The following is a 576716-nucleotide window of genomic DNA, read 5'->3' as shown; positions in this document are numbered from 1 at the left end:
GTATGGATGTTTATATGCAAAGGAAAAGGATTTAAGCAATTTCCCAAACAAATTTTTCTAATTCTTGAATGGCATCTCATCGTTTACTAGCTCTTACCTTCAGAAAAGTGAACATTTCTTTATGCTGTAAAATCATGTCATAGCTTAACTGTTTACACTTGGAAGAAGTCCTCATTAGTGATGTTGACAGTGTGTATTATTCTTGGTTTATTGCACAAGCTATTTTTAACTTGGAGGGATTACGTTTAGAATTAAATGCTTAAATTTGGGGAAAAAACTGCTTAAAAGGAATGATATGAATCTGCCACCAGATGGGTATGATTATTCAGAGAGGAGAAAAGTCAACAAAAGTAACTGGTGGAATTGAAATAATTAGCAGCTTTACTAATATATTAGAGAGATGAGTTCTGAATAATCCTTTTTGGTATCTATGTAAGAAAGTCTACTCTCAAATTTTCAGTCAAAAAAATAAAAAGGCATAGCAAAGTTCCTGCTTTTCTGATAAAGAGGTTGAACATATTCACAATCATGAACTTGTTGCTATGGAAAAAAAAGTCCCATACTTTATGCATTAAATTCTACTTGATACAATGGGATTGGCCAAGGAATATGCAAAAAATTCTGACCTCTGTTCCAAACCCATTCATATGGATCCCAGTTGAGAGCTATCAAGCTGCCAAGCCATTCTTGGTTTGTTTGAAATTACTTGGTGGTCTTTATTCACTTTCCTGGTTAAAAAAAATACCAGTTTTTAGAAACTGTCTACCTTGGGGGCTTTTATTAGCTGGAATCACAGGTGGAAGTGAACTGGACATGGAAGCCAGTCGTGAAGGCAGATGTGACATGAAATAGTGAGGCATTGGCTGAGTGCCGAAGGAAAGCTTGCTGCTGCTCAGCATTTTAGGCCTCACTTAGTAAACGGAAGCCTTTGCTCACTCTGAAAGCATATAATAAATCTTTGACAGATACTTAAAATCACTGATGAGCATAGAACGATCTAGTTCACACCAGTTGTAGTTCAAATTGAGCTCTGAACTGTTTGATTGGTGTCTGGAAAGCATGTTTTAGCCACTTGTCATGCTTCTTCTAATGTCATATATGACTACAAATGAAATGCCAATTCACATTACAAGTCCAGGGAGATACCAGATAAAGGAAAACTACATGCCTTTTTCTTTAATAAAAGATATTAATAGAAATATTTAGGGCACTTGTCGTCTGTTTTGGTTACCAAAATAACAGCAAGCTTAGTTTGTTCCTATCATGATGTCTGTTTTGAAGACTCCACACATTTTGGCTATGGCAATGTTACAGGCAGCAGGATTTGGAATAGGGGTGTTTAGAATAACCTAATGTCACTTTCAGTCTGTTTCCATATATGTTCTTGTCTTTATAAAAGGCTTTAACCCTGCCTCAAACAATAAACAGCACTTGCAAACTGACCGCATGATTTTTCCATCTTTATTTTGCTTGTTTACTTTTCCTAATGTCAAAACCATTTGTATCATTTTCAGGAGTGTTTTCTTCCTAGCAAAGCTTTGGAGGCAAAAATATTTTTGGAATGAAATTTGAACAAATTCTCTTCCACTTTGGATTTTGTTTTCACTTGGGGGATTATAGACCTAGAATTAAATATGGTAAAGCCCTAATTAAAAACTGCTTAAAAGGAAATTCACACTAAATGTCTCTGATTCTGGAAAATCCAAAAGAAAATCTGTGAATAATTATATGCTATTACTAACATATTAGGATATTATTTTAAAACATGCATGGATGTGAATTACTGTTTATGCAAACATCTTTTTTCTTTTTAAATATTCAGGGCATTTTTTTGTCAGATGTATTCTGCTGAAATTCTGGTTCAAGAGATGGTAGAATTTTCACACCTGGAGTTGCTACCTATACTTGGTTCTTTCCTAAATGGGAACTGTGCCTGAATTTCTTAAGTGAACTATCATTTAGGATGACTGTAACAGTAGAGTAATCTAGGAAGAGATTCCACTCTCTTTCCTTTGCTCCTCTTTCTCCATATGTGGCACATTTTTGCCTCTCAAGATTAACTAGGCTATTAAAAGTAAAATATTTTCCTACAAAGTTAAAAAAATTGAAAATATGTATATTTCAAAGGAACCACTCCAGTTTTAGTTCTTTGTGTTGAAACAAGAAAAAATTGGCCAACCATGTTTCTTGGCAATTAAAAACAGAGATCTGAGGTATCCTTGAGTAAGTAATCTTCAAATACTACAAATTTAAAAAAAAAATTGTTCAAAGTTCAAACTTCTTTGGTTCAGTCTTGAGATGACCTTTGCCCTTTGTCAGACATCACATGTCTTCACAAAGACTAGGAGGCAAATGTTTTTACTAGGAGATGCCTATAGAAGCTATGCTTACTACATTTCTAACATTCATGTATTGAAAATGTTAATCCTTAACCTTAAAATTAAAAACAAGGAAAAGATCCAAACTAGAAATTCACTTCAACGTTACAAAGATAAATGACCTTCAGTGAAAATCCTGCTGTTATGGATACACAAACCTAACTTTAGAGCACATTGGCTCTAATTGAATCTGTTGCATGCATAAATGATTTATGGGATTGCTGAAAGTATGTCACCACTGAAGCCACCTTTTTCTCCTTTCTTAGGGCTGAGTCTCACACTACTTACTCTAGTATTTGCCTTACTCAAACTGTGAGTCTCTTTGAAGTCAGTGTGCTAGCCATGAAAATTAGAGTTACTAAGTTTTGGAAGGCTGATAGGCAGCCCTTTTAAATACATTTGTTCTTTGAGCAGATCATTACTTGATTGCTGAGTGTTTGATTCTTACATCTTTACAGATGAGAAATCACTGTGTGCTGGTGTACCATTGCTCCCATTTAAGACAGAAGAAAGAAAAAAAAACTGTCTATGCTTTTGAAAATGCTTTCTGTAAATTACAGGGTCCATTTGCTGGCAGTGGATGTATTAATATTTTTTATTCCTGCCAACAGTATGAGTATGTTGGGAAATGTTTGCCCCCAGCAGAACTTTGCTGGACGCAGCCTTTGTGGTGAAGTTCTGAATCAGCCCATTTTATACTGACTCACATTGAGTCTTACCACATATTTCTTCTTAATGTGGTGTGATAGTTGGCACATGAATCCCTGCTTGCCCACTTTGGGAAAGTTTATTGTCTTTATTCTGTAGATCAGTCTGTCTTTTTGCTTTGTTGAATGGTTGGCACATGTGAAAGACACAGATGAAATTCAGCTTTCCAGAGGTGTAACCAAATAGCCAAATTGACTCTTCATGTTTGACATGGATATCTAAGTATCCATTTGCAGGCTCAGTACGCAGAATCTTACAGTAAATCAAGTGATCAGAAGTCAGAGGTCTTGCATGGCCTGCTAGCTGCTGTCCTCTGTTCCTAAAGATCTCTAGCTGTGTCCTTGTCTGCTTGAATTGCCATCTCATTGCACTGCAAGCGATGGCACAAAATAGGTAAATGCTCCCCTTTTGTTTTAAAGTGAAATTTCTGCTTCTCTGCCCATAGTGTAACAATTGAAATGCAGAGTTTGCTTTTTCAGTGGTTTTATATGTACACATGGTAAGTGTTACATCTCACTGGCTAGTCTTTTTTCTGGCATTTAGTTAAAATCTGTTTTCCCCAGTCTTTTCTGCTCCTAGTAATGGGAATAAAACAAGCAACATACAATTGTGAGAAAACAAGCATTTAAAAATATCACTATGGGACCATGCCTACGCTAACAACTGTGGGACAGGTGAGCATTGTTATTTACAAACAAGCTAAATGGATTGAGAGACCAAGATCCTGATTTGAAGATTTAGAGTTAGCCTGTGAATGTGAACAACTGATAGAGCCTTTGATTTGCTTATGCCACTCTTCCAGCATTAGCTGGTTAGAGAAAGTTGTCTTGCCTGAAATGAGTTAATGCTCGTTTTCCTTCTAAAATTATCCAAATACCTTACCAAGGCCTTGGATTATATGAGAGCTAGGCCTGAGAAAAAATGGCTTCTTCCAGTGATTTATAACCTGCTCTTAAGAAGTCTTAAGAGTATTTTCTTTGGCATTTGCTATGTGAGAACATTCAGGATATATTCAGCACTCCTACTTCATCAGAACTGGCTGAATTAATATATTTTCCGTATGCAGTTCTAAAGCAGCTGAATCTTTCTAAAAGTTACCTTTTAGGTTAGGTGACTCTGACGGACTTGCCTCTGGTGGTGTTGTCAACCTGAAGCTGACCCTTGCTTAGAGTTGCTGACAATTAGATTAAGGTTTCAGATCAGGATTTTCACAAGCCTTCAAGGAGCAGATATTTTTAAGGACAAGCTAAGTCATGGTCATGGCACATTCACAAAATATCATCATCATCTCAGAATCTCAGCATTTTAAGGAAAACCGCATCTTGGAAAATATGTTTAGTTCTAGCTTCATTGTGTTCAAAGGCTTTAACATAAAATATATTCTGCCTTTTCACTTTACATGATATTTTTAGGCTGTGAGAGCAAGTTTCTAAATGTGTTCAAAACTTCCTTCAAAACAAGTGTAAAATCTCTTGCAAACATTTTGCATTTTGATTGAAACTTTTGCTGTCAATTCAAAACCAAACCGTAAAGTCAAGGCTGGGGGGTCTTTAACCTAGTTTAATCTTAATCTACAACTTTTATAACAGATCACTGAACTCTCATCCACAATTCCTCTTACAACAGGAACACATCTTAGTGGTATTATAGCTTAATAGTAAAATATATAGGAAGGAACGTGTTTGAAAATATCAGTATTGAATGTAAGATTTAACTCAGTATTTTATTTGGAAATAAAAAGGAGCTTCACAGGATCTCTTCAGATCATACTCTGCAGAACATAAACGGCAGAAGTGTGCAGCTTAAGAGATTCCACCTTACTTTTACAACTAAATTGGGAAAATAAAATAAAGAATATGAAGGTAACCAAAAATTATATTACTGACTTTGTTTTTATCTGCAATTGCCTTCCTACTTTTAATTTAACACTGTTTTTGCAGTTGAGTATTTAAGATTAACTGTAGGAAAAACAAAGACAGAAGATTTCATATGACAATCTACTTATTCATTTCATAGGTTTCTCTGATTTTTTAAGACCTTTGGAGCAATGTGAGTGCTCAATTAGCTGGCATTGTGTTTCTAGCAAGTAAGCAGACAGTTATGGACTTTGGGGAATTTTCAAACACACATGCTGTTCAACCTTAGCAATTTTCTTTTACCTAGGAATTGTTTTCAGAAATTCCATTATAATGAAATTTCTGTTTAAGTTGATAGCTGTAAATGAGGGCACAGTTGCTTCATTTCCTTTTGACAATAAGCCAAATTCATCCCTGGTGGAACTCCATTGATTTAACTCTACTTGAGCTAAGTTACACTGGGGATGAATTTGACCCAGCTTGAGATTTTTTTTCTATTCATCTTTTCTTTAATTTCCTTTAGCTTAGTAGTCACTTTAGGGCTGGACAGAGAATTACAATGCAAGAGAGGGGAAAAGCAAAACTTCTCTGCTCAAGAGTCATTTCCTTTTTAATACCCTACTGATTTAGCCATGACTTGTAATGTGTTTCAGGTAGCCAAATTTCAACATCAATTTTGGAAGGAAGTTCACTATACTTTGAGTCTCTTTCCTTGGCTACTTCCCAAACCACCAAATCACCACCTACTATACAATGCACGTATTATAAAAGGCAGTGTTAATGTCAGTGTTCTGGGAATGGATCTGGATAAACTGCAGTTGTCATGTGGTGCCTGATATGGTTAACTGGAGCTCTGCTGATTACACCCCTCTGTCCAGTACTTCAGATGGTGGTGGAGCTTTCAGATCTCTACATCTGTAATGTCCAACCTATCTTCCCCCAAACCACTGCTTGCCATGCCTGGCTTTCTGCAAGTCTTGCATGGTTTCTGTCCACATGGTAATCATGCCAATCTTTTTTCTCTTTTTTTAATTTTTTTTCTTAGAAGTTCAGGGTTTTGTGTGTTCACACCCAGTAAGTTTCAAGTTTGAGCAAAAGCCGAAAGCATCATTCAGCCAAAATCTCTGCTGAGCTGTATGATGTGGTTTTCATCTGAAACTGTAAATCCACTGTGTTCACTGAGGTTTTAGTAAAACTGGCCTGAATGTCAGACCTCTAGCAGCTCTCCCAAATCAAGCTAGTTCTGGGTTTCATTACAAAAAGATTGCACAGCTCTAGCTAAGCCCTCATTTTCCACTTTCAGATAAATGCTTTTTCAGCTGTATTTATGAGGCTTAGCGTAAAAAAAACCCTACCAGCTGTTAATGTTAATCACAAGTTTATATCATAAGCACATTCTGAGTCTTATCCTCTTTCCATTCATGTCAGTGGCAAAGCTTTCAACATCAGTGGCTGTAGGAGCAAATATCACAAAATATAGTAATGCACACTCAGTTTAAAAGGAAAAAAATAGAGGTCTGTCTTAAACTAACAAAGCCAGGAGTAGGATTTGGTACTGTTGAATATCTTACTCCATTTGCTTACATTCACTTTTGCACCCTGAAGCATTTAGTGGTAATATAGAAGCAAGCATAAGGCTCAGGTGCATACTGGAACAGTTGGCATTTTCTTATGGGTTATCAAAATAGGCATTAAAGCAGGGCATTTGGCATAAGGAATCAAAAGATGTGATATAAAGAATGAGTGTTTACCACCCATACTAAGAAAGAATCCCAGATTCATTAGTTTTGAAACAGCTCCTGAATGATAAATTCCTGTAACTTTATGCAGCAAAAGCATTCTTCTATATATCAGAATAGAAATTAATATTATTTTAAGAATTTTTAATCTATTCCAGAAGTAATTATACTTAAGCTTTTAGTGAGGTCTGGTTGATTTGGTTTGTGTGTTTTTTCAAATCAAAACTTCAAGGATTTTGTCCATCAGGCATCCTGCTCTGGCTGGGTTTTAAGGTTTAGTAAGTTCACATTTTGCCTAACTCAAGGGCCAGCTTTACTGAAATTTTTGAACAACCTGAAAATTTCACTGAAACTTTCACAGTGAAAAAGATTTCACTGAAATCTGAACAACCACTGGACCTGAAGACTGTGCTAATGAATGTTTTGCAGAAAATAGGAAAGTGAGTTTCGGGACTATGAGACCGGATAGGTGGTTTCAGCTTGTGCCAGTTCTAGCAATTTACTTTTAAAACTTACTAAAGTAAAAATATATGTCCAAGTTTTCCTACTGTAATAATATAGCTAATATAACCTTACCTGAGAGGATGCTGAGATTTAATTAACTAAAATATTCCCAGCTCTCTTGGAATAATATACCAAAAGAATTTTGCTTATTCTGTTTTTATTTTATACAAAATGACATATTTAAAAATCTATTTTTCTTTTCTATTATAAGTAAAATTAAATCCTAAATGTCACTGTTAATGCCATTGTTAAAATTTATCCTTGAGGGCTTTCTGACATAAATAGCAATGATAACAATTGTCTTTTTTTGGAGCGGTTTGAATTTGAGGCCACAGTATGACATATTTTCTGAAAGTTATTTTTTTGTGCCATTGCTGCTTATCTGTCTTAAAGCAAAAGATGGCTGTGACTCTTTTCTTGTTTAATAATGGCTGTATCACATTTGCATAAATTGTAGTACTTCTTGGCTGGATTGCAGAATGCTTCCTTTTATGCTGTCTCATCATCAGCTTGTAGGCCACCTCTCCTCATCCCCCCAGAGAGGAAAAGTAGGATCATGAAGGATTTGGGATTCTTGTTTTTCCTTAAGTAGCCATTACTATATAATTAATAATATGAAATATATTCTTCCCCTTTCCATCTTTTTTTCTGCTACTCAGTCATTGATTTCCTAATTACATGGAATGCTAAAGTGAGTTCTTGACTGTGCAGTGATAGTTCTGCTTATATGTTTCTATGATTTGCTTGGTATTTACTTTTTAATTTAGGCTTCAGTGAAGCCGAGAAAAAGGTGACTGCAGAAAGATTCTCTTTTAAAGTGAATGCTGGAGTTTAATTAAGATAATGAATTTTTATATTTTATATATTTTATATTTTGAACTTAGCAATGAAATAAGTGGGGAAATAATGCCTCAGAGGAAAACCAAAACCGAAAAACTGGAGGCCACAAATATGAAGATTGAATGCACAGTGTGTTTGGTACCCAGCAAAGGCTGGGCACTGCACTGAGGACTGGAATATGCATCCATCCAGCGGGACAGTTGCTGCATTTTACTTGTTTGGCAATGTCCTCTGCAGTGTCTCAGGTTATCCTCTGCTAAATGAGCATCTCCCATCTGATCCCAGCTTCCTCCACACTGAGATGTAGGCAGGCAGAATACTTCCCTTGAAGAGGAGTTAACCCCTCTAGGATCCCTCTAGACGTACTATGGAATATGATATATTTTCAAAAAAATGAGATTAAACTGCATGTTTGCACATATGTGCAAGCTCATGTGCCATCATTGCATTTCCCTGCTTTTGTTTTTTAAAAGTAAGTTGAACAAAAAGCCCAAATAATTATTTTAAGAAAATAATTTTTTTAAGTCCAGCTGGTAGTCAAACCCAGTTGAAACATGTCCAGTTGAAATGGGCAAAGAGAGCCCCAGAGTAAAATTACACAGTGTCTAACTGTGTGAAGTATGTCTGGCTGCCCATACACAGTCACCAATAACTGCAGGAGAATCTGAAGAACTCAAGCTGCTCAGGAAAAAAGGAGGAAAAATTAGTGTTTGTTATATCAATTAATCCCAAAGGGCAAATGTCATAATCAAAGAGTCTAGAGTTTTAAGCTTTTTTTGGTTTGATTTTGAAAGACAAAGAAATCCCAATCTGATCTTAAGAATGACATTTATTTCTTTTAAATTAATGATAATGACACAAGACTGCTCTCTTCTTTGGAGCTGCATTTTCAACTCCTGAAGTCCTGCCCTGAGACTCCTTGGTGTCCATTTGCAGATCCATTTTCTACCCTTGAACTATGTATTCTTATCAAAATGTTAATTCTTCCAAGCTTTGCAAAAAACACCCAGTACACTGTGTATTTTATATGCCAAATTATTCCACTTTAATGGAAAAAGAACAGAAATGTTAAGGAATTCGTGTGTATCTGAGTTGTGCACATCAATCTTCTAAGGCGGCACATAACAAAGGTCAGAAATAGCCTAGCGCTGTGTTTTGTGTAGCTCATCATTCTATGAGAAAATGTGCCCAAGTTCCTCCTAAAACATTGTTTTCAAGCATGGTTACTACTGAATATATTTCTAAATGACAAGGTTTATTTGTCTGTATTTTGATATGTTTAGGGGAAACTCAGGCTGACAGTTAGAGGAGGCAGGAAGAGGGAACCACAACAAGTTCCACCCAAACACAAAATGTCATCTCTTCCCTCGCTAAGATACAGAAGCATCCTGATGAAAAAAGAGCAGACATTTAAAAGTTTCTGACATGTGTCACAGATGCAGCCATTGAGCCACTGTTCCTGATGTAGCTCGAAATGACAGCATCCAAGCCATTGGAACTGGCTGCAGGACATTCAAAGTTTGGTGTGTGTCACATTTAATCCTTGTCATAGCACATCTCAAGAATAAAAAAGACAAATGGACACAGGCAGTAGTAATAGTTCAAAAAACTTAAAATAAAGCTTCCCAGTCTAATTGATATTATCAAGCTGTGCTAACATTTACCAGCCACCAAGTAGACAGACAGGAGGTCAGCACCCTTTTTTCTGCAATTTTCCCCCAAGTCAGAAGGATAAGTCTTTCAAGCTTTCTCTAAGGGTGACCCAAATATATGAACTGTTTATTCAGAAATAGCACTGACTTGCCAAAGATACTCCTTAATAATCAAAACATATAAAGGCAAAAAGGCTTCAGCCTCCGATGAAACAACTTGTCATGCATGACCCATGTTATTTATTCACACTAGCTTAGGATCAAGCCAATGTTGGTGATTATTGTACCGAGGAGCCAATAATTTATTGATTATACCACCTCTGGATATTTTACATCCTTGTAAAGTTGGGGTGCAGGCAGCATAAAATAACTTTCTTTTGGAGTTATCATGTTGGCATCCTCTTTCAAATAGCGTGTCTTTTAATGCTGGCCAAAAACAGTGTACATAAAATTGATTGTCTGCAGTGGCTCAGGGTCTGCAGCACAGATCACTTGAATCAAGAGCTTCACATCTAGGTTTCCAGAGAATTTATAGTCAGCAGCCCCATTAGCTTGTCATTGATTGCAGTGGATGAGTGCCTGCTCCTCATCTGACTTCCAGTTTAACATAGGGGATACTTTTTCATTTAGCAGCCTGGGAGGTGAATAGGGAAGATTCAATTTAAGCATTTTCCAAATACAATCAGCCTCTGATAATGTGAATCCCCTGGCAAGTTGAAGTTGAAAAAAACCAAAAATCTTTTGTATTAAAAAGTCAGTGGTACCTACGGGCTATTGGACTGGTTTCTACTTAAATCTTTTGGCTACCGAGGCATGGTGATAAATCAAGCAGGGTTTTAACAGTCGTTCCTTCTGTATGTTAAGAAAGACTCAAAACATCCATGATGTTACAGTAGTGGAAGATTCAATGAAGGAATGTGTTCAATATACACATTTTCTGTACAGTTTTATTAGAGTATTGAAAAATATATTTGTTACCATCCATTTAGCCATCACATTGTTGGGAAGGAATGTTGTATTGTTTTGCTGTCTGAAGTTCAAAAATATTTTTTAAACAGTGTTTTTACTTTTTATCGTTATATCTAGCTGCAGAGCTGAAACACTTGAAAACACTTAAAAAAAACACATGTATGGGTATAGTTGTAATTAGGTCAGAAATACAAAAAGATGTATCCTTTTTTGCTCTACTCTGAAACACAGGTTTGGAAGAAATCAAGTTAGTGTGCAGAATTCTGACTGTGTCAAGGCTCTCCCTTTGAAAATCCTGAGGTTCAAATGTGGCTTGGTTGCCCCCGGAAGAAGAAGATGCTCACAAATGAACAAATGAACATCTGCATTTCACATGATTTCTTAGCTATGTTCATGAAGTATTCATCCAGTGAAGCCTTTCCTGTGTGTCTGATTGGAGGATGGTGAAGTCCACGGTACAGTGAGAAAGTTGCAGCAGGAACTGGTGCTGCGGAGAGGCAGAGAAGGCTGCTGGCTTTGCCCACAGAGACTCTGTGTTGGGCTGAGAGTTCCTCACAGTGCTACCAGTGAAGGGAAACAGGCTGGATGGAAAGTTTGCCCTTTCTGCATGCAACAGGTAAGTTGGAGCTTCTACAGTACATGGACTCAGCCCTAAAATTCTCATGCAAGCTCTGTAGTTGAGACCTGTAGGGATAGCAGAGAAAAATCCATATCATTCTTAATGGTACCTCACAGAGGAAATAAGCCTTGTCTAACTAACAGTGGAAACGTAAATCAATACTCTCCTCTGACAGGTCAGGTTGCATCTTGAGAGGCAAACCACATCCTTTTGTTTCCATTTACAGTGGCACAAGGTGGTTCCATTGCTGGCAGAGCATGCCACCTGAAATTGTTTTTGCTGAGACTATGGACCCTTTCTGTGTTGTGAAGATTTATACACAAAAGACTTGGAATGGAAGAGTGTGTAAGATGAGATGGTAGATTCTTTGCTCTTCTTGGGGACACTATAAAGTCCTCTCAAGATGTGGCCATACATCTACCTCCTGCAACAAAAGCTTTTGCATGTATAATGTTCCTTCACAAACAGTGAAATAAATTATAAAGGATCAGAAAATTAATAAGAAGAAAGGTATAGAGGGGAAAAAGGCATGGGCAATGCCTCATTCTTTTACAGTAATGACAGTGATGAAGAGTATTAAAGGACCTAGAGGATAGAAAAAAAAATTTAAACTGTTTTTATAATATATAAATGGCTACACTTAGCAATCTTCATAAATCATGTATGGGTTCAATGATCTTTGGAAGTGTTTTCCACAGGGTAGAGTTAAGATTGTGGCAAAAAGACTATTCCTGGGTTTCTTTCTTCACTGTGCATCATCTACCTGCTGAAGATAGGACATAGCTATCCTTGTTCTCTCTCATACATGAGCTATCATCTCAAAGAAACAAGAGTCAAATGCAGAAGAAAGACTCCATTCAAATTGCTGTGTTGGATTCCATCCCTTTATTTTTGTGTCATTGCAGAACATGTTTGCATACTCGTCAACAATATAAGTTCATCATTTCTCTCTGCAAATGAAACTCAGTTTTCTGCCAGAGAGTTTCAGAGGATTTATGTAAGCTAGAGATTTTCCATTTGCCTTAATGGGAGTTACCCCACACTGTACAATAGATTAGTGGCACAGCGAAGGAAGATAAGTCAAAAGACCCCTAGAGTGCAATGTTGATTTTAAATATTTCCCTTCTGCTGTAATAACTTCCATAGCAACCTATGCATTATGAAATGCCTGATTGAGCTAATTTCCTGCATTGTAAAATAAAGCCATAATTATCATTATTAAGTGTAATTAACTGTACATATGATCACCACAAAGAATAGAAAAAGACAAAGATAGCATGAAAACACTCTAATATCATAATTACTGGTCCATTTGTATTGTCCTTGTTAAATATGCATCCACTAAATAATTTGATTTTATGTCTTGAGCTGTGTTGTACTCTGCTTATCCTATGCTGATTATAAAGGCTTAATTTTTTTCTAGGAATCTTTTTTATCATCAATGTGTGGGAATGAATGAAAATGAACAAACCTTTATAGTTTTTTTGGGCCACTACATAATGTCCACCATTTCCTAGACTTGTGTTTTCTAGTTAATTTTTTTTTACTTTATTTTTTGACTTTATGTATTTAATCTGCAGGGTCAAGACTTCCGGTGGTAAACGTAGTTCAACGGAGATTCAGTTGGAAAATAGTCTTTGCTAGGGAAGAGGAAGGAAAACAATCTTGTGCTGTGCAGCAATAAGTCCTGACACTGTTGAACAGATTCTGTGGGTTATTGGAGCAGCCTCAACTGCAGGTCCTGAGCAGAGTCGTTAATTTTAGTCATCTTTTGAGAACTTGGCACCACCTCTGGTTTTCTGACTGGTGAAAAGAAATACATATATTAAGATGGGCCAAAGCTTGAAAGACTTCCAAAAATCAGATTAAATGGTCTGGATCTTTTCTTCTTTTGGGAATTAAGCTTTCTTTGGCTGTTTTTTTTTTAAATAGTCTAAATTCAATGAGAGTTTTTGGGAAATGAGCTATTTAATGAAAAAAAATACTTCAGGATTTGGCACTTTTGTAGGAATGGCACAGACTTAATGTGAAAGAGGTTGCAACCAGTGACAGAGGTTGCAAAACCTCACCATAGTCTGTTTATGTGTAAGAATTAATTTGTCTCTGAAGTGAAACTACTGTAGTGATTTCTGAGATCTGCCTCTTATTCTGATCAGGTGCCATTTTTTGTCCTGCAGCAATATTATAGCAGCATCACTTGTAGTATTTTCTGCTTAGGTCAGAATATAACTGATTCCCAAAAATAAAATTTTCAGTTTCCCTGAAGATCTAGTAGTGATACAGCTGAGGTTTTGGGTGCTTTTTTATTAGTATTATTTATTTCTATAACAGTCACTCTGGTAAGGGAAAGGAGCAGCTAGATAAAGGTTTCAGTGAGGAGCATCTGGAGGGGCACTAGTGGAGAATTTGCCAGTGGATGGGTAGCAACTTACTGTGGTAATGGACTTTTTCCTGTACTCACTCACAGAGGCTGGTTACCTTTTTTAATATAATAAAGGATGAAATAGTTAAATACATCACAGTTTTGCCAATAATAGGTGTTGGTGTATAAGTCTAACTGGCAGTCAGACTGCCCAGGTTATTGATTTTACTGTCTAATGGCTGAAAGAGATGTTATCTTGATTAATTAGAAGTCAAAACCAAATGCATCTTGCTTCTGTTAGCTCTCCTGGCATTTGTTTTCTTTTTTTTCTCCCTTGCCAGTGTTGTCGTACATGTACCTTTAAAACGTTTTAAACTAAAAAGCTATCAAGGTCAGCAGTATACAAGCCCTAGGAACTTTATTTCAGCTGTCAAGGCGTCCTTAAAGCATGCACTGCTTTTGGTGCTGGAAGGTACCCTTTTAAAGCATAAGGCTATTCATTTAACCTCAACAAATTAAAATCCAGTAGGCTATTATTCTTAGGACCCTTGAAGTAACTTATCACTTCATTATGTTATTGGGCAGAAATGCTGACATGCTGAGTATTACTTTATATATTTACTGATGGTTTTACAGGAAAACATATTTTTCTCTTTTGGAGTATTTAGTGTTCTGCAAACATGTTTAGTGCTTAATGTGAATAAGCATTACAAAGACCACTGCAACATGGGAACATAAAAAAGTAGGTGGTTTTCTATCAGCTACTCTGAATTATGATCAGTAAGATGATAGGAAAAAAAAAGATAGATGGTAGGGGAAAAAAAATCTAGGGTTAGTCAGCAATCAGAAAACCTGCAGATTTTTAATATATTGTATTAATAATCACTTTCTGGTGGTTTACATGCTCCCAGAATGCCAAGTACTAAAGAAAAAAAGGAATCTTGCTGCATTTATAAACAATTTACATTTCCCAGAGTTCCAGCAAATGAGTAAAGTTGTTTGATTTAACTTGTTTTGTGTTTTATATGATCATAGTCTAGAAACAAAATTACCTTACAGAGTATACAAAAATATAATATATTGCACATTTCTGAATTAAAGTGAAATTGCCATGTTTACATATCAAAACTTTACCAGACATTCTGTTGTCACTGTTGGTCTGATTCTGAAAATTGCACAAGCATCACAGAATCATAAAATTATTTGAGTTAGAAGGGACCTTAAAGTGCACTCAATTCCCTGTCAATGTCACTGACAAAGATATTAAGCAGCACCAGTCCCAATACCCTTAAGGAATGCCATAATTGGTCACTTCAACATCACTTCAACAAGTTGACCACAACTTTTTGATTGTAAACATCCAACCAATTCCTTATCCACCAAGAGTTCCATCCATCCAATCCATGTCTCTCTAAACACGGGTGTTGTGCAGGATAGTGTCAAATGTGCACAAATCCAGGTAGATGATGTTTTTGGCTCTTCCCTTATACACCAACCTGCAACCCCACTGCAGAAGACCATCAACATCGCCAGGCACATTTTTTGTCCTTGGTGCAGCCCTATGGGCTGTCACCAGTCACATCCCTATTTCCTGTGTACAGGAAGTACAGCTTCCAGGAGGATCTGCTCCATGATCTTGGCAGGCAAGACTGACTAGCCTATAGTTCCCTTGGTCTTGTTTTCTCAAAATATTGGGACACATTTTGTATCTATTTGAAATTTGGGAATCCCATAAATGTGGTAGCTTTCTGTTCCAAAGTGTGTAATGTGTTACAGAAAAACCACAAAACACTGACTCAAATATTGCTGCATCATTTACTGAGCAGATGGTTTACATATCGTCCTTCCTTCCGTAACATTTTAGCATACAGTTAATCTGTTTATCAGGTCTCAATTCACTGCTTTAGGTTTTGTTGTCATGAAAGTGTCTAAAGAAAGATGACCTACAGCACTACACAATTTATAGGTGTGGAGTGGTTTAAGTAACCAATTTGTAAAGCTTCAGACTCAATTTATCTGCTGCTTTTCCCATGGAATTTACCTAGAAAAAGTGAAAAATGCACAAGACTCTTAAGTACAAACCCCACTTTGCTTTTCTACTTGGTGTTCACAAATAAAAAAGCCCTACCAGGAGCCTGTTCAGTCCAAGCAACAGACTGCAGGTGTTTTCTGAAATAAGGACATAAAAGGACAGAATGTAAATCAAGGCAGCCCTGTGGTCATTTTAATTTGCTTTCTTACCATTTTTCCAGGTCCATGCTTACTTCTTACTGTGCTGTTGCATGAAATGAGAAGCTAACACACCAATTGCACTGTCCTTGGCCATTTTTGACTGCTGAAATATAGACCTTGGTTTTGTTTAGTTAAAATCCATAGCGCAGTTTCAGTAAACTTAGTGCTGCTGATAGCTGTCAGATTGGATGCACTGGATAGCTGGTTTAGGTAGTGGTAAGATTAGCAGACTTAGAGTTTCACCTAGGCAGAGGTATAATTCAGTATTTGGGTTTTATTTGGAGACCACCTGTGTGGGGAGGCCTGCTGTAATGCTGAGCCTTGTTCTGAAAAAGCTAAATTGAGTCCACTCTGTATCATTTCTATGCAGTGTATATAATGGTGTATATATGGTTGTTTCCAGTCACCAGAGATGTCGACTCCTTGCCCTCTTACCAGCCAACACATCCATTTTGAATTCCTCAACAAAGAGCTGAACCAGAGGGCAAATCAATAGATACTGAGGAGTGCATACCAAGGCTGTTATTGTGATCATCCTAAATTTTACTGCTCTGGCCTCTCTGAATAAGACCAAAATAGTCACAGCATAGGTTTTCTAGAGTCTAATCTTGCAAAAAAACCCAAACTAACCCAGAGATGCTCAAGTCCCTTACGATTGAAAAGAAAATATTAAAAAAATAATAGTTTGTATTTATATATATAAAATATTGGAAGAGGGAAAAGAGGAACTGATTGGGGTTTATGTAGTGCAGAAGTGTTTACACCAGCTCACATTATGCCAGAATAATGCAGCAGGTCCCTGAACAGGTGAGCATCCAGGGCACCAGGATGCTTTAACATCTGTGCTCTGATGGAGGTGACAGTGTCAAAGAACCAGGTCCTTTCCTTTCCTCTGGCATTTCCCCTCATTTCCAAGATGTCTTTCTCCTCACAGCAGTACTCCTTATTTCCTTGTTACAAAGGAGTATTTTTTTTTCTGGGCAATGTCACCCTTCATTTGTGGAATAAAGGGAAATAAAAGCTGTAAATTATTGATTCTGGAAGTTTACATGAGGGAAATGCAAAGTCTTTCTTCTAAGCCTTGGAATGGCTGTCAGAGTCCTGCCTCAGCTGCTAAGAAGGGCCCAGCTAATGCAGTCAGGTTTGCTCCATCTGCCACGGCTTTGAGTGACAGCTATGGCCCAGTGCACATCCACTGAAAACTAGCATCAGGGAATGACATACAGTTTGATAACATAAGATGCTTAGGTTTTTTGGCTCAAGTGAGATGTTCAGAGCTAATAGCCCTGTGAGCAGAGTTTCAGCTGTGATCTGTACTTTGAGATATTGGTTGTGTCTGGCTCAGGAAAAAGGGGAAAGAATGAAAGCTTATTTCTAGAAAGGTTTCCGATGAGCAGCATTTGTCATTGAAGGGGAAGATGGGTATAATTAGCTTGTCAGTCTAGTTTGGGCTGAGCTGGCTTTCTGTGGTAAGAAAGATGGACTAACTGCCAGAAGAGCTGACAGGCAGTCGATAATGCAGCAATTAATGTCATAAATAATTCTGGAACCAATTATATCAAAATGGACTCCAAGCTTTAAAAAGGAACAGAATTCCCTTATTCTTCCTGCTAACAGCAAGAAGCAGCTTTCATTTTTCTCTATAATTACTTTTCATTGTATATAGCAATAAAGTAGGGCTTTTCTGTCCATATTTAAAACTTGTCTTTCTTGCCTTCCCCCGCCTCCTAAACACTCTTTACCCCATAGGACAAGGTTGTTATAGCAGATCTGCACTGAGGTGAATGTATAATCTTTTCACATGGCTGTTACATGATAATTTCTGCTGCACCTAAATGACTAAGAGCCAAGTTTTCTCAAATGTCATGGGCAATGACAGCAGAAAGTACCAAACAATGGCATTTGGAAATAAAGACATTTGTGAAATAAATTGATTTGTCTTATTATTTTAAAGGTTGCTCTGACTTGCTTACACTGAACTTATTGATTTTTTTTTCCCTTCTTTCTGTACAGTTACAGCTATGGAATCTGAGCCAAGCTATTCCCTTTATGCTGCAAACACAATTCAGAACAGCCCTGCAAGTTAATGGGCATTCCCTCACAAAAGACACCAAGTTACAAACACTCTCTAGAGTGATATTCTCCTTAGCTGTTTCTCCATGTGCTGTAATACAGATGTGGATAGCACAAAGGCCCCACAGTACTGCTTTTGCTAATGGTCTTTCTGTAGTCTCGTCCTCTCTTTTTTAAAAAAAATGGACTATAGAAGTAGTAAATTACTGTAGCATTTGTTCACAGCTTTGTTCAGAGCCTGACAAATGTTTCCAACTTTTCAACTATGGTGGCATTTACTCCTGGGAGGTTGGGGAAAACAGTTCATGAAGTTCCCACTGTTTTAAAACCAGAAACATCTGTTGGTGTCACATGCAGTTTGTTGGCTGGGTCCAGGAATAAAGAAATCCTGCAGCTGATCAGCTCTCTCCTTAGCAGTAGGTGTCAGTATGGTGAGTGGTAATTACAACAGAGAGTTTTAGAGGACACACAATAATTAGGACAGCTAACAAAAACATAAACACTGACATTTACCATACTTAAAACCAGAAATGTTGTCTGCTTTGTCTGTACATTGTTTCAGACCATGACAATAGAGCCATAATTAGTTCAATCATGCTTTTAAGGAACAAAGACATTCCGATTTTGGATACACAGCTCTGTGTTTTAGCAGGAGGAATGGCAGAAAGAGGGGGAGTGATCCATGGTGTGCAAAGCCCAAGTGTGCAGCGGTGCAAAGCTAGGAGAGCTGGGTTCCCTTCCAAGCCCTGCTGCAGGGATGGTGCTGAGTGACTGCCAGGGAATCATCGTGTCTGTCATCGCGGCTGCCCAGGCCAGAGGGACAGAGGACGCTCACCCTCCAAAGGTGGCGTCCATATTAACGCATTTTTAAGGTCTTTTTAAGCACTTGGAGATTGTCTTTAAGGAAGGGTGATGGAAATTCAGTACTATTGAGGGAAGAGACCATCTGTTTCACATCTCATTAAGAACTATATCCTGTTTCTGCTCTGCAGCCCAGCAAGGCCTGAAAACAAGGAGCTATGTTTAAACAATACTTCCTCAGTTAAACTACAGTGTATATAAATTGAACTCAGTTTTGCTCTAAATGACCCACTTTTTCTGCTCACAGAAGTTCTTCAAAAGGTAAGATTTTGACAGAATCTTTGCAGGTCAAGTCTGTAGCCATTCAACAGTCTTGCTATCATAATTTTCTCTCCTATGCCTCTGCATTTCTACGGAAAGCACTTCACTGCCCTCATGCAGTGCATCATTCAGTGCACCACTTCTCTTCAATAGAGAGGAAGTGTCAATGTTTTCCTTGTATTCATAAGAATAATTTCAAGCATAAAAGTAAAATCAGTTAAATTTAGTCTGGAATAAGTGCCCTAGCAATCATTATTTGGTCTGCAGAACTCTTATTGACCTCCATTCTGGGGAAAATCAGTTTCCTGTGTAAGTGGACTTTATAAAACAGAAAAGAGATTTAACATAAATGTCAAATTAAATGAGCTTAATTTACTCAATGTCATCTGCAATGCCACCGCAAAAATTTAGGTTTTCTATTCCAACTGCCAATATGATTGATGATACTAAAGGAAACTTATGGCTAAGTGAGCAACTACTTTTCTTGAAACCAGTAACAGATTTTCAGTTCATCAAGAAAGTGAGTTGTTAATAAACAATATTACCTAAGATGTCTTGTACCACCACTTGGACTTCTAACAAAAACACAGGAGTAGTTATTTTATTCCTAAATAGCTTTAAATAATCCATTTTATTAGGTATATTTTAATGATTACTAAAGAAAGAAATGAAAATCCTATGAGCTATTTTGTAGTCCTGAAAGGCAAATGCAGCGTAAACTAATGGCACTACTGACTTAGATATTGTTGCTCCTTTATCCTCTAAATGCCTGAAAATAGCTTTCTGTAGAGGTGAAGTGCAGAATCCAATGACTTTAGCACCTTGGTTTAGCTCATGATGGGAGATATTATCTAATTTCATCCTCTGTGTGCTAGGGTATTATGTGTTTCCATCTGTTGCTTGAAGTTGCACATTGAAATTCCAAGCTCTTCTGGCTATTTACTACTGAGAACATTGAAAGTGTACCCGTTATAACTTAGTGAATTTGGGATGACTATATACAGTAATGACCAGGTTTTCATCAAGAACTACTGTAAGCATCCTTTTGGATTAAGCTTGGGGTATTCAAAAGCACAGTGTTGTAAGTCTGAATCACAAAGAGGAGTGGTCATAGTTGAGTAATGCAAGGCAGAGAAATGGGAAGGTGGGGAAGCAGCAAGAATTCAGCTTCAATAAGTAGATGAAATAATTTCACAGACACCAGTATAATTGATGAGTTTTTCACTTACTTTTTTTAATACTGGCTGACTGATTTACATAAGCACATAAATTTGTAAACACACTCCTCCTCTTTCCTTTAGGTCTAATAAGCGACCATTCATTTTGGAGTTGGGTTTCCTCTGTCTTTCCCCTAACGCTCTCTTTTGCTGTATCACTCTTTCCATTTCTCAGACCTAGCTTGTCAGTAGGGCCCAGCATGTCCAAACAGTGACAGATATTTCTGAAGCTGTTACCTATCATGTAACTAATTAAGAAGCCGGGCTTATGGTGGGCAGAAGAGGAAAGGGAAGGGTTGGTAGGGAAGATAGATGAAAAAAAAGTCTTACTAGTTCAGAATATCTAGATCTTTGCCTGTGCATATCATGGACATCGAGGGTTTGAAAACCTGGCCTTCATTAGGTGGTTAGCTTGGAACTGAGGAACTAATATTACTCTCTTGGGAGCATGAGCTTTGAGGGCAGTGACTTTTCATGTGACTTCATGCAGCAGTTTTTCTGAAGGGATTTTTCTGAATGGCTTTAATATAAACAGTAAATAATATAGTATGAGTGCACAGGATATGAGTTTCTCCCTTGCATTTCTGTTATTGAGAGGAGTGGTTTGTCTTCTATGGTGTCTCCAGCAGCCAGACTAACATTCATTTTGTTTTAAAGCATCTATCATACTTTATGGCTTTGGTAGATAGTTTTGCTTAAAAATGTTTTGGTTCCTGGTACATATTTACTTTTCTCTATCTTTCTAGATCAGTTCTGGAAATTGCAGGAAGGTGACCAAGGGAAAAGACAGAAACACAGGGAAAGACAGAACACAAGAGAAAGTTGATTGAGAGCATGGTAGCTCCTTATAATAGTAAAGCCTAATATATACCATAATGTGAGCAGCATAATGAACCTTTCTTTGGCTGAAAAGAGGAGGTAAATAAATCTTGCTGAAGAAAAAGAAAGAAAAATTTGAGGTATGTGAGTATGGTACTGTCCACTGCAGCACATTGGGACTGTACTCTACCAAAGTACCAGCCTTTGTAAAAGCTAAGTTGTGAGGTGTGACAGTAACACCGCTGTTGATGCTGATGGTGCAGGCTCCATGGAAATCTAGAAGATCTGTATTACTATATGCTGAAATTCGTTTTATTTTACACAATTCTCGACGCAGATGTGCATTTGTGCATTTAAGATAGTCTTACCAGGTTATTGTGTCCTCACCAAAATTCTGCTCTTGGACTTAATATTCCATTTAATTATTAAAATAATATTGCTTTGATTTTCTTGCTTTTTGAAGGAAAGCTTCAAATTCAGCCAATCCTGTGCCCCACCACAAGATTGCTTCTCATGTTGCTACAGAAGCCATACATTTTTATTTTATTTTAAAAGATGAGTAACTCACCACTATTTGAATTTGTGGAATCAGGAGGCCTACATTTCTCTGTTTTAGTAATAGGATCAGCTTGAAAGAAAGATGAAAAATATGTGGTCTTGGGGAAATTTTACATTTGCTTATGGAAGAGGAATCTGTTACTCTTAGGTAAGAAAGCAGTGGAAGAAAATAAATAGGGTGCCCTGAGAACATAATGGTATTATTGAGTTTTTCTACTTCAGAGTGGAGGGCAGAGTGTTAAGTTACTATCCAGAGTATTTAAACATTTTCCTTTCAGGGGCTTTTGTAGGATTAATGCAGATATCAAGTGAAAAAATTAAATTTCACCCATATTTCTCTAGAAGTGCCTTTTTTTTCTTGGCAGACCCCACATGAGTTTAATTGTTCTGATTTAGTTTAGCAGGATTAAGTTTTCTCTCCTTCTGCTGATGGGGTTCAATTTCCTTCCTTTGGTTAATGTGTCAAACACCAAACCACCTCCCTCTCCTTCTACCCTTCCCAGTAACCATGTTGAAATACATAAGACAATAAGAGAATACACTGTATAATCAAGAATAAAAAATTATTATCATCTACCATAGTAAATCATAGCCAAACAACACAGTTATAATAGAAATACCTTTCCTATGTCTGATCCACTAACACTTACTTAGTCAGATAACAAATAACTTGTTCTTGGAGAGAGTGCCCTGGGTTTGATTTATCTCTGAGTGTAAGTAAATATGAAAAGGCTGCCAAACCTGCCTATATAAATCTCAGCTATCTCAAAATGTCATGTATGGGGGAAGTGAAAAATTAAGAAGGTGTTTCTGTCTTAATAGGGTATGGAGGCAAAAGGTTCTGCTTTTAATTCTTCTTAGGGATGACGTTTCTCTGGTTGATACCTGGGAAGAATTAAAGAGAAGCTGGAAAAAAATACATACATGTATTGTGCCAAATAACTGCTCTTTTTTTTGCTGATGTAAATCTGGAGTAGAGCCACTAAAGAGTCTGGAATTAGTCTGGCTTTGTCCCAGTGTAGCTGACAGCAAACTGAGAGCTCTTCAAATTAATAATATTAAATCTCAGCGTTGTTAAGATTTTTCATTTTGGCTATAGCGGCCATTGTTTGTTTGAACAAATAGAGCAAAAAGAAATCATCTGAAGATACTTATATACTGCTGCACAAGTGAGAATAGAAAGAAGACTGGGCCAATGTGAAAATCAAGGGTAAGAAAATAGTTTCTGTAACCATTGTTTGCATATGTTTATTCTTGTCTGACAACACCACACCACACTTAGGGGTCCATTTACACAGGGAAAAAAGAGGTGGTATGCAGGACTGGATTATTAACTCAAGTATTAAGTAGTATAATCCAGGCATAAATCCTGCCAATTTGTGAATTTTCACCCATGGGCTTCATATTTTTCTCACTTACTATCGTGGTCATTGGAGTTACTCCTGACTAGTACCAAGGGGGTTAACCTCAGAGTCAGGCCCTCTGCATGCTGTGTGGGTTTGTGAACCAGATGCTCCGTGTGACAAAGTGTGTCAATTAGCCTGGAGTACTTGTTGAGCCTCAGTCCATCTGGGATTCAAAGGTAGTTTGTTACCTCCGAGGTGGGGGGTTTTAGATGAATGTGTCATCCTACTCAAATTCATTAGATGAAAAGTGAGTATCATCTTACATTACATAAGTTCAGCTGGAATGTATACAATGTCAGTAGTATGGGAGAAGAAAACATGTGTTGAATACATCTAGTGTGTCTTGGGGCTCTGAAGGTCACTCCACTGAAGTAATATATAGTGCTGGTGCTAGTGGCTCAAGGTCAAGTCAGCTTGCTTTTCATAATGCATAAACCTCAAGCTCGCTCAGACACCAATCATCTGACCTAAACCTTGGAACAAATATTTTACTAAGTAAATCAGTGAGCATGCTGGCATTTCTATTAACCTTCAATGCACTGGTGACAGAAAATGAATAATGATAAATAATAACTCAAGCCTGTAAATCATGCTCAGCATCAGAGGGAAAAAAAAAAAAAAAGGTCTGGTGTACTACCATCTGCTAGGCTGGCTGAGCCTGTAGGGAGGAACCCACAACAAAGGGAAATGTGCTTTCTCCCTCCCATAGCAGTTCCCTGGGTTTGAAATTTGGGGGTGGGATGGAGTGAGTTTTGCAGAGACTGGTGAGAGAAACACTTGAAAGTGAAAAGCTGAATTTACACAAACTGCAGGGAGTCTGAGTAAGAGGAGCTCTGTTACTCAAGGTGGTAGTGTTGTTTGGTAAGCTTTGAAGTGGATGAACTCTTCTTTCCCTACTCTCCCACTGACTGACCACTGGCAGCTCTCTGATGGTAGGCAAAAGATAACAGACTTCCAGCAACCAATGCTGAGGACATGCTTGGTTTATTTCCCTAGTGCTCTTTCATTTAATTTTCTTGTTTTCATTTCAGTTTTGCTACTGATTAGGGTCACCATAGCCACACTATGGCCTTAGGGAAATTAAGCTCATAAATTGTGAAGAAAAGACACGTATATATCTTCCACCCTATGATACTTCCACATATATATATCTTCTATATCTTCCACCCTACAATACTTTCACACGTTTCAGCTTCATTCAGAAGTGCTCTGATTCTCATACCCTTTAGATATTTTTAAGGTCTAATTTTAGACAATTAGCATTAATTTGCTATTGAGTTTGTTGGAAGAAAGGTTCTTCTTACCTATGTTGTTTAAAACATTTCTTTCACACAATCTTTTTCTTTTCCCTTTCTGAAATTTTTGGATAAAGAAGTAAGTGCTGATGGATCAGTGGATTGAAGTACATCTTGTGTTGAGCTCACCTCCCTAGCTAGGAATGCATTTGTAATGGATTGTCAGGTTGGGGACCCTGGATACATTTGTGACCCCGCTACAAGAAGGGAAGACATAAGGTTGCCGCTTCCAAAAATCACAGTGGACTCACATCAAGAACCCTTGTCCTTTCACAAAAGGGTGTGCTGTGACACTGGAATAGGAAGAAATATAGGGAGTGGAAGCACAGCCTGATGTTTGCTTTCTGTGGGATCACAGCAGGAGGTGTGCTCAGCACCTGGTACGGAGTGATAGGAAGAATATAACACGCAGTAGTGGCTGTGTTTGTTGTGGAATCACAAAAAAATGGGTCAAACAAATCTAAGCCAGATATGTGAGGAAGGATGAAGTGAGAGGATAAAGAGAGTTAGGGGCTTGAGTTCATACCTGTAATTCATTTTTTGTCAGAAATGAGTGTGAAGCAGAGTTTGAACTTTTCAAAGAGTAAAAGCATTCTTTTTTTCAGTCTGAAAAGCAGGCAAGGGCCAGTCATGATGTTAAGATTCATATCAGAGTTCAGATTTGCGACAGACCATTGTCAGAAACATACTATCTGCCTGATTTTTTTTTTGTTCTTTTTGACCACTTCTCTCTTTTGACCAAAATAAAAATAAAAGCATTGCCCACCATCTGAACTCATGTTACTTCCCATGTTTTTGTTTAAATTATATTCTTAACTGGATTAAGTAAAGTGATAACATAATTTACAATGCAGTAACCATCTGACATCATAAAAAATATCTCAATCAGGGTACTTAATCCCTTACTTGAGTCTCAGGACTGATATCCTATGGAATAGAAGGGAGAGTATGGAAACCCCAGTATTTCTGTCACTGCCAAAGTACCATTTATTTAAAGCCAATTTGGAAAGAGCCCTTAACGTAAGAAAATTAAGTGAAAAGGATTTCTATAAACCAGTGTCCTCAGGCCAAACTTCACGCAAGTAGAATGAGTAATAGTAAATTTCTAAACTTTGGCATCTTTGTTTAATTAAGGTTCTATTTTTTGAAAAATGTCAGAACCTCAGAAAAAGAAATTATATTATTCCACTAAAATGGTTGTGTGGACAGTACTTCCAAGAGAAAATGTATTATCCTGAGAAATTATGTAGAGGTAGCTGCTGCATTAATATACATGCATTTCATAGATAACTTTAGGAAAAATTAGCCTTATCCCAAAGGGACCATCACTAAACATAATTTATTCTGTCCTTTGCTATATCCTGACTTGCCCTTGAGAAGACATTTCCCATTAAGCAAAAGTGAGATTAGCTCGTATATGTTAGGTGTCTGGTGTTGACTATACCCAGTAAAAGTCAACAAATTAATTTTAAAGTCTCAGTGTTGATTGGTAATCTGAACTTTTGCATCCCTATCCTTATATCTTTCTGAATAGTATAAAAATAATTTAACCAAAACTGAATAAATGCAAAAAAAGGTAAGAAAGATGGTTGTGAAAAAGAATGTATAGTACTTGCATTATACTTCATTTCGCCGAGGCTGTTCAATTGTTTGGTGACTTTTTAATTTATTTTATTTTGTGGCTAATAGGAACTGTGGCTGAAAATAATAATTCAATTAATACACCACTACAATAAAAAGATTTATATTTTTCTTAATAGCAATGTTTAAAAGGCACAGAGGTTTTTTTGCTTGTCGGTTAATTTGAAGCGATGAAAAGAAATTAATAGAAATCATCTGGTTTTTACAACTTAAGAAACTCAAACACAAAGAGTTCAAGCAATCTTCCCAAAGGTTTCACAGCAAATGAACACACAACCAGAGCCACAAATTTTTCTTTATATTAGCTGCAAACTATAATGAAAAAAAATGAAGATACAGTAAAAGGGGAATTCCAGTTTTATCTGGGAAAAACATAGCCTGATATCTGTGGCCCAGTTGTTGTTAGTCTTATGCAATTACACACACACACCCCTCAATGAAAAAAACATCCATATATATCCAAGTTGAAATAATCACGAACAAATGAACACTCTGACCTTCTTTTTAAACTTTTGAGGAAATTGCCCCAACAATCTATAGACAGAGAAGGAGAGTAAACTCCTTAGTAATTAGTATTTAGTAACTACTTTATAATGAGACTGTATCAATTTCAAAGTGATTGTCTTCAGTTAAAATCTGATGTTGTATTTTTAGCAATTCATATTTCTGTTGAAAGGAAGGACAGTATGCTGAGTAGAGCTTGGGGCATGGTGATTACTCAGCCACCTTTACTAAAAACTACTTAAAATCCTATTTAACTGTAAGCATACACATAGCAGGGCTGGAGTCAGAGGCCAGAGCACACGTGGGGAAGATTGTGTGCACAAAAATGACACCACAGAAGTAGTTGGTAGTGGTAGTGGATCTATCTAAACTTATGTGCTCCTCTTCACACAACTGGGAACCTAGGTTCACAGCTGAGCTTTAGTAATTGGAGAAACAAATACTGGTTCTTTAAATCTAGCCATCCATTCTTCTAATCAATTTGATCCCATGTGTTTATATGTGGATAATAAGAAATTTCTAACTGAGGGCACAGCAACTTTTGTCTTTTCATAAAAATCATGTTATGTATGGAAAACCTGCTAAATAATTAACTATTTTCATCTGTGTTAGCAGACCTTTCTGCCACTTCTGACTTCATAGAATGACCCCAAACATTTTGCTCTAAATACTTTTTAAATTGGGAGAGGAGTTAAAGGATGTTTTCAGAAAAATTTAAACTCCTAATTATAAGGGACCAGCAGATGTTTTTCATCTAGTTTCACCTTTCCAAAAAGTTATTTTCTGAAAAGAATGTATATGTTAAGACAATGCTATATAAAGAAGCTTATTTTTCTTTTCCCACAAATTCCCCTCTCTCCAAATTTGGTTTTATAACTATAGCCGCAATTATCTTTTTAACATGGATCTTCAAACCCCCATTTATGTTTCTTTGTGCATCAAACTGTTCAAAATACAATATACTTACAAGGAAGACAAATTAATTTCATAACTGAAACATGTTACAGCTGGTTGAGAGTCTACTTACCTGATGATTTAGATATTGACAAAAGGCCTTACTTGGTGCATGACATCTGTGTGTCTCTCTAAAAAATTTGGTAGTGTTGATGTTTGGATAATAGGTGTTCATAGTATCTGCCTCTGTACCTCAAAAAAAGGATTTTTTGATGTTGGACTGGGTTTAATATAAGGACTTTGATGAAGCAGGATGTTTGACTGGGTTTAATATAAGGACAGAAATGAAAGTAATTGTCTTGTGAGGTTGCGTCTACCTAGCTTACAGGTTTGAAAATTCCCTGGGTATTAATATACATTTTATCTTCTAGAATGGTTATGCACACTCTGAACTCTCAAAATAATATATCAAATACCCAAGGCTCAACAGGCCCTGATCTGCATGAATACTAGCTGGAATTTTCTAAAAGCACTTTCATTAAAATTAAACAGTGACTTTTTTTACATTGATGGGTCTATGACTGATGGCTCTGAAATTCATGTCACAAATAAATGAATGGCCCTTCAACTATTTCACATGTACTTACAGACAGGCAAATGTGATATATTGCATCCACAGACATCTCAATGAACATAATCATGATATCACAATATATCATGTTACACTTGTATATGTTCAGGTCACATAATTTACCATCAGCAGTGTGAGGTTTAACAGGGTTGAATTATATGGATGCTGCATAGAACACTTTGGATGCATTATGCTGATGCTTTGGACTTTAAAATGTTAATATTGCAAATGAAAGGTACACTTTGTGTATCATAAATCTGAGTGTCTATTCTTTCTGTGTACTCAATAAATACACTTCTCATCAACTTTTAATTATGCTGTTTGCATTATTCTGTCCTGAAGAGGATAACTCTCTGTAAATCATCCTCTTCTAATGTACACTGCAGCATAAGTTTAGTTAATTAAACCATATATTTTATTAGTACTTGCACTTCCATCTTGTAAAACTGCTAGGAAAAAAAATAGAGAGAGTTTTTTATTTATTACAGCTGAGTTTAAGATGATATTACAAAAGTTTAGCAGGGTTAGATGTGCATATTGCTTTTGCCTGTAGCTTACTCACAAATACCCAGCCTCAGAAACTTTCTATGTACCTATTGCTATGAAAGTGGGAAGCTTCTTGAACATGTTGATGTATGCTGATGTTCCCACAGAACCACTTTAGTGTATTTAATGACTGGCATAATCAGAACTGAATCAAGTATGTGCTTGTCCATTTGTGCAGAATTTGTTATGTTAAATCACATATTTAAGAGTGAGTTTCTCTCACTCTGTAATGTAAGTGGAATTAGGAGATCTTTTTTTACACTTCTTACCTTAAAGTTTCCTCTTTTTTATTGATCCCAGTTTTTCAAAGCAGAGTTTTCATCAGCAAAGCCATTTTGTGGTTCAGTGTAGATGGACAGTCATCCCAAGGGATGCCATGACACATGAAAAACATTAATAAGATATTGTGTGACAAATAGCATGAGAATTGTAAACACTTGCCATGGCATCTATAACTCTCCGAGGATTAAAGCCATCTTTGGGTAAAGTCCCTAGTATTTTCTGTTTGGGTGAAATAAATAAATAACTTAATTTGAACTTTGAGGTACAAGTGCCCAGAGAAAGAATTTGACTTTGAGACTGTTTCTGATTGACATAAAGACACTTTCATACTGACAAAGATGATTCTGAGCTAAAATCCTTGAATGACTCAGTCTTTAACGCCCTGGCTTGAATGCCCAAATAAATTTTTTGTCAGAAGGACTCTTTTGCAGAATGGTTTGAAATTAAATATATATTCAGGATTCTCTTCATTAAAGCCAAGTAAATTTGCTTTACCTATAGTAAAGAGTCTAGAGTGATATAGTGTGCTTAGTTGGAAATGCAACACTGCTGAATAAGAGGGGGTGTTGCATTTTACTCTGTAGATGTTATTTTCCAGATTTCAGAAGAGTATTTGGGAAAAAGTCTCAATAAAATGGCAACTTCTTAACATTAAATTATAATAGTTTCAATCAGAAGAAAAAATAAATAAAATGTAAAAAGACCGCTCAGAGAACAGCACGGCCAAGGGCATAGCATTAAGAAAGTTGTTAGTGTGGTATAGAAATCAAATTACTAGGATTGAGGTTATGGACTATTTTCCTCACTCCACACGTAAAGCTGTCCTTTGACATGATTTCAGGTTCACTGGTTGCATACAAAATGGGAGATAGAAGTTAAAATGTAATCCTTTTCTTACAAGTAAGAAGGAAAGGACTGAGCAATTTTCAGACCTATGTCATGAGGTGATCAAGTGTGAGTAATTACTTAAAATATGTTCATTTTGAGTGTTCATGCCCTGCAGAATGAGGGAGTAGAGGTGTTTCTGTTGTATAAATATAAAACCAGAGTCTTGTTAATCAAGTCCTTTTTAGCAGAAATAACTATTTCTTCACTCACACATGATGTAATTAATACTCCTAATTTATTTGCATATGAATTTGACAAGGACTTTAGTATTAAGATTTTCATCTATGTTTCTTGACTACTGTCTGTGTTGAAATGTAGGACGGTTTCAATTAAGAATTAAGCCAAATGAAAAAGGCTCCTTTTCCACTCAAATTTACAGAACCATGTCCCTTAAAAAAAAAAAAGCAAAAAAAAAAGCAACATCTGCAAAAGAAGTGGGACTTGAGGAGGCTTACTCCTTGATATTGCTTCATAGTTGATACTGTCTTTTTAGGACAGAGTTTTTGGTGGGTTTTTTTCTCCCTGTTTTACTTTCATACACTATTATTATTAAAAGAGGCTAGATATATATATATAGATATAGATATATATATATATAGGGTATACTGTGACAGGGAGCACTTCTGCTCATTTTTTTCTCTTTTGACAAAATTGCCTCAACACCCTTTGTTACCTGGTAAGTCACAGCCTGACCCTGCTGGTTAAAAACACAGAGACATTAGCAGGGCTCTTCCACACTTGTTTGAACTTTTGCACAAAAATGCACATTTTTACTTCATATGGTGCCATGAACACACGAGGACACAGGAGGAGGAGGAGAAGTATAGTTTTTAGCTAGCAAAAGCACTTAGAAAATTGGTGAGTTTTAGGGAGGCTTTTAAATGTATATAAGGAATTGCAACGCCCTAGGAATATGGGCAGGATTGGTTTAGTTCAAACAGTATAGGAAGGACTCTTTGTTAAGAACAAGAAAAGCTTCTTTCTCTCTCTGCTACTGCTGAGGCAATTAAGAACCCTGTACATTTTTATGCCCCCCAGAGCAACAGTGTTTTATTGATAGAATGGACTCCTGTGTAACCCCAGCAGCCCCTGTGCCGTGGCTGACATCAGCCTGGCCTGCAGCTCGGAATCGGCAGGGCTGGCTTTAAACCCAAACAGCAGCGCTGCAACTTGCTGCAGACTGTGACATTTACTCACGTTATTATCGCCAGCCAGAGAGGGGCTCGGCAGGGAGGATCTGCTCTTTCTGTGGCTCTGTGTGCCGGGCCCCAGGGGCAGCCTCTGCCTCTGTAAAGGATGCCAGCTGGCCGGGGCTGCGTGGGGAAGTTCTCCAGGCCCAGAGCACCTCCAGCTTCGGTTCCGTGTGTAGGACCGGCGCGATGGGGCCGCTGATCCCCAAGGGGAGGTGGCGGGCCGAAGTGAGCTGGGATTTGGAGACAAACCTCTGCAGAGCAGCCCCATTTCCTCTCTCTCGTCAATATTTATCAGTTCTGTTCCATCTTCAGGGGTCTTTCCACCATGTTTTAAATATATTTTCCTTCTGCAGACCGCAGTTATTTGAAATGCTTCAAGAAAAGTGATTTCTTTCATAAAGTGACTGAGATGACTTGAAGTGCCAGAGTTTTGCTCAGAGTGATGACAGCCAGCAAGGTCTGCTGGGACAGCGCTCGGGCCGCGGAGCGGGCTCGGCACTCACCGCCTGCAGGGAGCACAAAGGCTCAGGGTTACCACTTAAACACCGGGATTTTCTCTCCATCGTTCCTACACACACGTATGAGTACATTCATTATTTGTATCAGCACAACGGGGATTTGGGGAGCTGGGCAAAGTGAGACTGAGGAGTTAAATCCTGATGGGGATTTCAGGGCCTCAGCTGGAAAATCTCCACAAGCTTGGAGCAATCAAATGCAGCTGAGGCCAATTTAAAACAAAACAAAACAACATCAACAAAAATCTATCTGTTCTCATGGCAGGGGGATTTGCAGAGCTGTTGCTGAACAATAGGTCTCAGGATATAAAAGACATTTTTAAGCAGGTTAAGGTATGTGGTGGGTAGAGTGTCTGTATGTGCAAGCATGTGTGAGCAAAAGACGTGTGTTTGAGTAAGAAACCCAAAAATAAACACATAACACTAGAGAAGTTTTTCACTGTTTAAGCAGAGTGTTATCTGATATTTCATACAGTGGTTATTTTCTGGCCTTGCCATAAAACCAGCAGGATGAGTGAGAAAAAACCTCTGCCTTTTTTTTTTTTCCCCCTCAAAATATGTATTTTCCCTGACCAGTGAGGCATTGTTATTTCATATTAGGTGTTTTCAGGATGTTGAAATTCACTTTCTTTTCTTTTTAATTTCCTAATTAACCTTTCTTATAAATTTTGAGACTAACTATGAATTGCATTTAGTAGCTTTCTCGTGAGTTGTTGATGTATTTAGGATTTGACATTTGGTAGGTTAGAATCAGTTGTGTAAATCCATGGATATGTGTTTTTTGTGTTGGTTTTTTTTTTCTATCAACTATATCTACAGAACTATCATAGTTATATAAATATTTATGGCTAAGTGCCTTTTAATCCTCAGTGCTATACTTATTTAAAGTTTGCCATTTCTACTTTCAGTACTGTCAATAGACTGATTTGTTAGATTTATGTAAAGTGTGTAGTAAATCTTAACACCTTTTAATTGCTTAACATCCTTTAATTGCTGCTTTTAGCAGTTCAAAAAAGTTTCAGCCCTTTTTTTTGTTTTGTTTTGGAGGAAAGAGACTTGGATTTTTTTGCATTTGCTTCCCTTTTTCTCTGATTCCAGGTAAGATATGATAGGTCTCAAGTGAGTATATTGCCAATTGTATCACATCATCTTTCACTAACTTAAAATGCCCTGTATATATCATGTGTCACTGCAGATGAGAATTCAAATTTGAATATCATGGTAATTGTCCTCTGCAGAAATCTACATTCCTGATGAAACTAATATGACAATTTGTGTTCTATGTCTATTTTTTTGTTTGTTTGTTTTTGTTTTAAGGAAAACCTCATGCTATGTTCATTCAAAGCTTTCTGAGGCTTTGTTTTTCCCTAGAAGATGTCCTAGATTTTATTCTTTAATGTTGTCCCTGATTTATTGAATGTCCATGTTTCCCTGGATAGTACCATCTTTTGAGTTATACATCATTGGAGTGACTCATTCCGATGATGTATTGCATTAATACATCATCAAAGCGCCTTGCTCTGCTGTTGCACTAATGATATGTTAGTATAATACATCATCAGAGTGAACTGCACTGATGATGTATTACTCAGATGGTGATGGCATTCTGTGAAGAAAAGGTTGAGGAGCAGGTTCAATACAGTCACAGGAGAAAAATTAGTCAATACAGAGTATAACTGTTTCTCCAGTAGTGATGCTGATGCTAAATTAGCACCATAGCCCCTGATCTGTACCCTTGCAGAAACACTGAGACATGCATTATCCCCGAAAGAGGAATGAATTCAGAACACTCAGCTAAAGGATTTTACAGAAGAGAGGAGAGGTGTAACCATACATATCACTGGAAAGCTAAAGGTTATATATATAGCTATAATTACTGGGTATCGAGAGATCGAATGAATCAAACGGGGCCAAAATGAGACCAAAGTGAAGATATGTTCAGTAGCTGCCTCTCTGGTGGAGAATGTGACACATAGGGAGACAGAGATATAAGGGCTATAAATATGCTGTCTGAATTAAAACAGCTGCCACTTGAAGCCCACAGCAGGGATATTAAAACATTGTGAGGCATGTAGGAAGTCTATGCTATAGTATTTTCTTTAAACTTTAAATTAGGTAAATTTTAGACATGTTATGTCACAAGCAGAACACCCTGTCTCAGTGCTGTGTGCTGTCTCATGATTTTCAGGTGTGTTCAGCAACAGAAATTTCTAAGTGTGCACAGTTGATACACATAGAAACAAAAGGTGTTAAAACTTTTGGCGTTCAAGTTCCTTAAAATTGTGTTTTTCAGAGACTAGAAGGACAAAGTAGTGTATATGTATGTATGACTGGAAATCCTGCAAAGTCAGACTTGTGTTATGCTGATATATTTGTAAAAGTGACACTTTATATGAGTCACACTTAGTTTCTTTTACTTGTATATATCTATCTCTTGGTTTGATCTTGGGAAGGAGGTTCTGGCTCGGCTACCTTCTGAGTTCACTTTCCAGGAAGGTGGAGGTGAAAATAGTGTTTAAATGAAACCTGTCGAGCTTGTAGAGAAGAGACAGAAGGTATTATTCCCAGATTTATTTATCTAATGCAAGGGATGGGCTGTGACATATTTTTCTATATGAGAACAAAACATAATACAGGTATAAAAAGTGTTGTGGCATGGTGTACATGTCCCTGCAGATCTTGCTTTTCCACCTTCCCCCTCATTCTGTTAACTGCTAATTCTCTTCGTTTTTGTCAGCTGTTTTGCAGCTAGTGCAAGGCAGGTTTCATGCTCCACCATTCTACATTACCACTCCATTCCTGCCCTGCACCACCTGCAGAGCTGGGGTGGGCCTGGCATTTCTCTGGGATGTGTGGGAGAATGCCAGGCTATAGCTCCAGGAGCGTTTTGCAGAAGGGTCTGTGCACAGCTTGCTGGTGCTCTCCTTGCCCTAGGACCATGTTTTGACTGGACTGGCAACAGGATCAACTCCTATTCTGGGTTACTCTCGTCTCTGAAACGGGGGGAGAAATTTCCTTTGTAATCATGGATTCCCTTCTGTCATCATGCAGATGATTCCCACACTCACCATTGCCCTCACAGTCTCCTTGATGCCAGACCAAAAGAAAATCAGAACCAAAAAGCAGCTAGAGCTGTTTTGTGTACAGTCAGTTTGAAGAGCAGCACAGCAATGAGGGTAGTGCCACTGAGGTGCAGCAGCATGGGGCTGTGCCTCCTGACAGCAGGAAGGGAACACTCTTGCCTGTCTGAGCAGTTTCCTTACAAAACTCTCTGAGGACTCCTACTTCTGGCTGTTTCATGCTGTATTATATAAGCTTCCAAACCAGTCCTTCTTTCTTTCATTTCTCTCCTGCTCATCTGTCTTCTGCAACTTGCAGAAAGACAGTGTGAGAGTGGCTTAAGATACTCTTTTGTTCTCTCTCTTTTTCTTTTATTCTCCCTTCCTTTTCTTCTATTCCATTTGTTTCCCAGTTCCATTCCAGCTTTTTCTTTGTATAGGTAATTGTTTTAAACTTGTATTATGTGGTCAAGATACACTTTAGATATAAGTTAGCTTTGAAAAGAAACCATATTGTGCCCATTCTTGAAAAAAATCACAATAGTTTGTGGCGATAGTCCCAAGATATTTATCAATGCAGCAAGTAATTGTTTCTCATTATTTTCAAATATTGCTTGACTCTGCTCTCAGGAACTGAAATTGTTCTTTCAAGCTTTTATTTGGAAATGAATACTTAAAAGCTACTCAATATTTCTATCACTACTGCAGGTATTTTCATAACACCCCTCTCTTGTGATCCTTTAGAGACACTTTATAAGGAACAGAACAATAGACAAGATTTTAAAAAGAAAATCAGGAAATTGGTGAACTTATTTATTGTGTGTGGATTTCTGATATTACTTTTAGACAAAATAAATTTGATGGTGTTCCACAAAGTGCAGAAGAAACATTTTAAAAATTATTTTTTCAATAACATTTTCAGCATTCAGATTTAGGATCTGATTTGCCATTTTCCATTTGTGGATCCGTACTAAAGCCTTAATGTTTGCAACATTATTTAGAAAAATTGAAGATGTCATGAAAAGTAACCAGGTTACCACTAGACATGTATAAAATATTACTTCTGCAGCCTAATTAGTGGTAATGACTTTTAATAATGCAAGAACTAGAATGTACCCTTTGGGTCTGGACAGACTAAGGCTTACTTTTTAATGTGGTTCATGCATGTGTTTTGTTTCATCTAAGACAATCTGCCATAACATAGGACAAAACAAGATGTTCTAATTTTCTATAAATAAAGCTTGCTTTGGTTCAGATAGAAACTGCCAATTGCAGATATATACACGTTGTTCATAATTTATAAACAATAAACACTTCTTTTGGCAGGCTGCCATGCAGTTCCTTTCTGCTCAAGCTCTAAACTGTGAATGAGAAATGATGTGAAAGTTACAAATGGAATGGCTGAGGGACCTGGCAGGGTTTGAAGTGATATTGGTGACAATCCAAATCCATGCTAGACTCCGTTAGGACAGGCCAGTTCAAAGATGTAGTACAACTTACTGGAAGTGGCTATATCAATGAAATGTCAAGTGAAATATATATAGTAGTCTAATTGCCATGTGGTAATGACAGAATATTGCCGAGGCTTTTCTCATTCCGGCCTTTCATATTGTGGCGGAGATGCAGATAAGCAGTTACTTGTGCATCTGGATTTCAAATGGTTGAAACTTCAGTTGGCTTTATGTTTATAAGAGTGATGTTGGATAAAATGAATCCTTTTGGGGAAAAGTGTGGAGGGATTTAGGCATCAAATGAGCCATAACTGGCAAATTGTTGGATTCTCATTGCTTTGAACATGGAAATCCCCCCTTTGAAGTAAGTTGCTTTCTATCTCCAGTCTCCTCTGCCATGCCTTATTACAGCTTTAGCATGGGATCACCTCTGGAGTTGTTTCCTTCTTCTCCTCTCCCAATCAGCACAAAGGGGATATCCTACTGAAAGGGGTGCTAGGCTGACTCATGTCACGTGAATATCACAATCAGGCTTTTTATGGGATCAGTGGACTTGTTTCTATGTGCCAGTAATCCAAACACTTATTTCTTCTGTCTTCTTCAAGGGTTAGAACGTGCTAAAAATTCAGGCTTTTTTATTTGACTGAAATCAGCTAGATTTGGGTGGAAGAACCTTCTTTTGAAAATATTTATACTTCTGTCAAGTTGTCAGCATGTCACTTCTCTCATAGCAATCTACATTGTTAGAGCTCTGCTCTAACAGGCTCAGATTTTCCTGAGTTGGTTTGGTTTAAGCAGGCTCTAGCATTTCCTTGCCTAGTTTTCCTGGATATATTTCCTATAGCCCATTGCTACACTGCAGTGATATATGTGCTTGACCTGTTTTTTTGACACTGCACAAGAGACATTTTTGTCTCATCAGAAAGCACACATACAGTTTAGTGAGGCTCATATATTTAGTTAATTCCTTTTAAGTTCTGATTTTCAGTGATTTAAGAATCAGAACGCTATTTCTGTTCATTTGCTGTTTACCATCTCTATGCACAATCAGTGTCCCTTTCTGATGCAGTCTGCTACTCTCCCACACCTGTAACTTAACCTCCTCTTCCTGTGTAATTTATATACTGAAATTGTTATTCTCCATTGATCCAAAATCAAAAAGCCCATTGATTTTTGCCATTCTGCTTTTTCAGAAATGCTTTGTTACATTGACCACAGGCCTACAGTTGAAGCCTTCAACTACAGTTGAAGTTCACTGAAGTCAATGGATGTCTTTCAGCTAACTCTGGACAAGCACTGAATCAAATTCTAAAATGCATATTTCTCCTAAAAAAAAAACAACAGCAAAACTTTTTCAGTAGAGGAGGCAGAAGACCAAATCTGTGTGTATGCATGCACTGTCCCTCAGGGACATTCCTCTAGAATTGCAGACAGCAGTATAATAAATCAATTATCTGATTAAAACAAAAATAATTAATATGCAATTATGACAGATGTCAGGCCAATTAATATGTAAATATTCATAAACTACCTGACAAATTGCGCATATGCAAGTAGAAATCTTTGAGTATGAACACCCCGCTGTGTTTGTTGAACATAAGGGCAGGATGTTTCTAATTTGGTTGGGGAAAATAGCAACATGTATTTCAAAATAATTTTGTTTTCATTTATCAAATACACATTCCCAAGAGTGAACAATGAGCTGTAATGTGTATAAACAAATAAAGTCTTTGTGTCTCAGCACTCCAAAACTTAAAATGTTTGATTAAAATTGGCAGAACTAATATAAATCCAAGAGTCATTCAAGCTATGGTAACATTAAAAAAATGTATACTTGTTCAGTTAAGAAGCTGCAGGTCTTCACCAAGCTATCAGGTTTAACTAATTAATGACTCCTTAATTATTAACCTGGGTTAATTGGTATATCTCCATCAATCAATCAATCAATCATTAACTTTTTCATTCATTGATCATTTTGTCAATTCAATGCATGTTAAGCACCCATTACCAGATTTACACATTAGCTACTTTTAATGTAACCTACACAAATTAATTTCTTTTCTGGGTTAATTATTAGCTAATTCCCTAGATAATTTTTCACTAGTTTAATTATTTTTTACCTTGCATTATCTAGTCTTCAGTTAATAATTGCAGAAACTATTTTCTCTGTTAATTTTTAAGTGAACGACCCTTATTAACCATTAAATAACCCTGTCACTAACGTACATGTTCCCAACTTTAGTTTACCTGTGTATGGATCTCATCACCATCTCATCATGTAGCAGTAAATTATCCATGCCTTTGACAACTTTTTTTTAATTTAATAGGCTGGTATCTGAGCTGGACTAAATTATGTCTATTTTCCTAATGGCCAACCTGTCAGAATGAAAGTGCTACTTATGAATGGATTGTATTCAGTTTTTGAACAAAGCATGAACATAGTCATTTCTATGGCTCTTCTCTTTTTTGAGATGTCTAAGACTGAAGGTTTCCTCCAGATTTTTCACAGTTCCAAAGAAGACTTCAGACGCTAGTAAGTCCAAAAGGAGGATATTTTTCAGTCAGAGATAATGCCTTAAGAATACGTGGCAAGACAGATGAATAAGAACATTGTGAAATCTCCAGGGCAAAAGAGTTAAAGGACAACTCTTCTGTCAGGATTTTTTTCAATATAGGAGAAAGGTAGCTCTCATGGGAAATTAAATCCTTTTTTTCTCCTAATTTAGCAAATTTCATGATTATAAGGCTGGAGACCCATCCTGCTTTGCAACATACTGGTGACAAATTCATCTGCACACTGTGGATCTTGCATAAACAGATATACCTAGAATTGGAACAGTTTCTGTATTAAAACTTTTCTCTAGGAACAGAATCTTTTCTAAGAGAGTAGTTATCAAAATATAGCTTTTACATTGCAGCAGAAATAGCCATACCAAAAAGTAGTACAAGTGCCCATAGGGAGAAGGTAAATGCTAGACCCCTGTGAGGTGTCTGTTCTTCTGAAGCAATCAGTTCGATTGGTGCAATATGAAATGCTTTGCTGTTTTTAAATGGCTCTATTTTTCTTTAATAATTTTCCGTTCCACAACCACTTTCCCCATGTTATCTTCAAATTTCTTGTAGAAAAGAATATTGCAATTATATTTTCTCTATGGGGATGGATGACTTCTTAACAGTGACACTGCAGAGTCATTGTGGTTCCAAAACACTACTATTTATATTGAAGTTACAATTTGTTTTGTTTTTAACCAAAATAATATGTTTCAAATGGGGTAAAGATGATTTCCTAAAATTAGAAGAAAAAGACTGAAGATACTTGGTTTCAGCACTGGTGACTGATACAAAAACACAGAATGCAGCAGAAAATAAATGGAAGAATTTTATATGTTAAACTCAATTGTTTGAAAATTTATCATTTTAAATTTATTTTATTTGTATCTATTAATATTGTCTCTACTGAATTTTCATAGAAAATATAAGAATTCCGATTGCTTGCTAGCAATTTTATATATTTTATATATATATTTATATATAACATATATATTTATATATAACATATATATTTATATGTTTAAATAAATATTAAAAAATATAAAAATGAAAGTGCATCTATAGACATTAGAGAGTGAGACAGAGATGCATTTTGTTTTCCTCTACAAAACTAAACCCAGAAATGTCTCTATAGTGTTTATACCTATTTTGATATCAAAACCAATTATTGCAATTTTGAAAAAAAAATATTTTTGACCACAACTTTTTTTGCTTCTTTGCGGAAGTAGGAGCGTGATGCTTGTTTCATGCTGGATGTTGAGAGAAGACTGTCTTCTTAATGATTCATCCTTTTAATGAATTTAAATATAATAAAGTTTTAGAGCTTTCAGTGGTTGGATTCACAAAGCAGAAATTCCTTGGTTCTGGTTTACATTAGTATCTACATCATGGTGACTTCACCCTCTTTCACTGTATTTTAGTAAGGAATACCCCTGACCCATTTCAGTAAGTGATGTCACAGCAGGAAAAATAAATTAAAAGGTAGGTGTCAGAGATGTCTGAGTTAATAATAAAAAGGAAAAGAAATGCCAGGCATGTAAAATAATTTTCTAGAGAAGCAAACTAATATATTTGAAGTTAAGCATACTCCAAGTTAGTTTTTTATTAGTATCTGTTTGCTGATCTTCCGTGCATAGAAATCAAGAACCTTTTCTCAATACACAAGACTGAATACCTGGTCTTTGACTGAGAATGAGTGTGTAGCAGAAATTTGTGCAGAAGGGTGACAGCAGACAGCAATTTCCCTGCCCTGATATTTCTTTATGAGAGTTCAGAGTGGGTGTCTGGATAAAAGACAAGGGGAATCATTAGCAGCTCTCAACTCACAAATTAATTAAGCTCTTCGGTTAAATAACTGGGACAATGGTGTCTGCTTGCTTCAGTTTAGTTAAAAAAGATAATTATGTTTTAATTTATTTGCTTCTGGTTATTAAAGCCTTTTCCTAAGTTATTCTGGGAAAGTTTTTCAAAAGAGCCTAAGTGACTGAGCACAAAGTAGTCCTGGATAACCTAAATACTTCAGGAAAAACACTTTTATTACATCTAAAGCACCATGTTACAGTGTATTAAGATGCTAAATGTTATATATAGCAATTTGATAGTCTTATCTGGCATTGGTCTTTCATTTCTTAACATCTGGCTAATCTGAATGTGAAGTGTGGTATATACCTTCAACATCCAGCAGCAGTCCCATCCCCATCATCTGGGTGTGTGTTACACAGATCTTTGAAATGTTCAGGAGAGAAATCCCCAAATGCCTACATGTTAGCTATGGCTTCACCTCAGTGTCAGAGATATCTCTCAGCAGTAAAGAAAATCTGGTGGAGAACCTTCAAAACCGTGCATGTGATTAAGTGCAGATCTAATGACTATGCAAGAAATTACTTTCATGGGCTTAAAGACATTTCTTTTTGAAGGTAAAACAAACCATGAAATAAGATGATAACAAGGTTGAGATATATACATTTAATCCCTTCTAGGCAAATCTCTGGATAAATTACAGTCAGAGGAAACTGTCTTAAGATGGCCAATATAACTAGCAGAATATTAAAAAAAAAGAAAAAGGTATTAAGGTGCTGGCATAAAAGGGGGAGGAGGGGGGGAACCCTCCTAAATAAGTCAGAAACTAATGAAATTACTAAAGAAATATGGCCTTTGGTTACGATGATAAATCCATAAACAGCCCTATGTGCAAAAAGAGGTAATTAAAGATTTTTGTAAAAGGAAATAGAAACAATGAAGTGAATAAACAGATGAAAAGCCAAAGAGAAAGGTGAATTCCATAGTAGCCAAATGCAGCAAAGGGCAAACTATTACCAGGAAGTTAAAACAAAAATAGTTTGGTAGGTTATAAGCCAATACTTTGCAATCATTCTTCTGCTATTTACAAGTCACCTGCAAGCAGGACCTTCAATCTTTTACCATGCAATTGTTTTAAAATGGTGTTTTGATTTTCTAGTGAAACCAGTTTATCTTAAACAAACACTTGTTTCAGATCTTTGTGACAACTTTTATATTGTCAAGTTTTCTGGCTCTATGAGAAAAACTTAGAACCTGGGTAAGAAGACTTCTGGGTCTGCACATGTCATGAAAGGAAATTGTATGAAGTTTGGTTCAAGAGGAGTAGATGCTATAGACAATAATTTCTTCTTACTAGCTTACTTTATTAAAGGTAAATAAAGACCGACTTGCTGTACCTACTGTTCCTTTACAACTCCAATCTATCTGCCACTGTTTCAATACCTTTCCTCTGGTTATGAATCTCCCCACAATGAAATGTCATCCTTTCTACTACATTATAGCATTTTTAAGCAAATAAATCTCATCACAACTTTGATATCACAGACTGTCTATTTTATTCTTTACATATTCTTTTCACTTAAATATCTCAGGTGTAAACCAGTTTGTTCAGTCTGTATTGCAAAATATAGCCGTAATTGTTGGTCTTGCTTTCCCAGATCCAGGAGGTGGACAAAGTGGAATTTCAGTGCTGTCACAGGGAAGGACTAGAAGTAAAATGAGGAAATTAGCCTATTTGATTTGTATCATTCATACCTTTAAAAATAATGCTTGGTTTTGCTATCAGGTGTCTCTGGTGTGCTATTGCACAAGATTATGGAATCTTAATTATGGAATTTTAACCATTAGCAGTTAAAATATCTGGTAATATATTCAGGTCTTCATTTTATCCTTATCTACAAGGCTTTATACATAGCTTAGGAACCAATATTTTGTTTATCTCGGTATTTATTGCTTCCTTTAATAGTTGTCAGAAGAAATATCATATCACCCTAATCAAATATTTTCTGGGGCTACAATATCATGAGAGTTAATACTGAACATTGTTTCACTAGCAAATGAGAGCTTCCATTTTTGATACCATTACTGACTGCAGGGTTCTCTTGATGACAACTAAGATATTCACATACATACTTTTAAGTGCTTGATTTCATGTATGAAAAGTGTAACTTACTTGATATTTGCCTCTAAAAATAATAGGGATTATAAAAATAATTCCACACTGATATCCTTCTCATATTCCTTTAATTTCCAGGAACAATAAGAGAAATATTATTTGTTTCCTTACAAAGGAAGTTTATAGGAATAATAAAAATGTTATACATTACTTTATTTATTATTATATTATTAGTACATATTGCATGTGGATTTCTGTTGACAGTACACTGAAATTTACTTTTATTTCATACTTGGTTTGTCTAAACAGTTATAGCTACAATTGAATAAAGGGCACCAAACTTGTGGTGGTGTACCAAATGATATTTCCATGGTGATTAGCTGCATCTGGAACAGAGGACTTCTATGAAACTGAGTACATACGGCTGTTGATAGCAAGTCTGAAAGTGTTCAGTTTTAAAATGTATCACTTGAGAAGAGTAAGGTATGGGTTGGGGAAGAGTAAGATTTAATTAATTAAATCTGTAATTAATGAAATCAATTGAACTAGGAAGATTTTATGTATCAAGTTGTGTTCATATAGATTAAAAACAAAATGCCTGGCACCAGCAACCAGACATAAAAGCCTGAAAGGAAAGCCATTGCCTGTGATTATTCTGACTGAAATTTGCTGCAAGGACGAAAGTGAAGAAGAAAATATTTTTGTATTAAGTGGAATTATTTTGATAATTAGGTCATTATTTACTTTTTGGGTGTATCTGAGAAAACTGATTAGACAAATTCTATTGATAGTTGCTTAAAGATTTTTTTAAAGGTATAAGTTAAAACTAAATATAGAGATTGGTCTACAATATGGCTGTAAGCTGTATTTGTTAAGACTGCTAACACTACTGTTTGCAAGCATGAGATACAGAAGTAAAAGGGCAAATATGCTCTATTTTGGACTGCAAGTCTGAGAGACAAAATTGAGCTAAAATATGCTGTTCATTAATCCAGTTGCAAGTGAGTAGCTCATCTTTTGGGCTTATGAGTTCAAGGCAGACAGATATTGTGCACCATTTCTACTCCATTCATGTATGTTTGGGTTCAGTGGCCATTATTTTTTCTAATAAGATCAAAGCATTGCATAGAAAATAGCTGTGTAGGGTGAATTTATGTCAATTACCCTCAAATATTTTTTTTGGTAAAAGACTATATTCATTGAAACTAAAGTAGGTTTTCATTTCACTTTTTGTAAGGTAGATTTGCTGCCTTAAAGAAGTGGCTGTTTTCTAGATGCAACTTAAAAATAACCAAACTAAAACTGTCCTTGATTTTATTTTCCTTTTCAATACAGAAAACTGTGAATAATGTTGTTAATCTTAAAGGATCTGAAAAAATAAAAAGTGGAGTTTATATTTTTAAATATTTTTCTCACATACTTTATTCCAACCTTTTTTTCCCCCTTTTTTTAGGGAAAAGTAATCTGTCTAACCTGAAACAGATTGTTTTGTCTGTATGGGAACTTCTGTAGATTTGATTAACACTACACTGTCAAGTCTTTGGGGTCAGGGCAGATTGTATTAGAAGCATGACAAGTAGTTAATGAATTTGCATTGACTAATCCATACAGAGCTAAAGATTTTTCTGTCAAGATTAATGTCCAAAAAGAGTAGGACACACTATTTGATACATTATCTTACACTGAATCATACTGTTATTGGACATAAGATTAAGGAACTATGCTATTTTGTCTTATTGCATAGCTATACAACTGGGTTTTGCTATGACACTGATGTATAGTCATTGCTTTAAGAATTCATTTAATCACCAGAAAGGTCCTGCTGTAGCCCCTCTGTATATGATGTGTGTACTGCACTAACAGGATGAGTTCCCCATCTTGCAAATGTTCCCTTTCTAACTGTTCTTGCTGTGCAGCCATTCCGAATGCAACGTGGACTCGGAGATGCTTGCTCCAAGTTGTGGTCTCTGCCTTCAGTGTGAACCAAAGTGTCCAAAGACCTGGTGATGAAAGGTTTTAAGCTTTCAGATGCTGTTTAGATGTAATGTGATCAAAAGAGTTGCTGTTCCTTAAAACTGTAGAGGTCTGACTGAAATGTATACTCAGTGATTCTGTCAAATCTCAAGAGGCAGAATTTGGTGAAAAGAGCTGCTGAAATGCTTTTTCCAGGGAAATAAGTCATGCTGTTCTTGCCAAAATGGTAAGAATAGATAGGTGAAACTCTGGGTCTTGAAGAAGAAAAAGGATTAAGAAAGATGTCTTACAAATTTTGAGTAAAATTCCGGAACGTATGCAAAATAAGCAAGAGACTAAAGGTAGCATCCTTCTCATAGGGGATGTCCATTTAAATACTGATGTAGAAATTACAGTCCACAATAACAATAATTAATGTAGGAACAGTGCACAAGAGGGGAGAAATATGGCAAGATATTCTCTTTGTGCATTTTTTTGCTTTTTAAAGTGACCATTTTCTTCAGGAATCAACCATATAGAAGTTTATTTAAAGAAAAAAGTCTTGCAAATTCCAAGTTGACATCTTCAGTAGATTCAGTTGTATGAATTATATATAGAAATGTCTATGTAAACAAAGCCAAACTCCCAAAAAATAAACCAAAATGATTACTGTGTACAAATTAAATATAAAAGTAAAACATATTTCTTGGCAAGGAAAGGGGTTATTTGTTTTTGTGTTTTGTTTGTATTTTTTTGTTAGATATAGAAGATAATAGCTTGATCATTCTTTGAGAGTATTTCTTAGGGAAGAACATGGATTATATTGATTACAATATATTTTAATATTTAGAATGAAGACATTGGGTTTATAGAATTTTAAATTAAAAAGGTAGTTCAGTTCTTGGTAAATGGTCCAAAATAATAGTGTATTAGGATTTACTAGGGAAAGATTAGAAAGCAAACTGGGAAATTATAATGTTTCTGTACAAATCCCACTTAAAACTGTGTCATTTGCACTGGGTGCAGTAGGAATTTTTTCAATTTAAAACAGGATGAAGTAGAAATTAGGGATACTGCAGGAAAAAAAAAAGAGAATCATGGTCAACATGGATTATATGAAGGATAGAACCATTTCCATGTGAGCTAAGAATTAACCAAGTGGTAATTTTTAATCTGTAATGAGAGAAATTAAAAGATGTGCAAAGAGAAGAATGTAAAAAAAACTTGTCAGATTATTCCAGATATGGAATTCATATGATATGATATTCAGATATGATTCACTGTCCATACCAATCTTAAACTAAAATTGCATCAAGTAATGGGTAAACAAAAATTGTTTCCATTCACAAAGAAAATCTAGGCTGTTAAACTTCTTTGTCACAGGGCATTGTGATGGCTACACTATATATGGATTTTAAAAAATACCTGATAGCAAGAAATAAAAGTTCTCTAAACTCTGTGAAGTCCAAAGTTGATGCCTCTAGATCAGGGATTTGTTGGAGGTTGTATGAGTGTAATGGGAAGATGTTTATGTTCTGTGCAGTATTGTTTGAGAACTGGTAGTGGACATCTAAAAAGTAGGTTCAGACATCATGAAAAGATATCTGTAATTAAGTCCTCTTGTTTTGTCTTGTTTTCCACTTTTAGGAGATGGCTCCATCTTTTATTTCAGATAATTAAGTTGCTCTTGGGAAATATTTTGTTGTTTGAGACTCAAGTCTAGTTTACTACATATATTAATTCATTGCACAGGAAATGCTTAACAACATCTAAAAAGCTTCAGTGGGCTCTACGCTGCTTAAAAGTATCCAGAAGAATAATATGAAAATATAAAGGCTAAGAATTAGTTGATAAAAAATACTGGCCTATAAGATAAGAGCTATGGAAGGTTGTCAATTAATATTTGGGGCACATACTTCAAAAATGGAGAATGCTAAATATGATTTACCTTGCTAGCAAACCTTTTGGCCGTGTGGATTGCATTCATCATTGTCATTTATTATAGCCACCTCAAGATGAATGGCACAGGCTGACACCAGCCATTTGGCTCCTGAGGTGAATATGATCATAGACTTCTCATAAATAGTAATTATTTCTGTCTCCAGCCTTTTGTTTTTGATCAACTCTTCACTGTAAATACCAGTTGCCTACTTCTGTACCACATGGTACATCCCAGTGCTTTTAAGTACTGTATTTAAGTGCTTTCACAGCTGCTGCAGCTTTTATATCTGTGTACACATCTCTATAACTTGGATAAATCAAATGGTAACTATCTTCAGAGTGAACTTCACTGCATCCATCACTCAAGAATGTCCTTAGACTCTCTTATGTGTGTGCTCCTCATTTTCTCTGTGCAGTTCATCCATCCCAAATGCTGTCTCACTTTATATTGTCTAAATGTTAGTGTTGGGGTTTTTTTTGTTTCCCTCACTTTCATGTTTACTTTTTGAAATCATTGTTTATGAACCTGTTTCTTCCTCTCCCATACTATCGCTGTTTAGCCCCAAAGACTGCCCACACAGGGGCATATGGCTGTGGATATTTTAAATTCTTATTTTAGCTAATTTAAATGGAGTGAAGCAATACAACACTCCTCAAAACTGCATTTATTCTCTGGTTCCAGTCATTGCAATCACATGTTAGGTGACTCATCAGTATGAGCCATGACAAAATTGTAGCAATGCGGAATGCTATCAGCTGGTCAGTAAATAAAACCTCTCCTTCAAAAGTCTCGTGGCTTTGCAGGTTGCTTTGTCATTATATAAAAGCACCTTTATTAAGAAGCTAGAGAGGTGCTGAAACAGGCAACATCAGAGTAGGAGAATCTACTGGAAGCCTTTTAGCAATTACCTAGACAAAGCTGATCATTTGCAATGGTCTGCTTCGCAAAGAAGCATTGGCAGCTCTTACTATGGAAACTTGGGCATTCATCAACACAAAGATATTAGAAACATCCCTAAAATATTTCTTTGTTATATTCCTTTACTAATTTTGCTGTGCCAGATTAGAACTACAGAGGTTTAGGTGTGCTGTACAATGGAGGAAAGTACAAACTGGTCATAACATGTAGGGAGCGACAAAATGATTCACACTGCAGTTACCCAGTGTTTGAGAACTCTCACCACACTGGGTGCTTGCATAGTAACCCTCTGGGGGGCTGTGCATCAGTGTGCAAGGACAACACGTGGAAAGAACAGAAAGGAACCAGCGCCTTTAAAAGGTAATGGACTTGTTTTTGGTTTTCAAGCATATATTCTCGTCTATTAAAGTTGTTAATGAATAACTGATACTGTACTGTCAGTATAATATTGAACTCTTAAAACATTAAAAGCATTAGAAGTGTCTGTGCACTTGTGGAAGTGCATGTACACACACAGTGCATGTGTTAAATGTGCTGGAATATTTTCTGCTGAAAGAAGAAGAAAAGCATCAGAAGAAAAGCACTAGAATACAAGCTGGTCTGGCTAATCTCCAGAGAGCTAGAATCAGTCTCTGGGTCACTGTCCAGCAAGAGCTGAATACTGTCAAACTAAATTGATTTAAGACTGTTGTAAGGTCAGAGGCAGACAATTCTGTAGGCATTCAAGCCCATTAACAAGCAACAGTTTACGCACTAAGGATTCTTGTTTTCTCTTGGAATTTATTTAGCCAATGGGTTTCCATACCTGCAGCCAGTGGTGAAGAAAAATACATGTGGAAACTGTCCACATTTTTGAGATTTGCTGTAAAGTTAGATAAAGACTTTAGGGTACACACAACTGTTTGCATGGTCCATAATTAGTGTCTCCATGGTAGTGTTATTTCTCGAATGAAAGAAGTGAAAGAATCCTGCGTTTACATGTACAGCATCCGTGCAAAGCAACCTCTGAAACATTGTGACTAAGGATTCTGAGGGGAAAAAAAAGTGACATATCTTCATGACATGACAAAAAGCTACTGAGGATAACATTCAAGAAATTTGCTTGATGCAAATGGGGATGGTGAAGGAATAATTTATTTTTTTAATTGAATTATGGGTTGCCAGACTGTTTTCATAGTTCAGTGAAGATCTTATTTTGCAAATAAATAACATTGTCTGTTCTAGTTCATGAATATAATCAGAATGGACTCATTTCTGTAGGCTCAAATTCCTCTTAAACAGAAGGATTTTTTTAAAAAGTCTGGATTTTATTGTATTTCACTTTGCTTCAAAGGAGTGTTTTTATGGTAATTATTTAATGACTTGGTGAGGACCTTTAAATATACCATACATTCACTAGCTGTGGTATGCAGTCAGAGGGAATGCACAGAAAGATATTGGTAGAAAATAATTATGTGGATTGACCACTTGACAGCAAACTGTAACGAATCTAGCAAAAAACCCCACTGTAGATCTTATTAGTTTTTAGATACATCATGGCTTATGTTCAAGAGAGCAGAAGGGGAACTTGCAGTAGTGCTGTAAAAGCTTTGTTATTAGAAGGATGAAATTTTTTCAAGTGAATGCTTAATCACTTGCAATTTTATTTTGCTGTCTAAAACTAGGTGAGGTTTTGGTGGTTTTTTTTGTTTTTTTTTTATCAGAGCTAAGTGATTGTGCTTGCTTGCAGCATGTTTTAATTGCATGCCCTTTACTCTCCTTGCACATTGTGAAAAAATGATACTGCTAATCTAGGCTGAGATTCTTCTGCTGCATGCAACTTGTACTTAATGTGTATGAACCAATGCAAGAGAAAGCTGTTTTAATTGTGTTCTCCTTTCCTGATGAGATTTCAGTTCCAGAAGTGTGTCAAAGTCAGAATCACAAATGCTTAAATTCACTACCTCTCACTTTGTGTACAGTTTCATCACAGAATATATGATTTTCTTTTTATTCGACTCAGGTTTTTAAACCATAATTGACTTTGCAGAGATAGGTACAGTATTAATGAAAACCCAGAAAAAAATGAAGATATTTATTTTCTAGTGGAAGTCTATGATAGGTATGCAAACGCATACCAACATGGTGAACTTCTATCTCAGATTAGTTGCTCTGGTAGTGTCTGAATAGTGATTCAAAAGGGGAGTACATTTCTCTTGCTCCATTGTGGGAGTTAGCTGCTGCTTTTCATCAGTTCACACAAACTGCCAAAGCCAATGTCTGCCTTACCCTCCTTACACCTAATGTGCTTTCTCTATAAACCCTGGGGATTACACCAAGCTTTTATAACTGGCAGCATGGCATTGCAAGGGATGAAGGCAAGGCGAGAAAAAAAGATATTAAAGCTTCTGACTAGGACACCAGGACCATCGCTCATCATCAGAGCTGTCCTTGTGAAATGTTGATACTTCCAGCAGTCCTTGGAAAGTCATACTTTGCCACTAAATGGAAAACAGCAATTATGCTCTGATGGATGTTCAAGATTACAGTATTTCTTATTCCCAATTTTTGCAGCTTCAAATAAATATGTCCCTTGTTTCCTGCTGTCTTACTGCTCCCAAAGAGGGCATTCGTGAGTGAAGAAGTCCTAGACATGATAACTAGACTATCTGTGTAATGTCTTTTTCTACTACCATGAGAAGTCAATATTTCATCTACATTTCTTTCCTCTGAAACCCCAATCTCCTTCATGCTCTCCATTTTCTGAATTTAAGAATCAGGGTGGGTCTTTCCGGCTTGTCCTTTTAGCTATGAACAAACTTCTCTTTGTCATATCTGCTTTTACTTTCAAATGCTTTCAAATTACTTTCATATGCTGCTTTTACTTTCAAAATTGCTTAAAATTCTAAATTGAATTCTGTTTTTGTTTTGTGACTAAAACCTTATTAGAAAAATGCTATTTTCCTCATAAAGAGTGTTTGCTACAGCTCATGCTACACACACAATTTCCTACTCTTTAGCCTATCCTTTGACATTTTCTACCTCAAGTTTACTAATTGCTCAAGGAGAAAAGTCAAGATGTAGCCATTTGAGTACCTTAGCTTTTCAGGTCCTGCTTATATTTCTGAGGGAATAGACAAAAAAGCATAGATGGGTATAGGCTGTGCATTGTAGTTATTTATTAATCCTTTGATGCCTCCTTCTCAGACCAGTATTGAGAGCCTTAAGTGAGGTCTCTGAATTCTGTATTGAATGTGTGAGAATTGTTAAGAATCTCATGATGTCACCTATAGCAGATACCCCAGAGTGGGAACACAAGGGTATAGAAAATTCACAGAGGAATGCCTGACTTACACGGCGATAAGCATCTCCATTAGGAGCATACAAATCTTCATAAAGATACCTGTATCTCTATAAGGAATGTAAACTCTTAAATCCTTTCTAGGTTGTAAAGTAAGCACATGACTTTAAAATGATACGTATCCCAAAAGATAGAGCTTCAAATCCACTATTTCCAACTCCACAGAGTTTATTGGCTCCCTATCAGGATTTTCCAATCCTTAGTCCTGTTTAGGAATTTCTGGCCTGGAGGTATCCTCCTGCCCTGAAGGATGTACCACCCATTTTGCATAAAAGATTTAGAGATCATTTTGTTGCCTCAGTGAAAATGATGCTTCAGCCCTGAAATTTAATGGTTGCATAAAGCAGAATGTGTAAGATTTCAGTTCCAGAGCTCTGCAGGAAATATCCTGTAGAGTGAGCAGGTAAAGAAGTTTTCTGTGCTGATTGTTATGAAAAGTATTCAGTTGAGAAAAACTAAAACAAAACCATGGGTAAAAATCTTGATGGTTTTCTTCCAATTAAATTAATTGATTGAACTATTAAATTCCACAAGCCATAGATATTTTGATACAACCAAACAGTGCAAAAAACCATTTTTATCTCAAGTAGATCTCCTTTGTAGGCTAAGATCTACAGAGCAATCCAGCAATCAGATTTTGGTCTTAAATATTCCACAAGTTCAGATGAATTGACTGGAGCTGCAATGGTGGTAGGTGCAAACATTTACATTTATAAAATCATGGTATGCAGGAAAAAGCACCACTTATGCCATATTTGATGCTTTGTCCACTTAAAAAAAACTTCATTACATTTAATTGCCTCTTTAAACATCTCATGGTAGACTTTTAAACAAATATTAAAGATACTTAATGACACAGGATCACTGAGAGCAGGGCATGAGTTTAAAATGTCAGTGCTTATTCAAAGCAATTTGGAGCACTATGCAGAACTGATTGCAGGACAACATTGGTGGGATTTTCGTGTCTGAAGTGTTGCAGTAATGTGTGTAGTGGGTTTGATGCTGGCCACAAGCCAGTGCACCCACAAAAAAAAATCATTTGCTCATTCTCCTCTGCTGTACTTAGGTAGAGGAGGGGGAAAGAAAACTCGAGGGGTGAGATAATGATGAGGAGAAAACACTTTAAGGGCAAAACAGGCTCAAAATTTGAAAAGGTAAAGAAAAATTTATTAACAGAATTAAAAGAAGATAATGAGAACTGTAAATAAACCTCTAGAACACCTTTTCTCCCCTCCAGCTCTTTTTCCTATCCCACTGAGAGCGAGGGGAGACAAAAACACGGGGGTTTTAGTCAGTTAGTCACTTCTAAAATATTTATTCAGTTCACTTAGGGAAAGGACTCTCTTTTGCTATGCCACGGGGTCTTTCCCATGGGAGACAGTTCTCTGTGAACTTTTCCAACATGGTTCTGATTGTCACAAGTATCAGCCTACCCAAAACGTGCTGCAACAAGAAATGCCTCCTGGGCAAAACCAGTCTTCCCACAACTGCTTCTTTTTGTGGGCCATCCATTTAGTTTAGAAGTTTTGTTTTTTAAGGATGAGCTGTTCTAGTATAAAAGCAAGCATCCTCTTCTATTTCTGAAAGCAAGGGTCCTCTCCCTCTCTGTTCAAGCCTCTCACCAGATCACAGCTTTTCAATGTTCGCACACTCCAGCATGAATGCAGATGAATTTTGCATCCTCCTGTGCTGGTTTTGCATTAATTGCTATTTGGTGATGAGGGAAGAAGCCACCCATGGAAGTGATCTTTTTGAGAGAAAAAGTTAAGGTAAGACCTTCTTCTGTGCCTAGCAAAACCCAATAGCTGGCTAGGTGGGTCCCTCTCTGTGAAATTCGCATTTTAAAGATAGGCAAGTCTGGGAAATGTCTCTCTTGCTTTTGGCTTTGAAGAGGCAATTGGGCACTGGTCGGGCCGGCCCCGCTGTGCTGTGGCCTGCACAGCCTGCTGGGGCCTGGCCGCGGCTGCTGCCATGTTGCCGACACCGAGCCGTGTTCCCACTGCCGCCCACACCGAGCCAGGGTCTGCCGGGACCTGGGAGCAGCTCCGGGCTGGGCCAGGCATGGCCCCAGCAGCTGCTGGGCAGAGCGAGGGGAAGGCACCAGCCTGCAGCTGAAATGGAAGGAAGCAAGGGCCAGGGACCAGCCATGTGGCCAGCGTGGCTGCCAGCATTCCACAGGCACAGCCTCCAGCATGGCCTGAAGAGAACCTGTCGCCCTGAGTATCAGACCTTTGGATATTGTTCTCATAATTTCTAGCCACTTTCCCAGGAAAGTAACTATAAACATAGATGTTTATACATTCCATTAAAGATATGCCTTTTGATGGATGTGTCTCATGGCCAGTGTGGTGGGAAGGTGGTGAGCTGACTATCCAATCCCTGGTCATTGTTGAAAATCTATAAATACTGAAAGGACAGAATAACCTTCTCCTTCTTTCATCACACTTCGAGCTGTGTCTGTGTGAATCATTTCATGTCTGACAGTGACAAGAACCTTTGCTTTTGAACAGCTCATCCTTAAAATAATACCCCATAAGTTGACATGGCCCATTAACTCAGCTGGGGGAAAGCTGTGAAAATGGGAGGAACTTCACAATTGAAGATTTTCATGGAAATTAAAAAGCCACGAGATAACTGTTTCTTCTGGAGAAGTCTCCATGTCATGGCAAGAGAAAACTTCTCTCTCTACAAGAACTGATGAAAGACTATTGTAGAGGTGGTAACTGATTGAGAATCCCAGGTTTAGTCTCTATATTGTCATTTGGGAAAGAAAAGTTGGGCAGGGGGAGGAAAAGTGTTCTGAAGGTTCTATTCTGATTCTTACTATTCTTCTAGTTCTGTTAATAAAGTTTTCTTTATACTTTTTTAAGTTTTGAGCCTACTTTGCCCTCCTCCTAATTCATATCTCACATCAGGAAGTGAATAAATAATTCTAGTAGGTGCACTGGTGATTTTAGCCAGCGCTAAACCCATTACACGATTTGGTTCATTAGCTGGGAAACTCAAATTGACGAACCTAAATCACTACACTAAATTGGTGTTTCTGCCTGGTTTTGAAACTGCCACACCCCCCCCATGTACTTCATGAATTACAGGGAAACAGTTTATTGTCCATACCACATCTTGCAAAATAATCTCAGCTCCGAGGCTCGGAGCACCTCTTCCTCCCCCGCCCTCTTGCACTTAGTGTTGCCATGTTGTTCTCCTCACGTCTTCCCTTTTTCTTCTTCTCTGACTTGGGAGAGAATTGGTGTTCATAGGTTAATTTGTTCTCGAGATTTATCAACTGAAACAGTTTATGTCGAGTCCTGCAGCACTGAAAAGTTGATCTCACCTGGACTCTGCAATGGGGGAATTGCTGCCGTGCCTCTCGCTGCTGCTCATGGAGTCTCCACTGGCACCACACAAGCTGTGCTGGCCGCCAGCTCCACTCTGCGCCTTTTCTTCATGCAGGGAGCCAAAAAAAAAGAAAAGGTGCTGCTGCCATTGCTTTTTGTCCTTCTGTCTGCAGCATGACTGGCTAAAAGTGGCTAAGCTGTGCTGTGACTGGGTCCAGTGGCCCCCTCTGGGAAGGGGTACCAGCTCTGCTGGGAAGGGGCTCGGTGGTCCCCCTCCCCACCATGCCTCCTTACATTATCACAGAGTCATTAACAGCTTACTAATTGGTTTAGCAGTGTGCCTATTCTCAGACCTAGCCAGTGGCTGGTTTTGCCAGGCATGGAGGAAGCTGCTAGCAGCTCCTCAAAGAAAAAGTCACTTCTGTGGCTGGCTTATTTCCCCCTCATCAGAAATCAAGCTATTTAAAGCCACCACAAATCTGACAAGAAATAAGCACAAATTAATGTGAACTTGGCAAATTTCCATAAAGAAGGTGGCAAATTTTCTCTTTTGGTATTGTCTGTACCTTTTACAAATGTGGATTTTTTTGGTGGTGATTTCCTTTTCACTAATTTTACACCAGTGGATTATCTCCTGATTTATATTACTGAAAGTCAGAAGACTAATTTCTTATAAAAATAATTTTCTCACACTATTTTTCACTTTCCTGTTATTTGTATTTATTCCACACAGTATATTGTCCTTTTCAGTAATTTTAGAATTTCCCCTTCTTTTATCCTTGTAAATGTATTTATCTACAGAAGTCTCATTTGTCCAGAGGCACTGCAAAAAACAGCTAGGAAACTTCTGCGCCTAAAAGACCCTTCAATTTCCCTTTCCCACAAACAGTTAAGAGCATAAGTAAAGAATGAGCGAGAATAAAATACTAGAAGAGATAAACAAATGGATCTCTGTAATGGTCTGTCAATATTTCCCAGATAATAGAGCTGTTAGATCCACATTAGATCATGCTTCCTTATTAGTAGTCACTACAATCTGTCTGCTGTCATGAGATCGTGTATTGAGAGTTCTTTTAATATGTATTTTTTAAGTCTATGTTGCTATCCAGGTTTCTATTTCTATTCTTGCCTAGTAAGCAACATCCATTTTCTCCTTGTTGTGCAGATTCCTTTGCTTACTTTATTGACTTTGTACCTTTATCAGAATCAGCACAGCTTTTAATGTAACTAGTGAGCCTGTCATTAGGGACTTGATGGAAGCCTTCCTCAAATTGTAAATAAATTATACTTTATGTACAGCCATTATCATCTTTCTCTAGGGGTTTCAATGGCTCCAAGCTTTTGTGGTATAGACCATATCCCTTTAGGCAAGATATCCCTTCAGGATATTTCCCTTCAGGCATGATATGCTGGTTGTAGTCATTACAATATTACTTTGATTATTCTCTAAATTACCCCTCATTACTGTACATTTTCTTTGCTTTTCTCATTACAGATGTAAACATTGTGTGTCTGTTGTGTTTTCAGTCATCCTTCCATTCAACTTCTTAATATACAGTTTCTCTCAGATTTTTGATGGATTTGTAAAAAAAGAAAAAAAAATATGTTTCTAGCCATGTATGTCATGTCTAAAAACATGGGAATTCAGAATATGGTTTGGTATTTTAGTTAATTAACTAATTAGTCACAATAGCATATTAAAAGGCATCTTTATGACCCTTTTGGGAAGTATTAATGAAAAGGTCTTGCTCTATATCTAGATTGTCAACTGACCTGGGCTCTATCAAAGCTATAATAAGAGAAGTAAATTCCAGAGGTGAAGGGCTTTTGCTAAGAATTTCCTGTCAACATCCCCTGACATTTATGTTTACGGACTCAAGTGTTGCAGCTGACCCCAGTTGTCATGGTGGAACACAAGAGGAGAAGCAGGTTACTTAATTACAGTCATTCAAAACCTTGCTGATGCTTACAAGTTCTCTGTTATGATTCCCACTGGGCTACATGATTTCATGGGCATGAACACTATTTTCCATTACATCACATCCTATGGGAGCATGAGAGCATTTATTAGGGAGAATAGAATTTGTACAACAGCATCTTAAGCTGACATATTCAGAAAGTTCTTACGACCTTAATGACTCCATTTTTAGGTTTTTTAACATTAGATGTGTGCCCCTAGTATGTACACATAACAGATATAATACAATTTCTGTAAGTATACATCTGTAAAACAGAGGCACAACTCTTGAAGATTCACAGAAATTTGAGTCTCTGTTTAACAAGATCTTCATTCTTCAGTGCCTATAACAGTCTGAAAACCATTTATGAGTGTGAAGTGTTCCTTTAATCATCCCTTTTCATAAACTCAGGTTGATCTTAATTTCCAGGGATCTTTTCACTCACTGCTGACATATAATGTAATTTATATTCTGTTTCCACAGAAGAAATTAACCTTGTATTTAAATTTGTTCTCAGAAGAACTCATGAAAACAGATCTGTGGGTAAATTACCTTTTCCTTTCCAGGACTTCTGGTTTTATAAAATTCATTGGAGCTACCATTTTCCTATGAAGCAGAATTAATAAAATAATTGCTCTTGTACACCCATGACCACCCATTCCTACAAAGCGTTGAAATCACTGGAAGCAGGAGATTAGCCATATTTTAAGGAAGTAACCTGGCATTGTGTGAAATTTCAACATCATTGTTCTAATGCTGATGAGTTCCATTTTGGGTGTCAGACCAAATAGCTCAAAGCATTTTAATAATAACAATAATTAAGATGATCATTCCCTGTTATTGCATGTCAGTAAGCAGCAGTGGTGGGTAAGAAAACAGAGTCAAAATTAATCCATGAGATATTACTTAGTTGCCTAAACCATTTCACCAGCTGGTGCTTTCCTCAAAGCAAAGCTGGAAGCTGTGAAGGATGAAGATGCTTCTTCATCAGCCTGAGACTTCTATGTGATATCCTTTTCTTGTTTTGTTTATTAGTGTCTAAAACCAGGATCACACAGAATCACACAGAATCATTAAGGGAAGAGACCCTTAAGATCACTGAGTCCAACCTGTGCCCTAACACTTCAACTAAACCATGGCACTGAGTGCCGCATCCAATCTTTTTTAAACATATCCAGGGATGGTGACTCCACCACCTCCCCAGGGAGATGATTCCAATCCCTTTTTCCATAAAAATTTTTTTACTAATATCCAACCTATATTTCCCCTGGTGCAGCTTAAGACTGTGCCCTCTCGTTCTGTCAGCTGCTTCCTGGAAAAGAGACCAACCCTCACCTGACTACAGCCACCTTTCAGGAAACTGTAGAGAGTGGTAAGGTCACTTCTGAGTGTCCTTTTCTCCAGGATAAACAACCCCAGCTCCCTCAGCTGTTCCTCACAGGGCTCATGTTCCAAGCCCCTCACCAGCCTCGTTGCCTCCTCTGGACGTGCTCAAGCGTCTCAATGTCCTTCCCAAACTGAGGGGCCAGAACTGGACACAGAACTCCAGGTGTGGCCTCACCAGTGCCAGGTACAGGGGAAGAATGACCTCCCTGCTCCTGCTGGCCTCACTATTCCTGATCCAGACCAGGATGCTGTTGGCCTTCTTGGCCACCAGGGCCCCCAGGTCCCTTTCTGCCAGGGCACTGTCCAGCCACACCAGCACCTGTGGTGCTGCAGGGGGTTATTGCTGGGTTATGCTCCCGGCTTAATGTCATCCACAGATTTACTAATGAAAGACTCAATACCCTCATCCATGTCATCAATAAAAATATTGAACAGACCTGGCCGCAGCACAGCCCCCTGAGGGACACCACTGGTGACTGTCCCCAGCTGGATGCTGCACCACTCACCACCACTCTCTGGGCCCGGCCATCCAGCCAGTTCCTAACCCAGCACAGAGTGCTCCTGTCCAAGCCTAGGCTGCAGCTTTTCCAGGAGGATGCTGTGGGAGACAGTGTCAAAGGCCTTGCTCAAGTCCAAATAGACACATCCACAGCCTTTCCTGAACCCACCAGGTGGGTCACCTGGTCATAAAAGATTGGTCAAACACCACCTACCCCTCCTAAACCCATGCTGGCTGGGTCTGATACCCTGGCCATCCTGTAAGTGCTGTGAGATGACACTCAGTATAAACTGTTCCATTACCTTGCTGGGTACTGAGGTCAGGCTAACTGGCCTAGAATTACCAGGATCCTCCTCCCCACCCCTTTTGTGAATGGGTGTCACACTGACCAGCTTCCAGTCATCTGGAACTTCTCCAGTGAGCCAGGACTGCTGGTAAATGATGGAGAGCAGCTCCACAAGCTCATCTGCCAGCTCCCTCATCACCCTGGGATGGATCCCATAGATTTATGAACTTCCAAGCAGCTCAGCAGTTCTCTGACTGCCTCCTCCTGGATAATGGGGGGACCATTCTGCTCCCTGACACCATCTACCAACCCAGGACAGTTGTTCTGAGGACAAGCTGTCTTCCCACTAAAGACTGTGGCAAAGAAGGTGTTAAGCACCTCCACCTTCTCCTCATCTGCAGTTACTAAGTTCCCTCTTGCATCCAAGAGAGAACAAAGGTTGGTCTTACCCTTCCTTTTGCTGTTAATATATTTATAAAAACATTTTTTATGATCCTTCACAAAAGCTGACAAATTAAGTTCTAACTGAGCTTTGGCCTCCCTAATTTTTTTTCTACATGGCCTAGCGAACCCCTTAAATATTTCCTGAGATACCTGACCCTCCCAAGATGATAGATCCTCTTTTTATTCCTAAGTTCCTTCAAAACCTCGTTGCCCATCCAGGCTGGACATTTGCTTCGTTGACTCATCTTTTGGCACACAGGGGCAGTCTGTCCCTATGCCCTCAAGAGCTCTGCTTTGAAGCACGCCCACCTTTCCTGGACTCCTTTGTTTTTAAGGGCTGCTTCCCAAGGAACTCTCCAAATAAGTCTCCTAAATAGGCCAGAGTCTGCCCTCTGGAAGTCCAGTGCAAAAGGCTTATTGATGTTCCTCTTGATTTCACCAAATATTGCGAACTCTGTAATTTCATGATCAGAATGCCCCAAGCAGTCTCCAACCACCACATCTCCCACCAGTCCATCTCTATTTGCAAACAACATATCTGACATAGTCCCTCCCCTAGAGAGGAGTCCCCTCCCCAGCTGTGACAAAAAGTTGCTCTCAACACACTCTAGGAATCTCCTGGACTGCCTCTTTTCTGCTAAATTCCCAGCATATGTCTGCTAGGTTGAAGTCACCTGCAAGAACAAGGGCTGGTGATCCTGAAACATTCTCCAGCTGCTTATAGAATAAGTTGTCCACCTCTTCTTCCTGGGTGGACGATAACAGACTCCCAGTAGGATGTCAGCCTTCCCCTTAATTCTTACCCATAGGCATTCAACTTCACTGTCATTAGTTTCAACACCTATGGCGTCAAAAGCCTCCCTAATATAAAGTGCCACCCCTCTTCTCCCTTTCCTGTCTCTTCTGAAGAGCTTGTAGTTCAGCTATGTGAGTGCACCCACCATGTTTTTGTGATGGCAACTACATCATGGCTCTGCTGTTGCACCATGGCTTCTTGCTCTTCCTGTTTGTTACCCATGCTGTGTGCATTGGTATACATGCACCTCAGCTGGGCTATTGATTTCACCCCTAACTCTGGGTTGCTTCTGGAGAGCCCAGTTGCATTCCCTTCCCCCTTCAAACCTAGCTTAAAGCCCTCCCAGTGATTTCCACCAGTCCATGGGCTAAAATCCTTTTGCCCTTAACAGAGAGATGCAGCCCACCCAGTTCCAGCAGGCCAGGTGCCAAAAAGTTGCCCCATGGTCAAGGAACCCGAAATTCTGATGAGAACACCAACCTCTGAGCCACTTGTTGATAATGTGGGCTGTCCTATTCCTTTCACCATTTTTCTCTGCCACCAAAGGGACTGAGCAGAACACTACCTGTGCTCCTGCCCTATCAACCACTTCACCCAGTGCCCTAAAGTGCCTTTTAATTTCCCTGACACTTCTCTTTTCAATCTCATCACTGCCAACCTGGAGTATCAGCAGTGGGTAATAATCAAAGGGCTGAATCAGCCCAGGGAGTCTCTTGGTAATACCCCATACCCGGGCTCCAGGGAGGCAGCAGACCTCCCTGTGGGATGGGTCCAGTCAACATATGGAGCCCTCTCAGAAGGGAGTCACCTATCACGACTGCCCTTCTTTTCTTTTTAATGCTAGAAATAGTGATCCATCTAACAGACGAAGCGTGACTGGGAGGCTCACTGGTCAGATAATTTTCTTCTACGCTATCTGGCTGACACTCCTCATTCAGGGCCCCTCCTCATCCAGGGCATCATCCTGAAGTAGCACCTGGGTAGGTGATGTGGGTTGGGAGGAACTTTTATTAATTCCCCAAGTAGGAATCCATTTTCACTCCCCTTTGTCCTTGAGGCGTCCTCCTATTGCCTGACAGTGGGAGGCATGGGAGTCCTCTGACTCCTGGGGGGGCTCCCTCAAGGATGGAAAGTTGTCACTCCACCAGTCTATTTCCCTTTCACTTTCCCTAATACTCCTTTGTCTCTCTACTTCCTCCTTGAGCTCGGCCACCAGCAAAAAGAGATCATTCACCTTCACACCGCAGGCAGATTTCTTCTGCAACGGCACCTGGAACCACTGTTAATCTCAAACACTCCATACAGGAAGGGGTCCAGATAGACACGTCCTTCTTTGAAGGGTTCTGTTTGGCTAGATACACTTTCATTAGCTGTAGCATTTGATCACAGAAAGACCATTGCTGAAAAAAGAAAACCCAAAACCAACCAACCAACCAACCAAATCTCAACACAAAAGAAACCGATGATTATGTCATACTAATACCAAAATAGATTGGGGTGATTTCTACTCTCTTTTAGTGAAGAAACAAATATTTTCAGTATTTTGAACTTTAAGGTATACTCTGCCCAGACAAAGGCAATAAGGCTTTAATCCTTATTATTCTTAAAGTTAAGTGTTTGAGGTTTTTTTGGAAGTGGCTACATGTAGCGTCTATCTACCTTTCATTAGACACTGTGTGCTTAGTATGGAGTCAGTTATGTTGAATATCAAGTTGAAGGGAGCCTTAGGCTACTTTTTTGTCTTGTTTGCTCTTTTTTGCAAGCTTCCTGAAAGGATATTCTAAAAAAATTTGTATGTTACTTAAAAAAAAACCCTACTTGTTGATAAAATCTATTTTCTTTATCATAGAGAATCCACGTGAAAGAGATTATTAAATGCTTACACACACATAGACATTTATCTATGAAGAAAAGAAAATAAATGTTTAGAGACCTTGTTCTGTGACTTCAAGGTACAGACTGACATGTTTGAAATATAAGCCTAGAACTGGGGTTTCTGAAGCAATAATATACTCAAAATGATTGAGAACAGAACAACAAATCTTAGAAAGTTGTAATCAGTTGTACAGGGTCTAACTGGAGGCCTGTCACTAGTGGTGCTCCCCAAGGTTCAATACTGAGTCTGGTATGGTTTAATTTATTCAGCAATGACTTGGATGAAGGGACAGAGGCCTCCTCAGCAAGTTCACTGCCAACACAAAGCTGGGAGGAGTGGTCAACACACCAGAGGTCTGTGCAGCCCCTTAGAAAGACCTCGACAATTTGGAGGGATGGGAAGAGAAGAACCACTTGAAATTCAACAAATGTGAGTGCAGAATCCTGCATCTGGGGAAGAATAATTCCATGGACCAGCTTGGGGGCTGATCTGCTGAGAAGCAGCTCTGTGGAGAAGGATCTGGGGGTCCTAGTGGACAACAAACTGTCCATGGTCCTGGTGGTCAAGGAGGCCAAGAGTATCCTGAGATTACAAGGAAGAACAGGCCAAGGAAATCAATCCTGCCCATCTACTCAGCCCTGGTGAGGTGCATCTGGAATGCTGTGCCCAGTTCTGGACTTCTCACTACACAAGAGACATGGAGCTCCTGGAGCAGATCCAGCAGAGGGTGACAAAGATGATTAGGATTAAAGTGTCTCTCTTACAACGATGGGCTGAGGGAGGTGGACATGTTCAGCCTCAAGAAGGGACAACTGAGAGGGGACCTTATCAGTGCCTCTTAAGTATCTGAGCAGAGCATGTCAGAAAATGGAGCCAGGCTGTGCTCAGTGGTGCTGGACAATAGGACAAGAGGCAATGGGCAGAAATTGATGCATAGGAAGCTCCATGTAAAAGTGAGGAAAAATTTCTGTAATGTGCAAGTGACCATACATTGGAACAGACTGCCCAGAGAGGCTGTGGAGTCTCCCTCACTGGAGATATTCAAGAACTGCCTGGACACAGTCCTGTGCCATGTGCACTGGGATGGCCCTGCCTGAGTAGGGAGGTGAGATTCACCCCCTGTGGTCCCTTCCAACCTGGTCCCTTCTGTGATCCTTTGACTTTTACTAAGAGTATTTTAACCTCCAAAGTAAATTCAAGATTTTAAGGAAGGCATATGCAAATATCCTCAAATTCTACCTTCAAAATAAAGTATGCTTTCTTTACACTGAACAAATAATTCTAGATTTACCCAGCAAAGGTCTGAGGCTTTAGTCTCCAGGTCATTTATTTTTGTTAAGATAAGCTATCACCCTGAAAATATCAGTTGTGGCTTTGAAGGAATTATGTACTACAGATTTTTTTAAAATTAATTTTTATATTTTAAATAGCAGCAATGCTTCAGAAAGGACTTCAAATAGGCATATATAAAGCATCATGCCAAGAGATACACCGCTCACAAAACTCTTCTCCAGCAAGCGTTCTTTAGAACGTCTTTTGTTTTTAGTTTCTGTGTGATATATGAGGGGATAGTTTAGCAATAATAGTGACGTTTATCTATACACAAATGTCAGAAAATCTATATATCTTTTCTCACTAATTCTTCTAGTTGGTGATGGCAACATTTAAATTGAAATTAAAATTAAATATTGTCTCATGACAGAGACAGTAATTGTCATCACTGATGGTTATGAACTACCTGCCTAACAACCAGGAAATGACTCAATTTTGATGTTATCTATGCTTGTTAGAAACCTGAAAGAAATGCCTCTTCCTAATTTTGTTTCAAGATTTGTATAGTATCACAAATAAAAGTTTCTGTCTTCTAGAATCCCATGCTTAATGGGAAAATACTACTTAATTTTAAGAAAAACAGCTTTCTTTTTTCAGTTGTTGGAATTTTCTTTCTTTGAATGGTCTACCATCCCATCAGATTTAAATTGCATGTAGGAATAGATCATTTTACCCCATTATTTTTTTGGCTAACTTGAAATGGAGTTTCAATCATCATATAAAATGAGAGAGCTCTTAGTCACATTTGAGAATTAATATATAAAATCCTTTCTTTCTCCAATGCTCTTTCTCATCTGTGCATGTACTGTCAGATTACAAGTAATTCAAGATTAGTGAAACATGGTCAGCTTGATTAACAACCGACAATTAAATCATTCCCCTGTGGAAGACCTTAATACTTTTTAATTCTTGCTATTGGGTTTTATAGATCTAGTACCTATTACCCAGGCTGCCATCAGGGACAAAGGGAATAGTGTTAGCTGTACTTTGTCAAACTCCAGCAGACCATGCTGGGACACCATGGGCAGGGTATTGTAAACTCCTATGATACTATCCAGAGAATCTTCTATACAAAGCATCAAAATAATAATATATGGCTATCTATATCACTGGAAATTCCATGCAACAAAGCTAAATTTCTTCTGGAATAGCAGATTTTTACTTTGCCTGAAAGCAAACTGCAAAGACTTACTGACACGTATGTGCTTTACCCAATTATGTAAAACTGAACTCTGATGTGAACCTTTTGTGCAACATGAAATAACCAAGATAAGAGTGCAATTGTCAGCTGGTGTGGAGAAATATACAAGATTAAAACTAATATGGAAAGAACTAAAGTAAGCATTGCACATATGTCTACATATGAAACACCAGTAATAAATTGTTTAGAGCCCAGAATGACAACTTCAAGAGGAAGTCTAAGCTTGTGTATTTCCTGTCTAAGCTTTGCTTTCACTGCAAATGCTGCTGGAAATTCACCCTTAAAAGCTTGTCTTTTGCTATTTGAGATTGTGTGAGTGAGCCACTGTTTTAAAATTGTCACTGCCTTTTGAATAAAACCAGAATCAAGCACTGAAATATTTAAATGTATTCTATATTTTCTAACTTGTGCAGTTACAGTTCAAAGCCTGCTAGATTTGAGACATAGTGATAAAAGTCTCTGTTGCATGCAGCACGGCTATCACGGTGGCAGCACTGCAAACTTTCCCTGTCTGATCTGTCAGCCCCTGGAAGGCATGATGCTCAGCAGCTGATAAAGTGCTCTATGCTGAAACCAAAATTATGGGTTCTAATGAACCTCAGAAATGCTGCTGTCTTTGAAATGTGACTCCCTGTCCAGTGAGAATTGGGCTGTTTTCACAGTATTGAACAGCCACTGGATGATAATGACCTTCAATAGCTACAGCTTGGGGCTAGATTTGAGTTTGATACTAAGAGGTGAAAAGCTTTCAAACTGAGTACCAGTCCCTTGAGCTATTTAGTCCTTCCAATGACTTATGTCTTGGTAAACATAAATCCCCTTTGTCCTCATCATGCTTGTTGCTCTGCAGCAGGTTTTCTACAGGCTTTGTATCATTTTTTACTGTAGATTTTCTGTAGATTTGAACCCTATTCACATCATCTGATGTATGTTCTTGAAATGATGTTTTGTTTCAAAGTCCAGCAACATCAATTAACTGTGCCTTTGCTGGGTTTTGAGGCTTCAGCAAAAATAATTTGGGCAGCTGCACATTTCTTTGTCTTTTTCCTTGGAGCAATCCGAAGCTGAAGCTCAATGGTTTGGTAAATATTTCTCAGAAACCTCACAGGTTGTAGTCAAATCAATTTTTCTACCAACGTTGTGGGTAAAAAGTACATCTTTAAGGAAATATATGAATGAAAGGAATAAAGAAAGATAATCTGTCAGTTTTACTAACAACTGAGATTTTCTCTTTAACATAGATAAAACATTCTGCCCAGGATTCTTCTTTCCTCCTCGTCACTTCTGTTTTCCTCTTGATTGAGTAGGTCAGTAATGTGAACTGATAAACTGCTGAGAAACATGATGTGGACATGAGGACTTTCATCAAGCTTATCATTTTAGAATGGCCTCAGGTGAAAAACATATATACCTACATGCTTGTACATGTTTGCTTTATACTGAATATTTGTTAAATATTTTCATGATAGCTGTAAAACAAGAAGGTTCATACTATAGTCCTGCATTTTGGGGAACATACTGTAACACAGGAAATTCACACTAAAAGCTACAGTTCTAAAGCATTTTTAAAGTAATGTTCTTCTTGACTATATCCTTTCCTTACCTGGTGTAGCACCCACATGTGTATTTTTTTTCCCCCTAAACATTTCCTTCAAAAATTTCTTTCAGTTTTGTTTTTTTTATTTTTTTGAAACCACTGCATATCATTACTGTATTTAGACCATGCCTTGTCCCTGCACATTAACTCACTCAAATCAGTGTCCTCTTACAAATAGATTAATTCAAATCCATTCAAATATAGCTTGGGTTGGAGTACATGTTTACAATGTACTTAATTGTAAAGACCCTAGTAGACTGCAAGCCTTATCAAACTGAGAATATAGAGCATAAAACCTTGTGTGCCTTTGTTGTTGTACTTTAATTCTGTTAATCGCCCTAGGTAAAGATTAGCTGCTGTTGTCAATTTAATTCAGCTTCAAACAAAGCAACAAGGTCACTTTTTTTTTTCTTTTTTTTTTCTTTTTTTAAGCAAACAGGATTGAGTTGTCATGTAGTTCTAATAGGCAGCACAGGGAATCATTAGTCCACCTCAGCTCCCTGACTGATGGGCATTTCACTTCAGTCATCTGACTGAGCACTAGTGGCCCAGTACTATTGACACCATGTCAGAGCTGAGAGAAGATGCCTTAATCGGCTCAGACACTCTCTGCATTGATTTGACAAGTTGCTGTAATGACCTTCTTGTTTTTCTGAAGGATTACTGTTTACCCAGGGAGGTGCTGCTGAAAGCATGTGCTGCATTGTCATGGAAACTATTATTGTTGCATCTTGATCCCATTAATGCTCTGGTGTGTGACACTGATATGAGACACTGAATATTTCAATGAAGTACATTCCACCTCAATAATATTAATGATCATTCATTAGACTTACAAAATTTATGGTAGTTCTGTGTAGGTTGGCCAGCAGCAACAGAAGGGCTGTGGCTGCTTAGGGCACTTTCCTGACTTGATTTGATATTTTATGGCCCAGGTAGCTTCTTTACTTGGAAGGAAGAAAGTGCCACTATTTATTTTGTTTGTTTTCTTTTCTAATTTTTGTTCTTTGAGTTAGGTAGCTTGCAAGTAATTCAGGATGATTCTGGTTGAAGAAAGAAATATTAAAAAAAAACCAAAAAACAAGATAGGAAAAAAAACGATCTCATACTTGGGGCATATATATCCATAAGGAAAAAGAGTATTTTGGAGAGAAGAGGGTTAGGTGATATATGGAACATTTTCTTCATCATGTTGAAAGTGTAGCAGCCTGTAACTAATATTTTTTCCCTCTTTTCTTGTAGCTTTAGGGTAATGGCAAGTGGAAGACATATCTCACAGCTCACGATTCTAAATTCTCACTTGTTCAATGCAAGCATATTTTTCTCAGCCATTTCCTTCTTGTGTTTGGTATATTGAGTGTGTGATCTTTACTGTCTCTAGAAATTAGTTTCTTAGTACACCACATTTGGTTGAAACAAGCATAGTTCCCGCAGTGATTTAGGCAAAAAAGAGTGAAAAAGAGCCACTGATATGCAAGAGAAAATTCTAACAGGTTAGAAGACGCGATAGCTGTTTCCTTGGGAAAGGCGCCTGTCTTGCGGGCTAGGTCTAATGATTAAGCTGCAGCAGAAGTGGTTATTCTGACAAATTTGAGCAATTTCCTGTACATTGATTTTTGATGAGAAGAAAGGAAAATCTTCAAAGTTTTTTACGTGAAGAATCATCTTTCATACACAGCTTAGTAATTGGGAAATACTGTTTGAAAACATGTCAATACAGGCTGAGCTCTTATCTAGGGGCCATGGGCAGCAAATGAAAGAATGGTGCTATAGAAGTAGCACTTTACGAAAAGGGGGTTTTACTTGAAAATTAAGAATTATTTCAGCTTTGCTCTTCACTCTTCATCCTAAGTGTTGCGTGGCTACCCAGGCCTAGGATGTTTTATATCATGAGAAATCTGACTGAAGGAGATGTTGAAATCAGTGCTTAGCTGCAGCAGTTTACCATTTCTCTCCATTCAGTCCAATACACAACCATCCAATCATCAGCTAATAGTTTAGGTTATTGACAGAAATGTCTTATTGACTTTCTTGTTTAACCTAGTAAATAATGAAATGCCTTTCACAGTATTTGAGGAAGTACTGAGTAATATTTCCCCACACATTGCAATCAGTTTTTATCTGATCACAGAGTCATTAATATTTCTGCTTTGATGCTAAATTTTCTGAGGTATTGTCAGAGTGTCAACACTACATTCACAGTGCAGGCTACTGAATATTCTTTGTGGCATTTGCCTTTGAGAAAGATGTGCAAAAATCACAGTCTTTGAAAGATATTTTAGAACACAAACTAGGAAGGTTTTCCAGTGACATCACCTAGAACAAAAAATGCAGTCACCTAAGGTTTTTCCCACAGATTTCACATGCTGTACTATGGTCAGAGATGATTATGGCTATGATTACCTTTCCCTTTCAAAGAAGAGGAATAAATACTTCACAAATATAAAATGTCCCAAATTCTTTCCAGAAGAGGTATTCTTGAGAGGCAGAATATGTGCTCCTGTATTTGCATTTATAGTTATTTCTTTTTGGCCCCTGGGGTCATTCCTAACATGGGAAATGTTCCCTTCATATTAAGAAAATATTTTGGTTTAGAATATGCTCTTTATTTGAGCCAGACTAAGTTTATATAAAGAATTCTGGCTTAGAAATATTTGTCAGGTTCACATTCTGAGTTGCTGTTTTTTGTTGTTTTTTTATTTACTTGGATTTATTTACTTTTTTTATTTACTTCCTAGTCCTCTGTTGTGACAATTAAAATTCTGGACAGCCATAGTTTAATGCAGTGAGTAAGCTCTGGAATTAGTCAGGCTCTGACATGGTAAGGAGGCAATGCCTTCATTTTTTGACTTACAAAGGTGTAGAGGTATACTTGGTTCTCTCACGTAGAGGAAACCATCTGATCAAGACAAAATAAAATAGTTCCTTCATCTTCTTCATTCAGGCCCATACACAGGCAGTTGTTGTGATACAGAAAAGAAAACAGACCCAGAAATTCTCCTTTCCTGTTCCAAACAAACCTGCCATTCTCTTATGCTGCAGATACTTTCTTAATAAAAATACAGCCTTAGGTTGTCAACGTTAAATAACCAGGCATAAATAAATATAAATTAGTAGTATTCCCAATTTTAAAAATTTTAGGTGCTAATCTTATAAATTAAGAAAGAATTTATGTGTGAGTTATATACATATTCCATGCATTAAATAAAATGTGTTTCTATGCAAAGAAATCAGACAGGAAAAGACAAGAATATGTACTATGTGTAAGTAGAAGTGTTTGAAGTTGGAGCATTATGCAGCACTCAGTTAAATAATATTAAAATTCCAGACTCCAGAAGACATTCACGGTAAAACTGCTAGTAGACAGTATGTTTGCTACAATATCCATATTACACTACCTGCAATTCAAATTAAAGACTGAGCAAATGTGGGATTATTGTATTGGTTTAAATTGAAATGTATTTAAAAGTGAAAGCTCAGCATATTGCAAAATACCTATATGGCACCAGAATGTTGATTTAGCCAAGAGGGATACGGCTTGCAGCCAAAATGGCCCTTAATGGCACTGAAATTAGGAGTGTAATCACCTTTTTTTATTTTTTTTTTCAATACATAGCTTTGAATGAGACCCTTTAGGCTAACATAGAATATTTAGGCTTAATTTTATTTTATTTTTAATTGCTAACCTAGTAAAAGTATCCTTGGTCTTGCTCATGAATTGAAGTGGATGATTTTTACGTTTGGAAGAAGTTTTCCTGAATGTTAATTTTGTGGGACCTTAAAAATAAAGTAATTTTTGAGACCTTCCCTATTTAACTATTTGGTGTGCTTGTTCTTCACTGTAATAAAGATGCAAAATATAATGGATGTTTATTAATCTTTTTGATGAAGTACTTTCACAATTGCTGTTCCAATGCTAAGCATTCAATAACATCCTAGAAGACTTTAATCAAATCAAGTCCTTAGGTTTTACAGGCCAAAAGTGAAAACTTGTGGGACATTTTTTTTCCCCCAGGATGCTGGTCTTTTGTCTTTTTAAGAAAATCTTTATCCTCTTCAAGGATTCCTCTTTATTCTGTCTTTTTTTATTCCTCTATGAACAATACACATAGCTGTTGGTGATTTATGCAAAGCAGTTTAATTTAGAGACAAATTTTAAATTCCAGATCTGAAAATAAATTAAACTGCATTCTTTTTCCTTAAAGCATGCCTCAACCTTCTCCTGGTTAGCTTTTAGGGTGGTCCTCATATGAGCCTGATATTCAGAAAAGGGAGGAAAGGGCGTATCTTTCCCATACAAACCAGCCAGCAGAGCTGTGTAACAGGCTGGCCCTAGGACTAGTTGACATGGTTCTGCTCCAGTATATTAAAGGACTTCATCATGATCTAAACCCAGTTTAACATACTGGTCACTGAATTCTCTTGCTTTACTCACTGAGCCTTTTCTTAGAGAGCTGCTTCATACTCATACTTTGGGTAGCGTGTGCAGTTTTGGTCACCACAATATAAAAAGGTATTATTCTAAGGCAGTAGAATTCAGAAGAGGGCAATGAAGATGCTGAAGGGCCCTGAGATGAAGCCATGTAAGGAGTGGCTCAGGTCACTTGGTCTGTTCAGCCTGGAGGAGACTGAGAGGAAACCTCACTGTGGTCTTCAACATCCTCAAGAGGGGAAGCTGCGGGCAGGCACTGATCTTTCCTCTCGGACACTTGAGAAAACATCCTGAAGCTGAGGCAGGGAGGTTTAGGTTGGATATCAGGAAAAGGCTCTTCACCAGAGGGTATTTGGGCACTGGAACAGCTCCCCAGGGCAGTGGGGACAGCACCAGCCTGACAGAGCTCGAGCAGTGCTTGACAATGCTCCCAGGCACACGGTGGGACTCTTGGGGATGATTATGTGCAGGGCCAGGAGTTGGACACAATGATCCTTGTCCCTTCTAACTCAGCATAGACTATGACTCAGGGATATGCTCAAATAGAATACAGAGATATGAAACCATCAGGTTTCTACTGCCATTTTAAAGACAGTAGTTGTATGACTAGTGTTGTATGCAAAGATTTTTCCTGGCAGCTAAGGACTAACTTTTTTATAAGTCTGTAACTCAAAAATTATTTACTAAAGCTACTGAAACTTCAGGAAGAATCTGCTGAAAAGAGGCAAGCTCTGGTAAAAAAGCAAGACAAAGTGTCCATTAAGCCTCCTTATTCAATTGTGGTATTTCTGTCCTTCACACAATCTTGCTGTTGCTACAGTTCAAAATGTCAGGAAAAAAAACCTGTTGAAGCATTTGATATTATTAGGTACAAAGCGTGAATTTTAAGGTTAGGCCAACAAAAAGATAACTTGTTACTACACACAAAGTAAGACAAACTGCAAGTAGTCCAGCTGCTGCCTTGAATCTGAATGAGTCTGGAAGAAGATGAGATGATTTTTCCTACAATCAAGCTGTGAAGTTGTCTTCACTGAACCTGAATTGCAAGTCTTACGCACACACACACCCATAGCCACACCCACACACGCCCACACACCCACCAAGTTCAAAAAGTGTGTTCAAGAAGTCAATTTTTTTTTGAGTCATGAGTCATCTCTTGTATTGATTATGTATTTTGCTTTTCATGGCTCAGTTTGCCATATCCCAGCTCTATCTTAGAATAGTCTTAGGCAACTGTTGTTATGCCATATATTCATGGGGCTGTTCCATCTCCCCAGGGACCCTTTTCAAGCATGATCAGGCATAAGATGTGCCAGTTTTTGTGCCATTATGAAAATGGTGAGAATGAAAAATAGGCCACTAGATACTAAGGCATTTCTCTTTGTGATGAGATGTATTAGACCATATCTGCAGTCAGACTGTTGGAGATTGGGTTAATGCAACTAAAACCATATTGTACAAAGAATTTGTAAAATAATGAATAAGTTTTTGCTGGCATGTCAGTGGCCAATTTATTGTAATTTCAATAGTTAATTAAGATCATTATTTTTGTTTTCAATATGTAGTTTCACAGGGTCAGAATATTCAATGCAGAAAAGGCAAAGAGGTTTTGCAAAATAAATCCCTCTTGTGGTATGCCCAGACTTGCATTAACTGGAATGAGTAGTTCCAATTTGAAGAGCTTCTTGATGCTGGCCAACTCCTGTAACAATTTTTTTTCAGGTGAGACTGTAACAGTCACAATATTTGCTGTCTCTCTTGTCTCTCTTGGCAGGAATATACTTGCTTGCTGAAACCAGTACAAACATATTTTCAATCAGAATTTCCAATTGCTTGTCTGTTAGCATTAAAAGATTCTTTAAGCCAAGATTAAAAATTTTATTAGTACTTCACCATATACAAAATACAAAGATATGCCAGCTGCGTCTTGTGCATAAAGTACCTAATTTAATTGGTTTTGAATTATCTTTTATGATGTTTCCTCTTGTTTCTCTTAGCAGGGCAATAAATATTCTCAAATTGAAATTGATCATTTTTCATTTTGCTGTTTGCAATTTTGTTGGTTTTTGATATCCTGTAGCTATCCAACTTTTTCAGACTGAATAACTATGAAATTTTCCCAGTTTTCAATAGATGCATGTCCCATCATGATTCTCTCCATCCTCCCTTTTGTGGATCTCTTCAATTCTGCTCTATTGTACTTCTGATGAGGGAAAAACATAAAAATACTTCACATGAGGGCATCCTATTGTGCAGCACAAAGAAGTCTCAACTCTTCCAAATTTTTTTTATGCTGTTATTATTGTTATTTTATATTAATTATGCTTCACATAGTAATCACAGAAAATAAGACTTTCTCAAAGAAATTTCTGTTGAAGTCAATTGGGAAAATATAAATCTGTTAGCAGTTAGGTGAAGATCCTGGAGGGTAAGAATATAAACATTATTCCTCTGAATTTTTCATTGAAAATGTAACTTTTCTAGCATAACTAAGGGTAGTTGGACAGTGGTTGGTCTTGATTGAATGGCTTTTTAAGGAGAAGATATAAATAATTTATTGTCATTGGCTCTACTTGATCTGCCACAATTAACATTGCAGTGGAAAATCATTTTAGGCAGCCATAGGGAATGGACATAATTCTCCCTGTGCCATTCAGAATCACACATTATCATTGCATAATACTTCATAGCAATAAAAAATTGTTACTATATAGAACTTTATTTTTGTCTCTTTGCTCTTTTTTGCTCTTCAAGTTTTTTGATTCTTACATTACACTTTATATTTTCTTTTAGGTACATTTTTCCCTTCTGTAGAGGGAAAGCACAAGCTGTTATGTATTCTTAAAAACATATGCAGGACTTTGCATCCAGCACCTGGGCTGAAGTTCAGCCCATACTCTTATGACACTGCCCTTCAAGCTACTTTTTGTTTGTTTTTGGGGAGAGTACACTGCTGTTTTTCATTCAGAAAGATACCTTGTGGACTCTTTAGTCTTTTCCTGCATTTGGTTGTTTAAACCTAAGTTATTACCATACCAACAGGTGTCCTGGAAGTGAACAGAAGTGGACTCAGGAAACAGCAGTCGTGTTCTGGTAGTTTCCAGCACACGTGGTAGGTGTGGCACAGCTCAGGACCCTGGGTGATGGGAGCAGGTGACAGCGTGTTTAAAGTTCAGCAGAATGTGCACAGCTGGGGATGTGGCTACAGAGAAGGGAATCACATTCTTCTTTACCTTAAGATAGATATAGATGTAGATAGATAGATTATATAGATATATATGATATAGATATAGATATAGATATAGATATATAGATTAGATATAGATATAGATATAGATATAGATATAGATATAGATATAGATATAGATATAGATGATATAGATATAGATATAGATATAGATATAGATATAGATATAGATATAGATATAGATATAGATATAGATATAGATATAGATATAGATATAGATAGATTTGATATGGATTTGATAGATTAGAGATAGACAGACAGATAGATAGATATAGATAGATTAGATAGATAGATAGATAGATAGATAGATACACACACACACACAGCCTTTGTTCCTCAAGCAGGAATTCTCAAGATATTCCTGACAAAACAGTTTTCCAGGTTGTCAAGGATATGCTGTATCTACTTTTTAAAGCAAGAATAAGCATAATTCTTGTGGCAGCATTCCTGGCTTGGCTTTCCTCTCCTGGGTCAATGTGAACAACTGACAGGCACACCAAAGTGAAGATCAAGTCTGGAGTTTGATTTTTTAATTTAAATATCTTGTTAGTATATTGATCAGTTTCTTTTGCAACTTCTTCACTCTGTTTCTGTGTTTTCTATTGAATTGCCTGGGTTTTTTTCTGCTCTCTTTGAAACTCTCTTTTTAAAAATATTTTCAATACATTTTCATATTCTGAATTTATAAAGAGAACGGCTGCTCAGATTAGCTACTTGTATTTTCACTAGCAAATTTGGGTAGCACTTTGAATTTTTTTGTGGTGAGAGACTATGTTTGCTGATTTTTTGGCTATGTCTATGCACCACACAATTTAGAAAACAGACATTTCCTTAGAATTTTATGATGGGCTTGTTGCACTTTCTGTTGGGATGTAGCAGTCTTTAAGACTTTTTTGTGTGTTCTACCACAGAGCAAAGAGTGGATTTATCTGTCAGCAAGGAAAAGAAAAGAGCCTTTGCTGATACTGTCTTGCAGTTCACCACTCTGTGTCATGGAAAATGTTATTTATTGATTATGCTGACAGTGAGAGTGAATAGAGCTAAGTCTGTTTTACATTGCAGATGAGAATGTGTATCTCATAACTCTTAATGCACAATCTGACTTCAAATCACTTCTCTGTGTCTCCTTTCCCCATATAAACCAAACATGTTTTTCTATTTTATTATGTGAACATGAATTAAAACAGAGAGGAAATAGGAGACGTTGTTTTTATTGCATTTTTTTTCAATGTGCAAGTCTTCTTTGACTTCTTAGTAAAAATTAACAACTACAAATTCCATTTCATCTGTGAACCCTGTTATAAATTGCATTATTCACTCAATTGACTGTAACAGTTAAGGCGATTACCATCTGTGATCTAAATATCTGTTTATACTGGAATGCAGAAAGCATTTCATTATTAATGCCATCTTATAAATCCAAATCTCATTTAGATAACAATCAGTTCACTTTATGACAACCAGAGTGTGTTCTAATTCTTGCTGGTGTTTGATCATTGTGTACAAGTTGCAGACTCATTTGAAATGTTTCTGAATAAGGCATGCAGGTGTGCATTAATCTTGCACTTTGCTCAGTAGGTCACGTGCCCGCGGTAGCTGTAAAATCATATACTAAAATATTCATAGGACTGTGCAATATTGTATTTTAATCAAAAGCATAAAAGCATTTACTTTGAAGTAGTTGGAGTAACAGCTCATGAATGTGATTTCTCAAAGCTGTGAAAGACCCATTATAATTTACTTAAACAATATTCAGACTAACAGACTTCTTAAAGTTTTTTATACATAAGGATCAACAAGTTGGTCTCTAGTCTCAATCTTGTTTCCTCTGTACTATTAATAAGTTTACAAATGCATCTTTTGGACTTTATACCACCATAATTTCCATTTCTGTTTTTTGCCATGTTCAGATTTGTTTACAAAACCAAGTAGAATTAGTATGAATTACAGGACATTGATTGGTCTCTTTCCCTGATACCTTTGTAGAAAACTCAAGAGGCTGGATAACTGCATATTTCTTATAGTGGATGGAAGTCTCTTCACCTGGCTACTGGTGTAGCCAACCGTGTTTTGTTATGTTATGTTGTGTTATGTTATGTTATGCTATGTTATGCTATGTTATGCTATGTTATGCTATGTTATGCTATGTTATGCTATGTTATGTTAATGTCCTACCAGAATCTTTGAAGCACTCTGCTGTGAAAAGTGATGCAGGGAGAAAGAGGATGCACGGTGAAGGAATCATCATGCTCATGTCTGAGTATTCCTTTCAGAAGACAGACATCTAATAAATGTAATGTGAATCTTTGGAGGTCCTAGGCTGTAGTAAGGCTTGATATTACATTTTCAATACCTTCAGACATTTGTTTCTGCCACAAGAAATTAAATTACTCTTTATCATTCTTTGCTAAAATATTTGCCAACTCTTTCACAACTCCTGCAATCTCTCATGTTTAGAACCGTGCCGTAACTTTGGCTTAGCATTGTGTACTGTGCAGTGAGGAAACCTGCTGCCCCTTCCCCTCTAATGAATCCAGAATTATCACAGAGTCACATGAATAATGTATATAGACCAATTAAAGAAAACTGCTGTATTAGTTCTCATGGGATGTATCCGGTGGAAAGAACAATCTTGTGGGCAATGGCATTGTGTAATGACACCTGAAGCTAACCACATGTAGCTATTTGTGATGTTTTGAATCCTATTAATTTATACCTTTTGTTTTCAAGCAAACTTAATTATTGCAATTCTAAATTACAAGTGCCTGAATTTATTTCTTTGCATTCCCTAGGGCTCTATAATACAATACAATGCTAAATTGCAATGAAGTGTTGTGAGCCTGATTAATGTTGGGTTCATGTAGGAGGGAGAAGTAAAAGAGTGCAAGTGAAAGTTTCTGACTGTGAAGACAGGTTGATTAGATATCTCCATTCCAATAAAATTAATGTCTTGAAAACAATAGGCCCTTAAAGTTTTTACTGAAGTTGCTGCAGTCATGTGGGATGGGGGAAAACTTTTCCTCTCTGACTATGACTCTGTCACTGGCTGTGAAATGCTAGAGTTGTGTAAAGCTGTGTGAGCCATGTCACTACAAGGGTAAAGTGAGCACAAATGCTGAGACACCCAGTTCACTGTAGCCTTGCCAGCCCTGCTCCAAAAATGGTAGAGAAATAAATCAGTGTTACCATACCACCCCAGTCCTGGACAGGTAAGCCTGCTCAGCATAGCCCTACTTAACTGTGCAGATCCCCAAACTGCTAGGAACCTCTACCTATGCTCTTCATGAGCTTAAAACCGATAATCCACAAAATCAATTTGTTCTCTCAAGAAGACATTTTGAGATGAAAAGCTGAAATTCAGGTTGCTTATAGTTATTAAACCACATATGGTGCTTTTTAGAACAGCCAATGGACAGAACAGGCCAAGGTGAGATTTTCAAAGGTGCTTAAGGCATTTAGTAGCATAACTGGCACTAAAAGTCTATGGGATTTACAATCTTACATGCCTCTGGCAGTAGATTAAAAATATCTAATTTCAGCAGATAGTACTCTGGACTGTTGCTGGGACTCAGGTTCTGCTGACACAGGTATGACCTGCTGTTGAGGACCTGCTCAAGGTTCAGAGCTTCTGCAACTCTCATCCTTTATTAGCCTTCCCAGGCCAGCATTTCCATGGCTCTCTGGAGCTACACCATGCAATGGAATGCCCTCATCTCCCCCAGCCTTCCTTTGAAGGGATTGCATTTTCATAAAGTGAATACCTTGTCTTAGAACAGGTTTATGATGAATGTAGCGTGGGCCTGAGCTTTGATTGCAGCATCTGAATAAAACTACAAACAAAAATGTTGTCTTTCATCATTATTAGGAGAAGCTTGCTAGAACTGAACATTGGCAAAGGGGAGTTCTGTAATGTCTCTTTTTGTAGATATTTTTTCAAACAATGGCCACCAAGCAAACTAATTTGTCAACATTTGAGTGAATCACTGTGACACTGTCATATTTTCAAGAAAAGGGAAGTTGGAATTTTTCAGGTGAAGAACTGCATTTATTCATTCCTTCTTCAAAGAACAAAAAAATTCTGTAGTATTCAAACTTAAAACTTTATTCAAGCCAGTGAGTTGCTATCAAATAATCAAGCTGCTCTCTTGTACATTTATGTACATTACATTTATGGCTTTCGTCCGGTTGAACGTAAGTCAATTTTCCATCCAATTTTCTCTACTGACTAGGTCAACAGAAGGGGTTTGGTTTAAGTTTGGTTTTCTTGCATTCCAATTACATGTCATATCATATGAAGGCTATACTGACAAGCACAAAGCATGTGTTTCAATGTATAAACTGCAGGGTTGCACCAAAAATGGCTTAAGCATCATACACTGATATTATTTTTTATTTTTAAAATAAGTATGTATTTTTATGTTGATTTCCCTTTCCAGTCCACTTTGTCAAAGAGTTCCAACACCGCTTCAGGTCTGCCTATAGATGATTGTTATTGATGCAACAGCTTTACCAATCAAAAAGAGTTTTTATTTTTTTACCACCAATTAACTTTTTCAAAACTCAGAAAATATAAATACAATATTTACATGTAATAATTAGAAAGCCTTATATAATGAAGCAAGAATTTTAAGATTAATAAATAGATGAATGTGAGTCTTATAGCCTGCTTAATTAATCACTAAACTGTGGAACCACGGCAATTCATGTGTCAATCCAGACTCTTTTATGGAAGTGATCTGAATCAATTGCTAATGAAATTGAGAAATTTAGAAGCAGCTCCTTGACTTTCAATTGACAGGACTCATATTTAACTCAAGAAACGTGACAGTTAATGACAACATAAAAGCACTGTGAATTATTTTTCAGATCATATGAGAATTAGAGCATCAACCTATTGAAATAGCTTGTAGCTGATCAGTTTGAAAATAAACAGTCATAATGAAATATTTAGAAATCAATGATGCTGTTTAAAATATGAGAGACTGTCTGAAATAAAGCAAAGATATAATCTTGTAAATATAACAATAATACTACCAGAATTCTCCTATATTGCCACATACACAGAATTATTCTTACTGCTGTTAAAACTGTAATCCTTTAGAAATCCTTTATTAAATCAATTACTTTAAACTGCCAAAGTAGCTTCATGGCTAATTCTTCTTTTTAAATGTAATTAACCTTTTTACTCTTACTCACTTGAATTTAAATGATTCTGCTGTTGAATTTGTTTCCTTAACTTTGCACTTCCAGCCACATTTTAATTAATTAAAACTTCATCCAGATAGAAAGAGACAGTTATTGTGTGTTAATGGAATATCAGTGGAAAGTGCACTAATCAATAATTAATTTAATTAAGGTGTATATGAGACAATATTGCTATATAATTAACTGAAAACCACACAACACATGCATATTTAAATATTCATTAATAAGTTTGTTAGGAGTTTTAGATCATGCTGTTTTGTGGATTTACATGACATGTATAAAATTAAAAGCATTTGCCAGAGAGATCCTTAAATATACGTTAAATTTACTTCTTAATGATTTTGACAGTCATGTAGCAAATTTAGGCAATTGAAGCCCCACTAAGAATGAGAGTGTGCCATCCTGGAGGTAAAATTCTGCAGGAGATTTGTTTTAACCTTTGACAGATGTGTAAAAAGCCCTATGAGATGAAGTTACATGTGAGAAAACATACCCTATACCTGAAAAAATGTGCCTTAGAAAAGATTATGAATAATGGAAATATTTTTGCAATTCCACAGCTAAAGCTGGATCATTCCACTAACATGATGTTCAGACACCCTACTTATTAAGGCCTCTGTTCCATTAATATTGATGAAGTTACCTCATTTGCTCATTGTGAATGACTTTTCATGAGATTTTACCAATGAATCTGTTATTTAAAGGTGCTGCAGATTTTTTTCCTAAACTTTTAAATTACAAATAAATAATACTGTCATGTTTCCTCTGTATTCAAAATTCATTACAGTTTGTGTAATTAATGATTATTGGACCGAATAGTGAGTATCTTTAGCAGGGTATTTCAAATCCATAAAGTTTTATAATTAATATTACAATCTCTTTGAATATCCAAATCATATTCTATCTACCAGATGTTCTGCACAAAAGCTTGACTTTATGAAGGACTTTTAAAACTGAGGTATAAATCTGACTCTCAGACTGAGAATAAGTTAAAACTTCAATATTGTTCATCAGTAATGAAGAATTTTAAAAGTTAAATAATTGTCATGAAGATGGTGCTTTAAATGATGGAGTCCAACCAGAGCTGGCAGATGGAAGACTGAGAGATTCATGACGCTGAATTTGTGGAGAAAGACTTGACAACTACCTTACAGTAGCTGGCTAATTTTAAATGGCTTATAACTGGTGAGATTAATTTCCACCTGTATCACTTGCATATTCAGTATATGGTTGGAGGTAATTTAAGTTAATAACAGCTGAGATTTTTATTTATTTATTTTTAATTTATGTCACATTGATATGATAGCTTGAACAACAGCTTGAAGAGCTACTCGTCTTAATTCTCTGGCCAACTTCTTTGCATCACTACACCCTTTAATTATATGATTCATTTTTTTTCACATGTCTAGTGGTACAGCTTCTTGGATTTGCATCATAAGGCAACATTTTATATAGCATTCATTAATAAATGTTATTATATTTCAAGGGATGTTATTTACATAGAGCCACACATGTATACTCTGAAAAAATTTGTAAGTCTTCTTTTCTGCACTGTGTTAGAGGAAAGATTGCAAGCTTTCAAAATGGTGTATATTAATTATACATTATTTATTCTGCATAGCCTTTTTTTACAAATTAGTTGAGAAATTTCTCCCCCAACTCCTCTCCACTTTGTAAAATGACAGGTTTCAAACCCTGGTCAGTACTTTCCCAGAAAGCTGTTCATCACAGTACTAGTTAAGACTGATTTTGAAATGTATTTTTCATAACCTCAAATTCCTATTCATTTTATAAGTCACTCCATGTATTTAAATAACAGAGCCTGTTATGATAATGGAAATTGCAGTGTTACAATAATATAGCTTCGCAGTGGAAACTGAAGAACCAACAGAGAGAGCTGTTTTCTGACCTCTGTTGGAGCTCATGCCTGTGAAACTCGGGTGTGATCTCACTACACAGGTCCATGAAGACCGCATCCAAAATGGAAAGCTTTGTCTTGCTGTCAGGTCTGCTGAGCAGCCAAGTCCCCAGACACAGCCCTCTCCTGACAAAGGCACCCCTTGCCTGGGGTGGTAGGGACATCTTCCCAGGTAACTGCTCCCCCATAGCATCCAGCGCTGTCCTCAATATCAAATACTTGCATTTTAAGAATGTTTGTCTCTTGCTTAGTTCTGTTAAACTCCAGCTTGCCTATTTTAAGGTCTTCATTCAGTAGTAATTGCAACTCTTACATACAGGTGATTTTTCACCTCAACTACAGTGTTTTCCCAGGCAAGGTGTCTCAATATGCTGTACATACTGCCTTGGTACAAAAAAAAATTCCTTCTATCACTACAGAGACAGCAATCTTTGAGCACTCATGGCTCTAATGGCTCTCAGTGAGAGAAGGAACTCAGATGTCACCTGAAATTCATCTAATAGTAATTTCAGTACTCTGCCTGAGCTGAATACTTAATGTGCCTGTCACCTTCTCAAAATCACATTTAGCACAGGGAAAATTATGTATACGTGTGACTTCATTACTCCAGGAAGACTAACACATTCAGGGAGAACTGGGCACTTCCTTTCAGAGGCAGCAATGTGGTAGACAGAGGGGAGCTACCTCCTCAGCCCATTTTGGCAACCACAGGTTAGCACTTAACCACTGAGCACAGATACTTGTTCCGTTTATCTCTTGTTATTTCTTCCACCAGCACAATTGAGCTCCCCATTTGGAGTCCTTGGCCGTTCTGGCCAGTCCAGTCAGTGATATAAATACTACAGATGTCTCATTTCTTCTATAAAGAGCTTAATTGAACCCCCAAACCCATTATTTTGTGCGAAATAAGTTTATCCAACCTTGAAACTTCATGAAAAGTAGTGTCTCAAGAACCACTTAAGAAAATAATTATTTTGTTTTACCAGGGAAATAATGCCCACAGGTTGTGATAGCAAATTGCTTGAGTTTGACATGAGGGAATTGTGTGGATCTTAGCTAAATGTGAAATAATGATACAGTCATACAATTTCCACCTGTGAGTTATGCTATAGATCTCAGGGTTTTATTCTGTCTCTTTGCATTTGAATCTAGTATTGGGACAATACCTATGAAGAAGCAAGATTTTTTCTATCCTTCCATTCCTGATTTTGGGCCTGACAACCTAAAATAAGGATAACTTTGCTTCCAGACCAAAATAAACTAAACTCCTTCCCTGAGATAAAACAAGGCAGCAAATCTGGGGGGTTTATTTTAATGCTTTGTAGCAACAGGAGCAACACACTGCTCTTGGTGACCCATGTCAGAAAAGACAGGCTTTTGCACAAGTCTCAAGATATATTTGTTTGTCATGAAGCTCATGGTATAACTCAAATTGTATAAAAATAGTGACTGGTAGATGGTGTTTTGTTCTTCCTGCCCAAAGCAGCCTCCCTGTTCATTTTCCTTTTCCAGGCTTAATGGTCATTTAAGATATGTTTCTAATCTTGACCTTCTTTTTTTTTCTCATTACAGGAAGAGTTCTCTATAAATTCTCTTTAAAGAATCATGCAGAAATGTGAAATCAAAAAATATTGAAAGGCATTGAAAACATTGCCAATTATTATTATTATTATTATTATTATTATTATTATTATTATTATTATTATTATTATTATATACTCCATTACTTTTATCTTTTTATAAGTTAAATATCTTCTAAAGAAGAACTGTTCCATGCTATGTCATCCATAGAGCCTCATAAGACTTTGGCTTTATGGTTAACATTTTTAATGCTCATTGACAAAACACAAAAGGGCCTTCCCAGTCAGTCCAGCCCCTTTTGTTAACACAAATAGACAAAGGACTTTTTGCAGCTCTAGCACATGAGGGTGTGATGTGGCTTGCTCTGTCCAGACTCCCTGTTTCAAGCTCCAGTTCACAATCCATCCTGGGCAGTTGTGAGGAGGCAGGTATATTTCCATTTCTGCTGCCAAAACAATAGATCTTAAATGCTCTGTTATGATGCTGCTTAGAGTAAACATAGCACCAAATATATATTACTGCCTGGAAAGAGTTTAAATATAAAAGCCCAAAGGGCAGGGTGGGGGGAAAATCTTCCATTTTTTTTTACTTTTCAAGCATAAGGATAGTAACATGACATTAGTCCAATTTACTGAGTATAAAACTAAATTAAATCAATGATTGAAGCTTTCCTTGAATATGTCTAAAATTCAGTTCATCTACCATTATTGAAAAGTATCACATTTAAGTCTTAATAATTCTTTACACTAGAGTGCTATTAATGTCATCATTATTATTATACTTCCCTATCTTCAATATATTATAGCTGTTAGAATTCAAGTGCAAAAATCAATGGGAAATTTTTATTTGATATAAAATATTCTAATCTATTACAATTAATTTCTTTTCCTGCATTATGTTAATTGCCCTCTGGGAAGAAACCCCCGTTGAATTCTTGACTAGATTTGGATCTAACGTTGGTTGCCCAGAGTGCAAATCTTTAATAAAAATTCCATATTGAATGTTTCTTTTCTTCTGCCTTTTGTACACAAATCACAGTGAAAAATATTAAGTGAAGGCTTTGGTTTGACCAAAAGGTTTTGAATACAGAAGACATCTGGTCTTCCATGAAATAAAATTTGAAAAAAAACAACTCCCTCAGCTCTTGCCTGTGGGCAGTTAAGCTGTACATATGCTATTTCAAGATTAAAAGCAGCACTGAAAACCCAGTCATGATTGACTGTTCAACAGTTATATACACATCTAAAGAAATATCTTTTACATACAGTTTTGTTTCAAGTGTTACCCCCTTCTCCTCCTGGCTTGGGGAGAACTTTTCATCCTATCTTTATTGAGAAAATATTTTTAATAAATTATCAGTTATTGTTTAAGAACCTACATGCCACTGGAAATTTTAATGTTTTAATTATAACAATGATTCTTTTAATTTCTTGACATCAACATCATACTAAAAATTTCTGGCTTTTCCAGTCCTTCCCCTAAATGTTAGAGTAAACAATTTGCATCAGTTATGGCAATTTGTACCATTTTATGCATTTCTTCATTATCTCTGTTTTTTACTCCCTCTTTTTTTCTCCAATTTTTCTTACACAGATGAATCTCACAGAGCATGGTCACAAACTCTGGTCAGTCCAGGGCCTTGAAAGGGATATATGTACCAAAGAAAAGTGATCCACTGAAAATAACAATTCCGAATTATTTTAAAAGCCCTGTAAGCGCAAGGCTGGAGCCTAAAGGTTTAGGTTTGTTATATATCTGACTCTACCCATTTTTAACAGTTTATTTACTTGGTTATAAGGTTATCACTATGATAGAAAAGAGCTATTAATGTTGACATCTTCTCAAGTGATAAGTTTCTTCTGAACTGACAGTCAGAAAACTCACACTCAATATTTTTCTTTAAATTTAATAGCATTTACTCAGACTGCAATTGATTTTTCATAGTGAAAAATTTAAATCTTTTCCCAAATGTTCCAGATCAATCACAAATTAGTTCAGGGAAGTCTCAGAGAAGGGTCTGCAGTCAATGTGGGAATTGGGTGGTATGGCCAGTGTTCAGAAGATGTAAAGGTGAAAGGAAACAGAAACCAGCAATATACACTGGTTCAGCCTGGAACTACTGTTGCTTTCTAAACCCAGAATGAGCTGGTTGTGCTTTGGGATTCTTCTTCTCTTCTCATGATCATCCCACATTGCTAGGACAGTTGATAAGTTGTTTCCTTGAGTTTTCCACTAGATTTTGTTTACAATACCTTGTTGTATTTATTGTCTCAGGCATCAAAAGTTTGAGTGTGTCTCTGTTTCCGTACTACATACGTGTGAATAAAACTCTCTGTGATGGATCATGCTCAATGCCTGTGCTTGGTTGTCCGAGCAGTGTCTGGTTTTGAATTGGCAATCTTATCATGAAGAAACATGTCTTCTTCAGTTCAGAGCCAAGTAGCTTATCTCACCTCTGAGACTGCATATCAACCTGAAGGTCTGAAATGAAATGACTTCAGCACGATCAGATCAATTTGCTGTGAGGAGCCTACATCACAATACGAGCCCACATAACTCAGCTGGCTTTGGCAGCTTGCTCAGGAGAGAGCTGGGCCTACATGTGCAGGAGCACTGAATTATTTCCCCTCTCTGGAGAGGGAGAGTCAGAAAAGATCACTTCAGGTCAGGGTTGAGGACTCATGAGGAAGTCAGCAATGAGGCAGCTAAATTTTACTTCAGTATGCTGGGTACTCAACACTTTTCAAGGCTAAGACAGTGAAGGTCAAGGGGCTAATCATCTCAAAAGCAGATGATCACAGAAATTAATGTGACACATCCAAATGTTGCATGTGCCTTCCTAATTATCCTACCTGTTAAGTGTTTTCTCCCAAATTGGAGTCCTTTCCTTTCTTGGAAAATAGTAGCATTTATTATCTGATTATCCTAAGATGTTGAAGAGCTCAAGAGTTTTGTCTTATTTTTTTTTTCCTTTTTAGACAAAATATATTGCCCTTCATAGACTTGCTTCCTGTTAAAAATATGCTTGACTATTTTTGACATTTAGCATGCATATGGCAACACAATATTGTTTCCCTTTGTTACTGACAATCAAGTTTTACTTTCCTTTCTGTAGCAATAAAAAGTAGGTTTAGCAGTACATCTGTCAAAATATTTACCTCCTAGGCCACCAAATTTAATGTCAGTACCTGCTTAGTATTTTAATTTATGTTATCAATGCCAGAGGAAAGCAGATGACAGTAAGATCATGCATTATGCAGCTCAAAAGTTACAATAAAAAAATAGTTTTGATTTGGGGCCGATCCTTAAATGTGTACAAATGCTAAATCAGATTGACAGTCATCTTAATGCTTAAAGGACTGATGTATCTAAGTTACTGATGTAACTAAATCTAAGTTTCTATGAGATAAGCATTGGTGTTAGTGCAGCACTTTTCAATGATTCTTTCTAGTTTGGATCAGTTTGTAAGGTGTTGATGATCATCAGGTGGATTGGGTTTGTGTGGTTTTTAACCCCAGGTGTCATGAGTTGCTCTCAGACCATAAATAGGTACATAAAAGGGCCCTTGAAGCTGTAAGCAGTTATCACTGAATTAGTCAAGCTCTGCAGAGAGAGGGACTGGACAGAGAGCTACATTTTTTTATGGTTTTTTTTTCTGTCGCACTTCTTTTTTTTTTGTCTAAGCCTTAACAGGCCGGTGAAGGAGAGCTTTTCTGGTAGGTTAACTAAGCCTCGTATTTTAGCACCATCACTTCTATCTCCTGCTGAGAAAAATAGGATAACTACCCTTTGAACTGGGATGTACTAGGTATTTTTCTGCAGCTTTAAATTGAATTAACTGGTGGAGTATGTTTATGTGGGATGAGGAAGAAGGGTAAAAAAAAAAAAAAATCAAAAATTTTTCACATGTCAGAAATATTACATGAAGGAAGCATTACAAATGAGAGATGGTTAAAATTGTTTTGCAGAGCTTCCCCTGCCCCTTTTGCCCCCTGCTCTTGTTATCAGCTTGGAGGCAGGGAATATCTATTCTCCTTTCACTTACCCACATTCTCTCTGACACCTTTCACTTACCCACATACATTGTGTTCCCCACGGAGTTTTTCATCTTCTTGTAAAAATGACACTTTCAGGGATATGACTGTAGAGGCTGAAATGTTGATTACCTAGCATTAATCATTTCTGGAAATACCAGTCTCTAAAGATGCTTGTCCTCTGGGGTGCATATAATATGCATGGAGAGGAACAGACTGATAGCATGTGTGGGAGTGCGTGGGACAGTACATATTTACTCTTGGCCATTTTGGCATTGATTTATCCTTTTGTGGTCACATTTTAAAAATATTGTTGACTTCCCATCCTAGTTAATTAATTGAAGAAGTCATCTTCTTTTGGTGTTGCCCTCCAATGGTTTCATTAATATGTAATGAAATTTCCCTTTGTGCCTTTATTGTCAATGTTTGAGAGCATATCTGCAGGAATATACTGTATTCCATCAGTCTGGAATCCCACTTCCCTCTCAGCTGCTTTTCTCCATATTGATGGCATACAGGATAAACAGAACAAGTTAATTTGTAATCTTAGATAGAAAATGATAGCTGCACTGTTTCTGTCATTGAGCACTCTGCCAGTTTAAACAGCTGATTAGTCAGCTTCTGTGGAATCGATCTGAATCAGTTCCACCTGCGTGCACCCACCAGGAGCCACTTTATTGTAAATCAATCATTCTGAAAACATCTCACAAAGGGGCCAGTCCTCACTAACAAGCCATCAATTTAAACTGTCTGTCTGGAGAACTCTAGAAATTAGAAGTGCAGCATTTATTCTAAAATTATGGAGAAGTTGTTTGGGTTTTGTGTTGGGTTTGGTTTTTTTCCCTTCTCTTTTAAATGATACCCTGTAATATTGTGCTGGAGGTGGTTTTCTTACCTTTTTTAGCTTTATTTTACTCCTATGCATTGGGTCACTTTTCAGACATCCCAAAAGTGCAGGTACTTTCTCATCGGAAAAAAACAATAGGTTTGGAATTTTAACAACAATGGATGGAATGGATGGCCTTTATTACTAGAAGGCAACATTAACAGTAACTCAGAGACTTTATATCCTGCCCTTGTGCCCCTTGGGTGTTAAGATCGATCCCCAGAGTCAGAGAAGTTCTCCTTATTCTTTGACATGATGAATTGCTAAATTTTGCCTGTGCAGAGAGTAGGTCTTCCAGCTGGCAGTGGTTGGAGAATCTGCCCCAGGGGAAAGATACAGATATATGACTTGGTCTCCAAACCCTTCCTTTAAGACACTTCATACTGCCCTAAATAAAAGAGAGTAGAGAAGGTATATTCTACCTTTTTTTTTTTTTATTGGTCTGTCTAGGCATTTCACTTATGTCAACAAAAAAGCTGTGAGAATCATGTTTTCCAGTTGTTTAGAATCTCCAGAGTCTTATTCAGCTTGAGAAAAAATATGGCAGCACTTAGTTTGCAAGGTGTAGAGCAAAATCCTGTGTGTGATGTTACGCTGTGTAATTACAGGCTGCCACCTGATTGCATTGTCAACACTGTCTCTGATTACAAGGTAATTGCTTAGTTACTAGTTTGGATGCAAAGCCTTTCAGAGACTTGTGTATTAAACAAGTGTCCTGCTCTCAGAAATGCAGTCAAAATAGAAGTTCAGTGAGGGCTCATGTGATTGTACAGAAACTAATTTTTCACTTCGGTTGCACTGGGCCTGATCTATCTTTGGTTAACCCCAGCTGAAATCCTCTCATCTGTCATCCCATTTGTTGTAGGACACTCTGTTGAGATGTCTCTTATCAAATAGTGTACGGTATTCACAGCAAGTTCAGGGCTTCAGCTTCTCTCCTTTTGCAGGGAGAAATGTGAAAGATTAAAATGTTAATGGTTAAGGACTCAGTTAGCCACTTGCAAAGCAGCAGGTGTTTTTCTGACATGCATGTTAACAGCCCAGGTGCAGAGAGGTGAACATCTTGGACAGGAGCACTCTGTGCTGGGTTAGGAACTGGCTGGATGGCTGGGCCCAGAGAGTGGTGGTGAGTGGTGCTGCATCCAGCTGGGGACAGTCACCAGTGGTGTCCCTCAGGGGGCTGTGCTGGGGCCAGTCCTGTTCAATATTTTTATTGATGACATGGATGAGGGTATTGAGTCTTCATTAGTAAATCTGCAGATGACACTAAGCTGGGAGTGTGTGTCAATCTATGTGGAGGGAGAAGGGCTCTGCAGAGAGACCTGGAACAGTTGATGGGAAGAGTCCAGTGGGATGAAGTTTAATGGATATTTTTTCCTGGCCCTTAACTCATGAACCTTTTAACTTTTCTCTCCTTTGCCTAGCTTTGGCAGGGGAGAGTGAGCAAGTGGTGTTCGTGGGTGCCTGGCATTTGGCCAGTGTCAAACCACAACATACCCACACTAAACTGATACCAAATAGTAAATGCTGCAGCTGAAAATATAATGAAAATTGCAACTTCCATGAGGTAGAAAAAATATTTTAGTAGAGAGGTCAAATCATTAGGTTATTGAGAGAGGTTGCTATTGTCTGTTAAGCACCTGGCTCATAGTAGCTGCTTCTGAGAATCTGAATTGCAAGATCTCTCTAGTGACTCTGTGTGACCCTCCTGGCTGTCTTGCTGGCTGTGTTCCAGTGCCTTTCAGGATGAAATGGAGCAACTCAACACAGATTAATATGTAGAGCTATCTCTTCCCTTCCCCATCAAATTGTTGATGCATTATGGACTTTTTTCATACTTTTGATCAGGAAACATATAGAATAACGTGTGTGATGGGGTAGTGTGGTTTTATTGAGCACAGCAAGTTGTATTTTTATTGGAACCCTGGTATCTCACTGTGGGCTGTGCATGCTGGCGGTCTGCAAGACTCTGCAGTGCTCTCCTGAGATGTTGGAGCTCCCTGGCATGAGAAGCTGACTTCCCCCACATGTGAGAAAGCTCTGGGCACATCCACCATTTCAGCAGCTGACAGAGTATGGAAGAGCTACACTGGGTGAGATACAAAACCCTTACAAGTGCTAGGAATTGAATTGTAGGTACAGCAAAATTATTAGCATGAGGACAGCTTGTGCATGAGGGATCAAAGGGCATGAAAAATGGAAACAGCTCCATCTGTTCTTGCCAAAAGGAACCAGGGTAGAAAATCACAAATTTCTTACTGTATTTAGTACACCCGGTGTATGTTCCCTTTGTTGCCTTGCTTAGATTTCCTATTTTAAAAAGATGCTTCAGTAAAACAGTGTAAAACTACCATAATTCTAATCCATGCTTAAACATGAATTATTTTTTCCTAGTCCGTCAGCAACAAAAATACTTTCTATTGTAGCTCTCTTATACTCTTTCTGCATATGTAGCACAGCTTTGAAAGTGTCTCCATTATATGCCATTTGGGGCTTCATATTTATTGGTTTGTGGTATCAGTTGTACTCAGTTGCAAGCAAAATAAACTATATTTATGTATTTATTTATTTTAAAAGCCTATTCTGCAATCTTGACTTGTTTCTTTTTGGAACTGTATTCTGACCCTGGAAGTTGAGAATTGGCAGAAATTTCCATAGCTAAGTTAAAGCAATTCTTTTGTCCAAGGTCTAAAAGAGAACGTATTTCAAAATAGTAAGCATTGTGTGTAAACTAAAAAGGATTGTGCTTCAGTCTCTATGGTATTTCAGACACAGTTGAGCTGCAGTAATAAAAAGTGTTTAAATGTATTTATATCAGGTGAGAAGATCAAATTTTGGATACATGTGTGAGATGAGCAAATCCTGAAAAGAGCTTATGTCATTTATTACTCCATTGATTGAAACTGAATTTCTGTGGACTTAGCCAGTGTAACTGAGATCACATTCAGTGAAGTACAATGAAGTAAAACTCAGCTTGATATGGATGATTATCTAAATTACATTATTTGATCATCTATAATGTATTTTTTTTAACCAACACTTGATAAACTTGTCAATACTATTTGCTTTATGACATGTTTTGACCAAGGCCACCATTTAGCATATGTAGCCTTTTATTCCAGGCTGTATTTTAAGACATTTGACTCAAGTAGGCCCCTTCAACCTCCTTTTGGCTCTGTATTCTAGCAGTTTTGTGTGATTTAGACACACAAATTCAGAATTTGGACTGAATTTAAAGGGTAGAAAGAGCTAAAGAAGATAGCATAAAGATGATAGGACAGGTAATAAGATAAAAAGGCTTTAAAATCTGTTTCATTTTAAAAACACATCAAATTGTGTCCTTAAAAGCTCTTCTGTTATATCCTTTGCTTGTACCAGAAAGCAGAATATAATATTTATTTAAGACAGTGACTCTCATTGATTAGCTTATTTGAAAAGAGACTTTTTTTCTCAGATCTCAGCCAATAGTTTTTTTGGATGAGATGGATTTCTTGCTGAATAAATAGCAAGGAAACAGAGCTATTGTGGGAAGTTTTGTATTTCTGTTGCTTACTGATATTATAGCATTGTTGGCTAAATACAGAGGTGTGTGTAAGGAGGAACAAAGCTTTGCTTAGGCATCCAGTCCAACACAGAACTCTGCAAAAGGCTACTCTATTAATTACAAAATATATCGGTCTCACTAGCAAGAGTAATGAGACTGATCAATCCTCCTCAGCAATGAAAAATCAGACAGTCTAAAACATTAGTGTGACAACAATGTATAGTTTGGGACTAAGAAGTGCAATGACAATAACAGTAAAAATCCCCATTTATGGGGCACTATATCAAACAAACATCTCAGGGCACCACACAGTAAAAACATAAGAAAATGAAACCAAACAGAGCTGTGGGCTTGATTGAAGGGAAATCATTGATCCTTTTTCCTAAAAGCATAATGAAAAAAGACAAAACCTTCATCTCTTGAGGTCTAACATAAAAGTTCAAAACCTGTTTCAGATGTGCAGTACTAACATTTTAAAGATGATTTCTTTTCTTGCTGATTCCAGATTTGTTCTGGCAGAGCACAGAATAGGGTGCCTAAAACACTAGTTTGAAACTTGTTTTGAGTGTGCTTACCACCTTCTAGTACAAAAGCTTATTCAAGGATTATAGAAAAACAAATTTGAGGAAAATACAAGAGATTAGCTCATATAATATCTGATCCTTCAGATTTTATCTCTCCTTTTTTGATATGTCTTTGATTCAGCTTCATGCAGGTGGCTCTAGTATGTGACTGAACCAAGTCACAAATGAGATCAGGTCTTTTTTCCTGCTTTCCCTGTCTCAGGTTCCTTTCTGTTAATACTGGGATTCCCATCCTGCCTCCAGCTGCATGAAGCAATTATGTCTGTAAATCCTTTTTTCTACCTTCTCAAAGTGCCAGAGTAGGCACCCCTCTTGGCAGATAGTCGAGGTGAAGATGCTTAAATATAGAAAATGTCATCTGTAACAACTCATTCCACTGCCCACCCTCATTTCCATGCTCAGTGTGATGTCTGTGTCAACTATCAGGTCCAATGAATAATAATAAGCTCAATAAAGCTTTTCATCAATGCACTTTTCCTGACTTTCCCCACTCATTGATATTTCTCCCATGTTTGCTTGAACAATCTGTTACCTCCAGTCATCTTTACTTGTATGAACCTGGACACTGCGTAGAGAAGTTGCCAGGCAAACAAAGATGACTGTGAAGTCTTCAGCATTGAGGAACTTCCTCAAACTGGTCAGCCCAAACTGCATTACCTCTTTTGTGTGAATTCTGCCTGAGCAGCACAGTTCAATGCTAGAAACTATTCAGTAGATTCAGAAAACAGAATTATCCAGGCAAACAGTGCTTATGCCAGCTGACAGTCCAGAAAAAGAAGCTGGTGGTCTGTGCAAGGAGTATGTTCTTTTGTGAAGCAAGATAAAGCAAACTTACATACAGAGAAGCCTAAAAATAAGTTTGATTTCTCCAAACTTGAAAGTAAATTTCTCTTCTGTGTATATTAGAGACACTTGCAAAAGAGAAAATCTCTATTACTAAATGTAATGAATAAACATGCTTTCTTTTCCTCATATTCTCAAGCTATTAATTTTTATCTTTTTCTTGAAACATGTTGTAAAATACTAATGCTTGTGGCTTTGGACAAGGTTGTAATAACCTTCTGTAAAAAAAGTGGTTGAATTTTATCTAATATGGCATCAATGGAAAACCAGAAAGAAACACATCCCTGAATGTATTTTGCAGGAGTAGCAAACATTCATTAAACATTCATTAGCATTCATTAAATACTCTTGCTGGAATATTAGTCCCCATCAAGAGGTACTATGCTGACTATGTGAGTGCAATTTTATCTCTAGATAGATTATAGATAATACAGTAGCTTTTCATTACTTTTCTGATCCAAATACGTTAATATGAACAAACTTCTATTAACTTAGGTAACCAGTTAAAGGAAATTGCTTTTCTGATCTCTGGGACCATTCTGTAGTTCTACTTCATTGCAAAAGCTTTATGGAGGCTTGTTTAGACTAACTGGCAGGGAGTGCTCAGGGCAGTAGTGCAATAGGTGTAATGAGACAGGGTGCTCTCAGGCTTTGCTGGGGCAGAATGATCCTGAAGGGGCAGATCCTGGTCCACCTGGATGTCTGCTTTAGCTCAGCAATGCCAGATCAAGGATACTGCTAAGCAACAGTCAGCTTTCATGGGCGTAAGGTATCAAGTATTGTAGAGATGATAACTTGCTTTACTTTTCTAATGTGCACCAAAAAAAAAAAAGCAATTGTTTTCCTAAGGAAAATAATATTCAATAAATTTCAATTTGGCAAGGTTTGGCCTGGGGTAGAAACCCTACTCTAAACTTTCTGTCCTACTTTCCATTGTTTTCTTATATGGCTACAATAACTATACCTCGTGGCTCCAGGTTATGACCTTGCAGGACCAAAAAGAAAAAAATACCATTTATGCCCCATTGTGTTTGATGAAGTTGTAACAAACTCCAGTGTTTCTTTTTGTAGTTCATTCATGCACTGCCATGAAGGTCATACTGGTGAGCTGAATGGTTGGAGAAAACACCAAAAAATTTCTCTCCAGAAAAAAACAAAAATTAAAAAAATATATATTTAATATTTTTCATATTTAGTAATTACAGTTTTAGAGCCCTTTTTATTTTGGGTTTGGAATAGACCATGCATGTATGCAATGTCCTTTGTCCTTTCCATTAATAACAGCTTAAATACGAAGGAGTCCAAGCACTTTCTGCCCCGAAAGAAACTGTGGCCTGTTACAGTTTCAGAAATCTACATTTTGCTAACTATCTGCTTTGAAAAATAGAGGCCCTTTAATGACTGGTTTTAATTTTAAAATCCCCTTCTACTTATAACTTTAATGTTCTTTTTAAACACACCTTTTGCACAGTATAAGGTTTTTTTGATGACAATGAAACATATATACAATGTTTATGATCTGATTTAATGCCATTTTTAAATGAGAAAGTTATTAAAACATGAATCATGTTGCAGCTAACAAAAAATCAGAGGAATCACAGGACCAAAGGCCCAGTCAGAAAGCTGTGGCTCTTTAATGCAGAAACATTTATTGTGAGATGCTATAAAATGGATCAGAGAGACTGAGCTTTTAGCTCTTTACCAAGGCCTGTACAGCAGATATGAGATTCAAACTCAATGCACACAGTACATGTAAGACTACATTTACATTTAAATCTTGCATAAAAACTGTATCTCAGAATGCTTTGAGGAATTGGCTAGAATAAATTCACTGTAATACAACGAATGGGTTGCAAAATAGGAAATTGCCACTTGCAGGTACAGGTGATAGAACCTTGGAAGAGAGGCTGTGTAAGCAGTGGATGCTGTGATACACAGCCCACCTGACAGAGCAGCCAAACCTAGTCTGGGGTTTGAAAGCCATGGGGACAGGCTCTGGGGCCTGTGGGTGAAGCAAGAAGGAGACAGGAATGGGAAGCTGAAGTAGCCAGGAGTCCTTTCAACACTCATAATTTCTGTATCTTTAGTTAATACTGGGAGGTGTCACCACCTAGACAGTATGCACCAGTAGAGAAGAACCGATAAGGGGAAAGGAGGGGTGTGCACCAAGAGGGAAAAGATTTTATTTTTTTTTTCACCATAGGTCCATCAAAACCTGGCAGTCTGCAGTGATGGGAAAGATGCATAATATGATAAAACTTGGTAACCAGCATGTGTGATTGAACAAACCAATGAAGAGATAATATTTGAAAGCTTTACAGCTTGGAAAGCTGTTAGCAAGCTGGTGTCCCCTTCATCATTTTTAATTTTACTTTTACTGCCCTTCATTTGCTTTGACGGTTTGATGTTGCCATGGTGCAGTTGAAATTCTCATAAAAGTGCTGTTACCCTTTCAAGATGGCTATTTTTTCCTAGGGTTTATACCACATTTTATAGTTATGTCAGGAGGTTTACTCGGTTTATGAATTCTCTGAGCTCTGAGACTGCTCTAAAAACTCTAGGTTGCAGTTCAAGCTTGCCTTTTAATTTCTGAGATTTAACAACACTACATCAGTGTATTATTTCCCCACATAATTAGAAAACTCATTTAAATATATCCTTTTGTTAATATGGGTAAAAAAATTTCTGCTTGTCCATCACTTTTTTGTTCTGTAGTTCCTTTAACAACAACAATAATAAAAAACATTTTTTCTGACTAAAGCTATGTGGCTCCTTTTTTTACTATCTCCCAGTTTTTAAATTATTTATCTGATGTAGGAAAATAATTCTGAAAGCTCTTTCTGCTTCTTGAGCAATACCATACCCAGTGTTCATAGATATATTCTCACACTTGCAGTGAAAGTTAATTCATGTCAGATGTGAATTGGTCCCATGACAGTTCTGCAATCACAATTAATTTACCCTTCACTTGCTCTGTAGCAATTCAAGGTAGAAGATCTATAGAGAGAAACTCTTGTCAATGGTGTTGAGAGTTAAACATTTTGCAAGACAGTTTTTAAAATGAACATTTACATATTGATAAACCTGAACAACCTGTTAGTCATTAAGAGCTAACATGACCCCTACTCAGTGTGAACAACGGACCAACTTTGCAGCTGGATAGAACTCTGGGGTGGGAGAAGATAGAAGGGGCCAGAAGGAACTTTTCTTAACTTTACATTAAATTCCTGAAAAATTGTTCAAGACAGATATGCCTGCAGCTCATGAGAATTGTTCATTAATTACCATCTCTTTTGTTTCTTGAAGAAACAGAGACTTTAACAGTTATTCTGTAGCTGTCTTTCACAGCAATACTGCTGCTAAGGGAAGGAAGGAAGGAGAGTTTCGTATGCCACTGTGTTGAATTGGTATTTATTGCCTTCAGCTGAATTAGAAGCAAAAATCAGAAGCACTAATTTTGCTGTCTCTTCCAACATGCCCACCTATAGGGTGCTGGGAAAGAGGTGAAGTAATGTCATTAAAACCAGCACAAACTAATTCAGAGATGAATGCAAGTTGCACTCAGGCACAACTTTATAAAAAACAGAATTTTTGACTTGCTGAAACCTAGTTTGGTCCAATTTCTGGTACTAAGAGAATATTAAATGAGCAAACAATGTTTGAATGTCAAATAAGAGTCAACAGGCAAGCACAGAGCTGGCATCTTACTACTACAGGTAGTATCAGATAGACCAGCTCTTAGAAGCACCTTGCTGAAACAATGTGTTGAGGACCAAACATTGGATATGATTTTATGGATGATGACTCTCTATGCAAAACATAAATGAAATCTCAGATAAATACACCTCAGGAGACCTACACTGTACTTTGTGTAGACCAGCTTTAACATAAAAAGTCATTATTAAAGCATTTCACAGCTTTGCTTGTCTTTCCTTCTGCTTACTGATTTTACAGCACAGTGTGCTGTCCAGCACTGTCATAGTTGTATATTGTATTTTTGCATAGCACAAGGACTGTTCCCTCACACAGGACTGACTCATATCCTTTAAGCAGAAGAAGAACTTGGATGGTTTTTCTGGACTTACAATGCACAGAAGTAGCTTCCATAAAATCTCAATGATACATTTAAAACTTGGAATTTAAAAGGAAGCTTGTATTTTAAAAACAGAACATTAGAAAATTGCATGTAAGTATATCAATCATCCAGGTATAGATTTGATAAGGTCATTTGAATAAGAAACTTATATTTGCTCCTGCATACACTTGTAATTTAATGAGGAGTGAAAGGGAAGTGGAAAACAAATGTTCTTGATTTAAAGGTATTATTACAGTACGAAGTGGCTTTTTTTCTCCTAAGTTAATAGGTTTGTTCCTGTCACCCTTGCCAGAGTCCTGTGCAGCTCTATATTGTTATTTTATTTTAGCTGAATGACAGTTTAAATGTCATTGTAATCATGATGTGTCCTTAAAACTGTATCATTTTGGTTTGGTCTCTTGTTAAATACTTTCCCCCTTAATTGCCTTTTCATTCAACCAGAAGACTTATAATGGCAACCACAGCACAGCTGAAAAACAATTCATTGTATCAGTCACAGACTCTCATAATGGAGCACCTTAATAAGAGCAAGTTCTGTACTTCTTGAAGGCACAAGATAAATTAGGTTCATAGTCCATTATTTGAACAAGGGTATCTGACTTATGGCAAATCTATCTGAAAGTGTATTGTAGAATTGTATTTTATCTTTAAGAAATGTGCTTTCTAAAAGTAAGATATTTGCTTCTGTTGCAGTAAAGGATTTAAACAGAAGAATTTCTCTCTAATGTTTGTTGAATCACACTAGAATGATGAGGTAGAACAGAGCCATACATCAAACAACCAGTATGAAAAACTTAGTGTTGTATTTTATTTCAGGAGGGAAGGCTGAGCACAGAATGCCAAATGGTTTTGCCAAGAGCACACTCTCTCTCCCTTATTTACCAAGCGATATATACAATGGAGAAGGTGACAGCACTCCTAAACTTTTTCTGCTGCTGGAATTTATGGATGTGCACATTTCCTTTTTCTTTTGCAAGGAACATCACAGTGGCAGAGCTGGAGACTGCATTTCTCTAACTCTGTAGAACTCCTATAATATAAAGAGAAGCAAGACACTTGTTCAGTAGATCTTTCTGCAGATGCCCTATCAGTTTGTCCTCTTTGCCAAGCATACAGCAGAGAATGGATGAAAAGAGAACTTTGCCTTTCTTCCAAGGCCTGGGTTTTTTTGGCTTTGGCTTTTCCTCGCTGTATGGTAACAACTAACAAATACCAGAGGTGGTATTTTCTGCAAGTGACCATTTTCTAATGAGGAGACTTCTAATTTAGACACTGAAATGACACTAAGAGTTTATTTTTTTGTGTGCCTGTCAGGCACCATCAGCCAACCACTGATGTTTTTATGACCTGGTAGGGATTCAGACTTATGGTTTAACATCTAAGAAATGCTATAATGAACTGAAACTTCCTTTACGAAATCCTCTGGTTTTGGCTTAAATAATGCAATCAGATTCAATCTTCTCACACAAACACTTGCCTCAAATTTTTACCACAAACAAGAGGTCAGCCAATTATTTCTTACTATTTCTTGAGCCATAGTTAAATACATGATGATTTGAAGAAATCAGTTACTCTTAATAAAAAATTTCTTAAGGCATAAATGGGAAGGAGATTTACTGTGATTTCTGATCCCATCTTACCAACACCTTCATTCAATACCCTCAGTGTCCATGTTGAACTCCTACTCCTGGAGGAGGGATATTTCACTTGGAACAAATAGATTAGGTTTCTGGTTAAAAAAAAGTGATTATTTTAAGTATGTAACTGACCATTCTTGCTATGTTATCTACTACTGTAATTCTGTTTGCAATGTTACTGTCTGAGTAGTGAGCCAATGACCAGTGCTCACAGCACTCAGTCTCCCTGGTCCCAGAGTGGAAGAAGACATTCTGTAGGCTGACTGCAAAGCCAGTGAGCTAAAGTGGAGACAGGAACAAAATCCTGGTGAGTCAGTTTGCCATGGCTGCAATGGGTCTGCAACAAGTGGTGTTTCATGACTGCTAACAAGAGTTAAGTCTGGTCATGCAGTTTCTCTCTGTCATGGAAACAGATTGCCTTCCTAACAGATGGAGATAATGGACTGCTTAAGTCCTTCTGGTAAAAGCGGCTTTGATCTGGAGTAGTGGATTTGTGGTGTTGAAGCCATTTACAGTGATTATTTGGAATCCTGCAATAGAAATTAAGTCTGTCAAAACAGGAAGACCAAGAAAAGCGTTAGAGCTGCTTCACCCAGCTGTTAGGGGTCCATAGATGGTGGGTACCATTTTCCTCTTTTTCTCTTTCCTGAGTACTGGGCCAGATGCTGTGCTGCTGCCACACCTGCTCATTGTGCTCTTTCCTTTGATTTGCAGACACAGACTTCTGGCCTAAGAATCCCTAAGTGAAATTAGATTAGGACTGTGCATCCATGTGTAGTTATTGTTGTCACAAGACATCTGATATTAGTTTATGAAGCCATTTTGGGAACAGACTTCCTGAACTGTGAACCTTCTTAAATATGCCAGTATTCCAAAATGCAAGAAATATCTCCATAAAGATTACAGCCTAATGTCTAACACTCCGAGATATTCCAGTAGGAATATGACTTTTATCAGGCTTTCATTAAAGTTTATTCATGATGGTGAAGAGTCTTTCCATGATGTTCAAATATTAACTCACCTGCTTACAAATCTGAGTGTTTACTGTTCCCTTTCCAGTAACACCCTTCTCAGAAGGGATTAAGAGGCCCATTGTTTTAACACAATTTCATGTTGACAACTTAATGTGTCTGTGATGTGATGGACATGACATAACTTCTGCAACTGAATATTTTACAATACTAAAGACAAAAAAATGCACAGTATTGTGATTGGAACAGAGTTAATATTGCTGGGAAAAAATTATTCTCTGGAGAAAAAAAGTAATTAGTGCTCTTTTTCCTTCAAAAACTTATAAACAAAGAATTCTGTTTGCCGTATTAATGATATAGATCTTATATTTTGCTTTTGTAGCATCCTGTTGACCATACTTTCTAATCAAAATGTTTTACTTTTCTGAATTCTGGGACACTAATTTTATCTCAGCTTTTTCTCTTCAGTTGCTACTGCATTTTGAAGTGTCCGTGCCTGGTTTTATATCCAAGGCTTCTGAAGATTGGAGTTTGGGGATCCTGGGAGTGTTTCTTGTGGAGATTTTTTCTTGGAAGAAATTTATCATGAATAGCTGGGTGGATTCTGGTGCAGCTGAAGTGTCAGATACAAAGGCAAATGACATTGCTTAAAAATGATGGCCATGAAATGCAAGTACATTGCAAATCACTCAGCTGCAGAGTCTTGGAATAAAAGCACTACAAGGCTGATGTATGGACTGATGTTGCCATTTAATGTGGTTTCCCAGCAAACCTTTCATAAAATTCATGACTGTAGCTGACCTCTGTTACTGTGTTCCTCTTAGGGAAAAAAAAAAAAAGGCTATAACCCAGCTCTCTACAGCAGTGCACTGAAAAGTGATGTGTGATGTGAAGCAAGGTGAGGGGAATCATGTTCACTTCACCACAGACACTAAAGGTGAGCCTGTAGTCAAGCAGTTGATTAAATGTCACAGCATATTCGACAGTCTTCCAGGCTGACAAGGTTCTATTCTGACCAGCTTCAAACCAAGAGCCTCATTCCAACCACATTTTCTACCAGCTTTACTCCATTGCCTGTGCTGCTTTAAAAGTGTTGCCTCTGCAAAAGCAGAGTCACCATCAGCTGCCAGCAGGTAACACAGAGCTTCTTTATGTTAGTTACCACAAAATACGAGACAGGACACTGTTTATAATCTTTTGCTCCTGGGTGAGGTACAGTTATTTGGTTTTTGCTTTGTGCATGGCTGTGAGGGTTGATTTTCCCTGAAATCAACAATTCTGGCCTGTCCTAGAAAGTCTTGGCTTCTTGTGCAAAAATTGGAGTACTGGTTTTCACTTCCACTATAGCTTACAGTCAAGGGACAGCTGCTGATGTATGTTAAGTTGCCACAGCGACTAAGAGTATATGAATGCCCTAGAAGCTGAATTTGAGGCAAAAGGACTGACTGACATGTCTGAGTCACCTCCAGAGAGCAGAAAGCTGTACAGGTGGGGGAAAGTGTAATGAAAATGTGAAAAGAGATGAAGAGTATCTAATCAGAAGGATGATGAGGAACTGTTTGTTTTCTTCCTAGCTCTGTGTAAAATGGTAAACTAAAATCCACCTCTCATTATGACTTCCCACTCCTTCAAAGTACCTCTTTAAATTGTGAGAGCTGAGATGGTGTAGTCTTTCATATGTGAGATTGATTCCATATTTTAGGAAATGGAAAATGAACTGTTACTGTAAGTGTGCGCTTCTGTCACTATTACCAGCTAAAGCAAATTTAGCCCTTCCATTCCCTCAGGTAAAATTAATAAGCAAATGTGAGCAGAATGCTTTTGGCTGCATGTGGATCTCTGCCTTTTTTGGTGAAAACTATTTGTGAATACAAATCGAGGGCACTGTGTGCCTCCAGACCACCCAATGGTGATGAACCATCTAGCAGCAGAGCATGCCACACTCTATGTGCTTCTCTAGGAGAGTGATGCCATACTCCTTAAAATTCTGTGGCACAACTGAGGCAACTGCTTTCCTGTTCCTGCCCCCACTTGTCTCTTCCTGTGTGCTTTTGTGTGTGTGTGTGGGCTCGAATGTAAATCAGGGAGGTATCAGGGAGCTAAATCAGGAAAAGGAGGCAGGAAAAGGTTCCCTGATGGTGAGTTAGTGATGCAGGGTTTACCTGTTGGACAGTGAACCCAAAGTTTGTTTCAAATTAACTAGAAAAACTGCAAAACTATCCTCTCATCAGGGTTTTGATAGCATGTAGGGGCAACTACAAGTCAGAGCTTACACAATTCCACCCAATTTCTAGCTCAAACAAGCTGTATGTATAGTAAGACAACTAAGTACTGTAAAAAAATTTACAATATAATTAATTTTTTTTTATTCCGGTTCTCTGGACTATATAGTCCCTGCCTGTTATTTTATTTGCTCCATAGCTATTCTTGTTTTGTGGTTATTTCCTTTAGATTGTAGCTCTAAGGTCAGTCTAAGGACAAGATGTTCCTTCCAGAGATGAGTTGTGAACAGTAACAAGCAGGCTGTGTAAATGCTTCTTTCTTCTGTGTCATTCTGAAAATCTAGCTTGGGAAAAAAATTAGCCTCCTTCAACTCAGGATTTAGATCCTGAATTCAGACTTTGAGGTTGACATCGCTCCTTTGATGCCTCCAAATAAATTACAAGAGTAGTTACAAGGTGATCCAAAGCCATGCCTATGGAAGTTGTAGTTCTCCAGGCTGAGATTGATTTTTGTAGCCACTAAAACATAGAGGACAGGAATAGTTGTTTTGTTTATTTGGTTTTATTTTTTTTTGCTTAGTTTTGGGATGGTTTTTTGTTGTTTGTCCTTTTGTTTTTTATTTCACTAGATTATTTTTTCAATAATTCCATGCCAATTTTTCTCTATTTTTAAAATACTGTTTTGATTCAAAAACAATGCTACAGATCTTGCATCATACTGGAATTATCTGTACATTGCTAGGACATGAAAACAAGTGTAAGGGGAAAGGCTGCCTTGCTAAATATTTGCTCCTTGAGGGCAGAGGATTTTAACATCCAGATAGAACAACTGATTAATAGAAATGGAAAAAGTAGTTGTAGTATCACACTCTGCTCCTCTATCTCTTTCTTCTTCTGGACAATATAAATGTGCTGGTGGTACTAAATGCCTTCATTCGTAAGTGAGTACAATAAAGATTAGTCTTTAATTATTTCTGGCATATGTCCTTTAAATTCAAAGCCTGTAAATCGCAGTGGGCAAAGGGTAATATGTCTTAACAGGTTACACCTCCCGAAGGATTTGTTGATTGACATCAAAATTGTTTCCCCTCCCTCTCTTCTGACTGACAGAATGACAGGTGTGAAGTGATGGCAGTGTGCTGTAATAATGTGTCAAAAGACCTTAAATCAAGACTAATGTGGCTTCAACGATAAGCTCCCAAACGTTTGTATGGCAGAAAATGGAACTGTAGGGCAGATTCATCTTGGGACTATTATATCTTTGCACTTTCTAAAAGTGCTTTTTAGTTAGGGTCCTTGGCTGATTACAGGGCAGAGGTTTCAGGAGTATTCCTTTTTACAAAGCCACTGTGGGGAGAAAAACATTTCTAAGCTTACTACTATGACAAACTTACATCTAGCGGAGGTTTTTCACAATAATTTTAGTATATATGTAACCCAGAACCTGAAATAGATAAAAAAATTACTTGTTGCTACTGGTGGTCACTCTTTTGGACTAAATGCAACATTTATTGCTTGAGGAAGCAGTAGAAAGGCAGTGAGCATAAAATAAGGGTGAATACACAGAGAAACTCTCCCATTTAATGCACCTCTGATGTACAGTTTGTACAGAATTTTCTGACCAAGAGGGAAACTGAGCTTGCTGTTGAGAGGATGGTAGGTAACTAAATCTTGATTTTATTATACAAGAATGAGTCCTTGCATGCATAATTATAAAAAAACAAACAAAATGGAATGGAAATTGAAGTCCAGTGAAATGGTCATACAAAAAACCCCAGAGAACTGTGCCTGAGGAGTCCAGCAATAATCTGCACTCTGCCCACAGGGGCAGATGGATCTATTCTGACCTTCCCAAAGATTCAGATCAGCGCCTAATTCCTCAGTTTCTGTAACTGAGGAGACTTAAGTGGAGTGCTTGAGAGTATCAAATATTAATTTTTGTGTACAAAACTCAAAATTCTTTTAAACATTTTTACAATACATCTTAAGATATTTTGCATATGTTATACAGGTTAAGTCAGAATGTTACAAATTTTAATGAGGGAAAAATGGAATTCCTGTTGATTAATTCTTTTCTTGAGAAATAAATTTTTGTGCATTAAAACTGGAGGGAATTTTAAGGTAACCATTATCCAGAGAACTTCATGCTGAAAATTTAGAGAAAATCCCCTGCTAGATTTTAGTAATTTTCTATAAAAGTAAAATACTTTCTGTATTAAAAAACAGAAATATGTGTTATTTATATGCATAAACAAACAGGTAAGTAGTTTTATGGTAAGTACAAGTCATGGATGTAGAAAGACACAGATTTTTCCCTCTAAGCTGACTACTCCAAATATACACAGGTTGCTTAGGATGGATGGACAACCAGCACTACTCCAAAAAGGTGGGGGAACCCCTACTGCAAATGCTGGCCAGCACAATTCAGCTGGAACTGAATTAGCATTACAGTACTACTGTGTTGGTGTGAGGAGTGTATGAAGGTTAAATTAGAAGTTCTAGAGTATGAACACCAGGCTCAAGTTATTTCTTTGGCTTTGGACCACCTTCACTATAGATAAGAAATAAACCATGTTGGAAGGACAAATAGGAGAAACTTCCAGTAATTCCTCATGTGCTTTCCTGACCTATGAGAAAGAGAGGGTTTGGGTTATTGGGGTTCTCTACATAAAATAAAATAAAAATAAAATAATTTAAGATCTTTACTTTAATCCATGGCATCTTATTTCATTCTCAGTATGCTCTGGGAGAATTAGCCAGGACTAGAGGCACAGGAAGCCAGGACTTTGTGGAGAATTCCAAGGAATTTTGTTCCTCCTTGGAGTCAGAATTTTCAGGGGTGTTATCCAACAGGTCTATATGGAAATATTTTGGTTACTTCTCAGCAATATGATGAAAGGAAGGATTTGTATGACAACAGCTGGATTCTGTGTCAGAAAAAAACATCCTATGGTTTCTGGAAATGCTCTGTTGCAACTCCAACTTCCTGCTTTTGTATTTCTTCCTTATGAAACATTATGAAAAAATTAGGATAGAAGGAAAGCCAACTGAGGCAAAAATGAAGTAAATAAAATTAAATAAAGTAATAAATCAAATTGAAATCCTAGACTGTCTCTTCACTTTAAAGCTGTAGGTCAGTTTAAGAAACAAAGCCACACCAAAAATTGCCGATTGACAGCAAAGCAATGGTCATTACAACTTTGGGGAAACGTGCTCTACCCCTCTGTCAGAGCACAGCTGGGAGCTATTTCTGACAGAGGGGAGTCTATGCACAGAAAAAGAAGAGAGCTGGTTTCAAATTCTACACAGTAACATGAGTGAAATTTGGCATTTGGGAGGGGGAGGAAAGGGTCTGTAGTCATGGACATAAATTAACACAAAAATTATTCCCTCCTCCTTATCCCAAAGCAAGGCCTAATGAGTGATCTGCCATTGAATATTTACAAAACAAGAAATAAATGTTGCTTGAAATTTGTTCCCTTGGTGAAAAGGGCAGCAGCAACTGAGCTGTGTCAATCTCTCTGCGGTCTCCTATTTATAGCTTTAAGATAAATAATTAAAAAAACCAAAAGCAAAGCAACAAAACATTTGATAATCACTGCAGATTTCTGTGCATTGTATTTAGATGTACATAGTCTCTTCATGCCTCTGTGAACTTCCCCAGCCCATGGGGATTTTCAGTTTCATGGAAGCAGTCTCCTGGTCCATAATCATGGTCTAGGAGTAAAATCTGATTGGCAAAACTGTTTTTCAAGTTAGGCTGCTCCAAAATACCTACAATCAATAAATAACAATGCCACCAGCACACAAAACAAAGCCCACAAACATGCCATCAGTAATTTACCACAGAAACTATTCAAATGGCAATACACTGCTAATGGCTGCGGTAGAACGTTTCCTTTTCACCATCTAAACACTTTAAAACGTGGGGTTTGAGAACATTTTCCTTTTCTATTTCTTTTCCTTTCTTTATTTTTCTTTTTAATGAAGTCCCCCTTACCATATTTGTGGAATAGCAATAATAACTGAGAAGAATAAACCCATTTAAAAAAAAATTTGCCTTGCTTTCTACCCAAAGAAGACTTTTTCCATTTTTTTTCTCCCCTTAGAGGTGAAGCTGAGAGCTGGTTATTTTATTTGATTGTCTATTTTAATACATAAAGCACTGTGAAAACATACACTATAGTGAAGTCTAAACCCTCCATCCAAGCAGCCATTACAGGAAATGTTTCTGTTGGAAAAGATGGTAACATATGAAAATATTCCTAAATCTCATTTTTCCTCTGAAACATTACTTAACCCTCAGGCAATAAATTTCATTGAACTCAGTGAAGTGAGAAATGGACCCTTTTAATAGGGCTTTTAACTACACATCTTAATGAAACTTATTAATGGTGTCCCTGCCACTATGTTGGCTGCATGTGTGTTTATGTATACTGTGTAAGAAGAATAAATATTTTTTGTATTTAGAGATTTACTGTTCTATGGTAAATTTCAAACAACACTAGAAAATAAACAGACAATTCTTTCTTTTTAATAACTGTAGTTCGCTTTCTTCTTTACCTGAGTAATGACCACCAAGAGGGGCTTCACAGCAGCTTCTTTTGCTCCTGGATCCACAAAAATATGTGCATTTACCTACAAGGACAGTGTGCATTTTAAGGTACGTTTTTCTTTATTTGAATAATTTCTTTCTTTCTTTCTTTAAAGACAACTCACATCTCTGACCTGTGACACTGGCTAACACATGCTGTGGGCTGTGCAAAGGGAAATTTCCTACATCCAGGCATTCACTTTGCATAAGTTAAGGCTCTGCATGCTACTCTTGTCCCCACTCCTTTCTAATTTTGGTGAATTTCATGAAACAGGCTGTTTCAAGTATGAATAAATCTGTATGTCAAACCCACCCTCTTCCTCACTAATACAAATCTATATGAATATGAATGTCAGGACCCGTGCACATGCCTAGTTTCTGTATGAGAGCATTCTGCCTATCTGGAGGAGTGATTTGACTTCTCTGTATTGCATTAGACCACTGTCATTAACGACTGAGGTGTCATTTTGATGTGATCTGTGAGGCAGTAGAAGCTTTGAAGTTGAAAGATAGAACAGACATGGATAAATTGTGCTCTGAGTATGCTGCTATTGCACCATTATTGCTGGCAATTATTTCACCAAGTGACACATCTGATAAAAAGTCATCTGCCTTGCTTTGGAAAGAAACCACAGCTCGCTGGAGCACTCGGTAGATCTGTCGATTTCAGAGCGTGACAAAAAGCTCATTAGCTTTGGCCTGACCACTCTGCACCAATCATGAACTCTTTCACATTGTTTCCCCCCCATCCTCCTCTTTTCAGTTGGTTTTCTTTCCTGATCTAGCACTTGTGCTTTTCTGATTTAATGTTTGGCCATTTTCTCTCTCTTCCCCACTCCTCTTTCTCCAGCACATCCTTTCTTAATGATGTGCCAAACATGCCTCCTGCTTCTCTTACTCTCTTCCTTAACAATTTTGAATAATGTTTATTTCTTTGTTGGTCTCATAAAACAGGGGGTTCAGAATGTTTTTTTAATCTTCAGAGCGTGTGAAACTGCTCCAAATAAATAATAGCAGAGTCCAAGTAATTAAATTTCAGGTTAACTTTAAACATGGAATACAGATTTGCTCCTTCAGCTATGCACCATGGACTGAGTTGTTAAGTGGATTCATATTTCAGGGCCAGTAGCAACCCTTCAAATAAACTTTGTGAACAAAATAAAGGTAAATGAAACCACATTTTTAGTATGTAGGGTAACAGGGTGAGATAAAAAGACATATTTTATCATCAGATTTTTTTTTACCTGACTAGCAAAAAACCCCCCAAAACTACAGTGTAGTTATATCTAGAAAATTATTACATTGCTAGAGGACTTCCTTTTCACTTTAAAGGATTTGGGGCAAATCATTCAAGCACAAGTCTGAGGAACAGAGGCATGGAAAGTTAGATGTGCCATAGGTTTTGGAGAGTCTTCCTAATTCTAAACTGAAGAATAAGTTTGTTAAAACATAAGCTCATGTTCTGTGCTTCAGTTATTATATTTCCCTGGAGAGGTGAGCTGTAAAAGAAGGTGGCCTTAAGCCATCCACCTTACCAGCTGTCTTTCATCCCAGAATATCAGAACTACTCTTCCATAAAGGGGTCACGGCATACATGGCATAAATTAATTCTACTTAAACTGGAGTGTCTCAGTTACCCAGTTACATTAGTCTTCCTTCACAGACAATCAAGACTCTTAATCATTTTCAAAAGACGATTTATTTTAAATAGCTGCTGTTTGCTGGAAGGAACGTGGTCCATGTTCTTGCTAAGCATGCTAAAGGTGTTATGAAATAAATATTCTCTGTGAGACCTGGACCACGTGTTATTACCATAGGTCACTGTCCAACAACATGAGCTTTACCAGGGTTCTCCTATTGAGTCTGGGGGAGTTAAATTTTCAAAGTCATACAGACAGTATTATTTTTACTCTAAATTAATGATCTCAGTCTAATCCTTATAATTATGTCTTCACAGCATAGCCAAGAGACAGGTGATTTAACTGACTAGAGAGTCTCTGTCCCACTCAGTATAGGCCTCCAGGTCAGAGGTGTATTAATGAGAGAGCAGCTGAAGGATGATGAGCTGATCCTGCAGCCTCCAACAGCTCTGAATTGACTACAAGGGACTCTATAGAGGATAACTTACAGCTAATAACTATACAAATCATCCTGCAGATACAGCTGCTATCACAACTGCAAGAATTCCTGTTTGTTCTTGGAGGAGGCCCGTGTCAAAGCCCAGACCATGTACAAATTCCCCAGTGGTTGCTGTGTAGCACACCGCGATATTTGGAAGGTCCAGGAACCAAATTTACGTCAGTTTCTTCCAAGACTCATATCCTGCACCAGCAGAAGTTGAAAAGACACTTTTTTTTGTAGAGAGCTTCTCTAATCAGTATTCTTGATGTGTATCCTAGTGGTAGGAAGTAGCAATAATAATAATATTAGAACTACCATGTACTGTAAAGCTACATGTTAAAGGGGATAAAGCTAAGCATGTTCTGTGGCTAGGACCAGATGTTTGCAGTAGTAAAGCATGTTGTGCATGTTGGGTGTGTCAAACACTGGCACTTTTCATTCTGAAAGGGATTTCCAGGCATATCTTGGGTATTTTTAACAAAAGTGAAAGAAAAACATAATTTATAGCAAGTATAGATTTCCCTATTGTCTACAGAGACAGTTTTGATTTCCTAGTTGCAAACAAAGGTCATGAGGATAATAACTGACTGGAAGAAAGAATGTGAATTAGAAAGGGCAATAATCCTTTACTTGGAACTTCTCCTGATGCTGGAAAGCAGTTGGTTTCATTCTGGCCAGAGCAAAGTTTTCAGCGAGACTGGATGTGTCAAAGCAAAGCTACAAAGACCAGACTGCTGATTTCCCTAAAAACACCCTACAGACATTTAAGCTTGCATTAACATAACTATTTCTTAAAAGTCCAGCTACAGCAAATTGAATCAAATAGCTGCAAGGAGTTTCATTGCTTGGTGCCCTGATCTTCCCTGCAAATCCTTTGGACAGAGTCCAAGTATGAGAAAGACCTGCAAAACCCAGTAATGTATCCTTGCAGAAACTGATCCAACACTGAGGGAAAGAGGAATTCTAAAACAACTGGTGAATGTAAAAGGGATTTCCTTGTCATACTTGCCATCCATACAAATGACTGGGTTTCCCAGCTACCCAAACTTCTCTCTGTGTCTGTATCCCCTCAGTAAACCTCTCCAGCTCAACTGTCACAGGAATTGTCTACACACCTAATCATCTCTTATTCTTCTCCTTCCAGGTTTCCATGTTCAGTGCATGAGTTTTTAAATAATTTGATCATTTTCATAACCTGCTTGGATTTGATTCTCTAGCATGCTGTTTTTCAAGAAGCAATTCATCAGTGTGGGTGACTGCATGATAGCCTAACCTGAAAACTCTCCAGGTTTCCTGAATTCCACTGTCTTGCACGTGTTTATTATTACTCCATAGCTACTATGTCCATATACAGAATGATGAAAGGGTGGTTTTTTTCATTATCTGACTAGAATATTGCTGAAGTAGCAAAGAAGCTTGTGCATTATGAACACACAGAACAGGAATGTCTGATCATGTGCAGTGGGGGGATAGGAAATTAATTTTACAGCACCCTTCAGAAAGTCTGTCAGAAAAGTTATCTTTGAAACATTCTCTTCCTCAGTGGGAAAATAACATATATGAGCAAATCCTGGTTTTCTTGGCTTCTGGTGTCACCAGAGTTATCTTTCAAGTAAAGGAACCAGTCTTGTTTCCATTAATTCCAAACATTAAACAGCTATGATTCTGACTTTTTTAAAAGTTTTGTACCTGGAATGGAGGACTACCTAATTCAGTCTGCACACATGTATTATGCATCCTACATGTAAAGTCTTTGATCCATGATAAAACCATCATTTGTTGATCTATTTTGCACTGTATCTTGCAATAAATGCTTTTCAATATATATTTTATTGTATCTGATGTCTAACTAAAGAGTTTACTGGATAACACTTGAATGAGAAAACTGAAAAAAGAGCAGATAGGTTTAAAGCTTCTCAAGAGTCAGAGGATTCAAATGCAATAAAACATTTTACAAGTTGTTACTGTGGTTTGATTTCCAAGTCTCTGGGGAGAACCTAAGAAGACAAGGATGTTGGAAAGAAGAGCTTCTTCCAAGCAGCAAAGGAAAGTGGAAATTGAATAAAGTTGTAAAACAAATTAAAAAGTGCACTGGAGTGTTTGTCTCTCTCCAGCATCTCCATTGGGACACTTTGAACTCACTCTCCCACTGACTGTAAGATTTTTTTGACAGAGAATGAAGGTGTCTGGTTACTGGACATTTGTGTCTCATTGGTGAAAAAAAATGGGAAAGTAAAACCAGGAAAACTAGACCCAAAGGTAGGTGAAAATTTTAGCATAATGAATGTTTTGAAAAAAGTATAACAATAAACCTGTGTTTTAAGACTTGGGGCCTAGGGGAAGGAGAGTGCTTTTTGAAGAGGCCAGTCAAGTATGTAAAGCCAGAAATCAAACTTAGGGTCATTGATTGCCCTTAGAAATAGCTCTGAACATCCTCTGTCTTTGAAGTAAGAGAAAATTTAGTCTTTCTTAAAATAGCATTTTTTCCCTAGAGGCTGCAGGTGGCAAAGGATGGGCTTGTGGTAAGGGAAGGAGGACTGAAAAGAGACTATTTTTTTTTGTGGGAGTTTTTTTGTTTGGTTTTGGTTTTGTTTGTTTGTCAGTTTCTTGTGTATTTTTTGTTTGTTTGTATTTATTTATCTTTTTGTTTGATGGGATTTTGCTAGTTTTTTGAGGGGAGAGTTTTTTAGTTTCTTTTAGTTTTTGTTGTGTGGTTGGGGTTTGTTTTGTCAGTTGGTTTTGTTGAGGGTTTTTATGGGATTTTTTTGTTGTTGGTTTTGGAGTGGTTTTGTAGTGCTAAAGAAGATTATGTCAAATATTTGACCTTGCCTTTGAGCTGTGAGGCAAAAGTTTGTTTCACAGCTCCCTTCTCCCTCAGTGGCACTCCTCCAATGCTTAAAACTACATTTCTGAAATCACCTCTGTAGCTTGAACCACATATTTGCAATTAAACTTAATTAAAAAAAAAAATCAACATTGAATTGCTATAATACAATTGAAGTATTTTGAAAGAGTAGCAGAACTGCCTTAAGGTCCAGCGAAAGTGAGAGCAACCTGTTCATTTGCTGCAGGTACTTGCTAACTAAGATTTTGGGGGGAAATTCATGGGATTCTGCTCAATGTAGTCTTTGTACTGATGAGTATCAGGGCTGTAGACATAACAAAACAGCTTCATACTTTAGTTACTCCATGGCCAGGTTTGATTTAAGTGTTTTTGACAACAAGTGGTGCCATCTAGGAGCCAAGACCTTAAAAATATTAGTTGGTGGTGACACATATGTATAGGTATAATTATTCGTGTTCAAATGCACACACATATATCTGTACATCTCTGTGTGTGGATAAATGCCTCTTCTGTGATATGGAACCTTGTGCAGGGAGCAGACACCTGATTAAACCCTTGATGAAGAATTACCAGTTCCATCTTAAAAGGGGTACCTGTTCATGGTGTGTTGTGTGACTGTGCATCACTTCCTCTTGTCATTCTCCTTCAGTAATTAAAAGCCAAGCTTCCTAATTAGTGCCTGGCACCAAGAAGGGATAAGGTCAAGGAATTAGAGCTAAAGTAGCCATCTGCATATGGATATATTGACACAGAGTGATTCTTTCACTGAACTGTTGAAAACAGACATTGCAGTTTTTATGGCACATAAACTCCCTTCCCCAGTGAGAGAGGCTAAGGATGGTCTGGAGGAGTGAACACTGGTGCAGAGCCAGTTTCTTACATAGTTCTCCACAGTTCTGCACAGATTTTGTCATTCATTGATTCTCCCCCTCCCCCAAAACCATTCTTATTTGCTTGCAGAGCAATCTGTGCAGCCATTTTATATATGGTTCTTTGTGTTAGGACCCATTGACTATTTGTACTTTTGGGGGTTTCTCAGATGCTTAACTGAATCTTTTCCAGAGTTCTGCTCCTCTTCTTTCCTCTCCATTATTCAGAATCAAGCAAGGTTTATCAAACTGTGATTGATTACAAATCGCTGTGGTGATACTGCTGCACAGAAGATTAATGATGTCAACCTTAATGACAAGGTTATTTTATAGCAGAATGCCAGCCACATGCACACAACGTTACAGACTCCAAAAGGAGACTGTTTTTTCTGAAGACTTAAACCATACAGTTGCATGTAGGATGATACTTTGTTCCCTGCAATGGAAACATAGTCCAAAACTTGCAGATAATTTTTAAATGTACTCATCATAAGAAAGAAAATCTTGGGCTGTTCAGGAAAATTATCAATCCATTTTAGCCCAATCTATCAGAGCTAAATGCTCAGTTCAGCCATGTAAAGTAGATAAATTGAACCAGACTTTATCTGTATTTGACTCTACAGCTGGTGTTAGGGTGCCATTTATTGCTGGTGCAGAATTGCTCATTCATGGAGGACCCATAGCATCCTCCGTGGCAGCTGATATTAATTATCATTGTAAGGATTCTGGAGTGTAAGCAAGAGAGAAAGGCTGTAGAGTTAGTCTTTGGTCAAAGCATTAATAATATCAGTTTCATGGATGCAGTAATATTCATGACTTGGTGATACAAGTTACAAACTTTTCTAGAAGAGAAAAAAGAAAACACAGCAATATCTCCTTCTTTTAGAACACAAATACATAAATTTTAATCTGAGAAAAATACAAAATGAAACCATGTACAAGTTATGTACAAACCCTTTTTACAGGACGATATATTTTTCACTGGATATTACATATGACAAAGTCAGGTAGATCATTTCTGAGCACCAGCATTTGTTCTCTCTCACCAACCCATGATGTTAAAAGTAAAGTGATGAAGTAGTACTCCTTTTTCTTCATGAACTTTTAAATTAAGATGCTAGCTGGTTCTCTGTGTACTCCCTTGCCATCTCCACTTCCAAATTATAACTAATGTAGACATCTGAAACAATCAAAATATATTGTATATATGTATTTGCATGTGTGTGTTTTTTCCAAAGGAAGAAAATGGTTTCATCAGTCTTGAACTCTACAGAAATATGAAAGTTAAAGTAATATTTTTTATATATATATTTAAAAATATTTTATTTATTTTTTTGCCAGAGGTTAGAGTATTTGCATTGGCTAAGCATATGTGTCCCAAGCTACGGAACAATGGCAGAAGCAGAATTTTATTAACTGCTTGAGATAACTTCTTGCTGACATTATTTTTTTGTTCCTACTAGTTATTGTCCAGTCAACAAAATGCTCTTATGCCACTTCTTTGTTTCTGAAAAATCTATGGGTTTTATTACATGTATTCAACTGCCTATATACTGTGTTCTGGGTTGTTTGGGTTTTTTTTACTTTATAGAGATCTCCTCTAAAATGCATTGACTGAAGCAGTAAGAAACCTTGTCTCAAATCATAAAGGTTCCAATTAGATGCAGCACTACTGTTGAGCTTCCTAAGTTAGATAGTGCTCTAAATTAGACCCAAAGTAATAAAATAAATACCTCATATTTTATATTTTCTTCATTTTCCCTACCCCTTTTCCTTTTGGCAGCTCCCAGTAACACAGCTCTGTGCAGAGCAGACACCTCAGAGCAGCAGCCCTCGCTGTGGGCTCCAGTGGAATTTGCCTGGTCATACAGACTGGTGCTCAGAGACTGCACAGCCTCAGCAGGGCTGCATGCTCTAGAGCAGAGAGAACCTGTGCAGCATAGATGCATTACTGACAGAAATAGAGCTCTGGCAAACGCTGGCACACACTTGTCAATACTACAGGCCCACATACCATCCTGGGCAGTGACTACAGCAGAAGAGCTACTACGTTCCTTTCATTATTTCAGATGGGGCTGTAACCCACACCCACTACTATTGCTCAGCATGAAAATACTATAAATGGAATATTAGGAGACCTGGCATGTATATGTAATGACTTTTTTTTAAAAAAAAACCAACTATTTTCCTTAAGCCTGTAATTATTCAAGAACCTTTAGAATTATAAAAAAAATAATTAAAATTAAAAAGGTTCTTGTTTGTATGTTGGGGGTTTCAGTGGTTCAGATGGCACAGAAAAGATAAAAACAGGATTATAAAGAGTTCTCCTTTCCTCTGTTTTTTTTTGTGCATTTGCCATTGACTTTGACAGATATTCCCAGGCTAATCCACTGTAACACTGGGAACAGATTTCTGTTTTCACTTTGTCCTGTTCATCGCCTTTCACACACTTGGATATTTTGTTTAAGCACATTCAAAACTAGAAATGAAAGGTGAGACACACACTTCTTTTGGTGCTAAAGAAATTCACAATGATAACAGCTGTAAAAACAAAACACACATACACACACACACATTGACCTCAGTATGTGTTCATTTCAAATGCATTGGGATCCAGGAGCCCTTAGGAATCCACTTCTTAAAACTATTTAAGCACCTGCTCTGTGTTTCAGTTTGAGCCCATGTGAGTCAGCTAGTCCAGGGCAGTTGCTAACATTTTTATGGATTGGCCAGAGGATTTCACCAAGCAGTGAAAACATTATTAGCCATTTGTAAATTATTGCTTTTTTTTTTTTTTGTCATGTATGTTTATGCATCAGTTTATGCAACCAGTTATTGCAGTAGTTGTTAGCTGTAGTTTAGGCACACACACACCCAGCAAAACCTGAATGAGAACACACTATCGTACTTTCTCCTTCTACTACATGAAGAGTTCAAGAAATGCAAAAGCTTCCTTTTGCTGGCCAAAAATAGCCAACCTCATCCACCACCACCACCCACCAATGTATAATAAAAGGCTAATGCTTCTGCAGTGTGTCCTGTACTTGGCTTGCAAACTACATCTGCCCTTTCCCTCCTTTGGCTGAGGCCATTTTGCTCTTTTCACATCCAGCTGACCATGCCTGGCCCAGATCAAGGGATTTGTACTTTCTGTCCCATGTGTTCCCTACTGCTGGGCCATCAACGCTTGAAAGACAAGGTGTTAAAAATGTCAGTGACAGCTTTAGAATGCTTTTAAAAAGTACAAGGAAATGTTTTCATCTTGTTTTTCCCTATTAAAAAATACATCATATACTTACTATTTTAGAAGGAACTACACAGTCACATTGAGGTGTTAAAATTTGCATTTAGACTATAAATATTTTCTTTTCTTTGTACCTTAACTTCTTCTGTGCTCTGCACTTGCCACCAAATCTATCAGAGGACAGTTCTATCCTTTCATCTTAGTGCTCATGGGCTTCAGGGGACAAATTAAAGTAATAGCCATGACATGGAGAGAGCCAGCAGACTTCCTGGAATGTGGGAGCCCACAAGTGCAGGGGTGTGAGGATGGCCAGGAGCACAGCCCAGCTGCAGCAGGGAGAGAAGGCTCTGCAGCAAAATGTCAGTGCACCTCTCATAGAACTGACCAGGATGGCTGGGTTTTGGTCAAACCAGGTGGAAACACCAGAAACAATCCTTCCACATGCTACCCTACAAGCCACAAACTTCCTTTACTTTTTTGTGCCTTTCTTCTCCCCAGTTCATGGAGAATAAAAACGATGACACCTTCTTGTGATGGCTCTATCAAATAGATGCACACCCCTACACGTGTGTGTGCATGCATGGGTGCAAACACACACACACAGACACACTGTTTATCCAACACATGACTTACCAAAAACTCTATAGCCTGTACCAGTAGTGCATGCAATTAATGCCAAAAAAACCAAACCAAAACTCAACTAAAAGAAACAAAAAACAACTGGAAATCCTCCCCATCCCACATTTTTGGGTTTTTTTTTTTGATTTTTGCCTTCTGAGAAAGGGGTAAAAGTTATTGATAAAGACCAAGAATATTTTTCTATATCAGTCATCATGCGGTCTGTCAGCTGTCATTTAAGTCCCTTTCCCAGCCTTTTCCCAGCTTTGATGTAAATTCATATATCCATATATATCCAAGGTGCTGGTCACACTGTAATTTATAATGGCTGAATATTGAAGATCCTCAACAGGTTTTCTATCTGTTCCTCCACCTACTTTCCAAACATCAGTTCTGTGTCTCTGATTATCAAAAACAGGAGTAAGACAACACTACTGATTTTGGCTTTTCTATCTATAAATGGGAAGTGTAGACCCATAACTCTGCCTGTTTCTCTCTGTCTTGTTTGCTCTCAATGGGTGTTGTTCTACCAACCCCTGCATATGGAGCTATCTGTGCCAGAAGAGCTCGGGAGTGTGTTCAGGTCTTGTCCTTTATTTATAAACAGTAGCCTGGGATTTTGGGGTGTGACAGTTAAACTGGACAGAGACACACAAACCTTAGCTGTGTAGGGGTGCTGTATTTGATTCATTATTATGTTTTACCCAGTGAATGCTCCCTTCTGAAGGAAGGACACACAGAAGTGACACTGTATATGATAAGGTATAAGATATAATGTTCTATGCCCCTATAGCAAACACTAATCTTTTCAGGAAAAAAAATAAAATTCATATGCTTTTGGTGAGGTTGAATAACAAATTTGTAAAATTCTCCAGTACTCAGGACCAGCTTTTTTCATTCTGGTTTTAACATGAATGCAGTTCATAAATGAAAAAGGAGCACCGACCTCAAAGAAAAGGCTTAACATGACCCAATGCAGAAACTGGATGTAAATTATAGCGTGTCACTAGCTGAAGCAGCATATGTCGGAAGAACTCACTGGAATTATCTTCTCTTTTCAGGACTGTGAAATGCGTTAAACATGGATCTAAATAATAATGAAAAACTGCTTGTATTGTTTTGTTACTCTGTAGGAGAGTGAAGTATTTTAAACAATCCAATTTTACAGATACTGTATTAACAATTCTTGTTACTGTCTTTAAATAGCTATTCTACAAAATGTAACAACAAAATAGTCACAGTCCAAGAAGTCACTCCAGAATAAAGCCTATTAGGTGTTAGTATGGTTATACTTGTACTGCAGCCAGTGGACAAACATTAAAGCTGAGATAGTTTGGCTTAAATGTTGGATTATATAGTGGACATCATTGTTTTCACAATAAATTCATTGTCTGCTTTGTATTTGTTTGATTCACTGATATTTCTCTAATGATAAAAATACCACTGTATGTTTAATTGTGGTGTTTAACAATTCTGCAAAATTACAAAGCCTAAAGTTGACTTGCACAATGAAAATCTGCTTTTCCTGATGACTCTGGTTTTGCAGTTTTGGTTCTTGTTTCCGTATTAGCACAGCCTTTCCTTTTTTTTTTCCACACAATTGTGTCAGATGTTGCTTATTTGAGATAGAGTTAGTTACTAAATCATTTAGAACATAAATGCTTGGGTGGGTAGATACTGCAGCACAGATATGAAACATCACATTTTTGTCTGATGGCTATAAAGCTTGTTGGCAACTTTGTGAAACTGCTGACACAAAAGGCACCCATCAAAGGCCTTTTGCATGTTATCATAATAAATACATTCATCACTTTTATTATTTTGATTTGGTTATTACTGTACTTTTGTGTGTGGTGTCCCAGCAAAGTAAAAATAAATAAAAGGAAAAAAAAAAAACAAAAAACCAGAAAAACAACTGCTAAAATAAGATGTTGCTTATTGTTGGAATTAAATGAGGACAGCACATTGTGAGATTGTAGAGCTGAGGCTAAACCAGTTTTTATCCTGAATTCACCAAAAGGAGATTCAGTGTGCCCTTTACCAGGGTATGAGCTGTCACCAAAATGCAAGGATCTGGAGCTCAATCTCTATAGATATCAGGAAGAATTTGTACCATCTCAGGGCAGTGAAAGGCCATCAGCACTTCTGAAGTAAGGAAGTAACAACATGTGGTAGATGAGATGGTTTATACGCTTCCATGCACCATTGCATCCACTCTGGGCCAAAGCACATGGCAAAAGAAGAATTGCCAAGCTTGCCTTCCTGAAATTCGCAACTGCTGATGGCTAGTGGGAAGTGCAATTGCCAGATTTGCCATTTCTAGCAGGTGCCCCTTCCGTCCGGTCCCTTGGCTGGGGTGGTGACATTCCCTGTGCCTGTGTGGCAGCGTGTTCCCCAGGGGTTTCTGTGTGTGGGACAGTGAGAAGGGGCAGGGGACAGTGGGGGGGTTACTGGACCTTCAGGTAACTGGCAGTCAAGATGAGCTATATAAAACAAAGAATCTTTCAGAAGAATGTTACATGTACAAAAATATGACTTTCAACTCTGAAAATAAATAAGTTCAATTTATTAAGAGCTGGTGTCAATGCTGAACAAAATACACATCTTCTGATAAAGAAACATTTTGGTGAAGTGTTGTTGGTTTTTTTTCTTCTTTTTTTTTTTTTTTTTTGATTTACTAAAATACAAGTTGGACCTTTTTTTTCCTTTTTGTAAATATATCATTTGTCTCCCTTAATTACATATCCTTATAACTGTGACCATCATTCTCCTTTAAGCCAAAGACTGAGGGTTTGTTGGGTTTTTTAATTCTTAGGAGTCTGGCCACATATGCTGTTTTTTTAAGGGAAAATACTTAACAATGAAAAAAAAAAAAAGAAAAATATATTTTTTCTAATAAATAAAAATAATTTAAAATGCTAGAGGCTATACATGACTAGTTTTGATTATGTTCATTTATAAATGAAATAGTTTCCAAAATACGTGGAAGCAATATTAAAGGCAGACAAACAAAGATCTGTCTACTTTATTTTCCCATTAAGCGTGCCCTTCTTAACTTCTCCATCAGTGGTTCAGCAAGTAAGAGGAATAAATGTCACATCACCATTCATGAAGTTTGTCAGGCTTTAAAAAAATAGTTCTGGCTTCGAAGGAGTCAACATTCATCTTCAACTTCTCGTATTGGTGGTATCAAGCTGCTTGTCGATTTATATTGATTGATCTGATTGGCCATGTGAGTGCTCATGGGCTTGATTTGAATGTTTCTGGGATAGGCATTATCCGGCTCATCTGTAAACCATTTCTTTTCTGCTAAGGAGCAAAACAGGTAGAGACAGGATAAGGAGGGAAAAATGAAAGTTTAATTAGTGAAGCACACATACACAGAAACATTAAAAAAAAAAAAGAAAAATAAAAAGGGAGTGGTCAGTAAAGTTTATAGAAAAAAGAGATCAATAGAAGGTGACTTTGACTAATTACTAGCAATACAGTGCATTAGATTAACACCTCTGAAAATACTGTTATGAAAGGACGATGACGCTTGCAGGTTTGATAATAGAAGCTAAAGAAAACTGCCAATGTTCTAGTTTGCTTGTTGGATGTAAGAGAGCTCTTTTCTTGTGCCCATGCTCAGGTGATCCATTTATTGAAAAAAAACAACAAAAAACAAATCAAAGTCTAAACTAAGAAGCCAAGGAGAGCAGCTGGGATAAGGGTAATGCAGAAAAGAGCATATGAGTCTATACACAGAGGAGCACCTAAAGAGTCAGAAACTTCTCTGAGCCATTTCAGCCTTGGGGTGGTGGCTACTGCTGGCCCAGAAATCATGCAGGAGAACATAAAGAACTTTCTGCAGTTGGTGTTTGAACAAACAGAACTTGTATTCCTGCACCCTTGCTGCACAGAGTGGGCATTATATCCCTGCTCAGGGATACACACAGGATCTGGGGCACTGCTGATCTCAAGGGTTTAAAATGGGGTGCAGGACACACCAGACACTGCAACTCTGAATGGATTGGTCATGATAGATGACAGCAAGGCAAAGACAGTAAGGACTTAAAGGAAAATTAAGAGAGGAAGCTCTTTCTTTCCTGTCCTTGAGCAATGTCTGTTTCCATGAACACAGGAAGAATTTCAAGGTGCAGCTTTAAGGTGGGCTGGGAGCAATGTGGGAGGATGCTGAGAGGCTGCAGCATTGCAGCCCTTTCCCAGCTGTTCATCACTGCAACCACTGTGTTGCACTGCTCCGTTGCAAATATGGACAAAAGCTTCTTAAAATTCAGAAAAGAAAAAAAAATTAATTCTTAAACCCTTTAGAGAGCAATTTCTGCTGTAATTTCTCAATGACAGGTATGCAATTTTGTAAGATAACTTTATTCCAAGACTTGGAAACTCCTGATCTAGAGAGTGGCTAATAGGCATTAGGTGCACTTGTGCCTTGGCAAGCATTTGTGAACAGGGTTCTGTCTCCACTCTTGTCCTCCTTCCCCAGATTCCAGGGGTGGGTGGGCAGAGCAGTGGACACTTACAGTTCTGGGCATTTCGTTATTAAATCCAAGGTTCAAAAGTGTGTGGCACCAGAGCTGCCAGTCTTACATGTATGCACTACTTCTCATTCTAATGGGGCATCCAAAATGCTGCAGAAGCCTTAGTGCCTCACTCAGGATAAACTGCTACTTTTGCTAAAAACTGAAATGCTGCAATATCTGGAATCAGGACAGAAGTAGAAGGAATGCTCATTTTTTAATAAACAAATGATTTGAAATTAGCAAAGCAAAATGCACCTTAGAAACCCAAGGACTGAGCACAAAAGCTCAGGAGGTAAAGGAGAGAAAAGAAATGGAAAGACAGAAGAATAGAGGACAAATACCTGGACATAAGTCCACAAAATAAACAAAGACCTTTGGACGTAGAATCTCTCAAGAAGTAGCTTAATCTAAAGAATTACTGGACATTTCAGTCACTTTCATGAATAACAAATTAAAACACTTCCACTTTATATGGATTTTTAGAATTTACATGCCAGACCCCCACTCCCCATTAAAACCTTTGTTACCTGTTCTTACACTTTTTTAAAAATTAATTTAAACCTAGGAATTCAATTACTTATTAGTGGATTATTACTGAAGGGAAGCAGAACTACTGTATTGTTTTTCTTGTAATTTTCTAAAATGCTTTTCACTTATGTTTAAAAATATCCTACTCATTTGTGACCAGACTAAATAATTCCCAGCCCCCTTAAAGTTGCCTGAGTCTGAGCAATGTTCAATCTCCCATCTCCCTCTCTCTCACCTATTATAATTAAGTTCCCTTTGATTTGAACAGATTGGACGATAGGAATTCATAATGTTACATCCTGCACACTGAAGCTAACTGATTAAGTGCTTTAAATTATTCTTCCTGACAGAATGATAAAGTTACAATCTGTTCAGAGATGATCTACAGCTTGCCAGACTCCTACCGTTTCTTTCTACATTCATTTATCTTTTTGTCAAGCAGTTAAAAAAAAAAAAAGAAAAAAAAAGAAAGAAAAAGCCTCAATTCCATAGATCTTTTAAAGTAATCAGAACATCTGAATTATTAATGAGACTTTAAGGGAATGATTCCTGATGGGGGCTGGTTTAAGAAAGGTTGTAGGAAAAAGAAGTCTGGGAATGTGTACACATCAAAATAATTTCAGCTCCATTTAAAAAACCATTTAGTTCAAGTGTGACACATGAACCATTATGCATTTGTGGAAACCAATTTTATGTGATCTACGATTAAACTAACCTTTCAGAGAGGTGTAAAGTGTGATGGTTATCATGTTTAAAAAGCCTTGTGAGATCACATAAACAATTTCAAACTAACAGTTTTCTAATGGTTTGTGTTTAAAATGATTTTAAGGCAAGTTAAGCACCGTGAACTTTCATTGCTACCTTCTTTTTTTTAACACATGGTGCAAAAACTTTCCTTACAAACAGAACTTGGTGCAAGTTAATTCAACATTGTAGCAAGTAAGGGGAGACTTGTGTGAGTGCTAAGAATCATAACTGTGTTGTGTTTCTCATCAGCCAGTGCAAAACACTTCAAAATATCCTGCTTTCCCTAAAATTTTCAAAAGAAGCTATTTATTTACGTGTTAAATTTAAAATAAAGCTCCTGTATAGGGAGCTGTTCTTTAAAAAGAAACCACCCAGTCTCTTTTTGCCTTTACCTGGCAAGTAACAAATACAGAACATTAATAATAAATGCAGAAGCTGGTAGATTCTAATTTATTTTGCTGTTTAGATTTCTTTTTGCCAGCGCTGAAACTTTGATCCAAGCATTATCATCTCCAGCATGCAATGCTTAGATCCAGCTTTATTCCTTTCCTGTTCTTTTCTGCTGTTAAAGTTATCTTTGACCACATGAAAATGAAACCTCCTGTGCAAATTCATTGGCCTCTCCACTTACCTTTGAGATGTGAGCTTAACACTCCTGATCTTTACTCTTGGCCACTATGATATTCTGCTCCCAGATACTAAATGTCCTTCTTGAAGCCCCTACACACTTTTCATTCTTTTATGCTATGCTTACAGCCTGATTTTGGTATGTCTTCTAGAGTATTAGCACAGATTTTTATCTTTAATATTTACTCTTTCTTTTAGATGAGATCAGAAATTCCCTTTCTAAAGTCTTTATATACTGCTATACTCACCAAGCACTTTTAAGCTCTCTGTCACATTCAGTCTGCTCCTCTCCCTTTTGGAATATGCATATTGATCCTTACCAGAAGTGTTTCTACATTATAGTGACAATAGGCATAGTTTTTTATCTTGGTTTTTTTTTAGGAGCTGCTGAAAAAAAGTCCCTGATCTTCCTACGCTATTTGACAGGCTTCGTTTCGACAGCATCACCTGAGAGATGTTGGAAGAGCTAAGTAACTGAATGTATCAGAAAGCAGAAAACACTTACTTTCCCCTCAAACATCTATGTTAGCAATGGGCCATCAGCATCAGTGCATCCATGAGGGATCAAAAGGCTTCATTCTCACATTACAAATAAATAAAAATTAACGTTTTTGTGTAACACACTTCCCCACAGCATAAAAAAAGGGATATAAATAATCAAAGTAAAAAGATCAAAATAGAGTTCTCTTCAACTTGTATAAGACTCCAGCAATTCTCTCTCCAACAGCTATGTTGTACTGGTGCTTTAAAATTTCTATCATTAATTCTGGAATGAGTAGCAACTTAGAACAAATGTCACTGTGAAACACCCTCTCTTGTAAGCAGAGGCAAAGAAAATACTACCCAAACATGACACAAAGGTTTTACTTAATTTGCATTCTCACCCTAATCCCAGATTACCTTTCAACTGTTTAAAACATGAATTTTTTGTCTTCTGTGACACTTGCAGTATCAAATTAGTTTGCATGTATGTGTTTGTGTGTCTCCTTCCTGCATGTAAACATCTTGTTCATAACTAAATTGAAAATTCTCCCATGTAATTTGTTCCTGAGTGAGACACAAAGTAATGAAAGTTTCTCCACCCAGCTGCTCAGCAATTCCTTCTCTGGCAGATGAATATTTTATATGTAGCAGGCAGCAAGAAATTTTCAGGGAAAGAGAGAATAAACTATTTTTTCTATGAAGAACTTTACTTTGCTCCAGTTCAACCAAAGATTTGTGATAAAGATAATGTTCCGGACTTGTTCTTACTTTTTTTATCTTTTAAACTACCAAAATCCCTAGTTTTGACAATGGGAATTTCACTGGAAAATGCCTGTCTCTCTCTTATTAGGTCAATAGGAACCCAGGCAAAGAACCTGCAGGTCTGCTAGATATTGTTTTGTGTCAACATTTGAACTCACTAAGAACTTGGTTTCCAATGCTGAAACCATGCTGGGACTGATATAAATGGCAGGACCTTCATTTAAAAACCTAAAACATCACATCGTGACATTAGTGATTCTTCTCCACTTTCAAAACTAGGTATTTTCCTATGGTTGTCTGACTTGGGATAGAACGGGAGATTTCCTCTTACTTTTCAGTATAAAAACCAACACAGGGTTAGTTTAAATATTTCTCTATTCATAATGACCCACTGCCATTAGTATGCCCATATCAGAAAATTTTCATCACTATAATAAACCATTTGATCAATCTGACTAGAGTCATGTGGAATTTGCACACAATATTACTGAAAGTCAAAAGTTTTAGAATTCTAAATTCAAGACAGAGCAGAGAGGTGGAGCAGACTTCAATGTAATTTGAAGAATTCAGATTTGCCCCTGTATTAGATATTCCTCTTCTGCTGCTCACAAAGTCAGCAAGTTACTTCTCTAATGTACGCTGTTTATGTTTTGTCTATTTGAGCTGCACTGTTATCCAAATACTATTTTTTTTTTTTTTTTGAAAAAAATCATTAGGTAGGATGTGACAAGTGGCTTCATATTAACACCCTTCCTTTCTCTGCTAAATGGAAAACAGATAAAACATTAATGGAAAAGCATTTTGGTGTCAAAGCCATTACCATTCTTCCAAAATGTGTAACTGCTCTCTACTACCTTCAATCAATACTGCGGACGTAAAAAGATGCTCATGTACATACATGGGGAATAGGAGAGGAGGGAGGAAAGAAATTGGAATGAGGCATGGGAAATTAAAGTAATGTCTGCACCATGATAGGCATCTTCATTGAGCAGGAACCTGGGTGTTTACAAAAGGACACGTGCAATTAGAAAGGCAAGCAGATGAGAGGATAAAAAAACAAAATGGGGTTGAGAAACAGCAGCAGCAGCAGCAGCAGCCAGTTTTACTTCTGGTTTGGTGGGAAAAAAAAGGCAAAAGAAAACCAACAAAACAATCAACCAAACAAACAAACCAATAACTGAATAAAGTTTGTAACTATTTTTTTTTTTTAATTTCACAAGTTTTCACAAGGACAAAGTTATAGAGGGAAACCCACAGCAGTTGCTAGGTCATGCAGAACCATTAATTGTCATACCTTGGCCCATTCTATTCATCCTTGTTGCACTTTAGAAAAAGAAGTAAGCTATGTAAGTTTTACAATGCTTTTAAACTGTCATATTTCTGGTTGAGCACTTTAACTGGCACATCCTTGTAGTAATAAATATTCTCAGGGCAAAACATGATAACTTTCTTTGCAAAAACGAACACATGAATTTTTCTTTATGATGAAAAGCAACTGTAATAGTCTCATTTGCAGGGGAGCAACCATAATTTGCAGCGTATTTCGCTGATCAGACTTACAGCTGCGTTTGAATGCACACTCACACATATATACTGGATTCCAATCATTATGCTTAGCACTGCACAGTGGTATTCTCTGTAGCCCACTTACATGGTTCCAGGTTTTGTCAGTAAAAGTGCTTGGCTTTATTGTCAATTCACACAGCAAGCAAATCTTCAAAATTATCATGCTTGGGGAAGGGGAAGGTAGAAGACAAAACTAACCATAAAAGCACCTTGATTGGGTTGGCAGTTACAATGCTGATCATTCCAAATCTAAATACTTTTTTCTGTCTGCATGCTTTCTTGCTGGATAGCCAGGGAAGAGGGTATGTGTTTCTGCCCTCCCTAGCCTTGGAAACCCTCCATAAACCTAGAGCTAGCTGTATATTTCAAAATATACATTGGCTTCTGAAGTTTACACCAAGAAAAGAAAAGTAAAAGCAAGCCTGAAGTATCATTTCTATGGCTGTCTAGGGAAGGCCTCCTTTCCACTACTTTATTCAGTTCCCTGCCACAACTTTTTCTGGCTACATGTGTCATTGGTGACAATTTGCAAGAACTAAATTCTGGCACGTGCATGGAACATGACGCCTCAGCACCGCGAATATTTCCAACCCAGGCCTCTCGCTTTCCTCGTTACCAGCCTGGGGCACAGCACCTCTGCTCTCCAAATGGGAGAGATTTAAAGGCACTCAGTTGTCTTCCCTGTATTCCTCCATACTGGCATGCACCTGCTGGAAAAAAACAGGTAGAACATGCAGCAAGATTTCTAGAGGTTCTTCACATATTAGGACACTGGTTGGAAGATTTATACCAACAGTAACTTGGAAAAGTTAAACTACCATCTGGGGAAAGGAACAAAGTCCCTTGAGATCTGATATGTAAGCACAGAAAAATGCTTGCTCTTTTCTGAACATTATTTATTCTGTACATAAGGTGACTAATTCACCTTTTAAAGACGTAAAAGTCCCAAGAAGGCAGTTTTTAATGACTTACATCCAATATTTATGATACATATGGCTTTTTATCCCAAATGTCAAAAGTGAAAGAAAATATAGCTACTCATGTGGCAATATAAATAGACAGAATAATAATTTAATATGCAATTAGACTCTTTCTAAACTTAAATTAAACCATTGGAGTTTTACAACTTCACGCCTAGACAATTTCAGTGTTAAAGGGAAAATACACTATCTCCAAAAGACTGGTATTTTAGATAAAGTTCTTAAACAAGCAGAAAAGTCCCTGATATTGCTTTGGTATAAAGCAGATGTGTAGCAATAATCTATACAAGGAGTGTAAGCTCTATATAATATAAGCTTTGAGAGCAAAATATCAGCAGGGATTTTTATTTTTTTCAGAGTTTTTGTTTTTTTTTTTTCAATAGAAGAGTTTTATAAGCGTCAAATAAATGCATCAGCTCCTGTAAATATGAGTATTAAAAAAAACCTACTGCAACATACATCAACACTTCTGCACTAAATGACTTTCTTTGTGTAACTCTGACATCAAGAGCAAGTGTTCATGTTAAATATACTCTAATTTTGGATATGTAGAGTAACTGCAGTGAGTTATTTATGTTTTCAGTGTGCCTATGGGTTTGGAATTCTTTTTTTATTCTCCCCTAGCATCATAAATAACTTTTGGTCCGTCTGCTTTGTTGCTGTTGTGCTTAAGGGTTTTATGGTGGTGAAATAAAAATGACAATCACATGCACACTGTCATACATATGCAAAATATGTGTACAAAAAGGGAGAACTCCATGGGAAAACGGGGAACATTACTGCTGGAAACATTAACCGGGGAGAATGGGTGGTGAATGCAAGTTTCACACACAGTGGGAGCAGATACACATATCAAAGTCTATCTTCCTGCACATACTTCTGTTTGTCCCGGGAATCCCTGGTCTTGGTGCGGTTCGGTCGGTTTGCTGTTGATGGGATGGAGTGAACTGATGAGCTCTTCTTGCTGGAAGAGTAGGAGGAATGGGAGGAATGAGAGAGACTGGCTCGGGACTGGCCAGCGTTGTGGTCAAATTGCATCAAACAGAAGATCAAGTCCGTCGGCACAAGCTCAAATTCATATGGTGGGTTTGTGATAACGTAACTGGAAAGAAAGGAATAAAGAAAAAAAGGAAAGAAAAGGAAAAGAGGTTTAGACTTATACTAAAAAAATTTCTTCTGGAGTTGTTAGCTCATGAATGTTTAGCCCAATTTTTGCATTTCTTTTTGTACCCAAATTTAACTCACATAATTCCCATGACAGTTTAGGACCTTTTTAAGTCAGCTGTCACTTTTTAAATCTTTTCCTGTCAAACAGACATAATGTCTGAGAATGATGTTCTTCAAGGGAATCACATAATGATTTTTCAGAGAAATCACCATACAAACCAATGTCCTTTCTCTGGCTGCACCATAACAGAATGACTCAAGCAAATATATTTATAAATTGACAATATATTTATATATTTTTATATATTTTATATATATTTTTATATATTAGTATTTATATTCTTATGTAAATATATATATTTATAAATTGACCACCCCAAACAGTATTTAAAAGAATGGCTGAAAAGCAGAGAGAGGAGGATTTTATATGCAGCTATTTAAATACATACTATATTTAAATACATATTTACGTAGTTATTAAATATTTAAATACTGGGATATAATTATTGGTTTGGATTGTGACTGTAGTTAAAACAAGTTAAGGACAATACATCAATAACTTTGTTGCGAAGGTAATTTTATTAATTCATTCCACAAGTACATTCATGGCCTCCAAGAGCATTTATAAATCTGCACATCTGAAAATCCAACAATGCTTAGTAAAAATCCCAGGCCTGAAATAAAAACTTGCTCAATTTCAAGAATCCCCACCTTCACCTAATGGCCTTTCAGGGCATGAAGGGCTTACAGAGCAGCCACTAAATTTTTTCATGCATGTGAAAAGCAGACTTGAGCAAGGCAATTGGCATTTTCTGTCCGAGCAAGAAATGAGTAAAAATTGAACACGAAGCTCAAGACTTCTTTTCAAATTAATTCAATGCTCATAAGAAATCTGCTGAGCTGCTTCAGAAACAGAAGTCCCTTACTAATCCAACAAATAATCCCAAGTATAGCAACTACAGTGTAAATCTAAACTGCAAATCATTTTTTCTACCCAATTTGTTCAAATTCTTACAGAAGAAGCCGCTTTGGTGAGCTGCAGTATTGTTTATTGCCATGTTCACCCAATAATGATGCTTTTTTGTAGAGCACGAAGCAGTAACAGATGGTAGATTTGTGATACTTCTGGTATGGGTCTGTGTGTGTATTTCTAGGAAGCAGTTAATTAAGACACATTTCAAGCAAGCTGCTAAATGGCCTTCAGTTTGCAAAGATGGAAATGTGTCTGCTCTATTTAAAGCACTGAGGTCAGGCTTGGTGCTACTGAAGTAAAAATGTAGTCTACCAAGAGAAGGGTTTTCATTTACAGGAAGAAATTATGATTAGACTCAGATGGTACTGATGGGAAGCCCACAGGAGTATTTTTTTTGAGCACTGAGAGAAAAAACTAGCTACTGTAATTTAAATTATTATCCCACAACTTAGAGTTGATTGATATAAGGAAACTGAAGTCCTTTCCTTGGATCCAAACAGTGGATCATCATAAAGCAAACAAGATAAAGATATATTCTGAAAGTTAATTAAAAATTTTTTAATAATATTAGCTGGCAACTTATGCTATGATATTTAGCTTATGATTTGAAGTCAGATAAAGAGTCATTGTGAAATCCTCAAAGAGGGTTGTGGAAAAGTTATGCAAAAATGGAGCAAGCTCTTTTTTATATTTATTTCAGGCACTGGGCTCTTCCTTGCTGAGAAGACTGAAGATCAGTGAAGCAGAGATGCTCTAACAGACCAGACTCACCGTTTAGTGCATTGGCTGGGAGTACTTAGATGTGCATCCCTTAATCGATAAATTCCAAAGCAAAGCATATTGTATGTTTTCAGTGCTTTACAAAATAGATCTCCATAACATCCTCCATCCTAGAGGAAAGAGAGGAGATAAACAGCAGAAAAAGAGAACAGTGCATTTATTTTCCTTTCTTTGCTCTGTTAACACAATGTCAGGGTCATTCAGCATGAACTTATAAAAAAAGGGACAATGTATAGACAGTCTACTGTTTGTCTCAAATGAGAGCCTTTCACCCAAGGAAATTAATAATCTAAATGTTTTATTTCAAGTAAGTAACTATGTAAAGTGATGATTGCTATTTTGGAGAGCCTTGGTCAATGAAATAATGACAAATTGAAAGACTGAGTGGTTTGTTTTAAGCTGGAAATATAAATTTCGGTACCAGACAATGCATATTCTGCAAATTACATTAGCTGTGGTATTTAAATTGTTAGTATCTTTGACCCTTTCTTGGCAGCAGCCATACTGTCATCCAGAAAAAAAAAAAAAAAAATTCACCAGAAGCACAACAGAAATTAGAGTTCTAAGCGTTTAAAAGGATAATGAAACAATGTAAATAATAATGTAAAATAACGACTAAATGTATGATTAGCAAAAAAACACATTTAGATTTGCTCATCTGTGTAGCTAAAATAGTGATTCTTAAGTAATCGTGAGAGTTAATGCATACTGCCTTCACAGATGTAGTGCATTTGAGGCTCTGGTGGAACAGCATTTGAAAGATTGGTGTTGCTTATTTTATTTGTGGAAATGTTAAGCCGCATGCTGAAGTGTTTTGATGAGCTGCTGGTCTCAGCTACCACTGGACTGCTCCACCAGCTGAAAGGCTGTAGGCTTCTACATGTGTACTCTTGCTGTCCTAAGTCTTAAACTGGGATTCCCTGTTGTTTCTGTGAAGAAGGAAATTCCATTCTTTTTGGACAGAGCTGGTGAACACAAGGTTAATTTAAGAAACATCAAAACATATATCATCATCAAAGCAGAGTGGGTGCTCACCTCAAGATTTCAAACTGTAGTCCAGAAAACATTTCCAGATACTCTTCCATCTATTTTTATGAATGCACTCTTTTTAAAAGATCATTTATTTATTTGGTTTGGGTTCTTTAAATTTTTTGTTTATTTGTTTTTTGACTTCACCCTTAGAACATTGCAGTCAAATTATCAGAAAATTAGGATTTCATAAGAATTTTAGTTCATCTAAAACCAGCAGAAAACAAACCTTATAGCTTTGTTTCCAAGATAATAAGCAGATTTTAAGAACTAGAAGCTTGGTGAAAATACTAAATAAGCTTATCAAAACCAGAAAAAGGTATATCTATGCATATTGAGTATTCTTAGAGTTCATTATGGCACAATGGTTATCTCATCCGAATTAGCTCAGCCATCTCTGTAGCTGACAATGAAGAAGAGCCACAGGATTTTCTGTATGAAATATGCAGGCAAGGATCCTGGGCAGTCATACAGCTTCTTAAAAAAGGTAAAGAGCAAACCTGGAACTCTGTGCTGTTAATTTTTAAACAATCCAAAATCTCTAACAAATTCAGTAATAGAAATGATATGCTTATTAAGGTAAATTTTTCACTCAGTCTGAGAGGAAGCTAATAGAGCACAGACCAGCCTTGGTCCTACATTTCCCTCATGTTCTTACCCCTAGGTCTGCAAATGGCCCATCATACAAAGCCAACTGAGCAACTCGACACCTGTCCCTGTTTGCAAGTGTCTGGGGCGTGCTGTAACCTCCTCTCAATGCATTTTCCTCAGCAATCAGTGCTTCCAGCTCTGGTGTGGCTCCTCCTGTTACCAATGTCCGTATCAGTGTGAGGATATTGTCATTGAAGTATGTCTGCAGAGATAAAAGAAAGCTCTTTAAGCAAACACCATTAAAGTCACAACTGAAGACATCCAAATTACAACTTTTCCGGGTTTCTGCTGTTTAAAGTTCTTGGCTGTCTCTTCAAATAATTTTATATAGAAAGTGAAAAGACAGCAGCCTCCAATTACTCTATTTTCTTCTATCCCATTAGGCTCCTATACTAGATCCTTCCTCTTAAACACCAATTCAGGCTGATTTTTATTAAAGTACAAAAATTTGAATGATTTATGTTTCCTATAATTGGTGTTAGTAGTGATGCAATGACTGCTTTCCTTCTCATCGCTCTCATGTCTAATAATGGGCTTTAGGACATGTAATTGTAAAATTCAGACCACATTTAAAGCTTACACGGGCTAGATTGCCTTTTTACTCTTGTCACCAATTCGTTGGGGAGCTGCCTTTGTGCTGCAAATGTCATTACTTATTACTGTGGCTGGACTCTAGCAGTCTAACCGATGTATTGTACTAAACATCTTATTACGAGACTTGACAGTGTTCAGACATAAGCATGTATCAATTAAACATCTTGAGTTCATTCCAGATAAATGTATGATGAGTTTGGGATCCTGGTGGTCCTTTTAAAAAACTCTAGGGTATAGGGTAAGTGTGGTTTATTAGGGAAGATTTACTCCACACTGACATTTTGCCAGCGTCTGTAGCATTGCTGGTCTGTCAGGCAAACAATGGGTATTTAAAATATTAATTTAAATCCAGATGAATGACTTTCAAGTTCACTTAAAAGTATACTGGTATAGTTCAGACATACTCAGTTAAACATCTGCAATGTATTGTACTGGGCGAAAAAAAAGGTTGAACAAAAAAATGGAAAGACTGTCACTTATAATGTCACCAATGTGTGAGTTTTCAGAAGCTTTGCAAGTGCAGGGAACATAAAAGGAAAAAATGAGCTCACTTTAGAGTACACAGGATTGACATTACTGAATTTCTGGATTTTGTTGAATTTAGGACTTAGAACAAATGCCTGTAATCCAACCAAGTAAAAATGAATAGTGAATTCTCAAACAGTGCTTGTTGTCTAAAGATAAGACTTTTAAAATAATACTTTTCAATGGAATTCACTGCTCTATCCATATAATGTAACTGTATTTAATACATGGGTAAACTGAGGTAGAGGTTGAAATATTTTATCCTGAGATCAAAAAGCAGAACTGGCTTCCTATCCGTGTTACTTTGATATTCTTTCTTTGTATAATGAAACTTCAGTTTCATTGTTCGCTGGAGATGACAGATAAAACAGAAGAAAATGAGTTCCACGCAGCAGTGTTTTTCACTTTACATTGAAGTTTCCTAACTTCAAGCTCCTCTGCTTATTTACACAGGCATATATGCCATTCACCTGTTGACTAAATTAAAATGAGAGGAACATATTTGTATTGTTATACATGCCCTAAAGCAAATATTTGCATCTCATCAACTCCTGTTATTTAAGTTAACCTGGGTAAGGCACTTCATATTTTATCTACAAGGCATACTGTAAAGAGTAGTCTAACATAAGCAGAGGTTCAGGAAGATTCAGATAGTCTAAATCAAGAGCTGATCTCAAATCAGCTCTTACACATGTGGATGCACTGGGTAACAATTCAAGTGTAATACTCAAACCTCTCTTAACATCTAGAAAAATCAATGTGACCCCTTGCAGGAATGTAGGTCTGGAGCGATTACATGATGTTTAATAGGAATTGCCACCATGAGAGAGAGAAGACATTCAGGCACGATTGTTTATTTTTCAATTACTTCTTCCTTGATGTCCCTGAGATGAAATCAGTCGCCCTCTTTGGCAACCGTTCCCACTGTGCTATACCTCTGAGGCAAAGCCAAGACCCTTACTAGCAAAGGAAGCAGTATTTATTGTGGAACAATGGCTTAATTTGGATTTCACACCATGACTGATGTGGATGGCACCATTTAATCAGATGGATGAATGCAGCCAAAAGATGTTTCTTGGGGTTTGTGGCTTTTTTGCCATCAACGGGAGAAAAGATTCCAAGTTTCAGGACAAACTGCTGCAGCATTGCATCTGATCAGAAAACGCCCAACCATGAGAAGGAAAGATGGGTAAATTGGAAGCTGTAACTTGTCACCTTCTGCTAAATAGGGTTGCTCCCTTCTGTACTAGCATATTTAACACTCAAGAAAAAGCTGTCTGCCCATGCTTTTGATTGTCACAAAAATCAGACTCCTCATTACAGCTTGCCAGTTTGGAACTAGGGGAACACTGAAAAGCTGAACTAGCTGATATCCATTTCCTTTGGAATAATAATACACTGAAATTAATTTGAGAGTGATCTTCTACTTGCTCTGTGGGAGGGTACATGGCCTGGATATGCCAGTACTTATAAGAGACTGATCTACAGAATGTCTTTGGAAAGGTGCTGTTGTACTTAAAGTAACAAGGCACTTTCCAGTGATGGAAAAGAATCCCTTTTGTTGAGTGTAAAATCAAAACTGAAGGAATACTTGTTTGCTGTTGTCATTAACCAAACCTCACACTGGACATGTGCGTGATATCACTTTAATTGGCATCCAGAATGAAAATATGAAATAGTTGTATTCTAAACACACAAAAAAGGAAATGCATCATAGACACTGAAACTGGGTAAACAGCAAGGAAATCATGACACAGATATCTGATCTAGCAGTGCCACCTAGCCCTTGCTTTGGAATCATAGTGCAGCTCTTTCAAATGTTTCAGGGATGCTTTCCCATTTGTTCAATCATTTTTTAAAGTATAATTACCAGAGTGCTTATGTTTTGCAGTTAATGCTGTCATGTCTTTTAAAATAATTGGTCTTCTACAGAAAATTTAACTGAAAATTAGCACATCTTTTAATAATATTGCTTTAACTTTAACAGCACTTTGCCTTTCATTTATAATTACACTGAAATTGTCGTTTTTCAAGTTATATCTGCCTTTTCTGTGTTTGCTAGTGGGTTTTTTAAGGAATTTTCTTAAAAGAAGACTCCTCCTCTGCTACACATGACTTTAAACCTCATCTTCAAACAAATATTTTAACTTGCTTTTCTTTTTCCATTGGAGAAATAATATGTAGCCAAGCCCAAGGAGTGACTGAGCTAACATCAGTAATTCATACTAATAACAAAAGAGCCTTTGAGAGAGAATCAACAGAGAAAATAAATAACAGCACTTCACCATTTGAAAATCTATTAATTCTTAAACTATTGTCCAAATTTTAAAGAAGTTCATAGAACTTTAAGTTACAAGATGCTGCTTACTAATTCTCTGAACAGACTTGCACAAAAAATAGTCTTGTGTTCATATCAAAGATTAGAACAGTTTCTTCTCTATGTAAGTAAGACTGTGAGGATCCCTTAGGGAAAACTCTTGAGTACAGGATATAATGGAAAGTTATTTTCAACTGTTTTAACGATTTTCTTCTATTCTGTGCTTTTGTTTACATGAAGAAAAAGAAACAATAAAGACCTAAAGTTCTAGGACAAGCAAATGGATTCCAGGGTAGTGAATGTTAAATGGTATCACCTGGTGCTGGAGATCCTTGCCTCCAGCAGCACCTCAGGTCTGTTGCAGCGGTAGGTGTGGGAGGGATGCCAGCCTTCCAGAACTTCTGTGATTCTCATATCTTCAGTGCCAAAAGGAGTAACAGGGAACCTTTGGCTCTCAGGCCAACTGCTCAAACTTTTGAAGGTATTGTGTGTTGAAAACTGGATTCCTTGCATGTACAGGATTTTATGGAATAACTATCTCAACAAGACCCAGAAAGAAGTACTTCTGCTCAAAAATTTTCTTCTTTGACAATCCTATGTCATATAACTTTTCTATAGCTGAAGATAACATTTTTAAAAAACATTAACATAATCTAAAGGACGCTTCCTATCCCACACTTTTTAGTTACATTTTACTTGGTGATGAAAGCATGCTCTGCTTTTCAGAAGTGGTGCTGCCTTGAGACTGACAGACAACGTGTATTCTTTCCCTGGGTTTGCATATGCTACAACTAAATAAATATTAATATATCATTTAAGTACGTGATGGCAGTAGATGTCTCTTTGAAGACATAATAACAATTAGCTGGAGCCTTTTAACAATAGCCACCGCCAGGGTTGCACCATGAACCAAGCCCAGAGCCTTCCCACAGAGCACAGGAACATTCCAGAACCAAACCTGGAGAGATCCCTGCTACCAACTCATTAAAAACACGATGCAGGTTTTGAGCTTCTTGTTGTCCTCTGAGCAACAGTGTTTGACCACTACACTCTGAATCCTGAGCTTATGGAATATATTGCCTTTGCTGCAAAACCAAACTGTGTGTAGGTGACCAGTACGTGGCACTTTGAAAACCAAACTACATTAAAATTTCTACCTTTGAAATAAGGAAATAACAGACAATTTCAAATTTAAAATGTCCAGTACTGTCATCTTACAGGAAATAATGCTGAACTATCAGAATGTGAAGATGTCCAGCACCCAGGCTTGAATTAGAAAGTTACCGTATTTTCTAATCTGTGATTCATGAGTTGCACTTCTTCAATATGAATAAAACAATAAAAAATAAAATAAAAATTTAACACTTGAATAATTGACTACTTAAGAAAATTATTTTAGATCTACTTTGTTGCTCTTTTTTTATATACATACATCTACATGCATGTTTCAAGGGATCCACAGGTCAGAAATAATACTGTATGCATGGCTATTATTTGACTTTCTAACCTTTCATACACTTGTTTTACTATTAATAGGATGAAAGCACGACTGAAGATCCCACAATTTAGCTAGGATTTGGGGTTCAGTCTGCCCATACTGGCAAATGGATTAGTTTGTGTGAGAAACACTCTTTTCCTGTGAAAAGTGAAAGGAGAACACACCTTCCCCATAAGAATATGGATAGTAAAGGGAAAACATCTGACACATTTTACATTTTTTGAAGGGGCAGGAAGAATTGTACTTTTCCAATTCCTTGATGGGCCTTTGAGAAATAAAAAGAAGATAACACTGCCACTGATCAGAAAACTGGTGAAAGGAAATACAGGATAGTGAACAGTGCTAACTGACTGAATCCTTGGCTTGTCTTCTTGATTAGTATTTTTTTAAGTAGAGAATTTTTCTACTCTTGTTATCACTTTTCTCTGGCTTTAGGCTTCACTGTCTCATAATATGACACATAATATGACCACTTAGATGTGAAAATGTTTAGAAAAAGGACTGTTATAGAAAGGAACTGCAGAAACAGAGGAGCAAGTTGTCCAAAACTAGAAGTTAATAAAAGCTAGAAAAAACTAGAAATATTGAAATATCTGAACAGACCTATTTTTCACTACATCACTACATATTATTTACTTGAGACCCCTTTGCACAAGGAAGCAATGATGTTCACAGTATCTCAGTCTCTTCCTATGGCAATGCCAGTGTCAACCTGAAGGATTAACCCTACTTTTTTTCTTGATTCTGAAGTGCCCTACTGCACAATACATTGAGACATTGATTTAGATAATAAGGGGAGTAGATAAACAGCTCTAAGTAACATTTGGAACCTTCATGTTAAATTCCCATTAATGTAAAATTCCCATTTATTATGTGAATATGCCAAATATTTTATAGATAGAGATTTTAATTAGAGAAGGTACAGAGTTTAAAGTCCTTGCTTAGGTTTCCTCTACTTGTCACACCTACAAAATATTTTAAGTAGCTTTCAAGAAAAGCATTTTCTGAGGTTATTGAAAACTCCTAGGCTTCATTATAATAAAATTTTATCTGTGTAGACTCATAATATTCATCTGTGGATACAACATACGAAAAATATAGCAAGGAAAATTAGAAAACACGAATACATAAATATTAAATACAAATACAATAATTAATAATAAAGATCATTATGAATTCTTCTTAAAGGCAAAAAGTTTCATTCTGAATTCAGGTGAAGGTCAGACCTGGCTCCTTCAGAGAAACCCATCTGCTCATATGTAGTGTTACTTGGGGTTTACAACAGATCATTTCCAGCTCTATGGAACTTTATTCCACAGAGAGCTCAGAAAGCCCACTCTCAGATTTCAAAAAGACTATGTCCTTGCTATATCTAGCAGAGTTTAAGGTCCCTCTGAAAGAAGGGTAGCTCACACAGAGCAAGACTAGTCTGAAAACTTAGCCAAAATTTGGAGGATGAAAAGGAGCATGACTGAGGCACTTGCTCCAGAACTGTGCTATGGCTAAAAAACAAAAGCTCCAGTGTAGACAAAACCAAAGGCCACCATCTGTAGTTTCTGGCATGCACTGAAGTTTTGATTCACAAGAAAACTCATATAAAAAAAGAGAGGATAACCTCTCTTCCCACAAGTATAGTTCATGATATGTGTACAATGGCTTTTGTGGAGTTCTATCAGTGTCCCCCAGCACTCAGAGCATTGCTCATAGCTACAGGAAATTAAAAGCTCAAAACACAGTTGATGGTGTCTGACAAGAATGGTGAGCACAGGGACTGAATGTGGATTTTAGGAGGAAGAGACAACATTTTTGGTAAAACATTATCCTTAAAATCTGACATGAGACTGTTTCCTTATAAAATTGTGTACTCCTAGATAAGTCCTAGATATCTCACGTATGGTCTCCGTGTCCAACTAAGAAAATAACCTAACTTAGGTTCTGAAATTCTCTTGACATCAAATAAAAAAGCATCTTCTGCCTACCTGTGGAAAAGATTCTAAACTTTCACACATTTCCACAACAAGTCTGATGAAAGGGAATGAAAAATATTTTGTTTTCTTACTGCGCTCATGAGAGAGTCCAGCACGCTGACAGCAAATGCGGTTCCACATGCAAAAGGCTGCGTGAGATACAGTTCTGTGTCGGGATCATCATCATCATCTTGGTCCAAGAACTGAACATTTGAATCATTTACTGAAAATAACAATAAAAATATTGAGAGTAAAATCGAAAGGTGTTTCTGGGTCACCGGCATGTGACCTTACACATCACACAGTCAAAGAAAAAGAAACGGCATATGTCTGGGAACACAGAGTTGTGTCTTTGACGTCACTGAAAATGAAATCAAGATGGATGTGAAAATGTGCATTTAAAAATCTGCTGCTCGTTATCTTGCTCGTAAGAGGTGACACTCTTGTTCTTGACAGGTTCCTATCCCTTGCCTGTAAAGTGGCTTTGTGGCACCAGTTGCCTGCGCTCAAAATGAGATACATTATGCTCCTGGATATGGATACAATCCTGCTGTATTGGTGGGGTACAGTGGCTGAGGCTGTATGCATGTACACTGAAATGTTACCACAAGATACAAAGTTAGAACCCCGTTGTAAAATAAAGGCTGTCAATAAAACTGATATAGCCCACAGGCATCTGTTAGATGTGCTGCTGTGATTCTTACTGGAGTGGTGTTAATGCACTTACGGCTCAAAAGAGGATAAACTGTCCCTTTAACATGCATCTATCTGAATGAATGAGCAGTGATTCTCTTGCAGCACTGCCTTTTGCTCAAATATTTGTCTCTATAACTTCACCTTCTCAGCCACAAATTCTACATTAGCCAGTGTGAAAAAGAATCTACATCAGGCTGCTCTAGAAAAAAGCCCAAATAAAGTAGTATTTGTCATTTTGACTTTCTCTGGCATTTCATTGTCACAGTTAAGCTCTCTGCTTCCAACTCATTCCAACCAAAAATAGTTGTTTCCTTGAGATCAGTGTATCAAGTGGATCATATTTCATGAAATATTTCATTTCCATATTAGCCTCCCTCAGGCATGAAAGCACATACTGCTTAGCTATGCCATTGAAATACCCTTCAACTTACTAAATGACAAATTAATTTCAGTTCCCATGCAAGAAAGGGAAATGAAAAACTTTTTGAGCATTTCAAACTGCACACACTGACTACATCCCTATTCCCCACGTGAACACATCTCCGGAGCCAACCCAGCAAACTTTGAAAATAACATGAGAACTGCTGTTAACTTGGTCAGATTTCAGCTCTGGTCTTTTAAATCAGAAATTCTGCCTGCTATTCTAATGTTCCTTCTCATGCAGCTTCCATCCTTCCCATATAGTTTTATATCCACTCTTTTTCCTAACTCTCTATATACTGCGCTTGCTATGTTTAGCCTACAAAACGCAAATTACTACAGATAAAGCCTCATGATAGCTGTCTAAATGAGATTAGGATAGAATTTAAAATTCTTGCCTTTGCACTCCCTGATGTAACTGTTAAAACATAACACCTTAGTACTTCAATAAGAGAAATGTTCTGCCCTGAAAATCAGAAGAATTTCATCCAAGAAAACACCAATATCCACAATACTTCTTTCTTTAGTACAATACCTATCAATTTATTCTCCAGATTCTTGAGCAATACAGTATTTGAAAGCCTGCTGTATCATTTCAAAATGTACCTTTTGAAAAGCTTGTGCCTCAGTTTAATTTGCTAGCTGAGAGCAGGCACTATTGACAGCAGCATTCTTTTTCCACTCTTGTATGGCGCACTAACAGCTGACGGTGCTAGCCACGCGCGGGGTCAGCTCCTGAGGCACTACAAATCTACTGTGAATTCTGCAGGTGTGTGTTTATCCTCAGGAGCTTTATCTTCCTGATGCAAGTTAGCACACTGGGATTTGTGGGCCAGGAGGGATGGGTTCGAACGGGGGGTGCTGTGCCATAGGAAAAGCTCATCAGACGCTGCTCCAAAGGCTGGTGAGAGCACTCTGTGTTGAGAGGGAACCACGCAGGAGCTTGGCTGCTTCTCTACAGCTTCAAACCCTGAGCTTCTGAGAAAAAGCCTACTCTACAAAATAAACAAAAAAGTAGCTTGAGGGGAGGTATGATGCTTGGGGTTTTTTCTGGTATCTTACTTCTTGGACTTCCTGTGAAAAGCTGCTAAGGCATGTCCACCAAATTGACAACAGGCTGAAGTAACAAAAAAGAAAGAGAAAGAAGAGAGAAAAGGAGAGAGAAAAATTGGTGTAGGAGAGCGAGGGCCAGGGAGGTGGGGACTCAGGCCAAAAAAAATGAATTGGTGAGGAGGTGCTATGAAAACAGCCGGCAGGTCAGACGAGTGTGATCAAAGATTTACTGATGCTGCGTGAAAAAAAATCATTAAGAAAGACCAGAACAAGACAGTCAATTTCAACCAGAACCACAAATAAAACACATTCAAAGCAGTGCCATGAGGGTAGCCCCTCTGATACAGCCAGATAAATAAAGGAAAAGCTGATGACAGTAAGAACAACAACAGAAAATAAGACAGTGATGTGAAGGAAAAAGGCACTTCTTACCCAGTTCAGTTATCATTAGAATGTGGGTTCCACTGTTTTTTTCCTGACTGATTGAAACCAAAGGCAGAAGTTTGCCAGGCTTAGCTAGTAAGTAAAGTATTTAGGAGGAAAAGAAAGTACAGAAAGAGAATAAAGTAAGGGAAAAAGACAGGTAAGGCTCTAAAAAATAAAACTGAAAAAGAAAACAGAACGACAAAGGACCACAAATCAAGTTTGTATTTGCCATGAAAAAAACAGAACAGCTTCTGCACTTCACATCACACCGCTTGACAACATAAATACCCACAGCTAGAGTGGAAATCAGAGTCTAGTTACCTACCATCATTGTATTCTCAGGAGTGAAATATCTCATACTATTATACAGAGTTTGGTTACACATGATTAAACAGTTTTGGACCATGAAGAAATAAACAAATGGCCTCTTACAATTGATTAAATGCACAGGAAATATCTGCTTATACTTACTCTGGCCTTTTTCCTTTTCTAACCTTAGCCTAAAGACCCCTGCTTGCTTGTTACACTATGCAAAAAGAGTCTTTTCTGATAGAATATTTATTTAGGAAAATGGAGAAAACCCAAAGGACAGAAATATATTTCAGTTATTCAAACAAAGTGAACCGACTGTTACTAAACTTTGTTTAGAAAGAATAATTCAAAACAGCTTATCAAAAGAGAAAACATAGCAGTGTAAGACAGAGTACGGGTAATTTTTCTGTACCTGCATAACAAGGAAAGTGGGAAAAAGACATGGGAATGTACATGGAAGGATAAATGTTAGCTTTTCTTACCTAGCTCTGTTATGATAGGGATGTTGGCTCCTGTTGTAATGGAGGGTTGACGTAAAAGGCCATGCACTGGACTGTTGTCTGGAGATGTCCTATCCATCCCAGGGGGTGTAAAGCCTAAAATGAAAACAACAAAACAAAACAAAACAAAACAAAAAAACACACACACAAAAAAAAAAAAAAAAAGAGAGAGCAAAATGGAGAAAGTTTACAGAGGGCAAACTATACCAAATGAAAAAAACCAAAAAATAATCCCAAAGCAAACACCTTTTCTTAAACAGCAATTAAGATTTTAGAGAGTACTGTTTGTAAATGGTAGTACAACCGTGAGGAACAAACTGCTTCCGTTAGCCAGTTTTAGGTTTGATCAGAAATCAAGATTTAAAATTATCTATTTTCCAAGAGCACTACCATCCACAGGGTGGGGTTTTTTGCAATTTTCATGTGTACCATTTATGATATGCATTTCTATAAGGATTACAATTGTAAGAATAGTGGGATGGAAGGGTCCATTCTAAAAGACAAAAAGGATGAAAGGAAGAAGACACAGGTTTTCACATGGTATGTGAGAGGATTTCTTGAAAAAACTGGAAAAAGTGACACTTTGAAGGAAACAAAGATGGGAGAAGAAACATGTTGGAAAGCCCTCAAAGAAAAAACAAAATCTGGAGACCAGCAATATTCACCTTTAAAAAAGACTCTTTTCAGCCAGATTCTCTACAGTTTGAAATGGAGCTCTTGACATTGAGTATTTTTTATATCTTTTTTTTTTCTTTAAACAAAAATATCGCGGCAAAATATTTAGGAGTTTGATTGTAAGTACTGAAAAATAGGTAGTTATGCAAAAACCCATGTAATAGCAGGACTGGAAATTCACCACTGAGATTAATGCATTCCATCCCCCTTGTCCAGTAAAGCTATAGAAAACATGGGAATGCTCATTTAATGTCATTGCAGAAGTGATGGTGAAAGTGAAGTGAAAGTGACTTTATGGTTTCATATAGACCAATATAAAGGCAGCATTTTTAGAGAAATATTTCTTTGCTAGGAAAAAAATAATTGAGCCAAGTTTATTTTAAACCAAGTTTATTTTAAACCATGCTTTTAAAAAAAACACATTCCTTTTTTTTCTTTTTTTTCCCCCACAGTATTCCTAAATCCTTTGACTTCACACCTGACATCCAGGGACAGACTTTTGGCCCTTTGTCACTAGTTTTGGATTCTGTATACACTTATTCTCAACTAATCACAGCCAAATTAATTCATGACTTAGATTCACTATCTTGCAGTGTGGAAATTGTTTCACTCCATTAAATTCATTGATGCATTCACCTGTTACTGAATTCAGAGGAAGACGATACGATATTATCTACCTTACCTTCCTTCAATTTGGGTACCAATTTGCAAACCAGGTAATCTCTAAACTAAATTGTAGTTGTTATATTGGTTTTATATTTTCTTAAGAACTTACAGTTGTCTTCTGATGATAATTACATTGCTCTTAAACTACCCCTAAACTACAAGGACCACTAGACCTGAGCTACTTTGATTTAATTTTCTCTTTCCATTCATCTATCCCTATGTTTTGTCTGTATCACATAGAGAATGTACAGGTAATAAAACTAAAATCACTGGGAAGAGACTTTTTTAGCTCTGCAGAAGGTACTGGTATGAATTTCATTCTGACTATCATAAGAAAACTAGATGCAACGTGGTGATTGTACAGACAGGACAGTTTAAAAAGGGAGTGAAAAGTCTGCAAAGAAGTTCCTCAGGAGAAAAGAAATGGATATGGTTTCTTCAACAGGCATGCAAGACAAAAACATTGTCATGGAGAAACCTAAGTCAGTAAAGCAGCTCTATATGATATTACCAGTGGACAGAAAATCTTTAGAAAGCCTGTTTTAGAGACAATCGGAAATGTTAACAGTCAGTCACGTAATACCACCTGTTGTGCTGAACTCAAGAAGACCAGCTTGGTGACAGTGAGTTGCAGCCCCAGCCAGTTTCAGTTTGCAAATGTTTTCTTGTATCTGGCACTATGACTGAGAGCTGTTTTGGCTCTTTGAATGTTTACATCTTCATGGCAGAGCCTGAGATTCCTCAGGCTTACCAAGTGAGTCTGACAGAGGTCCTTCAGTCACAACCTCCTAAGTCACAGGTAACACTGACACTCACATAACAGCAGAAAAATTGAAGTGGGACTCCCAGGGGAGGAAATGCTATCTGAGGACAGGTGGGTATTACTGTGACACCTCCTTCTGCAGCAGGATCCAGTGTTTTAAATCTTGTGTTCAGTTATGGAAGGCACTCTTTTAGGAGATGCAAGATACGGCCTTTGTCACATTAGAAAAAGCTCATCTAGCTGCAGATTCCTTGAGCAGTTAAGGTGGCAGGCCCAGTTGGGTCCCCTGATGTCAAAATGGCAACAGCAAGACTTTTCATGCTCACTTATCTAAACATAAATAAAACTAATATTGGTCTCATGCACTCTAGGGATTGTACTGCTGGGATTATCCCTAGAGGCTCTGCTTCTCTCTTTTTTCCTGAAGCCTTTCTCCCCACCTCAGGATGCACTTCCTAAACCACCTTCCAGTGAATCCAGCCCTTCAGATAGCAGGAGCACAGCAGTATTTCCCTACCAGTTAAAAGAAAATTGAAGTTAGTGTAAATCATCTAAATGTGCAAGCTCTTCCTGCCTCCCCTTCACTGTAACGTGCACGTACACAGAGACACGCACACTCTCAATCCAAGGCCATTTGTAGCCACCTCTCTAACCCTTACAATATTTGTCTTCCTGGGATGGTGTCAGAAGATTGAAGTAAATGTGGCATTTTTGTTAGACACAGATTGCCAGAAGCTCTGTAATTGCACACTGCATACATAGTACATTCAGTCTGAAATGCAGGAAGCATGTTAAAGGGATTGTGTTTTCTCCTTGAATGAAAAATACACTCATGCCTTAATATTTTTCATCCTACTGTCTTGAAAGATGTGAGAAGTATCTGATAATTTAATTTCCTTGCTCATACTTAATCCAGACATTTTAGAAATTTTATTTTAAGAAATATAAAAATCTTGGAGTATTTTCAGGAAAAGGAAAATCAGAGCATTTGGGGATTTTGTGTGCTTATGTTTTGAGTCACAAAACATTGAACACCTTCAAGACACATTCCTGCTCCCAAATCACAAACTAATTTCCATACACAGGCTATTTTTTTCCTCCAGAAGAGAAAAGAAAAAAAAAAAGAAACAAAAAAGTGCAAGAAACGAACCTGCTTTATCAGAACTTTCATTTAAAGGCATGAAAAACTACAAGTGACAGCTGTGCAGATTCAGTGAATGTGACATTTTTAAATTTCTTCAACTTGACAAGTAAACACCTTAAATCGGTAATGCTATATGCATAATACATGACCTGTATTTTGACATCCATCATCAAATGCTGACTTGAGAAAATACAGGTTTGTACGTCAAGGAATGGCACCCATAAAGCAGGGAGAAATTCAGGTCACAGGGTATTAGGAAAACTCTATTTCATTACAGAAGCTGAAACAAGCTAAAGGCATCAGATTTAAGATCCATTTTCAGCTGTGAAAAGATTCAATTCTTCTGTGCAGAGCATTCATTTAGAAATGACATGCTTTCCTCACAGCCTCTTTTCATTTTCCTTTTCATATTCCATTTTCTCCTTCAGTCCCCAAACCTTGTTCCATTAATGCTCATAAAAATCGTAAAACAGGGTTGATAGTTACGATCTTAGAAACACAGTATCTCCTTGTTCTACAAACAACTTAGGGAGCTCTGGCTACAATTGCTTAACAGGATCAACCTCTACAGTAAAATTCACATCTGTGCTAGTCTGAGCACAGTGCTTGTAGAAGGAAATGCAGTGACAGTGGGGGGACTTCTGGAGACGGGAATTCTCTTTGCCAACAATTGGGAGGCACAGCAAAATCATATCAGTTCTGGCAGTCATTGCATCTGGTACTAAATTTCTGTACTGGGTAAGTGGTTGACTTTGTATCATTTCAATTTTTCTTTTTTGTGGCTTGTTTTTATTTTCCTCACTTATTAAACTGGCTTTACATCAGGCCATGAGTTTTTTTCTCAGTGTGGGACTTAGTTGTCAGTCACAGTCAACCCACCACCATTGGCTATAGTCATAACCACTACAACATAGGAGTTATAGAATCATTTAAGTTTGAAGTGACTTTAAAAATCATCAAGTCCAACCACTAAACCAGCACTACACCAAGTCCACCACTAAACCATGTCACTGAGTGTCACATCAAAATGTCTCCTAAATACCTGCAGGGATGGTGACTCCAACACCTCCCCTGGGCAGCTTGTTCCAGTGCTTGACAACCCTTATAGTGAACAAATTTTCCCTAATATTCAATCTAAACATCCCTTGGCACATCTTGAGGCCATTTCCTTCTGTCCTTTTACTTGTTACCAGGGAGAAACCGAGGAAGCTTCAATAGGAGGCAGCCCACCCCTGCCTGTCTCTGAAACAAGATGCTGCCAAGCAGTGGATTAAGAATATCATGTCTCTGAGAGGAACAGAGGTTCTGGGCTCCTGACATGCTCCAAACCTTTTTACCAGGGGATGCAGGTGCTCCCCTGCTCTGAGCTCAGCATGGCCAGCTGGGTACAAAACCTCCCTGTCCCTCACAAAATACTGCCTATGTAGGGACGAGCAGTACTGGGCTCCTGAGCTCTGTGCCTCTCGAGCCAGGCTGACCCGTGGCCCTCCCAGGGAGGCACCAGCTGTGTCTCAGCAGTAACATTCTGAGATCCACAGTGGCACTGTGATGAAGTTCAAAATTAAGGAACGCTGGCATGGCTAAACATGCCTTCTTTCCACTGAAAGCACCACCAATTTTGCTCTGTGTTAGCGACTGCCCTGACTGCCAAATGATCTGCTGTTTGTGCTGGCCATAACCACTAACTTTTGTTTCTTTGCCGGTCACTTGACTGAGTAAAGTCTCACAAAATACAGGCAAGCTTGCTCTTCATAGCAGTAAATGCATTCTTAAAGTTTGCTGAGGGGACCAATAAAGGTTCACTGGGGTTTTAATGTAGAGGGAAATTTGTCTTGTGGATGTGCCCTGCTTCTGTTCCACTGACTCCACCAAGACCCAGATGGGCATATTCTCAAAAATGAATTTTTATGCTACATTTAAAAGACATCTTCTTTTCTTGAGGATCATAATGGATCCTTTATGATTCTCTTCCCCTTTTTCTCTGCCCCCCCTTCCTTACACATTTTACTAAACTGGAACCCTGTGCAGGTAGAACACAGTATCCCAAACTGAAAAGCCACTTGACAGACTTAAAAGTTGTGGCCTTGTTATTAAAGCACCTTGTAAAATGATGGTGCCCTTTAAATCATGCTATTTTAGGGAAAGATGTCATGGAATTCACTGGATGATATATGCACTGAAATCCTCAAACATAATTTAAAAAGCATACATACATTCAGCTACCTCTGGTCCACCTAAGGAATCTGAGACAACAATAATATTTTGAGCATATATGAATAACACATAAGTGGTGAAGTGCCAAACATGCTCCTGACAAGTTATCATGCAAAAAATTTGGGACCAATATTGTCATTAAGCAGAGCCAGCCAAAAAAAAAATAGTTCTCAAAAAGGACCTCACAGTTGTATCCCTTTGCTACTGTTTGCTGACAATGTCATTAATATTCCTGTGAATTCAATTGAATGATAGACTATACCTGTTATTCTCCCAAGTACAGCCCTTGGGTATACCTGGAAAGTTCAGCAGCAGTCATGCAGCTAAAGAGCTGCTGACATTAATGGGAATCTGTTACAGCCATTCAATTTAGAAACAATTCTAGCTTCAGCGTCCCATGGGGTCTGAGACAGAGAGTTGTAGTTTGGCCCGAGAACCTGGAAATCCTAAATTCTGGCTTCAGTTCTGACTTTTACTGCAATTTGTGCTGAAGATCTAATAAGCTCTTGGAGATTATCGCTAAAGGTCTGGAAAAGGAGAGGAATGTGGGAGAGCAGATGTGACTACGTAAGCTCCCAGCTCTCTGGGAGAGAGAGAGCATCTTCAGAGATGCTCCAGGCCTAAACATAGGCCAAGGTAAATCGACAGAGAGTGGAGGCTGAAGAAGGACATCTTTCTCAACTTTAGCAACCCTCCAATGCTTTGGGACTGGAACAACACCTCGTGCTTTGAACCCTGAGAGAAAATGTCACAGAGAACTAGCTGCCACCTTCCTGACAAGAAAGTACTCTTCTCTAACATCCCTTCCCTCACTTTCTGCTGAATTAGAGAGCCCTACAGTGAAAATGTCCTAGTCAAAGCTCTACTGGAAGCACAGGGCAGCGGGATCAATGCTAGTTTCCGCTCCCCTAAGTGTGAGATCCATTCCTGGATGAGTTAGTGGCCCCATGTGCTGAAAGTGTAAATGATTTATAGGTCTGCTGGTTCTTGGGCTGCTCTAACAAGGTAGGATTAAGCTGTAAAAACAAAGATCAAGAGAAGGATTGGCGTTTCATCATCTTAAGGTCTAGCATTGAATCACACCACATTGATTCCATTTCAATTGTGAGCAGCATAATATATTAGAGAAGTGTAATATTTAAGCCTAGGGCAGAATCATGTATAACTTAGAGGAGTTTGTTCAAAGGTACTTATATAAATCTTTTCCCAGTTTAAGTGCCATTTTCAGTTTCACTATCATACACACCCCAAAAAATGAAGTCCACCTGAAACTGCCTATTTTTTTTTCATTGCTGGCTTTGTAGGATTTTTTTTCCCTTCACAAAATCTTATGTGGTAATTATCCAAACCCTAACTCTGCCAAGGTTCACCACAAGCTTACACAACCCAAAACTACCAAAACAAATGGGCCTTTCTTTACTAATACTTTGCAGAGCACAGCCTTAATGTTCACTTCTTGCTTTTTTTCTCAATTTAAGTAAGATAATGTATAGTTACTAGCCGTAGCACTTCCCTCAAGTCTGACTGAATGGAAACCCTCTTTATACAGTAAACAAAATTACATTTCTCTTTTTTAGATTTTTACAAACTTTATTTTTTAATTGTTCCTACTCTTCATTTACCATTTAATAGTTTTCTACATACGTGCTTCTGGGGCTCAAAGTTGGTAGCATCTACCTTTAGCACAGGTTTGCAGCTAAAATGATTTAGTATATAACAATATGAAACTCCTCTCAGTTTAATCATTAATCAGCCATGCATATTTAGACTTCAGGCAAAAATAAATATGCTGAATAAAAATGATCAAATAAATTAAACTACATTACCTAGTTTAGAGAGACGGGTATTCAATAACTAGAAACAAAATAGAAAACTCACCACTAAAAATGATATATCAGCATGTTAGATGAGACTCTACATTATGTCATTATATCAAAAAAAGTAAATTTTTCCTTAGTGTAAAAAGAAGAGCAAAGCCAGATATCATAGCAAGTAATCAATAAAAATACTTGAAAAATAAAAGTAACAGTAGTAACAGTTATGTCCAACATCTGATTGGCAACTACTGAAACATAAATTAAACAAATTTCCCATTGCTGCTTATGGGAAAATTATGCAGATTAGAATTTGATTAGGTTTATATCATGAGACTCAATTTAGACTTTTAATCTATTAAGCTCCAATAAATGAGGCATCTGAATAGCTCCCCTGAGCAGCAACAGTAATAACGACAGCAGTCATTTTTTGGAATATGTATTCTGACAATTTCTTTAGCAGACGAGTCCACATCTTTAAGTACAATTACTTTATAACTTCTGCAAAAAATTCAGGTGTTTGCAGTGAGGAAATGGATACATACAAAATGCTTAAACAGACATTTTATGATAATCAACATCTGTCACTCTGTTCTAGCAATATTGTTTTTCCATCAACTTGGACTTACTTACAGTCAACTTCATGGTCTGTGTGGGCTAAGTAGTGCCAGCAGACTTGCAAATTACTCAAGCTGGAACTGAGCTGGAAACCTATGGTAAAATGTCATTAATTTCTCTACAGGCTGGGTCAAAACTAAAATCTCACATTCAAGGCTGTTTTGGGGATTGAAGATTGAACTGTGAAGGCTAAAGCCCCATTTTATCAAAGAAATCTGAACTAAATTCCAAGAGCTGAGTTTTGAAACAGGTTGGATTCAGACCAAGACCACCTCTAATTCATCTGGCAGGTATGCTTCATAGCCCTCCTGCATATTTCCTGCAGTCTAATCTATTTGCAAGTATACAAAAGCTCCTCTCCTATATTGCTGTGTATTGTAAAATGCAACCCCTCAAAGCCTGCTGACTGGAGAGCACATTGTGCACGTCCTGTCCTGCCAGATTTCACCAAATCCTAGAGAAACTTTTAGTGGAGAGGTTGTCTTATGCACATAGTCAAGTGCCAGTAGGCAGGTGGCTAAAAAAAAAAAAAAAAGTATTTAAAAAAAATATCAGGGCTTTATTAAATGCTTATAAGTGAAGGAACATGGATCCTGTGTAGCTGTGTGACTATATTTTCTTTAAAAGAAGCTTTAACATGGAATTTAATTCTGGCACTCAAGCTTTCAGCATGCCACTACAAAAGTTTTCTGCAAGCCAAAACTTTTTATCAGGACTCCAAACTGAACATCATAAAGAGGGAAAAAACCCCACAGTCACGCTCTTTGTCATTTCAATACTGCCTTTGGTAGCACATAACTTCAGAGTAGCATATCTGTTAAAGACATCTTTGTGCATATCATGTGTGAAACTGAGTATCAGGTTGATTTTAACTATACCAGTCTATATAACACTAACTCAACCAACTTTCCCTTGGAAAGCACAAAAAATCCCACAACTATTTATTTCTATTCTTTTTTTTTTTTCCCCACCATTTAAAAGCCCCAAATACAAATGGCACAGAGGTGAAATCAGGAGGAATCTGAAGCAGTTCTCTAATTGAGTATTCTTGAATGATGTACCAGTAGCAATGTATTAGCTGCTGGTAACACCTAAGGTTGTGCCAACAAAACTGCCTGAAGATCAGCAGTGGTATCACTGGGTTCACCCAGTCTGTAAAGTGTGGGAACCCCTGCTTCAGTCACAATCAGGAGTTCAGAGAGCAACTTATGCCTCTGATGGCCACATCCAAATCACACAGTCAGCAGTGTAAATAAAGAGGTAATTCACTCAAATATATCAAGAAAAAATGAAAGGTATTCAGAAAATCAGTGAGGTGAAGTATGCTCTTAAGATGAAAATTCCATTGCTAGCTCTGCACTGTTTTAGCTCACTGTCTTTCTCCTCTTACAAACATTAATCTTAAAAAGAAAATGAATTCTTTATCATGACAGAATGACTCATTATTTTATCAGAGTTTTTTCTAAAATCTATAAGGGTTTTCCTTGCCTCTGACAGCTCAAATGTCTTTTTATATTTAAAGAAGTATCAGCAGAAGTGTCTCTACACCAGCTTCTTATTTATTTTATTTATATGGGATCCGAAACCCATTACACCAGGAAACAAGCTGGTAAAGACAGTGGTAACAATAAAATGTAATGTGGTATTCTTTAAGTAGTGAAAATTAAATGGCAATCATAAAATGTATACTACAGTCTCCAGTCACACTACAGACATCCTGAAAACTTCCAGCAGTTTTTTCTGGGGTTTGGTTTATTATGTTGTGGTTTTTTGGTTTTCAGTATTGACTACTTATTATCATCCATGCATCTAAATACTACTTTATTCTCTACAAACACTTAACACATTAATTTTCCTATCCATTATTGGTTAGTAGAGAGCTAAATGGGTTGATAAAAAATAAAATGTTCTCTTCCTTGCTTTAATTTCATTAATACCAATAACAGTGGAAATAACTTCCCTTTCACTTAGGTATTTTGGATATTTCTGAGGGTCTTTAGTTTGTTTATTATTATTATTATTTGATATGATTCCAAGAATAAATATTCAGATTGCAGTGTGGACTTTTGTTGCTAGTGAGGCAGTTTTATAAGTGGTGATTTTGGGCCAATCTAAAATATAAATCTCCAGGTAAATTGTAAAGGCCAATTTACATGTGACACAGTGAGCAAGCTGCCATACAAAAAAAAAAATCTAGACACAGTCCAAACTTTTAGAACACTCTGACTGTATAATTCAGTCTACATCTTCCACTAAAAATGGAAGATATGTCAAGACAGATGATTTTACATTGCCACTAAAGAACTGGAGATTTAATTAAAAGTTAGAATAGAAACAATTTGCCAATTATTGAGGATTTACAACAGATATATACAGTTTCTAAAATACACCCCTGAATATGTTAAAAAAAATTGGCCAAGCACCTGTTTAATTTTAATTTAATTTTTATTTAATTTTCTTTATAGCATAAACTATTTTCGAGCAAACTCCCACTTGTGGCTAGTGGCTTAAGAATGCAACTATAGGGTTTTAGCCCTATTAATCTGTCCTGAAACAAATAAGAATCAATGTTTTCTCAGGCCCCACACTACACTGCCTGATTTCAGTCTCTTTCTTTTCGGAGGAGGTGTTTTAAAAATGTCTGCCTGTCTTTGCCCTCACTTGGAGATGCATTACTATGTCACAGAACAAGCAGACTGGCAGGAACTTAGAAAGAAGAAACCAAACATAGCCATCCAATCACACTATAAGCCTGACTATGCATTTAAGAAAAAACTCTGTCAGAAAGAAACTCTTGTCTGAAAGAAAAAACTTACAGAAAATATTTATGCTGTTAACACTGTAGGGATACTTGCCCTCTCACTACCAACCAGTAATCATGCTCCTAAATTAGTATTTAGAGTATGTGACAATTTAAGTTGAATAGAAAATTTAAGCAGGCAACCAAACTTCAAATCAACATGAAAGGTGGAATTGCCATTACACTTCCACAGGATCTACTTCAAATTTTTAAATAAAGTTTACATATATTGCTATGACATTACAGACATTTTATAAGATCTTAATCTTGTCTCTAAATACGCCACTACAAAAATTTCCATTAGCCATAAACTTATTTAGGTATAGAATAGAATAGAAATAAATTACAAGAACTAGTTCAGAACTTTCTTCCAAAAAAAATCCTTACCATACCATTTACAAAATTAATAATTTGCTTTTTCAGCTCTGTTTTGTTCAGATGTTGAAAAGCTGCAAAAATACATTATTAGGAGCTCAGCAGTATTGATTCTCAAAGAAAGTCTGTGCCTCAAGTCAGCCTGAATATCCCATCCTGCAGATACTGAAAGAACTAGCAGGTTCTTGATAACCAGAAGCTAACAAGTTTTTAGAAAATGCCTATTATGGAAAGTCTGGGCTGCCTCATATTTAATCATGTCAAACTTGAATCAACAGGTCTGTCTTGAAAAGAGAATGCCAAGAATTTTATAAATTCTGTCTAAAGCTCTGTCAAAGTTCTGCAAATCACTAGCAGGTGATAGATTCTGCTTCTCTGCTTTGGAGATCACAGGATTTAACTGGAAAGAACAAAAATCTACTTTCTCCTGCAATGCTATTTGACTGGTAAAGTCTGCTAGATACTGATGCTTTGTATCTTCTTCCACAGTAAAGCAAAACCAGTGACATTGATCTCTGGAAAAACCCTACCACCTTTATGAATATAAATAACCATTTATTAAGCAAACAATACGTAGTGAAGCAAAGAAAGACACCAGAATTATGCTCATGAGGCTGCCTGCTGTGGTACATTACTTTCAAACTATCTTGTATTCCTGCAATATATTATCTATATGTTCCATTTTCTTGAAGTTATCTTCATAATCAAGATGCTATCACAAGTATCATGGGCACTGGAACTATTTTTAATTTTCATTTAAAGAGCAATTAAAGAAAGACAATGGATACACAAGATAATAAAGCAAGTGATTAGCAGCATGCAAATGACATAGGCTTAATGATAATACCCTGCTCTATTCTCCAAAGGGCCTGTTGAGAGAAACCCTTCCTACATGTGGTTGTGCAGCTAATGTGCCTCAGCCTACAATTACAACATTGCTGACACCATTAACCACTGAAACAACATCACTTCATGAAATCCTTGTTGTCTCATTAAAATGCAAAGGGTCAGGTAATTTACCAGCATTGTGTGTCTACTTTTGTTGTGGGTAATTAGCAAGCATTACCCAGCATGGACTCCTACTGGGAAATAGTTAAACCGTGAAATATTAAAAAGAAATTTTTATATTTGATGGGAAATTGAAAGATTTAGAATTACAACCTCAACATACCTTTGAATTCAAAGCCATGAAACACACACCTTTTACACATTTAATGTCATAAGATTTTTATGGTTGGTTATTTTTGAAAATTACCTTCTAACTTAAAAATTTTTCCTTAGTATAATTGTATCTAGATATACATCCTTTTAAGCAATTAAGAACTTTAAGAAAATACACAGAGGGAGGTGCAAAACACCTCACAGCTTCCGAAAGACTGACATACAGTTTTTAAGTTAAAACACAGAGGTTGGTGCAGTGCATTCCAATACTCATGTTCCCTTTCGTCTTGCTAATTGCAGCCTCATATCACTATTTAAGGGAACCTTGATAACATTCACTATCAGCTCACATCTTGTCAGGGAGCAGAATGGTCTCTTATTCTTTAAATGCAAGTTTTGGAACATAAAACACATTCCAATAAAAGTGAACAGAAAATTATGAATTCATTAAACTACTTTGGTATCTTGTGCTATATATAATATTTATATTCCAACTACTGTAAAATATGCTTTAATATCTTTAGGCAACTCTAAGGACTTAAATATTTATAAAATGGCTAAAGATAAAGTATAGCTCTCTTATTCCTACATACAGATGATGTAAGGCATGCAATCAAAGACAATAACACTTTCAACCCATTTGTCATCTTAAAGGAGCCTTTCAACTTCAGATCCCTTGTGTGCAATCTACATAAGAGTTGTTGCCTACATAGGCAACTCCAGAGGAGTTTGCTCCTTAAAAACTACCAAGAGTGCTATACTTCACATAAAACAGGGTTTTCTGAAAATGGAGACAAAACTATAAATTTGCAGGGAAAACAGCTCCAAGTGGGGCTTCAAAATACTGCTGTATTTATCTCTGGGACATCTGGGAACAGGAAGCATTTTGATTTAATATTTCATAACATAGAGGCAATTGCTTCCTTGCCTGGTGTATAATTAATGCTCATAAAAAGAGTGCGTTTTTTTATTCCTCAGCATCAGAAATGCACAAAATAGTACACCTTCATAATAGGGGGTTTGCTTTTGAGATGTTGAACAGCAAATAATAATAAAATTGCGTTACCATAAATTTGTAATAGTTTTGGGATGCTTAAATATACTTTAAGTGTGAGATCACATATTTGATGTACTGTATTATCTACCTCCTTCGTCCTGTTTTATTTTTCTCTGGCTGAAGCAGAACATAACTTAAAGCAAAAGAGGAAGAAGCAATTGTGAGAACTTTAAGGTATTTGGGCTAGGACCTTACAGCATTTCTCAAATACAGTCAAACTGTGTCAAAGGAATGTGTCTCGCCAGCCATTCATCCAAACATTTTAGTGTTTTATAACATAAGAATTGAAAAAAAATATTTGCTTTAATAGTGTTTCTCTCTTTCCAGGAAAACTTGGAGAGGGGTGGGAAACTACTTTGAGTGTGTAAATCCAGCAGGCAACATTGGTGTCCAGCTGCAAGGAAAGGTACCAAAACTGTGAAAGATGCTGCACAGGATCCTTCCTGTCAAGGGTTTCATGTGAAGGCTGGAAGCCTAGCAAGGTCCTAGCAGAGCTGGTTTCCAGAGCACAGAAAAAAAAGTTAAGTGTAAAGCCTCTCTCCCACCCAGTTTATTTAAGTCCAAATATTGCAAAGACCTGCACATAATCTAACTTTACACAGGTGGACAGTTTCATTGAAGTCAGAGAGATTTATTAACCTGTATAACAGTGAGCACATAAGTTTTGGAACAAGCAAGGCATCAGATTGTAAACTTGCCAGGGCAAAGGCCATATTTTATTCTTGTATATATCAGGACTATGACAACAAGCTCTTAATTCCATCTAGAGCTCCAGTGTGCTACCATAAAATAAATAACAGCTATCAGCTGATCCATCTAGCTCAGCAGGATAAGAAATTATGTGCACGTTGCAAAAAGGTAATACTGAGTAATTTATCACAGTGACCTGATCTTCAAAAATTGGACTATTTTTTGTGAGTAGATAACGATATAGAACATGTCTGGCCCTTATCTCATTTTTCAGTTATTAACTTCATTACTTAAGATGGTCAGCCTTCGTTATGAAAAGTGCTAATGAAACCAAACTACAAAAAACACTTCAAAATTCAGTTAGGTAAAAAAAATAATCACTCAACCAAAAAGAAAATTTTATTAATTGGATTATTATTTTTGCAACAACTGATGCTAACAAAAATACAAGGAACATTCAGAACCCAGTATAAAAACATCCTTCACCAGGTGTTAACTCCTACACTAAACTATCAATGCTGCAAACCAATAACCCTGAGTTCAATGCAAAAAAAAACATCTTTACAAATGTGGCTGGTAGGATTGATACTGTCTTGGAGAATATTTTTCCAAAAATCTGTGTGAATTAGTTAATTATGAGCTACCTTTAGGTATAACAAGCATTCCAGAACCTAAAAGACACTGATATACAAAGACACTCAGGAATCTAAGTATTGAAAATAATAAAGCTAATGTCACACCTCACTTTGACACTTTTAAAAACTACCCAAATCTTTCACCTTCTGCCAGCACTATTCACTGATTTATTTTTTAATATTACATCTACATTTAACATTCTACATTGACTTATAAGCTTTCCTAAGGAGGTTAAGTAGCTCCTTAAGTTTTCCAATTATTTAGTGCAGTGCAGCCAAATAGAGTTTGATTTTCTGTATTTGAAAGTAAGGTTCTTTATTTCTACGTTTCCATTAAATATAAGAAATTAAACATAGGAAACAGCACCGGAGTTGTCACAGAATACCAAATTCCATAAAAGCCTAAAAATTAACTTCATCTATGATTATCCAAACCTATATTCTGAAATATTAACTTTAAACCTTATGACTATAAAGTAAGAGAAATACGATTCAACATTCACTAAACCCCCCTCCTTCAGGAATAAAACTGTTGCTTTGAATTTAGAAAAAGTTTTCTCTAACAGCATTAAAATAGTTACCTCTGAAAATGGCACAAAACCTTCGCTAACAAAGCACTTAAGACAGTGTTTATCCCTTCCCCTTATTTAAGAATTTTCTATCATTTTCAATCCCAATGATAAGGTTGATCTGCCTTTTGCTAACATTCAGAGATAAAGCAATCAAGAGGTAGAGGTGAAAAATAATATATTACCTGCAAGCACAATGGAAAACATCTCAAATTCATTTTAATAAGAAATTTATTGCAGCAAATTGTGAGACCAAGTTCATAAAATGTTGCAGTGATATAAGAATTAATGATCAGATTGTGAAATAAATCTTATGAAACTCTGTTTCTAAACTTTCAAAGCTTAGGACAGCTGCAACAGAAGGTGACAATGATGTCATAAGCGATTTTTAAAGGAACTAAATCAAATTAAATTAAACCTGTACAGGGCTATTTTACCTTGTGCAATCTGTTACACTTGAAAGTCAGTGTGTAAAATTCTGAGTATGTTTACTTGATTTTATAGGATTTCCCCCAGAAGAATCCTGCCATGATGTATGAAATGTATTACCCAGGAGTTCATCCAATCTTCATGTTTTTCTCTTTATTCTTTCTTGTTGGAGGATCTATTATGAGAACTGTAAATGAAGGCCCTAAAAAGATCTCTCATGTGTTGAAATAGTGTTCCTTGGGAAAATTCTCATAAGTTGAAGTCATTCAGAAAACAGCTGCAATTGTTACTTTGCTGAAATACGTCTACACTGCTGTACTGTGATCTGTCTTAGAATGTCTATGGACAAAATGTTACTGTACAGCCTCCCCTTTCTGTACTTTCGACCTGCCTGAAGCTATAAGATCACTTTTCTTTATTGTTTAGTAAGTGTTTTTTAATGAAATGTACTGCTCTTATTATATAGGACTCAAAATAAGCTCTAAATCACTATCCAATAAAAGAAAATTATTGAGTTGGATATCTAAAGTTACTACCCAGAGGCTACTCTGGTACAGTATTTATAAATCTCTAAACAGTTAGGTATAATTGTCTTTCTGGGTTTTGGGAAGAAAGCCAAATAGCAGCTTTAGTTACAACTGAAGATAAATATTTTGTGTTGGGCCGTGTTCATCTGGTGGATAAAGTAACAAATAAAATTCCCACAAAGTAGGATTCTGAGAAAAAACCAAGAAACATGAAAACTAAATGGGAATAGTCAATAGATGATACTTGAAGAAGAAAGGATAGAAATGGCAACAAAATGAAGGAAAGGAAAATTACTGGAGGTCTCCCAATTTAACAGACAAGGCAGATCCCATCATATACTCAGTCCTCCCAGGTTCTTTGGAAAAATGTTATGACTGAGAAGCACATGTTATGGCTATGGACCAAATATTCTCTGGTCTGCTCTCCAAAATACTTCTTGATGAAATAATCTGAATTTTTGTTTGAGAGAACAGAATAAGAAACAGAAAGGACAATAAAAACCAATCTCCAGTACTTGGGGGTGACTTTTTCTCCAACACAAACACACACCTCTTTACAGATCTTTCTAGGAAGACAGTCAAGATCTATCAGAGGAAATCAAAATAAACAGGGCTTCCTTGTCACAAATCAAACATTTGGTTGAGTTTAGAAATAATTTTGTGAAGAGGGGGGCCAATCTCCCACTTTATATTTTGTTCTTCAAATCTGAGATATCTTAGTGAAAAAATAGTTTCCTGCAGTTTCAGTGGGATACACTTTGGCCTTTCTGTCCTTGGAATCTAGGTTCCAGGTCTCCCAAAGGCGATGAACTGCCCTGATGATTTCCAAAAGCTCATTTTCAGGACATTAGAGTTTGCAGCCCTAACCTCTAGCAAGCCTACGGAGCTTTGGTCAGCCTGGTCAGCTCTGAAACGATCAATGAAGACAGTCCTGAGAACACTTTCAACATGAGAACTTTGAACAGTACAGGTTTAATTTGAAAGAGCTTCTTGAGTAGAAGTACACATTTTATGTACAGGAGATCAGAAAATCCTTTCAGGACTGTTAGTAAGCTTTTCTTCCTTAGGAAGACAGCTTGTTTCCACACACAGTTCTGTGTAGCCATGCATTTGGTCATCTGTTGCCAGACAGCTGATGATGAACATAGATTTGACAACTTAGATAGTTTACTGCCATCCCCTCTGGATATGCCAGGTCATTTGTAGCTCTGGTCCAGATTATTATTTTTTTCCTATGTCTTGGAACTTGAAGCTGGATTCTTCTTCCATGGAAGGTCGAGGCAGAGCACAGTGCTTGGATAAGATGCAATTCTGGCCGGATCAGTTATGAACCAAGATGGGCAATCCAGAGGACAAAAATGCTGCTGCACTACTTATAGAAGGTCTAGATAATTACTGTTAACCAGTTCAAAAACCTGGGGATATTTTAACACCATAAGGAGGTACTATCAAGTCTTCATTTCTGTATGAGAATGGCTGTGAGTGTTTTAAGTTCGTCTTGAACTAGAAGCGAGAAAATCCTTTGTTAATTCAAACCAGATTAATTCAGAGCTGATTTTTCAGCAGTTAACTTAATCCATTGGGAACTGCTATGCCTATTGCTAAAGAACTTTCCCTTTCAGCAAAGTCATGTATCCACCCACCCGTTCCTTCTGCAGGATCTTTCCTGTCGGATTGCACCTGGGTTCCATTTCAACACTATGTCCCTGGCTGCAGAGGGCATGTTTGGGTGGATCCAGAGGGCTGGCTAGTGATGGATCTTTATATGCCTAGGGCTGAGAGTGACTTTGGTGTTAAAGCAGGTGATGAGGATGAAGCTATAGGAAAAAGGGAATGAAATCCCAACATTTGTGGATTCTTTTCCTGCTACCAACTTAAAGCAAAGGAGTTGTAGATATAGCCCTGTATTTCAATATTTGCCAACAATTATGGCTTATCTGATGGTTAAATAAATTTGCATCCTGTTTTTATAGCACCCTTCTTGTACCGGTGTCATAGTTTGCCTAAAGCTGAAATGAAATAATCAGAGATACAAACTAGAAAGACCCTTGTATATTCAATAGCCTATCAATTAAATGACTATTTTTTTTTCAGAAATGTAAACATAAACTATGTATCAGGTTTTCATATGAGATTCCACTGCTTAGTGACTATATAATTATACATTTATAATAAATACTATTTTACTCAGAATAGCAAGGGTAAGGTCATACTGTTAAATCCCTCACCAAAAATCTTGTAGCTCAGCCCATACTTTGCTTAGACTGCTCACATATTTTTTATTTCTTCTCTTTTCAACAGCCTGTCATAGGTCAACTGACCTTCTGCCACACCTCCAGATTTTCTAATGTCAGCGCTTCTGATGATCAGTAACAGAAGTAACATAAAAGAACAACACAAAAGATCTGAAGCATGATGTTGATGAGGGTGTCTTGATTCAAAATCACACTTTAAGATCTAGAAAAAGTCAGGCTGGCAATACCGGAACTTTGTACCGGCCAATGTGCTAAGGATAAGTATGTCAAGCAATACACAAATGTAAAATGACAACTTGCTCTGTAAATAAAGGTATTTAATTGCCAGTAAGGATCTGTGAGCTTGTTCTAATATGCTGCATGTTGACCAGCAAAAGTTGAATCACCTTGTTTACGTAATTGTCATGATAGTTGTGTCTGCCGTATGCTAAAGCTGCATTTCACAGACAAAAATGTCACATTGCATATCATTTCCAGTAAAGTTTGTGCAATCTACTGATTTAACTGCTTCTGACAGTCTAATCATTTTATTCAAGGTCTTTCATGAAAATTTACTGTATTGAAAGGAACACAACCAATTCAGGAGTTGAGGATTTCATAAACAGAGAATTTACTGTGATGACAATTATTTTCTGAAGGAACTGGACTTGCAAGAACCCCTCCTTAACCAGTGCTGCCAATTAAAAGCGGCTGCTGGTTACCTGCCTTATGTTATGCCCTGTTTCCTCAGGACAGCTATGGAAAGAGTCATCTTTTATTTCTTAAAATGCAGTCTGATATTTACCTGAAGAAATGTCAAAAATTTCTAAGAATGTGCTCACCTATTGTTCCTCTGCTTCTCTGCATCAGCAACATTTAAAAGGGCTAAAGGGATTTGGACTATGGCCAGTGTACACTTCCTGACCTACGGGAGCTATTGCTGTAGCAACAACCTGGGTATTAGAGAGTCACAGAACAATTCATTCTGGAAGGGACATTGGAGGGTCTCTGGTCTTACTTCCTGCTCTAAGCAGGGTCAACTATGAGGTCAGATCAGCTACTTCGAACTCTATGCAGTCAGGTCTTGAATACCTCCAAGGATGGAGAGTAAAAAATGACAGGTGTTCATGTGGTGCACGAGACTGGTTATTGACAGGTTTCTCTATCATTGCTGAGGGATGGTCTGACCCTGTGTACTCCCAGAGGTAAAATACAACAGTCAAGTGCTGGAAGTATCTCTAACTTCTGAGCAAAGATAGAAAATTCTCTCAGACTGTTCGTGCTCAAGAAGATATTCTTGATTATTTTAATTATGTGTGTGATAGGAAAGAGATTCATCAAAGAATAGCCATTAGCCTGGTAGTGAAAGTACAGATCTAGTTTCAATACAGAATTTCAAATCCCAAGAGCCTCTATGCCTGTGTTCAACTTCTGCAATGAGTTTTGAAATCCTGACTATAAGCCATCAGAGTGTGAGCAAGTCAGTCTCCCAAATTTATGAGGAAAGAACTCTAAAAATTTGGGGTTGTGTTATTTCCAGACCACAGATTTGAAACTTTCAGCACTCATGGGGTTGAAAACAATTAGTTTCTTCCTTTTCTTCTCTAAATCTACTTTTTTATCCAGAAAACTATCCAGTTTGACTTTGAAAACTTCAAAATTTTGGCTTCTTGGTACAATTTAATTCCAGTATTAAATTCCACTATTTTATTGCTGATTCTAAGAATTTCCTATGCTCAAGTTTCTATATTCAAGAAGTTACATTGCAGACTCTGATTTTTGGCACATAATTCCTATTTCCTGATTAGAGTGTAAAGAGGAAAACCTGAACTTAAACTTAGTTCACACAGTCCTTGAGGGAAAACTATCTCTAGATCAGGCTCACAAGGAAACTGCAGACCAAAGCACAATCCTTTCCACCTTCATTTATAGCAGAACTAGATCCAGAGGGAATATTTACTGCTGCATTTAATAGGTTTATCAAAGGTAGGACTTCAGCTGCATAAGCTGCAAGACCCTTCAGGGATGGGAAGATGATTGTTTTTACACTGATGGTCTTTGCCAGGGTGCTTATGACTGCTTTGCAGCTGCTTTGCACAGGCACAGATGGTGTAAAATAGCCTTTGGCTACCTATGAATCAGTCCCCTACTCTCAGAAAAGCTTGAAAGATTTTGTTCAGTGTCTTTAAATGGGATGAGTACATGTCAAACCATGGGAAGAAATAAGCTTTCAGTTAATTCTCAGTGGCTTCTTGAGCAAGAAGGTGCCAAAGCTGCTAAGAAAACTTAAAGTTCTTGTTATTTTTATTTTACTTTTTGGCTTGTGTTACTCAAACTTGTATTTTCTCTGTAGTTGCAATGTGTTTTACATAAAAAGAAATTTTGTTAGACAGAAACTTCAGGTATTCCAAAGAGTAACTGCAAGTTATCACTGGTTATAAAACAGCAACTCACCCTGTAAAGGAAGCCACAGTGAGAAAACGACGTTTTTATGTATTATCTAGAAAAATTTTAAAATGAGAAAAAATGCCAGTTTCATGTTCATTCATTTCTCCTCTGAAAGATGTGCTTTGTGATGTAGCAGAGAAACTACGTGACTGTCCCTTTAAAAGCCATCATAGCAATCAGCAGGTTTAACTGTCAAGCAAGCTGATGTAGGGCTCTTTGAATTACTGAGTGAGGGATATTCTTCCTGCCAGGTCCTGTCCCCTGTAGGCACTGCAGAGAAGTATTATAGGGCAGTCCTTACCTTGGGAATTAGCCTGCAAGACCCCAATGCTGTCATCAAACTGCATAGATTTGATGTTGAGTGACGCCAAGATGCATTCCTTGTCCTGCAGCGAAGCATCATCAATATTATTCTGATTGGCTGACAGGATAACGCACATGTCGCAGAGGTTGATGTTGACAGCCCTTAAATCAGCCCGACTTAATGGCGTACCCTTCGGCACAGGGAAAAAAAAAAGGGGGTGTAGAAGAGGGGAAAAAAGAAAAACAAATTAAAGATTGAGAAGGAGCTTTGGGAAATTATTTAACAAGTATCTTTTTTATGCTCTGACATTAAGCTGGTCTAACTATGTGCCAGGGAATAGGAGATGTGTGCTAATCTAAAGGGTAGTTGGTGCTGATGGCAGCATTTTAGGTTCAGTCTCAATACTCAGTCAAGCTATTACTAACAAACAAGAAACAGGAATAATGCCAGCATTCTACATCTCATCGGTGACTTGAAATTGTCTTGATTTAAGTTGCTATCATGTGGCAACCTCTGGCTCTCTGAATATAGCAAGGGGGGTGTTTTAAATGTCTATTTATCTCCTACCAACTCTCAATGGTCTTGGGCAAAAGAACAGCAATTTAAACAGGAAAGCATTACGTGTCCTGCACATTTGAAATGCAATCAGGACAAAGCTATTTTTTTCTACCTAAAGCAATACACAGAAAAGGTTAATCCTTTTCGAAGCACGCTTTTGGTGCTTCTAGAAGGAAAACACACTGAGCTTCAAAGCTGTGTGATTAAACCCTTTGAAATAGAAACAGGACTTTATACTAATGGGCACAACTTGTGCAACGTTCCCTGTTCCACAATCCTCAATCAGAGGACAGAATCATTAAAACAAAATGCTGCAGTAGCCTATGGATTTTTTTTCATAGTTAACAAACCTGAGATATGACACTTAACATGATTTTTTTTGTTCAAAATTACACTTGCCTTTCACATTCCACAGTCTACAGCTGTAGTTACAGAATATTAAGACTACATTACAGGGGTTGTGAGGTCCAGGAAATTCACTTCTTTTTTTTTTTTTTATTTTTTTTTATTTTAATGGAACCTAGATTCTACTCTGCTACCTCACATGGTTTGGTGCCCAAAGACCCCAATGATGAGGAGACATAACTGTCTCAGTGTCATGCAGTGACTTCCATAAAATCAAGACCCTAGTCTTTCATCTCCTGATCATTCATGGTGAGTATCTCCTGAACTCCACTGAGAATACTTGATGCAAAAGTGAATTCAAAATGCACACAGTAAAGGAAGAGCTCAATCCTTATTCAGTGATTGCCAGTTTAATTATTCCATGTAACTTTAAATATTTTGAGACATTAAACCTTGTGAAAAACAGTATGTATCAAACATGTATGATTTCATTATAAACTACTCCAAAGTTAGGTTATGATTATTCCAGCCACTTTAATCCTGCCCTTTCTGTCTGTACTCTGCACCAAGTGAAGCAGGATTTCTGTGGGGAAAAATAATATGCAATTGTGCAATTAATTAAAGGCTGACTCCTAATGATTTTATGCAAAGGGACAGAATTAAGGCTGCCTGAGGATATTTAAAATTGGCATTTGCCTACTTTTTAAGAGTTTACTCAGCAGCTTAAAGGCTTCTTTTAATACAGACTTTAAACTCCACTTTTTTTTTTTTTGAAACCAGAACAAATGTTTTTCTATTCAGCTGTAGCCACATCTCCATCAAATATCAGCAGCAAGTTTTACCTCGTGAACCAAAGCATGGGGAAGTATGAGAGTGGCCTCCCTTTAACAGGCTCCTACAAGTATAATCTCAGAAACTTAAGTACATTTTGAAATTAGTATAATTAGATCAGAAATTGCTGCTATTTTTAACTTTATATCACCGTTTTGAACCAGATAGGCTGGGAAAAAAAATTGAAGAAAAACTAATGAAGTCTGTGTGGTCTTCAGCACCCTTGATTATTATGTAAGATATAATTCCTTTATGAAATTCTGTGTTTTTAAAGCTGCATCAACTAATTATTTAAGCCATTGAAATAAAAATTAATCTAAAGCTACTCTGAATTTTGGTGTAAACTGGGGAAAGTAAAGCTGGTGTGCATTTCTTTAATGTCTCTTCAGAATTCAGAATCAAAACTTTGCAAAAACACATTATAGTGATGAGTACACTTTACATACTGGAAGCAGTAGCAGGATTCTATTCTGCTCAGTAGTTCAACAGTATTATCAATTTAATTCTGATTCCCTAGTCTTTAGCCTTCACAGTGACTGGAATTAAAAGGAATTGGCAGAAAGAGGAGGATATTAACTGACCAAATCTGATATTGACACCATTTTTGTGACAGCAGAGAATCTTGTGACACCATCTGTTGGATCAGGTTACAGAAAAATGCCAAGGGCTAACACTAAAACTGCATTTACAGTAACAAAGACCTACAGTCTGAATTAATCAAAAAGCAAAGACAGCCCTTTCATTCTATAGCTATTTTCCCAATTATTCAGTCAAAGTTACATTCATCATTGATCGATTTATTTTTAAATGCTGAAATGAAATAATATTAAGAGCTAGTAAACTCATAATTTTGCATTCTTAAAAAATAAAATCTGAACTAACTTTACTATATAACATGCTAAGCATTTTCTTCCATGCTGATACCATGGGGTCCCACGTGTCATTTATAGCTATGGTCACCTAAGAATACCAGCTTGGAGGGCTTCATTTGTTATTCCTGGAGCTCTTGTTTCTACATTTTGCTCTTAAGAGTGAATCATAATGATGTACAGAAGAAAAAGGACCTTTGTAGTTTTAGTGGCTGTGTCTACTAAGATCAATAGCAGCTTTTCATTGATTTAAAAAGGGTCAGGGTTTTGCTGTACGTTCACACAGGACTCTGAACTGAAATGCCATGGCAATGTTCCTTATAAAGCAGGCCAGTCCACAGAAGTCTTTATGAATACATATAAATATTACGTAGACAGAGTAACAATAATATTTTCAAAGGTTTTGTGGGTATAAAAACATAAACATCATAAATAACTGCTGTCATTCTGTCAGGGAAATCACAGATCAGAACGGACTCCATGCAGGGCACTACAGTGAATGTTCAATACATAACACAGCTAATACATCTGATAGCAGCTGAAACTCATCCAATGAGGAAGATGAGGAACCAAACACTGCAGCAAATATCTTCTAATAAGGTCTCACAGGGCTCTGTTTTCATAGACACAGTAAAGGGAAAATCTAAGTCCTCAGGCCTTTAAGTAGACAAAAGTAAAAAAGCCTAAGATCAAAGTCAATACGAATCTGTCCAGTTGGTGTCCTAAATAACAAAGTATCAATAATATGGCTTTTGAACTTACAGGCAAGATTGAAACCTTGGGGAAGTTATGCAGTGTCTCCCATTCCCTTCTCAGGTATTCAAGTGAACCCACAAACACAATATGCTTGAGTTCATGGTAGTGAAAGTTGCTGGCTCGTAATGGCATCACTAAATTTCTTAATCCAATCAAAGCAGATTTAACATCCCCAAATATGCAAACGACTACATGCCCACTTAAAACTGTCATCGCTGCTTCACTTCGAGTCTAAAGAAAAAAACAAACAAAACAAAACAAAAAGACAAGGGAAAAATGAAACAAAGGGAATCTTAAATCATATATTGAGTTTAAAACCAGGAAAAATACAACTGTCAATATTGTTCATGCACAAAGAAGCAGTTTGAGAACAGCTATTCATTTTACCCTTATTTATATTTCATTAAATGTGCTCAGCAGAAAAAAAAAATAAATTGTTCTTGTTTGCAAATCCTTTGGCATTTCAGGAGACATTATATTGGGTGAAATTCTAGTCTTGTTCGAGTTTCTGTACATGTGGATTGCGACTCTGGTTACAAAGTGGTGTGGATTTAGCTAAGGATTATAGGAAAGAGATGCAAAATCATGCCCTAGTTGACAAATCACTAGCTGGGGTTTTTTCAGGACCAATTTGAAAATGAAGATATTAAGTGTCCAGTGTTCCTTGCAGGGTTTTGTGATGTTACTCAACTCTTGTGAGTTGAGGACCATAGTCTCTTAGAGTCAAAGCTCCCATTTCAGGACAAGTTCCTGTTTTCCTGTGAAACAATCCATGAATGCTTTACACTGCTCTGCTTTACAATGGATGCCCATTATATGAGCTTCTCTCAGTGACAAAATAAAGGTGCAAGTTTGTGACTAATATTAAATTTTCAGGCCAATTGGACTTACTGAGGGAAAAGGGCCATGGAGAACGTTTAAACAGTGGCCAGAATGATCTTCTTGTCTCAGTGGAAGAATAAATTTTTGCACTAACTTCAGCATTTTTTACTTCAGTTGAGCAGGCAACTCAAACACCAAGATGATTAAATAAAGTCCCATGGAAAAAATTACCTTAATTTCTGGAGCCCGTCTTGGCATTGTTGTGCTCCACCAAATAGCTGGTGTACCACTGATACCATATTGCCAAGAGACTGTACACTCTGTACCATTAAACAGAAGTTTTGCCAGTGAACAAAACAAAAACAGTGGTGATCTGCAAAATTTTCCTCTCACTGATCTGCAGTATATGTCATTTTCCTAAATTACAGAAGCATGGTGGTGTGCAATTAAGACTGGAATATGCAGCAGATATGCTCATTATGTCAGAAGAATGGGAACTCTGATTAGAAGTTTTCTCATCACTTAAAAAATGCATGAGCTTTCAATTTCTCCAGGGCAATTACATTGATTTTCATACAGCTTGACCAAGAGAGTTGTCTTGGCCCTTCAAAGAGCAGAAGACATGAGTGAATCATCAAATGAAGCATGTCTGTTGTCCCATGCCTCTGCCCATGTGTCTGGAATACTCAGACTTTACAAGACAGACACCAAGTCTTGAAAGCAGGTATGTGAAAAATGTCACTCCATAAATCACTCCTAAGTCTGTATGTAGCCACATACGGCAAAAATCCCTTTTTACTACCTGATACTGCCGGAATGTCACAGGGCCAAAACAGACCTTGGGCAGAAAAATTAATTCTTTTCTGACTTGGACATCATCAAGTATCAATTAGAAGACAACCTGGGAAATCCCATCATCTTCAAATTATGCACTGATTTGTACTTGTGTGGTCTCTAAGGACAGCATTAAATTTGCACAGATATGAATGTAGACATAAATTGTGGACTGCAAGTTTGAAAAGGTGTAGGGAAGCATTTTGCTGGCAGTGTCTTTATTGGTGATGATGCATGAAGCAGAAAGAACCTGGGCAGACTTGCAGATTCACAGGCTGATAGTGGAAAAAACTAACATGGCATAACCAAGAGATGATGACTGAGTCACTCCCCAGCACCATTTGTGGAGGAACACTTTTCAAAGTAGGGCAACATGTAGTTTGTCAGCTAAAATGTGTTTGTACCACAAAGAAGGATTTCTATCTCTATTAGAAAGTGTTGTACAGCAGGGCTACCCCTTCTTGCTTGCTGATTACAAACAAATGATACTATTTTAAGTTGTTCAGGCAAACCCCATCTCAAAGCTCCATCTCTAAAATTTGGAATTTACTTGCTTGACTATTTAAATAGTGATATTGTGATTCTAGGCAATGTCGGAGTTATAGCAGAAACCCCCAAGGAGAACTGGAGACAAGCTTTTAACCCCTGATTGCTGGAATAACTGGGGCTGTCACCATCATTGGCTACACCACGCCACAGTGCAGGAAAATCTGAGAGAGCAGGCTTGGGAAAAGCTTTATGAAGTGCGACAAAGTGAAGATCCACCAGGGAGTTCATTTCAAACATAATCAGTTTTGCCTACGAGATCTGGGGTTAGTTACTTGCTACTCTTAGGTATGAGTACATGAACACAAGTGGCATAAACTTTCAAAATAGACTGTGATAGGCCTCCTAATTATTTTTAATGACTTGAGTCAGTTTGATGGTTTTCCCAGTTAAAGAAATGAAACAAACATAGACAGGGCTCCCTGCAACATGCTAGAGTCAGAGCAGGAGCACTACTTGCTCTGGCTTCTTTGAAATACTAGGATTTGAGAGAGAAGTTCTAAGAAAACAAAATTAATAAAAAATCAATTAACAATAATTAATAAAATATCAATAAATAAAAGGTAAGTCAAAACAACACCTGCCCATGCTAGAATTATTACTGCCTTGTGTAAAGAAAAAGGTGGGGTATGTAAGATTAAAGTATTTCTAATCTTAATTCTCTAAAGATTTAAACCAAATACGCAAATTTCAGTTTACAAAAAAGAAATTCGCTATACTGGATGAATTTTTTATTGTTGCACTGGGCAAAAAGATTTATGTAATCAAAAGTCCTTAACCAAAATCCCAGCTTTGGTTTCATCACTCTTGCTCCTGATTTCAAATACACTGGTTTTTGTGACAGTAGAGACTAAATTATTTATCCATTTGACATCAGTTCTATGGTTTAAATAACCTCTTTTCAAACACAACTTATCATCAATACCTACCAAAATGACCTTTTCAATGTCTTTGGCTGGACACCAATGAAACATCCCTGTAGAATCATATTTTTTCACGTTGGCATCCATATTGTCAATCTGCTCGTTGCCAGGAATTAACAAGGGGTCATGCCTGGGGAAAAACAAGTGAGGACAACATAAATGGAAAATACTATGAATTATGGATGGAAAGATATCCCAAGAGCTGTGTACAAAGAGGGATAAAAGTAAAAAAAAAATGAAATTATTTACACTTTAACATGCTTTCAATGAGGACATTTTAAAATAAAAGCTTCATACAAAAAAAAAAAAAATTAAATGTTGGGTGCAGTTTCAATGACTTTCTATCATCTTCTATACCAATAACCATTTAATTTTAAACAGGGTTTTCTGACACCATCACACCCATACAAAGTTTTTTTCTTTCCAGTTGCACCCCTCTGAAATAAGTATCAAAGTTCCTATAGGCATCTGCAATGAGGTAGAAGGGATAGGAACAGTGCCCCATGCTGACTGACTGGCATAAGTATGGAAAGCCAATTACTTGCTTTTACCACATACAACTTCTGACGTGATGCTCTTCACAGTAAAAGCTTTAACAGGCTGCACTTTAAATATTTTAGCAATTTGCCCAATCATATTTTGCTTTCCCAAACTGAAGCCCTTTAAAGATTCAACAGTATGTCATTTTAGAGCAGACTGACTAACAAATGCCCATATCTGGAATACATGATTTTAATACCAAACAACAATGTCCATTTTCTCTGACAAGTCTACCTGTGATAACCTTCTAAGTGTTTCTGCTGCAACATTTTAAAGCACAAGGCTTCTCAAAGGAGAAGCAAATGAAAGACATTTTTATGAACTTGCTCTCCAGCTATAAAGCTACCTCTAAGCACAGACACATAGAGTTCTTTAATTTATATGCTAAAATCAAACATTAAGCTAAGTACTAAGTGACTCCAAAACTCTCACATGCTGGTGAAGACCCCTAAGTGACTGCATTATACAATAGCATTAGCAGAATTGTATTCACAAGGTACAGGATAAACTGACCCTAAAATCTTCTATTTAGCATGATTTAATAGTGCTTTGTCTGGAAAGCTACAGTCTTTACCTCAGGTTTTTGTCATGAATGCTTGAAATATCTTGATATAGAATTGTAACATTTCAAAGAAGAAAGTATTTGCAATGTAAGATTATGCTAAGTAGTCAGAGACAGGTACCCAAATTTTAAAGCAGTTTGCCCTTTGAAGCCTGTTAAAGAAATGCCCATATTGTCTGAGCTCTTTAAGCAGGAGTTTCCTGCTTTTAAAGCATTTGAACCAGCATGCTTTGATGAGACCCTCTCTTCTGCAAGGACTGCTAAAGCAGACTGTGATAGCAGATAGTGTGTGATATAGGTTAATTCACCTTGAACATGGCATGCTAAGTTACCATGCAACCAACACTTGCATTCCTATGAAAAGTATAACATCTAATTCAGTCAGGGTGATCAATTACCGATCACTGAATGTGTCATTTCATAGCCACTGGTTACAGACCCATTGAAATCACTGGAAAATTCTCATGCATTTCTCTCAAACAGGGTCAACTCCAAAGAAAGTGGCTCAAATAAAGTTGAGAAACTATTAACACAATGTTCCATTTAAACCAGAATCTTCTGACACTTTAAGACAATCAATGCCCTCCCTACAAGGCAAAGACGTAAGTCAGACTCATCTGAAAAAAAGAAACACTATGTCTTCAAAGTTTTTAAATTCTCCCAATAGAGGTACAGTTCAGTGATTTCACTGTAACCCACTGGCAGCAGAGGAGCCCTAGGACTGTCTGGAGTCTCTGATCCTGGTCCAAGCTGAATAATGACAGGCCGGGCCTAAGTGTGTTCTCTCTTTTGGAGGAAGCAGAGATGAAAAAGCTGTATCAAAGGGGTTTGTTGTGGGGGCTTGGTTGTTGCTTTGTTGGCTTCTTTTAATTTCTGGAAAAATATATGGACTCTGCATTCTCTTCCTCCATCCATCAACAAGATGCAGCCATGGTAGTTTTGTCTGAGAGCTGACTGAGATGCTGCTCATTGGGCATTCCCCATCTGCTCAGAGTTGCAGGTGGTACAGTAAGATCTGCAGCCATGAACACACTTCCATTTGAAGGTTGTATTAATGTTCAGACAGCATTTAGTGCTCTGTCCCAGCTAATTTTTCTAATTGAATGTGTTAGCTATATGTTTCAAAATAAGAAAGTTTGCCAAAAGATTAGAAATCTTCAGTAGTTTTCAGTAAGAAATGTTTTTCTTTCTGTTGTTGAAGGGTTAGGGATTTTTTCCCCCAATACTTCAACACAATATTTCTTCTTGAGTTTTTCTAGAGGAGCACTGAAAGGTTCACTTTTCAAAAGCAAAGTTTACCAGTCAAATCACCTTCTTTTCCTTTCAGAAATCAAGCACCTATAAGAAGGAATTTTCCCCTATCTTTCATCAGAGGAACTATAATAAATCAGTTTCTAAAAAATGTCACATTCTAGTTTTGTAATCAGTGTTTCCTTTCTGCTCTGAGATGTAAAATTAAATAGATGATCTGAGCTTTAACACAAGTGAGCATTTAGCAATTCTCTAATCCCAGACACAAAAATGATACAAATTGAAAGGAATGTTATAACAAAGCAGGTGGTATCAGATATCTGACATCCAATTATGGTCAACTGCCTTGAGGTTTGAGGCAATTTTTAGAGTGTGAGTGCTTAAAGCTTAGCGTAGTTCTTTTGGGCTTTGCATCCTAATTGGGAACATTCAAAGTAGCTTCTGCCAAAGCTTTATTGGAATATTTTAGGCTTTAAACTTAAGTGGGCTGAAGGAAGAACAATGCATGTGAATCATCAGATATAACTCCCTGCTGAAGTTTTAGGTAACAGTGTTTTTTTAAAAAAACCACAGACCTTTGGGTTTGGGTTTTCTTAATCAATGTGTGCATTTATTTGCGGTGTCATAAATTGTTTAGACTCTGCTTTACTGCTTGAAGTATAGCAAGTATGAACCTTAAAGGAAGCAAACAGGATGGGACACACAACATGAAATCATGCTAAGAGATATTTTACTATTTTTACTCCAGAATAATGTATTATTGCCTGAGAAGTCTGTGATATGACTAGCCACTTTCTGTTTCACAATAGGTGGGGTTATTCATGTAAGTGTGTTTATTAAATTTAAATCTTCTGGGCTAAGATATTATTTCAATCTCTCTTTAATCAATGTTCTTTCATTCTCAGTAAAGTGACCCCTGAATGTGCCTCTGGACCTTGGAAACTCTTCAGTGCCTAGGTCCAACTTTGTCCTCAGATGTTACTGAGCGTATCACAAGACACACTGACTTACATATTTAAAAACTGTATTGATCACAACAGTGATAAAATAGTATTACTACTTTGGACATATACACCCTCATTATTAATCTGATGATCCAAACCTGTTTTGCGCACACTAAAAATTAATTAAGATAGACACACAGAGAGGCCAAAGCTGTCAAATCTGCCTAAGGCATTTGGACACCCTTTTCCCATTAAAATTTATATTACACAAAGCATTACAGTTGTTGCCCTTACAGCCAAATCATGGACTGAATGTTTCTAGAGCCTTTCTGCCTCCTCATCCTTGAAGATGGCCTTGTCAAGCTGTGCTTGAGTCACACTGGCAGGTTACTGCAGAAACGCTGCAGTCATTATGTTCTCCAGGGCTGCAAAGTCCTCTGATTCAAGAATTCAAGTCATAGGAAGAAATGCACTTTCTGTCAATTAAACCCCTAGTATTTGCATTAATTGAGATGTTGTTTTTTATGACTTGCATTTTTATGACCTGCATTTAGTCCTTCTGGCTGGGAAAAGACATGTATAGCCTGTATGGAAGGAAAGGAACAAAAGTTAAATTTCCCTCATCCATAACCCCAGTTTAAAAATAGCTTCTCTGGTTCTTATGGCAGATATTACATACGCATGACTTAAAATGAAGAGCAAAATACCATCTTTTCAAGGTTTTGAAGAGCATATAATGCCACTTATGTGCAATTAAACTTGAAAACGACGCTAAATGCCATGCTACAGCTGCAAACCCAAAAAGCCTGCCTGGAAGACAACAGCCTAAAGCAAAACCATAAATCCCACTTACAGCAAACCTATTGCAAGGAAGTCAACATTACATTTTAAAGAGGACTGTCTCCCTAGCACACATTTATAACCACTGCAAAATCTGAGTTTTTGAGTCTGAAACTTTTGGGTACTGACTGGGAATGGACAGAACTGAACAGACTATTCAGGACTAAATGGCTGCCTCATTAAATGACTATTGTTAAACATACCCTTGTATTATGTCACCCTTGTCTTAGCCCTCTTTTTATTCATATGCAGTTGAGAATGAGAGCAATATACCCTCCCTGATTTGCAGTGGAATTATTCCATGTGCTGAGCACAGGGTACAAGAATACTGTGTGACCAGCAGGAAGGACCCTGGGGTTGCATGAAAATAAACTATAATCTCTTAGTCTTTGCACACTAGTAAGACAATGTCTTGGCTAGTTTTGATTCTGTCCTCTGATAAAATTCTCCTTATATAAAGCCAACAAAAAGCACACCTGAGAAAAACACTCCTCCTCTTCAACCTGTGTTTGTTAGAGTCTGCAATTGTGCCTTTCTCAGGTAGACACATCTGGTTTCGTGCACAAAAAGGTGTTTAGCTGTCTCCTGCACAAGATTCACAGTCTTTAGAAACACCCTGCCCGTGGTTCAGGAATTCTGAGTTTTCCTATGTGACTTTAAGGTTTGTGGGTATGTCTTAGCAAGTGTATGCACACAGGTGCTTAATTTTAGGAGGAAAGAGTGGGTTTGCTGAAGGTAAGAGAGGAATTGAAGACACACTAAAGAATGTCTCATGCCTTCGAAATTTCTCCTACAACTACCCTAACAAATTGTGGCAATTAACATGCTGTTAGTGTTAGATGTACGCAGCCAGTGCAGGTGCTAATAATTGAAAAAGCATTTAGAGCTTTTACACCCTGGCTGAATATTTCATGATGTGCTGCATGTTTCACTATTTACTCAGTGGGCCTCTGTCACTTCAATCTTCTCTTACTGCTTTGACTGGTGCTATAAAGCTCAACCAGGATAGAGTGACGGCTTGTCACAGGAAAACTCCACTGACTCTAGCAGCTCGCTGGGACTAGCTATGAAGGTTGTCACGACATTCTGATGGAATTCACCAAATGTTTTGTGACTAATACACCCAACATTTGTCGGCTACCATTAGCCATTCCCTGTGACCCTGTAGTCTGTGTGGATGGCATTAAGTTGTAATGAGAATTTCTTGCCTCTGTGTGTTACACTAATGACACTCTCTCACTGATCTTTCTTTTCACAGGTTAATCAGAAATGAAATTTGTAAGGATTCGGTGCACACATGCGCCAGGCTTTAGAGAAGAAACCCAGAGTGACAAGAGAAAGAAAAGCTGCATTTTTCTGCTAAATGCTTTCATTGTCATATTCAGAAGCTATCCTAATATTACTACGATCTCATACTGTCTTTTTCCCTAAATCTAGGAAGAAGATTATATCTAATACAGTGGTTGGTATCAATTTCCATGTCCAGTTTATGGGCTGAACTACAGTGCTAATTCTCCTTTCTCCCTTCTTGCTCTGCCCAGATGTTGCTGGTTTTATTATTCTCAGAAGCCTTACTAAAGATTTCCCATTAATTTATCAAGACTACTAAGAACACTGATATAAAGCTGTTTACTGTAACAATCTTGCTTTTTAAAGTATCTTGATACCTAAGCACATGATCAGAATATGCTTCTGAAGTATGAAGCCTCTTGCATAACATAGTAACAAAATAGTTTGAGACCTTTGCATAAGCAATTGAATGAGGGAGAGAAAAGGCACAATGTGTTGCTTGTTTTTAATATTTCCCATTTAGATCTACTGAAGCTGCAGAACTAGCAACCTTTGAGGAGTTGTACCTGAAAAAATAATTTCTCATTTGTAAAAAGTAAACCCACAGTTAAGTGGCATCATAAAGTATAGGAGTGTTTTTGTCACTTAAATTAAGTGTGTGACCTTATGATAAAAGCTAACACTGTTGCCAGTCAGTGCCTATAGGAATATATTTTTTTCTTTAAACCCAGTTTACAGCTAAAGAGCTTTTTATTTCTATTGCCTTGATCTGAGTGGATCTTCTCTTACCATGAATTTTATAAAAATAATATTTTTCTTCTGCTGGAAAATTCTCCTTTCCTTTCCTTTTCTGACAGTGCTCTCTCATCCCTAAAAGACTTGTGTAAGACTTCAAGTAACCTCAAAAAAAAAAAAATCTGATGCTGTTCTTGTTCCCATGGCTTATAAAACAACTATTGTATTGAGTTTGCATGGCCAGGTTTGGTAGCCAGGGGGCTACAAGGGTTGCTCCTGTGAGAAACTGCCAGGAGCTTCCTCCATGTCCAGAGGATCCAGTGTCAGTCAGGATCCAGGATGGATCTGCCTCTGGCCAAGGCTGGGCCATTTAGAAGCTACAGTAACACCTCTGTCATAGCAGATTTAAGAACAAGATAAAAAAAAACTTATTGTGCAGATGTAATGAGGCCAGAGAAGAGCAAGGTGAGAACATGTGAGAGGAGCTGCTCTGCAGACACCATGGTCAGTGGAGAAGGAGAGGCAGGAGGTGCTCCAGGCACCAGAGTTGAGGTCTCCCTGCAGCCCATGGTGAAGATCATGGTGAAGCAGGATGACACCCTGCAGCCCATGGAAGAGAAACGCTGGAAAAGGTGGATGCATGAGAGGAGGCTGGGACTCCACAGGAGGCCTGTGCTGGAGCAGCCCCCTGGCAGGGACCTGCACACCCACGGAGAGAAGAGCCCACGCTGGAGCAGGTTCCCTGGTAGCACTTCTGACCCTGTGAAGGACCCATGCTGGAGCAGCCTGTCCTTGAAGGACTGCACTCCGTGGAAGAGTGACCCAGATTGCAGCAGTTTGCAGAGAACTGCTGCCTGTGGAATGGACTCACATTGGAGAAGTGCATGGAGGACTCTCCCATGGGATGGGCCCCACACTGAAAACAGGGAAGGATTACTCTTCTCCCTGAGCAGAGGGAGAAGCAACATGTGTTCATTGACCATAAACCCCACTCCTCATCTCCCTGCATCTCCAGGGGGAGAAGATAGAGCTGGGAGGGAGGAAGAAATGGGGGGAAGATGTTTTAAGGTCCGTTTATACTTGTCATTACCCTGATCTGTTTTTGTTAGCAATAAATTCAATACCTATAATGTGAGTCTGTTTTGTGAGCGATCTCTGTCATTATCTCAGCCCATGAACCCTTTGTTGTATTTTCTCTCCCCTGTCTAGCTGTGGAGACCAGTGAGAAAACAGCTTTTGAGGATATCTGGGATCTGCCAGCACCAATCCACTACAGTCTTTTTGAAAACTGGGTACCATTCTTCAGATCAAGAAGCCAGTCCTTCAACAAAGAAATGTAAAGGAGACAAATTAAACAGGAAACCAAAGTTACCAGTGCCTGGTCTACCAACAGTAGCAAGAGTCAGGAGGCTACAAGATACTACCATCATTTAAATAATTTAATTCTATAAAATTGTTAAAAAATGGTGTAAGGCAACGGGGTAATCACTGAATTACTCCTGTTGTTCATGTTGGTCATAGTGAACTTGTAAAACAGAATCAAGAAGTGAATAGTGCTATTATATAACTGCTGGGTTGCAGCTTGGTTATCACTGCATATTAACACTGCATAAAGTCTGGATATAAATTTGAGAGTACAAAATGGAAACTTCCAAGGCTGAGGGACATAAATATATACCATTATTGTGGCTAATCAGTCGGCTTTCACCTTTTCAAACTTTACCTTCATGTCTGGCTTAAGGGAGTCATGGAAAATGATCAGAGTCAACTTTTTTCACCAGTTTTGGCTTGAAAAATGCTCCCCTAGATCTGCCATCACTTTTTTTTTTTTTTTTGGTTTCTATGAGAAAGCTCACAGTTTCAGTTCATGGAAGGGCAGCACTACGATGGCAGAGGCAATGCAAATTCATGCTGAGTGGCACTAGCAGAAATGTGTATGTACATTTAAGTGTATGTGGCTTAGTGGGTGGATGAGAAGATAAATGTGCACAGCCATTGTTCATATACTTAAAATATTATATACAACTTCAGGAAAAAAGACAGGAGGTTTCCTCCTCAGCTTCAGATAAATAATCTCATTAGGCTTCTGGAAACGTATGCCAAAGAGCTCACTTTTTTTCTGTGTCATTTAGCTGGGTCTTGACAGTTTCTGAGCAAGTTTTATTGTTTGGTTGGGAATTATTTTAGATCCTCGATCAAAAAAAAATCCTCAGGCTTATGAAATTCTCCTTGGCAACAAACTGAAAACCCAGTGTCCTCTGATGCCTCTGATTCTTATGTGATCAGGGACACTAATGATAATGACCCTTTGCTGAGTATGCTACTTGTCTAGAGGCCTATGTCAACTACACCACTACATCCAGAGTGGACAGGGACAAACTATTTGTTTGCTCTTCAGGCCCCTTGGGCCCTGTCATATGCTATTTGTTCTTGCATTAAGAGGTAGTTTGACTCAGCTGGGCTGACATTTCCTTCAAGTCAGTGTATTCCACTCATGCAGTAGCAGCTACCAAAGCATTAAGCATAGACTTGAGGCTCAGCAACAATCATTTAAGTGGTTTTTTTGATTCATATCCAAGGCTTTTCACATTTTTACTGGTAATTCTGAATCCAAAATGACACATTTTTTTTAAAACTAGCTTTGCTCTTTGATATTCAGGCGACGTAGCCTCCTCATAGTTAATGTGGCTGCTCATCAATAGTGCACATCAGAACCTGCAACTGAGATGATGAACAGGGACTGCTATTGCTGCATGATACCAGAGGCATTGATCAGTTCTACTTTTCTTCTCCACCTCATGAAGGGCACCTGATATGTGATTACTCTCCCAGTCACAGCCTGCCTTCCTTTTCCTTCCATTTCCTATTTAAATTTTACTTTTTACAGTAATAGGATGTCCTTGTGTTCACATCTTAACAGGAGAGGAGAATCTGTTTCTTCCTGTTGGAGTTTCAGTTATTTAAAAAAAACCATCCACGCGCTTGTGGATTTCATGGGACAGATTTCTGCTGATGTAAAACGGGTAAAACCAGCCATGACAATGCTGAGTATTCTTCTGATTAATTTGTGTCTGTGGGTATTGCTGGAATTTTAAAGGTTAGTTTCTGATTGATTAGACTCTTCTAGTATTGCATCAGTGTGATTCTGCTTGTGCCATTTGATGGGATGCAGCATTCAGTTAGAACAGTGGCTTCCCAAATGTGAGTCTAGACCGTCTGTGATGTACACAAAGAGCACTTTTATGTCAGTTGTCTTTTTCTCTCAGTTAGTAATTTCTTGTAATTTAGAGTAATCAAAAAGATGTCGTTAAAAAGATGTCTCAAATCTATCTATCCAGATCATATTTGGTAATGCAGATTTCTACTTATGTGTTAGTAAATATCAAAAATTCCCACTCTCTGACCAGGTCAGACCACTTATCATGAGGTCCTAGGGAACCCCTGTGATACCATTTCCATCTCTGCTCTAATCCAGCAATACGTCATAAAGTTTTGTCTCATACCTTCACCACTGTGGGCATCTAAAACCTGTGCAGCATTTTTAACATTATCTTAACTGTAGGGCTGCTCAGAACAATTCAAAAGTCACAATTCGGATTTCAATTTATAGATGAATTTTCCACATATTTGTTGTTTTCATAATCCAGACTTGTCTTCCAGACTCCTTCTAGATCTTCCATATCTAAAATCACAGCTGAGAAAAAATTTGCGAAGTAGCCAGCTACTTCTGGGCAGGTGGTACAGGGGCAAAGGGGCTTTTAAAGTAAATTTAGGAAAAAACCTCCAAAGATAAATATCAGCCACAGACATGACAGTGCTTTAGCTGATTTACCTCGTGGGTACTTCCAGCTGACACACACTAAAGATTTCTGGGCAGGAAAGCAAGTACCTGTCACTTTCTGTAATTTACAAGGATATGAAATAGCAGATAATACAGTCCACCTTTGTTTTAGAGAGGAGAAAATAGTTTGACCATTACAAACAAAGCTTAACAGAGCTCTCTTCTGATTCAATCCACTTTGTCTCTTTTAGCACCTTGGACCAAAGTTAAGTCTGTGTAGATGAAGAGTAAAACAAAGAGATGGTTTGGTCTGGGGAGAAGCTGAGGGTGCGAACACTGGGCTGGAGAATAAATTTAGCAGCAACAGAGAAGAAGAAAACAATGTCTGGATTTGGAAGCCTGGCAAGTTCTCCACTCACTGCTCAACCTGTGTTTAGCAATTCTGATGTGCTACTGAGCAGACAGCTCAGGCTCAGGACGACTACTCTCCCTCAGTCCCTCTTCAGCAGGCAATGAAAGCAGGCTGTACTTTGAAAATCTTCCCCCATCATGCAAACTGACACAGGCATGCTTTTCAAAAACCCACAGCCAATCTGTTGATCATTACTTATTTACAAAGGCCTTCGGGCAGAAAGTCCTGTAAAAACCATACTTGATACGGTATACACTAGCTTTTTCTGCTTGTGGAAAAAAGTACCCCTAAGGCTACCTCAAACCATCACTTTCTATTGCACATAAAATGTACCGTGTAACACTAAAGTATTTAATATATATGGTATAATATATCTACAGGAAAGGCATTTGTGTAGAAGTATGTTACCCTGTATTTGGTAATTTGATGTTTTGCTGAAGGCTATGACTTGAAAAAGCCTGCACCTAGTACAGAGGACCTGTCATCTCAGTACCCAAGAGCCAATAGAATAAAGAAGTACCCTTAAGCAGCAAAACTTTGACACAGCTTTGAAGCATATGAAAACAGTATAACTCCCTAGAATTATTATTACTCAAGATCAAAGAAATGAGGCATACTTTACATAGCAAACAGGGACAGTGTGTTCAGCTCTAAATGTTTCAACTCTTTCTCTCTCTCTCTTCCTCTCTTTTATTGCACTTACTTCCCCAAAATTAGAATCTGGAAGAAGGCGAGTGGGGGGAATCTCCACGTGTTTAAATTTCAAGCAGTCAAAACAATTAGCACCAGGTAAGAGGACTGTCCAAAGGTAAGTAAATTGAAAACTATGCTAGCATGACAACTGGCACTATAAAAATGAGAAGTTTGCCAGTATGCTCATTTTATTCTTCCTCATAAACTGTAAACAAGCATGTAAATCAGTGTCATATGGGCAAGGCTGAGCTAACAGGAAGGCAGAGAACTTTTAATGATACCTTTAACAGAAATAGATGGTCAATAGGAAAAAAAAAAAGCCACAGCTGGGTGCATTTTCCCTGTGTGAATCAATCTCACTTTTAGTTCTGTAGTCTAAACAGAGATGAAGACGGTTTGTGGAAGTTATGTCCTTGAATATGCCCTATATTGCAGAAACAATAAACAAATATGGATGCTTCTGTAACTGCCCAAAGAAAATTCCAGTCTAGTGACTGAAATACAAAGAGAACTATCACCTACCTGTATCCAGAATCGTTACAGGAACAAAATCAAAGTCAATAATAAAAATTATAGGAGATTTTATTTATGGAAATAACTATATATTTGTATCTTTTTTTTTTTTTCACTTAACCTCTGTGAGCAGGCACACTTACACACACATAAATCTCAAATTGCACGGATGTGTCTGTTTATACATGTAAACAAGTTTACATTTTTCTGTGTTTGTGTGTGTACACGTATATACACACAGAGTGGAAAATCTCTGCTATGGTATTTATGGATTCAATTATGGACTGAGGGTCTAGCCTGGCTATATAGGATATGCAAAAAACAGAGCAGGAACACCCTCCCTGAAAACTCTGTGTCTACTATGGGACCGCATTTTGACTGACTTGAGCAGGTAAAAGGCAAAGCACAGTGAGCTAGAATGCAAATGACATAATATTTTAATAGATTACAACTTCTTGCTGCAGTTCTAGTTTAAACAAATATTTTAGAGGTAATTTAAAGGAAACAACACAGTTATACAAAGGAGTACTATTGTAAAACAATGTACACGTAACAACAGGGGAAAATATCACTAACAAGATGCTGTTTTCATCACCCACTTTTAAAGTATATACTACCCTCTTGAAAATCCCTGTATTTCATAATTAATGTGCTTTTAGCTTGACTAAAACTGCATTAGTTTTGAACTTTGCTTTGGCAAGTACATATATTATTAGACTTTTTCATCAGTCTAAATCAATTAACAGAAATTTGATTTCAATCGACAGGATAAAAGGAAGGTAATATTCAGGTTCATTTTTGATTGTGATGATACATCTCACATATGGCCTTAAGTACAGAAAACAGTACTCAGAGGGAATCCAACAAAAAGAGAATTGCCTGAGGCAAACTAACCACATGAGTTCCCCTGATTGGTTAGTGCTATCATTAGTGCCACTGCTGTTTAAGAACTACACATGGACAGGACAGGGTGACAGCTAAGACTTTAAAGCCTATGTATTTTTCAAACAGCTTTTCAAACTGTTTTTCATGACAGAATTTTTTTTCAGCTCTATCATTAACTGCTGACAAGCTGACAGAATAAATACTTCAGCCTTTCAGAAACCATCTAACAATCTTTTTTTTTCACCCCCTCCCCTTATTTTTGATGTGGGGGGAGGAGAGGAGGAAGGAAGAAAGAAAGGAGATGAAGATATGAGTTTCTTACAGTCTTACCTCATCAGTTTGGGTGAGGAGTTGGGTGAATTTCGCATGCCTCCATTTCGCTGCTTTTTTTTGGGCGATAGTGTCGACGGCTGCTCATCTTCAACTGGAAATATAAGGAACTCATGAGATTAAGTACTGCTCTGAGTGCAATATGAAATACAAGTGAAGTAGCAAAGAACACACACTCTATGTCCATTCACGCACTGATACTTCATTGCTAACATAGGCCCAACAGTAATAAAAATCAAATATGTGTTAGTCGAAGAGATTGGTTTGAAGGAGAAGCAGAGAAGAATACCAGGGTTTTGAACAGAGGTGTTCAAATTGGTTTCATACTTCAAAAACAAAGGCGGGGGGACCACATTCGGGTTATTCTTAGTTATTATCAGTTAATCTGCGCTACAGAAAAATAGAATTAGTGCTCTGCTGTATTCCCAGACAGATAAAGTACTATTTGCAATATCAACGTAACAGCTGCCAGCCTGCTTTTGCTAATGAACTAGACACCAGTTGGTTCTCGCTCCTCACATGCCAAACAACAGAGTCTTCATGAAGAGATGTAAAATATTCAATGCCTTGATGTTCAATGATTCAGTTAGTCGGGAATGTGAATGCAGCCTGCCATTGTGCACAGATCTCCAGCACAAGTCAGACCTCATCGCTCTACTCTCCTCACAAAACAGAGTTTTAACAGGAGTGAACAGAATGAGGTTGAATGGAAGTGGGGAGACAATACCTGTATAACAGAGGATGCATGTGTTATGCAATCTTTTAATGAGGATGAGGTGCATTTTCAAGGACAGATCAATTTTCAGATATAAAATCACTTACAGTTTTGCCAGTCATAAACTACTCTTGGATAACTTACGCCACAGTACGTACTGCTTAAACAGGTGCAGCTTCCTAAGAACTCATCTACAAGAATTAACCATAATCTTTACTATTTTGAGATTGTAACTGCACTTTATAATCTGTATGTAACCTTTATGTGTGCTATCAAAGGGAATAAACTCATGCCTGCTTTCTCAGGTTCATGCTAATGCTAATTTATTGTGATATAAAGAAGAAAAAATGAACTTTTTTTCCCATCTTACTGTTAATTGAGAAATTAATTGGAAGATAATATAACTGATGCCTAGGAAGTTTTTACTTTAAAGCTAAAAGGAAAGGCATTAGTAGTAGTAGTAGTAGTACACATTAGCAGTGCACAAGCAGAGGCTGAGAAAAAAAATACTACTTACAACAAGATACATAGGAAAAACAACAAAATTGAGATATATGTCACCTGCCCCAGACTTATCTGTGAAGAAATGAAGCAATAGCCTTTTGCTATAGCCCTCTTCTGAGGGTTTTATTTTATTTTACTTTCTATTTTATTACAGACTGCATTCCAGCCTGCCACACTGGTCTGTCTGTTTGACCAAGCCTGCTATGGAACTTCATTTTGCCTTGATCAAGACCAAAGGGCTGAACCATGAAAAGACAGAATTTTCTCTCTTTTTAGATGACCTGGCATCACCTAGCACAAGGGAGTCACAACCAAAGAAAGCACTGCAAAATAAAAAAAAACCAAAAAACAACAGAAGTAACCAAACAAAGCTAATCCCAAAATAATTGTGCCAGAGTGGTGTAAAAGATAATACTTAGATCAGAACAATGAGTGTCTAATAATGATTTCTTCACTAGGTTTCTTCTCTTTTTGGGCAGCATCCCTAAAGACAAAGGATTTTCTTCTCATTTGACTTCTTTCTTTTTCCAAATCGAAGTCCTATAGTGCATTTACACTGATTGATGGTTAGTCAAATGTCATTCTTTGGCTGAGAGATAAATAAGCCACAGAAAATTCTCAAAAATACATAAATTGAAATTTTCTTTCTGTGACAGTTTGCACATATTAAACTAGATCACTTCAGTACTTACCTAGGTGTACCATGAAGTGAACATGCACAGAATTGTTTTGTTGGTAATACCTTTGCAGTTCTGATTGCAACAAAGTGCAAGGCTTTGTGCTTTTCAGAACACCCTCTTCAAATTATTCTCTTGAAAATGGACTAGTCTGGTTTTAAACTTCTCTAACAAAAAGTTATTTGTATGCTATTCCACACAGACAATAGGTTTCAAGATATCCACTGTGCTCTCTTGTTCTTCATTGGATATAAATATTCAGTTCCACCACTTAAAAGATCAAATTAACAAGAACCATGCAAAATGCTCCTTCCAGAAAACACCAAATTATCTATTTTGCTCTCTTGGGAGTAAAAATTCTAAATTTCACTCAAATTAATCTGTTACCATACGGGGTAATAGAATGTTTGTCCAGAGATGCAGTATGGCACCACAAGTGTATTGTTATACAGTTTTAGCAGTTCAAGGAACATACACAGCCATCAGGACCATGGGCAAAAATCTTACAGTAACACAAGTCAACTGTAGACAATATTATAACCAGAAATATTTCTCTGAATGAGACAAAACAATATTAAAAAATATTATTTTTCCAAGTTTTCAGCTAGCTAATAAGAATCCTGTCTGATCCTTTCAAATTCTGAAATTTAATACAGTAAGGATGTTTTTGTACTCTATGGTCCAACACTTGTGTTCTCCAGTGCTGCCAGGTGACCCTAACCTGCCACCCAATTTCAGTCTTACTAGCAATCATTCAGAATAACATCTTCTAGAAGTACATCTCTAGCAGTCTGCACTTATTATTGGTACTGCCATCTGCAATAAATTAGCTTCCTTTTTGGATATGTGCTTGTCATATTCAAACTATGTTACTATCACCAGTTGCCTGGAAAGTCCAAGGTTGATGTGGCTCACTAGTTAATACCTGTTAGCAAAGCCTTCTGAGGGATCTCAATTTTTTTGCTTAACCAAGAAAGCCATTTATTCTCATTGTGGCAATGAAAGGAGAACTACATTAATCATATGACAGAAAATCAAGTTTTATTTTTCATTGAAATCTCCACACAGAGTTTACTGGGCATCTGCAGTTTAGCAACACAGCTCCATAAGAACATGGAAACACATGAAGCTGAAATATGTGAATAGTATCTAATGGACAGTATTACCTATGGCTTGGTTCCCAAAAATGTTGCAGTGATAACTCCCAAGTGGTTTCTTAGTAGTAAGTAGGATATAAAACATATAATTATTATCCTTCAGATGCTCCTATCAATTTCCTGCCTATTTAAAGAAGTAGATCTAGCAAAATTTTTAGTAAGGTTATTAAATATTTTAGGTTCACGGTTTCTGTGTCTGCATTAATTTAAAAGGGAACCTTAAATTTGCTTATGAAAGACAAACATTTGAATAATGGGGCTGTGATACATGACAACTCAATTCTGATATTGTATGTTTGTTTTTGTTAAGGAGTCCCCATTTTTTATGTCTTTATACTACAGGATTTGTATTAACTACAGCCATATTATGTTACACAGACTTTTTTTTGCCGCTATCATGAAAATTTGAAATAAGTTCAAGAATTGGACGCAGAGTTTTATAGATTTGCAACTCAATTCAGCTTCTGAGTTCTAATAACATTCAAGAGCTTGTTTGCACATCCCTAAGTATAACACTTATTGTACTGCTGTAACAACCCAGAGCTCACTTGTCTAATAACAGTTTTGCAGTTCAGAAAGACTCAATGCTAAAAAAATGCCAGGCGAGTCTAATCAGGCTTCAGACGCTCAATTTTATGCTGGAGTTTAATTTAAAGTTACACTGATGTTTTAACATGTTTGCTTATTCTTGAGTAAAGAGTGTTCATTGTTTCAATGCCATAACCTCCAGACAATGTTCCATGAATTGGTTTAAGATGTGCTGGTAATTTTAACAGCCTTAATGTGGAGTTGAACATCTGTAACGACACATTACTTGACTTTTATCTTCATTTCATTTTTAAAACAAAACAAAGGGAAAGTCTTTCAAAACAGTGGACAAGTTCATAACTTTTTCCTTTGCTATTTTCTAACTATTTTTAAAACAACACTGTCTCCTTGACTGCTTCTCCCAGGTCACTAGCTGAACTAGTTTACAGATACTTTTTTAGACACCATAAAGAGCTGGAATTTGAAATAACATCTACATTACTGAATATCACATGAACTGGGATACCTGGTAAGTTCATTCTGCCTAGCATGTAAATGCTTCAAAGCAATTAAATCCTTTGAAAGGTAAAGCACAAACCACTCATAAACATTAGTTAACCAGCTATCTCAATTAACTTATTAATCACCACATCTGGAGAAACCCACATCTGTAAGCACTTAACAGAGCATTAGTAATGTCATAGTCACATTGAAAACAGACTGCAAAACCATGCACAAACCATTCTGTATTGCCTTATGCATCCAACTACTGGGCTACCTACGGAGATCTTGGTTCAGCCCAGGCTTTTGGGAATGGTAGCGGTATTTTACAGGCAAGCTGAGTGCCCTTTGCAATCTACAGTAGGTAGATTTTCCTTGTTCAACAGAACTCAGTAAGTTAAGGTGCAGCAGCGAGGGGTTGTTGGGTAGGAAGAGGCTCCCTTTACGGTTATTAACAAGTGGAACAGGTTCCGGGATTCCTTCAGTGGACTTGGCATCAATCAATGCATTAGTAGTTGCATTCTTGAATTGATATGAACATTTTGGATAACTTGATCTAGCTGCATTCTTTACTTCTAAATAATAAGAAAAAATTTAAATTAATTTCTTTGTATTAAAAATTATTTCAAACCACAGGCATGAATCAATTTTGATATTATGTGGAAATACAGACATTAAAGCTTAAACTATCAGTTCCAACAGCAGAAATAAAGGTTTATACCTGCAGCTTTCTTAGGTTGTTTTTTTTTTTTTCCTCTCTAGAAATGACTCTTTATAAAAGAATACTTATAAAAGGATTATTCAACAATATTATCAGCTTTAAGAAATAATCCCATCCTAGGGTAAGTATGTCTGAGGTAATACTTATTCCCCCATGTTGATAAGGGCTTTGAGATTTACTATCTGTGGAGGATGTTATTTCTTTGAAACTACTAAAAATGACAGGGGAGGTAAAGCACTCTGCTGCTATTAAAATAAATAAGGAATCATAGAAAACATAAGGTCACCACTTCAAAATTGTGCAAGCATACTTATGGAATTAAACTGATTTTAAGGAACCCACATAAAAGTTGTTGAGTATTCAACAGTGCTGCATAGTGTAAATTTCAGGAGGTCATACATAGTACCTCTGAAAAGAAAGTTAAGAAATTCAATTTTCTAAACATGGATTTAGCTTAGAACTATGATTCTTTTTCTTCCATTGATAATATATCAAGGCTATTTAAACACTACCCCCTACTAATGCCTCTAACAAATGGCACCCTCAGTAAAAACCAACAACAAAATGTTTCTCTGGTAAAAATATGCAATAAAGATCTTCTCCTAATTTTCGTTTCATTCTGAATGAGTATAGCATAGAGAAGAAGGTATATAACTGAGCTGCTAAGACCTTATATTTGGTTATGTATAATGAAGTTAAGAAGTTTAGGTAGGGAGTAATTGGTGGACCGATAAGCTTGCAGCATTATTTCCATACGTCTCAATTGCCTCAAAGATTCTATGGAGAACACTGAGCAGAGAGTAGAGACAAAGTTTTTGAGGAGGTCAGCATGTTTTTTGGGATCTTTGTTTAGTTTACCACCAGCTAGAAACACCATCTGGTAACAGGAAAAAGAAGAAAATAGCATTCCCATGCTTGCCATTTTTCTTCAAGCACAAAATCTGTCTCTCTCATGGCAAAGCTCAGTGTACAGGAATTACAAGAGTCATTTGAAGGTACTTTTTAACAAGGTTGAACTGGTTGGTGACAAAGCACCCATTCCAATTCAGTGACCTTTTGATGGCCTGCTAATACTCTGACTGAGGTAGAAAAAATACTGAGAGAAGAACTAAAGTCTAATTTACAATGTTATTCTGATTTTTACTAATAGAATTAATACATGAAGTATAATGATAATAATAATAATATATACTCACCAGAGTTCACATGTATTTTAAATCATCAGAGGAGAACATATATACATGATTAGCAATACCGACACAAAAATAAAATATACTGTATAAAATATTGAATATACTACTTGACAGCTATCAATTTTACCTCAGAGTTACTGGGGTTTTTATCAAGTTTTATACTTCTACTTTTGATATTCCTCCAAGTGAAATAATTTTCAGATAATAAAATATATCTGCAGAGATCTATTTCCCTACACATGTCACTGGTCAAGCATGTATTTGAAGGCCTCGATATGCATCAACCCAGTTCTATTTTTAAAGTGCAGATAGTAATACTGAAAATAATCTTTAAGAATCCACATCCTGTATCAAAGTATCTTCACATGCAATGGAAGAAGACCAGAATCTATTAAGCTTATCGACCCTCCAATCAAGTTGTTTAAGAAACACCATAATCTTTTTACAGTCTCTTCTGGAGTTCAACCTGTGATGGTTTCAGATACCAGACCTGACTATTAAGCAATAACCTTCCACAGCAGTGTATGTCTTATGGCATATTCCATGCAGACAAATTCAAGCTTTTCCAAGATTTTGTGCTTGCAGTGGCACAGCATGTGTCAGAACAAAAATACTTTTTGTATTTCGTCTTTTGGTATGGCTTTGAACCTGGAGCTTGCCATCTTGTTTAATAGCACCACATGATCTTGTTCAGCAGGAAGGCAGACTGAGATGCTTAAAATCCAAGTTATTTCCCCTTGCTTCCAACAGTGTGGCCAGGTACTATTACTGAGTATGGGCATAACAAGTTGCCAATTTTTTTTGGTTAAATTATTCTAATTTTAAAAGTTCTAACTACTGGTTTCATCCGATAACTTCTGGCCTCCTGCCTCTGACAAGAGCTCAGATCAAAGTGGAAGAAGCCCCACAATGGATCAGTGATACAATTCTCTGTACATAGGACAATTTTCTTTCTTACTCCAACAGTTTATGGCCCATGTCTTTTTACTCAGTCTTCAAAAGCAAGGATTACAGAACATTATCTGAATGACCTATCTTTGGCAGAGATAGGTCATTTCTCCATTCCTCCTAAAATTGCATCTATTTTTTACCAGAGACGAGTAAAACTGGTTACTCTTACTGGTTACTGGTAACTGGTTACTGGTTACTACTCTGTCAAGCTGTAGATGCACATTGTGCCACACACACAGGGCTGCCAGGATACACCCTGAACTGCATGAGCAAGCACGGAGCTTTTGGATTAAGCAGTACTGTACAGTCAGGTGAGAAACACAGGCCAGCTTCACCAGATCCAGACTATAGTGTGCAGAACCTAAACCACTTATGGAGCATCCCCCTGTACAGCAAAGACAGCTGATTTTTATTAATAATTGCTCTAAAATTTGATTGGGTTCTTGCTCTATTATGTGGGCTGATTTTCATAGAAAACATATTTGGGAAACAAAGATTGCTGTTAATTATATGGAACTAAAGACATCCTTACATATTGTCACTGCCTCACTAGGTTTGGCAATCAAACTGTCTGGATCGGGGTAATCTGTCCTACCACCCTGCAACATCAAATCACAACCTCCAAATCCACCAGAGCTCTCTTCCAAGTATGGGAAGGGTTTAGCACCACCAAGTCTACTAAAACAGGACTATTTTTCTAGTCATAGTTAAAGTAATTTCTTTTTATGTAGTATGACATATGACTTTATTTCCAATGCAAACAGCCACAGGCCTGCATTGCTTATACTGCCAAAGTTCCTTAGAACTGTTCAGTACATTGTCATAAAAGACATTATTACTACCTAAGAATATTTTGAGAGCCATTTTGAGAGCAAATTTTAAACTACTTTTTGAGAATGGCAAACATTTAGGAACAGGATAAAAGTAGAGTAAGGGTAAGAAATTCCATTTTCTGTAGTATTTTCTAATTGCACCCTGGGTGAGCACTACCTACTTTTTAATAAATGCTGTACAGAATTTGCCCAAGAAGCCTGTCACCATTAGAGAGATAAAAAATAATGTGTATAAAATGTGATATATTAATGCAATTGTAAAGGTATTTTGAAGTTGCATATATTCCTATTCCTTACCCCCACCCTCAGGAACTCCCTTTCAAGCTCAATGAATATACACTTGCCTACAGACGGCGTTAGGGAATCATGCCTATTTCTATTTCTATACATTTTATTTATTATAATGAAGATAATTTGAATTGCAATCTGCAACTCCCTGAACATTTTTAAAACAACAAATGTAGTTAAACTAATGCCTGTGGCAATCTCTATTTATTCCTTGTGAGCATACACTTGCCATAACTTAAAACTGGGCTGAGCTTTAATTTAAATGTAACAAGGCAGAATACCAGTACAGTGCTTTCAACAAAATGGCTGAAACTGGCTTCAGCATGATTTGCCTGGAAGGGAAGATGAACATGTGTTTTAAAGGAGAAAAAATATCCTGACCAAAACCAGACATTCTAAACAACCACCACCGATACCCAGTGTTCCCTTCCTCCCCCATCTCTATCAGCTGCTAGGCTTTCAGCACTGTTTTTCGCCAGACACTAGCACAGTGTTTTCCTTCAGAGTCAGCCATCAGCCAGAGCTGTCACTTGCAGATACTTCATTTTTGTTTCAGTCTAATTCATACTGCACCCCCTTAATCTCTGTAGTGAGTAATGCCATGTCACTGTGAAGATATGTCAGATCCAGCACTAGAAATACAGAGAGTGTTTCTAACAGTTGAACTATCTTGGTTTGAAGAAATATTTTATTTCTTCCTCCAACTTAACCGACGTCTTTCTCCTGAACATCTTCCAAGCTGACCTCCAAAGGAGCAGTCACCATTCTGCAATCTGGCTAAGCTTTCACAGGGTGGGGGGTGAAGGCAAGCTGCAGCCCAGTATTGCCAAATGCAAATAATCAATATATTGATTGAGCTTTTGGCTACGAGAGTTCTTTTGATGGGAGTGACAGTGAGCATGACTTGCCTCATTCAATGACAAGCCTGTTTAGACTTTTTGCTACCTACCACTTTGTGAATCAGGCAACTGAAAATACCCACAGCAATTCCTCCAAACTGTCAGCTATTGCTGTGATTCCACCCAGCACCCCCTGTACAAGACAACAGATTAACCATTAGGCTAGATATGTTGAAAATATACAGCTTCAACCTTTCCCCAGCTAGCTCAGAGCGATGTATAGATGATTATTTCAACCGTCAGCTGCCGCATAGACTTAAACCCCTGCACAATAACTCCTGGATTCATCTGCCCCTTGTCAAACTTGCACAGCTTTAGTTTGAGCATACATAGTGTGGCAGTTTCACTGCGGATCTAGAATAACCCAGACGGCTGCTGTCTCTTTGTTAACAGGAAGCTAAACTGATGAGTTTGTAATGCATTTCTTATCAAAGGTAGTTTCAGAAAAGAAAATGTGCCAAATCAGTTGGGGTTGGAATTTAGCATAGTACAGAAATATGATTTAATCAAAACATTTGTTATTTGTTGGGAGGAAAAAACACCCCACGTTATTCATCCTCTAAAAATCATTTCATGCCAATGAACTATTTATTTTAGAAATTTACTTGATTTTTTTGGTGGTAACAGATGTAATGAAATCATTGACTAGAAACTACAATATAATGGTGCTTGATGAGATACAAGAATGTTAATTTTAGAAACTGTGGAGCAGCGTTTGCTTGGTGTCCGAAATGGTATTTCAAATGAAACAGGATTGCTGCTTTTGTTTCTGTGTGCATTACAAACTTAGGGAAATGCATTTCATTCTGTTTTTTTAATACAAAAAGATATGCTGCATATCTCTACACACTAGCACCATTAGAAAAGCAGGTGAGGCTGGTTCTTTGTTGCAGTGTGTGCCACTTGAAGCAGATAAAACATCAAGGTCTAAGAATGTCAAGAATGCATCATCAGAACACTTTGCAAATACTGGGTGGTGCTTACATGAGACATTCTCTTTGAAACTGCAGATTAAGAAATGTTTCTTTTCTTTTCTTTTTCTCCTCTTTTTGTCCCAAGCTTGCACCTTTTGGCTAAAGCCACATAAAATTTCAAAACAAATGTATTGTGTCTACTACTTTTTTTCTTTTATTTCTTTTTCTTTCTATTAGCATCCAATAAAAATTTCTATTAATAATACATGGTCCTTCAGTCTTAATTCTTCTCTCACATAAAGAACTGAAACCCAGCCACAGATATATTCCTCATCTTTGCTTTTCCTTGAATGCTGTAAAAAAGACAGTTAATAACAAATGTGGGATCTTGCCAGGCTGGATCCTGTTATTAATTTAGGATATCTGCTCTGATATTCAGTGAAATCAATATAAGCTTTAAGTTCCTGATCTTTTAGAGTAACTTTTATATAGAATGAAAAATAGACTACAAAGGAGTTTGGAAACCCAGAAAACTTGTAACTTGAATTTTTTGGTGAAAAAGGTCTGGCATATGAATTTACACCATTTGTAGTTATTTTTAAGGGTAGAGCAACTCTCTAAGGTTACCACAGAAAAATGATATTATTTGTTTACTCCTCCTGTTTAATACAAGCACATAACTATTATAAATGTCGCATCAATTATTATCAATACTCTGTTACTATGACTTCAGCAAGCAAAGAAGTGGTTGAAGGCTGTCCAAACTGTGCTTCATCCAAAGCCCATTAAGGTCAGAGAAAACATTTACACTGACTTCAGTGGACCTTAGATCAGGAGCTGTTCATACCTCATGTGTATGCTGTTACAAATGAGGAGCAAGCCTTTCCCATACATACAGCATTTTACACATGTTGGCATGTGCATTTTTGAGAAGAAAGGTTTCTGATTTCATGGATCTGGTTTCTTGTTCTGATACAGAGGTGTATAAACAACAGGACATTATTTGTACCAAAAAAATCTTCTCTTTCCCCTGCCATGTTTGCACAGTAGAAAAAAATCTACTTCAATTCTTAATCAAATCCTAATTTATATTTAGACTAAGTCATAGGTCCATTGGACCTTGAACATCTTTTCTAAATCAAATTTTAATATTCCCTCATATATTTTTCTTGATTTTCAGTCTTCATTCTCCACTGCGTTTTCAAATTATGATTCACTCTGTAATTGTTTATTCAAGTCATTATCCTGCTATTGGAAAACTGTCAAATGAAAAGTTAAAAAAACAGCAAAGCATCAGTGGATTCTTTTCCTCCCTATACCTTTCATTGTCCGATTTTCTCCACATTCCATATCCATACAGAATACTATCTGGATAAAGTAAAGTTTGTTTTGGGAAAGGGAGAAGAAATGAAGATGTGCCTAAACTGTAGAACTTAGAACACGGTCTGTTTTCAAGGGGGTCTGTTTTCCAGACAAACATCAAAGTGAAGGGAACTAACTTTGTCTTTTGTGAGTGCACTTCCAAGAATAAGGAAAGTCAAAGTGTCTCATTGGTATGGCAAGTGTAAATATGCCGAGTTAAATTTTAAATTGTGTTGCTTCATTATAGCAAGCTGTTCTGCTCTGAACGTGGAGGAGGAGCTACAGAAAATCTTACCCTGTCAGAAAAGAGCTGTTCAGACCCTGTGTTTCCTACCATGCCACAAGCTGCTATGAGCTACGATTTTGGAGCCCCAGCTGCTGTCTCTAGCAGAGCAAAGTACAAAAGGATTGCTCAAAGCCACATGTTAGCATTTTAACAGACTACCTGGTGATCCCATGGTTACAAGCAGAGGACTAGGAATCTCCTGACTGGGATCTAGTTTTACCACTGATCTTGGGTTACACAGCCTTGGGTGGCTCACCTGCAGTAAATTCTGTTTTAAAGGATTTTCTTCCTCACAAATCTTGCTAGAATTCAAGTGACCAAATGATCTGAAATTGTGGCTGTTAATCTCTAATTTTCTCAGATCTAGTAGATGTAAGACTGAGATGTTGCTATTGCTGTTTGAAAAGAACATTTGGAATACGCTCCATAAAAATATTCTATAGTTATATGTGATGAAAGTCTATTTTAATTAGACATGAAAATGTGCCTCTAACATTGAATAACTGCAACATCCTTTTTATTTCTGTGTTTCTGTTTTCCTTCCTTAAAAAAATAGTGTCAATTAAAGGACACTGATTTCCTTATGAGCGGCCCTTTGACAGTTCCCCAAGGCAGGACACGTAAAGCCAAAAGGCACATCTTTGGCAGATTCTTTAAGAGTAGCAACACAGAGAAAGTGATAATATTCCGTGCATTGTCACAGACCATCCTGTTTCAATGCATAGCTTTTTTCAGTGCTTTGTCCTATTGCCTCAAAGAGGATTTTGACACCAACTATAAGGGACACAGAGGAAGAAGTTGCAACACTAGCAAGGGCACACTGTGCTTATGCAGTTCTGCTAAACTGGAGGAGGAATCTGTCTTGTTTTTACAAAGTTAAGGAAGTTTGCCCTTTGTGACTGAACACACAATCTGATCAGTCACTGTGGAAAACAGCAAAGTTCTATTTGTGGACAAAACTAAGCTACTATTAAAAAAAAAAAAATCCTAATTTTGAAAGGCTACTCATCATGGTGCCTGTGATCACTTTACTGTTTACATTCCCCCAGCTCCATTAAATTCAGAGAAAAATATACAACGCCTTGAAGTAACTAAGAGTAAAAGTAAGCACAGGAGTCCTTGGTGATTGCTTTGCTCCTTGGGATTAGAAATCTTGTATTTACAGCATAGATTGCTTTGTCAGGAAGAGTATTTCAGTACACAGGAAAGCAATATTTCCATGCCTTTGGAGCAGGATTCCACAAATTTCAACTCAGTCTTGCTGCAACTGTTTCCTTCTTGTGGACATTGGGAAGCGTAGATTTCATCCTGCAGAAATCTAATTAGAATTATTACTTTTGTTTTTCATTTAGAAGTGCTAATTTATCTTAACATCTTAAAAATATATATTTCCAGTGTCATTCCAACCTGTATATCCTAAAGTTTTAAACTGAAATAAAATTTCACCTACCTTGCTCATTACAAGAAGACAGAACTAGGTCCCTGCCAATACCATAGTGAAATAAAGATTTTCTTACAGGGGATTATATTCTTAAATTCTAAGATTTTATGTATTTATTTTTTTTCAATTCTTCCTCTGCTTCTCCATGAGTTGCCTTACCTTTGAAAACACACGAGAGGATTTGGCTGAGGCTGTTTCTTTTTTTAACTTGGTGGTTAATATGTGACCAGTAAATTGGGGTTTTCCTCATATTTTTTTACTTTGTAAAATTTTATACCATTGAATTTCTTTTGGCTTGTGTTTATCTTTGAAAAAAGGGTGCAGAAGTGTCTGTGTCTCTGAACAAGAAGAACTGAAATATTAGCATTTAACTCTGGCTTTCTTATCATTAGTCTTACTCAGTTTTCACCCACATCAGTGGAAAAACTTCCATTTACTAGATTTTCATAGGATCAGGCTCAGTGATCTCCAATACTCTTTCAGACTTAGCTGAATATTCCTCTGGGATGGAGGTCTCCACACTACTGTTACTTGTGTGGCCATCATATCATCTCATGTGTAAAGTATAAAATGCTGTGCCTATTTACACAGACACTGGTTCTAGAGACAAGTGCTTACACTGCATACACCTTATTGGAAAAAACTGTATGCAATTTAAAAGAGCCATCTGAAGTATTTTATTTTTATAAAATTATTTCCTTAGCAAAGCAATACATAATGAAGTTCTTGCAGGCTTCTCTGCCACTAGTGATTTCTAAGCCAGCACCACCACCTGCTGGTTACATGGAATTTCCAGACCCAGTGCTGTTCTCCTGTCTTCAAACCCATGCATAAATATAGAGCAGTATTTCTCAGCTCTTCTTACACCTAGAAATCTTGTTACCAGAAGAGATTTTTAGCAGGTTGGTTGCAGTTCAACAATATTAGCTGAATTATGGTTTTCATAAAAGAGGGAATGTTAACAAAAAAAATATTTTATGCAAAATACTGTAAGTCACAGGGTAAACAAAATTAATCAAATAGATTGAATCTTTCGTATTAAAAGGCTATTGTCACATATGCAGGTTTTATTACTTACAGATACACAGTTAAATACTCTTCATAACACTAAGAAATGAATATCTTTTTTTTCTAAGTGATCCCTATTTTAGTGTATTCCATAATGTAATCAATTCTTGTGAAGCTTTTTTCTTGCTCTGAATGAATGCATCTAAAAAAACAATACTCCCTGTTAAATCTATTAATACAAAAACCAAGATACAAATAACTAAGATTAAATCTATAAACAATAGCAAAAATAGTGATAGCGAAAGTGAAGATGGAATATAATCAATTGCTATGGAAATTTAGGGAAGTATAAAACATAATTCCTAGGTAAATACTGGCAAAAAAAGAGGAAGTAAAACTGCACAATAATAACAAAAATCCCCAAAACTCATATCTTTGCAAAAAGCTCACAGTAGACTGGACAAAATTGAGTGCTGTGGGAAGCAAGGGTTGGCAATCCATTCCATAAGGGTGGGGAAAAAAGCATAAGCTAAGAAATCCACCGGTGACAACTAATAACAATGTTACTTACATCATAATTTTGATTCTAATAGAAGGAATACTCAAAGGATGGATGTGTATAGCAAGGATCATATTTTTCAAACACAACTTGAATATGTTCAAAATACCTCCACATAAAAACTTACTGTAATTAATTCTCTCTGACAATTTCCCTATTACTAAATAAACCTACTTTACTGATAAGACTGAAACTTTTGCAGCAACTAGGGTTCAACTCTTTTGAAATATTGTGAGAGGGGAAGCATGCCATTTCACATTCACTTCATGTAAAACCAACTAAAATGGCATAAAATTACACAGGCTAGCAACATAGGAAACAAGTAATACTGAATCTACCCAACTAATCCAATATCCACATTTTAAAAAAATAAAATTACATATCTTTTATCCTTTTAGTTTTTACTTTGATACTAAAGCTAGAGGGAGATGCCAACCTTGCTTAGTTCATCACAAGGATGAGACAGATCACAACCCATGATGAGGAACAGCTTTAGAAAGAAAATTTCATCAAACCCCACTGCATTGTGCTTGGTCTGGATTCATTACCCAAACCTCGATGAAAATGTGGGCATGACCAAAGAAAGAGAAGGGAGCCCAAGAGAGCACCCTCACTGTTCACACACAGTGCAATGGATTAAGAGGAGAAGAAAAAAACAATGGAGAATTTTGGAGAGAGGATTGTCAAGGTGTTGAATTAACAGGTTACTTAGTTGTGCCCTATAGAACACCTGGTGTGCTCAGCACTAAAATCACTTACACACTATGAGTATAAAATTAAATACAGGTGATGTCCCTTTTCAAAGTAGGTAGCACGATAAGGAAGAGAGAAGACTGATAAAATTTAAAAAAAAAAGGAAAGAAGATTCTGCAGAAAACCACTGAACTGACAGAATTTCTGTTGTATTATCACACCAAACTCACAATAAACTCTACAATCATCTGGAGCTGAGGAACTCTCCCCAACAAAGAAAAAAAAATGATGTATAAAACTTCATAAGATTTACAGGTCAGCTCCTACCCTAAAAGAAACTATATCAAACACAAATGCCACAGGATGCCAGTATATTTGGAAATACTGTTGCTGCCAGATGTTTTGAGAGTCAGCTACTGAAAGCATCCAGAAATCCTATGCTCAGGGGACACTGACAGCTGTCAAGAAAGTCATCTTCCAAAATCAAATTGCTTGGAGCTCTACCTCTGAGGGTTTTATTTTGTCCTGTTTGAGGAGAAAGAAGAGGGCACACAAAAGACTCATATGCTAAAGGCAGATTAAAACCAAATGCATATTTTGACATATTTTATATTCCTCATGGGCAGAACTCAAGGATACTGCTGCGGAAATCTGTGAGACCCAAGGGACAATTTCGGGATGTTTCCTGAGGAGTATGTGGGGCTTGAGTATTGAGCTGAATGTACAAACCTAAGAATATGATTCTGGCAGGCCCTCAAGCTACAATTTTAAATGCAAAACAAGAATTTTGCTATTTAGCAGTGGAAGTACCAGTAAAACTGTGGATGAATGAGCTGCAGCACTCAAAGACTCAGTCAGCCAATCAAAAAGACCTTTAAAGTCTGATCAGCCACTAGACATGCTGATACTAGAAATCCCAAATCCAAAAACAGAGTAGACAGTTTCATTAAAGTAAGAGAGTATTTTCAAGGATTATTCAGAAAAAACTGAAAGTTCTCCACAGATCATGCTCTAATAAAATCTATATGTGGTAGTGGTAACAGGGGAGATCTGAAACAAAAATTTAAATAATCCTATGCTTGAAAGAGGCAAATTCAGGTGTAGGGAGTTCTAAGAACGCCATAACCACATGATAATGGCATACTGAAGTGAAGATAGGGCACAGGATTCATACTTCATAAATTAACATGCAGAAGGATCTGGTGTCAGCGAGTTAGATGGATGTCAATCCCTGCTCTTACAGAATTTCACACTGATGTAAGATGAGTCAAGTCCAGACTATGTGATTGGATTCTTGGCTTGAGTCTTCCCTGGCACCACAAATTGTTCATCTACTCCTCTTCCAAACAGAACCAAGGGCTTCTGCTGAGTCATGTAACTCTCCAAAGTGTAAGATGCCTGCATGTTAGACTCCTTGTATGGAAGAGATGTCAAATAGTGAGGATCACATTACTGACTCCAGGCTCTGCAATCTTTGCACCATGATTATCGTTACAGAATCTCTGCTGAGACTGACATCTGTCCCAGCCCTACTGTCTTCTCATCTTTTCTCCTGCATCTAAATGAAGAAAACAGTAAGGCATACCTTGTTACTCAGGGCAGGAAGACTCTTGAATGCAAATAATCAAAATATATTTAATTAAATTCTTCATATATGCATTTATCTAGTTATTTATTTATTTGTTTTTCCTTGAATAACTTTTCTATGGAACACAAATTTTGGTGGGAAAAAAAAATCCCTCTTTTAAGAACTATTGAAAAATTTAGACCTTTCAGAAATGAAAACTGATTCAATTCTCTGCAGAATTTTGTTTATAAAATGAAACAAAAAAAAACCACTTTCAAGTCTCAATTTACACAAAATGTCATTTGTCAAAAATTTTAATTTAATGTCAGTAGAACTCTTAAAATGTGCAACCTCACACAACAGGGTAAATACTTTTTACTTTGGAACACCAAAAGCAGTTATTAGCATCCAAGAGTTTGCAAACTATGTTTTACTCACTGGAAAACTTATTTGCTTTTTTCAGAATCAAGTAAAATACAGCGTTTCTTTTCAAAAACAAGTCAAGATACAAGAACGGTTGAGAGTCCATTATTGATGAGAAATATTACCATGTCATCTGAATATTTGGGAAACGAGTCCCATATGTTGGAAAGGACAGTATATGTAGTAGAAGCCAGAGAAGTACATCCTGCTCTATTCAGCAGTGCATCTCACTTCTTCTCATCCTTCTGCTGTCTCATCGTGTGAATTATAGTCATTTTCATACCCTGCAATTCTAAATAAATACTGTATCACTTCCTTGCTGCCGCCCATCTTGTGATTGACTGATCACAGAGAACCTGGCAGTCCTTGCATGTTCTGGTAGATCAGGAATAATTCTAATAGGGGTAAAGCATGAATAAAAGAAAAAAAATAATCTTTGAACAAATGCCTGCTAATGAAATATGCTATCAGTTTGCACCTATTGATTTACCACATATTGCTCATGGGATAGGAATAAGCATCTTTTCTACATTAGGTTCAAAACTTGCAACTGTTTTTATTCTCTTCAAGAAGAACCTTTGTCCTATCAGCCGATAAAACTTCACCAGCTAGGCAAATATTTATCTTGACTTATAAATTACTGTCCCAGTGTCAAGCTGCTATTTTTACTTAATGACCAGTCCCATAAGGGATCATCTAAGGATGACAGAAGCAGGGCTAATTTTAGACTAAACTATGTCTGTTGTTAGATGGCACACCTGCCGGTTTGTTCTGGCAAGAGTTTGCTCAAAAACAGAGCTTCCATTTCCTGTTGCCACTTTTCCTTCATAGCATAGGGTGATGTAAAAACTCTCTCCATATTGTCAGACATTACATGAGTCTCCATGAATCACCATGGAGTGAGAGAGTGAAGATAATGTCAGGAACATGGGAATGGAGAAAGGAACATGCGTAGTGCAAACAAAATCTTTTATGCAAGAATGAACAAAGGAGATTGCATGACAAAGATCAAAGATGCTATAATGAATTTTTTGATTTCCTTCAGCAGCTCTTCAGCGTAAACAAGGTCTGCATTCCAATTAAAGTTCAGAAGCAGCTACAAACTTCAGATTATTTAAAAAATATGGCAGCAGAGATACTTCTCTGCTGATGCAGATAAACTCAAGTTACTCCTGCCCTCTCATATAATATACCCTTTCTAAACCTCTCTACATTAGACAGCAGCAAGGCATTTATGTAATTTCTCCACACCTTCTGTCTTGTACCCCATTTCACTCTCCTCTCATTCTTGCTGTGCATCTACATTCTTAAGCAAAGATCAGAAAATCTGAAAATTGGCCCCTGAAGGGGAATAACTATGTCAAAATGACATTCGGGCCTATATTTAGGACTTCAAAATGTAAAGATCTCAAAGCACTTCTTAGCACAAAATGCAATTTAGTATAATAGATTGAGAATACAGTATTTTCATTCTCTGAGGGGAAGAACAACTATAGTCACATAGTAAGTCAGTGGCACAGTCAAGATTGGGATCTTTGCCTTGTGGCACTTTAGTTTCCCACTTGCCTAGGTAAAACTTCCAGTCAAACTAAAATGCACACAGGAGTGTTTGACCAGATAATATTGGACACATCTTACACAGTAATAATGCTTTCTCCAGCCTTCCTTTTGAGAATAATTGTACTGTGCTAACAAGATCTGATCAGTATCAGTGAAGCATGTCTGTGTGAAGTGGCACACATTATGCTTCCTAAAATCTTTGATAATAAGTGGATCACAGAATTACAGCATTCAATATTAAGTAAAGTATCATAAGGAAAGATATATCATTGTATTACAAAAAGAGGCTTAAAGAAGCTGGTGAATAGTCTCAAAGAGTGAAAGGATGACTGAACTAACCTATTTTAAAGTATATTATAAACACAGTTAAGAACTTACATACTGGAATAAATGTATCTATGATTTCTTAAAAATAAATTAAACTTTTTCCTCATGTGTTCTGTCCAATCTCCTCCTGTCTACTATAACCCCAGTCAAAGCAACAATACAGCATGGATGCTTGTCTTGTGGCACTTCAAGAACCACATATGGAGTTATATGACAACAACCTCCTCTTTTCATACAGAACATAAATAATTCACCAGGTTGTGTTTCCTGGCATACACAAATACCTCAGAAGGTTCTAGGTTCTAGAAAATACAAAGACCCAGAAAAATTGTCTTTTAAGTTGCTTATGACTTCCAGACTGAGGGCTGATCCATTCTGCTGGACCTACACCGACCTGGATAAAATCTGAAGATCTCTTGCTGTAACTCAATAGATTTTCCTAGCCTAGGTAAGAAATAAGTTGGCTGCCCCTGCTTCCAGTTCTAGAAGTATGAGCCACATAGTATTTGTATTAGTCACTCCTAATGTCACTACAAACATGATTAAAGGTATGCACATATTAAATATGCTAGGGCTCTCGTGGAACAATCAGATGATGGATCCACTGTGATTTTTTGCCATATTTCTCCTGTTTTTCCAGCAAAATTCATCAAAAGCAAAACCACTGCTATACTATATAAGAAAGCAAGAGCTTTCATTCTAGGGGGTTTCATACTAAGCTGCATTCCACTTTATATGTTGAAAACTTATTCTGATATGTTGCATACTTTAATGAGCACCTCCTTCTATATGCTACAATACCTTCAGATTACCTGAAAGGTGTAAGATATAAGCCAGAAGATTTCTTTTTCTCTCGTCTGAGAGAAACTATTCCAAGTTGGTGAACATGTTTTTGTCTTGAATTATAAAAGGAGCCAAAGAATAAGGATATAAAAGAAAATAAATTATAACAAGAGTATGATGTGTACAGGATTTACATATCAAAACTTTTGGTTTTGAAGTAATTGGAAAAGAACATGAATTACATATCAAAGTGTGTCTGTGATTATCATGAGCTGATAGTTTTCTGCTGTTGTCATTTCAATATTAATTTGAGACCCTGCCCAATAACATCCACACAGACTAGCTAAGCGTCAAAACAGCAATCAATCTGGGGGACCCATCCTGAAAAATGGTATAACAACTTCCCAGCATCAATGAGCTTCTCAATCCTGCAGCTGTTTTAAAAAGCTTCCTCCCAAAGGCACATTTAGAACTAAATTAAATGCAACTTTGACTTAATTAACGTTTTAAATGATAATGAATACAATGTAGATTCATAGAAGGCATTTACATTGTGTTATAAAACTGATAAAAATTTAATAACTCTTTGTTAATAAGTTATGTCTTTCCAGACCCATAAAGCCTAGGGCAGTCAATGCTGTAGTCCAGGGTCTAATCCAGGTTCCTAATGCAGGTGGTATAAGGAGGCAGGAGACTGACTTGACACTTGACATTTGCTCTAAGCCTGCTCTGGATCAAGCCACTGCTTGTTCATAAATACTTTACTTCATGTAGTAAAGGTCAGAATTTGGGCTCAAGGCAGGGCTATGACAGAAATGCTCAAGCTGAAACCGAGCCAGCTCTGGCATCTGTCGCTTGAAATAGCTTGAAAGCAGTAGAGAAGGAGACCTAACTGGCCAGCATCTGTCCCACACCACAGAGGTAACAGGAAGAATCTGCTGCCTGGTGGTAAGAAACTGTCATGGTGAGTTTCATGACAACCAGCCACACTCCGGAACTAAAAATGCAAACATAATTTCCATGTCACCTTGCATAAGACCCTCTGCTAAATTCACTCCACAGGATGCAGACAGCATCTTTCCTAGCTTGTACCCATAAAAGCAAGCCACTCACTAGTCCCTTCCTGTGACCCTGGCAAGAATCACTACTCAACACAAAGGCCTAAAGGAATTAAATGCAGACTTCTTGATCTTTCCTTCCCCCACCATCCCAATTCTTCAAAGGTTTCACTGCTAAACTTAGCAGTGCCTCCACCCCCTGATGATGTGATAGTTCCTCTCCTTGTTTCAGACATCACAAATTGGGCAGAGCTCACTCTCATCAGAAATATATGCTGCGCTACAAAACTCACCCAAAAAGGTGCATACCTCATTATTTATATTATCTATCAATAATCCAGATTGTCTCATTTTTATGTTTCTGTCTTCTGAAAACAGCTTAGTTTGGAGGGATTGTTCTGGGTTTTTTTTCTACTACTGCATTTCTACATCCCGGTATTCACCTATATGCTCACACTATGCCCAAAAGAAGCTTAAATAATTTAGCAGCACTCAGGTTCTATTAAAGTACAGAACAATAAAAGGGATTAATTTTTTGTCTTAGAGCCTTACTACACAGCTGAAGTCACCTATTGCAAAATACCTATTGTTTCACGTAACTTTTCCCTCCTTTGTAGTTAATGTTGTCTCTTCAGTGTTTTAAGAGGAAATACAAAAGTCATGGTACACTTGTATATATGAAGAAAGTGATGCAACAGATACCTGGAGTCTCATGAGGGCATATACCAGCCCATTCTGATCACTGCTTCTGTCTCACTATAACTTGTATTTATAATTGGGAACTATCTGTTACCAATACAGAGAAAAGTACAGCTGGATCAAAGAGGGGATCACCTGGACATCAGGAGGGCAAGAAAGGCAGACAAAGGGTTGGCTCAGTGAAAACACTGCTCCAGCAAGCAGCTCTTGAATGCTAGTTAAGAGTGTGATTGCATTTATTGAATCAATTCATCCCATCTTCTTTAGTGGAAACACCTGCACGCATCTCTGTATGATTGCAGCGAGAAGATGGAAAGAAAGTAGGTTATGCAGAATTGCAGCTATAAATCAAGTCTGAAAGAAGAAGAGTATTTTCCTGTCCCAGGAAAGCAGATCTCAAAGTGTCTGGCTTCTGATTTGCCAGTACCAGGCTACAGAGCTGGCTGCAGATATGGAGATCTCCAGCATGTACAAGCTTTGACTTCATGACAGTGGCTACACCATAAGACCCTCTATAAAACAGCAGTGTGGGATTCTACAACAGTGGTATTTTTTAAAATTGCTCCATTGTCTGGTTTTATATGTTTTAAAACCTCACTATCCAGTTTTAGCAATATCAGCTTTCTCAACAGTGGCCAATTCTCAGAAGATGGCTAAGGAAGGCGATTCCCTTCATTCCCCAGAAGCAAGTAGCAAGATGTATATTCTTGACTTCTTTTTCAGTTGTACGGGACTTGTATCTTAACTGAGTTATCTAAAATAGTATTCTTTCCTAAAAACTGGCAACTAAAATAAACACAGGTACCCATTTTTACATTATTTTCAGTATTTTGAAAGGGGAAACATAGTCTTGTAGAGGTACAACACTGAGTGCATGGAAACGAATGTAACTGAAGTAAAAATCTGTCGCCCTAAAAGGACAGTATCTGGAACCAGTTTTACATAAATCACTATTTCACACACAGTTCTTTTCAGGGGCTTAATATTTATATTCTCTGTGCCTTTGAATTACCAAGAATTTATTTGGCACTGTGTCTCATTCTAATGTTCCATTTTCATTAATCTCATTAAAAAAAAAAATTAAAAAGTTAGACTATACAAATTTTGCTCTCTCATTGTCCACTATACAGAGGTGAACGTAACTTTCACAGAAGTTAGCTGTAAAAAAAACAACAATCTGATTAAAATTGCTTGTTTAGGACCTTATGCCATTTAGAAAGAAGAGCATGTCTTTCCTTTCCCAAGTGTTTTCATTTCCAAGACCCAATAGTTTATTTATTCCTTCAGTCTCTTTTTCCTCAAAACACTAAAAGCATACTATTGGCTTTTTATGCAAGACAAAGATGAGAAAATGTGACCACAGAAAGGTCAGTGGGCTATATAAAAGAGGAAGGATTGATGCAGCATGTGCAAAAGTAAGATTTTCAAAGCAAACATGTCTACTTTCCTCCTGTGGCCACTGAAGAAATCTCACAGCTCAGAAAAGATGTGTAGAGGGAGGGAGCAGTAGTACCACCCCACCTTGTCATAATCAGAGCATTATAAATATAATGTAAATGTGATGATATTCATAGGTGGATTGAGCATCTCATAGTCTCTAGCTACCACAAGGTGGTATACACATCCTGTGAAAGGAAACCCCTTGTTGCTAAAGGGTGAAGAGAAAATTCTAGTACTGAAAGTTACCTCCTGACAGGCCACATACCTGCCCTTCTGCATCTCAGCTCATGCATGACAGCAAGGAGTTCCTCTTGTCTGGGCTAATATAGCAGGATAAGAGAAGTAGTAGGTTAGAAAAGCAGAGGATGCTCTCTTGCATTCTAGGAGAAATAAAGTATGGTGGCTTTTCAGACAGTATTTCAGGAACCTGGGACTTAATAATTGTCAAGTCATTTAGAAAAGCCCAAGCACAGTTATACAACTGATGAGTTTCAGATACCCTGACCAATGTCTGTGTGTGTTACACAACCATCTCCCTGGATAAGTCAGTAAGTTAGACATCATTTCAACTCTCAGTACAGAATTTGACTTTTTCAGTTGTAAAGACACACAGGCAGAGTCTGAAGTAACAGGTCAATGAAGAAGCTGGATCTTTTCTTGGCCTAACTTGCTAAGGTCACATCACCAGTTACAGTTTCAGCACAGTTTACCAACCCTGGTACCCGAATGTTCACCTAACCTTGTAGAATGTGATTTTAGGTCCTTTGAGAAAGATTCAGCAGATGACTTGTCTGTACAGAATAAAACATGTCCTGACACTAGAACACTATATGAAATATATGGCTTTAAACTGGGTCTGGCACAAAGGTAGACACATGCTTTGCTGCTTTCAAAAGTTAAGCTTTTTCCAGCTTGTCTTAGCATGGTTCTTTCATGTAAGATGTCGAAGAGTCTGGGCTGAACCCTGAATTCAAAATATAGTAATAATTATTCTTGTTTGTTTCCAGAGATCCCTGATATTCACCAAAGCTACAGTCTTCCCATAAAGCTTCTCAGAACTACAAGAGCATGCCAAAGCATGTTTTCTTACAAGCTGAATTAGGTATGTCCATGGCCTAATATCAAGAATAATCTTGAAAATTTAGATTCCCATGGCAGTGGGTGCAGTGGCAACTTTAGGAAAGGTTTCCTTTAGGAACATGAACTTTTCATGTTCCTGAGAAGCACAGCCATATGGTGATGGAGAAACACAGAAATTAAATGGTTCAGGTTAAGATTCTGTCTGTATCAATTAATCATTTGAATGGCACCCCCCAAGACTTGGCACAGACCTAAGCAGAAACATCACACTTGCTAATAACATAATTTCATTGTATAAACCACCTCAGGATTTTCAGTGGCTTAGTGCCTCACTTCACTCTAATTGACTTGAGTCTCCAATGCAAAAAATACTTGGACCATTTGCTATTCATGTAGCAGTCTAAGAAATACAGCTAAACCTGAAAAGATGTAGACACATTAAGACTTAAAATTCTCTTTCCTTACATTTAGAAAAATTATAAGTATTTTTTGCAGAAAACAGCCTGTAAACTCAGAAGCTCTTTTAATGTAATTATACTTAATCAAAATATGATTTTCATTTGCTGAAAGCAGAAACAACAATATAATAACAGAGAGACTCATTCACAGTGGAAAATACACTGGAAGTGTTATTTTCTCTGCAGATTATAGAATCAGAAGATTAAATCCTGTGTACACCAGTGAATATGTAAATATATATCTTCTACTCTGCATCCAAATTTTAGAAAAAGTACTAATTCTTACAAAAACTACTCATTGTTTCTTGAAGCTTCATACAATGGTCTGTTATTTTATTTGCTTTGGAAAAAAAGCCCGCTTTTATAATCAGAAGGTTTTTTTTTTAAAAAAAAAAAGGACAGAAAGAAATAAGTACATTAGGCAATTGTAGAAGCAAACCAACTCAACTGGGGCACCACGACCAAAGCAAGCCCTGTAATAGTATAATGACCTTTAATGAGTGTCTGGGGAAACAATACAGTCGTAGCATAAAAGACAAAGGGCAAAACCCATCATGGCTCCACTGACACTAATTTAAAATGATTTTCAGAACAACTAAAGAATGTAAGAGAGGTAATCTGATCCACCAATCTGACCTCACTTTGATTCTGGGGCCCTGCTGCTGCCATTTCTAATTGTCAAACACTCTACATTTCACATCTGCTCATATTTAATGAAAAGCTGACTCTCCCCACCATTCTTTGAGCTAACTAGCTCTGTCAAGATGGGCATCATCCCACCCCTGTGCACTGCAAAGAAAACACACTGATTTCTATTGAAGCCCTGCCAGTGTAACACTTTGTGCATATATATATACTTTAATTGGAAAAGAAAGGCTTGTGCTGCTTTGCAAAGAGTGTGAATTGGTATTGATTTTGGTACTTATTTTAACAGTCAAAGGTGACTAGTCTCACAAGGGGAAGACTGAGATCTCTTTTGATTTGATGGAGTGAAGAAGAGGGGAAAAGGCCCTTGAAAGATAGGATGCTAAAAATCCTCAAAGGTATCAATATCACTTATCCATCAAAATATAACATAGCTAGCTCTAACATGTTTCCAAAAATGCACTAGCTTTTGGTGGAAATAATACCATTATTGTGGAGGATTTTGGCTCAGCAGGCAACACAATCAAAAATGTTTACTTTATCTGCCTCTGTAGAGTCTTAAGTGGACTTGAAAGCTATGGTAAACCTACAAATTAGTTTTTCTTTCCTTGCCAAACAGTGCTAATGGCAGAAATTTTACCCACTTGCAGGGGACATATTAATTTATCCTAATCTGGTTGCTGTTAACATCATTGCCAGGACCCAGCCACATACTCTCTGTACCAGTCTGTACTTGTACAAACTCTACCAGGCACGGTGTTACTGAGGCTGTTACACTGTACAAAAAACTGCCTGCAGCAATTCTCAATGCAGGAAGGTTTCTTGTTCACTTTTCTTAACAAAATATGTTTTCCTACATTTTACCCTGATAAAAGTCTTGTTAAAGGATGAAACCTCCTGTGATTTAGAACAGGACTTAAAACTAAGAACCATCCACCTTATGGTGATAACATGAGTTTCAAGCAAGTAGCTAGCTAGGATGTTCAGAGTGCTTATACACAGATAGAGAAGACAACATTTTTGGTAAAATCTCCAAGAAATCCTATTAGAATACTTTTAACTAGTATGGTCTTCAGACAAAAGAAATGTTAACAACTATAGGATTGTTATAATTGTGACTAGAAAAATAGTTTGGAAGTCAAAATAGTTAAAGCACAATCATTCACCACTTGGACTACATACTGCAATGCATACGGTACCAAAAGACAGCCAGGTGCATAATCTAAAAACTACATTATAGCCTTCATAGCAGAAGGCACTTTCATCCGTAATGACTTGCCTTGGAAAATGGACATGCTTCCTGATCAAAACTCCAATCTACTCTCATAGCTGTATCTGAATAATTTTAAAGCTTCTCCTTGCCATTTGGGTAGGGAAAGGAAAACAGCTCCTGTCCCAAGACATAGTTTTGCCTGTTAAGAATGACTAAATAGGACAAGAAAACAAAACAAAACAAACAAACAAAAAGCCATTTAACAATCTTCCTCAGCTTTTGACATCACACTGATAATCCAAGCTTTGGAATCCCTATAGTTTGTCCGAAGAATTAATGACCATGCAGAATTGTTCTAGGCTCACTGTCTTCTCCCTCTCAAATCTGATCTTTCAAAAGAGCTTTCAGGGCATGCTTCAGAATGTTACTGTCCCTATGGAATAGATTCTACTTTAATTTCAAAACTTTTTTGCATCAGCCTAATTTTTCTAAAAAGGCACTACAAAAAGTACAACCATTTTTACAAAAAGTACAACCATTTCAGTGGCTTCAGTATTAGATGGAAGATCCTGCCTTACTGAGAATGAAGAATTACAAACAAAACTAAAGGTAAAAGTAGCAGCACAGAATTGAATTCCAGCTAGTACAGTTCAGCTATTACGTTGTATCCTGTGTATTTATCCACTGCCCATCATATGGTGCTCCAGTGCAAGCATTATTAAAGCTACCCACTTGGCACCAGTCACAGATTTAGACACAGGTCTGGTCCTCCACTGAAGCACTTATTGCTAAATGAATGACAATTTGTATTGCATGAATTAAATAGAAAAGATGTCACCACACTGCACTACTAAGGTCCTCCAGGCTATTGCAAGAGGATACTTCATAAAGAGCACACAAAGCAAAATAATGATTTACAATTTTTTTGCATTAAAAATAAAAACAGAAATATAAATAGGGAGCTGTAATCAAATTTGGGGTTGATTTTTTAAAAAAGCACCAGCCCGGTAAAACTCACAGAACTACAATGCACGACACAAGACAGGGATGATACCACAGACACCACAGACATGGAACAGCATGTGTTGGTGTTAAAACTTACAGGCACGTAAACTGGTGGAGCAATCATTAACAGAGACAGAAGAAAGTGGGAAGGCTCTCTCAAGGGTGTCCATGTTACTATGTACACTGCCTGACATGCAAGAGCAGTCACGCTCAGAGCGTCCGCAATCAAAACAACATGCCAGTCTCATTCTCTTGTAGATGGACATCTTGGCTATAACCATGTGTTGGATGGGAGGAGAGGAAGAGCAGCAGGTTAATGGCAAGGTCATATATATAACAAGGCAGCTGGAAGGTAATTTAAGGGATTTAATACAGGCCTTAGTTAATGTTAACAGTCTTGACCCAGGAAAAAAAAATGCAATGAGATTATTGATAACACTTTGGCTGTACATTAAAAGTAGGGCAAAAGATTAATTGCTCTTTATTTCTGTTCAGTCTTAGAGGGTGACCACAGCCATAGGGAAAAATTACTGTTTACAGTCAAGTGTTTGGATCAAAATAGAACACAGTAAAAGCACAGAATACTAAGAATATGCTTTTCCCTTGGCACAATTAATACCATTGGGTAAAAATGAAAACAAAATTTTCTAGACCATTAGCTATTTTTGACCTATCCCGTTACCTGTAAAAAATGAGAGATTTCTTTATATATAAATATATATATATGTATGTATACACACACAGAAACACACATACACATATATTCTTACATACATACACTCATACACACATATGCATTACACACACACACACACATATATATACATATATATAAATATATTTATTCTTAAACATGTTATAAAAATTTCTCTGTATTAAACTGTGCCAAGGAACTCCTTTACTGCAATTAATCACACATTATTAAAGAGTTACAAGATATTAATAAAATTTTCCAAAAAATTAATTTTGCTTACATTATATCTTCAGGAATTCAAATTAACTCTTGACAGAATACCAAAATTTGCCCATATAAGAGACAAAACTAAAAATGGTAAATATGCTTAACATTAAGATCAGTTCACAAATAAGGCATCACCAAAAGCACACAGAGCATTGGTCCACTGAAACATGCTGAACCAATCACTGGCATGGTTTCTGCTCTGGATTTAAAAGTCAATCAAGAACAAAATAACTGAACGTAGAATTAGGTGTTAATTCCAAAGTATGTGCCAGGTTAGACAGAACATCTTTATCTTTCAGTCATCTGAATGTCCTTGTTATGTATTTCTAGAAATACAGAGCATCCTATTTTATAAATGCATGTATAAATACCATTCTGGAATTTTGTATGTCATCTGGATCAGGTATGATTGCATCTCAAGAAATCCAAAGGCCATTTAGATTGTTTCACATGCTGCACTGAACCAACTTTTGGTAATGGTTTAGATTGAACTGACTCAATTATACTAAAAACAAAACAACACTGACAGGCAAAAACAAAACCTTAAAAGCATATGCAGAAAAAAGGTAATGTTTCTCTGGCCTGTACCTTCAGTTTAGGATGTCTTTTTTGTATTATGACATTAAATTTAAAAGAATTTTTTTTTCCAGTTTCTTAATCCCACAGTCACCAGGAAAGAGGGATTGAAATCACTCAGATGGGTCAAGTCCTGTTCTAAGGCCTTGATGGCTTGCCATACAGTATACTTGTCAAGCAAGGGTAACATTATGATTGTGGAAAACAGGCATTGAGGGAGATGAATGAGTGATCTCTTCAGCAGCGACTCCATTCCTCTAAAACTTTGCTCACATGACTAATGCCATGTTCTTTTAGCATCCTAGTAGAGTTATCTTACAGCTGTTCAGAAATTCATCATGCAGCATCAGGCTTGTTCATTGCATAGTACATCATTCCTCAGAGCTTGGCTTTTAGTAAGAAGGTTTCCACTGCAGCTTTTGATGCATACACATTCAAACTACACAGAAAATTCAAAACAGCATTTTCCCATGTTTTCCCTCTGTCTAACTCTTCCCAACACATTCTTTAGTTGAAAAGTTGGACAGCAAAAGAAAAGTGAAGTAAGTTATCAAAAGTGTGACGGTCTTTCCAGTATGTCTACTTTCTTATTTTTTAAGGAAATGGAAGAAAAATAAAGGGTATTCGTGAGACATGCTAACAGTAGGTGAGGTAAAAAATGCAGGCCCATTTTGCTATAATTATAGCTGTTTTGAAGGACTTTTTCTAATCAAACACTGTAGCAAAACACACTGCTCAGAAATTCTCAACTGCTATGTCATTGGTTATTAACAGTCCCTGTTTTCATTTACTTCTGGCCATATCTTGTCAACAGTCAATAATAGGATAGGACACATTTATGAAAATTAAAAAGAAATCATCCTTAAGGGCAAAGAAGTCTGGGAAGGAAAACTTTTTGTATCATTTTCATCCGACTTAAACCAATAAAGTTGGAAATTTAAGGCCTTCTCTTCAATAGGGGAAGGACATGATGGCGTTTCTCAAAAGCAATGCCCTTCAGGGACTGTTTTTAACTATTATTGTCAGTTGTTCTGGAGATCATGCATCATTTGAATATTTCACATCATTAACATGCAGGAAACGGGCTTGGACCTGGAAACATAAGTAGCAGAAAGGACTTGCCATAAGGGTTTTAACCAGTATATAAGCAACTGCATATCAGAGCAATAACTTTTGGAAAGAAAACATGCTGTTACTCTTCATTCCTTTTATACAGTCAGTTACATTCACACCAAATACAATACTTATTTTAAATAAAACAAAACACATATTATTAGTAGGGATGACTAGTGACAAGACCAAAGACAGGACAGAAATGATTTTAAATGGTTCAGCCACACACATACCATTGTCTATAAAACTTCCATAAACATTAACAGAAAATGGGAATCAGCAGAGAGACAGGGGGACCTTAAGAACAGCCTCTGGGTGTGTGTTAAATTTATCTGACACCTGTAGAACCTGCATAAGAATCAACTCATTTCTATTCCTAGATGTGTTATAAATGTTGAATAGAATTGTAATTTGATACTGGTGAAAACAGTAGTTGGGACATAAAGGAAACTACTTCCCTATTTTCAATTGTATAATAAATAGGAAAAAAAAAAAAGGAACAACAGATCCTTCTACTTAATATGATGACAATCACATAACATTTGTAAAACTAATCAGTAAAGCTATCAGGGAAAGTTTTTATGGACATTAAGTTAAGACTGCTTAAATCATTTACAAAACAAGGCACATATGAACTACTCATTAAGAGCAAAAGGAGAGCAAATTTTCTTTAAATTACTTATCAAGTAAATAAATACTTCTAGAAACTTTTAGATGCAATTTTTCTCAGAAGGCAGTAGCCTTCCATTCTCTAAAAGAAAGAATAGTTCCCCAGATGTCTAAGCTTCTTACTATACCTTGCTTTCTGATCTCAAAAAGTCAGAAAGTCCAGTTAAAATGTGTAGATTGTCTGGATCTGAAGTGTTACTTAAAGTTCACTAACAGTAATGGGAAATATTTCCAGCTGCAAAAATAAGCAAAGGAAACTGCAGATTATTCTCTACCCAAAATGTCAAGGAACAGCCCCTTTTTTTTTTTTTTTTTTTTTTTTTAGAGAAAGCAGCACAAAATATTCTTTCTCTCCTGATTTTTTTGTAGACCATAGGCTGTACCCCATCCTGGTACTGCTCCCATCACTGCGGCGCTTTCCCCGGGCTCAGCGGAGCCAGAGTAGAGCTCCGAGGACATCTAGTGGCTCTCTCTCAGGTAGCACCTGCTTAGAGCAGGAACGGGAGGTTTCCTGACCACCCAAAGGTATGAAAAGGTATGAAAAGGTATGAAAAGGTATAAAAAGGTCCCAAAACACTTCAGAATTGAAATGCACAATGTTATTTCAATTCATCAAGTTCTCATGATCCAAACTATGAGCGAAAAATCATCAGCATTAAAGGGCGACCGGAGCGGTGTGACCGCCTGTCAGCAATGCTGGTTAGCATCATGAGACTGAAACACAGACAGGACTTCCCCCAGCACAGTTTCAGTTTCCTGAAAAATACAGCAGCCTACCTTACACTGTTTGTGAGAATTTATTAACCCTAACACAACAGGCAAACCTATCTCTCCATTATTTAATTTTTACAAGACAACTTTAAGACTAGCAAGTGAGTTTGTTCACTCTCTTGCCATCTTTTGCCGTCAAAGACAACCGGTTACTTGTTTGCTCCAATTCACATGGTGCTGTTCTATGTCAAAACTGTAAAAACAGCAGGAGATCTGAGTGGACATCTTGCCCTATTTTAGCAGATATAAGAATGACTCGAGGTTTTGATATAATGGCACATTTATAGACCAATTCACTTTCATTTTCAAATCTGATCATGACCTTTTCTTCATTACCTTACAGAAGACTCTCAGCCAGTGTACTCTCAAAGCAAACTGCATTTCTAAACAAACTTAAGCTATTGGGGAAATGGAAAAAAACAAAACAAAACTACATGACCTTTTCTTTTCTAGTTCTTTCACAGCATGAAGAACTCCCTTACTTGTTTATTTATTACCACTTAAACAAATTGCTTTGGTTCAGAAAGGTCTCAGTATAAGAACATATTTTAAATAAATACATTGCTTCAGATAAATCCAGATTACTTCCAGTATTTGGCCTCAAAGTCATTAGGATTCACCATTTCATCCACAGAAATGAATTTATTTCTTTTATTTCTTTTATTGTTGATCCTTATCATGCTGACCTGTTTCACAATCTGCTTTTTCCTGCTGTTTCATCTTTCTGCTGTGTCATTCTATTGGCTAAAAATAGATGTTTGGAGAAATTTCTGTTCTCTCTTTGAATATTCTCCTCCACAACAGGATCTCAGTCCTTTAGTGTAGTTTGCAGGCACCACAATAAAATAAATAGTAAATAATTATAATCATAATGCAGGCCACCATGATTTCAAGAAGGCCAGACTTTATTAAGAGAATAAATTATTCCTTGATTCTTTGCAAGATCCTACAGTGTGTAGAGCTAAGAGGTGAAAACTATCTCAATTCTGATTAAGACCTGAAGTGTTTTCATGCAATACATTCAGAATATGTGTTAAAATGTTGAAGTTTCATGCCCTCCTTTACTTAGAAAAGCAGCAGTTTCGCAGTAAAGTTACAGCCTCAATCTGGCACAGCAACACTGCACTGCAGCTAAGAGATACTTGATCCCCCTTGCTCTTTGAAAGAACAAGCCCATATAATCCAAACACTGCCCTACAACCAGTACATTTCTTTGAAGCATTTGTATTTCTAAGCAGCAAATTCTTTCCATGTCCCAAATGCTGTATTTACCATGAGTGTACACACAAAGTGGCTGATGAGAGCCTTCATAGATTCTGTACACTTTTAAGTGGTATGACCTGGATTGACATGAAATGGTCCATAAAGCTCATATTCTATATATAATAATACTGTTAAACTTTACAGCTAAGGTCCTGAAAAATCAGTGTTTGCCTCCTTATGTAACTAATGTCAAAACCAGCAAGCTCAGGAAAGTAATCACTGCAGCTTGTTTCCTGGAAGATATCTCTGGGTTTATACATTAAAAACCACACTTTGTCTGGCTTTCCCCCATAACTCCTTTTTTTTTCTGTCATTGGTGAGGAAAAAGTTAGATAAGGACAGTAAAAGACTGGCTGTGCTACTCTTTGTGTCAGCTGTGCAGTGGAAAGGACAAAGTATAGAAAAACTAAACGGGGACCTGACAATTGAATTGTATTTAACCAGGCAAAGAGTGCTACGGTGGCAATTATCCCAGCCTCACCAATATCCCTAAAACTTCAAGAGATATCTCTACAATAATTTCAAGGAAATGCTACTGCCAAGATCTCATTTTCATTTAGGGATAAAAAATAAGCTTGTGGAAAAAAGGGGCAAATAGGTGGAAGAAGGGGAAACTGCTGTATTTTCTTCAACGTCACCCTAATCTCCATTGGTGTAAACGATGAGAAACTTGTGGGTATGACGTCACTGCTACATGCAACATAAATAAAGAAAAGAACCAAAATACTGAACAAAAATACTCTCTGCTAGAGAAAGACAGGTTGGACCGCACTCTGGGCTACAGGGAACCCATTTTTACTCACAATAGATCACTATCAGTGTGCAGTTAAAATATAGTAGGGGCCGTGTTCCAAGGCAGCAAGAGGAAAAATAAATCAAAAGTTTGTCAATTGTCATCGATTACAAGAAATTCCGTCAAACACATCAATGTACACATGATTTGTCCCCTCTGGGGTTCAACCCCCACCGTTCACAGCAAGCACTGTCACTGGAAAAAATATATAGAGAATTAGACCACAGCCGTTGCACAAAATGAAAGAAACAGGAGGAATAGGTCATCCAGTTTAGAGATTTCGTCCCAAAGTGGTTGCGTTCTATATAAATATATACATGTATCTGGCCTCTTGCTGCAAAAACTACAGTTAAATGGATAAGGAAAGAGATTTATAACATTAAAAAAAAGTAACAATCTGCAAATAAAACTTCCACACAAGTATTTCTTTGGACAATATGCCATCAGCATTTATGTGTTATTCGGGGAGTGGGATGGGTAAGAAGAAAGGGATGGCAAAGAAACTGCAAAAGGAAAGCAGGATTACGTGAATTATCCTTGGCCTTGTAGAAATGTACTGATCTGCCCTGAATTATTAATTTTAGGCCTGACAAGTTTGGACAAATGGCTATGTAGGTCAGACTCACGTTTAGACCCCAACAATACCCCAAGCTAATGTTCAGAAGGTATCTAAATTGAAGTGCAACCTCAAATACATTATTAAAGAATGTGGTTTTTAAGCATTATGGGAAGCTGCATTAATTAAAGCCACCACAATTAAGTTTTCCATGTAAAGATAGTTTTTCACATTTCAACAGAATTCAACAGAATTTAATTCACCTGGATGTGTCAGTATCTTTACACACAACCTTTCCTTTCATCTTACATATTTTCCACATTCAGCTGCCTCTAATTACTATGTTACTTGCTCATTAAAGCATGTATTTGTCATAGAGAACTATACAGATGCATGTGTCAAAAATCAAACTGGCATAGTGACATAGTACATGTTGACAGAGCAGCTGACAGTTTCCTAACGCAATAGGGAAAAAGTTTCCTCAATTTATACTTCATTTTGGTTAGAACTGCATTTTTAAGACCAATGATTTGCATCGTTTACAGATGGATAACATACATAAGTTTTTTCAAAAGTGCTCAGTGATTTGAAAGCTAAAACATTTTATGTGAATAACAGACTGCACTAAAGACTTACCTTAAAAACAAACCTAAACCCAAAAAGCAGATTCCGTAAAAGGGATTTCAAAATTGTCAATAAAAATTGAGAAACAAAAATCAGTAATTACTATTAAAATTTTTAATTTATTTTTTTCTGCTGGCTGACAGCTCTTTAAAAGCAAAGTAATTGCCTTATTTCTAATACTGGTGAGCATGCTCCTCATTGAAAGCTGTTCTCAGCTCTACTACAAGCTGCCTGCTGTAGTGGTATCTGTGACCCCTTGCATCTAAAAAACAGCAGGAGATAGGGCAGACTAAGGAGAGGGGAGACAAAAGGGAAATTTGTAATTTATAATTTATAATCATATTTTAAATTTCATTCTGACTGACCATTATACTTCACCTGACTCAGAGGATTCCCTCAGTGTTCAGTGCTCACTGCACCACCTCTGCCAGCCACCTCCTTCTTCTGCCTCACTAACTCAATCATTTTGTTTGTTCATCTGCCCAACACCCTTTCATTTACTGGACTGGTATGTGTGACCATGCCATTTGTAACCCTTCTGACTGCTACTTACAGAAGTTGCTGCTCTTGCCTCTCCATGGCCCTACTGCTGGTAATATCCACTGTGTTGGCTGGGTCATACCCTGCTTCCTCCCAGGTTTCAACATACTGAGAAGGTTACCTTGATTCTCATTAATGTATAATAAAGGGCTCTTAACCTCTACAATGTGAGTTCCTGATTCCTATCTTCTAAGAGATGACAATGAAAAGTGTAGTTCTCACATTAAACTCAGAGATCTTTGGGATTTATTCTTTTTTTAAGCATGACATGTTTAAAAAGCATACACCATGTGAAGGAGAAGAAAATAGAAATAATTTTTTTGTTACTGTTGTTTTTTGTTTTTTTTTCTGACAGAACCAGATAAAATGAAGCAGGTAACATATTTCTCTTTAACTGTTGAGTAATTTGGAAAAAAGATTTCATTTGAGAGTTACAGGCACCCTGAGGCATCTGTAACTGGCTTCACCAGAACTTACTCAGCAGACTCATTGGCTTTGGCAGCAGTTCAAAGGTCACATTCTCACATGGATAAACTGTTCTTGAACAATTTTTTTCCAATATGTTAGGCAATGCATACATTCCTTCCACATCAGGCATGCTTTCCATGTGCTTTGCTCTCCTTGTGGCTACTGGGAAGATAAATACCATTTTCTGTCAGTTCCAGCTGCTTTCTCCCTATCATACTATTGTTCCACACTCTTGGTGTTTTGGAGGAGAGGAGTTTTTTAAAAAACCTCCAGTGATACTTTTTTTCTTTTCAAAATGATCTTCAAGAGTTCATCCACTTCAGATGGTACTTCAGTACTCCAAAAGGCAGAGAATGTTCAGCTTAGGCTTTCTTCCATCCTCTGTAGTAGTGCACTGATAACACAGACTCAAGCTACAAATAAGAGAGCTTTTTCCATTTTAAAAGTAATGGTAAAATAGGCATGATCAAATTCTTCTGAGATCTTTCAATTTACCTAATCAGTACTTTAGAACTGAATGATCTTTTTATGGCAGAATACCATGGAAAACATAAATATTTATATATTCAATGAGAAATTGTTTCCTAAATAATTTTGCTTCAGTATTACAAATATGCATGGGTCAAACACATCTTTGTTCAAAGTGTGGTTGTGATAGTTCCTGAAATGGGTCATTTCGAAGTATATATGGGTAAAATGCTGATTGCTGCATATTTATAGAAATTCAGATGCAAAGTCTCATCTCCATTCAAAAACTCAATTATTTCTCCATGAAAAACTGTCCAAACAGTTTAAGAACTTAACTAAACCTTATATTAGCATTAGAGCTAAAAGGATATATGTAGGAGGCACTAATGTTTAATTTATTCCACACAACCCTTTCCTCCAGTAAAACAGTTCATTTATTTCAACCAAAATTTATATAAATAGCTACATGATAAAATATAATTCCCTAGTTTCTTCTTTTGCAGAATCAGGTTCATCAAGACAGAAGTTCTTTACTTTACAGAAAACTGTTGAAATTACTGCATTTCTGCATGTTATGAATGAGAGGAAAAACTTTAGTGTTGGCTAATTCTTAAGTCAGAAACCTCCAGTTAGATTCTATCTTGACTTGATTCTTCAGTTTTTGTTAGCTTTGGACTTCAATTTACTTTTTAATGAAGACACAGGTGTGAGTGATGTGAAATGTAATAAAAACACATGGAGTTCAGAAACCCAAATAGCACTTACTATGTTGCTGTGCATGTATTTCTTAGCTTTTCTGTACCATTGTGTAAAACACATAAATGCATGTGCAGGTATTCTTCAGGGCTGAACAGTTCACGAAAAGGAGAGGAAGGGAGGGATAGAAATATTACTTACGCCGTTTGCAGCCACATTTTTTTATCCTTTTTGGATCTGTGATGTCATCATGACAGGCCTTGCAGTAAAAATATGCCCTGGAGAGACAGAATGGAAAAAATGACACATTTCTTAATCCATATAAATGAAATTAGTCCCATATTTCCTCTTGTTCCAGTGACCAATTAATGAAACACGCCAATGCTAATTTCCTTTAATCTTTGAAAAGGTTTGGACATTTAAAGCAGGAAATATTTACTGCAAGACCATCAATTTCAAATATAAGGCTCCAAATTAGTATTTCTTTTAATATACTTTTATTTAAAAAGTAATTAGAAGAATGTATGATAATTATGCCACAGTGTATTAGTTCATTTGTTTTTCATCTCAGAGAAAAGAGCATCCAACAAACTTTGTCACAAAAAAAGAATTTTTTGTTCTTATCAGCTATACCAGGGTGATTTTTTTTAAAGACTGTCTAGCATCCTGTGCCAGTTTTTCAGGTTGAACATTTGATTGTTACTGTATGATCAACACTGTACGGGCAAGTAAGGGCAGAAACAATGACCCTGGGAGCTATCAGCCCATCAGCCTCACCTCTGTGCCGGGAAAGATCATGGAACACATCCTCCCAGAAGCTGTGCTGTGGCTCATGGAGGACAGGCAGGTCATTCCAGACAGCCAGCACAGCTTCACCAAATCCTGCCTGCCCAACCAGCAGCTTTCTGTGGTGGCGTGACTACATCGGTGGATAAGGAAGTGCTACAGATGTCATTTATCCAGACTCCTGTAAAGCCTTTGACATGGTCCCTCACAACATCCTTCTCTCCAGACTGGAGTGATGGGTTCCATGGGTGGATTAGGAATTGGTGGGATAGTCGTGGTCAGTGGCTCAGAGTACCACCAGGCACTAGTAACAAGTGGTGTCCCTCAGGGTTCTATACTGGGTCCAGTGTTATTTAATACCTTCATTAATGACACAGAGGCATCAAGTGCACCCTCAGCAAATTTTCAGATGACACCAAGCTGAGTGGTGCTTTGGCCACACCTGAAACACAGAATATCAACCACAGGGACCTGGACAGGCTCAAGAATTGGGCCTTGGGAAACACAAGTGGTTTAACAAGACCAAGTGCAGGGTCAGGGCAGCTCCCAGTATCAATCCAGGGGATGAACAGATCCAGAGCAGCCCTGCTGAGGAGGATTTGGGGGTGATGGTGGAAGAGAGGCTGTACACGAGCCAGCAATGTGCACTCACAGCCCTGAAAGCCAAATGTGTCCTGGGCTGCATCCAAAGCCCCGTGGGCAGCAGGACAAGGGAGGGAACTCTGCCCCTCTGCTCCACTCTGGTGAGACCCCACCTGCAGTGTTGGGGCTCCCTAGCACAGGAAAGACATGGACCTGTTGGAGTGAGTCCAGAGGAGACCCCCTCTTAGACAGGTTAGAGAGATCTTGCAGGAAGGAGCACTTCTCCTACACTGAAGGGCTGAGAGAATTGGGATTGCTCAGCCTGGAAGAGAGGAGGCTTCTGGGTGACACAAGTGTGGCCTTCTAGCACCTGAAGGGAACTTAAAGGTAAGATGGGGCAAGAGTATTTACAAGGGCTTTTAGAAACAGGACAAAGGGAAATGGGTTTACATTGAAAGAGGGAGGGTACATTTAGATTCAATATTAGAAAAAAGATCTTGTCTATGACAGTGGTGAGACACTAGAACAGGTTGCACAGAGAAGCTGTGGATTGCCCATGCCAGCACAAGAAGAATTAAGGAAGTGAGAAAAAATAAACTTTTAATTTTGTATAAGATTTTCTAGAATTTCTGATTTAATAAGTATGCATCACACTGCCCACAGGAGCATTCAATCATGACCACCAAGTCAACATGTCCTGTAAGGCTGCCATGACACTTTTCATGAGGATCATCCAGCTGGACTCTAGAACAACAGTTACAGTTCTTGCTGGCATAGCAAATGAAACATACTTTTTAACCTGATGAATTTTCCCGGCCCTTGTCCCCACTCAGGATAGGTTAGCTCCCTGCCTATCTTCCCAACTCCCTCTTATTGCATATTTCTCAATATAATTTGGCAGTAAGAGGCAAAGCCCCCACTTTGCAACCACCCACGTATTTTGCTGACAGTAAGATCGTTAGATTGCTACAACAGTTGGGAGGCCACTGAAACAAAACAATCTACAGTCCAAAATATGAAAAACACCAAAACCAAACCAATATTAATACACAGCCTCTAATTAAACACAGTCTTTGGCCCTGCAGCCAGGATGATTACTCCTATTTCTTCTAGATTAACTACAGCACGGCCACTGCAGGTAGAACTATACTGGTGGTTAAGTGACCCATCATGAGAAAGATAGCAGGCCTAGCACACAAGAGATGAAGCATATCAATGCTTCAGATTTAAATTGCAGAGAGACCTCACTGATGCTATTAAAACATTTCTAAAATCAATATAGCATGATGCTACCAATGGAATATATAAGTCCTAAACACAGCACACTTTATTTCTCTAGGAAACTTCCAGGAAGATTATTCCTGCAGGCTGTGAAATTGCCTTAGTATTTCCAAGATGCAAAATGTAAAAGGAAAATGTCTTCTCTGAGCATGTATACTTTGCTGCAGAAATTTTCTGGTCTTTAAGATATTCACATTCCAGCAAAAAGAAAATAAACTATTTCCACGGAAATGGGAAGAAAATGTTTTTCAAACCTTGAGTCGATGTCAAGATGTAAGCCAGGAGGAGAAAACTGCCTCAAAATTTACAATTTCTCTCCAGTCCATCTGTAAAGTCCCTTTATTAAACGAGAATCAACTACCACAAATAGTCCCTTCACAAAAACTTCATAACATGAACTGGATATTGGTAATTTCTAGAGATCTATTTCTGATCTCTAAATCAGACAGTGCAGGACAATTGTCCTAAAAGGTACCTTCAATCCTATGTCCAAAGTAAAGAACAAATACCTGAAGTGATTGCTGTAATAAAATTATTCTAGAAAACTGGGGTTTTCTGATGCTAGCACTAACATGTAAATGGATAAAGAGTAACGAAGAAGCAATTCATATAGTTTGTATTATATTTAAACAGTCAAGATTCTGTGTGAAGCTATTTACCTAGGCATAATTGTTTGTAGGTATAATTGCTTCTTATGGGAAACTGCTCTTCTAAAAATGCAAAAGTGATTCTAACATAAAGAATAATTGAACATCATATGTTATATTTCACTGTGGGATATATAAATATGAATAACTTTAGCTTAAGGGAGCTGAAATGTCTTCATTAACAAAGCCAGAATAATTTAATTTGCATTTCAGGTATAAAACATGTTTAATTATGCTTTATTAAAAAATCATTTTTCCCCTCCAAAAGACCTCAATTTTAGAACATATTTCTGACTCTGATTCATAGCTCAAAGGGTGAAATTAACACTTTTCATAATTGGCTTTGTTAGTTGAAACACATCTGATAACCATTTACTTTGCACAGAGCAGCTAAGAAATGTGGCAAGGGAGGCAGGATATTTCTAAACACAGCCTTCTGCCAAAAGCCGGGCAGAACTGGGAATCTTGTTTCGTGCTCACTATCAAATAAAACATGGCAGATGAATGATGTGAAAAATTTGTCTAAACTCCTTAATAACAGTTAACTTCTCCCTAACCTTAGCAGTTAAAAATACTACACCATTTTACTTCCAGTCTGAGAAAAAGTTAATTGGAGAGTGTAAAATGCCTTATAAATGAAAGAAAACTAGCAGCTCAGTAAAGCAGTGTGAAGAAAGTTCTGTATATTCAGCTGGAGAAAAGCAGCAGAGAGGAAAAGAACTGAATGCTGTAAGCAGAGTCCCTGAGGCAGTGCAGGGTGCTCCTGCTCCAGGGATGCTGCTACAGATGTGACAGGACAGGAGCTCCCTGCTCTGCATGTCTCACCTAGGCAAAAACTATCCTAGCCCTTTCAAGGAAAACAAAATTCAAGTTCTCTAATTTCATTGTGTTGGTGCTTTGATTTTCTTTAAGTATTCAGGGCAAGTATGCATAGTTAGGTATTATTTCACTATATTTAAACCTAAAAGGTTGGAAGTTAATAAAGGGTATAATTTGAATACTTTATAATTTTAAGTATAAGATTTAGCTAAAATACAAAACTTACAGAAAACATCGGTAAAAACCTGATTGCATGACTCATAACAAAGATATAAATTATGAGGAAGCACTCAGCTGCAAATATTACTTTTTTTTTTTTTAATCATAGGGACATTGATTTTTCTTTGAAAAATTATTTTAGCGTATCGCTCTTTTGTTCCTTCCAAGCATACTGTAATCCTAAAAACATGAGTACACATATTTGTTTCTCAACACAAGATCATGAAACTCCTTTTCGTTCATTCCAAATCTGGTAAAGCCAGGTACATTGAGCCTGTGAAGTTGTCTGCAATGGATATAATGCACTTTTGTAGTTTGATTTATTATTATGAGGCCATAGAGTTTGTAGATCCGTTAAAGAAAAATGACAAGAACATAAATATTATTTTGCTAATGCAGTTACAGAATGAACTCCGTAGCTCACATCAAGAATTTGCTAAAGTCAGTGTAGACAAGAACTCCTCTAAACCCAAAAACTAACAGAACTGTCATCTCTGTCCTCCTCTCCCATCGTAATTCCTCTTAGATTCAATAAGTATAGAGAAAACAAATGAAAATATTTCACATTTTCTAGGAGGGCTCAAAAACCCAGCTTCTTTATTTTATATCTGCTACAAATTTCATTTCCTTGATATTTAGGACAGTAGTTAGAAAAACTACATGCACATGGGTGCTTCAAGAGTAACAACTCAACTCCCCCTCAGAATTTTTAAACAGCTAATAATGAAAATTTGGTGAAGCATTTACATGTAAAGAAAAAAAATGTAATTAAATATATTTGTTTCTATTCAAAGGTAAAAATGTATGAATTACCTTTTTACTTCTTTGGCATCACTTGCAATGAAGAATCCTAAGGTACCTTCTTGAATCTTGACGTGGTTTCCAGGATTGATTAATATACTGCTCAGTGAAACAAGAACAAAATCAACAAAACAATAAGTTTATATTAATTTTAACTGAATCTTCCAAATTAGGTTTATTTGATTCTGTTATAGAGGACCCACTAGTTAGGAAAGACGGCAAGGAAATTTTAAGCCATTCTTCCTTGATATTTCCAATCAAATAACAGTTTCACATGCTTTTTACAAAAACTTTAGTTTGACACAATAAAATGCCTCTGCCTATAATCACATCATCTAAGTGCTTACATGTGTTTTCTTATCTTTTTGCTTTAAATATAGACTACATAAAATCCTCTCAGAAACGTGAAGTGTGAAGTTGAGCATTGCTGTTTGCTTGCTCTGTCATGCAAAGTGGTGAGAAATCCACAATATGGTGAAAAGGAAAGAACCATCAACCACCACTCAGTAACAACAAAAAATATCACAAAATTAAACCCTTTGATGTAAATTTTTGCCAGTTTCTAGTGAAATAGAAAGTTAATGGGACCCCTATCTGGACATACAATGTTATTGTTTAAAATAATAAATACACACATACACTCAAGGGGAATGGTACAAGACAACCAGTCACGACAGCTGAAAAAACATAAAATGAATAGAAAATTTTTAAAACACTGCTATGTAGCCATGAAAGAACAAAAATAACCCAACCACCATGACAGAAGAGCCTTAGCTAACTTTGCAAAGGAACTGGTATCAACAAGTGAGGTATTCCATGTCTATGAAATATCTTCTTTATTTTCATAATAATTTAGGCTTTAGGTAAGGTGTTCTGCAAAGTACCAAGCTAAATATGAATATACAGATAGAGATAAATATAAGTATATTCTCCAGTAAGTTTTAATAATGTGTAATATATCCTGGCTTTTGACTCTCTACAACTTAATATACCTTTTCAAAAGTTTTCTCTTTTTTGTATTTTATTTAGCTTTTCTAAGTCAAAATGTAGTAATGGTATGCATATGAAATTTAGAGTAAATAAAGACTACTAGGAATTTAAACACTTGTCCATCTAGAAAAAACTGATTTTAGGGAAGAGGCACATATACAAAAATAAATAAAGCACAATGCTGAACAGACATACATTACTAAAATTTGATGGTCCAAAGTCTTTCATGCTATTGTTAGGAGGCAAAATGAATCTCAGTACATCTCTTATTCAATATGTTATTTATTCTCTACAAATTAGGAATAAATTAGTATGACAACATAATATATCTGAAAGATTAATAATGTGCACATTGTTTTGTGTTATTCCACATGCCTGCAAGGCCCTATGACAAGAATATGCAGGCCACAAAATAAAGTGCTCATGAGTTCAGAAGTAAAAGGTTGGTCATGAAGTCATATTTCAGGCCCCATTATGTAGATCTTATGATACAGTTTTAATTTAATACCCACAAACTCCTTCCTTCCCACAATCTGAAACTTCAGTCAGTGGTGTTTTACTGCCATTACTTCAGGCACGGCTTCATGTAATTTATCACGCCTTAAAATCAGCATCATATTTTTCTTGTGTGTTTTTCTGCAATGTTCGTCACTACCACATGCAAAAGAATCACAAAATCGTAATTTCTTTTACAGGAAGAATGAAGATATAGTATTACCCCATTTTGCAGAGGAGAGATTAAGTCACTAGACATATAGTACTTATTAATTTGGGATGCCTACAGCCCAACTTTTTCTAAGTGTTTAGCATTGCATAACTCCACTCTACACTTTCTAGAACTTTTGCTGTGAGAATGCTCAGTATTTCAAAAAGCCTAGCCTCTGACTCCCAAAATAATGAATATACTTAATAAGAGGTCAGCTAGAGAAGGTTTGGTTTAAATTATTATCTTCTCTCTCAGATAGCCTGTGTAGGAGGCTGGAACAGAAATAAAATCTCAAAGAAAGCATCTACCCAGATATCCTTCCCTTTCCTTCATTCACAGTTTCAAGCTTTGCAACAAATAAAAAGGAGAGGAGAACTGCAGGAATTGGAAGGTATCACCATAGAAAGCAGGTTCATCTCCACAGCACACTTTACTAGTATTTGCAAAAAATGAAATGTGAAGGTATAAATAACATCTGTATTACACACACAGAAAAATGGGATGAAATAAAGTTATGCAGCTAAACTAGTATCATCCATCATTAACTGGTATCATCTAGTGTCATATCTAGTATTTCTTAGTGATTTGGGCCTAATGGCTGCAGTTGCAATGAAATGGAGTTTTAAAATGCAATTTTACAGAATCAAGATGGAATCAAATAGGAGAAGAGGGAAAAAAAAAACAAACTACCACATAAGAATTTCTTCATATGAAACCAGTTACTCAGGTCAAAACAGGTTGGAAAATTTTGCTTTCCTGCACAAGCTCTTGTCACTTGAACCCAGAAAGTATTTACTAGCACTTGCAGGGTGCTGCACTGGCCATCTTAGTCTCCACCTTTCCTCCTCTCTGCCTGCTAGTATGTAATAACCTGCCATTACACTGAGAACTTAACTGCTAAACTGAAAAAATCTTCTATAGAGGCTAATCTAATGTATTTATTATACTATTCCTTATAAAATACGTGAGGTCTTGGGTTGGCTGTTTTTTTTAGGTACAAATGGGTACTGCTCTATCTGAAAAATACTTTTTATTTCCTTACTTGATTCTTAAGTGACATAAGTGTTACAGCTTTTCAGTGAAAACAGATGAACACATTTCTTTACATAGACCCAGGCTGGTTTTTTTTCCTTCTTGGATATAGATAAACTATACCAAAGAGTCAAAATCCTACCCAAACCTCAACAACCCAAACTCCACAAACTGAGGTAACCACTTGATATAGAAATGTTCACTTCTCATAACGAAACTTAAAATTTGATGAAGAAATAAGCAAATGAAGTCAGTTCTTTTGAGATGCATGGAACATAGTCTTAAATTAGAAGTAACTGGCTTAATTTAGGATGCAAAGCACTGTGAGCATGATTTTGTATCTCAAGGTTTTCTGAGACACATTAAATCAATTCACATGGGTCAGTGTACAGACTTTATTTTTGTCAGATCTTATACTTCATTCACATGTACCTCTTTTCACAAATACAATGTGTTTATAACCACAAAATACAGAAGTGGTCACAGGTAATGTAGTATGAGCCCAGCAGCAAAATCTTCTGTTGGAAATGAAAATTAATTTGCCCCATCACTGTTACTGGCTCATAAAGCTTTGGGTGTATATACACACTGATATATAACCAGGGCAAAATCATGAGCAATTTCTACTGAGCTCTATGGATATATTAATTATACTGCTTATTAAAGCTGCAACTGAATTATTTCTTATGACACCTGTAGTGTCGTTAGCTGAAGTTATGCTTTGATAAGCACTCACTCTAATATTTACAGCAAGGGTAATGTTTTGAATTAAAATAGAATATAGGGCACAAACAGCACAGAGAAAAAAAAAGTCTTCTGAGTATTCCAAGAAAAATGCATCCATCAGAGACACATGTGGTTTTTTTAATATGAAAAAATGCATATATATATATCCCCATAGTTAAGAATATAAGTACATGGCAAAATAAACAGGAGTTTTAAAAGAGACAGCTGATGTCTCATTTTAATGTATCTCCAAGGCTGCAAAGGAAAAGAAAAAAAGGACAGAAACTCAAGAGGTTTAATACCAATAAATATAGCTAATCTGTATGCATTCTGTGCCACACATTAGAAAAAATATTACTGAAAATGACACTGATTTTTCCAAATACATGTTTTTAATCGTAAAGCACAATTTGATTTTTTTATCTCCTAAATCAGCTCATGAAACCAAGCAAGGAAGGCCAAGTACTTAGAAGCTTGTAAGGTCTTGATCAAACTTTGTAATTTTATAACATTTCTAGTTTAGGTTACCTCAGAAAGTAATCAAGCAATAACAAACTCAAGAACATTTAGTCATAAATTTCTTTAACTATTTCAGTTCCAGAAATACATTCCTCAGGACAAAACCTTTCATGGCAGGGCTTACATGACTGCTTGCTTCTTCACACGTAACTGTTTAGGACACATGGCAGTTAAAACCATGTGAATTAAATATGATTTAATATGTTCAGTGGGAATTTTATTTACTTCACCACCATAAATTTATGAAAACTCACTTCCATTTCTTTTTGATGATATTACAATTAGGAAATCACTTGTGGAATAGAATATGCACTCTGGAAACCTTTGTTTTACACTTATCTGCAAAAGCTACCCCATTTGCTAAGAAAGATTCACTTGGTGAGTAGATGCGAGATCATGCATCTAACAGCAGTGAAAATGTCCCACACTGAAAATGTGGAAATCACCCTTGAATTCAGTCAGACTTTTAGGAATCACAGACTGAATCACAGAATGGTTTATGTTCAAAGAGACCTTTTAAAATCATCTAATTACAACTCTCATGTCATGGTCAGGGATACTTTTCACAAGAACAGATTGTTCAAAGCCCCATCCAATCTGACACTGAACACTTAAAGCACATGAAAGAATCATAAATATTATCCACACAGCTGAAAATGAGTTCCCAGACTGACAGAAATAGAAGTAGGTGTAACACAAATGGAAATCAGTGCACATTTGAGATGCACAGTTTCAAAAAATAAAAAATAATAAAAAAAAAAGATTGAAACAAGGCCACAGAAATTCTAGACAAACGTTTATGATTTTCTTTACGCAGATTGTTCAATGAAAATTTCAGATTTTTCATATGACAGTGGAGAATAGACATCTGATCATATTGCTCACTGTGTGCTAATTGTGATCAACATTTATTGGATTGTATCTTTCTGATGGTTTAAGTATACATGCTACCTTTAATAAAATACAGATACATGAAAATATCTGTTCATCCATTCTTATCTACCTGAAACTATTCCAGAACATGAACACTGCTCAATACAATTTTTGGTAGTGCATGGATGACTGACTGCATAAGACATGAATATTCTGACCTAGCTCAAGCATACCATATTATATCTTCCTTTAAAGCACTAAAAGTAATCTAAGGTTTCCATCACTAATTGTATATCTTCTATGTTTTTTTGAACATAAAGATATTTGATGGACAGCCTAATTGGAGACTTGAACTGTAAGACAATTTCTGAACTGGCACTTTGGGGTAGGACTAATTCCCTCCAGCTATTTATTTTTTACTTATTTCTGCTGCTAGGTGATTTTTGTCTCCTGCTTTCAAATATCACACATATTTCGCTCAAATTACGTTTCTTGGTCTAAAACACCCATTACAAAGCTATAGAAAGCTGATATATTTTCATATTACAAGAATATTTAAAATATTACTTCTAATAATTTATCAGCATACAAAAGATTTTAGTAGGAGATGGAAAATGTTTACTGTAGTTTTCTAGAATATTCAGCTATCTTCTAGGTGAACTACATGGAAAAAACAACCAGTCAGTGTCAGAGTCTGAACCATCATTATGCAGTTTGTATTTATTGGCAGGCCACTTGCTAAGTGGCATGGCTCCACAATTTGCTTAGCATAGCTTGAAACTGAGCAGGCTTCCACTACTGCTGAAGTTGGGAATGGATAGAACTTCCACCTCTTAATCTAGACATAGCAGTACAGCAGCTGGCTCTGAGGTGTGCAGAACCATCAGCCTTCTCTGAGAAAAACAAGAGGGATCTTATTAATACGGAACAAGTGTGGTGAAGGTCTTTAAACTGAGCTGACAAAGGCATGTGGAGATGCCCAGCAAGTACAGCACAGCAAATATGCAAGGGTAACAACATTTTAACAGCACTACATGAAGACTAAAAACTGAAAGCACAGATAAGGTTAATCAATAGAAACATGGACCAGGAGAGGTCTTTTAAGGATTTTCCTTATCCATGCCTCTGTTATGTACCATTCCTGTTTGGTCTTACTTTCAACTTTACATTTTAGACAGCACTAACGGTGGGATTCATTTAGGATTGAATTCTAATGCATTCAAGAGCTGTCTCTCTCTTCCCTTGCAATTATGGACTATGTCTGGATACCTGACAGGAGATTAGACGTTTAACATTTTGATTGATAAGGTCAGATGTGATGAAAGAGACCAACTGAACAGTTCATCCCTGCATCAAGAAAACTTGTCTGATTTTGTAACCCTATTTCTTTTTTGGTTTGTTTTCAGCTGCATGGCTACCCGTGTAACTGCTATCACCCTATTCTAAAGAAAAAGAAAAGACCAATTGTTGAATTAAATGAAACACGAACACCAAAATTTTGACTAAACAAATGACAAAAGCTGTAACAATTCTGTTTTAAACCTTGTGGTAGATGTGCTGTACCATTCCCCATGCAACTCAAACAGTAGCAATATCATCCAGTAATCAGGAAGATATAATATTGTTTAATTATTATGAATACATTACCTAAAACAAAATTATGTATTATTACTTACTATAGCTACCACACTTTTAAACAAAATCAGCTATTATTCTTGACTGCTTCATGCTATGCCCAGATAAAAAGTACCACTATTAGCATAATGGCCTTTTAAAACATACTATGTCATTCATACAACTACAGAAGTTATTTGAGATAATATTTTTTTGTTTCAGGGTGTGTTTAGAAGTGGAGTGTGAGTGTAGGTGCACAAATCTCATAGTGGAGTTGTGCACATACCAGTTTTCACACTAATTGTAATTCATAAATATTGCTTCTTTTTTCTGGGCTCTATCACTGACATTAATTCATAATGCTCCACATTGCTTTATACAGCAAAATCTAGTAAGACTCTAAAAAGAATACAAGGCAAAAGACACAGTGCACATTACATGCTACAGTATATTAAAGCTTAATTACTACAAGCATATAAAAGGTTGCTCCCAGGAGTTAAATTTTTTTACAACAGCACCTACTAAGTCATGGTCTACAGGATGTGCATGAGGTATTTTATTTGGGCACAGTCCAAACTAGTTCAACAGTGATGGTGAACTCGGTACACTTGGAAACAATTAAGTTATTCCTTCTGGTTCCAGAAGTGATTATCAGTACAATGAGGCAGAACAACATACTTTATTCTGGGAGCAAGCAACTTCACTTGGTACAACACTTCATATTGCTTATCATGCCAGCATTAACATGCCTTCACCACAAGATAAGATATACTTAAAAGCAAGAAGCAAAGTAGAGGTGCAACAGCTGCAGATCCTTGGAGATGCTATGTGTTGCAGTAACTTCTCTGCAGTTGGATCATATCAATAATGCCAAACTGACAGGAAGCCACCTCTCTTATCACATATCTACTCAGAAACTATAGGAAGGTAAGACTAAAACTTAAACACATATAACACGTACAACATCCACAATAGAACAGACATGGAAAATAGAGTCTGAAGAGAACAATGAAGAAGGAAATTGAAATGTCTGGACAATGCGAGCAGGTCTCCAAAGACCATCACTGACAGGCAGACAGACTGCTATAAGCAATTAGGAAAAAAAAAAAAAAAAAAAGCTGCCAGGGGAAGAGAGGTGAGGAGAGACAAGGATATGGAAGAGCATGCCTTATTTACTTCATCCAAACCAGTAGCAGCATGATAGAATGTAGACTAGAGAGGGACTCACAGCATGGTGTACCAAAGAAAATGCAAAACATGCCATCTCAAAAAAACCCCCAAAGCTGAGAAAAAAAATACATTCAGTAACATCTTCATAAATGGGTTAATAAATGTCGTTAAAATGAATGTGACATGTAATACAAACTATCCATGGCACTTTCACTGGAACAGCACAATAGCTTTAATGAGTACTGTATTATGAGTAACTGGACTCAAAACAGGACCAGAAATGCAAAGTATCAGGAATTCGGTTGTTGTTAATGGAAGATGAGACTGCAAGAGAACATGAACTACTGCATTGTAAGACGTGTTTTAAAGGAAGACTCTGGGGAAAGAAGGACATCAATGAAGGTGTGAATATGAAAACAATATGGCAGTACAAGGGCTGGTAAAGACGAAATATACATCGTCATGATACAGTCAAAATGAGGACAGGAGATATTAACAATAAAATCTGCTTTCCAAATGGCAACAATCTGATACATCAATGACTCCACAAAGGGGGGAAAAAAAGCCTAAAAAACTAATCCTGTTTTATTTTGTACTTCCTGCAAAGAAGTTAGTGCGTGAGTCACAAGAAACACTGGAGAGACAAAATGCTGTTCTCTCTCTCCTCTTTGAGATTGGGGGCTCATATATAAATATACACACAGATATATATATACACACACACATAGATAGATGAATATATATAGGTATATATGTGTGTGTATATACAGAGAAAGATAGACAAAGATGTTATCTTCCTGTGTTCTTGGCAAGGAATTAGTCCTGAAGTTAGAAGGAGGTAGGATTGAGGTTGGAAGGAAAGGTAACGAAGAGGGCATACCGCTTTCGGCTTCTGCAAACGACAAGAAAAAAATTGCAAATCAAACACTTTGATAAGAAATCAACTGACACCAAAGCAAAAGCAAAAAAACCCTTTATTTAAAAGTCTTCAAGGATTAAAGGTTTTTCTGCTGAGAATGAGAACAAATATATGGATAGACAAAGAGAAAATTTTACAAGAGGAGTGCAAAAGAGGAGCAGGAGGGAAGAATCCTGGTTAGGCTTTCCTTCTTGCTTAGTTATGTAGAACAAAAATTCAGGGGAAAAATGAAGGCAGAAATCTCTCTAAAAGGGATTTCAGACGAGGAATTTGAATGTCTGAATTTTAAACTGTTATTTTTTGCTATATATTTAACATTGGGATATTTTCAGGTTCATGTTCTCCATGTTTCCTTTGCATTTTTCTACAAAAAAGCAAAACCTCTCCCAGTGAGCTAAGAGCATTTTTTAACTTATAGTATTTGGCTTGCATCAGGGAGACAAAAAATCATTAAAGTGCTCCCTGTTTTTAATCATGGGTTATAACATTCCCAGAAACCAATTAGAGATGAAGGAATGGTTAACTCATATCGTGAGCTGGAGTTACGAGAATGCAGACTTTAGTGGCTGGTCAGAAACACTCTAAACTGAGATTTTTAAACTCAGAGATTTCTTCGATAGCTGAGAAATAATTTAAACGTTATCGAATATATAAATACAAAGGTTAAAAAAATCTAATAATGGGGTTTTTTTTAATTAATCTTCAAGAGGCCTCAATAAGAAGCAGTTGCCTAGAAACTCTACACATTATATGAAAAATAATATGCATTTATCATTTATAACTATATTACTTATATTTAGGCTTGACTATCTGCTTTTAAGCAATCCTGTAATATCATAATTGTTATTAATTACCTACCTAAACTGACAAAAACTTCTTATCAAGGCATACTTTCTGTTTTGTGCAGCTTTATTAGTAGTCAGGAAAAACGAAGAAAAACATCTGTAGGCAGGAAGCTCAGCTGCCACTAACATGTACATTAATATGAACTTATTTTACTAGATAATTTTAAATTACTATTGATTTCAAATTTTCTACAGTAGAGTTAACAGAATTTGACTGTAAATCAGAAAGGTTTAGAAAACTAGAATCTAGGTGACTGCCTGGCCAAAAAAAACATGCAGAGGTAAATTAGTATTTATGTCATTCTACATCTAATGAAGATAATAACAGTCAAGTAAAAGTCTGCCATTCAATGAGATGGGACTAGTATTTATCCTTAAGACTGAGTTGAAAATTTAAAGAAGGGATTAGGACATTTAGAATTCTCTCACATTACTACTGTTTAGAGCTGCACACACTCTTTAATCTTATTCACTGCTTTAATTCTGAGAGCAAAGTGATGAAGGCAAATGAAACTAATCTTAACAGGAAACTCCCTGTGTAAGGAAGCAATCTGATAGATAATTTAATGATATAGACATTTAATAATGACTAGTAATAAAAATTAAACAGTTGGTAGTAAGACCTTCTCATCCTTTAGAGAAAGAATGCTTTGAAAATTTCCCCTGCTTCTGAAAATACCATTTCAAGAGCTGTTTCAGCTATGGCAGGAAGCATTAGCTTTTAATGAAAGGGTGCCATCTTCATCATGTTCTAAATGTTTAGTTATATTTAGCACTGTTTCTCTAAATTTTAAATGATATAAAACTTCTGTAATAGTTTTACAAAATATGAATGCAAGGTATAATTATAAAATAAATCAGCATGTATTTACTTTTCGTCACTCTCACAAAGACTGAAAGTTTAAAAAGAATATCCATAGTCAGCTGTCTCTTCACCTTTATTAAGAATTATTAAGATATGAGCAGAATAAAATATTGCCAATGTCAGCATCAACAAACTTAATTGACAAATGACAAATGTCTATTGTTCAAAAAGAGCTTGTGCTTCTAAACTGTGTTATTCTAACTTTTATTTTAATTCCCCACCTTTACATTTAATAAGATGCATGGAAATGCAAGTGTACTTAGGAGGTGAGAAACTGAAGTTTTGTTGCATTACCTTTCTGGTTTGAATAAAGGATCAGAAAACCACAAATATTTAGTTAACATATTTGAGTTGAAAAGCACAGGAACAAGTAGAACAGTAAAGATACGCTGCAGGTAGCTATGTGATTGATCAAATAGTGACCATAAAATTATCACTGGTTAATAAAATCAGCAGATATTACTGTCGATCAGAGTTATAAAAAAATGTGTCTATCTACCTTGTATGCCCTCCTCTTGTTACATACATATTCAAAAGTTCCACCTGTTAATATCCCTTTGATAGTATTGTTTCCAGCAATTTTAGTCTTTTTTTTCCATACTATAATAATTATTTCAAACTGTTACCTGTGTGGCTTTAAGTAAGAAATATATGATTGTAACACACTGTGTTACTTTTTGTGGGATCCTCTGCATCACCTTTTGATTAAGAACTCAATCCAACTCCCACTGAAGTTAATGCAAAGAATGATAGAAGCCAAGAACAATCTGTTATTACTGCAAAAGACTGCAATATTAGCACTTATGTAAGTAAATGACAACTAAAGTAATGGCAATATAAAGTTGGCCAATAATTGTTAGGAGAAAAAACAGAAACCAAATTTTTCTTAATACTGAAGACAAAATCTGGTAAATTGTTCCACTGCTGTTACTATCATATTTTTCCTTTTTCTAGAAAGAGATTAAATTGTTCATAGAAGAATAGATTGTTTGCTTTACATTAGCTAATGCAGAATGACGTCTTTCAATGGAAAAGTATTTTAAGAGTCCAAAAGGAGTTAACTACAGCATAAAAAAATCTGACAGTAAAAAAACCCTAATTTCTTAATCAGCATAGTGTGAACAAAAATGATATCCAACAGTACATACAACACATTTAATTTTATAACATATGGAAGAATCCAGCAAAACCAACTGTAGGGCATGGAAATACTCATAAATAGTTGTAACACTGCTTTTTCCATGTCAAATGTCTAACACAGGTTTTATAATTTCTTTTAATAAAGAAAAATTATGAAAGTCAATACTAAGTATTAAACTTTCAAAACCCCAGAAATTGCAGAATGAGTTCAATTGATAGAATTGGTTCTCCTGTGAGAAGAAGCAATTGTCCCCAAAAGTGTCTTTGGCCACTAAAAGGTGGCCAAAAAGAAGATGAACTAGTATGTATCACTCCAGGTTTACTATAGCAGTATAAAACATAATTTCAAATGAGGAAAATAAAATTCCTCTCCGAGTCAGTATTGTCATATTTTTATTATCTTCCACATGTTGCAGAGAACATTTATAACATTTTTCTTACATAAAAATGAATATTGTTTAAAGCAGTGATGGACAAGTTGATGGAAGATTGACTCCAATGTTCAATTAGTTTTCTATGAACTTTGCACAAAAAAAAAATAAAAAATGCACAAAACGCTTCCCATCTGTGAATTTGTACTAAAAATAATGATTCTTTTTGGTTGATTAAAGTAGCCAGCCAATTGGTAATTTCAAGGCTAAATGAATCTTTTCCAGTTTCATGATGTTATTCATGTAAGTTTTGTCACAACAGATACAATTTAAATATTCTGTTTACCCTTTATTTGTTTATCCTGTATCATATAATAAACTAATTTAAATTAAATTTGTATTTTGAGAATACACATAGCCATAATGAATTTTGATATCACATCTGTTTTCTACTTTTCAGTAGTGTAAGCTGGACCTCTGATTAAAAGTGATACACTATAAACACAAAAAAATTTAAGTTTTTCCACGAGGAAAATCACTCCTGGAGATAAGACATTTGTACTACTGCATGTTTTACTAAACATTCTGACTTGGGTTAATTTTAGGGAGAAAGAGGGCAGAAATAAGTCCCTTTCAGTCCTATGTGAAATGCTGCAATGCAATGGCATTACATTCTGAAATGTTTAAAAGAATAGCTATGTTCATTCTGAAACAAAAAAGCAAGCAAAATTCTTGACAGTGCATTCGAGAACTTCAAGCGGCGGCATGGGACGTACCTGCTTTCGCGCTTTTCCGACTTGTATTCTATGGCTATCATTAAGAGCTTTAGTTTCGCAAACACCAGTCTGCAGGAAGAGAAGAGGCCAGGAGTCAGTCCCTTTCCACAGCCAACATCACACACGGACAGTTCCCACCACAAGGTCGAGTGTCAGTTCAGAAATATGCTGGCCTCATTAGGAAAATTTGGGGTAGAGAATGGTAGGCCTAGAACCTGGGTGAAGGTTAGCCTTATGTTACTAAACATTAGAAGGCTCTGCACTAGTGGGAAATAGATTGGTTAGTTTATCTTCAATCATCATCATCCACACTTGATCCAGCAATATCCAAGGGCACAGAATGTTAGGAACTACATTTGCATCTTGAAAATATATTGGTTGGAATATGTTCACACAGTACACACATGTGGAGTTACAAATAGAACTTGCAGACTGATATTAACTTCTGTTTCCATCTAATTCTTCACCCCAGTGTTGACGTGAAAAACATTAAATTCTTCAGCAATATTGAATGTCCCACCCTCACTATCTCTGCACACTCTTTGTTATCCAGGCGTATGGCAGCCTATTTACAAAAGAATCACATTCCTAGACTTGCATTTATGACAAATAACCTGAGAAAGCAGAACACTTCATTTAATTTCTGACTTTTAAAATGCCATTGACTGCATGAATTTAAAAAGCTACACTACAAAACCTGTTCTCAAAGTCTGCATATTTCATGGATATCTGAATACACTAAGCCTATCCACTGACTCAATTTCCCCTTCACAAACCAATGCAATGGACATTTTGCTGTCCTTGTCCTTCAGTTCTTCTGGAAACTGAGCAGTCATTTCTTACAGTAATAAAAATACCGATGCACTAAACTCATTAGTAAGTAGCACTACATTTTAATTTTCAATGTGCTTTTAATAGAGCTATTAGTGTGTTGGAAAATTTGAGATAAATCCTTTTGTTTCACTGTAACTAGCTAAGAGTTTGCTGATGTTTCAGATAACCAAATACTTGAGGAGAGCTCCAAAGTTTAGACATGTTTCTAAATCTCAGTAAGCATCCTTTCTTTATTGATTATTTTATCTCCATTCTACCAGCACAGATAAATGAATGTCAGCTTTATGTCAAGTACAGTCTCAGTCACACCTTCTTGCAAACTCATATAGAAACTTGACACATTTGAAAATGGTTTGGCCTGGAGACTAAACTGTAGCTAGTGTTAACAGCACAAACTACTGTTCATTCTTCATATAATATACTTTTCTGAATGATGAGATTTCCTGTTTCAAGAAATCCACATAAACTTTTGTACCTATAGTGAAAAACTTTTCCCCTCAGCAAACTCATAACACTGTGGCTGACACAGTGGAAGGATGGATTGAGAACCCCTTAACTTTATTAGCAAATTGATGACTAGGCTCTGTCATATCTGCATCCCAGACAATTTATAAATGGATAATATTTGTCTAACACTTGTTTCCCCCTCACTGTTATGCCATGTTTTTGCCCCTGTAAAAATTGGGAAAGGTGGGGAAGTTAGAGGAGTAGAAACATACTCATCCTCATTCACATAAGAGATGTATTTTACTTCCTCATCTATTTCCTCCTCTATGAATGGAATCTTCAGAAGTTTTTCTGTTAACCAGTTTGACACCAAGCTCATCCAAGTAGGGTCAGTTTCCTTTTAAGCATTTGCACAGTCCCTAGCAAAAGCTGTCCACTCCCTTGTGGTGACCTTTCAGTATGGCTGGAATGAAGAGCAATGCCAACCAAAGAGGAAATACGAGTGTGCTAAACTAACCTGATTATGTGGACAGAGTATTTATTATACAAACCTTATGCATGCAAATCTCTCATTCACAGACCCATTGTAGGATAAATATAAGCATTTTTCAGTCTCCAGAAATAAAGCTGTGGCATGACTTACACTATGGTTATGTACCATGTGCTTCTGTCTAAGAACTGAATAGACATATCTTCTCTGAGATATTGCACTTGTTGCAAGTGATTTGCAACCACTTCCACAGAGCTCCAGGTGCCACACTGCTTATATGACTCTGTGACGTCTGTTAATTAAGGAATAGTTTCCTTGGAATGGAACACAAGCCAAGATGGTCATGCTGACCACCACTATTCAAAGAATGAGAATCATTAAAAAAATAACAAGATAGTACTTGTGAGTAAACAACTGAATTTAAAAAGATTGCTAATGGGTTTGCTCCATACCAAAACCATTTATGCTTTCATTTACAATCACTTATTTACAAATCTCTCCTGAAACCAGGCATTACAATGTTCCAGACACTTCCATGCAGTGATTGCTTTAATGTTTATTTTATTAGACACCATCGGATGTAGCAACATTTGGACTCTAGCAGAGTGAAAAGGTCTCATGCAAAATAATGAGATTTCTCTTGAAAGAAGGGATATGCTTCTGCATATTAAATGTATTTCTACTTACTCACAAACTGCAGGGAAGGACAAACCCACAAAGGCACTAGACAGATATTCTGTATACATTTCATTTGCAACTCCTTCCAGGTAGTATTTCTGCCACGTATCCTCCTCAATCTAAAACCAAAGAAACAGATGCAGAGTTCTGAGTAAAAATCACAGCTTTCTTTGAAATTTACAAACAACTGCTTAAACATAAATCAGATTTTAACACGTAAGCCAGTACACAGTTAACATCATTTATTTTTAAGGGATTTTCTACAATGCTGAAAAATCCCTTAAAAGCAGAATCTCTGTAGCCAGTAAATCAAGAATCGTATGCAAAAATAATACACTGAATTCTTGTTAGGCACACTGAGCATGGAGTGGAATGAAGTTTTAGAGAGCATGAGGAAGTAAGCTAAACAATTTTCTCTTTTTAAAAATAGTAGAATCATAGAATGTTAAGGGTTAGAAAGAACCTTAAAGACCACCTAGTCCGAACCCTTCCTGCCATGGGAAAGACAGCTCTCACTAGACCAGGTTGCTTAAGGCCTTATCCAACCTGGGGCATCCACAAACTACCTGGGCAACCTGTTCCAGTGTGTAACTACTATCACAGTGAAGAATTTCTTCCAAATATCTAGCCTGAATTTTTCCTCTCAGTTTTTACCTACCTCAGTTTTTACTCCTTGTCCTATCACTACAGTTCATAACAAAGAATCCCCCTCCGGCCTCCCTGCAGCCCCCTTCAGATACTGGAAGATTGCTAGGAGGTCTCCACACAACCTTCTCTTCTCCAGGCTGAACAGCCCCAGCTTTCTCAGCCTGTCTTGGCTGGGGAGGCATCACCAGCTGCAGGACAAGGGAGGGAACTGTCCTGTTCTCTCTGCACTGGGGCAGCCACACTCAGGTCCTGGGGGTAGTTTGGAGCACCACAAAATGAGAAAGACATTGAGCTGTTAGAGTGTCCAAGGGAGGACAATGAAGGTGGTGAAGGGTCTTGAGCAGAAGCTGTATGAGGAGCGTCTGAGGTCACTTGGTCTGTTCAGCCTGGAGAAGACTCACCTCAGTTTCAGCTTCTTCAGGAGGGAAGCAGAGGGGCAGACACTGATATGCTCTCTGCAGTGCCCAGAAACAGGCTCCGGGGGGATGGCCTGAAGCTGTGTCAGGAGAGGCTTGGGATATCAGGGAAAGGAAATCACCTTCACCAGAGGGTGTCTGGGCACTGAACAGCTCCCCAGGGCAGTGGGGACAGCACCAGCCTGACAGAGCTCGAGCAGTGCTTGGACAATGCTCTCAGGCACACGGTGGGACTCTTGGGGATGACCTGTGCAGGGCCAGGAGTTGGACACAATGATCCTTGTCAGTCCCTTCAAACTCAAGGTACTCTGTCATTCTATGGTTCTCTTGGAACAAAAAATTTCAAGTTTTCAAATTTCAGTATTCCAGAGCTGTTTTGACAGGACTTAATATAGTATTTTAGATAAGTTTGCATTTTTATCCCACAGGGTGAGTATTAATTTGGGATTCATCGATCTTTCTCTCATGTTAAGCTAGCCAAAAGGCACTCTTTCAAAAAAATGCTCTAAAGAACAAGATGCAAACTTGTTAAGAAACCTGGTAAAATGCAAATTACAATGATTTTCTTTCCTTATATTTTTTTGAGGTTTTTTTTCTTTGTTTGTTTGGTTTTTGTTTTCTTTGGGCATTTTTGTGGGGTTTAGATTTTTTTTTAATTTGTTCGGTTTTTTCCCTTTTTTTGATTGTTTGTTTTTGGTTTTTTGGCTGGGTTTTTTTGTTGTTGTTTTTCTATTCCCTCCTCCTGTTGAGAGGCTGCCAAATAATCAGTTACTTTAGTTCTGGAGATGTAATGACTGCAAGAATAAATTGCAATATGGAGATGTTCCAAATCATATACAGTCTGACAAGTGGGCTGCAAACAATCAGGAGAAATTTCTTCCATAGAAATTCTTTCACCATGCAGAGGCCGTGTGGGATGGTAAAAGGGATTTGCATTGTGTTATTCCCCACCACACACAGAGAAGCCATATCACATTTTTTATAACCCTTTTATTTATAGGAAGCCTGCAAATGTTGCTGATCAGCAACTCTATATACATAAGAGAGATAAAGTGCAGGCTTGGTAAAAAACTAAGAGTAATGATAGCAAGGGCATGTTTGTAACTTTTGGTCTATTTTGTGGCTTTTTCTTAGATTGACACCACCTGGGGTTGGGAAAAAAATACAAATACATTACAAATCTCCCTTTCTACTTTCTTCCCTTCCTTTCTTTTCTTTAGGCAGATGGTTTTGATTTGGAGGAAGGAAGTCCAGATCAGACCTACAGTTAAATACTCACCCTTAGTCAAGGACCAAGGACTGGAAAAAAACAATCATTCACAAAGCAATGATTAAGCTCCATAGATACCAGTTAGTGGTACTAACTTATTATCTGTCAGGATACCACAAAATGTTGGTTATAGAATTTAAAGAATTAGGGATATTAGGGATGGTATATAATATTATTATAAGATGATTATAACATTCTACTAAAGATGATCTTTCTGTTTTATTTCCTCCTGAACCATGACATTTTCCCATGATTTCAAAGAGACGGATAGTATCTTTTGTGAGGAAAAATACTTTAGGAGTAATTATGCTCATGACTTTTTTAAGCCTTTGTGATGGTATTTTAAAGTTTAGGTAACTGATGGAACCAATCTAGAATGGGCTGTACTACCAAAGCAACTTCAATCTGTATCTTCCTTCTTCCTCTCTAGTACTGCAAACACATGATTATCTCCCCCATAAGTCACACTGCAATTCTGTCTCCTGGTAGTCATAAAACAAATTATCCACTGCTTCAATAGCCTATATGAACAATAGCTGGAAAATTACATACTGCAATCCAAAAGAAGAAATGTAATTTTCATCTGAATCTTTTTTTAAGTCATGATACTCCTCTGCTCTCCTCCATTTTATAGATATTTATACATATACTTTATATATATTTATAGATACAATATTTTTATCAGCAAATATATTTACATAATACAATCAATTCCTAGTGGGACATAGTGACAGAGATATGAAAAAATGTTGTAAGCACAACCATTAGTATTGTCAGAAGAAAATGAAAACCTTTAATACACCTAGCCCTACACCCAGCAGTGTAATTATCAGGAGCTCTGTAGCTCCAAAAGATCCATCTTGCTCATAGCATTTGCTTTTCAGTGTAATGACATAAATAGTCGTATGAAAGAGACTGAGTGTATCTGAACCTGATCGTGCTATATAATCTCTTCTGCCAAGATCACAGTATCAAGACAGAGAACAAATGCTAGAGTTGCAGTGTAACCCAGATGATCTTAGCATTGATTAAGTCTGATCCTTAACATTGAATAAGACCAGCTCATCACCACCATGGAAAGCCTGAAAACAGGGCGAAGCCTTTGAGGATGTTTAATGTTACAACTCTGTCTCAAACAACATAGATGAGAATGAAAAGGAAGTACCAACATAATCATAGAATGGTTTGGGTTGGAAAGGACATCAAAGACCATCTCATTCCAACCCCCTACTGTAGGCAGGGATCCCTTCCACTAGACCACATTGCTCAGTCCCATCCAACTGGCCTTGGACACTCCCAGGTATGAGATAACCACGACTTCTCTGGGCAACCTGTTCCAGTGCCTCACTACCCTCAAAGTAAACAGTTTCATCCTAATCTCCAACCCAATCCTGCCTTCTGCCAGTTTAAAGCCGTAACTCCTTGTCCTAACTCAATATTCTTGAGCCCTCGAATATTCTTGATTGGTAGCTGAAAAGGAAGTGTACATTGGAAGCAACATAGTTCAAATATTTCCTCGCATTTACCTATAACGCCCTTTCAGCCCACACAAATTGCTTGAGTGAATGTCTTGTTTTATTATGCCTTTGCACATGGATATCTAAATCTGACAGAAAAGCAATTGTCTGAAAGCAGTTCTTATGGTCATATCATAGGGTGAAGCGTCTTAGATTTACAGTCTTAGCATTGCATTTCCTTAATTACTATAAATTATCAACTGCCTCCTTACTCAGTTCCATTGTCTGCTGAAATCAAAGCTAACAAATAACCTTAGTAGTATGAAGACTGTACAATCTCAGTCAACTATTTCCACAGCTTTTTGTATGCACGGATGATTTTTAAAATTTGTATAAAAAGAGTATATTTTATAAAATGTCAAATATGCTAATTAAGATTAGTTCTAGTTTAAAATGAGATTTATGCACTTTTCCTCATTAATACTAAGGTAGAATTTTGTAGTGTGTCAAGGCAGAGAGAGTACCCTTGAAATATAATGACATCTAATTTTTTTTTTTTAGATTCTGGCCTTGATGGATTTGAACTGAAAGGCATACAGGCTCTACTTCCAATAGCTTCAAATATACAAAACAGGGCAAGATTTCTATCCAGTCATGAGGCCAAGGATAGACTGGTGTTGATCTGTTCAAATGATTGACTGAAAATGCAGTCCCATGGTAGACTTTAGCCCAAGACAAATACACTCTTATCACAAGGACTGATACCATGTATGCACAGCAAACAGTTTTAAACACCAACAGGTTTTAATTCCTAGAATCAATGATTTAAAAACATTACAGTCAGGAAGATCTTTACGTGATCTTTGAAGATTAAAGCATTTGGTAACAGGCTACATTTCGTATTTGGTTTAGGTCCTGTGAGTAGGATCATGTAATCAGTTTATTATGCAGCTTCCTGAAGAACCTCACAATAAATCGAGACATTGCATTTCCTTCTCACTGTCCTTTTAAAGTCCTCCTACTACATGTCAAGATATTCCCTGTTCATAATCCAGTTCCAAACTTTAAAACAGTCCAAGGCTGCCTGGGTGGTCAAAAATAAATAGCAAACAAACTGATGCGTTCCAACAGTGTAGGTAAGCACCCAACTTATGTAAATCTGTGTGGCTTTACTATGTCTCTCTTTCAGCCTGGACTAGAAAGGAATGTAAAGCCAGTACTGAATATGTGTAGGTGTGAGCAAAAGCTGCCAAAAGCCCACAAAACACTCCCACTCTCAAAATAGCTTAGAGGATAACAGAGACAGCCCTAGGTAATTTACAGATCTGCAATGAGGTGCAATGGCTGTCTTACCTATAAAGACAAAACTAATTTGGCTGTGGACTTGTGTTACACTTGAGTACTAGATTCCATATTTTATTAATTTAGACAACACCACCAACTTGGCTTGTAGGTTGTAGATAGGCTTGCAGGATTGTACACAGGGACAAAATTTGATCATCTCTGCCTATAATTACATGTATCTGCTTTTTGCAATGTTTTTCATATAGACAGACTTGTGGTATGCACTTCCTAATTCAAACAATACAGAAATTGTAGTGCAGTACAGTATTACCATCTTTTTCTGAGACTGTGCAAGTTAATAAAGGGTCCAAATTCCTTTTTTTAATATAACAGTAACAGTCTATATTATAAGACTGTATTATTAAAATGCAGGTGTAAAGTTTTGTGGCTTTTTTTTTTTCCCTTAGCATATAGTTTGGTGCAATCTATCTGTCTTTGTTTACAGAACATTAATCTTTTTGAGCTGATTTCCTTTTTGTTCAGCTTGGTGCCAAAATGAATATAAAGGATTCCATATGATATTACATTGCTAAAACCAAAAGGAAAATATTGGGAACAAATATAATATTTTGAGGTTTCTTAGTTTGTTTTACTTCTAACACTGAGCAGACTGTTTACACAAATAATTTTGCTGTAAAGTAACACATAATGAGTTAAATGTGTGCAATGTCACCATCAATCATGCTCATTTGTGTTTGACTGACCAAACATTTATGGCACATTAGATCACTTTCTAATCACACTATGGAGGTGGAACAAACACACATTCCAAGTCCTCATTAAAAAATACAGAAGTTTCTGTACATTTTCCTGGCAATCTCCTGACTGGTGAGAGACCCCACTAATAACGTTTACCCAAGGAATTTATGAAGGCCTGACAGTACTTAAATGGAATGTTCTTAATGTAAGGGGGTAGTTCTTTTAGGGAATGTACTTATTTCTCTCCAAGAGAGTCCTCTTCAGCATTTCTAATCAATGTAGCTGCTCTCCTGTGATACACTGCTGATTCACAGACACTATTCAGTTTTCTTTTTCAAGTTTTTAGAGTGAGACAGACATGAGAAAGAACATCATTTCAGCTAAATAAACAAACCTTTTGTTATTACCAATAGGGCTAGAGTCACATAAAGAAATCTGTCTCAATTCTTGTACATTTATTTGGCTTCAGATTTTGAATTAGTCAGAGATCTTTGGAAATGAAGATGTGCATTTTACTTGCCTAGAAAATTCACTCTTAATTATGTAGCAAATGTATTTTTAACAAGTATTAACAAAGTATTGCAATTTTAATGCACTCTCTTACAGCTTCTTTTGCTCCCAATACCACGTGAAGATGTCATTTAAAGTCACACAAGTTAAGGTATGTCTGCACATTACTCTGTTTATAACCATATTTAATCAGACACAAGAGCAAAACTAACAATGATAGCTTCCTCCAAATCAAATTTATTGCCATTTTTATGCTTATTCTTATTATGCTTATTATACAGAGAAATACTCAGATGTAATTTGAGTAATGCCTTGCAAAGCTGAGCCTTCAGCTTAAAACTGCTCATCAATGAGATTGAATCTGCAACTGTACTGGAACTATTATAGACTTGTTATAAAATAAGAAAACATAGGTGGCTAAGATAATGGCAGAAGTGGTTAGATTATCTTCTGGAAACATGGTACCTGTACATATCCATATTTTGACTTCAAGTGTTTTTAGATAAAAATCCAGGCCACAAACACGTGTGTTTCTAGTACAGTTCCCCCACAGTCAGACATTTGTCCACTTTATCATTTTGTGAATCTCTCCACTTTGTCATTGTTTAAAACCAGTATTAAAACAGCTTGAATTAAGACCGAGGCTTCTGAGGATACCCATATATTTGGATCTCCTTAAGAGAAAATCGACCCCTTCTGATTCTGGAAAGACAGAAGGTGGACAAAATTTTCACAGGTACTCTGGTTCCTAGAGTGCATTCATAAACAGGCTGCCTCAGTACTTTGCATACATTAGTGTGGCTGTTACAAATGTTTGAGACCCCTGAGTGTCACCACAGCAGACAAGAGTGGCAGAGACCAAACTGACTGGTAAGGAGAATGATGTTCACAAGAGATACAGTTTTCTTCTGGGATATAGGTAGAAAGGATTAATTTCCAATTGGCCATAAACTGAGGAGTCACAGACAGATTCCTGGTTTGCTGAGGTGAAACAACTTTTTTTTTTTTTTTCTTCTTTCAGTTGGGTTTTTTTTTTAGAACATGAATAAAGATGAAGATAGTGTAACTGCAGGTGGTAAAGTGCAGAGCCCAGACCTGTTTCTATATTGAAAACTGGCCTTTTTTGATGCAATAGTATGAAATATTTTTAACACATGGGAACCTGCTGTCTTCTAAGGATGCCTTCATAAAAATGCCAGGACTTTATAAGAAGCAAATAAAGACTCACTGTCCTGCACCAACATATTCCCCTCTAAGAGAACGGTCCTGGTTTTGTCATCTGAGGACATGAGGGTATTTTTAGTTTTAGCTTACTGGCACAATGGACTTGAAGTGGACCATGGCATACCTTTTACTCTAGTGCTTCCCATCCCATTAATAACATCCATGAGACTGGAAACTGCCCACCCTTTATGTTTGGATTCAGTGTCCCTGAAATGCACCAGGAAGGATGCAATGATTGCTGCAATCAAAGCCTTGGTCCAGTGAACCAGTACAGCTCCCACAGAAGTCTAATTGGGTTAAAATTTTGCAATCTAAGTCCAAAAGAGCTCTTAGACTGAGGAGAAACAAATACATGAGTGACGTTGTGGGAAGTTTGGGCCTCAGTTCTAACACATGCTCCTTATTCACTCACAGTCGGAGGTCAACTAATCTCTGAATGTAAAAGACCAAAATGACCAGTCCCTTTTTCTTGGCACTTTGCTGCTACATGGGACTTAGATAAATCGTATTTTTGTTTTAGCAGCAGCAACTTAAAAAAAAAAAAAAAAAACAAAACAACAAACCACAAATTGATAGAACCTGGCTTATTGCCCAATTTTCAGAAAGAAACTTTAGCATGGAAGTGTGTGCTGGTATTTTTCAGTCTTACAAAATCTGTTAATGTCTATCTGTTTCACATTTGAGTCATGTTCTCTACTCCAGTCTCAGACTACCTGAATGGCAGACTAATATGTTCTAATGAGATAAGGCATTACCTTTATGAATGACCTCATAGAGAAGAGGTTGGCTAACATTGTTGAAAGGCCCGGTGCCAGGCAGCTCTGGGCTATGAAACCCAGCTTCAGCTCAGCAAGACAGATTGCATCATCCCCTTCTTTCCAGTTCCAGCTTGGGATATTTAGTAGATGGGCCTGGAAAATAAACAAACAAACAAACACAATATCCCACAGGTGAAGAACCAGAAATAGAAGATAGCAGTGAATGACTTTCTCTCTTAACTTGACTTTTTCTGAGTAGGCAGAAGCACTTCAGGTGTTTCAGAGCTTAATTCTATGCTAAGAAATGTTCCACTCTTACCTACTAGAGATAAAATCCTACATTTCTCAAGACATACTGGCACTCTGTCAGATCTGTCCTCACACCTGAGCAAGCAGAATATGGAGAAGCTTTCCTTCCCTTCTGCATGTTCCCTTTACAGCACTTTGAGCTACTGTCTGACTGATAAGGAACACACATCAGGAAACTAATACACTTAGGTTACAACTAATGTGAAGCTGAAACCTTCTAAGGGATACGATAATTTAAAATCATATACAACATCTGTCTTTTCCATGTCATTTCTTCCACTTTGATCAACAGTACTTGACAGTGAAAATCAAAACTTTTTTTTCTAAGAATGCTATTTCTAAGGACAGAATGAAGAAAATAACTGAGCAAGACACATCTGAAGTATTGACACAGATCACTTAGGTAAGTATAAATATTGTTCAGTTATTGGCTTAACTCTGTTGGATTTTCTCTAACGTAACTTTTACATTTGCATAGATACATGGAAGCACAGAGTCTTTCCTCCTTGTTTCCCCTCCTAAGTTAATTCCACAGTTCAGCTCTTTGATAAAAGCTATTCTTGAAGACACAACCATTGGAATAGCAAACAAACTGAAGCATTTAAAAGAACTTCCCCTCTGTGGCTGTTTAAAGCAGACAAACACCTTGCTTTGATTCTATAAAGACAGGCTTCTTCCATCACATATGGGAAGAGGACATAACAAGCAGCAGTAGTTGCTCTTGTTGTAGCAACAGGTTACAGGTATAAGGAGTTGTTATCAAACCTTCCTGGTACCAGATTTATTGTGTATTTCATTAAATGAAGGTTTAGCCAGTCAAGCTTTTTCTCAAACACTGGGCAGTGGTTGATTCTTTCAGAGCTAATATAATAAATATTATATTATAATATAATAAAAGAAGCAGGTCACATATGAGTACTGTGTTACCTGATATGTCCTTCATAACCCTGTAAGTCAGCAGTTTATGGACCTTCTCATCTCAGGATTCAATAAACTGACTTTCATTGTGTATAAAAGTCACAAATTTACCATCAAAATATTTTTTCAAATTCCTTTCCAAAGTGGATTTGTAATTTTGAACTTCACAATACTCTTAGTATCATATTCCACAACAGAGCCATGTTTTATATTAGAAAACACCTAAATTTATTTATTTTGTACCCACTACTTGGCAATTTCAGGTCTACATGGTTGTGCCAGAATCAAAAAATCATAATAACCTCCAATAAGAGCAGAACTTTCAGAATTTAAGTGGTGAAAGGTCATCTGGAGTCAATAACAACTAGGGACACTGTAGCTTTGAGAATTAGATCCCAGGCAATTAATAAATGTCATGATTTTGATAAAGTCCCTTGCATATATAAAAAAATTAAATTACTTTGTAACTGAAGAAAAATTCTTGCTGTTACAGGAACTAGAAAAAGTATGTATGAGTGAATGCAACGTAGCAAAATACTGTGAGCAGAAACAGTGGCCATCACATTACCTTATTGTGGTACTGCAACATCTGAGTGATAATTCTTATCTTCGGATGATAATTCTTTATGGAAATAACTCTAAAAAGAGAAGGAAAAACCTATAAAGATAACTTTTAACTGATAGGGTATTTGGATAATGCATCCAAATACCTCTATTTTATTGTTTTGTCAAGTCCCACAATTAAAACTGTACCCTCTTTATTCATCTGCTTGTAAAACAAACTGATTGATGTCAAACCTTTGAAATATTTACACACAGTCACACTGAGGTAAGAATTGGTGGCTAGTACTAGAAAGCAGTAAGCCTCAGGAAATGTGCAGTTGAATGGTTTGCTCTTATGGAGTTTGCAGAAAAAGACACGTGTTTTAGCAGCTCTGTTCATATACTCATTCTGTTAGGAAAATATCGTAGTTGGAATTGTTACATCATCCTCAGTGATTATCTTCGTGTCTTTGAATCAGCATACTTGATAGTTTCTGAATGATAAATGCCTGAAAGAATCCATTTCTTTCAGTCCCATCATATATTATTTATTTATATCTGCTAGATATTCATCGTATCTAAATACCTTGAATAATGATTTTGTGTTACACATGCAAATTAATCTTAATTTTGATGGATTTATCCAAGGATCAATATAAAAACTGATAGCTGAATGCTGAATTTATAAAACATGGGGCTACTTCCATAATCCTCACATTTTCTGCATTCTAAATTACTTAATGAATCCAAGATACATTCAACTGTGTACAGATTTTAAGTGGCTGGAAAGAAAAATATTTGAGAAATGCATGAACTGATATTGTGCTATAAGAAAGCATTGCGCAAAATTAAAGAGATGAACAGCCAAAAAAACCCCAAAAACCTCTTGTATTTAAAAACTAAAGATAGAAAAAGAAGATAAAACAATGAAAAGAAATCTGACTTATTATGAAATCATCAGTCTCACAAGACTGAATGTTGTAAGTGTTTACATTGGTGTTTTGTAGAACATATATTGTAAACTTCTTGTCTGGCTTGTGCTTTTAAGCACATCAAAGCTAGAACAGCAAACATTTAAAAAATTGCATTATTTTAACAAGTCGTTCTTCTAATTTTCCATTTCTTGCTGAACTGTTTAAACATTAAATTTTTTAACTTAAATTGTGAGAAAACATAAGAGAATTCCACTCTTACATTACAATTTTTGCATTTTATTACATTAAATGTATTAAATCTACTAAGAATGCATCAATCTGTGAATGAAATATTTTTAATGTATTTATGCAATCAATATCAAAATAAAGTTTATTTCATTACAACTCAAATCATGTTTGTAAAATGAAACTAGGTATATTTTAGCCTTGCATCCTTCTCAAATAGCTACATCTCTTGCACACAGTGGTATTTTTCCAGAAGAGCAATTTTAGTAGCATTTTTTTATTTCTCCCCTTCCTTCAATACACAGCACACACCATCTGACAAGCCAGTAAAATCTGTTTGTAACACTGGCCAATCCAATTCTAGAGAACTTTTAATCAATCACTGACTGAGATTTTAGTTTTTAAAAGAAGATTGGTCTCATTAAAACTAGGATTGCATGAAGAAAACAAAAAATGGAATGGCTTAGGTTTGTTGTAACTCTAGCTGCCATCTACTGACTGACTGTTCCATCTCCTCCCTTCAGAGACTACAAGGAGGGAAGCAGGAGATCTGGTCGTCCCTAATGTCGTAAATGCCTTGTCAATCAAAACAAACAATGATCGGTCTCCAGTGTGAAACAAGCAGGATGGAGAGAGGAGACAACTCCCTTGTATGCTTTGCTATCCCCTGAGAAGTGCTCTACTTGTAGGAGCAGATCCACCAAGGAGCAGCAGGGAAGGAAGGGCTGAAGGTGTTTCTGCCCCATTGTTGACAGCAGCCCCGCACTGCGCGCCATGCGTTGTTGCAGCACTCCCTTTCCTCTCTGCCTTCACCGAGCAATACTCAAACCCTAGCTCCTGCAAAGTGACTAAGAGTGCCAAAGCCTGTGCTCCAAGCGTCTCTTCTGACACACTAAAGACAGATGAAACAGTTGAGGTAGGAATTTAGGGTAGTCTCACCTCTGGACTTTTGGGAGGATCTTTTAATTTGTCCTCTAAAAAAACTCAAAATCCTACAGTGTTCTTTCAGTGCAACAGATCAGATATAAAATTAGCTAATCAGAGTTAAGAACCAAAAAGCTATTAAAAACTGCGGAGTTTACCTCATAATATTGGAGGCATCTTCAGCATCTGGGTCAGCGCAGTATTTATTGGCAAGGATTAGGCACGCGTCTGCTGACTCTATCTGAGACACCAAAGAAAAAGGAAACACATAAAGCAACGTCTCTTTCCAGCTCTTCTTTCCTCATAAACTATCAGGGAACCCAGCATTGGCTGCATGAGTGTGTCAGTTCTCAATACTGCTAATCAAAAACGTTTCTAGGCTAACATGAGTTCATGCCAGTGATTATGACCATTCTCGTGGACACAGAGAATTTCTTGAAATTTGCTTATGATGATCAGAGCAGGTCAGCAGTTCAACTGACGACTCTTACTTTGTATCAGCTAGACCACAAAGGCGCTAATGTTAATCTTTTGTAACCAGATACTGGAATTTGGACGTCTAAATTCATGTGAAGTTCCTGTTACATCAGTACAGTGCTCTCACAAGTCCTGCAGCTTTGTTTGGGAATTTAAGTGCCTTCCTATTCAAGACAGGAAAAGGTGGCTGAACTGATTTAGAATCTGAGCACCAGATATAGAAAGCAAGAGAAGGAAAACTGATCTATTCACCGGACCTCTAGATTCACACAAACCTGAGCTTTACAGAACTCAAAGCAGATGACAAAAGTATTTTCCAGTGTATACAACCAAATATCAACACAAAGAAGGGTGGAATACAGAACACAAAATAAGAACAACCAATTTTATGGTCATAATTAGAACATGCTCTGATGAACTGAAACAGTGCACATTGGGCTACAAAAATCTTAAGCAATTTCTGCAGTCAAAATGGACAAAAAACATGATTAGTACTCCAGAAAGTGTTAATAACACTGTACTAAAATATTCGTGGCTTAAGTAACCAATTTACATTCCATTGCGGAGAAAAGAAACAAAAAAGTTAACAATGTATATGACAACTTGCTTTTTTTTAAATTTTCTTTTTTTTTTAAAGCTTCGTGCTTTAAGAGAATGAAATAGTTTACTATTTAGAAAGTCTAAAAAATAATATCTAAATAAGTAAAACTATCTCATTTTATCTCCCAAAATTCTCACATTTTTCTTTAAGGATTCTAGACAACACAAAAGGGGTTTGGAGGGTGAAAAAATATTTTTTAATTGTCCTGATAAGATAACAGCATTTTAAGCAATTACCGTAAGACAATATCTTGCTATATCAAACATTAATGTAAAACACACTTTTGAGAAACACCAATGAAAAATTCATAAAGAGTTGAATGGAATGGCAGACAATGTATCTTAAGTCACTGTTGCTGCAGCTTTGAAGATCTAAGATATGGGTAAAAAGGGTTTACCAGGATAGATATAATTTATTGCTTAAGATAATAGAGATGGAAAAACACTCTTTTGGGGTTACATGAAGGGCTTTAGCAGGATTTTTTCTAAATAATGCAAGGAGTACTTAGAAACAGGTCAAATAGCAGGAGAACAGAACAACAGAGCTGTTACCTTCACTCTTGCCAGGTCATGGGGATTAAGGACTGAACCCTGATAAAATTCCACCTGAGTGAAGTGTCGTTTAAAAAGAGCTTCCAGCTCAAGGTTAGGGGAGATACTGCATTGGAAAGAGGAAGGAAACACAAGAGCAAATGAGAAGTTAGTTTCCATAACTGCTCCATTTCCTGCATTTACAACCCCACCCATTTATTCATTTTAGATATCCAGACTTCTGCTGATTCTTTTTCTGTGGTGTGGAAACAGCTTGCCTTGCTTAAAAGATAAACACTACCTTCCTTTTGTCTGCAGTGCTTCTGGCCCACCTTGTGCTACTCTCCACTTCCATCCTGTGCACGTTTCCAAGGGATGTGAATCCAGAAGTATGGATGCAAACATTTGAAAACATCCTCTCACAGCATTCTACCCAGGAATTACACAGTACCAAAACCATCCTCTGTATGTCCCATCATTCCCACAATGCCTGACTGTGTTGAATAAAACAGCTCAATGCAAGATCACTAAAAATCAGGAAAAGAAAGCAGACAGGGACCCTGTGGCCTGTATGAGCTACAATTAAAACAAACATAATGATGCTGTGACTTTCTGTCTCATTTCATTTTGCCAGAAACAAAAGAAAAATTAAATGGATTACAGTCAATTACATAACGTGGACCAACATTGTAAATATATTTTCTGGTGCCACTCATTAAAATAGAAGGGATTTAATAGCTACAGGCACAAACAAGCAGCAAAGTGCTAAACTCATTTCATGTGAATGTGCAGTTTCCTGATTCCTACCACATATTTTCACTGTGGAAATCCTGATCTCCAATTTCCTCTCACAGTCACTTGTTATTACATAGAGAGGGAATGCAAAAAAAATGATGTAGTTCCTTGAAGATATCATCACTTGTTCAAATTGAAAGGACTAGATGAAAAAATTGGGCAAGTGCTGCTGATTCTTAGTTCTCAGTTTCCACTGTTAAGTCATCACAAATGATTCCTTAACTTTTTAATCATTTTCCTTGACAAAATTGCAGAATTCATTGCTGAATGCAAAAATATTATTTATTTATTTATAACTTGCAACTCTTCTAAACAGATGCCATTACGGAACAGAAAAGATACTGTCTCCTACCACATGGCTTTTTCTAGCAGTTCCTCCCCTAGGCATAGCTATTAGGCATTGTATTATTTATTAAATTATATTAACATACACATCATGTAGAGCCTGCAAGAAACACCAGCCTCATTAAGACACCTTTCCAAATTCTACATCAGAAAAATACAAGCTACTATGTGTGTGTAGGTATGTAACATGATAAAGAGCAGTACTGATTATCACCATGACAAAAAATTCATTTCTATCATCAACAGATTTGTAAAGTATCTGTTATATTAAAACTGATCCTGCACCTACATTTTTCATTTTATAAATACTGTGCAATTTGAAATAAGCGTTTTTTCCTAGAGAAATCTAGTATGGTGAGGTTTCAGTTTTTGATTTCAGTAGGGTGAAAAGGTATTTTCAGATACCTTAAGTTTATACAACATATATACTTTTCATTGGTTTTACTGATGTTGTCAATTTGGTAGTTTCCTTAGAAAAATTTACCACTAAAAAAACTCTGATGTATTTATTTGCATTTCAATATTTTTTATTTCATAATCCAATCCCCACTTCAACTATGCATTTAGCAATGTACCTCACAGACAACAAAACTGGATTTGAAGTCTGTCTGCTTGTAACAAATACACTTAGTAGTGGGTTATGGAAAATGCAGGGGAAAAAAACTTCTCTCAAGACATAAATAAACATAAATGCAAATATTAATTTTATGGTTTATGGTTTTATGGAGCTTTAAATATTCTGTCTTCCCAGAAGATACAGCTTAACTTAATGAGTTTTAGTAACAGATGACAAGAGCAATGTTGAAAGATTACTCACTTATGCAGAAAGACGATTTCTACATTGACATCGTCCCTATCCTTGTGCAGGAAGTCCTTCAGGAAGTTCGACACACTTTCAAGTGTTATGTGACCACAGACAACTATGTGCCTGTTACAGAAAATACAGAATTAATCTTGCAAAGAAGGTAAAACAAGCAAGCAAGAAAGCAGGGATGGAAATGATAACTTATTGAGAAAAAAAGAGCATTAGTCTCTTCATGATGTTTCTCTAGATCCCATTCCACGAAGTCAGAGAAGAAAAATAGCAATTCCAAAAGGTTTTCTGCAACTGCAAATGTAATATATATGTACATGCACTCACCTGTAAAGCCATTTGCCCATGTTGTATTCCACATTTAACAATAAGTAGGATCACTTATTAACTGTATTATTATGCACTGTATTAACCAGTCTCTTTCAAAGTCATATTTCTTCATTTCACACATCTTTCTCGATATCTTTAACTCCTCTAATGAGATTTACTGTTTAAATTTTTGGGTTATGACAGCAAATCTCTCTAAAATGATTTAATATTTTTCTATAGTTGAAGCAGCACTTTCATGCCAAGGAAGGTAGTGCAAAACTTGCCAATTATAGGCCATAAGCAGCAAAAAAAGAAATCTTTTTCCTACCATAAATCCTAGAAGGACAGTACTTTACAACAAAAAGTCATTGTTTACTATTATCACTTTTCTGGCAGAGCACAGTCTGTTAAACATTTATTTTGAAATATGATAACTCCTTCTACATGAGTACTTAAAGACATCACCAGGACTCAAATGCAATTTTAGAAATAACAACAATATTAAATTTAAATTGTTTCATTTTATTTAACAGGCAAGAAATAGAAGTTTTTTAGAGATTCTGGCCATGCTGGTTTGTATTTAACGTAAGACTCAATATATGAATGTTCATTGCTGAACTTGCTATTCATAGTTTCTGCTTTGCCTTTATTTTTCTTTTTAAACATGAGTTAAAGGTGCAATAAATGTCCTTGAACTGCAAACGCTTAAAAACACAAAAACACAATTCAAAGCTTTCCTGTTTTATGAGATGGTAAGCACAGTATCAGCAAACAAGACATAAAATACATCAGGTCAGCCTTTTTATTTGGGGCGAGGGGTTTTGCGGAGTTTCCTCTGGGAGCTTTGCAACCTGGCAGAGTTTGCAGCAGGCTGGGGAGAGCCATGCCTCCACTGCTCCCACCAGCAGGATCCCCTGTTTCCCTGATGGCCACGTGCCTGGGTTGCCAGAGGTGTACATGTATGACTTAGTCCACTGTTATACATAAAACAGCAATGGAAAACCTCAGAAAGCTTCAGATTCTGAAGAGATATTTAAAACCTTAAGAGTTTACTTGATGTAAAGTCTGAACAGATTGTTTGGTACATTACATTACACTAACTTATAGGGAACTTATTTCTGTCTGGTGGTATACAACACTTTTCCTGACTATAAAACCATCTAGCACCAAAAACCCACCAAGTCCCAGGGAAATGATAAATAGAAGCTGAAAATAATAATTTGTATTTCTAATTTTGTCTGTGCACATTTTCTAAGATGACCAATTTTAAACTATAGCTATTACTTTCTTCAAATGTCTACATCTATTACTAATTAAGAAATTGAACTTTCCATCTGGATACCTTATGCATTGATTTTGATAGCAGAAATAAGTCCTGATTTTAGGGGAAGTCCTTTGTACTGATCCAGTGTTGTTAGCTTTAGATGGGTCTCTTCCTGAAAGCTCTTCTGCTACACTGCATTCCTATGGAGAAAACTGATTACCTCCCTGGCTGATTTCACTTAATATGGGTTCTTTTCTGTCATTAATTAGAGTCCACATTTTAAAAGTATGGCTGTGCAACCCAAAATATTGTATTGCAGAAGAAATTATCAGAATACCAAAATATTACAAGGTAATTCATGTTCTGAGATCCCTCCAGAGGCTATTTGCTGCAAAAAGCTCCTGCTAAAAGCAGATGCAGTTGGGACATTCCTGTTATGACTCTCACTGAGAGTATGGACCCACAGCAATCAGCTCCAGGGAAAATAAAACATTTGGCTTCCAAAAACTCTTGCATTTGGGTATCAGGACTAAGTGTTTTTTGGAGTGTTAAAAGGCATCTGCACTGTGGTTTCATTTTATACTCTCATTTTTGGAGTTGGACACAATCTATTCTTCTCTTCCTTGCTACTCTTTTACAGTGCAAGGCAGTGTCCTGAACAGTGACTTCAACAAAACCTCCTAGTTTTCAAAGAGTATTTTCTGAAAAGATACTTGCATCCATTTTTGGAAGAAAACTCCCACCAGGAAAATCTCCCTTTAACATAAATTATATTTTTGCTTAGAAGTAAAAGAATTTGAAAACAGATTTCCTACTTGCCCATAGTGAGTTATTAGGTATATTATTCAAGAAAACATGAAGAGCTTATAATGTTCCAATCTGTCCTGCATACGATTTGAAGATTTATAACTTCCTCTGTTTGATTCAGTAACCATTGTATTTGCTTTTTAATTTTTTTTTAAACATCCTTTTTTTTCCATGCACTGAGAAAGTAAAGCCAACATACTGGAGTTGGTTAGTAGAAAGACACTGAATTAAATTCATTTGGTCAACAGAAAAATCTAACTTTTGCATTAAGCTTTTCTTTATGAAAAACTTCAGAACTAATACATTATTATTACAATTATTTACTTATTTATTTATTAATGCTTTAAAAGCAAAATCTATAAAGTCCCTTGCCATACCGAAAAACATGATTGAAGAATTTAGACATTTTTATCACTGATAGGTAATTAGAAGGACTAAGGTTTATGTTAAGTAGTAGTTGTCATTGGTACACATATCAGATGAGAAATTGGTTTAATATACCAGTGGGAATCTATATTACATGATTGTGATGCTGTAAAAAAAACCCTTCACAAGGAATCAAAAGCTTATCAGGAGTCATATCAACAAAGATGGACTAATCCATTCTCTCCTATATATATTTAGCATTCTCAAAATCAATTTGAGAAATACAAAAAAATATGAAAATATTTCAAATATGAAGAATTGGCACAGATGTACACAGTTGGTTTCAACTGTGATTCTATATAATTGAAATTCTCTACAGTACCTATTTTTTTCCACTCTAGTATTGACATAATGATCCATTTACTAATAATACTCCAGCTTCTTATAAAGTAAACAAAAATGTCGATAAAAAATCCAAAGCTACTAAAAGACAAATTGTTTCAGTAAGGAAAGCACTGAAATGAGCAAAAGTTAAAACATCTAGATTTCTGGCATGAGATAATTGAGAACATACACTTGAACCATGTAAATAGCACTGTAAATGAAAACAGATCCACTGTGAATGGGATTCTATAAAAAGGATCTTTTCATGGTTCTTCTTTCAGAGAACACAATACACAAATCTTTTGCCTGTTTATTTTGCAAGAATTATCCATTTTATTGGAACAAGTATAAAGAACCTGAAAAAATTCACTCCAACTGGTCTGTCCTAATAAATCAAAAATAATAAATACAAAATTCTGTTCAGTATTCAGTTGAATACTTGGTGTTCACTTGTCAAGTAACTAAAGGAAGTGTGGTGTATATTGATCTAGATGCCTCTATAAAATTATGATATTCATATCAAATACATATTCTCAGATCTTTTTGTGGTATTTCTGCCTAGCATTCTGATCATTCCTTCCTCTACTGACCATCTAAACACTTTATATACCAATAGCAGGCTGCTGTGGTTGAAGCAGACAGCAGCTTGTAAAGTCTCACAGGTTTTGCTCAAAGAAATTATGGATGTCAGCCATGTTTTCTTATTCAAAAAAGTCAAAAAATGTCAACAAAGACAGTATATGTGGTCTGCTTGTTTACCTATTAGTGATATGCGTTCTTAAACATACCAGTTTACAGTATGTTTCTAGATGCTTGTGCTTTTTGTGATTTACCAAACATTACTCAGGATTCTGATACTTCAGCTCAGAACTCCATGTGCGTGCTTCTGTGTCTCTCTCTTATTTCAATTTAAACTCCCCTCTCAGATTAACTCTGTTCGAGTAGTAAGTGCTGTGCAGCCACATTTTGAAGTGTTTCCCTTATTTCACAGATGACTTGAGCCCAAGGATGATGGTCCTCTAAGGATCTCTTATGTAGCCAATGTGTAAAGCAAAAAAAAAAAAATATAATTAAACTGGAAGCTAATTTCTCAATCTGATTCTCCCATCAGGCTCTATAAATCTTCTAGTAAAAAGGAGACAAGCAGAAAACATTAAAGGAAAATTGATTGTCAAGCAAGTTTAACACTTTTTCTCCTACAACTCTTTGTTCAAAAGTAGATTTTTATTATTCTCTTTATTCCTGAAGGATTAAAAATCTCAAAAGTGCTGCAGTTCTAATAAGTGTTGGAGACACTAGAATACGTATCAGTATTAAAAGTATACAAGCATATGGCCATACTGTCAGAGGATATGTAATTGCAGTATGTGAAAACATATCTCAGGTTCCTTTAATTTCTGTAAATTGGACCTGATAGCTTCAACTGTCAGCTATTTAGGAACCAGAGTGTACTTGTACAGCTGCTGTGCTCAATTCTGACAGAAAATATCTGTTCTTTCCACCATGTTCCATGCCTTTGGAGTCTCTCTTAAATCATGAATAAAGAAAAAGGGATTAGGGAATACCAAGAAGCACTCAAAAAGCTCTATTCAGTATATGGTGCACAGTACAGATCAGTGGAACCCTACTGGATCCTACATCAGATTAACACAAATAGGAAATTGTTAACGTCAGGCATTTGAAATTTTCTCTGATGCAAATATTAAGTCGCTTTGTGACCAATACAAGAGTGCATTTCAGCTCCTTTAATCCAGGATAAATAGCACACTTCTTTGTTTAAACTGCCCATTAGAGCTTTCATCCAAGTCTGTTTGCAACGACATGCTATTCTACAGGACTCACTCTGGCCTGCTTTGTTTATCTAAACTTTGCTCAGCTACAGCTAAATGAATTTATCTTGCATTTTAATGACCATGATCTAAGGAATTCTACAATGTTTCTCTATAAACCAAGTTAAATGTTAATATTCTTTCTTTGATGCACACCTCCATACCAGCAATAATGAAATGAAAGCACAGGGATTTATTTCTTCCAGGGTCTGAATTAGTTAAGAGGTCTCCACTATAGCTTAGAGGATGAATATTGATCCTTTCATTCAGTCTGAATGGCAATATTATTTAGAGTATTTCTGCTTTTATGAAAAATATCACAACATTTAGGCATAACACACATCTATCACCAGAAGACAAAAGTGAATAGTTTACTATAAACAGGAGTAAAAACTGCTGAATAGCATGCACAAGGAGCCCCTACTAGAAAGCTTACAGTAAAATGCAGGGGTAACCTACACCTCCAGCATTAGCATCTCACTTGCAAACAGACCTTAATCAACTGTTCTAATCCCTCCACACCCTGGACTTCATTTCTGTAACATTTTGTGTGGCAGATATCACACACACAAGCCATCCTGTTTTTACTTTTGAAACCAACTGAAAGTGTTTTGTATTAAATACATTGCTTTCCCCCATTATTACTCATTTTCAAATCGCCTTACAGGTTTTCTAAATGCTCAATGAGTCAAAAAATAATGAAATCCATTGTAAGCAATGCAGGAGCTAGGAAAAGATATTCAGATTTTTGAGCATTTTATCCACGAGCAGAGCCAATGCATTTCTTTCCACAGAAATCATCCCAAAATGTCATGACTAATTTTCTGCAACAGAACCTGAGTGAAAGCAAGAAGTCTCTAAAACTTGCTGATCAATTAATCACTTCTGCCATCTCACGTTGCACAGCCTGGGATGCCATGGACTGTATAGTTTGTAGAATATGGTAAATCAGCAGATTTATAAATCAGATTCAGTCTTTCTTGGGTCAAAATTTGAGCAGCAACAACTGCTATTTGATGTCAAATCCAAAAGGGGTCTTTTAAAAGTTTAAGCAGAGAAAATGAACTTTTACTACTTCAAGTAGAAATATAAAATAAGCACTATTATTGTAGGAATGGAATGTGATATGAGACCTCAAATACACATTTTAAAGTCATAATGTTCTTATATGTCACTTCCCACATTGCCTTTCTTACTTTCAAAAGAATGGATATAGTTCAATATGCACACAAAATTGAAAAGAAAAGTTTGTCCTATTTCTTCTATCTGTCAGTCTATTTAACACTCATCAGATTTTCTTTATCGCTAAGTGGAATTTCATTTGAAAAAGTGGGATTAGAAGAATGGCTAGCAGATGGGGAAATAGAGACACCCCTGGGATCATAATGTAATCCATGTCACATTCTCTTATTATATTCTCATCCCACTGAAAAAATAATATCTTACATATTGCATCAAATTATTTAATATAAGAATTTAATGTCACTTTCTTTGGAGCTATGCCTCTCATTACTGCAGCAAATGGACCTTTTCTTTGGTTAAGCCATTTCTTTTTCTTTTTTTTTTTTTTTCTAATTTGTAATGAAATTCAAATGTCTAATGAGTCCAATATGGCCTGTCAACTTAAATTATCTGTTTGTCTTTCTGTTTACCATATCTATCTGTCTACAGTTTTTATTTTTCTCTGTGAAGTTTAGTTATTGAATCCCATGTTCCCTTCTGGAAGGAATTTCTAACAGATGATTATTTCTGTTGATATGTTGATGATTTGATAATTTATAGCTTGTAAATTTAAGAAACTTGAAGAAATCTCTGGGAAGCAGAGCAGATCATGAGGGAAGAGAAACAGGAGGTTCTAATACCTTATACAGTAAAGGACTGTGATTTCATTAAAATGCATTTTTAATCTTATATATTAACTATAATAATAGTTATAATATAATATAATATAATATAATATAATATAATATAATATAATATAATATAATATACTCTGAATATAGTATAATATAAATAAATAGTATACCTATCCTCTGAATAATTTATTTTTACATCTTCTGAATCTGTAATGAAGTCTAGCTTTGTCACCTGTGCTATGGTGACAAAGTGAGCAGTTTATACAGACACAGCCAGAATCACAGAATGGGTCAGGTTGGAAGGGACCACAGTGGCTCTTCTGGACCAACCTCCCTGCTAGGGCAGGTCATTGCTCTCTCTGCCATACCTATTCATGGAAAGCTGTCTTCTACTTTCTGCCCTCATAAAGACTCTGCATCAGATTTGACAGCATAAAAAAGACAAAAGATTTGCATAAAAAAGACAAAAAAATGTAGTCCATGGAATCAGAAGTCATTAACTCAACGTAAAGACTGAAAAAAATCATTAAGTTATCCAGGCTGAATTTATCAGTTTACAAATGTTCTTTCCATATGCTTTCTAGAGTTTTGTGCACACTGATTTACAGTAAGTTAATATCTTCAACTGGAAAATATTTCACAGAATTCAAATCCAGTCTGATAGTGTGCATATACAAATACAGAAATGGAACAAGAACAATCTTGATTCAAAAGTAAATTCGTAAATAAAGAATAAAATTTTAATTATGAATTAGTAGAGGTAAAATGTATCTGGATCTTTAACCACATCACATACCACACCTCAGTAATATGAATATTATAAACAAATAAACAAAATAAACTTGTGGTTTGTTTTTTTTTTTCCTTAAAATAGCACAGATGATCTTTTAAGTCTTATTTTGGCTGGAACCAAATGTGTAAGTTCCAAAACACCACAAAAATAGTGCTACAGCATAAATCCACTTATCCAAATGCAAGACTTTCTTGGAAAAAAAAGCCTTACTTCAAAATAATTAAAGCCTGAACATTACAGAAAAGCAGGTAATTACAGCACTTTAGAAATCCATCCAAAGTGATCAATGACCCTTCCAGCCTTCCAGAGGTACAAATTCATGAACAAACCTGCAGGCTTAATGTTCTATTCTAAAACCAGCTATGGTGACAGAGTGGCAGGTACCTTTTCATTCTTTTATGGTACTTCACTTTAGAAACATCAATTTAAAATGATCCCTTGAATATTAGCTCATGAATTCTACAAATAACTCAGAGAAAAACCCTAAACAAGGTCAAATTAAAAGCTTTAAAAAAAGAAGAGCTAAATGTAGAGAGGGTGTAAGGAAGCATGTGTGTTTTGTTTGTTTGTTGGGACTTTTTGGTTGCTCGGTTGTTTATTTTGTGCCAAAAAAAATGTGATTGTAATTGTGCCAAACTCTTTACTCATCATTAAATATGTACATTTGTCCTTAGTTACATTTTGTATAGATATATTGGTATAGATATTTTGGTATAAACACAACAGTAAGAACTGCTGTTTATTTTACAGCTGAAGATGAAACTTCAATCAAAGACCGTAAAGAAATTCCTGTTCCTTAGATGTCGGCTTACAATAATATTACAAAGCAGGAATTATATATATTATTCAATTTAAAATCTAAAAATTTCCCTGTGGACTTTCACAACTAAATGAACCTATTATCTAGTAAGTTTAACCAGTGATAACTGCATATTGTCTACAAGTTACATTTGTTTCCAACGTTTATATGTATGGGTCTAATCTAAAACAAAAATAAGGTTCTTTATTATGCAAAATGAATCCTATATAGGATATCCTATGGCTGAAAAGCAAAATGAAATGTGAGATCAAACTTGGTGTGTTGGTTATTTCTCTTCTTTAGTTAGTGAAGTTTGTATCAATAATTCTTAGGCGTACATTCTAGCTCCTTTATAGTCACTATTCTGTAGCGAGGCTCTCCATAGTATTGAAGTCACTTAGTGCAAAACTCAAAACATACATAATCATACACTGCTTTTAATTTCTGACCTAAATGTTTAATAATCATGTTATTACACACACAGAGTTTAGGAGGCAGCATGTTGTGCTGTTTCCTGGCTTGGTTGCTAGCTGGGGTTAAACTATGACAATGTTTAACATATACACAGATGCTACAAAGCAGATTCCACGTATTTATCTATTTTGGATAGAGTTAAAAAAACTACACACATTTGCTGTTTTAAGGGCTGAAACTATACCTTTCACCAAAATTCAGCTGTTTTCATATTGGAAAGGTATTTAATTTTATCTGGAAACTTTCTGACATTGGAAATAGAACGACTGTAGTTTCTCATTATTTTTGCTGCCAGAATCTATGCTTGGTTGCTCAACTAAAGACCTTATACTGCTAATTACTACCACATGCCCATATCCCAAGCAAAGGAAAACTTATTGGTTCTGACAATCCATTCTCTCAACACTGAATTCCAAATGAAAACTTCAATTTTGGCCAAACATAACATTTCATCAATCTTGTTCTACTGACTGCAAAAGCAACATCAAACAAGGCGTGCTAATGGCTTTTTACTGTGCAGTTCCCAAGCTTTAGATTCTCTGATGAAAGACCCACATGAACAAAGGACATCTTTAAACTACTTAGTAATTCATAATTGAACCAGAAAACAATGCATAAAGTAAATTGAACAGTTTGTACGCTGATGACAGAGTTGAGTTTCAAGCAACAAATTACATGAGCAGTAGAGATCAGCAGAGAAAGCACTGACAACAGAGTGAGATAAAAACAGATAGTGCACATAAAGAAAGACAAAAACGAACAATGGAAAAATAAAATTAAGCACGCCCCAAAGCCAGCAGAAGCCTGTAATCTGAGGTTGAGCTTTTCAGGATGTGAGGTTCTGACTGAAGATCAGGTCCAAATTTAGAGACATCTGAGCAATGCTGGGTACTAGTGACAATGTAGAAGGGGAGGGACGAACTGTGTTTAAAACAGGTTTTAAACACATTCCCCTCTGCTGTAACTCCTTTGGAGATTTGAAAACAGAGGGATATGTTCTAAGTTTGAAAAGCTTCTCTTTGAGAAAACAATGAATATAAATATGAATGGCCTCTGTCACAGATAAGTATTTTGGGAAATTAACAATAATACTCACTCCCAGAAATAAATCAAGGCAAGTTTGTCTAGGTAAGAGATGCAAGTTTCCAACATCAGTGTTTAGAGTTTACCTTAGACATTTGAGGGTATCTCAATAAATGCATGTATTGAAGTTTACTGTCTAATGAACAGAAAATAGCATAAATTATATCTAATCTTAAAACTTTGATTTATCTACACAGTGATATAAAACAGTACTCTAGAATTAGCTCTGTGGGACATTTACAGTCTTTCTGCTACACAGAGAGGAGAAATAACCTGATAAAACCATAATCCACTTCAACAAAATGTCGCATGGGTGATGATTTGAAAGGAACGAAGTTAAAAATTATCTTCTTAAAGTAAGAAGAGGGACAATTCATTAGATAAATTTCTTGCAGTACCTTATTTATATCATATGAAAAGGGCTCTCTATATGACTAGGCTTTCAGGGCAAATACACTCTACCAGTGGATGGCACAGAGGTATGTAATGAAATGAAAGACGGCAACACTAAAGGTGATATTGTGCTGTATCGCACCATATCGCCAAGGACATCTAGCTCAGAAAAGGCCATATCCCAGCACATCCAGGAGCTGGGAATGCCAGAAAGGGCTAGTTTTAACTTGGTCAAGAAAATGAGCACGCTTTCAATAGAAACATAATGAGGTAATGTGGTCCAATAAAATTCAACCTTTGTCACCAGGTAAAAGTAGTAGGTTTGGTGTTTTGCCATACTATTTTGATATTAAGGCTACTGCCTGTTCTTCTTCAGATATTCTCGGTGTGGTACAGGGAAGAGCACTGCTTTAAAATCCCTGGTCACAGATTCTAAAATCAAGAGAGTTTGCAATATCCATGGAAAGTCAAAAAAAAGTTGCATGAGGTCTGAATCTGCTGGTTGAACATTGAGAAACAGAGCTGTTAGGCTTCTGACACAGTCAGTCCAACAGAACAAACTGGTCAATATATAATTCCTATTTTCCATCCAGTAAAACAATGTTTTCTGAAGAACTGAGTTGTCTGAAAATCATGTGAATTATCATTGTCGCTTGGGTAAGATAAAAACCACATGATATTCTGATGCCCAAAATGGTGAAGTGACAACTCATCCTAGCTGCAGAAGTTAACTGCATGTGTAACAGCAGCACTTTTCACAAGGTATGTCAGTGTACTCTGAGCGGTATCCAGGTTCTCTTGAAGTAGGGACAAAATGTTGTGACTCGTACCATAGCACAGCCCAGGTCTCTAATCATAGTGTGACAACTCTCCAGTGGTAACATCTGACGTCAAAGAATACAGCCTTGTAAGCTGCGAGTCAGCTATTACCACCTTCAGGGGCTCTTTAGAGTCCCACAAACCACACCTGGTCTTTTTGGACTTACTTTCTGCCTCGGGTTGAGTTAAAAGTTCCGCCGTATTTCTTCCGATTAAGGATGAGAGCAGCAATTTCTGGCACGTAGCGAGCAAACATTGCCTACATGCATGAAACAAAAACACAAAAAAAAAAAAAGAAAATGGCATGCAGAGAGTGTTCTACTGCAGCAGAGGCAGCAGAGCCTCTTGGGATACTTACTTTCTTCCACTAACCGCACTATAGGAACCACCATATTTCTTGCGGTTTCCTATTAACTCTATGATTTCAGGGACGTAGCTGGCAAACATGGCCTAAGAAGAAGATAGGAGACAGAAGAAAAGACTAAAAAGAGAGGCCAAAGAAAGGGGGATGATGAATATTTTCAGAAGATATATATTTTTAAGATCTGAAAATGCAAAAGAATTAGATCTATGCAGTTGTTTAAAAAGAAAATTAAAAAAAAAAAAAAAAGAAAAAGTTCTTATCAAACAAAACAAGAGGGCTCAATGTAAAAGTTTGTCTTGGAGAAGGTATACATCTTATAAACAAAAAAAATGGTCAAAACAGAAAAAAATGGACATATAAAACAAAACAAGAACAAAATTACTTCAAACTGGTATCTAATCCCAAAAAACAGTTATGTCTATTTCTTCCTGAAGAGGGGAGGGGAAAAAAAACCTATGCAAGCCCCATTGCAAAAAAAAACCCAAAGCCAAGTATTACTGTTACATTTCTGTTTTAAAATACAGACTCTTCCCCCCCCATGGTAAGAATTTAAAAGAAGACAAAAAGAAGAGGAAATCAGGGGTTATTTCCCCATCAAGAAACAAAAAAATCACCCCCCCCCCCCACCCCCCAAAAAAAAAAACTTTTCCAAAAGTTCTTGGGTTTAGAAGGATTGGAATAACATGTGATAGAAAAAAAGGTTTTGAGGAGAAAATAAAAATTATTGTGCCATGTTTTGTCCAACAAACAGTTTCCTTGTGGCTGGATACTTCGAAGAGCTACTGCCATTTGACATGCCAATGAACAGAGATGGGAATGCATATATGTAATGCCCATACATGTCTGTGTGTGTCTCATATATGGCATTCATAACATTGGTTACATACATACCACCTCTGTGAGATGTATGTATACGTGAAATCAATGGAGGAGGGTAAAGTAACAATATACATATGTGTGTATGGGAACAATTCACCTTACGAGTCACCTGCATTTACCTTGCACAGCGTAAATACTAAAATTAACTTTGCTGGTTTAGAGAACGTGGCAAGAGGTGTAATAATATTCCTAGCACTGACAGATAATGGAAAAGTTGACAAGACAAATAGCAACTTGGGTGCTATTTACATACAAGGCAAAGAAGACAAGAAATCGCTGATATAAAAGGATACTGGTTATTGTCATGTGATAAATTGTGAGCTAAAATTGTACTACATGACATGAAAGAGAATGTGGTTTGCCATCATCTGAATCAGGCAAGCTGCTCTTTAAGGCAGTCCAAAGCCACAGTGTTTGTTGGAATTCTGGGAAGGAACACAGAAGGGTGGGTAGGACTTCTGAAACCGCAAAGTGCCTTTAAATATCAATAGCAACCTCCAAAAATGCTCTAAATCAATCACTAAGAAGTAGAGGACTACAAATAATACTGTATGTTGAAACATTAAGGCACTTCATGCATTCACATGCATTACTCATTTAAATGGATTAGAAAAATTCTAATTCTGGACTAATACTGGACTAATTTGACAAGCTATTTGCCAAAAATATTTATCTATAGAAAAAAAATGCATATTAAACATATTTTAATGTTTTATAATAAATTTTAATTTACTAATACAGATATTATTGTTTCCTTAATTACAACACTGAGATATACAGGAACAAATTTTAAGGTAGCTGGAGTATTAAGAAGAAAATAAAGAGGAATTTTTACCAGTCCCCCAAGGATGAAGAAGACCATGAAAAGGCGACCAAGGGTTGTTTTTGCATAAACATCTCCGTAGCCAACAGTGGACATTGTAACCATCAGCAAATAAACACATTCCCAATATGTTAGCGGTTGATTATTTTGGAAATTTTCCCATGGATCCCCTGAGTTCTCCACCTACAATGTAGAAGAAAACATATAATGAATTCTATTAATTATAATTATCTCTAATTAACCCCAAATTCACTCTACTCATACATGTATGTGCCCCTGTGTGCGTATAGATATATCATTTGGCATACAATACGAACTCTGAATCCTTTCCTGTATTTTATTTTGATCAAATACAGAACCTGACCCTGTGCCAAATAGAGCACTGCAGTTCTTTTGCCAATATACACAGCCTTGCTACTCAGATAATTTATGGGAAGTATCTTTTCCAGGCACCACTAAATAATGTAACTTACTCATGTAGTTAGGTAAGTTCATTTAATAAAAATGTGTTCAGAATATTTTCAGAGTAAATCTTACTTTTAATGCAATTATACTCCTCAATGTTTTTGTTTTAAAAGACTCTGTAGCTATTGAAGGCATTACTGGCACCTTTAGTGGTATGCTACTATTTTTTCAAAAAGCCAGCCACTGTTGAGACAAAATTATAAATTTGTCAGTGGGAAAGGAGTAGGCAATTTAAAAATTGTTCCATGGTAAAAAGCTGAAGTTTGAGTATTCCTACAGTAGAATAGAAAAGCTTTTGTTAAAAAACAAAGGAAAAAAAAATTCCAAATCCTAGAAAATAGCAATCCCTTGGTCTTGTTGTAATATTTAAGGGGTATTGTGCTCTGTATGTTCAAAAATAGAAAAAGGTATTGTTTCCAGATAGAAGTGCTACATTGGCCGAGAGGAGTGTAAAAGTCCATGAATGATAAATATATCATAAATTAAAACATTCAGAATCCCTGTGCAGCTTTAAGGGCGAGCTGAAGAAGCAAGAAAAGGAGGAGTCTGGATTTAATCCTCCGAGGCTGGATGGAGCTGTGTGGAGCCAGCCAAGCGGCTCCGGAGTGCCGGGGGCTCCTTCGGGGAGTTCCCTGGCGAACACCGCCACCTGCTGCCCAGCCCGGCCCCGCCGTGCCCCCCAGCCCGGGGATGCCCAAAACACCGCCCCAGATCCGGGGGACAGAGAGCACAACGAGCCCCGGGGAGCCGGGGGAGAGCAGAACGAGCCCTGGGGAGACAGAGGAGAGGAGAACGAGCCCTGGGGAGCCGGGGGAGAGGAGAACGAGCCCTGGGGAGACAGAGGAGAGGAGAACGAGCCCTGGGGAGACAGAGGAGAGGAGAACGAGCCCTGGGGAGCCGCAGGAGAGGAGAACGAGCCCCGGGGAGACAGAGGAGAGCAGAACGAGCCCTGGGGAGCCGGCATGGCTGCACTGCAGAGCCCCGATGGGGACGGCAAAAGCAGCTCAGAGAGCCCGAGCTCCGCCGGAAAAACTCAATCCAGCCTTTTCAGGGGTACTCACCAAATGTATGAACCCAGCTGCTGTCAGCCACGTGCTGATAAATATAGAGCACAGATTCACTAGCTTGATGGAATTACTGGAAATAAACAAAGCAAACAGGAACTTAGACTAGAATTTGTCACGCTTTTTTTTTATAGGTACCTCTGTACAACTGCATACTTTCGAGTCAAGAACATGATGATTATTTCCCAAAAGAAACTTATTTCAAAAATTTATTCAAAACTTTATGTGTAATATGTATTGTGTTTCCTTTGAAGAGCTCACATTTTCATAATGTAGAAGAATTGAGACTCCTCAGTTCAAAGAGAAAGTCCCGAGGTATGAGAGCAGAAAGACAAATAGAAACCCTGGCTACATCAGCAGTCAGAAACAAACTAACAGAAACAAATAATGCTTTTTCCCAGGTAATTTGGTTTGCCTCTCAGTACACTCACTTCATTTTTCACTGATATACACTCAGAATTATTCACATGTAAATACATAAAAAAAATACGTGACAAAATTGTGATTCCCAAATTAAAGAACTAAGGTATTTTTCAGCTCCTGTGTGAAGTCCTAGGTATTTTTCATATTATTCTGCTTCCATTAACTCCTATGGACCTCTTTATGGAAAATTCAAAATTAGAGTATTTAATACTTCCCATTTTTCTCTAAAAAAAAGAAAAAAGTATAATTTAAACCTACCAAAAACTCTGCAAATATATTTTAGTCACACTGAATAGTATTTTCCCTACTGTAGCAAGAAGTGATTTTTAAGCAAGGACCTCACTCAGTTCAGCAGGAAAATACCATATTTAAAATCTTCTGTAAGAAATACAAATAAAACATGCTCCCTCTCTTCTCACAAAAGTCACTGTCCTAAGAAGGATATTCAACAAAAACACAAGGAACTGCAGTCCATGTATGACTGTATTTAAACAATCTTACCCATTCATGGTTTTGAAAATATTTATAAGAAGACATAACACCTCAGAAAAAAACCCCTACAATTATCCTTAAAGCAAAACATTAAAAAATATAAAAATTGGGCAAAATTCACTACCAGTGTTAGCAGTAGTAGTTTTGTGGTAGAATTAATCGATGTCTCTGTTTATAACTATTTTGAGGACAATAAAGATGCATTTTTTTCCACACAAAATTTGGAAAAGAACCTGCAAAATTAACCAGAACAGCTCCTTTAAAAGTATTTTTTAAAGTTTCAGTTAGTGGACATAGGGGGTACAAGAAACAGAATATGACTGGGTAATATGTCAGATGATGAAATGAATACTGTACTCAAAATAATATATCAGCAGCCTTGTCTTTAGTGTTCACCAACATCACACATTCCCTATTGCTCTCCTTCTTAAACTATGGTTAAGTCCCTATTTTCTTAGTGAAAATGTTCATTTATAGCATAGGACCCTAAGCAATGGGTTCCTAGATTAAACAAAATCATAGGAGTGATGCTGATGCAATGCTCCTTTATGAAAGGCTGAGCATCATCCTTCACCTGAACTTAGAAAACAAGATGTTCCTGACAAAAAAAATAAATAAATGAAGTGTCTGTTGGTCTCTTCATATTACTGTATTACCCATTAATAGTAACTATTTACATTACCTGTTGGATACATTTCATTTTTGGAGATTTATTAAACACTATACCTTGTCTGTCCTCTGTGAAATACTCCCTGTGTTTCTGCCAGAGTCTAAATATAGATGAAGGATTAGTCATAAACATTTTCCCCCTCTTTAAGCTCTTTCCAACATCTGTGCAAAATCCCTTACTGTGAGCCCTGACTAAGCCTCTGCAGTTTTTTTTAGAAAATATCAGAAAACAATGAAGGAGAGAAATTTTTCAACTGAAAACAGTAGAATTCAATTTCATAAAACACGGGACAAAAATCTTAAATATGTTTAATTTCAAATTAGGGAAACAAACGGGTCCTTGGCAGAGTACAGTCTTTTAAGTGCCACTGTAAAATTTTGTGTAGTCTTACAAGATCTTTTCAAATATATTTAGCTTTTATTTCAGGCATTCTAATAATCACCTAACACTTTGCTAGTCTCTTTACTGACTGTGTTTTTGCATTGTGCAGCTTCTTTCACTGGATTTCACTTTTTGGAATGGCCCTTCTGCTCACTCTGGAAAGAAATGATGTTCCTTTAATCCTTATATCTCAGTCAATAATTCCAGGAGTAATTTTCATTTATAGGTTACAGCAAATGTTTTTCTTTACTGGAGAAAAGAGAAAAGGAGGAGAAAACTTCTCTGCATCTGCACTAAATATCAAAAACACAGCCGTGCCCGGGATACCCTATCATCTTCTCATCTTCTCAGTTGTTAAGTGTTATTAATGCCAAATGCACTGGAATGCCTAGGTCAAATTCGTTCCATACCTTTTTCATATAAATACATATCACCTCAAATGGAGAACACTTTCCTATTGCTGAATTTTTAAGTAATAAGAAGTACTTTTTTTTCCCCTACTATAATTTCACAGCTAGTAATAATATACTGAAATTTACTACCCAAATCCAACAATTCAAGTTCTGTCATTGGTTCTTCGACTTGATGTTCATAAAAATCCTAAGATGTTGAAAATTTCAATAATATCTTAAAAGTGGACTGAAAAACATTATAATATCTTAATTCCAGAAGATTTTTAACCACTCTTGAGCAAAATAATACTGCAGTAGTGGGCCAAAAGCATACAATACAGTATGTTGAAGTATTAATAATGGTTTAAGGGCACAGTATGTAACTGATATCACTGACTGAATTTAGGAAAGTAAATTTTACATAAATAACACTAGATTTGTTGAGACTACTAGTTTAACTGCTCTAACTTGTACAAAATATCTCAAGATTCTCCATTAATCACAAGGGCTCAGCATGCTTTATTTTTTTAGGAAGCGAAATAATTCAGAACCAGAGCTCTCAGTTAAGGAGTATTCTTGTACTGTAATAGATGTGTGTGCAGCACATGAACTGCAGTTCTGATGGTGCTTCAGAACACACTGAAAATACAAAAATTTCTCATTGAAGGTTGCAGTACCAGTTAGAAACTAATTTTCTAGCTTGTTGTTTTCTATAAACTAAACTCATGCAAGACATTAAAAGAAACCCCGAGCAGTCACACATCAAATTTATGTCAGGTATAACTAGAAACTTTTCTAAAACAAATTTCATTCTGTTAATTTGTTTTAATTTGACACATCCACAAAACAAAACAAACAAACAAACAAAAAAAGACGTTTTCGGAACATTGCTGACGCTCCAAGTGATTTAGTTCATTTCAGGTTATTAAGACAAAAAAGAGAGCAGACGTGACTTTCTGTTGCATTACCAGGAACAAGGAGAGACATAAAAACCTGTTTTGAGGTGGTGACCATTTTTCATTCAAATAATTGATGTTAGTGATGAATTGCTAGGAATGAATTAACTGGCTAAACTGAAACACTCATATAAGAAAGTTTTGCTCTACAGGCTTTCACTAATTAACATTTGAGGTTTATAGATATTTTGGCACCCGAATAAACAATCACAGAGATGATGATATCTAACATAAGAGTAAATTCTGCACCAGAGAAAGGCCATTTCAATGAACTGGTCAATCTTAAACAAGCTCTAAATGTGTACCTTGAATGTGATTAACGCACATTTATGGATCTGGAATTTCCCAAATCCCTCACTGATGAAGGGGATATTAGCTTTTATCCAGAATCCTTTGAGTTTATGGGGTTTCTCCACTTACAGCAACTTATTGTGGCAGGGTTGTTCTGTATGTTAAATCTTATTCTCCTTTTCCATACTGAGCATTCTGAGCTATGGAGCTTCACCTTGCATTCTTTGATGTCTCTGTTTGACCAGAACTGGCTTCCTTCCAGTAACACAACTAGGGACAGACAGTGTGAGTGTTTTACAGTACAGAGAATAGTTTCAAGGTTAAGGGTTGAAGAAACAGCTGTTTACTGTGAGTGTGTTCAAATTCCCATTGCTACAAATTATCACAGCAAGAAATGGATTTATCTGCATATAAATCCCTCACACATCTACAGCAACTGGTGCAGGGAGGAGAGGTTTTCAAAATGCAACTGATTTTACAGTAATTATTGGAAGCTGGGTTCCATTCTTCCCCTGGAGAATTTTAGAGAATGATGAAAAACAGTATGTCTTCAACTGCAAAGCATGGGAAGGTTTCTCTTAATTTCCTTCAAAATGATCTTTTGTCCAAAATTGTGCTTTTCCTGCACAACTTTCATGTATTAATAGGCCAAAGAACCAGTAAGCCAGAAGGTTAATTGGAATATTTTAATTATTATATGGAAGATATACTAAGGATAATGAACACAATATAAAGAGGCTCAGTGTAATTTTTAATATGTTTTTGATGTGAAAAACGATGCTCAGTACAAAAAAAAAACCTGGAAGAGCCACAATGAGAATTTCTCAAAATACCTTTTAACTGTATTCTTTTGAATGAGTTTTGATTTCAGTTTTTTTCAAGAGAGAAGAACATGGACTGCTTATATGGAAAGAAAAAATGTTTAATCAGTTCAAAGCTATGTAATTCATTCTGCTTAGAATTTATCAACACATAACCTTGCTCAATATTTCAAATATAACAATGCATCAATTCAAATGATCACATAGCAAAAGCTGCTGTCACTGACAAATCAGTAAAGAGCAGAAAAGGGTTTAAAGAACAGATAACAAGCAATTTTTTTTCCCAGAAAATAAAATAATATATTACTAAGGCCCCAAATCTAAACCATTTACATTCTCTCACCAATGCAACTAAATCAGCATGTAAGAAAAAGTCTTACCTTGTTTTAAGTATATTCAGAAACTGCAAGATTTCTGAGAACTGGATCAGTCTAAGGGCTCTTAAAAACCTTAAACCTGCAGTAAAAGAAAACGGTTATAGTAAAGGACAATTCAAATTGTAACAGCATATTAAAATGACAGCAATCAATTAAATCAACATAGGTAACATACAAAAAGTCAAATACCTTTGAAATGTTCTTCCATTTTTAATAGTGCAAGGATCCTTAACAAGTATGTTTCGAATTGTTTTAAATTTATTTCCCTAATAACAGATTTATCCTACCAGAAAGCCTTACTTTATATAGGAAATAATGGGAGGAGACACACAGGCTGAAAGCTAAGGGGGAAAAACCTCACTGAGGTTTCTGTTGGGAGCTGCAGTGCACATGTCCTCCTCTTTCAGGCTGTCAAAGACACAGGCAGGTCTGAAACATCTCAGTCCTCCAAGCTCCAGTGTTGCTTAGTGAGAAATAACAGATCATGGGCAAGAAATCTGATAACCTGGATAAAGCATACTGTATATGCCTGATTAAATTTGGTAAATCTTAATGACGTAAAATCTTTCATAGCAATAATGCTCCCTGTCGCCACTCTAATTTCAAAAAACTCAAGCAGGAAAACAGAGAAATTGTACTTTTTCTCTTAAAAATGACAAATTTATTATAATTCTTACCATCAGTCTATAACTATAGGAATACATTACATAGCAACAATTTTTTTAAAAGTATTTTTACAATGAAATAGCATTTTTATGTTGAAATCAGATTGCGTGCATAGCAATTCCCAGATAACTACAAAGTCAGTGATACAAAGAGAGTGTGTGCAAGAGAAACTAATCAAGAAGATTAAGGGCTTAAATTATTAAAATAGTCTTATGCTGATAGTAAGTGATTTGGCTGCAGATCTTTGGCATATGAATAAAAGTACACTCTGTACTGTACATATGCACAGCTTATAAAATTAAAGTAAAGCTTGAAGGGTCATTTTTATTAGAGAGTACAGGAGCTACATAAAAGTTGTGTAACATGGTATTGCAGCTGTTACAGGAAGGTCTAGAGCAGTTTCATCTCATACATTCTCTTTATTGACATCTATTTTACCCAACTCCAATGCAACAGACTACTTTTTATTTCTAGAAACTTAAGGAAATACTGACCCTGGCAAACATATAAACCTGGTCACAACTTTCATCATCTCACTGGAGTAAGAGGTTCCCTTCAAGCACAAAGGTGCACGTGGCAAGATGTGTTTAAAGCAAGAAGTTTGTCCTTCAATATTCTTGGAAAGTTGTTAAATAAAATATTTGTTATATTTTGCCTTGTTAAGACTCCTAAGTAGTGCTAAAGTACACTCCTGTACTTTATATGGATATAAAGTTTCTTTTAATTACTAACTGTGGGGAACTCTGAAAATTAATCACAACTTGCTAAATGGATTCAAGGACCTAAATGAAAAGCAATAAAATGAAGCTTAATAATACTAAATGTCAGATCCATTTGCAATTAGAGAATGATGACTTTGGATCATATTGATGAAACTGTGGGAGACACACCCCTCTGTTCCAATTCCAGTAGTTACCACAGTTACTACTCCTATTGAAAAAAATGTGGTTAGACAGGGAAGGACCAGATCCTTACTAGCAATCACAAATTTTCCAGCTTTTTCCTCCAGCTGCTTTCCTCACTCTGCTCCCTGTGAACTTTTATGAAAAATGGCTGGGGTGAAAAAAAATCCTGCCTCAAATGTTTTGCACTGCATCTGAAGCTAATGATAAGACCAAGTTAACCATTGCTATGTTTCAAAAAGAAACTTGAGAAACATCTAAGTTAGCAATAAAACTTATATCTCCAAACCATTATAAGGGTTAAGTTACATTTTAATTGCTGAGACATCAAATGATGGAAGAAAAATATTATGCGTTCAATGTATTTTTTGTGGAAAAAGAAAATCCTTATAGGTAAAGTTCTGCATTTTCTGCAGCACACATAATTTTAAAAAACTTTCTTCAGATAATAGAAATAGGTAAAAAAATAATAAAAAAAAATCACCAGAGAGTTTTCTTGGACAGTTTAACTACAGAATAGAACAGGTCTTCAATTATAAAAGCCAAAGGAATTGTTGCATTGCAAATTAATTATTTCCAGTATCCTGAAGTTTCCTAGGCACAAACAGATCTGCTATTATATTCCTATATGTATTTCATTTTATGTGATTTTCATGCAATAGTTTGGGTAGGGAGGAATTTTCAAGGTCATCTTCCTGCGATAAGCAGCTAGATCAGGATGCTCAGAACCCTGTCTTGTCTGACCTTGAATGTTTCCAAGGTTGGGGCACCTACTGCCTCTCTGGGCAACCTGTTCCAGTGTTTCATCATGCTTATTGTAAAAAAAATCCTTATCAGTATTCTAAACAGCCCTCTATTATATAGAAACCACTACCCTTTCTTCTATTGAAGCAGGTTCTGTTAAGTCTGCTCCCTTCAGATACTGAAAAAGGCCACAATAAGGTCTCCCCAAATCCCTCTTTCCTCCAGGCTGAACATCTCCAATTTTCTCAGCCTTTCTTCACAGACAGGTCTTGCATCCCCTTTTTTGTGCTGAGGACCCAGAGCTGGACACAGTGCTGCAGGTGGGGATCACAAGAATGGAGAGAAGGGTAGAATTTTCTCCCGTGCCCTGCTGCCCACACTGCTTTGATGCAGCCCAGTACACAACTGGCTTCCAGGGCTGCAAATTCCCATTGCTGGCTCACATCCAGCTTTTCATCTACAAGCACTCCCAAACCCTCTGCAGGGACTGCTCTCAATCCCTTGCTCACCCAGCTTGTGTTGACACTGGGGGTGGCCCCAACCCAGGCACAGGACCTGTGCTTGGCCTTGCTGAGCCTGAGGATGTACCCACAGACCCACTTCTCAAACTTGTCCAGGTCCTCCTGGATGGCTTCCCATCCCTCCAGGCACATCAACTGCCCCACTCAGCTGGGCGTTTTCTGCTCACTTGCTGAGGGTGCACTCAAACCCACTGTTGCACAACTGAGATGATGATACCTCTTTCAGGTCTACCACCGTGCCAAGAATAGAAATGGTTGATGTTTGCTTATGTATCAAAAATAGAAAGGAAAATTCAGTAATAGGAGCACTAACAAAAATTCCTCCTTTCCCAAAGCTGTTTCAGCTACATATACATGTACATATAAATGTGTACAGATCTCTTTTCTTAGCAATATTTAGGAATGTGTTTTATAAAAGTGGAGAAGAGTAATTTATTTTTCTGTGAAATACCTACAAAACTGTTCTACATTTAAATTATATAATCAGGAGTTGAGATAGGGTAAGTTTCTTACAGATTACAGTGAGGTCCATTCTAATTTCATGGACCCTGTCTGCTAAAGTTAATTGTGAACTGCTAAACAGAATGCTCAGGAAGCACTTGCTACTTTCTCTCCATCAAGTAACTTATCCTTTTCTAGGCAAAGAGTTTTACATTGGAATTTTCTTACAGGATCTGACTAGAATAGGATATAATCTGCTATACTAAAAATTATTAAAAGAAAAAAAAAAGTACCAGATTATTTAGTTTATCAAAAAAATCTTCCTAATAAGAGAAAAAACATAGATAATATAAAAGAAGGATCTCTTGAGTTTCTCAGGCTCCTGCTTCTAAATGGATCACTAAAATACACTTAGGAATCGGAGTTTATCTCAGCAACAATACCCAGGACAAAGCTAAGATACTCACAGATATCAAGACCAGAAAAACCTTTTATGATTATAAACCAAATTCCTTAAACAATGAGACAATGTTTTTTGGTCAATAGTTTCTGCCTCTAGTACAACATTCTGAGTTGTAGGTATGATGATTCAAATTAACATTCAACTCTACCACAGGATTATTTTCTAACTGCAAAAATTTTTCTTTAGATATTGTGTTGCTTGTGAAGCAAACAGATAATTTTCAAAATACACCGGAAATGTAAAATATGTGTGTAAAACTATTTCATATCATGGTGTTCAACCTAGAATCTGTAAAAAAATCTGTAAAAAATGGTCACTAGGAGAGGCCGCATCGTGGCAAAACCCCCTGAAATCAGTTTTAGAGAAATCGCTTATCTGTTCAATAGGAAGCAATATGCAATGCTGAACTACCAGGCTACATCTAGAATACAGCAGGAGTACTTTTTTCCTGACTCTTTACTAAGGAGCCCACAAAATGGATGGATTCTTTAGAAAAGAATAGTGATCCTGACATGGCAAATAAACTATGTGGCAGTAGAAATGCAATTGCAGTAGAAAATTATTTTATCTATAAAGTTTACAGCAAAGTAAACAGTATTATTTACAGCTTTATATGACTTTACAGGCAATGGGCTATTTTCCTCTCTTTCATACAGTTTTTTTCCATTGGATTAATATACAGAAGCAACCAGGATTAGTTATAGGCTGCAAACCCCACCCCCCCTGTCCCATCACCCCCCCCCAAAAAAAGGAAATGTACCATTTAAAATCTTTGAAGGAAAAGGTGAGGAAATCATGACAACTATACTTATTTTAATGAGATTCTAATCAATAGAAACAGGAACTGGGATATTTCTTCATTCAACATGAGACATTCAATCAACAAGAACAGCACCAAGCATTACATTGTTTCTCACCAATGAGATAAGTAATCCCTTTCTTACTGCCTTAGGCTGTTTATTATTTCTCTGATAGACAATTGTAGACCCAAAATATTGGTGTAAGGGTTCAATATAGAGATTCTGTTTGCCACTTCTATTCCTGAGAAACAATTCACCCATTCATCAGAACAACATCTTCATCAAACTTATCAACAGCTACTTCTACCCTAGATTTCATTAAGACTACATGGTTTACTGAAGTCTGAAAAAAAAACCCAGAATCCATATTTAGGAACCTTTTTTGAGACACAGAATAGAGGGATAATTTTTAAGATGCAAAATAATCCAGTTTTGAACATCTTCGAAGTGCAGCAGAGTTATCTGAGGTCTTACTCCCTGTAGATAGGCTTGAAAATGAAAGCTCAAAGAAAAAAGACAAGAAGAAATAGAATGGGAGGAAAAGGATGTGTCATTCCTTGGAAGCAACCCAGACGAAATATTTTTATACATTTCTCCACCTCTGTTATACAAGTGGGGAGAACAGCCTGCAGCACAAAAACAAAAAACAAAAAAAATCAATGCTCTATGACCAAGACAATAAAACCACAATCAAGTTTAGAATCTACATATATTGCTTTCAAAGAATGCTGTATCGAAGATTCATTAATACGTCTCTCTGCTGCACACTCCTTCATCTTGCTATTACATCTTTGAAATAATGACAGTACTTTCAAACAAAATTTCTTGGTAACACCAACACTGCAGAATATTATAATCCATCCTTCAATAAAGACTGGATTATTTGGTTCTAGGTGAACAATGAACCCCTTTTCTGGAGAGACAGGAGTACATTGCAGCATGTAAGTTTGGGAAAGAATTCTTTCTACAAAGCAACTGAAATACTGCAGTTTTAAAGTCAAGAAATGAAACAGAATATGTTTTTCATCAGATACAGTAATATTAGCACCAGAGACAGCATAACAAACTACAATTCTGAAGAAAAAGTTGAGTTGGACCTTACCCCAGTATGAGCCAACCCTGTAACAAGACACCAAGGAGTTTTGCAAAGTGCGTTGCTCTTCTTTTTCGGGGATATTATGTCCAGGTTTGACACGATATCCATTTTTGAACAATTCTCCGTGAGATTTTTTACGCCTTCTAGTACTTTTGTACGTTTCTGTACGTGTGCCTCCAGAAGGGTTGTGGTAGACTAAAATCTTGCTGGGAATCATGACTGTGTATCTTCAGCTCCAGGAGCACTGAAGTAAGGACTGTGATCCAGTCTTCAGTCACAGCGTTCACTAACAGTGAAGACGGGCATATATCCACCCTTCCTTATGCTAACTCAGTATCAACACACAGAGACAGCTCTGAGTTCTTTCTTTAACAGAACTTCTCTTTGGGAGCAGATTTAACTGGACACAGGATTAAGTTCCCCTTTACTGATTGTTATCAAAAATAATTCAGTATAATCTCGTCCATTTCCGTTAGCTTGAAACAAACAGAATGAATTCAAATACAAAACCCAGCTTGACAAAACAGACTAAGAGTACCACAAACTGGATGGGCAAAACAAATCACAGAAGCAGGCAGGCAGTGCAGATGCTCCTCTGATCCGTGATGTATTAGAGCTTAAAAACCATCTTCTATCCGGATATTACCACATAAGCTTCTTTCAGATACATCAAAGAACCACACCCATTGATTCAAAACCCACAAACATGATGCTGTTCACTTGGAATGAACAGGTACACTCACAAAGAATATAGTTCTGACAATTCATGTACATAAAGGGAATTGTTTACAGTGTATTAGTTCCTTTGGCAAGTTCACGTCTGTTTTCCAGTTAAAGCTAGTACGCAGAAGGCAGAGTTCACATAATCAGCCAACTCTTACAGGATTTATCCCAGATGAAATTAAAAAACCTCCAACAAATAAACACAACGACCCTTCCTCCAATCCCAGTTAATGACAGCTACCTTACTGAAGGAAAAAAGAGTTCAAAACAAAACAATTTAGCCATCAAGCAAGAGCATGAATAACAGAATCCACAGCTGTCTCAAGCAGACTTGCTCTATGAATAGTCACAAAACTGGAGTTTTGTTCAGTCAACTAACACCTCATTCAATTGGATAAAGCTCTTCAAATTAAAAGTAATCATGATCTTCCATTACATATGATAGATTTTCTTCATGAATTTTCCTGCTTTGAGCATAATACACAAATTTCATTGTGAAAAGTATCTTCATTTTGAGGAACATACTTATAATTCCTTTTTCCTTTTTTTCCCCCTTGTTTTTTGGCCTCAGAAGACCCACAAATATACCAATGCCATCTGGAGTACAATGCAAAGCAGACACAAAAATAGGCTGCACCATGTGCTTATATGAAATACACAGGATTTCAAAGCATTTTGGAAATGTTATTAAGGAGTGGACTGCCAAATATAAAGGGGATTGTAGTACACACAAATTTCAAATTATAATTTACGTGCAGATAGTGAAAGAATCCATTGCATGGAGTCCTTTGCATTGGAACCTTTAACACTACATTCTCACAAAAAACCTGGTTACATTCCCGCCGGTCACAACAGCCAAGTTAGTTGAGTCCATAGGGATGAGTTTTATCTCTGCAAGCTGACAAACATCCTTGATGTACCTGTGAGCACTTGAATCCTTCCTCTCAAACTAAAAAGATTTGAACAGAGTAGTACTTAGCTGTGTTACTAATCACATCTCGTACAGCTCAAGCTGAATGCACGTCCCACTTACTTTATGCCATATAAGGCATGCTATTGTCCTTTCCGTATTTCCTCTTGACTACTATTATAATCTTGTTATTTTCCAATTTTAAACCTATCATTAGTGTACTTCATACTTAGTACAGCAAATGTTTGGGTGTAGAATCCATTTACCTTGAAAGCCTGGAACGTCTCTAAAGGAAAACAGGACCAAAGTAATAAATAGCAAGAGCCAAGCTGTTTAGTTTACATAACCTATTATTTTGGTTTTAACAATTTGACAGTATTCTTTTAACTCCTCAGCTTCCTGGGATAGCCAGAATTTTATCAATTTTCTTCAGTGCATTGCTTAATCTGTTGCATTCATCAAAATTTGAAAACATAAATTAAATGACACAAACTAGGATCAAATCTAAAATAAACCTGCTAAACAAGTTTAAAAAAAAGGTATATAAATTTGAGCAGCAGCAGGATGATGGCATATTGTGCTGGGAAGTACTCTTCAACATCACAGCCAGCCACACAAAGCTGATAGTACTACTTTCCTGTGCAGACATTTCTGCTTTCCAAATGAATATATTTTTAGTATTTTGTTCTACAACCTGATTACCCAAGACAGTTCCTTGATTTCAGTGACATTACAGTTCCAGATCATCTATAACACTGATCTATTACTTGGCCAATTTTTTTTTATTTTTTTTTTTATATTGGATGTAAAATTAGATTGCAGACAACTGTTCTCTGTAGACTAATTTTTTTTCAGTTATCCAGAAAAATAACTTTTAGGAATTCTAGCTCAGATGAGCATCTGAGTAAAAGTCTGGAGTCCAATTAAGCAAGTGAAGGTGGTGCCATCAGTAGAATATCACTGTTTCCTACCCCTGTGAAGGACACGGTCCTTGGCCTCTTGGTCTGAGGTAGACCTAAAACTCCTAAGCCCTCTGTACCAGCAGTACCTGAAATGTCTGCAGCCTGCTCTGAAGTATTTAATCCAAGCTAATCAACAAACATTCTGTTATAAAGATCTTTAGAATGACTTTTAACAACCTATTTTACCTTCAATTATTCCTATCTACTTACAAGTGAAGTTTTTCATATTTTCTACAGAAGCATCCCCTTGAAGGACATCACTCACTCCATGACCCTCCTTGAACTTTTCATAGAAAGAGATTTACATACTTATAGAAGTACTGCTATAATTAAATGACAACTTTCTTCCAAAGTCCATCCAAATGTGAAGCTATTAAACTTAAAAATGCAGGAGAAGAAAGCAAGACTTGTCAGCAGCTAAGCTCCACTTTACCTTTGGCCATGCAGGGACTTGCTATATCATCTTGAAGGAGAGCAAGGGAAGATTAGATCCTGCCTTGGAAAAGCAATGTAGTGGGTAGAAGTGGGTACCAAATTATTGTCCTTTGCTGTGCTTTTGTAGGATACTATTTGCTTACAGTTATGCACAAAAGCACAACCTGCAAAAAACCACAAAACACAAGGAAATCTGCCAAGGAGAAACCTGCTGTATAGAAAAATAACTGTGTTATATCCTGTGACTATTCTCCCCTTGAAAATTCATTTTTAATTTAATTTAAAATAAGTGAACACAGAATTTTCCACATGCTACCTTTCCTCTTTTAAATTGCTACTTCTGAAATGAAAATGTAAAAGGCATTTGCTGTACACAAAATGGTCCATAAAATTTTCATTGCTTCTGTTTCAAAAATGGTAAAAGTATTATTCATATAAAAGAAAAAAATAACTTGCTGTTTCTGAATATAAAAATTCTACAGGTTGGTCAACAACTACTTTTTATTACAGCTTTGTAGCAATGTCTATGGAATACGACAAAACCAGAATAATGCTTATTCTGCCAAGAATTTGCCACTCATTAATCTCACTAAATTATTTAGAAGGTAATGTTACAAACCAGTCCTGAGTTCCTAAGAAAAAATATGTAGCTGCATTATTTATTTTTTTATCTCCTAGTCTCAAAGTCTTAAGCTATTAAACCATTTCCAGAAAGGCTGGCATTAGCAAGAACAAAACCAGTCACTTGATGTTGTAAACATTAACTTTCCTGCTTTACACCACTTCAGGCAACAACTATGTCATATTCCATAAACCAAGCAGAGATACAGCCAGTAGTAAATGAAAAGCAGACCTTTACATAAAACCAGAGAGTATTAACTTGTAAACATTTTATATTACAAAGGAAGTGTTATCCCACCAAAGTGAGATTCGTGCCATTTTTAACAAAAGGCTGAAACCATGAAGGGAAGAATAACCACTATTCATATTTACCTAGTGGATAAAAGAGAGTTAAGAAGGCAAAGAATTTATTCAGCTCTCACTTTTCTATTTTTTTTAATCTTACATTTGTGTAATCCTTTCCAGATACTGCGAGTCCATATTTAAAATAGATGGAATATATGCCCTTTTTAATTCTTTAATTTGGGGAGAGAAATATTAATTGTACACTTTACTGATGGTGCATCTAAAACCAAAATGATCCTTCAAATAAAAGGTTACACCTCAGCAAGCTAACCTTGCAAAGAGGCTTGCACAGAAGGTTGGAAATTTGGGGGCTGCTTTCTAAAGTGACCATTACAACCCAAAATAAAGAGACTTCCCTTCCTGAAAATTGACAAGTTAGCATCTTATATAATTTTCCATGGCATTCATCAGGAACAAATTGCAGTAAAATCAGGAATATGCTATTCCGAGAGGCTGTAACCATAGGGCAGAACAAATGATAAGAACAAAGGCAAAGGAAGGGCAAAGGCCAGATCTAAAGCCTGACTCATGCTGCAGGAGGTTGATTTAAAAAAAGACTTTCAATTCTGCCAGTCTTTGCTCCCGTGAGTCACAAGGCACAGGCCATAACTGCCAAAGAAACAATAAGCATACTATAAAACAGGGCTTGAAAAGGAGTCAAGTATTTCACTTCCAATCAACTGGTATGATATAAAGCATCCTATTCAGGAAGCCACTTTAGCCTCTGAGTTGCACAAAGAAATTAGTTAAAGAATGGATATTAGCAGATACATACAGATAAATTAATTATGAGAAATCAGTTATGAAAATGAAACACCACAAAATTCTGTATGAATGTGATTATGATCCAGGTGCAAAAAGCTTTAGCTCCATTCTCTGACCAGATGGATGACAAATATTCAAAAAATATTTATGTTTGTCCTGATGAAGCAATAGCCTTTTACTTAGTGTACAGAATGATTCCTTGCACATTGTGTAAATTTATACTGTACCAACAATAAACAGAGTATTTCAGACCAGCTGTAGGATTAAGAATTCAGTCATAAAATTCCACATAAATCAAAGATTATGGTGTTTTAACTACTTTTTGCAAACACAGCTGTTGCATAGCTCCATACCCCACATTTCAGCATCCCTTATTTCACCCCAATGCAGTACTAAAAAATAATCTTCATCTCTTCAGTACTGCATCATGTTGAAATACAAGGTCTGAGAACTGCAAGTGTCAATTCATCACTAAGACTGAGTCAAGAATAAAACCAGTAAAGGAAGTAGCATTTAAAACTCTTCTCTTCAAATTCACATCAGATAGGAAAATCTGTGATCTACCTACTGGGAAGAAAATTCTCACATTTTCAAGTGTACAGAAATGCTTTCCCTTAAAAGCCAATGTTACCCAATAAATAAGAGAAGACAGTGAAATTTTTATGCACTATCAGAGTAGAGTCAGTACCTAGTAAAGTAGGTATCTGAAATTTTCCTAGAAGAGCCTATTCCTCAAATCTATGTATCATTGGCTATTTTCCACTGAATGCAGCATATTTCTTACAGCATCTGCTCCAAATGCAATGATATATAATCTTCTCTAGATTAATTTCCCAGGTAAGAGTGAACATGAAAGAATTCAGATGGTATTTCCAGATGTCTCTGCTTTTACGGTGCTGACATCTACATTTTGCCCACAATAGAAAGTGAAACAACACAGAAAAAAACAAGTATGGAATTTAACAAATAACAAAAAACCCAAACCTTTGATGCTTTTGCTTTACAAAGCATCCCACTGCATTTGAAATTATATTCACAATAATTTACATGTAGAAACTCATATGCTCATTGACTGCCACACCACCATGACATATATTGCCTGCATACTAGCCACTATGAAAATAACTTTTTCTTCGGAGTTAGCATTGTCCCAACCACATACTGGTTGTTAAGAAACACTTCATTAACTATGCTTTAATAAGTATTGAAATTTGAAATAATTAAATTGCATAAAAGTATATTTAAATTATATATCTACAATACAAATTTTAATATTTATTTATAAAGTTACCTTAATTTTTACTTACATAATTAACTAATCACTTATGTTCGTAATTAAAAATTGAACTTTTACACCTATTACTTACAGCAGCCTTAATATACATCAGTAAGAACCCCTGCAGGACTTAGGAGTTTTTGGTATCAGGGAGGATGAGTGTTGAATAGGAAAGATTTGCAAAGTTTGCATCAATAACAATAACAATAACAATAACAATAACAATAACAATAACAATAATAATAATAGTAATAATAGTAATAATAATAATAATAATAATAATTTGTGGAATATATTCAAACCATATTTTATTTTATTTTATTTTATTTTATTTTATTTTATTTTATTTTATTTTATTTTATTTTATATTTAATATATATTATTTTATATTTATCCTGCTGTGATTTCTTTCTTCTGCTGTCACAATACTGCAAACATTACATGCTTGAATTTCATGGGCTCCCTTGACTAACTTCAGGGAAAAGCATCCCAGAACAGAATTAAGTAAAACTGAGCAAACTGTTAAAATGTGAAAACTTCACTTTCAGCACACAGTCTCACTGCTCTATTTGGCTAGTAATATTCCATCTAGCTCTCAGCAAAACAAGAGCTTTTTCTGGGCTCTGCAGGTATGACCCACACCCCCAAGTGTGGTGTCAGCTGAAATTACTCCCTATTTTCAGGGAAATGCCTCTCTGAATGGCCAAGGGGCTGCAGTGTGGATGAGGGAGACTGGCATTAACTGCTGGCTGCACAGTGCCTGGAAAGCGCCAGTGTGGCTCTCTAGGGCACCATGAGCTCACCCATACACAAAAACTCCTTCAGTTTTGTTGGAAAATGATCCACACAGCGTTGGGCTGATCAAAATAAAACAACCAGCAATTTTGAAGACAATAAAGCTGAGAGATATTTTATACTGAGAAGCAGAGTAACTAGCTGATAATGGAGAACTAACAACTGGAGAGTTTTGAGTACCTCAGAAATTTCAAAAGCATTTTGCTCTCAGTCATCTATGCTTGTAAGGGACTACAACAATTTACTTGTGATGATGAAGATTACAGTCACTTGATATCCCGACTTTCATAGAAACCTCTTCAAACTGAACTTCACACTTAATATACAACAGATTCATTTCAGCTAAACATCCACAGTGGTGCTACAATATTGCTGTTTTAAATAAAACCAGCACTCCTTGAAGGATAATGCTTAACAAAATGCTGTGTACTAAACCTGTCTATGTAGCACATGTCCATGTGCCTTACTTCATAAGAGTAAGTGATTTTAAAAGATAGCAAAATAATTTCCCTGTATAAATCACCTATAACTGCAACAAGAAAATGGCTTTAGAAAGAAAGTTTTACAGCAGTTTTACTTATGTAGAAGCCCTAATATTTCTAAGTTTTAACACTGTATTTAAATGAAAAGATTAATTATTCTGTTTTTTTATTTGCCACTTGTTATATACTTACTAGCAATAAACAAAAGAAATCATAAAGTTAAAAAGGCTGGTTTTCCAATATTCAGCTTTCGAATCAAAGTTGCATCTAGGGAGATATCATAGGAAAACCTGCTTCTGGTAAATGCCTGTGCAATTTTGAAGACAAGTTAAGCTTAGATAGCTGAAACCTAAAATATCATGAAAATGTAATTTTTTTTCACTTCATATCCCTTTACACATATCAAAGCAGAGAAGATCACTAGATAGATGTAGAGAAAAATCTTTAATAACTATATACAATTCATAAACACAACGCACTGACTTTTTCAAGAACAATTAAAAACTAAATGCCTGAATGAAACAAAAATGCACTCCCAAGTTTAGTAGCAGCTTCTTTAATACTGTTCCAAATTAATGAGTTCCCTGAGCAGAAGAAACTAACAAAAGCAACAAAAAAGTTTACAAAGCATGAAGATCTAAAGAACATGTAAATCCTGGCCTCTGAGAATTTGAGCTTTATTGGCAAACTTTCTGGAAATCCATTAGGTGAGCCACTGCAGTGCAAGTAGCTATGGAGGAGTCAGTAACTTCAGAGACATTTTTGTGCAGAAATATGTCCTTCATTTCATAGCTTGCTCTGCTATGTTTCTATTTTCATTCAGAATTTGAGATAATACGATAATAAACACTGCTGAAGGTGGTAACAAGGTTAATGAAGGCTAAATGTCTGCAGGTCACCAGTGAATCAAGTGCAAGCCCTGTATAATGTAAGAATGTAAATACAGAAGTACTAGAGAATGCTAAGCATTCAAAAATTGATGTGAAACAAGTGGCAAAATGTGACAAGCCATGAAGGATACTTTTCTCTTGACTTAAGTCAATATTGTATGAAACTGCCAGATGGTATAAATATCTTGTAATTCAAAACCTCAGAAAAAGCCTTAAATATTTCAGCTGTAAGAACACTTCCCAAAATTTCCTTTTCTATGTGCCGTCTGATTTTGTATAGCAAAATACTGCAACTGTAAAAACAGAATAGTGGGTAAATTAACAGACTTTCAGCCATCCAACCATTAATTCTGAAATGTCACATGAGCAGGAAGGTTTAAACTTAACAGATTCACAGAATATTCTGAGATGGAAGGGGCCCACGAGGATCAAGTGCTACTCTTAGGTAGACAGCCCATACAGGGACAAACCCCACAACCTTGGTGTTACCAGCAGCAGGCTCTGACCAGCTGCTTTTCTCATATTCATACCTGGAACACTGAAGCACAAGAAGTCATTTTACCTAATCCCAATGGGGTTTGGGCCTCTCAGGTGATGGTCAGGCAGTGCATGTAAATAATCTTATTAATGAAGTTTTCCCTTTTGAATGTGGAATTATAGCAAGAGTGAAAAATCTTAATCAAATTCTCTCTTATCTTTTCTTAGCTTCATATATATAAAGTGGAGTGAAAGAATTGCCAAAAGATAACTGGAAGCATATGAATGATCCAGGTTAAATAAACCTCCAGTCTCAGGTGAGTACACAAGTTCCATCAGAGCCCTTTGATATTCAGAAAAAACAGACACAAAAGAACTTTCCCAACTCTCATATGGAATTCTCAACTTCTAATTATTCTAGTGAAAGCCCAACTATCTTTGCATCAATTTATATCAATTTCAGTCTCAACAGGATTTGCTTTTGATTAATTCAGTCTTGCAAAAAAGTCAGGAGGAACACAGATATGCAGTTTGGGGTTTTTAATTACTTAAACTGAATAATGCATCTTTCCTTAATTCGACATAAACCCAGAGTCACGCACCACAGAGCACACTAGACAACTGGTGCCGAATTAATGAGAACTACACGGACATTGCAGTACATTTGGTCCAGGGCTTAGAAGATAAAATAGTTCCTTTGAGCAATGTTACAGAAATTAGAAATGCAAAGTGAGTTAAAGATCAAAAACAGTAACCAGAAATCATAGACCTCATGTTAAAAATGCTGAAATATAAACTGTCATGTTCTAGGTATAAGGACTCCTAGTTTTGGATTTATGTTGATAGCAATTATATTACTTATAAAGTTGCTTGTAAACAAGCATTCAAAATTCAAAGTTGAGAAGATCCTACTCAGCAACAAACTTACTCAGATTCAAAATATTTAAAAACACAGTCAAAAAAATGAATGAAATGAGTTATCATGGGAGTAACTACTGGATAATGGATAATGACTAGACTGAATGCCTACAAGGAACTACACATATCAGCATACCATCTGGGAGACAAGAAATTAAATTTTATTTTCAACTGGTCATTCAGCTGACATAAGATAAGAAACAGTCAAATTTAAAAAAGAAAAAAAAAATCTAATCCCTCATATTAACATTAAGATCTCTCATATTACCATTAAGGAAAGTGTGCAAGTCAGTTGCATGGTATAGATAGCTCAAGAAACTTTGGAAATCATCTGAGCTATGATCATGTGACACTAGAAGAAGCATTTTTAACTGCCTCCTCTCATTCAAGTAAACACAAATGCCAGAAGACAGAATAAGTAATTATGGCTTCACTCAGCAGTTCAAGGGAACGGGTTCTCTCTTTTTACAGTATTATCCCTGCATTCTATTAAAGACAAAAATCAACAGTCTGGGTAGCCTTCATTTAAGCAGAATAACTTAATTACAGAGTCAGAAAGACCACTGAAACCATTAGAGAATCCAAGGGCAGTTGTAAAGTAATTAAACTGAAAATAAAAAGCAGGATAAAAGGAAACTAGTCGGTTTTTTTCACATAACGTCCAGTTATTGAGAATATATTTTAACTAGGCAGAAAAGGATATAGAGAGAATAAAATTATGTAATATATTTTAAAAATGCAAAATGTTTGGCTATTAAAGGAAATTGCAGTGATTTATTTTTCAGCATAAATCCTTTATACTTGCTATTACTGTCCTGTTATTATCCTAGAGGGGAGTATGACTGAATTAAATATGAGCAAAGTTGAAATCAGTTATGATAAACTGCTTAGAATTTAGCAGTCAATCTACATCATACAGTCAATCTACATCAAAATAGCATTCTGTGTTTCTCAATCACTAAGTTTGGCAGACAGACTATGATCTTCATCATCTTATGGACTGATGTCCAGAAAACACATGACCAACCAATGATGACAACAGATAATCTGGCTACATCAGCTAATGTAAAGTCTACCTGCTTCTGTTCCTTTGTATGAAATTTACATAAAACCAGTTTGGCTTACAGCATGCTTGGTACCTGAAAAACATATACTAAAGAACATTAGTATACCTTTAGAAGTTCTAAATATTATAACCCTGAAAGAATACTAAGAGTGTTTCACTGAAGGGAAGGTTGGTTATATGACAAGGAAATCTTAGTAGGAATCCAAATTAAGGTCATTCATATGAAAATACTAAATATGTTTACTGTTCATATAAAAAAAAACCAGTCCAAAATAGTAATATATTTTTTCAGTTTAAAAACAGCAGAATTCAAAAAGAATAAAATGTTTATGAAATATGTTAACCAACCACAGACTTAGTACATTGCAAAGACATTTTAATTGAAGTGTTGACTAGAAACATGGTGGACATTTCAGTAATGATGGAGAAAAAGCAGAAGTTTCCCATATGTATTTTATTCCATAACTTAGAAAAGACAATCATCTAATGATTGCATACTTCCTAATGTGACTAAGGAGAATGCAAATAAACACATCTGTTAAGCCAGACATTTCCAAATCATCATGTCTGGGTAGCTTGCATTCAATAGCTTTTAAAACTCTATGGGCTACTTCGTGCTGGTTTTAGGCAAGTCTGGTACGTATAGTTTATAGAAGTTCCAGAAAAAAAAATCATGTTATTTCCATAATCTTAAAAGAAATAACCATGAGCCATTAATTAATCTTGGACAAAACAAGGAATTCTACTACAAAATAATTAAGTAGTCAAAACAAGTAATTATATTTAAGTATACATTTAGAAAAAGCATCATGTGCCATTTGCTTTTCCATTAAATGAATGTTTGAGTGACAGAGCTATAAATACTGGTGTAATTTACTCAGCATTGCCACAGCACTCATTAAATGGACTAAACCCCAGGGAATCTTAAAATGTATCTCTCAAGTCTTCCCTGGGAGTCCTGTCAGGAATGTGCTCTTGACCTTAAGTTATTTAATATTTCTATTAATATTCTGCCTAATAATGTTAAGCAATTATACCAGAGGACGAAATGCTTGATAATGAAGAGAGTAAGTTAGTGACAAGCAGGGCTTGGAATCCTGTAAAGCAGGAGAGCAACAAACTACATGCATTCATTTATAGGCAACATTTGTTGTATTTAGCTATAAATTCAGGACTGGATTATTTATTTTCTGCCAGTAAAGATACATTCTTGCTCAGTCAGGTTATAGATGAAAGAGGTCAAATTAGTCCATCCAGCCTGGCAATACAAGCAGCTCTAACTCTCAACAGCTTCTCAAAATTCACAAACTAGCACTACTTTTGGGCTAAGCCTGTCACTCATTCACATATGAAAAAACCAAGATACCCCTGTGCCTGTCACCACTACCCATCAGAGCAGAATAGAAATCAGAATGTTTTTAGGGTCATGTTTCTGTGCAATGTTAAGTACCACTCACAGACAGAGACATTCTGCAGTTCATTTAAATGATCCCGTTTGCTTTGAGTTCACAGAGGTAGGGAAGCAAGAACACAGTTTCTATGCATGTCAGAAGACACACACTAATGACATTTGAAACTAGTGCTGTCCCTGTGTTTCTGCTCTGCTCCAGCGTCTTTGGGCTACTTGTTTGACTTCTCAGTGGAGGACAGAGGAGAAGAGTATCATCACAAATGAATGCAACAATATCCATAAAAGTCTGTCATGGATTTTGGCAAATATATATTTATCACAACGTTACCTTCTGGTCTTAATATTGTAGCAACTCAAATGCCTGTTGGGAAGTCAGTATTACTTTAACTGGGGCCCTATCAAAATATACATGCTCTGTGAAACCTGGACTGATTAGGGTGCCTAGAAATAAAGCAAAAATATTGTCTTCACTACAATGCAAGCGTAATACAGTCTATTCAGTGACCGATTACTGACAAATCACCAAGCATATTGAGCATTCAAAACACTTTTCATTAAACTCATTGATACCTGTTTGAAGGCATTTGAAGTGTAGAAAGAAATGTTAACATACATAAAAGCAGTACACATGTACATATACATAAAATTGCTCAAGGAAATTTTGTAGGATTTAGTTTCCATTATATATAAAATAATGCATAGTGGAAGTAAAATGAAAAAAAAATACATCAAAGCTGTATAAAAGATGTTAGTTTTGTAAGAAATATTGTAGAATTTGGATGTGCATTCAAAGATTCCACCAATAGATGGCAGAAATGCACAATGCTTACCAATTGCAGATGACTGCAAATTTAAGGTGCTAAGCAAAGGAGCTTTGCGACCTGTAGATGTAGCAAAATCCAGTAAATGATTGCAAAGCCAAAGTGGCATTCCTACAACCAAGTTATCAGAGAACTTCTTTGTGTCAGTGTAACTAAATTCCATTAAACTATCTAAGTTATTCCAAAAGGAATAAAGTGTTCTACAGATTCAAATATGGTTTCAGGCCGAGCTGCTCTGTAGAGATTATGGCAAAGAAAGTTGACACGGCATTAAAACAGATGTTGTTTTCATGTACAGATTTTTAACTAAAGCTTCATCTTGAAGAACAATTGCTGGATGGGCAGAAGGCTTCACACCATCACCCTAACTATCTTAGTTAGACACACCTGTTTTTTTCCAGAGTCATCTATCTCTCTCCCTTGGTGGGAAACCAGTTTCATTCTGATTCACCAAGAAAGCTGAATTTCCTCCAGAGTTGTTGGAAACACTATTCTCAGACCAGGCACTGATACTGAAACCACAAGTCTCATCCAAAATTAATTGACATGTCTGTAACAGGAGCTGGACAGAATTTGAGCAACCACTGGAAAAAAGGATCCCCTTCCCTAACTGTGTTAATCACCATCTGAAGAGATTTGTTCTCCATGCTTTGCATGTGTCTATATTTGCATTTGTTGTCTGTCTTCTTTCCTCCACTATCTATCTCAAATTATTTTCTTAAAAAAAAGTCAGTGTCAGCAGCAGCCTAGACTAAAAGGGATGTCAGGGAATAAGGATGAAGAAAAAAATCTTCCTGATAACAGAACTTACAAGGAATCACAGAGTTTCTACCACTTGATATTCTGCACAGTAGAACAGATGAAGCATATGGTCAGGAAAAGGAACTGATCGTTTAAAAGATCTTTATCTTTAATTTCTGTGATTCAGTAATGAGATACTATCAAATTAATATATTACATTGCATTAATCTTTGTATTATTATCACAATCTAAGGCTGATTGTTCCTCATTCACGTATTCTTGCAAATGTGGAGCCAAGATCATATTTCTTATATTAAATCCCCCTCTAACAATACAATCCTGTCAAGGCAATTCAGACCAATACAGTCAGCTCATAAAATCAATATTTCCTTTTTCATAAGCATGCAAGGACATGATAAAAGGCATTTCAGTTATTTTAAATGGTTTTGCTATCAAAGAAGATGGAATAACAGTTTTAAGTGGTGTGTAAAGTGTTAAGTCTTCACTAAATACAACTGGAAGATATTCACCTGTTGCAGGACTCTCCAATTTTCAGACTGCAAGCTATCCAGAGGAAAAAAGTTCTAAATCTGAAACTTATGTAGGACACTCAGATTATGATGATTTTGTAGTAAAAAAAAAGAAAAATGTACATTATTTATATGCCATTAATTCTCCCATTGCAAATTCCTTTCTGTTCAACAATCCTTTTAGCCTACCTTCACTTGGACTGTAAACAAAACATACAAACTCAGCAATGCACTGAAATAATTTGGTTGAAATTCACTGTCAAAATCACCTGTAGATCATTCTTCCCTTGGGAAGGTTCTATCCACTCTGTATAATTCTGCACCTGGAGAGCTGTCCTACCATTCTTAGAAGGTTTCTTGTACAGAGCTGTGCAAGCAATACATAGGATTTTATAAAGTAGATGTAGTTTATGAGCGAGTGTCTACACAAATGCTACTGTTTGCAAAACAGTGTTGGAAAAATGTCATGGGGATCTAGATGAAAATGAGCATCCAAAAACACACTGATGTTCATAGTACATCAGTGTATAGTTTCCAAGTCAGAACATAAGAAATTTTTATACAGCATGATAAAGCACTGTATATCACTGAATTATTACAGATTTATTAAAAATTTCTTTCCCATCTGTACTTCCCCCAATCTTTCAATAATATGTAGTTCTTTCCATAGGTCAAATGCATTCTTTTCATGTGCTTCCTTTTCTTACACTGTCTTCTGCAAGCAAAAATGACACCACAGAAACCCTTTCTGAAGGATTTACCAAATCTAAAAATTTGGTATTTTGCAGGTTTTAAGTGCTGTTTTGCCTTCAGCTTTACTTTAAACATGGATCATAATGACATGAAAACCTTTCAAAAAAGCATAACCTGATCTGTCTTTCAACATCAAATGTTGTCTGCAAACTGGAATCTAGGTGGAAGTCTAGATTTGAAACAACATCCTTTATGAATACTGATTGAAAACTTAATTCATATACAGCATTTCAAGATGCAAGAATGTATGTTATGAACAGCTGAATACAAAAGAGTAGCAGGGAAAGGAGAAAGCTTCACATACTAAGAGCTACACAATAGGTGAAAGATGGCATTTCTGAACGAGCATAAGAACAGAAAAAATCTACTGGCTTTCCACTACAGTGAAACATGAACATTCAGAGCACGTGCTCTGCTATGCTTCACATCTTTCTGTAAGCACTTACTGCTCCAAAGGCAAAGTTTATTATTTATTTAGGATAGTCTGGTTTCTTTAAAATACAGCTCAAACTGTGGGTCTGTACTGATACTAGTCAGTCAGCTAATCCAGGACATCTCTTGTAGAACTGGACATTCAGAGAGCCACATGGGGACTTCGATTCTGCCAACTACTTCAATGAACTCATCACAGCTGACTGACATGAATCAACAGTGAAATAAACTGGAAAGACCTTGATGCACAATACATTCCAGATGATGCACTTTATTTTGGCTCCTAAATGATCTTGAAATCTAAAGCGTACAAAAGAAACCTGCTAAATCATTAAGAAATTCTTAAAATTTGCCAATGTTGAATGATTTTCACACTGCCTAACTCTAAGCACTCTCTATTTACTCACCTCACTAAAAGACAAACCTCCCTGCTAATCCTACATACACATGGGAACAACTTGTGCAAAACCCACAACTTACATGTTCTGAATCTCCCTCAGTAGAAGGATATATCCCTCCATTACAATATTCATATTGTATTTATACAATATTTATATAAAAGCAAAAGGCAAAGTGGGCATCTAACCTGAAACTAAATAATATCATCCAAACACCCTACCTTTCCCCCTTCTCACACACTCAGTCCTACCACTGTATCACCTACAAGTATCAGTAAAATATTTGAGCTCTACAGACAGTAAATTTGGCCATCTCTTTCAAAAGTATAAAGGAACACAGTCCCCATTAATACACTTCAATATATTTACTTTAAAAATCTTCCATCACAGCTGCTCAAAATACCTTGCTGGTCTAAATTAAAGCTTTGTTAGGAATCCAAACAATTCACATTTTTGAATTAGTGATTGATTTCATTAAGGATGATTTATCAAAAATAAAAATTCCTCTGGAAGCAGGTTCAAAGCTAAAACATTGTAAATATGTTACTCCTAAGATGACTACATTAAAAAACATGTCCATTTTTTGCCTCAGCAGGTGATAAATGTCTCAGGATGATTCCATGAGGAAACAGGCAAAGTTTGGCTACAAACAAGAAATCAAGATAAAGTGATGTTGGTGTAATTAAGAGATATGTAAATCTTTTCAACCCTATGAGTGCTTAACTCTTCCTGAAAACTGACATAAAACTTCTAAAATCTATGCAGCAGAAACTGCTAAATGTGCAAACGTTCTCATTATCCCTGTCAGTACTGTTAGCTGGATTGCTGTGTCACCATGAGTCAGTCAATTACGCAGTCACTTTCATGAAGGGTATTCATTCCAAGTAATTATCTCTGCCTCATTTCCCAGAGTTTGTGGTCCTGCTACTTTCTCATCTCACATTCCCTTTCAATGGATTCTGTGATTCTATTTATTCTCTCAGCCTTCATCTCCAAGCATTTCAATCTCAAAGTTTTGGGGAAACTCGGATATATCACATACAAGAGTGAAAATGCATCCCTTTAATTCACATAATGCAAGGAATCTGAGATTAAGTTATAGCTAGCGAAATCAGCAATTTTCTTTCAAGGATAAGCATGTTTTTTACTTACATACATTCTTTTTACATTTTATTTCGTATCATAATATGGAACTGTACGACATTTTCCCTTTCAAAAAGCCTTACTTAGTTTTCCATATATGACAGAAGTGATATGTGATAAAGAGAGTAATCATATGAGGATGTGTAGTCATCTTTTCTGGCCATTTTACTGCTTTCATCTCTGGCATGCTAATAGTCATTGATATGGTTATATGGTTTACTGTAGTTATAAGTTTATTGATCTCTTTGCATAAAACAGAAATTCATCAATATTTTTTGTGTATTTGCATTTCTATATTAAGATAAAAATATTGTAAGACTATTAAAGACCCTCTAGTTTATTTTCTTTTCCATATGAAACATTTAAGATAACTATTCTCTTCACTTCTCAGTGACAATGAGTGCCTCTATTTCTGGAGGAATTAATTGCCAAACTGTGAGGTTTCATATGTTGTCTAAAGACACATCATTCACAAAGTATGCCATTTTTAGGAAGTTTTCTCTGAATAAAAAAAATAACAAAATTTGACTTTCATTTTTCCTAATGACAGAGCATGTAACACTTGTACAAAAAGCTCCATTTGACACATTATGGACATTTTTTAATTGCGTGTCCTCTCTATTTCTTTTCATATTCCCTTTTAAATGTGCCATACCTTTCCTAATGCATTCTTAGCAGCCCAACAAAATGTTAAGTGTCTAAATGTATCTCCCAAATCAGTTGCTTCAGTGGATTTAAAGTTTAGCCACACTGGCTCAAAAAATGCAGTGAGAATATATTGATTTCATTGTTGACAATGATTCATGGCAATTCAGTTCAGTGAATGAACAATCTAGATCACCTGTTCAGGCTTCAAGCTGAGACAAATCAAATTCACGGTTTGATAAAGGCAGCCTCATGCTACACAGCACCTCCAAAATGGAGTTCTCCACCACTCAGAGTAGGGGATTATATTAATGAGTTGAAAATAAAACAGATATAGTAAGTGCTTTTTCTGACAAAATGCACCTTTCTGCTTAAAATTCACTTTGTAAACAACTTTGGTAACATTCTTCTATTTACACAATGACACAAGATGAAGAAATTCTCCACCAAAATTGCAACGTTGAAGTACTTTTGTAACAAGCATTTTAAAGGTGAAACTACTGTACTTACCAAGCCAACTTCTGTTTAAATATACTGACACAAATACTGGAGGGACCGTGAAGAAATCTACCACTGAGTTAACTTCTAGCCAAAACCATAGCTTGTCATTGGCTGCTATAAACTGGAAAGAAAAAAAAAAAAAAGAGCAGAAGAGATGAAAGAATCAGATTATTGACATTCTGATTGCAGGTATCTGTTCCAAAATATTAAACTCAAAAGTTAGTGTAGTAACTATGTTTTAGGTCAGTCCAGACAAAACACGTCTCACTAGAAAAAAGTCTGTATTGTGCATTTCTTGATAATCACACTGAGATTAAAATGAAAGGTCTAATTAATGAGATAGATCGTCTGTATGATCAGTGGCAATATCTGTGCTAAAATATTTTTTCCATATTTATTGACAATGTATCAGTAACATTAGGAAAGTGTAGGCAAATATAAGGTATTTCAAAATACATCTCCTTTGCTCTAGCACAGCAAATATGCTGGTAGTAGTCTGATCATGTATCTGATGCCCACAGATTTTGACATACAGAGTGGTTTAGAATGAGTCCCTTTACTATCTGTCCAGAGGAGATCAGCAGGATGACTCCTACAAGGCACAGCTCGGGACTGCAGCAGCACTTCAATCTTTTGAAGTGAACCATGGATGTGGTCATTTCTCTCTCCTGAATACAAAATCAGCCCAGGGAAACTGGCAAGCTGAGGTACCCAGGGCATCTTGCCTATGTGCTTGAATAAGGTCAAACTACTATTCGTATTTGATTAGTAATTAAAAAGTAATGAAAACATTTGCTTTGTATAAACATTAAATATAAATATGAAAATAAAGGGAAAAATCCCCAGTATATCATGAAAATATTTGAGTAGTTTTATCTAAATCTTAAAACTTTGACTTACACATATCAAAACAATGCATTCAAAACAAAACATATTTTTGCATGAAAGAAGATATTAACTGTGTTTGTTTCAAAGAAAATACGAGCTCTGTTTCAATCACCATACACAACAGCTATACTCCCCTCTGCTCCTCGCTACCAAAGACACACTACTTACACGCAAGCCAAAGTAGAGTAGGAAGAACACATTGAAAGCCATGTCGATCTGTAATGTGAAATCTTTGTAGAAATTCTGGCAGGATTCTATTGGGCTATTCGAAAGACAAAGAAATCAGAATAAATTGTCAGTATATGAGTTTCTACTCTGCTGAGAATTGTATGCATCTCATTATAGACCTTGATTCAGAAATCATGTTTCTGTTTTCCAGTTGTTTACAAGATACAAGCAAGCATTTCAAAGGAATTATTTCATTCATTCAGTTAGTCATTCATACAGTGTTTATATTCACCTGTTCAGGTAATATTTGAGAGTTAACATGCAGATACCTTTAGGAGAGGACAAGCAGGAGAATACCTCAGGATTGCTTAACCCCACATTAACCCTTAAAGAACTGACTTCTTTCTAAAGGAGACACACCTATGATACTTTAGGAAGAAACCTAACAAGCACACAGGTACAGTGAAACATTACACGCTTTTAATTCATGATATAATATAAAACCTTTAACAAAAAATAGTTGCTTAGGAATACATTACCCATTAGCAACCTGGAGTATTTAGTCTTGTACAATCCCTTGTTTATAAGAAGTTGATTGGATTTTTTTTTTCTTTTTCTCACTTCTTTTTTGTTGTATGGCTATTTAATGTACTTTATGTACAGTACTATGAACTGAGTAGAAAAGCAGCATAGCCCGCTGGTAAAATTAAATAACAAAATAAATTGAAGAATTTGAAGCAGTACTCTAAGGGTTAATTTCTGCATGCAGGTTAATTAAAATACCCTTGTGTGTATCAGGCAGCCATTGCAAATTTTAGCTTATTATTTTATGCTCTCTTTGACAGTGGGACAGATCCAAAGCTTACTCTATACAAACTGGTACTTTACAAATATATTTTTATCTAAGGAAGGTGGTAACTTCCATAGGTATCATCAGTGATTTATTTGCTAAGTTTCCAACACAGATTGTTGAAGCCACAGTCCAATGTTGTAGTCATAGACCAAAGTGAAAATCATGTCCCAATATATGTTGATGTATATACTATATATACATAATGTCCCACCATATATACATATATATACACACATATATTGCAAATGATCATGTGTTCATCACAACTGTAATAGAGGGAAGCTAGAACATCGATCATTTGATCATTTGGAGCCCTAGAAAACATCCTTTTAGAAAAGCAGAAATTTGTTGGCTTTCTAGATCAAATAAATCACTGAAGGTGAATGTAATACCAGTTAGTATAGCAGTAGTTCTGCAAATATAATGCTAGACTGCTCAACAAGCAAGATTCTACGCGTTATGAATGTCAGTTACCTAACTTAAGGCATAAAGGAAACTACCTGGACTACCAGGTCATTACACATGCAGCCAAATTTTCCATTCCTTGTATACATTTCAGGTCAAACAAGTTAATTACAGCATGCTCTCTCCTGTCTCTAGATGCATGAATGTATACAGCAAGATTCTCCTTGATGTACAATAGCTTTGTATTTTAAGAAGCTTCAGTGCTATAGGAAATTTTATTAAAATTGTTCTTCAAAGGCTATTTGAAAAGACATTGAAGTTATTGGACACTTCTGTTATAGTTCAAATAAAATTGATTTATAAGAGCAGAAGGGAAGAGAAGCCAAATGTTAACATACAGGACAGCAGACAATATCTCTTACTTAACAAATACACTTTTAGCTACAGTAACAGTGGATGTAATCTGAGAACCCAACTGGACCATTTTCTGTACAGCACTAATGAGAAGAAAGGATTTTGTCAAAATAAGGCAGGCCACACACTGAGTCACAATGCACCCTACCAACAGGAAGTACAGAGGAACAGAGTCAACAGCCCTGCACCAACCCTTAATTCCAGGCTAGGTTCCTGCAAAAGCTGGAGAAATTTGTAGAGGCTTATAACCAGGATAGAGAGCGATTTTTAGTTAAGGTCAGCTAAGGCTGCAGCTAACAGCTGTACTTTTGTGTCACTGTCCTTTACAAAAACTTACAAGATCTGACAAATTACCTAATGCATAATACATCTTCATTTTTTTTGCAAAACACATAGCACAATGGATGACAATTCTGATTTGTGACTTTTGTCCACCTAATACCAAAACTGCTGCTTCTGCTAGTCTTATCCTTTAAACTTCCTTCATTTCAGAGATCATCCTCCTCTTCCAATATTTAAGTTATTCATTTCAAAGACACATCCTTTTCTTTTTTACTTCAAATGATGATTTTGACAGAAGGGCATGGCACTGATGAAGTTACTCATTTTTTCACAGATGGATTATAAAAGATTTTAAACATTCTAAAATAAATTTTCAGTATGGATTTTTTATTTTTCTTTTTGTCAGTATCTAACATTTGAGCTGGCAGAAAAATATGGCCACTAATGTTCATCACTGCACAATTCAGCCTGCTGCAGAAAGGGATCCAATTTGAAACTCATCTTTACATCAAGTTTCCCAAAACCAGAAGTGCTATACTTCTTAATAGTGTACTGGGGTCTCCAGAATCAGAAATAATACTAATAAAACTCCCTGGTTTATATTAAAATCATGTGGCATGACCTATGGGATTTCACCCCATTAGGGCAGCAAAGGTTTCCCTTTTGAAGAAGGCAACAGACAATTAAAAACATTTTTATTCCCTTTCCATGTAAACACGGTTTCATACATTTATACCACAAGACAGGAGCAACTATGATAAAATCAATGAAATAGCACACTAAAAATTTACTAAAAAGATTATTAGAAAGATGTACTGGATAAAAATTACAGCAATGATGGAACTCTAAATGCAATGGGTGTCTCCCTCTAAGAAAGGGGCAGGATCAATACTCCAGCAACTGATATGCACGTCTGGTAAATGAGCCAGCTAGGGAGGGCACCCCACCAGAGCTGTGTTTCTGAACAGAGGACTGGTGGGTGATGTGACAAGTGGAGGTTGCCTTGGGCACAGCAATCACAAAATGATAGATTTTGATTCCCAGAGAAATAACAAGGGAGGCTAGCAGAACTGCTATGTTGGACTCCCAGAGGACAGGCTTTGGCCTCTTTATGATGCTGGTTGAAAAGGACTCTTGGGATGCAGTCCTGAAGGGCAAACAAATCCAGGAAGGCTGGACATGCTTCAAGAAGGGAATTTTGAACGCGCTGAAGCAGGCCATCCCCATGTGTCAAAAGACAAGCTGGCAGGGAAGACCAGGAAGGCCTGGCTGAATAGAGAACTTTGGCTGGAATTCAGGAATAAGAGTGTATCATCTTTGGAAGAAGGGCCTCAAGGAGGGCTTCAAGGATGTTGTGAGGTTATGAGGGAAAAAATTAGAAGGGCAGAAGCCCAGCTAGAACAGTCTGGTTACTGGCATAAAAAGATAATAAAAAATGTTCCTAGAAATATATTAGCAACAGAAGGAGAGCTAAGTAGAATCTCCATCTTTTATTGCATTGGGGGAAACATAGTGACAAAGAATGAGAAGTCTGGGGTACTGAATAACTGCTTTACTTTGGTCTGTAACTGAGGTCTTTAACTCAGTCTGTGTACCCAGAGCCCTGAGCTGGAAGACGGGGAACAGAATGGAGCCCCCACAATCCAAGGGAAAATGGTCAGTAAAATACTACACCATTTAGATACAAATCAAGAAGGCTGCATGGAATCCACCCAAACATACTAAGGGAACTGGCAGAAGTGCTCACCAAGCCACTTTCCATCATTTCTCAGCAGACCTGGTTAACTGGAGAAGTAGCACCTCACTGGAAGTTAAGAAACCCATCTACAAGAAGGATCAGCAAGAGGATTTATGCAGCTACAAGCCTGTCAAGCCTGACCTTGGTGCTGGGGAAGGTCATGGGGTAGAACATCTTGAGTGCCAGCACTCCTGAGTGCCAGCATAGAGCACATGCAGGACACCACAGGATCAGGTTCAGCCCATTTGAGTTTATGAAAGGCAGTTCTGCTCAACCAACCTGATCTTCTATGAAAAGGTGATTTTCTTGGTGGATGAGGGAAAGGCTGTGGAGGCTGTCTATCTAGACTTTATTCAAGCTTTTTACACCATTTTCCACACCACTCTGCTGAAGAAACTGGCTTCTCATAGCTTGGACTAGCTGGGTAAAAGACAGGCTGGATGGCTGAGCCCAAGGAGTGTAGTAAAAGGAGTCAAATCCACCTGCTGTCTCATCACTAATGGTGTTCCCCAGGTCTCAGCTTTGGAGCCAGTGCTGTTTAATATCTTGATCTATTATCTGGTCAAGGGAATCGAGTGAGTCCTCAGTAAGCTCACTGCTGACACCGAGCTGAGCAGAAGAGTGGGTCTGCTAGAGGGTAGGAAGGTTCTGCAGAGGGATCTGAACAGGCTAACAGGCTGGATCCATGGGCTGAGGTCAATTGTATGAGGTTCAACAAGGCCAAACGCCTTGTCCTGCACTTGGGTCACAACAACCCCATGCAGTGCTACAGGCCTGGAGAAGAGCAGCTGGAAAGTTGCTCACTGGAAAAGGACCTGAAGCTGCTGATCAGCAGCCAGCTCACTGTGAGCTAGCATGTGCCAAAGTGGCCCAGGAGGCCAATAGCATCCAGGCTTGTAACAGCAACAGTGTGGCCAGCAGGACCAGGGAAGGGAGCATCCCCATGAACTTGGCATTGGTGAGGCCACACCTCGAGTGCTGTGTCCAGCTCTGGGGCTCGCCCTGCAAGGCAGCGAGGGGCTGAGGCAAGCCCAGAGAAGGACAACAGCTGGGAAAGGGTCTGGAGCACAAGGGGGCTGAGGGTGCTGGGGATGTTCAGCCCAGAGGCTCGGGAAGGACCTTATCACTACCTACCACTCCCTAGGGGCAGGTTGTAGCAAGGTCAGGGTTGACCTCTTCTCCCGAATACAAGCAGAACAAAAGGAAATGGCCTCAAGTTGTGCCAATGGAAGATTAGACTGGGCATTAGGAAACAATTTTTCACTGGAGCATTGTCATGGGTTGAAAGAGACTGTCCAGGGAAGTGGTTGAGTCACCATCCCTGAAGGTATTTAAAAGATGTATAGTTGTGGCACTTAGTTTAGTGGGGAACTTAAAGGTCATTTCTAAAACAAATTATTCTATGATTTGCTAATATTTATAAGTACTTTGAAAGAGCATCTTTGATTATCTACACAATTTTTACAAAAAAACTAGTAGTTATAAAGCCCAGTTGTACAGTTATAATAGGCAAAAACTACTTCAATAAGCAAGAGTGACTATAAGAGTGGTAACAAAATAATTCTGTTTAATTTTACATATATGGGGCAAAATTTTGATAAGGTGTTCCCAGCATCCTTAAAGCTTTGTTGCAGTCAACACTGAAGCCAACACTGTGCGCACCACTTTTACCACAGAGTGTACCACTTGCCACTTAAACTCAAAAGAATTTACTGCTGCTTAAAAAACTATTTTTGTCACAAGTTCACGTCATGTATTTATTATTCTTGCTTATTTCTGGTTGACTTAAAATGTTTCTAATGGATTGAAATGTTTCTACTGAAATTATTCCTTGAATAGTCATAAAATGAGTGGGAGAGAGCAAGAAATGCTTTTTAATGTTTTCTGAAATCAATCATTTCTGTGAGTATATTAATATGAAAGTTCCCACAGAAGCCTTCATATATTTCCAGAATTTTTTTAATTGCAACGGAGTTGAAAATAACCTGAGTGGTTATTACTGTATCATTTCACCTCTTGAGAGGAGCTGTAAAGCCCATTGCAAACTTCAGAACTTTAAGAAGCTATAGAAATTTTTAGAAATTCAGAGAATTTTCCTAATTTACAATTTAAATTTTTGCAAATCTGCTTTCTGAATGGTGGAGGAAAAGCCAAATCCATTACAAAAACAAGATTAAAATATATTTTAATTCTTAGTATCAATAAAATAAAATATAAAACTTATTATATCAAAAATTGGGAAGTTTTTATTTCCTGTATTCATGACAGTTTTTAGACTGCACAACAGTACATTATATGAAAAACAGTAAAATATGCACTTTCCATCAGAAGGAAGGTCCATTGATGAGAGTAGATTTTAGAATGAAATTAAAACTATGTACAGAAATACTTGATGCTGCTAAAACATAAATAACACAAATAAATAAGTACTTCAGAGAAACCACTCAATATTTAGAAGTTAATTAGCATTGCAGCATTTTAAGACATTCCACTCACTGCACTTTCAAACTGCATTTCAATACAATTAATGTGTATCAATTTGGGCATGTAAATTTTCTTTGTTCATAAAACTGCTAAAAGTGGTCTTTTTTTTACAAATTATTTTGTTTTACTGGAAGCTTCTCTTTAATATTGAGTTTCCTCAAATTTACTTCTAGAGCAAACTGAATTTTATGAAGTCTAGAATAAAAAAATACATTTGGCACAAATTTGATATAGTAGTGTCTGTTTATACTCCTTTAAAGCATATTTTGAACAGTACAGCAAAAAAGAAATTTAAGTTCAGTATTGTTAGGCTTTTTAACTCTGTTTCGGTGACATAGTACTAAAGTAAAACTATAGAAAAGCCACATGTATCATTTAGTAAAAGCAATTTTCATTCAAAGCAGAAGAGTTTGCTCCTTTATGGTATAGTCACACAGCCCAGAAGGGAATAAGCAGTTAAAATCTTTTTCACTGAAACAGGCATGAACATATAGCAAAATAACGCAGATGCCTATCAAATATATACCTCAGGGAACAAATACCATAATTAAAACAAATCACCAACACTAAATTACAAATCAAAAATTACAAATTACAATCAAAGATGTCAAACATCTTAAAAAGGACAGAGAGCATAACATAATTTTTCTTACTTCAAGTGGCTTCCATTTATTAACCCAGTGAGTCCCACAGTAAGAAAAACATTATTTTCTTACAGTATCTGCATTCATCTTCTAAATACAAGATGCTTGTTAAACACATTTCAGTTCAGAAAGCCTTTCTTTGATTCACAGCACCAACAGAAGTTTTTTATGGCAAATATCTTCTAAGTTACTTCACTCTCCCTTGACATGATGTGGTGCATCAGTGGGGAACTTGTGCTGCCAGAACTTTCAGCTAGTGCTGCAGGAAATGCAGGCAGAGTTAAGTTGGTTTCCTTCCCAAGGAGAAAGGACAGCCAGCTGGATCCCTGGAACAAGGCATTGGTGAAGGCAAGGTGAAGACCTGCTTTGCCACATAATCTGCTGTCACAGCTCCGACTTGGGTGCATAAAACTCTATGGGATCCTTACATCACTGCTTAGAGATATTTCTCTGAGGTTTGTGCACCTGGAGCTAGTGAGTGAAGGAGGAACAATCCCTTCCTCACTGCATTTTATAGACAGTTATGGCCTGATAGCTGAGGATGATGTTGTGATCACTTCTTGTATCTTCTTATATTATTTACATTTAAATCCTATTTGACCACTCAACCCCCTATATCTAAATTCTTAGGCGTTTCTCCTATACACAGAGTTTCACTGTCAAATCCTGGGGCTTCTTTGGGCTTTGCCAAGTACTCTTCTTTTAATTCTCAATTCTGACTCTCCTTTGCTTAATGGATTAAACCATATTTGTCTTTTCACTCACAAAAACTGCAACTCAACTTCAGCATGTGATTAATTTATTTTGGATTACTCAGTTTTACTGTCTTTGTTTCCATCTCCATTTCTGCAGTCTACACGTGGAGTGGCCTACCCTCCTCACTCTGATATGCACCTCTTACATTCTTTCTAAAAATACTTTGATGACCTTAGGCTCATACACACTAAGCTGTCTTTGAATTATATCAACAATCAGAATCCTCTGTTCAATTTTAGAAAAAGTAAATTACAAATCTAATTGAAAGAAAACTGTCAAATAATGTGAAATAAAGCTATCGTCCAAGATTTCTTATACTGTGTTTAACCTACACCTTATATTTGCAAGTACCCTCCTTTTCAGAAAAAAACCACTTTAAATGTCCTTACTTTCCTGTCCCAATTTCTATTACAACATCTCCTATTATTCTTTAAAGTCTGACAGATCACAAGCTGGCATTAGAATATAACCCTAATTAAAAAAATGCATCATGACTCATCTGTTCTGCAAATGCTTTCTACAATTAAGTCCTTTTATGCAATCTCCCTACCACACTGGGGAACCTTGACAAGCTCTCAGGCTAATTTGAGTTAAAATTAACAGGTTTCCTTACTCTCCTTCAAAAAAAATTCGAATATCAGAAGAAAAAAAACAACAACAAAGCCATATCAATCAGTATTAAATTGGTACAACTGTGTCTTTTAATAAACATTTTTCTCAGAATCAGATTTTTTTCTTTTGATTCTTTCACTTCTCTGCTTCCTGTAATAAAGAATGGGGCGTAGAAGTTTATGTTGTTCTTATTTTCCCCTTTGACTGAAACTTATTTAAAATTTAAATATATATTTAAATGCTGTGACTTGGCAATTTTTAATGCAAAATTCAGTTTAGAAACTAAGATAGAGCTGGACTTCCAGTGTGAAAGAAAGAGAAGCTCCTGATTTTAACTTCTTTCACATTCATATACAAAATTAGGAGGCAAATTTAGTTGGTACAACTGCAGAACAAAGGTCTGCTTTCCTGATGTCCATCTAACACTACCAAATTTACAGAGCTGTTTGAATTGGCAACACACCAGGTGACAGTCAAGGAACATTGCTAGTAATTATGTTACCTAAATGAACTAATAAAACTTCGTAAAGTCTAGCATAATGCTGTCAGTTTTCATCTCTCTTTCTTAAGTTTTCCCATTAATTTGAAGCATATCATGCTTCCTCACGGAATTCCTAGTAGAACGTGAGCCAACGTACTACAGCACTCAAGCAAAATCAAATTGGGCTGACCTAATTTCCTCAGCCCAAAACCAAAATTAAGTATGATAACAAAAATAATTTTGCTTATAATTTTATATTGAACTATTGGGATATACAGAAAAAATATGCATTAAAATTGCTCACTCAGAAAACAACATAATAATTTTCCCAGGATGTGCGTATGTTCATTATGGTTTTCAGCATGTGTCCTCTCTAATTTTTCAAACAGAAGTCAAAGGAAGGTCCCTGAAGAACAGCTAAAGACCCAGGAACTCATTGTTAAAACAGGCATAAGTGAATGGCCTAGAATCCTTATCTATAACTTCCAATAACTTCTATAACTTCTATAGCTTCTTTCACTAGCATATAAAAGACAGAGCAGGTGCCTTCCTGAAAAATACACCAGTAAGATTTGCATCCTAAGATCACTTAATTTTAAAACGTTTGCTGAGAACCACATAGATAAGTAGAAAGCACTTATTATTTTATTTTGTGTTACATTCCTTAATTGCTCATCATGAGCTAAGAACATTGGCAACTAAAAACAGTGTGACATTACCTTGGCAAAACAATATCCCTGATGACAAATCAGTTCTAGGAAAATGACAGCACAACAAGGCCTGGGACCACATTTTTAATTAAACAAAAAGGATTTAATTTTAATAAAAAGGATTTTGTGTGACTACTAATATTCTAAAGAGGAAAATATGAGTATACTGTTTCAACTAACCTTACTTTTTTTGACAAATTTTAATAAGCCACTTCAGTTTTATCTCTTATACTGATTGCATTATGAAAGGATTTGGTTGAACTGCATACCTTATTTACTAAAGTTGATAATCTTGATAGTGTCTCTTATCCATAATGATATCTTTCTATTATTTCTTGTCCAATTGTTAACTGATAGTTTTTTATCAAAGTTTATCTAGGAGAAATAAGTTATTGTAGCCACTTAACCCAGAAAAGAGAAAATAATTTGTGACATGAAAATGCTACCAATTCATATAAATACTACTCCCTTTTCCATGTCGACATAGAATTAACAAATGAAAGTGAATAAAATTAGTGAGAAGTAATCAGCAGCATAAACGTTTTTCAATTATAACGTACATATAAGCACTGGAGTAGATTATTTGGGGAGATGGTGAATCTTAGATTTTTAAAACAGAAAATACCTTTCAGCCTGGCTTATATGGACCACTTATAGTCCTTTCATTTACATGAATCAATAGGATGACTATATATGAAATGTTTTTTAAATTTCCTCCTTCTGTAGGAGAGGGCCTACAAACCATTGAACACTTAGATAAGTGTCTGTTTGAATGAATTTATCTATAGCTACTCTTACCTTGCCTCAAAAGAAAGAGTGAATTCCTGAGATTCCTTGCTCTATTCATTTGCAGCTGCCATCTCTTAAAATTACTCAACAGTGGTTTTCACATTTGCTATCCACTTTACTCAGAGGCAATTTTCAACAGCCCACCATCATCATGCATTTCCAGCTCCAACTACTCTGCCATCTCAGTGCCTTTTATTATTCTCTTATGTTGATACTGTCATCCAATTTTCAAAATTCTCCCTCATCAGAATTATTTGAAAAAATACATACCATGAACAAAAATTAGAATGTTCTCCATCTGTTCTCTTTGATTATAAATTAATGTTTTTCTTTTGTATATCAAAGAACTGAGCTCTAATTTTCTGTTTGATATGCATAACTGATTCCTACAGAAAATTTTGAATGTACTTTCCATACATTTCTTGCTAGCTTAAATACTGTAACTTTAAAAAAAAAAAATGATATCCTATGAAGTTTAGTCTAATTTCAAACCTTTTAACTGAAATTGACAAGTGTACCAGATAAACTGGAGTGTAAAAATACTTAAAGTTCATTCATCTGTCCCTCTTTTCTAGAATTCCCTCCTCTGATACTGTGACCAAAAATACCTGGCTACTCTCTAGTTTTACTGAGTAGAGAGAAACTTCAGCCTAAGGTATATTATTTAACTTCAACACCAGTGAATAATATAAATGAGCAATGGAAGTCAGGAGTATTGCAAAGTGGTAGAAAATTGACATTACACTACTGGATCAGCTTTTTTGGTCAGGCTATCTAACAGCATGATCCAAATCTATTAGTAACCCTAAAAAATCTAGTCACATTGTGTTAACAGTAATTCTAAAGCAGTCCTAATACACAGTTTTACCAGGCAGGATATATCTTTTCCTATTTCAAATGAAGGCGTAACATGAACCATGTAAATTCCTTCCAAGAATCTACACAAAAATAGAAGATGTATTAGACCCAAATAAATTTTCATCATTTCAAATTCTCCCTCTCATGAGAACCTCTTAGCCTTACCTGCCCCATCAGTATAAAGATTCTTTAAAGCATCTTGCTCAATTAATATCCAAGGTACACTTAGGGTACCTCAGGCCACGCAGCTCAGCTGCTCCCCTTCCAAACTGTGAGATGTGTAGTATATCCTTGTAACCTGGCACAAGGAAACCTGCATTTGTACACCTGTCACACTTTACTAGCAGTACTGAATAGGTAACTTGAAGTAAAATACCTTTCAACTACCAAGAGTAACCATTTAAGATCTTTAATTATACCCTGAGCATCACAGTATAGCTTTTTAAACTCTGCCTTGAACCAGCTCTGGACATAATCAAGGCCACATTTACTCCTAGCTTACATTAACAGTTATGACAATCCCATCTACCAGTTCCCCTTTTCTTTTTAACCTAGACCCCTGAAGAGTCTTTATTTCGAGTGAAACAAATTATACAGTTCCTCTACCCATAAATTTCTCTGCTGTGGTTTAGTTTCCACATCTATATAACTGTAATCTAGTAAATTTTCCTTCTTAGAAAACCTTGTGCCACAACTGTTGCAGCTGTGGGACCCAATTATTTACCACCACTGTCTCAAGGGCAATTACCATATTCTTAAGGTAAAATGCTGACTCTATGAAAGACTCACTGAGTAGCCACATTTACTTTGCAAAAGAATAGGAAAAGTTTAAACAAAGAAATTAAGCAAATACTTAAACTTTTCAGAAAAAATTAGCCTGAAGCCTGAGTGACAATCTCACCAAGTGGTTTTTCTAAATGGGAAAGCCAAGGCCCTTTTTATGCAGATTAATGGCATTATGCCTTTCTTTTCCAGCAGTAACTTTATCTCCATTAACAAATGGAATAAGAAAATGCCTACAGCTGTAGCAGTTGCTCAAATCAATTATCAGAAGCCTGATAAAAAGTACTTTACATCAATATAAGAAGAGGATTACAGTAGTGTTAAAAATTAGTATATAGTGGCCTGTTTTTCTTAACACCTCTCAAAATGGTTTGCACAGTAACATTCACCACCTTTTTCTTCTGACTGCTGTGCACAGGAGAACAGGAGTATAGCTAAGCTTGCACACTGAGCTACTGGAAAGTCAAAAGCACTGGTTTATTAATCCCATTTGTACTGAGAGCAGGAAGAACTTCATGTTACTTTATAGATATGTCTGACCTGGTTTAGAGTAGTAAAAGAATTTTCCTTCATTGTAAGGGGGAAAGAAAAAATTAACTACCATTATGTGGACTCTAATACTATAAAAAATTAAAATCCAAAGTAATCCTAAATAACACACTTATTATGTGCTTAAGGAAGCACAGTATCAGCATTTGGGTGGCATGACAACAGTTGTAGACATTACTTCCCTTTTGTACTACTTTGAATATATATTGCATGTTTTCATTAAGTTACCTGCTTAAAAGTACACACTAAGAGCATATTTTCACTTTATATATACCTGTTTTCTATGACAATTTTTCAAATATAATAACATTCTATATTATAGGCCCTCCAATTTAAATTTATACAATCAATAGTATCTATTCATCAAGATGAATATTAATTTGAAATTTGTGCATTAATTCTGACACCAAAGAGTGCACAAAGTGTAACTTCTGAGCATACACTAAATAAATATTTGCACTGATCAACAGCACTAGAAAATTGAGTTCAGACACTATGTTTCAAGTCACTTCCCAGACTGCTGTTTCATCATTTTATCAGGAAAAAATAGGATTAGAATTCAATCACATCTTATACTGTGCTGATGAAAGGTTCATTTGAATACATTTAAGAACATATGAATGACAGGTTTCTTAGAATGGTCACAATGACATTTGGAAAGGAAATTTCAAGCAGGGTTATAATTCTTCATATAGATTGTCATCATGTGTTTTGTAAATCAATACATTTCAAAGTGTTTTACAGGTTATTTATCATTAAAAAACCCAAAAACCTGTTGCAGTTAAAATGCTTCCCAAATTCTGAATTTCTATAAACGATTATTTACAATCTTACCTCTTTTCACTGTCACCTCCTGCTGAAGTTGACAGCAGGGAAAGGTTTATCTTTCTGATACTACTGGCACCACTCAGTCCTTGTCACAGCAGGGTAGTAAGTACATCCTTTCCTCCTCTCATCTTGACCACACCAAAACTGTGCATCTAGTCAATAAACTACTGCAATATGCTGGAAATTTTAAATACATAGACCTAATACATATGATGTCCTATTCATTCTATAATAGCTAAACTAGTGATAAGCATAATTTACATTTGCTCAAACTTTCTAATGTTATGGTTTTGTCTTTGTTTTTAATTCCATTTCATGCACTTAATGCTCTAAACTGCATTCAGTGTATACATCATTATGGTAAGCACATTGGCATGCACAGGCAATACAAGAATAGATTATAATTAATCTCATAGACAACCAAAAAAAGGTGAAGTTGCATCATGCAATGAAACCAGCTTGGCCTGGGCTGCCATGCAGAAAAAAACCTACATCAATGAGTCTGCTGTACGGCTCCTAGGTAAGAGTTGATATGAAAGAGGTGAGTTATTTCAGCAATGAAGTCACAGGCTGAGAATGTTTATACTACTGTAAACAAAATACTGTACATAGCACCAGTATTACTCAGGAATGGGGAAGAAAATGCTTGGAAAGGAGGACAAAAAGGATGATAAAGAAGAGGGAGGAGGAATTATAAATTACAGTAACCAGTCTGAAATCCAATCGGTTCTTTTAAATAAGCATTTTGTTTATTTCATTCAAAAGAATTTCACTTGAGTTTTCAAAGCAAACCTGAATTTTCAGTGTATTTTGAAGAAAAAAAGATGAAACAATGAGATACAGAGCAATTTCAAAATGTCCGTGTTCAATAATTGATGAATAACTAAAGATCACAAACACACAGTAATGAAAAGGTGAATTTTTCAATGCAGTGCACAGGATCCAAAAAACACAAGTTTCACTGACTTGAATGCATAATCAACCAAACTAAATGAATATGGACAGTATAAGGGATGCATTGATACGAGTGATTTATTTGGTCACCTTTTGCTGCTTTTCTAGTAAAAGACATCTCTGCTGAATAAAGCAGGGTTTCTTCAGAGCTTGTGTTGAATTGCCTTTACCTTACTCACCTTCACAGTTGCACTGAACATAATGTGACTGGAATTACAGAGTGACCACCTAGTCTGTTCTAAACCACGTACATTAGGCACAGTACTGCACAGCCTGATTCCAGAGAGTTCAGAAAGATGTAATTGAGCAGGTAATTTATTTTACCACACCATTCACTTGAGGTGCTACCCTGTGATGATACAATTATTATTTTGTAACATTGTAACATATTATATTATGTGTGTTCCATTACAAAAGGATTTGTTCCATGTTTATCCACAGGTATACTGTTTTCAAGCGATTTTTCTTAATTACCCTTAAATGTATATTACCACACTATTTTTAGCACCATTCCCAAGTACATAGACTAGTTATGCAGGGTAGCAATTCACACAACACCTTTAACACATCACTTGTTAAAACACCTTTAACAAGAAAACTAAATTTCACTTACTGTATAAGGTTTTTAATATTATCTGTTGTTCCATTTGCAGCACAATTATTTTTGGTATCTTTGTTTTTATGCACTAGTACCTTTGTGAAATATTAATCTTTTTCATTAGTAAATTGTCACAGACATTTAGATAAAAATAAAATCAAATAATGGAGAGTAGAAGTAACTTTCTGGCCTCTTGAAATGTCTTAGAATATTTGCAGAGAAACAGGTCAACCTATTTTGAAATTGACAGGTAAAAAACAATTTCAAAATTGTTCATGCCAGATATAAAACCTCCAATTGTACCACCCTTACATAGTGAAATTCACATTCTTCTTCCAGACAAACACTTCTAACCCTTTCACAGGGACAGAACTTGCAGCCAAGACTCATACCACTTTTGGCCACTGTGTGCTATTTAACAAGGCTAGTAGAATTTTTCGTCAATTGCATATTAAACGTGAATAATTTCTTGGGTGTACAGCTATGCACTTACAAACTGCTGCACAGTGCATGCAAATGTTATCACCTGAGAAGGTTACTGAGTCAAGAGCAATTAAAGCACTGCTGACAAAGCCAGAAACAGAGTAAATTGTTTAAGGCAAGCAGATGAGGAGCCCAGCAATTTAGGAACTCACAGACTTCCACAGTGTACCATTCAAATAGCTACTGTACAGTCAGTAATGGGAATTCTGGCATACACAGTGTGTACTTTAGCATATATGTATGTATCACAGCACAAATGATACATATTATATATGTATACTTTCACATTGTTGTGGAAATAGAAGAATCTTACTTATCTTACTTGACAAGCATTGGCTCAGCAAAAGATGAAACATAGTCCTTAAATTTGTTCTTAATAAAATCAATACACCGGCAATCTTTCATTTAGTTATGACAGAGAAGTCCTCAAGATTCACATGGAACACAAAGCTGGTCTGAGTTCTACGATCTCATCACTCTGAATATGACCATAACAATGTAAACACAAAAGGAGAAGAACCATTTCCTTGATACCTGCTCCTAATGCAGCAGAGCATGACAGAAGCTACAAATGTAAGGGACACCAATAATCAGGTTACATTACAGTTTACCATACCTTTACTCAACAGTTTATTGTCCTGCAGTGATTTTCTGCTATAAAACCAGCTAGTCTTTGGAGGCTCAACTATTAGGTTTAAGAAGAGATCCAGTCATCTGTTTTCAGATTGTTGCTAGGAACCAATCTCATATTAGAAAAGTTTCCCTGCTTCAGCTGGAGAGAAGCTATCAAACCCATTTATTTCCTAACAATCTAAAATAGCAGGAGTTTCTCTCTTTTGACGTAGCCAAAAGCTGTAACAAACTTTACATAGTTCATACAGGTCTGTTGCAAATTCTAAAACCTAATCATTATGAAGGATACTGTACTATTTAAAATAAATGACCAGAACTATCAAATGTAACTAAATTTCTGGGATATTTAGCCCTGGAGTCAATTCCTTCCAACCCCTGAACATGAAACTCCTTTTAATAAACCAGCTACTGGAAAGTTTAGTTTGACAAAACAGGGAATCCAATTCCTAGTTCTAGTTGTCTGCTTTGGGGACTTGGTTTCACTTAACCAGGTAAACGAGTTAGTAAGTTTAAGACTTATGAACTATTTGACTGAAGATGGCCATAAGAAAGTTCCGGGAACAACAGGGTCACTGGATTCATATCCATTAACCTGTGGTGATTTGAACAATTATTTTACCACTGCATGTTAGCTACAAAACCAAATGCGCTGAAGTTTCAAATTTTCCCTAGGCAGCAAAGGTTATTCAACTCACATCAGACATTCATGTTTATGACAGAGAGCTGGTTTAGAGAAAAAGCCTTCTTCCCCATGAACAAAGGGTGCCTTGAGACAAGCCTTGAGATATGCTAAGAGTCCACAGTGCATGTACTTAGTCATCCTTTCACATCCAGGGTAGAATAACACCAGTCTGTCCTGATTGCTGTAGCTGTTGATTTCACTTCTGTCCCCACCCCAAGCAAGCCCATTACTTTTCCAAAACTCACTCATTTCCCAGCCAGTTTCTCTCACATAAAGAAAAAAAAACAAAACCAAAATCAAACCCCATTATCTCCCTAATGCTCTAATTCTTCCTATAAACACCATTTAAGGACCACAGAACAGTTTGCCCCTGCCTGCCCAGGATTTTCTTTCTAATGTGATTCTTGCAGCAGTTCCATGTAAGTGAATTAGCACAAATATTACCAGCTGCTGTGTTAAAGCACAGGCATAAACCTCTGGCATTGCAGAATGTGTGTTTGGGATAAGATGCACAACCACTGCACATGTGTTGACTTTAGAATTTATGAAATACATTACAGAAAAAAAAATAGAAGATGGAAAGTTTTCCCAAAGTAAACATTGCAAAAAGGAATTAAAAAAAAAAATGAAAGCATTTCACATCCTCTGGAAGAACTGTATCTGTACAAACACTTGTCAAGGGTAGAATGCAGATATAACCAGGGAGTTTTGAGATACTAAAGGGAAAAGAAGGATACAGCAAGTGATATCAGAATCCAGTGGCCTAACATCCAAACCTGGGTCTAGCCAAGGGCTTAAGGAAGCTCAGAAAAAAAGGTAAGAATTGTAAGCTATAACTTACTCATATTTAGCTTCTACTAGAACATGGTTTAGTAGGATCCTATCTTGCTCACGGAAAATACCATAAAGAGTGTTACTAAATACTCAAAACACCTTTAATCCCAGAGGGCTTGTCTATACAGAAACAAGAAAAAGAAACTATGCTAAATACATTAGAGAACGAGGAAGAATAGTATCCCAGGACTTCTGGGAGAAGCAAGTGTGGATAATGCAGTAAGGACTGAAATGCAGACTTACTAATCTATCTCTGATGAGGACTGTAAAAAATCTGTTTCTATTCAATAACTGCTTATTATGGAAGCTCACTACAGTGATCATTAGCCAGTAAATGTACTGGTATGATGGAAGATGTGTCAGGATTGTGCTTTATGGAACAATTGGATCCTCATGTATTCTTTTTAATGTTAGACTAGATTACAGACTTCAAGTTACAAACCATGTATGACAAACTTATTCACAGTATTATTGATGAGCATGTCTGCACCCCTACCACCTTACCACTATTGCAAAGTCCTAGACACACTGGTGTGCATGTAAAGCAAGCATCTTTGTGCAGGTAGATCTATCTTCTTTATGAGACTGCAGAAAGATATTTTTTAACAAAGCTGTCAAACTGACAGGCCAAACTTGGTTACCCACAGAACCATCAACCCACTGGTACTGCAAATCTTGATGCACACTGAACAAAAATAACTAGACTGACCTTAGCAATTCTTGGCAGGCTTCTCTCCATTATTGCTGCTTGTTCAGATGAACACAGACCCTAGACTGAATATTCTGTAGTTCATCTAACCTCTTCTAGCAGCTTGCTAAGGCCTTAAGATGGGTTATATTCATTATAAACAATGGCAGTAAGTCACAGGAGGTTCTAAATTATTGCAATTACACTGACAGATATGTTTTTTCACAAAGTCTGATGGTGAATTATGGCCTTATGAAAAACAAGTTGAAAGTTGTCTTCTTGACTGAACACGACCCTACTTCAGTTCCATACCGGTAAATATAAACATACATGGAAAAATCTCTGTGCTTCCAGAAGTATCAAAGTTTGCAGTTTCATGTATTTTGAAAAACTATAAACAAGTGGGGGTTTTTTAATACATATTTCTTCCCTTTCCCATGGGGCATTATTATTAATGTAGCTATGGACAAAAATAAACCAAAAAAAAAAAAACCAAAACCAAAACAAAACAAAGTATCTTAAACTCCCTCCTTTAACAAATTTTTGAGACAAATTTTCATGCCAGAATTAGCATTCTGCATATGCATCAATGACTACTACAGTTAAACAATTTAATGCTATGTAAATGTGTAACTGAAGTGTCATAGACAATTAAGTACAAGCACAGCCAAAAGAATCTGTGCACCTGCAAAGTATGGGAAGTTTTTCCTTTGATAAAGACTGACCATATGCCATAAATGGTTATGTCTTTCTCTCTTACAAATAACGTGAGCAGTTATAATAAGCAGCATAATTTTGTTACTGAAATTAAGAATCAAAATATTTAGAGGTTTTTATACAAATACCTAACATTACTTTCATTTTGGATGAACAGCAAAGACTAAACACTTCATAAGAATGAAATTACTTTTTCTACTGTAAAATGGTCTCTCTCTTTAGAATCTATGTATTTAAAAATATAATCTTTTTCTGGTAGTCATTTATTTTGAGTGTACAGGGACAGATATAAAGTTTAAGAGAAACAAATCAAAGACTTAAACCAATGCAGTTGTGAGGAGAATAAAACAGGGGAATACTTAGTCAAAGTGCTTCTATGTTTTTTCCATTAAATACAGTTCAAGTTCATGATGTTCCTATAAATTACATTACAGAAATATACATCACCCTAAGCGATTGCTATACATTGCTCTAAGTCCTGCATTGCCTTCCAATCTACTGTAACAAACCACAGGACATTTACCACATGTACTAATGGACTACCCTTCTTCATACTATGTTAGTATAACATGAGATCAGTAACCTACAGGGTTGACAATTTTCATGGCTAGTATTTTCTGTGAGGGATTTCTCTTCTTATTTTCTTCAATCCACTTGACAAAGCTCAAATCTGTACAGCAGAAGCTACACACTGCAACTCAGTTTTCCTCATTTCTACTTCTTTTGCTTGTGGGGACATAGATGACAGTATCAGAAAGGTGGCTTGATAGTCTGCTGCAGCTTTTATTCACAACTACTCTCCAGCTAAGTTGACTTGCTTGGAAATTTTTGCACGTGTTAATAGGATTAGAAATATATGGATATTAGTATTTCTGAAAACAGAAATGTATTAATAGTAAATACTTCATGCATCAGGAGACATGTATGAGAAATGAAAAAATCTGTGATTCTGTGATCAGTACAAATCTACATATGATTTAATATGAGTAACTGCTTATCTGAATAATCCATTGAAGTAAAATTGAACTACATTAGAACACAGACAAGTTTAGTAAAATAAGACTAAAACTGTTCTCTGCATTTTCTCATTCTGTAATGATACAACTGACTACAAATATCAATTTTTTAATCTGGGGAAAAGCCTTATCTTTTCTCTTTTGTTACCTAGAGTTCAGATCAACTGTTCTTTTCTAAAGAACTAAAGAACTAAATGCAGTATGTCATTATATGAAGGGGCACTTTCTGTTCACTTTTGAAACACATTCTATTCACTTCAGAAACAAGTTACCTGTGAGAGTATGACTAGCACTTCAATAGCAGAATAGAACTCAGTTGTTGATTCCATGAGCCTAACTGTAATGTTTTTATTAAGAATTAAACCTGACCTTACATGCAAGTAATACCCAGATGGTATCAAGACTTAAAGATTTAGGAAGGCATTTAATCACTTGTTTTTCCATAAGAAAATCATGGCTGATGTTGTATTTTCAGAACTTTGAAAGTAGTAATTAAGTTATTCTTCCTTCTTGAACAAGGTTAAAATTTGTATTGTTGCAACCATCTGTTAGTTTTAAACAGAGAAAGACTGACTGGATTTTATATCTGGTAACTGATTTGACAACAGTGATTCTAGAAAACAGTAGCCAATAGAACTTCAGAAAGGAAAAAGAGAAGCTGAGAAGGCAATCACTGAAGTATGTCAGGATATGACGCCAGTTTGCTGCCATCCTCTTGCTGTCCTAATGAAGGACTTTGAGAAAGGCTGATCTTCAGTATGAATCATGCACCTGAAAGCTGAATCCAACTTTTACCCAGCTGCCAATTTCTTGGAAACTTAACATCCAAAATAAAACCTGCTATTCATTTTCCATTTCCCATTTCTTAATAAGACATCAGTACAGAAACTAATATGGAGACACCATTACCCACCCTGACTCCTCTGTTTCTCTAAGGCATTTTATCTTAATGATGTAAAGGAAAAGACAGAGGATAGAGTTCATCAAGAGGTAGTGTGCATTCAGTGGATAGTATTAAAAATATTTAAAAAGTATGAGTAAAATGTAAAAAAAAAAAAAAATACATTAAAGTACATTTTAATCATGAAGAGACTTTTTTTATTATTTTTTCTGTTAAGGTAAAAAAGCTCTCATTACAGGTTAAAGCTCCTCCTTATTCTCCTGCCACCATCTAGATTTGTTATAGATGCAACGACTTTAGCTGAAAATGAACTTGTGTCTAGGATGTGTCTCTTCACTTTGAATTCCTTTATGGACTGAAAGGACACAATTTTTCCAATGATTCATATACAGAAAGTCACTGTAAGATTTATTTAATTCTAAGCTAGATGTGACTGCTTGAAGGGGAAATGAGGAGCAAGAAGTTGGAGGGAAAATTAGACTGTACAAAAATGTCCTAATAGCTTTAAGGCCTTTTAAAATATTATAGAACCCTAGGGACTGTTGAAACAAATATTAAACCTTGTAATATCTGAACATTAAGATGCTCCTTTTTTGAAAAAAAAAAAAATATTGCCTTTGGTGATAGCACAAGGAAATGTACTTACAGATGGTTTAAACATTTCCTGTGAAGCTTAAATCCTTCCCTCTGATATTTTCTCTGCCAGTTACAAATAGATAAGGTTGGCTGACAAGTCAGAGGAACAAACTTAAGCATTCTTAGATGACTCTTCAATTTAACATGACTTTCATTTGTAAGAACAGACATGAAAGAGAACAAGAAGGTTTAGAAAAACTTATAATGAAGGCACTGAGGACAAGCCCAGATCCTACTGAGCATTCATTGTCACTAACCCTACACCTTTAGATTCCCTCCCATCTCATACGTGTTTCATTTGACAAACTGACAAATTCCCAGCTGGGATAGTAGCCTCCTTTTATCTCTTGGGAATAAGGACCTGGCTGCATATGAACTCCACAGAACTACTAGTTGTATTCAGATGGCAGCACAGATAGTGAGAAAATGAGTCAGTTCTGCTCTCTTTTCAGCAGAAGGCTGCTTTGCCCATCGCTCAAACTAAAATTCTGGAGAGTGCATAAGCTATTGATAAAGTCAGAGGAGGCAGAAGATGAACCCAAGTACATAAGGGAAATACCACAGACCCCTTCCTATTCCCCACTATATTTTCAAGGAATGATGAGAGTAAGGCATAGATTGGTTCTACATCTCTCTCTAAATGCAAGAGAAGTCAATTCCTTTCTCCATTTTGTCACACAAGACCCTCCTCGGCCTGTGTCATGCTCTCCACAGTGGCAGTGTGCTACTGCAGGTTAAATACTGCCCTTGTTCCCTGCAGCAAAGCAACAACTCCTTAGGAAGTGCAGAGGTACAGAGAGTAGACGTGTCTCTATTAATAGTTCTGCTTGAGCTATGCTCACACCTCTCAATACTTGTCTTGTGAAACTGTTATCTCGATCAACATATCAGGATGGTGGTAGCAGCAGTTAGCATTTCCCAGCTCCAGGCTCCCACCTGCTGTTTTTCTTTTGGTTGTGAGTTTTAATTCTTCATCCAGATCAGTAGTTTGAAAGAGAAATAGATCTTTATTTATTTTCATAAACCAACACTGAATCCCCCTCCTCCTCTACTAAAATATCTTTTCAAGATTTTAGTATGATTAGGAAAAAGATTTAAATAGACAGCTACGCACCTGCATGGAATCTTACAGCAACATGCCATGAAGTTAATGCTCAGAATATTAATTTGCTTAACAGGCCTGCCATCATGTTAAGGTCTATTTCCATTGTATGCTACCACATTTGATTTCATGGGAAAGTTTCCTTGGATAAATTTGTTTCTATGCAACTCTTCCCTCATGAGAGGTTTTTTTAAGTACTACATATGCATTTGTATGTACCTCACAGACTTTGCTTCATACTGTATCACCTACTTTGTATCCTCTGAGAATGCCAAAAAGTATCTAACTCCAAAGACTGCTTTTCAAACTGTTGAGAGAAAGCAATCTTCAGTGTCAATTCTGCCAATTTTTAGATCTGAAACTCAGAGAATGAAAAAAATCTGCCTTTAAATAAATGTTGTCACTCTGCCAGATATACTCCATTTCTTCCCTCCCATTTCTGTGGTATTTTACCACTAGCCTGTAGCTGAATACTTGTTTACTAAAATTTTTGACTTAATTTTCTGGTCTGTTCTTCCTCTAGGCATTCAGTCCTGGGGGTGAGGGGTGTTTTTTGTTTGTGCACAGAAAAGAGGAAGGTTCCGAATGTTCATCAGGGACCAGCCTTTGAGTGAGGCACACATGATATTAGAGCAGTCTCCACAGACTTAGATCTCATGCAGGCAAGTAATTTATTTTCATTTACCTCCTGCCTGAGAGGTTATTTCACTGATTAATCTGCACAGGCAGGTTCATTCCTGTCTCTCCAAACCCAATAAAACTGTTAGTGACACTCCTAATCAATACAAAAGAATTCCAATTTATATTTCAATGTTAGTCACTTACATGCAAAAATTCTCCTTCTCCATAAACCCAAGTTTTATATACATAGCAACAAGAGTCAGAAAACTCCTTTCTGGCATTTAAAACAAACTCAACCACGTATCAGCCATTACTGAGCTTCAATGCAAAACTTCCAAAAGGCTGTCAGTATTCTGTTTGCTGTTGTACCACTGGGGCTGGCATCATCCTGTCCCAGCACCTTGGTTTCAATTTACTGATAGATTATTTAGCTGACAAGTACAGACTTTGCCTACTATGAGAAGAGTCTTGTGCTTGACAGCTCTATTGATTATGAGAACTAAGAAGAAATAATAGGAACAATCATTTCAACAATTCTTTTAATAGAGCTTGTCCCTCTCAATAGCAAACATCAATGAGTCAAAATAATTCCCAGCAGTTGGTGCAGACTTTGCTTTGTGTTCTGTAAATTGTCCCCTGACTTTTCAACAAATATTTGAGAATTACAAGATTTATAAGCATAGACAGTAATGGTTTTCAACCAGCTTTACAAAATAAATAAAAGGGAATTTCGTCTGATTTTTATGATGACAGCAGGCATTCTCTCCACCAGCTTAATCCCACTAACTAATGCAGTGTGCAGAATTGCACAAGTAAGGCCAGGGGGTTTGGGCAGGAGGGGGAGTTGGAGGCGTAGAAGATCCTTTTTCTGAACAAAAAAATAATGAAGAAATTCTTGTGACTGGAAGTATGAAAATATACCTACATAACTCTAGGTATCCGCAAAGAAACCTAGTCCATTAAATATATAAAGTCTCAAAGAAAAGAAAGGTTTTTAAATAATTCCTCTGCCTTCCTCACAACTTCTGAGAGAATTTTTCAAGAGAAAGTAGAATAAAGGAAGATACACTGAAAGCACTCTTGTTAATATATTTTATCCAGTTGTCACATTTTTCAACTTTACAGATAGGTAAATTTACTAATTCTCAAAAAGTTCTTGTGAAACCCAGCTTCATAAATTGTGAGGGAAAGGGACTAAATATGTCTAATGCTCTGTGTGATCAGAATACATTTATTTGGTATTCAATATAAGCACCACACACAATATTTTTACAATTTAAGCAACCTTCTCTTGCAATTCACAGGCTTTGTAATAGCTACAGGGCAGGTCTACCATTTAAGTGTTGAGAGGTGCTCAGCCAAGCTAAACATTATAATTTGTTTCTTTTAAATGCAGTATAAATGTGTTTAAATGCCATTTATGCCACCAATTAAAAATTTTGTGAGTTAACATGTCTATTTGGAGAAAGACACATTTGATCAATCTGCAGGCAAATTTGTTCATATTTCCACCTCGCAACATGACTCCTATCCCTCCCAAAATATTGGGAGATTATTGTTTTAAATGAGTACTAAGCAACCATGATAGTGCTCTGTTGGCAGAGAAAATCATGGTTCTTGTGCCAGCTCCCAGAACATCATGCTTATCAGTTATGGCTCAAGTATAACACATACAACATCTGAACTACTTGAGAAGAAATTAGCAGATTTCTCATAGCAACCAAGTACTACAAGCTGCTACAAGTACTACTACATTAAAGGACTAATGCTTAACACAGATAGAAAAAGCATTGCTTCCCAAAAGTAGATTTAAAACTACAGATTCTTGCAAAATCAAGACTCCTAACATCACACTAGAAACTCACTGGGATTCAGTTCTGCCTGCTATTGGCTTACCAAGACAAAATCTTGGAGAAATATAGTGTTGTACACAGAGAAAATAGACACTTAAACATTTAATCTTCATATTTCACTTATGTGAACCCAAACGATCTCATTATTCACAGATCAACTAGCAGAAACTATTACCCATTAACCTCCTAAAAACTGAAATGGAAACTGGGGTGTTTTTAACAATAACTGCTTACAAAGTGTGTACAAAGTTACTAGACATCATAATTATCTTGCCTTTACTCATAATTTGTAAACCCCGTTTTCCCCATCATACTTCCACCAAAGTAATTTTTCCACACCTGTTATTGCTAAAAGGAGATGCTTTTGAAGTTATCAGTCACATGCCCAGCTGACACAGTTAATTCATAGTCAAATTGTCTATGAAGAATTGACTATTAATGGGCTCACCTTCTGAATAAGACTCTTAAGCTCATATGAACCAATGACAATCACTTCTCTTTGTTGTTTTTTTTTTTCCTTGCATATACAAACTTACCATGAATGCCAAGGAACTTGTATGTACTATCATCTAGAGTAATTATCATTTTTTCTTTCTATTAATTTTCTTTTGAATGCAAAGGTCAGTTTTCCCAGCTGAAGCAAAAGCTAATGCGGAGCAAAAGCAGCACCAGAGGATGCCCTTGAAAATCAAAGGGTGATCCTCATTAACATGCCTGCAAAATTCTTATTCCTGTTCATTTGTCCTTCCCAACCCTAGCATTTTCATAAGTTAATGAAAAGAGCAAAGAGAAGAACAAACCAAGTCTACCAGCAAATACTAGTTCAATTCTGGGGAGAAATGACTAGTGATATAACACTACTGTCTGATGGGGCCTTCTGCCTTTGCTAATGATAACCCCAATTGTCCTCTTGCCAAAATCCAATTTGCGTTTCCCGACTATCCAAAAAAAGGAATCAGAGAGCTTCTGTCAGGAAATGCATAACCTGAGAACAGCAGCTTCACCTGGCGGCAGGTGAGACCTGCAACCCACAATTACCAGCTGGAGCTGCAACTGTAATCTCAGGAAACTCAGCCAGAAATTCCTGAGCTAACAGCATCTGTTCAAGAGATTGTAATCAGCTGCCAAAAAAATGACAGAAAATCATGGGAGCCCCAAATATTTTGAGAGATCTTCCACGTAAGACAATAATCATTACCTCTTAACCTAGAGCTCTTGATCCAAAAAAAATGGTATGGAATATTGCCCAAAATAAGTATGCTTACTCATCTTAATTTATTTATTATGTTTATTATATATTTATAATTTTTTTTAATTATTATGTGATTAGAATCACATCACTTGGGGAAGTAGTGAAGAGACATGTTATTTCTTTCAATTTTTTACTACTTTTCTTTCTTTCTGTTCTGTATACACCTCTATATTGTTTTACTCCATTTCTGGGTTTAGTAGAGAAGAGATTACTTTCTCATTTTTTATGCAGCACAAATTACAGAAAGGTTCTAAAGGTTAAAATGCACAGGCTTACCAGTAACAACAACGATCTTAAAATCCATTAAATACATTCTGTAATCACACCAACTGTTATCAGAATGATTAACATGACACATGGATGCCGAAAATCTACTGTCTTTTCTATCTGAGATTGCTTTTCCAAACACCACTAGGAAAAATTATCTCACAGTACTGCTGCTGGTTTTTGCTATTATCTTCCAAAAGACAACATTTCCTGTGTTTGTAATTCAAAAACTTTTCTTAAACACATATGAGCAAAATCTGAACTACGAAGAAATATCTCAGCTACAATAGTCAACCAAAACTGCAGTTTTGCTACAGGACAGATAAAATCACCAGGGATAATGCACTTGAGCTTGCCTAATACTAAACAAAGAAAGAAAGAATACACTGGTATGAAAACCTTAAACAGAGCACTGATTCTGTAGGTAAGAGAAATGATTAAAAAGCAAATTGGATTCTCCTTTCCACAAACCATTCTGTCTGAGCATCTTTCTTCCTGCTCTAATATTGAGTTTATCAGTCTGGGGTTGTTCACTGAGGGTTTTCCTTCCATCTGTCATTCATCTTACTCATGTCATATTCTGTATATTACCCTCCGTTTACCCAAAAGATAATCAACTAGAACCTCGGACTTACAGTGTTTAGAGTACAGCACAGAAGAAGAGCTATTAGTCTTCTCCCTGAATTACCTTGAAAACTTTGGGGTTACATGGAAACTGTTTCATGTACAGCCATCAGTTAGCCATCAGTTAGCCAAGTTCACAATCTCAGCTTTTCCAATATAAATGCTTAGTGCTGAAGAAAACTGGAGTATACCACAGTTTATTCGTAAAATTAATGTAACTGCATTACATCTTGGTGGAAGTCTGAATTATTATATATTAGCAGGTGTTCTATCTGCATGAAACCACATTATTATGATATAGTATAGCAGATGTATGTAATAATGCGGTAAAAATTAGTAGGGAGATTTGCAAGGATCTGAAAAACAACACAACTCTGTGCTTGGTTGGTAAGCCACATAAAGGCACTGCCCTTACTTAGAAGTTTTACCTACAGCTTAAACGTATGACTAAAGAAAGAATTAAGAGCAAACTGGAGAGGAAGATAGATTATAGATTTTAATATGAAATTGAGATTAACTGTTTCAAATGAAGTCATTATTTTAAGATGTCCTTGATTTGTGAATACTCTCAAAATTCATTTTTAACTGCTTTCTGCAACCAAGGCTCCACAGATTCTCTAACAAATCTCATTCTGGTACCTCTTCACAAGTTCAGTTTTAAACTGATCACCAGATTTTGAAACAGAAGCTCATTTTTTTCCCCCACCTCTTTTAGCTAAGATGACTGAAAACTGTTGCCAAGCTCTCGGGGAATTTAATCTAGGTTTTATTTTATTTATTTTCACTACCAGTGAGGAGCACCTTTCCAGTGTCATTCACCCTAATGCTATTTTGTGCAAGGCCAGGCACCGAGGGCCGGGCAGGACACCCCAGGAGCGCAGATCCAGCCCGGCCAGCAGGGAACGGCGAGGAACTGGGGGATGTGGCAGCCCAGGGTGGACACAACTCAGACCTGGCCACTGCTGCAGGAGCTGCCAGGAATGGGTCCAGATCCTCAGGGAAAGGGCAGGGCAACAGGGAGGTCTGGGTGGCCCCTGCAGGTCACAACAGAAGCCGGGGGACGGGGCTGGGGCAGCACCTCTGCAGCAGCCAAGGTTCTGGGCAGTCAGGGCCAGCAACGCCTGCAGGTGTCACAGCAAAATTCCCCTAGGCCCAAATGTGCCAAGTGGATATTTAACCCTGTGGACAATTTCAGTGGATGAGAGGCAAAGGTATTTTTTTGATGGAAATACTGTCACAGGCTTATGTATAGAAAGTTGGCCAGGAGCTGCAAGATTAAAAATTGAGGCTTTTTTTTTTTTTTTACTTTTAAGTAAATGCTGCAAAGTATTACTTGTGAAATTGATTTCTTAATCTCTCCTCCCCAGTAAGTGCTCTCTAAATTGACTTCCACCCTAAAAATTAATTTACAGGGCTTTAAATAATGAAAAGAAAGGACAACAAAAACACAACATTATGACTCTTACATTAAGGACATAAATGAGGTGGAACGAACTCAATATGAGCATTTATCTGTGCTATTTTATTTTTTAATCACTATCTAGTGTTATTTTCCTTTAAGGAAAAAAGTAATTACAAAAATGTGTAAAAGCATTAAGATAATGCCATTCCTATGACACTGGTTATGCATTCCAAAGGCACTGACAAACACACACCTGTCATTACCACGCATAACAATGAATAGAACAGTAGGATTGCATTTTCCTGATCCATCCTGTAACAAAAAGTTATCTTGCTCTGTTCCAGAGGAAGTCCACAAATACAGCAATGTAATTATCCTGCAGTTTAGACATGATTGCATTTTTGCAAATTGTAGTTGTACAAATATTAGGAAAGATTATCCCAAAATTAGAAGACAGCAATGATATGAAAGAAAGGAAAGGTAAGATTCTAAATGGTATTTTGATAACAGAGCAAAACAATATTAATACATTTAGGAATAAAATATTTTGAACTCAGTTTACAAAAGTCCTGAAATGAATACTAGGCTGCAGAAATTGTCATGGTTTCCTTGGGAGAACACTTACAAAAGATCATAGCTCCACTGCTTGCTTGCTACACAGAAAATAAAAATTATTTCATAACAATGCTGGTTCTACAGATTTAAATACTAACATCAAATTTAGGAAAATTAAAATTTAACACAAAGTTGCAGAAAAGCATACAGACTTTTAGTTGTATGTCTTGTTTTGTTTTTTTTTAAATTAGAATCTTTGTTTGTGAATCTCAATAGAATCTTATGTAGGTTAACCTCTAAACAGCAGACATTGGAATGAAACCTTTGGAAACCAACTTTTTGGCTGTTTTCTGAAACACCTTCAGCTTTAAGCCCAAAAAGAAGTCTGACTTTTAACTACCCATTTTTACTAGCATAGCTCTACTTTTAGAGTCAAACACATTGTTATCAACATCTGTTAGCAGAAATCAGTTACAAAGAAATTAGCCAGTATTTGGGGCATCTTTTCTGTCAACTTTTTCCCTTATTAACATTTTCCATACTAGGATTGCCGGAAGCTTGGAGTGCTGTGTTACATCACAGTAACAGCTCACTGTAAGAGGAGTAACTGAGTTCTCTTTATAATCATGTTCTCAGTGCCAGCCAGCGAGCTAAGGGGTAGCCTGAGAGCTTCCCTAAGAATGAAAGGAATAACATAATAACATCACTGTTATTACAGTAAACATCTTTGCTGCAAATCCAAAGCTTTGAAGTTCTCATTGTGAAACATCTGCCCTTAATTCAGCAGCTGAAAATCCTTTGACTCTACACACAAACCTCTCAGTCAACCTTGTCAGGTTACCTACATTTTGACACTCTGCAGAGTCTAATAGAGATTTCCAAGCCTGCCATGTAATACAATCTGAGCTGTTGGCAGCTACAATAGACTTCACATGCCATGTCCTTCTGATCTCTGCTGCTAACAATACTTTGTCAACAGATGTCATCATATGTAATTGTCAAGAGCCAACACATGTGTTGTTCAGCTCGTAGATTTCCTTCCAAAGATATACAGGATGTATAGTGCACTGGTTGCTCTGTTAGTTTGTTTCAGTGTTCACTTTTAAAACAAACTAATGCAACTTATTTGTGGAAAGGGGTTTAATTGGAAAAAAAAAAAAAAAAAAAAAAGAAAAAAGCCCCTAAAACTGACCACTGTTCCTTCCTACCTGCCCATGAATAGATCACAATTCTTTGGCAGCTGGAGAAGGTGATCTCTCATATCCCTGGCTAGACTCTTTAGCAGTTTAACTGTAGTGTTAACATTATAGCACCCAGGCTCATGGAAAACTCTGAAATCCCCTGTGTGCTACTCTGTAGCACTTGCACATACAAAAGAAAATGTTCCAGTACGATTCCTAAACCACAAATGCTGAACTTCAAGATAGTGGGTGCTTGCAGAATGAAAAGATCTGTGTGCCCTGCCCAAATGGATATCAAATGCATGGAAATTCTATTGCATTAAAAAAAAAAAATAAATGCTATCTAATCCTGTTATGAATAGGCACGTACAGATTATCTTGTCAGCTGCATTCAGATCAATTGATATGGTCACCTCTCTTTTCAGAAAAGAGGCACTACTCTAGTCACATAATAAAAAATATATTCTTACTAGAGCACAATTATGCACTATATCCCCACATGAGAATTATTCCACTTTCCAATACAATGAAAAGAAAAATTTTAGGGGCTACATCAATCAAAAGGAACAATTTATAAACTCTAGTTTACAGTGTGCTTGACAATTAATTACTTGCCCATTTTCTGATATAATTTATCAAAAGCAAATAGTTCTGAGAAACTGAAGAAGAGTATTTATTTTAAAGAGGTAGGTTTTTCACAAGTACTTATCTAAACAAAGACTTTTCAGTCACAAAATGACTGATCAATATTATTATGAATTATTGAAAAACATATATTGATCTTATTTTAAACTATATACACTTTACACAGAAATTTAAACTTTACATGGCACAGCACAAAGAAAAGGACTTAAGGAAACTGCCGTGTTAAACTGATTCAGGAATATTCAGTATGAGGGATTCATGTTTCCATCAGTGTTGCTGTAAAGCAGTAAAACAAGAACAAGAACTCTAATAAAATAAATGGGGTTTTGGTGGTTTGTTTTTGGTTTGGGGTTTTTTAATTGTTTTAGTTTTGGGGTTTTTTATTGGTTTTTTTTTTTTTGGTTGTGTTTTTTTTACATATTGAATGAAATTTCAGAAACCTACAATTCAATTAACCTGTAAGTTTCTTCAAGGGATAAAACATACCCATTTTAAACGTAAAAATGATTCTATTAAATGCTTTTGAAAAAAGGGTCATTTAGTTCAGATTTAGAGAAGTACCATTTTGAAAAGGACTATAGGCATTAAAAGTAGAAAGAACACTCAAAAATACACATCCTGTAAAATAACATTAAAAAATAAAAAGAGCTCAGACCATTACTTTAGCCAGCAGGCAGATCTACAGTACCATGTTCTCAGTACAAATCTGCTCGTTAAATATATCTATATATATGTAATATATATATAACTTCCTATGCTGACAGCTGCTATAAAAATTCTTGTAAAAAGCTCCCAAGTACAGCTGATTTGATTCCCAACTATATTGTTACACTGCTTATATTAGGAGGGGAGAGATAAAAAGTACCAGCATGAACTTTCAGGTCTTACAGCTCTGAAGAATTTAGTTTCTATTCTTGTTACTCATGACAGCACTGAAATTGCATCTGCCAGAGTGATTACATGTTTTTACTGAATTGCTTTAAAGCCTGAGACTCACACATGTGCCAGGGTTCATTTAAGGTTCCCATTCTTCTTGCAAGTGACCACATCAAAGCTTTTGTCTATAAGCAATTTTCTTTTACTCTGAAATGGTAAATATTCTCCAGTATTAAAAAAGCTTAACAGAACTAATTTGATTACTCATGCATGTATGCATTCTAGTCACCAATTAAATAACTTTTGACTGCTTCAAACATTTCTTCACAAAGCTCCAGACAGCTTCAAATTAAACTCAACTGGGAGAAATGGATCACTGTAATGTGATGTGGGATCACTTTCCTTCATGTGGAAAGTGCTAGAGAAGAGTAGGAAAAGCTGGGAAAACCAAAAGAAATGTCAGAATATAAGATCAGTGAGACAGTCTGGGAAAGACAGTGACAATGAAAACACTTCACTGAAAAACACTGAGAGGTGCTGGGCCAATTTGGGCCATCTGACATTCAACCTTGGCCACAGCCTGCCTTTTCTGTAATGTACCCTAAATTAAGTGGATCCTTAAGGACAAGGATCTTATCTGATTCCTCAAATCTTTTTGCCATTTTTATTTCCATTTTCCTGTTACAAAAGATGTAACCCTACATAACAAGATATACACCTGGAAAGTGAAAAAGCCAAAGGAAAAATAGTGCATTTCTGTTCGAGCCCTTTTTCCCCCTCAATTGCATTGTATTGGTCAATTTTTTGTAGCACTAATGAAGAAAGAGAAAATGATGCATTATTTACTATGTTTCTTTGAAGGTGACAAGGCCTACCAATGAAAAAGAAGTAGAGTTAAAAAAGGGACCTTCTCCATGTAAGAAATATTATGTTGATTGAAATGTAAGAGCACAACTTAATCTGAACTGGCAAACCCCTGCAAATTTTTGTAGCTGTTTCACAGCTTAAGGGAAAAAAAAAAAAACCTACCATGAAATTCAATTGGTTTTTGACTGAAAACCTCAAAGGAAACCAAAGGTTAAGTACTGTCAATGTCACGTAAGACCAAAACTAAATAAAGCTTTTTTAATAGTTGTCTGTTCTCCTCACAAGCTGTCAGTTAATTTTTTTACTAAATTGTTGGGAAGGATGAGAATTTAACAGAAAAGTTTTATGGATGTGAATGCTTAGCAGAAGGTTCTCGAGAAATGAAAGCAAGCTTTGATATATATATAAAGATGTTTTAAGGGACAGTTATTGCTGAAACTGCTGAAAGAACAAAGGTTTAGTCAAGTTGGAAGGTTTAGAGCAAAGGTTTAGTGAGTTAGAAGGAAGTTTTATGGCTGAAGTCCAACAAGTTAATTGGTCTTCAAACAAAGCATGTTTGCTACCAAGTAAAAAAGCACAGGCTGACAGAAAGATGTTTTTTACCACAGCAAAAAGAATTTTCCACTACAAAACAAATTTCAAAGTTTAACATGTAATTACTAACTGAGATGATTAGTTAGGCACTAACATAGTATGGTAATTCTAGCAGTTTTGATAGGATATATGTACATGTAAAGGTATTGTGTATGATGCTGGCTGGTTGTTACGTAATAACATGCACAGTAAAAGAAAGAGATATAATACACTGTAACCTGAACCAAAGGGGCTTCAGGACACAGGGCTTGCCTATAGCCAGCAGCTCTAGGCTGGCCCACGACCCCCTGCTGTAATCTGGTCTATGGAATAAACAGCAATAGAAAGAAAAGCCATCTGAAGTCCACATCTCTCCATCAGCTCTTTAACTAAATTATGTCTTACTTTATACTTACTGCAAACTAGTAGCTAAGGAAATTATCTATCAAGTACTCCAGTAAATTCTGTACAAAGACCTTGTGAAAAACAAAGAAATCTATTAGCTAAGTACTTAAGCAAAACATTTTATAACAACCGGCCTCTGTATTATAACTACAAAGGTTAAATTTCCCAATAACCCGCATTTTGGGAGCTTTTGCTTTGCCTGGGAAAAATCAAAGTCTCTTTTAAAGATGGAACAAAATGTTCCTCTAAAATACCTACTGAATCTTAGTGTCTGAGCACTTCTGGTTTATAAAGATTGGAGATCAGACCTTCTCCACTCCTTTTGATGTTTTCCTAGCACAATCTCTTTCCTTTGGGTTGCCATTAATCCTACCCTGCCTGACATCACCTTCCACAACTTTGGCTAGAGCACAGAGCACTCCAAGAACTAAAGAGGAGATATAATCACAGTTTTGGATCTGGATACTCCAAATCCATCAAGGATATGTATTGAGATCTATGAAGATGACAAATCATTATTGCACTTTCATAAATACGTATTCAGCATTTCTACTGCAGCAGCAGCACATTGTGTTGCACTAAGTAGCCCCAAGAGACATGGCAGCAACTTTGGGTAGTAATAGAAAATTACCACAGCTCACTTATCAAAGTCTGTATAAACACCGTAGGTCTGGAAAGATATTTTTGTCTTCTGATGCTACTACTAACATATATGAGTTTTGTGTAGTTTTGCTATACTTTAAATTCAGTTTAGTAAAGATGAGGACAGCACTGAAGAGAAAAATTAAAATTTTTTCACATGAGAAACTGATTAATTAAAACTGTTTAAATTCACTTAGGAGAATAAGCAGTGCAGATATTTGCTTTATACAGTGGTCAGTTGACTAGGAAGAACCCAAAAACGTTGCATTACATACTTTATCACTGTAACTTTAATGTACAGAACAGGTACAGCTTGTCTATAACATCAACAGTGTCTCAGACCTGAAGTCAAAGGACTCTCTAGAGAATTGTGGTAACGGTAATAAATACTAAAACTGTATGACAGAAAATAGTCTCCATGAAGGAGTACAAATAAAGGTACCTAATGAACTCATTTTATATATCAGCATGTCAAGTTAACATTGATTTCCCAATCTGTCGTAATAACAAGTTTCAAGTTGTAAACAAAGAACTGGTGAGGAGGGGTTGCACTTCTTTTCTGGGGTAGTGCAAAGATGTATAATGTTTCCCTTCTCACACTGACAATACATAAATTAACAGGCAATATATACCACTTAATCATCTTAAACTGTGATTAATATTATACATATGTATCCCCTTTTAAATGCCTTTTCTTCTCCTACTTTGTGGTCAAGCTATGGATGTATGTATTTCTCTGAATACAATGGCCTAAACTTCTGCTCCTCCTCCCTCTGTTTATGTGGGCCTCTGATAGCTCTGCATTTTTCACAGAGAACACGAGAGGGATTAGCTTGTTTCTGCTGCATCTACCATGTTTATGTTCATCTTTCCATTCAACAATCTATTTTTAGACACACGGATTTAAAAAATTTATTTCTGTCTATAATGTGCTTCTACACTACTGTCTTTGAACTGACTCAATTTATGTTAGAGAATCCCTTATGAGTTACATAATGCTCACGTAATGTTTACATCATGATTCCTTCCCCATGTTGTTCCAGATCAGTTTCAGACCCCGCAAGTTCATGCGGTCTCCCTTTGTGTTAACAGATATCAGTCTCCTCAATCACACTGAGGTCCAGATAGAGTTTATTTCATTCCACTAGCATTTGATGTGAAAACCTACATCAGATGCTGAGTGGGGGTTGGAAAAGTTCTGGCAGTTGGCATGAGTGGGAGTAAGCAGCCTAAGGACAGTGTGCAAAACGCAGCAATGAATGACACTTCCATTTTTATCAGAAACTGAGCCTGGGTTTGCTAAAGACTCTGATCTGATGCTTAAAATTGTATTTCTCACCTGCAAGTCTTTCTTATTGCTACTTTCAGCACTGCTGTGAATTGAAATTCAGTATAAAAGGGGCTCATTAATATCTGAAAAGGAGGGCAAGTTATCACCCTAAAGAGTCTAATCATTCTTCTTGACTGAAGTCTGAATCTGATTTACAGCTGAGACCTTTGCTTCAGTCATGTTCAGTGACTACCTACAGAATGCATAAGATTTTAAACACATACATTCATATGCATACACTCAAATTTAGAGAAAAGAGAGTACGTACTATATGCTGAAAGTGTAATATGTCCCCCATAGAAAACAAAAATAGAATCAAAAGTGTAATAACAGAATCACTAATACATATTTTGTATTTCAAAGAATGTTACTTTAAGTAGAATAACATAGATAGATATTAAAGACCTATAAAATAAACTTTCTAAAGGGGGAAAAAATGTCTACTATGCAAAGATCCGTTTCCACAGTATATAGCATTGTGGCCTCTAAGGTGCCAATAATCCTCAAATCCTATTGATTAGAATAGAATCAGAACCACAGAATATTTCTTTTGTATTACTGGAAGGAGTTTTGCAGATAAAACTTTTGGTTCTGTATCTATGATTAATATAGATAGCTGATTAAGGGAATAATACCTTGTACTTTAAAACATTAACACTTAATTATGATGAGCAGATATCAAAATTACTCGCCTATTACTACAAGGTCCTCTTGATGACATTTAATTTTTGCTTTAGAAGGACCTTTATTTAATAGGTCTTAAAAACATGAAGAAACAAATATATTTGGCAAAAGCCTAAATATAACTGAGTGTAGACCTTGCTTTTGCACACATGGGTCTGATCTGAACAATTTCCAGCTAGAGTTGTCTTCTCATTATCATCTGTATGTAGCAGTTCTCTCTGAGATGTTAAAATACCTATTTCAGCACAGACTGCTGCAATTCCATATTGAAATTAATTCTTTAGTATAAAAATCATTTATCAAAGACGTCCCATTTAAAATAATTCCATTTGTATTCCTGTTAGGAAAAGAGGTAAAAGACAGTGGGTAATCTACAACATGACCACTGGGGGTCATTCATTTTACACAAATATTCCAGTATGGTAATGTATTTACTGCTTTTTAGTAAGAATAATATTTTAATAGAACAAATTATTTCCAAATATAAGAACACTTAAATATTAATATTCAGAATTATTAACCACCTGTGTTCTCTAATTTTAAATGGTGAATGGGAAAAATTAATACTACACTCTTCAAAGTTCTAGTCACAATAATGTTACGGAACAGGAAAAGACAAACACAAAAAAATTTAATATCATACAGAAAAAAAAAAAAATTAAACCCCAAGCAACACCTTTTCCAGATTTTCTGGAACTAAGAGGGACTAAGAGGAAATTGTAACTGCTCAGACAGACACTATGAAAAATGAAACACTGTGAACTCTGATTTACCTACTGTTTTGCTTCTATCAGATGGTCAACAGTACTTCTAAACACTATATACGGAAGTCTCAATGAAAACAGACCCGAATGCTAACACTGAGAGAACACCAAACATTTGATTCATGAAACTGTCTGTGCTACATAAAACCCAATACAATCCTTAGAAACATAAATCCTATATACCTGGTTTCACAGTCAACTACAAATATGATTTAAATATCTAGCTGCTGTTCAAAAATAAAACAAATGTAACATGCTCACCAAAGACTGAAAAATTTTAAACTATGAAAATAGATATTAGATACCTGCATCTAACATCTGACATTTTTACAACTTCAGGAAGCAGCCAATTTTATCTTATATAAGTTTCATTTATATACATATTTGCACTTTTTCAGTTAAGAAAATGAAGCACACAAAATCTGTGGACTTCTTTAGTATGAAATTACCAGTCATAGACTGACAATAAATGACATTAATTTCATTTTTCCAGTGAAACACTAAATTCACTTACCTACTTCTCAAACAGTATTAGTACATGGAAACAGATCACTAGACACACTTATTACAATTTTATTTTAAAACTTTCAGATGTTGCTCAGCATAACAGTTGCACTAGATATTCTGGCTGTTAATTTTTGATCAAGAAACCATACACTTACAGAAAAAGACCAGGCCTCCACTTCAGTTTATATTCTGGCTCATTACTAGCTCCAATTTATTACTTTTCATTCTCTCCCAGGCATACCTACTTTCCTATAGGGACACTAATTACTATTAAGAGCACATAAACAAATTCCGTATAAAGATAATAATATACTTTTTTAAAAAATCACCTCTCTAAAATTACAGGGTTTATAAACTACACTAACAGATTTACTCCCACATAAGCACAATAAACCTAATGAGCAGTGACATGAATACAAAAACAAGCCAAATCAACTACATACAACCCACAGCCTTAAGACTACTCCTCTCTCTCCCATCTTCAACATTCCAAAATTAATTTTGCTACAGATTTTTTTTTTTTTTTTTTTTTTTACTCATCTGCAAGCTCTGAAATCTCAACAGGCCTTTTAGACTTGGCAAGATAATTTTTTCATTTGCCAAAGGAGGAGGCAGTTCATACAGTAAAACCAACAAAACTCAAATGTGGATATTTTATAGTGGGAAGAATCACTCCCTGTCTTTCTTTACATTTCCTGGCATGCTTGGCATGCTCATTTTCATTGGTTTTAGTCAATTAAGCTGAGTTGCTCATTTTAGAAGCAATTTTTTTTAATTTGCTTTAAAAGAAAATAATTTCCACTGGGAAAAAAGAATTCATTTTAAAAATCAACCTATATCTTCTGTATAAGGTATCTTTAACAGCAAAAATTATCCCAAAATCCCAATTACTTCTTAAGCTCTTGGTTTAATGATAAAAATAATGCCTCAGCAACATGACATCTTTTAAGAATTTTTTTGGGAATTCTACAATCTCATATCAAATCTCATAATAAAACCGATGCATCTTTTCATCCACCAAGTTATTACTGTGCCTTCTAAACCTGTATCACAATATGTCAATTTATTTAATTTTTGGAAAATTGAGATCATTAGTGACATGAATATGAACTGCACCAAGAACAAATGAAAAAGCAGCAATCTCCATAAAAAGAAATTGTACCTGACAGGATTCCCTTCAATAAAGTGGATAAAGAAATTAGAAAGGAAGAATTAGAAAGGTTGCTTATTCTATTTTTAAATTACATAACTTGCCCCCACATTTATCATAATGCAAATCGGTTTACATTAATGCTACTCCAAGAAGACATGGAGCAAATTCAGAATTTGGATGTCTTCAAAATACTTTGCTTGGTGCAGTTATAATTTGCCATGGTTTAGAATTAAAATGAGTAAAAAAAAAAAAATATTTCATAGAATAAGGATCTAATGAAATTCTCTTGAGTGGCTAATTGAATAAGAGCTGTTCTTCTGGGACCCATCAGGACACTGAGTTACCCTGACTTGTCAAATGTCCTGGGAAGCTCACCTTTAGTAAATGGCATCTTCCCTCTTTTGCACACTCTGATGTATGAGCCAGAAGACAGTTAAAAGCAGTAATTAAATACATAAGTGGATATTTTGGATAGGTAAGATCAGGTTCTTACTCACTCTTCTTATCAATGTACCTCATGTAAATGATACCTTTATAGAAAGTCAGTCTGGTTTGGATTACTCACTTGAATTTTGATTTTACCTAATTAATTTTGTAACATATGCCTGACACTGCCGGACCTGAGAAAACTGAAGTATCTTGTTACTTGATAGAAAAAGGGAAGTAGTCATTACTCATTTTCCAAAAACCAAGAAGCATCGGATAATCAAGGTCACAGACTTATGTGACTAATTCTAAAGCATCGTGTGAGGTAGAGACTAGAGGATGATTAAAAGTAATGAAACCTCAGAAGGAAAAAAAAAAATCCCATTAAAATCATGTCCAAATTACTGTTTTTGACAAAGAAATGCGAAGTGCAACCAAATGGCTAGAAAAAGGGGAAGATGGGAGAAACAGTGCGACATGTGGCAGAACCAATAAACATAGCTGCTTTTCAGAAAATATATGTTTGTCAGAGACATTTCTCTCAAGCCATTCTTCAAGAGATCAGAAAAAATCATACACTGCAATATTAGAAAGATATTAAGCTATAGAGTCCAAAGGAGGATGATGAAGGACTTGAGAGGAGGCCAAATGAGGAGCAGCTGAGGTGCCTTGGTCAGTTCAGCCTGGAGGAGACTGAGGGGAGAGCTCAGTGCAGTGACAGCTTCCCTGTGAGGGGAAGAGGAGGGGCAGGCACTGATCTCTGCTCTGGGGTGACAGTGACAGGACTGAGGGGATGGCCTGAAGCTGAGGCGGGGAGGTTTAGGTTGGATATCAGCAAAAGGCTCTTCACCAGAGGGTGTTTGGGCACTGGAACAGCTCCCCAGGGCAGTGGGGACAGCACCAGCCTGACAGAGCTCGAGCAGTGCTTGGACAATGCTCTCAGGCACACGGTGGGACTCTTGGGGATGACCTGTGCAAGGCCAGGAGCTGGACTCGATTTTGGTGTGTCTCTTCCAACTCAGCACAGTCTGAGATTCTGTGATTATTCTTTGTAATGCAATATTTCACATGACAGAAACTAGTGCTGGATGGTGCTGTGTTACTGCATAGTACTCCCAGCAAGATCTGAAATACTTTCATACTTCTTTCGGATTCATTTTCTTAGTGACAAAAATCAAGGAAAAGTTCCAAACCAGAAAAAAGGAAGCAAAGCCTGATATGCATGCAGTGTCACGAGGAGGAATATAAAATAGACTCCCTACAGCTCCTTGGGAAGTCCCAGCCTTATGAGTGCCTGAGTAACCGGATGAAGGGAACTTCGGCTTCACTGACTCACATCTAGATGTTCCAGTGATTTTTTTTTTGTTGTTATTCTCATTTTTAATCTAAATGTAAAAGCCAAACCACAATTATTTCTGTATATGAATTCATTTCCTAATTAGTGCATACCTTTTTTCCGTGTTGTGTATTTCACCCAGCAACATCAAATTATAGAAAGAGATGTCTCACGTTAAGCTCTCACTGCATTACAGAAACTAAGACAGAGAAAAGAGGTTTTCCTCTTTCATACAAGTCATCACTGAATATAATATGAGATGTAGATCAGTGAATATAAACTGTATTGTTTGAAAAACTTTTGCTGTGTGGGTTGGTTTTTGGGGGGTGGGTTTTTTGGTATTGTTGATTTTTTTTTCTCCAAACACTGTTGCTAAGACACAGGGCTGTGAACAGTGACAGGATATATTTTCCAGGACATAAATGGCAATGAGTCTATATCCCATTTAAACTACTGAATGCCTTAAGCAGGAGGGAGGCACTTGTATCTGCTTTCTGTCAACTTAATATTTTAAACAAAGATGTGTAGGATTAGTGGGCTTTGAAATGGAGTTAGAGATTTTTTTTTAATGCAGTGATACAGTTTGTAGGTAGGTAAGCACTGAAACACTAATAAAATACAGATGGAATGGATATTTCTCAAAACAGACTAGAAAATGTAACTATTTAGAAAAATTGAAGTCATATGCATTTCTATAATAGACTTCAACCCCAACACCTGGATTTATTTTATCCTTTTATCCTTTCTATTTACAAGCCTTTAAAAGCAGTAACAAACTAATGCTACTGCTGTGAAAATGTCCAGAAGAAACAGAAACACATATGTTTTGTTCTATTAATCAAAGGCTTTTTCTTCATATTCTGTACATCACAGAAGCTGTGAGACAAACTGGAAGAAGAAAAAGACTATATGAGCCACTACAGCAAAGTACTGTGCTGATCCATGTGCACAGACTATTCAGATCTATTCAAGTTTTAAGAACCCATTTTCAGAATGGTTATTTCTATACAGACACACAAAAATACAGTATTATGCAATATATGCTAACCAGCACATATAATATGTGAGCATAAATACAGCTATTGCTGAAGACAGGTTTCACCAGCTGGAAACAAATTAAATTCTGGGCATCAGTTCAAATAATACATAGTTTCTGCAATGTGAACTGAAGGAAAAGTTCTCTTCATGACTAATAGTATGATATTATTTTTGTATTGGCTAAATGGGCAGCAGTAAAAACAGAGAACACTACATTAATTTTGCCTTCCATAAATAGCCAGAAAAGAATAAAAAAATGCAGGTATTCATTGAAATGAAGCACTCAGGAATCACTGAAAATGTAATGACCAGTAGTACTCAATATAATTGCAAAATACTTGAACTGAAATGTCAGATATAAAATAAAACTACCAAAGAGTTAAGGGGGGGAAAAAAAAAAACAAAAAAAAAACAAACAAAAAAAAAACCTGCTACGGTGCTTCAGTCTAAGACCTTGTACTATTTTAAAAACCAGAAAATGAGTTTGTTAAATTAATACAAAAAAGGGGGCATTAAAATGTGATTTATAACATGTCTAGAAATACCTCTACAAAACGTTAGCAGAAAGTTCACTAAGAAGAAAAAAAATATGTAAATGGAAGATAAAAACAAATATTTAGATTGAAAGCTAAGACAAGTTTTTAAAAGCAAGGTCAGTTAACTACTGCAAATATCTCTCTATACAAATGGAAAACTTTCTATCACATCACATCTCTCAAATGAAGTCTAAGTATCTTTCTGATCAAAAGATAACTGTTTAAAGCAAAATACTGTATAAACTGTTATATTCAAAAATGTTACAAAATTACCAGAATAGGTCATTTGGCTTAAATTCTAGAACCACTGGCATTTCACAATCTCATTTAGCCTGTTCCCCAGTCTAAAACCACAGGAATTTAAAAAAAAAAAAAACACCAAACTATTTAAGAAATCCTCAATCTAAGATATCATAATGTCTTCACATGCATCTAAGAATGAAATTTAGAAAGTGAACTATGCCCTAGTTTTATAATAGGTAAGTAATCAACAATAGTGGTTCAGGAGGAATCTAATTTTTAGACTTATTTACTCTTTATAAAATTTCCAAAATCAATAAACAATAGAATCCATTTCAACTGATGTTTCCTTCATTTAGCATTCACAGTTCAAAGAATATCCCTGGTACTACTTCTGTTTTTTAAAATATAAGTCACCTATGAGTGTTGTGACTAATATGACTCTGAATAGCAAACTAGCCAACATCTGAGTTCAGATATATTAAGTCACCTTTTACTCAGAATTAATACTGTTTAAAAGTATAAATATAAATAATATCAAAAGATACTTCATATAATCCATATAATGTTATTCTTATAATTCCATTTTTTCACAGGAATGGATGGAAACTGAGCCACCTTGGTTGCAAAATGATCTTTCTCAGCAGAGATAGAGTATAATTAAGACAGAATTAAATTATTACATGAAAATAGAAAGCTCCTTTGTTTTGAGAGAATATTAGACTCACAATGTTAACAAAAGCACATATGGCTGATGCAGTATCTTTTAGGGCTATTACATTTCTTAAAGAATCTGATAGGTATCACAGTCTTCCAGCAAACTCATGCCATTTCCAGAATTGTAAAAATGTATCACTTTATGGATGTTATAAAGAAACCAGCTTGCATAAAATTCACTATTTCTACTCATCAAAGTACAAAACCTGTGAGAAAAAAAAAATCTGCAAATCTTTAAGAAAAACCATTGCAGCAATATGGTTTTATGCACCATGGAATTGTTCCACTCAAGGGGCTGGCCCCCAGTTTTGAGGTGAAATAATTGCCATCAGTAGCAGATTAATAAATAGCCATGAGCAAAAAGTCTTGCTAAAGAGCAGCCTGCTCCACTCCCTGTAATTGCACTAGATTTGATAAGAGTAATAAAAATTTATGACTGTTAAAGTGAGCAAGATCTACTACAGTGCCACAAATTGCCATTTTAATATTCATCACATTTGTACTTAATAGTTTCTCCTACTGAGTTTGTATAGGGTACTCTATCACATGTACCTGGTGCTGAACACAGCTGATTGCTTATCACTGTTCTCATGCAGCACCATTTCTGTGCCTCACCAATAAAAGGATAAAAATATTGTAATGCTCCATTACAAATTTTCTTCTATACACAGTAATTAGATCTTAGAATTCCCTTTTTGTTCCATCGAGTCTTTGAGGATTCAGAATAAAAGGATGGGGGTTGGCACAGAAGAAAAGTGGGATAGTGATGTTTTTTACATTGCGCCAGGGATCTATAAAAGACTCAAAATGCTCACGAAGTACAAGGAAGGGAGGAAAGCCTGCAGGTATTCATGTTCTTGTATATGGGATTTCCCTTCTCTTTTTTTCAGTATTGCTGGATTCCAGCTCTGGTATTTACTGAAGAGAGAGAGCTCTTTTCCTCCTGGTTGCTTAATTAACATGGCACAGTTGGCCCTGTGACTCTGTCAGAAATGACACAAGCTTCAAAAGTGGAATGGGTGTCCTTGCTGCAAGGAATTCTATTTTTAAGCAGAAATGACTCATCAACTACTGGGGTGTCCCAAAAGCTACAATTTGTCAAGCTGTCAGGAAAAAAGGGAGGGGGAAAAAAGGCAAAAGAAGTCACATCTTTATTTGTATCTGTATTTTGTATCTGTAGCTTAAAAAGCAGAGGGGTAAGGCTGATTATATGTTCAACTCCACTCTGAAAAGCAATCTTCTATGCAAGCCATGTTGTGATAACAGCTATATGGTCTGGTATTTTTAAAACCTCGGCTGAGTTATCTTTTATATTATATAGATTTGGTAATTTGTCCAGTGCTAAGGAAGAATGTTTCTAGCTCAGTGTGCACAACTAATCTGTCTACAGGGAAAAAAAAGCACAGGACAAAAAAAATTGCATTGTCAGATGCTTTGGGATGAAACAAATAATGCAGACACTCATTTGGAAAGAAAAAATAAAAAGGTTCAAACCTGTTATAGAGGTTCTAAAAAAATAAAGGTTCAAACCTATTATACACTGGTGGAGTTTTTGAAAGAATTTGAATTGTAGTTTAAGAATATGTTCCCATAGCAATACTGGAAGCACATCAAGCAACACAGTATGAGTTTATGAAAACAGAGAAGTGAAACTGAGCAGGCCATAAATGTGATCTATACAGTTTCATTACACAAACTGACCTTCAGATTATTGCGTAGGTGGTAAAACCAACACAAGTCAGGTTTCCTGAGAACTTGTTTCCAGTGAAAGTTACCACAACCTAAACTTTTAAATCTAAGTAAATAAATGCTAATCTAAATATTTTTATCCATATTTCTTAAGTCAGATCAAAGTCATTATCCAAAGAACGTGTATGCAAGCATAACAGTGTCAATAAGCTTATTTTATCGATGCTCTATAGACAAAATTATTATTCAGTGACAATAATTAGTAAATTGTAATTCATGCCAGGAAGTAAGCTTGTGCTTCAGATGCTGCAAAACATGTAGTGCTGCAACACAAATATAATTTTCAAAATAAATATAAACTTAAAAGACTAGCAAACCACAGGAATGAGAAACCGAGATTTCTATTATAATCAGTTTTTATCCATAGTCATGGGTAGAATTTTAAAAAGGACATTGGTTCTGGGGTTTTTTAGATAATAGAGATAACTTTTAACACTCTGGTTTCACTGGACTCAGAAACTTGAGTTTATGCAGAGATCTGAATTGCATATTTTACCAAAACTAATGCAAGATTTATGCAAGCAGGGCAACAGAGGATAAACTCCTGAACTTAAAACATCGTTTAGAAGTACGGTTTTCTAAACATGCCTGATTATGCCTGACATCTGCCTTCAGGTGAACCTTCAGGTGAAAGACCTAACTCTTGCACAAATCAAACTTTGAGATCCTGTCCTACAGAAGCTAATGGAATTTAGAGCAGATGGGAATAATCTTCCCAAAACAGAACTAGGAATCAATGAAGACTGCCAGGAATCAACTAGAAGCAGCTGTCAATTTGCAGTTCATTTTCAGCCTGATGTTTAACCCCATGCCTTTGGATTTCTCAGTACACAAAAGCAGAAGCAATTCATTGGAAAAGAAAGACACAGTTTGCAGTTTGGCACACAGGAGGGTTGAATACACCAGTGTCATCCAAATGCCCTTTAACAATGGGCACTTGCTTGGAGAAAAACTGCCAGGTGAGGCAACAATCTGCTACAGCCTTTGTCAAGCCATTGCCTTGCCCCCACCACTTGAAGGCCTTCAGGTATCCCACATGAAGCAGAACAGCATACAAAACCAAACCATCCCTCAGCAGAGAGAAAAGAATTTGACTCAAAAGTATAATATAACATCAATGTCCAAACATACATGTTTAAATGTATTTCTTGCTAGTAGCTCCAAAACAAGCAGTAAACTCACTCGCCATAAATGCCACTTGTGATAAGGTGTCAGAATGGACTTGCAAAACAGTAGGGGGAAAAAAGAATTTTCCATCTTGTGGTACTACGTATTTGTTAGATTTGTTATTCATTTTCAGACAAGAAATAAAATGCTAGCATCTAACATCAAATTCTCACAAACATTCCTGTATGCCTACCCAGATTTAAAAAAATAAACACTGATCAGCCACAGATCAGCAACACTAAATAACCAAAGTCTTATCTAAGTAATTGTGGCTTTGAAATGTAAAGCAACATGTTATGAAAACAGTTTTCCCTGAGCTGGGATCACACATCTTCCTCGGGCTTAGATCCATTTCAGTCTTCTGAGAGTCTCTGAGTTTATAAGAATAATCAATGAGAAACTGTGTTACAAAAGATGATGGTGTTAAATGCTCACTTTTTAATCAATGGCATTTTTAGGCAAAAAAATATTCCTGTAAGATTGAAATTGTATAAACACCCTTGCCACTCTTGCAGGCTTAGATCTTCAGAGCCACAATGTGGTCTTAATTTCCTTTGAGCCTCCCAGGCCACACAGTCAGCTTTACATTGCAGAAGACATAATAATCAGCTGTCCCAACACCTTACCAACCAAAATGTCACCAAGTATAACTTGTACAAGCCAAATACCAGCGATGCAGGAAATTCCACAATCATCCTATGATTCTCTTTTCCAATATTTCACCACTGTCACAGCTATCAAACTTTCCTTAAGTTCCAAACTAAATCTGCAAAGTCGTTTAGATTTTATCATTTCTCCAAACACCACAGAGAATGTCCTTTGAGTACCATTCCACTTACCTACTGGAACAGTGCCATGTCTGCCCTTCCTGAATTACAAGGTGTGATATTTTAGTGTAAAATTCTGCTTCTTTGAAGAAGCCTTGCAATGTAAATATAGCTAACAAGCTATTCACATTAGACAACACCTAAGTCAGACCTCCATTTCCACCCAATTTCCTCCATTCATCCTTCAAAGAGAGAAACCTGAGAGAGCAGCATGTCTTACTCTCCTAAAAAGTAGTGTCTTAAAAATGAGCCAGTGATACAGATTTTTGCCTATACTGAAATAAGATTTCTGTCAATTAACTAGAAACTGGAAAAGGAAAAACTAATGGCCAAATGTTTATAAAAAAATAAAATTAGTACATTCCACCTAATCCTTAAAAAAAGAAGGATTTGATTCCTGAAATACAGTACTCTCATTTGTCTAAGAGATGACAAGACTTTAAACCATATAAAAATTGGCTCATGAAAAAGTTAGGACTTAGCTATTTAACAATCAAACTCTTAAGCCTGCTATGTTCAGTATAAACACACTAATTTACGTGACATATATTTACTTAAAGGCCCATCTAGCAACATTTTTGTAGAAATAAAGTCAGTAAATATCACTGCACATACAAAGTTTTGCTATTTCAGATTACTGACTTACTTTTGGAATAATAAGATTATACAAACTTGAACTTCAGTGATTCCTGAGCATAGCATGCAACTGGCTGGAGCTGGAAAGCTACTTTGCAGAAAATGACCCGAGTCGAGAAGTTCACTATAATCCACCCATGGGCCCTTGCAGTAAAGATGGTCAGCAGAATTTTCCAGGCTGCTTTAGGAAATGTGTCTCCAGCATGGAGACACAGACACAGGGGAGTGAGACCAGTGGAAGGCACTAAGATGTTAAGGGACTGGGGTCCTGTCATATGAGGAGGGATGAGACTCTTTCATCTGACAACGGCTCAAAGACTCTTATAAATATCTATAAATACCTGATGGAGCCTCCTTCAGGTATTAAGAAAACAGAGTCAAACCCTCCTCAGTCGTACCCAGTGACAGGTCAAGAAGAAATGACAGTTACTGAGATTTTTTACTAGGCCTAACACTTCAGAAAAGTAATCCCATTGGAATTTATTGCATCATCAAGGTTGTGCATCAGAATTACTAAGAATTTCTGTAGAGCACCAAGGGACAAAAACAGTACCCAAAAATTTCCCTAGAGCTTGATTTGTCAATTATTATGGAAGAAAATTTATTTTTGTTTGCCATTTTATCTGAAACTCATTCACAATGTTTCTCATTTAATTCATTTGCAACAATTCGTTTCCATTATTTAGCAAATACAAACTACTGGTGTTGATTAACAGAAACTTCATTACAGTGTTTTGTCTAGAGAACTCAGAATATTTCCATATTGCCTAAGCAGAGCTTCTATACCACTAGCAAAAACCAGTGTAATCCAATGTTATTTCATTAACGTAATAAACACCTACAGAGGAATTCCCTTTATTCATTATTATAATCTCCTAAATAGATTGGAGTTGTTGAGGTAGACTTTTACAAATTTTATCTGCATATGATTTGCCAAACTCAAGCTCTCTGAACATGTCAGAGAATGAATGCAAACACTGAGCAAAGAGATGGATAGTACATAAATCGTGCATCTAAATTTTCAGCATGCCTCACTACATCCAGATTTTTTAATAATTCAAGATAACACCTATAACAATTGGTGGTTAAGGGACAATGTCTAACAACAAAACTAGGAGACATATAATCATACCTAACCCCTTTGTCCTAGAGAGCCAAGTGCATAGTAACACATGGACAATCATTACCAGACATTTTTTTCCCTCCACTGTGGCCTGTTTCTTTTGATTTTTGCCTTATAATAATCATATCACTGCTGTTGCTGGATTTGACTCATAATTAACACCATCTGTGCCTAACAAAGACCTTCAGTCATTCTGGTGTTCAGTTGCCAGCAGAGGCCATGCATTGAGCTGCACACCCACCTGGCTTCAACTGTAGCATGCTAATGAAAGAGATGAATTTAACTATGGACACTTTCCCAGGAAAATTTGCAGAGCAATGAAGAAAATTAAAGATCATTGTCACAAATATAGCTTTCTTCTGGAAATCACTTTTCAATTAAAGCACTAATGGTGTACACTCAGTACTGACTACAACCACAGTAAAGGTGAAATTAAAATACTTATGACAAAAAAATTTTATTTAATGATATATCAGTTTAAAGGGTATTGACTGAGGCTTTATGAACCACAGATTTTGCAATTTGCTGAGAATCAGCAGTAGGAACAACTGAAGATACAATTCTGTTAAAATATTAAAATCCAAGTTACTTCAAAAGAAATACTCTCAAGAAATCCACTTACATATTTAAGCTAAATTTTCTTTGAATCAGAAAATTACACCTATCACTCCATTTGACAAGTGAGCAGTTAATAAAACTAAGGGGAATTAAAAGGGGTTTTAAAAAAGAGATGGAGACAACACATGTAACTGGGTTTCCTTGGCATAGAACAAAATTTATCAGCTCACAGAAATGGCCAGAAACTGATGAAGTGTTAACAAAATTAAAATTGGCAAAATATTAAAATTTTACCATGCCAACAGCTGCAAGGTACTGTGGGAGACTTCCCTCCCAAGAATGCAGGGAACAATACTGTTCTAATCTACTTGCCAAGATACAGACCAGTGTAATTTTAGCAATTTCAGAAATGGTAAACATAATCTAATGGCATTTCCCTGAACTAGATCCCAGATTTTTAAGTCAACTTCTACATCTCCTAGTCATGCATCATAAAAAACTGTATATATATTAACTCTACTCTTTACTTAGTATGAATGAATGCTCCCATAGCCACTTAGCGTGGGTCAATTAGTGTCCTAAAACAACACAGAATTTTATAAACATAATTAAAATATTTTTGCAAGAATAAATTTCACTGCAAGCAGGAAGGCTTGAAACAAAGTTTAGTACAATTTAAGTCCTACTGACTTAACTCCTCAAATATGAAGACTGAAAGAATATGTAAAATCTGTACACACTCAAAATACTGATAAATACATACTTCAGAGTACAGAATCATGAGCTGCACAGGATATCCTCAGCAAAATTATACAGCATAGCCCTAAAACTGGTGACTTGAGAAAAAAAAATATCAATCTTTTGCTGTTATATATCTTGCAAACTGAGAAGAAATAATAGATTCAGAAAACCGAACTGTAACTCAAAAGCTATAATAAAATCAAAGCTCAAACTGAACTTTTTCTATGAACTGATTTCTGATCCTATTAGACTCATCTTCATTTTTTTTAATACATCAAGCTAATAAGATCCACTCAAAATTCAGCTGTAGTATTGTTGATTTACAAATTAAATTAAAATTGCTGTTTCCTTGAAGGGCCATGAAACTGAGAAGGAGTCATCAAAATGCTCTGCAGATTATTCCAGTTAATATGGAAAAGCTTAATGATTTGTAATGAAAATGAGATTGGTCTCTAAAACCACTTGAGCATTTATGTTTACACAGACTTACTGAACTATTCAGATAAACTTCATACCTCATACGTGACTGTAAAAGGGGTAATGCAGCCTACACAAATGAAAAAGACATGATTTCTCCTGGGCAATGACACTGTATCTGTAATAAATTTAAATAAATCATCCTCACTAGGCTTGCAGTACTTTTGTAGAACATTTTGCTGACCAAAATCAAATGTCTTTCAGAAGACAAAACACAGGAGCAGTAGCAAACAAGCAGGAAAGCCAAACACAGTACATTATCACAACTTATTCTCAAATATTCCCACAATAAAAGAGAATTCATAAGGACTTGAAACAAAGTGCTGCTTTTAGGGAAAAAAACATTTTTTTCTTGTAAAACTTTCCAAGAGAACTTGCTAATGACACTTTTCTCCTTGTGCTAACACACAGGAAACTTAAACAGAATATATATAGATTTCCAATGCATCCTTCCATCCTAGTTCATTCCCGTGCTATGGCAAGAAACAAGCATGAATCCTCCAAAACAAGAAACCAGACTTTTCATGTTGCATTGTTTTGTTAAGCTACTTCTAGTACAGTATCACTGACATATTTCCAGCTAAATTGCTACTAAACAAGTAGACAAAATCACTTATGTTGGAATCATAAAGTCTAACTGTTAGCATAGGTGAGAAAGACTTGTTTCACCCTAAATAATAAAGACAAGACCCAAAAAATGAACTCAAAGGTAGCACAGGAGACAGAAGAAGCACAAGAAAACTTTTCTTGGAGGGAATCACAATCCTTTCTGAAAGTCATCCACATACAGGAAAAAACACAAAAATACAATTAATATGTGCCTTTAAGAGTGAACTTTTATACAGTCAGATATATATGTGGATACTTTATATATACAATAGAAGTTGGACCAAAGAAAGAATAATGATGCAGTAGTCAGAATGTCAGCAATGAAGTTACAACCATGACAAGGCAGCTTCACACTTAAATGTGTTTCCATCTTTCTTATAAAATGATTTGATTAATAGTTTGTGGTAGCTAAAAGTATTTATTTGTGCTCTCTCTCCTGTCATAGCACTGATGAAAGGGGTATGGAGATGTGGAGGGTATGTAGGGTATTTTCTGATAGTTTTAGAAACATATAAAGCTTTAAAAAAGTCACTAAGAATAGACTAAGAATTGACTAAGAATAGACACATTTGCAAAAAGCACAAAGGAGATGTGTATGATCATAACTGTGCCCATTTTTTGTGATGAATTATGGTGCAGAATCTGAAGTTTGTACCAGAAACTGAATCAATACAGAAATACTTAATAGCAACACAAAGCTACTTAATTGGCTCTGCTGAGATGTAAGACTAACTGGAGGATGTCGAAGCTGCACCACTTTCTGCGCTCACGTCTCTCCAAAGAGCATGTGCTGGATGTGGCATTTCATCTGGTACTACTCTGGCACAGTGTCTTTCAGGGTGATCAACTGGGTAACATAAAAATGTTCTTAGTTCACCCTCCTTAGCAGCTGTGACAACCTTCATACTTCAGCCTTCATACTACAATTAATCATGACATGTTCTTGCTTGGAAAAAACTATGGTCTTTTCAGTCTTCCCTTCAGTATCTAATGAAAGAGTGTTGTTTTTCCCATCTTTCTTGATGCCCCTTCAGTATGAAGTCATGCAGGATTCCTCTGTGGATATACCATCATTTCATCTATAAATCTATAGACAGACTAAGGGTCTTGGATTCATAGATCACTGGCAAGATCTACTAGACGACTGCTCACACTAGCACTCTTCAGCTCTGGACTGAAGACACAATTTTTCTCACCCTCCACGTAAGAGCCAGTACCAGATGGAGTCCAAGGCCCAGGCAGAGCACACCAGCTCTGGAATGCTTTGTTAAGGAAAAGCATGTCACCATCTCTCTGATGGGAGCACTAGAGCCCATTTGTCTCCACTGATCCAGGGCAAGCTGGAGTCTCTGTTGTTCCAGCTGCTTTGTTGAGGATATCACAAGCATTCCTCTCATCCTACCTTCATTATTTCCTGTTTGACCAAATTCTCAAAGGAATTACTTTTTCCAAGCATGCACTTGTGGATCTTAAACAGATGGATATAACACTGTATTTGACTCTGCATTGCTGAAATGGGTGTCAGGTCAGCAGAATAAAATTAAGCAGAATTTTTCCCTTTGGGGATATATCTGGGGTGTTTCTAACATGAATTAATCTACTAAACATTTACAAAAAAAACCCAAAAAAACAGAAAATACCAAGATGTGTGTGTGTGTGTAGAACTAAATGAGGGTAATAGGGAAGAAAGGAGTAGAAAACAAAGAAAAAGTGTGCAAGTACAGTACGCTAACTTCAGGTTCCTGAATTTCAACTGCAGCACAAGTTAAACATTGACTAAAAACCAAGAGAAATGTCCAGGTAAAACACTCATTGATCAAGCAATCAATAAGCTGGTAGCATTACATGGATTAGGTGGCCCAAAGAAAGCTCAAGTGTCCCAGAGATTCTCCCATGTTGTCAGCTTTGCTCTCCTTGAGGAAAACAATCAAAGACTCAAGAATTCAATGCCTAGAATTCATTATACATTACATTAGTTTCCCAAAAAACAATTACCCCAACACATAGCTGTAGTTGATCTGAAATTGAAACATAAGTAGAAACAGGTTTTAATCTATTCCACACTTTTGACATGGAAATATCAGGCATCCAGAATCTTTGCCATTGTGCTTTAAAAAGTTTTACAAAGGTCTTCATAAAGGGACCACCTTCCTTCAGCAGTGACATATTAAGGAAAAATTGCTAAAATTAAGAGAAACACTCATTGCAATGTTAAGAAGGAAAACCAATTGTCCTCAGTGCAAGGGAGCTCAAGACAGAACTTGAGTTTTCCCACCACTTGCCTCCTCTCCACAAAGAAAATCTCTACCTTAGTTATTTGCCTTATATTTGACACATCTGCAGCTTCAAACTCTCACAATGCAGAGCTGGCATCCATGTATCCAAGAATGTTTTTTGCTGATGCCACCACTTTCCTAAGTATCAGGATGTACAGATGTCAGGAGTGGAATGTCTGATTTTCTGAGTCCCAGAATTATTGTTTTAGAACATAACTACTACCATTACAGACAGTAGGCAGGCTCACATGGACTGACTCTGGCATACAATCTTAACTGTTGCATTAATGGAAAACCTTAAACTAGTTCAGAGAAAAACAGTAAGCATGTCATCATAGAACTTTAAATTGCTATCGATTCTTCAGAATATCACTCTCCCAAAAGAATTGTATTCAGGGAAGAATATTTTTTTAAGCCCTTTTTTATTTGTTTCTTCTGTGTTAGGCTCCCAATCTACTGGCAGTGTCCAGCTCGATGTGAATGCAAGGGTGGAGTATGAAGGATATCAGATGAGTTACCATTGTTTGCATCAAACCACCACATAGCCTGATGAAACTTTCTATTGCCTGGCCAAAACCACAACACTGTATGATAATGTTAGTGTAAACCTAAAAAGTACTGAGATGATTTGCAGGCTACTAGTAGTTCACCTTATCTTGGTAGAAACCTATCACGCTCAGAAGCTGGAAATACAGAGATGCAAGATACAATGCTCCTACTGTCTAATTCATGCAGAGGTTTTCAGAAGTGTTCTTGTCAGTCTCCCAGGATGCTTTTTACCTTCTTCAAACTGCAATTTTCTGACAAATATTTTTAGCCTATATTTCTTACCCTAGTCTTGATTTTGAAAGATTCTACACATGCATAATGAATATAAAAACTGTAATTTTGCAACAGTATGTATAATCTCAATGCATAAAAGTAGTTTTCCTCTCCATTCTACAGATACAATGTGACTGTGTTCAATTAAATTTATATAATTTTCTTTCTTTTTCCCATTCTTGAGTTATTTTTGTAGAACCTGTGCTATTATAATATATATATTTGCACTCAGGCGATGAGACCAAGCACTGATTTGAAGTAGATGAATGGAGAAATTTAGAGATGTGTAATTGCTGCAGGAAAGGAGAGAAAGGAAAATGTATTCAAATACTCACTTTGATGAATCTATGAAGTATATTACAAGAGCACCAATACTAAGAGCGAAGACTAAGACAACCTACAAAAGAAAAGAGAAGAGCAATTATTTAGCAACATTAATAATTTATTCTTTTACATATGAAAAAAAAGAAAACAAAAATAAATCATAAGCTAGTTTAATTTCAGCTCTGATTTTCTTTAGAAAATTACTCCTACTTGAACTTCAAACATTATATATTGTCATAGAATGCTTTCTTGCATTGAAAAAGAGACAAACAATCTGGCTTTATCAGATCTATCCTTCAGGATTCCTCATTGGTGCATAAAGTAAGAGTGAAAACAGATTAGACTGAACTTCCGTTCACATGGCTGTGAAACCCACAGGAAAACTGTAAGACTGCACTCCTGTCCAGTGAGACCACAGTGAACTTTTAAAGCAATACTTGATGCAGCACATCCTGACAGTGATGACTTTTGTTAACAGTCTTAATAGTTAAAACCACAGATGAGCACTGGAATAAAAAGCTCTTGATTCAATACAGGCTTCAGACCTCTTTCTGAAGCTGCTATATTATGAACAAGCCTGACTGATGATAACAATGCAAGGAGGGGACACACAATGCTTTCATTCTAAGCAGACCTGAGACACTCCTCTGCTCTCAGCTATCACTCAATGCTATAAAGGCAGCATCTGAAGCAATAATTATGTAATAATTATTACATAACCAAACTCTGAAGCTCTGCATGGCCAATACCAAACATGTACATACCTTCCAATAAAATAAACTCATTAATGTATTAATGTTACATAATTACTACTACTTGTTAAAATAACTATTCAACTGAAAGCCTGAATTATTTTTCCTTACTTTCATATCTTGTTGACCATAACATTTTTTACTTTGTGAATGTCTGAAAAGGTTATTTCGTCCTGTTATCTTACAAGTATCTGTTGTCTTATCTGATGCATTATCAGCTGAACCAGTGAGATCTGTCTGTCAAGTTCAAGAATCAAAGCCTGAAAGTAAAATTTTTGGTACCTAAGACTACTAAAATGTTAATATCTAGAGTTTAAATCTTCTTTCATTGTTGCAAGGTGAAATAAGCTATTAAATTCATATCAACTGGTAGGAGTCTCACCATCACAAGAAATTATAGTGCTGAACAGAACTTGTGGATTGTTATCTATACATACCCCAAATTATGATTAGCAGTGATCCCAAGGCCCCCTTTTTTTTTTTTCCTCTGAATTAAGATACTGGGAATCAAATTATCATGCACACTGTGCCCTACCTGTTGGAATATTCCAAGCTGCACACAATCATGCTTTGGATCTGAATCAAATCTACTTCATTATTTATTATCAATCCATTTCAATGAAAGTCTTAGTTTTTTTAAAAACAGAATTTAAAAAGGTGCTAAGTGTTCTGAGAACACAGAGCTTACTTTTTTGGCAAAAGTTTTGATTTTGCCCAAACCAGTTTTAAACATAGATATTCACTTTTAAATAATTTAAAGTCAAGCATTAGTGAAAATGTTTTATTCTGCATTCTGTGGAATCATTTCTACTCTAACAGCACCCCCAAAACCATTATTAAATATAAGTATCTCTTAAAAAACAAACAAAAAAACAATAAAATACCAAAACAAACAATCTACTAATAACAAAAGAAAAGAAAAGAGGAAAATAATAACCCCAAAAAAGCCAAAGTACAAAAGAGATTTACCCTATGGCAGGAGTTTTGGGTTGTAGAATGCTGAAATGGCCACTTAATGCTGAAAATGAAATTTGAAAAACTAAACTTGTAATCCATTTGGGACTCTATAAATACTCTTCTCATTCTTTCAAGTTTCACAAAGTACACAAGGACTTTGTAAAACTTAAAGGACTTTTATTTTCCTTTTCACATAGCAGGTCTTGAGTCACAACATTCAGTCATTGCCTCCTACCCAAAGGATTCTTGTAGAGCAAACCCAGCATAACACTGGGTTAACAATCATAACAATTAATCATCACTGTCCTGCTTAAATGTTACTGAGATTCTGGCTGAGACCTTCCAAAACACTTAAGGCTTTTCAGTGTTCTGTGACAGTTCATGTAACTGCCACAAAAATGCAAATATCTGTATTTTGCAAGGAGCCCTAGATTCCCATGCCTCGGCAAACCGTGAGATATGTACGTATGCAAGACTTCAACATTGCCCTTCTGTAATATGTATACCTCATTTTAAATCAAGGCTTATTTTCTCTTCTATTGCCTTGAAACCTGTGCCTAACATGATTCATAATGTCTCACAGAATCTCAGAAAGGGTATCAGAAGAGAATGGAATCTTAAACTCCATTTCTTTTCCCTGCTAGCAGAGAAACACGTTTTTCCTTTACTAAGTGATGGAGAAATTGAGCTGACCTTGAAACCATCAAGTGTGTTGAAAAAGCAGACCTTGAACCAATCAGGTTAAAGTTATACTAAAATATAAAAAAGAAAGGAATAGATTTTAACAAACCCCAAACTCTTGTATGCTTTATGATAAAGTCTCAGATGCAAGGTTTTTACTGTATTCCCATCTAAATAAACTGGAGTGCAACCTGGTCATTCAGACAGACCCAGGACAACAATTACTGAGTTTGTTCTAGTGCTCCCTAGATTACCAGGGGAGATAATGTCTATTTTAGAGACCTTACTATGCTTGAGGGGTGTCACAAACATAGTCCCACACACCAAATTCACAGCAACTAGAATCTGAGGAAGGGAAAAACACTTATGTATGTGAATTGCTGCCTTTTTCATTAACTAAGTCAGGGCAAGAAGCCTGCTTGCTCTGCTCACTATTTCAATGCATTTGCCAAAACATTGCAATTGCTACACATCTATTATAACCCCTCTGTACAGAAGAAAAGAATCCTTTAATTTATAATAGCTTGCTGTTTGTTTAAGATGTAGAAATGTGCACTCATATGCTAACAGCTATACTGACTAAGCACTTACTAATAAATTAAAAATAAACACCTATCTTATTAAAGGAAATATGGAGAAATACATAGAATATTTGCTACATATCCCTAAATCTTTCATAAAAAATGGGAATAGACAAAATCCAACCCCAGATTTCAACAGAAGTGTAGAATGACTTTTTGAGGCAAGAGTCAGAGAAACTGCAGATAAAATTCATCTAAGGAAAATAAAAAATGTTTTGACTGATTCCAAGATGTTTTAGAAGTGCTTTGACTGCAGTCAAAATTTAGGCATCCATAATAAATACAAAAAGAAAAAAGAGAAAGCAAAAAAGGGGAGTTTTGATTATGGTGTAACAGCACAATACTATTGCAAGCACCAACTCTGAGAAACACTGTCTCAACTAAGCCCACCTTCCAGGCCCCAGCCTATGTAACAAAGGGATAATCCAAGTGGTGGCACTGTTCCCCCTACAACTCCTTAAGTGCATTTTGAATTAAAAAAGTGAAAATGAAAAGGCTGGTCACATTAGACAGGAGGGCTACAGTAAATAATGAAGAGCCATGTTCAGACTCTAGAGCAGGGACTTCAGTCTCTCATACCCCGTAACACTTGAACATTCCGTGAAAGTTGAAACAGAGCTCTTTGAAGTTTCAAAAGCAAATTCTTGCTTATACAAGATTAAATTATCCAAACATAATTAATACAAAATAGCATAGAACTCAAGAGGCAAAGCAGAAAATCAAAATGGAATAATCGTCTCTTGTTATTTTCCTCCAAAATTAAATATCAAATATTAAAATAGGAAGCATGCAGTGAAAAGAGAAAAAAACTTTCAGAAATCTCTAACTCCTAAGACCTCAGGGCATCAAAGACTTCTTGTTTTTTCCGACAACACTCTGTTCTGTACTATTCTTCAAAAACGTTTTTTTCAAATTCTTATTCTATGGTTAAACCATTCAACCCAAAGGCTACTGTAATGCTTAAAATATACTAGGTTGTTTGTTATTAATATTTTTTCGAAATTCACTTTTCATTTCTACATTCACAGAGTAAATTCTGTTAATAAGTTTTATCAGTTAATGTTAACTCACTTTTATCAACTGTGATTTAAAGTAAAATTCCATTCATTTTTATATTTATAATTAGTTATGGAGAATGTAAATTATTTCCTATATGCATAAAGCTGAAACTTCAATGATCCATTAAACTTTTGTTACACAAAAGTTTTAACAAAAAGTGTTAGAAGTGTTTAACAAAACTTCTGTTACACAAAAGTTTGCTCTACTAAGATGACAACAGCTTGATGTTTTGATCTAACTTGGATGAAAATTTTCATACCTGAAATTAAAAGATACAATAAAGGTAAAAGGTTTGGTAAACCCCAAACGTCCTTTAACCATCAAATAAGAAATGAATTCTAGTTGTTTTATAGACAGAATTTACTTGTCCAGATTTGATAGGCATGAAAACCTCAAAAAGCTAAGGACACACCTGCTTCAAGTTACATTTCAGAAGTTAGGAATTGCTTCTAGCTTGGCAATCCCAGCATGAAGTTACAGACTCTAGATGTACCCACATCTGTGCAATTACTGCAATTTAACAAAAGTAAGACCTTCCTGACCATAGAAGATGCAGAATGTCTTACCTAAAATTGCTGTCCTACTAACTGACACCCTATATGCAAAGAACAAAATTTGGAAATCATTCCATATAGGCAAAGCCATAAGTGGTAAGAAATGCACTGCAGCTGACACAAAAAACTGAGCAATTTATGTATCTTAAATTAATATAACGATAAATTAAGTTCTATTATTATAAAACAATATAGATGCTTGCTCTAAAAAAAAAAAATCAGTGTTCTACCATTTTGTACTGTATTGCTTACTTTGAGATGTTTTTATTTCTGTTACCTTTGAACATGAACCAGTGAACTAAAGCAGCTGCTTGATGTCAAACTACAGAATCCAACAGTCACCTTCAGAACTTTGTGATTTGTACAGTCAAATAAAATGTATTCAGATTTTTACAGAAATTGGTAGTAAGTTTCTGTTTAGAGGCCATTTTTCCCAGTACACCCTGCCAGGTAACCAGGAGTAAAGCAGAAGAGAATTTCTTAAGTCCATCAACAGGACCTAGGACCGTGCTCTAGATGAAGCTGTACACTGACTTTTCTCTGGGCTTGAACACATTGCCCTACCTACAGTCTTTCAGCCTTTTCTTTACCTGGGCCCTCCTGGGCCAATATAAAATGCCCAAGGCAAAAGCACAAAATATCCACCATCTACTCTATGGGGTCATGAGCTCCCAAGGGGTCCTAGAACGCAATTCTACCTCGTCCAGGTGTGTTAGATCATATTTCTTATAGATGAAATATTCTCTTAATATTTTCTAGAACAGCTGCATTTAACATTGTTCTTCTCTTTAAAGAAAACTGTCCAAGAATGCACCAGTTGTGAGCCACCTTGTAAAAGTAAACCACTAAACACAAGCAAATGATGGCTGAAGCAAACAGAAGAAGAAAGAAGTGACAAAATCATGAAAAGACTAAACAAGATTCCATCTTGCTCCCACCAGCAATAAATGCTAAATGAAAAGCTCAAAGAAACTGGGAAAATTTGTCATTTACCTTTTATTTGAAAATGCAAGGAAACAGATTTTGCTATTAATATATTCCCTGTATAAGAGTCATGCTGGTCACGACATAATACTATGACCAGGCAGCAGTGATATATGTGTTGATGCTCATACAAATACAGGAAAAGTGCAAATTCTACAGCCAGCACCTGCTCTTGATTACAGTGTACATGCTAACAGCGACTAATCTTAAGGGTTCTGTCTGCTGGGCAGTGTCCTAGCTATTAAATCTGTCTCAGTGACTTAATGATCCTACCACTTGACATGCAGAAAAGGCAGGTGGTGAAGGAAAAATAACAAAAAATAATAATCTTAATTTCTACTATTTTTTCCAACCTTTGCATGTCAGCTGGGATTTAACATCCAATTCTAGAAGCAACTTAAGCACCTTCAAGACAGATGATGAGCAACTTCCAGGGAAGTCAGAAAAGGTTCAAGATCACACAGCTCTGAAGAGACTTTACTAATTCTTAGCTTTGAGCTTGAAGGAATTAAAGTACTAAATCCAAACTTTGCAATTTTTATAGCCATATTAAAAACATCTCAGAAACCCAGACTTGAAAATGTTTACATGCGAGTCACTTCCGTTCAGTTGCATTTTCTGATTTTTTGTTTACTGTTATTACACAAAAAGGAGTTAACTAAGAAGATAACTAGCTATTACATTTTATGGTAACTAATTTAGTCATCAGCACACGATAAAAACAGTACTGTAAACTTTGGCAGCTTTCCAATATTTTTTTGCTATATAATTTTTTCCCTTCAGCAAAGGTCATATAGACTTACATTTTCCAAGAGAAGTCTGAGTTTATCCAAAAAAGGAGGTGAAGGGGAGTGAGGAATGACTCTCTGATAAACCAATGGACATTCAATTCTCAGTGAACTTCTGTCAGAAAATTCATAGCATGAATTTAATCTTTAAAGCAAATGCAGCCAGGTAGGCCAGTGTGAGCTCTTATTGATGACCACAAGTAATCAGAAGACTATAGTTATTATGTAATGCATCTCTTTTTACAGACTTGAATAACATTGATAAGGAATATAGAAACATTTCTGGGAGAGAAAACAGATACAGCAGACAGAAGAATTATCAAAAAAAAAAAAAAAAAAAGAAAAAAATTAGCCCCATATTTAGTTCCCAAATATTGAATTTATGCATTAAAGCAATAATTTGGGTACAAGTAAAAGCCATGGTGAAGGCCTGAATCACTCACTGTGAGCTTGCCCAACTACTCATGACTGTAGTAAGTAACTGATGTAATGTCACTGGAAATAGAATATGGAACATCTCTGAATGAAACCACACTAAGGAGAATTAGAAATTCAGTCTGTCTGCAATAAACTGTGTTTTTTTCTCTCCCCAATAAAAGGTTCAGCCTTCTTACATAGATTTGAACAGACTACCTCTCATTGAACAGACTGCTTATTATAAGGAATGCTGTGAAATCAAAATTAAGGAATGATATAGATTAGACAGAAGACTCAGAAACAATCAAACCAGAAAGTAAAACAAAAAAAAAAAAGTACCTTTATTTACTTTTCCACACACATTTCCAATCTCACTTAAGGAAAATTTTTTTAAAAAGTAAGTATTTTTGCTGTGATCTGTTCTGTACATGCTACAATATATGTTAATATTTCAGCTTTGTTATGCTTTTTTTATACAGATTGGGAGATTTTTCCCTCAACTTTCAAACAACATATTGACAATAAAATGAAAATTTCTGTTTAATCCATAAAAGTGAAAATACTGAGATTTTCTAATTAGTGAAAAAAATACAAGACAAAAAGTCCCATCTGTTAATGGTGCTCCGTAGCTTGAAGTTAATTATGTTTTCTGGGAGAGTGCCTGGCAATATGACCAATTAAAATACATGCAACTTTTCCAATTCAGTATCATCAGTCAAAAAAATAGCAGCACTTTCTATTAAAATGTGCCATTTTCTAGAGCTAAGTGGATGGCATTACACTTCTGTTCTGCTGGTGACCATCACCCACCAACTACTGCCGATGTCAAGGTTCTCCTTTCCAAGCTCCTTGCTGTCCCACTGCAGATAAGGGCTGCTAATAAACAAGCCCATTGGAATGTTGTTTTAGAGAAACCAGTGATGCACTGGCAATCAGATCCTGCACAAATGAAAACCAACCAGCTCGGTTGCAAAATTGCCCAAAGGCCAAAGAAGCCAGGCCCAGGGCAGGGTCCCCCTGCCACACACTGCAGAGCAGCAGAGCAGCACTCGTGCTGGTGGCTGATTAGTCACAGCCCCAGCCCATTGCTCAGCCTGAAAAAGCCTCTGGGTATTGTGTCAGACCTTTAAACACAACACAAGGACATTTTTTCTTTGTTTCTATGTCACTATGCTTCAGTTGTGACCAAAGGGGGCTTATCTCCACATGAAGAATTGGAACCAGGTAACTTCAGCTGGAACACTGGTCTAACAATAACTGGCCTACCTCTGGCTAAACAAAGTGATCAAGGTGAGATGAAGCAAGCAGCGACTCCTGCACTTTTGTCTACGCAAAAGTCCTGACACAGTGTCTACGCAAAAAAAATCTCCACCTGTGCATGGAATATCTTGGAAAACACAAAAGTGCATTAATTCTTGGAAAGAATAAAAGCTGAGATATTACCCCAAAATCATAATCAAATTCTTCATAATTAATTTATAAAATGATCTAACTACATGATGGTGCAACATCTGGGAAAGTAATCAACTGAAATCAAATAAATACATTTACCAGTAAAATCTAATGTAGTCATTTGCCAACCCACCCCTGTATCTGGAATGCTGCAATACAGAACTGAAAAACCAATAAACTGTTAAAAAAAAAAAAAAAAAAAAGGACTGGAAAACACTGTCTTCTTGAATTAAGCAATTGTCTATTTCTTAATTAGTGTTTGGTTAAAAATTAAAAAAAAAAAGATTAAACAATATTAGAAGAAAAAAACAAACCACAAAACCAAACAAAACCATCAAAACTAATTTAACAGTTCTTGTCCTTACTTCAATATACCATACTCCTCATCAGTTACCATTCCGTTTGGTAACTGACAACAAAATAGGAGAATATCCAAGAAACTGTCACAGAAAACACAAGACAGAAAACAAAGAATAAAAATACCAGAAAATAATAATAATACAGTAGGGTAAACAAAATGCTGTGTCTTTAAAATGCTAAAATCAGAAAGGTTTCCGAAGTAAAGGGTTTGAGGCAAGGAAACCACTCAAATGAGTTCTCAAGAAAAAATGCAATCGAAAATGTGGGCTTTCTGAGAATTTAAGCCTCTTCCTCCAATTCACAGTGCTTTTGTACAATATTACACATATTAACAGTACTGTTAAAGGGAGCTCAAGCTTTACTGCCATGTCTTAAGAAATTACTAAAAGGAAGTACATTTCTTTGTGAATGAATCACTTTAAGGATTACATTTAATGAAATTATTTACCTTATACATTCAAATTAATACTAGAATTGTATGGCAGACAAAAGGAATCCTCAGATTCCTCAGTTATTTTGACATTAGTCTGACATGCAACCTACACAACAGACAGTCATGCCAATAAAAGTTTAAAGAAGAAGTAGAGAAAGAGGTTACTCCCCCTTGCTAAGTTTTTATAATGGAATAAATTGATAAATTTTCAGATTCTGTGTTACTCAGATTTCCTGCTATTTTTCCTAAATTTTCAAATAGCAGAACTCCACAAACACAGAAATAAATACCTCCCATTTGAACTGTTTAGGTTCTTAGTCACAAGAACTCATAAATACAGCTAAGGTAGATACAGCCGTGGACATATTTGACAAGTTGGAAGCTCTTGGCTTCAGTAAAGCCTAGTAAAATTTCATTCAAAAAAAGACTGAATCAAGAATGCTCAAATCATTCAGCACATGACAGAGCATTTGAATGCATGTCAAAGAACGTGCTTTAAAACATTATGAAAACAAGACACAGAAGGGAAAAGACTCACTGTTAAATGCATCTGACAGGCTGCAAACAGAGTTTGCTGCTGCAGTACTAACATCACAGCTCTCATCTTCCATGTACCATTACCTAATGAGGGTTTTTTGTTAAATCTTTAGTAATGTAATATAATAAATATAATTTAGCCCTTCTATTTCCAGACCAAACAGAGTATAACAATTTCTGATACTTGCAAATACAGCAGTCAGCTTCTGCTGTAAGTCTAGAAAAATCCATAACTGTTTCATAGACTTCTAAAGAGAGGTAGCCATCAACACCACTTTTTTAAATAGGGACCACTTAACTTTCAGACATTTGCATGAGGATTTTCAGGAGCTCACTGCTCCTCAAGTCATGTCTGCTCAGTGATTTAGCACAACTTAATGTCAACTACATCAGAAGCTTTCTGTGACAATTAAGAAATATCAAACACAGGACCATCCATCAATGAGAAAAATGAACAAAAGAAGCTATGTAGGAAGGGGCGAAACTTGGCAATAGAACTAAAGAGCACAGTATTTTTGAAAGTCACCTTTTTAAGCATCTTTCTCCTCCTTTTTCTCTGCCATTGTTTGTCCTTCAGTCATTTTGCCAAAATTGATAGCTTTGACTGATAGCCACAGGAAAATCTCTCTCATACCAATCTGCTTTGAAGATGGAAAAATTGACTTTTTTATCACTATGAATAAATCTCAACCTATTTAATCATCCAGCTATACATGAGAATTCATGAATACAAAAAGCTGCCTTTAATTAGTGTACAAAATAAAATGATAGAGAGCAAGTCTGAGCATTGTAAATTGTAGCACTCACTAAATTTTAATCATTTCAGTCATTCAGTCTTAAGCCAATTGATAGTTCTAAACAAAGGCATAAACCTCAATAGTTTTACAGAGGCTGTATCAAAATATAATTCTTATCAGACCTCTCAATTTCCCACAGCAACAAAAATATAAACAATGTGGGCTCTTTCGGTTTTAGACTAATTTGAACTGAAAAGCCTGACAATTAATTATTTGACACAGTCATTGATCATGAGATGTGAGTTCTCCACATAATTAGAAAATAAAATTTAGCAATTTTATTGGAGCAACTAAACCTAAAATAGGCTGTTCAGGGTTGTGGTGATCCTGGTTTATGGGTAAGCATTCACTCACACTAAGAGAACCATTTTCAGTGGGCTTTGGAAATACATGGAACAAATGTTTATAAAGAGGTTTCTGCAACTTGAAAAAGCATGAACACACGTCTTCCTTTTATCTTAGGTAAAATCTGCATAAGCATAATTATATGCCACTATAGGCCAAATCTTGATTCACAGTTTGGTGCAAGACTGCACTGATATGCAGACCTTGGTATTTCAGAGGAAGCCTTTGATGTCATCAGTTATAGGCACTGATGACTTCCATGCTGTAATTGTCAAGGTGATGGCATGTTGTGAATATTGTTAATCTGGAATTATAATTCAACATTATGTACCAAATGATAAGGAATGCATGAGGTATTAAATTAAATCAGTGACTTGCAACTATCACTAAACACCATGCAGAAAAAGATGCAGCAAGCAAATGTAAAAGCTATTTTTACACAACAAACCTTTTCTTGCAGTGAATATTTTTTCTCAGTGGTAGGATGGAAAGACCAGTTTCTCTGTTAGGATGCAAAGACTGATTTATTCAGCCAACCTGCTCCCTGCAGAGGAGCTTTCCTGTTTTTCTATGTAGTTATAATTCTAAAACTGAAAGCTTTATTGTGAGCCTTTTTCTACGTGGTTTGAAGATAAAATAATATAATCACATGGCCAAAGGCTTGAAGAATCAACTTCAAATGTAACTCCCTCTAACAGACTTGGATAGTACCCTTACTTAAAAAAAAAATACAGCAGTGACCACTAAATATGGCACTGAAACCAACAGTTACCTCAGCAGACCTTTTCTCTTGCTAGAGACAATATTGTCAGGTCCTTTAACTTTCACCCTCTGGTGTCATGGCTTTTGTTGTTCTTTTTATATAACACAAAGAGTTTCATTTAAAAAAGAAGAAACTATTTTCTCAAAATCCCTCTTTCCTCTGGGTCTACAGTCTTTGCATCTTTATCTGGCTTTCCTAGCCTTTCAGACAGACACCATCCTGAGGGTAGTGACCTAGGAAATTGCCTGCCTTCCACCTGCTTTACAGGGTCCCTTACAAACGTCTGAGAGTGAAAGGCCACTGAGTTTCATTATGGTGTGGTCTTATTCACAGGCATTGAAAAGGGAGGAGGAACATCCAACTTCAGCTTATGTTCTGTATCGTAAGTGTCAGCTAGTATGTAATTTTTCCCCTTTTCTGCATGCTTGCTTCAGCCTAGCTATAGGCTCTTTCTAAGGCACTCCTGAAAACCACCAAAAAACACACCTGGAAAAACTACTAGGTAATCACATACCTGTCAAGGTGAAAGATATTTATAAGAGATATTACTACGACTCCATGTCTTCATGTTAATATGCAATTTTAGTTCACATTTTAACAATATTACAGAATGTGAAGAAGTTGAAAGTACATAAGTGGTTTGAAGCTTGTTTGGCTTTAAGTATTACAGAAAAAAAATATATTTTGCATGAACAATAAAAAAAAAAATCCAGAACCAAACCTTGTGAAAGACAAAGTAGTTTTCTCTGAATAAGTACTGCAGAACCTGGCTGAGATTCTGGTAAGGTAAATGATGCCCTTGAAGTATAAACCTTTTTCTTTTTTCTTTTAATATGCTTTCCTTTCCTGCCTCCTGAAATTCTGTTTACTATTGATCTTCTACAGAGATTTAGTCCTATGTTACTTAATTCAAAAAACATTTTATTTTAAAACATGTCACCTTTCTAGAATTTACTCTGAAACAGAAAGTTTGAAAACACCATGACAATGAAATTACCTTTTTAACACATCTTTATCTGTAACAAAAGTAAGTCTTTAGCCTGGCCCAAGAAGTTTCTCTCTCCCAGCTGCAGGCCCAGCTGCCTTCCTCCACTGTGCTACAACCAACAACCCCACTTCCCTGATGCTCAGCCTCCCCTAAAGACACTGGCCTTGTCTAGTAAAGGAAAAGCTGGCAGGTGAAAGAGAAAGACCACCAGGGTGAGCAATAGGTCTGTTTTGGTTCTCTATCAAACCAAAATCTCATCAACCCCTAGGTTTTGCCAATGACCTCCCCCCTCCTCCAAACCAGTTCACTGCACTTACAGCCCCATGCACAGGACCAAAAAGTGAGAAAAAACAAGAAAATAATTAAAAGTAGTCCAATGATACTTAAAAAATGGTAATAAGATTTGAAAAGTGTTTATACCAAACCTGCAAATGAGAAATACTTATACTGTGGTGATGACACTGCACAAGAATGCACATTACCAAGTCCAAATACTAACAAATAATTTGTTTTCTCAACAGCTTGGTTGACGTGCTTCCTTTCTGACTCTCAGACAGAGCAGGAAGACAGAGCTTTCAGCATTCCTAATTTCAAACACGAAGTTAAAATTCCTTTTACTGATTGCTTAAAACCTCAGAATGCCTCTCTGATCAATCTTAGGACAAAGACCTATGTAAAAGCGTGCCAAGGCAGACTGCTGACTCAGAAAGGAAGTCCATGTACGGATTCATTAACACGGCTGCCGGCAGCACTGATGCATTCCTTGGAGATACCTTGCTGAAGCACTTTCTCAATCCATATTTTGGTTTCTTATCATGGTTACAGGTGTATCAGACACCAGGAAGACCAAACATGCACCATATATGCTTACAGAACTGAAGTTAAAGCTGCAGCTGTCTCAACTCTAGAGAACTAGAGTAGGATGCCACTAGTGACAAGAGCATGCTGCAGGGCTATTCCATGACATAAAACATGCCCATGAGGAAAGGCTGCTGTGGATGAGCGGAGACTTTGCTAGAACAGGTGACAGAGAGTTTGCACATACACTCTGCCACAGACAGTGGAGGTATAAGCTTCACAGTAACCAAACTGTTTTATTTTTGTACCAGTTGTTGTGTGAATTAGAAGTAAATGACCGCTGTACTGAATAGAGCACCTGTCTGCATTTTGTTAACTCTGATGGCTTTACATAATTTTCCAGTACAAATACCAAGAAATGAAGAATGTCTTAATACTTGTATTTGATGACTAAATCAACTTGTCCTTGAAATTTTCAGACAAAACAGCTGTGTTTACGTTTGTCACCATTGTATTTTAAGAAAAAAGTCAATTAGTTAAACAATACATCAGTGGAAATTTACATAGAGAACAGTTTCATCAAAGATGAAATTCCATCCTTTTCAGAACAGACAATGGTCTGTAAACACATGATGTTTTTAAAATTTTATCTGTTTAAAATCAGATTCAGGTGATAAATCTCAGTCATTGAACATGAGAACCTGTTATGGCCGTAACTCATATGAGATGTTCTATTTTGTGCAAATAATTCAACATCCTTGGAAAGGGGAACATGCCACATCTCCCACAACCAATTTCAGTTATATAGTTTGCTCCTGTCTCCTTTTAAGTTTGAATGACTGTTATCAAAGTAATATGGTTTATGTCAAAACTTTGCAGAACTGGTCAGCTCCTTACTACTGAGATTCTAGTTTTAACTTTGAAGTTTTTAGTTTTTTTCTTACATAAGACATGCTTACATGGGGTTTTTTTGGGTTTTTTTTGGAGTTGCCAGCTCTGTTAATTTAACTGTTTCTGGAAATGAGCCCTATTAATTTTTGCCAAAGAAAATGTAAGCAACTGTCATTGTGCTGAGGTTAGCAAATATGTAGAACTTCGTTTCAAGAAAGCAAATTGCAACAAAACTGCCAAAAACCCAACAGTGATCCATTACACATGAAAAGACACTCAGCTTAAGCCCAGATCCATTTACTATGCAACAAATTGAGAAGTCCAATGCTTTCATGTAAAGCTTTGATAAGCAGATTCATGAAAACTACATTATTTAGCTGGTTATTGAGTTTGTAATTTTGTGGCTACTTTACAGTTTTATGATATATTTCTTCCATTGAAAAACATTTATTAAGTAAATCCAATTGCTGCAAGAAAAAAAAATCCTCTGAGTTTACAGTTTAAAAGGTGACAAACTGTGTAATTCACAGCCTAGTACAATAGCTTCACCACTAAATAACCCTTTTATTCCGATGGGACGGGGACGGGGACAGGGGAAGGGGACAGGGACAGGGGAAGGGGAAGGGGAAGGGGAAGGGGAAGGGGAAGGGGAAGGGGAAGGGAAGGGAAGGGAAGGGAAGGGAAGGGAAGGGAAGGGAAGGGAAGGGAAGGGAAGGGAAGGGAAGGGAAGGGAAGGGAAGGGAAGGGAAGGGAAGGGAAGGGATGGGAAGGGAAGGGAAGGGAAGGGAAGGGAAGGGAAGGGAAGGGAAGGGAAGGGAAGGGAAGGGAAGGGAAGGGAAGGGAAGGGAAGGGAAGGGAAGGGAAGGGAAGGGAAGGGAAGGGAAGGGAAGGGAAGGGAAGGGAAGGGAAGGGAAGGGAAGGGAAGGGAAGGGAAGGGAAGGGAAGGGAAGGGAAGGGAAGGGAAGGGAAGGGAAGGGAAGGGAAGGGAAGGGAAGGGAAGGGAAGGGAAGGGAGGGGAGGGGAGGGGAGGGGAGGGGGGAAGGGAAGGGAAGGGAAGGGATGGGAAGGGAAGGGAAGGGAAGGGAAGAGAAGGGAGGGGAAGGGCAGGGAGTGGAGAGGAAGGGAAGGGAAGGGAAGGGAAGGGAAGGGAAGGGAAGGGAAGGGAAGGGAAGGGAAGGGAAGGGAAGGGAAGGGAAGGGAAGGGAAGGGAAGGGAAGGGAAGGGAAGGGAAGGGAAGGGAAGGGAAGGGAAGGGAAGGGAAGGGAAGGGAAGGGAAGGGAAGGGAAGGGAAGGGAAGGGAAGGGAAGGGAAGGGAAGGGAAGGGAAGGGAAGGGAAGGGAAGGGAAGGGAAGGGAAGGGAAGGGAAGGGAAGGGAAGGGAAGGGAAGGGAAGGGAAGGGAAGGGAAGGGAAGGGAAGGGAAGGGAAGGGAAGGGAAGGGAAGGGAAGGGAAGGGAAGGGAAGGGAAGGGAAGGGAAGGGAAGGGAAGGGAAGGGAAGGGAAGGGAAGGGAAGGGAAGGGAAGGGAAGGGAAGGGAAGGGAAGGGAAGGGAAGGGAAGGGAAGGGAAGGGAAGGGAAGGGAAGGGAAGGGAAGGGAAGGGAAGGGAAGGGAAGGGAAGGGAAGGGAAGGGAAGGGAAGGGAAGGGAAGGGAAGGGAAGGGAAGGGAAGGGAAATGGGTCCTGTTATGACGGGACAAGGGGTAATGTTTTTAAACTGAGAGAAGGCTGGTTTTGATTAGATACAAGGAAAAATTCTCTGTTTTGATAGTGGTGAGACAGAGGAAAAGGTTGCACAGAGAAGTTGTGGATGCCGCATCCCTGGAAGTGCTCAAGGTTTGAATGGAAGACTCTTCAAAAACCTGGTCTAATGAAAAATGTCCCTGCCTATAATAGCAGGTATGGAACTAGATGATCTTCAAAGGAACCAGCATAATCAAGTCATTCTGTGATTCTATGATTATAGAAGTTCATTATTTCCCATTAGCTATAAAATAATAGTAGTAAAAAAAAAGCTTTACTGGAAAAAAGCTTAAATGGAATGAGTTAGCTACTAAACCTGTCCAAGAAGCAAGATGAAAGCACTTCAAACAAATGTACAAAACCAGGGGGTTTATTATAATAACTTTAAATACCAATTATCATCATAGCTTTAAATAGTTTTCATTGGTTTGGGGAGGTTTTTTAATTCTTCTTTGAGGGCAATGGGTACATCTTTTTATGGAGAAATGGGAGTACATGCCAAAATTTACTCCATTTTCTCTATCTATATCCAGTTAACTACTGAACACCCTGGGTTTCTGTCAGCTGTGGAAAATCTGGATATACAGGTAGACTGGGGAATGGCTGGAGAGCAGTGCCATGGAAAGGGCCCTGGGGGTGCTGGTCAGTGGCCAGGTGGATGTGAGCCAGCAGTGCCCCAGCAGCCAGGAGGGCCAACCCTGTCCTGGGAGCATCAGGCCCACCTTCACCAGCCAGGCAAGGCAGGGGATTGTCCCGCTCTGCTCTGAGCTGGGGCAGCCTCACCTCCAGTGCTGGGGGAAGATCTGGGCACCAAAACACAGAAAAAGACATGGAGCTGTTAGAGAGAGTCCAAAGGAGGACATGAGGATGATGAAGGACTTGAGAGGAGGCCAAATGAGGAGCAGCTGAGGTGCCTTGGTCAGTTCAGCCTGGAGGAGACTGAGGGGAGAGCTCAGTGCAGTGACAGCTTCCCTGTGAGGGGAAGAGGAGGGGCAGGCACTGATCTCTGCTCGGGGGTGACAGTGACAGGACTGAGGGGATGGCCTGAAGCTGAGGCGGGGAGGTTTAGGTTGGATATCAGCAAAAGGCTCTTCACCAGAGGGTGTTTGGGCACTGGAACAGCTCCCCAGGGCAGTGGGGACAGCACCAGCCTGACAGAGCTCGAGCAGTGCTTGGACAATGCTCTCAGGCACACGGTGGGACTCTTGGGGATGACCTGTGCAAGGCCAGGAGTTGGACTCAATGATCCTTGTGGGTCCAGTCCAAGTCTCAAGATTTTATGATTCTGGATTTCTCAGTTACATTATATTGTATTACTTATGGAAAATTTTATAGTATGCAACAAATTGCAATAAAATCCAAAACTCACATTATAAATAAATAAAGTACCTGCCTAACAGTTTTCCTTTAATGACCAAAAAAATTAAAGGTGCACCAAAGTATTGGTAGGTAATTTATATGTTCTCCAGTAGCACTAGATTTGACATAGAACTCATGTTTTTTTATTATATTTGGGTTTGGTTTTAACTTATTTCATGAAAATAATATGAATAATTTTATCTGGGAAGTATAAGATGTATTTTAAAATATGTATGAACAATTGTCTCAATAATAAAATTGTCTCAACAAAGTACCTAAAATAATATGCTATAGCTAGTGCTCCTGCTGTAGTAGAAAGGCAAACTAGAACAATAAAAGTCCCTCTCTAGTGCTACAAGGCCAGACGTTTATGGCTAGTAACAAATTCAATTTAGGCTTTTTAAAAATGGAGCAAGATTTTCACATGAATCATCTTCCACTTTGATAATCTTGACACTAAAAAAATGATTGGTGAAGTTATTATCTCACCACTTTTTAAAATCAAGTATTTAACAGCAATGAGTCAGTTATTAAATTGTTCTCATTTTTGTTCAGCTTTTAAACTCTGTGGCCAGATCAATGTTCATATATTTGTTGTTTACTCTGTAGTCTCTTAGTGCATGCACAAACTGAAATTAAAAACGTGCATCACACAAGTGCATTGCTATCTCTTTCTCACAGAAAAAAAAAGAGAAACTATTATTAATCCGTGATGTCAGAGTGTTCTCAGTACATGAATAGCATTTGCTCATGTTGACAGATGTGAAAAAAGTAAGAAAGTATGAGGATTTTACATTCTTAGTTTCATTTATTCTGTATTTCTTCACACACACGAAATACTGTCTCTAGCAGACTGATGAAAAGCCCATACTTTCATCTTTTTTACCATGAAAAACATTTTAATGGACAAAAGCTTCTGCCTTCAACTCAAGCTACTGAAGCTGCTTCACTGTGATGCAGAACTCAAAGGAGACTGAAATATTACTTTCAAGAACACTCTGATATGCAAGTGGAAACCACAAGAATTAAGGGGATGTTGTGTATTTCCAAGCTCAGACATGGCAGTTTAGGATCTCGATTATTATAAAACTCCCTAGGGCTTGCATGACCAGGTTGTGGGAGTGGGGCAGGTGGGCTCCAGAGCTGAATTCTGTGAGAAGCTGCCAGAAGTTTCCCTGTGCTCAGCACTGCTGTTGCTAAGGCTGAGCCCATCAGTGATGGTGGGGCTCTGTAGAGTCTGTCTGGGAAAAGGCAAGAAGCAAAGCACAGACAGACCTAAACAAGAAGGGAAAGAATATATCCAGCACATACATTAACTTCTATTTAACTCTAAAATCCCAAATTCCCAAATAAATCTTAAATTTATTTGTTTATAGCACGCACATTTTCTTCACAGTATTTCCTTTGCACCATGTGGACTGACACAGTTGAAAAGTAGGCCACACAAGTTTTGCATGAATAGTGCACTTCAAAAATTGTTCTGGCAAGTTGTTTAAAAGAGCTAGATTTTTCTTTGCTAGTCCTTGTGCAGGAAGATGTGTTTTGAATCTGAGACCTATATGTTTGAACTTCTCATTGGAAGGCCACAATTATTCTTGATTGTGTGAAAACTGAACCCATTTTTAAAACATACACACATTAAAAAAGAAAAATTAGCCTCATATTTCTTTTTAATTCTTCTCATTGTATGTGCGACTAAAATTCACTTCAAGTCCTACTTTGAGTCATGAATTTAAGAGAACTTGGATTATCTTTTCTTCTGCACCAAATTAAACTCAGTTTGAACCAACAACTGACACTCAGCTGTCCTCATTATCCTATTTTTCAATATGATGACGACTTCAAGCTCTTTAATGATCAACAGTATCGCAGCTAATAGGCATTAGTCAGCTTTTAACGTCACTGCAATAAAGTTGCATAAGCCATGAAATGAAGAGCTCCTTTACTTGCAGTTTCATGGACTGTAGTTTATGATACATCCACGTTTGGGTTTTTTTCACCATAAGGAACCAACTTGCCACTTATAACCAATCAATCAAAATTAAACTTCTTAATCAAATTCCTTCTTTTTTTTCAGCTAAATTATATTGCATGTTTTTACTGATTATTGTATGGGTTTATTGAGTTTTGTATAATTTCTTGGATTTATAGTTTGGCAAGGCCTGTAAAACTGAATAATGACAGTAATAAATATAAAACATACAGACAATGTTTTAAATTTGAATGCTTAATATGATGGAAATCAGTGTCAAAATAAGACACTTCCTCAGAAAGCTTAACAGATTAAGCTCTGGTACATTGAGTTTTACTGGTACACACAGAGAGCAAAAAATTACATTTAACAACACTTTTAACACTGAAAATTAATGAAAAATATTTCTATTTGTATGCTATTTTTTCCCCATTTAGGAATAAAGACAACTTATTGGAATCATTCAGTTCTGAAAGCTTATTGAAACTGCAGTTAAAGGTAAATTTTACAGCAGGAAAGTATTGTCCCTTTGCATTCAACTTGATAAACTGTCCCATCCAGTAATTTTTTCTTTTAAAACCTACATGTGGCACAACCAAAGTTATATAAACTTTTTTAAAGTTATATATAGTATGAATTTTTCTGTATTATTTGTATTAAAAAAGAAAGTCAAAGTGTTATTTCAACCACTTCAAAAATACATTTGCAATTTAATTTTATTTCATAAATTTTTGTATTCTAATAGATAAATGTTACTTGATGAGTAAGAAAACTATTTACTGTTTTTTGAGAAATAAAATAGTATCAAACACAACTTTAATTGTACCAGCTTGTCAAACATCACAAAAATAACCTGCCTGTCATCTATTTCCATCAGTCTCATTATTCTTGTACTGTCTCTACTTTGTTTCCAAGTGAAACTGATTATTACTGTTAAAGTATTATCCATCCGGAAATACATCATCTTCTCAAGGGCCTTGCTGATTTACTAACTAACAACAACTAACTTGCTTGGTGAGTTTCCACTTTGCAAAGGCACTCATTAAAATTCACAGGTTTAAGTGTTTAGTGCTTTGTTCTCCTAACAAACACTGAAAAGAGCTGTTGGGGGAAGAAAAATAAATAAACCTTCCAAAGTATCTTATGAATAAGTAACAAAGCAGAAAGTACATTATCAGGTTTGGCTCATTGTTCTTTGCTCCAATATGGTGTCACAGCATAACAAGGTAATTAATGTATAATTAGTAGCATCAGTAGTAAAAGGATCGCTTTGCATCATGTGAACAAAACCTTATCTCTTCTGCCTCAGTGTATACCTTTTTATCTACTCTGCATAGTTGCTACAGGTGCAAAGAGAAACTAATTTTGTTTGATTTCGTGATTTTTGGAGTGACACTGAAGTTATAAATCCTCTGATAGATCCAACTTATACTCAACAGCCAACTGTATCTTCATTCTAATGCAATGTCAAGCAGTATTTAGCTTCAACATATACTATCAAATATCTTCCAAACCTTTATGAAACTTTAAAAAGCAAAGATATTTACAGAAATTTACCCCTTACCAACATAATTAACTTTTAGCAACCTTTTTTGTCGTGTTAAATTACATTCCACAAACTAGAAAGAAGAGTCAGCCTATTCTCTCGTCTCCTCTGTTTGTACATTTTTTATCAGCTCCTGTTCTCCTTTCTTTCATTGCCTTACATTCACACACAACTTTTCCACATGCATTTCTTCTCCTTGGAAGATGTTCTTAAGGTTTGTAGGTTACGAGGATTTGTGCTCCACGTATACAGATCACTCTAAACAGGTTTGCCTTTGCCATGACAAAGGGCAGGGTGTGACTCTGCCAGTGTGAAGGTTCTTACCTGGCTCCCACTGCCTCCCCAGCCTTATAACTGCTCGTTGGCAAATGTGCTCGTCCTGCCTTTAATCTCCATGCATCTCCATCTTTAATCTCTGGCTGAACACGTAGCATATATATTGCATGATACTTGGCATTGCACAATTGTTCAAAATAGCGGGGGATAAGGATAATTTTATTAAACATACTCAAGATGAAAAGCAAACTTGACAAGAAAAAAGAAAAAAGGAGAGTATGTTTCCATTAACTAAAAAAGGTAAAGCAGTCTATAGGCTTTTACAGATACTTGTTTTGCAAGGTATTAGAGTCCAGACTAGTTTAAGGCTTATAAGACAAAACTGTATTTTGATTTTTTAGCCAGTCTGTTTACCATGTTCTCTACTGCTTCTATGATGTATATATACATTCATACAAGCTCTCCGTTTTCACAAAACCCTGGGGGAAGATTATCACTAATAAAGTCTGGAACCCAGTATGTGCTAATATTCAGCTGTACCCAGTAAAATAGCTCTGAAAAAAAAATTCCCTCAAAAAAATTTTATTCTTAGAAAATAAATAATTTCTCAAAATAACTTCAGCTAGGTATCAACCACATGTTTTCTTCCAGTTTCAATAAACATCCTGCTCTGGAAGATTTTGATCTCTACTGTCTCTAGGCTGACAGCAAAGTGCCACTTGAATTTTTAAATATAACACTGGCAAATAAGCATGGTGAGAGATACAGAATCCAGTCTTGTACAACAACCTAAGTAGGACACATCATTTTCAGGATATGGCAATAAACCAGACCCTATCCAAGGCCATATCCAAGCCAACTTCATATAGTAAAGCTATATGAAGACCAGCAGCTCCATGAGAACACTGTACACAACACACAGACTTCCCAAGAAAACAGACATATTGTCAGACATCTAAGGTACAGTAAGCTACATCTGCCCTTTCTTTATTGTCAGAAGTACCTAATTTGGTTTTCATAGAACTAGCTTTGACACACCAATACTACCAATTATACTTTAAAGAACAAAGCTGATTCATTCTGCCTTGCAAATAACATCTGTGCTGTGTTAATGAACGCATATCAGAGATGTGTAAGTAGCACTCTCTTGGTGTTTTCCAAACTGAGTAATGGCAGTGTGGGGGTTTACTGGGTAAACTAAAGGCAACAAGCATTACTCAGATCCTGAGTTCTGTCACCCTTCTTTTGAACTGCCTTACATATAAAATCTCACATTGAAACACAACTATTTGGAAAATAGTGTATGAAATTTGAATGGGGATAGGTGTGCATGTTGCTTTTATCAACGCAAACATGCACAAAGTTCACACAAAACTCTACTCAGCCTACCTGAATATCCTACCTGCATGTTCACTGCAAAGCTGTAAAGTTTTATCACTGGAAACATATTAAAGAAAGGAATAAATATGACAATATAGTTATGATACTGAGAAATAAAATTATTTTAGAAAAATTAAGATGCTACAGTATTTAAGATTAGTATGCCCTGATACATATCCATACTTCTAAGCACAGTATGGTGAATATGTCTTCCAGATCCCCGTTCTGGTCACACACTTGTCTTTAACATTTCTCTGTATTGAAGAGTATTTTTCATCTATGAGTGGAAACTCACAAACTTATTTGTAGGGCTCCTTGAATGATATGACTTTTACTCCAATTTAAATCTGGTTTGGTAATTAATTTTACTGCTTTTATAAGAAGGTGTGGACATTCTGATTCAATGAGGTGCAATGACTTCCAGAGCAGCAAGAGAACAATTTTCACTCTAGAAATGATGATACATTTGGTGGCATTCAGTTTGTGTGAGCTCCACCTTCCTTTATTATTTCCCCATTTCTAATCTGACATGTTTAAAATAATTTTCTGTTCATTAAAATATTCTTATCAATGGTATGCCATGAAAATTTATTATTTGATAGTTATATTGAGTTTAACATATTTCAAAAAATCAGTTTTTAAAATATTTGTATCACAAAAATATTTCATAGTGCAAAGAAGGACTTAATCAGAATCAGACCAAATTGTGATTAACTAGGAAATTATCTAGTTAATGAGATTAACAACAGGATTTTAGCCTTTCACTTACTTACAAGACAAAGTTTGACAGTGCACAAGGTTATGGGATAAGACTTGTTCAAGACAATATTCTTAATGAATACACATCCCTCATCATCTCTGCTCACACCAGAAATACTACTTCTTCCTTTGCTAAAACTTTTGAAAAGGTAAATATGAGGATTCTCTCTCTTGAGAAGCCTTTCTCTTGTATATCCAGAGGAGTGGACACATATCCTAAGTTAGGTTGCTCAGTTTCCAGGCGCATCAGTGAATTTCAATTTATGGGCCATAGAAGAACAAGTAAGAAAACAAACTCCCAATATACTAAAAATACTACACATTTAAAATATATTCCAAAACAATTTCAAATTTATTTGTACCTGCATTTCAAGAAAAAATGAATTCTTGCAGACTATTACAGAACTGTGAAACCAATTTGAATTTCTATGCCTTTGTTCTTCACCTTCATTGCTTCATTTTTTGTTGAGGTTCAGCTAATTAAAAACTTGCTTTCTTTAAATGAGGTGAAGCTTGTGTTTTTATTCCTTTTTTAGAGGGGTGGTAGACTCTTTGTAGAAGTTTTACAAGTGTGCTTTTATGGACAATGATTGTTGATTCTGTGTTCACTCTAATTGGCATCTCCTTTCTTCTTTGTTCATTCTACAAAATCTCCTGTGTCTTTTTCCACTCACCCTGCTACGTTTTTCACTGATTTTTTTTGCTCTGCTTCCAACCCACACTTCATCTCCTGCCAAGGAAATTTTAAGCCATTAATCGCTGTCAGATTTCCATACTCACAACATTTAACCAAATTCAACAACTCATTCATCCATATTACAAAAAAATAAACGAAGTAAAAAAATAGAACTACTTGAGAATAATGGAGTGCTAGCTTTCTAGAGTTTGATAATTTTGCTTAGTACATAAATATACTGAAGGGATAAACATGCATTAATCAGAATTGAAATTACTATCTAATCACATTTTTTTTTCTTTTTTGCTGTAGCTCTTTAGACATTTGCATTAATAGAATCAGAATGCATACAAGAAGAATGACCCAGGAGTGAGCACGCACTTTCTGCACTGTGCTTATTTTTCAAACACTAGAATACTGTTTGAAATGCAGAATTTCACAGGAAAACCAAATATCATCCTAACAATGTCCATTGCCAGTTATTAGAGAAAAGATTTCCATAAGAGGTCACTGCAAAACTGGAACAGCTCTCCTGGAGACATTATGGAATCCCTGTCCTTGAACGCTTTCAAGACTCAGTCAGACAAAACCAGAGCTGATCTCGTCTCTTTGGTAGCTTACCCCTGCAAGGATTCATTCTGGAAAAAGTTTTACAAAGTTCTCTCAGCTATATGTTAAAATAATCTGTTGTGGAGTCCCTAACTGAAGGGGAATGAGCAGCCCACAATCACAAAATTAGAGAATATGCTGAGTTGGAAGGAACCCATCAAGATCACTAAGTCCAACTCCTGGCCTTGCACAGGACACCCCAAGAATCACACCATGTGCCAGAGAGCATTCTCCAAGTTAATCTTAAGAGGAAAAAAAGATCATCAGCACTATGACACCGCTGAATTTTACAAAACTCTCAAATAAAAAGACATGGTAACCCAAATTAGATAGTCAGGTAACTGCAGAATACTCTGAAATATGATTATGAGAAAAAATAGTTTAAAAAAAAATAAAGTAACTACTTTGAAAAAATAAACCAAGCCAGCATATATTTAACAGAAATTTGAAATTCAAGACCAAGAAAACGATCAGTAAGGTGAAGCAGAAACTGAGATGACCAGAACGTAAAAGAAGAACAAGTTCAGATAAACTACAAAATTAAACAAGGATATAATAGCTGAAAATTAAGATTTCTGAAGGTTTTTTAAAGTATTTTATTATATCCTTTTCAAGATCATTATAGTAATGTGGACAGCTTGCTATGTTCAAAGTGCATGATGTTGCTTTTCCTAGAAATGTTCCCTTAAAATCAATGGGTTTGGTAGTTAAAAATGATCACAAGCATAAACCTACTTTAATTTTAAACAGCCTTTTCAGCTGGAGACACTAAGGTCATGGTTAAATTTCTTATAAATAGACCTGGACCAGAATCAACTGAGATTATGCAAGACCTTAAAGAGTTACAGTTAAAGCATTACCTGCAGAGGATTACAGTAGCCAAGCAGTCACATTTCACACCAATCTATGACCTTTGTCTAACTAAAATGTCACAATCATTTAGGTAAGGTGTCTGTACAAGGAGAACAGCAATCTCTCAATCAGTTTTTCTCTAAAGCACATGGATTGGCATATTTGATTTCTTTCAGTAAGTGCCACATACAGTAGGGACCTGGAATACCAAACTACAATGCTCCATATTCCATTGAATGGAAAGCTAGACTAACACTCAGGACTGTACTCTCCCTCTAATACATATGTAACTTCTGACATTACTAATGAAGTCTAATTACATTCATTAGTCCTATTCAACACTTCCTTTTCAAATTGTTAATTGCAATAGGCCTCATGCTTTAGTGCAGCATGAAATGAAGCCCACACAAAAGAAAACAATCACCTTCTATCCACACTAATAGATTGTTTTGTTCATCTTCCAGCCTTGCTTTTTATTAAGAGGTTGGAGGAGGGAATCTAAAGAAATCATAAAACAGATTTAAATATAATAATGTTTATCTAAATTTAATAGTTTTGCTACCTCTTTGTTGGCTATTGTATCCTGGTATTTGGAATGGGAAAAAAGAAAAAGACATTTTGCCATGGATTAACTGCATGATTTTAGAGCATAGGTCTTCTGCTCGAAACAGAAGAGAAGCAGCATAATCACCTTGTTTCTAAACAAGTTAATTTATCATGAAAAGTTGCAGAAAAATAAACCCTTTGATGGCGAGTAAGTTAAATAGGGCACAGGAAGACATGGAAGTAGAGACAAAAATTATGTGAAATTACCAGACTTCAGCCAAGACATAGAACCCCGACTGTATTACAGAAAGAAAAGCTACTACCACTATGAAGTGACTTGGAAATTTTATTTTTTTAAAATAAGGCTCTTGAGAACTTGCACATTTAAATGGAGACAAAAACATTTTTTTCTTTTGAAGGCTATTCTGCTTTATATTACTGAGGCCATAGTGCCGAAAATACTTGCAAAATTACCACCCACAATTAGGGCCTGAACATTCTATGGTTTTCTACCACCATCATTTGTTTCTGAACAAGGGTCCAAAATCTGAACTTTGATTTGTTTAACTAGCATTGCATTTACTCCAGAAAGATGTAGTGTAGCATCATCTGCCTTACACTGCACACAAAATGGAAGAACAGCTTAGAAATGCAAGCTGTCAGAACAACTATCTTGGAGTTTCTAAATACTTTTATTCCATAAATATAGGATTCTGTATGTGGTTTGGTTTTCTTTTAATGAGAAGTCACTAATGCATATTATGCTGAAGCCAAGTTCACCAACATTTTGTTTGCTATTTCTTCTCTCTGTTTAATCCTACTCAAACTTTACAATAATTATACACTAGTTCATACTTCTGGTATTGGCTCTTACAGGTCAGCAGGAGGTTATCAATGAAAAAGAGAAATGATGATAGGAGCTGAAAGAATGATCTAAAATAATAAATTTATTTATTTATGAAATTATGAGGTCAGTCAAGCACAAAGTCAGAAAGTGGAGTAAGAGAATATAACTGTCAATTCCCTCCTTCTCCTCTATGTTCTCAGTGGAGATCAAGAATACCACTGCCAGCACTGAGGAATGGCAGAATGATGAGCAGAGCTGAGAGTCTGTGAAAGTCTAGTCTGAAACCATCTCCTGTATGCATTTCTAATATACTTTTTACACACACTATGGAGAAGGACACTATATCGCAGCAAAATGACCTGAAATAAATAGAGACATTAGGGGTCACTGAGGAAACTCAACTTGTACAATATCAGAGTTCTTATTTGAATATCATAGAAAATATTTGACAAGCCAACAATTTCACAGAGCTAAAAAGGAAAACCTATAATCATGTATTACACATAGACATCAACACCAATGGCATATTTTTTTTCTGGCTTTGTCAGATGGAAAAGATTTCTGCAGATTACCTGACTTTAGAACATTACTACAGAATAATAATAATTATTATTATTATCAGTAATATATATTGCTAGTATAATGCATGTATTTTTGTAATAATATTAAGATAATAGAAAACTAGTATTTTGCTTAGTACTATAGCAGGTTCAAGTTAAAAAAATACACAGGCTTGAAAATGTTTGAAAAGGAGCTTGGTGGTGAGAGCTTTCTCAAGCAGCTATCACAAATTGTAGTCAATTTTCAGTCCTGCTTCAGGAATGGACCTTAAAGCAACACGACTGTATTGTCTGAGCAGCTGAATATTACAAACACCTCCTTTATCTCTGCACCTTTTTTTTGCAGACTCAGACAATCTTAGCCTTCAGAGAAACAGAAAACTCCTTCATCAACAATTAATCTCAGCAGGATGGCTGCTTTGGAAATTATTAATTAAGTAAAAAGCACCCATCACTATATTTGGCCTGAAAGAAAAAAAAAAAAAGGTAAGTAATGCCTAATTCTATGATCTGATTCCATTAAAATAACAAAATAATTTGGGGGCATAGGGATGAATGATGTCATGATTGCTGAGGGCATGGCCCTGCCTGCCCCCCTCCCTTTCCCTTCAAGGCATCCAGCCCTGTTGCTTCCTGGCACAAGCTATTGAGGTGCAGTGGATAAAACATCAGGTAGAGGCTCTCCACTTAATGGGCATTTATAGGAAAAAAAAAATTCAAATATGCCCCTAATAATGCACAGCCCAGCTCTGAGAGCAAAGGATCCAAATGGAACAGGTAACTCAAAACACTCTAGGGAAGTCTTTTCTACAACTCCCAACATCACTAATCAGGAAAATGGTGTGTATGAAGGTATCTATTACGTTCTACCTATAAGGCCATTCACTGAATTTATTTCTTTTTATTAACAGGAGCAAGTTTAACCAGCAGAAAGAGCTATGATGAATGTGCTTTCAAACTATCGAGGTTTAAGCAGATTTTTTGAAGATAAACTTTGCATATTCCCAACTCCATGAATAAGCTTGACTGAATAACAGAGAATACCAAGCGAACAGAAAAAGCAACTGAACCAAAGAGCAGGAAAAATACCTAACAAAAGAGACCAAAGATTCTGAGTTGCTGAGAAACTTGACTGATTTCTGCTGGACTTCTAGAAAACTAACAGTTCTGGAGGCCAGGTGAAATTAGTGCATACATGAAGCACTGTTTGGGAAGTCATTTACACAGATCACTGTGAAGACTTCAGTTTGCCTCCTCAATCTACTTTGCTCTCTTCTACAAGGGGGTGTATAGAAAAAACAGCTACTGTGAAGCCATAAACTAAAAATTTATTAAGAGTAACCACAGGAAGTCCTTAACAAAGAAAAATAAATGCATTAAAATTTTTAACCAAAGCTACCTGAATTTCACACAGTACAAAGCTATTATTATTTTCCTTCAGAATGTGTCCCTTAGGGCACAGATATCCTTTTCTCTGTTCCCTTTCTATTTCCTCTTACCTTTGAGCTACTGAAGGTGTATTTCAATCTCAAAAATGTCAGAAGTTATCCAATGCATAATCACTTGTACTGCATAATCACGTGACAGGGACAGCATTAAAAAAAATGATTAATTTTACAAAGGTACTGTATGGCAAACAAAACTGAGTATTTTCAGAATACCCTTCCCAAATGTACCAGGCTTATGAGTCAGGCATCTATTATTAAAATACTTTGCTTTAGACCCAAATTCAGTGTTCTTTTTAGTCATCTCCTGGTGTGAATTAGCTAGAGACCATGCTTTTAAGCTTAGCCCTGAGGTTCTTTAATATATCTTTAATTATCTTTAAGTTTTAAGAAAAAACAAGCCAATATTCTTAGACTGATAACTTAGAATGATAAAACTGTCATAGTTGTAACACATTTGTGGATGACCTTTTTCACAAATATGTATTTAAGTAATGCCTTCTTTAATGAAGCATTCTGTGATGAAAACAATCTATTATTCATATATTCTAAAAGATCAGGTTTGAAAGATGAATATAATTCTTTACATTGATGAAAAACAATTTAAGGTTGACATAGAAAGCTCTAAAATATATGGAGACTATGAAGGGCCAATAGAGATGGATGAACTGACACTGAATTTTGGGGCAACAGAGGAGACTGAAACAACACAGCTATTTTAATACTAATTAATAACAGAAATTTAATAGTCCTTAATTTTCTTATGAACAGTCAGCACAACTCTTAGGACTACATTTTTCTAATTTTTTCCACAGTAAACTATTTAAAAGATGTGATATGTCCTTCATTTTTAAAGGGTACATACTATAATCTTATTTTATTTCAACACAAAACTTACAAATTCATTAGCCCAGCTTAATTGTGTAATATGCTTTTTTTCACTCTATCTATTAATAGAAACATGGAGGTCAAGGACATGACTTATAAAATAAAATATACTTAAACAAAATGTAACCAGTTAGTCAAAGTGTCATGCTTCGAACATTACAAATCACAAGATAGTAAAAAAATATTTCAAGGCAAACATTGTGAACAGATAATTCATTTTGTGTGCAGAAAAACAAATGGAGTATGGATAAAACCAAAGTTTTCTTTTATACTACATCATTCTAAGTACTTGAAAGCTATGCAGTTATTTTACAAGTATGCAGAAGACCTCTAAAAATTTCTGCATCTAGGCTGAAAAAATGGATTTATTCATCTAATCTGTTCTGACAGCTGCAATCAGAGATCATAAGCTCTGCAGATAAAGGACCAACTTTTTATGGTATGTTTATACATTATCATTTGCAAAATGTGCAAAGCATAAACTATTACTGTATTTTACATAATAAAAAACAATGACAGTCAGAGACTTCATAGTGATGAGAGCCCTTTTTCCCTGTAATTTCCCAGCCTCAAGAAGTGTTTGGGCTTCTGGCACAGTATCTTCCACTGCACTGCATACTTGTGATGAAATCTTACTTATTTTTTCCTGTTGCTAAGCCTTCCTTCCCCCAGTGAATCTCTTCTCATTACAATCCATTCAGCATTTCTGCTATACCATTTATAAGGTGATTTGTCAACATGGTGACATGTCTCTATAAAAAACAGATGCAAGGTTCCTGACAGCAACCTGATTAATGAGAACAAAGTGTAATGAGAATCTCTAGTGGTTAATGTCACAGCAAGAAAGAACAAAAAAACACTGAAGACTCTTCTGGCACAACTACACCATATTAGAACTGCGTGAAATATGGTACTATTTGTCTAAATCTGTGAACTAGTAACAGAAAAACAGTTCCAAACCATGTTGAACTTTAGCAAAAGCAAAACAAAGCAAACAAGCATATACTTCGAACTGGCAATAGTGCCAAACATTTTAACTCTCCACCCAGAATTTACACAGAAGGTCAGGGGGCTTTATTGGCAAAATTTAGCTTTTCCCTCTCAGTACAAAGAAGCTCAGACTAAAAAAAAATCAATAAGCAGTGGACACATATGAACACATCTGAATGAGGCAAGCTAACTGGACATTTTCTACTATGAGGAAACATAGGATACAAAGGGGAATGAAGTGTGCTTAAACACTGCCATGAAGTAAGACACTCAGAAGCAAAAACAAATTCAGTGCTTGTCTTAGATTGTCTCCCCTTCTGTCAGATCACCAGCCATTACCTTGCATATCTCAGTAGTAAAATAAGAGTATTCCTGACCTACATTCTTACATCTACTGGAGTCAACTAAACTCTGAAAACCAACTAACTATTTTTGGAAATTTGCACTCTGCATATGTAGTCACAGAATTATGCAGGAGAAAAGCAGAAGTAGAGGAAAAATTAGGGCAAAAAGGCAAGTCATTCAACAATAGCATTTGTTAGCTGTACTTTAATACTTAGTAGAGGTCACTGATAATCCAACAGGAGTAACCTATGCTAAGTGAGCTACTCTAGTGTAGAGAGATTGACCTTCAGATTGCTTCTTCAGAAAAGGCTGCATTTTTCCTGAGAAGTGTAGCATCTGGCTCGCTCACGACTTTGATGAAAAGAGGTAATGATCTGTAACATGCACTTATTTTACTCAAGTTTTTTTGTTTTTTCTTTTATCACCTGACTTACTGGCCAAAATCAATGTTCAAGTTACTGGCCTAGTTCAATGCTCTGAGCTGAGGTGGGGGGGAAAAAAAAGGCATTACAAATCATATACAGACCAAAGATAAACATTTCTATCTTTTGCTAAGATGGTATATCCCCAGTGATTGTGTTTCATCCTGTTCTCACTTATAACTAAAATGATCAAAACTTTGACCTTAAGAACCTCATTTGTTAAAGCTAATAATATATTTATGTTTTTAAAAACTTTAATTTCTTTAAGGCTCATACTCTTAAGATGTATCAGGTGACAAATCAGAATATGTAAATCAGGCTCTTGCTCTTAAATGGCCACTGAAGTGCACTGGTTACTGTTGCTTTATTTCTGTTTTTCTCATCCTCTCCCAGTGTCATGGTATTCCTAAACAAGGAGCAGTTTACCTAACAAATGTTTTTATTAGAAATTAGAGATAGGTGCTGCCTCTTTCCCTTAAAAATGTTGTCCAAGCATTATATAAACATTGTCTAATGCACCCATTAGAACGACAGCCATGTACACACACACACCATGTTGTGAGCCATCTCAACTCTGAAAATCTGGTAATTCTGTCGCACACTGAGGTCCCACAGCTGCTGGTCAGTTAGATGGATGAACAGAGTTAAGAATACTTTCTAAAGAAAAGTAAATACTAATGACTATATTTTTTTAAGGGGGAACCTAAGAAGAAAACAGAACTTGGCTGTATACAAAATGCAAGTATAGAGATATAAGAATGGTATTTCAGACTCCATCTCCTTAAAGATGGACAAAACAAGGAAAAATTAGATGCGGTCATCATGTCAGTGGCAGAAAAAACAAACAGCTGATCCTGAGTGGCACTAGTAACCTGTAAATTATGCCTGTGCTTTTAAACTATGATGGAAATCTCCACAATGAGTATGCCATCAGTCAGCTGTGTGGGTTTTTTTTAACTTTATTTACTGTTGAATAACACAGATGTGGACTTTTTAGCTTGTCATCTTACTTAAAAAATAAATTTGGATAGCTGCAGAAATCTGTCTTGATATTGTGCCTAGCATCACATTTCAATGAGAGTCCTCAAGGCAAACAAGAACAGGTTGCCTACTATGACTCAGGCATCTTTTGAATCATACCTGCTATTATAAATTGGCTTGGAGACCATTATCATATGTTATTTTTTTGTGCTTCTGGAAGTAAAAGCCATTGCTGCTTTCAAATTACAACCCTCTATTGCAAAAGAATATATCAAAATATTTTAAAAAGTTACACTGTTCCTTACATATGGAGATATACACATACATGGATATATTTCCATATTTGAAAAAAATCAATGGAAGAAAAATTTTGGTAGAGTAAAACACAATGGAGAAGGTTTAAACAGTTCCCTCAGAAGGTAATTCATATAAATTAAACAGCAGCAGAAAATTAAAATACCCTATCTCTTGCAGTAAACTGAACATCCATTACATGCAAGCTCCAGTAAACAGGCACATGTGCCTGAATTTATTAAAAATGCAACACTGTTTGGTTGCAGTTACTTCAGTCATATAGCTACTCCCCATTAGAGAGTAACTCTGTGTACACACCAACAATGTAGAACCACACAGAACTAAGAGTACAGTCTTCAACCAAGATTTATCTTAAATGAGGTTCCTTAATGATAAGCATACTATTTTAACATACCATTTTAAATACATTGCTTTAAGTATTTTGATTTTTCCTTAGTGGTCTAGAAATAATTATCATTCATTTTTACAACCAACCCCTATACATGTCCATTCATCTTCAAAAGGGAAGAACTCTTCTGGATTTTACCTTTTAGGTAAAATCCCTAGTGACATATAATCCTTCTCTGTCCACATTTATTTACTGTACAACCAGATGAAAGTGATGTGGTTGCCAGAATCATACTTTCCTTTTTTATAGCTCTCATCTGTCTTATCGTGCTTTCCATAACAACCTTAGTTCCATGAAATTTTTACTTGCACCGAAAATTCTTTCGCTGATGCAGTCTATGTACCACATTCTTTTACATCTTCCTGATCTGCCTTGGAAGTTCTGAGGTGCAGTCAGGCAATGTCTTCAAAAGACAGCAAAAACTTGAAAAAGCCTGAATTACAGGATAAAGTACACTTCCTGTAAGCTTTTCCTTGCACCCTGCAACACCTGAATTGGCTAACACACTGTTTACATTCAAGATTCCAAGATCTGAATTAAGAGCCCAATGAGCTCAATAGAAATCTTTCTACTGATGTCATTTGACTTTGGATCAGGTCCTAAACCAAGAGAGGTCATTAAATTGTTCTCTTGTACCTTGTTTTTTTTTTTTTTTCTGTCAGTCAATTTCACTATGCTACCATTCCAGCATTCTTGGAAAATGGACTGACTTTTTATACATTCACATTAACAAGACCTGATAGCCAACAACAATATCCAAGAGTACAGAAATTCACTTTTCAGTACATTCCAGTTAGTGCCACATCTTGGTTCAGTCAGCTAGCACCAATGAGATCACTTTTGGCTCCTTATTTGCAACTTAATGTTTGGAAATTAACAGTTCTCAACTCCATTAAGAATTTCAAATATAGAACAAGTCAGTTTGAAACATCCCTTACCCGCTTCAAATATCTCCCAAATCTTGGTTTATAACTGTAAAATTTTAAAATGCATGGTTATATTCTTATGAAAATCATGGCACAGAAAGGAGTGAGCTTTATTGAATATTATTTACTTCCCTGTAAAGGATTTCCTTCTTTTATGCTTTATGTTCTTATCTTCATGTTTTCTTTTTGCCTATCACACCCTATTTATCTGGGTGCTAAAGAACAAGGCAATAGCAACAAAGTACTTCAGAGAATTTGGGAACATTGAATGCAAACTGCACTCTCACTGACCCTCAGGGAAAAAGGTACCTTTAAAACATGTTTTATCTGGGAACAGAAATTATATAATGCCTTCAAAAGACAGCAGCGTTAATATCTACAAAATTTCTAAAATCTATTCCACAAAAAGTAACTCAGTGATCCTGGAAGTTAGAATAAATCACAAAGCAATTAAAACTGCATGGAAGACAGACGATGGAACCGTCTTCATTTCAAACCCTGTAAGCTCAGCATTGTGCCTTTCCAGGCTCTTTACATGATCCAGAAATAAATCCTGCTATGTAGGTTAGAGTGAAACATGAGAGTGCACAGACAGAGAAACACTGCTTTGTGGGAAAGCAATGCACAGAACAGCTTCAGGCTTTAAAAAACTAATAAATCTGGCCTCCTGCAGATGCTATTCAACTAACTTACCATTTCTGTCCTCAGTGCATCTGCCTGATTCACTATATAACATCAAATGTTTTAGGAAGTTCATTATATCCACTTATCTAAGCTAGTGCTGAGTGGAAAATACCAGCTTAAAAAAAGAGTAAGGGGGTGGGTGAGACCTCCCTGATTCTTTCAAAAATATCCTGTAATACTGAGGGGTTTAGATTTTATTTCTATTTCCCTTAGGGGTGACAAGTAGTGAAGGTAGTTATTGCTTATTAGGATACTTTCAGCATTTCATAGAATTAAGTATGTGACTCAAAACAAGAGCAGTCTGTGCATTCTCCATGAAGTAGAGAAAAGAGCAAATACTTCTTTTGAGTCACTGCATGGTAATTACACTGGGCATTCAGTATGTTAATGAAGTAGGGAAGCTACTTTAAAACAAAAAGAAAAAAACATATTTAATTTTTTTAAGAATACTTGTGGGACATCATTGCAAAGCAAATCAGTCAGCAAACAATTTAGTCACAAAACAATGAAGAGATTACCCCATGTGCCTGCACATATGACACTGGCCTGAGGCTTATCTTGCAAGCACAGTAATAATGAGTTTTATTTTTGGGAAGCTATTATACTACAGAATGTGCATCTTTAGAAAGCACATATATAGTTACTAAGAATTCTGATCACAGACTAGCAGCCTCTCTAAACTAAGCAAACAAATCATTTCAGCTAAATTCCATTTTATACTTAGAACTAGAAAATTCCAACTTAATTTTCTTAATAACCTTCCAGACTCCACACAGTGGGACAATGCTGCTATAGTGACCAGTGCAGAAAAACCACTTTTATGTCATTTTCCATTACTAATTATTGCACTGAGTGTGCTGTTAGTAAATTCAGCCCAAGTAATTAAAAAAAAACCAAAAAAAAACCTAATCCAATGATAACCTTCTTACTCTAACAAGTTGCCCATAGATCCTGTTTAAAACCTGCCTATTTACAATAATGAAAATGTAGCACCTTGAATAGTCCATGCTGTATCTTCCTCAGTACTAGTCCTTGGACGGGTTAGGTTAACAATTGGTGGGTTTAGTACTAAAAATTATCTCCACTGTTCTCCTGAAGCATCTGATCTCAATGATAACGTGATGGGGTGAAGTGGGAGCACACTGGCAAGGGGGAATACTTCAGACAGTTACCTTCTGTTTTCACATCATTTTACAGAGAAAAATGAATCCAAAAGAAATAGTCATTTCCTGAACCGTAACATCTAACTTCCTGAACAAAAAGTAGGGAGTATTGCAAAATTATACTTTTTAAAAGGCTACCCTGAATTTTAAGGCTATAAAAAGGATTAAAACATCCCTTCATTTCAAGAATACTAGATAATGCACTGATTTATGGAACTGTAAAGGGTAGAAATTATAAAACCTAATTGTAATCTGATAATCAAAAATTTATACACACAAAAGGCACACAAACATACATAAGTGCATATGAAATTTGACTTCAGGAGAAAAAGCACCAGGTATTTCAGAAGCATTTAACAATAGAGATACTTTTAAAAATAAACAAAAAATATTTTCTTCTTCTATAAACAGCTTTTGCAAATAATAATATAAATTTATAAAGATTCAAAGACAATCTATTTTCCCAAAATAGACGTGCCAAAAATTGCATAGAAGATTGTTATTTAGTGTGCTGGCAGACTTTTTTAAAGGCCAAGGAAAATTACTTTCATAATTATATTGTTCCCACCATATACTGTGAATCACAGAAAAATTTCATAGGAAAAACAAGGAACAAGACTGACTTGCAAAGAAGTTCTACAGAAAGTGCTCAATGAAGTGCTCTCTTCATGAAAATAGCATTAGCAGAATCCAAAGTTAAACTGAGGTAGAACTGCAAATGCTAATCACATACATACTTGGATAAGAAACTATTTCAGTATCTAAACAAGTTAAGTAAGTTTGAAACAGAAATAAATAAATAGAGTTTAGAAGCAACAGCATCCTAATTAGTATTTTCATGTTTAAAGACTTGAAAGTTTTCTTGGTTCTTCTAATATTTATGAGGCTGGTCTTGCCAAAAGTGGTAATACCACTGTAGCCAGCTCAAGGATTTTTAAAGCTTAGGGCAAGCTAAAATCTGTCTGTCTAGCACAGCCTAAAAATCATTCACATCATAAAAAGTCCAATAAACACTTCATTGCCTCTAGCAACCACCTGCTCTACCCATATGTGGTAACTAAAAATTTAGTATAAGCCCTACCTTCTCCATTGATCATTATTCATAGATGAAAGCAATCTTTGATTTTTAAAGTGCATGGCCAGTGCATAGAAAAAGTGAATTCCATTAAATCTCATTCACTAAACTCATATTACTGCCTTCACTTGAGGAAACGTGTTACTCCTTGGAACATGGAGTACAAATATTACTATTACATTGGACATGTCTTTATTCTGTAATTGGGATACAAAAATTCCTGAAACCTATTGTCAGTTTCTCACGTGAATGGAATGAAGGAGGGAGAATGGAAGAATCACAAAGAAATGTTCCTTCACTTTTATTATTTTAAAACATCAAGGGGAATTTACTTTATGGTGATGGCTCAATCATCTCACGATTCCATGCACCATGAACTATAGCATGCAAATAATGGCTTAGTGGGGGCTTTAAGAGCTATCCATGGCTAATTCTAATTACTTGCATTTCGTGGATGCCTAGCCCCTTAATTTTCTAATTTGTTAGTAATCCGCATATCTGATTACAAAGTTTATTTTCACCTCTTCGTACCAGACAGTATAATTCATTTCATAGCTTGTTACATTCACCTGCCTGCCATTGTGGCATACAGCTTATGGCATTATTTTGGTTTCCTGTCGTAGCAATATGTTTTTTTCAGCATCAATGACTGGGATGCAAGTAAAAGACTCCGAGAACATAACAGGTTCAAATCTTAAGCATAATAAAATCCAAGAATCAAGGGAAGAGTAGCTGAGAGGAAGACAGAAAAAAAAAAAAAAAAAAAAGCATTCAAGGTTTTGAAACTCCCAGCCAATGCAAAAATGTTTCAAGAGACTGGTCATTTTTAATGACTATTTCAAATGACCAGTTATGGAAGTTAGGTGACATTGATAAATTTACTCACTGAATACTGTTACAGGTGTTTGGTCCCTACCATTAATTCAATACTTCTGAAAAAAACCCTAAAATTTGGAAAATTGCCACCTAATAGCTCACCTGCAAAATTTTCGCTTAGTTTTTAGGAATGAAGCAAGTGAATGATGTCAAAGGAAGCTTTTCTGGTGGAGCATAGTGCCCATCTGCAGCTAATCTTGGACTAAATATTTCTGTTCAATTTTTTTTGCAAGCATCCTCACAAATCATGAAAATTAGCCAGAGATGGTTGGAAACACTGAGCAGCAGAGTCCTCATGATGCTGTATTGTGATACAAGGCCTTCAGTCTTCTTTGCTGTCTGTTTCATTTCTCTAAAATTACATGAACTAAACAAGGAAGAAAATGAATGTAATGATGCTGGCATCTAGCTTCCTAACATTAGGTATGTACATAGCTATATACATCACAAAGATCTTTATCAATACAACACTGAGTCAAATTAAACATCTGCAAAGATTTCCTCTTTGTCACAAACTGAAATAAAATGTCCATGCTGTCCATGCGCAGAGCAAAACAAGCAGCCCAGACTTATATTCATGAGTTTTGAATGCCAAGTGTCTCTTTACACATCGTGCAACGAACATCAGACCTATATAATGGAAATGCATGATGTCAGCTGCTGTGTCTGGATGCTGTGAAAGGATGCAAAACATCCTGATGCTGTATTTAAATTGACATGGCTTACTATATTGGGAGTTTTTGCTGTCTCAGTGGGAGCCTGGGGACTTTTGGGGGACATTGCTGTCAAACCCAGCAGCAAAGATTGCCCTCTGAAGGGAGCCCTGTCAAATTCGTTTGCATCTTCCACAGAAAATTTTTCTCCATGTTGTTCATACTTGGAGAATCCATGTGCTTACTTCCACTTCAAAACCAAATATTTAAGTTGTCAGTCATGTGAAACAAATTTCCTCTACAATTCCTTTCCATCAAATCAAAGTGAAGCTAAATAGTAATGCAGTTGCCTCAGTGGTATGTTTCCTGGCTAGAATCAGCACTGAGACCAACTAAGTCCTATTTACTGGAAAAACAAACAAAAACCCAAAAGGCTGAATCTCTGCCACCTCAACATCAGCAAGATACTGAACAGTCCTCCTCACATGTTGCTACACATTTATACATATCATACATTACTGCTTATCAAAACCTTGCTGATCTCATGCCAGTCAGACTAAAATGCATTACACAAGAGATATTATATGTTCAGTACAGGAAACAAACCCATTCTGACCACAAAAAGTTGCTTGTGGCAAGAGCAAGACAATCTCTAGACTTGTCAAAATCCACTTGCCAACTTACTTTGGCTCAAGTAATCTGTGAGGGAAGGGAAATAGTATGGAAATCAAGATTTCTGTGAGGCTGGTATAAACACACCAGCCCATGATGATTTTACAACCATTCCTTAAGATGCCTTAGCTAAACCCAGGAGAAACTGAAAGAAACGAAGGCTCCGCTACAGAGCCACATGAAAAAATAAATATGAAAAAATGAGTCAGAAGAATTAGTAACTTCAGTTGTATCCTTAATCTCATTGAATATCATTGAATATCATTAATATATTAATTTATAATCAAGAATGCTGTACACATTTTTAGTAGTTTGCTGTCTTAAAACATATTTTGAGATTTTTTTGATAACAGATATTTTAGTACTACCTATTTGTAGGGGTTTTCTTTGATGCATGTATTAGAATCCCAGGCCTTATTAGTTTTTACAGACCAAGAAACTAATTTAATCAAATTAAGGGAGTTGTTTTCTGAAAAATAATTCCAGGATTAGACCCATTAAGAAGGACAATTACTATTCTGTAGTCATTGGTCTGTTATAGTTGGACCTCTTATTTACGGTTTCTATTATTCTTAGCTATGAGCTGTACTGTAGCGTAAGCGTGGAAACAGATGCATATCTTCTCTTGTAAATGCAACACAATCCCAGCACCTGTAAGTGAATTTAGAAATTAACATTCAAATAACTTATTCTCGTCTCAAAAAAACAGGTTTGAAGCGCTGGGGGAGCACCTCAACATATACAGAGAAAATTGTAACTTACATTGATAACTGTGAATCAAAGCAAGAAAAAGCTAAAGTTTGTTGTTTGGAAGTTCTAGAACTGTGGTACTTGGCATTATCAAGTGCTTTTAGTCTTTGGCATGATTTACATACCAGAAAAATAGACCTACAGTTAAGTGCATTGCATCTAACTCACATGATTAAGAGTTTCCAGTTAGGTACTGCAAGCTTTTCCCAAGCAGTAAAAAATTAAGGTCTTTGGGGAAAGTTTCTGGTAGGACCAGTCCTGCCATCTTGTCTTGGGCATGCTTAAGGCTTGTAAGCCACTTTTAATGGAGCTGTCTAGCATCATTACCTAATAGTTAATTTCCTGTATAAAAACAACATCAAATACCTAATTTTCCATTTCCCACCTGCTTTTTAAGTTAAAATAATTATTTAATCAAGCTTCATGATATATACATATATACATATATACAATATACGTACATGAAAAAAACACCTATTCCAGGCAATATAAAAGTCATATCTAGCTGTTCTTTTAAGTACAGATGAAACTCATGGCATCTCTGTTTAACTGACTTCTAAGAATGCAGGTTTGTCTGACTGATGAACAGGTGACACATAATGGTGTCTCCCCTTGAAGCATTGTAACAAAGTAAAGAAAAAAAATAGAAATATTTATTGTAATGACTGTCAATATCAAACACTCAAGCTGAAAAATAAAGACAAGCATATTCATCCTGCTGCTCAGTTAGAGGTATTATTTTGAGAATCCTAGAAATTTTCATTACAGTTTAGTTATGCTTAATTTCTTAAGAGACAATAGTTCAAAGATTTGACTTCATATTTATCAATACCCATAGACAGAGCTTGTAATAATATAAATATAGTTTTATTTATAAATATTATAGATAAGTGTATTTCCAATTACAGGCATAATTACATACTTTGAGATTAAGAAAAGAGTAAGTTGATACTAGGATTCAGTAGAATAGAAGCCTCACTAAAGAACTAAAAGGTTTGGGGGGAAAAAAATGGGTATAAAAGCGCCTGAAATCCCAAGCCATCCTAAGTACCGGAAAATCACCCGATAGCCTATTACAGAAAAGCAAAATGCTTTATTTCTCTGGAAAGACTGTGAGAATATTCTTCTCAGGCCAAAATCACATCCTGAAGACAAAGAATACAGCTTGATTCTGACAATAGGGTTTTGTAACTGGAAATGGTCAGAATACACTATTTGGAAAAGCCTTTAGTACACTTAATATGGTAATATAATAAATACGGAATTACCGGGACATCACAGAAGCACAGAATATCTCAAATTGGAAGGGACCCATAAGGATCATTGAGTCCAACTCCCTTCTTCTCATGGGAATACTTAAAACTAAATCATATGACTAAAAGCATGACCACTTCCCTGTGGAACACCTTCCAGTGACTCTCTCCACCCTCTCACTGAAGGAGCACAATCTAATGTCCTGTCCGAACTTACCCTGATATAGCTTCATTCCATTTCCCTGTGACCTATCACTGATTACCAGACAAAGTAGATCAGCAACTACTTTGTCCCCCTTGAGGAAGTTGTAGACTGGGATTAAGTCACCCCTCAGCCTTTTCTTCTCCAAGCTGAAGAGACCAAGTGACTTCAGCTGCTCCTCATGTATCTGGCCCTTAACACGTTCCACCATCTTTGTCACACTCCTCCTCTGGACACACTCTTTGTAGATGCCCTTCTAATACTGAGGCACCCAAAACTGCACTGGAGGCGAGGCCACACAAGCACAGAGTAGAGCAAAATGATGACCTCCCTCAAGCAGCCAGTGATGCTGTGCCTGATGAACCCAGGATATAGTCAGCCCTGTGGGCTGCCAGGGACACTGTTAACTCATACTCGACTTGCCACCAGAGCTCCCAGATCTTTTTCTATGGGGTGGCTCTCCAGCCTTTCAGCCCCCACCTTGTATGTGTAACAAGGACTATTCCATCCCAGGTATAGAATCCCTCACTTGCTCTCGTTAAACTGAGAGTTTGTGGAGTTGCTTGAAGTCCAGCTCTTAGTCTATCCAGACCTCTGTAAGGCTTCTCCACCCACAAGGCAGTCCACAGCTCCTCCTACTTTAGTACCCTTTGCAAACTCAATGCACATTAGTCAGTGCACATTCAATTCTTGTGTCCAGATAATCTATAAACAACTGAGCCTGTGGAGCCCCACTGGTGACTGGCCACCAGCCCTATGTAAAGCCATTTACTGTAACACTGAGCCCAACCCATCAGCAAATTGTCTACTCAATGTGTGACATTTTTTTCCCAGAAGAATACTGTGAGAAAACATATAAAAAGGTTTTCTAGAATCCAAAAAATCAATCTCAATAAATAAAATCACCTGCACACTTCTTCCAGATCTTAAGCTATGCTATTATTTTCCCAACAGAATAACAAGAAGAGGATACAGCCTATTGAGGAATTCTGAGTATTTTTTCAAAGCGCTTTTCTGCACATGGAAAGTAATCATGAACCACATGTTATGACAGTTTTGTCTTCCCTACCCAAATAAAAGCAGCTCTGAGTACGGAACAAGCTTCAAAGTGCTCTAATTACAGAGCCAGTTAAGCACACAAGCAAAATACACCTGCAAGGAGATCCTAGAAGCAGATACTGTCAAAGCAGTTTAACACATTAAATATTGAACACTCTTCTCATATAATATTCAATAAACAGAAGGGTGAAATGTGTTTTCTTTTTATGTAGTCTTTTTGTGTTTCTGTAGATTAACTCTACTTTTCAATGCAAACAGATCAAGAAATAAAAGATAAGTCATTTGTGTATGAAGAAAAAAAAAATAAAATCAAGGCGAAATGAAAGTAACTGCACAGAAGACAGTCCTCAAGTATCTGCCAGTGTAACACAAAATATTTGATAATGATAAATGGATTCTCATTTCTAAGAGCTGCATATAATGAAAAAATCCTGAAATATAAAAAAGAGACCCTAAGGTATTTTAACAAATCTGAAGTATGTATCTCAGAATTAAAATTCGGATATCAGGATGATGAGGAGAAGGAGGAGGATGATGAATATAATAATAAAATACCTTTTAGGACTGCTTTCTTAATGTGTTTAAATGCCATCTTTGAAAACCTAAACTGAAAGGGACAGATAATTTTAAACCAGGGTTTTATTTAACTGTGTTACCTAGAAAAAGCAGTAAAATTGTACATTTCTTAACTTACATGAAGAGACACTAACTTTTTAATAAATACAGAACACAAGAAAACCACCAGAGAAAACACTCATATCGTATAGGGTCTACACAGTGAATGAAATCACAGTATAAAATTGAGGTAAATTGTGGGTAGTTAACTATCTGCAATGATTTCCCCATATTGAGCCATAATAAGGCTAGAAAATTTGATCTCTTACAGAGAAGTACTAAGACATATATAGGGTGATGATGTGAGTGGAACTGGATAAAGTCGTTCCTGCTAGGTTTATCATACAACAAGATATTCCTAAGTGTGCGTAGGCTTTCCTCCCAACACTTACACATGGGCGGATTTTCTAATATTTGATCATTTGTCTGGTATTTTAGATGTACAGATAAAACAGAAAGAACCTACTCTGTCCACTCCTACTACATGATCAGATCAATGCTTTGCCTTGGGCTTTGAGCATGAGCAGGAACAAAAAGTGAGTCATCCCTAAAGGTGTAGGTTTGGAGCACAGCAGGCTGCCAGCCTGCAGAGATCCGCCTCCACCAGCTGCATTAGCTTCTTGGAGTTGCAGCACATTTGTCCAGATTGCCATCACTGAAAAAGCAAGTTACTAGAGTTAATGTTCAGTTGTTATTCAGTCCCAAAATAGCACATCCATCTGCTGAAACAAGTGTATAATTACAAGACTTATTGTTACATAAGCTATTTATTCCATACTGCTCCCTTCTCAATTTTGGAAGGTGCTAAGCCAAATTCTCTTCTGGGGCTTCCCTTCTATATAATTTAGATCAACTCATTATTCAAGCCATTATTTTGCTATTAGCAAGCATAAGACATCAAGGGAATGCGTCTAAACTATCAGGGAGAAACAATTCATCTGCAAAAGGGTCCACTGATCACTATTTCCTGAACCATCCAATTTCATCCAACCATCCTTTTACAACTCCAACCTACGCTGCAAGTCACACCTTCTGCCTGTGTACCTTCAGAAAGGTCCTCTGAGGTCGAGGACAAGGCTAGTTACAAGGCTACAAAATTCAGTCAAGATGCCAAACTGCCCTCTGTATCAGGATTCCTTCCCACTGTTTTTAAGTTTCCAGTTCTTGAATCTTCCTCATTTTTTTTCTCGTTCAGAGACATGGCAGTCTAATCTGTGATGATAGAACAAAGACTACACAATTTCAATCAGTTCTTGTTAGAACTTTTAACCTCACTTGATTGTTTATACTTAAATTTCAATTGAACTGTATGATTTTTTAACAATTCAACTGAAGGTCATCACCCCAGACATAGGGAGCTATGTCTCCTAGCACCAGTTCAAAACACAGGTTCTTAGCATGCTGCTTGCCCTCTCCAGTTCTAACAGTGTGCTGAAGTAATCACACAGCTCAGTCATACTCTGCAGGCTCCAAATCAGATGCTAATGCAATATGAAACTACCAGAAATTGCTGAGAGAAGTTATCTCAGAGCCAAGGAACAAAATAATTCACAATGAGCAAACGCTTACATGATATCTAATTCTGGTCACTTATAATGATGTTGACTTCACAGACAATCTTGTACTCCTGCACAGATGAAGTAAACATTAACCAGAAGAAAAAAATATTCTAAAATAACAGAAACTACAAGCCAGAGACCAGAAAAAGATATAAACTTGTCTATTACTAAATTCTGAAAAAAAAACCCTTATTGAAGAGGTGTCCATAATCTAGAGAGTAAAGACTACAAAAATGTTAAACAATACTGTGTATTATTTTATTTATACATATTTAACCACTGAATGCTCATTTCATGCTTCAATTACATTAACTAAGACCTGGTTTTATCTGTAATTTTGAGTAGTGTACTTCAAGCAATAAGTTGGTTCAGAAAACGGAATCCTATTGAAGCTTCTAATGTTAATCCACATTAAGATTTCAATGTCGGACTAGACAACCAAGACTTTGTCCTGATGCCATGAAGCTCTTAACTTGGGCTTCCATGGATTACAGAGCTGAGGCTCAGTAGCTCACAGGCCAGCTAATTTAGTTATTCAACACATCCAATGCTTATTGAGGATTCATTCTATTTTTCTTAGCTACCTGAGGACTTTGATTTACTTCTCCTTGAAACAGAAAAGAATTTATAAAATAAAGAAAAAGACTTAATACAGATTAAAGTTAATACTTATGAAATACAGTGTAATGCTTATATCTTTGTGAACAACACACCATAAAAAGGCATTCATAAATTTTCCCTGTTACGGCTGATCACCAGAACGACCTGTATTAAAAATGCTTTTTCTGTAGTTTTCATGCTTTTCAGGCTTATGTTTGCCACATGAAGGAAGTTATTACTTGTCACTAGAACTAGAACTGTTTTCAGATAATAAGAGCCATGCTATTATTTAAAAACTTTATGGTTGCATATGTTCCAGAAATAGCTACTCATTTAAAAGAGGAGCTATGAATATAACATTAGAAGACTAAATGGACCGAAATCTGCCAAACAGCGGAACAGTTCACATGCTACTTCTTCATGAGTATGTGTCTGCCCGAGGGCCTTTAATAATGGCAATCACTGAAGTACATAATGAAGCAAAATTCTACAAGTCAAAGAAGTCTATCTTCTTTTTTTTCCCATCAAAGCAAATGTATTACCATTGGACATCTATAAAGAACTCTGCTATGCTTTACAAGCTATGGTAAGCCCAGTCTTGCATCTGAATTTTGTGAGAGTAAAAGAAGAAATACAGAAAGCATGATCCTTCCCCCAGGTATGACAACTATTCCTATGACATTTGACAGAATTAACATTTATTTATATTGCTCATAAAACTATACATTATTAATCAGCTTTGCACAGCCAAAATCCTGTGCCTTTCATAAGCATGAAGTGTTACCATTTGCCTTGAGAAACCACTGTTCTCAATAAACAAGGAATCCAAGGAATTCTGTAACATTTTATAAATATAAAATATTACTACAAGATACATGTAAATATAGTTCGATACTTTGAGGCACCAGATTAGGGTAGCTCTTTTGACACACCTAAATTTATTTCAAAAAAATTCTTTAGGTTGTCAATTTAGACAGTCTTTTTTTCATTATTTAACTGATAAATTATTAGAAATATTTTGGTATTAATGCCTTGCTTGACATAACGACTGATGTAATAATCTCATGCATGATCAGTCCACTAGTATATCAAATAACAATTAATATCTTAGCATAGCATACCTGGCAGGAAGAGGGGGAGATATGATAAATACTGTCTTAAATTACAATTTCCCCAAAATAAATTGATACAAAAGTAGATGACAGATTGAAATTCTGTAGATGGCATTTAACTCAACTCCCTCTTCCTGAAATGAGGAGAGGCAACTATTTTTCTTCTATAGTCACACAGCAGGCATTTTATCAAATTATCTTGGTAATTGAGACATTCCTTATACTGAAATTTCCACGGAACCAATGGCTAGCTCTCAACCATTGCAAAAAACAAATCTCCTTCAAAATGAAAATACACTCTTCTTTCTCGTTATTATTACTTTTTACCCTTGTCTATACTTTGCCAGTGGAACAGTGTTTGCAAAAGATTCAAAGCAGTTTTTGTAACTAATTCAAAAGATTTTATGCACGTATGTATGCTCTGAATCCAAAACTATCGGGATAATCCATGCAGACTTCATCCATTACACATTCCAGTACAGTGTTCAAGAACAGGTAGCTGAGTTATAAAGAGTTAGAGCTATAGACTGTACGGGACTGAGATACATCTACAGTGAATGTCTTAAATACTAAAGTAAAACTAATCTAGAATGTTATAGCATTTGTGTTTCTTGGTTTCAAACATTCTGAGGTCTAATATATTACTAATATATTACTGACTCCATAGGATCTGCAGCACTTCTACTCTGTAAGAGCAATCAGTCAAATTGCATCAGAGATCACACAAAAACATACATGCTATGAAGAAATCACTCCTCTTGGGTCTGGGGTGGACAAAAGCTCTTAAGGAAACATCTTCATTTTTGTGCAGCTGGGATATTAACTATTTTAGATGCATGTTGTTAATATTACAAACCTAAACCCTAGACAGCCATCGCTTACACAACATTCTATCACAGTGATGCTGGGGGGTGGGACTGGGGAGTGTCCATATTTAAGTACATATTTCAAAGATTGAGCATTTTTAGTTTTTTAGGATTCTTCTACTGTTAAGATTATCTTACAGACAGGATTCGAAAAACCTGGAAGGACAATAGGAAAATAGAGCACAAAGGCTAAATGGCATGGAAACTAGAGAGAAGTACTTGAGAACAGATACTAAATTGCATTCTAGGCTTGGATTAATGGGAAAATAATAATTAAGTCTCTGAGAAAATTTTAAGCAATCAAAACAAGAAGTTTTTCAAGGCAAAAAAAAATTGTCAGATAAGGGAGCAGGAGAGCACCAAGGAACCATCTACAGTCCTGACATGTTTCTTTGAGTCCAACAGCTTTGTCTTTGCACGAGCCATTCCATATTAAATTTAAGTATCCTACTTACTTTATATAGCCTGTTACCATAGTATCTAACTACTAGTTATGTGAAATAACAGGTTCCACAAGGTAGAAATGCCATAACACACATTTGGGAGGGGGGAAGACACACAGAGTGCTTAAATGTCCTGCCCAAGATCACTCACAAAACCCACTCTAAAGGAAGAAAATAAATGTGTCTCACAAATTTCATACTACTGAATATATTTTGAGTGGAAAGGGAAGATCAGTAAACAAATACTGAAGATAGAAACAGCTTTTTCTCAATCTTTTCATTAAGAGTTGTCCTTCAATTAAAATAAAATCAAAAAAAGAGTTTTAACTCCAGGTATCACAAAATGTGAGCAAAATTATTAAAACATGAAAAACTCTCGGAAAACTGAGATGTTGGTTGAAGTTCAGCCACTTAATAGATGAGGATATGAAAACAGTGAATTTGAAAAAAATGTGTCCAAAGCCCCATGTTAACAATACATTTATTCAGAAGCCCACAAAAAAAAAAAAAAAAAATTGTATTTGGTAGACATCTCTTGAGCAAGAATAGATATTGGGTCACAGAGGAAAGATCTGTGCCTTGCTGGTTGCAAATGGATGAGCAGTAAAAAGAAGAAGCATCTCCTACCAGTTCAGCATGGATATCTTTCAATAGGTTTGGGAAAAATGTCGGAAAGGACTGAATTATTGTTCTGTCTGTACTTGCTGATAGATTCTCTAAACAGCACAGTACTTCAGCTTTCTGCATTAAGAATTCTTTCAAAATTTTCAGCTGTCTTGTCTGTTTAAATATAAGCTTTTCAGAGCAGAGACTGCTTATTATTTTCTGACCTTTCTACCTTTCTATCTCAGGTGGGGCTTTTAAATAGCAACATACTGTCAATGCAAGAGTTAACTGCAACACATCACTTTTAAACATGCCAGTGATTTGTCTTTAAATTACATATTCTTCACCGTATGAACCAACACACTAAATCAAAACACTATGAATGGGCAATGTGAATCATAAGGTTTCTCATAGTGCATTGAATGCATGGCAGCTTGCGTTTCTTGCACTTATAGGAGTGATTTTTTTTTCTCTTCACTTAGGTAAAAGTTTCCCCCAGCACTTACAAAGTCTACTTATTTGAGTGAAGCTTTGAGAAACAGATCTGAACATCTTCTGACTAGGCAAAGGAAATAAAAAAAAAAGCTACAGGAGTAGATGCTGGACCAGAAAAACCCCCAAAATAAGTTGCTTGCTCTATTCAACAGGCAGATGTTGCCACTGGCATCAGCTGCTATGTCCTACCAGCTTGAGAAGCTAATTGAAGTTATGGAAATGGCCAAACCATCCATACTTCAAGTTAGTAAAGTATGGGTCCTGTGGCTGAAGAAAAATAGCAATGACACTGAAAAGGCTTGAATAAAAGCTTGTTGTGTTTGGATATAGATATTCCAATGGCAGTAGATCTGAAGTGTCTGAAGAGACAGACCTCCCAGATGATATTTTTTAAGTGCTTCCCTAATGGGAAAACACTGCCGTCATATCCCTAACCCTCATGATTTTTCGTGACAGACAACAGACAGATATAAGACCAATCAATCTCATAAGGCAAGCTGAGAAAACTGGTGATGCAGATCACACTTACATTAGACTAAATATAAAGAGCATCCATATCAGATGGATCCATATCCACAGAAAGTGCTGCTGTAAACCTTAAGAATTTAGCAAGCTAATAAAACTTTAATCCTTGTCAAAGTTAAATATCTTCTATTTTTAAGAGTTCATTTGGCTGCAAATGGCTTTCATCCCTAATCCAAGTACTGTGCTTGTAGCAGATGTTGCTTTAATAAAGTGATCTGTGCCAGAGATGCTTATAAAACCGCACACAACAGCATAGGATTTACTGCTCCAATGCTCATATCCTCTTAGATTTCAGGTTCTGCTCCTCTCAATGGAAACTTTCTATTAGGCTGACAAAGGAAGATTTCAAAACATGGTGACACAGGGTCTGGCAGGCCACTGAGGGAGTAGCTACAAGGATAAAATAGTGAAAGGAATGGTCATCATAATGGGCGTGATCCCCAGGGCAGCTGGAATGTATTGCTTCAAACACCAACTTCATGCCAATTGCTTAGCTATCATGCCAATCACCGAGGAAAAGCAGACCTATTTTTGAACACTTCTCATAAATAAATTAACTTGAAATTAATCAATAATTTCAGTGATATAATGGATGCAAGGATATCTTTATTCTTTTCTTGAACCACCAGCTGTAATCAGGGCCTTTTTTGTTGTGGTTTTTCATTTTTGGTTAGGGCTTTTTGGAGTTGTTTTTGTACATTTTTTGTTTGCTTGATTTTTCTTCCTCTTTGAAAGCAGCTATAGTGTTTACATTTTTAACTGGGACAGATTTAGTAGGGCAGATTATCACCAGTCTCACTTATCACAAAGCACGGTCAGGCAACCACACAGTTTCCTATTCCTTCCCAGTTAGATCAAAGCTGTTCACATTTACATGCAAACTCCAAGAGAATACTGGATTTATTCTATATGGACTTCAGAACTATCAGGACAGAGGACATGATACTGAGGTGGTGACTCAGGACACAAGTGAAAAACAGGACCTGAAGAACTGGCATAGTGACTTTCCTAGGTTACGTAGGCTGACTATTCATTCAACCTGCTTTGAAAAATCAAACACTTGTGTTTCCCAAACCTATTACACATCTGGAAATGCATCTCATTCATTTGGCAAATACAGGATTAATGACATTTTTACCAGTTCTGAAGTCTAAGGTATTCCTTCAGAGAATATTTTGGAAGAGCTATGAAGTTTGGATGCTTACATACAAAGTGAAAGTAATCACTTATGCAATGTTGAACCTTTAAAAATCAACAAGCACAAACTACATAAACAGCCGCATGTGCATAAATATAAAAATTTCATTCAATTTTTTTACAGAATCTTGGAAAAACTGAAGAGCTGAAGAGTATTCTATCCTACAATTAGAAAGAATATTTGCAATCAATACTGAAACTCAGTCTCACTTGTCATCCAGATTGAATTTCTGTGAGCAAAACCCACAATTTTCAGGGAAAACTGAAGATATTAAAAGGTCTAGGCACAAGATTATTTTAGAAAACTACTTTAATGATGAAAGAAATCTAGATTTTAGAGGGCTGTCATTTTAAGATTAACCAATTTTAAAGCATTTAACAGATTATAAAGAATTCACAGCAATTGCAGCTACAGCTCCCCTTCAATGCAGTATTGCCACAAGAGAAAAAAGAGAAAGCAAGGATATGAACTGACAGACAGAAAATAAATTAATACTCAAACCCAAAAATTCCTACTTTATTAACACTACCTACTTTCTAGGAATATACTAATTTGATGCAACAGCTCAGGTTGTTTGCCTCGTAATTCACATAACAAAATCTAGTCTTATAATCTCCCTTGCCATTTTGTTATTCTGAATGTCCCTCTCCATGACAGACACTGTTCCTCCCATGATTTTCTTCTTCTTCCTGTCAGTACCTGAGGCTTTTATCCTCTCACTGTTGTTCTCTGCCTTAAATTCCGAGATCACCCTTGTATTTTCTCTTTACATCTCCAGGTGCTCAACCACATTAGGGAGTAACAATGCCTTCCATCCCTCAAAAGCACAAACCACCACATATATTTACTTAACTAAAGGTCAAGAAGAGCTGAAGTCAGAATTCAGACATGTACTAAAACTAAAAGAGAGAATAAGAACATCATCCATGTTTGCACTATAATGTGCAAAAAAAGATTTTAAAATACAAATCCTAATTTTCATCATGCTGAATTCATGAAGTTTTATCTAGTTTCTGGTGGTATGAAGGGAGAAAAAGAAAGACTGATTTCAAGGGTCAAATATGTTTCCAGTTTCAGAACTAAGTTCCAAGATAATCAATTCTCAATAGGAACTCATTACACTTTGTAAATGAATTCATCTATTCACCGTCGTTTCAGTGACAAAGGTTCTTGATACACAGATTAAACTCTCAATTGAACCACAGTTCTATCACCTCATACTCTCACCTCTCCTCAAATTGAAAATACAAGTCATTCATTTGGAAAACCTATTAGTTCCTTATTAATAGAACAATGACCTTCTGATCAAAATGTCTGTCTTCCTACTCAGTGAAATATTTTGTTCGCTTGAATTTACAATAGAGAACTGCCACAGTTAACTCTTTGCTGACAGTTTCAGTATTATTTAATTACAATAACTTTACATTTGCATTACACAATCCACATATACATTAACATCAGTTTAACCAACAGATAAAATCAGAGAGCTATTAAATAAGGAAAAGACCACATCATTAATCAGATTGGCTTAGTGGTCACTTTTGTATCTCCTCCAGTTATTGTATGCCTGAGAACATCAATGCCTTCAGGAGGAATTTTAGAAAATAACAGAGGAACACCGAACAATTAAGAATATTTATTTTTTTACCTTAGGCAGCTGGCAGCTGTTTTCTGTGTTGGGATTTTTGGGTTTTTTTGTCTCCACATGCTTTACGTTACTGCTAAATCTTTTTTACAGGTGACATGATCAGTACTATTCACAGTATACTGAGAGCACACCACTACACTTATAGTATCCAGTCTGGCACAGCTTAATCAAGTTTTGGAAGAAGTCTTTATGTTATACACAGAAAAGCTTGTTTGAAGGCCTCTTGGTGGAATTTCAAACTTGTCTCATGCCTTCAACATTGAAATCGGTACAGAGAAGGTTCCATTAACCAAAGCAGGTTTGCTCACTCCATGGTCCCTAATCTTTATGTGATTACAGATAGGAGCTCAAAACCCAGCCCAGTTTCTGAGAATTTTATACACAAAAGCCTTCTTATCAAGGGTGGTTCTAAAATGCGTCACTATTCATTTTCTGGTTTTGACCTTTTTTTTACACTTCATAAGGGGTTTTATCTAAAATTCCCAGCTCTTAGGACATTACCCTGATTGACTGCAAAATAAATATCAAGGAAATGCTGTTCTGCAGGCAGATAATAATTCATTACTATGTTCCATATACTAAGATGCTTGTTAGTATGCAGTTTAACAAAGATATTTCACTTATCTGGCTGTCTGCAAACAACAACCCTCCTGCTTCAAACTAATGAAATGAAGGTGGAAGATTGAGTATTTGAGGAAGCTTGCTTTATTAACACAGAGTTGTTGATGCATCTTGTCTTACCAGCATGTTCAATGCTGTTCAGCATAGTCCTAAAGCATCTGCTCCTAACAAGACTTTTCAGCAGTTAAAATTTTCATTCCCTGACTGAGATCTTCAGAAAGAGTACCAGTATGAGCATTGCCAAACCTTCACCAAGTTAACAATGACGTCTGATGATTTGCACATACATACTAGCATGTCAAGAGCAGAACACTCCTCCCTCAGACCTAATATAATCATAGTGCTAGATTAAATAAAATTACTTTTTAATATCACAATAAGAAGACAAACATTCAGTTACATACTGAAAACATCTAACTTTCAGAGAGACTGCATGTACACTTCAGAGAATTTTATTTCCTGAACTTCCACATGCTCTACTGTTCTGATGAACCTCTTTGCTTTGTGCCAAACCACTGGCAGCAGAGCCAATGATGGGCGACAAATAACTGAGGGATCAAATTGTGGCACTCACTCAATGACAAACAGCAATAACCAAACTGAATTTGTTCTGAAATAGTGAATATTGCTTCCAACTACCATTTATGCTGTCATTTTAATGCACTATTTAGCACATTATACTGTGTCTAATATAGGATCTCTAACATGCTTCTGGTAGGATGATGTTAAAAGACAATCTCACATGAACAAGTAATGAGGGACGTTTCCAGATCATATAGAAGCAATTGATTTGGGTGATATGCAAAGAGCTAGTGGTTTAAATCATAAAACCAAATTGCTAGTCAACAGTCCTTCATTATATAAGCCAAACAAAATCCTGAAATCATAGAAATAGGGATTTGTTTCTTTTGTAGGCAATCTGAAAGTGAGAACAGAATGGCTTTCGTGCTGTTAGGAACACAGTTGCCAACAAGCAATTCCTAATATTGAGCCCTAGGATTTAGATACTGTCAACTATTAGGGCAAAACACTTCCTGGTTTAAAATACAAAACATGATAAAATACAGAGATGGAAACACTGTTGGCCAGTTCCCAAAGAATGTTTTCTACTAGTTTTGAAAAGGACAAGATCTCTTTAAACCCTGCCTTCCTTGGAGATCCTATTTTTCAGTAGTAATTTCAGCTGCCCATTAATCACAAAATAACCCCTGTAAAAACCAGTAAGAAATGATCATACCTATAATTCAGATAGTTTTTAAGCAAGAAGTTATCTGGATTAGTCCTCCTAGTCTATGTTTTTTCACTGATTTCTTTTATATACCCTTTTATTCCTGTTTTATCTGACTCTAAACAGGTTTTACACAGACTTAATCTTTCACCAACAAAAACATGAGGCACTACAAAAGGAGCCATTTACATTGCTAAGTGCTGGTTTCAGTTGCTTTAAAAGTTTAATTGGTGAGGTCTCTTTTTTGTTATGGTCACTGAAAAAGATACTTCATGAAATCTAGTCAGGTTGTCATAATTGAAACAATACTGGATGAATTCCCTCTTATACATTTTACACTAATAGAAAAGCTAATATTATTTTTAAAAAGCACCATTTTAGATAAGACATCTTCCAAAACACCCCTTTCAGCTGGAGGCCCTCTCTTGTTATTCTGGTCTTGGGCACATCAAGATAAAAGTTACACAATGAGGAGAAAGGTCAACAAAAACCATGCCCAAGTGAAAGAGAGCACTACTTGCCCTGATCTTTATTTTATTGTTGTTTAAGGGGTTGCCAAGGGTGGGTCCAACGAGTCCTCAGTCTAAGAATAAATAGCATTTACTGGGATGATGCCTTATGCCAGTGATAAAGCTTAATCTGAAAAAAGTCAGGAAAAGCTCTTATCAAAAAAACGTTTTTGCAGCCTGCCATAGGAAATGATAGCACAGTGATGTGTGAGAAAACATCATTCAAGGGTGCTGAAAGCAAAAAAACTATGAAACTCTTTCTATGACCTCACAGCTGTCAGAAACAGACAGGGTATGTTGCCTTAAATGACCACAAAAAGCCACAAAGCTGCATCCTATGACCATCATGCTCATCTGTATTAATCTAAAATGGAGTCTGTGTGTACATTTTAGACCATCATGAAGGAAACCAGGCAAGACCTAGAATTTCCTCTCATTTAAAACTTTAATGCCCAACACTAGTGTAAAATGAGAACTTCCGTGGATTTGAAGTTTAGGTGTGGGTTTGGGGCATTTTGGGTGGGGTGGTGGGTGGGTGGGGTGGAGGTTGTGCAGAACAGTGCCATACTAAATACAAATTCATGCTCAGGGAATGTACAGGTAAAACCTGCCCTGTTTCCTTAGAAAGACCACAGTAAACCACAACAGGACAAATGCATACTTACTCTTACAGCTCAAAAACAAGCAAACCCCCATACACCACAGAAAAAATCTCTAGGAGCAACACTAATTTGGTGCTGCAGTCCACAATCACATCCCGATTTGCTTGAAAGGCTGGTCTCACCTCTTACACTAATTTGCAATGTTTATCATTTTTTGTTTGTATGTTTTATCTTCCACTCCTTTAGTGAGCAAGTGCAATTACAGTTACATATCTTAGAACTAAAAAATCAGTTGCTGATAGAAATTTCTTGGTCTGCCTCTAAATCATATTCTAATATAAGATACCTGCTGTAGATCAAGATTACTTGAATACATTCCAGAAAGGACTAAAAGCAAATGAGCCAAAGATGACATTCTGGTCAGTACAGTAAGAACTTTTAGTTCCTCAAAAGCAAATTGATAAACATGCTTGGTTTTCTACATTTCATAACCAAGTTCAAGACACAAGCTTATTGTTCAGCTTATGTTAGATAGAGCTTTGCTATATATATATATATATATATATGACTCTTTATGGCTCTTGAAATTAAAAAAAATCCATCTTATTAAGTAAACATACTCCATTTGTTATAGATGCGTGTGTAGCAAATGCTGATATCTGTGCACCTCTAAGTATTCTAGAATCATGTCATACTACTCACTTGAAAACCAGAAGATTCTTCAATAATTCATGTCATTCACTTCATGACAGACTGATTTTAACTGCAATAACTGGGAACACAAAGTATTTTTATCAGTGGAACAGCCCTCTTCATGTCTCTAATTAGTTTGTGAGTCACCTTGGAATACAGGTAACCACACTGCAATTGTTGAAAGTTTCTGTCTTGTGTTGCAACCTAACAAAAATTACAAGACTGACAACAGTTACAGTGGGCTAACTTAGGTACATTGGCACAGATTTCTCATACAAGAATTAATGCAGCATTAACTTCTTCATTAGCTACAGCTTTCTGTTCCCACACCATGCCACCCACATGTGGCTGCTGCACACCGCAGCTTATATGCAGCTGTCATAGAACAACATGATTCAGTGACTGCCAAAAAAAGTTCTAATGCTGGTTTAGATATTATATGAGACTATCAATTCTCAGCTGGATGTTATTTCTAGAAATCCTTGTTTCATAAGAACTTATGTTGGGGTTTCCAAATCCAAACCAATATATTCCACTTGCGTTGAAGCCATGCTATAAGATAGTTCAATTTCACTGGCTTTTGTCAGTTTTGAAAACATGAAAACACTAAGATTTTTTTGCTGTTGTTTCTGGAAAAATGATTGCAGAATTATTTAATATGGTTTTCTCTGAGGGCCCTGAGTAAACAAGCATCATGACAGTGAGCAAACAGCTACACACTATCACAGCAAGATAATGAGGCAACCATGTACAGTCTCTGCTAGTTACCAACAGAGACTTCCCATAATTAAATTAAACTAAATGTCAAGTAAGTTAAATCAACATCAATCCCTTGGATTCAGGGATATCCACAATTAAGATTTATTTCCATTTATTATAATTCATAATATTTTGTGGAAAGGACTGGATCAGAGCATTAGAGATATAAACAAGGCTAATCAGACTACAGTCAAAATGCATTTAGTAGAACTCTTGTTTACATACCATATGAATTGTATGTCTAGTTATACTTTTACATGCATCTTTGTTTTGTCTCACAAAGTTGTCCAAGGATAGTGGATTCCTTATACCATTTTTTCCAAAAACACTGGACAAAAATAGGATTTTTATTACTCAGGAAAAATTCTTGGGTTTTTTCATTTGCCAACCACCTCTGAAATAGTTTAACTGAACTAAACTAAAGCTTACTTTCATCTTCATCTTGGTTAAAGGCATTTGACATGAAGATAATGTATTGAAGACTGAAGATGGGGGGTATTGGCACAAACATAACATTAAAGTCTATTATCCTCTTTATATCATTGCAACTTGCATTTTGTTTGGAGTGAAATTAGATAGGCAATGTTCCTTCTGATTTACAGGAAAAAATGTAAAATAATTTATAATTTAGACAATCTGAGATTCTTCTGAATATTTGGATATGTTCAGACATGACAACAAAGTAAGGTGCAAATGGGTTTTGACATGAGTCTATACTTCAGGGGACAATATCTTCAGAGCGTTTAGACATTTTTAAGTTCATGGTGACAAGAATAAATTCTTCTAGCTTTAACTTATTTAAGAAGGAGTGGGAAAATGTCTGGTTTCCATGTGCAAACTAGGAAACAACGAGTTTTGAACTAAGATAGACTTTCAGCCATAAAATACTTTCTTTCACATGGGAGATACTTTTTATTCCTATCCAAGAAAGCTCTCTCGGCCAATGAAGGGACTGCCATGAATTATCAACTTCTGCCTAATGCTATGGATATCAACCATAATTTCCACTTACCAATGAAAAACTGAGGACAAGCAAGATCAGTGTTTGATGTTGCACAGCACATCAGTGGCAGAGTTCTCAGTTTGAAGTCTTAAGCCATTTATATATGAAATATATACATACAGATATCCTGCTAAGATGTTTATAATATAGAAAAAGGTACATATGCACACACAGTAAAGTACCTGTTACTTGTATTTGCACCTTAAAACAATTACCTCAACTTTGATAGTCAAAAGAATTGAACCCAACTCAGTTTCATCACAGCAAATGGCAAGACCCAGATGAACTCAGCATAATGGGAACACTCTACTAACTCAGAAACATAATAAAATTTTAATGCCAATCAGGAATTGAAAACACAATGTGGCAGTATAAGCTTTTAATTTTAAAAAAATCTTCCTACGGGCTTACTTCTAATTCTGCCTTCCTCCTCTAATATTAAGAATGCCAGTAAACAGGCTGATAATATTTACTAATTTTTCAAGCTAGAAAAATGTGGAATATAGGAGCTGCAACCAATATGATTCTCAAGCTGGTTCACAAACTGGAAAATAAATAAGCTGTAATATTTAAAGTGTCACTGAGGATGTGAAATCAGACTGGAAAAGATATAAAGCAGCATACTCTAGAAATTGCACAGGATTCTGTAAATTAGCTCGAACAAGAAGAAATACGTGAGTGTTTTAGATGCTTGAAGTATCACCTACATTCAGCCCAGAAAAATCCCCATGGAATTAGGAAAGAGATTACATTTGTAGTTTTTAATAAACTCTTTTCCGTTGGAAGGACCACTCCCCTTTTCCTTTAGCCAAGGAGGTGACTGGATCAAAAAGCAAAAGGGGCCACAAAAAAAATGTCACAAATTTTTTTGTGCAATGTCATGAGTCTTGCAAAGGTCTTGGGCTCAATGGGGCTCAGTGATCTGTCAACAGAGCACAATGAACAGGCACATGAACAAGCCCAGTGAAATAAATTCAGATTTTCCTCCCATAATCATCATTTCTTAGTCTTTACTAAGCCCTCAAATAGTGCCACTCTATCAAGTCCAAACAATCACCTTTGCTCATTACATCCTCCCCATGTCCACATCTACTAGAAACAAAGAGCAGTATTTCAAATGTCTAAAGACGTTCAAATTTCCTTTTCAGTCTAGAAAAGTTATCCAGCTTCACACTTAGCACTTTTTAGGGCATTTCATTCCATGGGCTTCTATATGCAATTTAAAAAGTGTTGGTTTGGGGGGGTTTTTAAATAGGGATAAAGAACAAAAGAGAAACAGTACTAAAATTGTACAATATATCTTAAAGACCAAAGCAGACAGAAGAAGATGGGGACATGCTTGACATTAAAAAAAAATAAAAAATAAAAAAATAAAAAAATAAAAAATAAAAGCATGCATCAATAAAAGCAAAGGAATGAAATGTTGGAATTTCAGATCATTTTGCTTTTAGAGATTTTAACATAACTCTCTGCATCCAATGAAGTAACTGAATATAGGGTTAAATAATACTGTCATAGTACCAGGGGCAACCATTCATTTACTTAAAGAGTAGCATTTATAAAAAAGATACTCCTCCACTTTTGGTCAGGTGAACAGACTGACAACCAAATTAAATGTTGAGGAAGAGACCTACGGACAAAAGGAGTTTTTAAACATTTAAGCTCTATTAGAAAAATAGTTTAAAGATTTCCACACTTTGCCAATCAAAATTAATTTTCTACAATTGAAAATAATAGAATGTAAATAAAACAAACCTTAGTGTAGGCAGACAGGTTTTCTAATCATGCACTGTAGTAAGTGTACTGCTAAAATTCATTAATTACTTTACTGAAATACAAGTGATATAGCTAAAATTTCTTCTTTAAAATTCCTTGTTATTAAAGCCATTTAGAATTTGCAAATAAAGGATAACTTTGAAATATATTTCATTGCAATTTTTAGCCAATTTTTGTCCTTCAGAGATTTTAATAGACTGTTGAAAAACTGACAAGTTGCCCAGTTTGGGGTTTTTTAATTCCTCTTACTTGTCCTGTCACTGATTTCTGCAATTACTCAAATTATCCTGCCACACAGAATAAGAACTAATGTTGAACAATATTATTATTTATTATTATTATATTATTATTCAATATATATATTATATATTTTATTATTCAATGTTAAGCATGGTGAAAACTGAAACAGAACACACTAATCTAGTATTCCATGAATTTACTATTCTGTTATTCCTTTAGCATCCTTAACTTTTCTTTTGCACTTATGCATTTAAATGTTCCACTTGATTAAAAATCACATAGTATCTTTTCCAAATTGTCTCTGAATTCAGGAGATAGTGTGCTGCACAAAGACTTCACAATGAAAACCATTCTAAAGACTGCATCCATTCTTCATCTGTTATTAAACTTTAAAGTTGAGTAATGACCACAGAAGGTCTCCACAGAAAAGCTCCCTTTAAAATCTGGTTATGCTGACAGTTTGAACAAATTGAAAGTAACCTGGATTTCTAAAAGTTGCAAAACCTTTAAGACTTTTAGAATATTTTTGCACATATACCATTTGTGATGTAAACACAATGTCAGTATTAAACATGACAGAAGAAATATAAAAATATGTAAAATCCCTGAATCTGCTTAGCAACAAGGTATAGGTAATATATAAATTCCTCAGCCAGTAGATAAAATTCAGAGTCTGAGGATTACAGACTCTGCTGCAAGCTATTAAATTATAGAATTATCTCCCTAAAGAAGTGTAGATGTTTGATCATCTGGGTGACTTGAACTGGACTAGATAAGACAGTGTCTGATCAGTCTAGAGCATACAGCCAGGTATGACAGCACACAGGGATGCTATTATCACTGCCCATATGTCTAAACCAAAGAGGCAAATGAGTGAATTAAGTGGCCTAAACAATCTCTGCTGTGTGAGAATTGTTTTTTGTGTTGTTTTACATGTAGAACCATTTTAACTTTGTCCAATATTAATATTTAATCTTTAAATTAATCTAAATAAAGTTAATAAACCATCTGAACACAGAGTGAAAAGCAGAAGAGCCATTACAACGCTTCTTTATGATGAAAACCATCACTTAACAGTTCATCTTAAATCTTTACCTGTGAAAGAAAAAACCCTCACAAAATGCTTTTGTAATAAATGCCAGCAAACTGGAAACATGATTGAGGAAAAAACTTTGTCAAGGGACAAATGAAGAATTAAACATCTGAATACCAGAGCTCTGCCACAATGCTAACCACTAGACTGCAGAATTAGATAGCTTTGTTTAATAATGCTATCAGTAAAAATACTTGTTCTGTGGAAATAAGAAAGTGATTGAAGAAATTTAATTATCATTTTCCAGGAAGGCCAGAATTTCTTCCAAGAGAATGATTATGTTATAGCTGCAGCTTTCAGGTATTACATAATAAATATTCCATGGAATGGCTTGGGAATGAAGGGCACTTAAGCATCAAGTTTTAGTTTCCCTGGCATAGGCAGGGACATGTTTCACTAGGCCAGGTTGCTCAGAGCCCCATCCAGCCCTCTGAGCACCTCCAGATGGGATATCCACAGCTTCTCTGAGCAACCTGTTTCAGAGCTTCACCATTACCCCAATTTACAGATGACTAAACAAATACATATGCAACTTTCTATATTGAAAAATATAAGAAGCTTAGTAACCCAGTTCATAGTTAAAACATTTTTTTTTTTCAGAGAACATTTACGAGTTCTTACAGGAGTTGGTACATGATTCAACAGATGGACAAGACCACTAATATTTCTGTCTTCTTCAATCCCAGGATGTCAGCTAAACAACAATAGAAACCGAAGGCATTAAGTCTCAAAGTCTCTTTTTTCTTTACCAGGTCAGAAGAAGAACCATCCCTACATCAGCCTCAATTCAGTTTTCCTTTTAGGAAGTCAGAAGTCTAATGACATTGTTCTCAATCTCCTTCAAAACACACCTTGCAGTAAGGCTTTCTAAAGTAAAGAGGCATTGTAATGGAGTAAATTATTTTGCAGGCAATGAAGAATGCTACAAAATAACATTATTTTCATATTAAAACTAGACTGCAATATCCAGTACAGAGACTGAAGTTTTGTGTTCTGGAATTCTAGGCAAGTGAAGAGTCAAGTCCACAGTCTCCATACCCACAAAAATACAATACCAAAGTTGACAGCTATTTCCACTTCCACTATATTTAATTCAGCATTAAAATACAGTCTGCTAAAAAACAGTGTATAGAAGGATAAAGAAAGGGAACTTGTAAGATAACAAAAAAGTAGGGGAGCACACCCAAGACAACTGCAAAGTAAGCATTATAAGAATCCAAATTTTTCATCATCACACACTCACTGTTCAGAGCCTCTATCCATCCTATGGTTAGCTTTTCACAACACAGCACAAAACTAATTTTGCAATGGTAGGTCTAAAAACCTGACAGGTAATCTTGAAATTTCTACACTTCATGGTCATAATGACTATTGCTTAAAATTCTTATTTAACTACTACATTATTTACAAGCAGCACGAAGTTCATGTTAAGTTTTCTTCTTAAAGTGTTCAGCAGGATGATGGAGAAAGTTAAGGAGTCTACATTCATACTGATTTCTGTACTGGCTCATAGTCTAATTTTTTTTTTGTTTGGTGTTCAAGGTTTTGGGGCTGCCTTTTGTTTTCAACTCGGTTTGGATTTTTTGGTGGGCTTTTTTTTCTTTTTTACAACATTTTAGGATACATGTCTTTTTTTAGATTTCAAAGCCTAAGAAACTAAGCACAGTAAGATTAACAATATATTTTGCTAACCTTATTGGGTTTTTTTTCCCCCCACACTCATGCAACAGAAACTACTTCAACTGTTACATAATAATATTACTCTTCTTTTCCAAACAGAAGTAAAACAAGTGTTTCCTAATACAATCTGACAGAACTGGCCAGGCATGCTATTTAAAGGTAATACTATTTGAAGGCAGGCTACCTCATCTGAAAGGGCCAGGGGAAAAACCCTCTATAGTAACCTGACTGTGCAGTGGATCCCAGGGGATTTCCCCTCATCCAAATCAACTCCATGCAAAGACAATCATAAAGTAGCCATCTGAGATGCAAAGTAAGCCATTATCCTTCTACCTTGAATGCCTGGAAAGGGGTATCACAGATATTTTTCAGTGCTAGGAACTGCAAAATAAAAGGGACTCATAAATCCTTTTTCCTTATTGCTACAAGACAAACAGCCAGAATCACAAAAGAATGGGATATTTCTTCCAAACATTGGCTAATTAGTCTTACCAATTAAACAATTAACTGCAGTCATGAGTTTCTGAAACTGGTCTAACGCAAGACCATAAAAAGAATAAACTTTTCAATAGTCAGGCTGAGTATTGAATCAAGATTCACTTCTGAGTTTGGCTATTGACTTCCTGGGTAAACTTTCATTACAGAATTTGAGTTTGGCTCTCATATCCTCTTTCTATCTTAATCAAACTGAAAGCTCTCTAGGAAAGCTTTTGTTCATGTTCTTGTGTCTTTGCAGTGCTTAGCAAAACCTAGCTCTGATTTATGAGACATGAAAATGTTACAGGTTTTTATGCATTTGTTTCTTAAACCTAGACAAGGTTTTTTTTATTGACCTTTGTTTGCCCACAGGGCCTTAGTAAAACAGTAAGAGCTGCTAATATAGCTTTCTATTATATTAGTACAGCAAACCCATTCAACATTTTCTTACATAAGACTGATGTGACAAGTGAGTAGTCACAGAATAAATAAATACATGTAAAAATATAAATAATAAGCATAGCCTTTACATTCCAAGCACAAAAGAGAAGAAAGATTTATGAGGGGAAGAACTGAATTTATTGAAAACCTTTATTCTTGGGCTTTTTCTTTCTTTCTTCAGGTGGTAGATATTTCTGCCTTTTATATAAAATTTCAGCCTCTATATCATGGTTCTGACACTATCAGGAAAAGGAGAAAGGATTTTATTGCTAGTGTTGAACATGGTACACTCCTACAAATGAAAACCAAAAGAAGAGAAACGGATCACATTTTCCATGTTAGTATTCAAAAGTTAAGTAATGAAACATTCTTATCATAATAAATGAGTCATGCCTCAGCATTATCTTACAGGTTAAAAAAAAAGTTGGTACTAGATAACTGACTTGCTTTTATAAATAGACTCTCCTGGAAAGACAACTTTTGTCAAAATAACTGCACGTATAGCAGGATATCTGTAAGTACAGACATTTTACCCATCGTAATCTTGAGTACTGTACCAAGGGATGGAGGAACTCAAACAAGACTAAATAATAAAAAAAAAAAAAAAAATTTCAAAAAAAGGATAAAGTCAGTGATTCTCAAGTGGAGGCTCAGTGGCCTGTGCCCATCATCCAACTGAACAAAATGTAATGGATTACTGTGTTCCATGGAGGGTACCATATAAATACATAAAATGTTACTGGGAAAAGCCAAAAGTTGCTGGCTTGATCTAGAAGCAGTTTCCTGGTTATGTCTTATCTCCATGTAACTCAGATGAGCATTGCTACATACCTGCCAGAATTTATGTTAAGCAACTTCTCTTCTCTGGCATTTTATATGAGTACAAGTTAAATTTCCAACCAGAGTTAATTGAAATCATTATGTTGTCAAGATATTTCATAATATTAACATTGGATTGATAGTCTTTTCATGTAACTATTTCAAAGTACTTCTCAAAAGAAATGCTTTGCAATTTACTATGTTAATTAAAACATTACCAGATCTATTGATTTTAAAGAAAAATGTTGACACTAGTATAATGTTTTCCTTATAAAATGCATTAACTTTTCCACAACACTGGCTTAACCTGGCTAAATATGGGGGGCTCTAGCACAGTAGAACAAGAAAAGCCTATAATTTTCCTTTTCCAACTACCATAAACTAAGCTGAAATATCTCCCATGCATTAAAGACTTTTTACTTCTACACTGCTGTCTCTATTCAGTGAAAGACTGAGACTTAATTGCTGCAATGGCCACATTAAAAACAAGGTTTCCTGTAACTACAAAATAAAATATTTTGAGGAAAGGAAAAAAACCCCAAGCATTAAGCTTTGCATTATAACTTCCCTTGACCTTGCTTTATTATACATCAGTATGAAGGTCTTTACATGGCTGCATTAATATATTTTGTGGAAAAATATTATCTATAGATCAATAGATAATGTCCTGCAGTAGTAGGAAAGCAGACATGATTTAATACAAAACTTGTGGTTTTTAACAGTTGACATAGAACATTGAATCTGTCAACAAATCTAGTAATTTTATGTCATTTAAATTTCAAGAATAAAATTCATCTTTATTTATTATCAAGCACTGATTATCCATGCAACATTAAAGGAAATCAGCATGGCAGTAAAAAGAAATGTCCTTAAGACAAAGTCAAAAAAGAAACAAAGTTATTCAATTCTGCATTTAGGCAGGTATCTTTGCCTAACTGTAGTGCAAATGAGCAAGCACTGTTTCAAAAGACTAAAAAAACCACTAACCAAATCCAATCCTTATACTTTAAAACCTATGCATATGGTTTAAGTAATTTAATATTATGCCTAATCCCTGTTCCCACTGGAATCAGCAGAAGATGCACACAATCAGGAGTTTGTCTTTCCTTTGCTGTCTTTTAAGAATATACTTACTGAAGTACAATATGTACTTGTGTCCTTGGGAATAACACACAGATGCATTTCTGTGTAAGCAGGGCTGTAAACTTCACAGAGATTCAGTTCAGCAGGAAGTGCACTATTAGATGACTGTATTAGAAATTATATTTTGCTGAAATTTACTGGTTCACATTCTCTTTCTACAAAATGGGAAAAAAAATCTGTACAACTACTTATTTGTAGAATTTTGCCAAGAAAAAAATGGCAAGGCTTCAACAGTAGGACACAATCCAAGCTTAGGAATGAAAATGGAATTCTCTATTCAAACACATGAGAAAAGACCTCAGTGAAAAGTTTAAAAGTTATCACTAAAATTTCCAGCATCAGTTTTCCATCTCGAAGCTCACAGACTCAGACTGCAGTATCCCTGAAAAGGGAAAACACTGAAAAGGTGTCTAGAAAACTGCAAGTTCTATAGAGAACCATATAAAAACCAGAATGCCCCCAAATACATAAGAACCTGCTTCAACCAAATTTTTCCTCAAACTTTAACTGTCACTACCATTAAATATGAATTTTATGTTCATATTTGGTCCTGCCAAGCAAAAGGCTTGACAGAGGGAGTTTGGACAGAATTTCATTTCTATTCAACATCATCAGACCTTGAGCCTAGAAATTCCCTACAGGACTGTGGCAGGAGAGTTTTTCTGCTTTAATTCTGAAGCCTATACATCTTCCTTTAAGAAAAAAATCCAAAATTAGCTTTACATTACCAATAGGCCTGCACATGTATTCTCTAAATTTCTTGTAGGAAGACAGGTGTCTGCAGTTCTGATAAAGTTTCATTTGGCTCTCTGACAGGAACATGCTCTTCCAAATACGTTATTTTCATCCTCGAACATAGCCAGCTACATCTGTCCTCAATTAAACCAGTGTAAATATGGATTGACTGAGCTAACGTCAATTAAATTACACAGTCAAGTATGAGACCAAAACTTGACCTAGAAGCTAGAAATTCATTTAACTTTGTGCTTCAATATGTTTCCAGTCTTACAGTTCCTTAGATTTTCCTCTGAACTCTTTTTTAGCATTTTTCACAAAGAATCACACTCTGTATTTTTGAAGCAAACCAGTAAGCAGGGGAAGGTAACTCAAATAACGCACTTGTCGACACTTCTGTCAGCTAATTTATGCTTTTTCGACATTTTTGCCATTGCTAGCAAATAAAGGCATGTATTTTGTTTTTACAGTTCTTGAAAGTGTAACTGCTTATCACGGCAGACATACTCCTGTCAATTTTTTCTACATAGAGACTTTAAAATTCAACTGGTTTACCTTTTCTCTAGTTTGAAAAGTAGAAAACATCCAAACACAGACCAAATAAATAGTCAATAGTATCTGCAACTAGTACAAGAAGTAGAAGTACTAACTGTATACATTCATGTTTAATGAATGTTGCCCAGGTAATGTCAGTTATTCAGTTTTATAAGCCACCTTTGCACATCTCTCATCCAAAAACTAATCAAGCATAAAAGGAGGCACTTACTGTATTCCTTTAATGTCTAAACCAGTATTCTTGGACACAATGCTATATTCTGTTAGAGAAATCATAGGACTTGGTATCATCCACAAGAATAAAACTGTAGAAAATATATTATGTTAGGAAATAACAATCATGTACACAGCTCTCTGGAAATGTGAGAAGCAAAGGTGCACTGGTTTCTTCTACCCGAGAGATGAGAGCAAGGCAAAACACACCTTTTCTCAAAACACACCTTTTATTGTTTGTTTCAACTTAAGAGTAAGGCATGAGACTATACTGCATTTCAGACTAACAATCCCTGACCTGAATGGGAATTATTTAAACAACCATGGAAACCTCCCAGTCTGGTACAGAGTCTGGCACATTCAATACAAAAAGAAAATATGGTCAAGATTAAAGAAGGACCAAGCATTTTGAATGTTTAAGAATAAACCTGCTGAACTGATAACAAAAACCATTAATTCCCTCATCAGCAATAAATGATATGATAAACCAGGAGATAATTAATAGTTCGTTTTACAGTATTCAAGTTGTATCAGATGCTACCACATCAAAAAGAACACAAGAGCATGCCTTAACTTAGTATCAAGTGAACTGGTTGAAATATTCATTAAGAATAATGTAAAAAACCTAGAGAAATATGGTGTCATTAGTTCCACCTCCCGAGTTTCCATCAGGTAAACACAGGGCTTTGTAAATGCCTAGCAAAATTCTCTCTTCAGAGTATTTCACTGGCAATCACAACTTACATCCCTATACAGCTCATGCTGCCATGATTTGCTGGCAAAAGGTTGGGAGTCTTGATATTTGAATCCAACCATATTAAATGGTGATGCCAGATTTAATGCAGAGATCATTTAATAACAAAAAAGAAAAGAAAATAAACCACAAAAACCAAAACCAAACCAAATTGCACCAAACCAAACTTAAAACTGTCTCTTCTACGCTTTCTGTATTACTGACAAAAACAATGGACCTTTTTATATTAACACCTAAATAACACTAAAATACCAATACTCATGCGAAGTCAGAAGTTTTTGCAATATTAAAACTTATTTAAAACAAAATGGGAAAGAGGATTTGTATGTACTCATCACTGTACCTGCAAATGAGACTTAATAGCAGATAATAAAGCTGTTTTCAATTAGCATGCTAATTGTGAAAGTGTAACAAAAATGAAGATTTTTCAAGCTTTCTCATATAGTCCTATTCCTTGAATAATCAGCAAGACAAGTAGAAATTTCATTACAAGTGCAAGGATCTGATGTCAATATTCTTAGCTATGGGAGGTAAGACAAGGCTGAAGTCTCTTACTTTGTGGCAAATTAAAAGCTTTTAAACTTCATCTTATTCCATATCACTGAATTAACTCATGATAACTCAACTAGTTATATAATTTCAGTTTTATAAAGCCAAATTTAACTTTTTATTTTACACTACAAGATGCATTCTCTAATTGAAACAAAGCATCTCACACAGGCAAGCTTTTCATTTGTAGAAATAAAACAGTGGGTTTGGATATGCAATGGAACTGCATCATTAAAAAATTGGTCTTTCATATCAAGAGCCATCAGCTATAAAGAGACCATGAGCAACCAGTGTTGATGCCCAAGGCTTTTTCCAAAGGAGAATACATAATAAGTCTAATGGACTGAATGGCAAGGAAAAATTCAGATTGGTTATCTATCAGACCCAAAAAAAAATTTTTAAAAAGCAGAAGTGCAGGACAAAAACACTAAGGAAAAGAGCTTGTATAGAAAAAAACATTTGGATGGATAAGTATACTTTGAATGCATAATATGGAAGTAAAAATAATTCATGTATAGGTATACAAAATTTATATAAAGAAGACATATGTTTTTCATAATACTAGATTAATTTCACTATATAGGACAGAAATGTATTCTGGACCAGAACATGTGTATTGGGAGAGAAAAAAAATAAAAAACAAACAACTAAACAATTAAAATCCTGATTTCACTACTTTTTAAAAGCTGATTTCAGTGCTTTTTATAAGCATGGACAATTAATCTGAACCCTAGATTGCACAAAAACAAAGGAGGAATACGAAGTTTAGTTGCATGTTCCAAGTCACACAAGTCACTGTTTCACCTGAGAACAGAAAACACATCAGACTTCAGCAGTCACATGCTACAGCTACTGAATTCACACTGCTCCCATTATCTTTTAAGAGTGACAAAAAGTGCTTAGGAAGTTTCTGCTATGGACCATACCATCTATCATGAATCCTCCGGATGATACTTCAAAGAAAGAAGAGTTTTCTGCCCAACTAACTCCTCCAAAAGCTTTAAGCCAGTGGCTGACAACCTTTTCCAGCCTGGGGACACTTAAAATTTTCTACTGTACTTATAAATACCAAACAGCACCTGTAAACCTATCATCTGTTGACTTGATTTTCTTAGTTACTTTTCACGGTCATCTGCAACAGCAAATTGAAAACCACCAACCTACCCAAAGTAACTTGGTAATATTTACCATGAGAGAATACAAGGAAAATCAGAAATTATTACAATTTTTGTATAGATTGATATAAAAATACCTACAGGTTTCTCCAATACTTTTCTGTTAGCACAATAAGCAAACCATTTATGTTCTACATGCTGATTTATGTTGTTGCTTTATAACAGGGAAAAAACTTTGGATTCACATCTACTTCATTATTTTTTATATTCTTTTAAATCCTCTAAGTATAACATAAAACAGCTTTTAAACCTTGCCTGACACTATGAAGATTGATCACATTCATTGACGCAAATTAGACATAAGCATCAATGACAAAAATTTGCTCTGGCCATGGCTGAGAACAAAAAACACAAACCTGCAGCCTTGAAGAAATAAATATGAGCAAGCTACTATACTTTTCAAGACATATCCTGCTCAGTTTCTTAGAGCAGAATGTAGAATCCTCTAATTTAGCTGAAACAATAGAAATGGTCCAGGTTCTGTTTACATACACATGGGTGATAAACTGCAGCATGGAAGAGAAATGGCAGCATGGAACACTGTCCAGACAATCCAATGACACTCACAGCCCACACAGACCAAGCACCAACTGCCCTAATGCCACACTCTCAAAGGCTGAACTCAACCTTACAGCATTTGAGCTGGCTAGATTTAAAAATCCAAAACAAAGCATCCAAAGTCACAAAACTAGACCTTCACCCTTGTCACAATGAACAAATCAAAAAATAAGGAAAAAAAGTATAAAATTAAACAGGTGTCAGGGATATTGCAAACATTTTGCATTGCCACTAAACTGCTGCCAATATACTCGTACTTGTTACCAAGATACATAGCTATACTTTCTCAAGGGATATTCAGCACCTTTCAGAATACATGTTACAGGATTAAATATAATGGCTGACAAGAACCAAGAGCTTAGTACTCTTCAGCAGGCTCATGACAGTATCACATTTTGTACATCACAACAATCAGATGGCTCACTAAAATCTACTCATCTCTACTGAAGCAAATTTTGCAAGATTTTACCCCTGACAGGCACAAACTGATTTTTTTAACAGTCTGTAGGAGTTACATGTTTTTCAATGAGGGGACTGTGGGCATCTGACAGAACTGGATGGCTTAGTTTGTATGCAGTCTACACAAGGCAGGATTGGGTTCCTTCACTTTTAGTTCCCAAGTGGTATCCCCATTCTAAGCAGTAACAAGTACACCGTGTTTGAAATATTTTTTTATTTTAAGTTTGGACCAGAAATAGAGGAAGAATCAGATTATATTTCCTTTCCCATTCTGTATTTACCCTGCCTCTATTAAGCCAGTTTTGTGACCCTCTCATCACAGTTAGCTATGCTGTAGCTCATAAGAAGGCGTGGCATTACATGGCAGAAATTGCCATTCCAGCCACCTATCCTAGATAGCTCTGATGAATAGAAGCAGTCTTCACGAGACTGAAAGAGCCACCACAACTGTTTCAAACTTCAGAAAAGTTCTGTGTCTTTCCCTTTTTTGCTCACCTTCCCTACTTAAAACATTTCTCCTAGCTTTAGCCCAAGATGAAGGAAAGCATCTGCAGGATGAAGACTCTAACTAGGAAGGAGGAGCAGAATCATTCAAGCAGACGAGGAAGTGCCTCCCTTAAACTCACGGCATTTTGCTGTGGATCTATGGAAGGTTCTGACAGCTTCCAACTTCTAGGTGAAACACATGGAACAGGCACTTAATATTCCCTGGTTTTTACTTCTAAGTAACTACTTCTGTGTCCTAGTTTCTACCATTAGATTACCTGCTCCCTTTTCTGAAAGACAAATATAGTGTTACTACTACTTCAGATTGAACCAAGCCTTCCAAAACCTTACTGATACATCAGACTTCACAGGAAAAGTGGGATTTTCAGCAGCTTAAGTAGTAAGCTTTGAAGTTCTCTCTGCTGCAGCATTTGAAGCTGGAACAAAGCATTAATTAAAGCAGAGAGGAATCTCCTGTGCCAAAGCAATGCACATTTAAGAAGCCACAAAAAACTACTGAAGCCAGGAGGAATATGCTGAGAACATTTCTCAGGAAACTTGTGAATATTCAGATATCTAAAAACAGTTTTAAAAAGAAAAAAAAATAAAAAAGTATTTAAGAAGGAAAAGGAAACTGATTTTGATAGACAATATTTTGTGTGAAAATTTTACTGAACATCAAAATGGAGATTTTTCTTTTTATCACAAGCTTAGCAGTTTGTTCCATTTACCCCATGCTTCAGAACAAATCACTGAAGGTAGAGCTGTACAAAAACATACACAGAATTTTCTTCAAAAATGTTCATTATCACATCAGTGTTTTGATTACAAGCACAATTTTTTCAAACACACTGAACACAAAGGGAACAAAACCCATAAAAGCCCAAATATTATCAAGTGTATCATCAGAGCAGCCCTTCACGTGGCAACAGCACAAATGCCCTAGGGGAAGCCATCTGTCTCCTCTAGTGAGCTCTGTAAATATCCAAAGTTGTGTTCCTATATTTTGTTCAATACCTGACTATTGTCAGTGGCCCACAGGAGGAAGGTAAATTTCCCTTGCACCAATCTCTTATGAGGATCAACACAGCATTATCAGAAAGCAAATTTCTGTATTTACACACTTTCCTTCTACATGTATGCAAGAAAGAAAAGCAAAGACTTACCCCTACTTACGTTTGACGTGCATATATAGCGATACAGGTTATTAATAGTGATAAAGTCTTACAACAATTTCTCAACTTGTATAACAGAAGTTTACCTCAACCAGCTTTGCCATCTAAATAGCAACCATGTTCTTGACTTTCTCCAAATAATCACACCATTCAAAACTTGACACATTATTTTAAAATGTGTTTGCTTTTCTTCACTTTAATGTCAGAATGCCACAGATACCTTAATTTAGACAAGAAAGGAAGTGGTACTTGCAAAAGATGTTAGCAAAAGGTATTTATTCTCACTGTAGGAAAAGCCTCATGCTTTTAAATACTGTCAGAATGGTTTCTTCAGGCATGGTCAACTATCTAGAGGTCACAAAAGTCACTGCAGCACAGCCCAAAGTCCAAGGATAACTTTACAGTGGGTAATTTCCAAAGCAGCAGCTATAACCTGACTGAAAATAAGGTAGATTAGGCTACAGTGAAAAAGGAGGCCTATAAAAATTAGGAATTTTAATTAAGATAAATTGCATGTGTGATGTATACACTAATTTTCTTTTTTTCCACCCTCTGAGCTAAGAATTCAAATGCAATGTTTTAAGTCCAGTTCTGAGTATATTTCATATCATTTCTTTATAAAATGTACTGTTTATTCTTTTCTTGATTTGATTTTACCAGTATATGTACCTTACGCTACCCTAACTCATTATTCACATATCAGTACTTAAAACTGGTAAATTTGAGCAGAAAAAATACTGTTTATGTTTGATTAGCCATATAATTCTAAACAACCTCACAGAAAAGAAAGTTTAAGTTTAGCATACGTTAATCATAGAATATGCTGAATTTGAAAGGATGCATCAGAATCATTGTGTCCAGTTCCTGAGAGCATTGTCCAAAATATACTAAGAAACAAAAACATACTAAAAGCAAGCTGGTGATGAAAGAATTTAAGTCACACAAATTGACTCCCACGTTACAGTGTCGGTTACAGTGTCATAGCTGATAAAAAATCGCCTTCTTGGTTCTAGATATCACCTCATATACAGGAGTTAGCATGCTCTTATTTTCTTATTTTAGTTTAACCATTACATTATTTAAGCACAAGATCCACTGAAATTACAGCAGTTTCCCAAAAATAAAAAGTACAGCAACAAGCAGAAATGATACATCAACACGTAGCACCTATATGCACAATTAAATAATGCAGTGTTAAAGACTGGGCAGAAGCCAACCCTTTGATCCAGAACAAAAAAAGGCCTGCAAAAAACGCCCTTGCTATTGTCAATAACAAATAAATATTCAGAAAATGCATAACTGGAACTTAAACTAGCTGCAGTTACCATAGAAACAAACAAGACTTACTCAACACTTCCTACTCTATTCCATTATCATTATCTCATGAACTTACATGGAGAACATTGTTCCTATTCCTATGGAAACTCTGGAAACAGCCCACATCATTGTCACAGATTAAAGCAATCTAGAACTCATCTCTTGGATTCATTTATGTGCCACCAAGACCTATGAAAGATTAAAAATAACTAAACAAAGTTAATTTCTCAACAGAGATGAGCAAAATCTAAACCATTCCCTATGAACAGTAGGTAGGCAAGTAGCAAACACTGACAAGCAGTTTATAATAACCTCTGAAGATCTGCAATGATGGGATCTGTGCAGTTCCACTGGCACACCACAAGGTACATTCTCAGCAGAATGGGCACAGCGGGGCCATTTTTCTTTTTACAAATGCCTCAACTCGGGAAGACTCTGCCCTTTCACCCTTACATCAGTTCTTTTCCTTTGTTGAACATGATAAGGAAAAAGGAACTTTTATACAAATATAATAGTATATAATGTAAAATACATAGGTAATTCCATCTCCAAGAACTGAAATAACTAAAAAAAAAAAAGAAAAAAAGCCAGCAACAAAGAAACTACATAAAAAAAGAAAAGGGGGGAGAAAAAGAAAAAAAAAAGAGGGGTGGGCCACAAACAAAACCACACCATACAGCTCAGGGCCTGGAATATCTTGTGTTTCCTGCCTGTGCACAGTCAGATCTAGAAGCTGAGACCTTCCCTTTCTCCTCTAAGTTCAGAAACCTAGACTACAGCTGAAGGGAAGATATGGCACTATCTATTTTTGCCTGACCAGGGGATTCTGTAGGACCCACCAAACTTTGTTTAACTATATAAGAAAAATTGTAATGTCAGAGCCAATAGACTGCAAAACAAATTCTTTTATCAAAGAATGCACGTGCTTCACTGCTGAAAAACTAGTGTCATGTAAAGACTTATAAAAGGCTTGGAATATTATGTTATGAAAGACTAAATCACTGAAGCATGCATTAAATTTCTATTCCCTATTCAATCAATATATTTTATTCTAAATTAAGTCCTATTCAGATTAACTGCACATACGCATGCTTGGGGGAAAAAAAAAATTAAAAAAAAAATAGTATGTTAGTTTCACAAAAAGATTGGTTACAGGACATTTCCAGGATGAGATGGTCCAAATTGTGCTTATCCTTGAGAAAACTTATCAAACGTCATATTTAAATTCTGAGAAGTTGCATACTCATGTTTCCCCGAGGTTTCTCTTCCTGCTTTGAAAATCTAGTGAAATAGCTGATACTGTCAAAAACACTGTCAGAAAATGTATATGCATATCAACCACACCTGCTCCTCCAATTTCTTATCTGCCAAATAGCAAATTATATTTGAGCTCCTATTCTCATTAGAGTAATGAGACAACAGTCACTGTCTTTGGAAACAGGGAGAAACCCCACAATTTCTGAACTGTTTCATTTCACTTTGGCAGCTAGACAACTATTACTTATCACAAGAGATTGTGAGAGATTTTTCCCCCTCAACATTAAAAGAATTTGAGTCCTCTCATTTGGAATAAAAAAATTTAAAAGTAAATAAAAAGCAGCAAGAACAAATCTAGTTGTGAAAAATACTGAAAAAAAACCAAAACACACAAACAAAACCAAGAAGCATATAAAACACCTACATATATTTCCCAGGAAATTTTACTATATATAAAGATCCACTGTTTTTCCCCAAATGAGTAGTGAGGCCCTCTGCCATTTTTTAATAGTTCAGAAGTCCAGACAAGGGCCTACAGCTTTCCATAGACTGAACCGTGTCAAATTCAACAATATACATATGACTTTCTTCTGTATATGAAACACTCCGTCTAATTAAGGAAATCTTTTTCTTCTTACTCAAATTATATAATTTCAGGAAGCAAAATCAGTTTATAAACATGTTTAATTTCCTGCATCTTGAGATTAATTATGAATGTGTCTGATTCTCCTTTGAGAAACCCACCTCAGAAATCTGATACTTCCATCATCTACAGCATTTTACCACACTTCAAATAAATGAGTATTTCCCTGAACAGATTTTAGGTAAACTGTTACCTTTTACTGTTATTTATATTTATGCCACTCAACATCAAATGCAGACAGAACTGCACAGGTTCAATTAGAATGTTCTTAAATCATGTGCTTACGCAATTTAACGTGGACACATTTTTAAACCTTATGTCAAATTCCCATCTACATTGTTTATGAGCAAAAGTCACATTTTCAAAGGTTGTGGCATCAAGAACATTATGTTCCAATCGTGCTTCTCAAAGGTAAAGTATGAGGAAAAAAGAATATTCTGGCCACACTACTGGAGGCACCATGCTTAGCCAGCTGCACTACTTCAAAAAACAAAGACAGTCTCTAACTGAAGGACATTCTGCATCTCCTTATACAAATCTCTTCCTCCAAAGCCTGCCCTTCAGATGAAACTGGGTATTATCTTTCTTTGTGCCTAAACCACTTATGAAATGTCAGCAATAGAATTTAGCTGCTAAAGCAGTAAGAATGTTTTTCACTATTTTCACACAAACTAGTGAAACAATTCAGTATTAGTACAATCCCATGCACATGGCACTTTTACATCTCTTACAGACATGAATTACAGCCTAGGAAACATTCAGTTGACATAATGGTAAGCAAGTGACAGTAAAATACTTTGAAAATTCAATATAACTATTTAACATCTCTCATTCTTGTTTCTCACAATGCTCCCAACAACAACAAAAAGGTTCTAATTTCTCCTCTTTGTTTAGTCTTTAAATGTAATTTTCTCTCTAATGAGTGGAATGGGAGGAAAGGCGATGACAAATATGGCTGGGATTTTTCAACATTCATTTCAGGTACAGAGCCCTTCCTTCCCTCACAACCACCAAGGAACTAAACATTTTTAAGAAAACTAGTGTGGAGGGGAATCATCTCTATTAAAGACTTCAGTGTTTTTCTCTGAATGGATTAAATAATTTCATTAATTTTCTCCAATGACCCAGACAATGAATAACAAGTAATATCCCTTACTTTCCAGAAGATGCACTATAAAACATGATTTTGTAAATTATGCTGGAAAAAAGTATTTTCTGACTTAAAAGTTTTCAAGTAGTTCTATGACTACAATGTTGCCTAAGGCCTTCAAGTCTGCATCTGTTGTATAAATAGAAATATTTTATTTCACTAGGGAATTGCACAAATGGTCCAATGTCAATGTAAAAGTCCAATCTTGTACTACACTATGAAGCTACAACTTTTATACATGTATATTGTTTTGTATTTTCCATATTGTTGGCCTTTATTTTCTTCACCCATGGGTAGCCATAAAGTGTGAAAATTAAAGAGGTAATTATGGAAGCACCCACTATTTAAATACTTGTTTCAATATTCACAAAGCACCTGGACAAACTAATACGATAAATTAGAAAGCTGTTTTGCAATGTTACTAGGGAAGAAATAAAAGCTACATCAGACATGTCAAAGATATGGCAACAGAACCCAGAAGAGACAGTTCCAAAAAGTAGCCCTACTTCTAGATTCCACAAACAGCACTTGACATTCCACTAAGATTCATTTTAAAGAAAATGCCTGTCCAAGTAAGAATAATGATGGGAGCTTTTCCCATGGGGAGAAAACACAAATAAGCTTCTACTTTACACTGATGTGTGTTCCACACTGCATTAACTTGTCTCCTTCACTTCCCAAATAAATCCAGGCAGCAGTTCCACAATAGCCTTCAGGTGATCATGCTGAAGCTCAGTTGCAACTCTTCCCAAGTCCATCTTCACTGGACTGCTTTTTACATTTTTTTGTAAATATTGGATGTATAAAAATTTTAATTTAAACTCTCACAGTGTAAAAGTATACTGTAATTCCTTTTCTACAGATATGTCATACAATTTTGGTTTCAGAGAACTGTGAAATCACCAATTCCTCCTTCTTCAGGGGGAAAAACAAAATCTGTGCTTCAATTCAGAAATATAGAAACAGAAACAATAGTAAACAGAAAGTATAGTAGAAACAGAGTGTATTAAATTAGTAATCCATGATTAAGTCCTAATATTTTCAAACAATACACTTCAACTTAAATACTGATTTGATTTTGCTACATCCTATATCTAAAAATAATTAAATCTATTTAATAAGAATCTTATCTAAAAATAAGAATATTATGCTCTAGCATAATAGCATAACTGAAGCAGTTAGCCTTTAGCAAATATTCTCAGAAAGTAAAATTTAAATGAACAGCCAAATGGTCCATTCTGTAAATGATCCTCCATAAATTATATCCTCCATAAATTATATCCTGTCAATTCAAATACTGAATTTGATAAGTGTTATATTAAAATAAATGGATCTTGTTTTCTGAACTGACCAAAATTAACTAAGAGGTTCCATACATCACTACTTATTTCTCAGATGGTTAGGCATATTGATAAACCCAGATGTGCACAATATGTGCCATTATGCCTTGAAAGGACCATAAATACACTCTCAGAAATAACCTAAGCCAATGACATTGGCCAGCTGGTCCCTTATAAAATGCAAGGGTAAACTCTAAAAAATACCACAAAAGAAATAAATTAAGTCATCAAACAGTGTTGAGTAAGTTCTTCCACTATATTGAAGTAAAATATATTTTATATTGTGTATGTTAGGTTTTGGTCCCAAGTGTTGGTTTGTATCTGTGTTCACATGGAGCCCAGTAAAATTAACACAGGCCAATCTCTCACTGCAGAGGTGGGAGCAGAGAACTCTGGCTTGGGAGATTTTCAGTCTTGATACTTATTTTGGAACTAGAAGCATGACTTTAAGGGTTTTCATTTATAGTTTCATTTTTAACACTGAAGATGCCAGGAAACATGCAAAATGTCATGTTTTAGAAAACAATCACTAAAAGACTGTGAATATGGCAGCTGCATATAGAGGACACATAGTGCTAAAAGCAGCAAGGGAACACACTTTCCAGCTATTGATAAAAGTCAGCAACTAACAGAAGCAAAAGTGAAGAATGGTATTTTTAGGAAAAATAATCAAAACACTCTTCTGTAGAACCAAACAATACAGTGGCAATTAACTCACCTCAACTTTTTGCTGTAGAAGACTCGATTAAGAAGTGCAATCTGTTTTCCTCCATTCCCTCTCCCATCCAAATAATTACTCTAATAGCCCAAAATTGACTCATGGTAAGATATCTCTTAACCAAAGTAAACAAAGACACAAACCCTTTTTCAGTTTAACCCAAACTAGTTAAAAAGTTTCACTGAGATTCTCTGAATTTTTAATTGGGATTTAAATTCCTTTAGCTTCTAGTTCATAAGTAATGTGCATTCTAAAAAGAAAACTAATCAAAATTACATAGGAGACTCTTTTTACTAAAGTGAACTCCACAGAAAACCCTTGCATTTTAATATTTGACAATGCTCTTACACAATTATGTTTAAATAAAGTGAAAAACTAAAAAGTTTTTTTTCTCTTTAAACCATAGATATCATCTGTCTTTATCTGATATGTAACTGTTCACAGGTTTGAAGGATTTCTATGCCAATTAAAAAAAAATATGAAGAGAATATAAAATCATTATTAGTCTATTAAATATATCACAAATCTCGTTCCATAGCCAATTCAATCCTGTCTTTGATTTGGTTCTGACCACTCTCTACCTTTGTATCACTTATTTTCCAAGTTTGCTTCCATTCTTCCAAGCACAATTTTACTTTCAGATAAAATAGGTCTATAGTTTTAACACCTAATATGAAATTCATCAATTCGTTGTTTGTAGTTCAAAATCATGGGGCTGGAGTAGTGAAATAGGCTGGGGACTGGCAGTTTTTCTATTTGCTGTCTCTGTCTCCCTCTTGCAGTGGTACTTAGTCTGCTGTTTTACAGAGAATATTGGGATTGACTCAGTGCTGATGCAACAAACCAATCAAAAATCCTCCACTAATGCTGGGACACAGTGCTTCTTAAAAAACATTCTTTAAAATAAAAACATAGAAAATCATAGAAAACTTACAAGTACTCTGCCAGTTAATGTCTGGGCAGATATCATGACTCCTGCCCAATCCTTCACAGACGTCATCCATCCCACTTCTGCTGCCACATTTTCCTCTTTTTCATCTGTTGGTTTGCAGGCTCCATCTGCCTGTGTATCTCCACCACCATTGATCTTCTGGGCCTCCTGCAAAGTATTTGGGTTAGTTAATGTTTAGCAATTTGACAGTGAAAGCCAGTATATAGGTAGGGCCAAGAAATGCATAAAAACCGGGAAATCTATCTTCCTGGATCCCTGCTAGGTGAAATTATGAACCTACTTGGCCACTTCTCTTTAGAAATAAAAGAAATAGAAACGTTCTTTAAGGTACCAGACTAACTAAAAAATAATACTCTCCTTGACATTACATCTTCAAAACATATACTTAGCCCCAATATACTGTATGTTCCTTCTTTACAAGCAATATAATTGACAACAGCTCTATATGCAATTACAGAGTTACATATAAATGAATTTGTCAGACACATACTGAAAGACTTTTTGATGTATCAGCTCAAAATAATGCATACTAGGTGTGAACATAATTTATGTACAACTTTAATTTCCTATCACTAGAATTAATTATTTGAGTAAACCTTCACAGAGAAGCATGATGTAACTAGACAGAAATTATCAAGTGTGAGGGGAACAAAATCCATCATAAAGAATCTGCAGGGAGCTGCCACGCTATCAGTGAACCTGTGTTTCAATGAAAGTGTTTAATATATCACAGGAATTATTCTGTCAGTAAGTAGCTCTCACAGGATGAAGAGCTAGAAATTAGAGGAGCCTCAGCTGCACCAGGCTCACTGACGAGTCACATGCACTGGAATTCAGATCAGTCGCTCATGGATGCTGCAGCAAGGATGTCGTGCTCTGTAACTGCCTGCCATGTGCTACAGTCATGGGTGCTGCACAAACATCAAGGGAAATGATAGGAAAAGCCAGCATGGATTGCACAGTGTTTAAATCATATTGCATGCAAAGTATCAGACTGTGCCGTGAGCATGCCTTTGGTGACAGCACAATGCTAATGACTTCCTGAATACTTGACAAGTTATGCTAAACAAAAACAGGAGAGGCAGCAAAATCCAGTGCTGAAGTAAGTCCTGAGCACTACATCTGCATTAGTGTTCCAAGCACTCTGCACAGACCAACACCTTGAAAGATCTTGTTTATAGATTACTTGTCTGTAGGCCACTAAGCAGGAAATCAATTGCCATTAATCCCCTTTGGGATATCTTCCATACAAGCACAGATGCTTGATGCTGGTTATGTGTTTATTACTGCAGTAGAAATGCTACCCTGAGGTGGTCAAAACCCATAGCTGTGAGACGGCCTTGAGGACACATCCAGACATAGGGGACAGGCACTTCCTGAGGGTAGCACTGAACTAATAAAGCAATTTCATTGAATCTGTCAGCAAAGAACAGTGGAACAACGCTAAAAATGTAATATGGAGACCAACAGTTGCTTTTAGAGAAGCTCAACATTGCAACTTAATTAGCTAATCAGATTCTCTTTGCTAGTTTCCATCCCAGAAAGCAGGCTCCATGTTCTTACTAGCGATTACAGCACAGTGTGGAGTTACTACATCGATAATAACAAATTATTCAGAGTTACAACAGTAATTCAGTACACTTCCCAAGCAAATAATGCAACAGAAGTTTAAAATTACTTTGTATTTGCATAACTGGACCTCATTCACTGACAAATTTGGACACAGTGAATCAGATGTTTTGCATTGAAAGACGTATCCTGCGCTGCACACGCACAGAGCACAACCTACAGAAATGAGCTCATTGCAGAGGACAGCGATGTACGACACGGAGGGAAGCGTTTCCAGCAGAGCAATGCTTGGCTGGAGCCAATTGGTATCACAAAGCCGTAGAGATCATTCCCAAAGGAATCACCACCATCAGAGTTTCAATTATAAACCAGGAAAGAGAAAACTAGGCTCTACACTCTAAACAATTTTGAAGCTTAGGCAACCTAGATATCCCCAAGGCCTCACTGGTCCTAGCTGCTGTCCCCAGGCTCTTCCCTCACTCTGACGCCCTCGGTGGCCCAGGACACCATTTCAGCCCTGTCCAGGGCTCCCACAGCCCATTCCCAGCCGGTTCCCCTTGCCGGACCCACAGGCTGCTGTCCCCGGCTGTCCCCGGGCCAGGGCCTTGCCCCTCCACCCCAGCCATGGCGCTGGGCAAGGCCCTGGCCCATGGGACCCCACAGTCCCAACAGCTACAGGATGCTTAAAAATACTACACATGCCATTTCTTTCCCTCTTCCCACCAGTTTCTCTGCCTTTTGTAATTGCTAGAGCTTGTCTTTCAGAACTGTAAGCTTCACACACCAGATTTTGCACCATGGTCCTCCTCTGCATTGCACAGTGAGCTTTCATACTCTATACAACTTTATACTGAATGAATTAATATGGTTTTCATAGTAAAGGAAGTATAATTATCTCTTCCTCTCAGATAAGAAACTGAGGTGGTGATTAGGTGCCTAACTCAGTCACTAGAGAAGTCATCGGCAGAATCAGTGTGAAACCAGAGTCTTTTTTGATCATTTCACCCAGCAATCCTTGTTTAAAAGTGCATGGATGCACACCTGCTAAAAACACACAACTACAGATCATTGAACAAAATGCTGAATGAAAAAGTCTATTTTATGTTAGTGAATTTTTAAGTATTAAGGTTAGAAAATTCTTTTACAGTGTACATGTTCTTTACCCCCAATCTTTTTGTCAAAAATCTGATTGCTCATAAAATATTAAAAAAAAAAATTAAAATTTCCTAGCACTCAATGAAATAGTAGCAAGTTACTTAATTGAAGGAGAAAGGTAGCTTTTATATTTTGAAAAGGTTTTCATAACCTCCAGTTCTTTTGCTGTATCCCATTTTGGTTGCCATTAGAATAGAGCAGTCAAACATGATAAACCTACTCAGTATTTGATTCTCTAAAGCTATTAAAGTCTGTAATACATTTGAATGACTATATTCCTGTATTTATACTAGTTATTTCACCTCTATTTAAATCTCCCACCCATATTATTTCTTAATTAAAATTTAAGTAAAACAATCATCCCCTGCCAAATATGATTTGGAACAACATCTCATGATCAGCCTAGCTCTTGCCATTATTGTAGCTATAATTAATATGCAGATTAGTTGCTGTTATGTAATATTTGTATTCAGTTGGGATATTTTATATTTTTCATCTGCATAGCTAGCTTTTTATCTTCCTTAATTGGCAGTTAAGTATTAGGAAAAGTTTATCCCCAAGTCATTATGCAATTTTACAGAGATTACTAAAGGAGGTTTTAAAAGCTGCTTTTATTTTTTAATACTGAACACAAAATTCAGTCCTGTTATTAACTGTATAGTCTTGTTTCATTGCTATTTCCTCATCTCAAAGCACTGAGTAACCAACACCAACACCTGAAAAAGATGCTTAAAATAATAACCTGACAGTGATGATGCTTGTTTAATAATTTACAAGTTCAATATTACAAGTAAGGGATCTTTGCCCACTCTGCTTACCAGTTTTCATTATTTTAATTACTTGATGACAGGAACCTGCAGGTAGATTAAGTGAGAAGCAGTATATTGTGAAATATATATTTCCTGAACCTAATGCCTAAATGGAAGAGAACATGATGAGATGGCGTGTACAGGTATCAGTACTCAGCATTCTACCAATGGTTTGATACAGAACTGGACCAGAAACTTTAATGGTTTGTCTTCTATTTTCAGCAATAAATATTGATTTAGATTACATAAATTCTGGGATTCTTGAACACAGTCACCTTAAGGAAGAACTCAAAAAGGCAAAATTCACTCAAAAACAGTTAACAGTTTTCAAAATGTGTTCCTGCCTGTTCCATTTCACCTCTAAAATATCTCTACAAACATAGAACCAATGCACAGACACCTCATCCAACTCAGGACAACATAAAAGCAGAAAATCATTATGAAAATTTAAAATATCATCTAAGAATAATCTGTCTTTTTAAAAGCCCTAAAACCACAAGAGACCATAAAGATAACCAGGAAAGTACTCTCTGATGTACAGTACTGAAAAAACTTGGTATCTTGTTAAAATATGTTAAAAATCATATGAAATAGGCAGTCAGTGGGAGGGAGAAGACTTGGGTTGGAGTGTGATGAGACAAAAGGTTTGATAATCCTATTTATCTAACATGTAGCTGAATATCACACAAAAATCATTAAGTATCACCTGTAGTCAGATACAGAGCATTGAGTCTCTCAAGAAAAAGTAGTATGCTCAATTTCAGCAGATGTTTAAAAACAGTAGCACCAATGAGGCAAATACACTATCAGCCTTTGAATTCCACCCTAGATAACATGAGATGAGAAAGAGCCTGTCAGAATGGCAGCTGCTTCCAGATTAAAGCATGCAGTAGTAAAACAATAAGAAAATATAGTTTGGAGCAGTTAGGAAAGGGCTCCTTTAGATAATGATGCCAGCAAATAGCAATTATTTCTCTATTAACTGCTTTTCAATTAACAGCATTGCATTCCTAGACCCTGCCATCTTATGAAATGTTTTATATCACATCAACAACACTATGATAATGGCCATTCTTACAATTTGGGAATCACTATTTATATTCCCTTCCTTTTCATTCACCTGCTTCCCCAAAGCCACCAAGAGGTGCTATGTGAAAAGGAATAATGTTGCATATGAGACTATTTCTACTTTCTCTTGGGCAAATGTCTAAAACACTGTGTTCCAAAGTATTAGACTCATATCAATAATTTAATTCCATGTCCTTCAATACATTCACTCACCACTTTTGACCCCTCCAAACAGGGGCCTTAAATTTATATAAAACCATAATATTATGCTGCATTCTCCAAAGCTGGGCAATGTACAGTGAATGTTACGGCTTCAGGTACCTACTGAATATATTCCCATGGCAGATGTCTTGTCAGATACAGTTACCATCCATAGTCTCCATCTTAATAGTTACTAAGTACCAGTTCATCCAAGGCTGGAAACAAGCAAAACAAAAAAACCCTGCAGCTGTTCACCTGTTCTAGTGCAGTTTAGGAAACACGAGTTTTCACTGGAATATTAATAAACAAAAAGAATGGCAATGTGAGAAATGAACAGCTTTATGGAGACTTCCAAACCCCTTGGAAGAGTTAGACTTGTAGCAAAGAGAAAGCAAAGGCTAAACTAAATAATGTGAGGTAAGAGGTACTTCTAAACTGGCCTATCGACAGCATTTCTTTGCATATTAGGTTACACTGACGTCAGTTATCATAATGTAGCTATGGTTTGACTTGTTTCAAAGGATTAATTATTGATACCCAGACACACATTATTCCTTTCACTGAATAAAAGAACCAGAATGATCTGTGGAAAACATGGCTGATGAGATAACCCAGCATTTTGCTGTCATAAAATATTCACAAGCCATATAAATTTGGTGTTTGCAAATTTGGAAGACTAAGAAAAATAATGCAAAATAGAATACAAAACTTTTCTTATTAATTTTCGACTGAGATGTTATACTCTATTTTCTGCATTCCTGAGGGATTTCTGAGAAGTATCTTGCCAGTCCTTACTTACAACCAGAGCCTTACTTTCTGTGCTGCCCAGAAGAAAACCTTTTTTTTTTTTTTTTATTCTCTTCTTGCAGTGACCAGCTTCTCTGTTGCATTTGTGCAAACCTTCAGTAATCCTCACAGATTTCATGTTCTGCACCCTTCATATTTCTGGTATGGGTTACTTGCATAAAATTCCCTTTTCACATCATTGCTTTGATTGACAAAAATTGCTGCAGTAGAGAAATTAATTCTAAAACCTTGACCTGAGAGACAAGAGGAACTAGACTAGTAAAATATAGTGTTCCGCCCATGATCCCACAAATAGTACAACAGTCTGTCAAATGAAGGGTTCCTGGGTATGGTTCTCACTTAAGAATATGAAACAGCAGACACCTACGTTATCTGAAATCTGAAGAAAGTACAAAAAGATTCATTTCAAAGATTAAAAATTTCTACACATTAATGGAAGTGATATAATGTAACACTTTCATTGATATGAAACAGTATTCCCAAATAAATGAAAAACTGCCTGGCAGATTTCCATACTAGCCTAAGAATTAAGAGGCATGCTGGACGTCCCCGTTCTGTCATCAAATTTTGAAAGTCCCCAGACACACTGTCTAATATCTTCATGTCTTCACCCTGCAGCTATAAAACAAGAGCACCAACAGTTGCATTGGCTTCCTATGAAGATGAATATATGTAGGATTTTAGGTGTCTCGGTATTATACAAAGACAATGCAGACATAATCCAAGTGGAATCACAAAGTAAGACACACTAAAACATACTGGTAAAGATTGTTAAGACTAGTTCTATAAGAAAATTAAACATATTAAGAGAGATGTGTAAAAGAAAAGCATTTAAGAATTCTAGACAACACAGGGCAATGAAAAAGAACAGAAAGTCATTGCAAATTTAGACATGTTCAAAGAGACAAACCGTGCTTTTCAAAAAGATGATTCGTTCAATTTAGCAGGAGTTTTTATCAATAGTTATGTAAGCTTTCACTATAAGTTTGGGTGAATAATTTCAGATAAATTTATTGATAAAAATAAGACAAAAGTTTTCTTTTGTAGCTTCTTACTCTGCATGAGACCACGCTGTTAGAAATAACCCATGAACTTAAGACTGCATAATAAGTGAATCTACTGTCTGCAATATATAAGTAAACAAAACAATAGGACAAGTCAGAGATGTACAGGTTAAAAGTATTCACTGAAAATATTTCACGGACTATCAAACTAATACCTAGCCCATAAATTTATTTTCCTTGTTTTATAGTTAACAGAGCATTTCTTATTAATTTCCTCTACTAAGACCAAATTATTACCACATTAAAATAGTCTCTGAAGGTTCTTCCAATTACAAAGTAGGAGACAAGAGGGCAAACGAGCATTTCACTTTATTAATGGGGGAATTACATTTAAATGAAATGACAAATTTCATTATTCTTTGGTCCCTACACACCACAGAAATATGTACATTAAGTAAAACAGACAATTACCCTATAAGGCATTAGTCTTTAACTGTATTTTCTGTGGTTCAAGCCTTATATTGAGATCATTATTTCAAAACATATTTTGAAAGTCCTTTAAGTAGATTAGCCTTAAACATGATAGAAACTAAACTTGCAAAAATATATGAAGCAATTTTAGATGGGACTGATTTATTGAAAATATAGAAAATATATATATAGAATATAGAAAATATAGAAAAATATAGAAATTTCCTTAATAGAAAAGCATAGAGTAGGACATAAAAGGTGCAGGTATTTTCTGTTATCCTCCTGTTTGGTTTCCTCCCACCTAACAGAAGGCAAATCAAAGTAAGCATACAATTGAAAATAAAATTGATACAGACATTGTCATGAAATGAAAACTGCCAAATTACCTATATCCTATCGAGTGAGAAATATCTGTCACAGATGACAGAACACCTTCAGTAGTTATCATAAAGTCTCAAAGTGCTTTAGAAATGGGAGAAAAAAGTCTCAAAAATGAGAAAGAAGTACAAAACAGTGGGGAAATTACCTAACTTGTTTATCTTGATTACAGGAAGCACTTTAGTTGATTGCTTGTAATTTTGTTGTTGTTGTTAACACTGAGTAATACACAGTTCCAAGATTTTCAGTCATTACCTCTTGGCACTATTTTTTTTATTACCATGAAAGGACCTAAGATAGAAAAATAATACATTTAATTTTTTTCTAATTTTAAGAGAAGCATAACTTGTAAATCTTTTCTGATTTATAGGATCTAGATTACAAAAGTAGTTTTTACAAAATAACGATGTGATAGATCCAGCAGTAAGAAAACTAATGAAATAACTATTCACTGCCAGGAATAGTCAATTAAATAAGACATTAAAATGTTCCAAAAGTAGAAAGTTTACTTCACTGAGAGATATACTCAAGCATCATTTACAAAATAAGTATCAACCAGCTTTGTCTGTGCAGTCAAACTTCACTTTTCAACTTTTTCACAACTTTTCAGTTGTGTCTTTTTCTCCATCCTGCTCAACTGCAGAAGAGAGGTTTGTACCCATTAGCAAACAGGATGTTTTCATTCATTGCATTAACAACTTTGTAATCCTCGCTCACATGTGCTATCAGAGGTATCCAACAGAAGGAGATACAGACTGAACTACAGAAGCAAATTTTTACCCTCTTCTGTGAAGTACAGAATAGCAAGGCAGCAACCACCTGTGACTAAAACTCCTGCTCAAAATCACATTTCTATTGCCCAAAAATGACAAAGAATCCGTGGATTAGGAAAGGCAGTGCCCAGCTTAAAGGACAAAGCACAAAGTACTATAGTTACTCCAAAACAGGAATTTTAGTCCATACATAAAAGGAATTAACCACTCATTTCCTTGGCTGAAAGAACAGGTTTTCACCCCAGAAACTTGCTGACAGGAATTTCAGAACTCCATTTGACTCAAAGCAAACATTTTCACATGAAAGGGATACACTTAAACACTTGCATTTTCTTTATATGTAAAATAGCAAGTTATCAATATTTTATGGAAATATTGGTAATCTTCAATGCTCAAATAGAATTTATTTGCATATATATTTTTATAAATACATTTATGATTTTTCAGAAGGTTTTAAAGATACTAGCATAAAAGATGAAGGAGAAAGGCTGTAGGACAAAAATAACCGAGAGACTCACAAATATAACAGGTTGGTAATGTCATAAAACACACGTATAACAACAATTAGAAGAATGACAGAGAAGCATTTTATCATCTGCCAAATTCAATAAAAGAGTAATCTCTACGGCATTTTTGATTCATATAACATTTAGTCTCATTGTATTAAAATCATAAAGGAAAGCACAATGAATTAAAGGCATCTCTCTGTAGAATATAATGCCATATCTAAGCCTATCCTGATGCAGGAAAATAAGTTCCAGTATGCAGAACATAAATATTTAAAGAGCAGCAGGTTTTAATTAAGTAATTAAAACTGTTTACTAGCACACAACACTTCTCACTTAGAGATTACAGAGAGCCATGGAGCTTTCAGACTGCAAGAACTTGGTGCAGGGGGGAGTGCAGGAGTCTGGAGCAAAGATACACAGCTCTACTTCTCAAAATATTGAAAACGTAGATTTACTGCTATTTTAATGATTACTTTGAAATAATTATATTAGTCTCAGTATTTCCCTCTAGAAGACCAGTTACATCACATTGTCAGAAATGTATAAGTGCTATTATTTAATCAAGTAGGTATGACTTTATTTTTGACCCCCTGCTATGGAAATAATTTTGTGTCATGTGAATCTCATTACTCCCTCGCATAAACAGCAGACAGAAGTTTTTAAATCGACAAGGAATTTTTCTTCTTTCAGGTTACATTTCTTTTAGGTGCCCTATATTACTTTGGTTCACTTACTAGACACTAACTATCAGCATCCAAATTATCCAACATCAAAACCTGTAGACTACAAATACAGCATCTGACATTTATGGTACAAGGAAACACACACCATTGCTCCAAATTTACAGACCCTGAAATCTAACAGAGAGAGAGAGGGACTGATAAATTTCTATCTGACTTGCATATTCTATCACCATTGTTACTTATGCTATATAGAATGCGAACAAGCTCAGTGATTTCTCTTTGACTTTCTTAACTTCATCACCTTAAATAACAGGCATAACTTCCAGCAGCACAGAGATCATCTCCTGCTCTTGTGTGCAGTGATGCACTGCTAGGAATTGATGCATGACTTTGACATTGAACATTGCCTCTTTAGGCAATCAGAAGTTGGACTAGCGGAAAATAAAGATACATGGTGTCCATTCTTGGCTCTCATAATGCATCCTGTTTGAGGCAGGATTGACTCTGACTGTACCAAAACTTGTAGGTGAAGCTCCTACTCTGATAGGTCATTTTCTAAATTAAAACAGCAACTCTTTGAAGCTCCTCAGAGGCCTGAGTGCTCAGAAGCAGCCCTGGCAGAGTTGCATTAGTAGCGCAGGGCCACTGAGGTGCTTAAAGGCAGTCACTGTTCTGTCTCATGAGTCTGCAGTTTTTGGTTTCAAAATTTATCAAACCAGCAGATACAGCATATGTTACAAAAATATGTTACCTCTGAACACTCACTCTACCTATAAATTATGCATGACACAGCAGGCAGTTATTGTCACCTGAGCAGAAATGGTAATGAACAGAGGTGAGAGGATAGGTCAATTTAAATTTCCAGCTGTTTTTGTAAGATTAAATAAGAATAAGAAGAAATCAAAGTATAACTACTGTTAAATCATCAAAAACAATATTGAATTTTAATTTACTCGATCTTCATTGGAGCAAAAGTTGACAATGGCAGATAATAAAGTTAAGACTACTATAGAAATTTCCACCTTGAATGCCATTTGTTTATATCTTGCAATTCTGTGGTAATTTGATAATGTTATTATGGGGCCTAGAACTCCAATTTTTTCTTTTAAATTTTATATTAATTATTTTGATAAGGACTTTGCAGCAGCATAAAGATTGAACAGTTCAGCAAAGCAGGCTGTCATACTTTACACTATTCACAAAATGTGTTTTACTGCATTTACTCATCAATTTGAAACTGAGAGACCTTCTCCATTTACCATGCTGCATAATTACCTCACACAGCTTTTCAAGATGCAGGTGCCCCCTCCCATAATTTATCTGTGAATGAGATTCATTGACAATCCTATGCAAGTATCACATGACATTAAAAAATTCACCTTAACTACCTCTTAAAAGAAGAAAGGGCTTAATTAAGCCTTAGTTAAAAAAAAAAAAAAGTAATGAATCATACATCAGTAATTCACATCTTCCAAGTATCTGATTCTAGTTTATTCAGCAACAAGACATTGAAGTAATACATGTAACTAGGAGATGCATTTGAGAAATAAATAATATCTTTGCATTTCAGATTCAGCTGTAGGAAACTGGGGTAGAGGAAGGCATGAACTGTAAGTTCAGCTCTTTTTTTGAGTTCAGAAGTATGGCTTTTATCCTCACAAAGTAGTTTAACAAAGAAAATGGGATCTGCGGGTTACAAAAGCAGAAGTCTGAAGCATCACGAATCCCATTTTGTCTGCAGATCTACAACTCTAAGAAAAGGATTCAAGGATGTTTTCTTCCTGGTCACTTTCCAAGTCCTCACTGGTATCATGAGATGCACCCCATAATTCAAATACTTCAGTTTTTTAACACCCATAAAGTGCCCAATAAACTAAAAGTGATGTGTAGCTTTTACCTGATGCCCACATTGGCAACCACTATTGCCTAGAAGCATCTAGTAACCCTCACCCAAAAGATTTCTTGCAAAAAGATTTCTGAATAAAATTAATTTCCTGTGATGGAAGCTTCTTCCTTAAGACTAAATCATGTATCAGATTTTTGTACTGTGGTGTTTAAAGAAAATTTGACTTCAAATGTATTTTGAAGGGCTCTCTATGGAAACAAAGTCTTCTTGTTATTGATTAGGTCAACAGGAAGAGCTGTAAAAATTTAAATGGAAAATTGTTACTTTCGTTCACTTTTAGCTTTTTATGGGATTCAGAAATGATGAAACAATTCTATTTCCCCTAAAAACCCACAACTATTACCTATAAAATTAAGTTGGAATCCCTCAGATCCACAGAAATCTTTTCCTACACAGATTTCTTCTCATGCAGATAACCACAGTATAACAGAAAACTATAAACTAAGCAAACTCCAATCTCTATTAATATTTCATAAAGTAAAGCATGTTTTACACAAAGTTCTAAGCAATGACACACAACAAAGGCTCATGGGGGGAAAAAACCCATACACAGCAAAACAGTAAGAGCTATTTTGTATCAGCTTTTTTTCCTATAGCTATTGGCTTCATCCATCACGCACACCAACAAATCTACACAACTCCACTGCTTCTTCAGGTCACAAAGTGATCTTTGTGAACTACTATTTAAGTAAATAAATACCTCATTACTTCATTACCCCACCTCATTACTTCTCCTGTTCTATGATCTCCAGCAACCTTTTTGCACGCATGGTGGTAAATGCAGTCTCCTTACCTCTCAAACAATTTATGAAAACAGAAACAACTGCAACAGAGAGAAACACTGGGCCCTCATACTCTACTCTCACCAGAAAGATCCTATGTATGTTTCTCATTACAATCAGCCACAGCAACTGCCAGCATATGAAAGTAAACCCTGTGAAAGTTCCTAATGTCTTTTGTTAAGCATAGTACCAGTCAGAAAAGGAAAAAAAAAAGGAGCCTAGATGTTTTCTTTACAAGGGCTATCAGGCACTGGCACAGCTTGCCCAGAGACATTCTGGTTATCCCATCCCTGGAAGTGTTCAAGATCTGGTTGGATGGAGTTTTGAACAATCTGGTCTATTGGAAAGCATCCCTGTCCATTGAACTGGGATTGGAACAAGAAGATCTTTAAGGTCCCTTCCAAACCATTCTATGATTTTACTATCCATCTCTCTGGATAGTACCATCTCATATGGATTATAACCTAGATAAAGGGGTTGTAAAGATTTTGGAGCACCACATAGAACTAAGCTCACAATGTCCAGAAGTATGGAAGTGCAGTATAAAGCTAGTACTTCCTGTGCCAGGGTCCGAGTTGAAGGCAAGCTGAATATGAACAACGACGTGTCCTGGCAGCCAAAGGAATGTATATCCTAACACAGTTGGGATTGAGTAAAAAGCCTCTGAGCTTGCAATCAGTTCAACAGAAGGGGTCTGGTGACAAAGAAAAATATGTTAAAAGATTTATCATCTAAGCTGTTTTTTCAGGAGGTAGGGAGGTATCATCCTTCTTAATTTTTTTCACTTTGTTTGCTTGATTTGGGAATGGGGGTTTTGGCTAAAAGTCTCCAATGCTTTCAGAGAAGCTTCTACTATTATCACCAACTGTGGTGGTTCTGAGTAGTGAAAATATGATCAACATCTGCACACACACTCTGGATGAAACCCTGCCAACCTCCTAGGGTGACAACAGATGTTTTTGTTCGTTCTCATGTCTCATAGGAGCCAACCCAGGGAAAGAGTCAAAAACTGCAAGTAACGCTGACAGCTGGAAGAATACTATGGTCCACTGGCCACTGTGGTCAGCATTTAACCAAATAATTCATCATAGGAGTAAACACACCAAATTATCAAATTGGTTGCACAGCCTTTCACAGTGCCCGAAAGATTTTATTGCTACAACAAAATAAAAACATGATTCTAATGAAAAAATACCATTAGGCTGGGTCTAAACCCAGTAGTCTGTGTGGCTGGACTATAACTGGGACAATGGAATAATAAGAGCTACCAGATAGAGTAATGAAGCTCCAGGAGGAGGGTGAAAGTTCATTGTTTTAAGCATTTAACTGTAAAAGCGAGCATATGGGAACTGCTGAAACAAAAGACAGTCTCAAATATGGCAGGAAAAAATGGAGAAAAACAGAATTAATCAAGCCCCACATATTTATGCTTGAAGTAGGGCAAGTTTCCCATCATAAGTGAGATTCTTAACTGCATTACATGAGTCACTTCATCTTGTAGGGAAGGGGATATGAATACAAATCCTGTTCCTGGCAACCAAATTAGTGCAAAGGCCAGGCTGACAATTAACTCATATCAAGAAAAGGGCCAATTTCTTGCAAAGACTATACAGAGCTGTTGACAATTAATTCTAATTTATTAGCATAGAGCTTTGAGAGTTTGCTTCCTCCTGTCCTAAGTCACCCAGCATCCCAGTGATGGTGACATCTCTGCCTTGCTGTGCTCCAGACCCTGAAGCCCAGAAGAATGCTTTATTTCATTACTCAGAGATATAGCAACAGTGGGATTTAATAAAGTGATCATCAATCACCTAAAAAAATACATTTTTAAAAATGTATGATTTTCTGCTGTGCTCTGCACTCCCCATAATCAGAGTGTTCTGCTGGAATCTAAGTGGGGAAATCTTTTCATCAACACAGGCACATCAATTATGAGAATGTCAGCCCTGCTGGATGCCAGATTCAAACTGCTGTTAGGCAGGCTGTTTATGAGACAGCTAGAGCAAAACAGTAGAATAGTATAAAAATAAACTGAACACTTAACAGAGAAAAAGTAATGATAGAATTATATACTTGAACACAAATTCCAACTCACTGTAATAAAATTCTTCCCTCATTCCCTCAGTGTGAGTTTGGGGTTTTGTTTTGTTGGGGTTTTTTTTGCTCTTGTTTGTTTGTTTTACAATTAACTCACTCTTATGTACACACACTCTCCCTCCAGGATACTCTCAAGGCTTAGGACAAGATTCTAGCATAGACACACTTGATACTAAAACTGAGTTGCTTGAGAGACAAGAGAGCTGTTTGAGGGCCTCTCCACTTACCAGCCTATATTAATGTTCATGTTGTGACAAAACTATCCCAGAAAACAAATTTGTTCATGCTATCAGTATTTTTACCTAAATGTACTCAGACATCCAAAAAATGTCACCTCTGATAACTCTGAATCTTTCACAAACTCATCTGAATCTATAAATTCTGCAGAGGTCCCTGAAGATGAAAAAATGAGGGCTTTCACTTTTATGAACACATACAGACTTACCTCTAAAGCATAGGGACAATACTCTTCCTCTGCCTATATGTCTTTGCAAAACATGGCTTGTAGAGCATTATCAACAAATGGTCCAGATGGTCTAATCAAAGTTATAGTTCTGATTATTGGAATATAGGGTAAAATTAGGGTAGCAATCTAGTTATTGATAGTAAAAAATCCAGACGGATTTTGGCTGGTTATCTTGGTTGTTTTTCGTTAGGTTGTTTTTTTACTTCAAGAAATGCCAAGTCAGTGACCTAAACAACAAAGGTGTATTGACTCATAAGCATCAATCCAGGTCTGGGCCAGAAACTATAAACACACATTCCTGCTGGGACAGGACAAAACATATGGCTCTATAAACTACTCCATGTGGTGGGGTTTTTCTGTTGGGGTGTTGGCTTGGAGGGGGGTTTTTTGGTGTTTGGTTTTGCTTTTTTTCTATTCTTTTCATTTGCTTGGGTTTTTTTAGTCAGCAATGTACAGTAAAAGAAGATGTACAGTCTGTATTCTGGGTACAAATGAACTGATGAATATCTGCATGCTTAGGGGCTAAAAGGACCAAGTTAAGGGTTGAGAACTGATACCTCTCTCCTGTTTCTCTATCAGAAGTAAACTTTTTCTTCTTAGCCTGGGTAAATCTGTTTCCCTCTCAACTTAAGTCCCCATAACTCCCCTTATCTTGACTATTGTGCTGTGACTCCTCCTCCACTTTCTGGTAATCTAAAAGTACAAGCAATGGTTCGTGTATTGAATCACCGGTATTGATTCACACTCTAGGACCTTACAGACATTTTTAGCATGAAATATTAATGTTAAGTGTGCAATTAAGTAAGAAAAATTTAACAGCCTTTATGATTATTTCATATAGAAGTTTTAAACCTGATTTTACCACAAATACATGTGTATTTGAACTTCAAAATTAGAAAACAAAACATATTCCATAGGCTTCTAATTATTAATTATCTATTACTATCAAGATTTACTTTTTTCACTGAAAAGTTTCTGCTCACTATAGCAGGGCTACAAATAGGAAAACTAACATAAGTTTCTCTTTTTTTTTTTTTCATACTAAGAAAATCACAATAAGTTTGCCTAGTTTTATTTGTTTCTAGCATGAATATACATCTGCTTTGGATTAAGGTCCCTTCCAACCCAAACCACTCTATGATTCTACGAAAAAGTTATTTCAGAAGAGAAATTATACTACAGTCAAAGTAGGTAACAATTTAAGACTTCTGTTACATTGAACTAGTTAGGATCAAAGCAAAAAAATTACCATGTTCTAAACACTTTCATGCCTGAGTCAAAGGGAGTAAATAAGATTATCTAGTAAGTAGAAGTTCATCAATTTGTAATTAGAAGCATTATTCATTGCCTCCTTGCTGAATATTCTCTTAAAATTGATAACACTTACTATACCAGCACACACACTAACTCACCTGCACAAACCCACCAAAATACACACAGTCAATTAACATATAGAAAAATATTTAGATATAGTTCAGAAACAAATTTTATTTTTAAATTAGTCATGCTTCATTTCTTTCTTAATTGAAACCGATTTTTAAAACCAATTAATGTGATCTAGCATCAACAGAATCTGTAACATTACTTTGGTTTGGTCAGTTGAGTGGGGCTTGGATTTAGTAGTTCAAAGTGCAAAGGAAAACATTTAAGAATTGATATTAAAATAAACAAAATACCTCAGCATGATCGATGCAATGAGAAAAAATTTTCTTTGCTGCTTAAAACCAATTGTACTACATAATATCAAGACTTTTCATAGTTTCTAGCAGTCTTCCGATCAGCTCTCTACTTAATTTCCTTCCCCAGCTAGAAAGAGGTAATCAGAACAACTGGACGCTTTTTTGAGATAAATCTGATCTTTTGTTTGATTTTTGGAATATGAATGCACTCATTTTTCAGAACATGCCTACCTAAGGACACGGGCTCCTGGCAGCTGCAGTGGCTCTGGGAAGGGTCAGCACCACCCAAGGTTACCATTCACACCACCCAGCCCAGGCAGCACCACTTTGGGAACACGGATTTGATGCTCAGGGTAAGCAGATACCACAAAGCTGACGCTTGGGAAGCAGAACAACAAACTAAAATCTGCCTAAGCAAGTAATCTTTTGTGCAAGAGGGGTGAGAAAAACCAGGATTCTGTAACATTATTAACAAGAATGGGAACAGTAGCCTTGGGATCCAGAAACATACGTATTAATCAATGCAGACTACTTTCTCTAACCCCTTAGGACAGGTTGCTCTCATCTGAACTGCCTAATTTTGTATGTGCTAATTTCATTTAACTTTCTAAAAACAGAAAACAGAGTGATTTCTAGGCAAAACAAGTTTAAAGACATACTATTGTGGTTTCAATTAAAGTTTAGTTTTCTGTATGTGGGAAGTTGCATTCAGACCAAATAAAAGTAGTCATTTGCTAATTCATCATAGGTGACATAACTGTAGATTATAAGTAATAGTTCAATTTAGACTTTTTTTGTATAAATAAAAATACAACAAAACAAAATATAAATGATGAGTACACTGAGGCCTGATTTTATTTTCTGTGTCAATGAAGATATATGTATGCATGCTCATCCTTACCTATAAATAAAAAAATACTACAAATACTTCTCTGACATGCACAAAAATCCAAATTATAACATCACATTCTAAAGGTAAACATACAGCTGAAAATATAAATAGAAATAAAATTATTTCCTCATATATGCTGAGCAAAGGAAAAGCAAAAATATAATTATATATAAGCAAAGAGTTATATTTTGAAAAATAAATGTTTTACTTTTGCTACTCTGTAGAAAACACCTTGAAATGAACAAGGGGCCACTCAGAGAATCAGATCTGGATGCTGTCAGACAAGTAATAAACATAAAGTGTTTACATGTCATAGCATTTCCCCTCAAACTGAAATTACTGTACTAATCCTGGGAATAAATACAACCTACATCAACCTCATTACTCTTAACTAAATACCAAAAATCCCTCATTCAGATGCTTCTCTCAAAACACTGATTCTGTGCAATTGGAACTTCTTTTTGCCCACAACAATTACTAATACAGCTTGGGAGTTCTACTCCACTCTACCACCAGGGAACATTTGGGGACCAGAAAGGTAAAAAGCTAAGGGACAAAGTGTCTTCCTTAAAAATGAAGTAGAATTTTAGAACTTAAGATGACAACCTGACAAACTCAACTGATTTGCACACTTGAGACTGATTAGTTACATGGTGTCAGTGAAAAGTTTTCATACTGTGATCATTATTTGAAATCAGATTATATGTTTTAAGAGACAGCACTAATAAAAGGAATAGCCTTCCTCTCTCATGTGGTGTGTGTAACCAGAATCTTTTGCCCTGTTCAATAAACCACACACAAACTTAATTCTGAGAATTCTTTTGTGCATCCTTTAGGTAGGTCATTTTTCAAAATTACCTCATGTTACTTGGTACACATGAAATGCCTTACTTACAGCCTGGATCCTTTGACAATTTCCTGTTCTAAATAGTTTCCACTGGGCTAGAAAACAGAGTACTTCTCAGGATGGTAAATTTAGCCCAGTCCTCATTTTTCTCCCTTTCACTCAATACAAAGGGTCATCATAAAATTCAAGCAAGTTCCTAACCAAATTTTGGCAGTGCTTTTTTAAGACTGGGTCTCATCATAAGATCTCTTGCAATGAAATTGCCATTTAGAAGGCACATTGTCAATTTAATTCTTTGATTAACTACTTGTGTCTGCCACCAGCAACTCAACCTTGGAAAGAAATAAAATAAGAGTAGATGGACAGCACTCCCAAATATAGCAGAAGTGCATTAACCAGGAAGATAGCTTTATCCACATGTCCTAGTCTTCCAAGCCCAAGAAAACATTGTTCTTGTTATAAGAAGATCCTTTTTCACCTGAATAACATTTTTTTAGGATAACTGTATCTGAAATTGTCTCATTCAAAAAAGGAACTGCTACTTCAGCTGATGTTTAAGAAACGCCTGCATACAGCAGCTGAAATCAATCTGGATTTCTGCCTGCCATACCAAGGACTACACTTTATTCTCCTTTTTCTATAAAAAGAACTGATTATTACAGCCTGTAAAGAAAATAAATTCAGTCCTATGGATAATAGAAAGAAAACTTTACATTCCAAACAAAATTTTATTTTTGCATATAGAGGTTTAGGAAGCAGAAGCTAATAGCTCAGAATTGAATACAGAATACTGCAATACTTCAAAGACTCGGATATATGAAAGCAACATCTCTTAATTTAAGATTAACCCACTGGCTGAGAAATACACAATGGTTTGTGTTTTATTCTTTTTGGCAGAAAGTAAGAAAGTAAGAAGTGAACATTAGACTAAAGATAATCATGAACAGGTTACTACGATTCCTGAATAGTCGAATCTCAATTTACACCTCAGCTTTGCCAAAACTGAGCATTCAGCAAGCTAAACTATCACTATGAATGAGTACTGCACCCAGTTAAGCAGGATAATCACTTTTGCAAGCACAAAGGTGATATGCCCAGTGCTTAATACAGTGCCAAGGAAATAATTCACCACAGAGTACAGAAATCTCCTTGAGGATTTCTGAAGCATTACTCTAGAGTTCAAGCGGCAGCAAAAAATTCTTTAACAACTACATAGTTAAAAGCAACAAATAAAAAGCTACATGGAAATTTTCCAACAGTCTTTTGGTAGCAATTCATTTAATATTTAGCAGCAATACTTTTGAAATGTATGTTTCTAAAACAGAGGCAGCTTTTCCTGGAGACTCTGAGTACTTTCACATTTCTTAACACACCATAGGAAACAGCTCTATCAACACCAAATTACATATGGCTTCAAATTCTTATTGTGCCAGTTAGGACTCATTATTCAAACATTATTTTTTTATTTTTCCTAATTTTTTTGGCTTTAGGGTTTTTTTGGTTGGCTTTTTGTTTTGTTTATTTGGGGGTTTGGGGGTTGTTTTTGATTGAGGTTTTTTTATTTATGATTAAATTAAGAATAAAATGTATCTATGTATCTATATCTATAAAATGTATTAGACTGAACTCAGATGCTGAGATTTGGTTCACTCAACTCAAATAGTACTCACTGAATACTTAGAAAAAAATAACAAATAAAAGGATTTTCTTTGCGGTTTTTTATTGTTTTTGCTGATTTTCTTTTCCTTTGCAGCTAGCATTGCTGTTCCATTTAATGACAGCTACCCTGTTTTAAGACAAGTAATATATAATACAGAGGAGACATTTCAATACATTTTTTTTAGACACCAAACAACTTGTTTGAATTTCATTATTTAAAATGACACGAGAGATTTCCACAACATACAGAATTCTCTCCCAGATTAGTTTTATATTCTTCTGGCATTTTCAAAACACACTTCTGAATTATATTTCACATCTGTATTTGTTAACCATAAAGTCAACAACATACGGCTCAGAGATCATAAAAATCAAGGAGTATTAATTCTTCAGTCTTTTTTATTCCTTTTTTTCTATACATATACTGGAAAGAGAAAGTATACCTTTTTGGAACCTATGAAATAAATAGAAAAGTGATAGTAATTCTACTTAATTTTTCCTCTGATGAGAAATTCAGCAACCTACTGTAAAACAAACAAACAAACAACAGCCAAGTGCATCAATTCCTGAAAGTTCCCTCTTCTATAATTAGCTGTACCTTGAACTCCTTCTGAATATATTTCCACATCAAGGAACACTTCTGTAGTAAAATATGTACCTACACAATTTTTGTCACCATTTTAAATTGTCCCAACAACCGTGACAAATTACTGTATCGTACAATGTAGTTATAGTTGTTAAACTACCACTTGACTAAGTGCTTAAAAATCTACCAGAGCAATTCTAATCTCCCTTAACAAAGTGTGATCAGAATTATTTCAGTAGGAATGTAAGCTAAAGGTTACAGGAAGCTTCACCTGAAAAATAGTGAAAATAAAGTACTGTATAGTGACTTGAAAGTACAGTACAGTGGTGTGAAAATGCATTTATGAATACTCATCCACCAGAAAAAATTACTTCTTATTTAGTCTTACATAAAGAAATTATGAAAGTCCTTCATGCAGTATGAGCAGAAAACTCAAGATTAGAACAGCTGGATTTATTGATTAAGCACTACCATATCTTCCATCCACTTTTACTTTCCTTAGATAACAGATTTCCCTATGATAACTGAATGCAGACGTGTAGAAAAGGGCAGGAAAGAAGCAATTTCCTACTCAGTCTGACTGCAACCCTTGAGGACTTGGTTTGTGTAGCTAAGAAAATTTTGATCTGAAAGTCTCAAGCAGTTCTATATAATTGATAAAGTTTCCTTTAGCCCAAACAATGGAAAACCAGAAATTTCTCCCCTCACCCATGGAAATGCAAGTTCCTATGAATCATCTATGAAATACAATTTTCCAAAAAGCCCCCTAAATTCAGAAAGTTTAATTTTTGTTTTCAAAAACATTAATATCACTTAACTTTGACCTGAACTTCATCTTGGATAATTTCTGGACTTGTATCAACCTATACAACTAGAACATTAGTCATAAAAGTTACATGTTTTTGGTCACCACACCAGATTCAGTTGGAAAAACTGCGGTTTGCCACTCTGGGTCTGTTTGGGTTCAGTAAGACACTGAACAAGCTTACGGAAGAAACATCAGCCATGAGTTGTTTACTGCACAGCAACTATATAGGTCTCATAAAAATCATTCTAAACATCTGGAAAGGAAAAGGAGGGACAATTATATATGCCAACCTTGCTTAAATATTCTTCCACAGGTACCCATTCTTGGCTACCACTTACAAAAGAATATTTGGCTATATTTATCTTTGATACAAAGTTGCTTATTATGCTCTTAATCCATAAAAGCGATTTATTTAGATTATTGACAATAATGTCTGACCTTGGTTTAACTACTCTAAAGGAAAAAGCAGGGCAAACAAGCCCTCACAAAGAAAGTAAATGCTCTGAATAAATACAGCTAAAAGGATTACAGTCACTTGTCGCAACACACAAATACAAGTTTTGTGTCAGAAACCGCAAGTTACATCCATGGCTATGTCAAGGAATATCCTCCTTGTATGATTAAGTTTACAGGTATAAGCAGAAGAATTAAAGAAGAAAAATAAAAAATCAGAAGAAAGCTGGTGACTTAAAGCCTATGAGCAAAATCTAAGCCTGTACATGTCTGTGTTTTCATTTTTGTGACACTTGCTTCGCTGTAACATCCTAGGAAAAAGGATACAGAAAGAAATACCTATTCCTGATTAATTTAAGAAGTCATATGAAAAGTGCATTAAATCTGGTGCTCCTTTTTATTTGTTTCACATGTTCCTATTTAAAACTGCCCTTAGACAAACATCAGAGGAAACATCCTCTAACTCTGTTTATAAACAGCAGAAATAGAAAGTGTAATTCTGTAATTGAGGGACAGCTGGCTGTTACCATGATATGCCAAATGAAGATCCTTTCCAGTGGAATTTGTGGCTACCACTGATTATAGGTTAAACTCCCAGAATTAAAACCCCATTCATAAGGATTTGAAAGGCAGAGCTTAAGACTTGCCTTCCATATGTGCCTGTTCTCACAGAACAGTGGATGCTACTTTGTAACTGCCCACAACAGCAAACAAACAGCACAAAAACATGGCTGCAGGGAACATCTTTAAACTATAAATAAATGTTATTAACTGAGATCCAGTGCATGCTGTGCACCTTATTACAGTCTAGCAAAATGACTGTGCCTGGAAAAATGCCGAAAGCCTTAAGATTTCCTTACTTAATATATAACATTTGAGCAAGCCAGTGATTTCTTAGGCAATTTTTATGCCACAGACCATAATTTATAGATGCCATATCTATAAATGATTCTGCAATTAAAAAAGGCATTTTCTTTACCCATCATTGCAATTTTCTGTTGATTTAATTTTATCAAGAGGCATAAAAATAATAATGGACTCAAATTGGGGGTTTTAACATATGCTGGTACTTTATAGCATCCAACACTACATAAGAAGAGCATATTTGTAGTTCACAGTGTAAACGATCATAAACTGTGTTCCCACTTCTTAAAGGCTCTAAAATGCAATCCTGACCCACATGCACCGCTCACAAGCTTCAGTCTTAAACACAGAACTAAATGTCTGAATGGCTCTCTCTAACACATCCACAAATGAAGATCTCTACTGGAGCACAAAGTTCCAACTGATTTTAAAAGGAGCTAATCCGTTTTAGTCTGCAATACAGAACCACATGTTTACCATTCACTACAGATGCTACATGCACCATATTGCCCACCAAAGTTACAAGGCTGAGTTGCTGCTGCAGGCTAGAATAATACTTTTTCAGCAAATGAGTTTTGTTTACTGCCTTTGCTGCTCAGTGAGTTAAAAACCATCAAGTTTGGAGCTGAAAATGCAATAGAATCAGTAGATAAACTGTGGATCCGTGCAGCTAATTGTTTCGCTTTTGGCTATGGCATATGTATTACTTGATTGCCAATTTCACGCTCTGATACTGCTTCTTTATAGCAGCAGATGAAACTGAAGCTCAAGTACTCTGTTCAAAGAGACTGATAAATATGTATTCCACCCCTTTGCAACGTTTGACACACTCCTCACCCATTGTTATGCTTCCCTTTTATGAAGTGCAGAACAGGCCCCTATTTTAGCTCTTATTCTTGCCACTGTCAATCCTAATTTATATATGCTCTTGGCTTTTTCAGTATGCCAAAAGGAATTTTAATTTTCCTGTTTACAGAAATCCTCTTATAATTTGTTGTGTCTGTATTTAGGTTTGAGGTGGGGGTTCACACTGCCGTGCAATTCTACAAAAAAAACCCCGCAAGAACGGTAGCACATTTCTCTGCAGATGGAGAAACAAGCACTGAAGAAATCATGCTGCTCCATGTGCATGACTGAAGTTGCCAATTAAGGCTGAGATTCAGACTCCTTCTAGGAGCAGCAAGTATTGCTACTGTAGCTAATTTAGACCTACCTGGCTCTAAGGACTGCCTGAGATGAAGATACAGCTCTACAGGACAGCCGAAGAGGGTAGCTGAGAAAACTAAAGCTTTGGCTGGTCCCTGTATTGTTAGAACACAGGGAAGTCAAAGCAGAGTTTCTAATGTTACCTGTAAAGGAAGCCAGAGGAGGCAAAACATATTGAAATTATCAAATTCATGAAAATTACGTAATAGTGGATCAGACAACAACAATAATAAAAAATGAATCGTTATGAAATCAAGAAAAAATGGAACGAAACCAAACAGCAAGTCTATGGAGATAAAACCAACAGGTTTAATTCAAATACATTTTTATCTTCACTGAAATATCTCCACAGTATTTGTATTTCCATTTTGTAATATGATTCTATGTTCTTACATCACCTTTATACAAGGTGATGTACACCTTCCAATATTTTCGCTGTCAAAGAACCCGTAACTTCTGCATTCCAGTATTTTTAAAATGGAAATGTCTCCCCTTCATTTTTCCCTTGGGTTTTTTTTACAGGTTGTTTTATTCTTAAGGAGAAGAGCTTTCTGCATAATTAAGGAGCATATCTAATAGCTAGAGTAAACAGGACATGCAAAATGAGAAACAAAAATTGGGAGAACTGAGGCACTCCAGTCATGTCAAGAATGACAGGGCTTGGAACAAGTCTTTGCTATGCTTACATGAAATCTAAGAAGTGAAAAAATAAACCCTACCCACTAGTGTATGCAAACTTGCAAGTTCGTACTAATTTGTGAATTTAGCAAGCATATATGTATGTATATACACATATACATGCATGCATTCATATATATATAGAAACAAACACACTCACGACAGGCACACAATTTTAGATCCTGGGCAACACAAATCTGGTTTCCTATAGAACAAATCTTCATCATTGCCTAGCAACCAGAGCTATTTTTATGTCAAACTGTAATAATTCAACATTTCAGCTGTCTTTATGGAGATTTGGGGGTGGGGGAGATCACTTAAATCCCATCTCTTCCCATTTGTCCCTCCAATATTCTGACATTTGAACTTCCCAAATCCAAAAATCATTCCTTCACGGAAGTCGAATTAGTACAATTTCACCATATAAAGTACAAGTTGAAGGAAAATTCTGAGTGACAGGAAAGGACAGTTTAGCAAACACTCTTCTCACTCCATAGATTGATATGGTTTACTCTAATTTTTATTTCTTATTTTCAGAGCTCTCTATAGGTTCTGATGCGCTCACACAGCTAATACTGCCTAATAATGCATAGCACAACTGGCTCTCATTTTAAGGGCTAAGTCATAACAATATAGTCTTCGACATAAACAAAGCACTTTACTGCACACTATAAACTGCTGTATTGCATTTTAATTATGAAATTCACCAGAAGAAATGAATGAATACTATTGTCCTGGGATTCTGTACATGAAGTTAATTGAAATTTCCTTACAAGAATTCTAACACAAACACGATGGAGGAGAAGGTGGAAGTCTGAAGCAAAAAACAGGTATACTGCTTTCCCAAATTCAAAGCCTGTTTCTGTCTACAAAAAAAAAAGCTAGATATACTGTGTGAAAATACCATCCTTACATATACATAAGGAAGATAAAGAAAGATGAGGTATTAAAAGACTTGGCCTTGCACATTCAAACTGGCTGGGCTTTCATGAGGATAATACTCCCCTTCTTGCACATCAGACTTTTATACCTTTTTATCGTGTTATATGGTTTACTTTCTGAAAAATCAGAATTGATTTTAATTGCAAGACAAAATTCTGATGCATCCACATAGAACCAAAAGGTAAAACGATGTCCCTATGGCAATTCTCTGATGAAAAGATGAAAGAGCTCTTAACATTACATAATCTGAAAATGCACAAGCTTGAAACCTCAAGATGAAACCAAAATACAGCCTTTATCTACAGTTCTGCACAAATAATACATGGAATCAAGAAACCTACAGAAACCTGCATTCAAACATTCTCCTGGCATGTTTTCTGCTTCCCACCAAATAACATGCTCTAATCACAGTGTACAACTGCCTTCTGCACACTTCTGTGCTCAGGTAAAGATATGAAAACTAAATAAATAAAAAGTCAGAGATTCCTCTCAGATATGCATTATTCCTGTTTTAGCAACAAAAAAAACAGGAACAAAATGGAGTTCAGACATTTCCCAAAGACACTGACTTTAGGGCAATCGTGAATTCAAGTGCTGGGTTCCAAGACGGGAAACTACCTAAATTGCAATAAGATGTGCTATATTTAAAAAATGGGATTGGTTAGAAGATTGCACAGAATACAATCAAGAGAATTCAACTTAATGCCTTCCTTTCTTTTCAGTATGCTTGGGGATAAATCAAAAGGCAACTGCAGTGGTTTCTGAGCCATCTAATGCACCAAGTAGCCATTACAAAGAAACTAACCAATTCCAAATCCTTGGTTACTTAAACATTATCAGTCTGTAAAGCTGCTGTTCTCTATAGAGGTTTTCCCAGAAATAGGTTTAGGTAAGGTTATCTTTTCTCAGCTGTTCTTTTTGGAATTCTAATTCTTTCTATGGGATTTCCAGGAAAGTCCTGTTTGATGGAAAACACCGCTGAAGCCTAAGAACTGCCTTCAGTCACATTTCAGAAAATAAATTACAATCCCTTAGAAGATGTCTATTAATCTATATAAAAGCAAAAAACAAGAGTATAGTATGATCCCTTTGAAATTCCTTTCTGTCATCCAGTAGGGTAAGTGCCAGCCTCAAAGCTTTTAACTAAGTATGAACACAGCATTCTCTAAAATTAGTAGATGATTTAAAATAATGTATTCCTGATGCTCATAAAAATCACCAAAAAAAACAAAAATGCAGCAGAGAAATACAATTCAAAGACTACAACAAGAAGCCAAAGAACACATGGACAAATAAATTCCAAGCAGAATTTCAGTTGGCATTGGCAAGACAAATGTCCCATGCTACACAGCAGGCAGTGTTTGATTTTTCTTTCCTAAACTCAAAAACTATCGAACGCAATTTGAGCCAACTGTGTTTGGGATCTACAAGCACAATCAGTGCTGTGAAAACCAACACAATTTAAAGCTGTAATTGTATATAATACTTGTCCTTCATGAAGTTAAAGAGTTTTAAAACCACAAAACACACAAAGTGATAGCCCCAGAAATTGTAAATCCATTCAAGGAAGAAAATCATCACAACTGACAAGTAATTCACATCCAAACATTCCCCATTCACCAGCACATTCCTTCATCCAGATTTTGCTCTTCTACACTCTTTATTAGCAAAATTATCATAGAATGCTGGAACTTTCTATTAGTTAGAGTAATAGAATAGTCCACTACTTGCTTCTCTTTTTTTTTACGTCAAAGAGTTCAGATCTTTAAAAGGTGCCACTTACACAATGCACATACATGTGTATTGAAAACATTTGAAATTTCATTTCCCACACAAAGACATAGAAGTCTAATGATACAACAAAGTTCTTTTCCCAGCTCAGATGCTATATGGTTGTGGAGTAACTCCTAACATAAAGGTTCACTTTAGCAGCTCTGGGAATTATAATTGCAAATTATTATCCCTTATATTAGCTCTGTTCTTCCAACAGTCATCAAAAACGATAAAATGCCCTCAAACCACATCATTATTTGCCAAAGATATGTCCCAGTTTTCAGTTTATTCAAGTTTAGCTTTCTGGCATTACATATATTTTCTAGAACATTATTGTGTGTGTGGTAATAGTAGAGTAAATGAGGAGTAATGCCAATAAAATTTTAAAAGAAATAAAAAATAAGCACATACAGAAGTATCTCTGGTTTTTCAGATACAGCAGCCTTTACAAATAAAGTGAGTAAATTCAAACAGGTCTATAAATCTGGCCTCAATTTTCTTAATTTTAAAAAAATAATAACACCATTTGTTTGATGTTTGGGATTCTTTTACTGCTTCCCTTTGAGATACTGTCCATCCCAGTCTATCTGGGCATGAAATGATAATTCATTATTCACAGGTAACATTAAGGAGTGTAGTCCTTGCTTGTAGAATTTACTAACAGATGTAGCTGCATCTCATTCTTAAACCTGACTCTCAACATGTTTCAATGAAGCAAGAGGACTATTTGATAAATTAATATTAAAAATTATTAGCTTCCATATAAAATAAATAAACCAAACAACATTATATTATTTTTGTAGTTGAAATCCTAAAATATAGTAAAATAATTAAAAAATCAAATAGTATCTACACATTTTAATATATCTTCCTAATGCTGCTACTGCAGTCATTCAAGCCTGTGCAGTCTATGAAAACTAGGTCAGGCATGTAATCTCATTCATGTAATTCTGGTTTTGTCTATCCATTCAGTTTTCATTCTTTTGTGGCTTCAACCCAAGGAAACATTATTTCAAGGAACAAATAGGAACTGCAATTCTTCTTTTTTTTTCTTTTTTTTTTTTTTTTATTCTGTATGACTGGCTTAAAAAATAGCCAACTTAAGCACAAGAGATGCAAGATCAAATTCATAGTATAGACAGGTTTCTGAATAAGAATAAAAATATACGGTTCTACTTGCTAGAAATATCCTAATTAAAAAAAAAAGGATGCTAATAAAGATTAGAGTACTTTTCTGGTAACCACACAGTTACATTCCAGCAGCAGGGGCAAGTTGCCACATCTTCAGTCACAGCTTTCCCCAGAAGAACTGGTAATGAGTAATACTTGTCAACTGGAGGTTTAGGATTTGTTTCCTAAGTATGTAAAGGAAATTAAAAAAGTAACAATTCATAGACACTTTGCTATGATGAAAAGTTTGAGCATGGCATCATCTTCTACAGATAACTTTGCCCATGTTCTTGTCATCTTAATTTATGTCAAGTAGCCAAAAACATGTCTGGGTATGAAAAAAATGTAAACTATTATGACCCTTTCACTGTAGATGCAGCTTAATTTACAGCAGAAACAAAAACTTACATTATTGTTTTTCATACTTCAAACATGAAAATTAACACTCAATTCAGAAATGCAACATGTAAAACTTTTTTTGAGGAGGCTTCATTAAGGAACATTTAAAGCATATTTTAAAAAGTGGCAGAACTAAAGACAAACCACACCATGTTATATGGGTCAGCCATCACAAAACAAAAACGCCATTTAGCACTTACTGGCTTTTCAAATTCGGTAGCTTACGAAATACTTTTTGCCATTATTTCTAAACAAAGCTCTCTGAAGGATGGCTGAGAGCTGCTGCCAGACAGGCTAAAAATAAAAACCTACCAAAAAACCCACTCACACCCAACTTCACACACCCAGTTTCCACCATGTGTTCTCACAGACTAATATTTGATTTAGAACACAGTTTGCTTCTGGCAATTGCCCTCCCCAAAAGGATCAAGATGGCATGCATTCTTCTTGTTTCACAAACAAATTAACAAAAAAGCTTTACATTTTGGATCAGAACTCTTGAGCAAAATGGAGAATAATATAGAAGTGGAATGTTATAAAAATCCGTTCATGAGATTCAACACCCTAGGAGTTTGAGAGGGATTTTCCCTCTGCTTATTTTTCTAGCATAAACTTGCTCTCCACTAGAATAAAAATAAATTCTTATTTCAGGATTTCTAGCAATCAACATAAGACCCTCAAACAAAGCCTTTTTTTAATTTTAGAAATAATTACTAGGAAAACATGCAACATAATTTTTGCCTTTAACACATAGAAATCCTATCAACTGCACTAGTTTCACTAGAATTTTACTCCATGTGTGTAAATACATCAGCTTACACAAGTCACAACTGTCTTTGTCACAACAGAGCTATGTTTAAGGAGTTTTCCTGTTTCAAAACAGTCACCATTTATCAATGTATCAGAAGGACCTTGCTTCCAAGCTCTAGAGCATTTCCCAGCTGTTTCCAGCAGAGGAAATTTCCTCTGTTTCTTCAGAGATGGAGTTATTTTCCTGCCAGGTAAAAATGACACTGCACAGAGACTGAATCTGACTAGAATGCAGCTCAGAACTAAGGCTGGATCAAGGACACTCAAATGTTTTACAGCATCATTACTGCTTTGTCTGTTCCAAGGAATGAAAAACTTCAGGGTTTTTTTAGCTAAGATTACCTCGTTATCAGATAAAATTTGAAGATAATAAAACTAAACTTCAGGGAATTTCCAAGATTATAGACTTGGTCAGTTACGGAGCTCCACTATTTGATTGCTACAGAATCAATATTAGCTGAAGTTGTAGAAACAATTACCATGAATGGTTCATATTAAAGTTATGAGATTTCAATTGGTAATGCCTTAAGTAGTCCAGATATTTTCCAGAAATGAAAATAGCCAAGCATATACCTTCTGGGGGAAAAAGGGTTCCATCACCTTAGGAAACTGTTAATCAATTATGAGCCTTTTTGGTGGGTGGGGGGGTGTTAGTTTGTTTCACTTTTGCTTCTTTTAAATTACAAATATTTATTTCACCTCTCCTGGGTGAAAGAAAAGACTGTCAGGAAAAAAAAAAATGTTCAAAGCCATCCAGTGGCTGAAAGAATGACTTAGGAAGTAAGAGGAAAAGATCATGAATTTATGTTTGCAGTTGATTTGCCTCAAGTTTCTAAAGATTTCATAAAGCCATAAGGCAAAATTAAGAAATCATGGAAGACATTCTGGCAGTGCGATATGGGGACCTGAGACAAAACAGTTTTCTTAGTGACCCAGGGGGAATTAGTCTTTCAAAACTAGCCTAGCAATTCTGTTACAAAACAGAATACAGAAATAACCCTTCCTACCATTTTGAAGGATGATATAAATGAAAAAATTTATTCTAGGCTATGCCCAATGGAAAAATTCTACAACACTTATGCAGAATAAATGTGCACCACAGCAGCTCGATAGTTAGAAATGTAATTGGGATTTCTGAAATCCTGAAGTAGTACACAAGCGTATGAAGTGATAAATGAAACACTGATGAATTCGTAAGCATGGGCATTAACCCAGAATTACAGGTCAATTTCACATATTAAAAGAGAGAAAAATTATTATTAGCAAGAGTGAAAACATTCACACTAAAAAATGCAATCACAAATTTCACAGAAATTAATTTCTGGTCACTCTAATACTTCTGGTTGCTCTAATACTTCTAAGTATGGAATAAATTAAGTACATGTCACAATAAATAAAATAACAGTGCTTATTCACCAAGCAGCATGTGGATCTGCATTGTCCACATCAATAAGAGCAAATGGAAAACAGGAAAGCAAGTAAGGAGAGATTTAATTGGCATCCAACTGAGCTCTTGGCTCCTGTGATTCAGAAGCTCTAAAAAACATTTTTTTTTCCATATAAATATTTCAAGAGAGACAGGAACAAAGCCCCTTCCATTTTGCAGGTATCTCACGGCTTTCATCCGAACTAAATATAAAAATAGTCAGAAATTATATTCTGAAATGGCAGCCAGGATAAATCTTCCTTAGCAAAAGGCTAGGAGTGGAACTGCCTAATCCAACTAGAGTCACCTGGTGATATGACTGGCACTCTCCAGAGTGCCATCCAAAGTGGCAAACATCCAGCAGAGACAAATTAGGATTCACAACAGAGCAATGTGAATTTTTAGAGACTCAGTTGTTGTTGAAGTAAGATCTCAAATGGCAAGTACTCAATATTTCACTGTTCTCTCCCTCCCTGTCCCCTCAGCCTAAATTCATCAAGGAATTTCATGAAAACAGATTCCTGCAAAACTATTCCTGCACAGGAACAAGAACGGATGTGGAATATTGCCTTTCCACTGAGTACCCCATGTAGACAGATCCATGACTATATCCACATTTTTGTACTCCTCAGTTCATCAGCAACTCCTGTATTCTGTTTCTATGTAATTCTTAGCCACAGGTGGATTGCTTTTGTGACGTGTTACCTGTCTGCTAGACAGAAGTAGCTTCACTTGCTAATCAAAGCTCTAGTACAAGAACTTTTTCAGAAAACTGAGAAGCAATAATACAACTGGATAAATACACAAACTTTCTGATTTAATGCACTTTATTCATCCAGGTTTTTTACATAGGAATAATTGCATTGATTATGTTCAAAGAAAGAGGTATTTTTATTTCTTAACTCCATTAAAATTCACATGGAACTGAGAACAATTCACCAAATCTCAGGTCAACTAATAGTAGAGATAATTTATTACTACAGGAAGGGGCAAATTCAGGCATTAAGTTCTCAGCATTGGTAGGCTTAACAGGTTTTTATGCCATGTGCTATCAGTGTTAGCATGATATTCATCATTTACTTACACAGATTAGCTGTATCTAATTTTAAAAATAATAATTATACATTGATCTTGAAAATTACTTTTCAAGTCACTGAGCACAGAGGAAGTACGCAATAGTCTAGATTTTATGAGGATTAAAGGAAGCAATGGAAGTTATGAGAAGTTAGAGAAATGGGATGAGCTCCCTTCAGAGTCTAAACAAAACAATACTTGAAATTAATTCTGCTGTAAATAAGTAGTTTTAATCAAAATTGTCATTTGCAGTGCTCTAGTACTTTCACTCTGCATATAAAACTAGATTTTTTTTATTACACCTCCATGCAGGGATTGAAATGTAACTTCACAATGGCCAAGTCCTCAGATGTCTATGTTCAGATTTTTAATGCTGAGACATTTATAGCCAGAGAAGGTTAAAGAGTTCTCCAGCAACAGTTGACATTTTCAGGCAGTAACACCGAAAGATTGCTGATGCTTAATATCTCCAAATAAACTTAAACAGTAATTTTGACTTGCAGGAGATCAGTTATGGGAAATAAATGGAACCAAGGCTACTCTTAGTGTTAAGAAACCACTTCCAATACACCAAAGTGAAAATCACATGAAAACAGTGTTTCAAAAGCTTAGTATATCAAAGATGCCAGGATGATGAAAGATCTGGAGAATTCCTTACAGTGGCGCCCTTAAAACCACCAAGTTCAGCTTATCTTGCCTACTCACCAATGTCCCATTAGACACAGTTTTTATGTGAAAAGCCTGCCTGGAGACTGAGCTCAAAGACAAAACTGACTTGGAGTTTTGCCATTAACCTTAAAAGACGACAACATAATCAATTTTTTCCCAACCACCCAATGTAGCTGCAGTGAAGGAGGTTGTGAAACTCCAGCTAGCAGGAAGGATTCTGACCAGCCTGGAGTGGAACAGAAGCTGCTCCTCACAGAAGACACAACAGTGGAAGTAAGTAAATGAAAGTACAATGTCCAGAGAGATTTTGTGTCTTTTGCTTTCTTTTCATAGAGTGACTGGTGTAGAAACTATGTTCCAAGGGATAATGCAGCAGCACGTTTTGCTAAACATAGTACTAAACAGGGAGCAATTGGTAAGTTTAATTTGGTACTGATAAAAATTAGGTAATTCCCTCCCCTAAGAATCAGCTTTATTTTTCCCAATCTTTCTTTCTTCTCATTATCAGTTCTAGTCTCCTAATATCACCACAAACCACAATTCAGTTTAGTACATCAGTTCTTTAGGGATCATAATTCTTTCAGTTAGCAGATTTTTAGTAAATGTAGAATTTAGAATTTAGTAAAGCTGTGTTAGATTCATTTTTCTGAAGTTTAACATTCCACTAGGAAAAAAAGCAAAGTACTCCAAAGTTTTATTTTACTTCATATGGAGTATTTTAAAACATAGACATGACTCAAGTATTTTTAGTATATTGAAGTATTACAAGAAACAAAATCATGACAACCAGGATAAATCCTAAAAATGTGTAATTGGCATGGTATGCTCTAGCATCCTGATCCCAAAAGGCCTCAAATAATAATTTGGAAGTTATAAAAAAAGCTTATTTTTCATACATTAATGTTTCGCATTCTCTTTAGCAAAAGGGGAGTTTACTAAGTACTTTTAGAGGTTAGTAATACCAAATAAAAGCAATTGCTTTGTAATTGAATATGTGATAAGATACAGACTTGCTGAACAAGAAAATACTGATTCTCTGCCCATATTTCAGTTTGCAAATTTGGCTCAGCATGAACGGTCACTGACTTGCTCCTGCACTGAGACTTTCCTAAAATCATTCTTCACAAAAGTTATCACACTGTCATCATTACAGTACCGAGATGGGAGGAAAAAAGACCATCAGAAAAGGAAATGAAATAAGGAAAAAGGAGCAGAGCAATCAAAATATATTGGCAATGTCCCCAGAAGGACTGGTGGAGAGAGGCTGCATCCTGCTAACACGTGGAAATCCCTGGCCAGGAAAGGCCACTGGCAGGCTGCCAGGTGCTGCCAGCCATCAGCACCACTGTCAGGAAAGCAGCTCCCTCCCATCCTCACAGCACAGTCAGTGATGCAATGTTTTCCCAAACCACATACGGGAGACAGAAAAAATGGATTGTTATGAAACTGTTCAGGTACTGGGTCACTTCTTAATTCAGACCTGTCCTCTTGTGGAGCACTTCATTGAAACCATTCATTAACAGTAAAAAACAAAAAATCAATCAAACAACAAAAAAAATCTGATTATGAAATAAAAAAAGCCAGAAGCATAGACTGTATATTTTAGTAAAGGCATGAGATGGTTACTGGTAATAAAACAAGAATTAGGCCAAGACTTAGAATTTTTTCTTTTTTTTTTCTTTCTGTAGTATATGAAATTCAAGTAACCACAAAATAACATATATTGTCTGATCAATATTTATCCCCTCCTGGCACGAATCTAGCTTTCAGTAACTTCTCTACATTTGAGGATTTCCAAACCACTCATCATACTAGTCCTTGATTACAGCATATTGATTAAAAAATGCAAGAAAGATAAACAAACCTTAAACTATGCATTATTAACAATGTTTCCATCATTTTCAGGCTTATTCAAAAGAAAATTCACTTCCTCACCCTTCCTTTTAAGTTAGTTTAGCTGTGTCCAGATTTGGCCACAGTGAATCAGTGAGTGAATTGGGTTCCTTCCTCAGTTCTGGCTTCTGACAACACAGTTATCACAGCATCCTTACTGCCAGCCACTCAGTATCTTTGTCATCAATCTTATCTTTAGCTGCCAGTCAAGGAGAGAATGGGAATATAAAGCATCATGATGTAGTAACCCAGATAAAACTTATCAGTGATTTAAATTACACCAAAAAAGAAAAAAAAAACCACCCAGGGAGATAAGACGTCCTCAAGAAGCATCTTGGTAGTAATTGACATCATCTTTCAAACTTAACAAAACCACTCTATAAAGACTTCCAAAGGACAGTCGACTGTTAAAAGGAGATGAAGAGCCTTATTCAAGTTTACATTTCACATCAGGGATATAAAAAAATCTCCTGTACAAATGCCATTCATGCATCTACTGTGGATGCAAATTATCTTGTTCTAAGAGTTGTTATCAGATAACTATTTGCAGGAGCAAATTGGAAGCAGTGTTTCCATTATCAATTACTTGTCCAAATATCAGATAAACTCTTTTTCTGGAGACCATTAGGAAGGCCTCTGCTACAGTGTGACTCGAAAGTTCTTCACCACTTTTTCTTTACAGAACTGCAGGACCACAGAATCACTCGGTTCCAAAGGAGCCACCAATGCATCAGGATCCCCCCAGTGCCAGCCAAGAAGCCTGTGACACCCCAGAGGTTTAACTGAGGTCCATCATGTCCAACACCATACTGTAACAACCAGACTTTCTCATCTCTCATGTTTTTCTTTCTACAAGAATAAAATTAAATAATACTAAAAGCTGAAAAAACACTTAAACTGTGTAAGTAACAGAGATGTATGATTGGGGAAAAATACTTTCTTCAGAGATATCAAACAGCAGGGACTATTTCAAACATAATTCACTCTCAAACTCCAGTAGGTTGGAAAATCAGACAAGCAGGAAATACTGTAATCAAGTTTCAGTCAAATAATATTTGGGTTACATAGTTCAAGAAAATTTAGACATGGAAGTTCACACAAAAAGCACTGATGAGTATGACCCAGCAAGTAAATGCTGCTCAGTATGACCCATCTTCCTCACTCTGGAGTTCCATTCACTTTTACCTCTTTGGTCCACAGCCTCAAACATTTTTAAGTAGCTCAGGATAAGTCAGGATAAGAAGTAAAAAATTAAAAGTCAGTAACTACAGACTTCATGGTCTGCTAACCATTTGACACCAAATGGTTAGCAGACTAACACCATTTTGAGTTAAACCAACTGAGCTGTTCTGAAAATTTAGTTTTCTTCTCATAAAATGGGTAAATCTTCCATCTTCACCCTTCAAGATCCCTATGCACACATCTTTAGTGGTTTGGGCTTTTCCTAGTAACAGAACAAGAAAATAAGCTTTCATCCTCCGGTACTAATTTCATTCAATGTTCCACTAAGAGGGAAAAGCTCTGGAGCACAGAGGTCAGGCAGTGAGCTCTTTCAGCACTTCTCTGCAGAGACTACACAGCACATGAGAAATGATAACAATAATACACAAATACACACCAGAACCCAATTGCTTTCTACCCTTTAGTGTGTGCTCATATTTTTATACACACCCCAAAGATTCTCACGTCTTCTCAGATGCTGAAATTTCTTTTTCACAGGCATTATACAAAAAGCACAGCAAGCATATAACTCTTATACAAGATGCAAACAGAGCTCTAAAATCTGAAATTCTAAGTATCCTGTGGGAAATATTGCTGGAGCATGAACATTCATTAATTATAAAAACTGATTAAACTTTTCCTTCTTAAAGCCTTAAGGTTATTTTCAGATTCTGCCTTCCCAGAATTGGGTCACCTTCATGCCCTGCCCCCCACCCCTCCTTCCCAATACATAATTTACTAGCATTAATTACCTTAATTTAAAATAAATTCAAATAAGCAGAGCTTGAGGAAAAGTATTCCAGCAATATGAGGACTGCCTCTAGAAAGAGCAAGGGGATCAGAAGCAAGCAGGAAACGAACTGAACCCTTTCTTCTTAAATATCAAACAGAAACCCGTATGGACCTTCAGGACAGAAACCAGAGTACTGACTACTATCTACACTCGCTACTTTCTTGCCAATTGCTTCACTAATAAACTTTGACAAAGTTTGCCAGTACACAAGGCAATAGTACACAGTGAACAAAGGACACTAAAAATAACCCATTAGAGGTCCAGGCACAGCTCCTGAAGCAGAGGGTGAAGAGCAGCCCATCCCATGAGCTCCGCTGAGATGACCAAGAATTACAAAGAGGAAGCACACAAGGCAGGACCACCTGAGGAGCAGGAACAAATGTTTAAGGCACAGTGAGAAAGGGGTTTTTTTTGCCTATTTTTCTAATCAAAATTGTGAACACAAGAGAGAATGATAAAGGAGTAAGAAGCTGGTAAGAAAGAAACCAGCAGCTGAAAATCCGCTGCTAAGACATGAAGTCTAAACAAAAGTAGAAAATAAAGAAAATTCTACACAGCCCACACGGCAACAAGTTCAGAACTTCCACTTGTCTGTAACTCTGAGAATGTGGCTCATACAGACAGAACAACAAGAGAAAAGGGGAAAAGTGACAGTATTAAGGACTATGGAAAAATGGAGTCAGTTCTGCCAGTGATGAGCAATTAATAGAACAAGGGAGTGCGATCATACTAGAACTATTTCCTAATTAAAATAATTACATTAGCTGGCCTTTAAGGAGATTTATTTATAGTAAGTGTGACAAGCTATTAAGGATTCAATTTAGATCAGAAGTCTCAAATTATGTCTTTAGGTATGGGGTTGAAGTGAGCTGCTGTCAAGCAAAATAACTCATCTCACAGGGTAATTTGTCTCTGGCAAGGGACATAACTGGAATTATTCTCCTAAGATCATAATTCAAATTACTATGGACACATGTAGATTGCAAAGTGTGACTACTACAGTCAAAAAACTTCTGAAATAGCCATCAAATGACATTTGATTTGTAGGAATTCTGTCATAAGTTTTCTTATACAAATACCACTTAAAATTCTTTTTTTTTTTGTCTTTTTTTTAATCACTTTCTATCCAGTATATACTAAAATCTATACGTTTTTCATGGTTGTATTTTTCCTATATTTAAATATTGCTGTAGACATTTGGAGCCTCTCACCTCTGCTCTCCCTATGCAGATCCTATGAGCTGGCAAAAAATCCAGAACCAGCATATTTAATACGGAAACTTCCACACTGATCTAAAAGATGCAGAATTTGAGAGATGAGTGAGGAAGAACGGAAAAAAAATCATAAAAAAATCCTAAAATCTTTCTATGTTCTAAATTTTCACCACCAAATGTAGGAGAACTGCTGTCTAGAGTGGCAGATCAAGATCAAACAATGGGCATCCCAAAGTCAGCCTGTGAAATCCATGGCCTTGCTTTTTCTAAATTCAGATTTTCTGTTGGAAACACAAAGTGCTTCTCCTGCCATGCAGATTGTTCATCAAGTTAAGTCCTAAAGAAGAAACACCCTTTGTATGGTACAGAAAAATCCCTTGGAACTAGATCAGAGGTACTGAAGGTACACTGAGAGCTTATTGCCAACAACACTCAGCAGAAAAGCTTGTTTATGTCAGTCAGAGCTGGCAGCCTATAGACACATACTGCAATTACTGCAACCCATACAAGTATACTTTTTTTTATTATTAATTACTTTAATCACACTTTAAGAGTTACAGCAATATGCTAAAAAATAATGCATATTATGAACTCAAGGAGAAGTAATTTCTCTGGCAGTTTGAACTCAGCTGTTGTCATCAGTATTTCTCATCCAGCAAGAACTTTTTCTCATTAGATTTCCAATGCTTGTCTGCTCCCTAATCCTAAACCCTTGCCTCCAGATACTGAAGGCCACTTGATTCACCTTTCTGATCCCATTTCATTCCACAGATGCTGCTATTTCCAAGGAGCAATCTTTTCCTCTGTAAGCCCTGATCATCATCCCACTCCAAGTGCTGATACACATTTTTCTTTTACCCTACTGTTATCTACCGTGATTTATTGAAAAGCTTAATTTTTATTTGTCATATTAGTAATCCAGTGATTACTTTAGTATGTCAGGGTTCCCTTTAGCAAGGAGGGAAACTCATTTGCTGCCACGGATGACAAAATAGGGTTCTGGTGACAGCAAGACTAAATGAAATAACCAAGAATCCTGAACTTGTTGGAATCACGTGGCGTAAAACATACTGCTTAATTAATTGGCAGTTAATAGACATCATCCTCCAAAGGAGACCAGTGCCATTAGCCACTAAAAATTCAAAAGTTTGCAGTTCAGAATGGAAAGGCCATAAAGTGCTACAAGAATCTTTACCTTCCTTTTTTATTCACTAGAAGCAGTGGGCATTCAGAAACCCTTACTTGTATTAGAGAAGAACAAACTGGACAGAGATGGCAATATCCATAGGGTTTTACTTTATGTTTCTTTGTGATCTTCATGAAAAAATGAAGCAAAACCAAAGAAAACACCCCACAACATTATTTCAGTTAACTACTAAGCGGATGGAACTGGTAACTGGACATATCAGACAAATTCACCACGGGATCAGGCAGCAGTAAAACATGCAGCCAAGCTGCCTCAAGGAGCCCAAACTTTCAATTGCCTCTAGTACCTGTTCTGAGAACACTACCATCTGAATACCATCCATTATCTCCTTTTAAAGCAATTGGGTATGTTACCTTAGCAGCACTGCTGCTTTCCCCCTCTATGATGTAAGCAATTTCCAAAGTGATAAAACATGTCAGACAAGATGATAACAGTCCTATCCCAAGTAAGCCAATACCAAAAAGCTGACAGTAAGTTTTAGTCTACTTTTACCACATTATCTGCAGAACTGTTATCTAATAAGCCTATATGGGTGAACTAGATTTAGCTCTCAGCAGTTTTCAAATGTACCTCAGCCTATGAAAAATACATTTAGAAGGATTGAGAAAGTGATTTCTACCAGCAACAGTTATAGTTCTGACAGCTTTCAAATGAAACTCAATGAACAGCAACAAGCCATTCCATACAGGTCATTCTAAAACCTATGCCTGATTAAATATTCTCTGAAGGCATATGCTAGATTTAAGCTAATGATGAAATAATTAGATGAAACTTTCTAAATATCTGTATTCAACTGTTTACATACACTATAAAGCAATAATCCTTTTAAGGTGGATACATATCCTCAGCTTTATCATTCCACAGCACTGTTACACTTTAAAGGACTGACGATGCACTTCATACAGCTATTATGCACCGCTGCCATGAAATTATCTCCACCTCAATTAGCACTCTGCTATCTTAATATCAAATACACACACAGCCATATACAAAATAATTGCACCAATTGTTGAATTTTAAAATATTCCATAATTTGATAGCACATATTCTTAAATGAAAATACTTTTAAATTGTATGTAACAGTCCATCCCCAAGTCACGTATTTTTTTTCCATATACTACTAGTGAAAACAGGAATAGTAACAATGACCTTCACTGAAAGATTTCAGCTCTAATTTAAATTGATCTGATCCAAGAAAGAGAGGAAGAACATGCATGTCCTCAATACCTGACATCAGAAAGACAGAGCTCTGCATTTATTATGACAGTCCAAAAGCACTTTATCCTAAAGCACTGGAATGAATTCTTAAGTCCCTCCATTTTATTTAATCAAAGCAAAGAATTCATTCTAGATTTGTGCAGTTCATTCATCAGACTGAATTAAATTTTTGATAAGCCATTGTTAAATTTTTCATAACATAACGATCTGAACTTTAATAGGCCTTTCACTTGCTTCTATTTTGTCTTCCAAATTTCCGTGCTGTGAGGCACAGTGAAGGGCCTAGGAACTGGAGAAGACTTCTTTAAGATACAGAATATCAGAACAGTCACAAAGCTTAAGATATTAAGCATGAATACTGACAAAGTAGTAAGCCAGCACACGTTATATTCTTATTAGAACCAAAACTTTGTAACCAGGAAACAAACTTCTGTGAGAATATATCCAGATTGAATCCTGCAAGTCTATCCTTCAAAACTCCAGACATAAAAAAATTATTCTCTTACCTAAAATCCCACCAAAGATAGTACCGGAAGATCATGAGAATCCATTTCTCCAGACATCTTTGTATGAAATGCTTATTCCATCAAGACTAAGTGTTTAGGAAAACAATCTTGGTTTTTCTGAGCTTTCTTCACAAAACAACCTTCTACCCTTTGTCTTCTACTGTTTCACCTCTACATGTTATGAAAAATCCTCAGTCTTTTTTCCTGAGACACCCATGGTCACACCAACTGCACTCAGAGTTCCTGCCTCCTGGTAGCCCCATCAACCAAATCACTCCTACAAAGCCAGCTCAGCTTCAGTTTATTCCAGGTAAGTTAATACAGTATGGGAAAACTCAAGTCAATGGATAGATGGCAACCAAAAGTAAATAAAAAGCAAATAGTCTCCCAACTCAAATTACTTTTTCTTGCATGGGGTATTTGTTGCAGCTACTCCCAAAATAGATGTTTTATTTGACATCAGGAAGGAGCAGCAGAGGCAAGTATCTGATTTTTTCTGATGAGCTTCCAGAACTAGTCTCCCCTCAGCTTTTATCTAATTCTAATTAATTTTCCCAAGTGCTCAAAAAGCACTTTGGGTTTGTTTTTTTTTTAATTCACATAGTCAGCAGAGATTTACATTTTATTCTCTTTTAATTTTTTCATTGTGTTAATGATGTATCAAAAACAACTTTTAAATCCACAAAATCTTTCATAGAATCATCCAAGGCTAGCAGGTAACTCAAAATATCATCTTGTCCAAACTCCTGCTCAAAGCAGAGAAAATACTGAATTCAAAATTTCAAGTTCAGGTTGCCTTGGACTTTGACCAAGAAGGTTTGCAAACATTGCTCTCCATCCTAAATGGTACTCCCTCTCTGCCTCTCCAGATGTTCTTGTCAGAATATGCAGCAGATATGACAACTTTATGAAGTAGGAAGTTAAAACAATCTTTTTTTTTTTTTCATGCTGACACAGTTTATCACAGAGCTAATAAGGGGATTCACTTATGTCTCCAGTTTGTGCACTTCTGCACTCATTTTAAAAATTAATAGTAAGAAAAATAGCATTTCACTGGTCTATGCTGTTAAGGGGATCAAAATGTAGTTTCTGCATAGTCTTCTCAAAAAACACAAAAACTAGGTCCCCCAAAAAAAAAACAAAATCAAAAGACAACAACTTCCCCACCAAAAACAATTCCAAAAGCAACAAGAGAAGGCAAAGAAAAAAGACTCCACCCACAACTCAGCTACTCCTGCAAACATCTTGCACCTCATAACAAAGTATGAAGGACATGTTTTTTCCTGATGCTCAAGAACAGAACCACAGAATAAAGTAAAATAGATTTTACCAATTCTTTTTCAGAAGATATCCTGAAAAAGAATCTTACAATTTGTTATACACGGAGTATTTTCCACTTCAACAACTAGTGTTGAAGTATGTGTAAACAACATCCTTCCTCACACTGCCTGCATCCATTAGAAGTGTCCAGCAAATCTTTCTCCACACAAAGGAGGAATTAAAAAAGCATCCTCAGGTGCTGATGGAGAAAGTTCAGGCTTGGAGCAGTGGTTGTAATGACACTCTGAGACTCAGCAGCATTTTCACTGGGACAGCACAGTTTGCATACCACTGCCAGATAAGGCTGATGCTCTTTGGTACACCCAGGAAAAAAACAGAAGAGCACAGCAATGGCTCAGATTTACAGAGTTTTAATCCCATATAATTCCACAATAGGCCCCATTGCCTGTTGGTTCTTATTGGTTGGCTCCAGGCTTCCAAAGGCATGTAGCCAGTAGGAAACATTAGACAAAAAGACTTAGGTGGAATTAGATGGCATTTAGGCTGGGAGAATCTGGGCCACACCATGCTATCCCTTTTCTGAAAGCCCTGAACACTGCCAGTGTATTTTGACCAACAAGTAAGAAACAAATAGATGGATTACTGGAAAAGAGCTACATCCAAGTCATGCATTGTACTGTTCTTAGCACATACAATCAATAAAAATTTTCAGTTCAGTTTCTCCAAAAACAATGCGTTTATAGAAATTCATGGCCTGTAATCCAGTGGGATATGACGGAAACATCCAGTTCCTCAACTGTTTTTTTCTCACTGATTTAACCTGTGTGTAACAACACAAAAAGTTGCTGATCTGTGACATTCTGCTCAAGTTTCTGCTCTAGTCTTTTGCTTAAATAAGGGAGACAACTGGAAAACATAAAATCTTATTTTTTGAAAACCTCTATCACACTCCACATCATCACAGTACCGATGCTGTTGTTTTGTACAGCATTTTATATCAACTGAACTACAGGAAAACAGGTTTAGAGTTATAAAACTGAAGCCACATCATAAACAGATGAAATATTTAATCTGTTTGACAATTTTATTGTGTTAACTTGCACAGGAAGTATCAGCAGCTTTTGTTAACCTACTACAACTCTGTTTGGGATTAGAATTATTTAAATCAGAGCACATATTAATGGTCACTGATACCATTATGTCTATACCATCTTGCACTTTTGCAGAGATCTATTTTCAAGGCAGAGGGATTATTTTTCCCATGCAGATTATCCAGTTTAAAAGTCAAGAATAGAAATTCCTTTGAAGAACACTGAAACAATACTAAAAACAAAACACTGAACAGACAGCACAACTTATTTTCCATAAGTTACCTGTCTCTAATCCACTGACAGAAAACATCAAAGCAGCATTAGGGATATTGAATAAACCTCCTAATGAGTCTGCATATATCAATACCAAACTTAAACCTTTAGTTTATACAAACAGATTAATTTTACTTCTTGAGATAAAGTAAATTCAAAAAGCAGAAATCTCACCATATGGCAAAGCTCCAGAACCTCAGCACTAATCCTCAGGTCTTAAAAGCAGAGCATACTGAAATATAGTGCATTAAAAACAAAGAAACACAACTGAAGTAAATATACATTTTGAAGAGCTCAGCTGAGATGATTTCTTACTTATTGAGTTATTCTCACCCACTCCTTATTTCTTGAAAATAGATCTAGTTTTACAAGTTAAGAACTATAACCTCTCCTCTGACCAAACTCCCTGTAGGGTGGAAAATATGAAGTTCACAAAACCAGTAAGTGACTTGACTAAAATTCTGAATGTGCATCCCTGATACATGTATATTTATTTATAAGTTATATACATGTATTGCAAATAAATGAACACAGGCCATACACAAGAAGCCTCATAAAAAGACTGGGGGTTTAGAGAATGGTTAGAATTATAAATGAAGGGAAAGGGGACAGGGAAACTTCTGTACTGAACTGGTTTTAGACTTAGAACATGGTTTTTCCGTATCTTTCTGAACAAAAGAGTTATTTGAAGGGGACACGCTATAAACTGACGGAGACTTGAACCTTTCAATCATCAGTATAATGATTACCCTGAGCTATTTAGTAGCTTGAGATAGTTAATAAATCTCTACAGCTAATCACTCCAGACCACAGAGAACAATAGGCACTTCAGCTGCAAACCTCTGTGAAAAGGCCAAGAACCTGAGGAATGAGGAAACGTAAGGATCATCACAGAGCCTCAGGATTGATCTTTACAGTTCAGCTTCTTGTTCTCACAAAGGACAAGGTAAGTTGCATTTTCCTTTGCAATATACATTTGGTAGTCTACCAGAAGCCACTCCTGCTAATGACAAGTCAGGAACATTTTTTCACAGCAAACGGATCATTTAAATGAAAACTGCACATTTGAAGACTGAAGTGCAGGGCATGAAGCATATCTTTGGTTTCTTGTTAAGGAGGCTTGTTGGTCTTACCTTGCCCATTCTGCCAGCTAATTACACCTCATGACAGAAGAAAGCAATTTTCTAACTCCCACATTCACATTCCATTAGTGTCCATAATAAATGACTGCTAGAGAGTATTCGTAAGATATCATCACAATAAATCTTACTCTCAAATACTCCCAAACAAAAGTGAAATTTTTCTGTCATCTGGAACACTATTTAACATCTATTTCTTTGGATGTGATAACAAGCAGACACTAATCCATTAGGTGTAAGTGGCCTTTCCTAACACTGTTTAATTTCCTAGAGACAAGGTAGGACACAGAGTAAGGCAGGCTGTGTGCTCTGCACTTCGCAAGAAATGGATACCATCAATCAACAGTGACTACATCCTTCCCTTTAATCACTCCAAGTAGCTGGGATGTCAGAAGTGACACAAAGAGAGAGGTGGGAGAGGGATCACAGTATCATATTGCTGAAAACTTCAGCTTTTTGTTTCAGAAAAAAATTTGTCCTCAACCCTCACACTGATAACAAAAGGATCTGTTGCCTGAGTACAAAGTGCATCAATAGTGACCACCACATGACTTTTATGACTTTTCTAACTGGTATTTCCGTCCTTTTGTGTTTGCCTTGTTAAGATTAATGGTCCCCTCAATGGGTATACTAAAAAAAATTTAAAAAAAAAAAAACAAACCAAATTACACTTCAGATTCCAATAAAGTATTTAAAAATGACCATCACCTGAGCTTTAGTACACTGGAAAACCATCACCTACAAGCAGAAGTACAGGAAGACCATATTTTCCAGTTAGCACCTTAGCACATAGCTCCTCTGTGACTGACAGCATATTCTCACACACAATAACAGTAGCACTTCTATTAAATCTACTCCAAAAAAAAATGCCGATGCAAAATACATTTTCTACCTCTGCTTCTCAAAGAAATTCATACAATAGGTCTTCTCAAGATGTTTCAAATTTATATACAGACAACACCAAGATGAGAGCTGTCTCACCTCTAGAGAATTAGCTACAGACTGAATAAACAGATTGCTGTATGGTCTCAAAATACAGTTTAACCTCTCTCACCCTAGGCATAGGAAACACTACAAAAGAGTCACAAATGAAAATACAGCTATGGTTACATCTTTAGTTACTCCAGGAACTGCAGCTTGTGTAGGTCCTGCAATAAATTGGTGCTGAACCTTACCAGGCTTTTTTTTCCTATGGAAGGTTGTTCAAATGAAGGCAAATTACCTTTCTTTTTTATTTCTAAATAGGGTTTTTCCTATTAATATTCTTATGCAAAATTTCATTGAATAGAAAAACTAATCATTCAAATTCTGGATATTGTATTTTTCAACCAGACTTTTGGTTTTCCAGTTCTGTTATTAAAGAGAACAATGTTGCCTCACATTAAATACTCAAGTTTACCATGATGGGCATAAACACAATAATCACAAAAGTGACAGTAGTATATAAGAAATATTTAAAATAGCATTTAAAATCTTAGCATATACAGAAAAAATTGTTCTTGGTGGCACACTAAAACATGCTCAAGTTATTGCAAAGCTGTGGTTCTGTGCCAACAGCTCAATGTAGCCCTAAAAACGTACCCACAGGCTTAGACATACTGGTTTTGGCTAAAAGAGTTATAGACAGCCAAGTAGAAATCATTTCAGAAGTTAAAATAAATCAGTAATTAAGTGACACTTTTCAGAAATATAATTTTAGTTCTCATTTCCTTTTTTTCCTAAATACTTTCTGGGCTGTTATTTTGAGATGGCTATTAACCGCTAGGCTATTTTTAATGTCCTGCATGTGACAGATGTCTCTGGAAGAAAAGGCAGCTGAAGGACAACAAACTCCTTCACCAGGATGGCTTTTACATCCAGTGTTCCTGTAAGGATCAACCCCAAAAATGCTCTAATAAACTGAGAAGTCACACTGACAACTTACATATAAAGAATTATTCACAACCACTGTTTTTTTCTCTCTATTAGCATCAGAGAAGGAAACACATCTGACCAGGCTGGAAATGCACTAGGAGTGGGATCTGATTTGGAAATGAGACAGGGAATAAGGCAACTGGAGATAAAGGGTATCCTACAGAGGAATCTGTAATTGCTTTTGGTCCTAGTGTCATTAAAATGACAGGGGGGACCACCATACGGGCTCTCAAGTCAGCAGTTTCCTGAGCAGGTTGCCAGACACCAAGTAATTGCTACAGAAAACGTGAGGAAAAGGGAGAAGAGAAAAAAACAGGTACAGAAAAGTCTCTTAGTAGAAGACAGCCTTAATACAGTAGTAAATGAGTTATTCATTACAGTCTGAGCCATTGTAAGAATTAGAAATTCTTCAATAATGCAGTATCAAACTGGGTCTGCAAGAAGTGCACATTTCTGAAGATACCAGATAAATTTAGCACCAACAAGATGCAATCAGACAAGAACAACACAGCCCATCTCTTCAATCCAGAGAAAAATGAAAAACAACTTCAGACCATTCTAGATTAAATAGCAGATTCTTTAGAGAAATGCTTAAAAAGAGAAGTAACAGGCACCCTTGTGGGGTTTGAGACAGAAGATCCCTGTCTCTGAGTCAACATTTGGGCCTGGTATGAACTTGAGCTTGAAATCTTCCATTACATACTAAGGAGTAGGTTTGCACAACCATGTGGAAGTTCATCCTTCTCTAAAAAGACTCCTCCCTGAACTGACATCACTGCACTGTTCCCCAAGTCACATTTGGGTCACAATGAAAGGATAGCTAGGATGTGATGAAAAACACAGTCCATCATTACTTTTTTTCAAGTAGGTTACATCAGTCCTTCTGGATGTTACTGAGGCAGAATGTACAACAACAGGTGCCAGAGAAATCCATCTGTACTCCTTGGAAGTGCCAAAACACACAGTACTGGAAAATGTTGCTGCAGAAACTCCGAGGTCCAAAATTACTGCAAAAGATGAAGCAAACCACCAGCCAAGGAATCTAGCAATTTATGGCAGAAATTCTGTTCTTGTCCCAATTAGAAATAAAAGGCAAAGATTTCTAATACCACTTCTTGGTTGCCTGGTATTCATTTTTAGACCAACATTTGAAACAGACAAGTTAGGAATTATAAAAGTTGCTTTTCCTATGGATATTGCACAAAAAGTCACATTAGGGGAGAGACAAGATGGACAAAAGGTCCAAATTTCTCTCGGATCCAAATATACTAAAGAGATCAGAGACTTACTATCAGCATAAACATGAATTTGTAAATATTTCCTTAGAAATTGGTCCTGCTTTCAGTTCTGATTAAACATAACTAATTCAATGCCATTTTCCTGAGGATCACTTTGACTTAGTTGATGATGTAAAAGAGTGCAAAATTGAGGTATTTATATATCTGGAACTTAAAATATCAGAAAACATAGCAAAACTGCCCATATCAAGAATAATGGAGGAGCTTACTGAGGCTTCAAGTTAGATTTGCTATCAGCCTGCTAAACAGAAATTATTACAAATTTAAGCCCTTATTGAGAGTTTAGTAACTTCTCAGGCCTTAAGAGCACTATGATTTTGCAACAGTGTATAGTATTGTAAAAAAGCAGTTTTGTCTGGATTAATATAAAAAACTTGAAGGTGGCAGCCTGTATATATTTCATCAGCACACAACAATCAATCTTGCATGAACCCTAAGATACAACAAAACAGTAAACTTGAAGTCTTGGAAATATTGACTAGCATTCAAGACAAAATTAGAATTGTGTTTTTGTCTCAAGCAAGCTACCTTACTTTTTCAGCATTTAAATATTTCTTCTATTGCATTCTAGTGATAATTCAGTTATGAATTCTATGTACAATTCACCTTAGTGTTGGAATTTCTAATTAGACTGGAAGACACAGGTGGAAGAACACAATTTAAATCCTAATGTCTCTTCAGATCAGTTTAGGCTCTGTTAAAGACAGATCTATAAGAAAGTATGGAAAGCCTCTTATTCATGGAGAATAAAATATAAATAATATTTTTAGATCATTTTCTCATTTGAAGCAAAAGACAGAAATAAACACATGACTACACATTAAAAATTTTTGAATTTCACTTAAGCCTGGCATGATGTCCTTTAGTAAACTTCTGCATCTTTGTAGTCAATACATTATTTGTTCTACTTGCTAATTTTATAGATTTTTTTAAAAACAGGTTAACCTGGTTGTACTAGAAGACAATAAATCATTGGCGAGCAAGCAAAAGTTTCCCATTTATATGATGCTTTGAAGCCAGAAATGGCTACACAACGTGTCCTCAAGATGACACAACAGGGAAATAGCTTACTTGGTACAGATATTCACATGATGTGAAACTCTCAGAGCCACAATGCACAATGAGTTTGTTATTTTGGGATCGCCTCAAGGATATGACAAACAAATTAAAGCTGTTTCTACTTTGCTCCCTCTCATACCTTTTCTTTCTTCCACCTCCTGCAGGACTATGAAAATAATTGCTGCCACAATTTTGACCTAGTAGAATTTCTATCTTTAGCTCAGCAGGACCCAAATGTTATCTCCAGATCTCAGAACACTATAAATAATTCCTGCTATTTCCTACCTGCCATCAAAAACTATGGAAGACTCTCAGAGGTTTTGTATAGCCCTCACTGGAAAGCCATTTCTCACTCTGCTGAAATTCAGCCTCACAGTAGTAAATGTTCACACAGCAAAGCTTAGGACACTCTGAAGTTTTAAATAATCTTCTCTAGCAGAGCTTCCCTCTGCCCTCTAAAATCTCAAGTGATTTCAGCTTTTTCTGTCATTTAAGCAGCACCTGGGGCCCTTCCTTATTTTCTGTCCTTTCCACTTAATTCAGTTCTCTGTTAAACAAGTAGAATTTTTCACTATCGGCCAAAATTCAAATCTATGATTACTCCCCAAGACCTGAAGCTGAAATTTCCCTCAATTTAGGTTGTCCTCTTTAGCTTAGAAACAAGGCAAAGTACATTTAATAACATATCAAGCAAGTGTAAAGTATTTTTTTCCTGTGTGTGTACTTGTTGATTTTCTTCACAAAACCACCATTACAATAATTGTTTTATTTTTAAAACCAGCTTTGTGCAAAAGAAGACTGCCTTAAAACGCCTTGAGCTTTTTCTTAAATTAAATAAAGTACTTATTTCCTAATCTGATGGAACTTAGTATATTTTTTCCAGGAGATCTGAAGTTAGCAACAAAATACAGACCAATTAAATATAGGGCCACAGTGAATGCACTTCAGGGAAAGAATACTACACCGAAAAAGCCCTGCAAGGCTTTGCCTTAGTGTATCTATCCATTGTCACACATCCTTGTTTTTCACTTTGGAACTCTGTTTTTGGTTTTGGGGTCAGGAGAGCGTTTTATTTTATGGGACAAGGGAAGTAAGGGAAATGCAAAATCATCCAAGGCGTTAAAGCGGCTTAAAATCATCTAATGCTGTAAACTGCTTTCAATGCCTTCGATCTGTTTAAAGGAGGAGGGGGACCAAAAAAACACACAAACAAAAAGTATTTCTGAAGGAAAACAAGAAGCCTTGGTGAAACAGTGGCTCAGGAGGCATACACAAACACGATATAAACTTTCAATGAGGACATTTGTAGCATTTGGGGGCAAAGATACGAAAACTCCAGATTAGGTTTGAGGAAGATGCAGTGGCGGAGTTGATGTTATCGAGTGTATACTCTTACTCTTGGTGATGAATGCTTACAGCTCTGGACTAGCTTTGGACAGGTGTTTCTAACAGTGTAGCTGAAAAGGGAGAGGTGAGAGGAAGCCAAATGGGCAACCAAATAGAACAACAACAGAATGGCTGCAAGCACATGCAGCAAGGCACCTCAAGGCACAAACACAAGAACAAGTCTGCCCATGAACCTTCCAGGGCAAAACCTTTCCACACTGGCCAAAACTGATCTTTTACCGTAATGTTACTGAGCTTCCGCATTTGGTATCAAGCACAGGCAGAGCTGTCCTTGGAAAGGCATCTCCTTGAATTATGACACTAATATTTAACTGCCACCACTAACATTCTCAGTGTGGTTTTATCTTATGTTTAGATATAGATGGTTAATCTTGGCAAAAAATGCCAGACAATACTAGTATCTCAGAGATGGGATGCAGGATTAGGAATAAATGTATCTTGTAGTTACAATTTTCTAAGCAATAAACAGACTCTGGCCTTAGGAATTTACTGGAGAGCAGCTAGCATTGCACAGTCTGCATGTTAGAACTGCACTGATAGCCACTAATTTATTTCTGCACACTTAGGAAAACACGGGAAATTAAAATACCACCCAAATACTGTTAAGGTTTTACAAAACAGGTCTTTCCTTGGTTCCTGGAAAAAGAAGCAACACCCCCTACACTTTTTAAACAGCACTTTTCATTATTTTACAGGTAAAATTCTGTTGCATTGATAGACCTGAGCAGAGTCTCATTACTAAATAAGAATGTTACTCTGTATTCCACTCCAGCAATAGTTCAAAACCTACTACATAAGCAAGATGAACACCAGGAATTTTCTATTAGGAGTCTAGATTGAAGGGCCTTTGACAGCTTCTGAAATCAGGCCTGTAACTGCTCTCAGATATCAGTTTACCACTCATCACCTATCTTGTACTACTTACAAGGTTTCAGAGCTCAACCATCCCAGTTCTCTGTACTTTATACAGATGTATCAAATAAACCACATGATGTCTCAGGTATGGAATTTGAAGCAACCAGTATTTCTGGTGCCTGTAATTGAATAACTGATGGACATTCGCTTGTGTAAGAACCTACAAGCACAAATTACCCAGCACAGGTCAAAAGAGGAAACACCAGGGGAACCAAGACAACTCTTCAGGTTGTGCTGAGCCCCGAAATGCCTTGAAATTCATGTTAAGCCAGAACTAGAGAAGACATTTTGAGGACCCTCCACAAGGTTAGAAGCAATGTGGTTGACTGAAGTGGATAAAACTCTCCCTTGTTCTCAGTGCACTCTTACCTTGCAATCACTAAAACAGTATGTCACAGTTATTTTTCCAAAGGACTGACTGCAGGAAAGAAATCCACACTTCCCCTGCTTCAACTCTTTCCAATCCTTCTCATGAAGATTTGCTTACTTATTGTTTCATGACCACGTAAAAGCCAAATTACCTATACCAGGCTATAAATACATGTATCTATATGTAAAGACCACGGCAACTGTCGCCCAACACACAGCTCAGCTGCAGGGGATATTCATCTTTCAGAATAAAGGTTAAAAAGATGTTCAAGTCTCCCAGTCCAACGGAATCAAAATAGCACTTCAGGTGTTTTTCCATATCATTGTTATACTTAATTAACAGTCAAAATGGTAGTGGACAATTCCATTAGGAGGCAGCTTCAAAAGGATGCAGGGCTGATGGGTCTACTCACCACCCAAAATCTATTCTGTTCTAACACAGTTTCACAAGTAGCCAATTTGTTTAGAACTTCAGGAAATTTTAGCACAATTACCCCAGAAAGGGGCAATTTAGTTTGCTTTCTAAAAACACTGCCCAACTCCTAAATTATACTGGAATGCTTTCCACCCATCTTTACATAAGATGTAAATCATCTTATTTTGCCTGTTACTTCTGCAGTTATTGCATATTGTTCATTGACTAGCTCTTCAGTGACCTTTTTTACTTTTAATATTTCCAGAGTCAAAGCACTTCAGGATTATTTCAAAGTCAAAGCAGTGAAATGTAGTTATTTTTATGCCTGCATTGAGTTGGTCATTACTATCTGACATTTGAAGAACGATTAAGGACGCACAGCCAAGGTAATTTTTCCTAATTAGAACAGTATCTGTACAGTCTGAGATGACTTCTTCCAAGCTTGAAACTGGAATTTGCTTCTTCAATGAGAAAGTTGTTTTGTCTACCTGAAACTCACAGACCAAATCTATTCCTTCACTAGACTTCTGGAACTGAATACATTTATATCTATTAAAAACGGCAAGAAAGCATTTTTGAAGTGAAAAGAAGTGAAAAGGTATTTTGATGACTCAGGGGAAAAAAAATGCTTGAAAAAACAGGTATGCATAAATTAGACAAGGTCAGTGCTGGGAGACTGGGTTTTTACTTCCCTGGACACCAATATTTACCTACCTAAACAATGAAAAGTGAAATCATTATTCATTATGATAAAATTACTACTATGAAAAATCATCATTATTGCCATAATAAACATTTTCTTTAAAAGGGCAGCTCCAATTCAAATAAAGCATTTCAGCTCATCTTTAAATTAAGGAACATGGAAAAATATCTGGTTTTAAGGCTACAGAAATAGTGTTGAAATTCACGTCAGCAGCATAACTTTTAGGTCTAAAGGCAGAAAAGTAAACAAATTCTACCCTCTAAAAACAGCAACAACATCACAATTCTGCGGTTTTATATTTTTTCAGGTGAAAAATGTGGAAAGAAGGACATCACCATCTTATTTGCTCACATCTAATTTCAAATGCCATGAAAATGCCAGAGTTTCTAAGCTCTACTTAGAAACGCCTCCAGTAATGGTTCATTTTTCACCATCTGATGCCACCCACCGATACGAAGCACGGATACATGGAAATCCATAGGCAGCACTCACTGAAGTCGTGGGGGTTCAGGTGGACTTCACAGTGGATAAACACTGTGCCCTGTTAAGAGAAACCCTACCCCTATACCCTCACTGCACCTCGTCAAGAATTTCTACCAAAACACAAATATATCAACCATTACTGGAACTATTCTTTGCTGCACGGGCTCAGTCCACATCAGCGCTGAAGGCTCACACCACCAGCCATTCTGGATGTCACCTTCCCACGTAGTAATGATTTCTGCTTTGTGTGGCATGGCCTCACCACCCTTTAGAAAGCTCTGCTTCAGCAGACCAGAGAAATATTTCAGAAAATGGCTGTAATAACAACACAAAATTATTACAGAATCTAATTTTGGAAAAAAAAAATTTCTAGAGCTTTTAGCTTCATGTTCTTCCCCCACTCTGTACTGCTCAATCATTAGCATATTCATATTTTCTGGATCGTGCTATCAAAATCTACATAACAGAGATGAACTCCCTCACACAGCAAATACGTGTGAACATCTCTTAGCAACAACCGGTCATGAGCCAGCAAGGAAACTTAACAGTGATCCCACTTAAAACATCCTACTTATGCATACCAAATGATAATGCCATCAGTAAAAATCCAAACTGTTCACTAAAACAGCATTCTCCTGAATGCCTGAAATTAAATCTTCCCCACAGAAGCCAGACACCAGAAGGAGCTGTGCTTCGTCCTTGACAGCTATTCCAAGAACACTTGCAAGGGAACAGTAATGTGTGCTTCTGTCCCCAACTGCTTCAGTTCCAAAATTCACATTCAGGCACTGCTTAAAATTCACTATGCACAGAATGTGCCTACATTACCATCACCAGAGAAATAAAGGAAGAGAAGGAGGGAAAATATTAAGAGTTTTCTGTGTTACTCAACCATGTGGAAAAGTAATTTTGCCAGTCTAATACAGGTACCAACCACTGCAGCAACAAAAATCAAACTTACCAACTGGCCTCTACGAGGTCTGAAAAATATGAGCAAGATTAACGTCAGTGGCCTCCTAATTGCATGTGTAATAGCAATATCATTATAGTATTGAGGGTTTTTTAGTCAGGCCAACCACATCCACTCCTCCAACTGAATGGAGGCTGCCATTAAGTTAAATTAAAAATCTGATCTCCTAGTAAGCCTAGTCTCTCCTCTTTTCTGCCCTATAAGGCCTTTACGGGTAATCAGAGCAGTACTTACAGGTGTAACTCCCCTCTCCTTGCCATCATAATGTTCATTGCTTCATGGAAGGTGAACCTCTAAAACGTCAGTCACATTTACATGCCTACAGATGAACTGGGTGAGTTATTCCATGCACACACTTCGTTTTCTGGTATTTATATCGGCCAGAAGGCTCAACTCCTCATGGCCCTGAGAGTGACCCAGGGGGTGACAAAAACCCCAACAATTTTTCATCTTACTATATGCTTAGAACACGCCTAACTTGATGTAGCGTACTCATCAAAGGACTGCTATACCTTAGATAACAGGCAATTAAGTATTCACAAATCTCTTTGGGGTAGACAGGAAGAGAACACTGCCATTAAGCATAAATCAAGAAGAGATAACTGAACTAGTTCAGAAAGATAGAAATAAAGGCTGACCTGACTCTCTGCGTAATACACAGACCACACTAAAAAAAAGGGGACCAGAATTAACTTCACAAGAGTGAACTTCCCCTGAACAAGGTAATAAAAAACACAAAAGCCAAAGGTGCTGTGTTGAGAAAGTGAAATGTAATGGGAAAAACAGCAACAAGGCAAGCAATGCCTTCATTAAATTCAGCCTATTTTCTTGAAGTACTTCTTTAAGGAAGGCAGTGAGTTTCAATTGATTGGAATGTACCAAAGAGGGACACTAACTGCTTGTTACCAAACTAACTGCTTCCTAGCAAAAAAGATGGAAAAATACTTTCAAAGTAGTTTTTGAATAGAACTTCCATCTCAAAGAAATGGACATACACATTCTTGGAAAAGACTGTGTTACAATTCTTAGGAAAATGCACTAAATACTTTCTTTAATGCAGCAGTGCTTTCTTTAATGCAGTTAGCACTTACATTAAGTGGAAAAACTAAACCTGTCTCAGCTCATTACATTTTCTATAACATCTAACATCTTCTGAAGTATTCCTCTATCCTCATGCTTTTGTCAACTTTTATTTGACCTTAAGTCAAAAACAGATATGCATTTTTCATCTTGAATCCTTCAATACACACAGACTTGTTTGAATTACAATACTTTCACTGAAAATTATGTTGCCATTCAGCTAGCTGTGACAGAAATAACTGTCTGAATTACTATCTAGGGGAAGCAGCCCTCCACTAAAGTTAAGACCATTATCTCTGCTAGATACTTTATTCAAAATCATCCAGCTTCAGTGTGGGTTGTGTAGTTTCATCACTTTTTTTGTACTAGCATATCTCATATTGAGTAAAAAGGAAATTATTCTTAAATACTCAACACAGAATGATCAAAATGTTTCATAGCTTATCAGTTCAATCCTTTCATATTCATTTTAAGCATATACCCTGTAAAAGTCTCCAAAACCATAAATGGTATTAAAAATATTACTTGCTAGGTTTTGATAGCTGTTATCGGGCATTAAACTATTCAACAGAGAAGTTATAAGCCATTCTCCTTCACATATTGTGCCACCTGTACATTGCTCATACCTGAGGAACAAAGAGGCCCTTAGCTGATTTCCCAATGATGGCTTAAGCAAAGTATTTGTTTGCTGGAGTGTTGAACAGGACAGTTATTGTTCAACTTCTGTGAAGCCATATGTCAGTAACTTGGGAGTTTCAATCAAATACTCTAAGTAATAAACTTAGAATTAATGCAGTCGCTGTGAATAACTCAAGATAATGCAGTAACTGTATGTTGGATGGGAAGAAAGTACAATTTATAACTACATGAAAGAAAAATTACTTCAACCACCGTTACCATCTTTTAAATTTTTTAAAGAAAAAGAAAACACTTTCCTGATCTGATTTTAAGATTTACTTCACAACGTAGCATTTTGCTGTCATTCTACCAGTTTCCAAGAACTCCAATAGGCAATTATGATAATTGAGATAAAACACAGCATGAGGCTGCACTTTATTGCAATCCCAGTTCGAGTTCCTACACCTTGCACAGAACTTTGCAAATAAATTTATTGCAGCAGGCTTATGTGTTTAACTTTTAGCATGTCTAAGATGAAGTAGTTACTTTAGTGAAGTAAGCATACAAAGCACACTACCAAGCACTTCCCAAGGACAGTGAAACAGTGGAAGCAAGGTGTTGGGCAGCACCTTGGGCCATCAACAACCCAAACAGGGTTTTAAGAATTCAGAAGGCATAAATGTCCTGCCTAACTGCATGAGCAAGTCAGAGGTTGTGTCACCAGGTGATGGCTTCTGAGAGCAGACTGACAAGGTCTCAGCAGTGCAGAGCATTCATAGCTCCCAACATCTCCCAGACCACCCCACAGTCAAATGGGGACATTTGCTGAGAGAGAAGTCAGTACCAAATACATAAGTGCAATGAGTATCCCTCAAAATTAAAATGTAAAGCTAAAATTAACAAACACTAACAGAGTGGCAGTAGGAATACCATACTCCATCTATATGGAATCTTATGATTCATCTCATGCCCATATGAAATGGAAAAAGTAAACGTGTGTCTTTTCTGAATTATGCTGGCCCATTTTTGTGGCACAAAGTTAAATTATTAGTAATCCTCTGAAAAGAAGAATTAGATTATAAGGCTGAAAGAGGACTTACTAAGAGTGAATCACCTATCTGCTCATCAGGTATTTTGGCAACCACTGGAAACTAAAGATGGTAAATGACACCACAGCCACAGGCTGGCCACCACCAGTACAGTGTTCTACAAGATTTCAAAGAGCTTCTCACTTAAAGTCTGTCATAATGCCAAAAGCACGATATGTTCATAAATTGTAAGAGAAAGTATACAGAAAGAAACTGGGTTAAATCCAGATGGATACTTTCAGTTAAAAATCCCTTATCAATAGTCTAGAGTAATCAAATTCTGCCATTAATTTGTTGTGTTCTAAGCGATTAAAAATATTTAAGATGCATAATCAAATAGAATGCAGTCAGAGAACAAGGCAGAATCCCCTCTCTGCTGGCACAAGTAATTATGTATGCCATTTGTTGTTATGCAGTTGAACTGACTCAAAGCTCTGCATTAGCCCTCACACTGCAGCCCCTTTTACACAGAATTGCCAGCTTGAGTCTACTCCCACAGTGCAATGAGCACGCCATGAAGTGGCTGTGAATCACAGATGGTGCCAGCAGAGATCTCTCCATTCTCATCTTTAGTCATTCTGCAGGCAGGGAAACGCGCTGGCTGCAGAGCCCCCACCTCCTGCAGCTCCAGCAGCAGCTCCAGCAGCAGCAGCAGCTCCACTCTGCTTTGCCACAGACAATCAGCTTACCTGCCACTGCCTGGCTCTTTAGCCTGGAGACGTGTTCTGTGCTCACTGCACACTAAATCCCTCGTGCACCGCTGACACTGCAGCCCTTTTTAAAACATACAGATAAAGCCATTTATCCCCTGCCTCGGCCTGCAAGGCAGTTCTCATTCACAAGCGAACTCTGTGCACACATCAAGGGCACAGTGTGAATTAATAATGTGCCACACCTAGTAATGCTTCAGGTTGTCTCCCTTGTAACTATTTCTGCAGGTGGTTATTGCTATGGGACATGGAAATAACTATATAAAAAAAGAGAATCAGAAGTTTCACTTTCTAAAAGTAGCAGGATGAAATATTTCAGCATACTTTACATTCAACACTTTAAAGTAGCCATTTGACAATATGGAAGCAGAAAGTTATTTGATACCATTAGCACTTGGTTCCATCTGTTGTAAAACTTAATCTCCCAAAAGCTTGAAGTTACTTCTAAATTATGCTGAAGAAACAAACTATTGGTCTCTTGGCCAGCAGCATTATAGGAAACATCCTGTTCTTCCTTCCTTTTCATGATTAACTCCCTACACGTCCAAAGGAAGTCAGAAACACTAGCCTAGCCAACCAGAAATATCAAGTATCTTTATCAGAAATCACGACAAATACTCCCATGGCACAGCATAGTGCAAAGCACTGGGTTGACACAATGGCTAAACAGGGGAAAAACAAGAAAAAACACCAAGTACTTAACAAGCTTAGTGTTAAAAGAGGCCTGGAATACAGTGCTGAGGCAACAGCAATATCTGTATGACAGACCTCTGGCCACTAAAATCGACACTGACTGCAACATGAAAAAGCAGAGTCCCTAAGACAACTTGCTAGGGGAGGATCTGCTGTGAAACAGCAAAGGAGCTTGGGCAGCACAGCCAGGGGTGAGTACAGAACCCAGCTGTGCAGTACAACTCCATTTGCAGCTACCTTGCCAGGAGAGCATACCAATACCCTAGAAGGCTACAGCATTTCTGTTGTAGATGTGACCTACATACAGAAATCTCATCTTGCAAGTCTTGTCTGCAATACCAATATGCATTATTCAGAGCATAGCCAAATTTCCTCGTGTTCTCAGAAAATTCAGGATAAGCTTTGCCATGGCTATGTGCCTCCTCCTCCCTTCACTTGTGCAGAATCGACGTTTACCCATGTTGAAAGCTGTCAAAGAGCTGGTACATCCACACAGAAAAAGTTAAATTTAGCAAAAATGTAAAGCCAGTTCTGCTACACTATAATACAAAAATAACACCTGTTCCTCCAAAGAGAAAATGTGTTTCCTCTTGCTTTCCTTCAAAGTGGGACAAATCAGCCTTCACCCATACCTGCCTACCTCCCCAGACTGCCAATGCTGTTCCCCGGCTGTGATCCTCAGGCAATGGTTTTCTGAACTGTGGAGCTGAACTCAGTATGACTAGCTAAGACTGAATTTTGAATTTCACTTCATACATAGAGCAGATATTTTGTAGATATATTGTGCACATACACAATATAACATCTACGAATGCACACACAACTATAGTACAGAAAAAACACTAATTTGCTCCAAACAGTTGCTTGATGAGTGGAAACAGTAATCCAAGGTTACCTAAAATGTGTTAGCACTGTCAGAAATAGCAGAGTTTATAACAAATATGAAGACCTGCAATGCTTACTTCACCCTTGCCTTCTTTCTACCTCATCATGCAATATTTTAAGCTTCAGAGAAAAAAAAACATAGCAGATTTGAGGCTAATCTTAACTAACATCTTGTACTGACTACTTAACAGCTCATTATCATGAAACGTGCTAATATTTTTGCATTCATAAAAATTAAACAGCTTAAATATCATCTCTGCAAACAGATAGATCAAGGAGGAAATACGTTCATTATCTTGGCAAGATCAGAAAGAGTGGAAAAAACCCAACCCTATGACACTAGTGGTTATTATCTATTGAAAGTTTATGATCTGAGAACAATACAACTAAAAATGTACTGCATAAATTAAAGACAAAAATACTCATAGATCAGCTAAAAAAATGCCTAACAGTTCTCTTCCATTTACACTTTTTTGAAAAGTTTGACACTGAGTAGTAAGGTAAAACAGGATATTCCTAGACTTCCTGACTTTTAACTTCAATGGCTTTTTATTTCTGCATAAACTGAAATACTGGCCACTGTTACTAAGCACTATTTTCTTAGCTAAAAAAATACAGCAACATAAAACTACACAGCCCCATTCAAAAAGGACTCTGCACAAAAGGCTCTTTGAAAAGAGGTTTTTATTAGGGGCGTTCACATTTACCACTTGGTAAATGTTATAAACCAGACAAATTTTAGATAGTATTTAAGTGAGAACTGGCAATATTACAGCATTTAAATTACAAATTAATTATCTGAATCTAATTCAGATTGGCATGTGTGCACTCACCTAAGCACCACAGGCAACTGCAATTTCATAGAAGAATATATTGCCTCCTACATGCAAACAGCAGCTCAGCACACCAGTTAGTACAGCATAAGGGAGTAACAGTGGACCATGCCTGGTTTTCTCTTGAAAGTCAGCAACCATAGACAAAATAAACTTTAAAAGCAAAGTTAGAAAAAGGTGGGTAGTTTTATGTATTTTCCTTTGTCCTGCACTTTCTCTTTGGGACAATTTACCCACACACAATTGTGGGATCAAAATTGGAGCAAATCCACTTTTTCCCCAACTAGTGTGTATCACATAAAACAGCTCACAAATTTAAATAGCTCACCAAGCCTCAAATTTACAAGTGAGCTAAAAATGCCTCTTTTTTTTCAGGCTCTTTAACCACAACCTGAATAAGGTGAAAGTCACCAGCATACAGATACCTTCTGCATCTCCTGATCAGCTGGTTCTCCAGGACTCAAAGAGGTACAGGAAAAAGAAGGGTGAGAGGAAGAAGAGGGAACAGGGAGGCAGCAACTCAACATCAAGAGATCTCTACCATGGTGCCATCCAAACCAGCAATGGCATTTATGGCTGAAGCAGGCTCACAACATAAGCTACTGTCTCTGACCACTGTCTGCAGAACTTGCAGACAGCTTGTAACTGGCATCTATTCTCAGCTACACAGAGCAAATACCAAGTTATTTTCAGACAGTTAAAACAAAACAAAAATTCAACAACTAAAAAACTTTCACCATTTAACATTTTCCTCTATGAGCTGGGAAAACAAAACCATTTATAAGTTTTCTTTCCCTGTTTATTTCTCTCCCTTTACTAAATATTTTACTAAATCCTCAGGAAAGGTCCATGCCTACCAAATTACTAGACATGCAGGCTATTCATTGTGCTCTTTCCTGCTCCCTGCCTAGAGGGAGAAATACTTATTATGCTCTTCTCCTTAGAGCAAAGGCACTGCTGGAGAGAGGAATACTCCACCAGCTGTGGGAACTGGTGTGTACAGCAGGTCTACCCATGATCTTCCCTGAGCAGCACAAATGCTCAGAAAAATCTCTACCAAATGGTTTTGGAGGGAATCTGGTATTTATTAGTGATCTAATACTTCTAAATATTTTGCATTTGAGGTTTTGTTTATTTATTTTAAATAATGAAAAGGATGAAAAGTGAAATATCTCACCCACTAGTGACTGCTCATAGCACAAGGCTGGGCAAAATCCCTCCTTCAAGGGAACAGGAAAAGAACTTTTAATTCTCCTCGAATCAAAATCAGGTATTTTATCCTGGATCGTGCACATTCTTAACCAATGTCTTAACAAGAGTTTTGCTGCATCACAAAAAGGAATACAAACATAATCTATAAAAACAAAAGATGCCCTCAGAAAAACTTGTCAGCTTCTGTCCACTCAATTTGTAACTGACAGTGTTAAGAAAAATAAGTGGTTCATACAAGTTTCAATCTTCAAGTTACTGGTGAAGAGAGAATGAGATTAAACAAGTAAGGAAAACTTCAGAGTGCAATTTGCATCTCTGAGCAAGATGACAGTTATGCAGCCCAACAGTCCACATCATTCATTTAGACGTGTGAAATACCCTGTGGAGAGGTTTGAATCTTAAAGTAGTTCTCTCAAAGAAGTGGATGAAATAGTGCATGATAAACCAACTTGTCAGGAATCCTTTTACAGCTATTCCAACTGGAAATAAGCAGTCCTCTCAAGGAACAGCAAAAGAAAAATAGTTATGTCTGATATGCTTTGTCTCTTAGCCAGAAGAAACTAGTCTGAAAAGCCTATTTACAATCTTTAAGGCATGTATTAATGCAAAGGGACAGGGAAAGATTCTTTGCAATTGCCGAGAACTACACAGGAGAGAAAAATGGCAGAGTATTTACCAGAGAAATAGAAAGGCCAGCAGTAAAATCTGATATAACTGGCGTTCTTAATTGCCTCAAGGGGAAAGGTATTACAAGTTTTTCCAAAGGGATTTCAGTATGCTATATAATAAAGCAGAATAAAATATTTTCACACCTACACTAAAGGGAATGAAATGCATTCTAAATTTAATAAGAACCTAACCCAAGATTTTTTCTTTTATAGATCATAGCCTGTTTTTTCTCTACTGTGAATAAGCCACTCCATGGTAACTTATACATAATTGGCCTTTGCTGTAGATACAACATTTTGATATGAAGTTTCCAGTTTCAATTAAATTCAGCGGAATTATCCATGTGAAGACTTAGTCAATTATTAAGGTTTGGACAAACAGTTCCTGTTGATAACGATAACAATAACAAAAGAATAAGCATTTAGCAAGGAACTGAACATTTCAGCAAATCACTATACTCACTAAATACAAGAGCAAGCAAAAAGCCAACATCTGGCCTTTGCTATGTAGAGTCTCCCTCTGAAATCACTGTCACTTTCACGGATTTAAGGTGAAATCTGGTGCTGACTGAAAACCAATCTTTAAGCTAGCTAAGATTTCTGTGAAATCAGCACTTTGGAAAGCTCTAGCTAAGAGCAGACTTACAATCAGAATATAGTTTGTAAACATTGCTGAAGACTCATTTTCTTAGTAACACTGGGGCTGTATTCGACGTCCTCTCAAGGTTCATTTAAGTGGAGGAGGTGGGAGAAAGTCACAAGAGGAAGTGAGGAGCCAAGCCAAGGTTCTCCTTTGGTCCCTCAGCCCAGGAGGCCACAGATCCTGCAGCTCCCCAGCACGGGGAGCACAGGCAGCTCTGTCAGACCACACTGGCTTTACTTCCACTTCTGAAATCTATAAACAATATCCCTCCATAGTGTTCTGAGCACTCAGAGGTCTCAGTTTGGAGAGGAAAAAATACGGTTTGTTCCCTTTTTCATTTTGAGTTAATCTCTGCCTGCCTAAACCATGCTGCATTTCCAGCTACCAACGTCCTGTGCTGTATCTCCCTACGCTGAGGGCTGTCCCTCACACAACTTCAACAGCTTTAAACATTTCCTAAATCCTTTCTTTTTGCAGGGCACTTTGGTTACACATTAAACGAGTGCCACATCTTATCAGCAGTACCTTCATGGCCATCTCCAGTTTTCAGAGGAATAGGAGAGGGAGAAAAAATATCAACCATCAGCTAAAGCTGGAAATACACAGTACAGATACAACTTGGATTTTTCTTCTTACCACCTGAAAGCCATAAAAAACCAGATGCTTCCTACATTAAGAAGCCTTTTCTTCCACTGAGACACTGGCAAATGAGGCTGTAAACTCCTGTAAATCTGAAGCAAGAGGCTTCTCAGAAAAAGCAGTAAATAAAATGTATGGAGCTGCTGCCTATAGACAGGACAGAATATAAGCAACTCCATGGTGTGGTAATGAATATTAAAGCATACAGCAAGGTTAAAAGAGAAATAAATACTCTTCAAATATCAAAGGTAATGATGATTTTATCATTATTCTCCTAAGTTTTATTTTCAGTATTAAAATCTGAACTTGTATGAATACACACAGCATAAAGTGTTCAATGCTTGTTTCTACTGTTGAGAATTGATCAGGTCAATCATACACATATTAACTTACAAAGTCAAACTTCCTCTTTCAGCCAACAATCCTGCAGCTCTGTAAACACAGCTTTTTAACTATGAATAATAACTTTGCTATGAATAGATTTCTTTTCACTGTGCTCTTCACAACTCAGAGGAGCAGAAAATTCTCCAAATGGTCATACTGCCCAAGGTGAAGAAAAGAGGTCTGAAGGAACAAAGACTTGAGTTATTATATTGCACTGAAATGTTCCTCCCCTGTGCTTAACCCAGCCCTTTATATACATGTAGGAAGCCAAAGAACTATATTTTCTGGGTTTTTTCCATCAATTAAAAACACTCTTCCTGTAAAAAGTCCCCTAATCCACTCTATTCTGGCTTGCTGAGAACTTTTTTTCCATCCCACTTGTTACCCCATCCTGTTCTTTCCTTTTCTGCATCATCCCCTGTCCCTTCCAGGAATTTATCCTTTGATGAGCCACTGTAGCAGCTGCATTTTTAACTCTCTTCCTCTCTGCCCTCTCACCTTCCTGACAGCAAGCCTACATTTTACTATCATAATTTAATGCCTGGAGTGTTATGGCATAATTTATTGAAATACAACTATAATTTCACTGTATTTCATGGCTAAATTATATTTGAGCCTATAACTTAGAACATGCTTTTAGAGTTGTATAACTTGCCACTCATACTTGGTCTATCAGCTAGATGGTTAAAGAAAAAGAGGGAGTGCAAGAGAGACTATAAAATGCTTTTTCATGCATATATTTGCAGGGTAATTTAAAGAACTCAACATATTAAAATTGTGGCATAAGACTTATGAACTAATTCTGCAAGAATTTCTCTGGTAAACTGCACACCCAAAAATAAAGGAGATGCTGTTTTTAAAAATAAATAAATAAAAACAAATTTCACAATTCAAGTTGTGACACACAAGTTTTATATAAGACACCAGAATTGACCTACAGTGCAAAACAATTATTTTTCCAGTTTTATTACAATGTTTATCCAGCACAGAAAATTAGGTCAGACTCTACCACCTAGATATGTCAACAAGCCAGAAAATGTGTGACTCAGTCCAATAGTGTTTTGAGTTATTTTTTGCATGTGTTACATGAAATAGAGCAGGGGATAAATTCAGAACTCTCTGTGGCACCTTCTCTGTCAGGCATTTCAAGTGCTGTTTATTGAGATTCCAGCAATTCCGTTTTTACCTAAATTTTAAAGATCTTTTCTGTACCTCTCAACATTTTTTCTAATGAAGTCCACTGCCATACAGAGACTTCTGAAACAGACAGACTGGTATAAAGTTTATTTCTCTGTGCCAAACCTGCAGTTTAATAAAGAAATGTGCTAAGTCACCAGGAGGTTTGAAAGGACTAAACCCTTTTTATTCCCCAGATGGCATTACACATCAGCTGTGTTCTCTCTGTTTGCCTCGTTATCTTAGACTACCAAGTCTACAAAACCTTTCTCAAAAACTTTCTAGCTAGTACTCACTGGTTTCAATAATGGCTGAAGGACAACAGCTGAAAACAAGCTCAAAAGTGAAAACTGACATGCTATAGCACAGCAACTGACATGCAGAAAACAAACTATCAAGGAGAAATACCTGGTAGGGTTGGCTGCTAAGGAGGGAATCTACCTCAGGGATTTAGAAACAGTTCAGTGTCTACTCCGTGAAACTCATCAGCACAATCTAGACCAGGCTACAAGAGCAGTCCAAATTTAGCTTTTTAACTTTTTTCCTAAATAAATAAGGAAAATAGTATTGCAACTGAAATCACAGATGGTAACTTTTATTAATGCCATGCTCAGCAAAACTCTGAAAAACCACAGGAATTGTCTGGAATGTCAGACTACGAAGTTTGAAAATATTAAAGACACATATGGGTGTGAGGAGAGGGGATATCTGAAAAGACCTGGAGAGTCAGGCTTCCAAGACTGCCAGCACTGATCCACTGTCAAAGTAATAAATTCCCCTTTAAACGGTTTAAATAAACTAAGTCTATCAGCATTTAATATAACTTGAACAACTAAAAGTTACTACTGTAGTTATACTACACCAAAGATTAAATACCTCATGAAAAGTAGCAAGAGAAAGTACATTAAAACTAAAAATGAATGTACCAACAACTTTTCTTGTAACTTTTAGTGCAGAAAACAAAATTCTCTGACATATATGGCTTTATGCTAAAGACTTTCTGTACTTAGAAAGTCAATTCTCTTCTGTTATCCAGGCAACCTATGGCTTATTTACATGTGTGCATGCCCAGGAACACACAAACATGGTTAATGTATTAGCCAAAATTCAAATATGACATCTAACAGGCCCAAATAACAGCTGTCATCACTATGAACTTCATACTGTTTTTTGAAGCTTTTTTTAATAAATCCTAGGAGCCCTTCCTAGGCCCTTAAATGGCATTTATGCCACCAGACAAAGTGGTTTGAGGGCAATAAATATGCATAATGCTTTTGCTGAATCAAAACTTCATCTGCACCAACTCCTGGAAACAACCAACCTGCTTAACTACAGAAATAAATCCTCTTCTTACAGAGAAGTAAATCTCCATCGCAGTTCTAAACAACACGGGGTAAAAACCCCAGCAATATTAAGGTATGATATATTTTAAAGGTATGGCATATCTTAATGATCACTCTGTATTACTAGAGCAGCATGTATTTATCATCAGTATATAGGTAATAACCTTGAAGAAAAAAAGGTTGCCTCTTAGGAACAAGTGATCTTCCCACGAAGGGTCAGCGCTAATACTTTGATGAAGTATGCAATGTGTATGGAGCTGTTCTGGGATAGCACCACAGAAAACACATCAGAGCACATTTACCACATGTACCACAGAGCCACAGTGTGTTTACTGCCACTTCAGGAATGGATCCACCATGCAGACCAGGGAAGCTTTTGTCCTCTAGCTTTATCCCCAAGCTCCCTCTTGTCCCCTGTGTCAGGAGAATGAGATGGAAAAGGAGAGTAAGAGGGATGAATCTACTATTTCATTGTTGCCCAGATTTTTTCTTGCTTTGCCTTCTAGAATTAGCACATTTGGGATCTCAGCTACACTGAGACAGTGCCTTCTGCTAAACAGGGACTACAGAAATCAGGCTTGAGCATAAAAATGGAGAAGTGTCATAATTAGGAACAACTTGAAATTAAATTTCTGCAGAAGTGGAACTCCTAAGGGGCTCCGTTTTGGCCCATGCTGTTACATTTTACCACTGACTGCAAGAAAATCCAAATTAGGTCAAGTCCATAGAATTTGAACTGTCAACATGGAAATGTATTTTACCAAATTTACTTGCTTTTCTAATTAGTCTTATATTTATAAACGTCTCTGTACTCCCAACATGTTGCTGCTACTTCCTTCTTTCAGTGGATTACTGCAATTCTAGTAATGACAGAGCAAGTTGCTTGGGAGTTGCAACACACATTTTCGAAAGAGAATCTCACATGATAAAACTCCAAGGCAGGCCAGACCCTTTTCACCAAAACTACTGAAATGCAGTTACCAAAACCCTTGGCTTCAGTTCTGGGAGCACTGTGAAGGGCAGTAACCTACAAGTGTCCTCTATTACACTGGCTTTCTTATTTCCTAATATACCAGTATCTTCTAAGCAGCTTAAAAGTGAAAACAGAAGAATATGCCATGCACCCTCGTCATTTTGCAGTGGGTTACGTTCAAGTCACCATGAACTGAGGTTGAACCCCCTACAGCTACCAGGGGTGATGCCAAGGAGGGGTACCCCTTGTCCCGGCCAAGGACATTTACAGCAGGGTTTGGTCTCTAATTGCAGCAGCAGAGAATCACATTAATATCAGGGCACCTCCATCATCTGTATGTTCTGTTCTTTAGCTCCCAGTACATGCATATTTTCAGTTCTAACACCTTATTTATAACTGAATGAGAAATTTTTATTTGACATTATTTGCCTCTTGCAAGCTTTTCCTCGATGACATTTACTCATTTTTAATTAGATCTTAAATGTTTGGTCTGTCTGGCACCACTGCTAATGGGCAGCGGAAAAAAAGAAAAGAGTAATAACAACAGTCCTTGTACTTCAATTTCCATTTTATTTTCACATGTTGTGGTTGAATACCAGTCAGCAACTAAGCATCATGCAGACACCTGCTCACACTCTTCTCCCCTATGGTGGGATGGGGAGGAGAATTGGAAAAACAAAAAACTAACGCAAAAGATGATGATAATAATAATAATAGCAGTGAGAGGGGCAGTAAGAAAGAGAAGGGAGACACAAGAGAGAGTAATATATGCGAGTGATGACCGTGACCAATGCTCAGCACATGCTGACCGATGCCCAGCCTGGTCCCCAGCTGCAACTGGCACCTCCCAGCCAGCTCCCCCCAGTTTACACACTGAGCACGATGCTCCATGATGGAGAATATTCCTTTGGCCACTTTGGGCCAGCTGTCCTGGCTGTGCTCCCTCCCAAACCCTTGTGCACCTCCTTGGGGGCAGAGCAGGCAAACTGAAAAGTCCTTAATTTAATTAAGCATCACTGAGCAACAACTAAAACACCCCTGTGGTATCAACATGATTCTAAGTCCAGCACACAACACTGCAGCAGCTACGAGGAAGAAAATTAACTCTATCCCAGCCAAAACCAGGACACCATACTACTTTCCAACTCGAGTCAAGCAGCAGCTCTTAATCTGAGCTAACTCACTGTACAGGTAGGTTCTAGCATTGCTCCTCTCAGTGACATTTAGAATTGTGAAGGGAGAGCTGTCCTTTAAAAAGGACCTACTAGACTAACGCAGATTTTTATATTTTTTAATTTTTAATTTACAACTAACTTGGTCGAACAAAATAAATAGCAATTTCTCCAGACTCACGGGCCTCTTGCAGAAATGACTAATGATTTCTGCTATTAAAGGAGCTAACAGAGAAAGCTTTATCCAAGGTCAGAAGATTGTTCTTGTAGATTTTAAAACCTCAATGTACGTAAGCTTTGCAACCAAATTCATAAATTCACTCCCTCTTCCAAACGTATCTGTGCAACCTTATTTATCCAAGACAGATAAATAGTTAGTAAATAGACAGGTTCTCATTACAAAATATATGTCTTGTTGTTCAATTCTTACACAGACTGCTTTTGTCAAAACACGTAAAACAGCCAGGAAGAGTGAAGTTAATTCCACTGCTCTTTTAGGCACCTAAACTAATGTTTTACTATTATTATAGGCAGTAGTTAACCATCTAATTGGGTATTTTTTAAGAACCTTGCTCTTAGCTTCTTTGATTCTACCGAATTCCACCATTTCTGGTAACCTTCCACCTTCCCAGATTAAGAGGTACTGCTGAAGGCCAAGATTTTGTTTTCCTGAAAGCCACTCAAGACAGGAATAGTGTCAGTGCAGTATTCCTCACTCCATGATAAAGGACACTCAATTCACAGTTTCTAGATCTTTCCCTAGCATATCGATTTGCAAAACCAGTTTCACTGGTGCTCACTAGAACTGTCATTATTTCAACAAATAAATTCACTATTATTATTATAATTATTCCCCTTTCTTATACACATCTTATACACATGTGTGTTATTCCATCTTTCAATTGTCTGCAGGATCCTTATTTCCCAGAGTCTGTTCAACAGTTGTAACCAAAGAAAATTCAACTCAAATGTAAGTTTCTCAGAAACACTGAAACAAACATGAAACCCACCCTAATGTCATCTCCCAACTGTGCAACAGAACAGAAATTATTTTTTTTTTCCATCAGGACCTCCAAAAACAAAAGGTACAGGCTGGAATCATCATCTTTGTTAAAGAACCTACAATAGACATAAACCACCAAAAGGTTAACTTGGCCAGACAAATGGATCTTCTGTTTCAAAAGAGCAGGGTCCTTCTTCACTAGACAAGAACTCATCTCAACACTCTATCAGTATATCGTTATCAGGACCAGTTTGTCCACTTTTCTCAGATTTTTAAATTACATAAAATGATTTACTGAGGGTCTTTATATTCTTTCATACTCAACTGGGATGTGCTGCATAAGGATATATTGTTCCTCTTCTGTTTTAAGTATCAGATATTGAACTTTTATCAGCAGGTTCTTTATTGACTTTTAAATTAACACAAATAATCTCTAATCTTGAACAATAAAGAGATTTCACAGAAGACAAAAGTTAGCTTCAGTGTAATTTTTGCAAACATACAGCAGACAGGATATTAAAAGAGATTATTAAAGATTGATTAAGAATATTGTACACACATCAGATATATACTTTGAGGTAACAAACAGTAAGAAGGGTAGCAGCTATTCCAAATCACACTGGTGTTCATCAGATACACGGTGAGGATGTAATAAGTTAGAGCATAGATCAGCCACAAGCCCAAAATGCATCCGATACCCACTGTTTTGTCACTAAATTAGTCACCAGCAACTCCTCCTGCAATGCTTCTTAAGTTTTCCACACCATGGTATATTTTCAGAGCTTTCTGAGTCATTGGGCCTGGAAGGAGACACTCCCAAGCACACTATCTCCCTGAAAAAATGTCACACTGAACAGTACTTACCATTATAAAGTACATGATTCCCAGTGAAACCCAAATACTGCTTCAGAGGGAGAAGCCAAGAGGAAGAGGGGAGGGGAAAAAAGAGGAAGGGAAAAGTAAGTCCCTCAGCCATAGCATATTTTAATTATGACAGAACAGATATTTCTGCTGGTATTTTGAATACAGTTCAATGCATGCCTCTGTAGCATTTTTCAGCAAGTCCCAGAAGTACCAATTAAGCTATTTCATTTTTATTATTGTTCAGCTGATACAAACTGGAAGCTGGCACTTGAGCTAGATTATATCACCTTTGGCCATGCTAAGTAATATCTCATCCCTGAACACTGTCATTTAATGTAATTTACTTAATGAGTGCTTAAACAAGTGTTAAAGCACCATTCAATGACAGGAGGAGTAAGAAACAAAACTTCTGATTCTTAGTTGAGGCATTTTAGTGTGTCATTTGCAAATCTTCTCTGAGTGCCCTGAAAGTTGCTTTATTCTCCTCAAGGAAAGCAAGTGCTCCAGTAAAACTCGCTATTAGCAAGTGGTGCAGCTACAGGAGGAAAAAAGTAATGACCACCATAAGAGTGAAATGTAAGGTGCACTAGAAACTTCCAGCACTCAGTAACCCTTCCTGTTATTCACTACAGACCTGACAAGTTATGTGCTGGTATTCTGCAAACTGGTAAGAAAACATGGACAAGGCAGAGTTACACACACAAGCTGAAAAATCCAATCATGGATTTTACTGGAATAGTCAGAGAATAGTCTCTGTGCTCAGACATGGACAACAATTCACAGGTGTTCACAGAATCAATACACAAAGTGAAAAAAGGCACATCCACCAAACTCCATTCAAAACCTTGAAGTATTTCTTATCAATCCCTAAACAAATAAAAGTCTGTACATTTAGCTGCAATTTTACTTTTTATTGGTTCAGTTTATCTTTTTATTTCAGCTAATTTATAGACATCACTTTTGTTATTAACCCCATTTAAAGACACTATTCTTTTGCTTCCAGGAAGCAACTGTGAGCTGATTCTTACATAATGGGATATGTCAGTGCCTAAGACAAACATGATTTAGTATTCTTAATTTCCTAAATATTATGCATACTATCAGTATGCAGAACGTAATTCATATTCAAGACCACATTCAAGTTTTAGTATTCTCATATAAGACAAAATAACTTCTCCTCAAAGGCCATAATTTTTTTTTTTTTGCAGCACCTTCATTCCCACCAGTCTCCCATTCAAATACGAATTGAGTCTAAAACCAAAAGCCTTGAAAGAATCACCAACTATCACTACAGACAGATCTCTACAGCACATCATTTAATCTAACAGGAAAAAAAGAGAATCTCTCCAGTCACTGCTTTTCTGAGGCAAGCTGTCACAGCAGGAATGAGTCATGCTGGTTTATCAAAGATGTTCCAGATCAGGCCATCTCCGTTTTGGTAGAGCTTAAAGGATTTTCAGTAGGCATTTGAATACTTTATAGCAAATATATTAATGTAAACTAGCTTAAATTGACATAAGTAAAGCTAAGCTGTCACACTACTGGAAACAGAACAGGAAAGCATGATAAGTGATGTGAGGGAATTTTCTCTCAGTAGGCCAGAAAGACTAAAGAACAGAAATACATATTAACAGTATGTGTACTAGTATACTTCATGATAATAAAAGTTCTCTGGGCTTTTGAAGTGAGCTACAAGATTCAGAAAAATTATCCTCTCTTTTCTTTAGATGTTACATTTCTTATACAGGTTTCCATTAACAAGCTTTTACACTTAACTGTTTGGGGGGCAGGGGTGAGTTGCCTGTATTTTCCCTTTTTATCTGAGGTTCAAGACTGGAACTAAAAATAAGACTTCCTTCATGACATAAGGACAACGTAAAACAAAACTAAGACGTTGCCAAGGCTAAAAAGACAAACAAAGACAAGTCCAATCAGCAAGTGAATTAGGATGTCCCTTTCCATAACTGATTTCCTTTGATTATGATTCCTATTTTTCTTTCCTGCTTATGACTCATTTACCTGGATGAGTCTACGTGCCAAATAATGCCTTGCTACTGTGTGAATGTGCCCATCTCCCCCTTTCTGGAATTCTGCATACATTGTTACAGTTTCTGCTCTGTGTCCTATAAAGTCACACATTTCTATGCAGTATACATGGAAAAAAACAGTCATAGTCACTGCTTTATTAAAATAAACAGCCCAAACTCTATGAAGAGAAAAAGAAGCCTGGCTTTGCATATTGTTGTGTAGTCAGGTGGCAGAAACAAACAGGAATTGACAAAATGAAGGATGACAGCCTCCCACCTCAAGAAAACCACCACTGACCTTTGAGGCGCTTCAAGTAGTTAACTGCACCTTGGCAGTACTCTAAGTCTCTGACAGGCTCCAAGAAGTTTATAATTCTAAACTACTTCCAAATGAGTAAACTCATGTTCATACCATTGGAAGCACAGACAAGTGCACCTGGAATGCTTCCTAGCAAAGTGCTGCAGGTTGGTGCGTTCATGCAGGAAGCAAATGACTTAGACCCGAACAACTCTCCTGTGCCACACCAGTTATGGATGCTTCCCTATGCATGTACGCCAGTGAGAAGGAAAAAGTCTGCCCAGGACATCCTGAGTAGCAGCTGGCAAAAAAGCTCACCAGTTCTTTTCAAATCGTATTCCACAGGCCATGTTAACCATGCAAAACACTGCAGAACAAATAACAAGATCCTGATTATTTTTAATGAGTACCTTCTTTGCCTTTCTACCATTATTTGTTGCACCGACCTGAATTTTTTATATTAATACAAAGTACACAAGCCAATGTTGTTCTGATAAGGAATGGACCACAGCTGTAGATAACAAGGGAAACAACATCAGAGATAAATGCTTCCACAGGTAAATGAGAAAAGTAAACTTCAGTGATAAATTTGCAGAGACAGTGAGAGCAAAATCCTCATTATAGAGTTTCAACAGCTGTCAGTCTTTGTCAGTGATAAAGTTTAACCTTAAAAAGATTTCAAAACAATGTATTCTGCTGACTATCTCAGCATTCATCAAGCAAAGGCAGTACAGCTCCAGATGTAGATATTGTGATCAGAGGGACAATTGATGGTAAATCCAAAATATGACAGTGGTTCATGGAATGGACAGGCAAAACTGACCTTCGAACCTAGAATTAAATCATTCCAGGTCATATATTATCCATAAAGATTATCATACTAATTAACAAAGCAATACTTAGATTACTTCACACTATCATTAGAAGAACTCTTCTCCAGGTATATTTAGGAAGTGCACTAGTATGTATCTATTATATTTATATATCTATTTATATACTATCTGCATTAGTATATAATTTTTTGTTTTTATTATGGACTGCTGTCCTCAGTTATCTTGAGTTGAAAATACTTTTAATGTGCCAGTGTACTAAATATAAGCAACAAGAAAAAAATCTCATGCAGTGTGGAAAACAGCAGTTCTTTTTCCATTACTGTATCATAGGATCTCTTATTCTGAATTGCATCTGTGCATTCTGTTGAGGGTTACTTGAAATTTTTCTGAGGGAAAGAATTAATATAACACACACAACAAATCATTTATCACATTTCCACATTCCTGTTGGTCAGTAAACTTTAGCAAATTACTCCTGACTTTACACTAAAATTAGGTTTATACCAGAACCCAGTAACTGCCCTAGTCAGGTCTGTCAGACACCAAATAAACCTCCCTGACAGGCTTTCTCTCTCCAAAAAATTTCCCCCACAGCAGTGCCCTGCAGAAGTCAAATCATTATTTCTAATCAAATTAAAAACGTGATGTTATAAAATAATGCAACTGCCATTTCTCAATATTTCTATCAATTCCAGATGACTTCCTGACCTTTTCTTACATTTCCAACCAATTATGTTTTTTCTTTGTCAGCTAAAGTTTCATCCTAGGACACACAATTTCAAACATATTTCTTATTATGCAGCATCTCCTATCCTGATTACTTTGTAGCAGTATATTGACTTCATCCTCCCACTCCTGATTAACATTTATGAGAAAAAATTAGGTTTTATATTGATTTCTGTTTTTCCATTTTTGATACCCACCTTGACTAAATAACCTCTCATTTTTTCACACCTGAACTGCAAAGTATTATGTTCTATCTCCCTGTTTTGCCACATGGCACTTCAGCCATCTATGTAATTTTCCACATTCGAGAATTTTCCTCACAGCAACACAAATAACATTGTACTAATCTGTGCAAGCTAATACTGCTAGGTTCTGAAATCATAATGACAGTAAATAAATTGGCCTTTTTAGCACACTAAATAATTTCAAAAACATAGGATTGCAAAATCCTTGCCCAAGATGACAGAAAAAAAACCCACCCAGTATTTCCTTTAAGGATCACCCCACTTTGATGGTATTACCAGGTAAGGGCAACCCCGCTTCTTCATATCATCAATCTCACATTCACCTCCCTTGTTCTACATCAGACACAGCAGAAGCCAGCAAAGCCCTCTAATTTGATTTTTGCACAAATTCTCTGCCAACTAGATATGAAAACTGAGTTTAACTCAAAATCACTGAGTGATCACAGGCTACTCTGGAGAAAAGAAAAATGAAAGTAGATTATTACATATTCAGGTCATAACTACAGACAAGCACTTGCTTCACTGCAGACTAAGTTTAGAGGTTTGAGGGGATACCATACTATTTCCCTTTATTAGTAAAAACTGTTTAAGTTCATAGACTGCCTAAATGTTTGTGATTTCAAAATGTTGCCCAAGATGCCATTTTCATCATCTGTTTTCCATTAAATTCAAAAGCATAGTTTTCAGACCTTGGTTAGTTGTTGCTGGGGTCAGCTGAGAGTTGTTATTATTTTGTTTTGTTGATAATTCTTGGGGGAAGGGGGAGTGTTTAATCAGGTTTCATTGTCCACGCCTTGCAGAGCCACCTCTTTTTATGATATTTCAGCACTTTGAATTTCTCTGCTGAGGTGAATTTAGACTTCTGTGATAAACCCCTACCTGATGAGATACTCAGCTGAGAAATATGTAAATACACAACATATATACATAAAAAGAGAAACATATGTTCATAAACTAAGTGAAAAAAAGTCCAGGTTGATTTTCCTGACTTTGCTTTTATCGAGATAGGCAATACACAGGCTAACGTAACTTCTTCTGACCTGTTAACAAGACCTCCTTTTTTCCACACACATTATGTATTCCACACTAATTAAGAAAGAAAGTTAAGCTGCACTCTGTGTAAGGCAGTCTGCTTGCCTTGAGAATAGGAGCTGCACTTCATCTCCTCTCCAATCAATAATCCATAAACTGGGGTTGAATGTGCAGGCTGTTTGCCAGTCAGCTGTAGCTGAGATCTCTTGTCTAAGCCTTTCTTTTTCTTTCAATCTGCTCTGCCCAAAGGAAACATTTCCGATGAATAAAACAAAACCCCAGGACTTTCAGTACTCTAGTTTGTCATTTATTCCACTGCAAACCAACATTTTTCACATGTACTGAACCCAGATTTCAATGAATCCTGGAAAAAACCCTGTGTTAAGATAGGTTTTGTCCAGCCTTCCATTTGAAATGTGCAGGTTCACCATGAAATGTATAACCACACATAGCACCTTGTATGAAAGCTAAGGTTTTATTATCAATAAATGTCTGGAGGTTGATGTATTTGCAACCTTTCAACTTTACAGGTATTCATTCACACAATACACACACATAAGAATTCTGTATGCAAATTTCTGCACCTTCAAATTTACATTAACGTTTAATTTACCACTGCACAGGCAGGTTTGGAAAGCACCACTTCAGCATACTTGGTTTTTAAACTCTGGCATCCCTGAAGCTATTATACTTGGCTTTAATTAACTGTTCAGGCTAGTGAAACCTTTTCCAGTTACCTCAGAATTTACAGACAGGTATGCAGAAGCTATATTTCATTTTTCAATAGAGTCAGTAGAAAAACATAAAAAGGAGTAGAACGGTATCCTATCGATGACAAAAATGATTCTGGAAGAATCCAGAAAAGTATACCATTAAAAGCATAAAGACAATAAACATGTACACCTATAGCTCCCATTCCAACAAATCTCTTCAACATGAGATTTCACTGGGAGATGGAAGTGTGTGTGTGTATACACAAGGCATTACATAGTAATAGCTTGAATTGTAATGGATACCCGATCTTTCCAGTTTACCTTGAGATAAGAAAAGGAGATGGGGTGGGAAACAGTCTTACAAGTCTTCAATTTAAATTTTTAATTTAAAAAAAAAAAAGCTTCAGCTGCAGTGACAAAATTAAATCAGCCTATGAATTTAAACTATTTTTTAGATCCTGTGCTATGGTAAATTTAATATCTGAAAAACAGGTTAATTTCAGAGTTTCAAACTCAGGGAATTTCAGTTAATTGTATTTCCATTGAAGAGCAGTTTTTTGAAGGTATTCTTGCTTTTGTGCTTATCCATGCACCCCAGGTAAGAAAACAAAGTTGGCTTGCAAATTCTTTATCTATTTTAATACACTTCAAGCAACGAGCAGAGTAGCAACATAATATAATTTCAAGCTTTGAAGTTCTTAAATGTATCATAGTACTAAGATCATATTTAATTTTAAAAGAAAATACAGAAAGAATATGAAAGGGTAGAACACAAGTTCTCTTGAGATTTGTGGCCTGTAAGATACCTACCAGATTTACAAAACTAACTTTTTCATGTAGCTAATCTGCCTCCTGGTCTAGCACTCCTACCTCAACAATAATTCCAGCTTATCTGTCATTACTCAATTTGTAACTTTGGAAATATTAATAAGTGCAGAGTACCACCACCTGTTCCTGTGGAAGTCCTGCCATGGGTGCTCAGTAGTTTTCATTCCTGCTCCCTCCCCACACCTCCAGCTAAGACCTGAAACGTGGTACTCTACAAGAGGACCGAAGATCCAGCATTCCCAACTCCTGGCGCTGTTTCCCAGCAACTGCCACTTTCTACAAAGGTGTGGACTCATCATTATTCTAAGGAGGGACACAGAGCATGTCATACATTTGGAGGTCAGTATTATAGCCTCTCCATCAGGTTGTGACAGATTGTATTAAAGGAATACAAGTGGTGGTCTGTGGTTTTGTTGGGGTTTTTTTTTAGAGGCTAATTCCTGCTCTAATGGTGGAAGAAAAAAAAAAAATCAACGTTTACACAAAGAAAATGGGGAATACTTTCAATCAAAATAAGCTTCAAGGAGCAATCCATACAATTATTTTATTTTTTTTCCCAAGGAGAAATATCTTAGAAGAAAATCACACATTCCCTGTCACCTCCAGTCTCTTGCAAGCTCAACCTGTGACAGAATGTTTCCATTTTAAATGGAAGTACTGGTGGGGTCATGGGAATTAGGGATCTCCCAATCTTCTCAGATCTCAAGACACCCTGCAGCTATTTAAAGCTGCACTGAGAATAGTTTCCTGAAGGGATGATTTGGATTGTAATATAAATGCATAGCAGGATGCACATCTCCATGAGGCACACAGCTAAGCCTGTCAACATCTGCTGCAGAGAACCTGACTGTGGGTAAGAAGCTCCACAGATGCACTTGCCACAGGATGTAAATTAAAAGAATTAAAATTCACAGGGTACAATACAAGCATAAAAGTAAAGGAAGAGGGACAGCATTAAATCTAGGAGAAGATATTAGGTTCTGCATTTTTCCAAATGAGTTCATGCTCATAATTCTAAAACACTTGCCACCAAACAAGTCATACATACTGCTGGCAGACAGACATTGCCTTTGGGAGACTAATTTCTATTTTTGATTTCTAGGGCATTGTTCTATGCAGTGTGTGCAGACAAGGAGGGAGAAATTCCTTAAATGAAGCCCTACAGAAGATTAAAGCCATTCAGCATTGAAGTCATCCCTGGCCATAGCAAGAAGACGACAATGCATTTTTTTGCAAAACAAACCAGTTCCCTGCCTAAGAGCTGACAGTAATCATCTGCTTTTACAAACCTCCCCATCACACCCCACTCAATTTGCTGTATTTTACATAGTGAAATCATGATGCAGTTTTGCTGCTGTGGTTGCATGGCATGTAATGATATCTGAACTGTAATTATGCATGCATAATTACATGATGCAGCACCTGTGTAGATAACACAGTACTGGATGATGAAGCAATTCAATTTCACTGTTACTCAAAACATACCTGGCAGGAGGGAGACCAATGCCCCTTTAAACAGGACCTAATGCAAGAACAGTAATTTAGAAGGTTTTACTCACTGGTCAACAACTTATTTCAAAAGTAATGATTAAAGAGACTATGCTGGGACAGCTCAGGCCTTACTTCTATCCCCATTACCATGTGTACTTTAGAAGAGATGCTGAAATCCAGTGCAAAGGAGAGGGGAAAAAAAAATACCAAAACCAAACCAGCTGTTAAATGACACAGCATCACTGAAAAACAAGTGTGCAGCCTCTCCCCACAGGAGGCCCTATCTGTGCAGAGAAGCAGCTGCTCCCCCAGGCAGGACAGTGCCCTGCTGGGCCAGGGGCAGCCACACACTTCCTGGGAAGGGGATGGCAGTGGGGTCTGGGAACCTCTGTGCCAGCCTTCACCTCACAGGAAAGCTCCTGCCACTCCCTTCAGCCCAGTGAGCCGAAAACTTCACGTGGTGAGAAGCGTTTCTCACCCCAAGAATGCCGTGAAGTATTTTTGAGCGTTTCCAGTTCCAAGTGGCATTTCTGGAGCAGCCAGCTGCTGGGAGGAAAGCGACTACACCTGGGACTCAGGTACAGCCAGAGTCCAATGACACACCAGGGAATGTGAAGTCCAGGCAAGTATTTTGTCAGCCAGAACACCTCTAAACAAGATCTTAACTCATTTGCAAAACAGACAGCAGCTCCTCTTATTTATATTTTAATGCATTGGAAGAGTATATTTTCCTCTACCAACTTAAGGACTTTATGTAACAAAGCTTTGAATAAAATCAGAGTAATGTTTCATTATCTGCTGTAAATAACAAATGATCTACTACCTCAGAGCTTTCACTAAACACTGGTCTATGAAAAACTCAGGCACAGAGCCAAATTCTGGATTTGTGAATATGCATGTGCCTCTCACCAACCTCAGTGTGAGCCACGTGAATGAATCTCTAAGCTGAAGTTGGCTCTAATTCATGTTTTAAGCCTAATGAACTGGTAATAATCAAATTATTTGCTCCATTTTTGTCTTGTACATTTAATAAGACATAGTAACAACAAGATTAGTTAAAAGAAGTGCAACACAAACAAAAAAAAAGCTACTCACTGATATTCAGTATCTCTGGTAAAGTCAAAGAACTAGAAAAATTTTGCATAAAAAAACACCCCAGAAATCAGGTTATTGATTTTTTCTTTTATATTTTCCTTTTTGTGCTAGATCTAATTTAAACTGTATATTTGTTGCATATAAGAATAAGTTAATACAAACCAACTAAATTATCTTCATTTGAGTTTAGTTTTACTTACTACACAGCAAAAGAAAAAAAAGAAAAAACTCTTACAGGAATATCCCATCAGCCAAAAGAATCAGGGCAGAACAGTGAGAGGGACTGACAGATAGTAAAAATAGTAGGAGAGTAGAAGAGTAGAATGAGGATCAGATGGAAATAGAGTTACATGTCCAGTGCAAGGCAGAGACAAAATAGCAGGTACCAGATGTAACTCAACTCTGAACAAAGGACAAGAGACTGAATTGCTCATATTGTTGCTGCATCACAGCTTGACTTCCATTAGCGTGCTTTAGATATTTTATATTTGCAGGCACACACAGTCACCTAACAGGACAGCTACACTGCCAAATGCTGCCACAGAAACTCCCGGGATACAGGCTGTGATCTCAGTTAGGATTGCACATCCACAAGGATGAAACCCCAGCCATATTCCTTAGTTCTCCTATCAGATCTGTATTTCATTAAATAATTTCAGCAAGACTCAATATCTTGGCTTAGCAAACCTACTGTGATTGTTATTTGCTTATTCTTTGTTAAAAGAAATGAACAACATTTCTTTGATTTATTGCAACTCTTGTAATAAATCTGACAAACTACTACACTACTGCCATCCACACTCATCTCAACTGGTAGCATCAAATCACTGCCATTGATTTCTAAATAAATATATTTTAAATCACTCCCCATTTAATGGCCCTTTGAGGAAGTCTTGGCCCATATAAACACAATTATTTCTGATTAATTTATAGAAACTAATTTAATTGAATAAGTAATGAGTTTATTTTCCCAGTTGGGTAGGAAAACTAAAACAAAATATGCATGTATCCCTTGAGAAGATTCAATAAAATTAAAATAGTTATAAACTAGGGACTTTTTATTTTCGTGTATATAGTGGAAAGTAATTTTTCAAAACCTACTGCACCTTTGTAATTCTCATGTGATACCAGAGCAAATCTGCAGATGACATTACTGCATTACTACAAGAAAACATTTAAGTGAAGATCATTAGGCCAAGATCCAGGATCAGTCCAGCCTCTGAGACAGAGCTCAATCACCTTTTCTTGAACGCAAAGCAACAATGCAAGATCAACCAAGTGGCATATTCCTTCCTCACCAGCACCAAAGGCAGTTGTCCTTCCCATCACTGCTCCAAATAATTTCAAGTAGCTCTTCCAACATGGATCTAAGCACTCTCTTCCTTTCTTTCAACAGCACTTGACAGCTGAGGCAAATATAACCGAACTGAGATTTGGCTGCTTCCATGGATTCTACTTCAGGGCTATATTTACAAAAGTGAACTTGCTGGAAGTTGCTAAAAGGATGAAAACTACTATAGCAATGTTTCAATATAACTAAAACAAACAGGCAAAAGATAGACATCTGCTGCAGCAGATGGGAAAAAGGAAAGGACACGACCCATTTGCCAGCCTCGTTTTCTAATTGATCCACTCCTGGTTATTTCTCAAGTTGAAACAAGCCTCCACATTCTGACTAAAGTGTTATAATTGGCTCTCTAAGTCTGCTTCTTAGGGGAAGGCAAGGTCCCTCTTCACCACAATTTATCTTGATTGGTCTTCCTGCTGTGAGCATCCCTAATTCCTATCTCTCCATCTGTGTCTCTGCTTCCCCCTCCTACTCCTGAAACTTGTTCTACCTGAACAAGTTCATTGCTTTCAGGGAAGAGTCTTCCCTCCCCTCAAAGGGGCTGTTTCATGTGGTGACCCAGACTATCGAAGGCTGCATTGCACAAAAAGATGGCCTGACCTCTTGCCAGACACACCCTTACCAACAACTCCCAACATACAGGTAGTAAATAGTAACTGGACTTATCAATATTTCTACTGCCTTGAGGACCTGACTGAAGACAGCAGCATGGACAGCTCTCCCTCAGCAAGCCTGACTGATCCCAAAAGGTGGGCAAGTCCCACATCCCCCCTCAGGAGGATACTCATCTCGTTAACTTCATATCATCTATGCCAAGTATGCAGCAGCATAATTTTGACAGCCTGGAATGCCCACATGGACTTCAAAATTTGGCTAAAAGAAGTGCCTAGGCCAAGTAGAGCTCTGTGCTGCCACAGCTACATTGCTGTGATTACTCAGTTCAAAGTTAACAGCACTGTCCCCACCAGCTCCAGGCCCACCTGTAACTGCTGCAAAGGCAGGCACTCTGATCATTCAGAACACACAGGTCTCCCACGAGGAGTAATTTTCACAGGATCTACAGAAAAACACAGTTCAGTACCTCCTTTCCTCCCCACCCAGCTGCCAAAGCAGCAGGCATTTCCTTACAAACACCCTACTGAATTTCTAAAGATGGTGTGCATGTATAAATAGAAGTGGTTTGGCAAGATGAGATCGCAGGGAGCAAAACTGCCTCACTTCAGTTTGCAACACTGAAGAGCAGCAGCCTAACTTTAGGTCAGAGATCTGAGTTCAAAACTGCTTCCAAACGACGGAGGACGTACTTGCTCTTGTGTATCTTACAAACTTACAAAGTAATTAGAAATTGTGAGAGATGTTCTGCAAAAGCAGAGGAAGGCAGCTCATTCCCAAGGGTCAGAAGATGTTAGCTGCCTGTCTTCCATTAAGAAGATCAACTAATTGATCAAGCCCAGAGTTATTTCTGTAACCTGTAACATCCATTTCAGGTTATTATCTGGTCCATAGATCTAGGTGCCTTTTACTGTTATTGATTAATTCTAGCCATCTTTAAAAACTTTAAATTCTTAAAGCAAGAAAAAAAAGGCACTTTTCTGGAAGTGTTCATATTGAAGGGTTCAAAGGGTTTTCCTTATTTTGAAATACCCTGTATTTACACAGAATCTTGAGGATAAAGATTACTAGCACACACTTTACAGACAATTGTAGTGGCACAAATAGAATCTATTAGAACCATTGTGCTCAAAGGCATCACTTTCTGCACCATTACAATGCATAAACCAGAGACACCCAGACAGTGACTAGTACTGCTCATAAACACTATTCCCAACACTAAAAAAAAAAAAAAAATCCAGAATCTATTAGGAGAACCAAATAAGTGGCTAGGACACCAAAACACTAACTTTCCATTGCACTGGCTGGTACTTTTCAGCAGTGCATAAGCCCAAATCCTCCCAGCAAGCTCCACTATGGCAAACAACCATACTCTGAAGAATACCACTGGAGGATGCTAACATTTTTTAAAAGTGAGGGGGGAATTCTGTCTGAAAACACAGAGCTGGTCATGCTGATCATTACAGAGTTGAGAACCTCCAAACCTAAAAATCTGTGCAGCACCAACAGTACAGGCTGAAAAGTGGGCCCCATGCTGCACTAGCAGAGATGGGTGCACCTCTCAGCTGCACTCATGTAGAGCCATGTCTCTTCCCTCAGCCCTTTTGTGTTTAAAAGTACAATCCCCCATTCATTTTCCCCGTACACGTTTGCATGACATGGTTCGTAATACAGGATGCTGAAACATAGCCAATATTTACACAGTTTTTATTTCTGCAGAACAGGAGCTGATAAGCTACTTTTTATTTCAGGTTTTGTTACTTCTAATTTCACACAGTGCAGATAAAACTAATCTATATGTCATGCAAGGAGCTAGGCCAGATAACAAGAAAAAACCATTAGCTATTCCAGTGACAGCATTATGTAAGTATTTGATGATGCATGTTATTGCCTCAGCTGGGCTCCTGCCAGACTGGTAATATTCCTGTTTCAGGTGACCTGTGCAAAAGGCACCCAAGATTCAGAGATGGATCTGCGCTAGAATGTGCAGCAAACTTACTGCAGTGATTAGCTGATACTATGTGGATACTTAACTTGCTAGTCAAGGACACCTCTTCCTCAACAAGTGAGCATGATGCAGCCAAGACACTAGGCACAGAAAACATAACACAATATTCTCTTACCCAGAATTTCCCAGAAATTGAAGCGAAAGGAGGTACAATCACCACGTTCTCAGCTGAGGTTCACTATGTCACGCTCAATATCACAAGGCAGGTCTGAAGATGGCAAGAACCAAATTATTACTTTTCACTCACTAAGCCTGGATGTTCCAGCTTTGCCCCAAGAGAATTTTCTGGCTTGCTGGAAGTATCAAAGTGGTATACAATCAAAACCAGTTTGATATCTAAGCAATCCCATTTCTGCCTTTCAAAAGCCTTCTTACTTTGACTTCAAGACATTTGCACTTACAAATCTCATTCCTAACTCTTTTCAATACTTTTTAAATATTCATGTCTTTTTAGTCACACTATCAATCAGCACTCTATGCTCAAATTCCAACAGCAGAAGCTAACATTTGCCACACTGCACGCTCCAGTCATTTTTTGCAAACAGAATTTTTACTGTTTTTACAATCTAACAAAGCAGACTTGGCACTCTTTCTTCCATCTTATACATCAATATCCATCAATACATACTTCCATCTTTTATTATCAGTAGGCCTCTGCTAGTGTCTAAGTTAATTTGGACAGCAACCTCCTGCAGCAGAGTCAATTCTAGACAGGGATAAAGCAGACAAATTGCACTGGACAGCAAACACATGGGAGCAGGAAAACAGTCATGACTGACTGCTCGACCCTGCAAAGCCAGGCTGCCTCTGCCCACCCTGCTGTGGTGACAGAGAGGCTCAAGTGCAGAGAGCAGCAGCGACTCCAAGAGCCATGAAGCAAGAGCCACTGCTTCATCCTGTCCTAGCCCACTCTTACCCGTCCTTTCTACCTCTTCTATCCGCATGCCCAGCACAAACCACCAAGTCCTGGTCCTTCTCTGGTGTTTCATCCCAGGACATCAAGGAAAAGCCCCAAATCACAGCACCAGTGGCAGGATTCAGGTACTTTTTCTTCTCTCCAGCCTGGTCTCTCAAAGATTTTATTTTTATCCTCTTTTTTCTTGCCCCTTAGCTTATTCTTTTTCAAAGAAAACCACTCCAAAGTTCAAAGTGGCCACAACACACCAGTTGTCTGCCATCCCACTGTCCTTCCTGATCTCTTCCTTTGTGGCATGTGCCTATTCCAACTGGTCTGCAAACCACTCACAGAAGACATTGAAGTTTTTGTGTACTAATTAGACTATGACTTCACAATTCAAACAAAAATGCTGCTGCTATTAGATTACATGCAAGGGCATATATATACGCACATATACATATACATACACACATAAATGTATATTTATATTTATTTCAGCTTAAATGGAATGAAAATGCAAATAGAGATTTGTTTAAAATAGTTTTTAAATTTGTGTTCTTAATAGCAGCAGCTTTAGTTTTCAAGATTCCTTCCCTTTTTGATTAAGATCAGCCTTTCTCTTTTTCCCGCACTAAGATGATACTAACTTTAAGTGGTAATGATTTGTAAGAAGCACAAAGAAGCCCTTGGAAGTGATCTTGCAGAATGGCATCTCTGACTTCATTATTAGCCTCCTGATATTCAGACATCAGCATTTCTTTAACGCTTCCAACACTACAGGCTGCTGGTGGTTGTTGGCTCTTGGGAAGGTTGGCACTGCTGCTATGATAAAGTTATGCTAAAGGATGGATTTTTTGACAAGTTTTTACAATTTTGAGCACTCCCACTGCAATATATTAGCTAAAACCAAATCCAGAATAGCATTCTAATACAAATATAATTCATTAAGCAGATTTTTGTAAAAATGTAATTTTGACTATCTGTAATTTCTGTCTTGCCATACATTATATATGGGACTGATAATGCCAGCTGAATCCCTCCACGATGCCTGATCAGGAAAGAGCAAGAGCTCTCAGGGCAGCCTTTGACTGGCAGGTAACTACGCAAGGGAACTGAGCTCTGAGCAAGCACCAATTACTGCAATGGAGACTTCAACTCCCAAAACACAATGGAACAGGATGCGCTTGACAGACAATTAGGAATCATGCTCTTTAATGAGCCCTGATCTTCCACTCAGTGCAAGAACCAGGCCAAATTCATCATCAAAATATGCTTGCTATCAACAGTTATAGGGAAGAGACCGGCTCCAGACAGACAATCTGTCCTATTCTCCATAAAACAAAACCCTTTACAAAAACCCCAGAGTGACAATCCAGAAGCTCACTGCATGTCCCATGTTAGCTGCTCAGGTACAGTCTCTTGCACCAGAGATAATCCATTTCCAGTCACATAATCAAATGAAGGATTCTAAAGAACAAACTGAAGGCAACCAGGGCAGCACAAATGTTTTTCTTCAGCCATGCTAGAGAAAAACTTTACTTCCATAGTCACTCCACCAGTGATAGTGGACCTGACATCTTTGCAATAATAGGAGAAAGCTATAAATTAAGAGACTGTTACTTCAATTGTTTTTTGCAGTTGCATATTATAATCTAAAGGAGCTTGATGATCTAGGCCATCCAGTCTGACCATTTCACCTTCTGCACTGGTGACATCCAGGTGATTGTCTTCAGTATCCTTAAAGTCAAGACTACACAGAAGTCTCTGGTTTAATTAACAACAACAACAACAAAAAATTTCTTTATTACTTCCAAGGGAAAAAAAACAAACAAAAAACTGCAGGGCTTAAATACATGAAACATTAGCTAAAAAAACTAAAATGTATTTTGAAGGAGCTGTCAGCATTTCCCTACTCTGCTTCACAAGACAACCTGCAGACAGTCAGCCAAGCAGTATTAAGAGAATCTGTTCCAATGCTTTAAATCAATTAACCAGCATGTTATAGACCACTCTTCCAAGGCTGACAGCACCCAGTGCTGTAAGCATACAGCATTAACCCTCATCTACAACCAGGTCTTTGGCAGCACAGCCATTAAATGAGCAGCACCTCACTTTTCATAAAGCAGCTTTTCTCTGTTTCACATCCAGGTGACCCATTTTGAGGTGAGGAAATCCTGATAAATTCTTTGTTTTACAAGGATGCATTTTCTTTTCTTATATTTCATAGGATACTCACATTCACACCTGTTTTTTCATAAGCCTCTCACAAGTACAAATCTTTCATGCATTTTGTACTTCTGTGTGTCCTGAGCCTATTACAAAGTGTGTTCTCAGCAACAGGGATACAGACTGCTGCATCAAAATGCTTATATTGCTTTAAGTGCCTTTAATCCAACCTCTTCTTAGCTGTATTATTTTTTTTTATGTTAAAAGGATATGCATGAGACACAGTTACACTGTGTAATTTTCATCTCCTTGAGTCACATGCCAGTGTGGCCTTAAACTTCATATGGTGTTTTCTTCGTTGGGTCAGTGAAGGGTTTACTCATTCTGAATCATGATTTCATTATGGTTTCAGTATTTTCACTACATTCTGGATGAAAGGCTAGCTGGACTAACACTGATGACCTGCAGGTATCTCCAAAAACATTCTGAAGGTAGTTTTAATAACTATGGTTACATTAGAGCCAAGAATGAAGAGACATTTCATGGCAGTACCAGTAAATGAATGATGAACTCCAGTGCCAAGATGTACTGGGAGAAAGAGCATCCCCGGTGAAAAAAGAGTGAAGTCAGGGATGGCATTTGTACTGGAAGCTATCCTGTTTATAGCAACCTGAATTAGGATATCAGGGAGTTATATTTTGAATAAAACTAAATTAAATCATTAGAGTTAAAAGCACAACATTGAACACTGCTAATTGAGATAAGCTTCAAATGAACCTTGGATTCCACTTTTTACCTGAAACTGATAGATAAAATGGTCCCTTGTTTTGAATTCATAAAATCTTTCACATCTCTTGCATCACTCACTCTCTTAGATCTACAACACTAATGAAAAAGCAATAGATGCACTACATGCTCTAGAAAAACATGATCTGGCCCTTTTAAATATTATCAGAACTAAATTATCAGCTCAAATCAGCATCAATAAGTGAGAATCATTATCTGGCACCTGCCACTCAGTAGCCTGTGATATATACTGGTAGTTTTACTATGATCCTAGATTGAAATATGCCAGAAAAAAGCTTCACATAAGTGGCAATACTTCTTGCCTTCCAGAACTTTCAGTACTATTACTGTGTTAAAGCCCACATGAGAACATGGAACTGCAAAATCCCCTTTCCTGAAGCAAACAACTCCCAGCACTTCTCTTAAAAAGAAATAGATGCTAATTTCAGAGTTAAAAGTGTTAATAAAATATCAACATGTCAGGCTATTAAAAAGTCCATTCTTCCCTTTGAGCTACATGTATATGTATCTACATATAAAAATGTGTGTCACAGTTTGGGCTTTTTTAACTAGAGTTTATGCACAAAGAACATAAACATATTTACATATTATAAACATCACTAATTACTCATGATGAGTTTTCACCTGCACCAACTTTGAAAAGAAAAGCTTTCCTATCAGCTAACCTGTGCACAGAAACACAGATGAAGGCTTTTATGCTGCAATCCCAATTCACTCAAATTGACTGGGTGGGGGCAAATCACTAAATGAAAACAAACTCTCTGTGTCATTGAAAAGGCAAAGAATGAAAGAAAAATTCTGCTTCATATGAGGTTATATTAGAAATAATATTTCTTTTCCAACTGTATATATGTATACATAGTTATATAGAGATATATAGCTATATATAAAGTCATAAATCTCACACACACCTATTTTTTCTTTCCATTTAAAGAAAATAAATAATTTTCTTCTGATATATAGATCTGGAGATCTATTACACAGTCATTCAAAAAGGTAGTAGGCATTTTAAACAAGTTCTTTAAAGAAAAAGTTCAGTTGTGTTGTGATCATAGAAAAATAGGATGTGAGGGAAAGATGCAACTGTGACTTTGGGGGTTATTTTTTTAAAGAAAAAACACTAGTTGCCTTTATTTTGTACAGCTATGCTTTAAAAAGCAGATAGAAATAATGTATTTCCTCAGCTTTCTCTCCTCAAAAACATTCAAAATATGTGCAAGCATGGTATCACAAAAGCCCACTTCAGAAGAAGCTAAGCACACTTAATAGGATTAGCTCTTGCCATTACAAAAAGGAATACCCTACACACTACTTTTTTACGTAAGTAAAGCAGATATAGATATGTATATGAGCAAGTCAGAAAGTCAGCATGTAAACATGAGCATAGATAAAGCAAGCATAAAGCAAAGCAAGTGTATGAGCTAGGCTCATATCACCTCCCTGAAAGAAGCACCTTCTTAAAGGTCACTACTCAAATATTAAGAGCAGCTGAAACAAAAGTTCTGCACTTGCAGCACCTTTACTTTAAGGAAGTGCACAATAAAGGAATTCTATTCCTCTCCCATATCCTCCTTCTGCCGCAAACAGTTGCTGAGACAGGGAGAGCAGTTCCACTTGTTCTGAAGTGTAACCCACTTGCCAGACATGAGACAAGCCAGGAACTCTCTACTAATCATTTTGGCTGAGTGTTTCACACAGGAATCAGCTTACACAAGCTCACCGGTGCTGAAAGAGCTGGAATCACTCCCCAGCTGCTTCTGAAACAGGTGACTCTCAAGATGAAAGAGGTTTCCATCCAAGTGATGCCAAGCCATTCCTGGCACATTGCACACATACAAGAGAGTCACCACTACTGTCATGTAGATATTAAGTTCACATTGATTGGAACATATGCCACACGTCTGGCCAAAGCACAGCACGCCTCATGAGAGCGTCTCCCCAGCTCCCCACAGCTCCACAGCCTGCTTACATGACAGCCTCTTACATGACTGAGAAGCTCAAGTCCAAAGGTCGTCACTCTGAATCCCTTGGAACAGGGCTGGACATTAACAGCCCGAACACCACGTTCCACTGTCCCTAAGGTTATCAGAAACCCTCCTGTAGAACAACAAGGACTCCTCACTAGCAGAGTCGCTGGTCTCAGAAAGCATTTTGCAGTCTTCATCATCCTTCCATCATAAATTTTTGTATATTCCTCAAGTCCTTTCATTCTCCATCTCCATGGAGATCAAACCTCTAATACTCTTGTTCTACACTGTACTCTGAGAACAATCCCTAAGATCAGAAAAAAACCAGCTTTCCTAATGAGCACGCTGCTCTCAAAAAAAGATTCATTCTGGTCAGGCTGCAGCTGTTCCTTTTCTCTTTTATTCTTTGTTTGGGTTTTCTTTTTCATTAAGAAACAGCATATAGACATGTAAACATCACTTTCTTTGAACTCATTTCTTGCTGGAAAATCCCAGTTAGTTAACAAAATCCCTTATTTTAAGGGAAATTCAACTTTCTCCTCATACAAATGCTCCAAGACTCTCCAATCATTTTCTCCAAGACAAATGCTGTCTAGAGTGCACATTTACTAGCAATTTCTAATTGTATAATAATTTCATTTAATAAGGTCCATTCAATTTTAACAATAACTAATACACATTGTTTAATGTTTCATGTACCCAAGACCTTGTACCCTACCATAAGGTAAACCCTAGTTTCTTTTACCTAACTTCCATTAGCACCCCATTTAACTATTGGAAAGTTCTCTAGGAAAATGAAACAAGCATCAATATTGCCATTCAAAAGTCCAATATTTTAATTTGCAAAATTAAAAATCTGGAAACCACCACGAAGAAATATTGCAGAGACAAAGCAGTCCTCTTTTGGATCACGCCTTATTAGGACTAGGAGATGGCCACTGAGTGGGACAGGTTAGAAGCAGCAATACTCTGGAAGGAACACAGGTGCCCTATGAAGCACAGAGGAGAAATGAGGAAGTTGGAGGCATGCAGTTATCTGGCCAATTCTAACGTTACTTAGGAAATTCTTGCACAATGTCTCTTTTACTTTCATACAGACTAATATGAGAATTACAGCAGCCTTTGTATTTATCACCACATATATTGTATTTATCACCACATATATAATGTTTTTGTCAATCTTAGGCTAAAATTTCATAGAGCAAAAAATCAAGTAACGTTTTGATTTACTCCACTAAATTAAGGGATAAAACATAGAACTTGAGGGAGTTTATCCTCCCTTTTTCAAAATGTCACTGAATCAACCACAGCACCTTAGACACCAAAAGCTCCAAATTAGTTAACACATTTCAAGTGTCATCCATCTTGTAGCCTTCAAGCCTTCTACAGGCAAGAACCTGGCCAGATAAAAATTATACAAAAAAAAAAATATTCTTAAGAACTAAAGAGCAAAAACTGTGTCTCTTAAAAGTAAATTTTCCTGTAGCCAGACAGAACAAATTCAGGTTTAAAATACTGGCCCAGAACCTTCCAGTGTGTTCTATAGAGGTGTTAATTTTTACTTGCTGAGGTTTTCGTTACCAGTACTCGTCATCCCACAAACATTGGGACAGGCACACACAGACTTTTGGTGGAGTTGGTGATTCACCACCGCATACATTCTTTCCACCTAAGAAGTGTTTGTTGGTGGGGCCCCTGTGACTCACCTCCACTGCACTTTCTTCCCCATCATCATGGTCCCTGGGGGGGTGTTGGTGATTTATTAACCAACAGCCCATCATCTGAACTCGAGCAGCTTGCCAGATGACTACACAGTGACTTCTGCTTCCTGAGGGAATTGGAAGTGTTCTCCCACAGCAGTCTGTGTGAGTGTATAGTAGTCATCACTGTACAATATGTGAGCTCTGAAAACAGAGCTGTTCCAATGCTATTCTCATTTTGCCTTGTCCTACTGTTTCACTGGAACACTATGGTGAGGTAACTACAGAATACTAACAAAATGAACACTTCAGAAAACTAACAGCACTGTGGAGCCACTTCCAGACAGCCCATCAGGCTGAACCCCAGCATCACAAACAGAATCTCTCAGCTATAACATTACAAAGTTAATGATGCTAGGCAGAAGTCCAACAGTACACACCTTGTGCTCACCAACTACAGACTTACCCTAACAGAGTTGTCTATTAGGGAATAAATCTATTATTAAAAAACCAGAAAGGAATCTTGAGGCAGAAGTCGGGAACTTAAAAATAAATAAACAAACAAAAATACAAAAACAAAAGGAAGCAACCAACCAAAAAAAAAGCACCAAAAATCCCCAAACACATACTCCTCATACACTTAACCCCTAAAAAGTTCTGTCCTGGAAGAAAACCAGAAATAACTCTGAAGAGGCCCAAGCACAGAGCACACACAGAGAAGACTTGAAAACATTCAAATCCAAAAAAGTACTGCTCATACATATTTCCATGTAACAAGAATTACAGTGTTTGTAACTAATATTGATGCTGTCAATGGGAGGTGTTCCTCACTACTGCACTCTCCATCCCCAAGATCCAAATCCCAAATCCTGTGATTGTTCATACCTTAGCTAGTTGGTTGAAGATATAAAAGGTGCTGAAAGCTCGAGAAAGGAAAAATGGGCCTGTAGTCACAGTTAGCAGTATGAAGAGGGAAGATTTTTCAGATGACTCTTAGGACTCTAAATTATTGTTAGAGGTTATTCTCCTCCTTGGTATCCTGTCACAAGCTTTCCATTTGTCCTGTGTTTCCAAATGGCCTTCATAGAGAACAAATAATCTCAAGTATAGGTATTAGCTATTTAAGTACTTTCAAAAAATATTTTTTACTTATTTTTTATGTCATATTATCTATGACATGCTGTTTCTTTTCTTCTTAGCTGTAGAAATCAGACTATAGATCAAACCTCTAGTACCCTGTTCTACATTCTGCTCTACTTGAGGTTACAGCCATCAGTGCTCCCTTTGTTCCTTGCTCATCTATGCCATGACAAGAAATTTAAACAGGTAGCACATTCTGTGCTGCTGTCAGTGCGAAAGAGTTACAGCTCAAGAATGGACTTAATCAAAATAGAAGAAAAATAGTTATGTCATATTACTTTGGTTGTGGTCCTCCTTATGTGCTGTAGTGAGAAACTGATGCTATTTAAACTTAAGAACACTGTTTCTTTTCAATCATCTGCCAGTCACTCACAGTTTAGATTAGCAATTACTTCTACACATGTATATAAAAAGATCCCTACTGCTCTGAAATGCTAAAACTCTCTTAAAAACTTTTTTTTTCCCATAAAGTAGGCCATCCTGCAAAAGCAGATAGAAATTCATGCTTTATGCAAAAATTCCCCTGTTACTTCCATGACATTTGGAAAGCTAATTTATTTATAAGCAACTCACATCTTTCCTATTACTGTTAATTTATTTTCTCATTATGTTTGCACCTATATACTCAAAATTACTGATCTACAAATTAAAAAGAGGCACAGGAATAGCAACATGATTACACTGTATTCTGCACATTGCATTATCCCTTTGAAACAGGAGAATGCACAGGCATATATGAAAGGAGCACTTTTATGGCTGTCCAAACCACTAGAAGCAACCCTTACACCTTGGAGAGTCAATGTGTCAGTGACTGCAGACAGCAGAAGAGTCATCAGAAGTATGACCAGTTAAATAAAGTTAGTTAAATAAATCAAAACCCACACCCCTCTAGCTATAATAGGTTGTAACTGGAAAAATAGGCAAAAAAAAAATTCCATAGGAAACTGAGCAAGAGCTTGCAACAGCCCACTGTCTCCAAAAACCAAACCACAGCCAGCATTTCTGTGCATACCCTCTGACTCAAGCTGGCATCTAATGGAAGAGGATGAATAAAACAAGTATCCACCTCAAGCATAATAAGGAAGGAGGCTATAAATTCTCAACCAATTACTCAAACTTCATCAGGATGTGAGCCCATAGCTTCCTCCATAGCCAGAATGGATGTGGTTTTCCAGCTATGTAGACAAGGGAACTCTCAATGCTGTTAGTCCATCCCATAAAAATACATTTTGTTTACATTGAGATTCAAGGAATAGGACTGAAGAGGCTGCATTCATACAGGAAATATTTTATCCTGGATATAAATATCCTGGCTGCCACTGCAGATGCTGCAGGTTATCCTTTCCAGAATGCAACCACTGCCCCATCAAGCCATTTTACACAGAGAGCACTACCAGGTATGTGCAGCATGGCACGGGATCAAATGCAAAGCCACAACAGAAGAACACAAACATCCTCAGAACGGTACAAGTCTATCCCTAGCTGGCACTAGGAAAGCTTTGCTTCATCTGCATATTCTAGTACCAGATACATACAGAAAACAAACAAACAAAAAAAAAAACTCAGCCTGTAATACCTGTGTATTTTACAGGAAAAAAAACCCAAACAACTTACAGCACACAAGTACATATTGTAGCAGATGTATATCCCACAAAGCAGCAAGTCCAAGATCAAACAGCATCTTCTTTCCCTGCTAGCCAATTACTCAACTTCCACACTCATGCATGAAACACGATAAAACTTAACCACCATTTCAAAACAAAATTTCTGAGTATTGCTTCAACTTTTGAGATTAGATTTGGAAAGCAAAAGTGAGACACAAATAAAGACAAATTCAAGAAAATATAAACTAGTGCTATTTTCATGCATTAATAATCAAATTCAAATTATATTCAATTAATAATCAAATAAATAGTCTTACTTGTATAGCTGTATATAAATTGAAGATCTACACAATTTAGACTTTTAATGGAATACAATATCAAAAGCTCGAACAATTAAGACTAAAGCATAAAATGCATTCATATACATTGTAATGCCTTCATATACATTGTAAATGCCCCTTGAACTGAATAAAACAACCAAGATATTTAAATTGGCTTTATTCAATTTCTTTCTAGTTATTTCATATTTTGTACCGAGAGAAACTTTTTGGTCAGAATTCCTTAGCCTGAACTACACAAGAACCTCCGTGAAGCATACAAGCATTTATCATTCAGTACATGCAGAATTAGGCTACAGAGACACTGCAAAAAGCAGCGCTGTATCACCCAATAACTTTGTTTTCATAGCTTTACCCAGTGTATCTTTTGTTATGACAGCTGCAAAATCACCCCATTACTCAGCCCTCTCCTCCCTGCTCAGCATTACATCCCCATCTGCCTTTTGCCCACATCCATTCACACATATCCTCCTAGACTGGCAAAATCTGAAGATCCGTATTAACCATGGTGCTAGCATTTACTTTTTTGTTCCCTCACAATCAGGCTTACAGCACTTTCCTCTTCAGTAATACCAGTGCTGGAGTCTGCATCCTCAGTATTATTTGTTTCAGCTACTGCACTTAGCTGCCTTTCATCATCAAATCCGGCCCATGTCACTAAAAAACATCTTCTCTTGCACTAGCAGAGCCCTGAGGTTGACCCACTCCCCTTATTTATACATCCATATACTGTCTCCATACAGGTCTTCTCCCCTGCATTTGCCTCTGGCTGCTGGGGAGTTCAACTCATTAAGGATCACCAAAGAACTGGTAAAAGCACCCAATATACCCTGTCAAGACAAAGCAAAACCAATGGTGCCATCTTTTCCAAGTCTGGGATTTTGCAACAGGAGTAATTATCTCCTAAAGGTGGAAGGATGAATCGGGAAGGATTTTAGAGCAGAAAACACAGAGTAGCTAAAAGAGAGAACAGGGTGAGATGAACCTTTGCACAGACACCAATTACTCCCTCCCCTCAGGCAGAGGCTCAGCAAGTGACCTTGTAGTAGTACAGCTGGGCAAAACAACTTCCAGAAGTGTTTCACCACGTTGTAGGCAGTTACATTTATTTCCTCACAACTGCATAAGCTAAATGGGGAATTTCAGAGCCACATTTTAAAATAACTCAAAACGTTTTAGCATATTCATTAGACAGCTGTGTAAATCCTGTCTCCTGCCATTCTTCTGATCACTCCAACAGGAAATGCCACTCTGTAAGCTGGCACTTCTGCAAAGCAAATGTGATATTGTATCGACAGCAGACTAGTCAGTGCAAACCTCTGACTCAGAGCTTTTTGGCAGTTTCAACAGCTGCCTCAGGAACAGGGCAGAGAGGAGCCAAACCAAAGGCAAAAATCATTACATTTCCTTCCCTGAAGTTAAGAAAATCTACCTCCAACAAAACCAGGGCTTCATCCTAAGAGTTTTCAAAGATTGTCTGATGTGCTTTGGTGCCTACAATATTAAAATCTTCACACAGATGCAAATATATACAACAGCATTACAAGTGCAAGAACAGATGAAGAATTCTCTTCCAAAACACCAAGATTCACACTCAATGCTTTTGCCTTCAAGAATTTCATGAACCTCAAGAAAAACATACAGAATTATGTATACTTGAAGATTTGTCTAAAATTGTATGGTTTACATTCTTCTTTCTTATTTACATATTTACATCTTATTTACATGCATTTTGTAAGGCATCTTCCAAACGCTGGATAGATTTCCAAGTACAGTTAATTCACTACATGCTAACAGAGGCAGCTTTAACGCTTGAAAAATACAGCCAACAAAATCTGTAAAGCATAGTTGGAAAGTTTTCACTTTCCCCTAAATAAATCATACTCAAGAGGCAAAACTTGGTAGACAAGTTGAATATTCATATAGAATTTAGACATTTAGAAGACTTGCATGCAGAGAGAGATTTTTGAGCCTTCAGGCTGCAAGTGTTTCACGATGGAATTGGCATGAACTTAAAACACAGTCTGAGTAACTGTATCAAAATGGCAAGTCACAAAGAAGCCGGCCTTGCATGTGTCCTCTACACTTTCGCCACTTGCACTTTATCCCTGACATTAATTATGATGAATACAGAAGGTGCTGGTGGTTCAGAGCCAAGGAAAATCTGTTTTTGCAGTAAACTCTTGAATTTCCAATATTATAAAGAGGTAAGTAATAGGAATAACATTACAATTCATTTACTAGAATGACATGAGTCTGCCATAAATCATTACCTTCCTACATAAAGCTGGCAAAAAGCCCAATTAAGATGCCATTAAAAATACAGAAATAAATACTGAACAATGCCAATAAAAAAGCAGACTCCACAGACCCTGGTCCCTTGAAAGCCAGAAAAAAAGCTATCCTTCATAGACAAGTTTATTGGAGTACAATGACAACATTCAATCAATTTTGTAGAACTTTATCAGAAATTTTAAAGTAAAAACTCTAAGGAAATTAGAAAAATAATTTAATTAAAAGCTGATAGGAGACCAAATAAACCTAATGGAAATTACATTGTCAGAATTGTTTGGATTCCATTTCAGAACCAGAAAAAATTCAAAATGTGATCACCAAACAAGGGCCCAAAGAGCTAAGTCTTATATTACCAAATAGCCTTCTGAGCAATAAATCACATAATTCAGGATTTTCTGCATTACAGCTGCACCTACATTCTGAGAACTCTTCAAGACTGAGACTGTACTTTCCCAGGTACGGGTCCAACCTGTTTTCCTCTCGTCCGTGCTGGACCATGACAGTAGAGGACATCACACTTCCCCCAGGCAGCGCCAGCTGTCACACGGGCAGTGGCAAGAGGACAAATCCCCAAACTACCCACAGCTGCAGCAGAACCCACTGCCCAATGCACTGCATTCCCACAGGGGTGAAAAACAAACACCCCACCTCTGCCTTTAGGCTCTTTATAGTTAATATATTCCTGCAGGAGTGGAAGTTCCACGTAGCAATGAACGTTGCTCACCAGTAGGCTGTGGGCAAAACACACACAATCTTGGATCAGAGCCATATTTGAGGTAGTTGTGTTTTAAACAAATTAAAGACCAGTCCAGGCACTCAGATTTTTTATTTTCTCAATATAACTGTGTGTGGTCTCGGGGCCTCACTCTAATTTAGATGAACCCATTGTCCTATTATAAGTCAGAAGGGGGAAAGGTATTATCCAAATGTCTCAAGTCCTCAATTCGATGATTTTCAGCTACTTAGTACTACCACCTCTTCTAAGACTACACTTTCTTCTCACTTATTTTAGCAGCTTCAGCTTCCCACTGCACTACCATCCTGACATCAGCCTGACTGAATGCAAAAAATCCCATTTGAAGTTTCTGAGGAGAGACAGCTCAAGTTACACTGAGTGTCACAACTCAGCTCCTACCTCAGATGGGGTATGTTTTTTGCATATCTAAACAAATAAGCCAATAATCAGATATAACTATACATTTAGTAGCTGCTAGTATCTCACACATTAATTGAAAATTAAATACAGCATTCTACAATCCCACTTAAATCAAATATCCAGCTAAAAGCTGTAACTGCTCATCCATGAAGGCACACTGTGCTGTGAAGGATCTCAACCGAAGCACCCATTTTCACGTTCTCCAACACATGCAAAGACTGTGTTACACGGAGCTACAGATGTTAGAGGTGCCAGTATTTTATCTTTTGGTCTCCAAAGAAGAGCAGATGCCACCACACCAGAATTCCTATAATGAGAAATGGGGGAAGACTAATATTAGTCAGCTGTTTTGGGTGCACAGGCATGCTGAATAAACCGGTTTCTGGAGGCTCAGGACACTTGCAGATCTACAGTTAAAACTACCCCATGCTCAGAGCCTTCTTTGGAGCCAGGAATGCTTCTGCCATCTGGGATTCACCATGCTAAGGACCACTAAGATGTAAATCTCATCCCTCTACTGCTTCAGTGTCTACCACCACACTGTGACCCAAGAATTTCCATACAGTAAGGCAACAAGGCAGCTTTCATTACTTCCACTCCTTTTTACTTCTCCATGTTGCCATAATTTTTCTTTTTAAATATATAATCTACCTTTCACTTCTTAGACCATGGGTTTTAAAGACTTAAAGCCTGTGCCTAAGTAAGAGTCACCTCTAAAGGAAATTTTTCATTCACTCTGTGCTAATTTTGTGTAAGTGATACGGGTGGTAGATCACAGAAATAGATGAAAATCTCACATGGAAAAGTCTAAGTTATGTAGCTCTCCAACCCAGCCGTTGGCAGAAAATGTGCTCTCTGAACCAAAAGGCAGACCAGACTTCCCAATCACCTTACTTGGAAGTAAAAGCAAGTAAGGCATTGACATAGATGATTAACATGAAAGAAGACACTGTGATGCTTGTTTTACAATGGGGGATCACAGCTGTGCCAAGCTTACCTGCTTCTATTAAAACTCCAATCATCTCATAAAACTGAGAGCTGCAAGTAGGACCATCAGCACACTCTGGCATCATACAGGTTTCTCTTCTTTCTGTGATATATTGGATTCTTACCTTCTTTTTTGAATAAACCTAAGAAATTCTGTTCATGCTTTTAGCTTGGAATTTACATAGGACATTTGTATTTAGGAAGCCCTTCCATCAAACTCAAACTAAAAAAATACTCTGCTTGTACTTCTGCCCTTTCAAAGCTGTGTCATTTAAAAAGCTGTTTCCAAGAGAAATACAACAATTACATAATTTCAGCTTCCATTTTTACCAAGTAAACTTCTGGTTCCTGTTGTGAACTGGAATTATGCTCGTTTTACTACAAATTTTTGTTTCCTTTAATATCCACGGCCTGTCTTAAAAAAGGATAACTTTCACAGCAGTCCACTATCCTTCAAATGCTCTAAAGAAACAAATGGCTATTTATGTTCTATTTAAGGAACCGTTTTTTCCAAAATCAGAAAGAAATATTTTAACTTTGGATAGAATGCAAAACTGCCAGTCAAGCCAACAAAGTAAGTGTTTGGACAACAAACCAAAACCAACAGTGATGAGCCACAATCTTTTCCTATTTACACTGGATAAAAGGGGGTACTGGACACTGACCAAGCAAATGTAAAATGAACTCTTTTTTTCTAGCAACTCTTCAATCCCAACTTTCAATTTCTATCCTAGTCTCCCACCCTTCTTTACTTTTCATTATCAATAAAATTAGCAATTATCATCCTGAACAATGTAGTACCTGCTGGGGTTTTTTTCCCCTCTCTGTTCCTCATCTTCTTTAAGACAAACTCCTTGAATGAAAACATTCAGCCCCATGAAGGTTCATAGCTGCTACTCTTCACTCCCTTTCTGCGAAGTTTCAATCTCTTCCTTGTGCAGGCAGCAAAAGCAAAAGCTGCCGAATTTCTTTGTACATAGCAATTTATCCTTCCATAAATCAGGCCTGTGACTAACATAATTTCTGATATTGTTGGATTTACTGCAGGCTGAAGGATATTTTCAGGCCATTCCTTGTGCCCATTCAGGACTCTCTCTTTCCAGGGCTAGAGCATTCTCCACCTTCCACACAGCTGCTGCATCCCTCCATCTGTGGGATGTGGGACATGCACATCTTTTCTGTGTGACTTTCATAAGCTGGTGCTAAGTTGCAACCCCTGGATCTCTGTTTTTTGCGACAGGTTTTTGTCACTCCCTCTCCCTCCCGAACAAAGCTGCACAATACACATATTGAGAAGAGCACACAAGAGTAAAGAAGAAATGTGATCTTACTTGATCAAGGGAGGCCTTCACTGAAGCTGAAAAGGCAGAGTTTATGGGATACAAAGAAAATGTGGAATAGATGTGGGTGGAGAAATGAATAATGTTTCGTAGGCTCTTATGTGGTCTGACATTTTTCATCTTCATACTCTCCAAAACTCAACTTTCCAATGAAATGCAGAATTTGCTTATTTTTTAGATTCATTCACAGCTCTCAGTAATTACACGTGTGCATTTATGCTTGAGACTATTTTAAATTCTTAGCTTCTTGCCAAATTTCATTGTGGGCACCTTTAAGTACCTAAAGCCAAATTTGTGTTAACTATAATATTTTTTGTTTCTTTTTCTTTCCTGGAGTGGTTCCACATGCTCATACACAACTGCCACGCCCCACTTAACGGATGACTGATGTTTTTCACACCCATAAACATTTTTCCTGAGATGTACTGTGCCCAGCTCTAACTTCCTATTACTATTAACATACTGAAATTTTAGCAAGCGCTGTTGCATTACATGTGGCTGGTTTAGATCTATATTTTACAGTGATCCTAGAACAACTAATTAAGCATGTACTGTTTGACATTCCTTAACAGGGACTCTCTAAAACTCAAAAAAAAAAAAAAAAGAAAAGAAAAAAAGGAAGTACAGCTACTCAAAATCTGAAACATTGATCCTAAAATTGTGAGACATTTTGTTGTTTCAATAAATACATTCTTTAAAGAAAAATATACAAACACAGAAAATTTTCAGAGCTCAATATACATATATATATATATAATATTTAGGAAATATATAATCATATAAGCATCATGTAATCTTCCATTACCCCCCAGGATCTGTATGTAGCTAAAAATAAAACAGTATTTCTTGTACTAGAGAATAACAGCCCTGTAACACATAAACGTACTTTTGGCTGTGAATTGTTCGGGGATTGATTTTTATTTTTTTCCCCTTCATTAATTCTTAATCTCTGTGGAAAATTTCATTAGTCCAAGATCTTTAAACTGAAGAGAAAATTTCATCTCTGGAAAAAGTCTACTCAGGGGATCACAAACCCCTGGCAATCTTGGGTTTTCAAACTCATGAACCTCCTCAGACAGCGATCGGGAGGCTGTCAGTACTTACAGAACTAAACAGCAAACACTCTCAAACGCTGAGATGTCACCAGTGACAACGAGTGGCCTCGGATCTGGAGTGCTGGAAAGCTACCAGCTCTGGCCAAGCATTTGCTACGTTTACGTTGAATTCTTGGACTGGATTCCAAATTCAGGCTTTGGCACCGGCCCATTTGTATCCCTAGCAGTAATAAATTATGCAGTTAAGAATTTCATACTGTTTTAAGAACCTCAGCTGACAGTGCCTTCAATACGAACCGAGAGTTCTCAGAACATCATGGAACAAGTGCTTCAGTCCTGATCAGATAAAATTACTTAAGTACAAGTTCAGATTTGATTTGACTGAGAATACCTGCTGGATGCCTTTGAAAAAATATAATGTGAGAACCCTTGTAAATCTACAGAATTTCTTTTCAGGAATGAGAAAATACCTCTATTGCACTCATTCACTTCCAATTCCCAGGAAAGACCTAAAGCTGGTGAGTCCAATATCAAGAGCCTCCACAGGACTCTGCTAGCAAAACCTACATAGAGCTGAAGTTCCACTTGGGGGCTGTTGGGGAAATTGTTGTAATATTGAGAACCAAAGTAAGTCTGCATTGTAATAAAACTTCATACCAAAATGTCAGGAAGGATCCCTACTGAGTAATAATTAAAGGAATAAAATAAAATAAATAAAAAAAATAAAAAAATAAGAAGCCCTACAATTCCTCAGACAAATTAATAGCCAGGCTGCCAAGGAAGATGCACCCAAGACTAGATGGATATCCACAACCACCATCCTGCAAGCATATCTCACTTTTTTCCATATGATGCATACATTACCTGGAATTTATCATTTACCCCCAGCGTCTGAGCACCATTAGAACACCAGAGGGATTTCTACACAAACACTAAGTTGTATATCATAATTAATTACCTGAGGACTGCACCAGCTCTGCATGACATGCATCCAAAATTAAACAGAGACAATACACTAAAAGAAGGTATTTATACAAAGTCAGGGAATGGCTGCTCCTTGCAAAAGGAACAGAACATTGGGTGAAGAGAGGAGAAGTGTGGGTAAACAAACTGATGCTTTGCTGCATAAAAATTAAGTATTTCAAGTCTATGATGATAGAAGTATTTCACTGGAGAATTACTACTGGAAGCATTTAGCTGCTAAAACAGAAAAAAATAAAACTGTTATCAAGTCCTGAACGAAAGCACTACAGCAAAGCTTTTTATATGGCATCTCTTAATGCAACATATCACAGTACTGTAATTTAGATTAAGAATAAAAAATTAAAAAGAAATACTAAATCTGCACTAAATAAAATCCTCTGAATGGTTTTGGCTGTACAATTACATAAATGCCACACACAAAGATCCCAGCTATGAGAATACTAGGATTTGTGGATTAATATCCAAAAAAATATTGAAAAATAAAAGCCACTCCAGGTATTCCTACCAGAAGTTAAGTTTTTAAGGAGCACTGCCTAAAGGAATTTGCTTAACCTTGATTTCTTACTAGGAAAGTATAAAGTAGAAAACTTCTGGTTTAGATGTTATTCCATCAGTGAGCTGCATTTTAAGGACATATACCATGAATGTTCACTGCTGAAGTTCTGCAGTAAAAAAGCTTCTTCCAAACAGGTCAAAAGAGCTACACTGTTACAGAACCCAGGAATCAGAAAGTCGTCTGGATAAATTAAACACTAGTTACAGGGTAATTTCTCACTAAGGCTGAACACTGGCAGCTCCAGCTGAAGCCAGACTTCAGAGAGCTCATCACCCAGAGAAGCCCAGGACTTCAGAGCTCCTTTAAGCCACAGGGCACTGGTTATTTCTGCTACACTGATCAACCAGCTCCTACCTAGAAACCTCCTTCCTGGACTAAGACTAATCCTGGTCTCATTCAGACTCAGCTGTGGAAGTACTCATTAGGCTTATAAGATGGGCAGTACAGGAAGAAAGTGAGACACCTAATCTTCTTGTGGAGAAAAAAAACTTGAGGGCACATATCTTCAAAGTCAGGCTGCTAAATTATATTGTAATTTAATGTTTCTACAACTCAGTTGGCCAACACTGTAGAGGAGCAGAACATCAGCCTGCTGTATTGCAAATAGCTATTTCAGACCTCTCACTGCAACGTAGAATAGCCTGAGATATCACCAATCTATTTCTCATGTAAACATTCAGAAACCTGTATCAAACCTTCTCTGCCTTCTGCTAATCAGTTTTGCCAAAATTTGGCCACTAACCAGGAACTCTGAGTTACAGTCAACATAGCAACAGGCCTCCAAATCATAACATTCACTCCAGAAGAAAGAAAAGCATTCAAACATGGAACATCTCCATGTAATTTATGGCCATGTATATCCCAGTCTGCACTGGGAGGACAGATTCAGATGAGATCAGATAAAACAGCATTAAAATGCTAAGTCCAAAACCCCTGCTCTGAAGAGTTTGGGGAACTCAAGAACACAACAGGCACACTGATAAAAGAAAACAGCGCAGCAATGGCCTAGAAAGGCATGAATGCACCAGGCACTTAAAAAATATTACATAATATTCAACGTTTTCTTTTCACTGTCTTCTTGCAGACCAGTTGTGATCTGTGTTGCTCTCAGCCTGCCACTTCTTTCTTTCATTCCAATGCTCAAAAGCTGTGCTAAATTTCCCAAGGGCTCATCACTCAGTAAGCAAGCCTGCTTCAATGTGCTAGTGTGTCTGCTGCAATAGCTACTTCCACAAATAAACCACACAAAATTCCTAACGAATCTACAATTTGTTCTTCTCTTCTGAAAACAGAAGAATTATTAAAACCAATGAAACATATTAAACATCTGACCACAGTTTTGACAGTAATTTAGCAGCTACATCACTTGTCATGCAATCAACTGATTTAGGGAGTTTGCAGAATTTATCCTATTTCTGCAAATAAGAAACATATTTAATCCCTTATTCTTGCATGCTTTCCAGAACATATTACAAGGACTGAAATGAACATAATTCACGCTAATAGAGCAGCACATTGTAAAAAGAGCTAAACTTTGGTGCAATTTTTCATTACAGATATGGTCATCTTTCTATATATATATTTATATTTTACACAAATATTTATATAGCCATACCCTAGGAATGGAAACATTCAGACACTACAGCTCAGCAGAGAGTAGGACTGATGTACTGCATAGAATTTTAAGATCAACAAATTAACTTCTAATATAGAAACAATTCTTGAAAACTATAAACACTTGTCAAAATACGATTCCTGACAAAGCAGCAAGCTATTAACTGCCATTGGTTTTGACATTACAAAACAAAATAAACTATAAGACTAAAAACTATTTCTTACCTGACAAAAAAATAAAATAAAAATAGTTTCTGCATCATTTTTGCCCTTCCCCTAGTTATTGAAACTATGTTGTATTGAAAGTACTCAAATTTGGGGAAAAGCATATTTTCCTGAAAATTATTTATCAAAAATGGAATTCAATTCCCTCCACTATAAAAAGGCAGCCAATATTTATGTTACTTTTACAAACAACCTAAAATCTTCTACTTCAGAGCTGCAAATTCAAGTCAAACAAAAAAGAATGCTCCTTCCAACCTTCACGTGAAATATTCTCACTGAGGTTAGTTGGGCTTTTTAAGCTACAAACAAAAAGCGAAACTTAAGCAGCATGAAATAAAATAACAGAGGATGCTTAAAAAATGATAGACAAGGATGGAATTTGACTTAAAGGTAGATAATGAGATGGATTTTTTTTTTTTTTTAAGCTGGATCAAGATCTAGCTACTAAGCTCCTAAGTTCCCAAAAAGCTCTATGGCCTACTTTCTCTACTTGTTTCAAAGTCACGCTAAAAGAAAGGCACCTGGCCTGATGAAACAGATTTCCCCAGAGATTGCACATTAGCAGCCTTCCCTCAGACACATGCTCCATAACGCAGGCAATGACACAGAAATCATGTCGAACCGGTGCCATCACAAAATGGGAATTGTGTGCTGAGGAGCCCTGCCAAACTACAACCCTGTGCTGCAAACAGACACCGTCCGTTCATCTCTTCACTGCCATCTCTTTTCTAATCTAATTCACTTCTTCCCAGCATTTATACTGCTTACCTTGTCATGCCTCCCAAAACAGGTAATACAATTCAATTTTTACAGTCATTTTTACACTCCTATTCCCAGTGATGCAATCACTACCTTGAAAATACTGCTGAGAATTTAAACTAGGTAATTTTGGCAACAAAAAAGTCTGCATAGAGATTTTTTATTCTTCTTATACAAATTTGGGGGCAAAACTGAGTTGACATCGTACCTTTCATGATTTTTGTTTTTCCTAACAGCTTTCTAATTTAAAGGATAAATGATTTTTCCAAAACTGACTTTGTTTCATTTTTGTTTCAAACTATGTCAACCTATTCATTTTCAAACAAACCCGTAAAGGGAATGGTATGTTTCTCACATGTTGGACTAAATACGTTTGCCTTTTATTAATAATGAAACAAATAGATTTTTTTTTTTTAAGCAATGCACCAGAAACAAGCATTTCAAACTACCCCCTTAACCCCGATTTAAAAACAAGATTAAATAAAAAGTAAAAGGCCTAACACCAAGATTGGTCTTCTGATAGCAATATGTCACAAAGAACTTGACATGTTATATAAAATGCACTATATGTTTTCTTTGGCTCAGATGCTTTCACCTGTTCTCTCCTGGCATTGCTAGCACTACCAGATGGATCCATTTTAGATTTAATTAATTTACCCTGTCTCCTAGGATTTCCAAGAAGTAAAGCACTGACAAGAATCCTGGTCCTCTCCTTTCTTGGATACAGAAAAAGAATCTAGGCAGAGAGATATTTTCCTTTTAAGAACAGAATACAACATTCACAAATAAATACCTCAGGAAAACACGTGCTGCTCAAAGAAGCTAAAAATAGTAAAACCAACAAGCATATGTTTAACTGGGAACCTTCCTAGATCCTAAAAGTAACATTATTCTTTAAATCCAATGGGAACTCAAAAACTGTGTTTGGTTTTTTTTTTAATGGCAATGAAGCAAGCGTATTCCAAGTGTCTGTATATAAAATCAATACCATACACTGCATATTGAACTAGACAGAATCTCTCCTTCTTGTCATCAGCCTTCATTCCCTCCACCACATTATTTTTCTCTTCTTAAAAAATTCCTCAATATATTACAGGTAAGATTTCATTCCCTCCAACTTAAAGCTTTTTGGTTTTGTTTAATTCATATTACTCTCTGCTCATGTGAAAAATAAATCTTCACAGGAACTTGGAGCAGCATGGCAACTTCTAACCATCTTTAGCTCTTTAAAATAGTAACTGCTCTAAAGGACTCATAAACTACGTTCCCTTCATAAATTTAACAAAAGGGGTGAGTGGATGCATGTTAATTAAATCATCTGCTTATCTTAATCACTAGGTTGCTTTACATGGACCGGGACAAACAGTTCTTTGACAGTCCTCCTCCTCCTCTCCTGGCTTTCTCCTTCTTATCTGCTTTTACATCCTAAGATGCATGGGGCAGAGGATCACCCCTCTGTCAAAGCTGGTAAGAGGATCTGGCATAACTAAGCCAGCAAGACCAGGCAGCCTCAGAGAAATAGAAATAGAAAAATAGTTCAGATCTTCTACATTGCTAAGTCAAATTTTGCTCCTTGTACAGGTTGGAACGTTTCACAGCAATATCCCAGAGCTCCAGTAATGAATTTTCCCACTTGCACAAAACACTACAACAAACATAAGCCTTTCAGCCCTCTAAACAGAACTTAAATGATGCAGAAGCATTGACACACAGCACAGGAATTAGTTTTACGTTGAATGAACGTATCAATACATAACACAAACCAGCTTGCATCACTTGTAAGTGATGCCAATTCTCCAAGGTCTGTCTCCATAACAGATACACAATAATTTGCACAAAGTTTTAGCTCCAAATGTCACACAACTGAACAAGAATCTTAGGTTTTCATCTTCAGAAGTCTGGTGAGATGCAGAGCATTAACTCCAGACTACATAATCTGATCAAATGCCTGAAGCCAGAGGACAAACAGAAACAACCTATAATTAAATTCTGCAGACTATAATGATTATTTTTTTAAATATCTTCTATAAATGTAGCATTTGCTTCAAGATCTGCACTGAATTAAACAATTTTTTTAAAATTTAAAATAATATATTTGTAAGGGTTTGAGCTTGTTTAAGAAAAGAATCAATCACAGACATTGAGTTGGGAGGGACCCACAAGGATTATCGAGACCAACTCTTCGGTCAATGGCCCATAAAGGGATTAAACCCACAACTTTGGTGTTAACACTGACCAACTGAACCAACCTCAGTGGCTTTCATCATCTAATACTTTAACTTGATGGTCTTATAATTTATTAGCAAGTAGCCCAATTAACCCAAATAAGCTGACAATGTAAAACCAGGAATCCAGGTTCCAACATCAATGTAATTAAAGGGGTGAAGAACCCCTTATACTTACACCGATTTTAAGAGCCAAAACACTGCTATAGTCATGAGGCACAGAATTTGAAGTTTCATTTTCATCAGCTCTCAGAGCACATTCTCATTTACCTATAACCAGTAGAGCCATCAATTTTAACTCACGGCAGTATGTATTTTCTACAGAAATTGTAACAATAACCTACACTCATATAGCATTTAAAATTCAAAGAGTATTTTACAAATCAGTGGAAATTACACCCTTGTGCTCACTGCTGAAAACAATCCATACCTAGGATCAAAACCATTTGGCCCAAGGAAAAGACAATTCAACCTGAAAAATAGTTATAAAAGCAGGCTGCAGTCTATAAATTATTCCTTTACTTTTTGCTCATAAACATTTTTCACTGAGCTGGGAGAACACAAATACACATGAGACACAACCTCAAGAAGTCTGTTTATATTGCCAGAAGCTTTTCTAGAACTTTTGCCTTTAATTTGAGCTATTGTTACCTTTCTCTCTACTTCTAATAAAAGTTTTGAAAATAAAACTCAAATTCTCAGCAATAGGAAAAACACCCTGAAAACAGCCTGGGCACTAAGCTCCATCACCTGTTACCTCAGATCAGATAAAATAGGCACCAGCTACTTTAAGCAACCAGCCCCAAACCATCTTCTTCCCCCTTCTGCCATAACAAATTATAATAGCTTTATCCATTCAAATTTCATATACTTGACAAAGTTCTCAGAAGATCAATAAAATAAACTTCATGAAAAAAAAAAAAAAGTCCTTTTAGAATTGTTATGCTGAAATTAATCGATAGTTCTGACACACCCAGAAGCTGTGATATTTTAAAGCTGTGCCATCCAGTGACACATCCAGCCTTACCATCACCTTTGCCAGGCGTAGGATCTGGAGCTACCACTACCTACCAGCCAACACAGCTCAGGCACCTTGCACAGCAAGTCTCACAGTATTAAAGTTTGGATTTATCAGCACTGTCAAACCAGCATCTCAAGACAGTAAGCCCAGTCTTAGGAGACTAAATAAAAAAATTATGCTGTGACAAAACACTTCACTTGCTCTGACAGATTAAATTTGTGTTTAAAAAAGTTGTAAGTGATGTAACTTAACTTCAGCAGGCATTAGGTCAAGTGAGGTATGGTTTACATCACCTTCACACCAAATCATAAAGTAGATGCACACACTGCAAAACGCAGCTTGGACACCTTCACAGAAATAATCATGTGATCAGCTATGCTCTAAAATGAATTTAAGAGCACTCAGGAGCAGCAGTTAAATGCTGGATGACAGCCTGGAGCTCTGTCCATCACCCAGTCACCCCCAACACACCCACCCACGCTCCTTAAATCACTCATTTTGCGATCTGACCCTCCTCTCAACAAGGCTCAGCGATGCCCTGGCTGATTATTAATGAAGGATTTTAACAATTAGTAACTCAGCAGGGTTTACTTTCTTGCTGCCCCTGATGCAAGTCTGGAATCCCTTCTGCAGTACCCTTCAGCTGCTGCAGGCAGAAATCTTCAAAACTGATTATTCTATTTCTTTGTGTATAGAAAGCAAACAGACGAGCATATGACATTCTGTGTCTGCTTTTTTGTGTAAAAAAGTAAAAAGAAAAGTTTAAAGAATGCAAAACTCAAAGACAAAGAACTGCATGGACAGCCAATAAAGACAAAAGCTTATATACAGGTTTATTAAAGCAACTGTTGCCACAGAAATTATAACATTTTCAAAATGGGAGCATGAAAAATTATTTTTAACTTAATTTTTATTACCAAGAGTTATTTCCAAGAGCAATCAGCTCAAAATATATGTATTTTTTTATTACTGGGTATGTATCAACCTCTTAGCTGAATGAAAATTAAAATGAAAGACTATTAGATGTTAATCCAAGATACAGTATTGCTTTATAGAGCTTTAAAACTGCATAATTTTACAAACACTTGACTACCTTCCCCTATATATACAGAGAAGCCCAGGGATTAAGTAAACCCAACTCAAGTCCAAAATATGATGTGTAAGGTCAACATCAAATTAAAAAAACAAAGATACATGGATTTTAGCTGTTATGTTCATGAACAAACATCTAAATAAAGTTTTCAAGAACAATACGTCTTTCTGAAATGAACTGACTGAAATCAATTTAGATTAAGACATTATTGAGATTTTAAATAGAAAATCTGATGTCTAAACAGCTATTTTGTGCAAGTGATGCAAGTTTCACATATTAACCTATATAACTGCTGTGTAAGTTTTCCTTAAAGAATTATGCATAACTTCATAACAAGCATAATGCCACAAATTTGAAATAAGAAAAAGCAACTGCTTTTTCCCAGAATCACACAGAATCATTCAGTTGGCAACACAAAGATACCACAGTCTTCCTATCATATACATCATCCAAGTTAACATTAAAACTTTGTCACTTACATCACACAGGCAGAGTCAAAGCTCCACATGTTGGACAGCACTTTCCACTTTAATAAACTAAAATTTTCTTATATCTTATGTGTAGGGACACATTCCAGCAAAGCAAGTAAAATCATTTTTGCAAATATCAAAACTGTGAAGTTTTTCGTGTTGTTTTCTTTCAAGAACAAAAGATCTGTAATACAAATTCAGCTCTTCTGACCCACAAAAACACACCAGAAGCTACACATCCAAGGCAGAAAAACCAGCATTTAGTTAGGTAAAATTCTGTATTGGCCTTAAACCAGAAGCCAGACCCATAAAGGGTGTAAGAAAATAATTACGCTTATAGCTGAGAGTCTTAAGTGATATGAAAATAACAGAAACATAAAGCCAGTAGTCCCCTGTTTCTGATCCTGAAGGAATCAGAAGCCTTTAGGTGTAAGTATATTCTAAATATATAGTATAAGAAAACTAACACCAAATGCTAGGAAGACTTCCCATGTAACAAAACCAGTCTATCAAAAGTGCATAATCTAAGCATTTAAAAAAATTACTTATGGGGAAAGAGCTTTGTACCGCATATAGACACACTCTGCAATATTTTCTCCTAAGCTGTTCTAGTGACTAAAAGGAATAATTTTTTTTTTCCTTCAGTCTTCAAAACACAAGTGGAGTTCGTCAGCTTCTTTTTGAAACAATATTTTTACTATGATAACCTAGAAAATGTAAGAACATCACAAACCTTCTGCCTGTTGACCTGCAAACTCACTTTCAAAAAGTGATGTCAAATCACTTCCAGCCAAAGGATTCACCATATCTGAAGCACCTGAAGTGCTCTACACCAACTAGGACCACTATAGGTCACAGAGGCCAGTACCCCATTCCAAGTAATTTCTGTCCTGCAGAGTATCTCTGCATAATCACAACTAAAATGAGTTGAACAGAGTTTATACTAGAAAACTTACGAGATGCTTAAACAAAGAATCATTCTAATACATCTCTCTTTATTTTTGCAATATTAAAGTCACCATTTTCAAACAGGTTCCTTTTAGACATATCTGTATCAATGTTTTCCCTATACTTAAAATAGAAAATTAATCCAACACCAGTAACACTAAAGTTAATCTCACTACTACTAATAATAATAGCTTATTAAAAGTGAGTCACCTTTTCAGTTAAAAAAGAAAAAAAAAAAAAACAGAAAACAAAGAGCTAAGCCATTAGATAAAAACGTAAAAGATACCATGAAAAATGAACGAAATATAAGCAAGTATGCCAAAATATTTAGTCTTCATCTGTTTGGACAAAGGGGAAGCAAAACTGTATTATAAATTTATTATATAAAGAGCAATAAAAATGCAACACAGTAGACCTGTATTTAACAGTGAGAGTGATAAGCTATTCAGTTGTTGTGTGATGCTGCAATTGTTGCTGAGGTTACAGTACTCCTCCCCATTTTTGTATCCTGGTGATGATGAATTTGGGGTATTTTCTCCACTCTACGTTACCAGTTCTGATACTTAACTTAGGTAGTGAAGCTCAGGACATGCAAAAAGGTTTGCAGGCCTCGGGGCTGCAGCTGCACATGTGTCTGTTCTGCAGGTGACCCATGGGGCAAGGGACCTCTGCCAGTCCCATTAAATGTGCACTTACTGCAGTTCTAAAAAAAGAGCCAATATTTACCACTGCACATCAGCTTGCAGGGGAGATGCCTTTATAGGATATTATCAGCCATTCAAGCACTCAAGTTTTGATTTCCAGGGGGAGCCTGGCAGAAGGTATAATTCTTGACCGGAATGAAAACATACCGTGTGTGACTTTTAAATATTATGTTCCTTGTGTTAGAATCTCAGACATAACGGCCACAAACCAAGTAAATACAACTTACTACAATAAAAGAAAAAACCTTTTAAAAGCTTAAAATGTTAACATCAGAATATTTAAAAAAAAAAAAAAAAATCTGATTCATCTAGGACGCTGTGAACATCTAGGCCTGAATCCAAAGCTATTGAAGTTATTAGGACTGCTTCCCTCTATTTCAACAGACCTTGGATAACTCTCATTTCTGTAACTCTCAAACAGACAAATCCATGCAATGTATCATCTCAACACATTTCAGTGGCAGCACATTCATTTAAACAGAACCATGTATACTATATATGGAAATGAAGTGTTCCTCTCAAAGATGCAAACCCAATGTATTCTCAGGCTATAAATACCACCAGGATTCAAAATGGGCACTTCCTGACCAGTATGTCTCTGACAGGCGTGGAAGATAGGTATCATTCCTTCTCATTTACTCAGACTCTGCTGCTTTTCCACCCTTCACTGTCACCCAAGGTGACCTGTGTGCCCTGCACAAAGTGCCCACACTGACAAGCCATGAGGTCTAATTTGGAACCGGAGCATTTAGCCCTGTGTAATTCCGCATAAACGCCAATGCAGTCCTGTGATCTAATGGAGTTTTGCACCGACTTCCCAGTCAGGCACTGTACTCCTGCAAGGAGTAGGGAGCTCGACCCAATGATCCTTACGGCTCCCTCCCAACTCAAGCTAGCTGTTCTAGGATTCTAAACCCTCAGCCATGTAGCAGCTTATAAACCAGCTACAGAAACACAGCTTTTTAAAGTGTAGTTCCTTTCCTTTTGCCACTAAAACCATATGTGGGGGTGAAAAATATTTTTTAACCATTAACACCCACATATAATGTTTCAGCAATCTTTCCCTCAGAAAACCTCTACAAGCTGCATTCACTGTACCCTCCTCAGACTTCTGATAATTCAGTAATTTTCATACATGTAAAATGCAGTTTTATGCAATGTGACTAGGTATGTTTAGTAAAACCAAAGGGACACCCTGTGCCCCAGTCCCATCTAGTGTTATTTTCATGTTTACACCTCCCCAGCGACTGCTGCCCTCCCAGCTTCACACTACAGGATGCCTTGCTGCTACTGAACTCCCGCCTGATCCGGCTGAGGAATTATCACCAGCCAGCCCTGAAATTTATATAAACTTTTGTCACTTTGAGTTGCATTCCACAGAATAGCAGAGCCAATCTCAGAAGGAACACTTGACTGCTGCTCTGTGTTGCGCCTGACTAGAGATTACAGCTTCTTTTTAGGATTTGTCCCAGGAAGGACACTCAATGACTAAGATTCACAATCCACTTTCTTGCAATAATACAGGACACACAAGTACCATCATTACTGGTTTTAATTATAACCATTAGATCCCGTCCCTGTGGAGATTTTACTTAGGGCTAGTGCTCTCTAAATGTTCAGTGTTTCTGTCTCTGGGGCTGTAAACTGCCCTCACTCCACATTCAGAAATCCCAATGCATCAAATCTGAGTACATCCCCACTGAGTGAGGATCAGTGTTACTTAAAAGCTTTTTGTCTGCTATTACAGGCACTTCTTCTACTGAGCTAAACTGGAAAAAAGGTGAAATCTAATGGTTTACAACCAGCATTTAGAGATTTGCAAATGTAAGATTTTCGATTCTTCTGAATGCAGATGTTCTCCTTAAATGTATACGTTGCAAAGCCTTGAAAATAAGTATGATACTGTACCAAAATAACCTTTTGGTTGAGAATGTTTGGTTTACAAGTTAGATCATTGTCTATGCATTCTCTTTTCTGCATGCATAACCTATTTCAGCATGTGCTCATGAAATGCGAAATCCTTTATAAGCTCCAGAGAGCCAGAAGTATCTTTCTTTTCAGATCATGAAAAACAGCAGCATACACCTCTCCACAGCCAGTGCCTTTCTCTGCTTGTAGAAACACCACCTGCAAAGGGCTGCAAGTACCTTTTCTTTCAGACCTTGACCTGCCACCATGGGCACCTCTCAACTGGCAACCTGTCTGGTGAGGCTCTCACGGAATAATTGCACGCAGACCACCTGACAGCCATGAGACAGGAATGACTGAGCCAGGCTGTGCATGTGACTGAGCAGCAAAATGCATTACAGTTCCCGCTAATCCCTTGAGCCTCCCAGTTGTTCATCAGATGCTGCTGCCCAGTGCATCTTCAGGAGAGCCAAGGTGACGATCCCACGTACAGACTGGAATGAAGGGATCTCCTGCTTTATGTGTCCACACGTGTCTTCCAATGCACACCCGAACTTTTCTCAACAGATCCTCCTTCAAATTTCTTTCTTTATTTGGAGAGGACATTTATGCAGGTATTGCTCAGAAACCAACAAACCTCGCCCACACAAGAGCCAGCTTGGAATGAATGCCACTTGTTTTATGGACAACTTAAATTCTTCTGCTTACAAATTTTCTCAGGCTTTAGAATTCTGCGTTGAAATTCTTAACTTTTCAAAGACGACTTCTGCAAATATTGTATTTCCAGCAAAACCAGGTTTTTTTCTATTCAAAACAAATGGGGATGTTGCTTGGTTTCTACTGACCAAATCTAGCACTGTGTAACTTACTACATTTCAAAAATACGTAGACCAAGGTCAAAAAAAGACTATTAGGGCTTGTAATTGCAGGCTAACAACTGCTACCTATAATCATAATTTCATTTTATACATATACAAGTCCTGAGTTGCAGGGAGGAAAAGCTCTTCCAAAACACTGAAAGCATCACAACAAGGATGTACTCTACCTGCTGGAGCCCGATGACATAAGGTTTGTAAGTGGTGCCCTTCATTGGGGAACCAAGGAACAGCAATAAAGGGTCTCGTATCGTATTCTTCAAAATGAAACAAATTCCATTTGATTCTGCACTGACCAGCTCCAGGAACTGACTGTTCTCCAAACCTTTGCTCTCTCATTCCACTGCTCCTTCTTTATGGTTTTGGAGTTTGTTCAAAGCCAAAATATGATACCAGATAATGACAGCAGAAAATGCCCTCCAGGAGCATAGAAAATGCAGAGGCAGATCCATATAATCAAAGAACTATAGACTGTATAATGTGCATTTAGCCACGATGTGTACATCACCATGTATATTTATTTTATTTTTCTGCTGCTACTATAAACAAGAACAACTAATGCCAGAGTCCAACCCAATGAAGTTTAATCTCACATTCTACTTTTCATACACAAACAGAAATCGGTTGGTCAAGTGAGAAAGAACAAGCAATGACCAGACAAGTTATTTAGCTGTATCTAAGCACCACTAAAAGTGTATATGTAAACACTGAGAAGAAAACCAGCATTTTTTAAGGCTGGCTGCAGATAGACTGTAGCTAATTTTGAAAAAAAATGCATCTAAAATTATTTACCATATTAAATAAAGGAATACAAGGGCTCTGATATTAATGACTGTCACACTACATGAAACACTGACAACAAAGGTAAAGATTTACATTTTTTTGGGCAGTTTTGTTTTTTTTTTAATTCCGACTCATGAAGCAAGTACGGAGCATGAAAACCCTAAAATTTCAACAATCATTTTTAGTACATGGTTAAGAGTGATGTTCTACTTATATGCAATTACATTAATTAGATATGAAATTTTAAGGGATAATGTTGATGATTCTGTTAGCTGTTTTCATATTCTTGACTTACAGTATCTTGACTTTCTTATCTCCAAAGGAAAAAAAATTAATGAAATTTCATACCACAAAGTGTTAAACTCTTTATATCGTGGTTTTAAACTCCAGCTTTAAATTGAATGAGTTGCAGAGGGGGACACTCCAAACAAACCACACTCTTAAATCCTTCTATGCAGTCATTAAAAAATTTTACATCCCAAAGTTCACAATCATCGACAAATCCATAGAATACAATGTCATGCCTAGAATATAGCAGGGAGAAAAAAAAATGAAACTTTTTGCAATTCTTTGCAATTACAGATACAAACACGAGTGTTAGCACAGTAACTCTGAATTATTCACATATACATGTGAATTATTTAATAACAGGCCGCAGAAAGTAGACATGAGGAAGATTTCTTTTAGCTCTCTCACTGGGACTGCTCTTTATGTAGACAGTGAGATGATGCTGGATAGCCCAACTCCCCCGCAACCTGTGGAGCAGCAGAAGAGTCAGCACAGGAAAAGAAAGCTCCTAACATGCAGAAAACTTCTTCAACCCTGCAGTAGGAGGAGCTACTCCTTCTAAAATTCCTGCTGTAGCAGGCCCAATAGAGTCAACATAAAATATATATGCATTCACATTTCTCACCAGCAGCCTCAGCAGCTTTTTCCAACTCACCAAGCAGCAAAGTATGTGCTTGATAACAGCAAAATTTCAGATAATCCCAGTTGTTACTTCAGTTAGCCTTTATGCCCTAAATACTCGAAAAGTGTTTTGCAATAACTAGTTATAACTAACATCCTTGCATACAGATAATTCCCTCCAATTCCCCAATTTATCGTATAAGGAATGCAGGATGAGCCCTTGAAAGTTCTTTCCGAGTCTTGAAAATCCTTACAAGTGAAACAAATAGGAGATTTGTTTCCTAACAAATCTTTTGTTTCCTAAAAGGAGACATCTATCTCCCCCTACCTGCAGAGCCCTTTATCCTCTTGCCCCAGGGAATGACATTCATGGAACTACTTCAGTCTCAAAGATGAAACAAACTGAAATCTTACAACCTGCCATAGCCATAATACATCAAACTATTCGGACTGGAAGTGATTGAAGCCCTCAACTAAGCCTGTTACTAAATTGCCACATTTAGCCCAAGAGGTTTTAAAGACAATTCGCACAAATCTTCCTATACTGGTTAAGAAATTACTGATCTGCTTTAACTGAGAGTGTCCCAATAACGGACTACCTGACCAACAGTACCCACCAAGAAACCACGCATAAGAAGTCTGTGTACAAGTCTCTAACTTGTTACTCTCTCAAGGGAAGAAGCATGAGGTAATAGCACGCAGATTTTTCTTTTTCGTCAAGATCTCTGATAGCCTTTGTAGATTCGTCTTGCTCTGTGGAGGCAGAAATGCTAAATACACAGCAAAACCAAAGGTTGAGTCTTCGCTACTCACCCTTCCTTGAAAATTGCTTTTTACTGCTGTAGGAAATAGTACCTTATTATCACAAATTCATTAGAGCTGTGTCATCATACCTGGCTAACACCTCTTTAAGAAAGTTCAGGTTTGGCTTTGAATGAAAAAAAAAAAAGCCTACAGAAAAGCAGTGCTGCCTGACAGGATTCCTGATGCTCAGTGCTAACTTAAAAGCTTTTATTCCTTAACTTTAGCAATCACTCCTTCCACAGACAGGCCAAGCTCACTGGAATAGTTTAACTTCCAGCTGGAATGTGGAGGTTCATTTAGGCGACCCAAACTATGCAACAAACAAGTACCATAACTTTCCATGCCCTAACTTTGTTCCTGGTTTCCCCTAGGTGCTGGGCCCTCCATACAGCTGGTGTATATGTGCTGTGTGTTTAGGGGGGAGGTGACAGGAGAAAAGGGAAGACAGCTCACTGTACGTCAAAGCAAACCAGCAACCTAGCAACCATATATTAAAAGGTGTGTGTGTTTTTGTGGGTGTCTGTGTGCCAGGAATAACTGAAGCAGATATTATTCCATTTGTAATTCAAAAAATGTGAAAAGGGAAGGGGAGAAACTCTAGGTGCTGATCTATTTTGGGGTCTGTCAAAATCCACTTTCACAATACAGAGTTGTAACACTTTCTATCTCATTTTTCATAATCAGAAATTAAAGTCTGGACTTGAGCAAGTTCTTAGCTTTGGTTTGAAAATAGACCCTTTAAAGCAGAAACTGAACTTACTTCACGTACTATGCTTTCTTCCAGCTGGTAATATGCTAAAATCAAAGGGGCAGAGAGGCTGCCTCAAAGACTTGACACTTAGGTGAAGAGAACACTTACAAATGTACAGAATACTTCTAGATAGCTACATTAATTTAACAAACAGAAATGTCAGAGATTCTCAGGGAGTGGAACTAGCTTTATAAAGATACACTTGAGTGAGAAATCTACCCTTCCGATTTTGCCGGTTTCTTATCCCACGAGGCAACTGAGAGTTTAGATCAGCATACTCAAGCGCCCACCCCATCATATGCGGTCCCAAGGGTGCAATATAAACTTCTGATCCGCACTGTCCCACCACACCACCATGTGCCTCTCTGACGGGGACACAGAGAGTCGCACACCAGGTGAAACTTCCATGCCACCAGACGAAAACGAGAGTGCCTGCGTGGGAGGGGGAACGGGGAAGCGCCTCGGGACTGCACCCACCACCTCTCCCCTCCAGCTCCGGTGCCCACGCTGCAGCTCCCAAGAGCCCGTGTCAGCCCTAAGCCGAGAGCAGCCAGCGCACCGCCATCGGCAGCCCTACCGCCACTCGCCCAGGTGTCCTGGTCTACAAGGCTGGGCTCCTACTCCTCACCACCACCGCACCAAACCATCACCGGCAGCAGGAGGGGAAGGGAAGGGAGAGTTACCTTGTTTTTGACCCCGCAGTGGCAGCAGACAGTCCACAGGTACTTGAGGGTCCTCCACAGCAGGATGATAAACAGTCCCCCAAAGAAAGTAACCATGGATGAGGCGAGGAAAGCCCACCACATGCGCTGTCCGCGGCTATCGCAGGGCACCTCCATGGTCACCGGGATGATGAGCGCATCCATCTTGGGCACATTGACGGGGGAGGAGGACGAGTCTGTGTTGAGATTGTTGGCGTTGATATTGTTACTCATTCTAATGCCGCTGCCGCTGCCGCCCGGGTAGGAGCCGCCGCCGCTGCCATTTGCCATAGCTAACAGCGAGCCGGGCGCGCAGGGGCTTCCGAGAGCTCCTCCCGCCGCCAGCGCCCCCCAAAAAGCCCATCACCAGCCATATTGCTGCTGCCGCCGCCGCTGCTCAGCGGGGAAGGATAAGGAGAGTAATAAAAATAAAAAGCCCCCAGTCAAAACAAACAAAAAAAAAAACAAACCAACCAACCAACCAAAAAAAAAAAAAAAAAAAGCAGGTGAAGAAAAGCGACCGCACAATTCCCGGGTCCCTCTCGGGAGCCGACAGGCCGGTGAATTCCGAGCGTCCTCTTTGTACGGCGAAGATAATATTTAAAAAAAAAAAAATTAAAAATAATAAAAATATAGTCTCCTCCTCAGATTCCCACCCCTTCCTTCTCCCGCATACACAGCCCCTACCCCGCCCACCCCAAAAAAAATCATCCACCACCACCACAAACTGATGCCTCTGAGCGTCTCTCCAAGATACCCAGCGCTGCGACCCCGCTGGCCTCAGCGGGGATCCCTCACTCAGCCTCCGCCGCGGATCCTCCCGGAGGTGGTCTGTTATTATTGTTATTAGTCTTTAACTTGTTATTAGAGATACTCAGTCACCCCCCCAGCCCGCGCACCCTCCTCCTCCTCCTCCTCTTCCAAGTCCAGCCCCTTCCTCTCTTCTTCCCCCCTCGGTGCCGGCTGCAGCCTCCTGTGGCTCCTAATTCATCCTCCGCTGGCCCATCTGTGCGTGCGCTGCCGCTGCCGCCGCCTCCTCGCCCATCCTTCAGGAGCTCCCTCCAGGGCCCGGCTGTCGCTCAGGCTGTTGCTCCCACACGCGCAGCGGCGCCGCCGGCTCCCGCCCCTCCCTCTGTGCCGCCGGGGGACGCGACGGCCCCGCGCCCGCAGCCGCGGCCGCTCCGGGGGCGCATCAAAGGCCCCGCGGGCCGGGGGTGCCGGGCGGGCAGGGGGTGCCGCGCTGCCGCTGCCGCCGGGGCTGGGGGCGCCGGCTCAGGCGGGCCCCCGGCGCCCCATGGGCAGCGCTCCCCGCCCCGCGGCCGCTCGGTCCCGAGCTCGAAGCGCCGAGCGCCCGCTCCGGAGGACGGCGAGGCGGGAGCGGGGGCTGTGTGCCGAGGAAGGCGCTTCACAGGTGGCGGCGAGGCGGTGCCCGGCCGCGCCGGGGGGCTGCCGGTCCAACAAGTCCCGCCGGCCCTGGCGCGCCCATCGCCGCCGCGCCGCGCCCTCCGCAGCCGCGGTGGGGCGGGGGCAGGCGGCAGCGGCCCCCCCGCGCCGGCCGTGCGCGGGGCCGGGTTGGAGGTTCTCATGACGCAGCCGCGAACGCACGGCGCAGTCACGGCCCCGGCCCCCGCAGCCCCGCCGGGCCCCCGCGCCCATCGCCCGCGCCCCTCGCCCGCAGCGCAGCGCGGCACCGCGGCCGGCGCGACCCCTCCGCGGCGCGGCCGCAAGGGCGCCCTCGGGGGCGGCGGGCCCGGGGCTGCAGCGGGGGCAGCGGGGGAGGAGGGAGCGGGGCGCGCTCGGGGCTCGCAGGAGGCGGTTGAGCTGCAGCAGCAGGTGCCCGGGGATGCGCACGGCGCGGGAGGGGGGCAGCTGGCATGGAAACGCGCTAAGGGAGCGTGAAATAAACACCGGGGACCGTGGCGTGGGTTTTTCCGCTGAAGGCGTTCGTGGCTTGTCTTTAATTGACACGGGGAAGTACTGCAAACGCTCCGCAAACACGCCGTAAATTGCCGCACATCCCGAGAACATTCCTGAATTTCATCCCTAGGAATATGAATAACGATTTAAAATTACACACTTGGGGAGGATGGGGGTGAAAGGGGAAGCCAGCAAGAAAATCTGGATAGTCACCTCCTACTTTTTTTTCCGATTCACTTTGAAAAGCAGAGAAATTTATATGTCTATTCATTTATATATAAATTAAAATCTCTGTTTGGCACATGGTCTGCTCACTGGGTTGTCTGTACAAAGTATTATGCAGATCCTCTTGACATCTTTCCAAGGGTAAAATACAGCAGCCTTTGTGAGCGTGACATTCCCCCATCTTATCTAGTTGCTATACCGGCAGAGAACCACCATTATGAAATAGTAATCTCTTAACCTTTACTAGTCGTGGTTTCTGTTTCTGCATCTGCCAGGGGCTTGTTTGTTTTTGTTTTCTACTTAAGGTAATGAGATTTTATGAGTTCCCAAAGCCTTTTATGGGGCTCTCTAACCCTCTCACCCTTTTTTCATGCAGTAACACCACTGTTTGTCTGACTCTGTGAGTTTATCGTTATGTCTCTTTCCAACCTGCTCCTCCAGTCTGCTCCTTCAAGAGAAAGCTTCCTTTTTCAAGAAGGGTTTAATAGGGGCTTCTGAATAGAGAAGGCATTAGATAATGTCGTGGAAGTGTATACAGGTAAGAAAAATCCTAAATTACTTTTTCCCAGAGAAAAACAGTCAGTTACATAGCAGACCTGAAGTAGGCCACTCCCAGGAGACTTGTAATGGAATTTAGTTGAGGATTTCTATATGCAGAAAACTAGTCAGATTGAAAAGAAACTGCATGTCACAGCTGCCACATGCAAGCCCAGACTGCACTGTCACAGCTGCTGCCCTCTCCCATGTCTTTTCATTACCAACCCTCCCCACAGCTAGAAAGCCACCTGGACTGCAAAGTGTTGCCATGACAGGATCGCACAGCCTTGGGTCCTAGTCTCAGAACCTGGTCCTCATGGCCATTTGCTCTGCATTCCTGGGGTGGTGTTGGAGGAACAACCTTTTCACAGCCCCACAGATACCTAGGGATCCTTTTATCCATCAGCAAACACCAGGAGTGGAACAAGGGCAGGAGCATCGTACCACAGGCACTTGATGTCTGATCTTCAGAAGTGCCATGTACTTACAGACACTCTTACAGCTAATAGAAACTACAAGCCCTGTGCACTTCGAAGGTCGAGGACAATGAAGAGCAGCTGCACAACACATCCCAGGAAAGGCTTTTGCATGGTGGGATTTCTTCCGTATTCTGGTCTGGCAGATAACAAGTACTGAGTCTCTGAAGCCATGGCTGTGACGTGCATCCTCTCTCGCTGTTGTTTGAGGGCCCAGAAGATTTGACAGAGAGGCTGCAGTCTGAAAATACATTTTCTTGCTTTACACATTCAGAAGGTACAAGTTAAAAAGCATTTATCTGACTCATATACTCAATGCTGCTGCAGCTGAGCAGTGCAGACACTGGTTTCAAGGGCGCTCCAGATGCGAACAGAATCGTTAGGCACTTCTAAAATATCATCCCCATAATACTGTACCCACACATACCAAAGATGCTCCTAAAGAAAAGCAAGTGCACCACAAAATATAGTCCGTATGTTCAAATAATTTGGTTCAAACATGTTCACACAGTTTAAACGCAGATTTGGACATGGATAGATTTATTGTGATCATTTGTAAAAGGCTGCTTTTTAGTTCTGATGCTCAAAAACTGTTCATGAACCAATCAACACATACAATAGGAGTCCTAGTTTATAAATTTCACACTATATATCCAGGGGAAAACCTTTTGCTTTATCTGTATAAACTTCTATTTACATAAATATGGCCCAGTTCTACAAATATTTACCATGAAACTCACACTGAAAAGTAAATATTGATATCAATTGGTGAGACTTACCTTACCAGTTGAAAGTTTCCTTACTAGGAAGTATCTGCAAAAGACAAAGCGAAGTAGGTAACTTTGTACTTTGTTCACCTATTCATAGACAGAGGTAAAAATGATCCTTGAAGGAATATCCCTTCCCTTAAGTCCCGTTTGAGCTTACTCCTTTATGAATAAAGAAAGGGCTGCTTTCCAGTGCAGACTCTATAAAACAGAGTTTGAGAAATCCCCCTGGGGCTGTATGCTTCATTTACTGAGGCAACAACTCCATTTCATGTTGCCTTCAGACTAAACAAGGTTTTCAAGTTCTGCATCCTGGAGAGATCTCTTCCAAACAAATAGAAAGCTTCAATGGATTACTCTTCAGATTAGTTGTCTATTTAATATTTCAACACAAGAGCTCAAAATTTACTTGGTTAACAATACTATTTACAGATCATGACAAACACTGTGCTGACCTGTGTTTTTCCTGTTCTTACCATGTAGCATAGTCCAGGACACAATCATGTCTACTCAACGTAATTCTGGAGGATTTGGTTCCAGAAAGCAGTTTTTTAGCAGCAAGGAAATGACTCCTCTTTATGTAAAACAGTTCCCTCTTGTGGATATTCTGTGTACAGTATTACAGAAGTATTTAAAATATTCATCAATCCTGGATCTTTGCAATTAAAACACCCAACTCTGTTCATCATTTATCCAAACCCCTTGGCATTCTTGGTTTTAGCAATTAAATATCTGAGGAAGAACAAGCTATTGCATTTAATCATAATACAACTTGCCCAATTACACATTATCAATAACAAATTATTTAATTAAGTGCAATAAATGCAACAAGCTAAATAAAGTTGCATAACTGTACCTATATGAGTCAAGTACAAATCACAGTGGGTTTTTTATTTTGCTTAATGGTTATATGAGAAAACTTTCCACACGTTCTGTTAAAAGAAACCATGACTAAAAAACAAGAAAAAGATACACTATATAAAGAAAAGAGACAGTAATGGCAAAGCAGTCAGGGTTTCCAAGGATCTATGTACTAAGTACAGAAGACAGAGAAACTCTGGAATGATAAATCTTTCAATTAAAACTAAAGAGTCCAAGCAAGTGGCACAGCTTCACTGGTGACACAATATTGCACCAGGGATTAATTTGGCATGACAGTTTGGAAAAAAAAACAAAACATATGAATGGAGTAACAGTGCTAAGATTTATGTGTTCTCTAAATGATGACTACATTATACAAATAATATCTTTTTTTTCTTAAGAGGAGAAATGTGAGAGAATAAGAAAAACTCCCCAGTTTTTCCATAAGGCATATATGGCCTAACTGAATCTGGGAAAATGATAGAAAACAATTGCATGTTATTATCTTGAGGAAAATTATATTAAAAAAGGGGAAAAGCCTTTTTTATATCCATATTCCCTAAACTTGTTTACCACAATGTTTTTGTTAAATGGTTATATACAAAACCTTCCTAAACTTTGATTAAAGGCACAGTGTAAATGTTAAAGAATCAGCTTAAGGGTCAGTAAAGGTAAACACTTTCCAAGGTTAAAAAAACCCCAAAGTTCCAATGGTTTGTGTCCAACAGCCTCCTTCACATTTTTGATGTCCCTGTAGAATACACTCTTTGCCTTTATGTAACATCAGTAGCTGTGGCAGGGCAAGCACTTACACACAGAAATAGCATAAAATAATAATAAAAAGTACTTCTAGACAAGAGGCTAGGTTTGTGTTTCTAAGGTCAATGGGGCACTTGGTCTTGACTTCAAATGCTGGAGACCCAGTATCAACCAGACTTCACATATAAGCACAGATGTCTTGCATAGTTAATTCTGAGCCTTACTTTCATAATATTCCTTATTATTCCTACCTTGTCATGAGAACAGAGTGAAGAATAATATATTTGTAGTGATCAGATGGATACTGGAGCAAAATCACATCATGAAATAATTCTGGGATTTTTGTTGCAATGCAAAATGTTTGCTCTCTGAGATGCTGATGTAAAACACGTAAGGTTGGATATACTGTCCTTGTCTTAAAGACTCAAAAGAGGAAATTTTAGCAGGAGATTATACTAATATGCACATAACTATATATTTACACATGGCAAATTATTATCCTTAGCATTTTGGGTTTTTTCATAGAATTTAGACTACCTATTTTAGCGCATATTAATTGAAAATTCTGTTTAGCTTATTTTCTGTCTGCCCAATCCCTGTTCAAAGACTGAAGTACATATTTAGCATGATAATATATTGCACACTGTAACAGCTTCTTATCAAAGTACTTTGCAAATACGAATATATTCAACCTCATCACATCTCTCCGTAACAGTATACGTGAACTCTATTCTTGGCAGTGAGGTTACGTAACAATTTCCTTGAATTAGTTAAAACTTTTGTATTGAGATCTATTTTGGCACTTAACCCTGGCAAAATCCTCCAGCTGGCAGGACAAAGACATACCTCAGCAGAATGCTTTAATGGGTCACCCAGTCATTCAGAGTGATCGTCTCCAGAGTACTGGAACCCTTGCACTCAACCCAGCCAAATAAAATATTAAAGAAAATCCCTTGTTCAGGCTAATCCATATGGTATGAATAGAAATTTAATACAAATTAATAGTGCAGACATAGAGTATTTTCTTTGGGCTTTTTATTTTATCATTTTAATATAGCAATTCTTGTATATCCTTGTATTTTGTTTAAGAGTTGGGCCCATATATACTTCCTCATTCTTATCAAGTTTCCCAAATAACACAGCTTTTGATTAGATGTGATATTTCTTGCCAATAGGATCACTTCTTATTGGAAAATTAGTATGGTTCGTGCATTAACAGAATGCATAAACACATGGCTAGAATCTGAAAAAATGTGACAGCAAAATGATGACCTCAGAAGGGATATTAATTAAGCCATGTTGGATGGTCTGAGGCCTGTAAGTGCATTTAATAGATATGAATCCAAACACTTAAAAGCACTCTTGACTCTCACGAACCTGGGCCTGTTTATTACTGTTTTTACTAATGAGATTTCCTTCCAGCCAGAAGAGAAGGAAGTAGGAAGATACCAGGATATTCTGAAGATACAATTGTAGCCATCGCTGTTAAAGCACAGGCTTAAAAAGGAGCTACAGAAATAGCAGTCAACAAAATGGAAAACAAATCACATACATGAAAAGACCTTTAAAATATCTCTCTTACACCATTAGTTCCCCTTTTTCTGAGTGGGCCCTGATGACCAAAGAGAAGAAGCAAATCCTTTACCCTCCACTGAATGACAATGACAGAACAGAGAAGTGCAGTGGTGTGCAAAGAACCACTGCAGCGGGAGCAGTAAGAGGAAGCAGGGAAAAAGTTCTCCATGGTTTGTGTTGGGTTTTTATAGTTGTATCAAATCAGGACAGCTACATCACTCTGCAAACACATCAGGGCAATTCCAGGACTTCTTTCTGTACACTTTTGGTTTTGTGGAAACTCTCCAGTTTGCTTTATAAATATTGATACCCCTTGGTCATTCCAGATAGGCCAAGAAACAGAATGGAGCAATACAGCAACTGCTATAGCAGTAACGCAAATATATATGTGTGTGTGTGTGTGTGTATCTGTATCCATATTTATTTCTATATCTATCTATCTCCTGTGTGTGATGTAACTATGAAAACACAAAGCAGTCAGAGTGTCCCCCAGTTTCCAACAGCAGTGTTCATGCTGTGGCCATAGCTACTATCTACAAACACAGCATTCCAGAACTGCGTAGGTATCGTCATAATGATCACAAAGACAAATACTAATTTCTTCTAATGGATTTAATTTAGAGAACTAAATATTTATTGCCTCATATTTTAGTATTTTCCATTCATTTTACTTGGCATATTGCATACTGGAATTGTGTAGGCCAGGTAACTTTATTTGCTTGCTTCCAGGAATCATTTGGCTTTGACTTCTAAGGCACAACTAAAAGGCTATGGTGAGGAAAAAAATGTTTCATTGTAAAATACAAACCTACAGATGCCTGTTTGCATTGGACGATTCTTTTTCAAGTCCACCAGCCAACTTTGCCTCGTGGCAGTCGCAGTGAGTCACTGCTGTCAGAGTCAGAGCCCCTACAGTGGAAGCTCTGCCAGTCATTCCCCAAAGCAGCCGCCAGCCTTGACGTACTGTAAACTCTGTACTTGACTCCCAAATCTGTTGTGTACAGTTTAAATTGTTCAGGGAGCAAAGCAATAGCAGGATAGAACTGCTGCTCTGCTCCAGTTAAGCCAAGGGAAATGTTCATAAAAGTCAGCTAAATGTAAAAACCATGAAAAATGTAAAGATGTGTGTGTGTTCTGAAACCAGCCTCTGAGAAGAACAGCTGTGAGCACTAGCTAATTTCATGTCCACAAGGTGTAAATCTGCTTAACACTGAAAAATCAGACATCAGACATCATACTAAAACCATGCAGGGGAGACCATATGTTTACAAGCAGCCACTCCATTTTTTTGCAACTCATTATGACACTTACACTTTGCTCTCCCCAGGATATATTCACATTTAGGAACTTGGTGTTTATTTTTGACAATAGCCTCAATATAATTCAGGAAGAGCAGCATTTGCAATGACCTGCTTTGCTTTCTTGTCTCTCACACTTGTCTGGAGGTAAATAGCTGAGAAGTGCCAATTTGCAACTGAAAATAAATTGGAACAAAATAAATCTTTTGTTATCAAACATCAGCCCATACAGTAAGGTTTGAAAAGCTGAATCTCACCACAATCAGAAGACACTAAGACACTTTCTCCCTTCCCACTACATAAGCATATCTCCACCAAAGAGTTTTTCCAATAGGAGGATGAGATAAAACACATTTAACACGCAATCCTGCAAAATACTGAGCATTCCTGCTTTGATCCAGCAAAGCATTTAAACAGGTGTCTAATGTTATGCAAAAGTAATCTCACAGAATCCTGTAACCGAGTCACATGTTGAAAATTAAGCATGTGTTTTTGGTCCAGGGTGACAAGGCTCGACACCTTGTATGATTAAGTGACTAGTAAGCTGAAGAGGTTGTGTAGGAGTCATGTCCTTAATTGCTTGCTGACTTCATCAGCATGTATGTCTTACTGGGGCTGTGTTTGCTAGCATGCAAAAGGTGACCTTTAATTCCAGAATTAATATAGCTTTCACATTTTCTTTTCTGTTTGGAACTTTATGTTCTTCAATTAACAAAATAATGAAAAAAATAATACCCAACTTAGTCAAAATTTTTGAAGGATCAGTGATTAACTGGAGTTACTTTTTGTACTCGTGATGAAAGATGAATCTCTGAAATCGTGTTCTAAAGACATAATATTCTGTTTTCTCATGGATAGATTCAATGGTGCTGCTAAGGATCAAATATGTACCAGTAGTCACAGATAAGTGTCAAATGTCAGAGCTCTGCTAATGCAGCAGTCTTACATGCAGTACTAAGCCTGCAGCAAGCTATCAAACAAAATACCCTCAGGCTGAATTCAAAATAGTTGAATGCAAGGCCAAAATGAAATCTGCCTTAAAAAGGAAGTATTTTCCAGCAGCAAAAATGTGGTTTTTTCTCCTGTGCTAAATTCAGTGGAATGTTGGGATTCCTAATGGCAACTGACATAAAGGAAGTGTGGTTTTGACCTTCAGTTGCAGCCTGTGGGCAATATAATAATGGTAGAATGAAGATTTATTAACTGAATAGTCTCATATGCTGCATCTACTCATGTTCATGGCTTTAATTTAATCTGATCTATGGACAGATGTTAATTTCTGTTTCTCATAAGCAAATTGTAATTCAACCTATGGTCAGAACTGAGATAAGTTATTTGGGAAGAGGCATGGGTTGTTTGTGTCTAATGCAGTGGGTGCAGTTTTCCCTTGAATACAAGACTGTAGCTGCATCAATGAAGGGTACATGTGGATATCTAATAATAATTCACATGTGCATGTCTAACAATAGTTAGACAAGTTACAATTTGTAATCACTGAAGCAATATCTTCAGAGAACAGCATAATAAAGTATTTTCATAAACATTCATAGGTGGATATTCTGCAGATAATTTTTAATTATTAATTAACATGCAGGTTTAGACAATGGAGTACTGAATTTTATTTAACTGTGAGACACATTAATCACAAACCTTCCACCTATTCACCCTCTCAGTCAAGCCTCATTCAAAGTCTCTGATAATACACTGCTGTGTATTATATGATTTTCTCTCACACAACAGGTTTTCCCAGTGTCTCCTCTACTAAAAGGAAGTTCACTGCTATACATGTGAGAACACATTATTGCCCACCTACCCTCAGTATGTGACAAACTGAAATATGCATCCTATTGACAACTGCAATGGTTAGAATATTTCTAATGTTTACAGAGGTTTATGGTACCTGATCTCTTTTTCATAAATTATGCCTATTGTTAAATGTATAAATTTGTATTATAAGGTGTTACTTGGTATTATTAACTTTAGTAAACTTACAATCAAGATTTTTTTCTCTGAATTTCCACAATGTCAAATTTCTAGTGTTATCTTTTTGTATCAAGAAATGTGTAGCCTAGAACTTTTTAAGGTCTGTGAAGAGATGAAGCTCTATAATCATTCAATGTCTCTTAAGATCAAGGCAGGTGAAATGCAAAGCCGTGTAATGTGTTTGTTTCCCACAATTAAAAAAATAATTGTTTTAAGTGCTAGAGAACCCTACAGCCATACATAGAATACAGCCAACATAGAATAACCAGTACTTCAGTGATGTAAGTGTGGTCCTGGAGAAGCTCTAGCAGTACAGTATACATTCCATGCTAAAACAAGAAAAATTAAGTCAGAATTTCAAGGGTACTTTTGTCCCATGGGCAAAAACAGCTTACTACTAAATTGCTTTCCTAGAAGGAAATGCATCCTGCTTATATAAAAATGTTCATAAAACACTTTATCTTTTGTTTGATGAAAGATTCAGCTTCTTATAGGCAAGTAATTATGAGTAAATTATTAACTAACTGCAACAGAGTCATAAGACAACAAAAGTTTGTCAAGGGCAGGTTAACATTAATATAAATAAATACTATTTTCATAGACAATATTTAGGCAATATACTTCATTCATTGTGCATCAGGTTAATGCCCTTTCAGTGACAGGCACTGGCAACTAATTAGGATATGTTTAAATCCTGATTGATGTGTCAATGCAACACTCTTCTGTGTGCATTGCATGAGTCACAAAGTGATAGATTTACCCGGGGGTTATCACTATCAGTAAAGACATATATTATGTCAACTTTTCTTCCTTAAAAAGAGGGTTTCTATTGCCTTTTCTCCTGGGTGGTACAGTAAGTGCTTTCTAACACAAACTAAAACATACAGCCAACCTTCCTCAGTGTTTTATCTTCTCTTTTGAGAAAATAAATCCTGCCTTCCATACTCTAATAATGTCAGTATTAGCCATTTTTAAACATGGAGTGTCATCTCTTCATTTTTCTCTGGAATAATATCAGGTTTCAGGAAATACTACAGGTAGAGCTATTTCTTCTTCGGACAATCAGGACAGATTTGCTTCACCTTCTTCAGCTTGCTCCAGCTTCTTCAAAACTACCATGTTAACCTGTTCTCACCTTGGACCGATAATTCTGCAGCACAGACACATCTTATCTTGTCATCCCAGCCTAAGAATAATAAAAATATACCAGTTCTGTAGCTTTTTTAACTCTTCTTGATGAAGAATGAGATCCTTATGAACGCAAGATATGAAGGAAAAAAATCCCTTACTGAGGATAAAGCTGTATGTGAGGAATCGGTGCTTTCAAATGCTTCTGCAGTGTGACAGGAGACAGTTCTACCCTTAGCCCTACTGAGTGGGAACACACCAGGCATTATCTAAACAGGGGCTTCATGGTGGAAATGGCCACTGAAGGCAAAAAGATACTCAAGTCTGAGATAGGGTTTTGAAGTAGCTCATTACAGAGGAAATAAATGCATGTTTGTTTCAGCTGGTCAGATTTTTTTTTTTTCCAGTTAAAATTTTGAATATTCAGACTGTCTTAATATTAAACTTAGATCCATTGGATGTGGGTCAACCATTTCCTGTTATATTTTCCCCATGATGCCTAATATCTCTTGTATAATGGGTACATGTTCTTGAAAACTAGACAGAGGCGTTTAAATCTCTTCTAAACCAGGCAATGTAACTATTAGTAGAAAGTACTACAGATGGCTGACTAATTGAACCATGGAAAGCATTATCACACCATTTCTCAATTTAGAACTCATTATTCATTTGAGTTCAATCTCACTTCATTACTGTTATAATTCCATATAAAATTAAAGTGTGTTTCAAACTTACACACCTGAGTGAGGTTATTTTGCAGTCATCCAAAGTATACCTCCCTTCCAGCCAGTGCTACCAGACCACAGAAAATCACTATGGGTTTTGGTTTTGTTTTTGATTGTTTTCTGGGGGTTTGGGATTGTAGGTTAGTTATTAGAGCAGAATCACTCGGCCAAGATGCACATACAGCCTTTGCTCTGTGACCTTGAGCAAGTTACTTGTACTCTGTGGGTCCTGTGTTTACTTCTGTCCAAAGGGTATGGTGGGGGGTTAATATCTCTACAGCACTTTTAGAGCATTAAGTGAAAGGTCATTTAAACCCCAAAATATAACTTATTAATAATATATGAGCACATATCTTTCCAGGTTTTGTCTTAGGTATCCAGCATGGGGATTTGTGCAAAGCTGCATGTCTTCTCCAATAAAACAGACTAGAGCAGACTAGAGCAGCTACTTATTTAAAGTTCTTTTGCACCAGATTAACTGAATGCCTGAGAGAATGATACTAGGTCACCTTCTTAAAATGGCCTGAATACCAGCAGAAGATTAAGAAATGGTGGGAGTGACTATATTTTGTTACACTGAAAGCATTACAAGCAAAGTGTACATGAGCAAAGTGACATTCACTGACAGATTGAATTGCATTATGATAAACTAAAAATGGCAGAGGGGCTCAGACCTTTGGAATAATAACTCTTGAAGATTTTCCATTTTGATAATCAGTTGATTGACAGAGGGTACAATGAGAAATGGCTGTGACTTTTAGTTTGGAAAACAGCTGCTTTATAATCCAACTTGTTTTCAACCCAACACCAATGGTGTCACAGTCTGCACCTCTGCTAGTTTTCATGAGTCCTAGATGATTCTTTTTAGAAGTGCCAAACCCTCAATTTTCCAGCAGTAGCTCAACAGCTGTAACCAAACACTCATCATACCAGATCATACATGATGCAGGAGCAGAAACTAACTCTCATGTGGACAGTGAACTTACAGTGCCACCCTATAATTAACCATTGCTGGATTTTGTTTAAGATCATATGTATTAAAATATGGTTGGAGTTCTGAGGTTCTGGAGGGCTTAATACCATCCATTTATATGCAGCTTCTCTTTCCTTCTGAAGTGTTGTAATGTAGAACATGCATGTGTGGGTTTCTTTAATGGCATTTGCAGAAATATGCCTATGTGTGTGTATTTTTTGAGCTTTGTAATAAAGACATAAATGCAAATATATCTTCACTTAACGTGTTGTAGTTTTAATATACTACAGGATCAATTTCTGGCATTATATTTCACACTGAATTGCAGCTTTTTAATTCTTTTTAACTTGTCTGTTGTGAAAGAAAGTGAGGGGTGAGAGTAAACCTCCTAAGTGGCCAATATCAATATAGAAAAACTTTTTTCTCCAGGCTAGTAACATCCAGCTGGGAATGAAACCTACTTTGTCAGTATTGTATGAGCTAAGCCAGTCAGTCATTGGCAGCAAGAAACCAGGTCACAGTGGTCTACAGTGATCCTGCTGCTGGATCGTACTCTCTAATGAAGAATGAACATGGACAAAGGTACAAATTGCATCAGCAGCAGCAGCTGGGTGAAAATGAGGTTTAACTTCTTATAGGAACCAGATGGTGGGCTATTAGAAATCGTCTAAAGCTGCCCTGGAGTGGCAGGAACAGGCTTGAGCTCCTGCAGCAGGCAGGAACCGAAAGCATTAGTGTAAAGACTTTGTCAGATGAACATGTTGAGGCATTCATTCTTAATGTCTCCCTACTTCTATTATAAATTTCAAGGGCCAGGAGCAGAGGAGAAAGATGCAAATTATGGAAACAGATGGAGAGTCAGTGAGGCATAGAAGTACAGGTGCTATACGAACAGATGGAGTGAGGGGGAAAAAGGAAAGGAAAAGTGCTAAGTCTGAGAGGTGCACAAAATTCAGCAGGTGTATAACAGTTCAGTCTTGTAGGGGGATTTGGAAGTTAATTACATCACTTTTTTTCTCAGATAGCTCACTCCTTCCCACAAGAGACACCAGTTTCTTCCCTAATCCTTGTGCATTAAAACAAATTGACTTGTCCTTGAATACATCTGACTGCCAGGAGTTTTTAAGAAAGTTATCTTGTGACAGGGCTGAGCTAAATCATATTAAGAGCCATTATCTCCTTTATATCATTGCAATTCCTTTTTCCCCTCTCTAGACCATTAGTTTACAGATCAATGTTAAAAACAATGACGAATCTGGAATGCTCTTGCTTTCAATCCCAAAGCAGATAGTATCACTGTCCAAAGAGATGGTCCCTGTAGAGGTATTCAATTTGGTAAACCATCAGATAAACTTAGACTGCATTCACCAAATCTCAAATTCAACATCACAGAGCAAAGCACAGTCTCACTGTCTGACATGAATTACATCAATTTCCCTTTTTTGGTAAAAAGACATACAACAGCTGTTATTTATCCCAATAAGAGTTATTTGATGACTTAGACAACTCAGGAAACCTAAATTCAAAATCAGAGTACATGTCCTCCCTGCCTTTACTGAGTGAGGGAAATGTCACTGTGAATGACAGCGTTCTGTAGCAGAACTTGCTCTGTGAAACCTGCAAGGTTGAGCCTGACAGGAATCCTGGCTTGGGTATTCTGGGGCTGGGAACTAGGTTGGCTGGAAGTCTTGTGATTGACAGGTTCAGAAGCCATAGCCTCCATGCCCAGGCTTGGCTAGGGAGGCAGCCTCCCAGCAGGAGATGAGCACAGCGTTGAGTCCTTTCACATCTGAGAACCAGTTCTGTGATTAAACTTTCAACTCTGATTAAAATGCACGCATGCCTGCTCTCCTGGGGGCTCCCATTTGAAATACCCCCTTTGGACAAATTTACATCTGTAAGCAAGGCATGACTTTTATTTTATTATTTTATTTTATTTTATTTTATTTTATTTTATTTTATTTTATTTTATTTTATTTTATTTTATTTTATTTTTATTTATCATTATTCTTTCTTCCATTACCTTCTAAAAAAAGAGGACCTAATATTCCAGGTATTGCCTACTGGATATCATTGGTCACAAAGCTCTCATCTTCTCTATCTTTGAAGAAAATCTCTGGTTCTTTACTGCAGTAGCATATCTATTTGAAAAACAGGATTTCTAGGAAAGATTATTTATCATTTTCTCATTAAATCCAAAAGCCAGAAAGGAAAATATCTGTTAGGTCAACTAGTTCTCCCTGTCACACGTTTTACAATGCAAGCTTTGCAGATCATGCATACTTTGATGCACGATACTTCTCCATGGGAGGAAGGGGTTCCATCTGCAGGATTACTTCTAGAGCTCCAACAGAGGCCCTGGAGTCAGGGTTCATAATTTCAGCTTCCATGTCTTGACCACAGAAACACTCTGATGCAAACTCCAGATATGGACAGTGACATTAAACAGTGTCAGTGCTCAGTCCTTTTCTGGCATGTGATGAGAACAGATGTGAACACAAAGGCAGCAGAATAGGCTGGGTTCCCAAGGTGGCATTGCCACAGCTGCCATCACACTTATTTTCTTCATGTTTTTTGGTTCTCTCTATATAAACCTTTCCTTCACCTTTGATTCTTAGGTTCAGTTTTGTTCTCTCAGTTTAGCTTGCTTTAGTTACCTCTGCTTTGCATCAGTGTTTTGTCATAAAATCAAAATGATATCACAAAGGTCTGCCAGCTGGCTGAGAAACAAAGTTGAATGCTTATTAGATTTTGAAGGCAGTATGCAATGGGTCACCATTTTAGTAGATTTATGCAAGTCATGTAATCCTACTACATTAAGATGTCTCATAAATTATTAGCTTTGGGAGCACTGCAGGATAAGGCATACATTAAGCAGATTAAAAACAAATAGGAGGTGGCAAAAGACAATAGCAGCCATTAAAGGAAGGATCACAAGATCTGTTGGACAGAGTCAACACTCTTAATAGGGAATCACTCTTGCACAAAATTGGGCGTTTGAGCCTGCTGCAGTGATATTCAGAGCAGCAGTGAGGAGAAATCTGTCACTGACCACCTTGTGGACTAGGAAATAATTCAGTGCAAGCAACCAGCAGTACCACAGGAAGTCTTATCCTGAAGAAACCTTTCAGGAAAAGTATCTGAAAGACATTTGTACACTGAGATAGTAAAATAACAGGTCTTGAAAGTCCATTCAAGTACTTTTTCAAAATCCTTATTTTGTTTAACTATGTTTAAAGGAATTTATTTGTTGACTTATCCAAATACATTCAAGAGCTGAATCTTCAGACAAAAACCAATTTGACTTTCAATATTAACTCAATTATCAGAAAAAAATTCCTGTAGATAAGAGAAAATAGACTTTGTTTTTTGATTCCAGCTGCTTGTTTTTATGCAATGCAAGAAGCAAAGGGAGCAAACCCACCAAAAATAAAAAAAGTTAGATTTTTTTCCTACTCATGAGCAAATGCACACAAGAAAATGTACCAAGTCTACAGTCACAAGCATGACAGATGCACCCAAGGTCTTGCTGACATTGGCAGCCTTACAGGGGCAATCTGTAGAGAAGGACAACATGTTCTTGAGCAACTCCTAATGAGGTAGGCGTAGAGACTGCTTCCTTTAATATCTCTGAACATGAAATTTTGAGGATTTTGCTTATGAATTGAGCATTGCAGAATCATTGGAGGAATGATAATAATAATAATAAAAGCAATAATAATAATTGCTACCAGATTGATGACAGGGCCTGAAATGGATCCCCAGAATCCTCCTGTGTATATGAAACACATTTTTCTTTTCCCTCAACTGGAGACAAAGCCACTTCATAAAAGGCTCAAAAGAGTCTGTATCATAAGCATTTTACTATTTTCCATGAGAATGAATTTATAATGGAGAAATCATACAGACTGTGAAAAGTAGTCTAAAAACTAATGCAATTTAATAATGCCATGTTAAATATTGAAATATACATCTACTACTTTTAGTAAGAGATATTCACTAAAAATCATACTTAATTTCAGGCCTATTAATTCTTTACATGTGTAATCCAAAGGCACGGTGGTTTTGGTTTAGTAGGTAAAAATAATGTACTGTATTACATGAGAACAGGACACCCTAAACATGCTTCCTTTCCTTAGGAACTGGCTAGAGACATAACAGCTGTATGTCATCAGAAACAATGGATTAAAGGATGTGGGGCAAATATTCTCTGTGATGATCCTATGACTGTGAACTGCAAATCTTCTTGAAACACCCCAAGAGGAAGAGTCATACAATATGAAAGAAGTGGCTTTTGAATATCACCTACCCTACTTCTTGCAGTGATAGAATGAACTGGGCTCATGGGAAACCCTGCTTACTAAATCAAGGAAAGCTAGGGTAATTTTTCCCCTCTAAAAGACTTAAAATGCTTTCTGGATCACAACTAACCCATCCTTCATCCCCAGGGCTCTTACACATGCTTCTTATCTCTGTTTTTGTGAATGAAACAATTACTCAAGAAAATGACACTTCTCTCTTCCCTTTCTCTCAAAAGCTCCTATTAGCCTTAGCAACTCTTTACCCTATCAACACATAGCTGAAATCTTCCCAAACTGAACATTTCATTCTCCTAGCTCTAGTTTGAAGCACAAACTGCACTTTTCTGGCCAAGTGAATTCATGCAGAGTGAATTGCTGGCATGAAAGGTGCTGTTTCATACTTAATTGTAGTAATTGCTTTTGAAACAAGAAGTTTGGGGTTTTCTTTTTCCATAAAAAGTCAATTAATTCTTCCCTTATTGCCTGAGTTTTTATATCCCTGATAAATAAGGATTTTGGTACGTATTTATTCCTAGAATCCTGATTGGAATGATGCATTAAACATATCTACATAGAAAGTATGCCTAGATGTCTTGTCTTTGTTTCTTTGTGTGATTATGGGACTTGGATGTCCTAATCAGGATCAATGTCATTGGGCAGATACTGAAGTGCTTTGTAACTACTATCCATCCAAAAAGCTCTATTGTGCATCTCCTTTTCACAAGCTTACTTCAGAAATTGGATACTTTAAAAATGATACTTTATGGAATTGTTTTCTCTACCCATAGGTAGAGAAAAATCCTGTGGGTTTGTAACTGTAATGTGTTCTGTGACTGTCATTGTGGTATCTGAATCCTTCATAAACAGGCTGCAGAGTTTGTGATCATTTATATACCAACAGTAAGTTTACAATGAACCTGACATGGTGGCATTTTCACGTGTGGAAATAAAATTACACCTAAAAAGGTAGTTTTGCTTCATCTATTCTTCTAAATAATTATTTGAATAAGAAAGAATAAGCATACTTACTGCACAGACTCAGCCCAAGAAATTATGTTACATGTCTGAAGCCTCCCTGTAAGGCAAAACTGAACCCAGAAACAGAACAAAATAGCCTACATACAACCGTAATGCCTGTGTAATTCTGTTCAGAGTCTGGCAATCAGCCACAGAAGAAACAGACTGTCACACTTGCCCAAAAACCTTCTGGCACTCAATTCAAACTAAAAAATATGTATTTTAGCACTACGGTGCATCTTCTGTGTTTTGGCATGAAAACTGGATGTGGAGACCTCAGGTCAGCCTTTTCCTTTTCAGGCATTCTCGTTAGACCTGGAAAAGTACAGGTTGATTATGAATAATTTGATGGATAATTTTTGGGGGGGTTTGGTGATTTGCTTGTCTGTTTGTTTGGGGTTTTTTGGTTTGGTTTGGGGTTTGTTTTTTGTTGGTGGTGGTTTTTGTTTTGTTTTTTTTTAATTTTGGTAATTTTATTTTCTGATAACAGTGAAGACAATGGTTATCTTTCAGCAGTATAAAGTAAAACTTGACATAAAACTATTCATAATGTGCAGCAAAATCAGCTCAGCTGTATTAAGGTTATTCTTTCCACATCTCATGAATCAGCCACTCATGTTTTCATTTTCCTATGAACTAAAATATCATCATTTCAGTCATCATTTTTAGCAGCTATTCCCTTTTCAGTACTTATTGCCTCCAGTTCAAAACTTCACTGGAACAGTTGCTCAGCAAACAATCTTCCATATGTGTATCCTTCCACTTACTAATAATAATGATTGTTTTAGTTCAATCCTTCAAGCACATCTGAATAAATGGGAGAGCTCCCTTTGGGATGACCCGTGTTAACACTGCAGTGACTTCAATTGTGTAATTCATATGCTTCCTGACATTAGAAGAGGCATTACCATGTGCTCAGGGCAGTCATATGGGTAACAAGTTCAACGAGGTATTTCAATCTATGTGACACAAATAGGCTTCACCAAACTGAGTGAAATGCCGGTGCTATGAAAGGCAGAGCATAGATGTCATGTTTATTTTGTGCTTCGGGCCGTGAGCTCTAATTAGCTGTCAAGCCAATTAGTCTAAGCAGGCGTGCCAAAGTCCTTGCTGTAAGCCTGGCTCAAGTTGGGTGAGGCCAGGGCTGAGGAGGAGCGGGAGCTGCTGCCGGTGCCTGTCCCCAGCTCTGTGCCCTGTGCCAGGGGATCAAACCCAGCAGGGACAGCTCCCACTGCTGACACACAGAGACCCCCTGAGTCAGCCTCCAGCATCTGCAAATTCCCGTACTGCCCTCCCCTTCCTTACCTCCCGTTTATTGCAAGGCTTCCCAGCGGCTAAAGGAAAGGGACAGATTTCGCCCTGCATTTATTCTTCAGCTGAGAAGCAGCACAGGGTTTATGTTTCCCTTAAACCCTCAAAACAAGGATTAAGTGTGACTTCACTGCTGTTGGTTCTGTTAGAGAGGTGTGAAATTCATCTAGACTGATCATAGCAAAAATATTTTAGTCTCCTTTTCCAACTGGTATTAAAACTAACTTCTGCAGAAGGAAACTTTTGCTGGAACAGCTGCAGTAGCAAGAGATGGGGGGACAGGAGGAGAACTCTTAAATTTTACAAGATGTTTTAAGTGTTTGAACTGTTTTAGCGTGATTGTGCTTGTTCCATTTTGAGAGCTGTTCAGGGTTTTGGCCTTTATTAGATTTTTGCATTACATATTTTATTATATTAAGATATAACTATATTTCAGTTGGTCCCTATATTTTCAATAGTCCCTTTCTTGAAAAGCTAAAATTCAAAAATTAAAATTATTAACTCTGTACTATTAAGTCTTTCTAAATGAGACTGTCCTACTTGGTTATTTTTTGTATCACAGTAGAAGCAGTAGTGTCTTCTGCAGTGTGAGCATAAAAATATGCTTTTTTAGATGATGCTTGTTTATTCCCTAAAGCAAAGAGTCACCAGAGCAGTTACATAGATAGCCCTGAGGTTGAATAGTAACCACCTAAAGACAACTCAAGGGAAAGTTGCTATGACAATGGCTTCTGAAGAGAGTAAAAAATAGAAAAAACCCCAAAACTTCACCACTTGCTTATCAGAAGAAAAGTATGACACAAGAGTTGAAGTCATTCTGAGATTAGACCCCCTGCCCTACAGCTTTCAGTAAAGCTCTGACAGAGATTTCATGAATCCAAACCTTGCTGTGACCCCCAACATTTGTAGAAAAGTAAAAGTATGAGAAATATTCTCTCACTCACAGTTGGAAAATAATGAGACAGCCAGGTAAGCTACACAAAGGCACAGAACAAATTGAAGCCAAGCAGTTAAGAATACCAGTTCTCAGTTCCATTCAGACTCCCAATTTGTACATCTTCCTGTGTAGCTCCTGTGCATTGGCCTATGTACAGGAGTTATGTAGAAGAGTTACACATGTGCTGTCCTACACCCAAATCTGGAGCAACTCAGCTTTCCTTACCAGGGCTCCTTTAACATCTCCCCAGCTTGATATGCCTGGCATGCATCACTCTGAACATGTGAGCTGTTAATTACCACAGTGCAAGGTTTCCCTTGGAGGAGAATTCCCATGGTGGGACTTGTCTGCAGAGCCTATTTTGTGCTACTTAAGGGACAGCTGTTACAGCAGATGAGAAAATCTGAACACAAATTGAGACAAGCATGCTTTGATATGTGGAACTGCTCTTTTAGAAATGCCAAGAGGTTTGCATTACAGCATGGCTGCAGGGGTGGTTTCCTATGATATCTCCAGGTCTGTATGTGGCACACAGTGCATGCTAACTCAGCGAGATACAGCTGGGGAAACGTGGCTGCTTGGATGCAAAGCCTACACAACCCATGCTTTTAGTGAAGGTAAAGATGTGCCACCAAAAATACTGGTTTCTGAAGGTAACCAACATGCTGTGTTTGGGTAGCCTCTGAAACGGAGACAGAGACTATACAGGTTTAACATTAATGATTAATTAATATGAATTAACAATCCCAGAGTGACTTGTGATGCCTTCACTTCAGGATGCAAAACTTGTGATGCTATCAGAGACAGCTCCTGTGAACTCCTCTGAAATCAGTTCAAGGGGTCTCATACTAGATGCCCAAAATAAGGAACCCAATTGATTGTTCAGTGCTAAATTTCTGGATTTTTTTTTCATTACAAATTTGTGCATTTTCTATTCAAATAAAGAACAATCAACACATTTCTACTAGAAAGCTGAGGCACTAGGCTGTCAACATGTTCCCTCCGGGCAAGATCCTCTCTCTGCTTTAGCCATACTGAATTATATTTTATAATAATAAGCATAATGACAGTCTTACCCGCCTACATGTAAAAATGCTATTGTTTATTTTAGACAGACCTTGATCCATTAATTTAATGTCCTTTAAACATTGATCAGTTTAGTTGGTTAATAGCAGTGGAAATCCCATTCTGAATTCTTCTGGCTTTCAAATTTTGCCAGCCTAATGCTCCGCTTTTTGCTACGCTGTGGGCTTCAATGTTGACCCAGCCCATGCAGTTTCACTGTCAAGAGAAAACCAGCTTTTTATGAGTTACTCCCGGTGTATAACTTTAATCCATGCAGGTTTGGGGATTTCCCTGCTAATCCTTGTGTGTTAAGCAGTAGGTGGTCGATGGGCTGTTAACACAAGGCATAAGTGGCTGTGACAGGTCTGTTTGCAAGAGAGAATCTCAGACTTTCCCTCTCCACTTTTGTATCACTCTGCCTCATGTGCAAGGCTCTAGGTGGGAACAGCAGACCTCCTCACACATGGGCATCTTTAATCTCTCTTCAGCTGCCACATTTAGGAAAAAATGAAGCTGCAGCAGGGGTGTGTGGCACAACCACATGAGATAAAGAAAAGGCAATCTCAGCTGGCCAGAGTCACCCCAAGCTCTCAGGCAAAGATCTTGCCCCTGGCTACTTTATCTCTGACTCTTTGCAGTCTGCTTTCCCCTCCCTGCACACCTCCAACCAAAGGAGAGACAATATTTCTGTGCCAGGCAGGCAGTTACGGCTTTCAGCCACATGGCTTTCTCCCAGCTATCGACCACGTTACCTTCAAAACAGCACATGTCAGAAAATTTATGTCCCCAGTTTAGGCTCAGTCTTGTGTTTGCAACACAAGCCACACCAACCAGAGAGCGCATCTCAGGTTAATGATAAATGCTCCACTTAGAGCAATTGCTCAATATATTCTCCCAAGGACTTTATCTGACAGCCTATATCAACAATTTTAGAATATTTGTCTTAATTGCTGCCTACAAAGAATAGTTCCCCACTGGAAATATAAAGCATTTCCCTCTTTCTTCAAAGGAATTTGTGAACTGGTCCTCTCTTACCTCCATTCCTTCTGTAATCGATGTTGGCATCCGAAGCAGACAAATGGTAGTAGTCGCCTTAATTTCCTTGACTGATTGTCCTGAAAAGATGTTCTCAGTTGGTGATGTAAGGAAAACTACTGTATCTAGAAGACACAATATGTCCAGACAGCAGATAGAAGGTACTGCTTTTCAAAGGGGCCTGTTCCTCAAAAGACATGTCAACAGTTTCACGCTTTAAACATCTCAGTCATGCGGTGACGTCTGGCCTATGTGGTTCCCATTACTTGACATGCCACAGCATAAAATATAACAGCAAAGGATGAGGCATAGTGCTGAGTTGAAAAGAGAATCCATGTGCTATAGGAAGTCTGGAGCATTTTGGCTGACTCAGTTAACTCCTTTCTATTATAAGGTTTTCAATCAGGGACCAGCTGTTATCAAAGCAAAATGTGCATGGAGTCAGATGGACACTTTCTATAAACTGACCAAAACCCCAAATTTGAAAGCTTGAAGTAATCTAATATATCAAAAGTTCTCATACGTGTGTCAGTAGCTGTAATGTTGTCCAGCCATGCAGATTTTTTTATGAAAAATGTAGTTTGGTAGTGTTACTGGTGTAAATGTTTTGATTTCTGCCTTCCTTGTTATTTTAAATATTACTGCAGTATAGAAAAAACCTTCTGAAATGGTTTTCATGTTTTTTTCTGAATGATATTCATGCCAATTTCTCAAGCAGCTTGCAAAAAATCAGAACATACTTTTTGATATCTGTAATACCTCAGCTCTTTTGTTTAACTACTGAAAATATGCAGTAGTGATAGCCCTGGTGGGCTACTCCTCACAAAAGCAAGTCTTCTTCTAAGACCCTTTCACACAAAGTTTTATTTGAGATAGGCAACAAAGATCCCTTCTTTTACGTTTCATTTTTTGGTTTGTTTTGGAGGTATTTTGTTGGATGATTGTTGGTTTGTTGGTTGGCTGTGTTTTGTGGTTTTTTTCTTTCATTAGGAAATAAACTTTAAGCACTAAATTATCCCAGAAAGGACCTCAGACTTCAAACTGTTGAGTCAGTGATGTCAAATCTTCAGAAATAACAGTTAGATCTGAGTTGAGGCAACAATTGAGATTGACAATTTCTACATCCCATCACCAAATCCCTTCAGGTCAGGGGTATGAGCTTACATCCTGAACCATCTGCTGCCAGTAAAAAAAGCCTGCTCACTTACAGGCCTCACTCTCACTCCTGTCCAAAAGGAAAGGGGACAACTGACAATGGATCTTAACAGCCAGCACTGCACTTTCTTGGAAAAGCTACAAAACCTCATTTTCACATGGAAGGTGATGAGACAGTAGAGCTGCCTCTCCAGCTGCAGCAGCAGGAACTGAGAGCCACGGTTGTGCCCAGGCTTGAGATTTTACTGCATGCTTGCAGAGGACAGTTCAGCTCTGGTGTGCTGCCCGCTCTTCCAGAAGGGAAGACTTAATCTTACTACCCTGTGGAGCCAGCTACTTTCTGGCAAGAGTCATTACAGTGTTAGCTGTGATTAGCAATCTCCTTCTCCCCTGAGCCTACATACTCTCCCTAAGGCAAAACAAAAACTTCCTCTCTCAGGATTTCTTGTGTCATAAAAAATTGAGCTGCAAACATCATCCTCAGTCATTTTGTACATTTGGGCTGTATTCTGTGTGGTGTGTTTGGGCTCTTTGCACAATGCAATTTCAAACTCAGAGATATCTGTTCCTCAAGTAATGGATCTAATTTGAAACCACAAGTTTCTCCTTTAATCTTTACAAGGATATATGAGTGCATTCCTCCTCTAGAAAATAAATGATTCTCTCTTTCCAGAGCACATTTGATTATTCATTTTACATGTTTGAAAAGGGTTCTGTGAGTAGTCCAAGATGTAATATTTGATTTCTAGGCCCCTGTCAGAAACAGCAGTTAATATCATTAGATATTTTTATTCAATAATGGAGGCTAAAAAGGGGTAATGCTAATGGACACCCTGTCACATCTTGTCCATCCTAAAAAACATGTCTCTTATAGTAAAAAAATACAACAGGATGCCTCACTGCCTTTAGCTTTCCTTTTAAATGAGCAAAGCAAAGTCATTCAGATTCAACAGACACTATTCACAGTACCTTAAAAGTGAAATCCCAGCCTCAGAGCACCTGCCAAGAGAAGAGAACAAAATAATATGAGGGAAGACTGTGTAAAGGGATTGAAAAGCCTCAAATCCCTGAGAGAGCTATTATTAACTGACAGATTTAGATTTCATTTCTGCTAGAAAAAAATCAGATGTTAGGGATGCTTCATCATTAGCTACAGAGCAGAAAATAAAATATCATGACTTTTTACCATCTATCCCATTTGAAACAAGACAGATATTTTAACCAAAAACTGGAGGTACAAACCAATATAGTCAAGACAGGTTAACTGAGAGTTTGCCAATTTATTTCTCGGAAGAAAAGTAAAAATTTTAACCTTTCTTAATAACAGTAATTTCTCAGGAAGAAGCTGGTTGACCCAGCAAGTCTCCTGAAATTAAATGAGTTGAACCATGAGAGGAAACAGACCATAATGTGAATACAGGTTCCTCTGTAAAAGGCTGGAACACTTTTTGAGGGGAATGTTTCAATGGAAGTGGCAGAAACTATGGCATTAAATTTTGGGTTTTTTTCCTGTTTCTTTTCACCGTATTTGTTGAAACCTTTCCCCTCATAGAAACAAAAGCATGAATAAAAAGAAATAAAATAGCTTTAAAACTGCCAAAACTGTTTCAGTTCTCAATAACTGAAAACAATTTAATGGAAATTAAAAAATCAAGGTTTGAGAAAAACCTTTGTGTCCCCTCTGTACTTCTATTTGTATGGAATCCAGCAATGTTATCTAGTGCTTATAGTGACCACTCATGTGAAAAGCACTTCCACCATTTGTTTTTTCTTTCTCCCTAGTAAGCCATCCAAATGTAGTCAATGGGAATAACAGGAGGAGGGCAAAGGTAGGAGAGCAGTTCCTTGGGTACCAGGAGTAGGAAAGCTTTGTCCTGCAGTCCCTGCTTCAGCCAGAGCACTGCAGAATCTCCCCTCTCTTTCTAGCCCAGTGTTTTTTCCTTGATCTATAGAAATCTTGTTTTCCTACAGATTTTTTTTTTTTTTTTCATTTCTGCCAAGTGGATTAAATCAGACAACTATTTAAAAGTGATTTGAGAGAGAGAGCAATTGCAGGAAACAGACAAGGACAGCACAGCAAGTTGCCTTTCTCTAGGAAAACAGACTATGAAAAACTAGGTGAACAGAGGCCGACAGTACATTTTCTGCAAACCAGAGGGCTGTGAGACACCAACAACCATGCAGAGCTTGAAAATGAAAAGGCAGAAAGAAAAGTTTGAAGGCTAATGAAGCATTTTCTGAAATATTTACAAGGAGTTTTATAAGAGTTCACTTTCTGACATCTTGCCAGCAGCAGCTTTAAACAGAATATATGGGAGGGAAGAAAAAGTAATTTTGTTGTTTAACAGCAACTATCCAGTGGCCAGAAACAAGGAGGACACATATGTAAGGGATGGAGATTAGAGCCATAGGCTTGGGTTCTCTTCCTGGCCTTGACATTGTCCTGTAGCAAGATGGGACTTTTTTTGGCTCTGTGTCCCTGCAACCTTCTTGACCATTTTGGTTGTGAATATCACGATGCTACAGTTACAGATAAAGCCCTGTTTGCTGGCTCTCATACTCCCTCCCTTCTGATTAGGCAAGGTTTTTAACAGGGTTACATCTCTGTAAATCTCAAAGCCCTCCCTGAATTTCCATGTTTTAGTGAAAAAAAAAAAATTAAAAGGCTTAAAGACTGCAAATAGTTATTTTACATGAAAGTAAAAGTGATGAATAATTCAAAACCAGAATTCAAGCAACGGTCATACTCTGGATGCACTCAGTAACCACTAGAAATAACAGTAATTAGCCAGAGGCTTTGAAAATGCCTGTAGGGTGTTTCTCCTTCAGTCCTACAAAGCTAAAATTCATCTTTTATTTGCTATTCTCTGCATTCTACTCCTTTGTTTTTCACATGCATCATTATATAACAAAGAAATATAAGTCTTCTTATTTAGTATTTTTCCTCTTCAGTGAAAAAAATAAGACAAAACAGGGAGAAGAAAAGGGATTTTATTTACTTTGGGGTTAGGCCTGGATATACTTCTCTGGCCTTTTGCTTGCAGGCTGCACCTTAAGGAAATAATAGGTTTGCCTTATTCTTTTTCTTCAGGTTTTCATTGTAAGGTGTTCCTCAAGTTTTATCTGCTATGCTTTTTTCCTGTCTAGAAAATTTCCTTCAATTTTCTCCCCTTCCCTTCTCACAGAGAGAGGAAAAGATGCTGATTTATTCTGGAACAGTTATCAAAGAGGACCAAGCTTACACATCAGTGCAGTGGAGCTGAATAAAAAAAGCTATAGTGTACTTTAAAAGGGAGACATGAGCTGAAAGGTAATGAGGGATACTTCATTGGTAATAAGAAACTCACTCTTGGGACCTCATGCATATGACAAAAGACCAACTAAAAGATAGAATGTCCTAAAACAGGTGGATATATAGGACAGGACTACAGCAGGAAGTGTCTCTGATGTGTCACTTTAATCAAATCTGACTTAAGGAAATAAAGTGCTTAAATGCCTGCACAAATGTTGCCAGCATGGTGGAATAAAGAGAAGAGGGAGTCTGCAAATAGAGGCTGTGGAAGGACCTGGCTGAGTAGAACAGCCAGGTCACAGGAATCCATGGCAGGATGCCAAGCTGGGCTAAGACCCTTCCCTCCTAAGCCTTGTACCAGTCCTGTCACCAGCTGTCAATGAAGGAAAAAGTAAAGGGGCAGTTTTTAAAATAAAGGCCACTTCTGTGGCTAAGATCCTCTATAATATAACACTTTTCCTCTGCCTTTCAGCTTTATTTTCTAAATAAATAAATAATTGGATTGTGAAACATGACAGAAGAGTATTAAAGGCTATTAGCATGTGAAATGAGCTGTCTTCTGG

At 36.8% G+C, this 576716-nt stretch overlaps 2 protein-coding genes and 1 long non-coding RNA gene across 25 annotated transcripts in view; 2 read left to right on the top strand and 1 right to left on the bottom strand.

The window, feature by feature from the left end:
• The window catches only part of LRMDA (leucine rich melanocyte differentiation associated), a 616838-nt gene extending 615395 nt beyond the window's left edge, over positions 1 to 1443 (top strand). Inside the window, exon 7 of the mRNA XM_005520506.3 lies at positions 1 to 1443. This exon is cut by the window's left edge and continues 706 nt beyond it. The gene's annotated coding sequence lies outside the window, so the exon portion shown is untranslated.
• A 30266-nt stretch (positions 1444 to 31709) lies between these two features.
• LOC148183776 (uncharacterized) lies at positions 31710 to 37574 on the top strand. Its single transcript, XR_015773187.1, has 3 exons — positions 31710 to 31776; positions 32491 to 32541; positions 37147 to 37574. It is a non-coding gene; the product is annotated as an uncharacterized LOC148183776 (long non-coding RNA).
• A 74217-nt stretch (positions 37575 to 111791) lies between these two features.
• On the bottom strand, positions 111792 to 549867 carry KCNMA1 (potassium calcium-activated channel subfamily M alpha 1). Of its 23 annotated transcripts, none has more exons than XM_088059361.1 (32): positions 549716 to 549867; positions 548799 to 549013; positions 430794 to 430958; positions 351692 to 351753; positions 311126 to 311149; positions 297448 to 297541; positions 296401 to 296512; positions 272722 to 272797; positions 267913 to 267988; positions 266399 to 266569; positions 264679 to 264770; positions 253148 to 253258; positions 251212 to 251317; positions 249741 to 249823; positions 247524 to 247593; positions 245726 to 245881; positions 237412 to 237521; positions 234954 to 235022; positions 222420 to 222506; positions 217474 to 217550; positions 184650 to 184943; positions 180287 to 180380; positions 167517 to 167640; positions 164392 to 164616; positions 161024 to 161216; positions 139886 to 139999; positions 136589 to 136719; positions 129603 to 129797; positions 127907 to 128025; positions 125873 to 126097; positions 123744 to 123772; positions 111792 to 118085 (listed from the first exon to the last, which is right to left on the bottom strand). In XM_088059361.1, the coding sequence occupies exons 2-32, from the start codon at positions 548979 to 548981 to the stop codon at positions 117931 to 117933; spliced, it is 3822 nt and encodes a 1273-aa protein (XP_087915487.1). In that variant the 5' UTR covers positions 548982 to 549013; positions 549716 to 549867; the 3' UTR covers positions 111792 to 117930. The 23 variants fall into 23 exon arrangements, with proteins under 23 accessions (XP_087915487.1, XP_087915488.1, XP_087915489.1 ...); XM_088059362.1 differs by lacking the exon at positions 549716 to 549867 and adding an exon at positions 549538 to 549668; XM_088059363.1 differs by lacking the exon at positions 549716 to 549867 and adding an exon at positions 549574 to 549668.
• Positions 549868 to 576716: the final 26849 nt, after the last annotated feature.

Source organism: Pseudopodoces humilis, chromosome 9 (assembly GCF_049639895.1).
Source record: "Pseudopodoces humilis isolate 2021_Gansu_Grassland_sample_001 chromosome 9, ASM4963989v1, whole genome shotgun sequence".
Classification (NCBI taxonomy): Eukaryota; Metazoa; Chordata; class Aves; order Passeriformes; family Paridae; genus Pseudopodoces; species Pseudopodoces humilis.
Note: the sequence above shows the minus strand (reverse complement) of the source record. Positions and strands in the feature narration are given on the sequence as shown.

Excerpts from the sequence above, each read along its gene's own strand:
- KCNMA1 (XM_088059372.1), bottom strand. The coding sequence starts at position 549,107 with ATGGCAAATGGCAGCGGCGGCGGCTCCTACCCGGGCGGCAGCGGCAGC. Across the intron at positions 217,551-222,419 it reads GATGCCAAAGAAGTAAAAAG|GGCATATTTTTACTGCAAGG; the intron begins GTAATTCATACA and ends CTGTCTCTCCAG. Across the intron at positions 118,086-123,743 it reads GATGAATAGAATGGGCCAAG|CAGAAAAGAAATGGTTTACA; the intron begins GTATGACAATTA and ends TTTGCTCCTTAG.